At 50.8% G+C, this 566,069-nt stretch overlaps 12 protein-coding genes and 2 long non-coding RNA genes across 23 annotated transcripts; 7 read left to right on the top strand and 7 right to left on the bottom strand.

Annotated features, from left to right (window-relative positions):
- Window positions 1-1,610: 1,610 nt before the first annotated feature.
- Window positions 1,611-37,876, bottom strand: AJAP1 (adherens junctions associated protein 1). The gene is made up of 6 exons (XM_032709168.1): window positions 37,767-37,876; window positions 21,627-22,297; window positions 14,226-14,313; window positions 12,436-12,678; window positions 11,130-11,260; window positions 1,611-6,305 (listed from the first exon to the last, which is right to left on the bottom strand). Exons 1-5 carry the CDS (start codon window positions 37,793-37,795, stop codon window positions 11,188-11,190), a joined length of 1,104 nt encoding a protein of 367 aa, XP_032565059.1. The 5' UTR covers window positions 37,796-37,876; the 3' UTR covers window positions 1,611-6,305; window positions 11,130-11,187.
- Window positions 37,877-126,893: 89,017 nt separating this feature from the next.
- On the top strand, window positions 126,894-129,650 carry C22H1orf174 (chromosome 22 C1orf174 homolog). 2 transcript variants are annotated; one of them, XM_032709102.1, is made up of 3 exons: window positions 126,894-127,010; window positions 127,560-128,051; window positions 128,467-129,650. In XM_032709102.1, exons 2-3 carry the CDS (start codon window positions 127,602-127,604, stop codon window positions 128,572-128,574), a joined length of 558 nt encoding a protein of 185 aa, XP_032564993.1. In that variant the 5' UTR covers window positions 126,894-127,010; window positions 127,560-127,601; the 3' UTR covers window positions 128,575-129,650. The 2 variants fall into 2 exon arrangements, with proteins under 2 accessions (XP_032564993.1, XP_032564994.1); XM_032709103.1 differs by lacking the exon at window positions 126,894-127,010 and adding an exon at window positions 127,133-127,349.
- Window positions 129,651-130,252: 602 nt separating this feature from the next.
- Window positions 130,253-133,899, bottom strand: DFFB (DNA fragmentation factor subunit beta). Its single transcript, XM_032709100.1, has 7 exons — window positions 133,721-133,899; window positions 133,524-133,650; window positions 133,227-133,415; window positions 132,462-132,541; window positions 132,134-132,307; window positions 131,892-131,992; window positions 130,253-131,429 (listed from the first exon to the last, which is right to left on the bottom strand). The coding sequence occupies exons 1-7, from the start codon at window positions 133,832-133,834 to the stop codon at window positions 131,213-131,215; spliced, it is 1,002 nt and encodes a 333-aa protein (XP_032564991.1). The 5' UTR covers window positions 133,835-133,899; the 3' UTR covers window positions 130,253-131,212.
- Window positions 133,900-133,932: 33 nt separating this feature from the next.
- CEP104 (centrosomal protein 104) lies at window positions 133,933-147,179 on the top strand. 2 transcript variants are annotated; one of them, XM_032709098.1, is made up of 22 exons: window positions 133,933-133,994; window positions 134,620-134,783; window positions 135,294-135,467; window positions 135,772-135,910; window positions 136,131-136,196; window positions 136,564-136,640; window positions 136,796-136,964; window positions 137,232-137,390; window positions 138,027-138,242; window positions 138,452-138,655; window positions 139,140-139,307; window positions 139,891-140,064; window positions 140,675-140,851; window positions 141,286-141,492; window positions 141,954-142,070; window positions 142,496-142,532; window positions 142,610-142,691; window positions 143,295-143,403; window positions 143,699-143,837; window positions 144,504-144,571; window positions 144,830-144,920; window positions 146,087-147,179. In XM_032709098.1, exons 2-22 carry the CDS (start codon window positions 134,671-134,673, stop codon window positions 146,218-146,220), a joined length of 2,820 nt encoding a protein of 939 aa, XP_032564989.1. In that variant the 5' UTR covers window positions 133,933-133,994; window positions 134,620-134,670; the 3' UTR covers window positions 146,221-147,179. The 2 variants fall into 2 exon arrangements, with proteins under 2 accessions (XP_032564989.1, XP_032564990.1); XM_032709099.1 differs by having other exon boundaries at window positions 144,830-144,925; window positions 146,087-146,178.
- A 155-nt stretch (window positions 147,180-147,334) lies between these two features.
- LRRC47 (leucine rich repeat containing 47) lies at window positions 147,335-152,291 on the top strand. The gene is made up of 7 exons (XM_032708820.1): window positions 147,335-147,970; window positions 148,051-148,497; window positions 149,187-149,303; window positions 149,615-149,730; window positions 150,192-150,294; window positions 150,656-150,745; window positions 150,923-152,291. The coding sequence occupies exons 1-7, from the start codon at window positions 147,335-147,337 to the stop codon at window positions 151,142-151,144; spliced, it is 1,731 nt and encodes a 576-aa protein (XP_032564711.1). The 3' UTR covers window positions 151,145-152,291.
- Window positions 152,292-152,452: 161 nt separating this feature from the next.
- CCDC27 (coiled-coil domain containing 27) lies at window positions 152,453-155,291 on the bottom strand. The gene is made up of 6 exons (XM_032708826.1): window positions 155,104-155,291; window positions 154,132-154,262; window positions 153,919-153,996; window positions 153,443-153,655; window positions 152,870-152,974; window positions 152,453-152,746 (listed from the first exon to the last, which is right to left on the bottom strand). The coding sequence occupies exons 1-6, from the start codon at window positions 155,210-155,212 to the stop codon at window positions 152,627-152,629; spliced, it is 756 nt and encodes a 251-aa protein (XP_032564717.1). The 5' UTR covers window positions 155,213-155,291; the 3' UTR covers window positions 152,453-152,626.
- Window positions 155,292-155,456: 165 nt separating this feature from the next.
- On the top strand, window positions 155,457-157,755 carry LOC116797383. The gene is made up of 2 exons (XR_004360638.1): window positions 155,457-155,831; window positions 157,340-157,755. It is a non-coding gene; the product is annotated as an uncharacterized LOC116797383 (long non-coding RNA).
- Window positions 157,756-158,269: 514 nt separating this feature from the next.
- Window positions 158,270-181,432, bottom strand: TP73 (tumor protein p73). The gene is made up of 14 exons (XM_032708821.1): window positions 181,329-181,432; window positions 180,133-180,228; window positions 179,345-179,468; window positions 174,545-174,790; window positions 163,914-164,100; window positions 163,683-163,798; window positions 163,050-163,159; window positions 162,507-162,649; window positions 162,095-162,183; window positions 161,646-161,770; window positions 161,336-161,490; window positions 161,100-161,232; window positions 160,237-160,330; window positions 158,270-158,688 (listed from the first exon to the last, which is right to left on the bottom strand). Exons 1-14 carry the CDS (start codon window positions 181,337-181,339, stop codon window positions 158,368-158,370), a joined length of 1,950 nt encoding a protein of 649 aa, XP_032564712.1. The 5' UTR covers window positions 181,340-181,432; the 3' UTR covers window positions 158,270-158,367.
- Window positions 181,433-185,260: 3,828 nt separating this feature from the next.
- On the top strand, window positions 185,261-198,806 carry WRAP73 (WD repeat containing, antisense to TP73). Of its 2 annotated transcripts, none has more exons than XM_032708823.1 (12): window positions 185,261-185,402; window positions 186,395-186,547; window positions 187,111-187,227; window positions 192,615-192,687; window positions 193,333-193,436; window positions 194,199-194,285; window positions 194,826-194,960; window positions 195,055-195,132; window positions 196,435-196,540; window positions 197,017-197,142; window positions 197,855-198,046; window positions 198,343-198,806. In XM_032708823.1, exons 1-12 carry the CDS (start codon window positions 185,334-185,336, stop codon window positions 198,450-198,452), a joined length of 1,350 nt encoding a protein of 449 aa, XP_032564714.1. In that variant the 5' UTR covers window positions 185,261-185,333; the 3' UTR covers window positions 198,453-198,806. The 2 variants fall into 2 exon arrangements, with proteins under 2 accessions (XP_032564714.1, XP_032564713.1); XM_032708822.1 differs by having other exon boundaries at window positions 185,268-185,402; window positions 192,594-192,687.
- Window positions 198,807-199,186: 380 nt separating this feature from the next.
- On the bottom strand, window positions 199,187-202,729 carry TPRG1L (tumor protein p63 regulated 1 like). Its single transcript, XM_032708824.1, has 6 exons — window positions 202,348-202,729; window positions 202,173-202,264; window positions 201,918-202,094; window positions 201,227-201,380; window positions 200,325-200,549; window positions 199,187-200,102 (listed from the first exon to the last, which is right to left on the bottom strand). The coding sequence occupies exons 1-5, from the start codon at window positions 202,549-202,551 to the stop codon at window positions 200,355-200,357; spliced, it is 822 nt and encodes a 273-aa protein (XP_032564715.1). The 5' UTR covers window positions 202,552-202,729; the 3' UTR covers window positions 199,187-200,102; window positions 200,325-200,354.
- Window positions 202,730-202,885: 156 nt separating this feature from the next.
- Window positions 202,886-275,324, top strand: MEGF6 (multiple EGF like domains 6). Of its 2 annotated transcripts, XM_032708815.1 has the most exons (38): window positions 202,886-203,058; window positions 203,374-203,471; window positions 207,302-207,436; window positions 210,562-210,671; window positions 218,021-218,125; window positions 247,057-247,179; window positions 254,199-254,324; window positions 255,162-255,284; window positions 255,697-255,819; window positions 257,382-257,519; window positions 257,966-258,088; window positions 258,604-258,726; window positions 258,823-258,993; window positions 259,217-259,348; window positions 259,485-259,613; window positions 261,207-261,335; window positions 261,437-261,571; window positions 261,882-262,016; window positions 264,201-264,326; window positions 265,231-265,362; window positions 265,756-265,884; window positions 266,257-266,388; window positions 266,708-266,836; window positions 267,399-267,527; window positions 267,995-268,123; window positions 268,407-268,535; window positions 268,721-268,849; window positions 270,071-270,199; window positions 270,466-270,594; window positions 271,244-271,375; window positions 271,737-271,865; window positions 271,994-272,122; window positions 272,262-272,390; window positions 272,569-272,697; window positions 273,086-273,214; window positions 273,294-273,422; window positions 273,924-274,055; window positions 274,181-275,324. In XM_032708815.1, the coding sequence occupies exons 1-38, from the start codon at window positions 202,891-202,893 to the stop codon at window positions 274,246-274,248; spliced, it is 4,854 nt and encodes a 1,617-aa protein (XP_032564706.1). In that variant the 5' UTR covers window positions 202,886-202,890; the 3' UTR covers window positions 274,249-275,324. The 2 variants fall into 2 exon arrangements, with proteins under 2 accessions (XP_032564706.1, XP_032564707.1); XM_032708816.1 differs by lacking the exons at window positions 202,886-203,058; window positions 203,374-203,471; window positions 218,021-218,125 and adding an exon at window positions 204,971-205,967.
- Window positions 275,325-276,468: 1,144 nt separating this feature from the next.
- On the bottom strand, window positions 276,469-287,504 carry ARHGEF16 (Rho guanine nucleotide exchange factor 16). Of its 2 annotated transcripts, none has more exons than XM_032708818.1 (15): window positions 287,475-287,504; window positions 285,373-285,952; window positions 284,713-284,764; window positions 284,117-284,286; window positions 283,225-283,281; window positions 282,517-282,677; window positions 281,887-282,039; window positions 281,373-281,502; window positions 280,626-280,700; window positions 279,637-279,729; window positions 279,113-279,267; window positions 278,596-278,775; window positions 278,420-278,493; window positions 277,901-278,002; window positions 276,469-277,483 (listed from the first exon to the last, which is right to left on the bottom strand). In XM_032708818.1, the coding sequence occupies exons 2-15, from the start codon at window positions 285,925-285,927 to the stop codon at window positions 277,344-277,346; spliced, it is 2,097 nt and encodes a 698-aa protein (XP_032564709.1). In that variant the 5' UTR covers window positions 285,928-285,952; window positions 287,475-287,504; the 3' UTR covers window positions 276,469-277,343. The 2 variants fall into 2 exon arrangements, with proteins under 2 accessions (XP_032564709.1, XP_032564710.1); XM_032708819.1 differs by lacking the exon at window positions 287,475-287,504 and adding an exon at window positions 286,455-286,620.
- A 2,132-nt stretch (window positions 287,505-289,636) lies between these two features.
- On the bottom strand, window positions 289,637-552,576 carry PRDM16 (PR/SET domain 16). Of its 4 annotated transcripts, none has more exons than XM_032709186.1 (17): window positions 552,417-552,576; window positions 457,909-458,258; window positions 416,917-416,967; window positions 335,237-335,371; window positions 328,751-328,853; window positions 323,069-323,267; window positions 319,188-319,335; window positions 318,604-318,757; window positions 314,476-315,877; window positions 310,811-310,898; window positions 306,887-307,056; window positions 305,723-305,800; window positions 300,163-300,332; window positions 299,477-299,651; window positions 298,756-298,986; window positions 297,230-297,404; window positions 289,637-295,267 (listed from the first exon to the last, which is right to left on the bottom strand). In XM_032709186.1, exons 1-17 carry the CDS (start codon window positions 552,451-552,453, stop codon window positions 295,133-295,135), a joined length of 3,801 nt encoding a protein of 1,266 aa, XP_032565077.1. In that variant the 5' UTR covers window positions 552,454-552,576; the 3' UTR covers window positions 289,637-295,132. The 4 variants fall into 4 exon arrangements, with proteins under 4 accessions (XP_032565077.1, XP_032565078.1, XP_032565080.1 ...); XM_032709187.1 differs by having other exon boundaries at window positions 310,811-310,895; XM_032709188.1 differs by lacking the exon at window positions 297,230-297,404 and having other exon boundaries at window positions 295,144-295,267.
- Window positions 552,577-552,720: 144 nt separating this feature from the next.
- Window positions 552,721-561,600, top strand: LOC116797500. Of its 2 annotated transcripts, none has more exons than XR_004360664.1 (3): window positions 552,721-552,850; window positions 557,137-557,283; window positions 561,442-561,600. It is a non-coding gene; the product is annotated as an uncharacterized LOC116797500 (long non-coding RNA). The 2 variants fall into 2 exon arrangements; XR_004360663.1 differs by having other exon boundaries at window positions 560,895-561,600.
- The last annotated feature ends 4,469 nt before the right edge of the window (window positions 561,601-566,069 follow it).

Raw genomic sequence — 566,069 nt, 5'->3', positions numbered from 1 at the left:
CCCCGGTATAATTATAATAATTAAACTTGGATAATGCTTAGTCCTACTTTTTATCAGAACTGTGTGCTGCGGCACCAGTGTGTGGTGTTTTGTTTCCAGCCTCATTTTCCAGCCTCACCCCGTTGAGCAGCGCTGAAGGGACACGAGCTGGCAGCCTCCAGCTGACAAGGGGACAGTCACCCTGTCATGGCACCTCCAGCCCCGGGAACCACTCGTGGCATCGTTTAACCCAGGGCACAGTGTGTGGTGGCCATGCCCTGGCCCTCGGTGCACGGTGGGGCGAGCAGCTGGAGGGGATGCTCCTGGCTCCACGCTGGGGTGATGGGTGCTGGAGGGAGCAGGGATGCTGGTTCTCCTCTTTGGCCGCTCGCCTTGTCCCCCCCCAGTCTCTCTCCCACGGCTCAGCACAATATTTCTCCTCTGTGCTCCCAGCAGTGACACTTGGAACAGCTCAGGCTGGTGAGTACGTTTCCGGCTGTGATAAATATCAGGGAAAGGAATGAGATCCCAACACTGTATTTCATGCCCTGAAATCCCACTTGCATCTGGAAATGAAGAGAGTTCTCCGGCTGATATATGCAGCTCTGAGGCCATTCGCATCCTGTTCGCTTGTACACATTGTCATGGTGATTTAAGCTGGCAATTTGGCCCTAAATGAAGAGCATCTCACTTTGTCCCTCCCCATTTTCCTATATATTTTCCTGCAGAAGGGAGCTTTTTGAGATTTGGCTGGGCTGGGGCTGGGCAGCATCCCTGGTCCTGGTTTTGTGCTGGTCTGGCAGAGAGAGCTGCAGAGGATCTCAGCACTGCGGAAAAGCTCCTGACGCAGCCTGGGAACGCGAGTGGCAGGTGGCTGTGCTGAGCTCTGTCTTCCCAGGTCATCCGTCTTTAAAGCCAACATGGACACTGAAAAGGGCTTTTCCCCCTTTTTCAGGTCAGATGGCGTTGTGAGGAATGGTAGCTGTGCTGGCCCATGGTGTCTGGGGAAGGGGGACACTGTGAGAGCACGAGGGGCTATGGGAGCTGTCCCTACTGCCTGGCATGAGCCCTCCTCGTGCTGCCCGGTGCCCACGTCTGTCCATCTGTCCATTGAGCAGCATGTGGCTGCGCAGCTGCAGGGCCAGCTCAAGTGTGAACCATCATCACCTGTGTCACACCTAACGTGCAAACCAGAGACATCACTTAACGGGGACCTGCTCACGGCCGGGACTCCTCAGGTAAAAGAGGGTAACTGGGTGAGGTGATTCCATAGCAGAGCTGTTTGTTTAAAACATCATTAGTGACACTTAGTTAACTCCCCCCGAGCCCTAGGGGTGTTGGGTAAGCCTCAGGACCCATCACCCTCCTGCCAGTGCTGCAGGGTGCAGAGGTGGGGGCTGCAGGGGGACCCGAGGGGATGTACGAGACCCTCTTCCCAGGATGAAGGCAGGGCCATTTCCCAGCCTCTCACCCAAGGGTTGCACAGCTGGGGACAGGGGGGGTTTCCCCGGGGAAGCACATCGACCCCATATATGTATATGTATATATGTCAGTCCCTCTAGACCCCAAACCAACCCCGTCCCCTCCCCAGGAACCGCAGCCGCGCGCGGACGAACCCAGTCACCACCGGCTGCGCGGTTCTCATATCAGTTTTAATAGCAACATCAGAGTACTAAATATACACAGGGCAAGGGGACAGGGGGGCATTTACAGTGCTTCCAAATACACGGCTTCCACGGACAGAGACAAATTAAAAACCACTCGGGAAGAAAAAAAGGTCCTTTTGGCATCGCCCCGGCTCATGCCGCGGGCACGCGGAGCGGCCGCGATGCCGAAAGGCGGCAGCGCTTCCACCGGCGCTGGGCTGGCCCGGCACCGCACCCGGACGTGCCGGCTGCCCCTCCCGGTGCGGGACTTTCCCAGGGAAAGAAAAGAAGTACTCGGTGATGTAAAACCGGTTACAAAGTAAAACTGTCCTCATGTTAGAAAACGGGTTTTTTGGCGAAATAAAAATAAAGTGTAAACTTCGCTGTACATGTCCTATCAAACAAAAAAAATAAACCCCTCGGAACCTAAAATAGAAGGATCTGGGTCAGAAATCTGTGCCCTTAGTGTACATTTTTGTGCAACATATACTTTATTCAAAGTAAATATTTTCTCCACTCTTGACACTATTAAAAATGTACCTACAAATGCTGAGAGTAATTCTTAAAAATGTGTGAGAAGCGTTAGATGAGCTCGGGAGACCAAACCCATGGACTTGGAAATGGCGAGGGATTTCTTGCTGGTTTTGAAAAAATCACTTACAGATTTTATACCTGGTTGAATGAAAATTCCAACCACATTCATCCTGAAATGGGCGGGCTGAGATAGGATAGATATATTTTTGTTCTATTTTATTTTTTAATTTTTTTTTTTTACAAAATATATAATATGTGTAGAATATCTACTATTTAACTACCATTTGAGCTGAACTACCTTCCTTTGCAACAAGCTGCCAGTGGAGAAGAGGTAACCTGAAATCCACCCCTGCGCCGGCTCTGCTGTCGCTGTGGTGACCTCGCGGTGGGCTCGGTGCCGATGACCCCACGGAGCACCCACACAGCCCCTCCACGCCACCGCCACCGGCCGCCCTCTCTCCAGCTGGGAAGACAGAGTGAAGGTAAACGATCGGATCTGGAGAGACAGGCGGCCGCCCAGGACTGGCCCTGCCTGGGGTGCTGTGGGGTGATGCTGCCCTGGGGAGACCCCAGCTTACAAAGATCAAGGGACTGAGGATCAAACCCTGCCCACCCTGCCCGGAGGTGCCACGACATGGGAGCTCGGACCTGTAGTCCCAAACCAGCTCAGCTGGTGCAGGACAGAGCCCACTGGTGCCAGTGGTGCCCACGGCTCTGCCCGCAGCCCTTGCCCCTGCCGTCACACCACGTCCTGAGGCTCCTGCTCAGTGTTTGCAAGGGATTTGGAGGGAGAAGAGTCCTGGGTTTGCTGCAGAGCCCAAGGAGAGCCAAGCTCTCCTTGCTGTGGGTGGCTCATCCCATACCACTGCCTCTCTAAGACAGAGCCACATGTGACACACAGACACTCCATGACACCTCTGGGGGACGTGGCAGCCTCTTGGCTGCCATGGTGTGTTTCTCAGGGACGACTCAGGGGCAAAGGAATCCGGAAAATGAACCAAAAAGAAACAAGCAGCAGCGGGCTGGGGGGCTTACAGCAAAGCAAGGAGCAAAACTTTTCTTTTTTCAAGCTTCCAGGACCCCAGGGTGAGATGATGTGCCCAAAATATGACACAGCTCCTGAGGGAGCATGTCCGAGAACATCACGCTTCCCTGCTTTTCCACGGTGGGAAGATCTGCTCAACAGACTATGCCATGGAAATACAACTTTCTGGTTTCATTTCTTTCTTGTTTTTTGGCTTTCATCAATAGGAGGGAATGAAACCACCACAGTTCATTTCTCTTCACTGTGCAAGACCTTGGGACGCCTGGGCCCTGCCTTGTACCTCACCACATCAGCAGCTCCAGCCCTGTCCTTTCTGCTCCTCCTCTCCCTCCTCCCAGCAGTGGCCCCATGTGCCTGGCATGCATGGGGGGAGGCTTCCTCTGATAAAGTGCAAGTGCTGTTGGTCCTTATAAATAAGGGAAGATTGTGCATCTACTTTTGTTCCCTGGTTCACCGCTCAGCTCTGAGTGACCAGGATGTGTCCTGCTGCAGACTGTGGGGGAAGCTCGGGCAAATCCTGCCCTCTGAAACCTGCTCCTGTCCTGTCCTTGGGAGTCACAATTAGTCACCTTCCTTCTCACACACACACACACACACACACACACACACACACACTCCTTCCTCTCTTCATCCTCACCTACATAGGGAATTCCCCACAAGTCAGGTTCCTCTCCATCCCCATCCCCACCACCGCTGGCACTGGCGCTGCCCGCAACACCCTGCCATGCCCTGGCTCTGCCTGACAACTTCCCTGCAGGCAGCAGGTTCCATCCATGCAGAAGCAGAGCACTGCTTCGAACGCCCTGGAACAAGGGAGCTGAGATATATTTCATGTCATACTGCTATCATGATTACACCGGAATACCCGCGGGAATGAAATAAATAGGAAGATCAATGGGAGAAGCACAAGGGATGTGGCTCCAAGCTGGAGCAGATGGATTACCAGGAAGTCACAAAAAGGAGGAGAACCCAACACCTGTGCCAGTGAGGGCAGCTCGCAGGGACTGCACCAGTGACACCAGTGCCACAGCAAAGCCCCAGGACACTGAGATGACCCTGGAGCAGTCGCTCAGGCTCCACACTTTCCAAGGGCAGACACTCCTCATGTTTTCTCAGGGAAGGCTAAAGCCTTGGGGGGTCACTGCTCTAGCAAGACACTGTCTCCCCTCCTCCTTGGAGGCATCCAGTGGCTTTGGAGAGCTGGATACGAGCCATCCAGGAGACCCCACTCTGCCCAGGGGATGGTTGGCTCAAGTCTGCAGGTAATTGTCAGGGCTGGCAAGGAAGACTTCTGTCCGAGGCAGCATCCAAAAATTCAGGAAAAATAATCCAGACTGTGCAATTCCATGGGAAAAGGACAGAAAAGGACATGGGAACAAGAGACCGCACGCGTGGCTTTGCGCAACACCACAGGGTTCTACTTTTTTTTTTAAATGCACGTTCATTATCATAAAGAAAAGGAGCTCAGTAATTAGTAGGGGAGTAGAAATGTGGATCTGGACAATTCTAAAAAAACACTAGTATTTACCAAGGGCAGTTTACAAAAAGAACTGGAGGACTTTGGTCTGATCTCTGCTGTCGTTCTCACCCACCTAACACCAAAGGGACCCGAGCGAGCCCCATCCTGGTGTCTGATGTGCAGCACAACACGGTAGCACTCAACTCCATGGAAAGACTTGGAGAGAGGGCTTAGGGTCAGCTGGCATCCTTATCAGCACCCACCACCACCACCCACCCCAGCAGGAGCTGGCCGGGCCATGGGTGTCTTTCTAGAGCAACACACCAAATCGGAACCCACAGAACTGTGCTTCCCTGGCAAAAAATCCCATTAAACACCACCCAGGACTGTGGACAGCAGACTGTGTCTTCTCTTGCCACAGCAGAGCCAGCCAAGACCAGGAGAGCAAGGGAAGAAGCTCCCTTGATCCCACAGCTCTGGGCTGGGGCAGGAGGCAACAAGCTCCTTCCTCTTGTTTCTCAAACAGGGCTGAGCAAACTTTGGTGCTGTGGCCTATTTAGAAGCCATTTTCCAAAAAGACTCCCACATCCCACTGCCAAAATTTGTCTCCTGTGCCAAGAGAGGCCCATCTTTTGGAAGTCCACCCCTAAAACCCGCCCTGCCCAGCCCCGAGGCGTCACGCCTCTCACAGCGGGGATCTCAGCTCTGGACATGGGGCAGGCACAGGCTCTCCAGCTTCTTCCTATTGACCTTGATGATGTATCTGGATACAGAAGCCTGGAAATACCTTCACCACTGCCTTGAGCTTCATTCCAGATGGTCTTTGGGAAGCTTCTCCCCTGCTCCCTGCCAGCAGTGCAGCCCCGACCGTCCCCCACCACAGTCACGTCACCACGCTGGAAAAGCATTTCCAAAAAGAACCAAAACTATATATATATATGTATACATACATATATATGTCTATACATACACACACACGTATATATATGTATATATGTCTACCTATATATACACATATAGGCTGACAGACAAGCTGCCAAAGTAGAAAACGTCAGATCACCCGGTTTGCATGATGCGTGTTAAAGAAATGAGACTTTTAGCCCATGACATCTTCTTTAAAAATGAGTATTTAAGATCTTCAAAAATTGCTACAGTACAAAAAGTGTTTGTGTGTGTATATATATATTTTCTCTCTACATATACCATATGTATGTACGCGTATGGACCGGAATGGATGACCCCACCAGAAGAGACGCCCCACTCATCCTCCACGACGCTTCCAGGCGTTGCTGACACGGCTCCTCACAAAGTCTTTGCATCGGTTCATGGCACATAATGGTATTATTGGCACAGGTTCAGAGTCACCATCCATGGCCGGGCTCCAGGCGCTCAGTCCTTCCCTCTTCGTCCCTCGCCAGTTCCTCCTCCTCCTCCACGGGATTCTTTGCTCACACACCTTCCTTTCTCTCCTCCCAAAACCGTGCTCCTTGACAATGCAGTTACCTATAGGCATGTTCATTTTTATAAAAATATATTTGGCCCATAGAACGCTGCTCTTTGAGTCTCCTACTGGTAAACAGAAATGGTAGGTACAGGTAACCCATTATTTTTTTATATTTTTTACAGGTTCACCAATGGAATCCTGTTGAGGACGAGAAGAAAAAGAAAGATCAAGTCACAACAGGGAATTGCACTGCAACTGGGGGCTTTTCCCTCTTTCCCCCTGGCCGTGGTGGCATCCTGGGGGAGTGGGGAACAGAGGGAGTGGGGTACCAGTGACATCCTCCTCCTCACCAGCTGCCAGTCTGTGTTGGGGACCTGGGAGTACTACTTCTATCTCCTTGGGGCCTTTTCCAGGACAAGATTTACTCCCAGTGATCCCTGTGTTCTGCAGCTTCTCACACTCAGGCCACGAGCAGCGAGTGCTCTGGCAGACAAGAAGATGATGACAAGCACTAACAAAATTTGCTAAAGTTAAACCTAAAGAATCAATAGGGAATTGGTTAAGCACCATATCAGAGATCCTACTGAAGTCCTTAAGCTATTTATTTACTGTCTACTGGAAGATGTCTCCCTGTGCAATCTCGGACCCTCAATACAAAGACAGTCACTCCCCATCATTAGTGTGCAGCCACTTGCTCTCTGTGTCAGGCTGTTCCATGCAGTGAAATGTGCTGTAGCTCCGCTGGGTGTGCCTGAGACAGCTGCCAGCAGGTACATACACCCCGTACAGCAGTGCTCAGTACACACATCCCTAATCCATGCTGTGCCCTCCGCCTGGCTGGGATCAGCACTCAGAATGCAGGGTGCTTTTTGTCCCAGGGCTCTTTCTCCAACACTATTTTAAAGCAAGATGCCCAAGAACATCTCCAAGAACAACCCCGGAGTCTTAATTAGCGAGACAGATTTTCCAGAGTCCTTAATCTCCTGCGCTGGGGCTGTGCTGGGACTGCTGTTATTCCTCCGAAGACAAGCCGGGATTTTTTATGATGACTCATTATCTGTTAATGTTAACACAAACCATTTGCTGTTGTTAGGCAGAACGGGGCCATCGCGGCAGCTGCTGCCGTGTTCAAGCCTGGCATTACCACACAATGCTGTCAGCTCTCACCACCTCGTGCCAGGGCAGGGTCAGGCCGATGTCACCAAATCGGCACAGCTGCCAGGTCCCAAATCACCCCCTCCTGCCATCAGTGCCAAACGTCCTGTGGCTCTGGGTGAGCACTGGTTAACGTGTGATGGCAGGAGGTACAATTGGTATTGTATCCCAAATAGCCTCTTTGTGCAAAGTAGGTCAGCGCTTGATCAACCTTACAGATTTTTGTATAATCTCATTCCATGGGGTTTTTCAGTCAAAGAGAGTGGGATTAAGGACAAGAATAATGTGGAATCTCAAACTTCATTTCAGAAAGCCCCAAAGCCAGGATGAAATCAAGCCAAACCAGCCACCCTGCGCTGTGGTGCCTGGCCAAAGCCACTCAAGTCTTCAGCAAACGTCACCTGTTGTTCTGCAGAACATCGTCTGCTCCTGCCTCTGCCTGGGTGCTGTGTGTCCTCCAGTACTGATGGCACCAGGGCACAGGGAGTTCTCCTTCTCATACCTCCCTGCAGGTAATTCCTCAGTGCTTTCACTGACTGCTTCACTCCTCACCTATGCAGCCTGGGGCCACACTACAGCTGCAGCTACTCTGGGCTGCTGGGGATGGGCCGGCCCCTGTGCCTGCAGGAATAGCTGCCGAGGTGTGACATCCACCCAGCTGTGACATCCACCGAGGAGCTGGGGCCTGGCTGCTGGCACAGGCAATCTGCCATGAAGCTCCACCAGCTGCTTGCCGCGGGCAGCAGTGCCCGTGTGGGAGTGCCGGCGTCCCGGCAGGGCCCGCGCCAGTGGCACGGGAACCCTCCCGATTGCTCCTGCTGGCACGGGAGGAATCTGACCCTGGAAATAGCTTCAGCATCTGCTCACTGTATAATTATATGAGATTCACCATGTTTCCTGACAGCCCCAGTGCTGCCTGCAGCTCTCTGGGATGGAGACGCTCCGCGGTGCCATCCCTGACATTTGCTGCCTCAACTGCTCAGCCCAGCCTGACGAGGCCATCAGCATCCTCCAAGGCCAGGCTGCCAGTTGGACGGCACAGAGGTCAGCCCTCACGCCAGGCTGAGGGACTGTCAGATGAGAAGTTCACATTAAACTCCAACTGGGCTCCCAGTGCTCATCTCGATGAAACATCTGCAGCACCTCTGTCTGGCCATCCCTGTCCCTGGCCATGCTGCCCACCTTGTGCTTCCAGCTCCAGGTCCACACCTTCGGGAGCACTAATCTGCCTATCAGACAGCTCAGAGATGTGAAGTGCTGTCAATTAAAACTTGTAAAACACCAGAAGAAAGCAACTGGGAGGAGGAAGCCGCATGTAGCCCCTCCAGCCAGGAAGCTGCACATGCTCCAGAGCATCCTCCATCTCTGCTGAGGTGCAGTGGGTCAATGGCAACTGTCCCCTTCAGGCGACCTTGCTGTGGCTGTGAACACCAGCCAGGAAACAATCATTCCTCCGGCAGCAGTGCAGCCCAAGCAGCTGCAGCTCCTTGTCCACCAGCCTCTCCTCAAGAGCTGGAAAGGCATCCTCCATCCCTCCACTCCTCCAGCACTTCCCTCCATTGCACTGCTCCTCTGGCACTTGGCAGCCGGTGACAGCACACGGCAACCACGGTGGCAGGGACAGCCTAGCAGGGAGCTCATCTGAACACCATCTGCACTTTACACAGTGACATGTGAAACTTGGGAGCGTTCATTTCACCTGAGGGATTTCCCACGGGCACCTGGCTTGGACCAGGACGTACCACTTATGCAAATGTATTCCAGAAGCACCCTAGTGCAAACACACCTACACACAGATACATGTGCAGAGAACAGGGTTTGGATTAATCTTATTTTGTTATCCTTAACGAAACCAAGCAGCAGCTTCCAGAATTGTATGTGTAATTGAAATGCTATTACAGAGCTAATGCTCCAGGTAAAAGACGGATAGATTTTTCCAGAGCGCGTCAATGCGCGTTTTATGGATTCCATGAAAACAGGTCAATGAGAATTTCAAGGATTTAATAAGGCATAATGGAATGGCTTCAGGCTATTTAAAGAAACATATGGAGATGGCCAGGGCACGGTCTTTGGCCCGAGGTTTCACAGGACCTCGGGTGGGAGCGGCAGGAATCTACGTAGGCTCCCCAGAGCACTCTGAGCTGCTCCTTCTCCTTCCCTGGACTTGAGGTGTGAGAGCTGTGGATGCACTGAGTGCAGCTGGTTTGTTTTGTGTGTTATTTCTTTTTGAGTGTTATTTCTTTTTCTTAATACACTTTAAGCTGATGGAGAGACATTCCAAACTACAAAGCTGAGGGTGGAAAAGGCACACTCCAATTTGGTGAACCTGAACATGGTAAATGCCAGGATCTGTAGGAATGAGCTGTACCCTGCCCTCGCCCCCACTGCAGCAGCACTGGCTCTCCCAGCCAGCATTCCCAGCTTTCCCAGTCAGCATTCCCTGCTCTCTCCATCTGCACTTGCTTTGGAGAGCCCCAGTCACTGCCAGAGTGGGAGCTCTGGGCTGCAGCCCAGGAGCAGGCATAGAGGGCTATTGCCTTTCTTTTTGAGACTGATGTTCCCTGCAAAACCTCCCTGCTCATCCTCCTGCTGCCCTTGCTCCCAGCATCAGCTCCCACCTGGGTTCCTTCGCCCTCTGTCCCATGAGACAGCAGCCACGACAAAAGAGTCAGAGAAATAAAGCGAGCACATCAACAGGTGGGGAGTGAGAGCCTTTAACCTTCCCTAGTGAAGCCACTTTGTCTGAGAGGTTCCAGGGGGGCAGCAGGGCAGTGCCAGCCAAACCCCTGCTTGCTACCCTGCCGCGCCAGCACACACCTCACCCGCCCTGTCCAGACACTGCCAGCCCCAGCACAGCCGAGACCATTAACTTTTTATTCCCTTCCATTCTAATCTAATTATATTTCTGTGTTCAATAGCTGTGCATAATGTTAAACAGGCTATTCCGAGCGAGCTGCAGCCAGGGAAGGCTGGAAATTTCATTTACACTGAATATATGATTCATTACAGCAGGGACTTGGGACAGAGCAATTAATTCACCTGAGCGGGTGGCTTGAGCGGGCACCACTGCCCACAGCGAGCTGGCACACACAGACCCTTAACTGCTTTCCTGCCACCACTATCAGCTGTGCCACCTTCAGAAGTGGCACAAGGAGGTGGAAATGGCTCGAGCCAACTCAACAAAAGACAAGAAAATCCCCTAAGTCTGTACTGTTGCAACCAGAACAACATCCCTGCACTCCTTGGGTCGCAGCAGCTCCCCAGGCGTGAGTGGCTGCTGGGGCTGCACACGCAGGGTCGGCTTTGCAGAGCAGGGGGGGCTCGGCAGCAGGACAAGGAAGAGGAGGAGGGTGAGGAGGCAGAGGACCCCAGCAGTGAGCATGGAAGTGTTTATGACAGCAAACAGCACCAAATGAGCTTTCAGGTACTGACGGAGCGTGCATGTGGACGGGTGGCTCCGGTGAGGCGGGCTGTCCATCACGCCACCAGAGGTTAATTACAGATCAGGCCATTTCACAGCATGGAAATTACTGCAGCTTGTTGAGGTTTTAGAGGTGGGCTGGAACCATGGGATCAGGCTGAAGTTCAAGGCTGCCCCAGGGACCCTTTGCTCATCCGTCCCAGTCTCCACCTGCTAGTGTGGCCTGTCTGCAATTAATCTCCCTGGAAAAGCCATTTGGCACTCAGTGCCCCACCCATGGCAGGGTGTCAGCCATCCCAGCCAGGTGAGCCACCCTGCTTGAGTCTGACATCCTGAAGGAAGCGCAAGTGGCAGGATGGCACCAGGCAAGGTAGGATGGGCACGGTGGGGGGCACAGGATGGGTGTGGGATGGGTGCAGGATGGACACGAGGAGCGCGGTACGTACCAGGAAACAGCCCGCTGGCGTCTGCCCTGCCCCCAGAAGTCAAACAGGCTTCGGCCAGTCAGCAGGAGATTTCAAACCATTTCTCAGACACAAAGGCCACGGGAATAAGATGCCGGTCAGAAGAAGAGGGTCTGCAGTGAGCAGAAAGAGGGGCTTGTACACGCTGGTACGTAACACACGGAGCAAGCCGGGGTGGCCTGCTGCAAAATCAGCTTTTTTAGGGGAAAAAATGACATCTCTCTAGAGTGATGCTTTGAATGGGCCTGGGTCTGCCAGGCTGCTGGGAAGTGCTCAGGGCCAGAGGGTCCCAGAGAGTGTCCCTGGATGGCAGAAAAACTGTGATCCCTGCCAGCCAGAACACAGGCATCCTCTGTCACCTGGCTGGGGTTCACATCAAACTAATGCAGGTGGACACCCAACAAAATGGTGTGACAATCCCTGCCAGTTCTCCATCTTCCGAGGTCTGAGGATACCCTGGAAAATGTGGACCAGCAGAATCCCATGCACATGCAAAAGATGCTGGTTAAGAAGATGTTTGTGAAGCTGTTGGCTCCAGACCTGTCCTTGGGGGCAGGCAGACACAGTCTGTGGATGCCACGCACTCCATGGTTCCACCAGGCTGCTTGGAGGATTACTTGCTTGTTTTCTCCACTAAAACCCTCCTCCCGGCTTTCCCTCTGCCTTTGATGGGGACACACATTTACCATGTGATAAAACCACACCTGGTGAAACGGCTCTGGTGCCAGCCTGGGGCATGGGGAGCCCAACCCCATCACTCCTGATCCCCTCCCTCTGGGCAGGCGAGGGGCAGGCAGAGCATGGTTGTGTCCCTTGCACTGCACCTGCCACGACGCCCCTGTTAACACGCTGTTATTTCACGGCAGCCAAAGGGTTCATTTGGCTCCCACCGCCTGCTCCTCCATTAATCACCTGCTCGTTCACAGCCCAGCAGCTCTGCTGATGCCACCGAGGAGACAGCACAGGCGCTGGAAGATGGATCCGGCGGCATTTTACATGCTGGCAGCAGCAGCTGGGGACTGAACACACCGTGTGGTGCTGAGCACTGCTGGAGCTCGCTGAGCCATGTGGGGCCAGGGACTGCTGAGGTATCCACCCAGCCCCACTGGCAGGACAAGGGGCCTGGGGGCCAGTCCCACACCGAGCTATGGGGCAGGTGAGCACTGTGAGCCAGAGGTAGATGGCTCTGCCACATGCCCCTGGGGCATTGCCCTTGGGCACCAAAGCCTCATTACCAGAGTGGGACGGTGCTCCCCAACCCACGGGGAAACCACGGCGCCCAGCTCACCTGTTTCCATTGAAGGTGGTTTTGTAATCCCCGGGCGAGTGCAACGTGTCCTCTGCGTAGACGGACACGGGGGTCCGGACGCACTCGTGAGAGCACTGCAGCGTCTCGTTGTAGGCGGTGAAGATGTCGAGGGCGCTGGGCACGCGGGCGGGGGCGAAGTCGGTCAGGTTCTGGCAGCTCTCCTCCTGCTGGTCCAGCTTGCGCTGGTGGCTGTTGCGCCGCGGGCGCCCGCTCTGCGCGCAGCTGGATGGAGAGACAGACAGAGAATCAAGGAATGCTTTGGGTTGGAAGGGACCTTAAAAACCGTCCATCTGGGGCCAGGGCGTGTGATGTGGGTCAGCCCTGCCCTGGAGCACCGGCCCTCGCTGCACCAGCAATGCCCAGAGTCACCCAACACACGGTGTGAGGGACTGAGGCAGTTTGGTTAGAGCTGAGCAAACTGCCAGGTGCTGCTTCTCCACCTGGGATACACCCGGGTGCTGCCTGCGCTTCCCTGCTGAGCATTTTTTCTGGTGATTTCCCAATTTCACTTTCTATAAACCATTTCTATTCTACACTGCTCACTGGATTTATTTTTTCCCCTTTTTGGCTTCAGCAGCAGTTACTGAGCTGTTCTGCCAAGCCGTGGTCAGCCAGATCAATGACTCGTACTGCTCACTGCCGCGACTGGAGACAAATCCCACAAGTGTTTTATAAACTATTTTCCCTGCTCCTTCACTGAAACACTGCGATGACCAGGGAGGTTTAGTGAAGTAAATCCTGTCTGAGATACAGGAGGGAGCATCACCAGCTGCCCCCCAAAGCAAGCTCAGCTGTGGGGTCAGAACCTCAGCACTTTGGGCCAGTTGCTGCGCCGAGTTATGGCTCTGCCGAGATGGAGATGCCTCCATAGCCCTGCAAAGAGCTTTTCTTCTCATCTGGGGAGCCAGCGGGCTCCTCATCAACCTGGTGTTCTAATTTCCTCCTGGCTGCAGGAATCAATTTGCTGCAGCACCCACAGAGAGCTGGGCTGGGCCAGAGGAGAGAGCCACTGGCAGGAGCGCACGGCCGCTCTCCCCAGCCCCGAGCTGCAGCCGTGTCGCTACACCAGCAATGCTGACCTCAAAGTAGGCCAGTTTCCCTGGGAAAATAGGTAAAGTGAGGAGCGCCTGGAGCGAAAGCTAACCTATTTTGCCATACGCCCAGCCACACTGAGAGAATAAACAGGAGCAAATGAAGCTGGAAGAGCACAGGAGCGCCCTGGGGGATGGGGCATGCTTTCAAACCACGGCACCCGACGGGCTCCGGAGGTGCCCTTTCATCCCTGGGATCCCAGGGAAGGGCAGGAGATGCAGCTGCTTCTTGCTGAGCCAGGCTGGGGATTTAAGGAGCAGTATCAAAGCTGCTTAGGGAAGGCAGCAGAGTTGCTGCTGGCAGCACTGGGCAGGTCCCAGGTACACCCACTGTGGCCCAGCACAGGGCTCTGACCTGTCCAGGAGCCATCACACCGCAGCTCAGCCCCGCAGCGGTGGTGCACATGTGTCCTAGATGGGACTTGACCACCCAACCCCAGCCATGTGCTGGACCCAAAGCCACCAGCCAGGTGGGGAGAGGTCAGGGAGCCTCAGGGGCAGGGCTGAACCCTGGGACACCAACCTCCTTCTGAGGTTTCGCTATAAACCCCCCATTTCTTCCTGCAATGCCTTTCCAAAGCCATCCTAGCAGGTGCCAGGGCATTTGGCACTCACAGCTGGACACAGTTGGCATTCCCGTCCCCACCACCCCCCAAGACAAGCAGAGCAGGACCTTACCAATTTTTTAAGACAAGAGTTGTTATCAGCGCAGCTATGACCATGATGAGGGACACAGTAATAGTGATTATCTGATGAACTGCCAGACCTGTGGAGAGAAGAAAGGAGAGGGAGTGGGGATGGGAGCTGAGGGGACCCCAGAAGAGCCCCCTGCCCTGCACAGCCCCCCACCAGCCCTTCCCGGTGTGCAGCCACGCGCAGCCCCTGGCAGCGGCGCTGCAATCCTCTCTCCTGCCTTACACAAAATGATCTGTAAGCCAGGCTCCTCATTTCCTATCCTCTCAAGTATGTTCCTTGTCAGCCCGAATTAGGCACGAAGAACGGAAGAGAAGTGAAGACGTCTCCCCTCCGGGACGGAAAGGGAGGCGAGCACAGCCTTGCACTGGGCGCAGGATTCACCAGGGATAATAATCACGGCGCTGATGGCTGCTCACTTCGTGCATCGGGTGGGCTCATTTCCCCCTCTTCACCTTCTACGGGGTATCATTTTGGCTCGTGGATCATTCCTAATGAGCAGTTTGGAAACAAAAGCAGCTCGCTGTACAGTATGTTTGTGATTCTGTGCAGCCTTACAGTTGCAATTTCATAATGAAATGATTTTTCCTGGCTGCAGCCCAAGGATGTGCTATTTTTCACAAACAGATGTTGCAGCTCCTGATGGATGGTAGTTTTAATAAATAAATAAGTCTCAGAATGACAGGAAAATAAGCAGTTTTATATATATATATATATATGTATGCATGCATCTGTGCCATACGTGTGTAGCATCCCCAGCTCACACAGGTGCACGTGGCAAGGGAATCACAGCTCCTTCCCACACCAGAGCACGCGGGCTCCTGGCTGCACGTCCATGGGCAAGGATGGCGTCGGTGTCGAGGCCACGGCTTGGCCGGAGCTGGGGGTGCCTGGGGGCCATCAGACTGCAGAGCTGGGCAGCACTGAGGCAGCCACTGCTCACAGGAAGGATTCACCCACAGCCCCGGGCAGGCAGCAGCCAACTCCTGTGAGCCACAGCCACGGTACTCGCTCCTCAGCTGCTCCACCTCTGCCTTTCACCTCTTGGGGGGAATTCACAGGGAAACCGCCACAGGGCTCCCCACCTCCCACTGGCACCCAACCTCCTGAAGGTGAGGTGTGGAGAAGGACTTCTGGCCCCACGCTTTGAGTTCCCGGGGTATGTTCACGATGGGAGTGTGTCCCGACGGGTCGAGGAGCGCGGCCGGCAGCTCACACCCGCGCACGCTGGGTCAGCAGTGACGCCCACCCCGGCAGCTGCCAGCCCGGCCGCATCCCGCACGGCAATCTTGGAGCAGCTCCCAGTGGGACACTGCTGAAAAAGATAAAAGGAAAGACTCTAAAAATAAAATCAAACCAGCCCAGTGCCCGATTGCTTTGAAAACAGAAGCGGCGTTGGGGACGAGACCTTCTGAAACACTGGGAGCTGAGGCAGCGGCGGCAGGGCCACGGGAGAACCTAACGATGCAATTAATCCTTGCATTTACGTAATGGGAAAGGCACAGGCAGAACAGATTGCAGGTGGCTGAGCACTGGGAAGGATGGCAGCTCCTCGGAGCAGGACACATGGATTTTAAGAAGGGCTGGATAATTTTAGACTCCATCACATACATAAGTTGCCATATGTACCAGCACAGAGGAAAGTTCCTTTGCATCGTGTATTAATTCTGCACCAGTGCCCAGGGGGATTTTCAAGGGGACAGGACATATTTCTCCCAACAGTGGTGACAGAGAGAGGGATTGGACTCGACAGGTGACCAGGATGGTTCCCTGGGAAGCCCTACAGCGACACTCACTGCAATAAAGGCTACTGGGTCTTTATTCTTACTTTGCAAATATATCCAATCCTTTCCTCTGGGCCCTCAAGGAATGTAGAGTTGTATGGAGCAAGATCAGACAGAAATAGCCAATCTGCAAGGGATGGGATTAATGGATGGGGTACCCTGGGAGATGGGAACATCCCACAAGGGACACAAAGCACCTGGAGGGGCAGGTGAGATGGAGAGAGATGCTGCCAAAGGCAAAGCAGTATTTTAGGCATGGGCCTTGGAGCCCAATCAGATGGAGGAAGGGGACTTGGAAGATAAAATCAATAGCTCATAGAGCCAAAATTATCATCATCATCCTCCTCCTCCAGCATGGGAAGCTGGCTGGCACAGGCATAACTCCCAGTGAGAGACTGTGCCCCCAGAGAGGGACCCTGGGAGCAGGGATTACAGTGCCAGGGTTTTGTTTGCTCATCTCCATGGCAAAAGCTCCGATCCCAGTGGGCCACAGAACCCAGCAGCCACACAATTACACATTATTAACTGCGGACACAGGGAGCTGCAGGGAGGGCAGACACAGGCACGGGAGGACAGGGAGGGACACCTGGCACCAGCCATGGCACCTGCAAACACCTCAGCCCTGCGAGGGGCCGGGGAGGGCTCCCCCCGCCAAGGCTTTTACCAGGCGATTTGACGCAGTGACCATTTAACTGGAGGGTAATTACAGGAGAAGTATTTAATGGAACTGAAAGTGTGTCCAAGCCCCTGTGCTTCTGCTAGTGCAGCAGAATTCCGTGTGCCGCCTGCCAGGAGGGAAAGCTCTTCAAAGGAGCTCTCTGAACCCTCGGAAATGCTGAAATATTGCTGGGTTTTTCCACTCCCGTGACGTCCGAGCGCACTCCACTCTCACCAGGCCTTCTCATCCCCCCCCGTGGGGGGAGAGGGGCCACAGCAGCCTGGCAGGCAGCACAACCCAGCTCCCAGTTCCCCACACCCTGGGCAAAACCCCCATCTTCTCAGAGCAAGCCACTGCCAGGGCTTTTTTTATCTGTTATTTTAAAGACCATATATTTGCTGCTGAGATGAAAGCACTGAGGTTTGGCCTTTCTGGCCACCTTTTGAAACGGCTCCCGGACAGCTCTGCATCAACGGAATTAATTCCATGAGAAAATCCATTCGAGACTAATGTCTTGCTACTGCAGGAGCACGCAGTGGCAGCGAACAGGAGATATAAGCTCTTAATTAAAAACAAAGAGAACCTCTATCCCCCAAGGCCTTTATTTCAACAGCTCTGGTTAGGGAGCCTGTATTTTTCATTTTCCCAATAAAAACAGCTACGAGCCACAACTCTTTGAAGACCCTCGTCAAGGCCTTGAAGCTGCATAAAATTAAAACCAGAGGAAACAGCTCTGTTTCATTTGGCAGGGAGAGATCTGGAGTTACCATTATGTGCCAGATACTGGCTGCACCCGGCCAAGGCTGCACCGGAGCATCCCAGTCCCTTCCTGCAGATGTGCCATGTGGATCTCCCTCTCCAAAGCAGAGCTCTGCACTCATCCTCATCCCTGACATGAGTCTCCTTCTGTTCTCACATGCCCTGGGCAGCGGGATGCCGACGCCTCCTCCTGAGTGTCACAGAGAGTCTGGAGCAAACTGGCTGGACTTGAGAGGCTTTACAGCTTCCCCAGCCATCAGAACTCACATCTGAGCCCCAAGAGCCTCATCCCCTGATAAAGCTGCTTTTGGACAGAACAATTCAATCAGGAGGGTGTTGTGGCCACCTAGGGGGGATCAGCCAGACTCAGCCGCAACATGAACCCACTGCTGGTTAATAGCTTGTAAGGAAAATAATTTACAAAAGCCACGAGGCCTAGATAAATGGGAGGAGATGTGGCAGGAGCCTTCTTCAAAAGCCTTGGTCCAGTGCACAGCCAGTTCCTCTGCTGCCTGACTCACTGTGCCATGAACTGCCTTGGGTCCTCTCTTTACACCTGGTAAATCAGGGTGATCATTCTAAAACCCAATCCAGGGAGTGTTAGTCATCCTGAGGTAAAAATGTAGCTTTTCAGCAAAAAACCCACCATGATTCCCGGTAACCTCCTAATATTTTGGGCTGCACTGATGAAAGAAGGAAAATATCATGCTGCTGCTGCTTAATGTTCTTGCCAAGAAGGAAGATCCTAGAGGCTTATGCTAAAGACACTGGGACTTATCTTCTCAGGTGTTACAGCAAATATCACCGAGAAATAAATACTCAGCGAGCAGCAGAGGAGAGTTTCTGGCTCATTGAGACGCACGTGGGAGGATGTACAGAGGCACACTCACCATCTGTGCATCCCGGGAGGGAGGGTCCCGTCTCCCTCGCAGGGAGAGCTCAGCTGATGGCCACGCTCCTTCCTTGCTTCCACCATCATCCTCCACCCTTCGGGAGAACTACAGTTGATGCATGACCTTACAAGGCATCCTTTGGGAACCTCATGGGAAGGGTGACCGGCTGTGCTGGCCCAGGAGACACCATCCAGCCCCCTCACCTCCTCTCCATCCTCTCCGGCTGCGGCATCTCCCCACGCCTTGGCACAGCGGATCAAAGAGGCGGCTCCATCCCGACCGCCCAGGGTCTTCTTTTAAACACATTTTATCTTTAATTAATTCCTTTGAAGCCTTTTGCATCCACTATCTCCTCGCATCCAGCACCCCCCTACTGCACCCTGTTTCTGGAGGCAGGGTCATCCCCACCAGGAAGCCAACGCGTCTTTATTACTATTTATTCCCAACATGCTCCCAGCTGGTAGCAGGGAGGGGGCAGCAAGTTGGGCTGGGGACAAAACGGGCTGAAATCTGGCTGCTGGCACAGCAGGCACTCACACTCACACCCATGCAGCCCCTGCCTCCACCTGGGAGCACCCCAGCCCTGGGAAGGGGGTGTCCCTGAGCACCAGCTCCATCAGGAGCTCGGAGAGCGTGGTGCCAAACCATGCTGCCACTGGCCATCAAACACCACTGAGAGCAGCAGACAGCACGTGGAGTTTTCTGCCTTATAAAGCACTTAAAGGTCTAATTAAAGACAGCTTTATCCTAATGCTTCTGAAAGGAGCCTCGGACAAGCCAGTGAGTGCAATTCCTGCATCATTCTGACAGCTTCAATTCATTCCACTCTCCTCTGCCTTGGCTGAGGCTGTGGGACTGGGGGATGCTCTGCCTTGGTGGAGGAGCCCAGCCCACGCACAGAGTGCCTGGTGAGGGCTCCTCACAGCCCTTCCTGCTTGCAGTACGCTGGAATTTTAATTACTCCTCTCTTTCCCTGCTCCAGAGTAAAATGATTATGACAGCCCCGAAAAAGGAAGCACATTTTTGAAAAGCACAAGCATAACCTACGCCTGGGTGAACATCTTGTGTGCCCAGCTGATGCCAGCAGCGCTGTGCCGTGCTGCAGGGGTGGCACTGGGACAGGCACACCTGAGCTGCAGGTCACCTGAACCCCCATGGCAGCACCCACCGAGCCAGGGCATGAGCCAACCTCTCCTCTCATCCCAGGCCTTACATCACTCCTGTGCCATCTCTCCTGCCTATGAGTTGAATAATTCCTATTCCAGGGGAATATTTTTAAGCTTGTTTTTGCTGCCAGCAACTCACGGAGACATTGTTTCTGGCTTTTTTTTTCTTTCCTTCTCAGTGAGGAGGAGGGGGGTGAGAGGAAGATGTCACAGAGCAGAGCTGTGTTGTTCATCTCAGCGAGTGCTGCTGCCTCCACTCAAGTGTCCCCCCCGCTGTGAGCACCCCAAGGACCCCACAGTCCCCCAGCATCACCAGGTGCCCAGAGGTGAGTCCTGCTCCAGCAACACAGGGAGGGACAGAAGGACTTGTGGGCAGCAGCACCGTCATCAGCACGACGGCACCACCTGCTCTGCTGGGATTGAGGTGCTGCTCCGTGCGGGGAACATGGGTCTGCACGGCTGTGGGACAGCTCTGGGACAGCTCTGCCAGCTCCTGGGGTGATCCCAGCTCCTGCGGGTGCCACACGCAGGTGGGACCACCCCGACCCCCCAGATAGCTGCCAGGGACAGCTGAGGGACCACAGGCAGCAAGAGCAGCGTCACAGCTGCCCCGGGCTCCCGTCACCGGACAGGGACTGGCAATGCTCGCTCAGGCAAATAAACCGTACAGGCGAGTTACCTCATCCTCATTTGTAGCCATATGTTTTTCCCAGCAGAGAACAAACACTTCCAGCCGCTACAGCTTATATAACAGAGCGGAGCAGGGCTGGGGAGCTGCACAGCCTTGCACAGGCACCACGCCAGCAAAACCAGTGAGAGCACGGACCCTGCCTGGAGACGGCGTCGGCTGCTCGCTTCCGAAACACCGTCCCGGGGCATGGCAGGGGCACGGTGCTCCTGCAGGGAGAGTGCGGGGAGCCCTCCTGGGCTCTCAGCCCCAGCACTGGAACAAAAAGCAGATCTAGAGCTCGGGAGCTTTTCAGCTGAGGGTGGACGGGCTGGGATCAAACAGGGCCTTTAGCCCTGTAAAGGAGTTTATCACATTCACTGCTCAAAGAGAAGTTAATTAGCAAAAACTCCGATCCTGGAAAAAGCCCCTAATGAGAGCTAAAGCCAGCAGATTAAAGCAGCTGGGCCCCCTGGGAGCTGCAGCTCCCGTTGTTCTGTGGCCAGGCGGGACAGCAGTGGTGGCACGGGCGGGTGGCACCAGCGGGTGGGTGGCAGCACCACCGGCTCGTCCCCGCCTAAACAAGGCAGCTCACTCCAGTAAGTCCCAGAGCCCCAGCACATGCCAGGAGTTATCCTCCCACAGCTGGGGCAGGCAGAGGGGCTGCCGCTGCTGGCTGAGGGAAAAGAGACCACAGGACCCCACGCTCTTGGATCAGATGATGCCACCCAGGCTGAAGGCACTGCCCATAGCAGATCTGGGGAGACCTGACTGACAATCTCACCACACCGCGAGCGACTCACGCCACAGCCCTTATCAATACTCCCTCGCTAATCTATCCAGCCAATTCCAGTGTTCGTAAAAGGTGTGTAGGTTGGGAGTTATTTTGCCTCTATAAATAACTCCTTTAAGTCAGGAAAAACATCCTGGTTGCATCGTTTCTTTCTGCCGAGCAGGGCATGCTGGATAAATTAATTGGGATTAAGATTAGGCCATAAAATTCCTTTTCATTTCGACTAGAAAATCACAGTGGGCTCAGAGCAGTCGATGCACAGTGAGTAAATTCTGTAAACTATCCACTGATATCCCACGGTTTAATATCAGCAATAACAAATATAATTTGCAATAAATGTGAAGCAGCTTTCCCATCCATGTCCACGCAGCAGCCAGCGCTGGGGGAAGGCATCGCTGAGCTGAGCGCCGCGCTCGGCGCTATTACAGGAGACGGCTGTGGATGGAGACTGTAATGGGGAAACACAGCGAGCGGCTGGAAAACACCTCGGGTAAAGGCGATAATCAGCACTGCTGTTCACCTCCAAGCATTTCTTTAATGTCACACTAACTCCTGTCCCAGGCAGCGATGACACTGGGACACTCGTCTCACGGTGACCCCTCCGCTCCAGAACCCCCCAGCCCTCCCCATGACGCCGCCATCACCCCGGCCCCTGGCAGGTCCTACCTGTGCTGTCTCCCAGCCCGCGGGGTGGCCGAGCGTCTTTGCCTCCACTGCTGTGGCCGGCGGCCGGTTCGGCAGTGCTGGTGCGGCCGGGGCTGCTGCGGGGCACGTCCCCGCCGGGCGCGGGTGCCGGGGTGCTGGGGGACGCGCGGGGCGGCGTGGCAGCGGTGGCGGCGGTGGCGGCGGTGGTGGCGGTGGTCGTGGCGGCGGTGGTGGTGGTGGCGGCGGCGGTGGCGAAGGCGCCGGGCAGAGTGCTGCTCTCCAGGGAGTCCTCCTCGCCCGTGGGGCCCCAGACGATGACCTCGGGCAGCACCGTGGGCCGCCCGTCCCGCGGGGCGAAGCCGCGGCCGCGCAGGTGCCGCCGGCCCCTCCGGGAGCGCGGCCGGCGCAGGGGGTGGCCGGCGGGCAGCGGGGCAGTGAGGGGCGGCCGGCGGGAGCGGGGTCTCTGCAGGGGGGGCGCAGGGGCGCAGGTCCAGGGGGGGCCGGGGCGCCGCAGCTCCTCCCCACTCCCCGCGCCCCACAGCGAGCCGCGGGACAGTCTGTGCCGGAGCGCCGGCCGCGGTGAGAGCCTCCCCCCGGTGCCGGTGGCTGGGGGCTGGCAGCTGGCAAGGTCCATGGCTAGGTGGAACATGGCTATTAAAATCCAAGCATGGCTTCCGAGCGGGTAACCTGACCTGTGGACAGACAGGGGTCGTGTTAGAAGGGAAGGGCAGCAACCCCGCACTCCCTCCCAGCACATCACACCCAGGCTCTCCAAGCCCAGCCACCCAAAGCAGCCCCCAGCCTGCACAGGTGCCATCACCCTCCCTGGCACTCCAGCCAGAGTCCCCCAGAATGACATCACAGGGCACCCTGAGCCCCCTCCCACTGCAAAACCCACCACCACAAACATGGCAGACTGAGGATCCCCATCCACAACCATGACTTTTCAATGGGAAAGCTGGGAACCACTTGAGGATGGGTTTTACCAGGAAATGCACTGAGGAAGCCAAACAACCCTTTTGGGTGAATTACCCAAAGCAGATGGCAGAGCAGAGCACAGGGGTATTGGGGAGCCTGTCCCCTGCTTCCCAAGTCAGGCACAAGGAGCCACCCCACAGGCAGCACCATAAATCCCTCAAAGAGCTGGAGCAGACGAGTCCGTGGGCTCTTGCATTTGCACATGTAACCCTTCTCCTACTATGGCAGTCGCCCACACCGCAGCAGGAGCATCTTCCCACGGAGCACAGCACATCCCTGCTGTGGCACGCGGCACCCAGTGCCGAACACAACCCTGTTGCAGGATGAGCAGCCCCTCTCGCTGCCCTCTCTGTCACAGAGCAGCTGGAAACGCCCTGAGCTGCCAGCAGGCTCAGCAGTTACCACTTTGGTTTGATGTAACATGCCACCAACATGTCACATCACGTCACAGCCCTCTCCCTTCCCCAACAGCACCGCACCGTGCGAGGCTCTGCTCCCCTTGCGTCTCCTCTAAGATGCTGCCCCATGTACAGCAGCAAGAAAATGCCTGATAAGCAAATTTTTGTTGTTGTTTGTTTTGTTTTTTTCCTGGGAAAAAAAAATCATTAGGCCAAAGCCCAAAAAAATCTTTACTCCATTTTACTCAGCTTTTACACGAGAAAGACTTTTGTTGAACTCAGCAGGAGTTAATGAGAGCTTTACATGGCTAAACGGGCTAATCCTCCGCAACGGCGCCCGCACAGTCCTTGGGAGCACGACAGAATGTGCATCTGGTTGACAGAAGCATTTGTACACTCCCTCCGTGCGTGAGCAAGTGAAGCTAAAGGAGCTGACCTGGATACTCCCAAGCACAGGCTTTTTCTGCTCAGAGGATCTCTGCTTTTTTCCTAATTGGGTATTTTTTCAAAGCGTAACAGCATTTATTTTGGGGAGGGAGAAGGCAACGCAGGGAAAGAGTGCAGAAGGAGAAAGGGAAGAGCCAGAAACAGACAACAGAAACCAAAATAGTTCAGGCTGGGGGAGGAAGGATTTCAAGGCTTTCAAAAACCACAAACCACCCAAACCGCGGTGGGGGTGGGTTTTTTTAGAGGCTGGCAGAGCGGTGTCAGCACGAAGAGTGTCCTCCATGTGCTGTAGGCAATGCTGTGTCTCCACCGGCAAGAAGTCAGGAGCTCAGGCTCCAGCCAGAGCATCAAGCATGGACTCACCTTTGCAACACTCATGTTCTCTCCAGCAGCACGTCAGGCTCAATTTCAGCCTCTGTCCAACTACCCAACATCACCTGAAATGTCTCCTTGCAAGGAAGGAGAGGAGCTGGGCACCTCCTGGCATGTCACTCATGCCCAGGTGCCACCTCTAACCACCTGTGACCACCTCCAGATCTTATCCCCTTCCCAGCTCTCTGTGTTGCCCAGACTCAGAGCTTTTATGAACAGCTAATGAACGGGACGAAGGAAGATGTGCCCAGCCAAACCTGGTGCTTGCTGCATCCCAGGCACGGACTGGAAGCTTCTGAAAGACAAAATGTGGGTTCTTGGTGCTTGGGATTGGCAGCTCACAGGAAAAACAGATATTCCCTGTTTCCATCTCCTCCTGCCTCCTCATGACATTCCAGTCTGCAGCTTGCAGGGGTTTGCTCCTGGGGGACCTGCCCCAGCATCACTGCATCGTTCATGGCAGCATCAGGAGGATGTGTGTGAAGAGGCAATGTACAACCCTCGTTTTCCCCTGGGTCATGCTGGAAACTCATGTCCCAGTGTGGCCAGGCAGCGTCAGTGATACCCAAACAGCAACTGCCCCTTGCTCCTGCCACTGCTCCCCTGGCCAGAGGCTCTGTGACCGGGAAGGACATGGCGGGGGACACCCAGACAGGGCAGACCTCACCCTGCCCTTGGGGCAGTGTGGGTCATCCTCCCACCTGTGTCCCTTTGAGCGATGCCAGACAAGGGGCTGTCACCCCAGGAGCACCCTTCTGGCCACCCTGCTGGCTGCCACAGCCCCGGGAGATGGATTCAGGGACGGAAGCAGCGAGTCTGGTTACCTCGGAGGAATTTTGCATGGCATGCGATCTTCTGAGGGCTTTGCAACAACAGATAAGAGCAAGTGTCCTTCAGAATAAATAGCAGCGTGTAGGAGTTGCTGTTGTCTTGGCAACGCAGCGTGATGTGCCCGGCGCGGCGGCGGGGATGGATGCGGCAGCGCGTGGCACGGCCAGCGGCAGGACCACCCGGCCCTCCCCTGCCGCCCCTCAGACCCCCACCCTGAAGCAGCACCCTGCTGAGGCAGGGCAGCGAGAGAGACACGTCCCAAAGGCACTCTGGGAGCGGGGACATATCCCGCCTGGAGCTCCTGCCACCGTGTCCTTGCCCCAGAAAACCTGGGCTGTTCCACGAGAGCCTGCTGCAACTGGCACGGCTCGGTATGGCACAGCATGGCACGGCACAGTGCCCGGGGAGCCCCTGGTCTCCACCTCCCTGCCGCCCAAACAGGCAGGAGAGCATCGGGAGCCTCCTGGGAGCGTGAGCACAAAGTCACCACTGCTCAGAGCCTGGAAGGGCGTTCCAGCCTCTCCGAGACATCAAACAGCTCAAACACCTCTCCAGTGGCACAAGCTGCCCCTCGCTGGAGGCAGAGCAGAGCCAGAGGATCCTCCACTGCTCCCACCACAAGGGATCACTGCCTAACTGCACCCAAAGAGAGGCTATGGCATAGGGAAGGGAGCACATTGTCCAGACACACACGTAGCACCCACCTGCCTTGGTTTGGGGGTACAGAGCCAACCCCGGCCGGGAGAAAGTGTGGGCCAGAGAGGTACATTGGGAAAGGCCTTGGTTATGCTGCTCACTCAGGAATCAGGGATTTGGTTATTCCTGACACCCCCATAAACACATACAAGCTTTCTTGCAAAGAGATTTGGGGAGCGTGGGCAATTTTCACATTACTTCTTTTCCCATCTTGGAGGTACATGGGAATGTTATCCCAAAATACTTCTCAAACTCAAGGAAAAATTCAGTAAAACTCTGAAACTGGGTTGGGAAAAGAAATGCATAGGAGAGATACTTGAGATGAACTCCCTTCCTTGCTCTCCTCATCCAAGGCCTTTGCTCCCACCAACCACAAATTCACTCCCATGGTTCCGTGGACAGCGAGGCAGCCACACTCCCACCCAGGAAGGGGAATTTCTACAGATATTTACCTGTCAGAAGCACAAGAGCAGATTTCACTGAGCTAATGACATGGATCGGGCACACCAGGCACTCTGGGACTCTGCTGAGTCCATCTGTTCCAAAGGTGACGGAGTAGGGGGTGTCAAAGGTGCCTCCACACCCAACGCGACACCTTTCAGAGCCTTCCTCTGTATGAAACCCCTTCCTGAATCCTTCCAGCTGCAGCCATGTGCTTTGAAGAGGAGGACAGTTGGCACTTGAGAGGGAGATTAATTTCAAGGGTGCTGGAGGACACGAGCTCGCCGCTGCCTTCGGCAGTCGGGAAGAGGCTGCCGTGGAACTCAGCTGCTGCCGCCACTGCACACGTGGTGCCAACCTCCACGTGCAGGGAGGGAAAGCAGGAGTATCCAGCTTGAAGTGGGACAGAAGAGTGCCCACCCCAGTGCCAGGGACCTTCAGAGGATGGTGGCACCTTGGGGAGCCCTGATACTGCAGACAGGACACAGGTTAATCCAGTGCACCCACTGTGCTCCCAGAAACCCCCAGCTCTGGTAACGTGTCTGAGAATTAACTGGGATCATGGCTTTGACAAACACCAAAACACCACCCGTCAGCACTAACCCACTTCCCCGAAGCCTCAAAGGCTCACTCGAGTGCAGTCCCTTTCATAAGGTCCTTGTTTGCTCTCCAGCACCAGCCCCTTTCTCCCCTGCCTGTGGAGACACTTCACAGGAGCATTAACTGCAGAATAGGCTGATTTTTAATGCAGAATTATACAAGTGGAGCCATTCTTCCATTTCATGCCTCCCGTTAGCTAATCTATCGGTATTGCTCAGGGAATCAAGGTTATGTCCTTGTTGGGCTGATTTACGAACTCTGAGCATTTCATATCTCCAAACACTGAGCGAGGCAGAGACAGAAATATTCCTGTGAATGCCTGGAGCAGGAGCCGTGGTCAGAGAGATGGGGTGATGTCTGCTTGAGCCAGGCATGACACGGCAGGGAAGTGGGTGCCACGCTCTGCCACGCTCTAGGAAAAGCATCCTCGGCAGTGTGGCTTTGTGTCCTACAAAGGCGTTCGGAGCACGGCACGTTATGAGAGTACGTGCAGGAACTCGCTGCATACGGAATGGAATGAGGCCGCTGCATCCCACGGGTGACTTTCACGCTGGAGCGGGAGGAAGAGGGGAAAACTTCAGTGGCAGATACTTGGCCTGCAATTGTTTGTCCTCGCTGAGGTGGGGACTGCAGCCCCAACCGCAGCCGCTCTCCTCTCCATCCCGCTGTCCTGTGCAACAATCCCTGCAGTGCAGCAACTGTCCTTTGCTGTCGCACTACCAACCACTGCCAGGGAAATAGAGCATCACTGTCCTGCACCCCAGGCTGGACTGGGACCCTCCCCAGGGCTCGGAGGGGGGAAGATGCACGTTCCCATCCGAGGGCAGCATGGCTGGGTGCCAAAAGGCACGTGACAAGTTACACCATGTGATCAGCAGGAGACCTTGTGGACCACCCCAGTGGGGCACCCAGCATGTCCTACACCACACCACCAGTGTGAGTGGCACCATGGGGACCTTTCTGAGCCATGTTCTGCTCTGGGATGAGTCGCTCTGATCCCAGACCCAGTGAGAACTGGGAACATACTATTTACTGCGCCGTCTGCAGCCCCAACTTCTTCCAAGATAATTACAGATTTGTGAAAATATGGTTGCCAAGCTCTTTAAAGCCAGGACTGGGACTTAAGGCACAAAGGCTGACACATAGTAGCACCTAAGTAAATTAAATGTGCCACATCACTACCTATCTATATTACAGACCTGAGCTTCAGGATTACCTGCTAATAAAAGTGATATTTAAAACAAGTCCTAAGTTCCTCCGCTGCCCCCTTCTCCCCACAAGTAATTAAACTGACGCTGCTTCCCGCAGCGGAGGGGATGGGATTTATCACGGAGGGAAATCAGCAGAGGGTGAAATAGGTAGAATCCTCATTGCCACACTGCCACAGCCTGGCAGACAGCAAACACCCACTGCATTGGGAAAAGGGGGCGGAAAGGGGTCAGCTGGGGCTGGGAAGTCAGCGGTGCCCCCAGGATGGAAATGCCAGGAGGGAGGTGGTTGAATCCATCCCTGGTTGTGCCTGGGGAGCCGTGAGAGGGGGGCAGGAGGGCAGCTGCGGTGGAGGGGAGCTGCTCGCTCTTCTGCCTCTGCCTTGAGCTCACCCAGCTGCAAATAAACAATTTTACCATTTGAATAGCCGCGAGTGCGGAAGGCATAATTAATACCCAGCGGTACCATCAGCCAATGTGCTGATGCGGGAGGTGCAGCCCTGCCAACGCCATCAGCGCTCGGCTCTGGCGCCGCAGCGGCCTCGGCTGCTCTCACCTCCGGGCCCGTCCTTCACTGGAGGCACAGGAAGGGCAAAGCCCCCGTTCAGGTGCCTGGGGCTGGTGCTGGAGCCCACCAGCATGGGACCCCTCTGGCACATCCCAGCCCTGCACTGTGGGAAGACTCAGGGTCTGGCAGAGCAATGTGGGGGAGAGAAAAATGGAGTGGACAACAGTGGGTGCACGTGGCATTGCTGCAAAGGCAAGAGCTGGTTGACTCTACATTCCCACTCGCTGCCAAAGCCAAGCCAACCTTTAACCCCGGGTTTCAAGTTCAGTTCCCATTTCAAAGACTGTAAAGGACACTGACAGGACAAAGGGTCCAGTGCCTTTGGCCAGCCTGGGGATGAGTATGAGAGCTGAGCTTATGCAGCAAGCTGGCCAACACCACTCATGATAGCCAGTCCAGCTCACCTTGCCCTAGAAAGGGCATGACATCTGCTGTAGAATGTGCCTACGGTGGGCACAGTCTGGGTGCTGCTGGAGCATCCCCCTCAGTGGGCATGGTGTGGATGCTGCTGGAGCATCCCCCTCAGTGGGCACGGTGTGGGTGCTGCTGGAGCACCCCCCTCAGTGGGCAGGGTGTGGGTGCTGCTGGAGCACCCCCCTCAGTGGGCACGGCGCAGCCGCTGCTTCCCCCGCCGCCGCCCGGCCGGCAAACACTGGGTGCATTTAGCGTGGCAGGGCTGGACAGTGGGGCATTTCATCAACCCGCCGACGATAACACTCAGCTTTTGTCCCGCCCGGATAAAGGAGGTTTGTAAGCACTGGCTTTCCAGCCCAAACCTGCACCTGTCGCCAAGTTACTCCACTTGTCCCCCCCTGAGTTCTGCGCCAGTGCTGGGGACCAGGCAGCAATAAGAGCTCCAGCTCAGATACAACTTGCTGGGAAGTTTCAGATTTCCACATCCACCAAAATCTTGCTGAAAAGCCACAGCTTCAAGCTCTGCTATTGCTGGTACTAAAAACAATCCATAAACCTAAGGAAAGCAGGGTTTCCCCCCTTATTTTAGCTTCCTCTTAAACCTCCTCGTGTATTTCACCTCCTCACAGGCACCACAAAATCACTGCCCAGGCTTTACATGCTGAAACCAACCTGGGAGGTCCCAGCACACGGGATGGTGCTGCCCTCTCCCATCCCCATCATGGGAACAGAAAACACTCCTCCATGTACCAAACACATGGAAAAACCGGCCTGCTGAGGAAATGCGACTGCAATGAGCAGGTTAAACACAGAGCTTGGAGATCGTCCCTAATGTTGCCCACAATAAACAAGGCCAGTGGTTGGGCAGGATGGTGCATTTCCCTGCAGCCACCAGCCAAGGAATTTCTGCTTTCCCTTCTTTGCTCATGAATTTTCTTCCTTTGCCACATGTCTGCCATCCTGCAGGATCATCAGGCCTCCTCCTTGGACAAAGGGACCACCGCACTGGGGTGTCCAAGCAGGATGCAATGCCCAAACGCTGTGGGATGTGATGGGATCGGAGGGAAGAAGTGAGGCTCTCCCCACCAGGACTGCAATAATCCTGCTCGATCTCAGACTAGAGCTGGAGCCTTAGGAGGGGTTTCCCTCCTCTGAATGCATATCCACAAAGTGATTCTAAGAGACAGCGACTAATTCAACCCAGCCCTCAGCTCTGAAGGACCTACAGAGAGGAACCATGGCACAAGCTACAGGTTACACCACCCTTTAACCCTGCCACTTCCTGGGTAAATTATCTTATTTTTTAAATGAACGTGCCCAAGAGCATCATTACAATGAATGCAGGAAATGCTCTGATCTAAAAAAATAAGGTAAGTTGGCTCAGTACATCTAAAGTAGCAGCTTAATGAGCTTTAAAACAAAATAATTAAAAGAGGTCTGTGGCATTGCTGTAACACAATGTGTCTTTGCAGGAGCTGCGCATCAGAGCCCACTGCAGTATCTGTATCAACGGGAAATACCACCAACCATGGAACACAATCAGGAGAACATATCTCCTAATGGGATTTTTTATGATGAGCTCCCAAAGAACCCTGCTTTCCCAGGAGCAAAAATAAGCACTGACCCGCTGGAAGTGTCTGGAAGACCAGCACAGGGCCCAGCTGACCCCTTCCCTTGGCAAAGGTTGGATGTCTGCATAGGGAAATCCGACTAACTCAGGTCTTCACTCCAGCACCACGGTCTCCTGGTGGAGCTGCTCTCAATTTGCAGTGGATTGAGTGAGATCCAGACCTGTCTTTCTCCCAAGAAGTCCCTGGCAGCCCAGGGATGCATAGGCTGCCGGGAAACCTCAGCAGCCATCCCCAGGAATGAACACAGGGAACATGTCAAGAGTTTCAAAAGCTCCTGAAACTCTTACAGAAATGGAGGTGAGAGGAATGAAGCCTCTGAAAGCAGAGAGAGGCACAGATGGCTTTTATGGAGCAAGAAATACAATGGGAAAAAATGGAGCAGCAGAGCTCTCTTTGAAGGTGTGAAATGTCAGCAGGGAAGCCAGGAGAAAGCCAAGGCCTCGAGCTGGGAGCTGGGAGCTCAGCACAGGGCTGTGTTGCCTGGCTGAGGCTCCAGCTGCAGTGCAGTGCTGGGGAGCTCCCAGCCCCCTGCTCCCGAGACAGCACCAGCTCTGCCCAGCCCCTCCTGGGGACATCCCACTGCCAGAGAAGGCTCAGTGTGCCACACAGCACAGAGAAATGTGAACAGCCCAAAAAGATGTTGAAAAAGCCAAGCCAAAATAGAAAGCAAAGGCAGCGGAAATGAACTCTGGGGCAAAGACTCTTGATCCTGTCACAGAGAGTTTTAAATCCCCTTTTAGCACCAAGCAATTTCTTTTCCACAAAGAAGAGCCTTTCTCCCTGCCATGGCCACCTCACTGCATATACACCATCCAGCCAGCTCACAGGCTCTCCCATTCCACCCATGGCAAAATCCTGGTGGATCAAGGCGATGGTGAGGAGAATTCTCCAGCACCTCAAGAACACTGTGCCACTGGGGGCAAGTCCCACAAGTCAGGAATCACTGTGCTCTGCATCTCATTAAAAAAACAATAATCCCCTTTGTGGGAGAAATTAAACTTTTGGAGCATCATCTCTGATGGGTCAGCAGCAAGGGATGACCTCCTGGATCCCTCAGTATCTCAGTTTCCTTCAAAGGCCCCTGAGCCAGCAGCCTCACTTCCACTCCTCATCCATCAAAATTAGCAAAATTGATTTTGCCAGAGAATATGCCACTTTGACAGGAACCCAGAGTAAGTCCTGAGTACATTATGTTGGAGGAGCAGAGCCTCTTACAAAGCCCAGAAACAAGAAGATGAGTAACTCATCCTCGTCCTTCCCACGGAAAACTGGAAAACCCATGAATGGTAGATACTTGTAGAATAAGGGCTGATTCTCTTTGGGAGCTCTTCCTAAAATAACACATCCGGACTTTCCCTACATAACATCCCACCGCTGCAGACTCAGCCGTGCTTTGGCTCCGGCCGAGCAGAGGCAGAGCTGACCACGCTCCCAGTGGGATGCACGGCCTCATCTCCTGGCATTAATCACCCATGTTCCGGTGGGTCCTTAAGTGGATGTCCTCATCCATGTCAATTAACTGACGCTTCATTACTCGAGTGCTGCAGAGGGAGCAGAGATGCTATCGCAGGCTCTGGGAGCAGGGCTGAGGTCACGCACGGGACTCCGGCAATTATGGAACGTGTCCCTGAGGAAGCCGTGCTTGCAGGAGGCTCGGCTCACCAGGCAGGCAAATCCCAGGGGGAATAACCCGGGCTCCCCCCAACCTTGTCACATCTTCAACCTGAATGACGTGCAGTCAAGTGGCAACATCAATTAGCGCCGTTTGCTCTCACCGGTGCCTCCAACGCTGCCGCTGAGCAGCGAGTCCCCGGCCCTCCCACGCTGAGCACAGCAGCTCTGCACAGCTCCTAAGCCAGCATTACACAGCCACATTCCCAACTTATAGGGCCATAAACCATGGCTGGAGTTTCTCCTGACCATCCCAGGATGCTGCAGAAGAGGCACAGCCAATACCCTCATGGACAGGAGTCGTCGATCCCCAACAAGCCTTAACTGAGCAGCACAGATCCACTCTCCTGTCTGGCACATGCAGCCCCTCACATGGTGTGTGCTGTGCTGCCGGTGTCCCACAGCACACGGTCACCCCTCACCGTGGGTCTCTGTGCCAGCACGTCCCCATCCCCTCGCTTCTCTTGTGCTAGGGCACATGCCCTCCAGTGAGCTCCTGGTTTTCCACCTCAAGGATCCAAACTTGTCTCTCTCTTGCGGGAAGCACCTTGCCACTCCCAGACGACGTGTTGTTTTTGAAGCAACTTCTCCTCAGCCTTTATTTGGAAGTCAGTGGAGTTGACAGCTCTGGCACCGCAGCCAGGCCAGGGAACCTTCACTGCTCCCACCCTGCCACAGCTAAGCCTCATCCCATGGATGCTTTAGTCAGGGTCCGGAGCAGCTCTGCAGCCAAGGCTCTGCTTCTCCTCCCTGCCAGCTTCTGCAGTAGGAGATGAAGAGTCCTTTCCATACCCACAGAGATGCTGCGCCAGGGAACGGTTTCTGCTCCCAAAGGTTTTGGCTCATGGGGACACAGCAGCCACTGGCAGAAGGGACACAGTGCCGCCGGGATGCTCCAACGCTGCCAGGAAAGCAGAGCTGCCGAGAAAGACCTTCAGAGCAAACTTCAACAAAAATCATCGCATGTCAAAGCGTATCTCCTGCCTACGCATCATCTCCAAGTCACAAGGAGACATTTTGCAGATCGGAGTTGGAAATGAGCACTTTGTGAATGACTGGCTTTATTTATTTTTTTAAGTCCTCAGGCAAGTCCCAGTGGGTGCTTTGGCCTCCAGCCCCGGACACACAGTGCCTGCAGACCCCGTCCCTGCCCGTCTCCATGGAGCTGCTCATCCACCTCCAGCCAAGCTGTGTCTCTCCTCCTTTTCTCACTGTTGCTTGGGACCAGAAATGCCAAATCCCTCAGCACTGCTGGGAAGATACATCCAGCTGCACTTGAGGTATGTCTCCACCCTGCTCCCAGAGCACCCTGTCCAGCAGCCCTGCTCCCAGGTGAACGTGCCTCTGCACAGCACCCAGCCCTGCCACCACACCATGGGCAGCAAGGGCACTCTGCCTCCAGCCTGGGCAGCCCTGTGAGACAGTGGGGGGAGATGGAGCCAAAATGCCCATCGGTTCCTGCTGTGTCCCCACAGAAGGTGCTGAAAGGAGGTTTTAGTGCGGCGTCGCCTCGCAGAGCCAGAGAAAGTAACTGAGAAACCCAGAGAGCAGGAGAGATTCAGCAACAGACAAAACCTCATTTCACAAAGAATCCTCATAAAACCAAATTAATGTTGAAGGATGAAGGCAGGTAAACCTCCCACGGTTAAGTTCAGGCCACTGAGACTCAGTTTAAATCTCTCAGCAGTTCTGATTTAATCAATGCATTTCCAAGTGAAATTAGATGAAGTACATCTCCATCACAGGAAATTATATAAGCTATCAAAGTCTGTAGGTGCAGGTCCCGGTAAGAAGAGCCACAGGAAATATTCGTATCAACTTGAATTCCATTTTTAAGGACGTAGTTCAGGTCCAGAGTTTAACATTATTTCAGTAAAAAAAGTCACTCTGATGAAAACAGTGAGCCAAGGCAAGGAAGGGCCAAGCAGCAGCTTTGGGAGCATCCCTGGAAAACCTGCAGTGGCTGCTGGGACATGGGGCTTGGCCAGAAACCCCCTCCCAGCGGTGCCACCCAGCACAGTGAGGGAAGGAAGATGGAAGGAAAGATGGAAAGAAAGACAGAAGGAAAACCCCTTTGTTTTAAAGGAGGGGGTGAAAGCACCAATGAGGCAGCTCCATCCACTGATCCCACCCAACACACTCGGCCTCCAGGAATTATCCTGCTAGAAGAGTTTTGCTGTCAAAACCAAACTCTGTTGGGCTTGAACTGCTGTCACCTACTTGGTGACCACCAGCTGTCAAGGAGAACAACAGGCACCACAAGCCAGAGCAGAGCAGCTCCTGCTCCTCTGGCTCAGCACATTGATTCCTGTAATCTTTCCTCCCAGTCCTTCTCCCATTAGCTATATTTAAAGACTTAGGCACGCATACATTTCCATAATGAACCTCAGACCTGTCGGAAGTCCCATGGATTATTCACACCCTACAAAGCTGTCCTTGGGAGCCACTGGCAGTGCTCACCACCGCCCTGTATACGTGTGCACCCTACAGATACTGAGGTAAATAAGCCGCGCTGAGAGAGCTCGCAGATCAGGTTGGGTGAGGGAAGATAGGAACCAGGCTGGAGAGCTGGCCTCTGCCTTGCTGCCATTCCCTGTTCCAGGTTGGGCTCTGAAGGAACATCAGCAACTCCTCCTTTCCAGCAGATGACCGTTACATAAGGCAGAGCCAAGCCACGGTGCCCCAGTGCCAGGAACAGCCGGACCAACAGCTCGCCCGTCCTGTGTCCCGCACGCCAAGGGCTGGCAGGGTGGCTGTGACATGGGGCAGCCCCCAGCATCCCAGGCAAGTGTCAGCACCATGACAGCTCCCACCCGTCACCCCACCGGAGACACCACAAAGGCCACGTGGTGGCTCCGGCGTTATTACAACAATTATTCATGCTCTGGGAAGTGCTGCCGGAGCCCCGCGCCGCTCCCCTCGCTCATGAGGGAAATTGCTGCCGGCGCGAGGTACGAACCGCTGCATAAAAGCGCAGTTTATTCAAGCATTATTGTGGCTGTTAAGTATCATAGCCGGTGACACCAGATGAATTTCTGTGGCAATCAATCCACCTGGGAGCAGCCAGCTCAGCCCCTGTGTGGATGCGGGATGAGTAAGGACTCCTCAGTGGAGGCCATTAACTCCCACTGCTTACTGCTCTCATTACTTCCCAGACTGCAAGGCTTGCATCTTTGACAAGCGGCTGAATCTACATTTGACAGCATGAACCTGATGAGTGAAATTCATGGAAAATGTTTGCTTTGGCAGTAACTACAAGGCCCATAAAGTTTCCTTGGAGCCAATGCGCAGGGATGTATGCCTTTTAATGAGTTGTTTTATACAATCGCCGAGAAACTGCAAGTGGTGGTTTTACTCCTACTGCAAATCACTCCGGAGCTCACTGCTGTATAAACCGTGGCATATTGTTTAAAACATTATATTCGCAGCCCTGGAGGGGAAGTCCTCGGCGGCGCTGGCAGCCCGGCAGCCGGCACGCCGCAGAAGGTGCCGTGCCCTCGCAGGCGCGCAGGCACTGACGCAGGCGTGTGCACGCACACGTATGTCCCCGCACACGCGGGGAGTGACAGGGCCACCGCCGTCCCCACGAAGAACAGCCTTTGCCCCACAGCACCCACACCTGCCAAGGGCAGTGCAGGGCTGGACCATCCCTAGGACCTCGCAGGGGCTTTCAGGGCAACGCTGCTCACCCAGCCCCGCTCCAAAATGGAGAGCAGCAGCTCCCCTTCACATGAACCGAATGATTCCGAGCGATGCAGTTGCACAGGTCTTGCCCTCCCAGCAGAGGACCGCAGCTCAACACGAGGTCAGGCACTGCTACTGCCCCGGGGCAAAAGGGATCCGACTTGAAAGGAGCAGCAGGGTACCATCTCCCTGCCGCAGGCAGCCGCTCCAGGCAGAGGCTGTGCAGGGTGAAACGGGCACTGCAAAGCTTCACTGCTTCTCCTGGAGCTATTTTTCTAGTAGTCTTCAAGAAAATGAGGAGAAATGACATGGGAAATGTCAGAAATAAAGCCAGAAGCAATTAGAGTTATAGAGAAGGGAGAGCAGCAGGCAAGGTTAGCAGTAAAGTTATCTCTTATTAAAAATAAAACAGGGAGGGACTGGAAGCTGATGAGGTGGTGGAGAGGACAGCCTGGTGCTGGGGATCCAGGATGAACAGCACAGAAATTCACAAGGCGAATGAATCGAGGAGGGAAGCAAGCAGAGGGCTCCCGTTTCCATTTGCTAAACTCTGCTCAAAAATAACAAAGCAGAGGGCATCCTCTGTTCCCAGCATTACAGCCTTCTGTCGCTCCAGCCCTGGGAAACCGGCTTTTCACCTGCCAAGGATAAATCCAGACACGAGGCACCCTAAGAAAACCCTCAGGTGCTTTCCCCAGGAGGAATTCCTAAGGTCACTACATCACCACGGACTCTGTCCTTCCCACACACAGCAGCACATCCTTGGCGGACAGACAAACAGACATCTCTGGCGGCAGCATGAAGGTGCTCACGTGCCCGGGTCATCAGGGTGCACCAGCCAAGGGCACGGGACAAAGCTCAGGGAACGGGAGCCGGCTCGCCACGTGCCGCTGGAATACACGGCACGGCACACGCCAGGGTAACAGAGAGGCCGAGGGCCTCCCCCAACTCCTCGGCACAGACAAAACCTCAGTTCAGGTTTCACCCTCCAGGACTCCATCCACAGCTCGGGCAGACGGACAAAGCCTCCAGTGACTCGCCAGGGGTGGCGGACAAAAGCCTCTCGCATCACCGCTCGCTGCCCGCGGCGTTCGGGGGTCCCTGCCCGCCTCCCTCCGTGCCCCCGAGCCACAGCCATGATCTGCTGGAGCACAGGGGCGTGGGGGGCAGCGCGGGCTGGTGGGCTCCCCGAAGTGCTGCGTGGGGTAGGGGTGGTGGCGGGGCTCCATCCACCCATCCACCCATCCACCCATCCATCCATCCACCCATCCATCCGCTCACCCCGCAGCCTCCTGAGCACCCAGTCCTGCTCCTCGGGGAGCAGCTGTAGGGCCTGGCACGAGGTGCGGTAGTGGGGTGGCCGCTCGGGACCCCTCGTCTTGGGACCCCTCTCGCAGGAGCAGGTGACGTGCCAGAATCACCGTCCCGTTCGGCAGAGGGAGGTTGGGGGTTTAGCCCCTGCCTCACACAACCGCTCAAATCCCGGACTTTCTAAACACAAAACCGGGTTGGGGGGAGCGGAACGGATCGTGGATCTCACTTTTCCTTAGGGTCTCACTTGTTTAACCCGCTGCTGCTTTCACTAGATTCCACCGAGATGGGCTTAAACCACCAAACCCCAGGTACTGCTGTGGCTCCGGAGCCGCGCACAGGCAGGGGCCGGGGCTCTCCAGCCACAGCACCATGGAAATAATAAGATTTCGGCTCAGATGACTTCGCAGCGGTAATGAAAATGTGTTACGTAACAGTTTGCCTCCGACTCCTCTGCTTTGCAATTCTCGATTAATCTCCCAAACACATCCATCCATCCGTCCATCCATTCATCCATCCATCCATCCGCCCGCATCCTGGCCGCCCCCCCGGCCCCTTCCCCCGAGCGGCCCCCGCCGGGGCGGCCAGAGGGGAGCGAGCAGCCGGCGAGGGGAGAGGGAGCGCGGATCCATCTCCCGGGCAGGGCGGGCGAGCGGGGTGAGGGAGCCGGGCGGGGGGAGCCCCGGCACCGCGCGGAGCGAGAACCGGCCGCGCTCCCCGGACGCGCCGGCAGCCGCCGGCTACACCGCGCGCTCGCCGCTCCGCTCCGCACACCGCTCCCCATCCCGCCCCCCATCCCTCTCCCCGCTCCCCGCTCCAAGTTCACGATTTAACTCCGCCGCTCCCCGAGCGCGCCCGGCGGCGGGATGCGCCCGGCGCTGCCCCGCGGGGCCGCCGCTGCCCGGCCCTACCTGCTTCCCGGGAGCCGTCGCATCCACATCGTCACGTCTCGGCCCGGCCCGGCCCGGCGGGGCTCAGCGCCTCAGCGCTCCATCCGGGCGCGCCGCCCCGCGCCCGCGGCGGCGCTCAGCGGCGGGGCAGGCGGCGGCCGGCGGGGCGGGCATGCCCGGCGGCGGCGGCGAGGACGGGGTCGCTGCTCCGGTGCCCCGGCCCCTCAGCGCCGGCGGGGCAGCTGCGCGCCCGCGGAGGATACGCGCCCCATACGCGGCTCGCTGTGGCTCGGCTCGGCTCGGCTCGGTGCAGTTCACCGGGGCTCGGCTCGGCTCAGCTCGGCTCAGCTCAGCTCGCCTCAGCTCGGCTCGGCGCGGCTCGGCGCGGCGGGGTTGGGCGCGCGCGCGCCTGTGCGCGCACCCGCGGGGCGGGGGCGGGGGGCCGCGGCGCGGGGAAGTTGCGCGGGGCGGAGGCGGGGGCGGAGCGCGGCCCCTCCGCGCCGCGGCCGAGCGGGGGTGGACCCGGACCGGCACCCGCACCGGGACCCGGCTCCGACTCCGTCTCCGTGGGGGTCGCCGGGCAGCGCCGGGATCCCGACGAGAACGGCCCGTCCCTCCCCGGGACGCCGCCTCCGGCCGCCGCTTCCCCCCGTGAAGCGCTCCTTCCCCCGGACCCCACGAACAGCCGCTCGCCGGCGACCCCGGGGAGCGAACCCCCCGCTCCGCCCGGCGGGCACCGGCCCGGGAGCTCCGCGCCCCGGGACCGCGGAGTCACCGCGCGGAGCCCCGGTGTCCGCACGGGCGGGCGGCAGGGAGGTGCGAGTTCAATCCGTGCTTTGCGGGCAGGGCGAGGGATCCCCTGCAGCTCGGCAGCTCCGGGGAGCCCCGGCCCGCTGCCCCGCGGAGCGGGCCCGGCTGCCGCTGCAGCGGGCTCCACCAGCCGGCCGAGCGGGCGTCCTGCTCCCGAGCCAACCCCGGGAGAGTTTCCATCCTTATCCTGCACAGCTGCCCCGCAGGGACAATGTCGGGCCAGCGGGAGCGCGGATCCGCCACCGCCGCCTCCGGCCCCCGCACCGAGGGATGTGCAGCCGCCACCGAATTCCCCCCGGCTGAAAGCGCCTTTCGTGCTCTGTGCTCGCCCAAAGACAGCCGAGCACAAAGGGGAGCGTGCGGGGAGAGGCGCTGGTTATTTTGGGAGGTGTTTCATCAGAGCCTGATGCGTTTTCTCTCTTTCCGGGGGTGCTGCCAGTAAGGAGCAACATTATTCCTGGTGTACTGAAAGAAAAGTGTGTCTCTCAAAAGCCAAGCTGCTTTGAGTGGTTTCTGTTCAGCTGCTGCAATAAAAGAAGTTTTTGTATGAATCTGAGGAGAGATTCTTTGAAGCTGCTCCTGGCTATGAAAGAGGAGCAGGACCGTGGTGTGCAGAGCCAGCGCTGCCGGGGTGTCCCCTCACGGGGACAAACCACCCGCAGGGAAGGGGCACATCAATGACCACGGAGCGCTCGGCTCTGATCAGTCACAGCAGAAAGCAAGGCTTGTGTAGAGACGAGTCTCTCCACTGCCTTTCTGACTCACTGGGTTTCTTTTCTGCCTCCAGAGAAACTTATTCTCCAAAGAGAAGGAGACTCCTGCTCACAGGGCAGCTGGATGGAAGGTCAGCATTGTCCCTCAGCTGCCTTGCCAGTCCCTGCTCCTCACGTGTGCTCCTGCTGGATCGGCTCCATCTGCCACTAGAAGTGCTGTAGTTCAGAATCCAAATCCCCACTTTCCTTGGAGCTGGATTCCTGATGGGAAGGAACCTCTTTTGGCAAGGGGTTGGCCTGAAGATCAGCTCACTCTTGGAAGTGGCAGGTGCCAGGGGAGACAGACGTCTCCTGTCCCAGCCCAGGGAAAACCCATAAAATGGCCAGGCTGTGTTTGGTTCTCCAGGCATGATCCTGGCCTGTTGGGGTGGTTTGGGTTCGGTTCTCTCAGAGCCACCTGGCAGACCTTTGGCAGTGCCACAAGGCCAATGCTGGCCCCTCCTCATCTTCCAGAGAGAGGCCAGAGACAAAGTGGCCACGGCTCTCTCCAGTCTGAGAGAGGAGGGAGCCCTGAGCCCTGGGGTGTTCATTACATACAATCCCATGATTGTGCACACCATGTTCACAGCTGTTCAGCATGGACCAGTATCAAAGCCCAGCACTCACCTGGGTGCAGCCTCCCTGGAGGCTGCGTGTGCAGGGACTTGAAAGAGAAAGCTCAGCTTTACTGCAGGCTCACGGACTTTATCAGCCATTAAACCCAGCTCACTAACATGAAAGATCTTTACAGAGAAGAAGGGAAGAGCGTGCAATTGTCAGTCTCTTAAGAGGCTGTTCTGGAGCCTGAGAGATACTGGAACGCAGTTAAGTAGAAGACAATCAATTAAGGCTTAAATAAACCCAAACGAGCAAACGTTAATGAGAGCTATCTTGTATCTCAAACAAATCCTCTTAACTCAGCCCCACTTAAAAAAATATTATTTCCCCATTTGTGCCAAGCACATGGAGCTGGCGTGGAATTGCAGGGAGGACACTGTTGGGGGATCTGGAGCCTGGCAGTGAAGGTTGAACTTCTGTTTTTTTGGCTATAAACATCTGTTATAGTCTCTACACATTGGTCAGGCAAGTGACCACAGGCATGGAAAGGTCCCACACCCTCACCATCAGCTTTCCTCTGGCCCTGAGCCTCTTCTCGAGCTTTTGGCCTCAGCTCTGCATTGCAATGTCACCATCCAGAGGCTTCCAGAAAAACAAAAAAGAGATCAAAGGACAGCTGAGGTTTTCAACAGTACCAAAGCAGGTGTGCAGGCAAAGCTTTTATACACAGGGCATTATTTGGGTTCCAGGCTGGTTTGGGATGCTTGGAGTGGAAACCTCCCGGGGAGGGAAATACCTGGCTGGAGTGTGGGTGTCCTCCCTGCCCTCCAGAGAGCCCTGCCCACCGCCGGCCAGGTGACACGTGTGGCCCTCGCTCTGCGCCTCCCCAGAACAGCACAGCATTTTTCAGGGCTGTTTGAAAGGTGGGTGGTGGCACTTGGCAATCTTGGCCCCCTTTGTCTGGCTCATCTCCTGAGCAGCGCTGCCGAGGCCGCCTGCCACGGGCAGGTGATGGAGCAGCGGCTGCGGGAGCAGGAACCGCGAATTATCCCACCATTGAAGTAGGAGGGAAGGAAGTCATTAGCGAATTCATTTGTCTTAACTTGTTCTTCTCAGAGTCATCGCTCCAAGAGAGTAAAGTTCCTGACTGGTGCAAAGCTGCAGGCGCTGACTGCACAGATGCTCACTCAGAGCCCTGTTCGGGGAGAACAGAGGGGTTTTCCCATCCATCCATCCGGTCTGTGCTTCCCAGGTTCTCCATAACAGCACCTGTGTTATCACCCACCCACCGTGAGCTGGACCAGGTGTGGGCACCCCCAGAGCGCTGCCACCCGCGGCGGGGAACATTGCCAGCTGTGCTGCACTTCACCCACTGTGTTCTGAGGCAAAATCTGTTCGTGTGCCTCTGACTGGAAAGAAAGATGCTGCCCCGGCTACACTTGCCAAGGAGGAGTGAAAATTGTCTCTTCAGTAGAAGTAGATTGTCATTACCCATTTTCCTTTCATATGGGAAAAGCAGAAGTGTTACTTAGAGCTTGTGAAGCAGAGAGGAGTATAATGCAATTTCTGCCTCCTTGTAGCATTGTCCTTTCGTTTTTCAGACCAGTGCTGACAGGGAATAGGATTCTGGAAAGCACCCTGAGGATTTTATACCCTCAGCAGCTCTTAGGGGACTCTGAGACCTTCATTCCCTTCAGAAAGCATCCCCCACTGCCTCAAACTCCTCTAATGGTCTTGACGGGATTGTCTAGCAAGGCACAGCTCCAACCTGGCACGCTGGACCCCGGGAAGGAGTCACGAGGCAGGGGAACGGGAGGGGAGGGCTGAGAAGACGGGGAAGAGCTGGATGGGATTTCATGGGCCAATTCTGCAAGCCCAGAAGAGTCACGCAAGCCTCCGGAGCCTCCCTGCTGCGGGGGCTGCGTGCCTGGGGAGGTCAGCCAGCTTTCCAGCCACAGCTCGCTTTTCCAGGGAAAAGATAAAGCATTATCCCACCTTGCAGGATCTGCCTCTTTCCCCTCATCTGGCTCAAACCCCAGTTTGTTGCAGAACAAAGCTCGGTTGGTCGATCCACCCTCTGGTGATCACCCCCTCTGCATCTGGGCTGTTCTGATGCAAATCAGAGGTTTCGCCACCACACACCTAAAACGCTCCTCCTCCCCTGCGTTTGGGGGGGTGCAAACCTGCAAAGCACCCTGATGCTTTGCAAATGGCATGTTGTTGGAGTCAACAACCTTTAACACTTCAGTCTCTCTCACAGAGCTGCTCTCTAAAGCTCGCATCTTGTGTAGTATTTGTCTGGCCAGGCTGCTCTCATGCAGTTTCTTCCTTTTTTAAGCTAAACATCGCTAATCAGCTTCTTCAAGCTCCAACATATCCTATAAATATCCCTTGTGGAAGCAAAATCTGTCTTGTGTGTGTATGCAAGACAAAAGAAAAAATTAGAAAGCGTGAAGCTCTGACTTAGCAGTGCAGCAGCAGAACTGTGCTAAAGCCTCGAAGCTCAGTGAAAGCAGGGAACATGCCTGTCCTCTCCATCCCCCTCATCCAGCCCCATGGCATGCCAAAGCCCGGGACTCTCAGTCCCTGACAGCCCCAGAGCTTGTCCAGGCTCCACTTCTCCTCCCTCTTGCCTGCAGGTCCCTTTGGAGCCACTCACAGACTACCAGTGCTTTGGCTGAGTGCTGGGTGGCGATGGAGCTGGGGAGCACTTTGTCCTTGGAGCTGAGCAGGAAGCTCAGTGCTTCCTCTTCTTGATATTCAGCAACAGTCCTGAGGTTCTCTTACAACTCTTATTTCAAACTGGCTTAAGAAATTTATGAGCCCCTGGTTGAGCTTAGGGTAGTGTGGGATGCCACAATCCTCAGGTTGCCTCTCCCGTGGAGTGGGATGGGGCCAAGTTCCTTGTGCAAGATTCCTCCAGGCACAAGGATCCTGAAGGCAGATTCAGGACCACGTCGATGAAGCTCCTCTGGCTTTGCCTCTCTTCCAGCATGACTGATAGGAATGAGGGCTGATAGGAATGAGGGCTGATAGGAATGAGCTCAGATCAATCATCTGTCACTCACTGGCTTCCCTGGCCAGGCTGCAAAGCCCAGACTGAAGCAGGACCCCGAGGAGAGATGAGTCTCTGAGCAGCTTAATTGCCTTCAGCACAGGCAGCAAGAATCCACCTGCCCATCATCCTCAGGTACCTTTTGTTTCGATAGAGGCACAGGCAGCTCTTGGACTGATCTCTGGCACATGGGCTGCAGAGCCAGGGGGTCAGGCTGGGACTGGAGAGCCCGGGGGCACCAGCTGGGGTCAAAAGCAAGGGCCTCAGAAACAGCACTTGCAGGGCCTGGGAATGGAGCTTTCACCAGCTGGAGAGGTACCTGCCTCTGTTACCTCTGCTGAGAAATCCTTGGCATCATTAGAGGGGTGACACTGCCCTCAGCATTGCCATGGTTTCCCTGGGTTTTCCATCAAGCTGCTGCAAGGTGAAGCAAGGTGGCTGAAGCAAGGTGGCTCTCCTTCACGGGGGCTGTTGGCTGGGAGATGTTAACAACCTGGAGATGGGAAACTAAAGCAAAGGTTTCCTCTGCCCTGCCAAGGAGAGGAGCCATCACAGATTCCTCATGGGAAAGAAAAGCTAATCCTGTCCTGGGTGCTACGGAGCAGGAGGTAAACAAAGCCATCGTGCTTCCTAGGACCCATATCCACATGGAATTTTGGGGTTTCACCTTCGATGGGAGTGCACAGTATGCACAGGTCGAGCCCTGCAGTTCCCATGTGAAGAGGCTTTTGTGAGAACAAAGCTGTGATGCTGAACCCAGCTCACCTCCAGCTCCAGTGCTGGGATCCTCATCCTGCATCCCTGGCTGATGAACTTCCCCAGCTCTCCATTGCTGGAAGGTGGTTTGGAGTGGAAAGAAATTATAGAGCTGGGTTTCATGAACAGTGTGTGCCTCTTAAACCCTGCAAGCATCTCTAGCAGGGCTGTTATAGATTCCCTTTGCTTTGGCTGTATTTGTCTCATCAATCTCAGTGATGTTGACAATTGGCCACGGTTTAATTCTGCAAATCTGAGGAATGATCAGGCCAATTTAGTTCACATTTAAAGCATTTGTGTTCACATGCTGGAAAGCCTTTTTTCTTCCTTGCTCCTTGCCCAAGGCCCTTATTATCTGCTGGTGCTATTTATCAATGCACAGCAGGTATATTACAGGAAGGTCTCTTTTGTAAAGCGATACGAAATAATCATTCCTGTTCCTCGTCTGCTCAGCAAGAAAAGTGAGCCCAGTTCTCCTGCCTGTCAGCATTCCTGAGCCACAGCATTTTTATATTACTGCGGGAGAAGTGATTTAACTCAATAAGCTTCCCTCATAAATAGCAATAGTTTGATAAAATAAAGGAGGAGAGTGTGAACGAACACGACATTCCCCTTTGGCTGGGTGGCTTCGGGCCCTGCCCTGAGTGGGGGACACTGCAGGACCCCTCAGCAGCTGAGGGACTCAGCCCCTCTCCAGCCCTGAGCTTTCACTGGGATGCACTTGGGACTGGGAAATGCCTTTTTAGGGCAGAAAAATTCCATTTTGGCTCCTGAAGTGCACGAGATGAAGGATCAGTCTTTAATAATGGCTGGTGCCTCTGAAAAAGTCCCTCCTTCCTCCTCCCCATGCACACCACGGCTCCTCATCCCCTCCCCAGTACAGATTTGTCTGAGTTCAGCCAGTTTTGTGCCATTTCACTGACACAAATGCACAGATTCACACGGGGCACTGGTGCTTCACAGAGGAGACTGGAGATACCTGAGCCAGGTGCTTCCTCCATTAAATCCTTCCTGAAATGTTTGGAGATGTCTGCACACCTGGAAACCACTATGGAAACTACAGTGGGGAAACCACAATGGAAACTCCTGTCCTGGGAGCTGGACAGGAGCAAATTGTGTGGAGAGCCCTGAGCATCGGAGCCCTGGCTCCCTGGGATGGGATCCATGGGAATCCCAGCAGAGCTGGAGCCCAAGTTCTGCCCTTGAAGCAACAGCCTCTGCAGAGCAAAGGGGTGATTTAACGTGCTGCCATTCTTTGAGCACCAGAACTGTGGGTTTGTTTGGCTTTCTCCTCCCCCAGGGACTGAGGTGTAATATCACCTTCCCATTAATTTATATGAGAACATTTCCAAATAGTAAACTGCCAATAAATTAGTAATGCTGATCTATAAAAGGGAAAAAATGGCCTGTTGTGACTTTATAGCTCTGTGGAAAAGACATTAAACAGAGGCTTCCTTAGCACGGAGTGCTCTGAGGAGCCGGGGGGAGAACTCCGGGCTGGGACCCACCTGGACGTGTTTTGCATGGTTGGTTTTTAAACCTGTTCCCCCCAGAATCCCAGAAAAAAAGCACTAAAGGATTCCCAATGACCAAACCAAAGGCAGTGAAAAATGAAGGAGAAGACAATGCAGCCTGGAGAGGACAAGCAAACTACCTGGAGCAAATAGTTTATTTTAAGATGCTAACAAATTTGCTCCAGAGGCCTGTGGAAAAAAGTCAGGCACCACACAGGCAACCGTTCCCTTATTTATAGAATAATTGCCATGATTGATTAGCCGGGATCAGAACTATATTTACGGTATGGAAGTTTTCAGCAATATTTCAAGTAATTCACCTCCTCACACAACTCCCTGGCGCTGTCATCCCAGCTCCACTTTTTCTCCCCATGAAGCCTGCTTGCACCAGGATTTATGGCTTTGTTTGTGGGAAGAGCAGGTGTCTTGCTCCAGAGAACAGCAGCAAAACAAGAGCTCAAGGGTAAAACCCTCACACCACAGCCCCTCAGCAGCTCACTGTGCCAGCAAGGGTGTCCCTGTGCTTGCCTCCAAAGGGATGGGTGCTTGGACCTGGAGGCAGTGCCAGTGGCTGTGAGGTGCCAGCCACTGTGGCCACGCTCTGGCAGCCCCTGCTCGGCGCACGGCAGATGTTCCCCAGGTATGGAGGGCTGGATTTGGGAAGTATCACTGAAGCCATCAGTGCATGAGGCTGCAGACAGACAGAAATACAGACGAGCGGGCGCAGGGTCTCTGTGCCAGCCTGGAGATCCTCATGGCAGCTCCTGGCTCTGCTGCTTTCTGTTGCCTCCAGCCCAAGGTAGCAGAATTTTATTTAAACCCTCCTGCACTCCTGCCTTGTCTCTGTTTCTTTATCTCACAATAAAAGTAAGCTGCTATTTCCCTTTTGTTCCAACTGCCCTCATTTATCCCCCAGTACCCGCAGGGCTGGCAGCTGGACTGTGCCAGCACTTGAATACTGAGGGGAAAAAATGGTCTTACAGGCTGGAGGTCTACAGGAGTGAGGGAAGCTTGATACTGCTGGAAATAGGAGCTGCTGCAAACCAACTGATCCCCATCAGCTTGTGTTTGCTTCCCTGCACGGCTTCAGGACTGGCTTAGGGCACAAACATCCCCCCTCCTGCTCTCTGGCTTCTCTGGGCTTTTCTCTGGGTCAGGACCTGCCATGGCCTGCCTAGAAAGCCTTAACCCTGCTTTTAAAAGGTGGAGGCATTTCACCACCCCAAATGCTGGGCTTATCACAAAGCTGGGGTCACAAACTTCATAAAAGGGGATTAACCCTCCCCTCCAGCTACTCTGCCACTAGCAGGCAATATCAGCTCCCTCCTTCCAAGGGCACAGACCTGGGCAAGGGGGAAGTGAGAGGCAATTAGACAGTGTTAATTGGCCACTGAGCCCTGCTCCTGCCCCTCAGAAACCTGCTGTGGGAAACAGCTTCTAAGAGCTTTTCCTTTGCACCCTCTCAGAGTAACGTGGATTTCATGTGTGTGGGACCAGCAGGGGCTGTCACCAACAGCATCAGTGACCGGGGACCAGGAACAGCTCCATTAGGGTTTGGGAATTAGACACACCTGGGAGCAGCCAGGATATCACTCAGTTCATTTGTTAAAATAACATCTATAAAGAGAAGCCTAAAGCAAGCCCTATCTGGGGGCCCCAGAAGACAGAGAAGAAGGATGGCCCCTGTCCTGGTGGCATTTGTTTTCATTAAGAGGGTGGAAGAGAGCTGATGGAACGGGGGAGCTTGAGCGTCGGGTGACCTTGTTGACTGTGGAACAGTCGGAAGATTTCAGACTGGAATGAGCAAACCAGCTTGATTAAAAAGAAATAAAACCCAACCTAACCCAACACTTCCTTGTCCTTCAGCATCTTACCCATGTTGGCAACACTCCAGACACTGGCTTTCCACCAAAGCCCACCCACAGAGGACATGTTGGTGTTGTGTGAGAAATGCCTTGGCAAGCCAGGTCACTCCTAAAAGCCCCTGCACAGCCCCTGTTCAGGACACTGGAGTGTCCTTCCTAAAGGGCAACCCATGGAGAGAAACGTTTAGTTCTGTAGAGAGCATGGCCTTGATGCTCTCCTCACTCAGCTCAGCTAGAGCTTGTCAGCATGTCCTCCAAACCTTGGCAATGAAGTTGTACAGGGCAGTTTAATGACTTTTCAGAACAGGTAAAACAGCACCCGGCCCTTCTGCCTCCTCATTATTGCTCCTCTTCCCTAATATCTTCAAAGTCATGGTTCCTGTCCCCCCATGCCCCTGTCCCCATTAGACATATCTAATTATGACTCCAGGCTTATGTGTTCTTTGACTAGTCTGGCTTATCCACTCGTGCTTGCTCTGCCATGACTCCTAATCGTTACCTAAAGTGGCTCCTAATCGTTCCCTCTGTCCCTGTGCCTTGTGCCTGGCTGGAGCAGCCTGGAATGCCCTGCTGAGGGCTGAGGGCAGGAACCTCGTCCAGGAAGGAGGCAGGGAAGAAGCTTTTCTTAGAAACAGAGAATCACTTAAGCTGGAAAAGACCTCTAGGATCATCAAGTCCATCCATTTTTGCTCAGGCTGAGGGGATGGTGCACGGTGCAGAGGAGTGAGTGGCCTCTGAAGGATCTGCACACAGAGCAGGGTGAGATGGGGGCACAAAACCTGCTGCTTGCTCCTCTCCCTGCATCTCCAGGACACTTCCCCTCCTCTCTCTGCAGGAAAATCACTGAGAAACATTCCCTCTTCCCCATTTCTTGGGGTTCAGGCTGCAGTGCTGGCCCTGAGCATCTTGTTAGAGTGGTCGCTCCTCCTGGTCTGGCTCCTGCGGGATCCATCCCCTCCATCACGGGCACAGGCCATGAAAGTGGCCCTGACCTGCTCAGAGACCTGTCCTTCCCTGCAGCAGCTCCCCAGTTACACACACTGAGACAAAAGGTGCCTCACCAGCAGCTCTGCCATCTCATCCCTCTGAAGCTGGAGATGGTTTTGATAAGCTCCTTGTTTCCCAGGCACAGAGCACAGAACTATTTTTCTTGCACTGAGCAGACAAGATGTTGAAATGTTTTTTCCTGTGATAACCGAAAGTGGAAGGAATCCTGCCTGCAATTCTTGTCAAGTCGAGGGATCTCTTTGTAGTTCAGTGAATCATTTCATCCCCAATGTTAATTTAAAAGCAAACAAACAGAGCTGAATGCATTTGATAGTAGAATTATTTCCAGTACATTTCAGGTTTTGTTGCTGTGTGTTGTAAAACACTGTGGCACAAGCACTGCGTGGTGGAGTTGGGGGGGCTGGAGACTGGGCTGTGCCCCACTGCACCCCACTGCACCCCACTGAGCCCCACTGCCCCCCATCACAGCCGTGCTGGGAGAGCAGAGCACCCAGCTGCTCCCCAGGAGCATCCCAGTTGCATCCCGTGGGAAGGACTCTCTTTCCCCAACACAGCCACAAAGCAAACTAGGAGTTAAAAACTCCCCTTGAAAATGGGAGCTGCAAAACATCAGCCTTGTTCCACCTCAAAAGAGCAAGAATGAATCGGAAAAGGGCAAAGTGCGTGAAAGGCTGAATTGTAATAAAAACGGTGTTTAAATGTGCCACCGAGAATTAATCGCTCCTTCCTTCGCAGCTTCCCCTTTGCAGGCTATTCCTGGGATTTTGTGGAAGGAAGCAGGAGCAGGGAATCAGTTTTATTTTGCATGTAAACTAGATCAGGTGTGTACCTGCCCTGGTTTAGAGGCACACAGCCAGTGTGCAGCCCTGCACCCCCCACCCGGGGGCCCTTGGAGGGGACGGGCTGTCCTGGGGGACAGTTTTAGCTGTCCTTGGGGCTGGCAGCCCCAGTGACTCGCTGGGGGAGACAGAGACCTTCCCACCTGTTTCTGTGGAGGTGGGGTCCAGGTGAGAAGTGCCCCGGTGCCGGGAGAGTGGGGAGTGGCCACAATTCGAGCCCAGCACCGCGGGGCCCGGCTGCCCTCCAGGCTCAATAAATGCCTGGAATTGGAATGCTTATCCCCGTTGAGTCAAGGGCTGGCAGTAACGCTTCCCAGCAAGAGGCAAAGCGCTCCATCTGCTCCGTGCGTCGGGAAGGAGCCAGGGAAGGAGCCGGGGGCAGCTCGTCGGCTGCCTGGAGGAGCAGTGGGCACGGAGGTGCCCCGTGGTGCCACGCGGGGTCCCACTAGCCCCAGGCAGAGCCACAGGGTGGGCAGTGAGGAGGGCAAAACCAGAGAGCCCAGGGACCTGATGCTTTCCTTCCTCCCACCTCTTCCCCCGCCCCGTTCCCTGGGTTATCCTCGGCTCTCCCTGCGGCAGCGACACACGGCGTCGGTGGGGATCAGCATCGGCGGGTGCTTCATCACCAAACCCCCCTTACTGCCAGCCCGGGGAACGTCACCTTTTCAGAACACAAAATCAATGCTGTCCTATATCCCAAAACCTTTAAACACCAGACAGGCAATTTGTCTTCGCTGACGGTGGCTGCACGTTGAAAGGAGCCCGGCCAGATTAAATAAACCAGCAATAGCAATTTGAGGTCATTTTCATCATATTAATGGGTTTCCTGCCTATAATAAAAAAAGGGAGCTGAGGAGACATGCTTGGATCAGCTCTGCAATGGCACAGCTTTTCTCTGAAGAAGCTGGTTTTGGTGATCATTGGCACAGAGCAGGAGTGATGGGAGAAGAGGCAGTGATGGGCCTGGGCACACATGGCATTGCTGGGTCCTGCCTGGGATAGCACATGCTGCACAGGGATGGGGTTTGGCCTCTGTGGGCTGTTCCTCTCCTCAGCCAAGGTGCCAATGGGAGGCACACTATTTGAAATTCAGCTTTCCCCCCTTCTTTTAATGAAGAAGTAAATAGAGTCAGAGCTTTGTGAGTCTGTTTGAATGCTTCAGTGCCAAAACGCAGCTGAATATTTTCCAAGAGGTTTGGGTGAGGAGCTCTGTGATTATGCACACAGCACACCACCCTCCTCCTCCTCCCAACTGGGGGAAAGGAGGGGAGGAGCTGAAAGTAAGAGTATGCCTTAGAAGAGGAAAGCAAATTTGAGATAACATGAAAAACATCATTTGACATATCTGAAAGCCTTTTGTAAGCACTTTCTGGGAATATTTTACGGCCTCAGCTTCATTAGCAGGAATACCTGCAGAAAGGCACCTCTCAGCGTGAGTGCTCAGTGTTCAGCACTTGCAAATGTTGTATTACAGATTCTGTTGTAAAACACACAACGTGTGCTGTGAGATAACTCCCAGCAAGAGCAGGAAGAGCCACGTGTGGCTTGTGGGATTCCCCAGCACAGCTGGTTTTGCCAAGCTGAGAAACCCCCCAAAACTCCCTGCTGGGGGCAGCCTCAGAAGGATTGGGTTTGTTTGCTGAAGGGATGTTCCTGCAGTCCTGCAGAAGGAGGTTTGCACACAGGAATGGGCAGCTCACAGGTTCTGGGGGAGGAGAAGCTGCTCTCCTGGGCACCAACAACCCTGTGCACACAGCATGGATCACGATGCTTCCCACAGAATTCAGGGAAGAGTGTGGGTCCATCTGATAACACCACTGGCTTTTCACTGGCGACTCATGAAGATCAAGAGAAACAAAATTCACCAAATGTATAACTGCTTGCAGGGGTTTGATGGAAGCCACGTGTGCAGGGGCTGGCTGGGGGGGCTCCTCTGTCCCCCCCTGAGCCTGGTGCTGTGCTGCAGCACATCAGGAGCCCAGTGCTCCCCCTGCCCTGCCAGGATCCGGGCGCCCCAGCCCTTCCCCAGCTCCCTGGACAATCTGTCCTCGAGGTTTCTCTGCTTCAGCACACTGCCAAGAGAGACAGTGACAGATACAGCAGAAGAGCTCCACATAACCTCGATTACCCAAGGATAATGAGGCCCAGCGCACCCTCACGCTATCAGTAATATTTGTATCTATTCAGCTTTTTCAGTGCTAAAGGTAACCATTTATATCCATTAAAAGCAGACAACTGGATGGCAAGCGGAGCTCAGCCCTGGCTGCCTCTTGATGGGCAGCATATATCACACCCTGTGTCCTCAGAGATCTCCTCCAGGGCTCCCGACAGCGCTGGGCTCTGCCAATGTCATGACACTCCAAAGAGCTGCTGTGCCACACCAGCTTTGAGGCCATCCTGCTGTTTGCAGTGTCCCCATCCTGTCCAGCCTGTGCCCTGTGTGGTGCTTGCTGGAGCCACCACTGTTGATTGCCACACTTAATTCCCTTCAACCTTCAGGAGACAATGCCAACAACTCCCTTTTTGATGGCTGTATAACACCAGACCAGTTCAGATCCATGTTTCATATTAAGATCCCTCCAACACCTATGCAGATTGGGCCTGGCTAGGAAAAAGTATTGTATTTCCTCCCAGATTCATTTAACTGGATGAAGAAGTAACTTTCCTTTAGCTTATAAAAATAGAAAATTACATGTATTGGTGTTAATTCCTCATATTAGGTGAAGATGGTGTAAGAAATAACGAACAGAGCCCAAACCACACAGGATGCTGCTCTTGCCTGAATAATGAGGTAGTGTGGTGATGAATACAGACCACGAAGGCACAGGCACAGGTACATGTTATCACTTCTGGTTTTTCCTGGACTGTTTGGCCTCCTTTGGATGCGGTATGCAACCCCACTCAGGTAAATATTTGGCCAGTGGATGGGGTTATCTTTCCCTCTGCAAGTCCCTTATCTGTGCAGGCGCAGCCCGAGCCCCTGGCTCCTGAGCCCCGACTGCAATTCCAGCAGGCAGGAGCACTGGCAGGCACAGCTGGGGAAGGCAGGGACAGCCACACATCTGCCATGCTGCTCTCCACCCAGAGAAGGTAATTGCTTCAGCAGAAGAGATTAAGCATCATAATGAAACGACCATAAAAAGAGGCCTCGCTCTCCCTCCACGGATCCCAAACATTACAGACGTGGCCTGCTGGGACACCCAGCCCAGCGGGGCAGTGCCAGCTCTGCCCACACCGTTGTGGCTCCAGGGCTAGGGCTGCCTGGGACCCGTGGATGGTTTGGGTAGAACCACACCATAAACTTGCCCCAGAGCTGCAGCCCCTTTCTGCCTTCCCAGACTTTTCAGCCTTCACCTAATTTCCAGTGTTTTGGCTGCCTTTTGCTTGGCTTTACTTCCGCTCCTGGGAAGTGTGTGAGGGGCTCAGCATCCCTGTCCGTGCCTCTAAACCCTGTGCTGAGTCTCCCAAATCTGGAAAGGGAGGAAACATCCTTTTCTAGAGAAGCCACACATACCTGAGCCTCAGGTTTGCAAATGCAGCAGGACATCACTTTACCAGAACAGGCAAAAGCACAGAAGGCTGACAAAGGCTGTTTTATCAGCTGGAGCCTTGCAGCGATGCGAGCTGGGACCCGGCTGGCTGTGGGAGCCAGCACTCTGCAAAACCTGCCTGCCTTTCTCTCCTTTCCCTCCACAGTGCACAAGTCCTGCCCAAAGCATCCTTCTATTGTTCCCAGCCTGGCTTTTCTTCCTTAACCTGTCGCCCCTGCTGGGATGCTGCTGTAACCATTGCAACCACATCAGTCCCCACCTCACCAGCTCCCAGGAGATGAGTTTTGCTCACGCCGAGGTGCCTCAAGGAGGGGCCAAGAACCCCTCGAGGAGCACCTCACCCATTCATCCCATTCATCATCTCCTTGGACACTACAGAAGACTCTGTCCACTTAAATCAGGATTATTTCTGGGTGGTAACCTGCAAAGTTAATTTGGCTCTAATCTCTTTAAACGGAACCAGTAATCGAAGTGCTATGACTCTCCTGGAGGGCTCTCTGGGCTGGGCTGGCAAGGGCATGGGAAAGTCTGTGGGCAGATAACCCCAACCTCCTGCCCAGCACAGCAGGATGACACCAGCATGGCACTGGGAAGAGCAAACCCCCTCCACGAGGGGCCACAGCGCTGGGCTGGGACCCCGAGCACCCCCAGAGCGACGGGTCCCTCCTGCCTGTGTCCATCCCTCACTGCCTGCTTCCAGAGAAAGAGCCTGAGAACAAACAGCTTTAATCATACAATCCCCGCTTCCTATTGCTAATAATATTATCATCCTGATATTAAGCCAGTTAATTCTTTCTCTCAATTTATTTGCTTTTGTTTTTGTACTCCCATGTTGTAATTTTCAATTTAATTAGTTTCAGTGTTTCTGAGGGCAATAGGTCCTGGTTTATCTCTGCAGCTAATAGTCCTAATTGTTTACCCTTTCTTCAGCAATATCTCATTAACTTTATGGGCCATCATTTTCATGGCACCTACCAGATTAATTCCTTCACTCTTTGAACCATATTCCTAAAATCTTCATGGCTTTTTGCTTCCCTAATCCTGCCTGACCTTGCCCATCCTTGCACTGCTGGCTGCTCCTGTGGCTCAGCACTGCCACATCCACCTCCCTGGGCAGGAGGTGGAGGACAGACCTCCTCTCTTTGTGTCCTCCCACAGTTGCTCCTGCTCCTCTAGACAGGCTTGGATCATTGTCTCTGCCTTAAACAGCCTGGATTCACTTTTCTTGTTGAGGGAGAGGTCTAAATGTTCTCCTTGGCTCCAGTGACTGCAGAATTTCTTCCCTCCATCAGGGGAAGAAAACACTGTAGGGAAACAAAGGCATCCCATCACTGTTGAGGCAGCTGATGAGGCTTGATGCTGGGCTTTGGGAGGGGGGACTGCACTGCTGGGCACCCCTCGTGCTGGTTAGAGAGCTCACAGAGAGCTTCCCTGTCCTGGCTCCTGCCTTCAGACCCCATTAATCATAGTCTTGATGAGTTTGTATTCACAGATGAGATGTTTTTGGCCACAGAGGCGAGTTGCAGATGATACCATTGACTGTACCACCCTGCTCAAATGATTTGTACCAGGAAACGGGTCTGAATTTTCACCTTAAATCGTGCTTGGAGGGGGGGCTTGGAACACGGGGGGGACCTGTTTGGCTGCAATGATTGCAATGCCTTGGGAGTTTTCCCCTCTATGTTCCCTGTTTTACAGTCAGCTTCACCCTTAGGTCTGATCTCGCTGGTGTCAGGGGATGGCAGACCCCGAGCTCCCTGGCTGGTCCCCGGCTGCAGGGGCAGAGCAGTGTGGGCTTGCTTGGCTGCAGGATGCCAGGAATCTCCCTGGGTTACAGCTCCTGCCTCGGCACTGGAACGTGCTTTCCCATTAAGCAGACAGGGAGGGGTCTGCTGGTTGCCACTGAGAGGGCACCTGAATTATTGACTGGAACACGGGCTCCAGCCAAGACACCGAGGGCAGCGAGGGCGGCTCCTTTCCAGAAAACCTCCCCTGCAAATTCGCCTTGCGGCAAATCCACTGGCCAAGTCCCTCCAGTGCTGCTGCTCTGCACAGCCCGGGCTTCACGGCTCCTAGGGAGAGCTCAGGGAGGGCACAAGTCATGGCAGGGAAAAGACAGCTGGAATTTTCTCCAGCGATCACGGGGGTTCGGATAAACAGCTTTGAGAAGCGGCCGAGGGAAGGAGAGCGTTCCTAAAGCTCCTCAGTCTGTTACCAGAGGATTTTGCTGTGGCTGAGGCTGGCGTGCAAAGTGCACGGGGGCGAGCAAACACACGTTCGTGCAGCATATGGAGAGACACACCCGAGGAGCGGAGCTGCCATCTGGGCACACGCTGCTGCCAAACGCGCTTCCCTCGCGCCTTCCTTTGGCTATTGCTCATCTTCCAAGGTGAGCTTGCTCCAAAGGTGCCGGGTCTCCTTCCTGCACATCCCAGGCATAGCACCACCTCCCACCCTGCTTTCCACCGGCCAGGCTGAGTCACTTTCTGGATGCTTCCATTTCTTAAATTTTGTTGTATTTGTCTGCCAGGTTTTGCAGGGTTTTGAAAAAGGCTTCCCGAGGGTTGGTGGGTGGGGAGGCAGATCTGATCTGAAGTGGGAGAGGTGATGGTGCTGGGGAGGCGTGTGGAGCAAGAGCCAGACGTGGCAGACTGAGCCAGATGTGGCAGCAGAGGCTTCTGGAAGGGAGCCCATGGCGACTGGTGGCATTTCTCTAACCCCATATTGACTTTGGCTTCCAGAATCAATTTTCTTTATTAGCTGATGAATCTCCTCAAAAGACTTTCTGTACTGAATCTAGATAAATTATTTAAGCAGTAAATTCTTTCCGCTCTAGCACTGCTCTGGCACAGGGATTTCATGGGGAAGAGCAGCAGAGAGGGGTGAAGAGCCAAGGTCACCATCAGCAGAACAGTGGAACAGGAACAGGTTTGCTAGTCAGTGACCGTACAGCTGAGAGCGACTGTAAAACAGGCCATTAATAAGAAACAGGTTTTTGACAAAATGCTGGGATTAGCAGTGAATATGAGGAGCAAGTCATGGGAGACTGTAGCCTTAATTATTCATGTAAGCAAATAGCTGCGGATGAAGGGAGAGCGCGGTGCTGATGTGGGCAGGAGCAGGCAAGAGCAGGCAGAGTTGTTGCCTGCCCTGGGTGCCCCAGAGGGGGAAGAGATGCTCTGGCCCCTGTGGGGACACAGGGATGTGCAATGTCCACGTAGTGTCAGGGGCTGTGGGCACTGGGATCATCACCTGGAGAGCATGGCCAGTGAGGGCTGGCATGGGAAGGGCGCTCTGCTCTGCTACCCTGCCTCTCCCAAGGTCTGCTGCCAGTGTCTCGTTTGCTTTGTAAATTGGGCTTCACACATTGTCAGGGCTGGGCAGCCTCAAGGCCAGTGCTCACCAACGAGCCACGAGCAAGAAATAATTCTGCCTCCAAGAATAATGCTGGCTCACGAGGTCAGAGAATTCCAACATATTTACAGCCAGTAAAGAAAATGATTGTGTTAAACGGCAGCTGAAGTACATGGAGACCCAGCCAGAGCTGCTGGCTGTGGCCATTTGTTATGTTACCGGGAGCACAGTTACGCAGCTCAGGATTCGCATCCTGAAGACTTCACAGCAATCCCTCTCAACAGCCCCTCTGGGGATCAAAAGCTGAATGTATATGTTCTGCAGAATGAAACTGTGCATCCGAGGCTGACCTCGGGCTCACGAGGCATCGGCGGGTGCAAGACAGCGGCGGTACTGAACAGAGGAGCAGCGGGGTCCAGCATGTGTGTGCATCCCCCAGTGTGCATCCCCCCAGTGTGCATCCCCCAGTGTGCATCCCCCCAGTGTGCATCCCCCCATTTTCCATCACTGAGCACAGGCACAGTGCTGAGGACGGGCAAAGGAACTCAGGAGTTCCTCACTGCCTGTCTCCTTATGGAAACCACATTGAGATGAGTTCGACCTGGTTCCAATAATCAGCTATAAATAGCAATCTCAATTAAGGCAACCAAACAAAGACAATGATGGATACCTGCATGGAAGGGCCCGAGGGATGGGGGGCAGGGAGTCTGGGTTTTGCTTGTGCAAACACCACGTTTTTATGTAAAGCTGCTGGCAGCAGGTCACGCACGGGACGAGGACAGAGGGGCCAGAGGGCCACACACCAAATAGATAGAGGGGACAAGGAGGGGACACACCAACTGCACACACACACGAAGCCAACGTGGCAAAACATCCCTCCTGGCAGGGCTGCTGTGGTGCAATGCCCAGCCCTGACCATCATCACTGGGTCACAGACCAACTCCAGCTCCTGTTCCAAAGCCCCTCGCTCGCCACCAGCAGCAGCTGCTGTCCCAGCCCACGGATCCCCTGGGATCAGAGCTTTGCCATCTGCACAGCTAGCTTGATAAGCAGCCCAGGCAAGGTGCTGAGCGCATCTGGTACCAGTCCTTCAGCCCTGATCTGTAGGGAGCAGAGGCACAACCTCATCAGCCACAGTGATGCGCAACTGCAGAGGTGATTGGTTGGCTGAGTCCCTCTCGTCCCCCCAGCGTGCCCTGGCAGCTCCCTAGGGAGCTCATCAGCACTCCCATTATCCCCGTAGCAGCCGGGGCTTGGGAGCAACAGGAACCGAAGGGACAAATTTGAAATACACACAGCTCACAGTGTGTACATCAACCCCAATTTATTCAGAGCAAGCAGCTCAGACAGGCTCGCAGCAGCCTCGAGATCGTGTTTATCAGCCGGGCTACTCGGGAGATCATTGCCATTGATTGCCGTGTCATTGTCACTCCTGGGCACAACGGGAGGCCGGAGGAGTGAGATGACATTGTCGGCAGGAGCTCCCTGTCCCCGGGCGGGCGGGTGTGCCCGGGTCAGGCGGAGCTGTGACGCTCCACGGAGCTGCCTCAGGCGGGGAGAGAACCCCAAACAACTCTGAGCTCTGCAGAGCCAGGAATGACAGTGTGCCCGGCCAGAGCCATTTGTCATTTATTGCCGTTTGTGTACGGATTGCTCTATGGCCACCTGCAAGGAGAACACTGGGGGGGTTAAAAATGAGAGAAGACAATCCCACCTCATGGCAATGGAAACAGAACAAATGCTCTGCAGGAAGGAGGCAGGTGAAGCTGAGCTGAGGGCTGGAAAAATCTCTCCCCCTAAGGAATTAAGGAGCTCAGTCTGTTGAGCTCATTAGAAGAGTCGGGAGGGATGTTTGGCCCCTTGGCATGGAAGGGAGAGCCCTGCAGGGCTGCCAGGTATGGTGTGGCATGAAGAGACCCAGAGGATGGGACTCCCCAATTCATTTGGAAGGCCATTTCTTCCAATAGCAGCATGGGTTATTAATGATGTTGAAAGAAATGATGGACAGTCCCAGCCCAAGGAGGATCCTTTCAGCTCCCCCAGCACTGAAGCAGAGAGGGAGGGCTCATCCAAGGGGCAGGGAAGGCACTGGTTGGACCAAGAGGCTCTATGTGCTGCTTAGAGCCAGAAAGGATCGGCCACTGGAAAGCCCAGAGCTCTTTTATATGTACTCAGACTCCTCATTCCTAATCCTGACCTCCCGGATGCAGCTGTGCATCAGCAGATCTCCAAGGACTGGATGAAGCAGGTCATTGTCCCCTTTTTTGCAGACCAGCAGGTTGAAGCCAGCGCTCAGCCCTCCGAAAATGAGGCTCTAAATAACTGGGCTGGCAGGGACAGGGTATCACAACCCAAGCAGGACAGTGTCCAGGGCAGCAGGGCAGCGATTCCTCACTAATGGAGCGGCAGGAGGAGAGACTCCTGGAAAATGAATGGAGCTGCAATTCCTCTTGGAGAAGCTCCCACCAAAATGACTCGGTTTGCAGTCACCACGGGCTCTGACTTGTTTGCCTGTTTGCTCTTTGCTCATCACATTTCCAGCTGCTCTTGTGTGTATTTGCACTTTGCAGGCTTTAATTGGGATGGCTGAGCAAAGCCCGTCTTCAGCCGGTGATGCTGTGGTGATAAGTAACAGGAGGCACAAATTAGAACAAATAAATCTGAATCCAATTCAATTCCTTGTGCAATCAGGAAGATCAACACGTCAAAGTGCAGGCACTATAAATTAAAAGCCGCCAAGGAGGCAGTGGAAGGCGCTGCCTGGCTGCCATGGCTGGTGTTCAAAAGGCTTTTCTTCCTCGTGGAGTGAGTGAGAGCCTGTGAGATGAACAGCAGGATCTTGTCTCTGCTGCCAAGAAGGCTTTTTGCCACCAGAAGATTCCTTTCAGCAGATATGAAAAACCTCTGCTGTGAAGGTCTCAGGCTGCGGTGGAGGAGGGTTCCTGTCTGCAGCAGGAGGCCAAGGGCTGGCTGTGGGGGGTGAGCATGGGGATGGCTCTCCTTCTCATGATTTCAGCCCATCCTACTTGCAATAAACAGCGTGCACAGGTCAGCTCTGCTGGGGAGCTCTGGAGCAGGACCCAGGTGGTTGATGTTCCCCCAGGCATCACATCCCCGGGGCCTTCTGCACACAGCAGGAGTGGAGGAGAGAGGAATCCCACCCCTGATTCGGAAATTAAGGTTTCTCTGGTGGATTAGTGCACTTCAGAGAACAAAAATGTTCTAAAATAATGTGAAAAAATTTAAATCAGCGTATTGCAGAGGACACACGGGCAGATAAGCACACTGGAGGCTCGCAGTGCACTTGGTGCCATGGCATTTCTCACGTTCCTTTGGTCATTACCTGTCTCTGTTTGATCCATGAAACTGTCCGTGCCTGCATGGCCCAAAACAAGTTGCACAGAGGGAGGAGGGGTAGAACAGACCTGTGTGAGGGATAAGCAGAGCTGTCCCCTGCAGCTCAGCTGCTGCTGAGAGCTGTGCCCACCTCGGTGCTGCGGGTGCTTCCCTGCCCAGCAGCACAGTTATTGCTTTCCTGCCCACCCTGTGCCGTTGGCTCCTTCACCTCTCAGCCGCCATCTGAATTTTATTGGATTCTTGTGTTTAAAATTACAAGCAGGTCCTTGGAATTGGCATTGGCTCTTTAAAGATGTGCTGCATCTTTGCATGTCACGCCAGCACGAGCCAAGCACATTAGAAGCTGCTGGATAATAGGCAATTACTGCTCTTAAACAGACGAGGCATTCACGGGCGGAATGGGCTGCATCTTAAATCATCCATAAATCCTCTAATAGTGCTTCTATTAATACCTGGTTTCTGGCACATTCCTAATTATTGTGTTCCTTATCAAAGCACCACTTTTCCTCAGCAAAGCAGCGCTGCTGGGGAGAGGAGGAGCTGGTGTGGAGCTCTGTGCGAGAAGACATGGCAGCCCAGGATGGGCTTCACAGGCACAAGTACTGGTATGGCTGTGCCAGGCTAGAGGGATGCCCCCAGACCAGGGGACTGCAGTGAGTGGGCAGGCAGGGTGAGGGCAGCTCTGCCTCCACCCCGTGGGCATCATCCTCCCCAGGGAAGCTGTTCCACAGCATTGCTGGGGTCTTCCCTTTGCCAGGCTTTCCCACATAGGGTGCCTTGGCTCTGGCTTTTCCATGGTGCTGTTGGACAAGCAGCATGTTTTGGAAGGGGATGAGGCTTTAGAGTCAACAGAATCTCCCTGGGTGTTCTGGCTGGTGTTGGAGGCACCTCGAATTTTGGCTTCTCTGCGGACACAGCCCCGCTCAGCACATGAGACTGGTTGTAAACACCATTCATCGTCCCCCTTGAACCATTACACACTCCTGAGGATGAGCGTGTACAATTCACGTCTCATTAAATTTTTTTTGAAATATTATCCTTTTCTTCTTCCCTGCATTTTTCCCCCTATTAAGCCAAAATTGTGCTTCCTTCGGAGGATACGAGTCATTTGTTCCCATAACAACAACTCTCCATCCTGAGCGTGGCAACACTCCCCTCCCAGCAAACTGCATCTGCCTGAGTGTGGGCAGGACCCCTGGTGTGGGCAGGACCCCTGGCACTGCTGCAGCTCCACAGCTGCTGGGGTTTGACGTGGCCATTGGTGTTCCACTCTGGCTCTGAGCTTTGGAGGATTCCAGCTGCCTCTGGCATCGCTGGCACGAGCTGGATCCCCACGTGCAGAATGGCCTTGGCTGCTCTTGGGAGGAGCAGGTCGACAGGCTCCAGCCAGGTCCACCCTGATCACAGAGTCCCCACGGGAGGAAACTCTTCAGTTCTGGTAGCTTTGATTGTTTTTTATAATCACCCCAAAAAGCTGACCCAATCCCAGAGGAAAAGCACTGCTCCAGGAACATCCTTCTCCAGGTGCTGCCTGCTACTGCCTGTTGGAAATTCCCCGTCCTGTCCCTAGATCTTTGCTGTGCTAGCATATAACCCTGCCATGTTCGCATGAAAATTAAACATGAGAGATGAAGCTGCTAAATTGGATTCACTTCCATGCATCAAAATTCCCCTTGGAAGCTCAGTCCATGGCAAAAAGTGGGATTTTTCAGAAATGTGAGTTGTGCACAGTGCTAATGCCCCACCTTCGTGAATTTCCCTGACACTATTTGGCTTTATTAGGTCCATAAGAGAAATTAAAATACAGTTAAAATGGATTTCTTAAATGGGCTTGTAAAAGCTTTTGATGGAAGAACCACTTTATCCTTCTAACTTTTTTATGACATCTATTCCCACTTTTCCTTTCACTATGAACTTTTCATGACTTGGAATCTTTTTACAAACCGACTCATTTGTAATTCCCTGGAGACACCTTTATGTCACAGTGTAAATCCAGTGGCAAAGCCAGACCTCAGTGACGTGGCTGGGACAGACCCATTGGGTCTCTCCAGTGTGTCCAGGGTTAGGGTTAGGGTTAGGGCTCTTCGGGCTGCTCCTCCCTGGAGCGCACGGGATCGGCCACCAGCTGCCCTCAAAAGTGCTAAATGTTGTTATTATGATGTCACCAAACTACACCGTGCTCTGCTACATGTGCTGACACATTTATATTAATGTGGGTACTGATAATGGTGATGATGACACAAATGCTGCCCATTGCTTCCCTCTGGCTGTGCCCAGGTAGAGCATCACGGAGGTGGCAGGTCCTTGGTACCTGGGGACAGGCAGGGTCCAGGGCCCTGGTGTCACCCATCACCTCTCCCATCCAGGCAGGAAACACAGTCCAGCCACTCAATGCCACAGCGCTGAAATAAAGATGATTAAGGAGATATTCCAGCCTCTTCTTTTCTCCCTCTCCTCAGTAAATGTCATGCTTCAGGGGAGTACAGCCAAGAAAAGTTCAAAGTAATAATATCAGAAATCTGCTTCTCTTTTCCTTTTGACATTTTATTGTGATATGAAATAGCAGGGGATAAAAGCTCTAATGGGGATATTTGGTTCTTTCTTTCAGAGAGCATTTGAAGCACTGGCTGGTTATGACTCACATGGATTATGATATATGCAAATCTTTAAGGGCCTCATTCACAAAGCCAAGGCAGCCACGCCGCTCTTCCAGGGGATTTACTGAACGGGAGCCAAAGCCTGGATGACTGATGCCCAAGGTCCCCACTCTTCACCAGGCCTCTTCCCGCACGCTCTGCTGTCCCCAGCTCTTCATCCCAGCTGGGCAGGCTATCCCAGGGATAGTGGGGCTGGGACTGCGCTCACCGGCACCGCAGAGCCCATGGAGAGCACGGGTGACTCCATGGGGAAAACCAGCCTTCTTCCACCTTGCCTTCCACGTGAGGCAGCTGCATCCAGCACCCACTTTTTGCAATTAAGGCACGAACTGTTTCTCCATCAACCACTTTGATGATGTTTCTGTGTCAGCTTTAAACCAGATATTTCACACTCATAAACACTGGCAAGTAACCAGGCTGTAAAATACAACTTTAATAATATTTAGCTGGTGATGTGCAGGGAGTCTCGTTGATTGGTGTAGGGGAAACCGGGTTGATTTAAAAAATAAAATAACCCCCTTGTTTCACATTGAATCCTCTCCTAATTAGAAGCTGTTATTGCTCTCCAACAAATAATCTTCCGAACCAAGTCCATTCCACAGAGAGCGATCAAAGGGTGATTTAATTAAATTTTCATGTTTAATTTTCGTTTTTCATTCCGGACTTTTTTCATTTCTTTCTCTCACAACTGCTGCTGGAGGAGGGAGAGGGGCTGTTGGGGGCACAGCAGCAGCCAGGCCCTGCCCTGCTCTGGATGGGGCATCTGCCCACCTCCGAAATCCAGCCAGGACCCCGCGGCGTGAGCCACCAGAGTGCGGGTTCCTCTTCACGGTGTCTTGGTTTTAGTTGTCTGGTCCGCAGCCAGCTTAAATGTTATACTTAATTTAGAGCAATAACACTTAAATTATGAATTGTCTGCTGTAAGTATAAATTATACATTTTGGAGATGAATATTCAGGTCCTAATTCAAAGCAGCAGATGTGGCGTGGAAATGTTTGCAGGCAGATACGACTCCAAGCCGTGATTTGGTTTGATTTTCCCTGGGAAGCCGTCCCCTGGCAGTGCTGGGAGCGCATTTGGGGGCTCCAGGACTACCCCTTGCACCCTCAGGCTTGTTCGCTCTGTGCCTTTGAGGGGTTGGGGTTTGGTTTGGCAGCTGGCACAGCCAGATGCTGTGAGAGGTCTGCAGTTGTCCGTGCACGGCAATGAACCAACACTACTGAGATGTGCTCACCCCACAGACCATCATCGGGCTGAGCCCCATCAGCACCAGGTAATGGAACACCTGAGGTGAACTTGGCCATGGATATCCTGGAGGGACCTTTGCTATGCCAGGGCCAAAGGGCCTGCTCCTGGGGAGCAGCTCAGCTGTGAGCCAGCACTCCTTCTATCCGTGTTTCCCATCTCCAGTCTGTGTTAACAAGGAGACAGGAGATTGCAGATTAAGGGAAAACACACGGACTCTTCTCTGAGATGAAGCTCCCTGATCCAGGCTGTGCTGCTGCTCTGGCTGAGCCCCAGCCTCCCTGTGCTGCCGCTGATGTTCCTAAAGAATTCATCAAAGTGACAAGGCTACAAAAGCTGTGCGTTACTGCTCCTCTATTCCCTTGCCACTCACCGGAAAATAATGCCCCTGCTGAGCTGCATATGATCCATTTCAATTATTTTTTAATTTTCGACATGTTAGTCAAACTCCGACACCCGGAGAAAAAGGAAAAATTCATGCAAAGTACCCTCGAAAACTCCCGTTCTGGTAAAAAGCCCTCATGCCATGAATACACAACGGCTCCTGGAGCTACTGGTGAGTTAGTGTGCATTCAAAAAAACCACATTTACATACAAATACGATTTCAGCTCCGCATCTAGAGATGGAGAGGGATCTCCTTTCTTCCCCCAGCCATGCACTGATTCTGCTCTCCCTGGTTTAGATGCTCACATTAAGACATCTGCTGACACACATCTGTTTCATAAGAGCATGGATAAGGAGCGTGGTTTGCTGCCTGCAGTGTTCCTCCCCCTTTTTTCTAATCATGCAAATAATCTTTCCTCGGGGATTAACAGCTGCATCCGTGGGCACCGGGATGTGGGTGGGATGGAGGTGTGGGTGGGATGGAGATGCAGGTGGAATGGGGATATGGGTGGGATGGGGATGCAAGTGGGATGGGGATACAGGTAGCAGCTGCTCCTGGCCCTCAAGGCACATCTGTGCCAGCCAGTTACGCAGGGCTGGACTGGTGCCGTGCAAACTTCGGGTGTTTGCATTCGGCTCCAGGACTGGCAACAGCCCCGTGCTACCGGTGCCAGAGCTGGGTGGGAGAGTCTGTGGCAGCTCCTCATCCCCAGGCTGAGCACAGTGGTGGCTTTCCACATGGTCACACTGGCAATGCTCAACTGCTGGAATAGTGACATGGAGCAAAACAAATCCAGTACAGCCTCCTGTTTGCTCACAGTGCCTGCAGCTGCTCTGCCCAGACCCTACACAGCCCCTGTGCTGCAGAGCACCACGACCCTCTGCTCGGCCACGGTCCCCAAATTCAGCAGCCTGTGAAGGCAGGTCCCAGCCTACCGGACCTTACCCTCAACAGCACATCTCCACAGTCCACAGTGATCACTAAAATCTCCACAATCCCACGGAAACAGGACTTTGCCTTCATGGGCCAAACGGGCAAACAAAGCGTGCGAGGCTCTGGCTGGTGGCAGAGCCCAGCAGTGCCACTGGTCAGTGCTGAGCTGCACAGGGAACCATCCTGGGGCTGGGGTATTGCCCTTTCTCCATCACTCTGCACTGGGTTTTCCAGCTCACACTGTATCAGTGTTATTGCTGGTGCCAAGCTGCCCCCCAGCCATGGCTCACGGTGCCTCCCTACACACGGAGGGCACTGAGCCCTCGCCATGCCCATCTCACACCATGACCTGCCCGCTCCCTCTCCCTTTCCTGGTTAGTCCCCACCGATTGTTTACAAGACAGAACACTGCCCTTGTGCTCCCCACAACCTCAGCTTCTACACAAATACTTCTCTGATGGAAAAACCTTTATTTTTAGCTTTGCTTTTTCACTGAAACGCAAAGAATTCCCCTCAGACCCCTCAGTAATGAATCGCAGAGAAAGTTTCTCTCCAGTTCATCTGAATGATGCTCAGCTGAGGGGGTGGAAAATTACTGAAAAACTTTAATAGTAAGTAATAAAAAAAAAAAATCTTAAATTCATCCTTTATGGCATTTCAAATCACATTGGGCATGATTCATTTCACATGCAAATCCGGCCCCGCGCTCTCTGTGCCGCTAAAGCATCTGACTTCAAACCTTCACAGCACAAAACTGCTGGGGCAGATACAGATTTTGCCAAAGAGTAGCCAGAATTCTAATCTGATTTTAAAATTGGGGATTCCTTTTGCCAGGGGGGAGTGGTGGGCGTGTCTAAGCCCATCCTCTGACGCGGCACCTTTCCCTCTCCAGCGGCGGCTCTGGAGGGGTCTCCCCTCGGTGGGGGTTTTTATCCCCACAGTCACAGCAGGCCCAGAGGTGGCAGCAGCTCCAGCCCTTCTGCACAGCACGGGCTCCCCGGGTGTTGTGCAGGTGTCTCTCATCTCAATATTGGGCAACTCAGCAGCTGCCTCCCTCCATTCATCTCTCAAGTACAAATAAATGGGTCACCGGTCCCATGGGATTGGTGGCAGTGGGGTTTTGTGCCAGTGACTGGGCTCACTGGGGCAGCACTGGCACCACGCTTCCTGCCCATGCTGCCCCCCAGCCCAGCCTGTGGCCACCTCGACCCAGGGCTGGGATCTGGCTGTTGGTCCATCCCCAGGTCCTGGGTGCGTCACTGGCTGGCTGGGGACAAAAGCCCAGAGCTCTCCAAGGCCCTGCTGTGCCCTGGGCTCTGCTACCCTGGAAGCACAGGCCTGCCTTCCTTCCCTCACCTGGGACACTGGGACACTGTTGACACATATGCAAACACTGAAACTTTCGCCAAAGAAGTTTTTCATGGAAAAAAACCCCACTCCGAATCCCTCAAAGCCCCTCCGAGGGGGAAGCCAGGTGCAGCACAGGTTTTATCAGCTCATTTTTCTTCCTTAGCTTTTTAGTCCAAGCCAATTGCTCTTTGCTCCTTCCTGGCAGCGGGATAAATAAGGCACGAAGTGTTTAAGTGATCAATAGGGAGGTGATGAAGCCGCCGCCGCGCTGACAAAGGCGCGGTCAGAGGGGGCTGTGTCTGCGAGGGACACGGGCTCAGCCTCCCCTGCGGCTGCAGGCACAGCAAACGTTTATTAAGGTGCTCTTAATTAGAGTAAGCTGAAGCAAAAAAGGGAAATGAAGCAGGGAAACGACCGGCATCTTTGGAAGAGGGCCCCAAACCACCCCACAGTGCTGACGTACAAACCCCAAACCCTTCAATTCCAGCAGCACCACAACTGGAACGATGAGCAGAAAAGCAGCTCCTTGCTGTGAAAGATGTGGACAAAGCCAATGACAAGTTTCCTTCAGCTGAAGGGAGTTGGGGACTTTTCCAAGTGTCACTTTTTCTGTCTTACTCCTTCTCTTACTGCATTTCCAACCTCTTTCTTCTGGAAAAATACCGTGAAAGGAAGAAAATTTGTTCAATGTTCATATTTGCATTGAAACCCCAAGAACAGGTGATAGGCCAGGCTGCACCCAGCTGAGAGCTCACCCGAGGGCAAAGGTGTTTCCATGTGTGAAAAGGAAAATGGCATTTTTTACATTGCTTTTGGCTCTGAACTGGACACAGTTTCCCATAAGGAGATAAAATATTTAAAAACAAGTATATGAAAGTCAGCCTTTATTAAAATGACTTCATTGTTTGGGACTGATGCCTTCAAATACTCTTGTAATTCATCCTTATAGATATAAAATTATCATCTGAAGGAAGATTGTTAATAAAACTGACACTTCCCCATCAGTCAACTTAATTCACAATATCACATTTTCCAAATCCAATTATGCCTGTCTGATGACTGACGTTCTCTTCAGCGTTATTGTTCATGTGGAAAAGCGGATGTAAAAGTCACACGCAAGGAATCTGTGGAACACCGGGACAGCTCTGGATAACTCAGTGGGGGCTCTGCAGGACCTGGCAGTGACAGGTGCTCATTCTGAGCAACCAGCACATATTTCTCAATCCATTTTTAATGTTGACTTGATTATTTTCCATGCACGATCAAATGCTCCACCAAGCCACTGCTTTCCCGCTACCTTCTTGTGATAATGGGTTTTTTCTCTCACATTTGGATTTAAAATGAGGAACTTGCATTCCTGTAGGGGAATTGTTGTTCAAAGCAGCAGAGTTATCTCACAGAGTAACTCTGCTTGTTTGCTGGGGGACAGAAGGCACTTCTGTGAAATTGTCACTCCATCAACTAAGGGAGCACAGAGACCACAGCAACAGACTGCAGGCTGGGCATTGACCTGGGACGGTTCAATAACCACCAAAAAATTGGTTATAGATATCTTCCAGGCCACATTACGTCTGGAAAACTGCACCTGATGCCAGGCTGTGTCTGATGGTCGTGCTCCTCGGTGGGATGGGATTCTGGGCAGGACCCTGGCAGAGCAGGGCACGGGCAGAGTTTGGGCAGAGTTCACTCCTGCACAACATCTGCTTCACACTCCTGCTGCAGATCAGGGGCAGCTCCACCTCCGGCTGCAGACACCAGAGTTGCTCCCTCTTCTTCCCCTCTCCCCATCAACGTGAGCCCAGCCATTCTGTCCACAGGGCTCCCTGCTGCCTGTGCCTCCCTGGGGACTCCAACACGAGCACGTTCCCCTGGGCAGAGCAGTGTTTGACTGAAGTCAGGCGGACGCGGCGCCACAGCAGCGATCGCATGGCAACCATTGCCAGGGAGACCGAGCTCTGCGCTGCCTGGCAGCTCCATGAGCAACTTCACTGAGGCCAGGATGGTCCCAAATCTCCCTGGTCTGTGCTTTGTGCATCCCAAATCTCCCTGGGTCTCTGTGCTTTGTGCTCCTTCCTCCCTGGGTGAAAAATCCGTGAAAATTAAGATAACAGACAAGCATCAGGCATTTGCAGACCCCCAGGACCGGCAGGAAAGGTGTAACCTGCCTCTCTGTGTCCTTCAGCTTGAGCATCAGTAAATCCCATTGGCACAGCCAGGTATCACCTGCCATGGGAGCAGGGAGCACCTTTGGAGCAACAGCTGCTCAGCTCAGGTTTTTCTCTCAGTGTCACTGAAGAGTGATTGGAAAACAAAAAGGAGCCTCATACACCAGGAGACAGCTCTTGGAACAGCCCTGGGACTGTGTTTTATCAGTTGCATCCCCTCATGTGTTCACTCCACCTGCAGCATCCTGGCAGGCCTGGGATGAGGAGTGGGAGTCACAGTGCTGCTGGCACTGCTCAGGAACTGCAGGCAGCCACAGACACCACGGAGCCACAGTCTGCCCTGAGCATTCCTCTGGTTAAGGCAAAGGATAAAATCCTAAGTTCTCACATGAAGGACAGCATCAGAGAAAGCTGAGTTCCCAGGAATCACAGCACATACCTGCCCTGTGCAAGAGAAACCAGAGACAGACCATTTCCTAACCCAACCTCACAGCAGCTTGGGAGGGCAAACAGTGCCCAGCACAGGACTCAATTTGCTTGGAAAGGTTGTGGGGCCCAGAGCACAGGAGGCAGATGGATGGTTGGAAGAGCTGGGCTCATTTGTCTTGCTGCCCTGCTAAAAATATCCACATGTGCTTCTCTGCAGGGTGGAAACGTTCCCTTCCCACACGGGGTTTCTGCGCTTTCCCCACGAAATAACCTCCCCACAGCTGCCTTGGGCCAGGCACCATGTCCTGCACCCGGGGTCCTGGGGGCTCCCACCCTCTTCCTGAAGGAACCAGACGAAGCTGGCAATGCTGTGGTGTGCACTGGTACCCAGCTCCATGCCCGGCATCCTGCAGTTTCCATGGCAACTGGAGATGCCAGCAGCACTGCCAGGCTGGGGGGCAGCGTGGGGCCTGCCCCAAGGGAGATCTGTGGGCACAGGGGGGGCACACTGCCCTGGAGGCTGAGGGGGGCTTAAAGACCTGACCAGTGGGTGTTTGCCAGGCACTTGCAAATGGGACAAAGAGACCCTGGGGTGTTTTCATGGCCATTGGCCATGAGTCCCCTCAGGATTAGGAGGAGCTGCCCTGAAGTCTGGCAAAGGAGCTGAGAACACCCTTTAAATACCACCTTCACTGAGATTTCAACTGTGTTGATCTGAAACAACATTATTCTCTGCTTTTCATCCCTCCTCAAGAAAATATCAGGATCAATTAATTTCAGCAGCACAAGCACTGAGATCCCTTCCATGTGCTTTTGCAGTGATGAGCCTTAGGGATCACTTACTCAGATTATTGAAAGAACTCGCTCTAGGCAAAAAATTAGGACCCAGACACCCAGCTGATTAGGAATAGTAGAGCTTAAAAAAGAAGTCCCTTTTCATCCAAATGCTGCATTCAGGGCTTGAAGTGACAGTTTGTCTGCTGACAGGAGGGTTTGGTTCTGCTGGTGTCAGAGGGGAGCAGGCAGAGCAGCACACACTGTTTATACTTGTGTGATATTTAACTGACAGAATCAATCTTCGCTGCTCAGCACTTCCACGATATGTATCAGTTTCCTATTTGGTCCTTGGAGAAATCCCAAGCAGCATCAACGAGCTGCCTTAAAACATCATTAGGTTGAAATAAAAGGCAGAAGAAGCCCAGTCCTTTGTGGATTTACAAAGCTATAAGCAATGAACACGTGATGCCCCATTTTCCAAAGCCCCTCTCACCAGCTCCGAGTCAGAAAGCAGCAACTGATAACTCATAGAGCAGGGATGTGACAAACAGGAGGGGAGCAGCCATCTATCACAGCAGTTCCTGGAGCCTTGCAATAAAACAAAGTGCCAAATGGAATTCTAAACCATCGCTGGTGCTTTCAGGCCACTGGGAAGCCACAGCATAAATAACAGGGATGAAGGGCTCCGAGCTGGGTCCATGCAAAAGGTTCTGTGCTGCTGCAGAGAGGAGCTGCTCCACTCTTCAGGGATCCTGCACAGCAAAGCTCCGTCTGTCGTTGGAAGGATGCTCGAGTTTGAGGAGGGACCATTTCAGCTTTTCAGAAGAGCCTGAGTGCCACTGAATCACCATCTTGTTTTTTCTCCTCTCCTTTGGCTTTTATTCATCTGTAACTGTTCCCTTTGCTATTAAGGCTAAAGCAGGAATCGATGAGGTCCATATGCTCCCAGCAACGTTACAGGAGCCCAGGACTAATTCAGATCTTGAGCCTGTCTTCAGGCCATCTGTTCACAGCATCACACGAGACAATGTGTCATTATGGTCGGAAATTTGCATAACCACTGTGGAGGAATTGTGTCCAACCCCATTCATACCAGCCACAATGGATTTTCTCACACTGCAAGAAGGGGCTGGAAAAAAACAAGAAGCCAACGAGCATCCCAGCCACAGTTCCCATGATGGGCCCAGCCAAAGAGTGCACTGAGGATCCAGGAGACCCCTTCAAGCTGCTGGGGCAGCAGCCGTGCCACCATCCTCTGCCCATCCATGCTCCCATCATGCCTCCAGCTGTGATGTGACACACAGCACCAAACCTGCGCTGAGGGGCAGAGTGCCAGCGCCTCCAACCTGCCTGCACACCACCTACTCCACGAGGTTAACGCATTAATCCTCCCAGCTATGACATCAAAGGCTTCAATCACCGTGCAAATAATAGATCCTGCTGCAGAAGGCTTGGAGGAGCCACACGGTGCTGCAGCTCTGGGCCCTCTGCCTCCATAAGCGATGCCAGTGAGAGACAGTGGGGGCTGAAATCCCACATCAGACCGAGATCTCCTTGCTGGGCAGACACCCTGGCTGGGGAGCTCAGCCCCAGCCCAGCCCATTTCTAATTCCTTGTGCCAACCACCAACGCCGATATTTGGGTGACACGGGCGCAGTGGTGTGCCAGGACCTTCCCAGCTGCCAGAGCAGGCACGGGAAGGGAGCAGGCATGGGAAGGGAGCAGGCAGCTTCAGCCCCAGCCCCACTCATCCTCCTCTTGGCAAGCAGGGAGCCAGCCTGGAAAGACTCACCCGCCGCCTTCATCAGCGCCAGGAGCACAATAGCCCTTTAACGATAATTACAGGCTTGCGGCAGCTCTGCTGGTGCGTGGGGCTGGGGCTCTCTGCTAGCGAGAGGTGCTGTTTAAGTACTCGAAAGAATGGCACTTAGCAGATGTCTTGGGGTAAATGGTAGGTTAAGCGACACTGAGAGCACTGGTGGAAGGAGCGCTAATTTACACTCACATGATTCAATTTGCATGGTTAATTCTATTTAAAGCAAACATCCAGCACCCGCTGGAGCTCCGGAAGGACCATGGCTCTCATTTTGTCTTCCCCTGCAACGCTTTGGAGAACAAAATGGTTGGATAATAGATCCAACCAACATGGATGTGCCAGGGAAGAAGTTTCCTGAACGTGTTTCCCCTGAAGAGCATCGTCCATCTCTGCTGATGCCACTGTAGAACATGCACAGCCACAACCTGATGAGATTCAACAAGGGTCTTTCAGCCATGGCAATCAGTGAGATCCAAGCTATTGCCCCCCCCAAATGTTTCCTTGGGATATGAAACTGCCCACCAGGATGGGCACAAAGCCAGGCAGTGGTGCAGGGGAGAGATACCAGAGATCCCTGTGCAAGGAAGAAGGCTAGAGCAGGATTTTGCTCTTCTGTTTTAGCAATAATTTAATAACATGGGTGATGTTACATGTGGAATTAGAGTATCTTTAATTTGTTCCTAATTAAGATTCTTGAAAATTTACCATAGTGCCATGGCTCTTTGCCACCTGGATGCCATTGCCCCTGTCTTGCCCCACTTGGGCTTTTTCCCAGGGTTTTTTTTCCCCCTCCAGCTTGACACCTGGAGGATGGAAGACACTGACTCTGTTTGGTTTTTGGCAATCAATATTGCCTCTTAACTGAACAATAACAGTTCTTCATCACAACACTTTGAGTTCTGCAGGGAACATAAGGCCTGTAAACGCCCTGGATGAGCAGAAAAGCATAAATTACCTCGGAGATAATAAGCCAAACGCAAACAGTATTTACGGCTGGTTAGAGCAGCGGCGGGGGAGCGCACGGCAGAAGGGGAAGGTGTTCGCACGTTATTTCTTTTCAGCGTGAGAAAGGCGAAAGCAAAACATCAGAAGAGATTTCCCAGCACCGTCCTGCAGGATATCCATATCAGCACATGCCATGGCTTTCCCTTCCTTTCACGAGGCAGAGGAAGGCACCGCAGCACGCCGGCGCCCCAGCCCAGGCGTGACGGGGGAATCACAGGCGGCGAGCGCTCAAAAGCGACGATCAGAGGAAATATTTCACACACAGGCAACGGGGCTGAAAATCTGTCCAACCGAGAACAAATCCGCAAGATTCCAAGCTGGCACCTGGACTATTTGTGAGCAGCAGAAGGAACCAAATGCAACAACTGAATCGCTCGCTGCAGAGCAGCTCGAGCAGCTCCCCAGTATCACCAAGCCTCCTGCAAATTGCTAGGTAACTACACTGAGCAGAGCCAAAAATAATCCCTCCCGTGACTCGCTCTGACAGTGTTTGGAAGAGTGAAATAACAGTGTTTCAGCACAGAACAGTGTGATACTGGCTCTGCAGGGCAGCGCCAAGGTGCCTCCGTCCACGGCATGCGAGTGATGTGCTGATGGTGGCAGTGGCCAGGGCGCCCAGGTCACCCCAGGGGTCTGGGCTCCTTCAGGTTGGGAAGGGGGGGAAGAATGACACATGGTCTTTTCAGACAATGGCAAAACAAAGGCAAAAAAGGGGTTTTCCAGGTCCTCCTCAGGAGCACAGCCAAGTGGTGCTGGGGCCAACCCACAACTTCCAACCACCAGGGATTCTTGGGAAGTCCTTCTGAAATACTGCCTGCACTGGGGCTATAAATAATGCCTGGCCAGCTATAAGGTGCTGCTTGAAAAATGCCTTGTTATTGCCACGGAAGTTTAGGAAATACCCTGATTAAATCAAAAAGGCGCCATAAATTGACAAAGTTAGAATTCTCTGGGATGAAAAAAGAAGCAATTTTGTCCCCTGTCAGCAGAATGGAAATGAACGGGCTGAATGAATTAGTGCACGATAAACTTTTTAAAAGCCAAGTTACAATTTAAAGCAGCAGCGAGAGCTGGGGAATGATTTAAAAGTTATAAAACCCACCAAGCACTGCTCTATTCCCTTCGATCCCAGCCTGCACAGCGCCCAGAGCAGCTGGGACACCTTCTGGGTCAAGAAGTGTGTCAGGTAGTGCTGAGAGGGTGACATGCCAGTGCCTCTGGAGGACTCTGGCATGGGACTGCCAGGATGATGGTTGCACTCAGGGGGTGTGTGGGAGTGGGGGCCCAGTCGCACAGGTCAAAAGCTGCTTTGCTTCTGAGAGAGTTTTTGGCAGAGCTGTGCGCTGACTGGGCATCAGAGACATTGGCATGGGAGAAGGCACCTGGAGGTAAGGAAAAGCACCCGCCTTCGCTCCCTGTGAGGGCACACAGGGCAGGGAGGGGACGCTCAGCTGGTGACAACCCTGCCTGGCCCCAGGGAGGGGACGAGCCCCTCCACAGCCCCAAGGTCTCTCTGTAATTGCTTTGTGCAGCTGCAGAGCGCTTTATCTGCACCGTGAGATTTCCCTGGTGCCTTGCTGCTCCGAACTTAATGGGATTAGCCACGGCCCCCCGACAAGTTCGGAATAATAATTGCCTTTGTTTTGTTTTCTGTAAGCCACAATGACTCTGCTGATCGGAGCGATTAAGTCTGCGCCTCCACAATAAACGGGTCGATGGCTGTGGCACCCAGGTCCCCCATCCTTTCCCGCAGACGTGGGAACGCTGCAAGCTGGTGGGAGCGCTTCCCAGAGCCCGTCCATGGGCTGCTCCGGCAGCGAGGCTCCAGAGGGACTAATCCAGCCCTGCGCAGGATGCTGTTTTGGGAAGCTGGCACAGTGCTGTGCAGTGCCTGTCTAACGCCTGCTCCTGGCACGGGGGTCGGGGAGCTGCAGGGCTGAGGGTGCTCTGGAGGTTCCACTCCCACCCCAGCCACAGAGAGAGTGAAAACACACCCCACCGCTCAGCTTCTGCATTTCTTCTAGAGAAAGGCACCGTGTCCTCTCGGGTGACACTGGCCAAAGAGCTTGGCACCTGATCTTTAGGGTCCCTTCCAACCCAAGCCATTCTGTGACTCCACGAAGAGCTGCTGCTCCTTCTGGCTCAGCCTCAGGCTTGTGAGGCCAAAAAAAACCCCAAGTCCTGTACCCCTGTGGGTCACTGCCAAGGTCTGGGCATCACCCCTGCAAAGCCCCTCTGAAATGCAGCCCCTGGGTTCCTGAGGAACCCAGAGGTTGCTCCCCAGGCCTGGCGGGTGAGCGCTGGCTCCCAGCACGAGCGGTGCCATGAGTCAGTAATTGCAGAGCTCATTTTTAGACAGTGCTGCAAATGTGCCCATTAACATCCGCTCCCATCTCCTCGGAGTGATTTACCTGTTTCATTTTATTCAGTGAATTAAACACAAAAATAACGGTGGTCTACACCAATCCTGTTATCGACCTGCTGGAAATGGGCAGCATCCATCACTCCTCTGCACGGGGGAGGTGCCTGCCCTCGGAGGAACACGGGCAGGGCAGCGGCTGCGGAGGAGCTGCTCGGCTCCAGGGGCGCCCATCTGCCTCCCGAGCAGCCAGACGTCAGCCCCGAGTGATTGTTTGAGGAATGAGACATTTTATTGTCCAATTCTTGACATCCCTCACAGCATGCCTGAGACATTAATGTTCTTCTAAATCACTGCTGAGTATAATATTTTGCCACTGATACCACACATAATCTTCACGTTTGATATTTCCCTGTTATCTAATGGCACTCTGCAAAATTACTGTGACATTAATGCTCAACACCCTTACTGAAGGGAAAAATCAAATTAAACATGAAGTATCATTGATTTTGTTGGGGGCTGCAAGGTGACAGGGAGTCAATTAACCTTCCCCAAAAACCCAAGAAGATAGAGAGGTTTCTGTTGTTTTTTTATCTCTCTCCACAAACTTATTGTAGCTTTTTTTTTTTTTTCCCCTTCCTGGCTTTCCTGTGGTTGATTTGCTTCAGCAGAGGTGCAATGCAAACAAAGCCCAATACAAACACAAAGCTTCCAGGCAAAACAGGGGAAATTTCCCAAACAGGTGAAGGCAGAAATGGTAAGAACAATCTACCAGCACCATCCATACAATCTAGGATGGAAAAGCGCTAAGCACACACCATGGGTCTTCCACAGAGATCCCAATCTCTGCTCCTTGCCTCACTGGGTTTGTACCTTCAATAGAGGCCACCTCTGCACTTCATCCCTTTAAACCAAGCCCATCCACCCTGTGCTTCCAGAGGTGCTTCCCCTCCAGCATGATTTGCAAAGCTGGAGACACACTAAGGCATTCCCAAGCCCTGCAAGTGGAAGCTGCTGCCACTGTTTGCCATCCCTCTCACAGAGCTTGAAAACCTCTCCTCCGTGCATCATTACTTTGTTGAGAGCACACTCAAGAAATTCATAGCAGAATGCAACGAGAAAGGATAACTTCATTATCTGGATTCACACCCCTTGACAGCCCAACTTTCCTCTTATTACAGACGCAAAACACTTTTTCCCCATGAATGGCCTGAGGCTCTACAAATTTGATTAAAGACGGAACAACTGCTGAACGATTCCTGCTTATCAAGAGCCGGGGCATGGTCTCATTACGCCAAGAGCCAGTGCTGAGCACGTGCTCCCCAGTGCTCCTGGCAGAGCCTGAGACCAGAGCTGTGCTCCAGCGCCTCGGCACAGCTGGAGCTCCAGAGAGGAAAAGCAGCGACCGGGGACGGTGCTCCCAACCACCATGAGAGCTGCAGAGCCTTGGCCAACCACTCAACCTGCCCCCACTGCATCCCTCACCACACCACTGCCTCCATCCTCCTACCTGTGTCCATCCTTCCCGGCCTCCTGAGACCGCAGCACATCCCGCTTCTTACTGGAGCTCCTGGACAGGAGGTGGAGTCCTTGCCGGTGTCTCCCGTTATTTCTGCAACAGAAAGGGTCAGGGTCACCCCTCAGTCTGGTGATGTCAGCAGTAACATCTCAACCCGGGCAGCACATGGTGGTTTCCCTCTCCCAGCTTCCCTCCCTTCCCCAGCACCCTCGACAAGGCTGATCCCTCATTACATGGAGAGCAGGTTTATCACTGCTGATTGCATTAACCTAATAACACCTGCACAAAGCAATCACAGAAGCGACTGGAAGGTTTTGTGTTTGTTTGGGTTTTTAAACAAAGACCCAGTCCATGAAGTATTGATTAAATTAGAGGGTTAGATTAAGCAGGGATTGAATCAAAGCCCAGGGCTTGCAAGAGAGTCTATATGCAGAATGCTGAAGGCCTGAGGGAATAGGAAGGGTTTGGGAACCCAGTGCAGAGAGGTGCACACAGAGGAGCCCAGGATGCTCTTCAGAGGAGAGCAGGACCAGCAGGAGTGGTACAGCCCAGGCAGAGGACACATCCCTCACCCTGCTGCTGGTTTCCTCCCTATAGCCACATCCCTATGCAGTTCAGTCACCCTGCCCTCGCATTTACAAGCTCCATCCCCATAGGAAGAGGAACCCTGTAAGTTTCCCTGGAGTGCCATGGCTGGCAAGGATCCAGTGCATGTTTCTGCAGTGGATGCTCAACAGCTCCCTGTTGCACTTGACTTCCAGCTGGGCACGACTGGGACATGCAGCACCTGCAGCTCACAAACACTGTAATCACTGTGGTGTGGGGGCTCCTGTGCACCTTCCACAAGTGTCATTAGAAACTGTTAAAGTGCTTTCTCAACCATGACCCTGAGAAATTGCTGCTTCTGTTTTTCTCTCTCCTTGAGAAAATTCTGATCTGGCATCAGAGATGGAAGTTGCATCATCTGGGTGAGCAGTGAACTGCTTGTTGTGGTTATCAGCTTCTCCTTTACTCAGGTGAGGTCAGCTCTGCTTCGATAAAATTGTCACCAAAAGACAAAAAAAGAGCATCTTTTCAGCTGATACAAGTTGGCAGATCCCAATTGAAATCAATGGATTTATTTTAGGTTCCATTATCCAAGTATCTCACTGGAAACAGGAGTATCCAGCCTAAGAAATTCTCTATGAATTTATCATTTCTGATGAAGCCAAAAGGGAGGTTTTGAGCTCATTTAATAAAATTAATATTGACACCTCTGTGCCTTACAGAAGGCTGCAAAGGCAGCAGCACAGGCTCTCCTGCACTTCCCACCCTGCCCAAGGCTCACACACAGCTCTCCTGCCATTGCACTCCTGGAAAGGGAGGATTTAGAAAATCCCTTGGGCTAACCAGCAGCTTTGCCATTAATCCCAAGAGACCCAGGAAAACATGTAATGTAACATTAGCACTTGTAATTCTGCAAAAACAAGTGCTGACCTGACCTTGGCTGGAAGGACAAGGCAGCTCCCACACACAGCAATGCCTGGGAAGGTGCAGCTCCAGACCTGCCTCCTCCTCCTCCTGCAGCCAGAGATCCTGGTGCTCTGGCCACCCCTGGCACCCAGCCAGGCCCAGCAGGGAGACAGAGCCCCAGGTCCACACCTGGGCTCACCCCTCTGCATCCTCCTGGCACCTCTGCCCACCCATCCCGGGAAGCTCTCACTGACCAAACAGTGCCCACACCCGCCCAGGGGAATCAGGACAGCCTGGAATGGGAGAGAACTGCTTCCTGAAGGAGAGGAGCAGCCACTCAGCTCAGGGCTGGTCAATTCTGGATGCTGCTGTTGGACAGTAAATGCATCTGACAGGCAGCAGGCAGTGCCAGCCAAGGCACTGGAGCACCTGGGATTCCCAATCCAGCCAATTAAAGTGAGCACTAGGCCAGAGGCTGACATGGCACTGCCTGGGGCCAGCACTGCCCCGCGGGCGATGAGGACCCGGAGCCATCCCCGGTGCAGAGCTGCTGAGCCCCTGGCACCGCTCACCCCACGGCACTGCCCAGAGCTGGGGCTCCAGGGGGGTCCCAGGCAGGGGCAGCCCCTGCCCAGCCCTCCCTGCCCAGGCACAAAGGCACAGAGCTCCAACAGTGATCTGTGCCTTGCTCCTGCCCACCAGGCACTTCCAGAAAGACAGAAGAAAGGAGGGACGGGGCTTCTCCAAAGCTTCCTCACAGCCCCTCTCCCCGGTGCCCACGTGTGGGAGCACATGCCAAGTGCTGGTGGCACCATCCCTGCAGCACCACTGTGTGAAGCATCTCCTGAAGAACTGGGGATCACACAGAGCTCCAGTGCCACCGAGGCTCACATCTGTAATTAGGAAGTCACTGTCCTTGCCAGCACAGTAACCGAGAAGTCGCCTGGAGCGATGAATCTGCTCCCTGTGTTGGTGAGGATGGCAGGTGAAATATTCACAGACGAGGAGCCAAGAGCATCCTTCAGAAGTGGTCCTCTTGGGCCAGGCTGGAGACAGCTGGTGACATGGAAAAACCTGTGTTATTCCCTCTTTCTGTGGCTCATTAAAGGGCCTCTTCCAGCCTGGCACCGACACCAGTGCTGCATTCCCATTTTAACACAGATGCCAGTTTGTAGTCTCGCTGCCTGGCCTGGAACCACACTCCTCTCCACCGTGATTTGAAAGGAGAATGATGTTTTATACCAACTTCCCATTTTTGTTCTGAGGGTATTAAGAAATGAAACATTAATGGAATGTAGAAAATGAGCTGAGCGTTCAGCTACTATTTACCAAATTGTTCCTGTTCATCTCTGGGAGAGGAGGAAAAAATAGGAGCAAGGATAAAACTGTGCCTAGAAACATCCCATTTCTCCAATGCATGCATGGCTGACAGCCACTAAGCACAAATGAATAAATATTTTATGTGCTTTAATTTCCTCATCTACGAGCTGATGTTCTGAGCCTTTCTTTGCTTTATTTTGCTACTTCATAAATGTTAAAAACGTTTATCCTCTTATTCTTTCCAACAAAAGTAAGACTTTTGCCAGTCTCTGCTCCTGTTCCAGTTGCTTTCATCTCTTTATTAGCATAGCAAAATAGCACATCACCTGCAGGTTTCTCCCTCCAGTAATTTCTCCTTTCTATTTTTTCCCTCCTTCCTTCCTTCAGTTGCCTTATCATCACCTGCTCTCCCACCTCTATTATTCAGGAACCACGGTGTTTGCAGGTTTTTTTGTCCCAACTGCTCATTGCACCCTACAGTCTATTGAGATGCAGCTTGGATTTTTCTTGTGTTTATTTAATTTCCCCTTTTATTATCATCTCCTCTTCCTTACTCTGCCATCCAACATTGTTCTCCTCCCTGTGTGCCGTAGCTGGGGATGTCTCAAGGCTGCCATCCTCCTTCCCTCGATATTTTCCATCTTGCATTTGTCCTTCTTTAAAAAAAACAACTCAGTTTCTAGAAAATTCCCACTTCTGTCTTCCTTAAGAAAAAGATTGCAGCAATCATGTGCCAGCTCCCAGAGCCCAAAGTTGCCACCGTCACCAGTGTCTGGTTGGGGTCTGGACCAAATCCCGCTCTCCCAGAAGGGAGCTGCCATCAGGAGCATCCCATTCATCTTTCTGGAAGGACTTTGAGCTGCCCCAGCAGCCTCACATGGCTGCCAGGAAGCTCTGTGATGATGCAGTGATGAGGCAAAAAACTCCCTGCAATTAAAAGCTTAATCCCTCTGAAATGGAGCAGCTGCAGGAAGAGGGGCAGGCAGGTGAGGATGGATGTCACTGCACAGGAAAGTGATAATGGAGAACAGAGAAAGGTGAGCACGACCGAGGATTAATCACAGGCAGAGTTCAATAGGAAGGTTCTAAGGTGAGGTAAGATAAGTACAAGTGTCTCCTGAAATGGATAATTGTCAGGAATTTGGAGAATTACCAGTGCAGGCTGTGTGCTGGAACATCAGGGCTGCATTAGCCTTTCCTGATGATTTGCTAAATTTATTCTTCTGTGATTCCTAACAAAATTCAAAGCTCATCAGCACCCGGTGGGTTATTTCCATTTATCGGCTTTAGAAGTGGTTTAAAAAAACCTCAGATACTTTTAATTAGCTTTAAATTTCTCAGCTCTTTCCCTCAACCTGTGATTACTGTTTAACCCAACTGTATCTATTGTCTTTCCTCCCTCCTCTGGGCAAAGAAATTCCCGTTTCCTTCAAACCAGCCACTGCAGTTGTGAGTTTGGTTCTGGGAAGAGCCTTTGCTTTGCCTGTCACGGCCAAACAGGGCTGGAGCTCAGGATGTGAGAATCCTCTGCTCCTCCCCAAAGCTGAGCCTCTTCCCACAGCAGCCAAGGAGGGCTCTTCAGGAGACCCTTCCCTGCTTTCAGCATTTTGGCAGCACTCAGAGCTGCCTGCTGTGAGTTCAGCCAGCACACAGCAATCTGCACACCAGTGCCACCAGAGCCAGGACTGCTCCTGCCCACTGAGCCCCACTGGGAACTCATCCCTGCCCCTGATCCACACTGATGGCTCATTGGAAGTGAACCCACTCATTTTGACAGGATCTGAAATTTCATGTCCATCTCAGGTCTTAACATCAATCCCCAGCCCTCAAATCAGTAGTTTTTGGCACAATGTAGAGGCACAAGGACTCACAAAGTGTCCTTCAGGCAAGTTCAGTAGCCCTTCTGTTTCCCCACCACCACCACCAAATACAGACCCCTGTCAGTGCCCACTGCGTGTGCCTGAGCTGGAAAACCATCCTGGTGCACTTGGGACTGAGATCAAAGCAGCCCAGCAGTGCTGATTACCAAGATGAGCCCTGACACAGGGAACTATTTTTAATTCAGGAGTGGTGTGTGCCCGTGTGCCAACCTGCGAGCGCTGGCAGTTTGCAGGGAAGAGTCAAATCCGATTAGTACAGAAAATATGCAGGGAGGGCAACATGGTGTGAACTGACACAACACGTGTTGGTTAAGGTGCTATCCTGGGCTTGACTGTTTTCTGGATGTTTTAAATCCCACACCAGTAAAGACAGAGACACATTTGAGGGTGATTACTGCCATAAGCCCTTCAGCTCAAAACACATTTGCCAGGAGAGTCCTAGATAGGAAGCTTCCCTACAAATGAATGAGCCCTTTTGCAGGTGGGGTTTTCATCCTCTCCCTCCTGTGGGAGCAGGTAAAACCGTGCCAGCTCCACAGAGGATGGCAGAGGGAGAGCTCCTGCACACCCACACCAGGAGCAGCAGCTCCCGTCCCTCTCCACCCCTGGGAATCCACAGCAATGCTGGGTGCTGACACCCAGGGTGCCAGTCCAGGAGCTGGCCATGGCCACACGGGGGGCACAGGCAGAGGCCAGGACAAGGCATTTGCCATGGAAGAGGGTCATGGAAAAGGCGCAGAGCCAGCAGCAGCTGCCAGGAGACCCAGCACGAAGCCTCCTCAGGCTCCCTGGAAATCCGCCTACGGAGGCACCTCAGAGCCCCACAGCTCACAGAGCCAGGCCAATTAATGATCCCAATCAATAATCCTGACCCAGAAATTTCAGACAGGAGCTACAATCAGAGCGAGGTCTCCCCAGAGACAGCCTCGCAGGCAGGATCTCACAGCATGCAAGGGGTGAGACTCGCTCTCAGCCAATTTTCCTGGGCCCTTCCCCGGACTGTGGGCTGCAGGATCAGCAACTTAAAGAGCTCCCCCAGCTCCTCTGGGGTAAGTCTTATCGTTGACACGTTTGATAATCACCAGTAATTGCTCCTGCATTGCACTGGGCAGCTGGAGGTGGCACACACTCTCTCAACCTCCGTGAACTGCAAAGCACACCCCGGTCTCCAGGACACACTTATAAATATTGATGGTAACTGGAGGAGACAAGCAACGCCAGCTCGGCACGGCAGGAGCAGCACCCCCTCCTCCAAAGGGCCCCGGGTGCTGCTGCCAAAGCAATAACGGCGACAACAGTGCAATTTGCTACCCGAGAACAAATGATACCTGCTAATGCGGAGGCATCTCACTTCCCCTTCAAGTAATTACCTTCCTGATGCTTGGAAAAGGCTGCGGATGACACGTTTATCCAGGAGGGCAAACACCCATTTCCTCCTCTGCACACACAGCCTGATCCTCGGCTACCCCAGAGTGCTGACAGAGCACAGCCACACCCACGACCCAGAGGTTGCCAAAGAAAGAGCCCCCCCTCACCCGGAGGTTTTTAAAGCCTGAGGGCTCATTACCAAATTGGGAAAACCTGCTGCCAATCAGGGGTGTCTCACAGCACCCCCGCATGCTGATGTGAACACAGGTGGAATTACTGAACCTGGGATGAGCCAGGTGGGGAGAACAGACCCGATGGCAAACAGCAGATGCACCTTGTGTTCCAGGCTTTAAGAGTGAATAAAACCTGTCTTTCAGTGGGGGAAAAACAGTGACAAAAGATAAAAAAGGGAGGCTTGTAAAAAGCCAGAGCAGCTAAGGAAGCTGCTGCAGGAAAAGGGAGCAGGCAGCTGAGGGCAGGGGACGAGCCGTACTGTGGTTTTGAGAGACCAACTTAGCAGCTGTGTAAGGGCATTTTTGTCCGCTGAATCTCTGCTCTGCTTTGAAAATTTAAAGTCTTTTCAACATGAGAGAAGCACTCCCTCCTTAGAGAAGGCTTTTATTGACCCGGCAGATCCGAAGCAGAACACGTTATAATGCCAGGAGTAGTTTCATCCCCCGGTCAGTCCCTCAGCAGGGCCGTGGCTCTGCCCGTGTCCCACACAGCTGCTTCCACCCCTGGGCACCTGCTCTGCACCCCAGAGGTGTGGGGGACCAGGACTCCTCTGTGAGGAGCAGCCAGGAGAGAGGGGGTTAAGTGTCTCCCTCCCCGTGGCCATACTGGGGACAAATTTGTTCCTTCAGAAAGGTTGAGGACAGGGAGGGAGAGCTTCAAAAGTTTCTCCACGAGCCACTGAAGCTGAATTTTAATGGGGAAGAAAACAAAAATATGAAAGCGAACAGAACAAACAAGAATAAATTATTTATGAGGATGAAAGTGAAGAAAGGGAAGTTAACTGAAACAAAGGGAACCACGCATTTCCCACAGCTGAGGTAGCACGATCAAAGCTCTCACAAAACCAAAGCTGATCGCGCGCACCCGCCGCGGCGAGAACACCGAGGCTTTGATAGTGCTCTGTGAGTGGCATGGCACAGCCTGAGCCTGGCACAGCCTGAGCCTGGCACCGGGGGCTCCCTGTCCCGGGGGTGGCAGGGCTTGGAGTGCTCCTCTCCCACACACATCCATCCAGGGGACACACATCACCCCTGGGGAATGGGCCTGGAGTGGAGGAAGGGACCTGAAAGGTCATCTTGTCCCAAGTCCCCCACCATGGGCAGGGATGCCTTCCACGGACCAGGCTGCTCCAAGCCCTGTCCAGCCTGGTGCCAGAGAGGGCCAGAATGGTCGTGGCTCTCCGCTGCTTCACTGCTCAAATAATCTCCCTCTATTGGGTAAATGAAAGACAAACTATGGTGCACCCAGGCAAACATCTTCTCCTTAAATATTTCAGAGCCATTAACCTCTCCCCATGCCTGTCGCCATCTACCAGGTAATTGAAATGGCTTTGCCCAGGCAGAATTTTGCGGAGATCAATTATTTACTTCCAGCAGAAGGGTCTGGCTTCAGGCTTGTTTACGATGCAGCTGTTGCTACCGCTGGTTCCTCAGCCTTGTTTATCCCTAAGCAGATAAAAGCTGGCTGATTGGAGATAAAGTTCTTGATTTTCCCAAAGAGCCTGATGGATCTTGTTGGCCACACTTGGAAATTGGGATGCAATGCTTTCATTACGCTGTTGTCTTCCCTCGACTGCCTCAAAAGCAAATAAGCAACAGGACAGCGAGTGGTGGAACGAGCTGGGGTGGAGACGGGAAAACCCACTCTGGTGTTGCATCCTGAGGAACAGCGGCCATGGACACATGGGGACATGCTCCTCTTCCCTGGGGAAGCCCAGTGTCCCGGGCTGGGAATCCTCCTGTCCTGGGTTGGCTCTGTTTTTGCTGGGAGGGTGAAGCGCAAACAGATCTTTTCACTCTTTCCACAAACAATGTAATTACCAAGCAAGGACAACAGGAGGAGGGTGAGTGTGCACCGTGCATGACACGAGGGAACAGCGCAGGGATGAGGGATGGGGCTGGCCTGGCACAGCCCGGGAGGGAGAGGAGGTGACTGCTCCACTCACTGCGTTTGTTGGGCTGCAAACGAGCTGTATTTGACCATATAAATGGTCTTATTCAAAGCAGAGAATTAAGGTAATAACAGTTCTCCAGGAAGGAAAAGGAATTCAATTTCAAAGCCAAATTAAACAAAGCTTCCAATTAGAGCAGATAATGTTTGCAGTGAGCTGAACGGCCTTTCTTCCAGCTCAGCCTGAGTTTAATTTTTCTAATCGGCTCTATTTTGCACCTCGGTTACTTGAAGGTGGCCAATTTCTTAGGAATTGGCAGATATTGACTGAGGATGCTGGGCTCAGAATCGGCTTTCTTTTCTCTAGTGCTGAAGTCTTTGATCACTCACACACCGCTGGAACCCAGCTGGGATCTCAACACTGGTACCTGGCTGGGATCACAATGCTGGCACCTGGCTGGGATGCCAACACTGGCACCTGTCTGGAACACCAGCACCCAGCTGGGCTCCCAGTGCCAGCACCTGACTGTGATCCCAACATCAGTATGTCCCCAGTCCCTGTGGCACGGCCCTGATCCCTGTGGCACAGCACGGCAGCTCCTTGCACATCACAGTTTCCCACCGTGCCGTGGGTCCCACGATGGGCACGGCCTTGGCTTGCCCTCAGCAGGGCTGTGCCACTCTGCCAGCAGCAGGCAGCTGCCCCCTCCCTGCCAGTCCACATGTACAAAGCCAGGATTTGTGTTATTACAAGTGACCTAAAGAGCTTATTGGGTTCGTGTAGATGAAAATATTGATTTTGTGCTTTCAGGAAAAAGCCCAATTAAGAAGATCTAGTGGAAAGGCGACCCTTTATCCCCACTTTGTCTTATCTATCAGGATCCAATATTCCACTCTTTCAACGAAGGAGAAAATCTGATCATTTTTCCTCTATTTCCCTCTTGCTGCTTGCAGCAAGAAAGACTTGCTGAGCGTGAAGGAATTCACCCCAAGGACACCTGACCTGCTGATTGCTGTACTGGGGTCCCAGGGGAGCTGCTGCCTGGGAAATGCAGGCGGTGAGAAGGCGGGATGGGAAAAAGCATCCCCGGTACCACAGGGCAACCCCAGTTACTCCCCAACTGTTCCCCCCCCATTGCACAAGCCAAAGTGTAACTGGAAAGAGTCATCAACCTCATCTGCTGATCCCTGACTCGTTCTCTCATTGATTTCTCTCCGGACTACACGACAGAGATGCCACTTCCCAGTAAAGAAGGGCTCTCCCGAGAGTTGATCTGCACTCCTGACGTGACACGAATTGAGCTCCCAGCGCCGGCTGTGCCAGGGGAAGCTGTCAGGGGAGCAGAGGAGAGCAGACAGCATGATTGCCTTAATGCGCGTCTTTAAGCAGCTCCGCTCGCTGGGGAGTCGGGCGGGGCTGGCAGCCCAGGGGACCAGGAGCTCTGGCTCTCCCACACCTGTCGGTGGGGACCTGTGGCCAGCACAACCTATCCCGAATCCAAGCACCTTGCAGAGCTCCTGTTCATGAGTTTCCAAATCGCCCTGTACCAAACCAGCCCTGGAGGGGCTGTCCCAGACTCGCTTGGCTCGAGGCTCTGCCCACCACAGCTGCCCCAGGGAGCAGCTTGGGGGCAGTTGTGGGATCCAGAGATCTTCTCCCTACTACTGCTGCCTTGGGAGAGACCTGATGGAGCAAAGCCCCGGGATGAGGAGGAGGAGAGTGTAAGGCTGCAGTCCCAGTGCCTGTTCTCAGCCCTCCGTCTGCAGCACCAGGAAGCTCCTGGTGCTTAAACCTTCCAGAGCAAATCTCTTCACTGGTTAATTAAGTTGGAGGATTTCACTTATTAAAACTTCCCATTTTGGCAGCTCATCTGAGATGAAATCCTCCGGCTTTGCACAAATAATTCGCGTCGGATCTGCTGCCTCGCATTCCGAGCTCGCTTGTTAACGGTGAGCTGGGCGGGTGCCAGCAGCCGTCATCCCGGACTCTGGGAAACGGATGATTTCCTGAGAATAAGCTGGTTTAATTTCTACTGAATTGTTAAATCACATACACTCTGGGATTTTCAGGCCATCTTCGGCGGAGGCAAGGGAAGGTTCGTTTTTCAGATGGATCTGCCTCCAGTGGGAGCTTTGGCAGCAGGAGCTGTATGAGCAGGAGCTCTGTCCTGTCCCACTCCCTGCTCCCAAGGCCATTTCCCTATTCCACCAGCCAGGAGCCCTCCCAGCAGGATGGCCACTGTGCGTGTGGCATTGCCCTCTCCTGGGAGGAAACAGAACTCTGTCCAGGAATTATCCACAGGCAAAGAGCGACAGTAAGTACCAGGAACAGCCCAGCTCCTGGTTTCATGGGCTCCCTCCCCTTCGCCTCTTGGTCAGAAGGCCGTGGCTGGTACATGGGTTGACTTCTGCCTGTGGATTCTGCCAACCACAGAGCAGTGATAACGTGGATCCCAACAGGAGCAGGACCCGAGCAGCCCCAGCTCCTTGTGCAGCTCATGGCACTCAAGCCACACTCTGCTTGCCCACAGGCCAGAGACAGTCCTGAAGGGGTTTGGCTGGGATGCTGATGGGGAGCTGGGCTCCAGGCTTTGGCTGCTGGACCACCTGCCCACCTTCCACATCCCTCCTCTTTTTTCCCAGAGCTTTTGCAATTCCAGCATTGGCACTGGCTCTTCGGAGTGCGGGTTTGAAAGGGTGGAATGGCTGAGCAGCTGAACGGCACATCTCAGTAAAGCTCTCCCCGAGGCTTCCCAGCAGCAGAGCTCAGCAAGGCAGCATCAGCTCTGTGAGCCCCGTGCCAGGCATCTGGTTTCTCCACATCACCCGCCAGGACGGTGTGGGAGCTGTGCCGGGAGAGGCACCAACACCTGGAGCAGCAGCTGCTGATGCCTCCAGATGAGGCATCCCATGGGCAGGAGGATCTGCTCGGCTTTGTTTCCAAAGGATGGCACAGAGCCGCCCCGAGCTGCCGTGCGGGAGACAAAGCCGGGGCTGAGGAGCCTCTCCTGCCGCGCGGGGTGAGGGCGGATGTCGAGCGGCTCAGCCGCGGGTTTACGCTGAGCTCTCTCTCTCCCTCCCGGCTGGATTTCCCAGCGCTCGGTAGCCGCTGCCTTAAACCCACCGCTGTTCCAGCGAAGCCGCCCTCGCACGGCTTCTCTGCCAGGAAAAGTGATTTGCAATTAGTTCAAACGCAGGTTTATCTCCTTCCCGCACAAAGGGGGTTTGCACAGGGCTTTGAAATAAATATTGGAGAGAATAACCAGAGGCTGATAGAATGTAGCCGTCTACTCTGTATTTTACCTCTTCAGTGCAGGAGAAGAGTAAGAAATACGTTTATAGTCCCACTCCCAGCCATCACTAGGAGCTCCATCGGGCAAATGGAGCTGATGAGCAGCGGGGATAAATCACACTTTCCCACCGCAGTCAATAAAGCTCCAGCTCGGGCTGCTTAAAGCCTAATGGGGGATGGAGCCCGGCTTAAATCCAGTCTGGATCCAGTGGCTGGGAAAGCTGAAGCGATGTGAGTTGTATTGATTATCAGGCTTTGCACTGGAAACACTGGAAACCTCAAAATGACAAATGTGGGTTTGGAGGAGATTTGGAAAGGGGAGCTCTGAAAGCAATAAACACGCCTCATAAGAAAGGTTAAACGCGTTACTGGCGCCTGCGGGCGGCAAACCAGGTTAGAGCCCGCTCGGAGGGGAGGGCTGGCACAGCAGAGCACGGCTGGAACACGGAAATTCCTGCTAAAAGACGATGATGGATAGACCTGAAAGTGAAATGGAAGAAACCGTTGAAATATGGAGCCTGTTTCCCAAAGTGCCCAGAAGCAGCTCCGCTCCCAGGTGTGGCAGCTTCGGGAATGCAGCCGGCACAGCTCCGGCCACTGCTGGTGGTGTGGGGTGGCACAGCCCCTGTCCGAGGGTGGGATGAGAAGAGATGAGGTTAGATGATGAGATATGACATATGAGAAGCTCCTCACGTTCTGGAGCAGGGGCAAGAACAAAAAATCATGTCCTGGGACTGTCCTTGGGGTCGAGGTGTGACCTGCTGTGGCTGTGGCAGCACAGGCAGCCTGTTCCATCTGTCACCATCGCTGCCGTGTGATGAAGCTGTCTGGATGTCCTGAGGTCTCTCCTGTGCTCCATCATCCTCTCCTCCTCTGAAATGCAAATGACATTAACATATTTATCATTAACAAATCTTTTAAGTCCCAGAACTGGATGAAAGTGCTGACTCGTAACACCTCGTTTATAATTTCCATCCCTGAGGATGCTGCTGGATTATAAATACACTCCCTGTTCCCAACAGCACATGGCACTCTGGGAGCCTGGCCTGGGCTCTCAGGAACACAGTGATGACCGTGGGGAGTGGGGGGTGCTTGGAGCACCCCAAGGCTGCGGGTCAGCAAAGCCCAGCGCTGCAGTGAAGAGGCTTCAGGCTGTGATGGAGGAATGACACGTTGGGGCTTAATTAGGAGGCAGGTAGGAGTGAGAACAGCACAGCACGGACACACCTGATGTGCTGGGGTCATGGAGAGTCTGGGATTTACCCCTCTTTGGGATTTGCAGAGCAGTAACAGACTCTTCCCAGGGCTCGAGGGTGGTCAGGCAGAGGCAGAGATGCTCCCGGGATCACTGGGGTGACTGGTGTGGCCACCAGGATGGGGCTGTTTCCACCACCCAAGCTCGTGGAAGGAGAATTCCCTCCTGCCAGCAGCTTGTCCCAGTGGGAATGTTGCTGGAGAGCAGCAGCAGCAGCAGCACAGCATCGTTGCCTTCTCCTCCTGCAGGGATGCAGCCTGGTCACAGGGGTACAGATGGGTTAAAGCCATCAGGAAGGGTTATCAGGATGATCATCATTGCTCAGAAATATCAAGACAATGAGGAATAAACACTGGATCTATTTATAGAAATTCCAGGGAAATCTCACTCCAGCCACAAACCCCCTTAATTTTGAATCTGCACAGATGTTTCCCTTGAATTTGAAAAGTGATTAATAAATAAATGAGAGTAATGCTTGTTTTGTCTGAAATAGAACAATAAATAATGTCTGTAGCACTTCATCACCAAAACATCCCCAGTGCCGGGTGACAAATCCGACCTGGGATAACTGACAAGATGGAAACAATTAACACCAGGCTCAACTCAGGAATAAACTCAACAGCACAAGTGCAACTGTGGGTGTGCAGCAGTCCCGTGGGCCCCGTGGCACAGCATGGCACAGCATGGCACAGCATGGCACAGCCCCTGCACCCTGGCACACCCGAGCATCCCTCTGCCTCTGACTCCCATGCCGTGAGAAGCTTCCCAGCACAATCCCCCCTCGATCCCCCCTCTTCAAACTGCTGGCAAAGCCAACGTGTTTACTGTGTCACTCGTGTTGACTTTTTTTAATTCATGCATAATTCAGGCTATATCTATAATTCCAGGGTAAACACAGACATAACTTTTCTGTTGACTATTCCTTGACCCACTTACTGTACAAACACGCCTTGGAATGGAGCAGCACTGGAAAGGAGAGACTTTCAGAGACTTCAAGGGCTCCCAGGGAGCCATGAGAGCATGGCCATGCCGTGCCAGTGCTGTGCCGTGGTGGTGCCATCTCACTGCTGTGCTTGTGCTGTGCAGCTGCCCACGATCCCACTTCAGCCCTGTCAAAACCAAGGCAGGACCCAACACTGAGGAAACGACCAACCAGTTTGGCAGCTTGCAAAACTGGTGGAAAGTCCCTTCAGGTTTCCACTGAAATCAGAGCTTTTATATTAATTTATATTGTAATGAAAGTGTGTACGAGCACCCTGTCGTAAACACAAACAGGGCAATCTTATAAAAATTTCATCTTTATCTATTTTGGGGAGAAATAGCCCTGTCTTCCTAATTGAAGCATCTGTCATTCTGACATTAAATAGTGCATCCATGGCTCTTTTATTATATTTTCTTGCATTTCTCATACACTGTTAAATTGAAATAATACTGTTGGCTCGGAGATAAAGGGAGATAATAGGTATTTTATAATGAGCAGAAAGGAGGACTCATCTTCAGTCAGAGCCCAGAATTGCTTTAGACTTTTTTTGGTGTTTTTATTTGGCTATCCTAAAGGGGGGATTCTGTCTCTCAGCTTTCCCAGCCCTCCAAGTGCAAGTGAGGAGCATTTATCTGCATGGGAAGAGGTGCAAACGCCAGGCAGCTGCTCATCAGCACCTGAGGTGACACGGTTTCCTCTGTGCCACTCCTTGTTTTGGCATCCCGGGGTTTAAAAGAGGCATTTTGTGCTTGAAATTAAGTTTAGCAAGTACCACTCATGCCAAGGAAGACCGGGGGCAAATCAGTTTGGCCTCAGCTTTGCACGGGACCAGTAAAAGTGGATCCAAAGGGGTTTGGGATCCAGCTGCGGGGGGATGCCAGGACAGGGTCCCTCTCTGGGGTGCAGGAGCCCAGCTGGGCTGGAGCACAGGCTGCCTGCCCCGCTCTCTGCACCCACACTCACCCCTGCCCGCGGGGCCGGGGCTGTCTGGGGACACTGGGACCGTCTGGGGACACCGGGACCGTCAGGGGACACCGGGACCGTCAGGGGACACCGGGACCATCAGGGGACACCAGGACCAGCCCTCCCCTCCCCTCCCCTCCCCTCCCCGGCTGCAGCTTCGCCGCCACACAAACGAGCCCAGGAAATGGAGCCGTGCGGCGCTTTCCCCATGTGGGTTCTGTAATTAAATTCCATGCAAAATGAAGCAATTACCAGAAAAAGGCACCGTGTGACTGTAGATAATCATCAGCGTGGAGGCTCCCCAGGTAGCTGGCACAGAGGCTGCGGCCCCTCCTCGCCCGCGGGGACACTGCCGGGGCTGGACAGGGGTGACCCGGCCCCGTCACCCACTGCTGGGCTGGCTCTGGGTGCCCCCACTCCCCCACACTTCCAGAGCTCCCCGTGGATCCCCGTGGCTCCAGCCATGGTGGGCGAGGGGAACCGTGGGGAAAATGGCACCTGGGGAAGGAATAGCCACTGCTTGGAGTGAAATCACAGACACCTAATTGAGATTTCCCTGAAACCCACTGGAAATAATTAAAATTGACTTCTAATACTTTACTAACTAATTAAGAGTATTGGACTGGATAACTACATTGAAGTATAAGTGGCATTTAATTGGGATAAACTGAATCATAATTGGAAATAAATGCAGCCCAGGACAATAAACAGCATGGTAGGAGAGGTTATGGGCAGCTTGTTTCAGTGCAGGGGAGTGTGGTGTTGGCTCAGAGGCTGCCCAGCATGGATGTGGGCACTGGGACATCTCTCTCAGAATCACAGAATCTCCTGAGTTGGAAGGGACACACAAGGACCATCGAGGTCCAACTCCTGGCCCTGCACAGGACACCCCAACCACGTGCCTGAGAGCATTGTCCAAATGCTCCTTGAGCTCTGCTGGGTTTGGGGCCGTGACCACTCTGCTGGAGAGCCTTTTGCAGTGCCAGACCACCCTCTAGAGAAAGAGCCTTCTCCTGATATCCAGCCCAAACCTCCCTGACACAGCTCCAGACAGTCCCTCGGGCCCTGTCACTGCTCACAGAGAGCAGAGATCAGTTCTGCCTCTCACTGCCCCTTGTGAGGAAGCTGCAGACCCTGGTGAGGTCTGACCTCAGTCCCCTTTTCTCCAGGCTGGACAGACCAAGTGTCCTCAGCCTCTCCTGCACCGGGACGGGGTGCAATTGGATTCACTATAGCGATGCAGAGACGCCAAACCCCCTCCAGAAGCCCCCCACTCGATTTCCAGAGCCCGATGTGCACGACCAGCCCCCAGCCCGAGCCCGCTGGGTTATTTATCTGAGCTTTAATAACACCCCCCTTTCTGTGGTATCAAACAGCCGCCGCTGCCTCCCGCTTCTCGCTCCCCTCAATGAGATGGGAACAAATGAAGTGGGTGCGGAGCTGCTGGCCCTTTGTTCTCCCTCATCTGCTCCACTCATTACTTTGAGGAGCCCTATTTTCCTCCTCTTTGCTGCTTTCTTCCTCGAACAATGGGCTCTGAATGTATTCAAGTAACTCTTTTATCATTCACTTCTGCGGAGATCTTTAAGTTCTCCACCTGAACAGTTGGTATTTCTATTTATGAAAACTTTCTTGCTGACTGCTGAAATCGGAATTTCACTCTTGCAACAACTGGTTAGCTCAATTATCTCCAGTTTCGTTCCCCCCCTTTAGCTTTAATAGCTACAATTTATAAACGCCAGCCTTTCCTCTTGTTTCCTCGTCTCCCACACATTGCCAGTGAACCCAGAAGCCTTCTGATCTCTCTCTGATGAGGATCCGAGGTGGCCAGGCCATTTTTATTACATTTTTTGCCCTCGTGAAAGAAAACACAAAACAAATTCAGAAAAACCTCAATACGTTCCCTCCCTTCTCATCCTTTTTCAGAGCAGCAGACCTCACAAAGTGCTTTATGGGATGCAGGAAAGCCCCCACCAGCCTGGGAACCCCCAGGTTTCCCGGTAATTTAGAGGATGCTGCACCACGCTCCTTTTCACACGGCTGCTTGTTCTTCCAAGCCTGGCACAAAATATTAAAAAGCTTTTTCTTCTCTCATTCGCTTCAGCAGCTCCTCTGAAGATCGTTCTGCCTCTCGCTGGTTGCTGGCCCTGCTGCTGGAGAAGTTTCCCCTCCCTCGCAATTGCAGTGCCCGAGAGGGAACCCCCCGCCCTGCCCGAGGCACGATTTGCTTTGGGACCATCAGCCTCTCACCCTGCCCGGGCTCGCCCCCCACCCCGCTGGCAATGCCCACTTTGTCATGTCGCTCGTGGGGGTCTGGGCTGACGTTCCCCAGCCGGACACACCCAACATTGAGCTGCTCCTCGGTGGGGAGCTGCTGCAGGGCACCGGCCAGGGCAGCACGGGCTGGGTGCCCGGGGTGGTGGTGACAGGGTTACTGGGTGCCCTGCATGCCCTGGGTGGCACTGATGGCACGATGAAGAGGAGATTTTAGGGCGATTATCCGGGATTAAGACCTCCCGTTTCAAATCGCTGACATTTGACACTTCCAGTTCAGCTGTGGATGTGTAACATCATTGAAGAAAGTGAAAATCAGGCCACATTAGTACCAAACGAACCTCAGCTGGAAATAATCTTCTGGTTAACTCCAGCCCATCTGTTATCCCTCTCCTTTGCTAAAGGAGCCCCTGTTCTTTACACTTCATTAGTATTTATTTAGTCTGTTTCAAACCTGAGTCTGTTGCAGGAGACTTGAGATACATCTACAAAGATTTTATCTCCCAGCTCCAGCGCTGCTGCACCCTCAAAGAGCAAGTGGAGTGGGTGGCAAAGGGATTTCCCTTGGAGCTGGTGGGTGCTGCTGGAACTGAAGTGCATGGGAGCTCCCCCTGCATCGAGGTCACACACCCCACTGTCCCCAGCATCTTCTCAGCACTGGTCTGCTTCCCACCATCCATTCTCTTCTGTTTGTAGGCATCTCTTCCAAATAAAAACCCCCCAGGGACAGCATGGGGCTTGTGCTGGGATGCAGAGGGAGCAGCACCTGGCAGGGCAGTGAGACCCTGACCTGCAGCAGAGTGAGCCCCGTTTGCCCACAGCACCAGGCTCCTCAGGAAAGAGCGTGTCAGCGCCCTGGAAAAGTCACGGACAGGAAAGGAGATGAATAAAGGAGCTTTTCCGTGAGTTTGATAAGTGTTAACACGCTGCAGGCTCGAGGTGAGCGGTGCAGACAGCGGCTATAACGAGCTGAGCAGCCTCTCAGGAGGCCACAGGAAATCAAGTTAAGCATCAATTTTTAACTCTTGCTCTGCATTATTTAATAAGTGGTTTGAAACCTGCCTGGCATCACGAGAGGCTGGAAATCGTTCCTGTGCTGGAAGGAGGAAAAAAAAATATTTTGTTTTGCAATTAGAGGCGCATCCCCTCAGCTGCACGGGCGGCATCGACCGGCGCGGGAGGAGCCCCCGGCAAAGCTTTTCTGCACATTTAATGAGATCCAGCAAGGGGGGAAGACACAGGAACTAATCTGCATCAGGGCACTTCATGCCTGTGCCTCGGCTGGTGTACACACCTGGGCAGGTTTGGAATGGCCAAAAAACGGAGTGCCCTGTCCCCTCCGTGCTTCCCCATCGCATGCCTCAGGACTAATCACACACCCCTGTTAATATTCTTCTGCCGAGCTGTTACATCACCAAAAACTGCTCTCTGAATCCTCATGTTGGAGTGTTTTATCTGTATTTTCCCTGGTTGGTGGCTCTTCCCAAGGAGGACCACCTGGGCTCTTTGCTGGCAGCAGCTCACCAGTGCCAAAACTCCACGTGGAGAGCAGTGGTTTGCAAACTGCTGAGCTGACACCAAAATGTTGGTTTTTTTTTTTTGGCAAAGTGGCATCTTCCTGCTGGATCAGACCAGAGACAGTGAGAGGAATCCCCCACAGCACTGCTGTTGTCCCCAGAAAGCTGGGATTGCCATGCCTTCCCATCACCAGGCAGGACAAAGGCTCCTCTCCTGCTTCTGCACGTGAAGGGTTTGACTTCCGAGTACTTTCCAGTTGGAGTAAAGCTCACCTCTCATGGAAGCATCAAGCTGTTGATGCTTTTCTATCCCTGCTTTAAGGGAAGCTTTATTAGGTTGCTCCAAGGATTTTCCAGTTAAAATAATTGGTGTTTTACACAGTGGACATCTATAAAAGCATAAGCACAAGCAGGAATGGCAGTGGCAGCGATGGATGTTCTGGGTTTGGCCCCTGGGCTGACCGGGCAGGTCTCGGCTCCTGTCAGGAGTGACTACAAACTGTTGAAGGGGGTTGACCAGCTTCTCCACGGATCCTCACCACTGAAGCCCCCCACCAGCTCCTGTGCTGATCCCAGGGTTCCTCTGCTTTCTGCTGGGAGCTGTGAGGGGTGCCAGCACTCAGCAGGGCAGTGCTGAGCTCCAGCAGGGATGGCTCCGGGTCCCCTGTGCCCCTCAGCATCGCTCACACCCTGCCTGGCCACAGCCCTGCCAGCTCTGCTCCTTCCCTAGTTAGTGGGATGATTCACACCAGCGAGATGAGTACCTGCTGCTTCCAGATTTCCATAATGATGGTGGCCCTGGAACAGAATAAATCGCTGCTTGGCTGGAAATATTTATAAAGTGATGAGTTTTAATCCCTGCATGACACTGTTGGTCTCATCAACAGCAGGGTTGCTCGTGGGCAAAGCCAGGGAAATCTCAGATGGAGAATAACCCCTTCCAGAACATCCACGTGGACATCCCAGCCAGATTCCATCCTCATCAGCACAAATTAAAGTGATCCTGGTGGCAGGAGACGCTCTGACCTGAGGGGATGGGGATGGGCACAGCAACTGCTCCTGGATTGGGACCTGTCCTAGGAGCTCTTCCATCCTCAGGAAGGAGCTGGATGATATACCCCTTACGGCAGCTTATGGAAGCACAGCTCCAGTTCAAATGTCACACCAGTATGTGGCATTCACACACTCCCTGCCTGGGCAAGTGAACTCACACCAGGCTCTCTGGCAGAGGGGGAGGGAGGCTCTATATGCTATTCCATACTTCCTCCTCCATTTAGATGGATTAATTGACCTTTAAAAATGTGCCCAGAAAATAAACGACCTAATAAAATGAATTATCCTCTTCCACAGTGCTCGAAATCCACTGCAACTGGAGAGGAGACTAATGAAACATTGAAAGCATTGAAGAAACGACTAATGAAAGAAATAACCCTAATAAAGAATAATTGATTAGTCATTTGGAAGCACTGCAAAGCATGGGGTGAAGGGTTTGCCAGGCCACCAGCTCAGGGAGGTGGGGGCTGGCTGGGAGACCCAGTTTTCCCCCATTTCTGCCCCTGGCAAGAAGGTGGGAGCTGCTGCCAAGGCCCATGTGGGACCTGTACGTCACCAGCATGTGCTGACTTCAAATTATCCTTTTTTGCCCAAAGTTAAGGGTTAAGGAAAAGCTCGATGAGACTTCTGGAACTGCTGCCACTTCTTTAATTGTAGTTTACAAGAATTTGGTAAATTGGACATGGAAGAAGGAAGCTGGCACTGCTGCCATCACCTCCTCAGGCCGAAGCGACTTTGTGCTTCATTTTTGGCACCACAGAGCCCTTATCTCACTGAGTTGAACCCGTGCCTTAATTTTTATGAGCTCCTTGGCAAGGCTGGTGGAGCAGAACGATGGCAGTATATCCCGGTCCAACGTGAGGGGACACTGTTCCCTGGGTGGGAAATAAAGGTGCAAGTGCCCGTGGTGAATTTACAGCTGGTGATAAGCAGGGTTTTATCAACAGTCCTCCAGCAAATTCTCTTTATTGTCAACCTCTTACTGCCCAGAGCTGTGTCCAGGATGGAGCAATTCCATGACAGTGTAATTGTCTCCCACCGACTGGCCTGGGGTGCCTGACAATGCTCCTGCTGCTCCCTCCAGCCTCCCTGCCAAACGATGCTCATCCCAATGCTTACCCCTCTGGAGCAGTAACAGGACCAGGGAGCCTCTCCTTTAATGCCATCTCTCCTTCTTGACACCTCAGCCGAGCTGGGGGAAGAGGAGCATCTCTGCTGTCCTGCCTCCCCCAGTGCCGGTGTGGCCGGAGAGGCCGGAGCTCCCTGTGGGTGACACCCGGCACCACGTTCTCCTGGCACAGGGCATTCCAGAGGTGCAGGAGGGGTGAGCTGGGGAGAAGGCTGCAGACTCTGGCTTGGGCTGTAACAAACCCACCGGGGCCAGCAGGGCAGGGTAGGGCAGGGGGAGTCCTGGCAGAGCCACCCCTGCACACTCCCGTGCTGGCACACGCCGCTGAAACATCGAGGCACATTTGCATGTTTATTAAACAGTCATTAGAAATTCTGCAAAGGAAGGTCCTGCTGAAGCTCTCATTAATAATCCCGTGGCGTGCCGGCCCCCAGGTCAGGATGCAGCCGTTTGCACAGGCAGCCATGTTCCCCAGCCCAGTAGGATGTTCTCCCGCGACGGTGCCATCCATAACTCCATATTAAAAGTGTCACACGCAGCGTGCTCTCGTTCCTCAAACCCCGCTCCTTCTGTTTGTTTATTTGTTCTTCCAGCACAAAACAATTCAACCTCCGCAGTTATTTTAAGCAAATCAGGTTTCGCTCAGCGTTTCATTTCCATTTTAAAATGTGTCCTTGCAGGAGCTGCAGGAGGTTCCAGCGAATCCATCCATTCTCGTTGAACCGTTTTTTTAGCGGCATTATTGACATTGGCAGCGATAGATGGGCTTCACTACAGCAACCTGATGGATCTGGAGTGCACTGGGAGGAAAAAAATCAGGCTCTCGTGTAGTTACTGGTGTTCCAAAAGCAAGTGAACCCTGTGCTGGGGGTGGGAATGCAGCTGTGTCCATCCAGGGATGCTGCTACAGAGTGAGCCTCAACAGGGGGATGCTCCATGCTCACTCAGGATGCCCCAGGAGAGGTGGTGAGCAGAGAAAAGGCTTTGCCCCCACCTCGAAGTGTCTGCAAATCCCTATAAATCCACACTTTTCATCAGCTGGGGCTTCTGCCAGGAAGATCCATGGCTGCCTGTCCAAGGCTCCTGGGCAGTGGCTACAGAAGGTGCTGGGAAGCAGCTCCAGCTTCTGGATCACTGTCCATAATTTCAGCCCTCACCCATTGATTTTCCTACTGCCTGCTCCCCACATGATGTATCTGGTTAATAAAAGCTAAGTGGGAGCTGCTGGTCCTTCCATGGAGCCCCGGTGCTGATATCCCTCAGAATCCTTGTCCCCAGCTCCCGACATCTCCAAAGGACTCCCATGACCATCTCCTGTGTATCTGTGGGGCTGGCAAGAGGCATTGTGGGGCTAGCTCAGCCTTGCCAGCCCCTGCAATCCAGTGTCATGGCACACTGGGGCATTGAGAGGGGCACGAGCAATTCCTCAGTTCTTGTGGTTTTCTCCCTGACAAAGCCTGGCAGATGCAGCAGCCACACGGGGAAACCTGCAATTAGTGCTAACCTGACACGTCTCCTCCTTCAACAAGTGCTGGAGTCACAACAAAAGACACTTGGGAGCCCCAGCTGAAACACTTCCAGCACAGGGATGGGAGCAGGTTGGGAGAAGGTGAATAGTCCCCTGTGACAGGGGCTGCTCACAAGGTGCAGCGAGTGCCCGAAGCCATTATCAGCTCTGAAGGTCCTTGCACCCCATTTGGAATGAAATCCCATCCTTCCTGCTGCTCAGTGCTTGTGCAGAACCACCCCAAGAGGGAACGGAGAGCTCCTCTGGCAGGTCAGGGGAGCACTGGCAGGGTTTGGGGTGCAGCAGCTCTGGTTACTCAAGATGCTGAGCCATAAAACCAAACCCCCCTGGCTAATTCACCTCCCCGTCCCTGCTGGTGCAGCCCTGGATGTTCTGGGCCAGTGATTAATCACGTGCTGAGGCTCAAATCACAACCAGCACAAATTGAACCATAGTTCAAAACCAGCACCGAGGTCACGGCTCGAGGTATTGAAGAACTGTCTGTGAGGCACCATAAATACTAATGTGGGTTTGTTACAGCTTTATTAGCAGGGGGCCCTGCTGGCTGAGGTGCTGTGGCTTTGCTGCTGCCCCTGTGCCAGCTCTGGGGTCCCTGGGAACAGGAGCATCCCCCGGCCCTTCAGGGTGAGCACCAAGCCCTCACTGAGCAGCCTTAAGTGGAGCCTCCTCATATTTCACACAGAAACTCGTCTTAAAATCTCAGCTTGACAAGGGCACTTGGCACTAATGAAATGAAAAATGTTTCTGTTAAGCAGAGAACTGTTAGGAAGCTTTAACTATTGTGCTGTTCTGTCAACTCTGAAGTGGACCAATTTTCCTCGAGGTTCTTATATATATTTGTTCTTAACCTTAAGAATATGAATGTGGGGATAATAATTCAATCCTGTGAGCAGAGAGAGAGCAAACAGAGAGCTGTCCTGCTGTTTGCCTTGGGAAGCAAGCTCCTGGAGCTGCGGCTGCCTTTGCCCTGGGCATCTCCTTAACCCAAAACTGGAGACCTGAAACAGCCTCTTTGGGGGCCCCCAGCTGCAGCCCCGTGGCTGATCCGTGGCATGTGGAATCTCAGGAGAAACAAGTGTGCTCTCCATCGTGGAGTGAGTAATGTGTGAGTTGTGAGCCCTATGCACAGTGACAGAGCCTCAGCATAAATGAAATGAGATCTCCTCCAGGTAGAGCGTAGGTAGGGAACTCCTATTCATCACTACGGAAACGACATTCCAATGCAAATTTCCCAGCTCTGTTGGCAATCCTTAATTGGCCAGTCTATCAAACCAGGTATCAGTGCTGTTCCATTCGAGGGATATGATACTTCCCTCCGGCTCTCAGAAGTGGGTTTATGTGTTTTTCAAATTGTTCTTCAGCTTTGAAAAACCTAATGTAGCCTGAACAGCCGAAATGAAGGACTGCAAACCGAGTGCTGGCTCTGTGCAGGATCCAAATCCCCGAGCAGCAGCATCCCAACGGCTGGGGAGTGATAGCACAGAGCAATGTTATAAATTACCCAGGAGTTCCTGCTTCTTTTTTCCCCCTTTTTTAGCAAAATGTGAATTTATGAACACGGACTTTGAATTATTATCCCAAAAAGGCACATTAGGTATTTTACAGCATATTTCATGTAGTTTCTCATCTAAAAAAGGCAGATAGGCAGAGGAGTGTAAGAACAAACTGTTCTTCACTAATAAAGTGTCGCCGAAGATAATCGGCAATTTCCTTCACTGTGGAGCCTGTACAAGGGCTGGATATTTATAGTCCCTTGGCCCATGCTGGGCCTCACCACGCTCCCCCGGCTTGAGCCACTGCCAGCCCTCCAGCCCCACTGTCTGCACTTTGGGGGGGAAATTTTCCTTCCTCCCAAGCTTCACCAGGGTGACAAAAATCTCTATTAAGTCCTTCAGCAGAGCCTAAAGCCTGTGGATCTGCCTGACATTATGATATAGCTTGGAACAGCTCAAAATCCACCCTCGCAAAGTCCACGGGAGTAAGAGGATTAGGAGCAATGGTAAATTAAATGCCAGTTTCTCCAGCAGACGAGCGGAGGAGGCTCTGCTGGTGCCCTCCTGGCCACGGGCACGGTGCCGAGAGATGCTGGTTGAGGAAAATGTCCTTCCTCAAAGAAGGAGCCGGCACTGATGCCCTGAACTGTCCCCTCCCTCTCACCCTTGGGTCTGTCCCTTGGCCTTGGCTGGGCTTCACCTCTCCCAGAGAAACGGCCCCAGCACTCGGCTTTGGCTGCCCAGCCCAAGCTGCTCCTCTGGTACACAGGGACAATGTTTGCCTAAAAACATGAGGCTGAGGCAGAAAATGTAAACTGGATCTATCCATCTGCTATGAAATACAATGAATTACTTGACCTGGAGAAGAGTTATGGTGGCTTTGGGAACTCGGGGGGAGAGGAGAAATGTTGGGCAGATTGGTCGAGGCAAATGGTAACGAGGATTTATGGGGTCTGCTGGTGGCAGGAGTTTATTCAGGCTCCTAGAAAGTGCTCCTGAGAGAGGGGTATGGATGTGTGACAACAGGATGGCAGAGGCCACGGGTAGTGTTGCTCAGCTCAGTCTGGATGCAGGCACTGAACTGGCTGCAACGAGAAATTATTGATGGCAGAAGAATCCATAGTGGCTTTTCCACTGGAAAGTGGATGATTTCGGGGTTCTTTGGAGCACATACACCACACAGGCACCAACCAAGCTGGCTGCAGCTGCCAGCACCAGCATTTCCTTCTGCTCCTCTGAATCACGGCCGCTGGAATCCACCTCCCCATATGTGGCAGCTTCCCAAAACTGTGCAATTAAACAAGTGGCTGGTAATGAAGCAGGAGAAGGGGCTGCTCTGCTGTGGATGTGGGAAAGGAAACAAATGTTTTCATATAAAGGGAGTTTACACTGTGTATAAATCTGAATGCCAGAAGCTTAATACATTGTGGACAGAAGCTGTTCCATCATTCTGGGGCTATTAAATTTTTTAATCAAACGCTTTAGCTATTAAACTACCAGGGGTTGACAAGGGCTGGCTCCTCCTGGAGGTTAAACCCACCACGGTCCAAACAAATACAAAATTAATTCCAGGTTCCAAAGGAGTCAGTATAAAGGTAATATTTCCCAGGGCTGGCTGGTCCCATCCACCTGATGGCAGGTGTGACATGAGGTTTGGGGGGTCTGGTTGTCTGTCCAAAGTCACCCACGGAGCATGTGGCAAACCTCTGCAAGGATTGGGGCTCTCCTGCCCTGCCCTGCCCTGCCCTGCCTCCTCCCAGCATCCCAGATACCATCTGGGTGCTCCAGAGCGGGATGCTGACCACGGTCGTGCTGCCTCCACGCTGTGGCCCAAGTGTCACAGCCAGGAGGTGTCACATCAGGAGGACAAAGACCTTCCCCTGCACTGCCACAGCCTCAGGAGGAGCTGCTGCTGGTGGCGGCCGCTCCCACCCACAAGCAGCAGCCCTGCCCTGGGCAGCTGTGCTGCACAGCTGGATGCCCTGCTAGCCCTGACCAAAACACGCCTGTGAAGGTCCAGCAGAGCTCCAGGAGGGCAGTGCCACAGGGAAGCCCACGCCGAGCCCGTCCCTCACAGCGGCGGTGCCGGCAGCCGGGGGCTCGCTCGTCCATCACTGCTGAGGAGCTGTGAGCAAGAGCACTGACAGGCTGTGATGGAAAGAACCAACACAGAGGAAGCAGTGGGAGGAAAATATCTGCAGCCTGGCAGTTTAAAGCTGGTTTTAACGATACAGAGAAAATTCGGGGTGGGTGAGAAATGCAGAAGTTCACCTTGATTAAGTCGCCTGAAACACAGTGGTTTGCTGCACTCCTGCTCTGGCAGAGGGGCTGGTCATTACTCCTCCTGACACTGCCCACCTTCCCTGAACTGAGAAGATGCTGGGAACAGCTCTCCCACCCTGAGATCTGCCTGCCTGGCCTCTCCACAGCATGGCCAAGGCAGAAGTGTGCCCGTCATCTCAGCGTCGTCTTTCCCAAAATAATCCATAACTGATGGTGCAGACAAAGTTTCAGGGAAGGTGGCAGCAGGTAATTATGAATTCCTGCCTGGGCCTCGGCTTCTTCCCTCACATACCGATACCCTTGCAGGTTTTCCCTCAGGCAGAACTGGAGCTGTGGATTTGCTCTTTATCCCTCTAAATGCATAATCCACCCGAACCCCGCTGGTCCCTCGCAGCTCATCTTGACAAGGCAGCGCTGCATGTGCCTAATAACTCCTTCTTTTAAAAAACATTTGATTTTATCCCTTCTAATTGTTTTCCCCTGCAACCTGGAGGGGGGGAGGGAGGTGTGGGGGAACATGTAAAGCTGCCAGCTTCCAATCCTAAGATGCTGGATCTTGGAGCTCTCTGAGTTCAGGAGGGAGGTTGTGCAGGTGTCAGATGGATGGATGGACAGACAGACACAGGCAGAGCTGAGCTGTGGGGCACACTGGCCTTGCCACACACCAGCTCCCATCTCCTGATGTTCCCCTGGGCTTCAAGCCTGGCTGGGCCCCCAGGTACTGCTGGTGGCAGAGGTGGCAGAGCCCTGGTGCCACTGCAGGAGGTCACTGGTGGTGGCCAAAGTGAACTGCTCCCTGCAGCTGCAGGTAAAGCAGGAGCCTCAGGGCTGGCATTCAGTGCTCCCATCAGATCTTGGACATTTCTTTCCTCGCTGACCCCAAAACTTAAGTCACTCTGTGTCTTTTTCACACACACAAAAAAACCCCAAAACTTTGTCCTGGATTTCCAAGTACTGAAATAAGCCTGGAAAAGATTAAACCTCATTTCGAGGTCTCCTGGGTGGAGGAGTTGCTCTCTCTGCCCTGAACCTTTCTACAGGCACTCAGCTGTTCAGTTGTAAGCCGTGATCCTGGGAGCCCTGACGCTTCCCTTGGTAACATCCCAATCCCATCCCCCAGCCCTGCCCCTCTGGTGCTGTGGGTGCTGACGTGTTCACCACTTTCATTACATTCTGTACAATTAGGCTCAAAAAATATATAATGTTATCAAATTAGAATAATAGCCAAGAAAAGACAGAGGCACTTAGGTGGGAAATGGAAGCGTGAGCGTTACAGGCAGAGCACAGACAGGTCCTCCAGGAAATCCAGCTGGGTTTCAATCACTGTAATGACACCTCATCCAGCCAGGCCGGGACAGCACGGGCTGGAGAGAGGAGCAGTTGGCACACAGAGACTGGCTCTAAAAACAGCCCTTTGTTATGGGCAGGAGGAGGGCTGACCTGGGGAACACAGCCACTGGAGCTGAGGCTCTTGGGCTGCGAGCAGCTTTCCCTGCCATCCTCCAGCATGCACAGACCTTGCCAGTGCTCAGCACCCCCTGAAAGAGAGGCCTTTCAAGCATCAATGTTTTATCATTCATGGAGCATCCTGGAGAGCATGGACCACCTCCAGAAGCAGGGGAATTCCTGTAGGATGTGTCTCAGGAGCCCCGAGGTGGATGTGAGCAGGGTCGGTGGCTGTGTGCTCATCCCTGGAGCAGGAACAGCCCTCGGGATCATGCTTCTCTTTGGTCTGAGCAGCTGCAGCAGCTGAAAGGGTGGAGATCTGCTCTGCCATGCCATGGAGCGAGGACCCACGTGCTGCCTCCCACCTGGAATTCAAGGCTCAGGAAAACAGGGCACTGTGTAATTAGTGTGTACAAGGAGGGCACTGTGGTATCTGCTTATTGGAGGTCTCTGGCTCAGCTGAAGGGATACACGTGGCTTTAGGGACAGGGGAATATTTTTCTTTTAAATAACAGCACCTACATCTTTAATTTAGGTAGCACAATAACCATAAACCCTAGAAGGCAATTCTTTATTTTAATAATTCATCTCAAGTTTTACTGTGATTGATCAAAGATATTAAATTTAATAAGAGAATTTATCAAAGTTATCTGATGCCAAAATTAAAGAGAGCCAGGCTGTGTTCCATGGCTGGGGGATTCTGTGTGTTTTTGCATGTCCACATTGTATATCCGGACACCAAACACATGTGGGGGAAGGAATACTGAGACCACTTTGCTGCAGCTTCCTGGGAGAATCCTTCAGGAATGTTCTCTGGCTCCAGCTTCGCACCCAGGTCCCAGTGGTGGGAGCTGAGCCGTGTCCCCTCCGGCTGCAGGATCCAGCCCTGATGTTACTTTTGTGGCAAGGCCACAGACCCACATGGTGTGGAAGGTGCCTGCAGATCATCGAGGCACATATCCCAGGAAAGGACAGGGAGGAAGGGCAGGCAATGGGGGAGGATGCTCACAGGGGGAAGGGCATGGGGAGGAGAACAGGGAGGGAAAGCGGGATCCCTAATTGATGTCCCCAAGCACTGCCATTGACTGCAGGAGTTTGCATCCATCACCCAACCCTGGTGGTGATTAACATCATTTTGACTCCAATGCTGTAGGTGTAACTCGATTACGGAAGGGAAAACCCGTGGCTCTAATGCAGTTATCAATCTGAATTACACTGAGCATTTTTAATCATGTAGCTCACTCCAGGAGCCTTTCTGCGCTGCCTTTGGCATTGCCGTGTTTTCCATACTTCTAAAAACAACCCAAAAGGAAGAAACAAGCAATGCTGGGTTCAGCACACAAGGCAGAGCCCGTGTTTGCCAGCACACAGCTCTGCTCCTCCCACTGCCCCAGGCAGGAGGGGCCAGGTGGGGTGATGCCAGTGCTGCCCCGTGCTGGGCAGAGCTGCTCCCTGCCCGCTCCTGCCCATACATCCAGCCCCGACCAGGAATTATTCTGGTCATGAAGAGGCCAAATTGCATTTTATATTTCTTTTTAATGCTTCATCCTCTCCTCGAGCTGAAGGATAAGCTCCCTTTATGAATGAGGTTGAAGATCCATCAAGAATTGTTCAGACAGGTCAAGCGGGAACTGATGTATTCAAATAATAACTGTAAAAAATGTCCATTATCTATAAATTGAAGCCTGGATGGCCACAACTTCTCTCACCTCTCTTCTCAGGAACTATTTTACTTTGGAAAGTTATGTCTCGCCCAGCTTCCAACCCAGGAGGAAAAAAACCCTTAATTTGCATTACTACAATATTGAATTGCCATTATGCTGCTGAATAAATAAAGAATGTGGTTTCTGGAAATTCCCATGGATCAACAATCACCATAAAACCCCTCATTATTGTCGATGCAGTTTATGACGGGGGCTATTAACAGGGAATGGAATTAATAATGAGCTGGAGCGCAGACAACAGGCTGCGAGGGGAACTCCAAGGAGAAGGGTGGGTTATAGGGGCAGGGAGCCTGGCACGGGCAGGCAGGGGTGGGTGAGTGGCTGCCTGGGGACTCCTCTCCTTCAGCACCCTACACACTGCAGTCATTAAACCCCCCCAGACAGCACCATCCATGTCTGCCAAGTGTGAGGTGACAGAGGGCTCTGGGCAGAGCTGCTTTTCCAGATGCAGGAAGGAGGAATTTGGGGGCAGCCCCTGGGCACCCCTCCATGGGGAGCATTGCTGGCTCACCCAGACAAAGCTGGAGTGTGGCCCAAGGCTTCCCAGATGCAGGATGTTTTCCAGGGAAGCAGCTCCGCTGGCCAGAGAGGTGGAATCATTCATTTCAAAGACTAAAGTACATTCTGCTAATCAGGATTACAAAGGGAAGGGAAAAAAAAGCCAGCAACAACTCTGTCCTCTAAGTGCTGAATTTGCCCTTGGACACAAAGAACAAATTGATAATTATTGTTCTAATTCTTTTCCCTGAAGGTCTGACTAGCGAATTAAATCTGTGAGCTTTCTAGAGACTGAATACCCTGGTTTGTAATTTGCTTCTTCCCAAAGCACGTTGTCTCATTGCTTCCTGCCTGCTCCAACCTCAGCTCCTATCTGAGGGGTCACAGGGAGCCCCTTTGTAATTTGTTCTGTGTTATAACAGGTAAATAAAGCTGTCAGCTGGTGATCTGAGCATATGGAGATGAGGGGTGAATATAAAACCACAGCATCAGGGGCAGGCACTGCAGGGGCAGGAACACCAGGGCAAGGCAAAGGCCAAACTCAGTGTGTCACCCACACTCAACCCTCCTGTTCCATTCCTTAAAAACCCCATCCTGAGGGTCATCCCAGCCCCAGCACTCCTGCTGAACTGGGCACTGTGAAGCCCACCCAGCCTGGAGCAGCCAACAGCACCTCAGGGTGCCTGGGGACAGCGTCCATGCAGCCCTCAACTCCCTCCCCAGGACACTCCCTACCCCGGCAAAGGGAAGTGCTGCTGAAACGTGTTTGCTTTCCACGTCAAAAGAGAAGCCCCAAAGCGTGAAGCAAAACCCCGGGAACACAAACACTGAGGTGGCAAAGCACATTCAGCTGAGCAACGGTCAGGACAGACCCATCCATCTCCAGGCTCAGCCCCTAAAACCTGATCAGCGGTGCTAAAAGACAGTAGATTTCAAAGATATGCAGAGTCTAATATTATTTAAAGCCTCATAAGTCAGCAATAACACTTTAAAATCCTCCTTAAATCTTGCCAGGAGTCGAGGCAAGTTGGTTTGAGGCCGAGAGCGGATGAGTTGCGTTTGATGTGTTGTGCACAGGGATGGAAGGGAGCAGAGACCATGGTCAGTGCCTGGTTGCATTGGGGTGGGGAAGGAGGAGACTCCCAAGACCCCGTGGGCAGCTCCTGCTCCCGGTGGGAAGGGCTGTGTTGGTGCTGGCCGGGGATGCCGATGGGATGTGCTCCAGCTCCTCGGCACCCTCTCGGCAGAATCACGTCCAGCTCGGTGATGCCACTGGCTGTGGCCGTGCCCTTGTGCTGAGCCATGACCTCACAGGGATGGACTGATCTTCCTCTGGGCCTCGGAGTGCTGCCACCGCTGGGCCCATCTCCGCAGCGCCGAGCGGTGACCCGGCTATTTATAGCCTTGGAAAGGATGCTGAGAGCCTCGGAGACAAGGGACATCGTCTGGGGACGGGAACAATACAAGTGCATTACGAGGCCTCCCTGACAGCCAAAGTCATCTCTCCTCTCGGGGGCTGAGGGCAGCAATTCCGAGCATCACCCTGCGCCCGCGGGCGCTGCTGTGCCGGCGAGGCCCGGCACGCGGGACAGGGCACGGAGCCAGGCGGCTGTCAGGATCCTCACCGCCGCCACTCGCTCGTCACAACGTGGGCTGGAGATGGGAGATCTGTTTTTCCTGGTTAATAAGGTTTATTTTTGTTCTGAATGAATAATACATGATTAGTGTCAAAATAAATTACAGTCCTTCCATTATAAACCACTTTGCTGTTCTGTATCTTCTCCTCTCCCTGTCTTTCTGCTCCTTTCAACTATCTTTCTTTCTCTTTGGCTTCTTCTCTCTCTTTAAAGCTCCCTCTTCCTCTTGTCACCGTCACACCATTCATTTCACAGCAGCAGAACAGAATATAAATGTGCTGCCTTGGGGCTCGGCGCGGTTAAGCGCGTGTTGCGTGAGGAAGCGCTGATTGGCCTAAATTATGTAAGAGCAACCCAAGGCGGCTGGGAATTCACTCCTTTGATAGAAACAATAATAATATCAAGATTTAAACGCCTGCGTTTTCCAGCCGCACTGGGGTCCCAGGCTGAGGGAGGGAGCAGGGCTGGGTGCTCGCTCCCACACGGAGCCCACCCAAGGGTGGGAAGCCCAAGGGCACAGACAGCTGTGATGGCATCATTGAAGCATCCCTGGCTCTGCCTTTTCATGGAATCAGACTGGTTTGGGTTGGAAGGGATCTTAAAGATCATCTAGTCCCACCCCCTGCCACGGGCAGGGACATCTTCCACCAGCCCAGGTTGCTCCAAGCCCTGTCCAACCTGGTCTTGGACACTTCCAGGGATGGGGCAGCCACAGCTTCTCTGGGTAATCCGTGCCAGGGCCTGACCACCCTCACAGGGAAGAATTTCTTCCTAATATCCAATGTAACCCTACTGTCTGGCAGTTTGAAGCCATTCCCCCTTGTCCTGTCACTCCAGGTCCTTGTAAATAGTCTCTCTCCATCTTCCTTGTCAGCTCCCATCAGTACTGGAGGCACTGCTGCCACTTCCACGGCACTGAGGCAGGAGGGAGCTGCTGCCTCTCCCCCCAGCAGAGCCAGGGCATGACAGGCTTCAGCTGGAGCCTGACTGCTCTGCCGGCAGGACAGCCAGCTCTGAGATGTATAATTTAACAGAGGATATTCAACTGCAGGCTCCTTGCTAAGATGCCTGGAGCAGGTGACTCAGGTGAAGTGCTGCAGCCTCCGAGGCAGGATCACTGCGTTCCCGTCTGTCGCTGAAGAGCCAAGTGGCTGTATTTTTCTTTATTCCATCATTATAAGAAGAAGCAGCTTCATAAAATATTTATATTTCTAAAAATAATTGATTTTCTTTTAAGACCCTTGAAGTGAAACCTCGGGGTGGTGTAAGCGCTGTCCAGGGCACACTCCAAAGAGAACAAACCATAATGGAACCGCCGGCACAGCCACTTCAGAGGGAGGACCAACAGCTTTATTTAATTACTTTATACAATCTGGGCTCTGCTTCTCAGCCTCAAACAATGGGAAATGATCAGAGCCTCCGCAAGGACCCACAGCTCAAGGCTGCTGCAGTTCCTGACGGAGCTGCTGAGGGATGTGGGGCTTCAGAAGTTTGGGGAGGGTGGGAGAAAGGGGAAAGGCAGCTTGGGAGTTTGGGACTCCAAGGGTAACCAGGAGCCTCAGCCCAGCCAGGGGGAGCACTGGGGTGGGAACACCCACGTGTTAACTTGCTCCAGTAAAAAGAAAAGATGATCCCCTTTAGGTGCTTTGAAGTTTCTTCAAGTTTTCCCTCAGTTTTCCCACCTCTGGACACCCGCTGGCACACGGCTGGGCAGCAGGTGCTGATCTCTGTGAGAGTAGCACAGCACACAGATGCTGCAGTACAGAGATTTGCTCTGCAAAGGAAGGGCTTGCACAGGTGGGGCAGCCTGCACTGACCTCACCACGCCAACCTGCCCAGGACAGCCCCACTCTGTCAAGGGCGATCCCTGCCTGCTGCACGTGGAAAACTGTGACATTCATGAGGCTGCTGAGGTAAAATGGGATGGGAGCAGGATCACTGGGGGCTGAGAAACCCCACCCTTGCTCCCCATCATCTTACCATGAACTTCCCAAGAACAATGCCTTTCACTTACAGCTTTTCTAAACAGACACCCACACCCCAGGGCAGCCGTCCTTGGTCTTTTGTTCTCCATAAAACGAGGCACATCCTGACCTTTCCCAAAAGAGAGACGATCTCAGTTTGATAAATTCCAGGGAACAATGCGCATCTCATTCCGGTTTATTACCCTTGTCAGAAGGTTACAGAAACGCTCACTCAGATTATGGTGCTTAACCTGCTGCCAGCCCCAGCAGTAAATCCAGCCACTGCCTGTGCCAGTACCCAGGGCAGGGTTTGGCCATCAGGTGGATCTCCAGAGCTCTGGGCATCCTGAGCCAGCGGGTCAGAGACCCACTACTGCTTTAACCTCACTTATCCCAGTAAATCTCCTTCGGGGCATGAGGGTATCAGAGCCGACTGTTTTACAGGCACGATGCTTCTGCCTTCATGAGGTACAAACCCAGCCAGGGAAACATCTTCTGGGTTGATTTGTGCCAACAGCTGAGTCATTTAACTGGTGGGATTTATACAGGCAGGGACAAATTGGACACCTGTGCTGAGAAAGCGGAGTTCAGGCCAAAATAAAAATCAGCCCCTGATTGTTCGGAGGTGGCTCCACTATTATACATCAAGGGCATTGTCTTCGGAGAGACAATTCCTCTTCTGAGCTCGTCCCCACATCGTCTTTCACAAATGCTTGTCTATTGTTTGAGATTACGGCATGTACATAAAAATCCTGTAAATTCCAGTGTGTTTAAGCTTTGCTGTTTAAGCATCAGCAGCCAGTGAGGGATGAAGGTTTAACACACGGGTGTTATCTAACACACACACAAAGCTCTTGCTGCCGTGGAATGGGGAGGCACATGGTTCCCAACCTGCAGACGGCCCTGGACATGGCTGTGCTGCTGGGTGGCTCTGTATGAGGATGGCTGCACAGGGGTGTTGGGCAGGAGGTGAAGGTGCCAACGACAGAATCTTTCTCAGAAGAAATAAAACACGAGGAAGGAGAGTGGTGGCCACAGGCACCAATTTCTGACGCAGAATGGGCTGAGCAGGCTGGAGGATCCTGGGGGTGCTGGTGCTGGAGGAGCTGGAGGCTCTGGGGTCTTGTCCTTCCAACCCACAAGGGCTGCAGCCAGCTGAGCACCCCACACACGGGCTCCTCGCTTCCCTTTTAATCATACTTCAAACCCAAGGTAACGGCTCAAAAATCCGCAAAGGAAGCAGCCAAGGGAGACATAAGGGCTTGTTTGATCTTTTCCTGAAAGGAGAGCAGGAATCAATTCCTAACAGAAAATGCATGAGGACAGTGCTGGAAGGAAAAGCCAGAACAGAGCTGGGACCAGCCACACATGGGGGGTTTGTGCTCCCAGGACATGCTTGGCACCTCGAGGGCATCAGCCGAGTGGGTAGCACGGCCAGGCAGTGACTCCAGCACCAATTCCTGCCTAGACTGCAGGTGCAGGCAGGGAAATCCCTGAGGATGAGGCCGAGCCCCCTGCTGGGGTGGGGGCCCTGCCCACCGTCAGGCAGTTCGTGCCACAGCCTTCCCAAAGCTGCTTGAGCAGGAGCTGAGGCTGCACAGAGGAGGAGGAGGAGGAGGAGGTAGAAAAGGAGGAGGAGGAGAAGGAGAAGAAGGAGGGTGAAGCCCAGGCAGTGTTGATTCTTGCTGGCAGGGAGAAGTGCCAGCCCCCCTGGCTGTCCTGAACAGGCGTCCCCTGAGAGCTCTCCCGTCTCCACCAGCGTGAGCCTCGAGTGCTGCCTCGGGTGCTGGTTTTCAGTGCCAGGATTCAGAAGAATGAAATCTAAAGGCTGGCGAGAGGCATGAAGGGAAGTCGCTGCCTCCAACAATAACAGCATATTTCAGTAGCTGAATTGAATACGACCCTTCCCATGCACAGGTCAGCAAACAAATCAAGGGATTAATTGCTGCTGTCGATACATATCTCAGCAGCATCCCAACATTTATAACTGTGAGTTAGTGCTGTGCTCGCACTGCTGGAGCTGCTCTGCCCAGGCCTGGCACCCGTGGCTGCTCCCGCTGCCGTCAGGGACGTCGGCTGGGTCACTCTGCTCTGCTCCCAGCCCCATGTGCACCGTGACTCCGGCTCCTTCCAGAGCCAGCCGTGCTCAACATGGTGTTTCCTAAGCTGGTTCTTGCCCTGGACGGTGCTCACTGCTTGCTGCACGCCCACGGCCCCACAGCAGCACAGTGCCTGTCCCTGTGTCACCCTGCTAATGACAAGGCTTTCAGAAGGAGGTGGCTAATAATCCCAGCACTCTGCTTCTCACGCTCTCCTCGGCTGGCAAACCCTGCCAGCAGCCCCAGCCGCTGCGTCAGGAGCAGGAAAAGAGCAGAGATGGCTCAGCTGTGCATTCGGAGCGGAGCTGGGGGCTGGGGAACAAGGACAATGAGCGGAGAGCACAGAGGGGAGCCGGGGGCTGAGCTGGCAGAGCTGGGCTCTGTTTTGCTGGCAGCTCAGCACCGTCTCCATCCCCACGAGCTGGACTCAGCAGGAGCAGGGATAGCAGGGAGCCCTGGGATGTGGCTGCAGCCGGAGAAGGGCTGCAGGCTTCGGGAGACCGCACACAGACTGCTTCCCTTTGTAATTTTAATTCTGCATCTTAGATTTTATCACTAATAGAGCCAAACATTATTGAACTGGAAATGCCGTTTAATTATTTTTTAAAAAATAGACCATAGAAGAGCAGTAAATGGAAATACCAGTGAGCACGGCGCACGGCGCCAGTCTCACAGCAACAAATGGGGCCCCGCTCCCAGGGCAAGTCAGCTGTGACTCCATCGAGCCACTCAGCTGCAAATTATTCCTGTCCTCTGGTGACCGTCGTCAAGAAATCACAAGCCCTTCTGCTCCTGAAAGAGCTCACAGACAGCTGGAACGACCTGTTTGTATTCAGGCGTTCATCACGGGGATTATTAATTAATATGCTTTATTGGTTTTGTTAAAATGACCTGGCTTAATTTTAGGGGGGATTTTAGCAATATCATTGCATTAAGGGCAAATAACCTGGAACTAAGGGATAGGTTTTGTGAATGTGGATATTAATGCCTCTCCTGGAGCCAGGCTGCAGTGGGGAGGGGAGGCATTAATGGTCCCATTACGCTGTATTACACAAATGGCATGTTGCCCTCATGGACGGGGTTTAATGGCTTGGTGCAATAACAGGCTAAAAGCTGGCAAAAGTAAGATAATGGACTGTAAAAAATATATGTTTATTGACACTTTTCCTCACTGTTTGGATTTCTGCAGGGTGAATCTCCTCAGCATGCTGTGTGATGCTGTGTGGGAAGGTGCCGGTACAGGATGGGACCCTCCTCCACTGGCTGGGGTGGGTGGGAAGGGGCCTGGAACTGTGTCCTCTCTGCTGCACGATGAGAGGGCACAACTTGGCCCCTGAAGCCCAAGACGCATTTTCCAGGTGTATCCAGAATGCAGGTTGTTTTAGGGCTGGATGCCTGGGCTGCATTCCCGTGGGGACACCAGGCCCTGCTCCCAGGGCAGCTCCGCCAGCAGCTCATCCATGAGCAGCCCTGGCAGCAGTGCCAGTCACCATCCCAGTGCCACCCCAGTGCTCCCACACCACGCCTTGTAAAGGTCCTGGAGCAGGCAGAACTGCAGGGCTTATTTCCTGACTGATCCACAGGGTCTTTCACCACTGAGATCCAACTTCAGACAGAGGCGTTTGTCTTCAGCTTCTGAATGTGGGGTTACAAGGGAAAGAAATCCCTTGGCTGCTTCCCCAGGCAAGAAAATGCTCTTCCAGGCCTTCCCTGGTTGTGACAGCTCCAGTCCCAGGGCTGGCACTGCAGGAGGGTGCTGGAGCCATGTGGAGCATCGGAGCCACCTGGAGCTGCCCCAGATGAGGGGTAGGAGATGTGTGTGGAGACCCAGGCAGTCAGTGATACGGCACTTGTGATGATTGTTCTGCCTGGAATCTCATGCACGGGTAATTATTACTCTCCTAATTCCATTATTCACAGTTGTGATAGGTGGTTTCACCTCTATTTCTCTCTCTCACACAAACCCCTTATTAGTATTCCCTGCAGTGAAAGTATTCCACATCCTGCAGCCAAAACAAGCCAGGAGCAGGCTGGTGCACAAGATCACCGTGTCACAGTCACCTTTCTGTGTCTCCTGCCTCCCAGCCCTGCTCTGATGCCAAAAGTGGTGTCACGGGAGGGCAGTCAGGGCCACCATGCAGCTGTGGGACACGTGTTCCTTCTGGGGGAGCATGGCCAGGGAACCCACCAGGTCCCCCCTGCTTGTCACCCCACTCCCCACTCCAGAGCACACGAAGCCGTTTGACTCGGACTGTTTGATCTGCTTCCAAAAAAAAATAAAAAAAGGAAAACTTCCACTTAGCCTTTCTTACGATCCATAAAACGCTGCTGGAGGCTGAGACAGCTGCTGATATAAAAAAGTTACAGTTGGGAAAGGGAACTTAATGCAGTCATGCAGGATGCCTGGGATCGTGGATGCCTGGGACTGTGTGAGCTGCTACTGCCAAAATAAAGCAGGGTTGCTGCTGCTGCCATTCCCAGATCTGTCCCTGGAATGTCACGTGCAAGCAAGGCAGGGTGACTCCAGACTTCATTGGCACCCACGGCTTTCTGACTCCCTGGCCAGGATATCTGGTATTGTCGGCACAGACAGTGCAGAATCACAGGATCATTAACGATGGAAAACACCTCCAAGATCACTGATCTTTGCCCCAGCTGGAGGAGGAGGAGGAGGAAATGGTGGCTCTGTGGAGGCTGAAGGAGAATCCTCCTGCCCACCTGAGCAGGGTAAGGCTGGGCAGGCTACATGCAGCTCAATAAAAGTCCCTGCAAACCCCCCCCCATTCAAATCAGGAAAGCCAGCAGTCCCCAAACTCACATCCATGATCCATCATCTTGTTTTGCCTTCTGGCAACTGGAAAGCGGGAGGCGTAAGGTGGGAGGAGGGAGGTGGTGCATGGAAGACTAATTGCAGCTGCACCTGGGGACTGTGGGCGCTGCAGGTATTTCAGATGGCAAAAACTAATTTTCAACAGCAAATTGCTAACTGGCTCCTTAATGTCAGCCTTGAGCTCCAGAAAGCACAGCGACCCGCTGTGACGCCTCGGCGTGGCTTGCCAGGCAGGGAGTGGCACAAGCCCACGCAGCAGCCAGGACCAGGACCAGGACCAGGACCAGGACCAGGACCAGGACCAGGACCAGGACCGGGACCGGGACTGGGACTGGGACCGGGATGAGGACCGGGACAGGGTCCTGCCACAGCTGTGGCTCCTGTGATGATGATCTCAGGGGGCTCCTAATGCTCGGGGAGGCCTCCATGCAACTGTTTAACAGCAGTGTTTAAGAAGAGGAGTTGCCATGGCAACTGCTACCCGGGATTTTTGTGCCCTGGTACAGGAGATGCTGGCGCTGCGTGTGCCCGGCAGTGATGGCTGTGTGTGCCTGGCAGTCACACTGTTCTGCCCTGAGACAGCCTGCAGTGCCTGTTCTCCTCCATGGCCATGTCTGTGGGAGCCGCTCTTGGGGTCTGTGCCCCAGAGGGTCCCAGAGCTGAGCTCACAGCGAGGTGGCCACTCATGGCCCGCAGCTCCAAGCTCGCCAGGCTCTTGCCCGAGCTGTGGTTTCCTCTACGAATGCTTCCTTGCTCTCCCAGCTCCCCAGATGAGCACAGTGGGCAGGAGCTTACACTCTTTGGGAAGCAGAGACCCGGCTGTGCACCCCAAAGCAGCCAGTGTGGGGGTGCCCACCTGCTACCCCCAGCACAGGCCATGTGGTGACACAGAGCAACTGGCCATTCCCCACTGGTAATTACCTCGTGAGCTGTCTTAGCAGCTTAGCTGCTAACTAAGACTAGATCTCTGGTAGTAATAAAAGCAGTCCCTTGGTGGGTGGGTTTTGGCATTTCATCTCGATTCCAAAATGAATAATTTATACAAGACTTTATTGGAGCCCAGAGTTATACAATAAATGTTCCATGCAAACACGCTCACATATTTCAATGTTAATATCTCTCCAGTGAATTTCCCTGGCAGGCCCAGCCAGGCTGGGATTGCCACATTGCTTATTTACGTAAAATATCATAATCTCACTTTTATTTGCATTTCTGAAGTGCCATTAGGGTGATTTGGAGCATATGAGCCCAGCCAATCGATTGCAGCTGCAGCTCTTGGGCCAGGGTAAGGAATGACTTCCAGGCCTCTGTGGCCAAGAGCAGGAATGGGTTTTGGCAGGCGGGTGCTGAGGGGAGTCAGAGTTCATGGGGTGAGCACCAGGGCACTGGGGATCAGCATTTGGGGGTTTGTAGGGTTGGTGTGCTTGCACGGGCTGAGCAGATGGAGATGGGAACAGTGTGTGTCACTGGGGTCTGCTGAGCTGCAGCCTGAGCCTCCTCCTGTCTCACTTTGGGCAGCAAAGCCTTAAAGGCAGCTTAAATCCAAGGCAGTTCTTGCAAGAGAAGGGTGGCAGCTTTCAGCAGTGATGAGCTGCAAGCCCAGCCCTCCCCAAACCAGCTCTTGAGGGATTTCTTCCTTTCTCAGTGAGGTGAAATCGTACCCATCTACAATGATTTCGTTGCTTAAATCGCAGTTGTAGCCTCCAGAGACTAATTATCTTCTCCCTGCATTTGCATCGTTTACATTCAAGTCAGTTTAAGGGATGTGTCATGTGTTGGAAGGAGATGAGAAACTAAGAGGCAGAAATCTCCTCAGAAGCAAATGGCTTGGAAGGAAGATGTGGCAACAGGCATGTGATGAGTGCAACCCTTCTGTGAGGGGCTCCACCCTCCCTCCCGTGAGGACAGGGACAGAGGAGGAGGAGGGTGAGTGTCCCTCAGACAAGCACCTGCCACTGTTCCCCCGCAGCAGAGGGTTCTCCTGGGGGACTGGAGCTGTGTGTGGCTCTGCAGCCCTCAGCAGGAGCTGACAGGCAGCAGCTTGGCGGTGCGGGGCCTGTCGGAGCCCAGCTGTCTGCCTCCCGCACAGATCCCTGCTCACAGCACTCAGGGAGCTCGAAGACAGGCAAAAATGATTTCCAAGTTGTTGCTCTGTGCTCTGCTGCCCTCGGCCAGGCTGGCTGCTGCCAGGCTCTCTGATGTTCCCCACGTGAAGGGGGCTTCTCACGGCTCAGGGATGTGCAGCCACAGGGTGATGGGGAGGAGGGGACGGGCCCCTCACGGCCAGGAAACCTATGGACATGTCCTCTGCTCTGCTGTGCTCCAAGGCAGGACACACAGGGATTCTCCAGCTGTCTGTGCCTGCCACTCAAACCTCCAAACTTCCTCAGTTTAAGCACATTCTCATCTGGTTTTCTCCTGTCTCTGCAAACTCCACCTGGAGTGGATGATGCAGCTCAGAGCTTTCCTCGCTCATGGAGTGAGGGCTCCCAGAGACCCCTCCTGTGCCTGGCTGGGTGGCAGCAGCCCCCTGGGACACAGCAGCTCTGCTCCTCCTGCTCTGGGGAATGGCAACTTAAACATTGTGGGTGAGCTCAATGGGAGAGATTCCAGTGAAAAGCAGTAACCAGTGTTTGAGAAAATTAATTGAATTTATTTGACAAATACTTGCAGATCCAGGGAGCAAGTGCACACATACCTGGAAGAATTGCTTCAAAGAAAGCCTATTGTGGCTGCTGCCAATTGTTCTGCTCCTTTTTCATTTTTTTTTTTTTTCTCTTGGAACTGCTCTGAGCCAGAGAGCTGGTGACAGAGGAGTGCATTTCATCCACAGCAAACCCAGCGGCACCCGGCCTATTCCAGAGGATCTCCACAGGCCATCATTGTCTGGCCCTGCCACTGTCTGGGCAAATTTAGCACATAGCCAGTGGGCTGCTTTAATAGGAGTGCTGTGATTTCAGGAGAGCTGGAAATTTATATTCCCCTGTAATTGCCACAGCACACCTTAGTGCTGCTGCTGTAGCAGGAAAACAGTTCTCCCCAGTGCGCCGGGGACTCGGCAGAGATGCTGGCACAAACAGGATAATGAATGCTAAGGAACCTCGTGTGTCACACAGACTGAGCGTAAATACTGAAGGAGAAGCATCCCTGAAAGAGCTGCATTCCCACCTCAGAGAGGGGCAGAACATTATCTCAAACCTGGGGAACATTCAACCCCCTGCACACTGGGATTTGCACGGGGCCCTCACTTCAGTGATAATGGCATCTGAGAGTTTGGAACAGATCTTAATGCACCGTGTCCCTTGTATCTCTTGTCAGAGTAAAATGAGTTTGAATTTTTCATTTTAATTGCAGACTTGTGATTTGGAATAGACATTCTTGTACTGAAAAGCATCCGCTTTTAGATCCCCCCTCGGGGCATGCAGTGACACGGGTACCTCGGTGCCTGTGCCTGGCAGAGCACGGTTGGATCCTGGCTGGATCCTCGTGGTGGTTGCAGCTCCACAGGCACTGCAGCCAGGGGGAACACCGCAGGAATGCCTCGGGGCTCAGGACAGGCTCCCCCTCCCTGGACAGGCAGATTCCAGCAGGGTGTTTTGTGCCATGATTCACTACTGAGCTTGGACAGTCCCTGCCCCGACTGACCCCAGTCTGGATGAATCACAGAATCTCAGGATGGTTTGGGTTGGAAGGGACTTTAAGGATCACCCAATTCCACCCCCTGCCACGGGCAGGGACACCTTCCACTAGCCCAGGTTGCTCCAAGCCCCATCTAACCTGGCCTTGGACACTCCCAGGGATGGGGCAGCCACAGCTTCTCTGGGCAACCTGTGCCAGGGCCTAACCACCCTCACAGGGAAGAATTTCTTCCTAATATCCAATCAAACCCACACTCTGTCAGTTTGAAGACATTCTCCCTTGTCTTGTCATCCCAGGTTCTTGTAAATAGTCTCTCTCCATCTTTCCTTGTTGGCTCCCTTCAGTTACTGGAAGGCCACAATTAGGTCACTCTGGGGTCTTCTGTTCTCCAGGCTGAACAATCCCAATTCTCTCAGCCTTTCCTCATAGGAGAGGTGCTTCATCCCCAGTGGGGAGTGGTGAAGGTGCTGCAGGCTGGGTGGCACCAACCTTGGGGGTTCTTTATCCTAGGTCAGCCCCTGGCCAGCTGGACCATGTCAGCCAATTCCTCATATCCCTTGGGATCATGCTTCCCTGCCCTCCACAGTGAGCCATGGGGTTTGGCTGTCGCTGTTGCCCTGCAAGAGCAGGAGCATGAACACTCCTTAAAGTCACTGCTGTACTGGAATAAAAAGTTATCTCCAACCCTGTAGGGATTTGGCAAAGATGCTGGCACAAAAATAGTTTGTAATGAGCTTTAAGACATATTAATGAAGAGAAGTATAATTATTATTACTGAGTTCAATTACAGCCCCTGGATTACAAATATTCTCCCACAATCCCTCAAGAAAGCAATGCATCTTGTGTCTGCAATTAAATAAACTGTGTATCAAGGGGAGGGAAGAGGATTAAACTACAGAAGAAAGAATTGCTTCAACTTGACTGCGGTGGCCCCTCTCCTCCTCCCGCCCAGCTCTCGCTGCTTGGAGGAGAAGAATCCTCACTCAGCACAGCCCAACAGTGATAAAATATTCCTTGGGAAGCTGGTGGTTGGCTTGGTTCCAAAGTCTTCGGCATCTGTAATGCAGCAGTTGCCATGTTAGTGGAATCTAATAAACTCCTTCCTGCAATATTTATGGAGGTGCACACCTGTACAGTTCTGCTTCCCAAAGATGCAACCTAGGCACTTCTTAAGGGATTCTTCCTTCCTTGGTTACTGAGCATGGAGGCAGAATGTAGGAATTTGCCCGTTTCCTGTGCAGGAGTGTGACTGAAAGCATGAAGTGCTGAAAACTGTGGAGCTGCAAATGCAGGGCATCACTGCACGTCAAGTGCTGGGAAGCTGCACATGGAGCGTGGGCAGCTTGACCTTGGCAACACAGCAGGAACGCTGGCAGTGTTAAAAACAGTGCTGTCCCTGCGGAACAGCACAATCCGGGGCTGGAGCAGCTCCTGATGTGCCTTCTGACTTCTTGGCCAGAGCAGCTTGTCTCTGGAGAGCTTAGAGGGGAGGAGAAGACGGTGCTCAGCTGTGTGTGAGCAACACGGGGCACTGCATTGCTTTCCCTCGCTGGAAGAAATCCATTACAGAGAGGATCACCCTGCCATGGATGCCAGCTGGCACAGGGCCAGGCTCCCACCAGGGCCAGAGCAGCTCCATGGCAGCTGAGGGCTGCAGTCTGCACATTCAGTCAGTACACCAAGGAGACTGTGCCCACTGTGGCACACGTAAGTTACCCACTGCCTTTCTGGGCACTGCCTAGGACCTTGCTTTCCTCCTTTTCCTATTAAGCAAGATAACAAAATCACAGCCACACCGAGTGTAGCAGCTTCTCCTTAAACATCGCTATTGTCTGCAGATGAAGCAGAGCCAACGCTTGTTTCCATTCCCTCGGAGCCCCCTCTCTGAATGGGTTTCTTGTGCACCTGATTGTTGTTTGGTCTCTCCTGCCCAACACACGGTTCTGGGGCTCGCTTTTGATCGTGCTGGCTGCAGGACACTTGTTCATCCTGTGAACCCTATTCCTTTGTTCCTGCGAGTGTGCCACCCACAGGGAAACCTTTGTCCAAATAATCTCAGATTCCCCAAAGAGCAAAAGCTGCCGGCTTTGCTTTCTAGTTGAAGTGACAGGAAGGAACATATAGATTTATTCTTCTATTCACTGGTGGCTTTCTATTCGTGTGTCCTCGCATCAAATCAAAGTGTCAAAACAACATCCCCGGCACGCCAGCCACAGCTCCTGCCCACCAGACCAACATGTGAGGAGCAGATATTTTTAGCTGAAAAGGATAACCAGCAAGGGTTATGTAGTGAAGAAAAGGACCCAAGACAATGGTGAGAAGAAACCAAGGCACAAACTTTGACTGGAATCTGGGAGGACTGGGGTAACACCAGCCAACCCTGTGCCCTGGGTGTGGGAAGAGGCACTGAGAGGGACGGGAACACATGGCAGTCAAGTTTCTGGCTCTGTGACAGTGTTACTAGAAGCCCCAGGCCCTCTTCCTGGGCTATACCTAATTCTGACTCACTTAAGCTTTAAGCAATACCAGTGCATGCAGGAAAGAGCCCTGGAAAGTCGCTGCTGGAGCAGGAGTGGCCAGCTGAAGGCTTTCACCACTTATGTGATTAATCTGTCTCTGAAGAGCAGCTATGACACGTGGGACAGTGTCCAAACAGTTGTGTGACATCTTCTGTACAGGATGTGAGTGGTGTGGATGGCAGAGGCACACAGCCAGCCCTGCTCAGAGGTGGGGGATGACTCAGAGCTGTGGCATCATGTAACGGAGCTGCTCCTGGGAAACCTGCTTCCGAAGAGTCGGGACACAGGAGATCGGCAGTGGTGCTTGATGGAGGCAATACCTGATGTAGGAAGTACTTAAACAGATTGTAATGAGGATCTGGGGTCGTTCTGGGGCCTCGCAGGGCTGATAACGGCGCCGCTCCTGCTGCACTGCAGTCCCCAGTCGGAGGGATGTGTAAGAGTTCCGGGCCACTGGAGCCGCTGTCCTAGTGTGATTCCTACCAATGGAACAATATTGCTTGCTGTTGCATGAACAGAACATGTCTCCTCTGATTGTTTTTTCCTGCTCTTTTGAAGATAGATGCTGTCTGCGGATCCCCACTGGTAGAAGGTCCTCTCTGAGGTGCAGTTACAGCTCTTTACACGTAACCTCTGCCATCGAGAACTGAGAGCAAAAGGAAATAAATCTAAGTGCTTTTGGGATGGAGTTTTCTCTGGTTCTGGAAGGAGGTTGTGAGATCAGATGAGACTGACCTCAGTGGCCTGTTCCATGGCCCTGCTCCAGGGAGTTTCAACTCTAATTATCCTTTTTTAATTTAGAGAGCTACTGATCTGTGATGACGTTCCTGGAATGGCTTAAATTCCCACTCCTGTAGGATACCAGGAAAAGAGGTGCCTCTCCAGGAAAATGCTGATGGCTTCTTGCTCTGCTGAGAAGGTGCCACCTGGCCCAGGCACCTTCTCCATCTCAGGTATCACCAGTGGGCCTGTGCCTCTACTCTACTCTGTCCTGGGAGATCCCATCTGCCCACAAATTGGTGACTCTTAAATGCCAAGAATGAAATTGTTGAGGCGTTTTAAACTTTATGTATTGAATTATCACAAGATAAGTGACAGAAAATGAGCAAGAGTTAATTATACAACAGAGAGGGAAAGTGCCACTGCGCAGCAATCCTTTCAAAGGCAAACAGAAATATTTATAGACTCAGGACTGCAGAACTCGCTGCCATGCTCTGGCTCGAGATGTGCTACTGATTTGTGGGGCAGCACTTTCGGATGGGGCCATGGTGCAGGCCACAGCTCTGCTAAAAGGTAGGTCTCACCTCAAGCTGGGTTTAAAGGCAAGTGCTCATGAGAGAGAATTTGGTAAAATTTTGTGGAATCAGAGCTTAAAAACATCCCGGTGATTTTCTCTTTTCAGTCCCTCTGCACACTTCCCTCTCTGTATGGCTGGCTGAGGACCAGCACGGCTGTGAGGGCTTGCAGAGGTGACCCCAGCCCTCCCCACACCACCAGCTCTGCAGGGTGAGTGCCCCACGTCCCCTCCAGGTGTGGGGGACACGCACAGCTCATGTAGGTGTTCATTGCTTGGGTCATGCTGTGTCACACGATGTTTCTGCTCCACTCTGAGTTCCAAGCAGAGCAGCGAGGTGCAGAAGCTGGGAGATGTGACAAAGTGATCCTGAGAGTTTGCACATGCTGAGAGACTTCAAAGGCGATCACCAGCCGAGAGCAGCCGCCCCACAGTCCCCCTCCTGCGGGATGTCCCCTGCCTGCCCCCCAGGGCCATCCTGTGCCTGGGAGCAGCTGTGCAGCAGAACCACCCTCGGTGGGTACACCCTGCCAGTGGAGCAGCGTGATCTCCCACAGCCTCAGGCCTGGCCCGGGCTATTTTCAGGGTCTGACTAATCATGATGGGAGCAGGAAGAATCCGCTGTTACCTGCAGAGGACAGAGGGAAGGAGATAGTTCATTCCCATCCCTAAAGCAATCCCTGCAGGCAGGTTTTGAGTCAGGTTTCCAATCATCTCCCTTTGGAGACCACCAAGCAGGCTTTAAAGAATCCTTTATATTTTTAGCAGTAACATAATAGTGGTGGAAATTTAATAAACTTCACCATCAAATATTTATCCCATTACACAGGCTTAAGTAATTTAAGCTGCCGGAATCAACATGGTGGGTTTATTTTTGATGAGCCTTGTGTAAAACAGCCGCTTCCATCCTTATCAGGTGTGCAGGGAAGACACTTGCATTCACTCAAAGAATTTTTATCTCCCCAAAGAAACGCTGTTAAATAATGTACAACACCCACAAAATGTTACCTGTCACTGGTGGAAAATTAGGCTGTGGCTGGGTGAGCCTCATGTTCACTGGCATGTAAGATAGAGGAAGGGAATAATAATAATAATAATAATAATAATAATAATAATAATAATTATTATTATTATTATTATTATTATTATTATTATTATTATTTTACAAGCAAAGAATGCTGAGAGCAGCCTGGGGGCTTGGATTTTGGATGGAGTTCAGCCGTGTTCCCAGCTTGTCCCTCTGACAGCTGGGCAGGGAGGCAGTGCCAGGACCAGGCTCACCTACCTGTGGCCAGGGAAGGGAGGGCGGGGGGACTGGAGGAAACCGGGAGAAGCTGTTTGTTCTCCTTCGTGCCGGCTGGGAGCAGCACACTCAGAGCTGCTGAACACGACTGTTCCAGGTCCCTGGCGTCCTCAGCAAAGCAACCAGGCAAAAATTGGACGGGGCTTGGAGCAACCTGGTCTAGTGGAAGGTATCCCTGCCCATGGCAAGGAGTTGGAATCAGATGACCTTTAACGCCCCTTCCATCCCAATCCATCCTGTGATCCCCTGATCTCGGCCCCTGGAAGAAAGGCTTGGTGGGGGCTGAGCTTTTCCCAGGAGAACCGGACAGAACTCCCTGTCCCTCCGTGCCCACACTGGGCTCCCCATCCCGCCGTGTCCCGCATCCCCCCGTGTCCCGCATCCCCCCGAGCCCCCTCCCGGCGCGGTCCCACCGCCGGTCTCACACTGACCCCCAGCGTCGGGCGGCGGCTGAGCCCAGGCTGCTGCCCCGGCCGGGAATTAAACCCCGATCAAACCCTAATTAAACCCTGGAGCAAAGCCGCGTGATAAAGCGGGAAGCGGAGGGTTGGGAGCGCCTGTTCGCACGGCTGCAGTTATTGCAACCATTTAACTGAGCCACGGAAAGGTTTCTCTGGGCCGATGCTTTTTAACAGCAAGGCTAAATTGCCAGTAAATCATTAAATCCATGTTATCAGTCTCCTGGAGCAAACGTAAGGGGAAATTATTTGTTGTGAAACACTTTAAAAATCCATATGCTGGGAGCAATGGGGGTCTTTGGGAGGGCAGGAGACCTGGGGCAAGGAGGATGCTCGGAATTCACTGGGCAGTGTTTGGAGCTGCCTTGGGAAGGATCTGCCAGGTAAGCACAGAGGTCTGCTTGCATCAGTAGCTGGGAGACCTGACCACCAGCAGCAGGGCTCCAGGCAGGGCTCAGGCACCTCCAGCTGTCCCCATCACAGGGAGACCAGTGCCAAACAGCCCCCTGAGGACAGGTACTACAGCCCCCCAGCCTGGGCTGGGTTCTCTGTGCTCCCTGTTCTCAGATGTCCTTTAAGGTTTGTCATTAATGAATTTCACAAGTTTCCTCTTTGCTGCTCTTTCTCACAAAGCTCTGTTGTGTTAATTAATTTCTTCAGATACCGGCTTTCCACATTTGGTCCTTAGTAAGACACTTGCAAGAAATCCAAAATAAGACTCAAAGAGATTTCTCACACGACAAGCATAAAGTTTCATTATGTACCATAAATTCCCTGTGATTTCTGTGTCAGGGCTCTCCAGCTCCTGGAATAAGCACTCCTCTGTGATGGAAATAAGGGGTTTATTCCATGTGAGTGGTGCAAAAGTCCTCGGGGCAGTGGTGCTCTGGGCAGCTGCATCAGAGGGCTGCAGACCCCTGTGAATGTTCAGTTCTAGATGGGGTATCAACTCCCAGAAAATTTACCAGGAGACAGTGCCTCTGGGAGACAAAAGCTGGCAGTTCATAGAATCACAGAAACACAGACTGGTGTGGGTTGGAAGGAACCTTAAAGATCATCCAGTTCCAAACCCCTGCAGGGACACCTTCCACAGACCAGGTTACTCAGAGCCCTGTCCAGCCTCAATGTTCACCAACATTACCTGAGCTGGCACGACAACACCGTGTGATGGAAGGGAACAGCAGCTAAAAATTTGTGCCTTCAAATCTTGAACACGAGACCAACCTACCCTGCTGAGGAGGCGATGGGGAGGAAGGAAGCTGGTTATTGGGAAGCAGATCCTCCTCCTGCTTTCTCCCCAGCAGAATTCAGCCACTTTAACCCAAAGCACCTTTCCCGTGGCAGGAAAAAGCCATCCCTCCTGATGGATGGCTGTTCAGTTTGACAGACCTCGCATTCAACAGTTAACAGCCAGTGTGTTTACAGACAACATTTTTTTTGGCTGCTGTCCCTGGCATGTCACTTGTGTTTAGCCAAATGAACTGGGAGGATTATAACAGACAGGGACACTGGTGCAAGTGACAGGCGCAGAGACAAGTGCTGCAAGAAGCTCATTTACACATCGAGTTTCACAGCCTGACTCTCCCTTCCTGCTTCATAAGCTCATCAGCTGCTGCTGTGGAGCCGCCAGCTTTCACAGGAATGACGGAGCTCGCAAAACCTTCTTATGTTTTTTTCCTGCCCGCTTAGACAACAGATTCTAATAAAACCCACTTTTTAATATTGTTGAGAATAAGCCCCCTTTTATGTGGAAATGTGGATTTAATGTAAATAGTTTGTGCTGCTCTGATTCCCTGTGAGGGCTGTTGGCAGTCCCCACATCGCCTTTCAAGTCACCCGGGAGACACTGCTGCTGCTGAGATGGGGACAGATCTCAGAGGGATCCACGCTCTCTCCAGGGTGCTTTCTGTGCTATGTGACAGTTGTTATCTCAGCTGGATTTCAAAAAATGCAGCAACATCTGCAGCTGTGAAACTGCCACCACCTACCCCCAAAATAACACGGTGAGAGGGGAGAATGAGGTGAGTGTGACACAAGAGCTCTGGAGAGATCTCTGCCATCCTGGCTCCATTTAATGTGCTTTGTCCCTTCAAGCACCTGCAGAGCCTCAGGTGCCTGTGGCCCTGTATCTCACCCTGTGTGAGCCCTTGACAGTGCTGGGTCACAGAAGCCCCAGGGGCTGCTTCCTCATCACTTGGACGTACATATCAGCTTTCTAAAGCAGCATAAACAACAAGAAACATACAGTGCTGTTAAAAGTATTTATTAGAATTGTCAACATTGAATTTCCCTTACTATTTCTAGTTTGCTGTGGAAATTAAAAGAACCACTAAGTTTTCCAGCTGCAGAAATACTGTTCATCAGCCAGTTTTAGTCTGCTGCTGTTTACAAGACAGTATAAGTTTTCTATGCCTAATAAAAACAATCATCTGTATTCCATGGCTGCAGGCAACAGCACTGCAAGAGTGGAGCAAGTCGAGAAGCTTTTGGAGAAGAATACGAATTATCTCACCCACAGAACAAAGCAGAGAAGGGCCCTGAGCACCGAGGGAAATTGCACAACAATAAGCAGGCATCTCCAAACCTGCATGGTTTAACTGGGAGATTTTATGCTTTTGAGAAAATACGTCTTACTTGAATATCCCCATTCTTGCCACTTATTTCTGCGATTTAAATTGTTGCTCCCGTTTTTTAAGGCCAGGATGAACTGACAAGCATTTAATCAGCCAAGCTGGATGGAGGGGCACAGGTACCACTGAGACTCGTGGGATGGCTCTGCAATGAGCAAGAACATTAATGGCTGCTATAAAGAAACAAGCTCCTGTGCCCTCAGATGGACAGAATTATAAAAATCCCCACAGCGTCCCCAAAGCACTGAATTAACCGGAGAAGGAGCTGTGTTTAATGTGATGGATGGAGCCCGCGGGCCCCATCGCGGGGACGTGGCCGTCAGGGCAGCGGCACCGCCGTCGTTCCCCGCAGCAGCGCTGCTCCTGCCCGGCAACATCGGCGAGGATAATTGCGTACTTAAATCTGAGCGCTTTGTTACACAGAAATTCATCTGCTACCGTCAGAGTCCTTGAAGTTAAAGGGGAATTTGAGTTACTGACATAATTTGTTCCCTCGAGGGCTGTGGAAACAAGAGAGAGGCACATCTGAATAATAACCCTCTGACCACATCTTGGATGGGGGCGAGTGCTGCTCCAGGAGGAAGATATGATGGGAAGCAAAAGACCTCAAAGGTTTATAAACTCTTTGGCAGGATGGGGTTGGGTTTCTCCTCAGGCAGCAGCTGTGAGGGAGATTTTGGGTAATGGGTACTCAGGATGAACCTGACAGGAACTTACAGGAAAGATGGGGCAAGACTATTTCCAAGAGCCTGGAGTGACAGGACAAAGGGAATGGGTTCAAACTGACAGAGCAGGTTTGGACTAGACATCCCTAGAAGTGTCCAAGGCCAGGCTGGACATGCCTTGGAGCAACCTGGGCTAGTGGAAGGTGTCCTTGCCCATGGCAGGGGGTGGGACTGGATGAGCTTCAGGGTCCCTCGCAACCCAAACTGTCCCACGGTTCTGTGATCTGTGCCCAGTTGCTCTGTGCTCACTTCACTCCCCGCTCCGTTCAGGCCCTTGTGCCCGGTGCCGCGCGGGGCCCGCGAGCCGCGCGGCTCCACAAGATGGCGAGCGCGGGCCCCGCGCGCTGCCAAGATGGCGGCGGGCGGCGCCGGGAGGGGCGGGCGGCGCTCGGAGCCCCCCGGCCCCGCTGACCCGGCTCGGCCCCGCCGGCGGCGGCGGCGGCGGCGGCCCGGGAGAGGGGTGAAGGGGGCCCCGGCGACAGACCCTGTGCAGCCCGCGGGGGAAGAAACCGAGACGGCGAGCCCGGTATGACGGACGGGGCCGGGTGGGTTGAGGTGGGGGGAAGACCCCGGGCCGGGCAGTCGCAGCGTGGCGGTTGCAGCTTATTATTAACTGCTACAAGCTGAGCATCACGAGGAGAATTTAAGTAAATTCTTCGCCTTCGCCACCTTCCCGGCGCGTTATCTGAGCGTGTGCAGAAACGCAGAGCAGGCCGTTAGCCGGTGTGCTGTGGTGCTTCGCCGTGCTGGGTGATGATAGTCCATCAACAGCATCCCTAAGAAGATAAGAACATTAAGATAAGACATTAACCTCGTACGGTGCAAGTTTATGCTCTGAGAAGTGGCTTTCTGCTGTTGATGGACTGTATGTTGTGGTTTATATGAGCTGCCTGCACCTGTTTTCCTCTCTTCATGTGCACTTTCTGCTCATTACTTTTCCTAGATTTGGATTGAGGTGCTGCTCGTGTGATGGAGCCCTTCGGTTCCCCATCCAGCCTTGCAACTAAGGAGATAAGCTGGCTGTATTTTTCTTCATTTCAAGAGAGGTTTAGAATCTTGTCTTTTTTCCTAATAGTGTTCGTCAAACAAAGCAGCTGATGAACGTCCCTCAAAGAGGATGAAATGGGAAAAAAGCAGTCCCAAATCAGAACTGGAAGGACTCACATGTGGAAGTGGAAACCTTGCTGCACTGGGGGAAATGCCAAAAGCGTCTGATGGGCATCGAGGTTCAGAAGGTCCAGGAGACACCGATGTAATCCAACAGAAAAAAGGTGAAAGCATTCCAGAGACTATCGAAGGGAAGCAGGCAGAGGTGCACGATGTTTCTCTGGAGCCACGTGCAGTGAGGTCGAGCAGCACCCCATTGAAAGTGGGCAGTGGTGGATATCTGCCCCACGCCGTGTTCAGTGAGGAGGAGAGCAGCTGTGGCAGTGTGCTGGCCGAGGAGTCCGGCTCGGAGGACACCGATCGCCCCAGGAGGCCGATGCAGCTGGAGCACAGCGGGTTCTCGGATGAGGACAGCAACCAGCCCATGCCAGTGCACCGCTTCTTCGGGGATTTCGAGCCGGTAAGGTGATGAGTGTGTTGGTGCTTTAGACTCAGCTCTGCTTCACTTTAAATTTGCCTCAAAACTGTTGGCGAACTTGACCAGATTGTTGGACATCTGGAGTCATATCGCTGTCCCCCCGATAGAACTGTCTCAATCAGAGATGAAATTACTTGCCCAGCCAAAGTAATTTTAGGTGTAAAATATTTCTTATTTAGATTTTTTTAGTCCAGTTCCATAAGAGATATTTTTTTCTGATAAAGAGATTCACAACTGTATTATGGTGATGCAGCACTGTTGTCAAAATAGGTTTTTACTGGTCATTGATTCTTAATAGAATCATAAAATGGCTTGGATTGGAAGGGACCTGAAATATCATCCAGTTCCAACCCCCTGCATTAGACTTTTCTTTAATGATTTTATCTGTTTCCTCCAGGATCTCCCAGCAGTTGCACTCCCAAGCACAACGATGAGCAGGAGAGAAGTCAGGAACCTCCATTTCTTTGCAAAGGAAGATGATGAGGAGGAAGAGGATGTTGTCTAACAACAAACTGTAAACAAATTAAACCTTTCTTCTTTTTCTTTGCAACCACATAGCAATGGTTCTGTCAGTAACATAAGGTGTCTGTGTTTGCCTTTTCTCAGGGAGAGAACTGGGAGAGTTTGTGTTGCTGGAATTGGCAGATACAGTATTCCTACAGTTATCTGGGGCAAAGACTGTGATTTGGAAAGAAACTGTAATTTAGCACTTTACCACTCATATTTAGGAAAAAAACCCCAGGGAAAATAGAAATTCTCAAGGGTTTTTTTTTATAAATTTGAGCCTCAATCTAGAGGGATTATTTGGTTTCACTCCTTTGTTTCAAAATAGTCAAGGAAAAGACGCTAAAACAACCTTCTCTTAATTCTGTGATGTCTCTGGCACCCAGGTAATAAAGGAGCCAGTTGACTCCCCGGTACAAAGAGAGACAAGGGTCTCTTGTGTAGGTTGTGTGGATTGTTTACATCTAAACCAGGACCAATGAAACCTCTACAAATCAGTTCTGCTGCCCAAATGCAATGCAGGGTGTCAGTGTGAGTTCAGTGTGTTCATCTCTGGGAGTTCAGCACATTTTTACTGCACGTCAGCTCCCCACACACCCACCCTGTGTTGCTGCCTCCCCCTCCACCCACTGCTGTAAAAGTTGTTCTTTGAGCTGTGCTGCAGCTCATTAAGGATTTTAGACTGATTTTCAGCAGGGATTTTGTAAACAAATGCTTTGGTGGATATAAAGGAGGATTTGATGGGCAGAGGAACAAGTATGGATTGCTAAGATGTGGGGCAGCCCCCCCTGCATGTTTGAAAAGTAAGAAGCAACCTCAGCTAATTCCAGGAACTGTTAATTCACCCAGTGTTTGTTGGAGTATTTCTTTGAAAGTGTGATTATGCAATAAGCTTCCAGTTATTTATTGTTATAGTTCCTTCTGTGTTTCTAAAAATAGAGGAAAAATGTTATCAGCAGATGGTTTAAATAAATATTAATTTCTACAGCTAGAGCCTGTTAAACATTCAGAAGTTGTGAGGCAAACAAATTGTATATGCATGGCATGGTAATGCAGTCCCATTTCCACTCCAGCTGATGCATTGTTTCTGTCAACGATATTTCTTTTCACTCTAATTCTGTAGCATGGAAAAATCCAGATTTTTAATTGCATATTCATGGTTCCAGCCCTGCTCCATCTTGCAGCAGCTTTCCTTCAGTGCTGTGTTTGCTGCTGGCTCTTTCTAGCAAGCAGGGTTTCACACACAGACATTCATTTCACTCTGCAAAATGGTGGTTTTCAGTTTTGGGGCTGTGTACCGCACAGGTGACACTGGGTTTGTCACCAGAATCCTGGCTGTGCTGCCCTCCCCAGTGTCAAACAGTGCAGTGAGGCAAGCTGCATGGATGAATTCTGTGCAGTGGAGTTAGAAATCCTGTATTTAAAATGCACCTCCTTACTTTTCAGGCTGAAATGTTTGGGAGGGGATTGAGTGTGTTAAGTAAATCACTACTCTCTATAGCAAAGCTTCCAAGACCCAGTAAGTCGGGGCTCATGCAGAAATACCATGTCTGTACAATTCCATGTGGAGCAGGAGCTCCATGCAGGAGCATCAGTATGGGGGGAGACAGAGCTTTTCTGGGTTATTTACAGAGCAGGAGGTAGTTGGTGCTCCATAAACGTGTCTCCCTGTGCTCAGACTGTAATGCTCTATCATACCTGATGAACCACTCCTGCACCTCCACATATTCACAAACACAGATAAGGGGTCATTTTTTTTATTTTAAAAAATTCACACTGTTTACAGCAGCAGTCCCTAAAAGTTCACTTGCTATCAGCTGGTATTAAAAAAAAAAATCAAGTAAAAATCCATCTATTTGTGTTTTATTGCCTGAGGTAGGAAGTATTTTACCCCATCAATATTCTCTACAGCACCAGGTAAACATGATTATTGTAAACTTGATTGTTATAGATGTCACTGCTGGTGGTGCTTCAAGCAAACGTAAGCTGAAAAGGCAGAAAACGTTCAAAAGAAGAGGGAATCAATGGGGAGATGGCAAACAAAGGTGGGAAAAGCAAAGCTATGCCGTGGCCTTGCTCTTCCTTCTGGGAGATGCACGTCTGAAGGAACAGCAGAGGAGTGGTCAGGGATGAAGGCAGGAGGTTGGCACAGGTGAGGTGGCAGCTCTGCTGCTGGATCACCTTTGCCATTCCTGGAATACACTGGCTGCTACCTGCAAAAGGCACAGAGCAAAACGATGGTCCTGAATCACTCCTTGTTTGGCTTAGAGAGAACAGGAATCTACGAGCCCCCACAGATCAGTCTGTGAGAAATGTTTTGTCCAGGTTTCCTTTCTGTGTACTGCAAGTTTTGTGCCGACACTGGTCAGAAAGAGATGGTAGGGTGGAAACAGTGTCAGCTCATTTTGTACCCTCACAGCTGGATTTTAACACCCTTGGCACAGTGTGAGCTGAGGGAGGCTCACAGGGAGTGGGAAGGCGAGGGAGCATCAGCGTGTGCTTTGTGAGCTCTGGTTGTGTTACTCAGCCAGTCCCGTGCCAGGCACTCTTAATAGTTCTTGTTTAAGAAACTGGAGCTATTTAAAAACAACAGCACTGACATGATTGGAAAAAGTAGCAGGTCCCTTCCAGAGACAGCACTAGGAGATCTCGTGGTTTTGCTTCCTCTTTCTGTAAATTTTGGTTTTGTCACAGCTGAGGTTATGAGTGGTTTTCTTATGGCAAGCAATATGTACGAGTTTTAAATTATCCAGGGTAAACAGCAGCTGATAGAAATATTCCCAGTTCACTTCTCTTCCGTCGCGTGTTTTGACAGCTTCTGCCAGTTCTGGGACAACAGCACGTTTCTTCTCAATTCTTGGGGACACAAAAGAGAAAACAATATTGCCATCAGGAGTTTTTTCAGAGTAATCAAGCCTGCATCTTTCTTTCAGAGCCAGGCAGAATTGGAATTCTTTCTCCATAACTAGGTTTATGATTTTTTTCCCCCAAGGAAATTAGTTTAGCAAATCCTGTTTGCATCACATGCACGTTTAAAATAGGTCTGAGGGGTTTTGCCAGAGTGAATTTGCAGAGATAACACAGTGAGCAGGGGTTTGTTCCATACAAAGAAAATCTGCACAGGAGCAAAGCAGCAAATGAGAGACAGGATGATCATCTGTCTTCAGGGCGTTGTTCTCAGCACAGCTGCAGCATCCCAGCACCTTTTCTCACAAAAAATTTGTAGCAGAGCAGGGGGGTAAAGACTGAGGCTAAACCATTCCTGATGGAGCAGAAGGCCATGAATCAGGTAAGTCTGGATGAACACTTTGTACATACACATGATCGAGATTCCAGGTGCTGAAGAGGATCCTGCTCTCCCTGTTGCTGTAGGGGTTGATGGAATGCTTACACGGGCAGTCGTCTCTGTCAAAAGGTCCCTGTGAAACCAGAGGGCTGCAGTGAAAGGTGTCACACTTGTCACCCATGGCCAGGGGTGGAATGAGATGATCTTTAAGGTCCCTTCCAACCCAAACCATTCCATGATTCTGTCACTCTGCTTTGGGAAGGGCTGCACATACCTGACAGGAGAACCACCCCTCCGCAGTGCACAGACGTGCTGCCTCCTCCTCCTCCCTTCTGTCAAAGTAGCACCCGTTATACTTCACAGATTTCAGTTTCTCTGCCATCAGGTCGATCACCCCTCTGTAGGCGTCTCTTGCTGCAGGATGAACGTTTGAAATAAAACCACTAACCTAGAGGGGAAACCCAACAGTCACTCCTCGGTTCCTGTGGCAGCCCGAGGCTCTGTTCTGCAATCACAATGTTGCACTGTAAAAGTGTTTTTTAAAAATTCATGTGGCCACAGAATTACTGTTGACAATAAGTTACTTCAACAGAAACTTTTACCTCTCTCATGTAGCCCCGCATTCTGCTCTCACAGCTGTGCCTCATGTAGCTGGATTTGTTCTTGAACCGAGACTCCAGCCCTGGAGGGAGCGACATTGCTTTGTACCTCAGTACAGCTCCTGCCCTGCTGGGCATCCATCCCGGCTTTTCACTAACTCGGGATGCACAGGGTTTTTTCTTTTCTGTTTTTATTTCACTGGTTCAGGACTACCCTGCCCTTAGCACTGAAAGGGACCCCACGCCATTATCTGCTGGGAGAACAGTGGCTGGTACTGTGGTTGTTAAATATTTCTTGTTAACGTGCATATGTGGAACACTAAGAGATTGTGAAAGGAGAACAGAATTGTTTGGGAAGAACTGCAGCAATGACTTGGGAATGGGAGAGGGACCTTGCAGAGTGTAAAGATAGCATAAAGCAAGGTTAGCTGGCAGAGCTATGCTAGTTACCAATACACTACTAACAAATCATTAAAAGATCACAAATGCAGACCTAAAGCAATGGGGAAAAACCTTGGACAGACCAATAGGAAACACTGTCTTTACCATTTTGTGATAATAAATATGCACATATTTTAAAGAAACCTAAAGACACATGCTACTGGAAGGGATAACTAGTCCCCTGACCAGGTACCTTATCCCACCAGCCAGAAGCACTCCCAAACTTTTAAACAATTCTTCTTTAAGAGCAGTAAAACTGACAAAAGTGACTTTGAGCAGAGCAAGACCCGGGGGTCCCTCAGCAGCTCCCTGTGGCCACAGACACACCTTCAAACCACTTCTTGTCGTCCTCCTTGTCCTCGGCCAGGATGTTTTCGCTTAGGTTGTGGATGAGATCCGCCAGCAGCTTCTGCCTGCGGGGAGCCCGCTCATCCGTCAGCAGCTTCCTCGCGGCCTCCACCAGAGCATCCCGCTGGCTGCAGAGCGCGGCCAGGAGCCGCTCGATGTCGCTGGCACCTGGGGCGGGTGGGGCGGCACCGGCTGAGCCGAGCCCCCGGCCCCGGCCCCGCACTCACACCCCCGGCAGCTCTGCCCCCGGGGACCCCCGCCCGGCCCCGCACTCACATCCCCGCCAGCTCTGCCCGGGGCCCAGCAGCACCAGCTCCGTCTGCGGCGGCAGCGCGCGGAAGTAGCTCTCGGTCAGCTCCGTGCCGTCCTCGTACAGGCACAGGCGGCTGCCTGCCAAGGGAACCTGCCCCGGGGGCGGGTGAGCGGCGGGCGGGCCCCCGGCAGCCCCCGGCCGCCCCCGGCCCGCCCGGCACCTGCAGCAGGCGGCAGCCCTTCCTCAGCAGCCCGCGCAGGCTCCCGGCCGCCACCCCGAACTTCTGCGGGCCTCCGACCCCGCGCAGGCGGAAGGGCCGCGGCGGCTCCGCCATGGCCCGCCCGGTGCCGCCTCCCCCGATCCCGATCCCGATCCCGATCCCCGTCCCGGTGCCGGGGCCGGTCCCGCCCCGCGCAGGCGCCCCGGGCGGGGCGGTGGCGCGTGCGCGGCGGGGCCGCGTTGCCATGAGAGCGGCGATGGCCGCGCTGAGCCAGGTGGGCCCGGCCCGTCCGCCCCGCTCTGCTCCGCTCCCCCGGTCCGGGCACCCCCGAGTCCCCGGCGCGGCTCCGTGCTTTGGCCGCGGCTCCGTGCTTTGGCCGCGGCTCCGTGCTTTGGCCCCCCGCTCCCCGGGACCGGCGCTGCCGTGGCCCGGCAGGGCCGAGCGGCGGGAGGAGGGAGGGAGGGCTTTGGGGCCATAACAGCGGCACGGCCCGGGGTGGGCAGCGGCGGTCCCGGTGCTTGTCCTGTGCCCCCACCCTGTGCCGTCCCTGTGGCTGGGAAAAGGGGCTAAACTGACCCTGCGCTTTGTTTTTTGTCTGTTCCTGTGGCTCGAGCACACAGAGGATGCTACAGGTCGCTGCTGTGTGTGTTTGGAACTCTTAGCTTCAAGCTCCATCTTGGCTTAGCAAACTACTATTGGCAAACTGCTCTGCAAGTGAGCTAAACCCTCGTTTTGCTCAGCAGTAATCAAGCCCACACCACAAGAACATGGTGTGTTTTATCATGCCCATAATAATTAAAGAAAGCTTAGATTTTTGGTCATCATCTACTGACTTGACGAGACCACAGGATTTAATTCTTTGACTGTAGTGTCTCAGCGGTCTTTTATCGTCCTTCCAGGGATGAGTTTCAGCTTGAAGGCGGTGGCTGTGACCAGCTCAGCTCCTCAGGATGCCGCACAAGATCGGTTTCACCGTGGTCAGCTCGTCGGGACACGAGGACGGGTTCAGCGCCCGGGAGCTGATGGTTCACGCGCCGACGGTGAACGGGTGGCGCTCACCCAGGTACTGCCTGTGCACGGTCCTGGAGCTCTGATGTGCTGAAGAACCGAGGTTAAGACGAGTGGGAGCTCTGCCAGGCGTGGCCAAGAGTGGTTTGCAGGACCCCAGACCAAGCTGATGAAACACAAAAGTTACTTTAGTCCCATGGAATCCTCATCCTGAGGGGGAAAAAAGCATCTTGGTTGCCACCTAAAGGCACCACGTTGCATTTAAATAATGTCCTGGAAAAGGGAAAAGCGCTTTTGTTCTTGGCAGACATGGAGCTTGCAACTGCTTTGGCTTAGTGCTGTCTCAGCACGTCCTCTAGACAGATGTGGGGCACTTGAACATACACATACGTGCAGTAAAGGGAAGGGAAAAGTGTTTCCACTCTGCTCTTGGGGTTCTTTTTACAATATTTGTAATGTTGGTTTAAACAATAATAATGTGAAAGTTTCATAATTGAATGTTGCTCAAGTTGGAAGTGAAGTCCTCTATAAAAGGATGATCTCATTCAGAAACTGTCTGTTCCAGGCTCTGTCAGTATCCCCAGGAGATCATCCTGCAGCTGGTGGAGAGGTGTCGGATACGGAAGCTGCAGCTGCTTGCTCACCAGTACATGATTTCCAGCAAAATTGAGTTCTACATCAGTGAAAGTTTGCCTGAATACTTCTCTCCATATCAGTCAGAGAGGTTTCAGAGACTAGGGTGAGTCAGAAAGCTCTGAGTGGGTTTATTGTCTTAATCAGAAAACCTCCAGGGGAAAATAATACTCCTTATGGGTTGCCAGAGGTGTGGACATGCTGTAAAAGCAGCAGAGAGACCCAGGACTCATGTGTATCTGTGACAGAGCTGAAGATGCAGGTGTAAGAGGCACCTGCAGATGAACAGCCTTGCAGATGTTGCCTCAGTTATGGGGAGTTTTAAACCTCACCAGGTCCTACCCTGAGGAACAGCACCACCTGTGTGTCTGGACGTGTCCTCTGCTCACCTGTTACGTTTTCCTTCCCAGCTATGTCCCTCTCTCAGACAATGAGAAGACTGACTTCAAAGCACGGGAGTTAAAATCTGTGTATGTGGATGCAGTTGGCCAGTACCTGAAGCTGATTTTCCATAAAAATTATGTCAATAAATACAACATATACGGACAGGTGAGTTAAGAGTCTTTACCTGGTAATCCAAGTGATACTTCCCTAGTACAGAACAAACACAGAAATCTGCTTCTTTGATCTGTAGAAGCCAGAAATGTTGGTTGAAAGCTCCTGGATTTATTTTGGCTTGTTTTAAAACAGAAGATACAAGTAACAGGTTAGAGGTGGCTTGGAATCATGACCAGGTTTATGCATTTCCGTTTTCTGTGAATCTCTGCAGGTTGCCCTGGTAGCTGTGAACATCATTGGGGATCCAGCAGACTACAGCAATGACAGCATGAGCAGTGTAAGTGCAAAGCATCCCTGTCCTCTTTCTCAGGTGCTGCTCCACCTGTTCAGGTACAGGTTCCTGGGGCAAGGGGATGTATCTTTCTTCTGGCAGAGCTGCCATGTATTGATTTATTTTTAATGTTCTCTTGAAACAAGAAAGTTCTCAAAAATTGAGCCACATACAGGATACAAAAACTAAAACATAATCAGTTGAAACAATCTCATTTTTAGCCTCTCCAAATTCTCGTTTCAATGTGTCCCAAAACATAAATATTCTGAGTTGCAGAACTGCTGTTTATTGTGGCAAGTGAGAACTTCTGTCCTGAACACACACCTGATGTTGGTAAATGTGCATTAAGATGTTTTTTTACCTCCTTCCAAAGCCTTCCAGAGAGAAGCTGATAGACCATTACTTGGGAATTAAATCAGATGATCCTGCCTTAGATGGAACTTACCTTGGGTAAGGATGTTCTTTGCATGTACTCTGGGAAAACCTCCACTCAGTCGAAAGTAGTTGTTGGTCTCTGTGTTTTGTGGATTCCGTGCTAACGAAAAGAGAAGCCATTCCCTCAGCCTGGCTTATTGTGGGTTATTTTATTCATTTTATGACTTCAGGAAATCTGACTCCATTTCCCCTCTGGATGATTTGGCTTTTGACATGTACCAGGACCCGGAAGTGGCTCAGATAATCCGTAGGCTGGATGAGAGGAAGCGGGAAGCCGTCCGGCACGAGCGCTACGACCACGCCAAGAAACTCAAACAGGCCATTGCAGACTTGCAGAAGGTGGTGATGAGAGATCTTTTCTCTGCTAAGTGGAGCTGTGTTCCAGTGGCCCACCAGGGCCCTGCTGGTGGTGTGGGACCATAACGATTTCCAATGTATTTCCAAAGCAATAATTTTAAATTCGGATAGCTTGATTGAACAGTTTGGCTGGAAATAGTGGAATATATACATAAGTACAGTAAGGTGATTGCAAGAAATGTACAGTAAGGTGATTGCAAGAAATGTACAGTAAGGTGATTCCAAGGTGTCTCATTGTGCCGACTGTAGGTGGGGGAGCGGCTCGGCCGGTACGAGGTGGAGAAGCGCTACGCGGTGGAGAAGGAGGACTATGATCTTGCCAAGAAGAAGAAGGAGCAAATGGATGAGTACCGGCTGAAGGTGTACCAGCAGCTGGAGCTCCACGACCTCCTGGATGCACAGCTGCTGGTGGGTGCTGTCAGTCTGAACTTGGGGGGGTATTCTAAATAGAAATGGCAGAGCAACCAAAAATATTCAAAGAGTAGGAGTTACTACACAGCTATTAGGACATTTACATGAGATTTTCAGTTTTCTGTTTGGATTGTGGATTTCCCCAACCAAAGACTCTCACATGGTGTTTTATGAACATGCCTAGTTCTCCATAAGTTATGTTAAACTGTCGAGGTCTCAAGCAAATGGCACTGTAATCCTGAATGTTTTGCATAATTTCAGGGCTACCTGGTGCAGATGAATAAGATACTTTCTAGTCTTTTGGAGAGGTAGAAGAGTCCTAGGCTGACATCAAGGCTTAACCATACAGAATGGTTAAACAATCACACACAGTGTGATTGTTTTATATATGTATAGTTTTATGTTGTTCTTAGGAGGGAAAGCTTTGTAGTCTCTCCCCACAGGCATCCACACAGAATTATTTTCTGATTGTTTGATAAAGCTGCATCCAGTGGGAATGATGGCACATCTGTGAGCCAGGTCTGATGTTTACTTGAAAGCACAGAATCCTGCTGACAGCCAGAGGTGTAGCTGTACTAATTGATTTTAGCACACTTTTAGCCCTGCTGTACAGAATCTCCTTCCCTTTCTCAGATCCGAAAACCACCCGAGTTGCCTCTGGGGCCTGTGGCTGACCCTGTGAGCCCCCAGCACTCCCCTCCTGAGCACACAGACCCAGCTGAGGGACAGCCCCGGGGGGCAGAGCCTGAGCTGCCAGAGCAGTCGGTGGATCCCAGTTCTGCTGAGCCCATTGTTCCACAGCAGTCCCCTCCTCCTCCTCTGACTCAGCCCACAGCCTCCAAGGAAAATGTGAGTAGTGTTACCTCGGCAACTGCAAAACCCATCAAGGACCTGGTGTCCAGCCTTCCAAGCAATGAGGTCTTGTGGTTACTCTCACAGTTAATTGTGGAGCAATGCAGCTTTGATATGAGAAATTTGCACTGAGGTGAATCCAGTTAGTGATGAAACTGCTTCACATCTGAGTCATTTCCAGAACACAACTTTGTCTTCTCTGTTAGGCTGAATTTTTACCTTACGACGAGAGGCCTCTCCCAGCCATCTGCAAGCAGGTGGATGAAGCTGTTGCCTACCTGGAGCCAGAGGTGACTGAAGAGGACATTGGTGATACCCCAAGGACTGGCATTACTGGGGAGCCCGAACCGCTCACGGAGAAGGCACTGAGGGAGGCCAGCCCTGCTGTTGACGTTTTTGGAGAAGCTTTGGTAAAAACCAACAACGTAAATCCATGGATTGTTGTGCTCTGTGTTGAGTTTAGAGGATTTTTACATATTCAGAGCTGTTACTTAGAAATCTGAGATTAAAATTTGACCTTGGCTATATATGGATGCCTGTTTTAAATGTTTATATGATGCTGTAGCTTGTATGTTTGATTACCTGATGGGCTGGTAAGCAGACAGGATCCAGTTGTGTGCTTTAGGGTAGGGACCCAGAAAACCCTTAACTTGCCACTGTCTTTTGTAGGGAGAGAAACCTTCACTGTACCTCGAAGGGCTCCTTCAGCCTGACCTGTTAATCCATTTCATTCATCACATTTCAAAATGTGTGCTTTTAATAAAGCCAGAGTCCTGTAGGGAACACTTGGGCATTTCATGCTTCAGTTCATAAGCTTTTTTTGAGGTTCTTTCTCTATATAAATGTTGAATATGTGTTGAAATATCTGTGTGGACCTGTGTGTTCTGTACTCAGGTTTCAGGAGCATATTCCAGAACTTGGTCATATCGAGAAGACGCATTACTGGCTGTGTATAAGAAGCTGATGGAAGTGTCAGTGAACACTCCAAAGGAGGATTTAAGGAACATGCTGAGGGCTGCTGTTTTCCTCGTAAGGAGAGCCATCAAAGACACCGTGTCTTCTGTAAGTTGGGATAGGTTTGATGCTCCAGTGAACAACTGGCAGCCAAAATTGAAGAACCATGATGTTAAGCCACTTTGAACAAATAGTTTATAAATGTACTGTTGAATAAGTTCAAAATCAAAACAACCGCCCGCAAACTCCAAAACAACTGGGCAGCGTCTGGCATTGAGCAGATGGAAAATACTGCCCTGGACTGAGCCATGAGCTTGAGGAATATCTGCTGATGCAGTAAATGTGCAGTGAGGTTGAGCCTCTTATTTTGTTAAAGTTGAAGTATAGTGATGAAATAACTTAGTTTCCAGCTCAAGAGACTGCACTTAGCTGAAGGACACTGTGCTTTCAAATAAGCCTTCAACAAGAAGAAAAGAAAAAAAATCAAGAGTTGTTAGTCTTTATAAAACAATTTCTGAAGCCTTTCACCTAAGCCCTGGCAACAGGTTTTCTGGAAGAGAGTTAATCTGAAGTAGCTTCTTCTAAGAGTGCTACTGTTATTCCAGATTAACAATAGATTTTACAGTATTGCCTGAAAACATGGATCTCTGTGGTGTTTTTGCTCAATGTTTCCTTTTTGTTTTTGATTTAGGTTTTTCAAGCTTCCCTGAAACTTTTAAAAATGATCATTACACAATATATACCAAAACATAAGCTAGGGAAGCTAGAGACTTCTCATTGTGTGGAAAAAACCCTTCCAAATTTGCTTTCTAGAACAGGAGACTCTTCATCCCGTCTTCGCCTTCTGGCTTCTGCCTTCATCCAGGTGGGTGTTTCTCTTCAGATTGGGCTTTGAGTTGATTAAGCACATCATGGAGCTCCCAGGTGGGCAACACCTGATCAGACTGGGCTGTGAGACCAGGGCTGGCTGCTGTGAAGGGTTACAGCTTATCACAGAATCCCAGAATTATTGAGGTTGGAAGGGCCCTCTGGAGATCCCCTCTGCCCAGTCCAACCCCTCTGCCCAGGCAGGGTCACCTGGAGCAGGTGACACAGGAATGCATCCAGGTGGGTTAGGAATGTCTCCAGAGAGGGAGACTCCATGCCCTCCCTGGGCAGCCTGTTCAGTCCCTCCATGGAGAGGAGTTCTTAATGCTGACATGGAACTTCCTGTGTTTTAGTTTATGGCTGTAAATATGTGGAAGGCATAGTGGCAGAACAAATTGAATGTCTTTGCAGAATTTTTTCTGGCCATGTTTTGTCACCTCTGTTGTGAGGGACAGTGTGGGGATTTCTGCTGCAGCAGGTGTGACTCTTGTGCAGGTGTGACAAGGTGTGACTCTTGTGTTCTTTGTTGCAAGTGACCTGCAGAGATGAGAATAGCAGGTTATTGTCCTCGTTGAGCTCCAGCCTGCACACTGACTCTCTGTTCCTAGGAAATGGCACTGTGCACTGAAGTTAAACCTCTCCAGATTGTTCCAATCCACCTGGTTAAACCTTTAAAACCAAACTCCCCAACACACCTGGCGATGAGTCACGTGGAATTGGTGGAATGTCTCTTGAGAGCCCTGGGGACTGGGAACTCTGGGTTCACCATCAACAACGTCATGAAGGTAAGAGGCTGAGGCTACAGCACATGGAGATCTTTCTGATGGTTTTCTGGGGGCCTGCCTGGCTGTTTTGGAGTGCTTAGTGAATTCCTGAAGAGGTGTATCCCCCCCAGTAAACAGTGCTGGTAATTTAGGGCCAGGTTGGACAGGGCTTGGAGCAACATGGACTAGTGTAAGATGTCCTTTCCCATGGCAGGGGGGTGGAATGAGCTGAGCTTTAAGGTCTCTCCTGACCCCAACCATTCTATAGATCTATGAACCAAGATGTCAATATGGGGGAAAAAGAATCAACGGGTCAAAAAGTGTTTGCAAAACCTGTCTGTAGGAAGATTCCTCCTGCTGCAGGGAAACAATCATTTTGGACTAATAAACGAGTCCTTAAGAACATGAGAAAAGAGAGACATAATTCTTCATCATTGTTTTTTTTTCCTTTTCAGTTTGCCACGGGAGCTCTGGAGCACAGGGCCCGCGAGGTGCGGGACGTGGTGCTGCGGATCATCTTCGACATGTACCGGCAGCACCGCGCGGCCGTGCTGGACTATCTGCCCCCGGACGACGCCAGCGCCCGCAGGACCGTGCGCTACAAAACGCTCTTCGAGGGCTTCGCCAGGATCGACGGGAAGCTTTCTGAGCCTGAGGGGAGGGTATGTCGTGAGAGGGCAGGACATAGCGGCCACTTCCCACGGGGCATTCAGCTGAGGGACACCCCGATCTCACGGCACGGGCAGCAGAGCGTGTTCAGGTGTGCGGTGAACGTTCCTCGGGGTAGAAAGCTCGGTGTGTTCCCTACGTTCGCTCTTGGGAATAAAGCTAGCAAGGAATACAGAGATGGTCCTGCTGGAGTAGTGCACGAGCAGTCTGGAAAATGCACAAATACTGTTTTCTGCTGGCAGGCCTTGGGAGCAGTGAGCAGAAGGGCTCTGCTGGGTGTTCCTTTCTGAATTTGGGAGGAGGGAGGTGTCACTGGATCAGACCCATCATTTAACTGAGCAGGAAGTTTCCAGTTCTGCACTGGCCATTTGTTCTGTGCTGATGTGTTTTGCAATGTGTTCTGTATGATGGATGGTTCCAAGGCTTTTGGAACTGACAGAGGATTTCCTGCCAGGCACAGAAAAAGGCAGTGACAGAAGAAGCAGAGAAACAGAAGAATGAAGAAATAAAAGTTCTGCAAGGTCAGCTGGCAGCTCTAAAGGAGATACAGGCAGAGGTTCAAGGTGAAGAGGTGAGGGTGGTTTGGTTTTAATTTTTATTTCTTTTAATCCTTTGTTGCTCAGGTATCACGGGCTTAGATAATGAACATTGGCATTGTCTCATTATTCTTAAAAGAAAGAGAGACTCCAGACATACACAGGGTAACTTTCCTCTTCAGCAGTCCAGTATAAAATCTGGGGTGTTGTTTCTCCTAACATAGTATAAAATTTGAATTCTTTAATATAACATAATAATAATAGCTTTATAATATAAAATAAAACCTTCAAACTTGAGAGATTTGCCCGAGAACCAGAAGCACAAACGTTTTAGTGCTTTGGCTCTGCTTCTAAACTTTAAATTACAGAGAAAAATTAGAATATAATGTGTTTCCTTTCTCCCTGGAAATCATCACAGCCATTTATCAAATTTCTGATCTAAAATTTCTTTGCTCTTTAGGAGAAAGAATCTGATTTTCAGAAACCAGATAATCAAGGTAGGTAGTTTCAAATAGTGTTAAGAACTGTAGATGAGTTAAAATGTGATCTTGGTTTAATAGATCTCTCCTTCTAGATTACCAGGTATACGAAAGCCCCCAGGCTGCAGCAGCAGAGATTCCAGAGGATCTTTCCTCAGTTGCAAATTACCTGGATAAGTAAGTGAGATGAGCAGCCTCTAATCACCTTAAGCACTTGGTGTCACCTGTGAGCTAATAACAGTAATAATATTTCTGCAGTAGATCAAAGCTAGTACCTTCAGCAGTGAGACAGTAGCAACTAAAATCTCTTCTAACAGATTGGGAATTATCACCAAGCAATCTCAGCTGTTGGGTTTTTTTAGGTTCTCGGATAGTGTGACCTTGAACTTGTTTTCTGAGGAGTTGCTTGTGGGATAAGAAATGGCCACAGTTCAATGTTCAGGTGCCTGTGTGAAATAAGGGGAAAATACAGTGTAGCTTTCCTGGTTATAGGGGAGGTCATAGAGGAAGCACGTGGAAATTCTGGAGCCAGGAAAGCCAGTTTCAGTGAGCTGTTGGCAGGGCTCTAGTGGAATTAATGTTTCTATATGAACAAACACTTTATAGTGGTACTGACCATAAATTACATCCCAGTACCTGCCCCATCCTAAGGTCAGCACAACATGGGGAAAAGATGTTGTGTTCCAGGATGGTGGCTGTTTTTCAGAACAACTTTGAGCAGAAGGAACAGGGTTCATCCATTTCACTCTGATGTCACTGATGTTTGTATTTTTTTCCCAGCTTGTGTATTTTTTGCGGTGAAAGGGATGAATCCTTCACAGAGGAAGGGTTGGATCTGCATTACTGGAAGCACTGCCCCATGTTAACCCGATGTGAGCACTGCAAACAGGTCAGACTGAACTTTTCAGAGCTACTGAAGACATTGGCTGTTGTTATTCTGGTTTTGAGGCATTATAAGATGTTTAACACTCAGGCAGGTGAATTCTGAACAGGCCTGTGTGATTTGGGTAGTGCTTGCAGAAAAGAGCAGCATTTAGAATATGCATTAATAACTGAACTAAATTGCATTTTCCCCTTGTCATTTTGGAAGGTGAGCCTTACCTTCCAAAAATCTGGTAAGCAGGTTGTTGAATCCCACCCCTGCTTAGCACAAACCTCCCTGAGTGGCCCTGGCTGTGTTGCAGATGGTGGAGATCTCGAGCCTGACAGATCACCTGCTGACTGACTGTGACAAAAGGGACAGCTTTGGGAAGTGCCAGCGCTGCAGCGAGGCCCTGCCCAGGGACGAGCTGCCCAAACACGTGAAGAGCAGGATTTGCAATCGTGAGTAGCTCCAGGCAGGAAGGGGGAACTTCAAAGGTTCAGACCTCCAAATACTGGGGACCTCTGGCAAGTCAGGATGCTTCTGTTTCATATTTAGGAGTCTGAGGAAAAATGGATTTAGGGATCTAAGTAAATCCTCAGGAGGGAACAGATTAGGGGTAAATGCCTGAGTTTACCTGAGTAAAAGCACTGTCATTCCCACACAGGAAGGACATGGATCTGCTGAAGGGAGTCCAGAGGAGGGACACCAAGTTGATTACAGGGGTGGGGCACCTCTGCTATGGGGAAAGGCTGAGAGAATTGGGATTGTTCAGCCTGGAGAGGAGAATGCTCTGGGGTGACCTAATCGTGGTCTCTGGTACCTGAAGGGAGCTGATGAGAAAGATGGAGAGAGGCTGTTTAAAAGGGCCTGGAGTGACAGGGAGAAACTGGATGATATTGAAGGTCCTTTCCAATCTAGGCCATTCTGTGATTCTCTGATTCTTTTTGATCTGGTTTTGATGGAGATGATTAAACCTGGGATTTCTTTGAGAGCAGTTCTGATAATGGGGCAGGAGATGGGTTAGCCATGGCATAGTTTTATGCTCTTTGCTATGCAAGTTCTCCTATTGTATTTGAGATTAGCCTGTCTTTGCAATTCTTACATTATTTTTCTAACAATTTCAGCTGCCAAACCAGAAAACGTGGCGAACCATTGCCCGTTGTGCCATGAGAACTTTCCCCCTGGAGAGGAGGTGAGCCTGCCCTCCATGTTGGGCTGATTTTGTAGGGTGATTGTTTTAATGTGATGTGCCTTTTAAGATATATTAAAATAATGGGTGTATGAATTTCTATTTCATAATAAGTCACAAGGTGCTCATACTTTGAGTGAGCAGATTAAAATGCTGTTGCCATAAAGTCTTTACACAGCTCTCATTTTCCCCATGTGACCAGGTAAATCATTGGCTAATTTTTTTGGTGTTTTACTATCACTTCTTTCTAATGGACTTTAGGCCTGGAAATCTCACCTGATGGACCAGGATGGCTGTAAAATGAACCAGCGGAGGATATCCCCGATGAATAAAACCATTCTGCTGCAGCCTGGTAAGGTATTAGTTATGCTTTTTACTGTGTTGCCTTAAGGAAAGTGTTTCATCCCCAGGAGTGAGCTGTGTCTGTGCAACTTGTGGTTTGCATTTGTGTGAGCTGGTAGTTCTTGTGCTGGTACAGTGTGCTGGGGAGCAAATACCCAAAATCATTCAATAACAGTCATTCCAAACAGGGCCATGAGCTCAGCTGATTGCAGGAACTGGCAATTTGATACATTGATCAGTTCAGGGGGTTTGTTTCTGCAGAACGGGATGACCATGAGCAGAACAATCTGCTGAACAGTGAATGTTCTGGAAAGGTCCTGAATGCTGACACAGGAAACCAGGGCTGATTTAGCTTTTAGTGTCCAATCAGAGGGTGTAAAGCTGATCCTAATTACAGGATGAACTGAACAGCGAGTGCTGTGCACTGCTTTTCCTTTCCACTCCAGACTCAGGAACTAGGCAGAATTTATCATTGTGCAGCTCCTTTACCAACAAAGAGACATTGATGCTGAAGTCAGGTGTTTTATTAGCAGTTGTCTTTACTTATGAAGCACATGGAAAATCCTTTTATTTCCAGAACACAGAAGTTAAACAAACTGCCTGCAGCACCAGAACTCCTGGCCAGTAACATCCAGCTCTTTCCTCATTTAGACCCTTTGGAGTTCTTTAATCAGCTGCATGTTCAGAGTTCACCTCCTTTGTCTGATCTGTGCTTTGCTCATATCTGCCTGTCACAACTACACCACGTTCCTGAACTATGGAATTGCCCCTTTCAGCTGCCATAAGTGAATCACAGTGGTTAAACTCAGCCCTTTCCAGTCCTGAACTGGACCTACAGGCCTGTCTGTCTGTCTGTCCTCAGCTTTGCTGTTTGTACTTGCTAAGGAGGGTGCAGGTCATTAGTTTGCTGCTGCTTAGAGTTTGGGAACATAGAAGAAACTTAAATCCTGCCCAGATAAGCTAAAATTCCAGAGGTATTTCCTAGAGATAGGAAAGGAACCCTGACCATTTAGTCCAACCACTCCTGGTGTGGGATGCACTCAGGCTCAGTGCCTGCCAGCTTCTAGTTGCTTCAGTCATTCAGACTTAATAGATCCTGAAAATCAAAATGATGGATAAAATTCAATACTGGAACTAGATGTGTTTGCAATAATGATCTCTATTTTCTCTTCACAGCCAAAGTAGGTGGCCACTATTTAAGGAAACCGGGTCCTTCAGGAGTAAAATACCAATCTCCCTCCATAGGAAGCAAGATCTCAACCCGAGGGGGCCCAAATAAAAGCACTGGCAAAAAATACTCCAAGAGATGACAGGACAAGTATTTCTTCCTTTGTCTCAATAACTGGGCACGTGGTTGCTCATAGCTATTTAAAAATTGTGGGCAACTTGCATCACCTTTTTCATGTGGCTCCGTGGGGCTGTTTTAGCCTCTTGCAGTCCCTGCTGTGATCACCCCCCTTGGCTCTGGCTGTCACTGTGGGTGTTGCCCCGTGTTTTGCCACCACATAGCAGGTGACATGAAATGTGGCCTCTCGCTGTGCACCAAGTGCCTTATGAGCCCCCTTGGCAGGCTGGTTAAACTAAACCCTCCAAGTCCATATCTCCAAGAAATGGCTCCTCAAAGAAAAGAAAAACTACTCTTAGTTGGGCCCTGAAGAGCTTGAATTAATAAATGTAGACCTTTTGCCTGCTTTAGTGCACTTTACACTCAAGTACTGAGTTTCTCTAGTTAGACCTCGATTAAAATAACCATACAAAGACTGCAGCATGTGACTTAAGGAGCTTCAAAGAGAGTTTATTAAGACCCAAGGCATGAAGCTTTGTACTAAAGCAGCAATCCTCACATCCCTACCTGTAACGTTCTGCCTGTTGCTTTCCAGGATGGCATTTGTTGGTGCTGCAGGCACAGGAATGAGTGGTAGATGGTAATATGAGGGGAAGTTTTGGTGGTTTTTGCTCCCATGGAGTGAGTTTGTGGTAGTGTTTTGTATATACAGAGCTGATTTTGTAATACAGGTTTTCTAGTTTGCCTGCAGCCAACCAACCTACCAGCTTCTGGATTTTCCAGGTAGATCAGCGTGCTTGGATTTCAAAAATCTGTATAAATTGTTCCTGTAACGCCTCCAAATACGTATTATAAATAATTATACATACGCTAGGAGTACAGATATTAACAAACACGTATTTTTATTTTCTCTTTAGTGACAATGGGTTCCTGTCTGAGAACCCGATTCCGCGTGCCGAATAAATAAAAAAACCCATATCAGAGTTCCTGTTGGCGTTGCTCGGCGATGCGAGGGAACGAGAGGGAGGCGCTGGGATCAGTGCCGGGGGTGCGGGCGGGGCCGAGCCGGGGGCGGGCGCGGGGCGGGCGCGGGGCCCTCCCGGGGCGGCCCTCGGGAGGAGCGGGGCGGGCGCGGCGCGATGGCGGCGGCGGGGCCGTGGCCGGAGCTGGAGGCGGCGGCGCGGGAGCGGCGGCGGGAGCTGTGCCTGCCGGGCGCGGCGGTGGCCGAGCGGGTGGCGGCGGGCGGGGGGCGGCTGCCGGCGGCGCTGCTGGCGCTGCCGCTGCTGCAGTCGCTGGAGCTGAGCGGCTGCGCGGCCCTGCGGGAGCTCGGCCCGGGCGTGGCGGCCGCGCTGCCCGCGCTGCACACGCTGGTGCTGCGGCAGAACGCGCTGGGCCCGGCCGGGCTGGGCGAGGGGCTGGGCGGGCCCCTGCCCGCGCTCCGCCTGCTCGACCTGTCCGGGAACGGGCTGGAGGCGCTGCCGGCCGCGCTCGGCGGCGCCGGGGACGGCGCGGGGGACGCGGCCCCGGCGTTCCCGCAGCTGCGCGGCCTCAACCTGAGCGGGAACCGGCTGCGGGAGCTCGGCCCGGGGCTCGCCCGCGCCGCCCCGCAGCTCCAGGAGCTGCTGCTCTCCGGGAACCGCCTGCGGGCGCTGCCCGGGGGGCTCCTGCCCCCGGCGGGCCCCGCCGCGCCCTTCCCGCTGCTCAGCCGGCTGGACGCGGCCGACAACGAGGTGGCGGAGCTGGGCCCGGACATCGCGGCCCTGCCGGCGCTCAAGGTGGGAGCGGGCCCCGGGCTCCCTCCGCACTCCGGGGTCCCCATCACCCAGCCCTGACCGTCCCTCTCTGTCTCCTCCAGAGCCTGGACGTGGCCAACAACCAGCTGCGGGAGCTGCCCTCGGCGCTGGCCGACTGCCCCCGGCTGAAGGAGGCCAACTTCAGGGGCAACCCGCTGCGGGACAAGCGGCTGGAGAAGATGGTCAACGGGTGCCAGACGAAGGCCATCCTGGAGTACCTGCGGGCCGGGGGCCGCGGGAAGGGGAAGGCCGAGAGCGCCAGGGAGGAGGTCAGGAAGAAGAAGAGGGAGAAGCAGCAGAAGAAGGACGGTGGGGATGGGGAGCAGGACGAGGTGGAGGAGGCGAGCAGGCTGCTGGTGAAGGTTCTGCACGTCTCAGAGAACCCGGCGCCCTTGGTGGTCAAAGTGAGCCCGGGCGTCAAAGATGTTCGGCCCTTCATCGTGTGCTGCGTGCTGAAGGGAGTGAACCTAAAGCCGGGAAACGCCCTCAAGAGGTTCCTGTCAATGCAGGTAACTGCTGCTGCGTCGTGGTACTTGTTTGCAGCAGGAATGTTGCTGTCAAGAGTTGGAAATAGACTGTTCTAGGCTCCTTCCAGCAGATGAGTTTGTGAACTGTAGGGTGGGAGGGTCCAGGGGTGGCCGTGCAGAGTGGCCTGTGCCAGCAGCACGTGCCCAGTGAGTCCAGAATCAGCAGAACTGGTTTTTGGGAAGGACCTGTTAGAGCTCAGGTGTTGCCATGAGGGCAATGGATGTGCTCACGTTTGTGTTGTGTCTGTAACAGCAGCTCGTCGGTGCTGTGGAACCTGTTGAGAGCTAAAAATAAACCTGTGTCCACGTTAGATGGATCCTGGATTGGCTCCAGGTTCCCTGATCTGTGCTAAAACCATGTTGCACACCCAACCTTCTGACTGAGGCATCCTACCCACAGACCTGTCCCTTAGGTGGCACGTGGGAGCTGCTCTCGAGTTACAGAGTATTCGTGATTTCTGACTTAAAACTTGATTTCCCAGTTGAGAAATGTCTCACGTGCTGGGCTTCACTGCCTTTGTGCTTGGGCTGCAGTGCAGATACAGGCACCTCGCAGGGGAAGGGAAGGGCTCTGTTTCATACTCACCTGGCTGGTAGTGCTGCAGACATTAAGTATAGAAGAATCTGCACCCCAGAAGGGATAAATCACTTTTTGATTTATTTTATTTTAGACTAAGCTGCACGAGGACATCTGTGAGAGGCGCACAGTGGCCACCATTGCCACCCACGATTTGCAGCTGGTCAAAGCTCCTCTGACTTATGACGTTCAGCCTCCTGACGAGCTGAAGGTAGGGCTTGGCAGTAGTTTCTTACCCCACAGATCCTAGAAAACGAATTCCTGAAGCTTTACTCTAGAAGCTCTACTGATTTTCTTGCTATCCTGCTGTACCAGGTTTAGTACCAGTGACTGAGCCTGTATTTCAAGTGGGTGTTGTGGCTTACACAAAGCTTTAAACTCACAGCACTCCATGAGAAGTGGAAGGTGTATTTCCAGGCTGAAAAAGGCATGGGGAATGACAACATAGAGGAGTATGGTTTTAATTATTGACTTGCTCAGAGGAGTTTTGAATTCAAATGTTTGTTTTGTTGTGTGGTGCAGATAATGCCCCTGGGTCGGAAGGAGATCAAGGCAAAGGACCTTCTCCGGCAGCTGCATTTGGAGGCTGAGGAGCAGCGGAAGCAGAAGAAGCGTCAGAATGTCTCTGGGCTGCACAGGTCAGTACCCTGGTCTTCTGTGCTTTTCTTCACACACATTTAGGTGACTGTACTGGGGATGGGGCTCACAAACCCAGCACGAGCTCTTGGGAGTTGAGGTGAAAAACACTGAAGTGAATTTTTGCATGAAGAGTAACCCGGAAGGAAGGGAGGATGTTCAGTGCCCTTCCAGTGTTTCTGTCTGCATCCAGAGTAAATTACTGTCATATGAGTTATTCAAGAGGTGACAAATCTATTTAGAACAGCAAATAAAAGGGAAGCAGAGGATAATGAAGTGTATGTGGTGCACATTCAGCAAAGTAAGTGAATCAGAGGTGGGGTAAATCTGTAGGTAGGAGCAGATGAGCATGTGGCTCTGCCCTGTGCTGTTCACACACTAATTCCTTTTTGTCACTATTTTCTGCCATTGTGTCCAGCTGCTCTCTGTCACTCACTTTTTGCTGCACTGTTTCTTTTGGCAGGTACCTGCAGTTGCTGGATGGCAAAGACAACTACCCGTGCCTGGTGGATGCTGAGGGCGCTGTGATTTCCTTCCCACCAATAACCAATAGTGAGAAAACAAAGGTACTCTCTGTTCATGGGAATACTTTAGTCAATTAAACAGTGTTTCTTTCTGCTGAGAGTTAACACAAAGACACACACAAGTTGAGTTCCAGATATAAACCCTCACAGCCTGTGTCTTGTGTGCTCGACTGTCAGACTGAGAGGGATCTGGGAGTTAGAGTTGTACCTCTGGAAATCTGTTCCAAAGGCACCAGCCTACCTGTGCAAAGGCTTTGTGGAAGGGCAGGAGTAAAAGAACAGCAGTGCTTAACCCCTGGTTAAATTAAGTGAAAGCCTTTAGTTCTGTGTATTGAAATGTGTCAGAGGGCTGTGGGTGAGATGCTCTGACTCCTGACTTGCTTTAACTGTGAAACTCTTACAGATTAGAAAAGAGACCCGTGACCTGTTCCTGGAGGTGACGAGCAATACCAGTTTACAGATCTGCAAAGATGTGATGGACACACTCATCCTGGTAGGGAGATCAGGAGAATATCCTGTCTCTTCTTGGTGGGCTCCTACCAAATGTGTCATTGCTCAAGTGCACAGAGAAGAACACAGAAGTTGATTTGTATTTTAGCAGTATTGTTATTCCCTCTCATTAATTCTCTGCCACAGAATTGATCTTATTCTCTGTATTTTGCTTTAACAGAAAACTGCAGAACTGAACAGGTTTGCCTTGGAGAACAAGGAAGGCTCAGGCTCGGATACCGAGCTGGATGCTCTCTGTGGACCAGGGAGTTTGGAGCCCGGGAACCTGCCACTGGTGTTGGAGCAGGTGCGAGTGGTGGACACGGATGGAAACCTGAAAGTACTTTATCCTTCTAAAACTGACCTGGCCACGGTGTCCTCTCTGCTGACTGTGATCCGTTAGCAGCTGTCCCAGCTGAGGAGAGGACTCCCTTTGCTTTTTGGTTTTTCCCCGTGTTCAACAGCCCATACACAGTGAGGAGGTTTGGGTTTCTACAGAGAAGATGCAGAGCATCCTGCTGGGGAGGCAACAGCTTCAGAGTTTGAGGAGCTACAGCAAAGAGAATGAAATCTTTCAGCCTTAGCAGAGACTGTTGGTTTTGGGACAGGGCAGAGAGAGCAGCGTCTTCAAACGTGGACTTATGGCAGAGGAGGTGTCAGACATCAGAGCACAGCAACTTGTAGAGAAAACCATCGTGATATTTGAAACAAATGCAGCCACAATTTTCTGCAAGATCCCTTTTTCTTCCTGGTGTGTTTCGTCTGGATCGTTATTTTGGCAGCAGAGAAATGCAGCAGGTGACAGTGTGGAATGGAGGTCCTGTGCTGGGCACAGTTCAGGATCAGAATGCCAAACCACTTTGCTGACATCTCGTTCTGCATAGTTCTGGTTTTATCTGGAGTTACTGTGAACACAGTTCCTGTCAGAAACATTTAATTGCTGTCAGAACTTGTGGGATGAGTTTTAAAGTGACATTTTCTGTGTTCAGGCATGAACAGAGCTCCCATTTTTAAGTGGTCATTTGAAATGTCTGCAGGGTTTGTGTGTCCCAGAGTATTTCAGAGCCATCCTGCGTCCCTGTGGAAATGGCAGTGACCGTCTGTGTGGCTGGTGATTTACTGTGATAGAGCATGGGCTTTGTTCATGCTGATGAGGTTCAGGTCTGTTCAGAGGGCTCTTGCTGCCTCACACTGGCACTGCTGAAGCTCCCTGTCCCCCCAGAATACAGACACTTGTGCCAGAGTGACCCTCCTGGGGCTTTCTGTCCCACCCCACATGGAGAGTGTTGGGGACACTTCCCAAAATACAGGCAGTTGGGGCAGTTCTCAGTTGGGCAGTCTGTAGGTGACCTCTACACCCAGGTGACCACTGGTGTGAACTTGCAGCTCTCCCTTAGCCAGGGTGACTTCCAAATAGACCCTTTTCTGTTAAAAATGATACTCTCGGAGCCCTAACTGAACTGATACTCTCTCAAATACATCCCTGTGCTGGGACTTGCATATGGAATGGAAAAATAAAACAGTACTTGCAGTCATGGCACTGTCACTCATTTTGGCACTGGTGAATGTTCAGTCACCTCACTTAAAAACTTCCCAGAGCAGCTGTTGTGCACTTCAAAAACTGGAATTTCACACTTCCCAGCTGCTTGTAGCCAACCAGAGCTTGTGCTTTGGGCTTCCCTGGGAAATCAAGTGTTTCCACAGACCAAGGACTCACAGCGACTTGTGCTCTGAGTCGGCTGAAACAATTGAATCAGATACTCCTGCAGAACTTGATTTCAGTAAAATGAGTTTAATCTGTTGTAGGTCACCAGCTCAGAGCCAAGGACCCAGAGCCTGAAGTTGGTGGTGGTTCCTGGCTCAGCCATCAGGGCAGCTTTTCCATTCAGGGAGAACTCGTCCTCTTGGGAGGTGATGAACTGTACATGCCGGGGTAGTACAGGGGCACCTTGATGTCTCTGTGCTTCAGCATGTGATAGAACTCCATCCGTTCGTCAGCAATTCTCTGGAAATCAGGGACATGTGAAGGGGTGGGAGTGCAGAGGTGGAGAGCAGCGCTGCGAAGTGTTCTCTCACCTCAGCAGTCCCTTCCTGGCTGCTGGAAGCTGAGTTTGGGAGAGCCACGTACCTGCAATGCCTCCAGCACCTGCTCCTCCGTGAGCTCGGCGTGGGGGGGGTCCTGCCCCTCCACACTGAACGCAGCCTGGGTTATTTTGCTTCGTAACCTGTCAAACTTGGGATAACAGAGGAAACCAGGTGCATTTAGTCTGTATATATAATTCCTTGACATTTGCATGGATTTACAGAGACTGCACTGTCAGGCCTGGGCAAAGTACTGGTGAGTGATGAGATGGGAAGTGTTTGTGAGAAATTATGGGCGTTCTGGGTTTCACTACAAGTGCTGTGGTCACGGTGTGGGTCTGGCTGGGCTGCGGCCCTTCCCCAGGCATCAGGCACGTCTGCCTGCAGGAAGTGGCTTTTAGGTGGTTCCTGTTACCTTGAGTCTGGAAGGATGTTAGAAATCTGGTGATGTGGCTGTTCTGAACTCTAGTTTCTCAAGGGCTTCTGGTATTTGAGGCCTGTTTGCATTGTAAGTGGTATAAGAGCTGCCTGCTGAACAGCTGGGGAGCAAATGGACTGAGATTCCCAGGAGTGTCCCAAGAGGAAGGCAGGGCTCTGAGGTGAAAGAGGCCGTATTTACCTTGCTGCTGATGCGTTCCAGTGCCACTTTGGTTTGCACCTCCTTGTGCTGCAGTGCCTCAACCTGGCTCTTGGTCTCCTCCTGGGCCTGTTTGTGCTCCTGGGCGTGGCGGCGGCTGGTCACAACCTCGATCCGGAGCCGTCTGATCGTCCCCTCTAACTCACTGATCTGCTCCTCCTGCTTAGCCAGCTGGGATTCCTGTTCTGTAACAACCTGAGCAGATGCAGAAATCCAGCTGTTACTGTGGGGAAGAAAGTGAGCAGGTTTGGCCTCGTCTTCCCAGTATCTGGTCCAAATGCTTCTGGTATTTCCTGGGCAGAGTCTGTGGACAAACAACCTCACCAGTATCCCGTAACTGTTATTACTTGGCATTTCCTCTGAAACTGCTTGGATTGAGTAGAGGGATTAAATGCCAAACAAGCCCAGTGAAGCAGCAAATACCAGAATTTTCTCTGGTGGCTTTGCACCACATTCACCTGTCGAAGGCTGTGGTTCTCCTCCTCCATCATCACCATCGCTTCTTCCTTCCTCTGTTCCTCTGTAAGGCTGCAAAACTGAAGGCAGAATATTTTGCACTTTGGTTTCACAGTTACAGGTGCCCCTCCTGCCTATGAGAGAGGGAACTGCTGCGTAAATCCCAAATTCCCAGCTGCCAGCTCTCCTGACAGCCACGGCCACTCGGGCTGTACCTTGTCAGACATGGCTTGGAGCTGCTCTTCTCGCTCTCTGAGCTGCTTCTGAAGCATTTCGTTCTCGTATCTGAATCTCCGAAGCTCAGATTCTTGGATCTCCAGTTGTCTTTGCAAGGAAGAGATGGCACCTGTGGAGTGGAAGTGCTGTGTTAGGCCAAAAGCTCTGTGGCTCCTTGGGTGAGCATGAGCAAAGCCATGGTCTGGGGGTAGACACTGTGGGCCACGTTAATGCTGCAGCCACAGTGACACTGGGGGATAATGTAGTTTGTGGTGCTTTGCTGGGATGTGGGTTTGTTCAGCCTGGAAAAGAAAAGGTTTTGGGGTGACCTAATTGTGGCCTTCCAGTACCTGAAGGGAGCTGCAAGGAAGGTGTAGAGAGACCACTCACAAGGGCCTGGAGTGGCAGGACAAGGTGAACGGCTTCAAAGTGACAGAGAGCAAGCTTAGATTAGATATTGGGAAAAAATTATTCCCTGGGAGGGTGGGGAGGCCCTGGCACAGGTTGCCCAGAGAAGCTGTGGCTGCCCCATCCCTGGAAGTGTCCAAGGCCAGGCTGGACAGGGCTTGGAGCAACCTGGGCTGGTGGAAGGTGTCCCTGCCCATGGCAGGGGGTGGCACTGGATGAGCTTTAAGGTCCCTTCCAACCCAAACTATTCTATGATTCCACGTGTATTAAACTACATGACTCTGTGTGAGGTGGGCACTGCTCTGAGGGCACGTGGAGAGGGTACCACGAGCCCAGGTTTGCCAGAGCTGACACTGCTGGTGCCCAGGGACTCTGCTGGGGCTCTCTCTGCTGGGGTTTCTCATGTTCTTCACTTCGAGAGGAGAGAGGGAGTGTTTTCCAAACAGGTGGCAATTTCAGCCTCGCTCTGTGAGCAACACCCCGCGATGTTCTCAGGGTCGGAGGAGCCGAGGCAGGCGATGAGCTGGGCAGGGGAGGGTTGTTCTGGGCGCCTTCCCCGGTACCTGTGGCCATGTTGTGGTCATCCTTGGCTCTCCGCAGCTCCTCCCGGAGCTGGTCCAGGGTCTGGGTGGATTCTGACCCCTGCGAGGCAGCAGCGGCTTCCCCGTCCATCGCCCGGGGCCTCCCGGCAGGTCCCGAGGGCGTTTGGAGCGGGTTTGGAGCGGGTTTGGAGCGGGGCCGCTGCCCGGCAACGGCGAGGGCCGGGCGGTGTTTTCCGCTTCCGAGTGCCCGCCCGGCCCCGGGCGGGGGAGAAGCGGCTCTGGGACTGCGGGGCCGCGTTCCGTGGCCTTGGGACCGCCGTCCTGCCCCTCCTGCCCCTCCTGCCCCTCCTGCCCGTGCGGGTGCGCCGGGAGCGCATCCCGGAGCGCATCCCGAGCGCCGGAGCTGCGCTGGGACCGCGGGAGCGCGATCCCCGAGCGGACACACGGACAGACCGACAGACGGACAGACGGAGCGGAGCCGCACCGAGCCCCTCTCGGGCTCGTCCCACCCTTCCTCTGCCGGCCCGACCCTCCCCTGCCTCCCCAGCTCCATCCCTGTCTCACCCGACCCCCTCCCTGCGGGTTGGAACGAGATGAGCTCTGAGGTCCCTTCCAGCCCACCCCGTTCTGTGATTCCAGGATTCCTTTGGAGCACGGAGCCCAGCAGAAGGCAGAGCCCGGGGCTGGCCCGTGGCTGAAGGCTCTGCCGGGAGCTTTGGACCTTTGTTGCGGTGAGGAGCTCTCTGCAGGTGGGTGGCTCTGCCTGTTCCCCTGTGGCTCTCACAGGCCGGTTCTTGATGTGTTTTGAAAGCTTTTTAATGGTGTTTTTATTGTATTACAACAACATTCTTGCCTTCTTCCCTTTCAGAGTGTTCGTTTATAAACAATGCTGCTTGCAAGATTCTTTAGTCCCATCAGTTTCCAGTTCCTGCCTGTGGAATATACATTCCTAAAACTGGAAGTAGTGGTGACATTTGTAACTTAATTTCCTTTGGGAAATTGTTTTTAACAGTAATTTTTCAGACTCAGAAAAGCAGTGTCTTAATTCTTGTTATCCACCTCGTTTGCTGTTTTTTAGTAATTTATTGAGAAAAAAGAAAGTTTTATATATCCAGAAGCCACCTCTTGCCTCTCTGTACTCACTGTAGCAGTTTATTACTCACAGGTGGGTTTCTTTTTGGTTTCAGCAGCTTTAGGCCCTTTGAGGTCCTACAGGTGAAGGTTTATGTGGGTGAGGAGGGCACTTTCTGTACAATTTTAATTGCCAGATGCAACAATTCCCACATGTGCTTTTATTGTGTTACCAAAAAAAACCCAAACCCAAACCAAACAAAAAAACAACCAACAAACCACAAAAGAAAAACCACAGCTGTAAAAATAACATATTTTCTAAAGGTAACATTACAAAAAGTACCATTCCTGCCATGGAGTGATCCATTAATACTGCTGGGAACAGCCCCTGTTAATGCTGGAAATGTGAATGGTTGCTGCAGAAGCTTTAAAGCATTGAAGTGCTTTATTGAGCTATTACCTGGGGACACACATTCACACATCAGCCACAGCCAAGGGAGTTGGGTTCTAGTCCCCAGGGAGTCTGTTCCCAATCCCTGGGGTGTGAGGGTGGGATGGCCTCAGGGACAGTGACTCTGCACGTGTGGCTCACCCATCTCTGGAGAGTGGGAAGGACAGGAGGGAGAGGAGGCCACCCCTGCGTGCTCAGGGCTTGGAGCTGCTGTGGGACACCCGGACTGGGCACTGGAGAGGGGACCTGGGCCCGGGGCTGCTGCACATCCAGCACTCACAGCCGTGTTCCCCCTGGAGAGGGAACAGACACTGCCTGCCTGCAGGAGAAGGTGCATCCCAGGGGAGCCCTGAATGTCATAGGTGGGGCTCGAGCTCTTGTTCCTGCTTAGAGAGTCCAGGGCTTTGGGAAGGGTCTGCAGCCCCTTCCCCAGCCTGGGGAGGTGGGAAGCAGGTGTAGGGCTGCCTTTGGAGGCCTCCACAGGCAGTGGGAAGGTGCCAGGAGCATCGTTTCTGTGTGGGTTCTCTCAGCCTGCCCAAAATCTCGAGTGACCCAGGGCTGAGGGGGCAGATGCAGCAGCTCCCTGTCCACCCGTGTCCCTCCCACAGCAGGAGCTCCTGTGACTTCCTGGGCCTTTCTGAGACCTGCTGTGGGACATTGCCTTCCCAGATGTGTAGGGAATTAGCATTCAGGGAGGGAACACACCTACGTTGTGTGTCCTTGCTTTCTGTGCAGGTTTTTTTGCCAGCCCGAATCAACGGAGAAATTGCAGCTGGGAAAAGTGACCAGGAACAGAACAGAACTGGTCACCCAGACCACTGCTGTGCTCCAGGACAGGATGGAATTTACACTGCCTGCATTCTGGCTCACCAGGTCCAACCTGTCTGCAAAACTCTCCAACAGAGCAGGGAGTGATTATCCAGACCTCTGACTTCCCAGGACAATCATTTGCTTTCTCCCTTCTCTTCAATTGCATGAAAGATTCAGAGGAGAAAAAATTGGATTTAAAATAGATAAGGCTGGAAACAGGATTTTCTACATTTTTACATGCTACAACATGAAATTAATTTACTTGACACTGTGGTGTCTCAGGAGTCAGTATCAATTTTTATAGCTTACATGAAAATAAATCTTTCTCTCTCCTTACAGCACAATGAGTTTACTGTATGTACATTTGCTGCTGTTTATATACACCAATATTTAAGTACAAGAACACATCAGGAACAGACAAACAGGTTCTTTCCAGCTCTAGAGAGGGCTGAGGGTAGGGTTTGGCAGTCTGTCGGGAAAGCAGGATGTGGCTTCGCCTCAGTCCTGGCGATGCCTGCACAGGTGAGGGCTGAGTCTGTGCTGCAGTGACAAAGCCCTGTGGGTTTGGGACACCCCAGGGAACACAGACAGGGTCAGTGAGCAGGGATGAGAAAAACGTGCTGTCCTTACACCACGTCTGTGGGATGCAGGGATGCTCCAGGAAAACACAGACCAGCCGGTGCCTCCCGTGCCACGGGCAGGCGGAAATCCCACTCCAGCTGCTGAGCTGGCTCGGCTGCCCTCCTCCTCCTCCTCTTCCTCCTCCTCCTCCTCCTCACCTCGGCCGAAGCCACCGCAGTCTCCTCCCCGGGGCAGGCGCCTCCCGCCCGGCTCAGGGCCCGCAGTTCCCCTTGGACAACAAAATGACCCTTCTCCAGGCGCCCGAGGCTGCAAACACATTTCATGGGGGGCTCGGCTCCCCCCTGGTCTCTCGCTGCCGCCTCCGGAGCCGCTCAGTTGATCTCTCCCTCCGTGAATTCCTCCTTTATGGACTGTTTGCGGGATTTGCAGTCCGGGAGGTCGAAGCCGAAGTCGGCCCAGTCGTCGGCGTTGCCGCGGTTGGGGATGGTGATGGTGTGGCGCACGCGGAAGTGCACGGCCTCCATCACCCGCTGCCGCTGCAGCTCCCCCGAGCTGCCGATGGAGATGGTGGAGGCGTTGCTGCTGGAGCGGATCAGCTGCTGGGCCCCGTAGTCGTGGCTCTGCTTGAGCTCCTGCAGACCCCGCCAGATGATCATCCTGTACTGCTCCGGGATCTTCAGTGCTCCGAGATCCTGGAAGGACAGCAGCGCTGAGGCACAGCCGGCAGGGACGGGGCTGTACCAGCGGGACCGAGCCCTGCACCCCCCGGTCATGCTCTGGGGGCACGTGGGCTCGAGGCCTGAGCACCCAAGGGGCAGGGCTGGACCTCCCCCAGGTCACGACAGCGAGGCCGTGGGTGCATCATCCCCCAGGTGATTCCTCTTTTGTAACCCAGTTATTCAGCCACAGCACTGCAGGTCAGAGATGTGTTTTGGGAGGGGTTCACATCAAACCGATGTGGAAATGAGAGGAAGGACAGGGAGGGGACCATTCCCCTCAGACACAGGTTCAGAGCAGCACGTGAAGCATCCTTGTGCCTGTTCCCCTGGGCTTCTGCTCCAGCCCTGGCCCAGGAGGCTGGAGCAGCACCTGCCCCCTGCACCAGGGTGGTGACAGGGGCTGTCCCAGCACCACAGGCTGAGCTCACACAGCCAGGGGAGGTGGGTGACCTCCCACTGGGAGCCCTGGGCCAGGACAGGCACGGGCACAGTGGGAACCTGCCAGGGATCCACGTTAGTGCCAACACAGAGACTCGGGGGAGTGTTACTGGAACAGACAGTATGCAATTAGTAGCTACAAACGCCGACTCGGACACAAAGCTCAGCGCCCTGACACAAGTTTTTGGCCATTCCAAACATTTCCTTGGACAGCTGACAGATGGTCATGGAGTTAGTTCAGCAAATGGTCCAAAACCAGGCTCAGGTTACGCAACTGGCCCCAGCTACCAGTGACAAATCATCATCTCTCCCACTGTAGGTGTAGCTGCCAGGTGGAGATGCTGCTACACCTGCCTGGGGCAAAATGGGGTTGGGCAGGAGCTCTGTCTCAGCCAAAACACCAACTCTGGGATGTATGGGGCTTGCCATGGCTCAAAGGGTTTAGGATTATTTGTTTTCCTTCTTCCCATTCCCCTGACGGGCTGGGGAAGCCCCAGCTCTGGTGCCACCCAGGTACCGGCACCGCTGTGTGGCAGCAGCAGAGGCTGAATGCTCTGGGGCACACACAGGTACTTCCAGCATCCCCTCTGTGTTTTTCCTGCCAGCTTTTGTCTGATCTTGGCTATTTCATTCCTGGCTTCCCTTGTTATAAATGCCCTGGGCTCAACTCCCTTATTTCAGCCTCTTTTGTCTTAAAGATTAACAGGGGAAGAGGTGAGATCAGATTAAACCTCCCTGAGCTGCAGTGGGGTGTCCCTGCTGGCTCTGTGGGATTTGGGGTGTTCCACTGAGCACCTCAGCTGTGTTTTTTGTGTTAGATGGAAAATCTCCCTGAGCTCTGGCCTGGGGATCTTTAATCTCTGTTGTTTCTGACAGTCTGGAGGAACCAGCTGAGATTTGTGGTTTTCATGAAGGAGATGCTGCGAGGCTGCAGGAGTGGGAGGCAGCAACTCTGGGAGCACATGTTTTCTGTGAGGGGTTGGGGCACAGGGTTCCCTTCCCTTAAAACACTTTTGGTTTTGCTTTTCAGACCAACAGCTGCTGGAAACAAGTGGTAAGAACAGATCTTCCCAAAGCATTTACCTCTATGGATAGGTTCTGCAGGTGGTAAATATTCTGTAACCCTTGTGAGGTGAAATAGTCGATGCAGTTTGGACACCCCAATCCTGTTAAAAAACTGCAGAAAAAGTTTGGAAAATAAAGTGGCATTAACTTCTCATGAACAACAGCTGTGCTGGAAACCATCACTGTGGGACAGACTGTGTCAGGCCATGGAGGAGTGGGGGACACAGAGAGCTCCACGGGTGGGACCTCCACTGCCACTGAGGTCAAAGAGAAGTGTGGGGTTATGTTCATTCCTAAAGCTACATATGTTTTTCTCCTGATTTCAGAGGTTTTGGCTCAGGAACTTACTCAGAATAATGTGAGGGAGCTCAAGCTACTGGGGAGGGGTGTCAGGACATGCCCTGGGCTGAGCAGCACAGCCAGGCTCTGCCCCACATGGATGCTGGTGCAGAAACATCTGTGGTCTTTTTAAAGACCAAAACATTAAAAAGCTGCAGAGCTGTGAATGCATTCCTGATGGGAATAGTCCACATGGACCCATTCCCAGGCGTTGCTGGAAGGAAGGGGAAGGGGAAAGCTCACAAAGCTACTGCCATTGGACATGTAGGACAAGACCCTTGTCTGGATGCATTTAACTTCTGACTAACCAGGGAAGGGTTCCCATGGGGGTGTCTGAGGGCAGTGGGGGTTTCTGGCTGGTCGGTAGCTGGGCTTTGGTTGCTGAGCTGAGAGGAACAGTCTGTGTGATTGGGAGCAGTGATTTCTCAGTTGGGGCCGGTGGCCAGTTGACCAGTTGCCAGGCAGATGGGAAGGTTAGAGCGAGGGACACAGCAAAGAACGGCAGAGGACAAGACAGGCAGTGCCCCGGGCGCCCTCCCTACCTGACGAGGCTGGGGTCGGGGTTGTAGGGCGGCGGGGGGGTGCAGTGGGACCCCGACACCATGGACTGGGACGAGTGGCCCCCGTTCATTTCCCCGTTGGGCTGCATGGGATGGCTGTTCAGCATTCCAGGTCCTGGCAGGGACAACAAACGGACCTGTTAGACACCCCCTGCCGTGATCCCCCCCTGCCTGGGAGGGAGAGCCCCTGTGCTGGGGCTGGCCAGGGGAGCACGTACCCATGGGGCCCAGGCTGGGCGCAGTGCCGGGGCCGTGCTGTGCTGGCTGCCCCACCAGCTGGTTCACAGAGGGCAACTTGTTGATCCCTGCGCTGTGGACTTTGTTCATGGGGGAGAGGACGGGTCCATAGGAGGAAGGTGTCTGCAGCTGGCTCCTGTGCGGGGAGGGCACGTGCTGCTCAGCCTGGGCCGGGGATGGAGCTGCCCCGCCGCAGCCTGCAGCTCCCCTCCAGCCCATCAGACCTCCCTGCCGAGGCTCCCTGCCCCTCCCCGGGGGCTGTGGGGTCTCAGGGGCTGCAGCAGGACTTACTGCCTCTGCAGGAGCTGCTGCTGCTGCTGCCGGTAGGAATCGACCAGCTGCTGCGGGACCAGCTCCACCAGCTCCAGGCTCTCCTTTATCTTCATCAGGATCTCAAAGTTCTCCCGGCCCCGAACCTGGAGGAGGGAACAAGCCCAGGATTTTTCTGTATCCCTGTCCCACCTGGCTAATTCCTTGTGGTCCCTTTTTTTCACCCAGAAATGCAAAATGCACTGTCACTGTGGCCAGAGACTGCTCAGGATCCAGCTATCCCTTGAACACGTGCATCCATGGATGCTTTTGCTCCTGTTTCCCGGGTCTCTGCCCAGCTCTGCTGCCCTGTGGGAGCCTGTGCATCCCTGACCTGCCTGACATCCCCCCCAAAGTGCTGCTGGCAGAGGGGACAATGCCACCACTGTCCCCAGCCGAGCTCTGGCCCTGTGCAGCTCACCCACACTTACAGGCACGTAGTACATCTCCTCCTCCCCGTGCCTCCGTTTCTTGATGCCAGTCCCCAGCGCTGGGATGCTCTGGGGGCTCTGCTTGAACGCTGGAAGGGAGAGGGGAAGAGCGTTGGCAGGGTCCTGGGAGGCAGGGCATGGTGGGGAGCACCGGGCTCGAGCCATGCAGGATGCTAAAGCCATTCCCCCGGGGCTTGGCATTGGAGTGTCCCTTTGTTATTAACAATAATCAATAAATATTTCTGGCCATGAGAGCCCTGCACAGGCAGCTTTGGGCTCTGCAGGGAGAGGGGAGGGATCTGACTCATAAGACCGTAGATTTAGTGGAGAAAGGTCAAAGTGTTGTGCCTGGGTGTGGATTGGAGCCCGACCTTGAGGCGTGCAGGGGTTTGGGGTGCCCTGGGGGACTCACTGCGCTTGTTGGCGTTGCCGTTCTTGGCCGCGCTCTCGTTCAGCGCCTGCTGCTCCCGGAAATGATCCTCGTCGGCCTTCCGGTCCCTGCCGGGGCAGGCACAGATCCGTCCCTCGAAGGATCTCCTGCCCAGGACCTGGCCACTGGGAGAACAGAGCAATCAGTGACCCTGTTTCCCCTCGGGAAGTTGGTTGTGGCTCAGTCCAGCTCAGAAACCAGACCAGCAGTGTCCTCCCATCCCTCTGTGGGAAGGGATCCTCAGGGATGGATGGAGGCCCTCAGCAGCGGGCTCCTGGGGAAGAGGAGCTCCTGGGGCAGAAGAAGGCTCCAGCTGCAGGGGAGAAGCCAACTGAGGGCTGGGTCCCTGGTCCCTCCATGCCAGCCTTTTCTGGGCTGGCAGAGGAGAACATTCCCATGCCATGGGCTGGGGCTGTCACATCCCCTTCCCTGGGGGTGCTCCCTGCAGGGGAGGGTTCCTTCCCAAGGGCCCCCAGCCCTCCCACAGCAGGAGGGACACCCATCCCTGCTCCCACAGCCACTCACTCTCTCGTCTCCAGGGTGATGATGATGAGGATGGGCCTCCTGTTCATCCCTCCCACGCAGCTGCTGTTGCACATGAAGTTGTACAGGATGGTGGTGAACTCGGTCCCCACCTGCCCGGGAGGGGAGAGCAGGAGCTGAGCGGGGAGTGACGGGGGGAGGCAGGCAGGGACACTCTGGGGAGCGAAGAACTGGAGGGGGGGAAGCAGACTTGTTTCCCCCAGGGAGCGAAGAAGAGGGGCACAGGGTACAGGGCTGGCACCTTGGCAGGGCAGCACCAGGGAAAGGGGATGTGGGGATGGTCCCAGCTGGAACAGGGGACTGTACAAGGACTGTGGGGTCCCGCCCAGCAGGACTAGAGGGGATGTCCCTTTGCACCCCTCATCCCTGGCCCAGGCTGCTCTGGGATGCTTCACAGGACTGGGAGGTGCAGATGCTGAATGCAGATGCTGAATGCAGCTGCCACCAGTGCGGGGGGGAGAGCAGAGGTGGCCTTAAGGTGTGCCAGGGCAAGGGGACACTCTGGCCTCGTGTGTCCTGCCAAGCAGCCTTGTCCCCGTGGGTTCACCCACAGTGCTGGCACGAGCCTGTCCGGAGGCAGAGGCCGGTCCTGCCCCCTCCCCAGCAGCCGGGTACCTGCGGGGGCTCGTAGGGCACCATCACGCTCTGCCGGCCCGTCACCGGGTCGTCCACGTACTGCGAGAGGTTGTTGCCTTCCACCCGGATGAGGTGGCTGGCAGGGGCTGACTGGCCTGCAAGGCAAACCTCTGGTTAGAGAAGTGGCTGCCCAGGATGCCCATCGTGTGCCCACGAGGGCCGTGGCACAGGGGGTGTGTGGCTCCCGGGCCCGGGGAGGGTGGAACTCACCGTCGTTGAAGTCGCGGCCGAGCTCGTGGTTGGGGCAGCGCTTCACCACCTCGGTGACGTGCTCTGCCTTCTTGTACACGGGCATGGCCCGGATGATGGTGCCCGGGGGCGGCGGCGTGGACACCTTGATCTGGATGGGGCATGTCTTGGCAATCTGACAGTAGAGCTTCTTCAGCAGGGGGGAGTACTGGGAAACAGGAGACACCCGTCAGGAGAACATCACTGAGGGGACAGCGGCTGCTCCCCTGCCCACCCTTGGCTTCCTTCACTGTGGTGTAAACACAGGGCTCCCTTCTCTTCCCTTTCCCCTGGAAATACTGAAATCTGACCCATTTCACCCACACTGTGTGGTGTCCACTTTCCACGTGAAGCAGATACAGCCACCTCGTTCAGGCATCGTTCAGCCCGTTTTGAAACATTTCCCTGAGTCTGTTCTCGCACCGGGCTTGTGGCTGAGTGGAGAGCTGGGAGCACCAAGGGCTGAGAACACCACAGCCCAAGGAAATCGTGCTTAATGTCATTAAAAGTGTCATGGCTAATTATACAGGACCTGGGAGTTTAATTCTGGCACAGACAGATCTGCCCTGACCCCAGCTCGATCCTTTGCAGCAGCAGTGGCTCGTGGAGGGGACATGGTGGGGACACGATGGGGACACGACCACTGCCCGGGGTGGCCATGGGAGGAGGATGCTCTGTGGCACTGGAGGCAGCACCTGCAGCCACTCCTGCATTGAAAACAGCTTGTGGCCACCAAATTCCTCCCTGTGAGGGCACAGAGGGGTTTGCTCGGAGGCAAACTCCCCTCACAAGGACCCTGAACGGGGGCAGCTCCTGGGGCTGCAGCTTGAGCCGCTCCAGAGCAGGGCTGGGGAAGGAGAACATGTCCTTCACCTTCCAGGAACTACCCGGGCTCCCAGGTGTGGGGATGTGCAACTCCCTTCCCTCTCAGCCGTGCCATGCTGTTTTCCATCTCGCAAGGAATGTGTTTGCTACACACGAGCCCACCCCTGCGCCCGTCCCTGCATGGCAGGGCATGTTCCTGCTCAAGGTATTTTATCTCATCCCCACAACACAATGCCTGCTGCCAAAAAAATACCACCGTGCAGAGTATTTGTGGGGATGTTAAAGCTTGTCCTGAGCCATCCAAATACAGGTGTGCCGAGGGGAGCCAGGCTGCAGCTCTGCTCTGCTCTCCTGGTGCAGGGGGATTCCTGAGCTGGGGCTGCCCAAATCGGGGGGCTCAGCAGCTGCTCAGATGGGTCTGGGAGCAGATTCAGGGGCTGACATGAATGGCCCAGTCCCCACTTTTCCTGGCCATGAGCGTGTTTCAGTGCAGCTGTGGATCAGGCAGGAAGGATCTGTGTCTCCCTGCCCTGCTGCCCTGGCTGCAGGATTGGAGCCACCTGTGCCTGAGTGAGGTGCTCCCACCACCTCAGGGACTGAGACAGGGGCAAGGGAGATAAACCATTTCCAGGTTTGTCTCGTTGAGGTGGTCTCCAGGAGAGTTCTGGGAAGACATAAAAGGCACAGGCTCTCCCAAGGCAAACAGCAGCAGCTCCTGCAGTCTGGGGATGTGTTGGGTCAGGCTGGCAGCAGGTACCAGCTCCTGGAGGCGCAACAGTGAGGTGTCCTGGAGTCAGAGCCTGCTCAGCACTGGGGAGAGCAGCACGATGCTGTGGTCCCTGGAGGGTGTGACCAGGAGGGATAACGTGAGCTTGAACCCGGCAGCAAGAGTTAACCCTCCTTTCTGCAGGTACATGGACTTGCCCAGCAGGAGAGGGGACCTTGGAAACACCACCTGCTACTGGAATGGGCAAGTTCTGCACTGACACTGGATAATGCTGACTGCATGGCCAGGTTAGCTCCCAGCTGTGATCCCACATCCCCAGCAGGGATCAGGCCCACGGGCTCCACTGGGAATGCAGTGACTCCCCCTGCCTGGCTGGAGATGAAGCTCCCATGTGACTGTAGCCCAGGGAACCCACTTGCCCACCACACTGGGGTTTAATGCCCTCTGTTTGAGGAGCCACTGTGGCAAAACAAGGGTTATTTGGAGGGGGCTCTTCCTTGCCAGGTGTTAAAATACTGACAACTCCTGTCAAAGGATCCTTTCATGTAGACATTCCCGGGCAGCCCTCAACATGCCTGGGAACTATAACTGCTCTGGAAGAGCAGAGGTGCATTATGGCAAGTTCTTTGGTAACAAATTCTCTCGTTATACCATGTTATGACATGGATAAATCTCAGTTAAATAGCAGAGCAGTTCCCTGCGGGGGGAAGGTGCAGGCATGTCTCCACTGATAACCTTATCATGTCCCAACAGCTCCGGGATCGCCTTCAAAGATCCCTCCACTCTAACAAACCATTCTTTTAAGGAACTCTGTGTTGATAATCCTGGGCAGGAAAAGTCTGGGCTGTGCCCTGGGCAGCCGTGCTCCTGACTCCTCACAGCGTGGAGCCTTCCTGTGTCCTGCCACTGCTGGGGCTCAGCACTCCCAGTGCCACAGACCCAGCCTGGCCACGGCCACCAGGAGAACCAGCATTGTCTGTTTGGGATCCCAGGAGGCTCTACATCCACAGCTGTGCTTCCAGCCAGGAATAGCCCTTGGCAATGCACCCTCTCCATAGGGGACAGCCAAATCTGCACTGAGCAAGGTTCCACTGAGCAGGCACCTCTCTCCTCCTCGTTATCTGTACTTGCTAATTATCTGCCCCGTGCCCATCTCTGTGCCAGGCTGTGCTGCATCACCTGAGGCCCTGGTACCTCCCAGCACAGCCACAAGGAGCACAGGCACTGCACAGTCCTCAACTTCAGGATGAGACAGCGGCACAGCAGGAACCAGAGATCAAAACACCAGGATTTAGTCCCAGGCCAGTGCAGCCTCCTCAGTGCTTTGGCTCTTGGTTTGCCATGACCACATTTGTGCCACCTGCACCGGTGGAACCTTGGGCTGTTCACTCCCATCCTCCCCATTCCACAGCTCTTGGACAAACTGACCTCTCGAGACTGGCCACATGGGTCACAAAGCTCAGGTCACTCACTCTGCTGCCAACTCGCTGCCGGGCACAGGAACAACATCTTGGGACACCTGGACACCTTCCTGGCATGTTCAGACTTCAGGAGCAGGATTCCTTTCACACCCCAGAGGAGCCTGGGTATGTTCTGCCCTGGACACCTCCTGTCTGTATTTTCAGTCCCTGCTCTGCCCTGGGAGCTGCTGGTGTCTGACTCCACACTTACATTAGTACCAAGGTCATCTCTGTTCCTGGAAAACATCAGAGTGCCTGTTATTGTGTGTTTGAGGAGCACAACAGGTTTCTGTGGCTTGTGGCTGCTGGGTTGCTCCAACCAGCCCAGAGCAGCAGCAGTGCTGACAGGCTCCCTGAAGCCTATGGAAACACACAGAACCTGTATTCCTCTGGGATTTCCTGCAGCTTCCAGTGTCACCCTTGGCTGCTTGGCTGACACCGTAATGCCAGCTCCATCTCTATCCATTCCCTGCTGCTGCTGTCCATCCTGCAGAACACTAGGAATAACTGGAAAAGCCAAGTTATCTAAACCCTAGCAGCATATCAGCACTGAGCTCTTTCCCTAAGGGCTTGGTAACACAAAGGGTCTTTGGATGTGTTTGAGCTGTGGCTGCTTCTTTGGTGAGATGAGACCTCAGTGCACCAGTGCCAGGTGTAACAGGACACAAATCCAGCCGAGGGACAGAGCTCCTGGTGCCATTGGCTGCCGTGAGGCTTTACCATGGTTTTCTTGGTGCCACTGCCCCAAGGTGTGCTCTGCACACCACAGGATCCCAATGAGCCAATGCCCCACAAAGGGCTGTGGATGCAGCACTGACGTGGAGCCTCAGCATCCGCTGCTGCCCACCCTGATCAGGGACCAGGACCCGCTCCAGAGGCCACTGCAGTGCTCAGCCCTGGGGCTGCCTCCCCACGCAGGAAGAGGTGGTTTTCCCCATGGATGATGACAGCCTTGCACAAAAAACAGCCTGAATCCTGTGCCTGGACAGACCTCCCGGCACAGTCCATCTCGCCCGGCCCTGCACGGGCAGCAGAACCGCTAGGAGGATGTGTCCCAACAGATTCGGAGCTGATAAAATCTTATTTATCTTCAACTGTTGACACTGAAGCGTCTAGACTTGCCTGTTCGGGAGGCAGCCAAGGCCTCCTTTCCCTCTTGAAGGAAATGATTTGCTCAACAATTACTTTTTCCACAAATCCTCCCCCCCTCCTCCCTACCAGCCTCCTCCTCTCCTACATTCCAGTCTCCTCATTAGCTCTGCTCAAGACGTGTCCGGGGCTGCAGTCAATGGATCCCAATAAAGCCACTGGCCTGGCAAGGGGGAGAGAAGAAAAGTGCTGCCTCCGGCTGCTAATTTCCTTGTGCTCCCCAGCGAGCAGCTGCGGAGCTGCATCCTGGGACAGGTTCGGGCAGATCACAGCCCAGAGGTGATAATAACGTGTCTGTCATCTTCCCCAGGCGTGTAGCATCTTGCAAACCGCAAATACCGTTAACCGGCTCGGACGAATCTGTTACGGCAGATCCTGGAGGACGTGCCGACTGCAGAGCTAATTCTTTTTCTGTCTAATTTTTTTTAATAACCATTTTTTAATCACCGGCCTGTAAACTCCTCACTGAGCTGGAAATTCCTCCCCAAAGCTACTTTGTTGCTCATTTACTATGAGCTGGGTTTGAAGATGGCCAGCGCATCAATGATGCTCGAGAGGAGAGGAGAGTGTCCAGCGGGGCCTGAGGTACCTGTCCAGCACACAGGTGTGCTGGGAAGTGTGGGCACTGCCCTGGGCGTGGCTGTAAGGGGTGCCCTGGTACCTGTGTCCCTGCCTCTCCAGCTTCTGCACCACAGCAGGGATGGATCAGGGATGCTGCAAGGGATGCTCCAACCCCCACCTCCCTGTGCCTGTGGTCCCTACACCACAGCTGTGGTGCACTGGGGTGACACCAAGTCACCACCAACTGTGCTTAGGACACAGGGTCTCAGCAGAGTCCCCTGCTCCCCCCAGCCATCCTCAGCTGCAGGGGACCCCGATTACCCTCAGGTCCCCCAGACCACTGAGGTCCTGGGGCTGGGGCTGCCCCCCAGCAGAGCAGCACAGGGAGGCTGCATGTGCTCCAGCCTGCATCCTTCTACCTTAATTGGCATGTCACAACTGCTAATTGAAATCCCTTGGTTCACCCCCAAAGGAGTCCTCTCCCTGCCTTCCCCAGTGTGCATATCCTTAAAATAACTACCGGGGTTGTGGCTGCTCTCAGTCACTGCTGAGCCAGTGCTGGCACTCTGGGGTGTTTAATCTCTTCTCTTAGGTCTGGCTCCCTCTGTGCATTGGATGCTCAGATCCCCTGATCAAGCCGGCCCGGAGCTCCCTCTCATCCAAAAAGGAAGCTGCAAATCCAGCCTGGAGGTTGTTTCACACGTGCATTATCAAGTCTGGATGCAGGGGCAGGCTGGGAGGGGAGGGAAGAGGAGGCTGAGCTGGGCTTGTGAATTGTTGCTGGGAACAAAAATATGGAAACCAGAGCAGCAAGAGCTGGGCTCAGGGATAGCACTGGCTCTGGAGATCCCGGCAGGGCTGTGCCGTGAGGAGGGAGCTGCTCCTCCTGCTCTCCCACAGCCGCTGCCTGCAGTGGCCACGGGCAGAGAGTGGGTTTGCTGAGGGTGCACCAGCATCTCTCCCCCCCTCCCTTGTGCACCAGAGGTCATGGGCTCCCAACTCTCTCCCACCTCTCCTGCTGGAGAGCGTTGCCTTCCCGATGGAGCAGCATTGCCAGTAAGTCATTCCCTTGACCTGTGCATTCCAGACACATTTGAGATAGTGGAGCTGATAGCAGGATCGTGTTGGAACATCGCACACCGAATTCCTTTGCCTTTTTTCTTAATTCCATTGTGTCTGGAGCTCCTGGAGCCTCATCCACACCCTGCAAAAGCTGGTGGAAAGCCTCCAGTGGGCTGGCTTCAATGGGCTCTGGGCAGGCTGGTGCTGAGGTTGCTTCCCTACTTCCAGCATGCCAGAATATCCACACTCATCTGCCCAGCTGCTCGGATAGAACCAGAGATGTTTGTGGCTCAGAGGCAGTGTCCTAAGCTGTGCATGGCCCCTGATCATCTCCAGGCCATGGCTGTTGGACAGGAACTTCTGTGGGATATGAGGAAGTGCCAGAGAGGATTTGAAGAGTGGGCTTGTAGTCTATAGATGCTCCTGAAGAGTTTTCCCTTGTCTTTACAACCATCTCTTCCCCAAAGAGCTTCAGGCAGCAACCAGCAAAGAACCTGCCTCCTGCCACATCAATTATTCCCATCCTCCTCGTTCAGTTTAGGATCAGGCAAAGCATTTCAGCTCTCCAGTGGCCACGCTCCAGCTGCAAGATCTAACGAGTAACTGGAACCAGTTCCACGTGGCCATCTCCCCCTGGCTGAGCACTGGGATCCAGTTTGCTGTGGGTGACTGCTGGCCAGCCATCCATGGAAACAGGAGCAGCTCCCCTTAGCTGTGAACATCTCCAGCCTTTCCCTCACCTGCTGTTTGCTCCCTGAAGCAGCAGCAAGTCCCTGGATGTGGTTTGGACCTCCCTGTGCCTGTGTCAGAGACCCCCCCTGCCTGCACAGCCTGGGGGTTTGTCCATCTCCCCCTGGCTCCAGGGGCTCCGTGCAGGCCTGGATGGCTGCCCCACACCGTGGGCTCGAGCCCCCACATCCCTTGGCAGCCCAGCCACGGGAGGCCAAAGACCCCATTAACACTTCTGCGGGTCTGGCACACGTGACAGCGTCCGGCGGGGAGGGAGCCCTGCTCTGCCACCAACCCGACTTGAGAAAAATCCTAATTATCCATCAGTTACCAGCTGGCCGCTGCGGCGAGGGGCTGCGGCGAGGAAAGCGCCGCGATCGGCTGCGGCTGCAGCGTGTCCGGGCAGCTCCGGGCTCCCGGAGCCCGACGGCTCCCGGCGGGCAGGCAGGATGCCGGCGTGCCCCGTCTTGCCGCGCCGCAGCTCCCGGTCCTCCTCCCAGCCCCGCCGGAGCAGCCTACCAGAGGGGGGCTTCCAACCTACAGGGAAAACCTTATTTTCAGCATCTGGCCGTTGCTCTCTGCGATAAGAAGGCCATTAAAAATGAAAGGGAGGTGGCAGCAGCCTGGAGGGCTTCCCACAGCACGGAACAGAGCCGCTGCTTCGGTCCAGAGCTGGTGGTGACGTGTGGTGCTCAGAGCCCAGCCCGGGGGGTCGGGACATCCAGTGTCACCCACTGCTGCCCAGCGTCCCTCTGCAAGGACAGAGCTCAGCAACGTGAGCCCTGAACCCCTGTCCCAAGGCTTTGCCCCTTCTCCATTCACCCCTTTCCTAAAATTAGAAAATCAGCATTTAGAGGCAAGAGAGAGCAGCTGATGATGCTCTGGGCCCATTCCCCACACTGCTGTCCCCAGACTCCTTCCTTCTTCCTCCTCCTGCATTAAGCCAAGGGCGTCTGCTAAAGCACAGCTTATCTCTCAGGAGATATGCAGACTCCTCATTTGAATCCTTCAGGAGCTGGAGAATCCACTGCATTCCTTGGTAAATTGTTCCTATGTTTAATTATCCTCACTGCTAAAAAAATTCCACCTTGTTTGTAGTCTGAATTTGCCTGGCTTCAGCTTCCAAGTGCAGGATCTTATTATATTTTTTTTCTGTTAGATTAAGGATCTTATTATATCTTTTTCTGTTTGATTAAGGAGCTGGCTGCTATGAGGAACCATCTCCTGGGCACACCACGATCGAGCCACCCTTGCTCTTCTCGGGGAGACCTTCCTTGCAGAACACTTCCCTGGTATCACCCCACAAGGCATCTGCACCATATTTTTTATCTTCTTCACAATCTCCCTCCCAAACAATTTCTGTTTTGTCAACAGAGGGTTTGAAGTGTGGACAGGAGCATCATGTGTGCAGACACCTCGCTTCCCTGCCCAGGTGACAGTGTTGTGACCAGCCCTGCAGAGCAAACCATCCCAGAGCAGCCAGCTCACCTCCAAACACTCTGCTCTGGACCCTCAAGATCCTTTGGAGCCTCCCCTCCTATGCACAGGAGGATGGACAACACCACATCTTCCAGAGAGGTTAAACCAAAAGGCCACTGAGCTACACATTTCCATTAACAAAGCTCATGATTGTATCAAAAATGACCCCAAATCATTTGACAAGATGACTTGCATGAACTACTTGCTTTGGCATTGCCTGTACACCAGCTGTCCATTCCTTCATGGCTGGATCCTCCCTGATCTGACCCCAGACTGCAAGAGACCTTCAGCAGAGCCTTCCTGCAGCACAGAGGACTCCCTGCTGCTCTGAAATGCTGTCCAGCACGTTGGCTCCACCAGGCTTGTGGTCGAAGCTTGATGTAAAGTGATCAACCACCCTGGCATAAATCATTTGGTGCAGTGAACCCCAGGGTACCCAAAAGCCACAAGGCTTCCCCAGACAGGGCTGAGCCAGGCTGGGCTGTTCCCTCTGACGTGCTGGCCCAGCCCACGTGTGTCCTGCAGTGCTGCTGCCCTTTGTGTGACTGTGCTGCCAGACATCCCCGTCTGTCCCCAGCCCTCCTGACTGCTACATGTGTGTGCTCAGCTCCTGTGCAGGGTCACAAACCTGTGGTGATTGACTGGTAACAGAGGACATATTTATTTTGCTGAGCTCCTTTCCCCACTTTACCGGGACAGCCTCGGGTGTGGCAGTGGCACTGCAGAGCTCACGGCAAGTGGGAGGAAGGCAGTGGCCTCATCTTCCAGCAATAAATGTGTCTGTGACAGCCCCGCCAGGAGGGCATGCAGTGACACCAGCTGTCACAGCAGCAGGACTGTTCCTCACGTGGCACCTCGGCGAGACAGACCCGCTGCATCCACACCAGCAGTGCTGCAGGAATCCCTGTTTCAAATGAAACATCCCCTGTGCTCTCAGGGTGCCAACCCACTGCTGGTCTCTGCAAGGCTCAGCTCCAGTGCAGTGAACTGTGGGCTGCTGAGTTCTGACCTTGCAGCCATTCTGCTCTGGGGGGATGCAGCCACCCCAGTGTTGTGGTTCAGGGGGCCACACACCTTGGACTGCCTGCCCTGACTGTCCATAAAGGCTTGGGAAGAACAGCCATCCTGTAACTGATGGGAGTTATCCCCCAGCAGGGATAGGATCAGTCTGGAGTCACATCATCCTGCCCCAAGGACCTCAAGTTTATTCAGTTCCTAATGAAATGCATCCCTGAGCAACATCCCGCAAGGAAAGACAGTGGAAAGAGTGGAGACTTAACCACCCCTACGAGGGCAGGTCGTGTTTAACCACGGTGCTGTCCCAAGCCGCTGATCTGTGTGACTCAGCTGTGCAGCTCCAGCCACCGGCCGCAGGGAAGCTGCTGGACTGCTCCAGCCAGGAATTCGGCTGCGTTCAATTCGGCTGGGGAGGATGCAGGAGCCCGTCGCCTCCTGCACCCTCACCAGGACACACCGGGAGCATCCCACGTGCAGCAGCACCCCCCGGGCTGCTGCCCGGGTCTCCCTGCATGACAGCATCCAAGGATGCTTTTTATCTCCCGTGGGAAGGACTGTCTTGGCAATTAAACACGTCACCTCCCGAAAACAAAGGTCATCATCACTCCTGGGGCTGACACATCGCTCCTGGGCTGCTCTGCCCGTTCCATGGCAATGTCAAACCGCAGCCCTGGAGGAAACCCTCTCTGTTCCCATGGGATGTCGGTCTCTCCAGCCCAGCCTTTCTGCTCAATCAGTGTTTCCCGGAGGAGAAAACCCTCCCGGCTCCAGCGCGCTGGTGCGCGGCTCTCCCGGGCGCTCCGCGGGCACCCGCTGCAGGAGCGCCTCCGGCACTGCCCGCAAGCGCCGCTTTCCTCAACAGCAGGGACAGCGCTGCGCTGAGCCAGGGACGCGAAATCAGGACCCTTCTCCACAAAAAGCACAGCGGCCCCTGCACGCTTTCCCCTGTCACCGGGTCCCTGCTCCGCGGAGCTCTCCTGTGCCCGGCGGCGGGAGCGCGCTCGGAGCGGCCGTGGACCAAACCCACATCCCGGCTCCCGAGGAGACGAGCAGACGGCACGATGTGATCTCGACTAAAAACCCACTGTGGTTAAAATCCTACTCTGCCGTTTGCCGTGACTTCTAGAGATTAAGTTACTCCTCTGATACGAGGTGGAAAAGGATTGTAAATGACAAGCAGGAATTTACGGCAAAGCTGGGAACGGCGCTGGGAGATGCGAGCAAAGCTCCCTCTCACCCACAGCCTCACCTCTGACAGTGCTGGCTGGCAAAGGTGTTGGGAAGCACCGGGAGAACAAGGCAGGTACTTCCCCAGGACATTTCTTTTGGGGACATTTACCTGCAGTTTAGGGAATTGCAGTGAGAGAAGTGACATTGTAGCTGCTGTTGGGAGAAACCCCTTGAAAAGCAAGCACGGATATTTCCTGCATGTTTTGCTTCCCAGGACCACCCGTGCAGGTGAAGTCCCCATGGCTGGTGGCCGTGTCCCACAGCTGCCCTGCCAAGCGTCCCCACCACCGAGGTGTTGGTTGGTTGGTGGCGGTGAGGACGCTGAGGGTGGTGGTGAGCATCTCCCTAGGGACGGTAGAAGACATGCAACTTACTGTCCAGGTGGCTGACTTGGCGGTGCTGGATTGCTGGAAGGTCACCTCGAAGTGGTGTGGGCCGGGGTAGTCGGTGTTGGAGGGGATGACGGGAGCCGGGGACATGGCGTCGAAGGTAGAGCTGGGCTGCGAGTAGGGAGAATGCGTTGGGACATTGGAGGTGTGCTCCGAGCTGTAGGGGCTGGTGGAGGCTGCTCTGCTGCCGATGCTCTGATCCATGCTGTTGTTCAGCAAATTGAACTGGGACTGGAGGAAGGGAAAAGGGGAGGAGGGAAAAAAGAAAACACCAGCCAGTTTAGAGACAGGGAAACCTCAGCCACCCTTCTCCAGGGCTGGGGTGTCCTGTTACAGCCTCCTTAAAGGGCCAGCATGTGGGAGGGGAGCCAAAAGAGCTGGTCTGGGTGGCTTGGGTTTTCCAACAGGTCACCACTCGTGTGAGGGATCGACTCCAGTACTTAAATCATGCCCCTCGATGTGCTCCATCATCACTGGAGGCAGTGGGGTGCCACAATCCCAGATTTCCAGCACACCTGCCTAGGGAAAGCCACTGTTCTGACAGCGGGGAGAGGGCAGGGATGTTCCGGGGCTCGCTCAGGTGTGGGAGATGTCCTGCTGTGGGCAGGGAGTGACAGCCCTGTCCTGCACACAGGGCTCTGCTCCACAGTGGCCCTTCCAGCAGCCAGAGTGTCACAGCTCAGTGAAGCTGCCCTGGCAAGGTGACCAGCAGTCCCTGGCAATGGCATTGCTCCGTCGTGACAGCAGTCCTGGGTGTCTGACCTGTTTTCTGACCTGCCCCTCTTGCATTCACTGGTCAAGGACAGACACCCACACATCACTCCTGGGAGCGCTTCTCTGAGCCAGCCAGCCCTGAGCAGTGGTTTGTAGCTTGTTTCCCAGTGGGATGTTTGCTCTCAGTGTCTGATGCAGCTCTAATTTGGGGAAAACCTCAAACCTCCGAAGCGCGTGGCTGCAATGCAGCCACTGCAGGAAGGGCACAGGGCAAACAGACCCATTTAGGCACGTCCTGGCTCCTATTCCAGACCTGCTGGACCAAATCCTGACTTTTTACAATTTTTTTCTTATTCGTCTTCTGACCAGCTACTGTCAGATACTTCCAGTAAGAGCTGGCAGCTCCTTTACCCTCAGGCACAGCCTAAGTACAGTGACATTCCTGAGAACTGCGTGGCTAAAGCGGCCTTAATATTTCACCAGAAAATCAGACCCAAATACAATTGTTTCTCAAAGCAATTAGGATGGTTTTTTTGCCCACAAACCTGGAATTCCCAAGTTGCTCAGGGCTTGCCCTCACCCTGGCAGCCCCAGAGGCTGGTGCTGTGGTGGCCACTGGGGCTGTGCCGGTGACCACAGGCAGTGGCCAGTGCATTGCTGTGTGCTGTCCTGGCTCCCACACCAGAGCACGGACAAGGTCCCCCTCGACTGCCCCCATGCCCCAGCAGGACTGTCCCTGTTCCCAGCACCCGCTGGGGCAGCTCTGGGAAGCCAAGAGCTCTGGAAGCAGCCGTGGGCACAGCCAGCAGGCTCAGCCTTCCCCAAAGGGCTGCAAGGCTCACGGCTCAGGAATCAAGAGACGTGTTTTAACTTGGGATCCCAACCTCACCCAACCGTCTACAATGTGGAATGGTTTAAAGGCAATCATCCTTCTCCAGGGAAGTTCTCCTGTTGCCTGCATCTCTCACAAGGTCGTTGGAGCCTGTGACTAACTGGAGGAATGCTGAACAAGATCTGGCTTGCTTTTACACATCCAGCCATTTTCTCCCTAAAATATGTGCCTAAACCCCTCTATTCCTACTCACAGCTCTATAAATAGCCCAGCCAAAGACAAGCCAAGCTTTCCATAATCCTGGGCTTCACCTGGAGAAAAACTTTGGAAAAAACAGGCATGTGGAAAGCCCTTGCCTTCCAGCTGGGAATTGCTGGGCAGCAGCTGTGGGGACTGTGGGCAGGGCAGCACTGGCACGGTGGCACAGGCAAAGCTCAGGCATCAACCAGGAGAGCAGCAGCAAAGGAGAAGGGATTGCTGCTGGACAGGGCTGATCTACAGCCCAGATAATCCAGGAGTATCAGGACTGAGCTGTTTTTCTCTTATGCTTAGAGCCAGGACTGTGTGGGGCTGAAGCCATAAATGGGCAGGGGAGTGGGGACCCTCCACTGAGCAGAGCATCCTGACCCCTGCATGGGAGAGAACTTCCCCCGGGAAAAATGGTGAGATATGAGACCCAGGGTACCACCTTTGCCAGCCAGGTGACACAGCTTCCCGAGCACCAGGGCTTTGGGAATCCACTGGCAGAGAGACCCAGTCAGGTGCAGGGGGAAAATGACCAACTTGTTGTTCAAAATTGACAAAATTATGGAAACATTCCCTTAAAAGACAAATCAAAGGCAGGTGTGTTTATGTGTATGTGTGTAAATATGTTCATACACACACATGTTTGTACACACACACACACACACAACTGCAGCAACGACCTCCCAAGGAACAACCCCAACAATCCCGGGACACACGGCTTGGTAGCAACACACACAAGGTAAAAAAGAGGAATGAAGTAATTTCCTCCTATCTCTGACTGCCTCTGTGCCTGAGCCGGACTGTTCTGAACGTCAGAGACAGACACAGACCCCTGAGGAAGCACCCTCAGCACCCAAGGACAGGGCTGAAAGCACATCACCTGCAGCACAGGTACCACTTCACCTGCTCTGCCCTCCCAGGGGTTTCCAGCAGGGAAGGGAAGCCTGCCTGGGGCCATGGCGTGTGCCGTGGGCTCGGCTGAGGAGATCCCCAGTGGACAACAAACTGGTGCTGGGGGTGTCCAGCACCGCAGGTGTTCCTGGGGTGGATGCTCCAGCCAACACCCCCGTGACTGTGCACATGGATGAGGAGCCTGCACTCCTTTCACCCAAGGTTTAAATCACACCCTGGGCTCTGCCAGCACCGGATCAGGCAAAGCCAGAGGACCAGTGAGGGAGCTGCCGAGGCTGCAGCATCCTGCACTGACACGGATGGGGGCTCAGGAGCGGGGCTGGAGCAGCCCCAGCTCATCCTTGCAGCCATGGGCTGGGGACAGGCTCATGCTGGGACAACCCCTGGAGCATCCTGGGCCACAGCACAAAGGCTGGGCTGGCAGAGCTGGAGTGGGTGCCCCAGCAGCGGGGGATAATCCCAGTAAAAGCAGCAAGGCAAACCCCGTCCCTAAGGAGCAGCACCTACCGTGGTGTAATGCTGCATCGGGTCGCTGACGTACAGCATTTTAGTTGTCTTGGGGTTCACGGAGCGCGGGGAACCGTCCTGCCCCGGGAGTCATGGGGTCGGGGTGGCGATGGAGGAGCCGGGGTGGGATGGTGGGATGGTGGGTGGAAGGGGCAGTGTGGGAGCAGGGCCGGGGCGGGCAGCGCCAGGGATGCTGCGCTGGCCACCCGTGTGCCGCCGTCTGTTGGCTCTTGGGCTTTTTTCATCTCCCTTAGTTCTGTCAACTTGCTGCATCCAACAACAAAACGGGGCCCACCCCTTCTGTCCCTCATGACTATTCATTAAAGCACAGGGCAGGCCCCAGCTTGCCCAGTGATGGACTGGGCGATACCAACCATTCCCACTGCAGGGAGAGCGGGGGTCCAACTCCACCATCAAACCCACCCTGGTCCCACTCCTGAAAGCTTCTTCCAGCCACATGGGGCTGGAAACCTGCTTGGCTGGCACCTGTCACCAGCACACCGATGTGGCCGTGCTTGCACTGGCCAGATGATGCAGTGACCCTGTGAGAGCTCCGTGTCTCAGTGATATGGAGTTATCCCTGCCTAGATGGATAGATATGGATGGGTGTGGATGGATGAATGGATGGATGGATGGATGGATGGAGGGATAGACAGGGATGGATAGGGATAGATAGGCAGAGATGGCTAGCCAGGGCACTGGGGTGACCTGCTCCAAGTCACCGAGCATTGGTACTGGTGCTGAGCCCCACGAGCAGCAGGAATCAGCACGGACTGAGCAGTCTCTGCACCACTGTTTCCCCTCTTGCCTCTGTCTCAGTCCAGTGGTGTCCTGTTACCCGTGCATTTACTGTCACACGCCCCGGGCTGCACCAACCCTGCCGGGCTCGGCTTCGGTCCCAGCGGGAGCGAGGGGAAAGGCGAGGGCTCGCCCGCCCAGCGAGGGGCAGAGCCCCAATTATCAGCCCTCTGCCCGGCTCCTGCCCGCTGCGGCAGAGGCTGGGAAAGGAGGGAAAGCGAGCGGAAAGCGAGGGAAAAGGGGCTGGGGGAGGGGAGGCAGCTGTCGGGGAGGGAACGGCGGCTTTTTGCAGGGAAACGGCGGCTTTCTGCAGGGGGATGCTGCCAACAGCCGGAGCGGCTGCAGGGATGCTCCCGGGAGGCAAACCTGCTCGGGGCACCAAACAGGCACGAGTGCCCTGCATGTCTCACACACCCACGGTGCTTTTCCAAGACTCTGCCTTTGACAGAGGCAAAGGCTTGTAGGATGGGCTTTAACTACGCACCATTCGTACCAGAGCGAATGACCCCCTGTTCCTGTCGTGGGACCCGAGCTCTGCTGCCCTTACAGTGCTGAGCCCCTGCTGCTGTGTGCAGAGATACTGTCCAGCAGTGAGTAGCCATGGTTTTACTGAGCCCTGTGCCACAGGTGATCAGACCCTGCACCAGTGCCAGCAGTGCCACACCTGCAGTGGTTGTTCTCCCCACTGCCTCCCCCAGAGCCCCCAACCCACCCCTGAGGGGAAATCGAGTCTGTGTCTGGTGCAGGTGCCACCTGTGCCACCTGAGCACACTCACCATCACCGAGTCGTTCATGCCTCTCATCTGGAAGACGTCCATGGTGACCTCTGTCTGGTTGGAGACCTCATTGCTGCCGGCGTGGGTGGCTGGAGGGAGGTCGAAGTAGGTGCTGTCTGGCTCCCTGAGGAGAAGGTGAGGACACAGTCATCTTCCCAGTTCTCCAACACCCCTGCCACCACCACCACCCAGCAACTCACAATCCTCTTGAACCTTGTCACCTTCCCAACCCCTCTCTCCATCCTCTGCTTTGATTCCCAGGTGGCAGAGCAGGCTTTGCTCAGGCAAACTGTTGCCTGGCAGAGACTTGGGAAGCTGTGCATCCACCCAGCTCCTGTGGCATATCTGTCACCTTGGGATGTCTTTCTGTGAGAGGATACCAAGGGAGAAAGGATGGAACGAAGGACAGTCCTTCTCCTTTGATTTATTAGAGCATGAGGCTCAAAGGCCAGAAAACTTGCAAATATCTTGGTGGGGCTGGAAGATGTTTAATTTTGGAATGAAGGGTCCTAGGTTAAGTGGACCTCTGCTCTGGCCCTGACACCATCTCCATGCAGCCCTGGAGCACTGCAGCAAAAAAAGGAGCCCTCCATGAGACAGAGCCATGTGTGTTTGTGTGCTGGTTTCAAACAACACTTTGGCAAATGAAATGGGCTGAGCAGAGAGGGTGGAATCCAGGAGCAAAATTCTCAGTGGGGCAAAGGCCTCTGTGGAGAGCAGAGGATGCAAAAGGAACTTGTCTGCTCCTGCTTCCGAACACCCCTCCCGGGCAATGATCCCCCACTTACAGAGTGCTCCAGAGGTGGGCGAACGTGCTGCCTTCGTCAGCCGGAGGTGACTGGGACATCTTGGCAGAGGGGGACTCCGACAGAGGATAAACCACTCTGGGGGCAAAGAGAAGCAGCAGGTTAGCACTGTCAGTGTGCTGGGCCAGGCTGTGCCGGGCTGTTCAGTGCCGTGCCGTGCTGGGCTGTGCCGTGCTGAGCCATCTCATGCCAACAAAGCACCCGGCCAAGGGCAGGAGTCCCCCAAGCCCAGCTCACTGCAGTAGAGACTGGAGCTGCCCAGGGCCCGTGGTGGGGACAGAGCCCCCCAGCCCCAGCAGCTGCAGACCCGGGGGTGTGCAGGGCGTGACCTGAGCTGGGCCAGAAGGTGCATCCGGGGAGCTGCGGGACAGCCCGTTCCTCAGCCAAAGCCTTCCGAGGGCTGTGCACAGTCATACCCGGAGTCCTCCTCAGCCCACTGCCCTCCCCTCACCCTGGGCAGTGTTTCCTGGCCTCTCTCAGGTGCCGGAGGAAGCACAGGACACAGCTCAGCTCTCCCTGTGCTCCCGGAGCCTCTCTGGCCCAGCAGCCGGAGCGGGGAGTCTCCCAGAGCCATCTTGAGCCCCACGCTGCCTCCCTGGGCGGGCAGCTCTGCCAGAGAACCGTCCTCCTCCTCCCTTACCCAGTCCCTGGAAGCAGCAGGAGTGCTTCCCTGCCCTGGCTGACGTGGATGTACCTCAGGCACATCTGGCTGCTCCTTTTACTTGCGCTGGTTTTAGTGTCTCGTTTCAGCTTCGACATCTCATAGTGAAAACCTGAAACTTCCTGCTTTTGGGGTGGGAGCTGCTGAGTCGAGGGCAGCCCCTCTCGGACTGAGGGATGCTCAGGATCTCCCAGGCCCCTCTGACTCAGCTGGGGCTGGGTGCCTGCAGGGAAGGGAGCTAAAACGAAAGCAGGGTAGCTTTCCCCATCAGTAGATCCCGTGAGCTGCTTTCTACGAGACACAACATCCACAGCTGCCGTTCCCTGAGGGTTTCCCACAGCACAGGAGGGCCCTTGTGCCATGGGCCCCATGCCAGGATAGCTCACAGGGAGAGTTTGGTGTCCTCCCGTCCCTCCTCGCCCCACGTGTGACACACAGAGAAACGAAAGTACCTACACGACAGCTTTGAGAGAAAGAAAAGCCTAGAACAGATGCAGGCGACTGCTGGTGGCCTTACCCTGCGTCCATGCTGCTTTCCCTGGCCCGGGGCAGCTTCAGGAAGAAGCCAGGCCTTTCCCTCCAGCAGAGAAAGCACCTCTGCACCGCCCCGGCTGTGTGGTCATCACGGGTGACACCAGCTCTAACCACGTGGCTGCTCTCGTTCTCAAAAGGAAAGAAATCTGACTGTTTTAAGGGCGTTTTGGAAGTTCCCTTTCTCTTTCAAAGCACAACCTGCGCATGCAAAGCCAGGCCAGCTTCTCACATCTGAGCTCTAAACTCCAGAGTACAAAGGGAAGCTGCGGAGGTCGGTGTTGTTAAGGCACATCCCTCTGCTGGGATCCCAGCTCATCCCAGAAAAGCACCTCTGCAGCGAGACTGACAGCCTGGCACAGGGTATCTGGGATGGTAAAGAATCACAAAAGACTTATAAATAGGGTTCCCCAAAACTGGCACGGTGCTGACGCAATTCCATCTGAAAGGAGGTGCCATTCAGAGCCCCATTGCACAATGAATGGTGGAGACATTCCCGTTCAGGGGAGGTGGGAAACCACTGTGATGGTGAGATCCAGCAGAAGGAAAAGACACCCTGTGGGAAGAAGTGGGAGCCCTGTGGCACAGCTAAATTAAAGATGAACTGGGAAGAGCCTTAGAGCCTCATGTTCAGCTCCCTGTCCCTTCCAGCCCCCCAGTTTGGAGGCTATTCCAGCTCTGCCCTAACTGTGTCCACTCCCTGCTGTCACCAGCTTCCCACACCAAAGACCTGGGGTATCATCCCCACTTCTGCCAGTAAGAGTTCTGCAGTCAGACCCCACCGGGAGGATTTATCACCTCCAGAGACCTGAAACTGCTTATTAAAATGAAGATCTCCTTGCCCAGGGAAGGGCAGCAAGGAATTCTCCATCCCTTCCACCCTGAGGCTGCAGGGAGGTGGCAGGAGATGCTTGGCATGACTGGCACAGCTCGGGAGGGACCTTCACTGGATTTATTGCAGGTTTCTAGAGGAAGAGGGACCAAACCATGCAAAGCCAGGGGCTGGTGATGGGATGCAAGGCTGCAGGTGGGATTTGCTGGTGTTCACAGGGAGAGCTGCTCTCCCTGCACCTCCCCAAGCCGGCTCCAGCGATTGCTGGGTTGCTGCTTCCCTCTGTTGCTAGTCAGGGCATTGCAGGGAAACTGCACACGGGAAAAGAGGCCAGGAGCAGGGAGAGAAAGCCTGAGAACAGGTGATCACCACCTCCCCTCGCCCTGGGACTCAGCCCATGGCAGGGCTGCCACCCCTGGGATTGCTGGACCCGGCTGGGTCGCAGTGGGACTGATTCCTGCCGTGCATGCCCCTTCCCTGTGAACTGCCACTGGAGTAATTTCCAAAGATTAGCATGGAAAAGCTCAGTGTACTCAATTTTCCACACTGCTGTGGCTTTGGCTACATCCGAAACGCCAGGTCAGCCCCAGGCCAGCTGAAGCAGCTCTTTCCCCCCAAGCCCCAGAGACAGAGGGATAAGGAAAAACACACACCAAGGTCCCAAGAGCCACCCCAAAATGGGAGAACCCTGGAGAAGCAGAGCTGATGAACCTCTGTATATCCAACTGCAGTTCACTCACGGTTCGTGTTCTGACCACAGACCCCAATATATTCTTAGAATGATTATAAACCCAACTTCCTTCTTTCAGCACTTGAGGAAAGTGAAGGGGTCTCACAGCCCTGCCCGGCTGCTGAGTTTCTGCACTCTCTAGAGGGAGCATCTTTGATCTCACCATCAGCTTTAAGGCTCGGGGTGAGCCCCTAGAAATGCCCAGTGCTATTGATAACAAATTCAGTGCTGTGCTGCCACTCCAGCCCAGGATGAAATGTGATGGCATTTTGCAGCCACCTTAAAGGGAGATAAATGCCCAAACTCTGTATAACAGGGCTATGAGTAATTCCTAAGGACTCTTTGCCCATCCTGAGAAAGGAGGACTCCTGAGAGCCATTGCTATCTCTTACACTCCAAGCTTGATGGCTTGGGAACCAGTCCTGGACCTTCTCTCCTCTGCACAATGAGACCCATTGGGCTTATCCAGCCCACAGCAAACAACTCAATATTTGCAAAATGCTGCCAGTCCCAGGGTGCCAGTGCTGCCCCATGCTATGGTTAGTTTGTCCAGGATTATTAAATCCACACCTGCAAAATGAGGTTTATAAAAGCAATGAAGAGCGAGTGAGTGAGCTTTCCTGCAGCACACTTGAATCTCAGGAGCCCTCCTTGGGTGCAGCAGGTTATTAACTATCTACTTTCCAAGGAGGAGGCAGGCTGGACAGAAATCCTCTCTGGATGGAGTCACTGACAGGCAGCTCGTGGCGGGGCAGGAGGCTGAGGCAGCCGCTTTCTCTCCCTCCCTGGCAGCCTCATCGCTGTGCAGGGACCCTGTGGCAGCCAGCTCCTGCATCCCACCGGGATCCAGCCCCTCCACTGCTTCTCCCACTCAAGGCTGGGCCGGTTTTTACTCCAATCTCAGGCACTCGGGAGCAAACTTTCCAAGACAGTTCAACACTGTGTAACAAGCCCACGAAGCCAAGTGGCCGCGAATCACCTTCCAGGCACGTTATCGAGTGCTCGGGAGAGGGTCCTGCCGAGAAACTCGCACACACGAATAGCAAGGGGTTTCCTTTTGTAGGTTTTTTCCTCCTACCTGCGTTTCGAGTTCCCCCGGAGGTGTCCCGCAGACAGGAGTGGCCTGGGATAGAGGATCTATGTTATTTACTGCACTACGATCTAGTAGCGTCCCGGTCGCCTAGGCAATGACATTGGAGCTGCTGAAAGCTGTGTGAAAAGTGAGGCGAAAGCTCGTGCGCTCCTTCCTGGAACAGGAGGCAGTTGCAAGGGGGTGGGGAATGCTCAGCCGAGCGTGCCGGGGAATTAAGCTGGTCACCAGTGCCAGAGCGACTCCAGGGCAGGGAGCACCTCGCCCGAGGCGGCTGCGGGGGTTTAATCGGAGCGCTTGGGTTGGAAGGGACCTTAAAGCTCGTTTTGTTCCACGGGCAGGGACACCGCAGGTGGTGGCGGCAGGGCGGCTGTCGCGTCTGTCCCTCTGCCACGGGCCAGAAAACTGGTGCGTTTACCCACCCCAGATACACCGGAGTGCCTGTAACTGGTTTTTGGAACCCAAATAATCCGCAATGAAAACAAGACGCGAGCGTTTCTCTGATCGCGAGGTTTATTTTTAGATGATGGTGGCTGTGGTCCCTGAGCAGGGAGGTGGGTCGCACCCGGACCGTGCTGTCACTGGGACGGGAGCCGGGCTGCTGCCACCCGAAAATGCGGGGTTTCGGAGCGGAGGGGCGAGGGAAGCCGTGTGCTCCCCCCGGGAAGGGACGCGTGGGATCCGGAGCGTGGTGGGGACACGCGTCCCTGTCACTGCCCCCGTCCCCCCTGGGGCTGTTTCCCAAGGGAATCTGTCCCGCGGGAGGGGTTATCTGGCTTCTGCCCCTTCGCTGGTGTGTCTGTATGTTTGTAGGTACTTATTTATTTATTTGTCTGTTTGTTGATTGATGGATTCCAGTCCATTCACATCCTTTTTCTGGGGCACGTCTATTGCAATCGTCAGTTTCTCTGTCCTGCCCGGGGAATCCGGCGGGGACGTCCCGCCTGTGCTCCTGTCACTTATCGGTAATTAGCCGGGAGGGCTGATTAGGCGGAAGGGGCGATTAATTAGCCAGGGCAGTCCCGGGCGCGGGATGCTGCCCGCGGAAAGGCGCCACATGAGGAGGGGCGGTTCTCTGAGGACGGGGAGCTCCGCTAGCCCCGGAGGAGGCGGGGGCGGGGGAACACCCCCCCGGCTCATTAAGCGCCTCATTAACGTCTCATTTGCATATCAATGACCTCCCGAGGCGCGTTCCCGCCGCAGGGCGCCCCCTGCCGGCCCGGCGCGCGCACCGCACTCCCCCCGGCGCGCGGCGGCCCCGCCCCTTCCGGCGGCGGCGGGAGCGCAGCGGGGCGGGCCCAGCGCGGCGGGTTCGAATCCCGGCGCCGCCGCCCCCGCCATGAACTTCTCGGAGCTGTTCGAGCTCTCGGGGCTCCTGGGCCGCTTCTCCCCCGACGGGAAGTGCCTGGTGAGTACCGGCCGCGGGCAGCGGGGCCGCTCCGCCCGGGCCGGGCCGGGGCGGTTGGCGGAGCCCCCGAGCGGCCGCGGCGCGGGGCCCCCGGGCCGGGGCGGACAGGGAGCGGTGCAGCCCCGGAGGCCGCGGGTGTGAGCCCTGAGCGGGGCACGGGGGCTGCGGGCAGCGAGGGTCTGTAACAGAGGCCTGGCTGAGGCTAAATGAACCTTAGTTAAATTAATTGGTGCTTTAATTGGTACCTGAAGGGAGCCACAGGAAGGATGGAGAGCGATTTTCTACGAGGGCCTGGAGGAACAGGACAGGGGGGAATGGCTGCAAACTGCCGGGTTAGAGGGGATAGTGGGGGAAAATTCCTCTCTGAGAGGGTGGGGAGGCCCTGGCACAGGATCCCAGAGAAGCTGTGGCTGCCCCATCCCTGGAAGTGTCCGAGGCCAGGTTGGACGGGGCTTGGAGCAACCTGGGCTGGTGGGAGGTGTCCCTGCCCTTGGCAGGGGGTGGCACTGGTTGGGCTTTAAGGTCCCTTCCAACCCAAACCGTTCTGGGATTCTATGAAATAAAATAATAGTTATGAGATAAAAAGTCATTTTGTAAGAGCAGAATTACTTAGCCAGGAGTGATGGAATGAATGAGGATTCTATTTATTACTGTAACCCCCTTCCCTCCTGGTTTAGCTGTTCTCATTGTAGTTTGCAGTGGAGCTCAGTGCACACAGAATAGAATTACAGAATCACAGAATGGTTTGGGCTGGAAGGGACCTCCAAGATCACGCAGTGCCAGGGATGGGGCAGCCACAGCTTCTCTGGGCAGCCTGTGCCAGGGCCTGCCCACCCCAGGGAGGAATTTTTTTCTTTAAAACGTGACTCTGACCCTCTCTGAACTTACACCCTGGATGGCAGTGAGCTGGGCAGTGACAGCCTGGCAGGGACAGTCCTGGTGCTCCAGCCCAGGATGCTGCCCCTGCTCAGCCCTGTTCCTGTCCCGCTCAGGCCTCGTGTGTCCAGCACCGCTTGGTGGTCCGGGATGTGAGCTCCCTCCAGGTCCTCCAGCTCTACACCTGCCTGGACAAGATCCAGTACATCGAGTGGTCATCGGACTCCCTGTTCATCCTGTGTGCCATGTACAAGCGAGGCATTGTCCAGGTGAGGACAAAAGCAGGAGAGAATCTGTTTCCTGGTGGGAATTCGGGTGTGCTGGGAGTGAGAGCTTAATAGCCAGCACTAGTCTGAAGGTCTGCTGAAGTTCCTGATGTTGATAACGCAGTTTGAGGATAACCCAGCATGCCAGGATTTTTAAAGCCATAACAAACATCTTACTTTGAAAAAGAATATTTAGAATAAAAATATTTAATAAAACCAATCAAAGCTGGAGATTATCGTACCAGTTTCTTACTGCAGTAGAAAATAAATAACATGCAGACTTGTCGAACAGACTAAAACTGTTTTTTAAGTGTTGAATATTCAGAATATTTGTCACAGAAAAACCAACCCCACCTCATTTGTCACTTCCATTATCACCCAGAGGGGTGGGACTCACTTTTGCAGTGGGATCCAGCGCCAGTCCTTCATGGCCACGGGTGGTCGGGGGCTCCTGGGCTGCCTGGAGTGGGGTGCCAGGAGCGTGTTCTCAGCTGTAGGGAATTCCCCTGAGCAGAGGGGTCGATGAGCTGTTGTTCCCTGCACTGTCTGGTTGCCCCCTGCCCCAGGTCTGGTCCCTGGAGCAGCCGGACTGGCACTGTAAGATCGACGAGGGCTCGGCGGGATTGGTGGCTTCCTGCTGGAGTCCGGACGGGCGTCACATCCTCAACACCACCGAGTTCCATGTGAGTGTCAAGTCAGGATTGCTCTCCACGGTGTCAGATGTTGCTGTCTGCCCTTTGCCTCCTAAAATAACCCAAAGCTCTTAAAGCTGCAGTGGTGGTGAATGCAGCTCTGTATTTCCATGTGTAACCCAGGTTAATTCCGGGTTGGATGTTTGTTGTTCCATTAACGTTTTATTCTCTTGCTTCTGGGGACAAGATAGAAAATGGACTCTCAAATTTGAAGGTAAAATTATGTGTTTGAGAACATATTCTGATAATTTTGATATTTTTATGCCATTCATCAAATTTAGAATTTTAGAAATCCAATATGTTGTTTGCAGGATTTCTAGCAAGAAAAACCAAACAACAAACCCAAACCATATGTGTTTGAGTGATATGTAATTAAAAAATACAGGCTTAGGTTTATTGACCTGAGATGAGATTTAGATCCAGGTCTTGGAAATACTTTCCCAGTTGTTTGATTTGATACACAGGAGTCAGCCTACTGATGGAACCAGTTGGAAAATTAAAATTAAAACACCTCTAAGTGCTTATTAAGAGCCATATTGGGGAATGCACACTATGATAGAATCCGAGCTGGAAGGCCTGTGGATTCTGACTGGTCCACCTTTGGATTAGAGCTGATGATTCCTGTTGTTCAGTACAATAATGAAGGGTCAGAAAATAGCCAAGAACTAGATATGAGAACTACATTTCTCCTTGTGTTTACTCTTTTCAAACCTTTGGTGGGTTTTAGGTGGCAGGTTCTTGTGCCATGGTCCTGGCTAGCACTGAATTCACATGCTGTATTGCAAGATTTCTTCCTTTTTTTTTTTTTTTTGGGCAAACCCCAGTGTCAGGGGGGTACAGACAGGGACTCTGTGTGTGTGTGTGCAGACCCACCCCTTTAGACTGTGGAGTATGAGGAGTGATGAGTTTAGGCCTTGGTTTTCCCGGGTGTGAATTACTCTGATGGCAATTAAAATTAAAAAATGAGCCCAGAATTGCACCCTGGAGGCAGTGCAGCCATCCTTGCTGGCCAGGCAGCACTGGAGGAGTCAGGACACTGCAGGCGGGTGCTCTGCGCTCCCAGGGAGTATCTCGTGGCACGTGTGTGTGGGGGTGGCCCAGCAAGGATTTATTGCCTCCCAACAGAACTTGGTTTGACCTTAGAGGATTTCATTAAGCCTTTGCCAAGTTGGCATCTGTGTTGGGATAAGTTTCCTCTCCAGCTGTAAACAGGTTGCTAAATTAGCTGTTGTCAGACAGCTGCCTGGGCCTGGCCGCGCTCCGAGCTGTGTTTACTCCCTCTGCTAAATCCACAGTCTGGGGGGACAGACGTGGGCAGTGTTGGGGGCAAACTGTGAGGATATTTAATATCAGCATGTTATCAAATCCAGTGATTGCCTGGGGGATTTGGGGGTTCCCCACCAGCCAGCTCAGCTCGGCTTTGACCTCCTGACACTTTGAAACAGCACCAACTAATCGCTCATGTAATGCTTCAGGTCAGTGTGTGAGCTCCACTGAAAGCTCAGAAGTTACTTTCTTATTCCCTGAATTTTTTTTTTAAAGGATGTGTTTGTACTTATTAATTTCTAGCAATCTGTACTTACCAGTGCCTCAGAAAAATCATTACAGAATCCCAGAATAGCTGGGGTTGGAAGGGCCCTCTGGAGATCATCCAGTCCAACCCCCTGCAAAGGCAGGGTCACCTGGAGCAGGTGACACAGGAATGCATCCAGGTGGGTTGGGAATGGCTCTAGAGAGGGCTCCGGTTCCAGTGCTCCATGGAAGGAAATTCTTCCTCGTGTTGAGGTGGAACTTGCTGTCATTTAGTTTATGGCTGTCACTCCTTGTCCTGTTGCTGGGGACTACTGAACAGAGTCTGGAACCAGCTTTTGACACCCACTTTTGGGATTCAACTAACTTGCAGTCAGAGTCTCTTTGTGGTCTGCATTCCTCTCCTAAGATCCACTCTGGGAGGCAGTGTCCTGTGGAAGATATTGAACCAGTGCCGTTGTTCCACCAGAATTTATAGGCATGGGTGACAGGTGAAAGATCTGGAGAAAGCAAGTGAATCCTCTTCATGCCCCTGGAAATGTTTGAGGCCAGGTTGGACAGGACTTGGAACAACCTGGTCAAGTGGAAGATGTCGGTGGAACTGGATGATCTTGAAGCTCCCTTCCAACCCAAACCATTCCAGGATTCTGTGCTTCCTCATGACCCTTGTGTTTTGGGGTAAATGGTGTGAAGATGTTCTGGAGTCCTTCTCTGAAGAGCTGTGCTTATAAACTACATACACTGTACTTTCTCTCCTTCCATGTTAGGTCCTTAAGCATTAAGGAGGTTCTGTGGAACTCCAGCAGCAGGGAGAAGTGTGTGTTTTTGTGTGTATCCAGGCTAATCCTTAGTAACTGTGAGTGGCTGCGTTGGCTGAAAAATGCTTTCTGGCGAGGAATGTGCTCCGAATAATCTTCTGAAAGCCAGTGCTGACAGACACTGCTATGTAAGGGGCCGAGTGACCCAGTCAAGTCTGGGACAAGAGTTGACAGTCATTTGAGCTGTAGGTTGTTTAAAAGTGTGTTTTTGTCTGCTGAAAATCACCAGTCCTACACCTGCCTGGAGCTGTCAACATCGGGCCGTAGTCCTGGGCCCGGCGCTGGACACTGTTTATCACGTTACCATCCAAATACTTTTTATTTCTCAGCTGTTTTTAGGCTATTTTAAAAATGCTTCTGCTTTTGGTTTGTTTTTCCACTGCAAAACAACAGCTGAAAACTTCTCAGACACCATTATCGTGAGGATTTGAGTTTGACAGCTCCCCTCAGTCAAGTTATCGATGCTGGACAGAAAATATTCCCCAAAATGAGTAGTGGAGAAGGGCTTGCTGCAGAATTAATGGACCATGGTCTGTTCTCCTGCTACAAAGGCAATTGTCCCTTCCCCCTAAATTCCATGAGAAAGGCAACAAGGAGCAATGCAAATTTCCTGTCGTTTTGGAAACGTTTTTTTTCTCTGTGTTTGATGTTTCTGTCTCTCCTGATCCTCTCTGTCAGCTGTGACATAATCTTTCTAATCTTCTTCATCTAATTTATGTTGGCAACCTGGGTGAGATTGTGCAATAATGTTCTAGGTGGGAGTATGCAGGTTTTCCCTTTCTGTCACAATTTATTGTAAACATACTGTTAATCCAGGTAAGGGGATGTGAAATCCATGCATTAAGCACATAATGTGAGTTTCTCAGTTTGTGGGAACGTCTGAGTGTGCACAAATGGAACAACAGAAAAGGATCCTGATTGCAAGAATCAAAATGGTTTGGTTTTGAACGTTTCTTACACTGGGCCAAAGCCTCAGGTTGTGTGAGTTGGGTGAGAGGTTACAGAGGGTTGGGGCAGAGTGGGTCCATGGGCTCTGACTTGCAGGGGCCATTTGAGCCTGCAGCCCTGGCAGCAGAGAGGGAGCAAAGCTGAACAGGCAGCAAGCAACAGGACAAGGGGACACGGCCTCAAGCTGTGCCAGGGGAGGTTCAGATTGGACACCAGGAGGAATTTCCTCCTGGAAAGGGTGGTCAGGCATTGGCAGGGGCTGCCCAGGGAGGTGGTGGAGTCCCCACCCCTGGAGGTGTCCAAGGAAGGCCTGGCCGTGGCACTCAGTGCTCTGGGCTGGGGGACAAGGTGGACATCGGGCATAGGTTGGACTTTGAGGCCTTTTCCAACTCAAATGATTCAGTGGCTCCATGGTGGAGCAGAGATGGATGCAGAAAGACTTCAAAAGGAAGGTGTAATTGCCTTTTCCCTGCAGTGGAGCCTTGGGCAGGGCAGAGGTGACAGTGGGAGCTCAGTGTGGGATGTGCTGTGTCTCACCTCCAGACACTTCCCTCTTCCCGTGCACTTGAGCTCCATGTGAGCAGCAAGGTTTTGCTTCCTGAGGCTCAGAGCAGCCAAGGTGGTCCAGGATGGCCAGGGGAGCTGATCGTGAGGCCAAGTGGCAGCACAAGTGTAAACTCAGATGCCTTTGTCAGGAGAAAGGGGGATCCAGCCCTCAGCATTCGAAGCCTGCAGCTGCTAAGCTTGTATTAAGTGGCTGGGGAATGTGTGCTGTGTGTTTTGCTCGGGGGAGGCAGAGGAGGCAGTGCATTTAGGGCTGCAATTAATAGTCCCCAGCAGCATTTCAGCGCTGCAGTTGCTGCAGGAGAATGTGTGGAGGCATCGTGTTGGTATTTTTAAAGTAAACCTTGCAGAGGAGCAGTCTGACAACGCTGGGCTCGTGTGGCCGGAAGTGAGGGGTGCAGGGATAAAACCTGATTAATGTCCTTCATCTCGTGGATTCCTCCAGGACCTGCTACACTTGTAGGGGGGGTTCTGCCCCTCTGCCCCTCTCAGGTGAGACCCCCCTGCAGAGCTACCTGCAGCTCTGGGGGCCCAGGACAGCAAGGACATGGAGCTGCTGGAGCGAGTCCAGAGGGGGCACCAAGATGATCAGAGGGATGGAGCAGCTCTGCTGGGAGGAAAAAGCTGAGAGAATTGGGATTGTTCAGCCGGGAGAAGAGAAGGCTCCAGAGTGACCTAATTGTGGCCTTCCAGTACCTGAAGGGAGGGAGCCCACAAGAGAGATGGAGAGAGACTTTGGACAAGGGCTTGGAGAGACAGGACAAGGGGGAATGGCTTCAAATGGACAGACAGTAGGTTTGTATTGGATATTAGGAAAAAAATCTTCTTTACTGCAAAAAGCTCTACCTGCAACTCTTCTGGAATCTTACCTCAGTGCAGTAAAATGTTGGAAAACACAAGGGAAAAGCTGTCTGTGGTCACTGCAGCTCCAAATGCAAAGGTTCACGTGCCATCCTGAGTGTCCCTGGGTCTGGGGCTGCCGTTGCCAAGGGAGAGGGAGTATTTGTTTTTAACTGGATAATGTGCAGATGGCAGGGCCGAGCCTGGGGTGCAGCTGTGACCTTGGGGAGCTGTGGGGAGGCTGGGTCTGCAGCTGCCTGCCCTCTGCAGCTCCAGAAATCCCCTGAACACCAGTGTCATGCCTTGCTTGGCAGGGCAGGTTTGGGGTGTTTTCTGATTTTTCAGTAATTCTGTAACAGTGCCTCCTTGTGTGTGGCTGAGGAGGGAAGTGCAAAATGCAAATCTCCACGTTGGTGGTGTGAATTTTGTGCACCCCTCTAGAGTGTTCAGTGTGGTGCAATGTAAATTTGGGGTAAATACCCTGCTATCTGCAGGGACCTGGGAGAGAACTCCTCACCCACATTGAGCCATACTGAGTAGCCGCAGAGTTTAATTAACCACAGAAGGTTCATGGATCTACTTTGTGTTGCTGAACTAGGCTGATGTTTTTCTATTTGCTTAATTCTTTTTTTTTTTATCTACAAAAATAACCCAAAGTGCTCCCTGTCTCTCTGCCAGCTGCGGATAACAGTGTGGTCCTTGTGCACCAAGTCTGTGTCCTACATCAAGTACCCCAAAGCGTGTCAGCAGGGTGAGTGTCACACATCTACCCAGCAATGGCCTTTTAATGTGGCAGACAGGAAAAATGAATTTAGTGTGAAGACATAAAATTAAGCTGGATGTGCTGTGGTGAAAAGAACATTAATCCAAAGTGGCCTTTCTCATCTTTTGCACGTGGAAGGGTTGGAAAGGGAAGCTCGTGCCAGGGCTGTCATGGCCACATGGCTGTGGAGAGCAGTTTCCTGCCTGAGGGTTGTGTCCCACAGATGACAAAGACAATTATGTATTCCAGATAAAATCGTAGTGGATGGGAAGCAATGCCTGGGAGTTGGTGGAGAACCGATGGTTGCATAACTGATCCATTTAGCCAGGCTAAATGAAGTGGTTACTTGAAATCTGTGGGGTTTATATAACAACTGTCAGTGATCAGATGTGTTTTGAAGCTCTGCATCCTGAGAAATTGTACATTCCAAGCTCAAAAAATGCTGACACAAGTGAATCAGTAACACTGTGCTTTGCCTTGATTAATGTGACCTTCTGCGAAGAGATTCTTTCTGCTCTTTCATTTCTGCTTTGAATTGGGAGTAACTGCTCCTCACTGAAGACTCATCAGCCATCCTGCCTTGTTGTCTGTCTTCTGTTTAACACAGTTTTAATGAACTCTGTCCCCTGGCAGGGGTGGTTTTCACCAAGGACGGGCGTTACATGGCCGTGGCAGAGCGACGCGACTGCAAGGACTTCATCAGCATCTTCGTGTGCAGCAACTGGCAGCTCCTCAGGGTAAGCTCTGCCCTCTCCTCCCACTGCTGCATGTGTTGTAACATTACTACAGTAGTAACAGTGAGAGTAGCAAGTGCTTGATTCTCAGAACGTGTGATATAAACTGTTCAGCCATGAGATCAGTCCAGGAAGGGTGACACTGCTGGGGGGAACTGGGTGGATCTGAGCAATTAAACCGAGCAGGAGCTTGTCTGTGTGTAGTGTCACCTCTGGCTCAGGAATTCTGAGGCTCACTACAAGCTGATAGAAAAATTTGGGAACTATCACTAAGTGCTTGTTGTGTTCCTGAGCTCTTCCCTAACAATCTTTGTTGTGCAGGTTGTGGCTGCCCCATCCCTGGAAGTGTTCAAGGCCAGGTTAGATGGGGCTTGGAGCAACCTGGGCTAGTGGAAGATGTCCCTGCCCAGTGCAGGGGGGTGGAACAAAATGACCTTTAAGGTCCCTTCCAGCTCAAACCATTCTGGGGTTCTATGATCCTGTACCAGACTTTCAGACAAGGAATTCTACCTGGGTTTCTTGACTGTTTCAGTGTAACTAATTCAATTTTCTTATGAAATGCTGTTCATTTCAAGGTGTAGAAACTTTTGCCTTTTCTGTAAAGAGAAGCAAATATTACAAAAGGAAATATTTCTGTTTCTACTCTGGCATGCAAAAGGCTCTTTTGCATTTGTGGTAGCCCTTGAAAGTATAAAACTGAACATTCTGTCAGGATTTGTTGACATAATATTTCAAATGGGTTTGTGGTTTCTCTTTTGGGAGCAGCATTTTGACACTGAAACACAGGATCTGTTTGGGATTGAGTGGGCTCCTAATGGCTGTGTGCTGGCAGCGTGGGACTCGTGCCTGGAGGTAGGAGAAAAGCAGATCATTTTCTTGGGAGAGTTCAAATGGTCTTTAGGCATCATGTAGAAAGCAGTAACTAAAAAAACCTGGTGTTTAAAATGTTTCTTTTAAACATAAAATGGTTTGAGTTCAGCTTTTGTTTAATATTGTACTTATATTTGGGATGGATGCCCTTGCAAGTGGGTGTCACTGTTCTGTAAATCTTCAGTGGCAGCAAATTCTTTCTAATTTATCTTGCAAAGAATAATTGATTGTAGACATTGCAGAAGGTGCTATTGAAATAATGAAATAATAATGGAAGAATCCTCTGTGAGAGTCTTCTGCAGCTTCACTGATATTGCACTGCACAGTGATTTTACAGTTATAAAACTACTCATCCAAAAAGTGAGCCATGAAGCCTGGAGCCTGCTAACCCGTAGATAAGAGACCATGAGCTCTGTATTTAACTTGCTGCATTTTAAACAGAGAGAGTTTGGGAGGAGTGCTTTGCCTGCCTGTGGTTTCTGACACTCCTGCTGGTGTTCAGAGTGCCTGTCTGTGTTGCAGTACAAGCTCCTGCTGTACTCCCTCGATGGCAGACTGCTCTCCTCCTACCGCGCCTACGAGTGGCCTCTGGGCATCAAGTCGGTTGCCTGGAGCCCCAGCAGCCAGTTCCTGGCAATTGGCAGCTTTGATGAGAAGGTGAGAAGTAGGTTTGTTTTCTCCCACTTTTTTTTCTAAACCATTTGTAGAGCCCTGTCCTGACAGTCTGCTCTTGCAATGCTTCCTGAGCCAGGTGCGTATCTTGAACCACGTGACGTGGAAGAAGATCACAGAGTTTGAGCATCCAGCAACCATTGCCAGCAAAAAGACTGTAAGTACAGATCCAAAATCCATGGGGTTGTTAGCAGAGCTTTGGTGCTGCTGTTTGTATCTGAAAGATGCTGATAAATCCATTTCATTTTGGAGACCTTGATTTCCCCCCCCACAATGCCTAATTAGGGCTTGGGAAATTGCATGAAAACTTGGGAACATAAGAAAAATGGGGGAATCCTTTCAAATTTGATGGGATATGTGTCTGTGATCATCTCCTTAGCACTAAGAGATTCTCAGATGCTCCTGTCATATGCCAGTGTATTTGGTGTAGGTGGTGGCTGCATTACAGATTTGGGTTTGCAGCCCATGGGAAGGTGGAGGGATTTGTCTCAGTTCCTGACTTTGATCACAGTCCAGTTCCAGTGGTGTTTAGAGGCACATCCTGTGTGGACAGGCTCATCCAGCTCACCTAAAGAGCATTTCCTGGAACATCTGTCAGCATTGATTTTATCCTTTATACCTGTACCTGCAAGGCCTGACAGATTCTGGGTCGTTGGCAGCAGGCACAGAGCTTTAGTCTTGTTCCAAAAATCCCGGGCTGATCTCATCCACAGAGGTAACAAGAACAGTGTGTAGAGTTGTTTGCCACTGTAGGAGGGACTGCACAGGTCTCCTGGCAGAGTCTGTGTGTGGACTGTAACTCTGCAGTAGTCACACAACTCTGCTCATGTCCCTTAACCAGAAGAAAGGCACGAGCCATTAAAGCACCTCAGCAAAGCTTCTCATGGCTGAGAAATGCCTTTACTTCCAGTTAGGTGTAAAATATGTCATGGAAAACAAATGGAAATAGCTCTCTTAATCTCCACTACACAGGCAGGAATTGCAGTTGGTGCTTTTTAGCCTGGTGCTTGTGTTTGGGAATATGTTGTAGGCACGCTGAAATATTTTTGCTATTTCCTTCTGCAATGCTGCACTTGGTTTGAGTTTATTTATGATAGAATCAGATTAAAGATTCTTGGCTGCAAAAATGAAATCCATGTTCCCACTGTAACGAGGATGATTTATTTTCCAGTCAGGAATAATGAATGAGGTGCACTGTGGCAGATTCATTCCTTGTAGACTTCAAGGTTTGTGTATTTGTCACAGGAGTGTTTTTACTGATCATGGTTCCAAACAGCCCGGGATTCCCTGGGAATGCTGAATTCCATGTCTGTCTACCAAAGCCCTTTCCTCTGATGAACCAGGGGATGCTGAGATATAATAAATGATCAGAGAGTCAGTGGGGTGTGGGTGTTTGGTAACAGCCCATGATCAAACTCTCCGAGGCCCTTCTTTAGAACTCTCACTTGTTTCTTTGTAGATTGTGTACAAAGAAGTGGAGAAATCCCCATCTGTTGAAACAGAGAGACTTTCTTTCCCTCCAACAAAAGCATTGGCCAGTTCTCTCTTCAGCACACAGAGTAAATGTAAGCCAAAGTTTACTTAAACAAGACACTTGAGTTTGCCATGGGAAGTCTTTCTATAAATAAATGGTATAGGTGAACTCTGCCCCTTGGATGGTGGAACAGATCCTCTGGATGTTCTCAAGAGCAGTACAAACCAATCTCATTGTTTGTGGCACTGTTAATCACCTTTGTTTTGCACCAATGTTTGAAATGTTAGTTAAAAGGTAGCGGAAATTTTGATCCCTCCTTATTTTCCTAATTTAATCTCAGACCTGCCCGGATTTCCAGCCTTTCCTTTTTTGTAGGAGGGCTGGAAATAATAAGCTGGTTATATGAAGATGCAATATCTTAAAACAGTTGAAGTTTTGACTGGAGCATCTTGAAGAAGAGTGAAATGTGGTCCTATTGCTTCAGAGATGATGGGTTTTAACAGCTGGGATTTAAATGCATTGTCCATTCAGGCTCACTCAGTGAAGTGCTTTTCTTTCCCGTTCCAGATGAGATCTCCCAGGTGCCAGTTTCTTTACAATATATCAAACCAGTTGCTGACAGGGCAAATCCCAAAGTGGGAGTTGGGATGCTGGCGTTCAGTGCAGATAATTGTTTCCTGGCAACCAAAAATGGTAAGTTCTGACTGCTCTGCCTTAAAGGGAAACCTGGTCTGGGAATGGGGGGGGGTTCCTTATTGCACTTGTTGCTCTGTAAAATCAGCTCTGCTGACACATGTATCTACAGAGGCAACCCAGCCTCTGTCTTCTAGTGTATGTCAAGTGGTGTGAGCTGCCAGAATGGCTGATCAGAGCAGGAACTCAACCTTGGCTCTGTATTTGATGAAAATAGTAGGTTTTTATATTTTATATGTGAGTGAGGTCACTGTGTTGAAAATGGAACACACAAATCTTCCCCTCCATTTACAGCCTGGGTCTTGTGAAAGGCAGAACTCTGCACAGCCTGTAGCAGGGGGAATTCTGCCTCAAATAGTGAAAGCCATGGAATTAATGTTCCATCTTTCCCTTCAATGATCCTGAGGAGCTGTTCATGTCTGGATGCCAAAGCTGTGGGTCAGGTGCAAAACCCATCAAATAGATTGATGAGATAAAAGCCAGTGAGGAACTGGGAGATGTACTAAGTCACTTCTTTTACCATTTTTGCAATATTTCCAAGGCAATGCTGAAGGCTTTGCTTGGCAAGACTCCAGTGGTGGCACCCCCGGGGGTGCACCTAAAGGTTTGTGTTGTGTTAATTTATGTTTGTGTCAGTTAATGCCCGTTGAAAAAAACACAAGTGTGACCCTTTCATCCTTCGGGTCTTACGTGAGTGGCACTTCCCTTGCAGACAGCATTCCCAACGCTGTGTGGGTCTGGGACATCCGGAGGCTGAAGCTGTTGGTGGTGCTGGAGCAGCTGTGCCCGATCCAGGGTTTGCAGTGGGACCCGCGGCAGCCGCGCCTGGCGCTGTGCACGGGCACCAGCAGAGTGTTCCTGTGGTCCCCCGCCGGCTGCGTGGCCGTCCAGGTGCCCGGGGAAGGTGAGGCCCTGCAGGAGCTGCCACCGGCTGATCAGGGGCAAAATAGCTTTCCACTCATTAGTCACTCTGAGTGTTATCGTGAAAAGGGCTCAGGTGTGCTCTGGGAGCTTCTGAAAAGCGGGGATTTTTATCCTCAGAAAAAGGAGGAGCTCCCAATGAGGCAGCAAATGTCAAGTGAATCAAGGACAGAGCACGGGGCTGACAGGGGTTTGTGTGACTGATTCCAGCTGCCTTTTCCTCCAGCAGGAGGATGGGCTGCCAGCTCCTTGCTGACACACTCTGATCTCTTCCTGCAGGCGACTTCCAGATCGTGTCTCTCTCCTGGCATTCCAGCGGGGACTCCATGGTGCTCCTGAGTAAGGACAACTGCTGTGTGTGTTACTTAGAAAGAGAAGAGGTAAAATAAAAAAATTAAAATGCACTAAGAATGCTTCCAAGTCTGAGGAAGGAGGAGGAAAAGGGTAAAAATGTGTTGCCCAGTCTGAAGTGTTTGTATTTATAAATTATTTATTTGAAGGAGCTCCAAGCTCAGTGTGTGAAGTATTGTGATTGCACTTGAGTGATGTAGCAACTGAAACGTAGGGAGTGAGTCTGGATTGCAAGAAAAACCTGAGTATTGATGGAGTTGAACATTTCTCTGTGTCAACTCTGAACCCTTATTTTCCAGGACTGTAGCTCTGTGTGTATATAATGTATAGCTATTATTTAAATTTTCTAATTTCCAATAAATATTTTGATAGTTACAAACTATAAACCTGCACCTCTGCACTCTAAAGTCTGTTTCAGTTTGATGTGATTATGCAGTGACTTATCCCAGCATGAGGAAACTGTTACTTGCACACAACATGGGACAGTAACTGTGCCTGGGCCACTGTGGATTTCTTACCTGGAATCTTTACAAGAGGGATGACAACTGACATTTCAGGATGTTGAATTACAGGCAACTGAAATGGCAGTTTTTGTCCCAATTCTCTGGTGCCAACTGGGAGTGGGTGGTTTGGTAGGGAAGGAGCAGTTGGACTGTCCTTCCACTGTGTCCTTCCAAGGAGGGAGCCCCTTGTGTAGGAATTTATTGGATGTTTTTTCTTGTGATACCTAATTTCACAGCCTGTCTCCAGAAAATGAAGAACAAAGACCAAATTGAGTTGAAATTTAACTTTACTGCAAGGTTAATGAAAACTGAACAGACAACTTCGAAAATGCACAGAGAGGGACAATGCAGCTTGTTGCATTCCATCAGGACTCCAGCTTTTTATGAGATTCACAAACACACACCTATGTTAAGGCCAAAAAAACACCACTGCAGCAGTGTTTATCCAGCAGATAAAGGCTCTGATAAAAGAGCATGGAGAGAAGGTCATGCACAAAGAAAAAGCTTGTTAGAATCACCTCTTCAGCAATGCCAGCTCAGTGTCTCTTGTGCTGCTTCTCAATTTAATCCCTGGACGTGAGGCTCAGGGCAGGAATGTATAAAGCAAGGCTGACACACAGTGCTGAAAGTTTTTTTTCTCTGTCTCCATTAAAAAGTCCTGGCCCAAACTAGGGTAGATTTCAGAAAAATGGCTAAGAATATCAATCTAACCAAAATAGAATTCCTTTTCAGTTTTACAAAGAACAGCTTTGAAGGCAAATGTGTTGGTGAGGCTTTTGGCAATGTTCTCTCACAACAGTCTTTATTCTGTGGCTGCAGCAAGGAAACAGAGGAAGTTCCAGTGGGTTCTTAAGAGGGATTTTTACAAAAAGCATATTCAGAGTTCACCAACTGCTGCTGAGCAGGTGGAACAGTGCAGCTTTAGCAAAAGCCAGCAAATATTGTTAAAGACTGACTGACAGCTTTCAAAACTCCTAACAGGCATTAATGAGAGCGCTGAGATCATGGAGATTGGAACAGTAATTCCTCTTTAGACAACACTAATCAGTCCCAAGCAGAGGGTAGGATCTGACACCATACACAGGGACACAGCAGTAACGTGGCACAAAGGTTCTGTGGTACAGCAGGTACTTGGGTGGGGTTTCAGCAGGTTCCAAGGGCACTTCATGGACAGGAAGAACAGGCCTGGAAGGACACGGAACATGCCGCTGCTCACCCCACAGGGACCACGCGGGCTGTACATCAGGTACAAAATACCAGACTGACACCACCCTGTGTCTGCCTCAAATCCATTCCCCAAGTGACCTGGAACTGTCCTACAACCACCCCCTTTCCTTCCCCGAACTCCCCTTTGCCCCTCGTGTGCTCTGCCCTCAGCACGCTCTCCCCGGACCAACAGCAAATCACCTGCCCTTCAACGGGGGACAGCAAGGGGGCTTAAAACCCAATTTTTCCTCTTGTCATGGAGTAACCCAGTTTGGCCTCGTTGTTGATGAAGGACATCAGTCCCAGGTAGGTCTCGATGAGGATGGGCCGCTCCAGCACCAGGACACCAGAAGCACTTCCTGGCACAGGGCCCTCCTTGTGGGCTTTCTTCACAGCCTGGATCAGCTGGGTTTGGAAGTTTTCCAGCTGAAAGAAAAAAAAGTCACCTTGTTTTTCCGTTGTTTTACAAACTGTTAGGGAAACAGCTGCTGATGTGGAATGGAGAAGGATTAACACTAAAGCCGGAGTTGTCAGGGATCTCGTACTGTGACAAATGTCACGTTCTGATATTTAACCTCAACGAGTCACACAGGACACTACTGACTCACACGTGACTTAAACGTGGGCTGCATGGGTAAAGATGTGGCAGTGACCAAGTGCCCTGATGACTGATGTGTTGCACTTACAGCATTCTAGTTTTAAGGAAAACTATTCCAAGAAGGACTGAGAACCCCCTCAGTGAAGATTTTCAGTGAGCAATTAAACCACCTGTTAATTAGCTGGCAGTCCTAGAGGAAAAACCCACCAGCCTGTTAGGTAAGTAAGAGCAGGAATAGGCCATGATCCATTTGCTTTTTGGTTTTACAGGACTCTGTGCTTCTGGAAGTTTCAGTTTCCTCTGTGCTTCATCCAGTTATGGGTGGCTGGAGGAAAACGGGCAGTTGTGCCACGCTGCAAGTCAAAATTTGGGGACTGGAGAGATACAGCTCACAGTTCTAAGTTCCATCTCTGATGTGACTCCTCCTGTTTGATGTACTGCTTCAAAATAATCTAAGCTGTATCTGGCCTACGAGCTCAATGAGCAGGACAGGCCCGTTCCTTACCCGGCACAGGGATGCGACCTTCTCGTCAGCGTCTGCCATGGGGTGCTCGGTGAAGGTGATGTAGGGGATGTTGGTGGACCAGGGGTTCCACCTGTTGATGAAGGAGGCCCGGCTTTGCTTGTCCCACTGAATGCGGACACCGACACCTTCCCGCCTGCAGTGGAGACAGGAATTAACAGGGTAAGACTTTCCAGCTGTTGAGGCACCTTTTAACTAGAAAGTTCTGCCTGACAAAGATGTACTTGAAACTGGAAGCTGAAATGCAAGTGACAGGAAGTTTTTCCTGTAGGCAAGAATTAGCATGAATTCAGCCCTTAAACATGCAAAGGAACCTTCCTATGAGCTGAGAGCAAGAAGGTGAAACTCCTTGGACATCTGGGCCATGGAACTTGACCTGCACAGCCTGTGAAAGCCCATGTGTACAGGGGCTTACTGCATTACATAATGGTGACAAACTTCTGCTCCCAAATCTACTCAACTTATCTTGAAAGTCCTTGAGCAACTTGCTATTAGTGCAACTGCTGCCCGTACCAGCAAACCCAGCAGCTACCCTGAGGTCTTCTAATGAAGCTTGAGGAACTGTTTGCAGAGCTAAGTGAAAAGAAGAATTCTCTGACCCTTGCAGTGGTCAGCATCAGGCCAACACTGTTCACAATAACCAGGTCGTTACAGAGCGACTGTGGCAGCTTACTTGTTCAGAGATTTCGGTGGGAACTCGAACTCTCCCATGGAGATGGTGTCCACAGCGCTGAGGGCGATCCTCGTCACCTGCTGGCACTGCAGGCTGATGAAGTTGTACTTACACACCAGGAGGGACCAGTCCGTGATGAGGACAAGACGCTCCTTCTCATTGTTCCAGTGATCGATTCTGGTAAGAGAATGTGACCGAGCTTTAGCGGTTCCGAGGCCGCCCCGGCGCTTTTCCCCCGTGCCCCGCGGAACTCACTCTGTGAGCAGCCACACGCTCTGCACCTCCCCGTCCTCGGCGGGCAGCACGACCACCCGGATCTCGCTCACCGCCTGCTCGATGGTGCCGGGCTGCGGGGGGAAGGCACACACAGGTCAGGGCTGCGGGGGGGGGCGGGCGGCCCGTCCCGTCCCGGCCCTTCCCCGGCGCGCACCCGGAACACGAAGTACTGTCTCAGGCGGCCGGCGCGGCCCGCGGTGCGGACACTGAGCGGCCGCAGCGTCTGCCGGGCCCGCGGGGCGGGCGGCTCGAAGGGCGGCCCGGACCCCCCCGGCACCAGCGTGGCGGCCCCGGGGCTGCCGGGGCTGCCGGAGCCGCCGCCCGGGCCGGGCTCGTCCGCGTCCCGCAGCTGCAGCATCGCGGCGGGGCCGCAGAGCCTTCCGGGGCGGAGCGAGCGGGGCCGGTCCGGGGCTGCCGCTGCCTCTGCCTGTGCCTCTCCCGCTCCTTGCTGGCCGGGAGGCGGCACTGCAGCCCCGGTTCGCTCACGGGAGGCGGCACTGCAGCCCCGGTTCGCTCACGGGAGGCGGCACTGCAGCCCCGGTTCGCTCACGGGAGGCGGCTCTGCAGCCCCGGTTCGCTCACGGGAGGCGGCTCTGCAGCCCCGGTTCGCTCACGGGAGGCGGCTCTGCAGCCCCGCCGCGCTCCCCGCGCACCGGAGGATGCGCGGGCGGTACCCGGACAGAGCCCGGCCGCCGGGATGCGGGGCACGGGATGCGGGGCATCCGTTACCCGCGCTCTCTGGGTAACGGGCGCGTCCCCATCACGCGCCGGGGCGGTGCGAAGCGGCGGATGCCGTCACTGTCGCTTGCCCAGAGCTGTGTTGGGTACCAGGTGCCGTCACCGTCACGCACAGGAGCTGCATCAGGTATTGTCACCATCACACACCGAGGCTGTACCGGGTACCATCACTGTCCCACACCCGGGGCTGTACGAGGTGGTGGGTGCTGTCACTGTCCCTTGCCCGGAGCTGTATTAGGCACGAGGTGTCTCTACTCTCACACATCTGGGGCTGTATGAGGTACCAGGTGCCATTCCCACTGCACATCCAGAGGTGTACGAAGCTTGTCTTGGCTCTGCCGTGGATTTTCGGGGCTGAGGAAGACAAGCACATGCACACACAGCACAGAGAGTCCAGTGGGAAGCCCTGGGCTTAGCCAAAATGATGCTCTGCTCTGCCCAGGTGGTCTGGAGAAGGAATCTGATACACCCACAAAGCAACAGGATTTGTGGACCTACAGCGGCCAGCTGGAGCTCCTGTGAAGCAAATCCAGGTCAGAGGTATGAGATCCTTAAACACCATGAGATCAGAGCTCAGGAAGGTACTGGAGCAGTGCAGGTCTGGGGACAGGACTGTGATTTGAGAGCCCATATCACATCCAGCACACTTGATAGCGAAGATTAAATAATGCTGGGAATGAAGGGCATGCTGATGTTCGGGTTTCTGTGGGCTCTGGCATGACTGCAGATATTCTCATCACTGTTTATGGAACTGTATCGAATCTTGGAGCACTGTCAGTGCTGTTGTACCCAGAGCCAGAGGATGACATCCTTGGCGGGCAGCCGTGCTGGGAAACGATATAAAATTGAAAACATATTAAATTGACTTCACAGACGGGGTTTGGTTTCAGATATCTGACTTTCACATGTGTCCCACGAATTCCCTGCTGTGTTCTCTGCAGCCCTTGCTCACATGGGCCTGTTTAGGTGGGAAACCTCACTGCTGTCTTTAAAGAGACTTTAAAAGAACTGCAGAGCTGACTTTATGCTCAGTCTTTCCTTGTGCTGTGCTCAAAGCGCAGCTTTTCCCAGAGGAGCTTCCCCTTCTCCCCACGGGCAGGGATGGCTGTGGCTGGGAGGGTCACCATGCCAGGCCAGCCAGGACCCTGCAGTGAGTTGTGTCCTGTCCGTGTGGCAGCCAGGGTTGTCACCTGAGACAGTGTGGGAGCTGTGGCTGGACTGATCAATCCCCATTCCTGGCCAGAGCCGTGTCCTGGAGAGGGAGCTCGACTCCCGGCTCTGCCCAGCCCCTGCCCATTGAGAGGGATCCCTGGAAGTCTAACTGGGAGCAGCAGCCTGTTTCCTACTGCTGGAAAAGTCCTAACTTTTAAATGCTGGACAGGAAAACAGAGGCTTGGATTTATTATATCCTGGAGCTCTCTCTGTTGTTATAAAACATCTTTATGTAGCTGCCTTTCTTCCCGAGGAAGAATGAAGGATGTTTTCTTGCCATCTGTTAGGCTTGGCAGATATTTTACTGTTAAGTGGAAGCATTAAGCCCCCTCACCTGCTCTTTTCTTTGACCTGTGGGATTTATGGCACTGCTGTGACCTTGGGAGGGTTCTGGTGTAACAAGCAGCTGCCTCGGTTTCTTCCAAGAGCCACCAGATTATGGGCATGGCCCTTGGGGACTTTAGTCTTGATTAATGGTTGTCCTTCAGCAGCAAAATATGTCTGCGAAACTATCCAAACCTTATCCTGCTTCTCTGGGGGAAATCAGCACCTGCCAGAAGCAAAGTGTGCCCTCAAGTGCCCTGGCTTCTGCTCTGGTTCCTCCTCACCCTTGGGAAGGGTTTCCTGGCAGGTTCTTGAGGTTGGAGAGTTCAGTGCAGCATCCCTGCTCTGCTCTCCTCCCCATCCCGCTGTGCAGCTGGAGCTGTCCCTGTCAGCAGAATTTCCTTGGGAAGCGATCAATTTACTTATCTGTTGGAGTGCTTAGGAAAGATTGAATCTCTCTTTGGGTGTTTTTAGAGCTGCTGGGAAGGTGGTGTGTCCGGAGCTGGCCTTGGGAAGTGCAAAAGAGCTGCCTGTGGAGGAGCAGACCCGAAGCATCGCTGCTCCATCCCCGTGTGCAGGGCCGCCCCCTCCCCTGCTCGGGGCTGGGCACGGCTGGTGGGAGGGATTTCTGACTGACAGCGAGCGAAGAGGCAGGAGAGCATGTGAGGGAAAGGAGCTGGACCTGGAGAGGCAGGGGGAAGTTTCGTGACTCCCGTGAACTGCAGGGAAGCTGCTCCGGTGCGTGTGTTCGTGCTCGCTCCCGGCTGCGGAGGAAGGTGGGAGCTGCGGCAGGAGGATGCCTCTCCCTCTGCGGATGGAGTGAAGGAGCACCCCGTGTGCTTTGGGGAAAGCCCCTGAGGAAGTGGAATTCTCCTGCCAGGAGAGCTCCCGTCCTTCTTCATTCCTCTTGCCAAGTGCTGTTTTTCAGAGTGCCTTGGGAAGGGGATCTCAGCTCCGGAGCAGCTCAGCCCACATGGGGCTGTGCTCCTGGACACAGACCAGGTCTTGTGAGCCCCCAGATCTCTGGGCTTTGTCAGGAAGCAAATCCCAGAAGGAAAAGTCACTTCAGTGCATTTCACTGCGAGCAAATGAGCATGAGAAGCCAGGTTTGGTTGGGGGGAAAACCCAGCAGCAACCTGCACTGTGATCACTTCCCATGGACTGAAGGAGCTCGCTGAATGAACCCCAGAGGGAGGAAGCATCCAGGAATGATAAATCCGCTTTCCCGCCTCGAGAGCTCCCCTGTGCTCCGGTAGCTTTGTCCTTTCCAAGGAGAGACACCGGCAAGCTGGGAGCAGGAGGCAGCAGGATCGCCTGCCCGTGAGGAGGAGGAACTGGCGGAGCTGTGCTGGGGGAGGCTGTGGGATTCCCTGGGCACCCGCTGGGAGCACCTGGAGGGAGAGCAGCGCTTGCGATGGAGTTTCCTGCGGTGGCACTGTCGTTCATCCTGGCCCTGCGAATATCTCCGCTGGCTTCTGGGAGCAAACTGCAGCCCCACATGTGAGTAGGAAGGAGCGAGTTCCGGAGGGGTTTTATCGGGCAGGGAACGGAAAAGCAGGAGCCAAATACAGTGTTTTCAAATCAAGGAAGAAGCGAGGAGCAGAGAGTGAAGGGGAGCAGGGGCTGTTGTGGGTTTCTTTATTTACTACCAGATGTGCAAAAAAGGGAATAGAAAATCGAAACCCTTGATAATCTTTGCTTGTAAACTCCCAGGTTTAGCTGAAATGCTGCTGTTGTGGGAGTGAAAGAGGTGATTCTTCTCTGAAAGAGGTGATTCTTCTCTGAATAGTTTGCCCTTTCTTCCCAGATGGGCTGTTTTTATGGCACTTCACGGATCTTTCTTATTCCACGTTCCTCCCCGCCTGCTGCTGTTACTCCAGCAGCACGTAGGCTGCTCTTTTTAATTACATTTTACAGTTACAGTTTGGTGTTAATCATTTGGCTGCTTTGGAAAACTTCCTTGCAAATTTGGCCTCCTGCCAGAAGATGGTCTCTCAGAGCCAGGGGATCGCTCTAATTCCCTTTGTCCATGGAGCCGGTGTGGTGTGGGGCACTGACTCCAACCCGCCCTCTCTGAGGGGTTTAGTTCTGCAGTAAAAGGGGTCCTTTAGCAGATAAACGTTTTCCAAGAAGCTGCTTTTTCTCCCTGCATCAGGGGTTTTGTGCTCCTGCCCTGACAGTTGCTTTCAGGACTCCTTGGACGAGGCCCTGGAGCTGAACCCTGTGCCAACGTGCTGCAGTTGGAGTGGAGCACCCGGAGCAGTCGGATGCCAGCTGTGATCTGAGCTTCACCACGTCAAAATTATTTCGTTTCACTTCCTTTATAGAAAGTATCTTTGTGAAAACTCTGGGTCCCTTTGGTGGAATTGGAAGCAGCAGAAGCAGCCCCAAATACTGTGTGGCTTGTGGCTTATAGAGTCAGGGATAAATGTCTCCCTCTTTATTCTTAGTTAAAACCGCTGACTTCTGCTGGGAGAAAGAGTTAGGATTAGAGGAGAAACAAAGTGCAAGTGGTATTTTCCTTATTTCCATACTGCATTGTATATATTCCTTTTATTTACTGGAATTAGTCTTAGTTCTGAATGAGTGAGAAACCGCCACTGTGGCTGGCTGACCTGGCACGATTTCTTTTCCCTGCAGTGATTTAACTAATTGAGGAGGCAGATGCTGGGGGCTGCCCAGGACCTTCCTGCCCCGTCAGCAGGAAATGCAGTTGCCCACGGCAGGAGCCTGTTGGGGCAGTGGGAGCACTGCTGCGCCCCTGGACACCCCGCACCCCTCTGTGTGCCCCCAAACCCTCCCAGCCCCCCTGTACCCCCGTCTCTGTGTCCCAGGCCCAACGTCTGTGCGGAGCAGGAGCTGGCGGTGGTGGGGCAGCAGCAGCCGTGCGTGCAGGCGCTGACCCGAGCTGTCAGGGTGTGGAAGCAGGACTGCGGGGGCCGGCGCTGGTGCACGGGCTACGAGCGCAGGTAGGTGCTCTGCCTTCTGCTGGGGTCCCTCCTTGTGGGTTGAGAGGTGGCTCCTGCTCCCCTGCAGCAGCGGGGAAGTGAGCTGGGTGGTGTTTGACCCTCCCTGGCACATCCACGACACAGAGTTTTTAAGCTGTTAAGGAATTCCTGAAGGAAAGGTGCCTGTGTCCTGAAGAAGCCTCGTCCTCGTGGTGGGTCATTTCCCGCCTTCCCACGACGTACAACATCTGCTTCCTGTGATCCAGCTGTGGTAAGGAAATGACTTGTTCACATCACGTGCGTTATTCCTGTGTCTTTAGATGCTTCAAAGCATCTCGGTGCCTCTTGTCTCACAGGGCTGATGGCAGGAGGGCTGTTGTCTAAAAATATCTGTAACTGTGGCTGTGGTGCCGGCGATGGGGTGGAGGACAGGGACTGGGGGGGGTGGCACTCAGCAGGATTTGCTGCAGGATCACCACCTTCCTTTCACTCCATGAGCTGGACCATGCTCAGGCCCACGTGAGAAGAGTGTAGAGCTCAGTGGAGCTGGGCTGGCACGGGCGAGCACAGAGTTTGAATGTACTCGTGGTATCCCTTGAGTTCCAACTGTCCAGAGCTGGGAGCCTGGGCAGGAGGGCCTGTGGAAGGAGGGCTCTGAACACGTGTGACAATGCAAATAATGCACTTTTCTTACCTACCCAGCAGCCAAACTACAACGTGCCCAAGCTGCTTCCGTCCTCCACCTGCTTTTCCGACCTCATTAGGCACCTACAAGCCTTTACACAATAATGATAGTTGTCTTCTCAAAGAAACATCTTGGACTCGAGACAGCTTTTAAGTCTTGACTTTAGGAATTCCTCCTAACCTGTAATTGCCAGTAATTACTCTGGTGATGAGATCTGTGTCCTGGTAACAAAGGAGCAAACAGAGTCTGGTTTTTGGCTGTGTTTTAAGGGAAGGCTTTGAAAGGATGGGTGCCCTGTCTGCTTCTACTTCAAAGGCTGGGAGCCCTTCGGCCCCAGCTGTCCCTTCAGCTCTTTAATGGATGGTTTTGACATCATAAATCAAGGGACTGAAATGAAATAACTTTCTGTTCTGCTGCATTCTAAATATCAGAACAGCCCAGTGCTAAAGCTCTGTTCCTGATGAAAATGCAGAGGAGAAGCCTGTGAGAGATTTCACCCCAGGAGTTGTGAGAGCAGAACGTTCCTCAGGCAGCATTTTGTCCCAGATCCCCTCACTCTAAACCTCTGGGAGTTCCCACTGCAGCCAGCCTGTTCCAATAGCTGGGAGCTCTCCTGCCAAGCTCCCCAGTGCTGAGCACTCGAGGACAGTGGCACTCATGGGGACTCTGGGGAGTCTCTGTCTCACCCTCTGGAGCTGCTCCAGTTGGACCTGGCTCTGGCAGCACGGGGCTCAGGAAGTGCATTCACAGCTTCAGGATCTGGCCTGAAATCAGCCTCAGTACCTTTGAGTTCCTGGAGGTGACTGGGAAAACCAACACCCGAATGGAGCATCCTCAGCCTGCTCTGCTCCACCCTCCTGGGGAAGGGATGGGTTTGCTCCCGGTGTGCAGCTTCCCAATGAGCAATGACAGCAGGCAGCTTTGCTCAGAGCTCCGTAACCAAGCCTGGAGGAATGACAGTGGTACCCCAGAGGGGCTGGAAGGGGATTTTCCAGCAGCAGGACACAGCAGGATTTCCTGGGTTCCATTAGTTCTGGCTCATTCCACATTTTCTGTGCCAGGGGCTCCTTAGAACACAAAAGAAAACAGAAGCGCTGAAGATAAAGTATCTCCTGTGTGGCTCTTTCCCATCTGCAGCACCCAGATACCCCCAGGCACCGAGGCTGTCACAATATTTGCCTTTCCTGAGAACCCTGGGCTGGTGGAAGGGTCTGAAGTGTCCAACGGAGCCGCCCGGGTGTGTGGGGGTGACACTGCCCAGGGGCTGCTGGGGCACAGGGAGCTCGGGATCAGCCCTGAGCTGTCCTACCTCACTATTTCTACCTTTTCCTCCCCATTTCTGAGCTTCCTTGTTATGTTCACACCACCCTGCACCCACCATCTCCCCTTCTCCTTCCACAGCCCCCTGTCCTCCCCAGGCTGGGCTGGACAGAGCTCCTGGTACCAGGAGGATCCTGATGGATCGGAACCTGGTGCCTGTAAATTGCTTTCTCAGCTTCTTCTGGAACACAACTATTTCCTTCATAATGTGCTAACAGCTCATACAAAAAAAAATATTGGAATCTGCTCTTATTTTTCTCAGCTGTTCTTCCACATGCTGATTGGCACAGAGGAGTCCAAAGGTTTCCTTCCTGGGAATTAATGGTTTGCTGTTACTTGGGTTTTTTTTGTAGAGAGACATTCAGATGAAATCAAACAACTCGACTGAGTTAGGATAAATATTTTCAGTGGACATGCACAACACATCTGCTGTGCCAAATATTTGTTGTTGTTTGCCTGATTTGCTTTGGTGGAGCAGTTTCATGTTTTGCCAATGGAGCTTTGTAAAAATCAGCTTCAAAAGTTTTATCTGTGTTTCAATTCTCACAAACACACAACATCAAATTTCCGGGAAAAAACGTGTCGCTTTTATTTATTTACACTTCAGATGAGTCCCTGCTTTACTCCCTCAGCTCCCACCCTGGAGGGAACTACTCGGAGAAGTTAAAGGGATCCTCAGCATCCCCTGCTGAGCTGTGGAGCCTTGCTGTGTACAACACAGCTTTTGGAGGAGCTTGGTGTTGCCATCAGGATTCTGGTGATTTTTTAGCTCACCAGACCCTTGGAGACACCTGCTCCTGCTCACTAAAGCTGAAATACCTGTTGTTCTTAAAATTTACATTTCCTTTGTGAAGGGGAAGAGGGGGATCTAGGACCTGTGAAATAGGTTAGAAAAGAAGAGAATCCAGGGCGTTATGGGGACCTGGGCGCTCATCTCTCGTGTTCCCAATTAGAGTAAATAAGGAGTATGTTCTTAGCATCGGTGGTCATTGCCAGATCAGGGTGGAAAACAATATCAGCACATCTGGAAACACAATTCCTCGTTGTCTTTGCCTCCACATTTAGAGTCACCAGCTCTGTTTTCGCAGTTCCTTGTGCAGCAGGAGCTGACCCTGCTGGGTTTCTCTCTGTTGTGTTCCAGGGTGCTGTACTACACGGGCTACAGGCAGCTGTACCAGCTGAGATCCCACACCACGTACAGGTGCTGCCCGGGGTGGTCCCAGCTGCCCGGGGAGGACGGGTGTCTGCACCGTAAGTGTCGCGCTGCTCTCGGGAGGCTCTTTGCTTTTGGCTGAGGGTGCTCGTTTCAGTTCCTGGGCCTGCAGTAAAAGTGTCTTCAAATGTCTTTAAAGAGAATTGGTGGGGCTTTCTTGTTTTGACTTCTTTTTTTTTTCTTTTTTTTCTTTTTTTTTTAATTATTAATATTGTTATTATCATTATTTTTATTTCCTTTACCCATGCATCAGAAGGATTCTGCTCTGGCTTCCCGGGAAGCGCCGTGTGTTGCTTTCTGTTTTTGGAGAATTTCCACGTTGCAGCGTGAAAGGGTTTCAGGGTCCCAGTCAATTATCCACTTGCCAAATGCTACTAAATGTTTAAAATCAAGCCCAAACTGGTGTTTCAAACTGGCAGAAACTCTGGGAACTCCTGTGGGAAGGTGTGTGTGTGCTGGGGGCTGGGTCTGTTGTTTTAAGACTCACTGAGTTTGAGCTGTCCCTGTGAGAGGTTTGGGATCTCTGCATCCACCCCATGCCTGCTTCCTCCCATATCCAAAGGGCAATCCTGGGGTTGGGATGGTGGGATCCAGCAAGGGATGTTGCAGCATCAGCCTCAGGGGAGAGAGCACACAGCCATGGGGGGGTGGCACTTGTCAGGTGTGGAGTGGAGACCCAGAACTTGAGACTTTGGGATCCTGTGGCTGGATTCCTGCTCTCTTCTAGTGCAGTTCTCTGCCAAGCAGGCATGGAAGTGTCTCCATCCCAGCTGTGTGGGAAGCTGTGATATGTATTCAGGTTTGCACATGAGTCAGGCTGGGGATGTGCAAATATCAGCCTATAAGATGATTTTATGCTGTTGTTGCAGGAGACAGAGGCAGTTTTGTCCCTGTGGGCCCCACATTCCCCATTCCCCTCCAGACTTCCCTGCCTGACACGGGAGGCAGCTGCTCTGCTGCTCCCAGACCCTGGGGCCACATCCAGCTGGGGAACCATTTAACTGCAAACTGTGCTTTTGAGATGTGGAGAGCAAAGAAAACCCTTCTCTTGAGTCGAGCAAAGGTTTGTCTGAGCTTATGTGTAGAACCAAATGTCACCCCCCTGCAGAGCCCCCGGTGCTGTGGGATGAGTTCTCTGCCTTGGTGCCTAATTGTTTTCTGATTTAGACTTTGGAGGTGCTCTCTACCCCCCTTACAGAAGGGCAACTTTAGATGTGATAGGCTGGAGAAGCAGCAAAGCATTTGGGATCTGACCTGCACTGCCATCAGGGGAATGAGAGCCAGCCATGGGCAGCTCCACTGTGAGGGCAGTTGGGATTGGGATTGACCTCCAGTACATGAAAATGTCTCCCACAGCTGGTTGTACCTTCCCTGTGCTTTGATGCTTGAACCAAAGGTTTACAAAAAAAGGGAAAAAAAGGTGTGTCAAGCAACCAGTCTTTATTCTTCCTATTCCAAAGCCTGGAGCAAAGGAGAGCAGTGCACTGGGCAGAGGAAGCTCCAGGGGTGCCTCATAACCCCCTGTCAGTGAGCAGATAATAACCTCAGCTGAACTCAGAAAAGCACCTTCTGTAATGGTTTTTCCTGCCAAGGAAGTGAGTAATTCCATGCAGGAAGGAAGCAGAGAAAAGGAAATAAAGCTGCTCAGGGCACACTCTGAGCTCATCCTTCTCATCATTTGGGCTGGGAATGGTTCTCCTGGGCTGGGCTGCAGTAAAGAGGAAAGGGACAGTCAGCCCCAAAGGCAGAGTGACACCAGCTCAAAAAGTTCTGCAGGAATGGCTGCTGAGCTGCTGGGGGGATTGGAGTGGATTGTGAGCTGTGAGCTCTGTCTCTGTTCAGCCCTGGTTGGATACCACTGACTCCACAACCAGGACGTGCTGTAACCTCCTTTCTGGGACAGAAAAATGAGTATCTCGAGTGCTGTGCCCTCAGCACAGGCAGGGGCACTTCCAGGGGTTGTTTGAGGCAGAAACTCCAGTGACATTGCTCTGTGAATCATCCTGTAACCCCCCGAGAGCAGCAGGGAGCTGGTTAGCCTGGTTAGGGGCTGAGGGGGGCAGTGGGTTCATGCTCCCTGATCCCAGACCCCTGTAAGGAGCAGCTGGAGGAGCATTCCATGGGCAAACCAGGACAGCTCTGCCTGGCCCTGGTGGGGTGACTGGTGCCCCAAGCTGGGATTTCTGTCCTGACCCACAGACTGTCCTGGGAAATGTGTCTGGGCTCTGTGTAACTAAACCCCTGTCCCAGGGAGCTCCTGGCTGTTGGTTTGCAGGGATGTGATGACTTTTCCTGCTGCTGGCTCTGGGCTCGGCACAAGCATGTTCTCCTGGAGCAGGGGAGGGTGTGGGAAGATCTGGCAGGGGATTGTCAGTAAATATTGGTGAGGTGCTGAGGCAGGGGCACAGAGCCAGGGCACTCTGTACGACACAGGATTCTCTGGTTTGTGTGCAGCAGCCTGGAGTCAGCCTGCACTTGCTGCTGTGGCTCTGCTGAATGCCACAAAGCTGTTGTGCCAAAACATGTCAGTGGGATTTGTGGCCCTTCCTATCTGCCTCCAGAGATCACTGGTCGTGTTCCAGGAGTGCTGAGGAGGGGAAGGGCACTGCTGCTGACAGTTTAATTAGAGCTGTTGCCACCATGCAGTGGAATCTCTCCAGTGAGGACATCTTATCTTGCTCTTCAGCATCTCCTCACTGCAGGGCTCTCTTTTCTCCAAATGCTGGGCTGGTCACCACCTTTCCTTAAAAATAAAAAAAACCAGCCCATGGGAGGGGAAATTTTCAGCACTGCAGGCTCGTGTGCAACATGACATAGTGTCTGACACTGAGGGGATGTTAAATACCTTTGTGAGATGGGAATCCCAGCACCCTCGTGGGTACCAGCTCAGGTGAGTTGTTCGGGCTCTCAGAGCTACCCCAGTGCCTGGAACAAGGGAACAACCACTGGGTGTACTCACTCAGCTTAGGTTGGAGGCTGTAGCAAAACCAGGGTGTCCTCCTCTTCCTCACATGCAGGTTTAAGTCTCTAAGCACTTACAGGTCAGGCAATGGCCAGTGTGGAGCTGTGAGGGCAGTACTGGGAGTGTGTGGGCTCTGCTGGGAGCAGATGGCTTGGAAAGACATGGAAAATTTCACAGAAACAAAAATCTCACAAAGGTCTCAGAGAATATTTGGCTTTGTTCCTCTGCTCCTGTGCCCTCTGAAATGGTGGCAGCCAGGCTGTCAGCCCTCACAGGGTGCCCCCAGCCTGGCTGGGTTCTGTATTTTGTCCTCACCTCCAAGGGTGAGGGCTTGTTGCCTTCCATTGCCCTCTGTCCTGGAGCATTCATCTGTTTGGGAAGGAGAAAGGTCAGGAGTCAAGGCACCCTTTGCATTTCTAGGATGGCATCAGGTTCTTTCCCTGCCTGATTGCTGATAGTTTAAGTTTCAGACTAAGCTGCTTGGTTTCAAGTGGCCTCTGAGATGCTACTTAAATTCCACCTGGGTTCAATAACACAGGTAAAGCTCTCGGTGATTAGGATGAGGGGCCTGTGTGTCTGGTAATCCCTGTGATCTCCACTTTCAGCTCAAGATGTTGAGAAGAGTCCCCCTGAGTCTGTAACTGCTGATGTGTGTGGAGGAGCTGGAGTTCTGCCCCAGGCAGTGTCTGAGCTCTGGGCCAGCCCCTGCCACCTCCAGAGGGGACAGAGAGAGGCAGGAGGGCTCCCGGGAGAGCTGGGCAGAGGCTGAACAGGAGACCATTGTGGATTTAGTGGAGGTGACCTGGCCACGGTTGCAGTGTGGTCTGTGAGCTGTGCAGGAGGGGCAGGGCTCTGCCCTGACCACGCACTCCTGCAGGGAACAGGGGCTGCTGCTCGGGCTGGGAGAGCAGCTGGGAATGCTGGGACTGAACTTCTGAACCCCTCGCCTCCATCCAGCCCAGCGCTGGTTCAGGGTCCCCCGTGTGCTCCCCTGGGGAACACAGCAGCCCATCTCTGCCCACGGGGGGTGGTACCTCGGGGAGTCCAGACACTGCAGGAGAAATGCTTTTCTCCTTCACTCCTCCTTTTAAATCAGCCTAATGTCTCCAACTTCCCAAGAATCTAAATCCTTGCTAGGGACATTCCCTGGCCTTTGAGCAGAAGGCAGTGGTGCTTTCTGTAATTTATCCTTTCTTTCCTGTTTCCCTGAACAGTGTCGTCGCCCTTTTCCCAAATTTCATTGCATTAAACTCTGTCTCTCTGAATCAGGAGCTCATTTGCAGGAGGCCTGGAGGGCACAGAGGGGGAGAGCCACAGCCCCCCCCCCCCGGGCTGGGAAGTAGGTTATTATGATTTCCACTCGGTATGTGCCAGCCTGAAGCACAGAGCAGGGGATTGTCCGGCTCATTCAGGAAATCTGGGGCACTGCCAAGAATAACACCCCTGTCTTCTAACCCCTGATTTGTGTCGCTGAAACTGCTTCTAATATTTTCCATTGTTGTGCTTCGGGTCTCGCTGAGCTGCTGGTGAGTCGTGCACTCTGGATCCAGGCTGGGCTTTGCTGGGACCCCCTCAGAAGTCTCTTTTTTAGGTGATTAAGGTGAAGAAAAAAACAAACCCGCTCTGCAATTTAGCCACGCAGTCCATTCTGTCTTATGGTGATGAGGCCTGAAGGAAAGGACTGAAAGAGAAAAGTCCTTCTGCCATGGCTAGAGCTGGGAAAACCTGGAGGCTGCAGCCCCAGAACACCTCAGCACACAGCTGGAGATGGGAAGTTGGTCCTGCCCCGCCGTGCAGGGAAGTGTTGGCAGTGCAGGTGTCACAGCTCGGCTGGACAGGACGCTTGGCAGAGAGTTCCCAAGTTCCAGAGCTTTGCCAGCACGGGACTGATACGGGATCACTGCAGTCCCCAGGGAGACGTGGCCATGAAAAGCGTTAGATGAGAAGATAACTGGCTTTGTGAAGCAGCATTTCATCACCGATTCATTATTTCAGGGAGATGAGTGTTTGGGCTTCAATGCTACCTTTGTGTTGTAAATAATCTTCTCTTTTGCAGGGGGGGATTTGAAAAATTATCAGGTCCTTAAAAGAGCCAACGCTGAGGCTTGAGTGTTTCAGCTCCAGTGCATCAGAGGTGCAAAGTTTGGGGATTTTGGCTCTTGGTGAGAGGGGGACTTGGAACGAGCTGGAGCTGGGTGATCCACAGGGAGCTCCTGTGCCCGTGGCTGTGCCTGACCCCAGGGTGCTCTGACAGCTGGGTTGTGGAGAAGTGATAGAGCAAAGGTCCTCAAAACGGGTACGTAGCTCTGTCTGGCAAGAAGAGTGTGCTTTGATGGAAAACATGCACGTTTGGAGAATGGCACATTCACATCCAAACCTCCACAAAATATCCCTAATCACAAAACCTCCTTAAGCACAAGACCTCCCCAACCAGCACAGGCTCGGCGGAAGGCATTGTGTGAGCCAGGAGCAGGATTTAGCACAGAGGAGAAATTAGGAAGTCAATTGTGTTCCTGTAGGAAAAAACAGAGCCAATATTTGATGCATGGGGGATTCAATGGTGGGAGGAGAATAGTGGGAACTCAGGACTGTGGTTATTGCATTTCCATGTACAGAAGGTTGGAACTGATTTTTCAGGCGTGACAAGTTGACACCCACCAGCTTTGGGTTCCTTTTGTGAAGGTAATTCCTGCCCTTTCCCAGCTCAGGTTTCCTGTGGATGCCTTAAAGTTTTGAGTTATCTTTGCCAACTGATAACTTTACAGATTTATCTCCTGGTGTGCATGAGCCGTCCTGCCAACGTGCCCAAACCCCACAGCCCCTTCCTTGCTCTTGTTTCCATCTGTGATCCCTTTTTCTCTGAGTGCACAATTAGTGTTTTGGAGCCGGCGTGGGGTACTTTGTGCCAAGAATTTTGGAGCCATTTTTGAAGGCCGTGCGGGGTGCCAGTTATAATGACACAAAATGAAATGTGTAATCACAGACCTGCTTTTTCTGTCACTAATTACTTACAGCTTTAGCTGGAATGGGAAGAGAAGCCAGGGGGGCTCCCGACTTGCAAAAGAGGAGGGAGAAGCTGCAGCCAGCACAGCCAGTGTGCGTGTGGGACCCTCGGCCCAGTGAGCCTGGAATTGTTTCCAGGTGGTCCCATATCATGGGGGGGTTGTAATTTAATCACAGCTTTGTACATTCGGTTGGTAATGACCCGAGGGCCCCGAGCAGCAGCGATCCTGGCACCACTGGTGACTGCAGTGTGTTCCTTCCTGGGATGCATCAGCTGGAATGAATTGGTCCCCATGGCTTCTCTTAGCCCTGGGCTGAGCAGGGAGCTGGGGTGGGAGCTGCTGCACCAGGTACCAGCACTGTGTGTCTTGCTCTGTGTCATCAGGTGACGCTCTTTGCTCCACGTTATCCGGTTTGCCACGGCTTTTGTGAGAAGTATTCCAACAGTCCCATCACTCTTGGAGTTTGTTACAGCTTGTTCAGTGAAAAGGGAAAGGAGAAGAGCAGGTGTGGGAGAAAGGATGAAAAGAGAAGTTGGCTGGCAGTGCAGCTATGTCCAGATCAGTGAACAGAGAGAAAATTTCATTGTCCGAATCTTTAAATGGATTTAAAAGGAAGATGGGTGCTTGTTCTGCGTCCTTACCCTCCGACAAAGCACCGCACATGTGACAGCATCCCTGCTCACAACGTTCCTCCTTTTGACATCAGCCTTTCCCAGTGGGAAATATAAACCATGGGCTGCGTTTCGTGAGTTATGAGAAACATGAGTTTCCCTGGATAAAACATAACCTTGCTTGTGGATTTATGTAGATGATTTGGAAAGGTGGATTTCAGAAGCCTAATTGAGCATTCTCTGTCTCTGTGTCCATTTTACACTCCGCTGGGTGAGAACAGAGAAACGTGGCTGCTCAGGCTTACTTGCAGTTTAGCTCCATGTCACCCTCCGGGCCGCTCGAAGGTGACGCCGCGTTGGGGTATCCAGTGCTCCGGGAGAGGTGGGAGCAGCTCCCGGGGGTTTGTCCTAGGAAGATCCCTCCAATTGCAAAATAAGCAAACTTGTATTTGTTGCCACAAGATCTGATGTGGTTCAGCACGAGTCATTTTCTGGCTGTTTTACCCACGTGTTGGCTGGAAAAACCGGTTGTTTCACCAAGAGCCCTTCCGATGTTTTCCTGTGGGTCCTCACTTAGCCACGCTCCAGGAAAAGCCCCGAGACATTCCCTGAGGGACTTCCCTTCCTCTTACATTTGCATTGAGTACTGCATTGTCAACCAAGAAACTTCCCAAACAGGTTCAGCAGTGGTTTTATAACTGTTCAGCTGTTCTCTGGGGCTGTGGGCACGTCACCAGTGATGGGTGTTTGTTGGTGCAGTGCCCTCCTGATGGTGGGTGCTGGAATCATCCTCTCCCTCCTCCTTGCAGCTGCCTGTGGTTACAGGGTTTGTCTCAACGGTGGAAGCTGCCGAGAGGGATCCTCACAGCTCTGTCACTGCTCCTCTGGCTTCCAGGGACCTCGCTGCCAGCACGGTAAGCAGCCTTGCCAACTTCTTCCTCCGGTTTGGAAGTGGAGAGGATAAAGAGCGAGGGATGCCCTGGTTTATTTATGTTTTATCTTAGCCATTGTTTTATCTGCAAAATACCAATAATCTGCTCTTGGCTTTCGTAGTGTTTGGGGAGCTTGGATGTTTGGAAAGGAAATGCTTATCATGACTTGCTGTGAGATGGAGCCCCGTGCTGTACAATGGCCTTTATTCCTGGCTGCCATCCGCAGCGGGATCTGCTGGAATCAGAGAAGGAAGCTGATTAAAGTTGGGTCAAACAAAGGAACCCTGGGGTCACAGCCTGTGGAACGAAGCTGGGCCCAGGGCAGTGTGGCAATGAGCTGCCACCTTGGGAAGGAACGTTGTTGTGTCTTTGGCCAGGCTGTGTTTTGGGGCTGCTAAGCTTTATTTAATTAACCTTTGTGTAGTATACAAACTCCCTCTTGAATGTTATTGAGTTTCCTATGTTTGGTAAATCACAGATGTTCTGCTTTGGGAACATGATATTCTATAGCAAACAACCTCTAAGAGCTGGGAGGTTCCCTGTGCTGTGTAGATGTTGGAGAACACGAGCCTCAGGCTGCAGGGAGACACAGTCGTCCCCCCTCCTCCCTCTGAGCCTGCAGGGCACAGAGCAGTAGTGATTGCTCACATCATCTTTGAGTGATGCTGATTTATAGCAGCAAATTAAATAGTAAGACTTTTTTCTTTACCATCTATCTTTACCATCTGTTCCTTCCAAGACCTGCGGTTCCATCCTCCTTTGGAACCAGAGGTAGCTGTGGGAAGGTAGAGGAGCTGACTTGGAGCAGTCCTGGGAGCTGCTGTTTTCCCACCAGTGGGGGCTGGAGAGAAGCATTTTATCAAAGCCTGAATCCCCTCAATCCCCAAGTAACCAGAACCAAGGGCAGAAAGGTGAGGATACAGGAAGATCCCAGCCACAAACTCGTCCTTCCCTTCGTCTTCATTTCTTATTGACTCCTGTCAATGATTCTCCTTGGTAAATACTTTTTTTCTGACAAATGTCTGGATTCTCATAATCTCTTGCACTTTTGAAAATACTCTGTGACTTTGGTGCTCATTAGCCAACATTCGTGCTGGATTTTTGTGACAGGATGGGAGGCTGGAGGCTGCTTTGGGGGAGGACACCTCATCAGTGGTTCATTCTTTCCCCATCTGTCACTTACCAAAGGAACTATGGTGGTATTTGAGATTATGGAACCTCCTTGAGGAATGGCTCCCCAGGATGGAGTTGTGGAGCACTGGAGTGACTCTGGATGTGAGCAGGTTGAGGCTGTTTGGTGAAAAGAACATGAAAATACCTGTGTGAGCAAAGCTGCTCCACAGCCGTGTTCCGTGGTGTCATTTGTCTTCAAGAAACCTGAGTCTGATCCGAATGGTATCGCTTTTTCTTTTGTGGAAAGAAACACAAATGTGTTTGTCTTAGGGGCAGGACGCTCCCTGTCCTGGCCAGGCTCCTATCAGCCCTTTCAGCACGGGATGTTTTTGCTGGCCAGCCCCGAGCAGCAGCAGCCCCGTGTTTACCCTGGCTGGGCAGCCGGCGGTTCCCCATCACTGGGGTGTGATGCTGTCCTTCCTGGCCTCCTGAGCTGCTGACAGGGATAACAGTCCTGCACTCTCTGTGCTAAATCACCTCATTGTGAAGGCAGAGCCCTGGATGGGGCTGCACAAGCTCCTGCAGGAAGGTCTGTGGCCCATCATGTGTACCTGTCCAGGTTTCATCGCCTGTTCTGTTGCCTTCTGCATCTCGGTGGCTTTTTGATCCTGTCAGGTGCTGTCAGGATAGACTGATCTCTCTCCTCCCCTCTCCTTGCTCACCTGCCATCAGGTGGGCTTTGCTTTGCAGCAGAATGGAGCAGAGGTTGAGCTGAGCAGTATTTCAGTGACCACAGGGACTGTTCCTGAGCCGAGGAAGCAGCAGGGTTGTCCTGAACTCCTTTGTTATCTTCCACCCCTGGTAGACCAAAGGGTTGTAAATGGAGTTTGGGCTGAGGCTCCTTTTAGGAGCTCCTTTCTGGGAGCTTGGACGTAAATGACCCCTCTGTGCAGGCTTGTTGCTGGGAGGGAGGGGGTGCTGGGGAGCCTGGGCTCTGCTCCAAGCCTGCCCGACCTTCCCGGGGATCCTGGGACCACCCAGCGCTCCGGGGTCCGTGTTGGTGGACTCGCTGGCCCCGGGTGAGCGCAGCAGAGCGAGGTCTGTGTGGGGGGGGTGGCAGTGACTGCCCAGCACAGGGGGTGTGAAGGTGGTTGTTGTTTGCATCTCGTGCTGCAAATCAGCTGCTCGGCTTCACTGTTCGCTCACTGGAAGCTTCCCAGCAGAGTGGATGTTTCAGCAACACTCAGGCTCTGGGGGCTCTGATGTGGGAACTGCGCCGTGCCGGGGGGGCCGGGACCCTTCCTAATTAGCCTGTCTGCGTTTTGAAGCATTGGCCAGCCCAGATCTCCTCTGGCTTGGCACAAAGGAGAGGTCAGCAGGCAGGGCTGTGATTAGTGTCTGTGCTCTGGGGCCAGCTGAGATGGCTTTGTCACCCTCCGCTTCAGGAGACCGTTATTGTCTCTCTTACAGCACTGCCCTCATTTACACGGTGTTTGACGTGCCCTTGGCGTTGTTTGACTGACTAATGACCCGATTTCTCCCGAGAACCTCCCCGAGCTGTTCAGCTGGAAGCCTCTGGGTGTGTTAAGGCTGGGAGAGAGGGGTTTGCTGGAGGCAATTGTCCTGGAGAAACGGGCGTTGGAAGTCAGAATGGGAAGGGTTTAGACTCTGGAAACAAAGGAAAGCACCTGTAGCCTTTCCTTGGGTCCAGGAGCCAGGTGTTCTTTCTGAGATGGAGACATACGTGTGACAGCCCTTGTTTGGACTTGGGTGACTTGCCCAGTCCAAGGGGACCCCAGTGCTGACTTCAGAATGATGGTAGCGAGATACTGTGTCCGACGTTTCCTGGGTTTGCAGTTCATGAGGCCAATTTAAAATCCATTTGTGGGATTAAATCACTGCAATTGTTCTTCAGCTGTCAGTTCATTGGAGAGAATCCACGGTCCATAATACCAGGGCTAAATTAAGCAGAGCACTTCTCCAACAGCCAAGAAGTCTGAATACTTTTATTTATAAGCAGCCTCCTGATTCACAAGGTTAGCCTTCTGCTGGGAGGGGAGAGGAGCCCGAGGCCAGAGGAGATTCCTGCTGGGATTTTCTTGCATTTTGGCTGAGGAAGGCAGAGGAACAAGGGCGGTTTGTGCAGAGCTCGGCCGTGTCCCGCGCTATCGGCTTGTCCATCAGCCAAGCCCTCGGTATTTAAGAGCTGGCAAACAGGTAGCACCGAGCTCTTTGAAAAGGCCCGCGAGAGGAAACCAGCCAAGGCGATGGAGGGGCTTATTCAGTTAAAAAAACACCTTTTGTGAAGAGAGCGTGGAAGAAAAGAGAAAATGTGCTGGGGCTGGGGGAACAGCTGGGGCTGTGGCTGCAGAAGAAGTTTCCTGGGGCTCGTGTCTGGGGGGGAACCCGGGGTCCAGTGTCCCTCAGCGAGACGTTCATCAAACACGGCACCATCTCCAGACTCCCACCTGGATGTAACTGCAGGGCAATTACTCCACGAGTAACTTCACAGTTCACGTGATTTGTTTTCTGAAGGTGAACTGGAGTCCAGCAAACAGCCTTTTGGATGTGCACCCTCACGTATAAAGTCCAGCTCCGTGAGTGAGTGATGGAGCTTGTGCAGAGGTAGAAACACTGCCGACCATTTGTTTAAAGGAACACGATAAGGGGTGAAACAGACTCAAAGCTGAAGGGCTTCAGTGGATTTGAAATACGGCCGGCTTTGTTCTTTTCCAGCTTTCCTTGGGTTGAACTCAAGAATTAAGGATTTCGTGATCATTTAAAAGAGATTATTATATTGGGTGAAAGAAAATAAATGGCTCAAGTCCTTTGGATGAGTTGTAGCCCTCTGCTTAGGTTTTGGCAAGTAAGGGAAAGAGGAATCTTCTTACTGACACTGCACTGGTTTGAAACATCCACGTGGGTCTTTACTGTTCGTCACGCTAAGATGCATTAAGGGTAAGAAAACCTGGAAGGAAATGGCTTGTTGTGCCACCTGGAGAAGAGAAAATCCCCACTTTGTTTTGGGGAATTGGTACCTCGGGCCAAGTCATGTGAGGTGCTGGATGGCCTCTTCAAAGCGCTGCATTCCCTTCCGTGAGGACTGACCCCCCTCGCACCTCCCGCGTCGCCTCCTCCATCCCAGCAGTGCTGGTCCCATGGCCGGGTGTCAGTGCCATGGCCGGGTGTCAGTGTCAGCCCCATGGCCGGGTGTCAGTGTCAGCCCCATGGCCGGGTGTCTGTCCCATGGCCGGGTGTCTGTCCCATGGCCGGGTGTCTGTCCCATGGCCGGGTGTCAGTACCATGGCCGGGTGTCAGTGCCATGGCCGGGTGTCAGTGTCAGCCCCATGGCCGGGTGTCAGTGTCAGCCCCATGGCTGGGTGTCAGTGTCAGTCCCATGGCTGGGTGTCAGTGTCAGCCCCATGGCCGGGTGTCAGTGCCGGTCCCATGGCCGGGTGTCAGTGTCAGCCCCATGGCCGGGTGTCAGTGTCAGCCCCATGGCCGGGTGTCAGTGTCAGTCCCATGGCCGGGTGTCAGTGTCAGTCCCATGGCCGGGTGTCAGTGTCAGTCCCATGGCCGGGTGTCAGTGTCAGTCCCATGGCCGGGTGTCAGCCCTGGCTCTAATCTCCCGGGAGGATTTCCGTGCAGGTTTGCAGCCAGCTGTGACCAATTAGCAGGGCTTGTGGCTGGAAAACCACCACAACTCGCAGAGCTGGGCTCGGGGTCCCGGGGCTTTGCGGCTTTGGGGGCGGTGAAACCTGCCCGGGGTGTTTTCTTCCCAAAAACCATCTGGTGAAAGCCAGGCTGTGAGCACGGAGGTGAGTCAAGGGACAGTTAGAGAGGAGAAGGGATTGTTTTCCAAGCAATGCAAAGCACTCCAGCCTAACAATGCACCACTGGGGATCCCGTCGTGTAATTGGTAATAAGAAGGATTTGATACACGAGTGCCAAGTAAACTCAGCTAATGCTGAATTCTTGGATTGTTTCAGGAGAGGGTGAGCCCATCCCCCTGGTCAGGTAGCCAAGGGACATCCCAGCCTCACAGTTCCTCAGCAATTGCAGGTTTCTTGAAATGAGAGAGAACATGATCATGGGTGAAAGAGACTTAACTCTTAAGGGCTCTTAAGTGGATTCCCATAACAGAAATGACACAGGGCAGCTTAACTCCCTGACTGTGATCGAATCCTCAAACCCTTTGGGTTGGAAAAGACCACTAAGATCATCAAGTCCAAACATTCACTGAATCTTCTGTTGTTTTCTGAGGATCTGCTGAAAATCAGTGGTGTGGGAGCCACCCTGGCCATGGGCACAAGGGACCCATTCCAACCCAGAGAGGTGGTTTGGTGAGTGAGAGAGGAGTGAGGACCAAAGCAGGAACGATAAGATTGCTGCAAAGCTGCCTGGGATTTCTAGAATTAATTTATGCTTAAACACACAGCCTGGCCTGTAATAAATCATTGGTATGTTTTGCTTTCCGTTTCTGGGTTTGGAAAGGTTGGAGAAAACATTTTTTTAGTTCGTTAAGTGCTGCCTTCTCCAAGGCATCATTTCCAAGCCATGTTCTCCAGCAGGTGATAACATCTTTGAAGCAGCCTCTGAAATGCCTTTTCTTCACCTCAGCAACAGGTTTTCCTTTAATTTTTGCCTTGTTTGTTGTGTTTGAGTCTGTTTCCTCTCCTGGGCCCAGCACTCCAGTGCAATTGGTGTAATAATCCAGGAAACAAACATATGTTGAGATTCCAGTCATTACAGATATCTTCTTTTTTTTTTTTTTTTCTGGGAAGATGCTCAGAGGATTCCCTCTCCAGAGGTTTAATCAATGAGAGCTATGTGAGAAAGGGAGGACACTTTCCATACATCCTTGATCCAAATTCCAGTGCGTGTGCATTCCTGTTGTGCAGTGGAGTTTTTCCCTTGGGCTGGAGTTTGATGTTCTGGGCAGCCTCGAGCCAAACTGGGTTGTTTGATAGTGGAGAAGGAGGAAAATCTCCCTCTGACAACCCCCACAAAGAAATCCAGGGTGGCACCAGCCAGCAAAGGAGTTTGCTATGGTCACTTTTTACTGCTCAGCGTGTTGCAAAATCCAAATGAAAAATGTTATCTTGGAAAATGGGAATCCTCCCACGTCAGTGGCACTAGGATCAAAACACCAGCTTAGGGAGTTTGTGCTTCTGCAGCCCCTTTGTCATAGAATTACAGAATATCCTGAGCTGGAAGAGACCCACCAGGACCATCAAAGCTGAGCTGTGCTGGGGCTGGAGCTGTGTTGTCATGGCTCTGGGGCTGGTTTCCACCTGCACATGGCAAATGTTCCTCAGCAGGGGCATCTCTGGGCCCTTGTCGTTCTGGGGTGACATTCCACAGTCCCCTCGTGGTTGGTTTCCTCCCAGAAAGGCTTTCATTTTATGGAACTTCACTTTCCCGTGGTCCAGCCTGCAGACACGTGCTGTAACTGTGCAGGCAATTTTCCTTTGCCTGCTCCAATGTTCGTGGGGCCTCTGGAACCCCTCGCTGTTCCCACTGGCCAGGGGGGCACCTGTTGGACCCTCAGTCTCCATAAACCAGCCAAAAAAAAGGGGGTTGGAGGCCAACAGGTGTTTCTAGTTTGCTGTATGTGAACGTACATTAAGTGCCTGTCTTCCCCCCTCTCCAAGCAAATAAAGCCAGGGCTGGGTCTGGAAATGCTCCCCTCCTCCCTGGCCCAGCACAGGGTGCCAGGAGGCCGAGGGAGCTCCCTCTCCAGGGCAGGCGTCTCGCAGACTGGCGGGCGAGGTGCCGGGGCTGCTGGCCCCGAGCTGCTCTCTGAAGTCATGGTTTGTGCCTTCCTTTCCATTTACCCTGGAACACAAGCCTGGAAAGCCTGGCACGCTGCAGCTGCTCGGGCACTCTCAGCACTGCTGGCTTTGGTCTCGTGCAGGGTATCGCTGCTCCAGCCCCGTCGGTGGCCACCAGTGGGTTTGCAGTGGAAGCAGGTTTTGGTGTTTTTCACCCTATTACAGGCATTTGCCTTTCTGAGGTATCTTCAGTCGTGGCTTCTCCAAGTGGTCTTGTAGGTGGCAGAGCCACAGCCTTGGTTTGAGGTGGGACCCTCCTGCAGATGGGCTCTGCTGACACACAGGGAGGAACAGCCCATGCTGGCCAGCTAAGATAGGGATTATTTTCCTTTAGAGATTTATATACCTTGCCTAAAGACTGGCCAGACCATTCCCAGAGGTCCAAACCAGCTCTTCTGGCCAGGAGCTGTTTGGAATCATGGATAATGGGAGTCAGTTCTGTGATTCATGGTCCTCATCTGAGTGTCAGAGATCAAAGGGCCAAAGTAACTGAGCCCCGTGTAAGAAGGGCTGTGGCCAGCAGGGTGCTGGGATCCCTTCCCTGGGATAAAGGGGGCAGGAGGGTCTGGAGTGTTACAGAGAATCAGAGGGATGTTGTGCCTTTCCTTGGCACACACTGTGTGGTGTGAGGCATGCTGGGTTTCAGCCCTGCAGATGTGGAGGTGATGGATGCCAGATGTGTGTCATGAGGAGACACCTCTCCTTACCAGCTGCAAATTGTCCATCTCTTCCTCAACTGTACGTTTTCATCAGGAGAAGCTGGAATTCCCACCATTTCCTGCTATCTCAGATGTTGTCAGGCTGCTCTTCGTGGGCTTGTGCAGCCCAAACCAGTCACAAGACAAATAATGTATGTGGACTTGCATTTTTTCAGGAGCTCATTTAGGATTTGCCTTGATAAACTTGCCCAGAAAATGATATTCTACATTTAACTTGCAAAATGAGTCCTCGGAAAACTCCAAGGATTTAAGTGAAAGAATGCCAGAGATGGTTTTGTGCTTATGTGAGAAGGAGACATGGATTTTCACTTTGTGGTCTCCAGTGTAAAAGCATATGCTTCTTAAAGATGCATGTTTTTAAACTGAAGAAATGGTTAAAATGTAGGAATAAGGAATGATCATGGCGTAGTTAGGGATAAATTAATTAAGAAAATGTTCACACGTTACCCAGGCTTTCCATCAGCAGGAATCTGAGGTTTCTGTGACGTTCCGTGTGTTTGATGCATTGCTGTAGGACACTTGTTGAGTTCTGTGAATACACCATTTTCCAGGTCTTTGGAAGTCCATTCCTTCCCGCCTGTGTTTCCCAGACGGAACACTTCAGCAAACTCCCTTCTTGAAATGGTTTGCAAGGTCATTTTTTCTATCAAACCTTGAAAAAAAAGTTCATTTTAAGGAAAACAAGGGTCCTGATTCCCTTTCCTGAGCACTTTCTGCAGCTGTTCCCGCTGTGCTCCGTGCTGGCCTTGCACAGAGGGCAAGTGCTCCTGCAGCAGAGGTGCAGGAGATAAGGGGGAAAAGGACCTGGATCCCTTCTAAGGTGGGTGTTGGGGGTACCTGCAGCCCCATTTTCCATTCTGCTGCACTGACACGTTCCAGGGGTGGAAATGCAGCCCCTCTGCTGAGCAGCACACTGGTTTTGACCTTTCCTGATGCACAGCAGAGGGTGGTGGTGTTTGAAGCGTGCAGGAGAAACAGATGTAGAAAAAGAGTTTTGGGAAGCAGCAGACCAGGTAATTTTTCTGCTTTAAAATGATTTAGGCATTATTCCCCTCTCTGTGGGCTGGGAATCTGCCCTGGATTGCACAGCACAGAACTGACTCCTGGCAAAAAAATACGTTATTTCCGCCTTCTTTTTCCCCAGTTACTTGGGATCTCACCTCATTAATAGTGTAGATTTTGGAATGTCAAATATTTGGCATATCTGGGTATTGGGGCTGTACAATGGACCCCTGGGGCTGCAGACACTGAACCCCATCTTTCTGCAGGGAGGTGCTTGGTTTGCCCCTGCTTCTGCTGGGATTGGCCCTGCTCATGAAACCTCTCCCACCTCAAACAACTGCTCCTTCGAGGAGGTGAATTTCCAGTTTAAAACGTTAAATTTATGCTTTAAAAAAAAAACAAACAAACTTGTGAATTTCCCCAGAAGCGAGTAGCCCTGACCCTTTCATTAGAGACAAAGGGAGTGTGTATAAATGTCTTTTGTGGCTTGGCAGTAAACTTGCTGAGGACAACATAAAACGTGCTCATTAAATGCTCTTTACCCAGCATTGCTTTTTGTTTCCAGCAGCACTGTGATGTTTCATCCTGCCATTAATTACCTAATACCAATTATGGCATAAACAAGCCATTTGCTACTGTAACTTTTTCCATTTATTTTCCAAGGTTCTTATTCTTGACACCCATTGTGCACCTGGGAACATGAGGGGCGTTTGCAGGGAAGTATAGATAAGGAGATCAGTGATCAGTGGTTTTACACTGACCTTCCTGTGCTGTAAATGTGACCGTGGCTCTTGAGAACCTTCCGAAATGCTCCCCCGCCTTGGGTGCTTTGTTGTATTGAGCTTAATTATATGGAGACAAAGAGACTTGGAGAAGACTCTTTTTTCCCAGGGATGTGCCAGTTTTCCAGTGTAAGACACGAAGTGCCTGTTGTGTGCTGGCAGCCGAGCGAGTGGCCTCAAGAGAGAGGTGGGCACTGCCTCGGTGTCACACACACCCCGAGTGCTGCCAAGTGCCTGGAAAGCCTGGGCACAGGCAGAGGGGCAGAGCTGACCCTTCTGCACGAGATCATCATCTTCTTTATGGCCTTTCAGTGCCTGACTCTGTTCCAGCCAAAATCCGGGAGCTGGCTGGAAGGAGCAGCTGCCAGTCAGTGCTTCAGCACTTTGAAAGATGCTGGTTTAGGATTCCTTTGGAACAGAGCGTGGCTCCTGGAGCTTCCTATTCAGATGAGTAAGTTTGAGCATGGTAGGTGAAATATCTGGATGTCAAACTGACTTTCCCATGCCTGTACCTCTCATTTGTTCCTCTGGTAGCAGAGCCTTCTCCTCCCTCAGTGCTGCTCCTGGACATGCAGTGCCAAGCCTGGGTTCCCCAGTGGGGTCCAGACACGAGCAAGGTGCCCGTGGCAGCCAGGAGAGGCACTGACAGACTCCGTGCATGGGGCATCACAGCCAGGAGGGCTCGTGAGGTAGGTGTGGTTTTGATGTTTAGCTGGAGAAATGGGAATGGCAGGTTCTGTGCCTTGGCTGTGGGAAGCAGGCTGGGATGTCTCTGGAGCCCAGACCTCCTGCTGCCCAGAGCACATGTGTCTGGTGCTCAGAGCTGTCCCCTCCCGTCCCTGGCTGAACCCTTTGCAGCTTAGCCTGCTTCTTTTGAACCCTCCAACCAGATTTTGCTGATTTTTGTCCTTAGTTCTGTGTGAATCTCATCACCAGCTGCCCCGTGAGCACAGAGCTCTGCCCTGACAGGGGCTGTGCTGTGAGAAGCAATTAATAATGGGACAAACCCACCTCTGCCACACCTCCCTATGCTCAGCCTTGGCCAAGCCTCCTGAGCTCACGGAGCTGAGGTCACCTCAAAGACTTGGAAAGTCTGAAGGAAGTCTCTTTCCCTTCTCTATAAGAGGAATAAGGTTCTTTCCCAGGAGAGTCATCTTCCCGTCTGCCCATTAAATACAGTTTTGGCCATACAGTGGGGAAAAAAAAAATCATCAAAGCCCAGGCAGTGCACTGATCTCCCGAAGGGAAGCCTTGGAGAGCCTTGGAGAGGCTGCCAAGTGCAGTATACTTTTATATTGCATCCATTATACAATGTGTCAAAGAGGAATTCTCTGCACTGTGCAGAGGTATTTATAGTCCGTAGGTTTTATGGCAGGAGCTGAGTGGCTCAGGTTACCTTTGCTGAGCAGAGTCAGGCTCCTGCCTCTGACTCCAGCAGGAGCAGCTCTGGGAGCCTGGGGGTGACCTGAGTAAAGAAACAGCTCATCTGGATGGTGTCACCTGTCCCACCTCTCCAGATCCTGAGGACCCTTGGGAAGAACAAGTGGAAAATTGCCCAGGCTCTGAACAAATTGGGTGTGGCAGTCAAGAGTGAGGACCTTGGGAGAAACCAGTGACAGAGTGTAGGAGTGGGCAGAAGGAGGAGGATGTCAGCCTCTGGCTGAGATTCACAAAGTGGCAAGGAGCTGAGAAAACAGGGAATTGTGCATCACTGATAGGAATAAGTGTGTGTTCCGAGTGGAGTAAGGACATTTGATGGGAATCTTTGTCTTGCCCCTCAACAGAAGCTGTGTGGAGGACACCTGGCACAGGTTATATGTATGGAAACATCCTCACATCCACATGGCTGGTGTTCAGATGTTCCCCCAGAACGTTTCCACAGCCTAAAGCAGCACCTCACACTGACCTGGCAGGTACTTGCACATCTTCCAGTGGGACAGATGCAGATGAAGAGGTCACAGATGGTATTTTGAGTCTCTGTTGGATCAGGGAGACTTCTGGGAAGCCCCAGTTGTGGTTTCACTGGCAGGATGGTTCCCTCATCTTGGAGGAGGCTGTGCAGCTGGGAAAGCAATGAGCAGAAATGTGTTTACCCAGTCTGAACCACTGAAATATTTGAGCCTAATTTTCCTCTTCTTTAAAAAATAAATACCTAAAAGAGTAGATAAAACCCTTCAGAACTTTTCATGCCTTAGCCTTCATGTCAAGGAGTTGAGTTAAAAACAACCTGCAAAGTTTGTGGTCACCGTAGGTCAACTCGCTTACGCAACTTTTAAATTGACAAAGATTTAGAGCCCCAACCATGGTATTGATTAAATGTTATTTGGCCATCTGACACATTTATATTTGTGAGAAGTTTAATGGGAGCCAGAACTGATAGTGCAATCGCTGTGGGAAGGCTGGCTCGCTCTGGAGAGGGGGTTTCAGATTGCACATGCACGGTTGGTATGTGTGGGAACGATGCCACCCTGATAAAGGCAGCCTGTGGTCCCTACTCCACCTCTCCTGTGATCTTTCCACGAGTGCTGTTGCATTTCCTACATCATTGTGTCTTAACAAGCATCACAGAAGTGCCTCGTGCACTCAGGTCCTTAGGAAGGACCAGACACATCAGCAGTGTTCGAAAAATTACCCAAAGCTGAGACGATGTCAGTTTGGATGGGAAATTATGGAAGAAATAACAGGGGAACAGAAAAGCTTCTGAAAAGCAATGCCTGTGGCAGAGTCAGTGACACCTGAGCACTGCAGAGCTGGGACAGGCAACCTGCTCCCTGCAGATCCCAGCAGGCACAGGCTCTTTTTATTTCCAGAGAAAGAGGTTTCCTGGAGGTGCTGTCTGTCATGGCTGTTTTATTATGTCTCTGTTATTACAGGTCAGGAGGAGCCAGGCTGAGGTTCTCTCAGCATTTGACATAATCCAGGGAAAGACGTGGAGTTTATAGAGTATTAGATGAGTGAGGAGGAGAATATGGGCAGGAATTCTGGAAATATGGGAAAATCTAAAATATATCCTTACAATTTCTCTTTTTCACAACTTATTTGTTATACCTTTATATCTTGGACTTGTCTCTTCCACCACTGCTGGCAGATGTCCTGGATGTGCCATGGGAGACAGGGGGACTGAAACACTCCAGTGCCAAATCCCAGAGTGTGCTGAGCTGGAGAAAGGGGAAATGACACGAAAAGGAAAAAGAAAAACAACAAAGAAACAAAACCCCCACCAAGCCTGGATTTTGTGTGTAATCCCTGTGTGCTGGCAAACTTCAGCTGGGCTGAGTGAGGGAGCAGCAGAGCCCCAACACTGGGGGGATTGTGCAGCCCAGCTCCAGCTCATCCCCTTGGCACGTTTTCAGAGGAACAACTGACAGGCTCTTCTTTCATCCCAAAGTCAGCCAGGCAGAAGTCCCTGCAGGACCCTCACTGTCCTGCCATTCCTACACTTAACTCCTTGCATTTTAGTGCAGGATTAGGCAAGTTCTCTTGTTTCCTTTGGGTTACCAGGAGGGCTCATTCCTGGGGGAATGTTGGTGAGCTTGGGAAGGGGTTGCTGTAACTGCTGCACAACAGAGCAGCTCCAACCCCCAGGGCATCACAGCCCTTTCCCCAGCACAGCTCATGTCAGGAAGAGCTGCTCAAGCAGCCTTGTTTTTAGGGAATAATTTCCCACAGCTCCTCTCTGGGAGCGTGCAGCAGCTGGAGTCTGTGAGGTGTCCTCTCGGCCAGAGGGAGGGGATAGAGCATCTCTGCTCTGCTCTGCCTGGGATCCATCCCTGGCACTGCACTGCCTGTCTCCCGTTGAAGAGCTGCAGGGTTATCCCTTGAAAATTAGAGAAATATTATCTTACTCCAGTTTTAACCACTTTTAGCCTGTATAAACTTAAGCAGTTTTTTCTTTTTTTTTTTCTTTTTTTTTCTTTTTTTTTTTTTTTAGTTCAAACAAAATGCAGAAACTTTTTTTTTTTGTCTTCTGAAAGGTAACTTCCCTAAAAAAAAGAAAAAAAACCTCAAGAAAAAAAATGCATTTTAAAAGACTATTTAGGGCTTTTTGGAAAAAAAACCCATTACAGATAAGAGTTATATATATGTGCATGTATGCAATACTGCAAATCTAAGTGTGGATTCTGTTGGAAAAACAGATTTCACAGGTTTTATTTATTTCAGAACAACCCTTTTTCAAGAAATTAATCTGGAATTTGGAGGAGCAGCCTCCAGCCTTTGCTGGCTCTGGCTGTGACCTCTGGGGCCCTGATCCTGTTGGGACAATAGTCCTGGTTTTGAGCACTCAGTCTCGGACACTCAACTCATGTTCCTGAAGCCAGGACTGGACTTGGATCTTGCAGCTGGAGAAGGTGCTGGTGGTGTTTGCAAAGGGAAGAGTCCCAACAGCAAGACAGCTTTCCCTGAACCATGGGAAGGGATCCAACCTGCTTGCTCTGTCCAAGGTGAGGCTGTGCTGGGGTGGGGATGGGGTTGGCACGTTGGCACCAAAGTTTAGACCCTGGAGTGTGCAGGGGGCTGAGATGCTTTGTGTGCTCTGGGGAGCTCTTCCCTTTGGGGGTCACCACAGACATTCCTGTTCTATGGAGGGTGTGTGCTCTGGAGCTGGGAGGTGACTGTCACCTCACCGTGTGTTTTCTGGGAAGGGGCAGCCGTTGTTCAGGGAAAAGCCAGATGCTGTGAACCTGGGGCCCCTTGGCATTTATGCTTCCTTCAAGTCTTTTTACAGGAATTGTAAAGTCACTCGACAATAGGCCGTGAATATTAATGGTCTCTTAGCCTGAAGGCAGAGGGAAAAGTGGGTTTTTGTTATCAGGTTAAACGTGGATGGTTGCTTTCATGTGGGAGTGTGTAACCTCCATAAATAAAACACCAGATGTGCTTGAATTCTGTTTTCCTTAAAATGACTTGGGAATTCTCGTAAAGAACAGGAATACCTGTGGTTCCCAGGATTTTATTTCAAGCCTTTCCTAGCAGAGGACACCAGGGTGAGTCTGTGAATGCTGGAGCACAGCAGCCAAATTGGTGCAGGATGGGTACCACCACTGTGGAGTTCAGCCTTGGTTCAGAGGCTCTGAACCCTTCAGATCAAGCCAGGCTTACCTGTAATTCCTCCAAAAAGAGATTTCTGTCAGTCTGTCCTGTCTGGGCACAAGAACAGGATGCTGATGCAGATGTTCATCCAGAAGGATGATGATGCACAGGCCAGGGGAGTCAGTCCTGGCCCTTCCTGATCTGGGGAGGGATTTGGACTCAGCAGGGGACTGAGAATATATTTGAAACAAATCCTGCACAGGTGTGAGGCTCAGGGAGCAGTTTGGGATCCTTCCAAGGAAGAATTTTTGGTTTTAAATGAGCACAGGTTATCTGGAAAAATGTGTTATATGGGTGAAAGTTCAGGACAATATTCTCTTTCCTGTCCCTAACTCTTCCTTAAAAATAAAAAGCAAATGCAGGTGTTTCACAAACAGATTAATTTAAACTAAGTTTTAAAGAAAATCACGAAGGAGTGACCTGGACACAGCAGGTGCATCCCAGTAACCTGTGCCATGGTCAGTCTCTCAGGCTGGATTTGAATTTCAGAGCTTGTCCAAAGCTCTCACAACTCTGGGTGGCCAAAAAGGTCTAAACTGACCACAGCAAAACACTCACCCTCAGCCTGCAGGGATGCAGAGCCTGTCGTGAGTTGGGGGATGAGGAACTCTCCTCCTTTTATTTATGGATTGTAAGTTTTGGTCATGGAGGAAGGAAGTTTCATAATGCTTTGATAAATACAAGCTCTAGGAAGCTGCAGGAGTGTTTGCAGAGCCCGACCACAAAGCTTATTTTGACAAAATGTGGAGGTAACAATAACTCCAGCTCTCGCTGTATCTGCTGGGGAAACTCAGGGCTTAGGGAGAACCTGCTGAGATTGGGTCTGTTTAAAAGATTAAAGGGAATTTTATACAAAAGGACAAGTTAAACATAATAATGATAATTATGATAATAATAGTAATAATAGTAACCTTCAAATATGCTGGGCTTCAGCTGTCTCCACACACTGCTCCTCAAACAGATACTGCATTTAGGCACCTACAGTATGTGAAAATCTAATTAGAATTTATGGATTTATGGCATCCATACTTTCAAGACCCGTGGTGTGCAAAGCTGTTGCTGGAGAGCAGGTGAGGGAGGGCCAGGCAGCTCTGCTCGGGCTCACTGCTGGACCCTGTCCTGCCCGGAGCCCTCGGAATGAGCCGTGTTCCAAATGCTGTCAGGTTGCTGCAGCGGGAGGATTAAGCAAATATAAACCCTTGGGGATTTTGTTAAGCTCCAGCAGGTCTCAGGGTTTCTGCAAAGTAAACCAAAACTTGCACAGTCTGGTGTTTGTGAGCAGTCAGAGCGCTCCGAGCCCAGACAGGAGCGAATTAGAGGAGTGTGAGGGAATTAAACGTGGGGCTCTTTGATCACATCAGCCTTGTTTTGATTGCTGTCCTTCTGCAGCTCTGCTCTTGGCTGGAAATGCATTTAATTCTTCATGACTTGACAGGTTTGTGTGCTGCCCACAGACACCTTTTATTCCTGTTATCACAGGAGTGATCTGGGGCCTGAATAAAAGCATCCCTGTGAGGGATTGCTCTGCCAGAGCCTTTCCGTGGGTGGCAGTGACTCTGCACGTCCCCATCCCTGTCCCTGTCACCAGTCCTGTCCCCACACATTGTCAGAGGGTTCTGCCTGCAGCAGAGCTGGAGCCTGGGAGCGATGGGAATGGGATTGGCTCCCGGCAGCTCCGGGTGAGCAAGGGAAACCCAAGATTTATCTGCAGTAGCAGAAGGAAACACAGAGCACAGTATGGCTGAAACACGCGGTCCTGGCACAGCTACAGCTCATTCTTCTTCCATCCAGCCCAAATGCCTTCAAACCCTATTTGTCTCCATTTTTCTACTCCCATTTAAGAAGGAAATGCTGCTTTACAGAGCAAAAAAAGTAACTTCTTAAGTGCAGATACATTTTTTGAGTGCCTTGCTCGGTGCCAAATGTCAAAAATTTGCCAACAAGTGATAAATCTTCTTGAAACCGCCCCATCTATTCTACACGTCCAACTGCAACTTGGCATTTCCTAATCTGGGGGTGATTTTTGATCTGTAACTGAAGATAATGGAGTGGCCTAAGGGTGGTGTGGTGGTGGGGAGCATCTCCAGTGCTGGTTAATGGCTCCCAGGGAGATTTTGGGGAGGATGGAGGATGCTTCAGGGGTAGGGCAGAAGCACAGGTTTTGGCTCCTTTGGCTCCTGAGTTGTTAAATCCATGGGAGCTGCTGAGGAGGGGAAGGAGGGAGCCTGTGATCCGGTAACAGGGTGGTGATTCCTCCCTTCTCACCTAGTGATTAGTCATTCACTCTAATAATAGGTAATTTGAGAAAAGTGCTCCTGTGCCTTCAAGGTCTGGTCCACACCCTGCTGAGGGGAAGGGAGATCTCTGGGTTCCTTAGGGGAACATGTTTTATTCTCCATTAGAGTTACAGTAATTAGTAGAAAATGTGTATGAAGTGACTATTTTAATTTTTTCAACCTTTTAATTTAGTTTTCTCTGGATTTGTGCTATTCAAGTTACTTGTGTGTTTTTATTTGAAGGAATTTTAGTGGAAAGGGATAATAATTCTGAGACAACAAAGTAAAACTTCTAAACCTATGGATTTATAATGTTAAAAACATTTTGTCTTCTCATTTCCATGAACAGGATGGTCATTACAGAGTGAGGCAGTGAGTTGGGATAATGGTGTGTTCTTATCTGTATGAGTTCCTTCTTTTGGGTAGTGGTACCTTGAGTGTTTGGGCAAGGAAGGAGGGGGATCATTTTGTACCTGTTAAAGTTGTTTCTTCTTATTGGCACTGAAAGTTTAGAATGGGAAAACAAGCTGCAGCAAAAGCAGCTGGGTTTGGTCCTGTGCAGCACCTCAGACCCAGGCAGGGCTGGTGGCCGTGGTGAGGGGCCAGAGCAGGATCAGGGCAGGACCCGTGGCCGTGGTGTGTGTTTTACTGGTGCAGAAGAGGTGAGATTTCCCCTTGGAGTCTGTGTGTCCTCATTCCCTGTTCTGCTTTAACTCTGCTTCCAAACCCAAGGGGAAGAGGAGCCACAGTGTTTGTTTGTAACTGGAGCTGCTGGGTGGGGCTGTGTGAGCAGTGCCCAGTGCCAGCTCTGCCCTCTGTGCCTCCTCGGCTCCCACAGCTGGTCCCTGTGCCGGGGGGTTCCCCAGCCCGTCCCCTCGTGTTTCCATTTCTGGGAGTGCTGCTGGTTCGGGGCAGCCCAGAGTCAGAAAGATGCAAAAATCTCTTTGCTTGTCAGAGCCAAGAACCAGATATATTTTTTTTTTGAGCATATCAGAGTTCCAGGATTCACTGGCAGATCGGAGAAAGCACCTTGACCAGGCTCCCGCAGGCCAGAACCCCAAACCCACGTATTCTCTGGTGTGACATTAAAGTGCCGGCTCAGGGCACGCTGGGGGTTGCTTTGGATGGTCATGGCTTTGTGGTGGAGTTCTTGCATATTTTCGGCCCTGGTTTGCTTAGCAGAAGGCCAAAAGTATTCAGATAATTAACACAGATTGCTGACGAATGGGGAAAGAGCCGTTTCTGTGGATATCGGTTCGGACATTAAAGAATTCCTCAGAAAAATGTCACTTTCTTGCCAATTTGGTACATTTGTCTTGTTTTGTTGAAAATAGCTGAAAAGTATTTCCTGGCTCTGTACCACTGTAGAGATGTGCGAAATAAACAGCTCTGCCCTTATCTTAGCCAAGCAAAAATATTTCCAGTTTCCCCAGAATTCCCCTGATGCGGATTAGCTTCTCTGGTGATTAAGAGGTTCAGGATTTTGGTGGAAAAAAACAATCTTTTTTTTTTTATATATATGTATTTTTAGGGAAGACGGTGTGAATCCCTTTGCATACATCCTTGGAATTATTTGTAGCTGTTTGCTCCCTGTCTCTCCCTTGTTGCCTCTGACTCGGGTGTCGGGGATCTGTGGGGACACTGAGTGTCACTGTCCTTCTGGAGCCCCTCATTTATCCTACATGGCTTTGCCCTGTCTGCAGGTTTCATCATGCCAAAAAAGAACACAGGGAGGATTAAACCCTAAATAAACTGAGGGTAAAGTTTGCCCTGGGCTGCCTCACTCCTGTGCTCCCCTCTTTGCTTGAGTGTAAATCTCTCCACCCCAGGGAAGAGGGTGTTTTTATCTCCCCGTGGCTCTCCATCAGCCCTACTACTGAGACAGTGGGTGGACCCTGCTGTACTGACCAGTTTTACATTAATGTTTGTTTAAACATCAGGTAAGAAGCCCTTCCCAAACACCCCACATGCTAACACGTGTTTTCGGGAGCGGACGGGATCGGATCCATGTTTGTGCAGACGGTGGAGTTTGGGAAGACAAAAGGCACTGACTAATGTTTACAGTTTGCAAAATATTCAGCTTTTCTTGGTCAGAGTCCTGATGGAGTCTGAATAAAGCTGGCTGGGCTGCAAACCATGGGGTCAGATATTTGGAGCCCTGAGCTGGCCGGGAGGGGTTGGACCTCGCACCTCTCCCGAGGGTGGCCCGGGAAGAGGAGCCGTGGGTTCAGAGGTTTGATTCCTGCCTTGGAGTGACATCAAGCTAAGCCTTTCAGAGTCCTCTCTGAAGTATTTGCTAAACAAATCGCTCTGCAGTAGCACCAGCTTTGTGTGGAGAGGCAGGAAAGTACCAGGAGTCAGAGTTTGCTTCTAAGGTAGGAGAGTTTTTGAAGGAAAAAAATCTTCATCTCAGCCACATGAGGACTCCTGACCCTGTTAAGTGGGCAGGAGCCAGTCAGCATTGTGCCCATCAGGGATCCTGGGGGAGTTCAGATCTGTAGGTGTCATTGTGCCCAGGGCTCTGCTCCAGTGACAGGTGTGATGGAGCCATGCAGTGGACAGAGCTCTTAGAAAGTGTCATAAACCAGCCCCTAAACCACAATTCTCACAAGCTGTTGTTTGTTTTATCCCTCTAAGCACCACTTGACATAGAGAAGCATATTTGTGCTTCTTGTGGCCTTCGTAGGACAAGGGCATTAGCTCTGAAAGTAAATGAAAATTCCCATTTTAGCTGGATTGTGCATAATAAACCCAATTTAGAATGCAGGGATCTCCAGTCATTTAATTCCTTCAGTTGGTGAGGAGTTCAGGGAAGTGGTACATACCCCTGCCAGGGCCATCATAGAAAACACCCTGCTAGGGGAGTGTTCCCCTCTTTAAATCCCCTTTGAAATGGGTCAAGGAGGCCTTGATGGCTCACTTGGAATAAGACAACTCCTGTCTGGAAGGAAGAGGGAGTCTACACTCTTCAGCTGGAAAGACTAAAAGGTCTGGGCTGCCCATACCCCTGTCAGCCTGGTGCCATGTGCTCTGTGCACACACATGAGGGGGTGATGTGTGCTCTGCCCCCAGTCACAAACCCTGACCCTCAGCCTGTTCCTCTCCATTCCCCTTCCATGATCCACCTCCTGTGTGTTTCTGGACTGCTTTCCTAGTGTCCTTTTGGCCATTTCCTTTTAACTGTAGACTTATTCAAATGTCAGAAGAAATGTGGTTCAGGGTTTGGGTTGTTTTTGGGTGAACATTCCAGCACTTCTGTTGACCTGTGTCTGTGCAGGGATGAATTAACTCCAGGACTTAACTTGGTCTCCAGGTGTGAAGGACCACATTGTCAGCTCTGATTTGTTTGGGTTCTTAGAAGAATTTATTAACACTGAAATTGAGTCTGAATGAAATTCCATGAGAGGCAGAGGTGTGACCCAGCTTGGTCCCTGTTCAAGGAGCCCTCTGCACGTTGGTGCTGTCCTGGCTCAGTCCCCAGGAAGAAGGAAGGACCTGCAGCTGATTGGAATGTGTTGCCATACTCAAACCAACTCTTAGTACTTAATCAGCTGAAGTAAATTAGGTGACAAGGAAGCTCGAGCTGGCTCAGACCTGGCCAAACATAACTTATGACATAAGCAGGACTCAGTTTCTGTTCAAGCCTGATGTGCTTTTGATGTGTGTGTTGCACCTCTGAGCTGTGTGGAAAAGTCTGAGCCTCTCACCGTTGTCTTTTTTTTTGCAGTCTAAGAAAACAGGGCATTAAACAAGTTTGTCACAGGGGTTGCATTCATTTGTGCAGGGTGAGGAGGAGTGCCCTTTTTTGGGAAATGGGTGTGCCTGGGCAGAAGGAATTCCCAGGCTGTGGAGCCAGGGGAAAGGTCCCTTTGCTGGGTGCTTGAGGAGTCAGGGAGTCACTTGGAGAGCGGCTCACTGTGATCCACCTGCATTCCAGGCAAGGATAATTTAATGTAGATGATGTCTTAATAACATTTCTGAACTGAGGAAGTCGGTCTAACCCATTTTTCGTAGCTCTGTGGCAACATTGATTTCTGCCTGTCAGCACTGCTGGAGATGTTCACAGGAGATGTGTCACCACTCGCCATGGCAGTGGTGGCAGTGGTGGCAGTGGTGGCAGTGTCAGGGCTCAGGGGCAGCATTCCCAGGACCTGCTCTGGGCCAGCAGGGACAATTCATGCTGTCTGGCCGTGGGGTATTTTGAAATGGGTGAAGTGTTTGGTGGATCTGGCAGTGGCTCCTGGCAGGATGGCAGCACGTCTGTGCACATGGGGAGCACAGGCAGAACCTCTGGTGCCTCCCAGTGATACCCCTCTGGCATTTCCCCTCCTGTGCTCCCCCAGCACTGAGCATCTCCCCGGGCACCCAGGCAGCCCCACTGTGCAGCCCTGTGTAGGGCAGCTGGTGGGATGAGGCACATCAGGCTTGACTCCTCCAGACCGTTTCCACACGTTTGCAGCCTCCTTCAGAGAGGTCACGTTTAACTGACAAATTTTTGGGTCAGATATTTTTGTTAAAGTCAAAATATTAATGAGAAGCATGTGGGCTGTTGCCTTGTGTGAATATTAAGACGAGCAGCAGTGGTCCCTGAAACATTAGGAAGCTGCTCTTGCTTGGAATGATGAGCAAAGGAGACTCGTGACTGGAGTCCACCTTCCTTTGGAAACTGCTGCAGCAATAGCATGAAATCCTTATTTTCTTCCTGGATTCAGCTTGTTTCAAAATTTTTTGTGGAATGCTATTCATTGCAGCCTAAACCACAAGTTTTAATTTGGAATTTTACTATGGCCAAGTAATACTGTGAACATGTCCCAAAGTAGCAGGGCCTGCTCCCCCCAGCTCAGCCCTGCGAGCACATTGTTTCAAAACATTCCAGAATGTTAAATGAGGCTTTTGAGCTTGCCTCTGGAAAATCCAATAAGCTATTCCTACTTCTTGTTTAATGAAAAAGGTAAAATAAAATTCTAGGCTCCGTCTTGCAGGAAACAGGAATATTATGAGCATTATGGTTTTCTTTGGAGCACTCACAGTGGCTGTTCCTCATTTCAGTTTAAATTTGGTGACAAAGGTTTATTTTAAGAACAGCACAGCAAAGATTTGCTGTTTGGGGCTGTTTCATTATCTGCGGGTTTCAGGGAGGTGTGATGGTAACGGGGCACATCCCTAGGGAAAAACTCCCGGTTTGGGGTAACCCTGGAGCCCCCCCCCCCCCCCCCCCCCGCTGCCCCGGGTGGACGTGGGCTCACTGGGGCTCTTGGGAGAGCCTGGACAGCCGTGCCCGCGTTCCATCCCTCCTCAGCCCTGTTTTGGGGCAAATCCGCTGGTTTATTTCACGGCGGAGCATCCGCCCGAGCTCTGGCCCCGGGGCCGGGGGTGCCGCGGGGGGTCCTTCGCCCCGGCCGGGTCACGTTGCTCCACTGTCTGTCCGTCTGTCCGTCTGTCCGCCCGTCCCGCAGTGCCCGGCAGCGCCCGAGGGCGGGGTGGGGAGAACCCCCCGCCCGGAGCTCCCGCCCGTCCCGAGCGCTCCCCCCGCGGGCAGGGGGGGATCGCGGGCGCTCCCGGGCCCGGCGGTACCTGCGGGGGCGGAGCGGGACCGCCCCCCCGGCTGAGCTCCCCCGGCTGAGCCGCCCCGCACCGCCCCGCGCATCCCCACCCGCATCGTCCCGCTGCGGGCCGGCTCCGTCCCGTCTGCGTCCCCTCTTCGAACCGCTCCGTCCTCGCTCTGTCCCCTCTCCCTGTCCCCGCTCCATCCCCGTTCCCTCTCCCCTCTCTCTCTCTCCCTCTCTCCCTGTCCCCGCTCCATCCCTGTTCCTTCCCCTCTCCCTGTGGCTCCATCCCCGCTCCATCCCCGCTCCGTGCCGCGGTCATGGGCCGGCCCTGGGCGCTGCTCTGGTGCCTGGGCTGCCTGGGCGGCATCCCGGGCTCCTCCGGCGAGCACTACCGCTACCTGTGGAGGAGCTGCTACCCCTGCTACCTGGGGCGAGCGGGGTACCCCGACCTGCGGCCAGGTACGTGCGGGACCAGGTGGCCTGGAGAGATCCCTTCAGAGCCGAACTCCTCTCGGATTCTGTGTGACCGAGCAGGGCTCTTCCCCGAGGGGTTTGTCCCCACACCCCTCAGTTGTCGAGTGGGGATCCCAGGCTGGTGGCCACCCAGGTGACAGACTGGTGACCTGGCTGTGCATCTGCCTGTGCTTGTGCTGTTGCTTTGCGTTATTATATTTATTATTATTATTATTATTATTATTATTCAGGGCATTTCTTACCCTGAAAAGTCACTTCTGGCAGAGGGGGAGAGAAACAGAAGTTTCTTCCCATCAGTTGCTGTGCAGTTGAGTTAAAGATAGCTCCTGTACCACATTCCTTGAAAAAACAAATGAATGCATTTGTGTAGATTAGCTTTTTCCTCGGTTCCAAAGGATCTCACCCCGGTCCAGGGCAAAAAGTGAAATTTGATGCTGTTTTATCATGAAAAAGTTCTGCCTTTCTCTGTCTGTGAGGCTGTGGGTTTGTCTGGGCTGTGTGAGTGTTGCACAGCGGAGTCTCACATAGGACAGACTCACTGTTCCTCGCTGTTGGCCCTTGTGCAGGGGGAATCCTCGGGCAGCACTGACCAGAACCAGGAGCTGGGCAGTGTGTGGGCACAGCTGGGGATGCAGCCATGTCTCAGGGATCGTGTCTCTGCAGACTGAGCAGTGTCTGTCGGAAGCAATTCCCAGCCTGCTGCAGCGTGGGAAGCACTTGGCCAGGCAGAGCTTCCCATGGAGCAGGTGGAGGGGATGGAGCCCTGGGTGCTCCTGTTGCAGTGTGAGTGCACTGGCTTCCATGAGATGGTAGATGGGCACACGGAGCACGGTGTGAGTTCTGTGAGTGCACACACCCTGTTTCCTCCCCTGTGTGCTCTTGGCTGCTTTCATGGCAGGAAAGGTTTGTGAAGATTTAGGAAATACTGGAGGATCTGTGGAGGTCACTAAAGACTTGGGATGCTTGGGCGTAATGTAGACATCAAGGAATGCATTATCTCATGGTGAGATAATGCTAATAAATAAATGCCCCAAGCGGTCGGTTATGGAGTGATATCAGGACAGATGTGAGATGTGCCAGACCTTCGGAAACAGGGCGAGTTGCTGCTTTGTTATTTATAGATCAGATGTTTGTCTCAAACACAGATTGTGTTTGCTGTCTCCATCCAACTGTATTGGCTCATTGTAATTCTCCAAGATAAGCTCCCGAGATCCAGCTTTGTGCCTGGAATATAAACCTCCAGCCTTCCCTTCTCTAATGCAGAATTCACCGGACCCTGATTCTGCTTATCTCTGTGGACAGGTATCTCTGTGCATGGTCGTGGTTTTATCCTGCCTTGTTGTGAGGTGCCCCTGAGGCTGCATGGCTGAGGGAATTTCCTGGTGTTCATCCATCTCGTGGCTCATCCTAAACTGGTATCACTGTGGGTTTGGTTAATTTTTTCTTTGCTGCTTGAGCTTCTCTTTGACAGGTAGGAGGAGACATTGTCTTGGTGTGATTTTTAGGGTTCCAGATGTTTTCTTGGTGTGATTTTTAGGGTCTGTGTGCTGGTCTCCTTGCAGAGTGTTCCTGTCTGCCCACCCAGACAGCACAGACATCCCCACAGCCGTGTCCCCTCACGAAGCAGCTGCCAGGGCACAAGGCTCTGCTGTGTGCGCCTCGCCGGCGGCTTTGTTGTGTGACAGGAGAGTGAAGAGGGGGTTTGTGTAGTAACAGTGGAGGTTTCATTGAGGTCTCGAGTGCCTTAACATGCCTTGTGTGTACAAACAGGGCTCTGTTGGGTCCTGGTGTTGGTGCAATGGCTGATGGCAGTGCTGGGTGTTGTGTCCTTACACAGCTGCCCTTACAGGAGGAGCTTTGTGCTCCGATGGGACTTGCAATCAATCATCCCGGTGATGTAGACCTGGTGCAGTGATATTGCCTCTCTGAGCCTCTAACCCAGCCAGGAAACAGCAGAGCTGGTGGCTGGTGTTTGATCACACAGTTTCCATTAGCTCCTTCAATAGTGACCTGCATTTCCACCCGTGGGTACCATTCCCAGGCATGTGTTGGTGTTCACTCTGTGCTTCCACAGTGCAGCACAGGGACCAAACCACTGTGCCTCTGCACAGGGGCATCTTCCAGGCAGAGAGGCAGCCTGCACAGGGAACAGGGTAAAACAGAGTGCTGAGAGAAGGCTGGAGTGGGTGAGAGCAGCAGCAAGTCCAGAGCAGGCTACCTGCTTGTTGTTACGTGCACCTCTGCTCTGTGCTGAGTAATGCCCTAATTAAAACCCACCCGGAGACAGAGGTGGGAGCAGGAGTGGGAGCTGAGCGACTCTCCCAGCCACGGTGCTCGAGGGCAGGGAAAGGTGAGCTGAGGACAATGCCAAGGACTGAGGCAAACCAGCTCCCTGATGCATTTTCACTTCACTGGATTATTGCAAAGCCGGTGCTTCCGTTCCTGAAGTGCCTTTGGAGTCTGCTCCTGTGGATGGCACAGGTAGCCTGGGGAAGCTATGGGCACCTCCCACCTGTCTAGGAGAGGCTGCAGCAGAAGGAATGCCAGTTCCAGTAATTCCGTGGAGCTCTTTAAGAGCCTTCAGGCTTTTCCAAATTCCTAGTTTAGGACAAGATGAAAGCTGAGGGTGCGGAGGTGTTCTGACCACCCCAACTGGCCTTCCTTCTGCCCTCCCTGAGTCACTCACATGCCCAGCTGAGACCAGCCTGAGGCTGGTACCCTGCTTCCTCAGCCTAGAGGAGGGAAAGGCTTTCAGGGTAGCTGAGGGGACCTGAGGCATTATCCTCTCCTGTGGCATTGTTGGTGTGTGCCATTGCTGAGTCCTGTCTGCACACAGGGAGTGTGAAATAGGAGGGCACACAAAATCTCCAGGTTATTCATGGTAGGGGCTGTGCAATATGTGCAAGTGCCAAAATACTGCAGAGGGGTTTTTCTTTCTAATGCCCTGGGTTCCTAATCATGTCCATGCTGCAGGATGGCAGCAGTGATGCTGTGCCCCCCTGTCTGGGAGCTGGCAACCAGTGTGCTGCTGTTGGGTCCTCTCCTTCCAGTCTCTACTTCTTAAAATTGCTGAGTTAGCTTCAACAAACCAGTACTGGGAAGATAAAGTCACCGGATCCCACACGTGCTCATCTGGATGGATTTTAATTAACCTTTTCCCCACAGCCCTGCTCTGTAATCCGGGCTAATTGCTGCAGGGATCAGAGCCTGGCACTGCTGCTCGGCCAGACACGGAGAACCTCGGCAGTGTGTGTGCTCCCCGTGCTTCCAGCTGGGATCCATCGCCTCCTCCTCAGCCTTCAGAGGAGATAAACTGCCTCCATACCAGATATTTAATACTTTGCAGACCTGCTGCTGCCACTTTCTTTCCCCTGACAGGGAGCTCTGGTCGGAGGCAGATCAGTATTCCTGCTGGAGGGACCTGAGCATGGTCAGGGAGTGCACTCAGCCAAAGCCATCTCCTTGCACTGTCTCCTTTCTTTTGCTCTCGTGTCCCTCTCCCCTGTGTTTGATGGCAGCAGTACCCGTGTCAGCCCACGTAGCCGGTGTCTGGGGCCTGATGGATTGTTCCTGCTCAGGGAAGAGGCTGACAAGAGCATTGGCTGGTTCTTTGCTGATCCCCGTGTCCTTGCAGATGAGGACATGAACTCCAGTTTCCTTACACAGCAGGGATGTGATCCAAGCCCCACTCCCCAGCTCTTGCTGCGTGGGGTTCCTGCCCCCGTGGGCTCTGGGCAGTCCCCACGGCCGTGTCCGTGCTGGCACGGCAGAGCAGGCAGGCCATGGGCTTGGCACGCTCTGTCCTGGCACGGCTCTGGCTTGCTCAGAGTCAGCTGAAGAGACGCCTGTATGCTTCTCATTTGCCTCCTTTGGTATATTAATTTCAACCAGATTTTGTCAGCTCTCCAGTAGGAAAACAACCCCGCCGTGCCCCAAACCGCAGCGCACGGAGTGTCACGGAGGGATTGGGGTCGTGCTGCTGCCAAGATGTGCACCAAGGGCAACGTGACCCTTCACAGCCGTGCTCCTCCTGGCCCTGGGAGCAGCTCCTGCTGCTTTCCCATCCCTGTTCCTGGGTGACTCACTCACTGGCAAGCCTTGGGCACGCCGGGGCAGGCTGGAGAAGCTGCCACTGCTGGGGGTGGCTGGTGGGTCTACCCCCTCCCTGTCCCTGGGGACAGTGTTATTTTGGTCACACCATCATGCAGGGTATGTCTCAAAATCTCTCTGGCACTGCAGAGGAGATAAGTGAGGCTCCAGGAGGGCCAACAGGACGTGCTGGGTTATGTGGGAGCACGTGGCAGTGAGGGTGATGGGTGGTTCTACGGCCACAGTGAGAGGAAGGACTGGACACTCTCTCCCAAGCCAAGAGGGGATGAGGCAGAGGGATTTGGGGTGGGGACAGCCTTTGGAATCACAGAGATTTAGAGGGTGAAAAGTACAAAGGGGGAAGAGGAGACGTTGAGAGAGGAGATGTAAAATTACTGAGTGTGAGTAATGGGGTGAAAGTAAGAAGTTTATTCAACACATCACTAACTTTCTTGGACGGTAAATTCTCTACAGTTTCAGATTAGGGTTGAAGGGAAGCAGTGGAACAGTCATTTAAATTCAGACAGAAAACTTTACTATGCTATATAAAACCTTCCCAAACCCCAGTTTTCCTGTTCTTGAGCCAAACAGAGCCAGTTCTGTGTATTAATAGCTAATCCTGCCCATGGAGATGAGCAGCGAGTGCCTCAGGGGCTCTAGGGCTCTGCAGCATCCCAAGTGTGCAAAGCCTTTGCAGAGGAAAATTGTTTAATCGGGATTAGGTTGCTTTGCCCGGCATCTGAGCCTCACACCACAGCATTTTTCCCCCTAAAAAGCCACTCTGACTTTGGCTCACTCTTCAGAGAGCATCACTCAATACTTATGTTTCACCTCAAAAATCTATTCATTTTCCTTTCTTTCAAAGTCGAGTGCCTTGGAAAAAACAGGAAGAAAATACCAGAACTTCTAAAAGGCTCAGTCCACTGAATTAAGCAAAGGGCTGGCATTACAGAAATCAACCTTTTTTTCTGGGTTGATGGAGACCACAGCTGCAGTAGGAGCTCCCAGGAGGAGCCTGGCATGGCCAGGGCAGAGGGCATTGTGACTTCACTGGGAGTCACTGGGACAGGAAGGGCAGAGGGTTTGCATGAGCTCTGAGCCTTAGGTTTTAATGTTTTAAGCAGTGAGAAGCCTTGCAATGAGAAATGTTCTGAGAAAACAGTAATTTTGTGTTGTTACTGTGCAGCTCAGGAACACCAGGACACACACAGGCGTCACCTCTCGCACTTCGCTTCCCGTCCCGGCCCTGACCAGACCTTTCCTTGCTGCTTGCTGATTTTCTTGGCAATTAATCTGATTTATGTAGAATTACAGCCCTGGGCTCAGTCAAGGCTGTGTTTCTGCTTTCCCCATGATTTTTGGTGCCCTTTGGCTCCCTGGGGGGAGCTGTAGGTGAGCCAGAGCTCACTCCTGGAGCAGTCTGGGCTCCGGGTGCTGCTGGGGGCTGCGGTGCTGGGCAGGTTCCTGCACCTCTGGCGTGCAAGGACAGGGCTGGGTCCACGCCCTGCCGTGATTCACTCAGGAAATGTTTCTTTATCTCGTTGGTAACAGTGTGGCTGGGATGGCAGGATCGCTCAGCTCGGCTCTGGATCGTCCTGCTGCTGGTGTGACCCCCTCGCTGGCTGGGGGGGCTGAAGGTGCAGAAAGTGCAGAGAAACACGAATAGACCTAAAGCAAAAAAGTGTAAAATATGAATTAATCCATCATCTTGGAGTGAATGGGAAAGGTGACCATTGCGAGGTGACCAGATGGGGAAGGTTTATGCTGACTGACAAATAAGATGCTTTTTTTTTGGTTGCTTTTCACCAACTGGGGGCTTGTCCCTGAAATTCCGTGAACAGGTTGGCTCTTGGAACATAAGGAAATGGCCAAACTCTGCATTTGTTCCCCAGGTCTGAAGTCAGGCAGCAGAGGACCAATAATGCTGACCCCAGACCCCCCTTTTGCCCACCCCTCTGAGTTTGTCCCCCTCTCTTTTTTGCAGATGTGGACGAGTGCCAGGTCCACAACGGGGGCTGCCAGCAGAGGTGTGTGAACACCTTGGGCTCCTACTACTGCGAGTGCCGACCGGGCTCCCGCCTGCACACGGACGGCAGGACCTGCATCGGTAAGGCCCTGCCTGGGCACTGCCTGGGCACTGCCTGGGCACTGCTCGGGCACCTCCAACCCTTGTAGACCTTTTCCTGCTGTAAATCTGCGGCAGTGTACAGAAAACACCTGTCCTGGCTTCCTCACTCCTCCCTGCCCTCTGTGCAGGGACCATGGCATGATGCTGGTGGATGTTCCTTTGTGTCCTGGTTGTCTTCCCCAGCACGTTTCTGTCGCTGGGTTCAGAACATTTGCTGTTCTTCTGGATGGTCAGGTACAGCTGTGGCTGCTCTGCAGTTCCTGAGTTTGTTCTGGTTCAGGAGAAGTAACTTCCAGTGCTTTGGTGCTTCTGCTTTTTGTTCTGGATTTATCAGATATGGCATTTTCAGAGCAGATACATAAACTAGATTATGAGGAGGTTCGAGTCAGGCTTCATTTTGACCTCAGCTATTTCCCCAGCCCATACCGTGAACACCAGATGTGACAGACAAGTGACAGTAAGTGTGGCTGTGTGTAGAACTGTGGCCATAATAATCCCAAAACCTCTTCCCTGGGATGCTGGTCATTCATCTGCCTGGATGGTGCATGTCCAACCATTCCCGTCCAGGCATCAGGTTTGGACCAATTTCTTGAAATATTTTTGTTTGCCTGCCCCAAACTGGAGGCTCAGAGTGGAACTGACTGGATCTTGGAGCCTACCTCCAGCATCTGCTGCTGCTTTAATTAAACCACTTCTCCCTCACAGCTTTATTTGACACATTTTTCCGTGATTTGGGGGATATTTTCATACAAGTGGAAAGAATTCGCGGGCAGTGGCATTGCAGGGGCCGTTTGCTGGGTTTTCTCAGAGCACGGTCACACTCCGGAGTTTGCTGTGCAAGCCTGAGTGTTCCAGTGGGGAATGGTGATGTGAACAGGAAAAAACCATCCAGGGAAGCTGACCCCACTGTGCCCAGCGCTGCACAGCTGCACATCTGGCCACAGCTGCACATCTGGCCACAGCTGCCTCCACTACATGATGATACCCAAACAAACGCAGTGAGACTGAAGGTGCTGGTTCCCCAAGTGCCCCATATTTTGCTGGAAAAATCCAGAAGCAGAAGGATCACAAGTAAAGGACAGTGCCAACCATCCCAGCCCTCTGCTCTAGCCCTGAACTCGAGCACTCGTGTCGGTGGTGACGGGCTGCTGCCGTTCACATGGAAGTGTGCTGTGGTCTGTCATCTCCTAATTGTCTCTGCAATATGCAGCTCCCTTTCTTGTGGTGTGCAGAGATTCTGCCGCCTCCGCCCCGTGGAATAAAACATGGGACAAACTGAAATCAGGAGTTCTCGGCAGCGCCAGCCCCAGAAGGTGCAGCAGTTTTCGAGGAAAGGATAAAATGGATCACCATAGGGAGGAATCTCTTCTTTAAAAGGAATTTCCATCCTTTCCTTTCGCTCCCCAGGTTTACCTGCTGGGGTGGCTGTACCAGGCAGAGCATTCCCGTGGGATCCAGGCAGGCAGGGCTGCCCTGCTCCTGCTCCCTGCACCCAGCACTGCAAACCTGCTTTGCATTAAACTTGTGAGCAAGTATTTGCCATAATGTGCAGTGTTGGAATTCGTCTGCCAAAAGTGGGGGTCTCTGTTCATGAAACCTGATCCATGGGAGTATGTGGGGCAGTTCCTGAAGCTCTGAGGAGCAGGGCTGGCAGGATCTGTGTCGAGTTTGGTGGTGCCCTTGTGATCAAGAAAATGTGGGAAAGTAGATGCAGACCAGACAGGGCAAGTAAAAGCCTCTCACTGCATAGTTGTCCAGTGGTGTTTCTGAAATAACAACAGAGCAGGACCAAAACTCTGGCTCTCTCCTTTCAGGACTGGTGGCTTTTGTTCTTTACACATTTGTGTCTGTACATGTGTATATAAATCACACCTTCCTATAGCTCTGTACTGATCCATTAAGCCAATTGTGCAGAGTGGTGAAAGCTCAGAACAGAGCAGAGGCTCAGAAGTGACTCCTCTGTTGGTGTTTGTGGCTGCCCTGTTCTACCCACAGTCGTCAGGTTGCCTTGTGACGTGGTCTGTTTGGAGGGATTAGGGATAACTGATCCAAGCGGTGTTTCTCTGCAGTCTGGGATGATATTCTCTCATTTTCTGGAGAGGTGCTGCTAAAACACAAAATATTACCACTAAATACAAGAAATAGGCCAGGAACGAAGGGAACTGGAGACAGCGAGCCTTCTTCATCCATCCATCCATCCATCCATCCATCCATCCATCCATCCATCCATCCATCCATCCATCCATTCATCCATCCCTCCATCCATCCATCCCTCCATCCATCCATCCATCCATCCATCCATCCATCCATCCATCCATCCATCCATCCATCCATCCATCCATCCATCCATTCATCCATCCCTCCATCCATCCATCCCTCCATCCATCCATCCATCCATCCATCCATCCATCCATCCATCCCCCTCTTCTCTGGAGCTCCCTGCCCTCAGAGGTTGCAGGAAGCTCCCAGCTCCATGCTGGGACAAGCATGGATCTGGGCTGTAGGAAGCTGCTGGCAGCCCCAGCAAGAAGTTTTAGAGACAGAAAGAGCCCTTTGCAGTGATTTTTTTCTAGTTAAGGTCCATCAAAGCGTGGATCTAATTTTTTAAATGTTTTCTGATCCCCACAAAACCCACACAGGCTCCGATGATGAATTGGCGGCACTGCCTGGAGCAGGACGCTCCAGAATTCCCCCAAAATGTGCTGGCATGGACAAGGCAGCTTTCCAGGGCTAGCTGGTACCTGGATTTGTGACTCAGGAGAGCACAAAACCAGCTTACAACCACCGTAGAACCTGTGTCTGGCTCAGTTCTCACACCATCTCTCCATCACTGCCGGTGCTCCGGGTGCTCCACTGGGCAGGATTCCTTTGTTGCGTCTTTGTGGTTCAGATACAGCAAGGCACTGCTGAGGGAGGGAGGAGAGGAGCAGCCACTTCTACTGAAAGTGAAACAGAACAAAAAGGGGCCTTGCACGTCCTGGAATTACCTCTGTGTTTATCAGAACCACATGGGCAGGAGGCAGGGAGCACATCTCCGGGTCCTCCTCCAGCGTTTCAGCGCAGGGATGCAGGCCAGGCCAAGGCAAGGGATTCAGTGGGAGCCAATTGCTTTTGTTGGCCTGTGAAGCGGAGAGATGGTCTGTATTAACACACAACATGTTTCTGGAAGTTGTCTGAGGTTAGGATAAATCAGTTTGGGATTACATGATGGATCCCTATTTATATTAGGAGAACTTCAAATGAAGAAATCTCAGATGCGGCAGCGATGCAATGAGCAGAAGGACTGTGCCAGGAGGTTTGTGTGGGTTTGAACCGTGTGTGCAGAGGGTCAGTGTCCATGTGTGCTTGGTGGGGCTTTTCATTTTGCAGACAACTTCCACATTTTAGAGAATTTGACCTTTTCTTTGCCCAGTCACACATTTTTCAGCCATTTCTTGGAATTGATGGGTTTGTGTGATGCTGCAAAAGGGAACATCCTGCTCAGTTCTAGTTACAGCTGCCTGCAGTTATTCTTGGGGTATCAACTCACTGCTTCTGGTGGCAAATCACTTGGATCCAAAGGAAAGGGGATACAGATGGGAGAGAGGAGAAGTCAGAAGGGCAGCTGGAGGGTGCAGAGATCAGGTATTAAATCAACTCCTGTGTTAGGCAGCTACTGCACAGACCCACTTCCCACGTGCAGTCAGAAGAAACAACGTCCTTTTCATCCCTCTTTATCCCTTTCCCAGGCCTGAGAGGGTCAGAATCCCAGAGCAGCATCTTTCAGCAGCACTGCACTCCCCTCAGACAGAGGAGATGGAAGGAGTGTCCCTCTCGCAGACGCTGAAATATCATCTGTGGAAAATCTGTCTGAGCTGTAATTACAAAAATGTGTGTGATGTACAAGATGACACTGGATTTGGCAGCATAGTCACAGAAACGTTAAGCTCAGCAAAGCATCTGGGAATGGAAATATTTTTAGAGTGGTTCTGTAAACAGAAAAAAACCCGAGCAGTAATTAAAACAAGGCCGGCAGCAAGGTCTGCTGGCTGTGACTCTGAGGAGCCAGCTAAGGAGACCCAGAATTAAAGGCCCTGGCTTTGATGGAAAGACACCCAAAACAATTTTAACTTATTTTAGTTGTTTTGTCTTGCTATTTCTGCCTCTTATTGAATGAGTTCACATCTCAGCACAACTGGGGTGGTGCAGGAGCCCCCTGCCCATCAGTGTCACTGCAGTGGCTCAGTGTGACAGCACAGGACTCGTGGCTTGGCTGCACATTGTGCCCGTGCCACTGGCTCTGTATGGCTCACGTAGAACCAGTGGTGGCACTTGTCTCTTGACAGAGGAGAACTTCTGGTTCCCATTTTCCCAATGGTCTGGAGTGGCCCCACCATGGCTGGGACAGCACCTGCCCCTTTGCCCTCCAGGGGAGGCTCGAGGGGTTTGTTCCTCTTTAGGAGGAGGTCTGTCAGCAAAGAGGTGACACAGAAAGAAACACAGGAGGGAGGAAAACACTCTGCAAGACTCCTGTACTCTCACTGCTTCACCTTTTATGTTCTCTCAGCAATCTGCACGAAGCTCTCCAGCCTTACAGTGGTTCTCTCTGCTGAAATCTTGTGTGGAAGAAGAATCCAGACTTTAGTTTTTTCCGCTCTGAAAAGTTGTGTGTTAGAGGCTGTTATTTAGACTTCAAATTCATCTGAATAACTGCATCCTGGGAGGTTATTTTAGATGTATGATGCATTGGCTTGTTCTACGTTGGCCCAGTGCTTTTCCCAGATGAAGGAATGTTTTGGCAGGCATCAGCGTTGTTTTACTTCTTTTTTTTAAAAAAAGGCACTCTAACAAGCACATTATTTATGGCTATTTTTGAATATATGTTATTAAACACTTTAATATATTGGAATATTTTTAAATGACCACCCATCTCTGCTAGAGCTTGAGTAGTGTAACTCTGACCCAGAACTTTTCAGGAACGTCCAGTGTTTCTGTTGTTTCCTTCCAAATGGATTAAGGGAAACAATGTCAGCACAACTGACAGAAACCCCGAGTTCTTGCTGCAGCCATAGGTTGTGTATGGCAAAACCTTGACCCTGTGAAGTTGCTTTTATTCCCCCAAATGTTGTTTAGTTAATTAGAAGCATAAAATGGGAAGTTGGGGTTTTATAATGTTTGAAATGAGAGAGCTCTGCAGCTCCAAGTTAAGGCATAATTTCTTGCAGGGGAACTGTGTGTAGAAAAAAGAAAATAGACGTTTTTGCCCTTTATTTTCCTCCTGAGCCAAATATTTGTTTTCACTAATGTACAAGAGCACGGACCCAACTTGCCTTGGGAATCAGAGGTGCTTTACAAGCAGAGACTTTTTCTGGCAGCTGCCTTCCAGGCTCTCCTGCTTCCAAAGTTGTGGAGGTTGCTGAGGGCACCGTGAGCACCTGAAGGATCAGCCTGGGAAAGATGGTTTTCATTAGAGTTATTTTTAGCTTTCTCATAAGATTCCTCAGAGCCAACACGTTAGTTTATACTGGAGTTTAAAAAATAGGTTAGAAATGTGTGAGCCCACAACTCATTGTACTGTTCTGCCAATGGAAACCGGGGCTGGATTTCCATCCCAGACCAGGGCTGGGTTTAGCCCGTCCCACTCACCCAGCTGTGGTGGGCAGCATGTTGTGACAGACTGGTGGCTCCTAAGAGACAGAACAGACTTTAAAGGCCAATTTCCCAATTCCCACAAGGGACACTTCTCTTTGGAGCTGTGGCTGAGATGCTCAGTGGATAAGGAATAGCTGGACTAACTCAGGAGACAGTCAGTGGTCCAAGAGGAGACTTTCATCACTGTGGAGGTGTGTAATTACCCCACAATGGCTTATCTGGCAGTCCATGGATCCTGCTGCAGTAAAACAAGCAGGCAGGCTCAGCCCACTGGCTCACTGAAAGGTGCACCCATCCCAGTTAAACATCCTGCTCCTCTGCTTATCCTGCAGAGACACCCCAGACTACAGGAACAGGGAGGGGGAGGAGGAGGCTGTTTCCAGGCCTGATTAATGATAGCAGGCTTGTAAGGAGTCCACGTGTTGGGTCATGAGGTCTGTTTTGTGCTGTAGCCCAGGCAAAACCTTCTGTTTTCTGACTGCTTGAAATCCTCTGGGCTCCTTGCGCAAGGCCACACAGAAACGCCGTGGCACGGCCAGGAACACCAGTTGGGAAGCTCAATTCCCAGTCCTGCCTGCACTTGGGATGAAACCAGAGCTCTGGCTGGTGTATGTCTGGGTGCTCTGGCTGGGTGATGCTGCTGGCCAAGCCCATGTGTCCCAGGTTTCACACAGAACACCTGGGTTAGAGCCCCGAGCTGAGGGTTGTTACAGGACTTCTGCTCATCACAGAGCCAGAAACTCTGTTTTCCGTATCATTTTATCAGAGGAAAACCTGAATATGCCTGAGCACAGCTCCCTGGGCAGTAATGACTTGAACTGGCTGTGGCACTGCACCTGCAGTGACTGCCTTGGAACAGAGTGATGGGAATTCCAGCAATAACGTGCTGACATGAGAAACCTGCTCGCTGACACGGGGTCCTTTGGAGAGGGTGAGTGCCTGGCAGGAAATGTGCTGGGTCCTGGCTTCCCTACCAGGTAATGCTGCACAGGACCTAGACCAGACCCGTGTCCTGGTCTCACCTTCCAGGAGAGCAATGGGACCTCTTATGGTGGAAAAGAATTATTTGAAGTTCCTGCCCAACACTGTTGAGCTGATCTTGCCTTGAAAGGACAGGGTCCCCATCCTGAGGGTCTCTCTGGCACAGGGGTGAGTGGCCTCTGCTGTGCTGCCCACAGGTTTTGCAGCAACGCCTCCCACTTCTTTGTGAGGTTGGCCATGAACTTGTAGCTTGAGCACAGGTTGAACGTGCCCCAGTTTTAAATTCTCTCCATCCTCACAGTGTGCAGTTCGCCCTGGTCCTGCGCAGGAGGCTCATCCGGGTGCCGCTCTCTTTGTGACAAACGTTGTGTCCCTCTGCCCCGCAGCTGTGAACTCGTGTGCCCTGAACAACGGTGGCTGTGAGCACGACTGCGTGCAGGTGACGCTGGCACAGCACCGCTGCCAGTGCCGCCACAACTTCCAGCTGCAGGAGGACGGGAAGCGCTGTGTCCGTGAGTGCCGGGGGCACGGGGGGAGCCCGGGGGGGCAGAGCTGCCATCTGGGAGCTGAGGGACAGGGAGCACACACCGGCACGCTCAGATGTCCAGCAGATCAGACTGGGGGGGTTTCCAGTAAAAACTCTGTGTGTTTTGTTGTCATGGACATATCCTGCAGCTTATTCCAAGGGATAGGAAGAGCTGGAGGAGAGCAGCCAACAAAAATGAAATTGTCTGAAGGCACAGGCTGCTGCGAGAGTGGAGGATCAGCAGCTTGTGGCAGCAGGATGGGATCCTCTCCCTCAGCCTGGAGACAGCTCTCTGGCTGACCTGCTTCTAGCTCAGGAGGGAGGGAAGCCAAAGGGGACAGAGCACAAGGTTGATCTCCTCATTCATAGCAGCTGTCATTCAAGAGGCAGGAGGGGGAGAGTCTTTAGCTGTGAAGTTGCTAAGGGAAAAGGAACAACTGGGATATTACAAACGCAGCAGTTGGAGGGGTTTGGAGCATCTGTCCCGGTCCTGGAGCAGGTCAGAGGTTGGCAAAGCTCTGGGTAGGAGCACTTGGAGCAAATTGCCAGCACTTACTGCGTAATGTCTGCAGAAGGACGTGCCCGTGCCAAGCTTCTGCTGGGAGGGTTTTACAGGATCTCTCACCGTGTAAATCCTCCTGCCCATGGAGCAGTTAAGGGGCAGGAGTGGGGATTCTCTGCCTGGTGCAGAACAGGCTCTCACAGACAGCAGCTCCTCTGCCGGGCACAGCTGCTTGGGGCTCTGTTCTCCCACAGAGCCATGAGAGCCAGGGTGTGTTGGCCTGATGCTGTCTGCTCTGCTCTGCTCTGCTCTGCCCTGCAGTGAGGAACCCCTGTGCCGATGGGAACGGGGGCTGCCAGCACCGCTGCCACGGCCACCGCGGCCACGCCCGCTGCGAGTGCCACCCCGGCTACCGCCTGGGGCCCGACGGCAAGGCCTGCGAGGGTGAGTGCCCTGCCCTCCTGCCTTCCTGCCCTTCTGCCCTTCTGCCCTCCTGCCTTCCTGCCCTCCTGCCCTCCTGCCCGGGAGGGAAACTCCTGTGTCGCAGGGGCGGGGGGGTGTTCGGTGTGAACCCAGCGGAGGGATGCACACGGCAGGGATTGCTCAGTTGGGGTCTGTCCAGGAGCCCAGCTTGAGCTCTCTGCAGCAGCCCCCCAGTTTCATGTGATCCAATTTCCTGGGGAGCTCTACAGCAATTCTAAATTCTTAACTGTGTCTTTGTCGGTCTGGACCCCAGTGAAGGATTCAGGGTGCGAGAAACCAGTGAAAAAACCTCAAAAGTTAGTAACAGTAGGTCCCTTTGGAAAAATGTTTATGGCTCAGCCTGCCTAGCTCACTGTTTGCTCACCTCTCACAGATGTGAACGAGTGCCTGACCGGACTGGCCATGTGTTCACACCAGTGCCTGAACACACGGGGCTCCTTCAAGTGCACCTGTAACCCGGGCTACGAGCTGGGGGCGGATGGCAAGCAGTGCTACCGTGAGTACTGCGGGACACGGGGCGGCCTCTGCACGTGTTTGTCACTGTCCTTGCTGAACTGCCAGGGCCAAGTCAGAGCAATCTTTGCTGAAGAGTTTCACAAGCAGCTTTGGGGCTGTTTACTCCCCCACCAAGATAAAAAACTTGGTCTGATCTTAAAAGTTGCCACGAAGCTACTTTAGCCGGTTTAGGCAATTAATTTGGGGCCATTTGGCTCCAAACAGGCCAAGTTCTGCTCTTGGGGACTTCGTTGGATAAGTTCAGTCAGCTGCAGATGTGTCACTGGAGGAGGAATTGGGCCAGTGAAGGGATCACATCTGTTCCCATCAAGGAAAGAAATAAACTCTGTGATGCAAGAGTGAGCCAGGCTGTCCGTGCAGCTTTGTTCAGCTGATGCACGTTCAGGACAGGCTGAACCAGAGCTATCAGCACCAGCAGTCCCTTACAGATGTACACCACAGGGGCAGTCCCAGTACTGGCAGCTGGTGTTACTGGGAGCTGTGATACTCCACCTGTGCAGCTGGACCTTGCCAAGGGTACAAGGATAAGGCTTTGCAGACCATAAATGTCTTGAAAGGCATCACACAGAGCACTGTGAGGAACCAGGCTGATGAGATGGTATTTAAGAGCCTAAAGATGTACACAACTCCCTTCCTAGGAGCATGGCTAGCCTCACACCATGATCATTGACACTGCTCTGGGGCCAACTACAGAACAAAGCAGCCTTCCCACATGAGAAGTTTTTCTCCCTGCCCTTTCTAGCATGTTTCTTTTGTGCAAAACCTTGCTTGTGCTGCATTAATAAGAAAGGGAAAGAAAGGGATGATAATCATGGTGTGAACTTTGGAATATAGTCCTCCACTGTGGCACATCTTTTATTTCTGACAAGCACAGATCCATTGGGAAGCATCAAGCTGCCTTTCTTTATCCTCCTTGGGTCTGAACACATGAAAAACTCAATGTTCTCGAAGGCAGAAATTGTTTTCCTGAGGTTCAGGACTGAGTCAAACTCTGTGAAACAAGTTCCTTTTAGTTTAAGAAAGCTTAATTAACTAGACAAGTTTATGGAACCCTTGCCAAGCTGGGATGATCTATGGCTGCGATTGATGTTCGTGCCGACCATTTTTGACATGTCAGGAACTAACGATTCTCGCTGTAGGCATCTGGATGTTTCCCCAGTTAGCTGTGTTCTGCTGCTCCCATTTCTCCCTGGCACCAGAACAGCTCTGCTCTGAGGCTGAGCCAACTTTTGGTTGGCAGCACACGCTGCAGCTTGGCAGGAGCGGGAGCAGTTTCATCCGCAGCCTGTTCATCCCAGAGACTGTCCAGAGCCTGCTCCACAGCTCTGTCCCTGAGAGGCTGCGTGAGATCCCTCGGTTTCTTTTTATACCCCACTTCCCAGCCCAGCAGTGGCCTCTGTGCAGAGCTATTTCCATCCTTTCCCACTGCAGATCCCCCTCCTCAGCAGCGATGCGGTGCCAGGAGCTGGCTGGGGCGCGGCACCGAGGGCAGGCACAGGCCGGCTGTGTCACACGGGGCCCTAACCAGTCTGCCTTTTCCAGGGATAGAGATGGAGATCGTGAACAGCTGCGAAGCCAACAACGGGGGCTGTTCCCATGTGTGCCACCACACCAGCTCTGGCCCAGTGTGCACCTGTAACTTTGGCTTTCGGCTGGAGGAGGACCAGAAGTCGTGCACTGGTAAGGCAGGGAAAGGTCCAGACCCTGAGTTACAGGCACATCTCAGGTAACTCTGAGGGTCTCTCTTGGCTGCTGTGTGTGTGCACTACAAACAGGCTGAGGAGGATAGAAATAGATGGGAAGGGAGACATCCTCAAACCTCCACTCAAGATATACTTGGACCGCAGTTATGACTTCCAAACTAATTAGTTTTTCCCTGCTGAAACTGCTCTAAGCAGGAGTCAGTGTTACAGCTGGGATCACCTTGTGTGTAAGCACAAAAATCCTGTAAAAACAATCTCAAACTGGGAACCACAGTGAACTTCCCACAGGCCTTGAGGATTCATGATCCAAGAGGAACTCAGGAATACTGGCTCACTAAAAGCTCACCAGGACTGGTCAGGGAGCAATTTAACAATTACTGTCACCACTGTACAGTATATTAACACCCTTTCTGTTTTATTTAGATATCAATGAGTGTGACACTGGTTCTCACTGTTGTCACCAAGACTGTTACAACTACCCTGGGGGCTACGAGTGCTCCTGCCATGCTGGGTACAGGCTGAGCACGGATGGCTGTGGGTGTGATGGTGAGTACCAGCCTCTCACTGGGCTCCAAGCAAACCCTCTCTGCTGAGACACTGACTAATGCAGCTTTTAATTAAAAGAACAAGAAATTGTCCTACCTGGTTGTAAGCAGCCAGGCATTTCTTCCAGCTTCTCCCAGCCCATACCAGTTTTCCTGGCAGCTCTCCGATGAGTCACTTTCCTAGGAGAAAGAATGTAGGGAAAAATCCCCCTAATAAGTTGTTCTCACTACCAGAGCTCTCAAGGACATTTCACAGGGGAAGAGCCAAACTCACCCACCTGTTTCTGCACAATTAGTGATGGATGGCAGCTGAAATGGAGCACATTTTATGTTGAAACCCAGATATCCCTAATGCCTGGAGTGGTTTCACTCCATTTTTAGAGTCGATGGCTTCACATACTTAGCAGAGAGGATGCCATCAGCCTGCTCACTGCTGCATGGCCAGATGCATGTCCGGGCCCCTGTCCTGCACAGGGGGACTGCTCCCGTTATGCTGGAGTCTCCCATGTTTTGTAGATGTGGATGAGTGCTCCTCAAACAACGGTGGGTGTGAGCACACGTGCCACAACCAGCCAGGGTCGTTCCAGTGTGGCTGTGAGATTGGACACAAGCTGGACGAGGACCGAAGGAGCTGCATCTGTAAGTGCCTTGTCTATGGGGCCACGGGCACCTCCCCTCTGCCACCTGGCCAAGCCAGACCTGGAGCTCCTTAGCCCTGCACCTCCCCTTTTCCAGCCCTGGAGGACACTGTGGAAGCTCTGGATGGTCGGCGCCCCGTCATCCGCCCGATCCCTCACGTCGCCATCCTGCGAGATGAATTCACCCAGCTCTTCAACGACGACTACGAGGAGGAGGAGGAGGAAGAGATGGAAGCAAGAGGGGAGCACACGCTTTCAGAGAAATTCGGTGGGCATTTTTGGGCAGCAGGGGCCAATGTCATGCTTGGAACTCTTCAGAAATAATGGGGCTGGGTTTATTTGTGTTGGGTGAACACAGCCCCAGACCCGTCAAGTGCCTTTCCTGTGTTTGGCTTTGCTGCAGCCAGAACGTGGGGGTTTCCCTGCCCGGACTCCCAGGGATGCTGAGGCCGCCTAGGGGGGGTTCTCACCCGCAGTGCCTCTCGTTGCAGTTTGCCTGGAGCGCACGTTCGGCCCCGACTGCAGCCTGACCTGTGAGGACTGTGCCAACGGAGCCGCCTGCAACGCCGAGGGCACCGGCTGTGAGTGCCCAGCCGGCTGGACGGGCACCCTCTGCAACCAGAGTGAGTGGTGCCGATGGAGCAGCGAGGGAGCCGCTCTCCCCTGCCCCGGGTGTGCTGTGGGGGCAGCCCTGGGGGGCTGGGGCAGCCCTGGGGGCTGCGGCCGCCGGCTGAGCCCCGTCTGCCTCTCCCTGCCCAGCTTGCCCCGCCGGCACCTTCGGCAGCAACTGCAGCCAGAGCTGCCGCTGCCAGAACGGCGGCTCCTGCGACCCCAGCACCGGCGCCTGCCGCTGCCCGCCCGGCGTGGCCGGGGAGCTCTGCCAGGACGGTAAGCACAGCGCTCGGGGAGGGTCTCACCTCGCTGCCAAAAGGCAGGACGGCACCTCTGTGGGGCCCCGAAGGCACACACCAAACCCGGGGCCCTCCCTGGCAGTTTTCTTTTCTCCCTGAAATGCTTTTCCATAAGGAAAAGTTCCTGGGGTGCCGGTTGTGAGTGCTGCTCCCCAGCTGGTGGAGGTGGTTCTTTTCTGGTTCTCTCAGTGTGTTAGCAGAGGGTTTGCCATCACTTGGTAAATGGCTGTTCTGGCCGTCTCTGATGCCACTCTCACATGTCCCAGTTGTGCTTCTCTGAAGCCTGACAGCGTTTCCCACAGGATGCCCCACACTGGTCCCCTTGTAGCTGTTCACTGACAGCATCTTTCAACACTCTCGTTGAACTGTCCCAGTGTGAGCTGCTCCAACACATCCCTGCTCCATGTGACTCTGTGGGTCACTGAGTTTTGTGTGGAAAAATGTCATTTTAGTAAGGAAAAGGTGGTAAAGGAGACTCTTCACCCTCAGAGCAGTGCTCTGGGGAGTGTGCTTGTCTTTACACTGGAAGACCTTTGCGGTCCCTGTTCGCTGCTCAGTGATGACTGGGGGCCAACATCTGTATTTCATGGGACATTCAGGGGCAGGCATACAAAAGAATGTCAAAACCACAATTTCCATGGTAAATTTCCATGGAAACCATGGAGGTATTTTCCCCTGATGAAAACCCAAAGCCCTGAAAAGCTGTGATGACAGTAGTTACCCACAGTACCCAAAGGAGGTGTCACTGCTGGTGGGGTTTGTTTCTTGCTCCCAAAGGGTTAAAATCTGGGGGACATAATCGAAAAACCCAGAAAGAGGGAGACAGTCAGAGATGCAGACAAAAGGACTTCAGTCACATATTGGGAGCATATGGGAACTATTACTGAAGGAGAGGGAAGCAGAATGTAAATGAACACGAGGTACCCCGACCTTTCCTTTCTGAAGGAAGGGGGTGATTGAGGGGGACAGAGAGAAAACAGGAAGGTAAAATTAAAATAAACAATGCAGAATTGCTCTGTTGTCCCAGGGTGGCATTTCCTCTGCTCCTCTGTTTGTAGGGAGAAGGCACATGCTGCTGGGCAGCTGCTGGCCAGAGTCTTCTGCTGACACAGCCTGTCTGCCATGTGCTTCCAATATCCAGATCTTTTGCATAACAGAGAAAAAATAATAATTTTATTCCCTTAATAGTGCAAATATCACTGTGGCTTATCAATAGGAGCAGCCTCATGGGTTACTTTCTCACACAGAAAAGCCTTGACTCCTCTGAGCCCTGTGGGTGGGTTATTTCTGGCCCAGCAGCACAGTTACTGGTCCCAGTGAGTGCAGAGCTGCTGGGTGCCCTGGAGGCACTGCAGAGAGTGGCAGCAAGTGGCATCCCCTGTGACACTGCACAGGACCAGCTGATTTTGAGCAGATACAGGGAATCTGGTTGCTCTCACCCTGCCTGCATCCCTTGCCCTGGTGCATCCCTGGCCTCACACAGCTCTGGCTCTGGTGTGTTTTTCTACTGGAAGCCAAATGTCCATCTGAAACTGACTCATCTTCCCAGGAAATCTCTCTCTATTACTAGGGTGCCCTAAAGGATTTTTTGGGAAACAATGCAGGAAAAAGTGCAACTGTGCCAACCGGGGTCGCTGCCATCGGATTTACGGAGCCTGCCTGTGCGATCCTGGCTTGTACGGCCGGTACTGCCACTTGGGTATGCCTGTCCTCGTCCTCGCTGTCCTGGGATCCCAGCCTTCCTGGGAGGTGGTTGCTGTGCCTTGCCCTGGGTCTCTGACCGCTTCTCCCTCCCTCCAGCCTGCCCCAAGTGGGCGTTCGGCGCGGGCTGCTCGGAGGAGTGTCGGTGTGTGCAGCCCCACACGCGGGACTGCGACAGGAGGGACGGCTCCTGCCACTGCAAGCCTGGCTACCGAGGCAAACGCTGCGAGACCAGTGAGTGCCCCGGGGCCTTCCTGGAGCATCCCCCTTCCTCCTCCCGCAGCCTCTTTCCCCCACGTTTATTTTTTCGGGGAAAAAACTCCGCTTGCTTTCTGCCCTCCTGGGCTGTCTCACCTCTCGTTCCCTTGGGAGCTCACCTTGCTCACACTTGGTCACGTTCAGCTGTCACCAGGACCTGTGTGGGGTGGGGACACCTGTAACTGCTGGTGGTGGAGGTCAGGAGGGTGCTCAGCACTTGGGGCTGCAGCTCTGCCAGGGGCAAGGAGTAATTCCAGACCTTTCTCTTAACTATGGCTGCTCGCAGGCTGTGACCCTGGCTACTATGGGGATGGCTGCAAGAAGAAGTGTGACTGCTCCCCAGGAGTGTCCTGTGACCCTGTCAGTGGAGAGTGCCAGCAGGAGTGTCCCCCAGGGTACCACGGGGAGAACTGTGACCAAGGTAAGGCAGGGCCGTGCAGGGCAGCTCTGCACGTGCTGCAAACTCACCGTTCTCGCTCACATTTTTCTTCACAAAACAACTCAAAGGCACTTCCAGAATCCCCTGAGAGCCCCAGCCCACAACAGATGATCTGGTGAGTGGCAAGTTGAGGCTTTAGGGGCCATGGAAGCTGCCATCTACAGGTGTCTGGGAAATGCTGCTGTCTCCTTAAAGCAGGGGGGAAGGATTCCTCATGCAAAATGACCCTGATTCAGAAAAGGAGAACACGGTCTCACTTCATCCTGCCACTTGGACATCTCTGTGTTGGTAGATGAAGGTGATAGGGATCTGATTATCTTTCCCTGCTCTTGAAGTCTTTTCCCTTCCAGACAATCTGTGCCCAGCACAACACTATCACATTTTCTGCTCTGTTCTCTGTTCCATATCGAAACTCTGATCTGCAAGTGCAAAAGAGGATTTTACATTTAATTTACATTAGGATTTAAACTTCTGCCTCTGCATGAACCTGCCAGAGCAGTTTTGTGCTCTTCACATGCAGGGCCACTTGACAGGATGGTGACTGAACTGCCCAGCTCTGTGTGTGTCTGACAGTGTCCAACACTCAGGCTCTGAGGGTGCAGATTTCAAGATCCTGGGGGTGCTTGGGATTTTAGAGTGCTTGACTTTGTTCAGACAAAGGTGCTTTGAGTGAACCTAAAGGCAGTGAGTCATTGGCTCGAGGTGATTACTAAACATGAACACAGAGCTTGGAAAAGAATGACTTCTGCCAACCACAGAGAGGAGCAGAGATTGAAAAATCAACCTCTTCCTGTGCTCTTGTGGGGCTGGATCCTCCTGAATCCACTTCAGCTGGTTGGGTCCCACAGAAAATGCAAAAAGTTGGACTCTTGAAGTCCACACTTGAAGACAGACTGCAGTAGAAGACACTGCATGGAGAGGCTGGCGGTGGCCAGAATCTGGACTGGGAGTCAAGCATCCTGGGAGTTTCTGCACTAACTGCTGTTTAGCCAAGCACTCCATCACCCCAGCCCAGAAATTACAACTGTGAGCCTCATTGATCTGCCAGCACAGGGTGGTGGTGCAGAGCCCCATCTCTGACAGAACATGGGCTGTTGGTCAGAATGAGAGCTGCAGACAGTCACAAAAATTCCAATGCAAGTGCTACCAGAGCTCCATAGGAGGAGAGAAGGGAGCAGCTCCTGCAGGGCTGTGCCCCTGGCAGGGTCTGGCAGCCCTGAGCCCCCTGTGGTGGGACACTGTGGCCCCTGGAGCCCCCAGAGCCCCCGGCACCTTGGCGGGCTGGGCGCTCTCGCTTGGGATATTTTTAAAAAGAGTAAGAAAGGAGCTAAAGCCTGTAGGGGGGAGTCACAGGAAATAACACAAATATTTGTATAGAAATAGTAGGCTGTTGGCTGTTGTTGGGATCTGGAAATTATTAAAGGGTGAAGACAAACATCTGCCATCAATTAGCAAAGAGGAGGAATAACAAAACCTCCACTGTGTCACTGGAAGTCGAGGCGCTGGTGTGCGTTTCCTCCCTGGTTTGTGCCGGTGTGTTTGCCTCTGCTGAAGCCTTACAGAACATTGGCTTTGGTGAGTGTGGAGCTCTTGGGGGAGCCTCAGAGAGGATTGAAGGATCTTTGGGTCTGAGGCCCTCGGTCTGCACATCACTACCTGGCTGCTGAATTGTGTCACGGGACACGAGAGGGAAGGAAAAGTGCCTGTTCCTCATATGGATAAGAATGCTCCTTCTTCTTTCCTTTACATCAGTGTCCTGCTGCAAACCTGGCTGCTTCTTAAAATCCTGGTGCCCAGATCCTGTAGACATTCAGATGGGGAGGTAAAAACCCTGACAGGATCTTAGAAAAGTCAGGGGTGGTTCAGTTTGGGGCTCCCCTCTCCAAGTTCTGCACCCCAGCCCAGAGAGAACAGAATGGATTGGGAAGTCATTATTTTGCAGAGTCCTGTCCACAGATTGGAGACCTCCAAGATTGTCAAGTCCAGCCTTTGACAGAGCACCACCATGCCCACTAAATCACGGGCACAGTCCTCCCTGGCAGCGTGGGAGCCTTTCACAGCCGGGCTGTTCCCTGCAGACTCCTTCGAGCTGTGGGGCCGGGTTGGTAAAAATCTCTGGGGCATCTTGGTGGGGGGGCAGTTCTTACCCTGCTGTTCTCCCTGCAGAGTGCCCCCAGGGGACATTTGGAGCGGGCTGCCAGTGGCCCTGTGCCTGTGGGGGAGCTCCCTGTGACCCGAGCACGGGGCAGTGCCACTGCCCACCTGGCTGGATGGGACACGACTGCGGTCAAGGTGAGCAGAGCTGAGGGAGGGATTCGGGTGTAGAGCTGATATTTTGCTTTTGCTAAAGTTAGTTTCAAAAATATGCAGTGCAATTAGAATAATCTTCATGGAAAATTAGAGAAAGTGCAGCTTTTGATGATAAGTTCCAAACAACAGCCTGGGCCAGCTCCACTCCGCTGTTGAAGCTGAGGGAAGCACAATGAAAAAGATGAAGATATTTTCAGTTGTTGCAGTCCTTAACATAGGAGAGGAATCTTCCTTTACCAGTGTGTGTTTTTAATTACCTCCACCAGATTACTCCTTAGCTGCTGGAAAACTAGAGAATCCGAAATTAAGAACTTTTTCATGATTGTACATTATTACAGCAGCTGGAAGGCATTAGTCACATGTAGATGTCCTGCTCCGAAGGGTTTGGCTGAGCAGTAAAACCACACATGCACGGTGCTTACCATACATTTCGAGCTGCCTTTTTTTCCAAGGCCCTGGAGCAGCTTAGGAGCAGTTGGAGAAGGATTCTTGCCCTGGTTTTAGCAGTTCTTAGCCTTTTGCTCCTCCTGTGCAGCTCACAGCAGGTCTGGGAGCACTGACGTGCTGTCCATGGTGTGACGGCAGCTGCAGGGACCCTGTGCCAGCAACACCATTTCCCAGAGAGAAGCCCTTGGAGCTCCCCACAAGTGGATGCAAATCCAAAATTGGCATGGAAGTCCTGGAGTGAGCTCAGAATAGCACTTACCAAGGGCTCGCACACTGTTCGTGGAACAAGCAGAGCCACGCTGTGCTCGCTGGTAGCCACATGTTGCTGAACAAAAGTCCACGTCTTGCATGAAGGAGAAAGGGAACCCAGAAAACAGGCTTTTCCCTCTCCCACCTGGGCTCTGATCATAATGCTCCCCTCTCTCTGCCCGTGCTCCAGCCTGCCCTGAGGGTCGCTGGGGTCCAGGCTGCCAGGAGATCTGCCCCGACTGCGCCAACAACGCCCGCTGTGACCCCGCCACAGGAGCCTGTGTGTGCCCGCCCGGCTACACCGGCCAGCGCTGCCAGGACGGTGAGTGTGGGCTGCAGCAGGTCCCTCAGCAGGGATGTCCATCTCCAGCTGGAATGAGGGGTATTTTGGTGGACCTGGAGCACCTGCTCCAACGAGCAGAGCACCCAGCAATGGACCAGGCACTGCCACGCTCCGCAGAGCAGGCTGAGCACTGGGCACGGCTCTGTCACCTCATTCCTTGGGGCATGGGCCGGGGGCTTCCCTTAAAGTCCCTCCAGTCCCATCTCCACAGGGGTTCTTTCAACATCAGCAGAAAGGGAGGCAGATGAGTCCCCTGTCCTATCCAGCCCAGAGCTGAGCACCCACGCTCAGAGTGCCAGTGTCAGTGCCCTCAGGTCTGTCAGGATGGGGTTCCAGCAGCCGTCTGCACTCAGTCCCTGTTTCTCTTGGCAGTGTGTCCTCCAGGCTGGTTCGGCTCCGAGTGCCGGCTGAGCTGCAGCTGTGGGAACGAGGGACATTGTCATCCAGTGACAGGGATGTGCAGCTGCCCACCTGGCTGGATGGGGCACAACTGCCAGAGAGGTACAGCATCACTCCTGGACCACACTGACCTGTTGTGCCAGTCCGTGTTGTCATTCCTCCATTCTCATCCTCGTGCTCTGCCTCTGCCAGGGAAACCTCTCTGAAATCCTTTCCTTTTCTCTGCTCTGTCCAGCTGGTGCCTCTGGCCTTTGTGCAGGAGGCCAGTTTGCAGAGTGAATTCACATCAAATGTGAGCCAACGTGTCACCTGCTGTCGCTGTCCCCCTGGGCTCTGTGCCCAGGGACCTGCAGCTGTGTTTGTGCCCAAGGGAACTCTGTGAGGGACGGGAAGGCAGCGCTGTGCCCGCTCCGTGCTCTCGTGGAGGCCGAGCAGGTGGGGCACAGGAGTGATGGGGTCCCTCCTGTGTTCCAGCCTGTGACGTGGGGCGCTGGGGCCCCGACTGTGCCCACACCTGCAACTGCAGCAACAGCGACGGGAGCTGCAGCGCCGAGAGCGGGCAGTGCCTCTGCGACGCCGGGTACACGGGCGGCCGCTGCGAGCACAGTGAGTGCTGCCCCTGTGCCCTTACCCCCAGCCAGCTGCTGCTGTGTGTGCTCCAGGGACAGGCATTGGTCCGCTCCAGTCCCCATGCCCGGGCTCTGATGCCCTCCCAGTCCTGATGCCAGACTGGCTCTGTCCTGAGGGTAGTGGGGTGATGTGGGTTCATATCTGTAAGGGGCAGGGTAGAACCCACTGGTCGTTATAAAAAAGCAGCTGCCAGATACTCTTACTCCGTTCAGAGCCTGATCCCCTGCCATAGCATATCTTCCCTGGGACCCTGGAAAGGACAGGCTCCTCAGTCTCATTTCCTTCTGCTTTCCAGAGTGCCCAGAAGGATGGTTTGGGCTGAGCTGTCGGCACCAGTGTCAGTGTGAGAACGGGGCAGCCTGTGACCATGTCAGCGGGGCCTGCACTTGCAGCCCAGGCTGGAGAGGAACATTCTGTGAGCATGGTGAGTACCTGCACCTGGGGACCACGGCCCACACCTCCATCCCACAGGGTTTGTGCTCCCTGTCTGACTTTACTGCCTGTTACAGCAAAGGGAATCCCTCAAGATGGTCATGGGGTGAACCACATGTCCGCAAGCTGCTGTCTCTGCTTTTAATTCTGGAGGGAAAAGGGCTAGGAAAAAAAAAAGACAAAATGTAAAAGGAGGGAATGCAGTGGATGCACAGCTGCCCTGGTCCCTGTCTGCACATGTTGCACACAGGATCTTGGAACAGCCTCTTGGAAGGTGCAGGGATCCCACCACCAGCCTGTGCAGTCTCTTGGTGGTCAGGAACTTCATGGCTTTTGTCTCCTGATCCACCACAGCTCTGTCCTGTACCTGGAATGTCCAGAGTGGATATGGATCTAATATCTGCTACCCTGCCAGGAGGGAGCCCTTCACAGTGGCCAACACACCAGTGCAGCCTTATATCAGCCAAAAAGGCCACCAAGAAGCACCTTTTCTGCTGGGAGGTTTCCAGCTCTGTATAGTCATTTTGTGAGGATTTCTCCTTTGTTTTCCACAGCCTGTCCCGATGGATTTTACGGACTGGAGTGTCGGCAGACCTGTGACTGCCTGAACGGTGCCCACTGTGACCCTGTGACGGGCCAGTGCCAGTGTCCCCCCGGCTGGACTGGCCCCCGCTGTGGCCAGGGTGGGTCTGTGGCTGGGCACCCCCCCTCTGTGCTGGGATGGGATGGAGAGAGGCAGAGCTGCCCTCCACAGGCACTCTGGAGCCTGTGCTGTCTCTTTGCTGCCAGGTCATAGGAACCAGAGGTTTGGGTGACCGTTCCCCATCTGTGATCTTCTCTGGGTGGAGTTTAATTCTGCATGGCAGAGAAGTATTTAGATTCGGACTGGGAGGCTCTGGCTGAGCACACTGTGGTTGGATGCAATGAGGGCTTGGGCATTCAGCAAAACTGCTTCTAAATAGATTAAAAGGATGTAACACTGGTGATAGCAGTGTCAGGATGTCATCACCTGTAGGACACATTATTTCTCATACAGCAGCCGAGCACCGGTGCTGGGTCCTCTCCCAGCCCCTGGGATGGTTGGGGGGAGCTTGGCTGCTGTAATTCCCACCTGCTGCCTCACAGTCCTGCCTGCTCTGCTCCCCCTCAGCGTGCCAGGAGAACAGGTATGGCCAGGACTGCAGCCAGACCTGCCACTGCTTCAACAATGCCACCTGCAGCCACGTCAGCGGCCGCTGCCTCTGCGCTGCCGGCTGGACGGGACCCACGTGCCAGCAAGGTAATACCTCCCAACCCAGCCTCTTCCCCTGCCAGCCTGTGTAGGGATGCCATTCCCTGGGGCGGGAGGAGTGCCATTCCTGGGGTGCAATGCCACTACCTCTTACCAAATGTCATCCTGTGGGCAGCTGAGCAGCCTCAGGGGGTCGTGGGCTCCTCTCACTGCAGCAATAACGGTGTTGGTTTGTACCAGGCTGTCCACCCATGACTCTGGCAGCTGCTGCAGTGTTGTGCCTGCCTCGAGCTGTGCCCTGACTGGCACGTGTGTCCTCCTTTTCCCTCAGCCTGCCCGGAGGGTTCCTTTGGGAAGAACTGCCTCCAGCGCTGCCTCTGCCAGAACGGCGGCACGTGTGACCCGGCCACGGGGGTCTGTGCTTGCCCCGAGGGCTGGACCGGGCTGGCCTGCGAGCTGGGTGAGGAGCAGCCAGGAAACCAGCCCTGGGGCAAACGTGTCCTGGTCTGGACTGGTTTTGCTCCGAGGGCCAGGGGTGGGGTGCAAGGGGCTGGTGGTGCGTGTGAGTGGGGGGGTGGGTGCTGGAACGGTGGGAGCTGGGACGGTGGGTACAGGACAGTGTCTCACCCTGTGCCCCTGTGCCAGCCTGTGCCCAGGGCCAGCACGGGGCCGACTGCCAGCAGCGCTGTGAGTGCCACCACGGGGGGCTGTGTGACCGGCGGACGGGGCAGTGCCTCTGCCAGCCCGGCTGGACGGGGGACAAGTGTGAGAGCCGTAAGTGGGGCACGGGGGGCTGGCTGTGGGCATCGACGGCTGTGTCAGCACCCAGTGCTGCACAGAGGGTCTGGGGGCCAGGGAGGGCTTAAGCAAAGACATAAAATTCAGATTTCAGCACTGCAGAGAGCTGTCAGGTGCCCTGGTTTTGCCTACTACTGTGCTTTGTCCTTCCACAGAATCACAGGGGTTGGAAGGGACCTTAAAGATCCTCCAGTTCCAACCCCATCTAATTCCTTTCCTCTGGAGGCTGTCCTGAAAGTGGTGGTGCACACACAGAGGCTGCACAGCAGCTGGTGGGAGAGGGATGGGGTTCCCAAGGGCCCAGACCCCCAGGCATCAACTCCAGGTGGGGCTGAAGGCAGGACAGCAATCCTCCGTTGTGAAACCTAAACGCCAAGTGAGGGTCTTCCTCTCTCCCATTTGTTTTAAGGGCAACAGAGGATCATTTCCTTTCCATTCTTCTCCCATGTGTCCCTGTTTCACACTGACCCTCAGGGCCTGGCTTTGGTCCCAAGCTCCAGTAGATCATTACATCAGTCCCTTGGTGGTTCCTGTGCCTGCTGTATCCGTAGAGGTGACGCACACACCCTGGCAATCCCCTTCCAATGAGGAAGTGTTGAAAAGGCTCTTGGCCTTCAGAGCAGCAACAGGGACTTCATCACGTATCAGCACATCAAGAAGACGCCCACAGGCTTCTTCCCTTTCAGGAGTCACGATATCTCTTGGCACATCCTTATACCTGGGTGTAAAGTTCGGTGCCAGCACTTGCCAGCTGAAGTCTGGCACAAGGGATCTGCCACCAACCACTCTCAGGTTTCTTGCTGGGAATGTTTATCCCTTCAGGAGGCTGGAAACAGCTTGCCTGGCAGCTGAGGCTTGGCCACACAACTCTCACTGGATCCTGTCGCATCCCAAGGCACAGTGTCCCCTCCCAGCGTCCCCACACCTACAGCAGCAAGGTCCCTCAGCACCAGGCAGTGATAAGCAGTTCTAGAATTTCTTTCAATATTAATTAATAAAAAAACCCACCCAAAGTGAAGAAATTATATTAATTTTTAAAAAACCCAAGCTGGAGTCCTGTCCTTGTCCCAGGCTGTATTTCAAGTTGCCTGTGTGAGCACACAATGAGGTGTGTGCTTATAGAAACTGCTGGCAAAAGGCTCCCATGGCACTTTTTTTGGGTGTAACTTATCCTCTCTCCCACTTTCATCCCTGAAGCTTGTCCAGAGGGGCGGTTTGGGGCACGCTGTGAGGAGCTCTGTGACTGTGGGGACGGTGTCTTGTGCCACCACGTCACCGGCGCTTGTGACTGCCCCCGTGGCTGGAGGGGCCGGCGCTGTGAGAAGGGTGAGGAACATCTCTGGGCAGGGGGAACCCAGGGAAACTGAGGCTCCTACAGAGTCTGGGTGGGAGGGAAGCTTCATTTTTAATAAGAATTACAAATTGTGGCAAAACATTTTGAAGCTGTGACACAAGGTGCTGCCAGGCTGGCTCAGCACTGTGGGCGAGCACTGGGGCAGGAGCTGCCCCTGGGGCTCTGATGCCTTTCAGGCATTAACTACAACTTAAGACCCAGGCAGGAGGCTCACATCTCAATGTTTGTTTTCCCACAGCCTGCCTGCCAGGTTCCTTTGGGAAGAACTGTGCCAGCCGCTGCACCTGTCCCCTGGGAGTGCCCTGCCACCACGTCACCGGCCAGTGCGGCTGCCCCCCGGGACTGACCGGCTCTGGATGTGAAAAATGTACGGAGATGGCAGGGATCCTCTCACAGCTCTGCTGACAGGCTCTGGAGATGGCAGGGATCCTCTCACAGCTCTGCTGACAGGCTCTGGGAACGTGACAGGTCAAGCAATTCCTACGGAAAATACAGGGAGGGGAAAAAAGAGCGAGAGCTGTGCCAAGGAGCAACTCCCAGTCTGGCAGCTGGGTGCATGCCTGCGGAATGTTAGCGGGGCAGAGGGAGCCAAGTGGGAAATCAGAGCTGGGTATTTATCCAGAGGATTAGCAGTAAATCAGTATTAAAATGAGCTCCTGTGAGTATGAGCAAGTCTGGAAGAGACAGAGGCATGTGAGCACATTCCTTACCCAGAGGACAGGGCTGGATTTGCTGTGTCCGTGTGTGGAGTTTGCGGAAATGCCAGGGCAGGTAGGGCTGGCACAGAAAACATGATCTAATACCTTTAAGTACTTGGTTTTCCTTTCAATCCAAGTCTTTCCTGGAGTCAGGGAAGCTTTTGCATGTGGGTCCCTTTGCTTTTTGGGTGGCAGAGAACTTTTGCTGTCAGAAAAAGCTCCCTAAATCTTGGCTAAAAATAGATAGAAAAAAAAGAAAAGCCTTACACAGAGGGGTGGGATAGCTCCTGACCACCTTGGTACCCCCTCTCCTAACAGCCTGCCTGCCTGGAACCTTTGGAGAGGGCTGTGCTCAGATCTGCCAGTGTTCTGGAGCCACCCAGGAATGTCACCCGGTCACTGGCGCCTGTGTCTGTGCCCCCGGCTTCCATGGCCCCTCCTGCCAGCTGGGTGAGTCCTGCTCCAGTCCCTCTGTGTCCCTTTTGCAGGTTGTCCCATCTGGAAATCCCAGTGCTGTGAGTGATGTGTGTGTGTGTGTGTGTGTGTGTGTGTGTGTGTGTGTGTGTGTGTGTGTGTGTGTGTGAGCTCCTGCAGCTCGTTGAGCTGTGGGTGCTTTGGAGCTGCTCTGTGTGACAGAGCAGATCAGAGCTCCAAGGACAGTGCCAGCCTGGCACAGACCCGCCCCCAGCAGAGCTCTCTGCCTCCTCTCTGGGGAAGCAGCCGTCCCAACACACCTGGTGGGTTTTCTCGGGATGTCTGGACCTTGAGCTGTACTTTTAGATGCAGAGGCCGCTGTTTCTTCTCCCCCCAGAGTGCTCCCCTGGGTGGTACGGCCGTGACTGTGAGAGGCCGTGCCAGTGCAAGAACGGGGCCGGGTGTGACCCTGCCACGGGGATGTGCCACTGCCCACCCGGCTACATCGGCGCCGACTGCGGCATCGGTGAGTGCCGGCTCAGCCGGAGGGGTGGGAGGCGTGGGAGCCTCCTCAGGGGGAGGGGAGCGCTGGGAGCTCTCCCGCTTCCCACCTGCCAGCCCTGCTTTGGCCTGACCGAGGTTTTCCTCCTGCAGGATGTCCCGCTGGCCGCTATGGCCAGGACTGTGCGGGGCTGTGCTCCTGCGGGGCCGGCGCTCCCTGTCACCCCGTCACCGGGGACTGTGTTTGCCCACCCGGCAGAGCTGGGCCCACCTGTGAGCAAGGTAACCGTGGGCTCGTGCCTCAGGACGAGCAGGCGCTGCAGGCAGCGGGTTGGGAAAGGTCCTGAGTGAGAACTGATTGCCTTGCCCTGAGATCTCTGCTCGTGGTCCCTGTGCCCACTGCCACTGCCTCGTCCCGCAGGCTGTGAGAAGCACCGGTACGGGGTGGGCTGCCAGCAGACCTGCTCCTGCCACAACGGGGGCCTCTGTGATGCAGCCGATGGCTCCTGTTCGTGTGCACCTGGATGGACGGGGAAATCCTGCGAATTAGGTAAACCTGACCTGGATTGATCGTCCTGCACCAACCAGGAACTGCAGAGCTTGCTCTGTCTGTTCCATACAGGGTCCAGTTTCTGTTTTCCCACCTGTGCCTGTAGTGCCTTATCATGGCTCTCTGAAGTGCAGGAGTGGGGCTGCTGAGCAGCTCTGCCGCTCCCTCTCCCCTGCAGAGTGCCCACCGGGAAGGTTCGGTGCCGACTGCCAGCTCCAGTGCCCCTGCCTGCACAACGGCACCTGCGACCCGGGGACGGGGACCTGCCACTGCCCTGCGGGGCACTACGGGCCCCTGTGCGAGCACAGTGAGTGGGGCAGCGGGGACACCTTTGGCTTTGGGCAGGGGGTGGTTCCATAAAGCTCATCCGGAGAGCAGGACCGTGGGACACGGGTCTGAGACACCAGTGGGCTCTTCCTTTTCCACTGGAGTTCTCAGCAAACCCCGCTTCTGACCTCTGCTCGACCCCGCAGGCACAGCGGTGCCATCCCAAGGCAGCTGGGCACACACGTCCCCACTGCCCAGGGGCGCTGGGCACTGAGCAAACACTGCAGAGCTGAACGTGGTACTCTGTGACTGCGGGCACCTCTCGGGGAGGAAAGCTCACTGCTTCTCTCTGCTGGGCCGCCCAGGGCTCTGCTGCAGCTCGGCTCCGTTCCACCCACCCGTGCTCTAATGAGCTGTCTCCATCCCAGGTTGTCCCGCGGGTTTCCATGGCGTGGGCTGTCAGCAGCGCTGTGACTGTGAGCACGGGGCCGGCTGTGACCCGGCCAGTGGCCGCTGCCAGTGCCCCGCTGGGCTCCACGGGGAGCGCTGCCACGCAGGTACCACCCACCTCCTGCTCCCCAGGGCACCCCGAGGGGTGAGCCCGAGGGCAGCTGCTCTATCCCTCCTCTCCAACAGGCTGCAGGGAAGGAACATACGGCGAGGGGTGCCAGCGGCTCTGTGACTGTGCTGGGGGTGTGCCCTGTGACCCGGCCACGGGGCAGTGCCTGTGCCCACCCGGGAAAACCGGCCCCACGTGTGCTGCAGGTGAGCTGAGCCACAGAGGGGCAGGGGAGGGAGGGCACCGTGTGAGACGGGGGGGATAGTGAGCTTGAAACTCTCTGTCTTAAGATGAATGCAAATCCCCTTTTGTTAGAGCTGAGTCCTCATGGAAGGGGTTTTCATTCTGGGGTGTGTCACCTCATAGAGCAAGAGGGCACCTGAACAGCAGCGCTCACCTCTCCAGCCTCTGTTTGTAGCCAGACCTGAACATAAACACTCCTTCAGCCTCCAGAGCCCTTGTTGTTAGATCCAAAGGCTGAGGATGAAACACAGAAGGAATACCTTGTTTTCCTGGAGATACTCTGATGTCCTGTGTCACCACAGCTCAAGTGCAGGCTGGCAGGGGGGAGGGCAAAAAGCTCTCTGCCTTGTTCTGCTCCCAGCCTCCTCTGCAAGCTCTGCCTGCTGCCTCCCGGGAAAGGTCTGAGCATTCCTGCTTGGCTGCTGCCACGGGCTCAGACCTGAGCACCTCTGTGCCCTCTGCAGACTGCCGCCCCACCCAGTTCGGCCCTGACTGCCACCTGACGTGCCAGTGTGCCCCCAGCAGCTCCTACTGCAACGCTCGGAACGGGCAGTGCCTCTGCCTGGACGGCCACACGGGACCCACGTGCCGGGAAGGTAAATGCAGGTGCCAGGAGAGCCACTGGCTGTGCCCGGGGGGGAGTCCCAGTGCAGAACCTGTGGGATGTGGTGCCCGTGCTCGGAGGGGCAGCGAGGACTGACCTGTCCCATTTCCCTTCCAGCCACACAGTCCCTGGCACCCACCAGGTCACCACCACCCCTGGAGGGGCTCTGGCTGGCTGAGCACTAGATCCTGCTCCCGGGATTGCTCCCCCAGTGGGACCAAGCAGCCACCTGAAGAAGCCAATGACCTGTTAAGGAACTCATTTATGAGCTGCATGAGCAGCTTTCATCTCCTCACAGCCCCAGCTGCTGCCTTTGGGGTTGTCTGAGGGAGGCTGAAGCGCCCAGTATAACCAGTTCACTGTGCCAGCACGGGCTGGCCGTGAGGACACAGGTGCCAACACCAGTGCAGGCCTTCAGCCAGAGACCAGAGGGACCAGTTCAGAAGGGATCAGTTCTGGTCGGGGGACAGTGGACTTTGGCAGCTCGTGACACATTGCTGACCTTCATCTTCTGGGTGCTGGGCTTGGGGAGGGGGCTGAAATTGTGGGCCAAATCAGGTATTTATGCACCAATATTTATGGGAAGCTGGACCACAGCATTGTCAGGACTGATGGCTGACCATGCCCAGCTCTCCTGGGCTTGGGCCTCCTGTGGGTGTACTGCCTCACTTGAATTATTTTTTTAAATTTGAATTTGCAGTGGTGTTTTACTGTAAATAACTATTTGCTATGGGGGAACACGTTGGGCTCCTCGCCCACAGTGCAGGCTGTGCTGGAGCCTGTTCATCATGCCAGGAGTTTATCAGCCCATGGAGCTGCCTGTGTCACCTACTCCACCAAAAAGGAAGCTTAAGTGTGGTAATCAAAGATACTGTGTGGAGACAAAGCACTTGCACCACCTGGTCAATGCACCTCCCTATGGGAGTGTCCTCCCCCAGCCTTGGACCCTGAGTTACATTCTAGTCATAGCCAGGGGCTGGGAAGGGGTAGAGGCAGGAAAAGCAGCTGGCTCCTGGCTTGGTGATGGGTATGGAGGCATGGCAAGGCTTCAGCTGCCACCTGCAGCAGCAGGGAATGCCACCACTCCAATGCCACTGCTCCAACACCATCACCCTGGCCAGGGCTCCCCCAGCCCCTGAGCCCCTCTGTCTGTTTGCACAAAGCTCTTGGGCAGGGGAAGCCCGAGAGCCAACACTGTCAGAGGAACCCTGGCTCTGCAGAGGGGAGGGACAGCCCTGTCCCATCCCATCCCATCCCATCCCATCCCATCCCATCCCATCCCATCCCATCCCATCCCATCCCATCCCATCCCATCCCATCCCATCCCACCTCATCCCATCCCCACTGTGGCAGCTGCAGCACAGCCCTGCCCAGGCACTCGGCCTTTAAATTATTCCCACAGGGGCCAACTGAAAATAATAATTGTTTCTTTTCCTGATGGAATTTATTTTAATCTGTATATAACTTGTAATTTTGGGCTAATTACTCTCTTATTTTATTTCTTCCTTAACAGTATTTTTTGCATTAGGGATCATTCTTGTGAAGAAACAATGTTAATATAAGTATGTAGTGAAGGACCAAAATCGTGTTGTTAAGGTTGGATGTTGGATGATGGATAACCAGGGAGTAGGAAGATTCTGTCCATGTGCCAAATGCCCCCAGATCAGTCCTGCCAGTCATGCTGCCAATTCTCCAGACAATCACCCCTTGGGTTCCCTTTGCCTTGAAGTGCCCAGGGCGTTGGAGGAAGGTTCTAGTGATGGCCTTGGCTGGTTGGGAACCAGCACCAGGTCCCCCAGTGCAGGAGGAGGAGGAGAAAAAACACTCTGCCTCAATGGCCTTGCTCCAGGAGAACATGGAAACAGCCTTAAGTGTGGAGATGGATCCATCCCATCCTGCTCCAGCCTGAAGCTGAGCTGCAGCTCCATGACTTCTGGAAGCCGAGAGCAAACCATGTGTCTGAGCATGAGACCACAGCAACCCTGTACCTGTATTTTTATATAATGTGTTTTTTTTTCCTGTTCATATTTCTTAATACAAATTGTTTGTTTCCTCTTTTCATGCTCTGTCTCTCTTTTGATCGTATCTCCTTTAATTTAGCACTGATGAAAAATGCTTATTTTTCCACAGTTAGGGGAAATAAACAGAAAGCCTGGCTGAGTTTCTATTTAACTTGTCTCAGTCAAATAAATACACCTGAAACCTGCTCCAGGTGACAGCAGACTGTTAGTCAGGGGCTCTGGAGGGTGTTTCCTGAGATGCACATATGTATTTGAGAACATGCAGAGGCCACAGTGATGCCACCAGCAGAATGAAGCTTCTTTTTAGGGCTCATATCTGGCTCCTTGGAAGTGACACAGAGCTGTGCTCAGGGACACCAGTCCCCACTAACAGGGAACACACCGTTCAGTGGGATCCAGGAATTTATTGTTACCCCAATTAATCCTTTAACAGTTTGATCAGAATAGACATTACATCAATGCTGCCCAAAGCTGGCAGTGTGTGGGGCCGTCTCACCCCAAAATCGTAGCTGCCATGTCCCCTGCACGGGGTGAGAGGGGCTGAGCACGGCCGAGCCCCTGCCAGAGCCCCCTCCTCGCCTTGGGAGGAGGGAAAGGCAGGTGGGAGCTGCAGCATTGCTCCTTGTCAGGCCCCTGCTTCCCCCTCTGGCTGGAGCATCCCATTCCTGGCCCCAGAGCTGACTCCATGGGAACAACTCTGGCATCCAGCAGTTTAGCATCACCTCACCTGTGGAGGTCACGGCTGTGCCCAAAGGGACCAAGAATTATAGGGGGGGAAGAAAAAAAATAAAATAGCAGCAGGAGGGAAAACTGGGTCAAGGAATAAGCTGGGCATAGATTTAAGTTGTAAAAATTCCTGGTTCGGGTGTGCTGTCCCCCGACCCAGCTCTCCCCACGCCGGCTGTGCAGCTGCTGTCAGCAGGCACTGGTCCAGGTGACAGCAGGGACGGGGATGGCAGCGCAGGCACCTCACACAGTCCAGAACAGCCACAGCCTTTCCAGCCTGAGCCAACTCCTCAGCTGCTCCCGGAGCCTGTTCCGGGTCACCAGTGCCAGCGGTGCCGGGAGCGCTCGGGCGCCGGGTCCCCCGTGAAGGAGCCGCTGTCACGGCCGGGACAGAGACCAGTCCTGGGTGATCAGATCTGCCCCCGAGACACACACAGTTCCAGGCAAAAGGCTCTCTGCTCCCTTCTCGGGCTCAGTGTGCAGAGGTTTGGAGGTCCCTGAGCAGCCCCCAGAGGGTCTCTCTGGCTCTCAGCCTACACGTCGGTCTCGATGCGCAGCCGCTCCATCCGGCGCACGTTGCCCTCCACGGCCGAGCGGCTCGTGATCCGCCGGGCACAGCTCTGGGGGAACCAGCCCCGCTCCCCGTCCCGGAGCCGCTCGCCCCAGCACCACCCTGGGAGGAGAACAGAGCAGGTGACAGCGATGAGGAAGAACCAAGGCACATGGAATGGGGCCGCACCACCCCCTTCCCACAGAGCTGCCAGCTACAGGCATCCGGGGAAAGCTTGGCTGGGGAGGAGGTTTCTGATTCACTGCCTGTTCTGGGGTATGTTTCTCTGACTTCTGAGGTCTCTTCCAGCCACAGCCTGCACACAGGAGTCACCCCTAACGAATGCAGTAGCTGCCCATGGCAGTGCCACCTCTGTCAGCCCCTGGAGCCCACTGTCACCTGCTGGGACACAGCACCAACTTCCTAAAAACTTCTGCAATTGTTGCAGTCCCAGTTCACGGGGATCACTGGAGGTTCCCCCCGCCCAGCTCTGCCAAGGTCAGCCTGTCCTGGCTGCAGCTCTGCACTCCCAACACTCACCGTCCTCTCCCCCCAGCACCAGGACCACATCTGCCTGCTGCAGGGAGAGCTCATCTGCCTCCTTGGCCAGGTAGGCACGGGTGATCTCCACCTGGCTCAGCTCTGTGGAGGACAGGGGACAGCAGGGACCAGTGAGAAGGCATGGCCAGGAGCCACAGCCTGGCACGTGTGGCCAGCCCCCTGCTTGGCTGTGACCCCCCGGCTGCCCACCCCAGCACAGCACACTCCCTTCCTCTCCCTGCCCCTTGTCCCTCCCAGCTTGTCAGATCTCCTCTTACAACAGCTGAAGGCATTCCCGGAATTCCACTGTGCCTCCCAGGAAATGTATTTAAGGTTAATTGTGGCTGACAGCTTAATGTGAGGCAACTCCTGAGGAACAAGGCATTGTACCAGAGTTCTCCTCTCCATCAGCACATGTCCTCAGCTCCTTTTCCAGCAGGAGTGGAGAATGAGGCACAAACCTGTGCCTGCAAGGCTCCAGTGTAACAGGTAATCCTGGCAGAGCCAGGTAGGTGGTACCTCCTTTGGGAGTGGTGTCAGGCTTCTCCTTCTCTCGGTGCATGAGCGCTGCAATCCACCGGGCCCGGTCACTCCTACCGGAGGGAAAGCCCATATCAGAGAAAGCCTTAGGGACAGCATCCCTGCTGCCAGCAGCAGCTGGGACATTCCCAGCAGGATGAAGGCTTTCCACTCACAGTTTCTCTGCTGACAGCACGATCTCCTCCCGCCGGCCCTCGCTGTCCTTCTCCAGCACCACCCGGAGCAGGTGCCCGCCGGCCTTCCCGGGAGCAGGGGACGGTGGATCCGCGCTCTCCACCTTCTCCACGGTGACCTGGTCCAGCGTGGCGTAGTTCATCACCGTGTAGTTCTCCTCGCTGTGGCACAGACGGGATCAGCACTGGAGCCATGCGGGGTCCAAGCTCCCTCCCGGCTCCCAGCCCGGTGGACGAGGCTCAGCGGCACTGCTGGAGCAGCTGCCACAGCCGGGACATGAGCTGATGCCCAGGGTGGGACACGGCTCCGGGCACTTGCACAGAGGCAAAGCCAAGGGCAGCAGGACCGGGCACTTCCCATCTGGCTGACAAGGGACGCCTCAAAAAGGTCAAACCTGGGAAATCTCGCGCATCTCTCGGGTGTGTGCTGCTCCGGAAACGGAGATTTAATCCCCTAGCTGTTTTCCAGGGAAAGGAAGGGCCCTCCTCCCAGCCTTACCTCTTCTTCTTGGTGATGATCAGGACGTCGTTGAACAGGAAGAGGTAGCAGAGCCGGCCGGCGCCGCGGCGGAAGATTCCCGCCTCCTCCGAGAGCAGCAGGTGCAGCTCCCCCCGCTTCCGCAGCCAGCGGGACACGGAGATCAGCGGGAAGGGCTGAAACAGGGCCAGGAGAAGGCTGACTTACTGCCCTTGTCACCAGCAGCTGGCAAAATCAAGCCAAGAACTGAACCTGCAGTGGCCCTGGGGTCACTTGGGATGGACACACCACATGTTTTTAAGCACCTTTTCCAAAGGACTTCCCAGGAGCCACCCGGGAAGTGGAGCAGCCATGGAGCCTGCTCCAGCACAGCTCCTGAGCTGCAGCAGCAGGTGACAATGTCATGGCTTTTCTACAGCCCTGTAGAGGGCTGCCTGCATCTGACAGTCCAGTCAAGGCTTCCAGAAGGATTCCCAGGACAGGCCTGACCTGCCTGAACAGCACACCCCAAAAAACTTCCCGCCACCACTTCCACAAGAGCTCACCTTCTTCTTCCCAAATTCCAGCTGTTTCTGCAGGGTGTACATCTGCTCTGTCCTCTCCATAGCCCGAGCTCCCTCGTTGCAGCTCTTGACCAGCTGGGAAGAGAAAAACATCACAAGGGAAGTGGAGAAAGGTTGGATGCTGAGCCCATCCATCTGCTGCATCAGTCCCGACAAGGGTCACAGGCTGCCCCCCTTCCTTGAGCAGGAGAGACAGCCAAATCCTGGCACAAGCTTCAAGCCAGGTTTGGGAAAAGGCAGTGGGATGCTCTCCAGGAGAGAGAGATGCCACACGTACTCTGCCTGGAGAAGGACTAAAATGAACCTGCACCAAAATAAAGCTTCACCAAGGAGCAACATGAAGAGCAAGAATCAATCATCTGAGGAGAGGAGGTAAAGGCAGGAGGCGGGACAACCAGACAGAGGGGAGGACACCGCTCAGATGAGTGAGTGGGACAGACCAGGAGCAGCAGGAGCACACTGCCAAGGGCTGGTCTTCTGGGGGACAAAAGTGGCACACTGGTGGCCACAATCTCTGTGGCCCATTGCCCTCTGTGCCTGACCACCGGATGGGAAAGCAGAGGGAGGTAAGATCCAGGAGCACAGACAGCACATGGCTCACAACTGCCACTGCTCCTGCGCTCCACACTTGGCTCTGCTTCACTCACTGCCCTCGGTGAGCAGGGGTCGGTCTGCTGGCACCTCAAGGGATCTTCCAAGAGGAGGAGATTCACTGAGATGATTACACCAAAGAGAAGGACAAAAGTGGGCCAAAGAGAAAAGAATAAAAGAGGACAAGGAAGAGGAAAAAGCAAGATCAGGTGAAAAAGGTGAGAAGGGAGAAGAGGTGTCCATTCAGCAGCTGTTTGGAGCAGAGGAGTCTCAAGTGAACCGATGCTGGGAGGAGACTGAGAGGCTGGAATGTCAGGGTTGGAGCAGCACACAGGAAGGCTGTGCTGGCAGGAGGACAGGTGGAGATGTGGCAGCCTCACCTTGCTGATGGCCTTCAGAGCCCGGGTGGCAGCTCCGTACGCTGCAGTGTGTGCGTTTGTTTGCTGACGGACCGTCTGGAATTCCAAGACAAGGCGCTTTAGTGACATTGCCCCCCAGGGAATGGCACACCAGCCACTTCCCTGGGATTTCAGGGTCTGACACGGGCTCGAGCCGTTCCTGACGGTCGGCCTGGCAGCGGGACAGGCACGTGGCCAGAGCGAGGTTTAACAGTGCTGGGAGCTGTGACCCTGGTTCCTGCTGGGGCTTTCATGCCTGGTAAGTGCCTGACTGGCACCCCAGCAGCCCCCTGGCCCTCACCCCTGCAGCCACCACAGACTGGGAGCAGTTACTGGATATCCCATTCCAACAGCTTTGCCATTTAAAGCAGATTTCCATGAAGAATGCAAGACCTGCTTTCCCTTCCAGGGCTGCCTGACCACTCAACAAACAGGACACTTGTGCCACCCCACCCTGGAACCCAGATGTGGCACAAAGAACTGCAGGTTACTCAGGTGGGTGGCACCAAGACATGAAGTGTTATTCTCAGAGCTTTAGGCTGCACATCTGACACCCCTGAGAAAGAGATCACTCTGGATCTAAATCTGAATACAGGCTCAGCATCCTGGCCTCAGCTCCCAAAGGGATGGAAGTCCAAGCAGAGGCCGTCCTGGGCTCCACAAACCAAAGAAGGGAGTAACAGTGACCTCTTCAGAGGAACCAAGCAACGCCACCATGTGACTACTTACATCTAAGAGCAGAGGAAGCCGTGTTACCCTCTGCATAGGGAGAATGAGAAATGAGATCATTGGCAGGCCTCCACACTCTGGTTTCCTTTCAATTTGTTTCAAGGTCTCTTTAAATAAGGGGTTTGTGGTTCTGGAACAGGACAAGAAAGCTCCATTAACTCTCTTCTTCCATAATCAAGATTTTCCAGCAGCTCTCTATGCAGAGTGGCCACGGCACTGCCTCTGGTGCTTGCTGTCACTCTGCTGGGCTCAGAGCACCCAGCTGGGTGGAAGAGGGACCAATTCCTCAATGGGTGGTGGAAAAGCACCCAAAGATAAATGGTGAGTCCACCGAAAGCTGGTAAAGCCACAGATGTACCAACTGTGGACTCAGACTTGACCTGTAGCACCAGCAGGGTCTGAACAGTCTCCACACGTGTCCCTAATGCACCACACGGGTTATCGACCTTTGCAGTCCCTGAAGCCCAGAGCCCCTGGGAGGCAATTCCTTGGCCAGCCCAAGCCCTGTACTCACAGCAGCTTATCCAGTGTCCTCTGCTGATAGACTTCATTGGAGCAGTAACTGATGTAGGGGTTGAAGTGGTTCGAGGCGTGTTCTTCCACTATGTCACTGATGTCAGGGATCAGGAGGTTTTCCTGGTGGCGCTTCTCTAAGTCTTCAAAGAAGCTGAGGAGAGAATTTAAACAACCTCACTACATGACTCCTTAGGGCCAGACAAACTGGGTGTTCCCCCTGCAGCTTTTGCCCAGTTTTCCCAGTGGAGATGGGGCCCTGATCCCTTCTGGCAGGTCAGCTCCAGCAGCTGAGACACCCACACCTTCCCCAGACACAGGCACTTCCTCTGTTCCCACACAGGGTCCCTCCTCCACTTCAGCTCTCCGTGACGATTGGTTTCTGCCCCACTGGGAAGCTGCAAGGCCTCAACACCCCCGCAGCCATTCCCAGGGCTGCTGCATCCTCCTCCTGCTGCTCTGCCACACGGACACAGCTCTCCCAGCCCTCACTCCCAAAGTGTTTGCTCCCCAGTTCCCAGGGAGCACCTTCAACAGCGCAGGGGATGGTTGTTTTTACATGACAAATAAAGGGAGCTCAGAGATCCCCCCAGGCCTGCCTGGTCTCAGCCCCTGCCGTGCCCCCACTTGCCTCGTGCTGACCGTCAGGATGTCCCCGATGTTGGAGAAGAGGTGGTGATGCTCCGTCTGCGTCATCGTCTCCTTCAGCTCCTCCGAGCGCATGAAGTGGCCCACCAGGACACTCAGGCTGTGCATGTAGGAGTACTCAGAAGTGATGATCTCAAACATTGCCTGGACAGGGCAGGGCAGGGAAGATGCAAGGGCACAAACTGACTGAGCAAAGCAGGGAATTAAAACCTGCTAAATCTTATTTACGTTCAGTTGGCACAAAGCCACTGGAAATGACTTGGCTCCAACAGTTCGGTGTGTTCCTTGTGTCACCTCATGCATGGCCTGGCCAACACCAATAACCTCAGCGTGTTTTAGGATGATACTCAAGTCATTGATAAGCCACAGCTTATTACACTGACAAAATTAACAATTAATAATAAAAATTAATAAAAAAATTAACAATGACTTAAGATGTTTTCCCTTCCAGTGGCTGTTTTCCCTTCCAGTAGCTATTTCCCATCAGCATCCTCTGGAGCTGCCTGTTTCCCCAGCAAGCCCTTCCAGCACTACCCAGTCCCAGAGTAGCTGGAAGCAGCAGCAGCACCACGAACGGAGCTGAACTCGAGCTGAGCCCAGCCCTGCTCAGAGCTGACCCCTGACACAGGCACAGTCCCACAGCCTGTGGTGTCTACGCTGCACTGCCGAACACTTCCCAGGCTCCTCTCACCTCCTGCCTCTTGCGCTCCTCGGGGCATATCCTCTGCAGGATGCCTGCTTCCAGAACCTGCGGGAGAGAGGCTGGGATGAGCAGGAATGATGGTCCTTGCACGCCCTCTAGTGTGGTCCGGGGCTCTGCCAGCCACTCCATTGCACAACCGCCCAGCACACCATCACATACCCCCCCACACCATCACACACCATCACATACCCCCACACACCATCACATACCCCCCCACACCATCACACACCATCACATACCCCCCCACACCATCACACACCATCACATACCCCCACACACCATCACACACCATCACACACCATCACATACCCCCCCACACCATCACACACCATCACATACCCCCCCACACCATCACACACCATCACACACCATCACATACCCCCCCACACCATCACACACCATCACACACCATCACATACCCCCCCACACCATCACACACCATCACACACCATCACATACCCCCCCACACCATCACACACCATCACATACCCCCATACACCATCACACACCATCACATACCCCCCCACACCATCATATACCCTCCCACACCATCACACACCATCACATACCCCCACACACCATCACACACCATCACATACCCCCCACACCATCACATACCCCCCCACACCATCACACACCATCACATACCCCCCCACACCCCCCCACACCATCACATACCCCCCCACACCATCACACACCATCACATACCCCTATACACCATCTCACACCACCAGCACTGCCCACCATCACCTATGCAGAACATGCATGTCCCAGCCAGGGCTGGACAGCCCAGAACATCCCACTGCAAAGACTAAAGCTGTGGAATTATGCCCCCACAGCTTTCAGCCCCTCTGGGCTGGGGCTGGGCTGCTGCCCCTACCTCTGGGAGCTGGCTCCAGGTCACCTGCGCCGGGCGGTAGCTCTGCACCACGATAGCAGCACCCAGAGGGGATGGCTCCTCTGGGATGGATTCCTCCCGCAAATCCTCGTCTGACTCATGGCTGACAGAGTTCAGCCCTCTCTCACGGATCTCCTGATACAGCCGGGGCTCTGCAGAGCAAGAGGCACGAGGTCAGTGCAGCCTCTCCCAGCCACGGCCCACGGCTTCCCTTCGGCCACGGCCGCCTCGCCCCGCCAGCCACGAGCCCGGGCTGGCACCTCCCTGCCGAGGTTGGACTTTGCACAGCACTGATTACCCAGCAGCTCCCACTCCCAGTAGCCTCCTGCAGCCAGGGCACCGCATGCAGCTCTCCCATTTTCCCTGGGACTGAGCTGGGAGCGGTCCAGCTGCAAGCACGGCAGCAACCAGAGTGTCATCCACCCCAGGAGCGGGAAAGCAGGGTGGCAATGCTCCACAAAAGCCATGGCCCCAGGCCAGGGACAAGCAGCAGCACACATGGGAAAGGGTCTTGCAGGGATTTGCTTCGCTGAGCAGGGCCCAGAGCCCCACGAGCAGAGGGGACCCGCAGCACTCACGGTCCTTGAACGAGCCACCGCGCTTCTGCACCCGCTTCCGCCCAAGGGTTCTCTGCAAGGGGAACAGGAGAACACGCTGTGGTTACTGCAACTTCTCTGTCCCTGGGAAAACTCCTTCAGGAACGGGGGCAGTTACCTGTGCCAGTCAGCCCACACCACCCTGTTCTTTCAGCCTGGTTTTTGTCTGAGGTCTGTTTGCCTTCCCCAGGTGACTCAGCCTTCACCTCGCATTATCAGGGTCACACTCTGCAGTTACACCGCTGCCTGTCACATCTCCCTCGCACCTGGACTTTGCCTGCTCTGGAGTCTCCCTTTCCCCAGACCTGCTTCACCCATGTTTGTGTACAACTAGAGCTGCTCACCTGAGCCCCACCCTGCAAACATCCCACAGCCGCCTGCCAAGTGGCCCCGGAGCAGCCAGCTCCACTCCTCATGAGAGCCATGGCAGCTATTCCCAGCTCTCCAGGGACCTGCAGCACCTGCTGGTGACATGGAGCTTCCCAAGGCAGCAGTCACGTCACCAGGCTCAGCAGGGCCTGCCAGCTCCATGACCGACCAGAGCTGTGGGAGAAAGTCCCGGCAGATCCCCTGGCAGCACCAGGAAAGCGGGACCCCATCTCTGCCCGACAGCAATGGGGTGACAGTGGGTGCCAAACCCACCTTGTTCCTGCCGGGGCTGCGGTCGGGCAGGGCACTACCCTCCTCTGACAGGGGCTTCAGCGAGGGGACGGCCTTGGCCGGCTCCGGCTCGGCGCCCAGGCCCTTCATGGCCGCGCGGTAGGACATGTTCCTCAGGTTGCGCTTGAGGGCCCCTCCACCATCCTCCTCATCCTCCGCCTCCAGGGAGACGATGGGGACGACTGCCCGCTTCGGGTCGGGGCTCAGGGGCTCCCGGCTCGCCCCAGACGCCGCGAAGCTCTGGTGCCGGGAGGGGCTGTTCTTGGGCTTGGAGGAGACAGCCAAGCTCTTGGGGATGAGCTGCTGGGTTCCCACCTTCAGCGCGGCCGGGCTGTCCGTGCTCAGGATGATGCGGCGGGGATCGGCCGAGGGGGGAGAGCCCAGCACCGAGAGCGGGGCGGCGTCGGGCGCCCTGGTGGAGCTGTGCCTCCCGGGGGGAATGGCCAGGCTGGGGGGCTCCGGCCGCACGGGGTGGCATCGGTACTCCAGGAGTAAGGTCTTGTCATCCACAGAGCTGCCAGGGGGGCTCCGGGACATGGCGGCGGCCCAGGGAACCAGAGAGCTGAGGAAGACAGACAGACAGACAGACAGCTGAACACCTCCCATGAGGCAGTGGGAATTTACGCTGAGCCACGGGGAACCTCAGGACAGCACAGGACTCAGCCTGCGCCTTCCCTGAGTGCTCCGCAGGCAGAGCCTGTACAGGCACACTTGTGGTGCTCTCTCTGCCCATGCACCTCTCAGGGCCACCCAGGTGCCAGGCCCAGGCTGGCACTCCTGCAGAGGGAGCAGGATGTGGCTGGGCTGTGGGAGCAGCCAGGTCATGCCGCAGGCACCGGGCAGGCTCAGACCTGAGCGAGCAGCCGGGCAGGCCTGGAGCCCCGCCGAGCCCCACTGCTGCTGCTGCCACACCTCCGTGTCCCCTTAATCCCCTTCGGGAATGGGGTGCCTCCAGCCACCATGGCCAGCCCTCCCCTTCCTGAATTCCACCTCCCCCAGGCTGATGTGCTGTGAAATCCCCTGCGGTGCCTCCCTGTGACCCCCGGGCTCCTCCAGGCTCGTACCTGCCCCACGCTGCTCCCAGGAGCGGCTCCACACCGCCCACAGAAACACCTGCCTGGCTGCCCCAAGCTCCTCGGCCAGGGCTAAGCTTACTCACCCTCTCCTGTGCCACCCCACGCACTGTGCACCTACGGGACCGTGTACCTATGGAACTGTGCACCCACGGAACACTCAGCGCATTTTACACTCATCCTGTTGCATAATTTCAGGAGAAACGATGGTTTAATTGCCCTCAGCTGACCCCATTGTGTGCCATCTCCGAGCTGTCCCTTTTCAAAGGCCACAGATCAGGAAACAAACCAAGACTGGACCGTGCATTTCCCTGCATCAATGACTGGCAGAAGGACAACACGGACCCATTAACAACAGCTCATTTGATGGAGATGCTGCTCATTCCCCCCGTCCTCGCATGCAGGACACAGGCCTCTTGGCCAGAGGTCTGCCAAGTGTCCTGGGATGAGGCAAGCACCACATTCTGCTCTTAACCCCATCCTGTCTGAGGATGAAGCTTATAAACAGGCCCGATTCCAGAGGCTCTGGGCGCTGCTGCATCCACAGCTCTCGGTGCTGGGGTGGAGGGTCGGTGGCCACGCAGGGCATCGACCCCGCCATGACCCTGCCCACGGCGGCACATGGGCACCGGCTGCCGAGGCCCCAGCCCCGTAACTCGGTGCTTCCATCCCCGCGTGCCCCGTGCTGGGGTGCAGCGGGCAGGGCTCCCCGTGGGCCGGGAGCACGGCGGGACACAGCCCCGGGATGCGCCCAAACCTCCCGGCACCGCAGGACTCCGAGCCCCGCGCCCTGCAGCCGGGAGGGAGCCCTGGGAGGACGATTCCCGGCTGCCCGCGGGAGGTGCGGGGCGGGCGGGGAGCGCCGGTGCCGGTCCCGGAAGGCGCCCGACAGCCGCTCCCCGGGGCCGCCGCCCGCCCGGACCCCGGAGCCCCGGTCCCGGTCCCGGTCTCTCCCCGCGGTCCCCAATCCCGCCGCAGCGCCCCGGCCCGACCCCCCGGCCCCGCACCTACCCGCACCCCTCGGAGCCAGCGCGGCGGCGGCGGGACGGGACGGGACGGGGGCGGGAGAGGGGAGGGACCGGGGAGGGACCGGGCAAGGGCCGGGGAGGGATCGGGGCGGGACCGGGGAAGGGCTGGGGAGGGGCTGGGGAGGGACAGGGCCGGCCCCCGGAGGCACCGGGAATGGCGAGGGGTCGCTCAGAGCCCGCAGCCGGTGCCCCGCACGTCCCGGCTCCGAGGAGCGCTCTGCTCCCTTCCGCGCCCTATCCCGGGTCCGTCCCTGCTTCCTGGGAGTGAAAAACTCATTAGCTTCACTGTATTTTGCTACTTCGTGACTGGTCTTAAGCAGGTGTTTGCACGGAGCGTCGCTCCCAGCCCCTGGACTCTCAGCATTCCCCATCCCCTAAGGCCGCCTCTCCAAGGTCACTGCAGGTGATGGGATTATTCGATGTCGTTCTCCCATCACGTTAGCGGGCGACAAACGACTGTGACCCGGCTGTCCTCGGGGTCTGACCAACACACACTCGGTGTTTCAGCAGCCTGGGGACTGGTCCTTACTAAAGGCACGTCTGATCTTCGCTTTAGCTGAGTCTTCATTGTTCAAAGGTAACCCCAGGCTGTCCCTCCAGATGCACAAAACATCGTTTTTGGATGCTTTCGGATGCTGCAGCTCCTGGGAAAGAGGATCTGAGGGTCAAGCTGCTGACAGCTGCCCGGTAACCCAGCTGCCCAGTCAGGCCAGGCTCAACAGTGCTCTCTGTCTGTACTGGGAACAGGCTTTTCCTTGACCTTCTCTTTTGCCCCCCTGCTCTGTCCCCCCCATCCTCCTCCCCCCGCCGAAGTGGAGCCTTTTTCTCGCTTGTTTGTGGTGAATCTCGAGTACTTTCTGGATGACAAAGTCCACTTGTCAGCAATATTCCTTTAAAAGAATCTGTTCTCTCTGCTCCAAGGCCTGCCTGACAATCACTCTATTATCACAGCTTTCTTATCCCATAGATTTTTTATCCTTTCCCTCCAGGGCTAATAAGGAGAAAAGCTCCAGCAGTCATTGTGAGGAGAGGGCTCCCACTCAAGGGTTCAGCTCAGACTGAAACCCTCACAAACTCCAGGGAAGAGCCATTATCCCGTATGTGGGACACCATCATTTGATCACCATGAATGACTTTTTAAAGCAGAGGCCATTCATCAGTTGGGTAATGGTGTTGTTAGCTCAAAGACCCAGCTTTCAAGTCATTTCTGCTCCCAGGGCCCCCGCTGAACCATCTGACCGCTATCACTGGATAGTTCACTGACTCTCCGCTCCAGTCGTGAAAGGAAATATTCTTGACATTTTCTGACAGCTCACTGATGCCTCGTCCCAACTCATTCCCCCACCCTGGAATGCTCTTACTCTTCCCTGTGCAAGCTCCCATCCCTTCAGAGGGATGTGGCACAGCTCAGCAGCACCACCTGCACCTGCTTTGCACTGCTGAGACACCTCGAGGGCCGTGCCCAGTTCTGGGCCCCTCATTCCAAGAGACATGGAGGGGCTGGAGAGTGTTCAGAAAAGGGAACGGAGCTGGGGAAGGGTCTGGAGCAGCAGGAGCAGCTGAGGGAGCTGGGGGGGCTCAGCCTGGAGAAAAGGAGGCTCGGGGGGGACCTTCTGGCTCTGCAACCCCCTGACAGGAGGGGGGAGCTGGGGGGGGGTCGGGCTCTGCTCCCAGGGAACAAGGGACAGGAGGAGAGGGAACGGCCTCCAGCTGTGCCAGGGGAGGGTCAAGTTGGACATGAGGGGGAATTTCTGCCTGGAAAGGGTGGTCAGGCCTTGGCAGGGGCTGCCCAGGGAGGTTTGGAGTGCCCAGCCCTGGAGGTGTCCCAGGAAGGCCTGGCTGTGGCACTCAGTGCTCTGGGCTGGGGGACAAGGGGGGCATCGGGCACAGGGGGGACTCGATGATCCTGGAGGGCTTTTCCAGCCTCAGTGGTTCTGTGATCTGACCTTGGCAGCAAGCACGGGGGGCATAATTTAATTTTTTGAGGCTCTTTGAAGTATTACAAACCATGCACACACAACATCACACCACACAGGGAGCACAGAGCAGCAAAGCCAGGCTGTGACGTGGCCCAACACGCCCTTACTGGCTCTGGTGGGGCGTCTCCACTGCTCTTCCATGAAAAGAAGCTCATGGGACCACTGCTTATAAAAGCACACAGGTTTATTGCATATCAATCTCATGTATAAATTCATTGTAGCATTGGAAAGATTACATTTGGTATACATTCCTATTCTACAGCATTAACCTCAAAATCAGCTTTTTCTATTCATTATTTTAAAGGAATTTCTCTACACAAGTACATTTGTCTTTTATCACAAGCATCAAAATGAAATTTGTAAAATCGCCTTTTTTTTTTTTAATTATTTTCTACACTTCATATCTTTTATTTCATTATGCTCCCAACAAAGCGATTCCATATTAATTAATAACTGCCAACACTTTTTCTTTCTTCCTTGGCAGTTCGAGGCTTCGAGCCTCGGACGCAAAATCTAATCACATATACAATAAGTGCATCTACGGAATTTTTTTCTTTTTAATAAAAATTTCACAAACAGACACAATAATGACTGCTAAACACAAGTCATGCACAGTTTACTTATAAACATAACAGAAGCAATATACAATCAAGAATGATATGGAACAAGCACCATCCTCTTTCTCAATGTTTTTTAAACATTATATGAAAACCAGACATTTACAATTGATTTAAAAAAACACTATACAGGTCTAAAGGAAAAAAAAAAATCCAACCTAAATCATATCTGTATTGTAACAATGGGAAAAGGAATGACATAGGATGCACAGATTTATGATTCTTGCAAGCACAATATATATATGTTTTAAATTACATCTTCTGCAGGCTGGAAATGACATCAGGGCAAAACATCTCTTGCTTTGAAGAGATCAACGAGAATGTAAAATACACTGAGAATTACTTTCAGAATTACTTTGTTCACATGTGAATTGCACATTTGGAAATCAAAGCTGCCTTTTTTTTCTTTTTCATTCTTTTTTTTTTTTTTTCTTCCAAAGTGGTACTAAGAATTAATGACAGAAGAAGAGAGAGAGAGAAAAAAAGAACCTCGGAATCATTCAAGAACGTTTTAGTCACAGTATCACTCAACACTACAGAGAAGTTTCATGGCTTTGTGAGAACACTACTGACCATGGGCGAGGAGCAGAGGGTTTTGCCCTTATGTGACCAGCGCTGACTCCTGCCCGGGGGGGCAGCGGCGGGCAGGGTCCCGCTCCCCTTCCCCGCCACACACACACACACACAATACAGCACGTAAAAAACCGAGTGTAAGTCAGCAGATTGACCCGGGCGGAGGGGAGGGGGCTCACGATCCAGTGCTTTGATGCTTTAGAGTCAAACGCGTCCATGTCATTGTGCAAGTGCTTTCTGGGAGGCTCCGCGCGGCGGGAGCGAGAAGCCGGTCCCGGGAACGTCTACTGAGCGTCTAAGTGCTGATTTGGGAGAAGTCAAAAGCTTCCTCTACACTGTTTTAAGCGGGACTGAACCCCGGCTGGGCATTTGTCCCGGAATGCAGCTCAGCAAACTCGGCTGGTGTTTGCTGTTCAGCCCTGTTCAGTTTGGGTTTGGGCAGCTCCCGTGGAGCCCTGCACAGCCACATCTCTGGGGTGCCCTGTGAGGCAGGACCTGGCTGGCATGGGACACCCTGGAAAGGCACCCACCCGGAGCATCCTGTGCACCAAAGGGCACATCCCGTGGAAGAACCTCAACACATCCTGTGGGAGAACCCGGTGCCTCGGCACATCCTGCGGGAGAATCCCCGCTCTCCACACCAGCCACAGTGGTCACACCGGGACTGACCACCAGCAAGCAGCCAGCAGGGAATGCACAGACACCACACCCACGGCCACCAGCTCCAGCCCAGGCAGGAAGATCCACCCGTGGCCAAAGCCAGGGCCCTTTGTGGAGCGCTGACGTTCCATCCCCGCCGAGCAGGAGGGTGCAGCCAGCGGCTCCCGGCCTCTCCCGGCCACACCAAACACCCACAGGCCCTGCCCTTCTCTCCTCTGTGCTGTTGTGGCAATAAGGCCGTGGGATGTAAGATAGTTCAATAAGTAGATCCTACAAAAAGCTCTGGTTTAAATCACACCTCGAGTGGTGCCCTGGCTATTGGACACACCACCCCACATTCCCATCCCTGCCACCCTCACCTGCCCACATTGCACTGGGATCCTGGATCCCCACGTGTCCATGGCTCTGGACACCCCTGAGCACCACAGCTCCACATCTCACCCAAGCTCCCAGACCTTCCCCACTGCTGGGAAGCCACCCGTGCCCTGATGGCAGAACATCCTCAACACAAAACCCTCGGGAAACAGCCTTGAAAATACGGGATTCTTCCCTAAAGCAGCAAACCGAAACCTCAACACCTGCTGGGAACTGCAGCACATTTCAAGTGCAATCCAACGAAAGTGAAAGCTAAACAGAGGTTCAATGAGGCTTTCTGTTTCTTTATCTTAACCAGAAAAATCAAAACTTGTAATCAGTGCTAAATTAGAGGAGTTGGGAGATCCTACAACACACGGAGACATGAGCTAGAGAAAGTGGGGAGAAAACTGAATCAGGAAATATGAAAAGAAAAAAAATCATTTCATGATTTTAAACCCTATATTTTAATGTCCTCAATCCCTGGCTGGATTGTACCTCCCCATCCCTGGCCAGCACCAGGAGCCCTCACTCCTGGAGGTCTGTGGAGAGCCAGGATCAGCCCTGGGAGGGGGACAGCGACAGCATGAGCTCAGTCAGAGCAAGGACCTGACAAACAGCTCTTGGAGAAACCACACAACAGGGAGAAGGGCTGAGATGTGGATGGGAAGACCATAAATACCCCAAATAAATCCCCATGATAACACTTGAATTTCTTGATACTTGGCCCACATTTTGGTGACCAGCTCACTGCCTCTCCCTTGGCTGCTCCATTCCCTCCTTGAGCTGCAGATCCCGACCTCCTCAAAGGACGGAGAGAACATTGGATCTGAGCATGCAAACCCTGCTTACTGCCCACAGATCTTGTTCCAGCACAACAGGCAGTGCCATGGGCCCTACCAGAGACATGCTCACACACTGTTTGCTCCAAGCAGCTGCTAAAATCCAAGGAGCTGCAAATCGGCTTTGTGCTGGAACAGGACAGGACGGATCTATCCCCACGCTTACAACCCTTTCCATGTTCTCCTGGAGCAGGGCCACCGAGGCAGAGCATCCCTACTGGCCTCCTCCTCCTCCTCCTGCACTGGGGGAGCTGGTGCTGGTTCCCAACCAGCCAAGGCCATCACTAGAACCTTCCTCCAACGCCCTGGGCACTTCAAGGCAAAGGGAACCCAAGGGGTGATTGTCTGGAGAATTGGCAGCACGACTGGCAGGACTGATCTGGGGGCATTTGGCACATGGACAAAATGTTCCTAATCCCTGGTTATCCATCATCCAACATCCAACCTTAACAACACGATTTTGGTCCTTCACTACATACTTATATTAACATTGTTTCTTCACAAGAATGATCCCTAATGCAAAAAATACTGTTAAGGAAGAAATAAAATAAGAGAGTAATTAGCCCAAAATTACAAGTTATATACAGATTAAAATAAATTCCATCAGGAAAAGAAACAATTCTTTTATTATTTTCAGTTGGCCCCTGTGGGAATAATTTAAAGGCCAAGTGCCTGGGCAGGGCTGTGCTGCAGCTGCCACAGTGGGGATGGGGTGGGATGGGATGGGATGGGGTGGGATGGGACAGGGCTGTCCCTCCCCTCTGCAGAGCCAGGGTTCCTCTGACAGTGTTGGCTCTCGGGCTTCCCCTGCCCAAGAGCTTTGTGCAAATACAAGAAGCAGTTCGGTTACACTGACTGGTGTTCTCAGGGCCTTGGGCACTTTCACAGGATGTTGTGGAAAACCAAAAAAAGGAGGATAAATTTTCTTGGGAAACACACTGGTGCTGCTAATTTACCTTTTGTTCCTTCTGTACCAAAGCCATCTTTGATGTTTTCCTCCGTGAACAGTTTGAGGCTCCCGGCTCCCTAAAAACAGCCTCAGGTGTGCTCTTGGGAGCAAAGCTGACTTTGCAAAGAGATCACTCCCCCCACCACCTCTGCTTTACTCAGGGAGGTGGTTCCGTTGTTTTGGCATGATGGAATGAGGCTTCCCACTCTGGACTGGCTCAGAAACCTCCCTCTGCCCTTTTCCATACTGAGCAGGCAGAGAGGCTGCACGTGGCTTCCATAATCGTTCTGTAAATCAATGTTATCTCCAAATTCCCTGTTCCAACAGCAGACTGCAACTGCAATGGAGAACAGCAGAAAGCCCAGAGGATTTCTGGAGGCTGCTGTGTATCAGCAAAGGAGATGAGGCTTTGAAGTGATTTAAAATCACTCATAAAATATCTGCGAGCAACTTTAGGGTTGAAGAGACAACTCAATTCTTATCTCCGTGCCCGAGCAGAGCTCTGCACCCTCAGGCTGCTGGAGCACGGAAATGTTAATCTTCCTACTGAAATTACAGGCCAAGCAGCAGCGGGTGGTGCAGAGGCACCGTCCAACAGGCCAGAACAACGGTGTGAATCAGAGATCTCTGCCACAGCCCCAGATACCATCAGCACAGAATGATGTCACCCAAAACCCCCGGGAGATGACACAGGAGATGTGTCTCAGTTGCCCTCGGTGGGGTGAGACTCACCCAGCACACGCTTCCTTGTGCACAGCCAGGGAAGGGCTCACCCTGGGATCTTTCTGCTTGGGGAATTCCAGGCATTGCCAGGAGCTCCATCACTCCTGAGTGCCACCAGCGCCACCGCCCTGGCTGGGCACAGCTCTGTCCCAGACACTGTGACACTCCAGCCCAGGCAGCAGCTCGGGCTGGGAGCACTGGCAGGGATGGGGAGCCCTCTGCCCTCTCAGCCGATGACCCACGTTGGTGTGACACATCCACATGCCGACCCCAGCAACGTTCCAGGCTGGAGATGTCCCAGCTGGGACCTGCACGGAGCGTAGGATGACTCCAGGCCTCACCTCGGAGGAGCTTTGTGCTGTGCCAATGTTTTGTTGGGAACAAAGGACAGGCTGGTATTTCTGTGGGAGCACAGATCTCTTTTGGGGGTCAGTGAAATGGGATGAATTTCCCTTCCCTGGTATAACTCCAGCGACTGTGTCAGAATTGCACCAGGGACAGGCCAGCCCTGGCTCTCTTCCCTCAGTACTTCCCTGCTCAGCTGGATGGGAAGGAAATGCTGCCCTGTGGTTCCGAGCTGCCGTTCCTGCTCAGGCTGCATTGGCTCAGTGACACCGGTTTGTGAGGTTGGAGGGGCCAATCTTTGATTGCACTGTTGCAATTCATGTCTTGCTCATGCTGTTCCTACAGACAGTGAAATCCTGGGGCTGCGTCAGGGTTATCCAGTTTGGGAGAGGTTCATTCTGATAAATTAGAAAGGAAAACTCTGGATAGGTAAAAATGCAGGACGTGTAGGTCGGATGCGACAGGTTTCCTTCTCAGCCCAAAGTTCAGACGACTCCCTGAGGCCCTCTCATCCATCTTCTGCTCGCTGGGATTTTGCAAGGATAACTGCAGCACCACTGCCGCCTCGCTTGGACTCTGGCCAGTGCCTTGAGGACCTCTCAGAGGTGGTTGATGGGGTTAAAGGTCCCCGACTCTGAAGCTGCTCCTGCCATGTCCAACCAAGCACCCAGAGAGTTCTGGGAGGACGTGTGGAGGGGAGCGTTCTCAGACAGGGACAGCATCATTGCATAAGCCTGGGGGAGAGAGAGGAATGCAGAGGACACTGTGAACACCCTGCAGGACCCTGAGCAGGGGTGTGAGGCACAGCCCCAACCCTGCACACGGGGCAGGCAGCACCCTCTGGCCTGGGCCATAAATCCCCCTCCACACACCAGGATGGCCTCCACCACTCCAAAGACTCAGATTTGCCACCATTTACAGGCAGTTGTAGGGACAGTCAGGAGAGACCATCATTCCCAGTGGCTTTTACAGGCCCAAACCCATCCTGAGCCAGGCCCCACAAAGTGATTCCAGCCTCTGCTCTCAGGAAAGGCAGCTTTACTGGGGTTTGCTCTTAAAAAAAGTACATCCCCAGATAGGCCAGAGTCTCACAGAGGCTGGGCTGGGGTGGGCATGAGCCCTGGAAATGGGGCAGCAATGCCCACAGGAGCAGCATCCTGGTGGGCACTGGTGGGCAGCTGCTCATCCCCACTCACTGCCTGGCATGAGCCCACTGGTGCCTGCAGACACCTGTATGGAGGTATTTGGGAACACAAAATGCTCACTGGCACTACTGGTGTGTTCAGGTGTTCTGTCAGAGTGGATCGAATTATTAAATCCATTAAATGATTAAAGGTGTTTTCTGGGAGAAACACACCAAGACTTCTGCATACACAACAATCACCTGGCTTCTTGGAACCTGGGTGCTCTCCCTCCTCCAGGACTGCTCGTCTCACACATCTCTGTGTCCTTCCACAACCCACACAAGTGGTGTGAGGACTGAGGCCAATGATAACCTCACACCAGAGGGGAAAGACAATGTCATTGTCACCCAGGAGAAAGGAGAACATAGTTGGTCCCCACCCTGCCTGCTCCAGGTCAGAGGAACAGCTTTGTGGTGCTGTGGACACCACACAGCTTCTAAAACTGCTTAAAAGAAAGCCAAAGGAATGCTCTGGTTTACTCTTACATTTCCAGCACAAGATATGGTTTGAATTATTTAAGTTGCTTATTGTGTTGCAACTGTTGCTTATCAGTTGCTTTCAATCAAACCCAAAATACCACCCCTCCCCAGTCAAGCACAGGCTGGCCCTAACAGTGTGATACACGTTGGAAAAGAGCAGGTTGTTCCTAGAGTTAGTGCATTTGGGATATTAGTGACAGGACACAAGTAAGAGTCTGGCAGGTGGCTTGTATTTAATTGAGTTTCACCCCCAAAAAAGCTCTGCTCAATCTTCCAGCAGACCCTCCCTCACTCCTAACACCTGCTGTGAAGGGGGACAAGAATTTCACACGTTTTGGATGGTAAATCAAAAATCATGTTCCGCATGGCAGCACCAAACTACTGCTCTGCTGAACATTTGAAACAGATTTTAGGATAAATTCTGTTGCTGGAAAATCAGAAAGGGCCTCCGAGGCCAGGGCTCATCCCCTGCCAAGGGCTGAGTGTGCTCTCTCCAGTCCTTTTATATATGGTTTACTTTTAGAAATCAAGGCGATAAACAAGGAGACCCTCTAGACACGCTGGGCTGCAAGTCCTGGAAATGCTATTGACACCTTTTATAACCAAACCCAAGGGCATTTTGTTGCTGTTTCTGCAGAACAAACCTCGGTGTTTACAAACAGAAGACCCGTCCCAAAGTATAAATAAATAAAGAGCCACAGAAACATTTATACAGACAGATAAAAACAGACAAGATGCCTCTCTCTTCCTGTATAGCCACATTCTCACCACACAGGCTGAACAACAAATCCACCTGGTGCCCTAAAGGTGATGGCCAGACCCTTCCTCTCTGTTTCAGTTGTTGCAACAGGACACAGTTCACTCACGATCCGTGTGTGTTAGAATTCCTGCTGGAAGGGGGAAATAAACCACTGCAAGGGGTAAATAACCCACTAGAAGGGGAAAACAACCCTTTGCTAGAGGAGGGCAGCTGCTCCCTCATCCTACTGTCCGGGCTGGCGGCAAGCTTGGAAAACGTTCTGTGTATACCCACCTGGTTTTTAGCCTGCCTGTACAGAGTCTGTTTTATTGTCTCAGAGTCTAAGGTGGAATTAAACACATCTTTAACTTCAAATGCTTCCTCGGCTGCTTTGCGAAGATCCAGCCCCTTCCCAAAATTCGGCATCTGCTCCAAATCTAACAGGGCGGCTTCGTCCTCCTCAATACACCTGTACCAATGACCAGGGGTGACCCGGGTTAGCTCGGCTGGGCACCCCCCCCTCGCCCGGTGCCTGCATGCACAACCCACGGGGGTCACAGCCACATGCGAGAACGGACGGACACACGGACACGGGAACCACACGGCATGGGAGGAGCAGACAAGAAGTGGAGAGCAACAAGTGCTGCAGGTGTCTGAGGCTCTGCACCAAAACCAGCGGGGCACTGGGCTCGGGGAAGGTGTTTCTTGGCATCCTGGCACATCTGCTGTGGATACCAGGGGGGGAATGAGGCAGCTGAGGCAAAAAGAAGGCTGGGCCTGCACTGTGTGCAGGAAACTTGAATTTTAAAGCTGTCTAGGCATGGCTGACCTTGGGGAAAAGAAGTCTTCGCTTTTTATAGAATCATAGAATCACAGACTGGTTTGGGTTGGAAGGGACCTTAAAAATCACCCCATTTCACCCCCTGCCATGGGCAGGGACACCTTCCACCAGCCCAGGTTGCTCCAAGCCCTCTCCAATCTGGCCTTGGACACTTCCAGGGATGGGGCAGCCACAGCTTCTCTGGGCAACCTGGGCCAGGGTCTCCCCACCCTCACAGGGAAGAATTTCTTCCTAATATCCAACCTAACTCTATTCTCTGTAGGTGTGAAGCCATTCCCCCTTGTCCAAGCCCTTATTAATACTCTCTCTCCATCTTTCTTGTAGCTCCTTTCAGGTACTGGAATGCTGCAGTTAAGTCACCCTGAAGCCCTCTCTTTTCCAGGCTGAACAACGCCCATTCTCCCAGCCTGTCTTCATGGCAGAGCTGCTCCACCCTTCTAATCCCCTCAGTGGCCTGCTCTGCACTCGTTCCAGCAGCTCCACGTCCTTCCTGTGCCAGGGCCTCAGGGCTGGAGGCAGCTCTGCAGGGGGGGTCTCACCCGAGGGGGCACAGGGGCACAATCCCCTTTTTGCCAGAGCTCTGAGAGCTCCACTTGTAGTCAAGGATATGTTGCTGTGACTCAAAGGGCCAGAGCAGCACCAAAGGGATTGCACAGACACCCCTTCCCTCACCCTGGCCAGAGTTTTGGAGAGAAAGACAATATCTGCTGAGCTGTGCTGCCCTGGGTGTTGTGTGGGACTAACTGTTCTCCTGATCCAGACTCCTGGAGCCCTGGACACACACCTCAGCCCAGACTCTCCTTGCAGTCCACTTGTTTCGTGTCCCCCACCATGGTGAAATGGAATCTCGAGTGAACGCCCAAATCAAACCGGAGGCATGAGAGACATGGCTTGGGAAAACAAACCACAGCACTGATGATCCACCACAGACACGGGGGCTGAGCCCCATCCAGCCCCTCGAAGGGAACGGCCCCCTCACCTCCGGGTGTGGTCGAAGCTCATGGTGAGAGACGTGGGCTCCTCATCTTCCTCATCCTCAAAGGCCCCTCGGGGCTCCGCCGTGGGCGACACCGGCTCGTCCTGGGACTTCCCCGTCAGGCTGTCGTCGTCCTCCTCTTCCAGTTCTTCGTCTTCATCGTCCACATCTTCTGTTTTCTCATTTGCTAATCCATGACACTGGGAATTGCCATCAATATCCTGGATTTCTGGCCTGAAGTATTTGGTCAGGGGGGGAGGGAGAAGGAGAGAGGAAAGAAAAAAAAGATGGTAAATGTGTAAGTCATGTACTTCTACTGCAATGCTTTGATAATATTATATATATGTGTATGAACACAGAGACATGTTTATATACATATATAGATTATTTAAGACATAAGAAAAAGGAAAACCAACATGTCACAGGCACTTAAAAATCAGCCTTCACCATGTCTTAAAGGCCAATAAGTATGGTAAGAATACACCAACCCCAAGGCTTTTCAAACTACAGTATTGTCTACTCTGAATTTAAATGCTGGTTTTCAGTCTCTTAAAATACAACATCTGTGGGACAGGCAGCTTTCCTCCTTCTCTGTGCTGCTGTATTCCAACAATATTCCTTTAAACAATCAGGAGGAGGAAGCTTCTACCAACCAGCTTAAATTCTCTCTCATATTATTTTACTGTTCGTGCCTGTACTCTCACCAGATAATTCTATTTTCTACCTTTTATCTGCTAAAGTTGACGCTTGACTCATCTCACTATTTGCAATAAAATTTCTGATTTCAGAGAAATACGAATCCTCTTTTTCATCTAAAAGTGCATGGTTGTCTGATTCCGAGTTTGGGGAAGAGGCACTGGTCCCGAGGTGGTTGGTGATGACTCCGGAGTGCTGGCTCACTGTGGGGGAGAGACAAGGAGAGAACAGGAGACACCATCAGGTGTTGCCAAGGCCATCAGGAACAGCAAACATAAAGGAGGAACAGTCCCCTCACTGGATACTCATGAGTCAACAGCCAAGAGAAAAGTCATTGCCCAAAGCTCCCAAAGGAAGTTTGTGTTTCCCAGACCTGAACTACAGAGACAAATACAGGGGATATTTAGCATTTATGGACAATACACACAATTTAAGAACCCTTATCCACTGCAGAGCTGTTTGCCTATAACCTTTCCACAATATTTCTTTTTTCACCTATGCTGGGAAATCACTTCCTTGGCCTCAGCTCAGGGATTTCCTCCTTCAGTGTTTATCTTAAGGCAAAGCCTTAAGTACCTTCTCGAATCCACCCCCCCAGACCCAGCCCCAGGGAACTGCATTCCAGAAGGGCTTCCCAAGGGCCAGGGAGAGACCAGCCCCCGGTGCCCTGTCCCTGCAGTGCCCCGGGAGATCCACGGCCACGTCCTGCCCTACCTGGCACGTTCTCGTGCTCGTGTTTCTTCAGGTGCCTGTCCAGGTTGGTTTGCTGCCCGAAGCACCTGTTGCACAGGTGACACTTGAATGGCTTCTCCTTGTTGTGGATGTTCCGGACGTGCCGCTGCAGGTTGGAGGAAATGCTGAATGACCTGTCACAGTATTTACACCTGAAAAATAGAAGCAAACGCCAAGGATTGCAGCGTGAGGGGGAAAGAAAAGGAAAAAAAAAAGAAAAAAAGAAAAATCTGACTATCAGAAAACCAGGGAATGTTGGTCTATAAATCATTACTCAGCTGAGGACATGGGAAGCACAAGGCATTAATCATTGCAGGCAAATCTGATATTATTGTTACTCAAGGAGCACAAAGAAAGGGTTAGGATTAATTAGGAAGCGAGTCGTCCAAACAAATAAGGGTTTTAAACAAAGTAATTACTTTTCCACACATCAACGTTAAAATAAGAAAGGTGAATTTATTCCTTCCAACCTTCCCCTTTTTGGGAGGGATTAGGTGAAATATGGCTGTGTAGGGAGGACAAGGAATTGGGAAGAAGAAAGAAGGGAGGTGAGATGTATAAAATAGTTATTAACAGGTGTGTGACAGTCAGTTGGACACAAAAACCTCCAGGTTTATTTGTGAAACTCCTTGTGGTGCTAGAGATCCAGGCCATAGAGTGTGTCTTTAAAGGTAATAATGGTTATTCTTTCTGTACAATAGCTCCCAAGAAATACAACATAATTTCCCAACAGGATTTACTCCTACAGGTGAATATCTGGTTTAAGATGAAAAACTGGACCGTAAGGATCGAGCTAGGATATTTAGGGAAGCTGCTGAGGGAAGAAATATTCCCTCTTTGAGCTGAGTCCCTGCATGACCCGTGGCAGATGGGCTGGGGGCCTGTTCAAAGTGGTCACCCTCCTTTCTGGATTCAGATTCCCTCCAAAAAAACCCAAGGATTTGCTCAGGGTGGTGCTGTGGGCTCCGATGGACTGAAGAGGGCAGCTTCGAGCCGCACTGCAGAGTTTTGGGAGCCTCATTCCCCTCGGAATCCGCCGAATCCCTCCTTAGGTCTCTCCCGTTAAATACATCCCTTGGAACTCAGCAAAGCTGCTTCTCTCGTGGCTCTGCTTCCACACTCACGAGCAGCAGAATCTCCCTCTGCTATAATCCTCCACAAATCCCGGACACTCATGGGACAAAATCCAAACTGCTCCCAAGCCCTTGTAATTCCAGGACAAATCCACTCACTTCAGCAGGACTGCTCCCAGCTCCTCCAGCCCAGAGCAATGCCTGCCCTGCTCAGCTGAGCTACTCTTCCAAGGGAATCCAAGAATCCCCCAAAAGTCTGGGCTGGAAAGTCCCAAGACATGGAGATGGAGGGGCATCCCCACAGGTTTTGGGAACAGCAGCAGCTCCTGATGTGCTCAGGGCACCCAGACTCACCCCATGCCAGCCTCACTCGATGATGAAACTGGATTTCCCTGGACATTTAGGACATGGGATTCCTCCCTACAGACACAACAGGTTCAACTGCAAGTGTAAAAAAGTCTTGGCTGTGAAACACCCCCCCCCATTTCCAGATGTGCTCCAGCTGTGATTTTTATTTGGTCTCCAAAAATAAATTGATTATTATTTTTGGAAATAGCAGGGATACATTTATGAAACACTCTCTCTCGCTGAATGTTTATGGATTCCATGTCCACCTCCGAATTTCCTACTGCTAAACCTCCAGAAAGAATAAAGATATTTCAAATAATGAACCTTTATTAGGATTAACCGAGGAAGAAAGCAAAATCTCTTTTTAAACCACAGCTTTTTCAGACTTCTAAAGTCTTTCCTTTTCATTCTTTCAAAAACCCCTAAATAACCCCAGAAAGCATTACTTGAACATCAGCAAGAACAAGCACAGTTTCTGCACGGGGAGTTAAACACAGACTTCCAGCACCAAGGAACCTGCTCTCAGGAGCTGCCAGGCTTCAGCAGCTCCTCCTGCTCAGCCCTTCAGAAAGCTGTGACATCCAGAACAGCCAATACCCCCAAATTCCCGCTAGTCCACGGGATTTTCACGAGTACTTTTGTCCAGCTCATCCCTGCTGGTGCCAGTGGCTTTCCCTTCCTGCCCATCTGCACCATCTCTGTGCCCTCCTGAGCCAAACTCAGCTCTGTGTGTGTGTCCCAGTGCCTGGCACAGTGGATACCTGGCACAGTGGGCACCAGGGCAGCCCATGTACCCAGCCTGGCTCTCCCTGAGTCCCTCCCAGGAGCAACTCCAGCTGGTTCAGGGGCAGCTCTCCCACGGGCAGGGCAGGAGAGCTCCAGCCCCTCCATGTCCATTTATTTAGATGTCCAGGAAGTCTTTGAAAAGTTCCCTCTGACAGGTCCTCGCTCTCACAACGAGCTGTGTGCAGCCAGGGCAGGGCATGGAGACAGGATGAAGAGCTTGTTAAAGAAATAGGAACCAGAGGGCCATGGGGAAGGAGCAGCTAATGTCTGGGAGCAAAGGGATGAGGGAGATGTCCGGCGTTATTTGTGGTCCCAGAGGGGTCAGTGCTTGGAGCTCTGCTGGTTTTAATCTAAATAAATGACCCAGACAGAGGAACCAGCTTAAATTCAGGGGAGGAGTGAACACAGAGGCAGGAGAAGAGTAAAACTCAAAGGCAGCAGCATTTGCTTTGCAAACACACCGACAGGACACCAGAAAAGCTTCTCCCTTATCAGCTTAAAGTAACACAGCAATGGGCTGAAAACATCTCAAGTGGGAGTGAGTGACAGCAAAGCAGGAGCTGGAGCTGGAGCTGGGGGGCTCTGAGGAACCACAGGCAATCCCTGGAGCTGGAGGGATAACATGGGTGGAGGGGGAAAACAGGGAGCAAACCCCAGGGATGTGGGAAGCAGTCCCTGGGACACAAGTGGCAGTTTTACACGGATTTGCTGATCAGTGTGAGCTGGACAGGCAGAACTGCAGTGAAAAAGCACAAGACACACAGACAGCAACTCCTCCTCAGCCCCAAGAGCATTTACAGCAGGGATGAACTTAGGCTGCATTTTCAACACCAGGAAATGAGAAATATCTTCAATAAAGACATTTATTGAACTACATACGATCTGAAATGACGTGGCAGACATCAGCTTTAGTTGACAGTTTCAGCCTAATGCAAATAACAGGGCACAAGACCTACAAGGGCCTTATGACTGGATTTTGAAATGCCTACTCCTGAACTTTAGATTTGGTGCAAACAAAAGAGTGAGAAGAAACACTGAATTTCACTGTAGGGCACAGGGGCTCGGAGCCTTCTCAAATCAGCTGATTTTTAGGAAGTGCCTTGGCAGGTATTTCTCACTGTTCAAATAATAATAATGTGCTTCACTTTCCCTAAAAAAAAATAATTTCCCTTCTTATTGTTCCTGTGCTACTAATTTGTACTTTATACATAATTAAACAGACAACTAGGAGGTTTAAGTGACTTGGTAAAAATGCTCATCTTGGTAAAAACTCTTTGTAAAATAATTTTTCACTGAAAATCAGGAATTGAAACCAAAGCACTTTATTTTCTGGTCTTTTTCTTGATCTCCACGTGAACATCTGGTCAGTTTATATTGACTTTAAGAACATTTAAACTGATATTTGAATTAATATATAGCACTGACAGAATCAAAAGGAAAAGCATTTAAACAGTCAAAAGCAAAGTTGCCAGGGACACATCAGTAAACCCTCCTTTTACCTGCATGAAGTCAATACTTAAAAAAACAAGCTTCGCAAACAATTCTGGCTGCCAAAGCTGCAAATCTCATTTCTCTGAGAGCAAAAAGCAAATCAATGATAATTAAAGCTCCTCTGCAAAGGCAACTCCGACTCTCCCGAGTGCTGTTAGACAGCAACACTGTCCAGGAGTCAGACCTCAAAAAAAATCCACCCAGGCCATTTTCTGGGAGAAGACCAGATCAAATAAATCTTTATTTTCCTAACCTTTGTTAAGTTGCAAGTCTCCTTTTTTGGAAGAAAACCGAACTAACAATCCCCGAATAATCGGGAGCGAGGGTTTCAGTGCCCAGGGAACACACAGAGCCCACTCCTCGTATCAAATACCACAGCCCCAAACACCACAGCAGGGACTGGGTCCAAAATATATGTCTGCTTTGGAGGGGGGGGTATTTTTAATTTACCTAACGTCTACTCGAAATTCTGCATGTAAAATAAACGTGGCTCCGCACGTAGCAGCGACTACGATGCGGGAGAGTCGCCTCTTGAGTCAAACTGAGCATAAAACTGTGATGTATTGGACCACATGGCCTTTTGCTGCTTATAAATTTGTGTTTCTCTTCAGACAGTAACTGCCACATCAGCTTTGTTGTGAACTTACGGCTGTGCATGGAAACGCTGCAGTGTCAGCTGCCCAAAACGAAACTGAATTGTTACTGTTGTTTGACAACATGCAAAACGTTTACTCACATCATGGAAAACAGAATGCTTGATTTGCAGCGAGCTCTCAATTCATCTTTCCTTCAGTTTGCTCATATATGGACCCAATTCTAACAAGAAAGTGTATTTTTGCTGAAGTTTTTTTTGAAACCGCCTGCAAAGTACTGGGAGAAAATACTGGGGGGGAAGATCCCTGCTTGGTCTTCCATGAGAAATAGTCATTTATACACCTACACACACATACTATGCATATTTTCTTGTGAGTTTTATTCAAGTTTAAAGCCCTGAGTTAAACAGGAGCCCCTTTCTGAGCCACAGCACCAGCATGTGCTGGGATGGGACACTGTGCCTGCTCTCCAGAGGGAGAGTCTGTCCCTGTGCACACCCCCCCTGCACACTGAGGGGTCACAATCACACCACCTTGTCCACAACCAGCAGAAAATAGTCCAGCTTTCTACCTGAAACACCCACTGAATGTGTGAGACTGTTTGTGAAGCCCCCCCTCCCATCAGTCCCTTTAAACTTCGAGATTTAAGGTCAGACACTGCCAAACCTCGATTTTAAAGCAGATAATTCTGTAGGGTTTCTCTTCTCCTTTGTTTTTTTGATCCACTGCTCCAGGCACCTCTGATATACATCAGAAAAGGAAAAAAAAAAATCTAGCCAGCCCCAGCAGTGAAGGTCCTGGCAAGCCCTTCAAACCAGCCTGAATTTCAGAGCCATTCAGCACCTTCAGCTGTCCTTGAGATGAATGGCTAACGTGAGTGTGAAACAACACTGCAAATCAGAGCCCTCATTTGCCAGCATACATCTAAATATAAGTTAAGTGTCTATCTTCAGGCTGCCAAGCCTGATTATTTTTGGCTGGTACACATAACATACAACACTATGAATCACTCTGTGTAATGCTCCAGGCCCGTGGTGTTCTGCTGGCACAGCTTTATGGAGAGGGGAAGAAATCCCGGTGTGGGGAGCGAGGGGGTTTGGGAAGGGGCTGCCCCGGGTCCAGCTCACCTGTAGGGCTGTCGTGGGGAGCGAGGGGGGTTTGGGAAGGGGCTGCCCCGGGCCCAGCTCACCTGTAGGGCTGTCGTGGGGAGTGAGGGGGGTTTGGGAAGGGGCTGCCCCGGGCCCAGCTCACCTGTAGGGCTGTTCCCCCGTGTGTGTCCGCAGGTGCCGCGTCAGGTTCGCTGAGCGGGGGAAGATCTTCCCACAGTACCTGGGGAGAGACGGCCAAGGGAACCATCAGGGCAGGAGCCACAGCACACCCACCTCACCCACCCTCACACCGCCCCCAAAACCCCTCAGGGCACTCCCAGCTCCCTCCTGCACCGAGAGGGGGAAGATGTGCAGGTCAAAACGCACCCCAGGATAACAGGGGTCACAGAGGTGACACGGGAGCACAGTCTGATGGGGAGCTGGGGGGCTCAGCCTGGAGAAAAGGAGGACTTCTGTGGGTACAAGTGTGTTTGGAGAAGTTGTTTCCTGCGTGCCATTGTTTGCAATGCCCTCATTTTGCACAGCTGAGATGGACACGGCTGAGATGGGCACGGCTGAGATGGACACAGCTGAGATGGACACGGCTGAGATGGACACAGCAGAGATGGACACACCAGGGATGGACACAGCTGAGATGGACACAGCTGAGATGGACACAACAGAAATGGACACAGCTGAGATGGACAGAGCTGAGATGGACACAGCAGAGATGGACACACCAGGGATGGACACAGCTGAGATGGACACAGCTGAGATGGGCACAGCTGAGATGGACACAGCAGAGATGGACATGGCTGAGATGGACACACCAGGGATGGACACAGCAGAGATGGACATGGCTGAGATGGACACACCAGGGATGGACACAGCAGAGATGGACACAGCTGAGATGGGCACAGCTGAGATGGACACACCAGGGATGGACAGAGCAGAGATGGGCACAGCAGAGGCTGTGCTGGCATTGGAACCACAGCGCTCGCTGCCACACACCAGAGCCTTGGCCTGGGGAGCTGAGCCCGCCTGAGAATATCCAGATCCGCTCTCAGGGTTATTAAAAATTACAAAGCAAACAGAAGATGCTGATTTCCTCCCAGACAAAACAAGCTATTTCAGAGGGGATTAGTCATCCCAACGCTCTGGACTAATTCTGCTGCTCCTCGTTTCCCCTCCCGCCCCCGTGGAGGCAGCGGAGATGTCCCTGCTCCCTCGTGGTGCCCGGTGCAGCAGCTCCCCAGCCTGGGGGGCATCTCCCAGGGTGCCCCCATGCCCTGGGGATGCTCTGGCTCCCTGGGTGCCCGTCCCTCACCTGCAGGTGTAGCGTTCCTTGCCCTTGCGCAGGATGGGGTCGGACAACGTGGGCGGCGGCGATCGGAAGTTGAAGGGGTGGTGGGGAAGGGGCTGCAGGGACGTGCCAGTGTCTGCCTTCATGGCTGCAAAGCTCTCCAGTTTCTCCGTCATGGTTTCGATGGCTGACATCTGCAAGGACAAGGTGAGACCTCGTGTCACAAAAACCCGCGGGAAGAGCAGGAGCTGGTGCACAAAACACGACTTTCAGCTCCCGTGGGTCGGTCAGAGCTTGTTGCTGATGTTTGCTCTCACTCTTGGAAGCTGCACAGTGGGAAATGGAGCCACTGACCCCAGCCAGGGAAGACAGGAACAGTGTACTGGTCTTGGAGAAATCAGGAAAGATACAAATGGCCAAGCCAGGACTTTAGATCCCAGAAATCAGCACTTGTTCACCTTCTGCAATGTGCCTGTGCTCACTCTTAGCATTTCAGAGTACAAGTTATCTCAGAACATGCCTGTTTGCCCTTTTTCCAGGAATAAAACTGAAAATAAGCACCATGGTCAGACATCAGAGGTACCACTCAGCATCCAAATTCTCCTCTCAAACTCAGATCCAAGCCTTGGGAAGCAGGGAGGTCTGAAGTCTCCTACAACATCCTCTGTCTTCCCAGGGGCTCAGGGGGATGGGGCAGGGAGCTGTGGGGGAGCAGAAGGGACATGACCTCAGGTGTGAGGGGACAGAGAAGTTTTGGGCAGGAGGCAGAAGAATTCAGGCCAAAGTGGGGCGGGAGGGATGTGTGATGGCTGCTCAGGGAGCTGAGAGAGGACAGGCTGAGGCTGAAGGGGTGAAAAGGGAGCAGCTGGGAAGAGGAGGAGTTAGGATCAGGCTCAGGATGGAGTGGGTCCCTGGAGAGTTTGCTTAGCAAAGAGGCCAACACTTTAATTATATGTAGGAAGGGTTCAGCAGCCAGTAAAGGTGATGGAAGGATGGGTGGGAGATGGCTGAGCTTCCTGGAGTGAAAGGGAACTCCAGCCAAAGCCCTGGATGTGAGCTGTGGCTGGGTGAGTTACAGTCAGCAGGACCAACAGCCACACATCCTGCTGGGATGGGAGCAGCTGGCACGCTGGCCTGGGGATGGGACACCGAGGAAAATGCCCCTGGGTGCCTTTAGTTTGTATGACTTTGCAACAGCTGTGTGCTCACCTAAATACTGGAGTAAACACCACACCTGAAAGGGGGAGAAAGGGAAAAAGCTGGAGATACAGGAGAAGGGGAAAACAAAAAAAAAGGAAAGAAAGAAGTTGGCCTATGTGGGGGAAAAAAAATGGATTTGCATAAAAATCCTACCTAAAGAAAAGCACTTTTACTTTCATTGGAGCAAAACTGGAAATCCAAAAGCCAAGAGAGAGAAGTGCAGCTCGGAGGATGATGCTGACATCTCCAAAATCCAACTCTGTGCTCTCCTGAGAGCACTTTCGAGATACCAAGAGCAGAAAAGAGGGATAAAACAAACAAGGCAGCAATAAAGCTGCCTCCTGGCTGTGCTGACATCCCCGGGAGCAGGGGGGGAGCGGGGCTGGCTGCAGAGGGGGCGGAAGGCAGTAGGAAGCCATTTATCACCAGGAGATGCTCTATTGTACAGGAAGGGCTGACCTTTTGCACGTTTACACTTTATTAAACTGGGCTCGGGGGGGGGGGGGCAGAGGGGGAAGAGAGCCAAGATATTGTTTAAAAATATATGACTATTAAAAAAAAAAGTTGTCTTAATCTCCCAAGAATACATTGTGGAAATCTGACAGCCATTCATAAGCTGCAAAACAAGAGGAGTAGTAAACCCCCATTCCCTGATAATAGATCCACGGCCCCTTGGTTGGAGGCTCCCAGCCCATGCTAAATTGTAAGTAATACTTAGCACCAGCCACTTGAAAAGGTTACTTGATCATTTACAGCACCAGCCCTGCCCCAGCTGCCAGTCATGGAACAAAACCATCACGGTAAAATGCTCTCTGGACCTTTCAGAGCCCTGCACTCAGCCCTTCACCGGGGTACCTGGAGCTACCCTTTGTTGTGCCCTGTTCTTTAGGCACTTAGTCAGAGATGTTTGCTGCCTTCAGAGCCGTAGGCTGGTTTTAAAATTCTAAACATTGGCCACGGCCTCTCCAGTGGCAAAGGCACTTTGCTATTTAGGGAACAACTGCCTGGTTATAATAAAGAAGAAAGGGTGAAGAAAAGAAACGTTAACAGGTGAGAAAAGGTCCTCCATTAAGTTATCAAAATGTTACACTGGCTATTTATGCTGTCCAGAGTTTAATTTGGAATAGACAATGTGGGAAAACTCCCAGAGAGCAGAGGAACTTCTGCCAATGACTGGCTGAAAAATAAGAGCTGCCTGAAATTCATTGTGAGAGAGAAAACGTCTTCTGAACACTTTTATCACAACTTCTGCTTCCTCTCATCCCACTGAGGGCTCTGTGAGAGCTGGGGGATGAGTCACAGAGGAAAGGGCTGAGGCCAGACTCGTGTTTAGAGGGAGAAAAGACCAGGTGGATCCAGGATCTTTTTCTAAGGATCTAGGATTTTAGGAACCTAGGATCCAGAGAGGTGGTGGTCAGGGCCCCAAGGCTGCCAGAGCTCAAGGACTGTTTGGACAACACTCTCAGGCACAGGGTGGGATTCTTGGGGTGTCTGTGCAGGGCCAGGAGTAGGACTCGATGATCCTTGTGGGTCCCTTCCAACTCAGGATATTCCATGATAACATTGGAAGGGGATCTGATAGTAAAAATCTCACATATTCTGGAACAAATGACCGTCTTCCTGTGCTGTATTTGAGCTCCCTGATGGACTGCAGCATGGGAACAGCAGCTCTCCAGACCCAGGGATCTGTACCCAGCACATGCTTCATTAGAACCAGTTATCAGGAAGTTTTGGGCCCGAGTGATTGTAAATTTTGGGCTATTCTGTGTGATAAGCTGTTAGAGATAACCAGACCTTCCACATCTTTTCATCGCCATGGGAAGAGGACGTGGTCAGGATTTCGGGAACAATGTTAACAACCTTCCACCCAAAGCTTTGCTCCTGCTCAGGGTCTGGACGTTTCTCATCGTCTCGTTGGTTTGCTTTGCCACACTGGCTCCTCCCTGCTATCAGATTCTTTACAGGCAGATATCCCCACTATTCTAACTCACACAAACACAGGATGTTCCTGGCCAGCCTGTCACCATTATCCAGCCTGGATGAAGGAAAAATCGGGGGAAGTTATTAACCAAACTCTGAGGCTGGTGCGAAACAATGAGGGAACTAAGTTTAGCTGTGAAAGCAACCAGGATCCAGCTTTCACAAACCTGCAAGTTATTTATCTAAGGTGGGAAACACTATCAGGGGAGAACAATGCATGTGAATATAAAGGAGAGCACAATAAGGACCACGGGGCTGGGATCCCAGCCTGGCCACAGCAGGAGGGATGGGGATAGCTGGTGACCATCACATGCCTCTGGAGCAGGCACAGCTGAACCCACTGCCCGGCTCCTCCACACGCTGCAGGTGATGTCAGGGAACAGCAGGCAGGTACAAAACGCTGCTGCCTGGGTGCTGGACAGTCCTTCTCCACTTTGCACCACTGCCAGTGACCACAGCAGGGGCTCCCGAAGGAAAAACCACCCAGGCATTCTGGCCTGGGAAAGGGGAGTTCAGCAGAGCTGCCCAAACCTCATCCTTGTTCTTCTGGTAATGCAAAGGGAACATCAAGGCATAACTGCCATCATCCTCAAACCAGGCACAGATGAAAGTGTCTGAAAGTAACTGGTGGAACACAGTGGACATGCCAATCAAGCCCTTGGATGAGGAGGAGTCAGATCCAGGTGATGCCAGTGACCTGACTGTACCAGCTCCATCCCAACCCCCTGGCACTCACCCAGCGTGGCACAACAACGTCCCTGCTGTTACCTGGGGGTGGAAAAGCAGCGGGGAGGGTCGCAGGTACTTCTCCTTTAGGGCACCCACAGGGTCTGTCACCTTCCGCTTCTCCACCCTGCTGGACAACAACACAGAGGGTTACATACCTCACAGGGGCACAGCCAGACCCTCTGCAGGGGGTTCAGTCAAACACACGGGGTTGTTCTCCTGCTGACACAAATGTCTTCCCTCCCCTTCTACTGGAGACTCCAAATTCTGACCCACAACTACCCTGCAAAAGGCACTGGGAATCACAGGAACACAGACCCCCTCCTCTGGGCAGTATTTGTTCAGCCATCAGACTGACGACTAAGAAAATATTTTGCTCTTCTGTAGTGCTTTATAAGCCTCTGCTGCTGTGAAATGTCATGAAACCTCTGCATTTACAGCAAAAGCAATGTCTGAGTGGGAGAAGCTCTAGAGTCCACAGCAGGCAGCCCCTGCACGGAAAAGAAATTGTCTTTGAGAGTTTGTATTAATCCAAAGAGTTAACACTGGGCCAGACTTTGCAGCCCCAAGCGTGCTGAAATCATTAGGTGTTTCATATGTATTTCCTCCTCGCAGCTGAGACATAATTTGCATTAAGTTTCTTTGGTAAGCACGTGTGGACAACAATTTAAAAAGTGAGGAACTGGTGGGAGAGTTCTGAAGCACCTTATAAACCTGAGTTCTTCTGGTTATCACCTTGGGCCACTCAAATATTTCATGTTTAAGCACCTGATGTACAAAAATGACCCAAAAGTGAGGCTCCTATTTTTGAAAATACTGGCTTTGCTTTCACAAAATATTCTAGTTGCAGGGAAACCGTGGTGAGGAATCACCAATAAGACAAACTGAAATGTCCTCTGTGGGAAAAAAGTGTTGTGGAAGTAGCTCCAACAAACACAGCTGCCTCTTTAAATGGCTGGAATTGAGTCCATCCAGCTCAAACAGCAGAAATCCAAGAGTAAGAATAATTTTAACTACATTAGTCCAGCATAAATGAGAGCAAATTATTTTGCTGCATTTCAGCTGATTGGTGCATGGATCAAATTACCAAAGAGTTTAAAGAAGAGCCCTGCAGAGTGCAGTCAGTGAACTGTGCTTAATCTGCATTTAATTCTTCTTGGGCAGAGGGAGAGAGAAGAGCTGGATTGGAAATGCCATCCGAGTTACGGGGCTTTGGAAGGTATGTGCTTTTATGGGCATGAGCTGTCAGAAAAACAACAATCTGCCAAAGGATATGTAAAAAGTGGCTCCCTGGGACCCCCACCCAGCCCAGCTTTGCTCTCCCTGGGGCTGTGACGCCCAAGGGAACATCCCTGACCCCGGCAGAGGCGTCTGCAGAGAGCCCTGCCCGCCCACAGGCATAAAATTGGGTGGATTGACAGCGTTTCACTGGCTTTACCATCTCCCAGCACTGGGAATGAGAGCACAGCAAGGTCCTCACACCCTCGTCAGAGCTGGATTCCGCAGCACCCGCAGGATTAAAGCCACTGATCTCAGCCCAGTGCCTGAGAACGGCACCTTCACAGGCCCAGCTCAGAGCTGCCCCACTTTCAGGCTGTCTGGCTGCATTAAATTATATCACCAGGAGAAAATGTCAAGGATTTAAGTGGCCTTTGGGAGAAAAACGAAAGAGCCAAATGATGTGAGAGAGTCTGATAAAGGGAAGTTTAGAAACAAAATATTTCCATGTTTTTCAAGCTGGGACTTGGAAGCTGGGCTGTTTAGCTCATTACATCACAAGTCTGATTCGCAAGCAGCCCCACCGCTGACTTTCTATTTTAACTTATTACTGAAACTATGTGCATCCCATGGAATGCAACAAATGATGCCCCCATCCTTCACTTCCATCTGTCTTCTGGACCTTTACAGTTTTCCCGAGGCCGCTATTTTAACTGGCAGTGGCTTCTCCAGCCCGTGTTATTTTAACATTCCTGCTGACAATGCCCAGAGGTGGCAGGATCCAACGTGAACGCTTTTGCCCTTCTATCCCATTTATTGATTTTATTTTCTTTTCCCAGGAGTACTTTTTACAAAAACTAATGCTGGACTGTTTGTATCCTGACTGAGTTCTCCAGGAGGAGATGGGAGATGGCCACGGTGGGTCCCAGGCAGGACACAGCCCCTCCTGGGCTGGGATGCAGTGTTTCCATCACGGATGGCACACAGGCAGTGCTGCATCACCCCTGAGCTGGCAGAGCCAGCACCCAGGGCTCACTGATCCCAGCCCAGCAGCTCCTTGGCCTGGCCAGACACTGACATCACCTCTCCCCCCAGTTATCAGCTGAAGGCAGCAGCCTCAGCGACACTGGGGACGTTCTGCTGTTGTTTGCAGCCCTTTGAATGCTCAAGTGACCCATCCTGGTGCTGACACGTCACGCCGTGGTGACTCTGAGGCTTTCCAGCACCAGGAAAACACCAGCTCCTGCAGCACATCCCTTAACCTTCCAGCAGGCTGGACACAGGGAGGATCACTAGGCACACAATTCACATTCAGCCCAAGGGATGCAAGGACAAACCTCCAGGAACCAGCTGGACACTGAATCCAGGAGCCTTCCAGGCCAAACACATGTATCCCAATAGATGACATGAAGCATTTAGACATGTTAATATCTAAGTTAACATTAATTAATATTTTGACATGCCAATGTCTAAATCAAACTAGTCGAGGACCCTTCTTTTCACTGGGCTTTGTTAAAACTAAACGTGCCACGTCCACCTCATCCAGAGCAGGAGGACACCAAAGGTGGTGCCGGTGCCTGGATGGGTGACACACAAATTCGCTGGTACCCCCACCACAAAGCTTTACATCACTTTCCTTTAGAAACAGATTTTTACAAAAATCCCTCAAACAACAAAAGGCCCAAGTCTTCCCTTTGCAGCTCCTGAATTCATTCCTTCTGGAAGTGGATAACTTCACCCAGCCTGCTCTACGCACGCCTTCCACGCTCAGCTCACTCTAGGCATGACGTAAGGCATCAGGCCCTCCTCAAAACCCATCTGTTCAAGTGACACTAGAAAACCCTTGCTGTCTCCTAAGAAAGAAAAGTCTGCAAGGAACGTTTCTGGGAGAGATCTGGGTAGTAACACACCACCATGTGTTTACACAGCACTTGTTACTCCAGGAGTAACAAGTTTCGTCAGACTCGATCTGCAGCAGCAGCTCCTCCGAGCTGAGAAACTCTTAAGAAAAGGCACCAGAAAGAAAAAGGGGGTGGGAGGAAGAAAGGTGAAGTGGTTCACAAAAGGCCATCAAGTCAGTCAGTGGGAGAGCTGCATTTCCAGGCTCCCAGGGCTCCTGACTCATTCCCAAGCCATGAGAGCCCGGGCTCCGAGGCATCTGAACTCTGCATTCTTATCGAATCAAACCTCTGGAATTTCCCCAGCAGAAGTGCCATCTTAGCGATGGCTCGTGGGAGAGTCCTTAAATAGGTCAAGTTTCTTCTTTATCAAAATAAGGATGTGTTCTTTACACACATTGATTACGAGGGCTCCTCACAATTACTCTGCCCTTCCCATTCAGGAAATTCAACGTGTTGAGAAGCACAAACACCCACAGCAGGAGTTCACTGCTCTTTCCAAACAACCTACACCCCCACCTGCCTCAAGGTGTGATGTCAGCTAGAAAATGAGCTGGTCAGAGGAAGGCTTAAGGCAGGCTATGTTAATACCTGTAGATGGGGTCCATGAAAAAGGGCGATGGCTTAGCGTAGTGCAGGGACGGCTGCTGAGGCAGCTGAGACTGGGAAATCTTGGGTAAGACTTCACTTGCCATCAGCTTCCTCTCCCCATAAATGTGGTTTTTCCGTGGCTCTCTTCCTCCGTTCTGGCTGGCTCGGATGCGGTTGCCAATGCTCAGATCCAGTGGCTGTTCCTCCCCCGAGGACGGGGCTGGCAGGACCTTCGGGGGCGGCAGGATTGGCTTAATCTCTTTTGGCTTCGTGGTGAGATCGAAGGGGGACTCCGAGCTGGTGCTGCCGACTTTGTGGAGGTCCCTGGGTGACTTTGGTTCTGCCTTGACCAGCAAGTTGTGATTGAGGGTCCGCTCCGTGAAAGGGTAGAGGGAATGGGGGAAATTGGGGAGGAACTGGAAAGGGAACATGGAATGATACGGGAGCGAACCCATCTTTTTCTCCTGCATCCCCATAAAGCCAGGCCCAAAATACTTCTCTGCGATGGAGGCGATGGCTTTGATGGAGTCATTGGCTGCTCCCGTGGTGGGCAGCAGGTGCTCCTCGGGGGGAGGAAAGAAGGAATGCTGAGAATAGAAGAGAGGGATCTCGCTGGCGGTGTTGGTGGAACTCGCAGACACGGAGCTGCTGACGAAATCTGGCTTGGTCTCCATCTGTTTACTCTTGTCTTTTGCTTTGTCCCTGTCGCTCTCTGCGTCACTGTCCAGGTCAGATCCCGTGCCAGTAGTGGTGTCCAGGTCCGTGCCCGTGGTCGTATTGACATCCTCAAAGTCACTGCCATCGGACATGTCACTGTTCCTGGCTTTTAGCTTCTCCAGGTAGGAGTTTTCCAGGCTGCTTTCACATTTCTCCTCCCCGGAAGGGGCCTGGTTGCTGTTGCTCACCGCGGAGATCAGCGGCAGCGCCGGGTTCCCGAGGGGGCTGGGGAGCTTCGCGTCCGGAGTGTGGTTGAGGGGACTTTTGAGCAGTTGTGTGGGCGGTAACAAGGGGGGCCTGGGGTATAGAGAGGGTGGGAATATGCCCGGGAATCCCGGGGTGAGGGCGGGAAAGGCCGGGGGGGCAGGTGAGAACGGGAGGCCCCCGGGGTGCGGGCGGGACGGGAAATAATCGTTAAACCCCAGGCTGGCGTGGTTGAGGTTGGGAGAGGGCTTGGACTTGTCCATCATGGAGGTGGGCGTCAGGGGCAGGCCGGGGGTGAAGATGCCGCCGGGGCTGTAATGGTTCTTGCCCTCGCAGAAGCGGCGGTGCTTGTTGAGGGAGGAGGTAGTGCTGAACATCTGCCCGCAGTCCTTGCACTTGATCTGCGTGCGGCAGTCCGCGTGCATCCGCTTGTGGCGGCACAGGTTGGAGAACTGCGTGTAGGATTTGTGACAGACCTCACCTAAAGCGTCAACAGGAACCAACAACAAAAGCGATATGAAATTACCAGGAAATGGCTCCGGGCTCGCCAGGAACTCCCCCAGCCTCCCCCACCCCGGGATCCCCCTTCCTCGGAGCCAGGGCGGTCAGAGCAGCCGAGGGAGCCCACCCGGGATAAATCCCATCCTAGGGATTGTCTCAGCAAGCAGCTCCACAGAAACCTGAGGGGATGTGCTACTCCTGATCAAACTTTTGGGGAATTTTCGGTAAAGATGATCGTGGAATCCCAGAATGGTTTGGGTTGGAAGGGACCTTAAAGCTCATCCAGTCCCACCCCCTGCCATGGGCAGGGACACCTTCCACAAGCCCAGGTTGCTCCAAGCCCCATCTAACCTGGCCTTGGACGCTTCCAGGGATCCAGGGGCAGCCACAGCTTCTCTGGGCAACCTGTGCCAGGGCCTCCCCACCCTCCCAGGGAAGAATTTCTTCCTAATATCCAACCTAAATTTCCAGGTGAAGCTACATCAGCATTCTTTTCAACATCCTGCAAATACCAAGCTTTCAAAGCGTGGATTTTTATGATCCCTTTCACCTACAGACTTTGCTGGTGTGGGAGGAGCGGGGCAAAGTGAGACAAAATTCCCACCCAAACTCTTCTATACATCAAAACACTGTAACTTTTCATGATCTGGTGCCTCTTTCAACAGAGGAATAAATCCCGTGTGGCGGTGAAGGAACACGCTCCTTCCACCGGAGAACTGCTGTTATCACCCTTTGTGAGCGTGGAAACGGAGACAAAGAGGGGGGAGGATGTTGTTTGGAGTTGGGCAGGCAAGGACACGAATCCCAGCTCTCCTGACACCCAGTCCTACAACTCAGGGACCAACTACGTGCTACTTCCCCCCTCCCTCCCTCCCAGCTTTACTGACAGGTAAAAGAGAGCATGATTTTCCCTGTTTTTTTTCTAAATTTTTAGGATTTCCATCAGTGTTTGACTATTAAATGACTGGTGACAGAGTTGTTTCACCAGCAGCTCTGAAAACATAACAGTATAATAAATTTCAATTGAAGTTCAAAGCAGAGATTAATAAAACTTAACAAATTTGACATTTCAGTTCAGAGGAGCGTCCCAAAATCCAGTGGACTGTCACTAAAGAGGTTGGTTTCTGATTGCACTGGAAATTTAATCTGAACTGTCTTTCTGGAATTGTTCAAAAAACATGGGGATGTGGCACCTGGGGACATGGTTGAGAGGTGAACACTGAGCTGGGTTAAAGGCTGGACTTGATGGTCTTAGAGGGTTTTTCCAACTGTAACAATTCTATGATTTCATGATTCTTCCATTTTTCACCCCAGGAATTTTTGCTAGATATATACAATAATGCACAAAATTCCCTAAAAAATAGGGAAAACTGGAGAATATCTGTTAAATCTCCAGCTATACAATGATTTAGTAACTCCTTGTGAAATGTCCTCTCTCGCCCTTCTGAGTTCTGCAGTTAAAAATTTACAGGTTTGGGATCTTTTCAAAGCCGAATATAACCCAAACAAACACTCACACAAACCCTTTTCTTCCATTGAACGGGAAAGAAAATCTCCCTGGTGGATCCTGCCCCGTGGAGTTGAGAAGTTGAGTTACTAATGGGTTCCACATTGAGCCTGTGACTCCCCCTGGCACCTCTGCCCAGGCAGGATCACCCTCTGGTTGTTTCACACACTGACCTGGCCTGACAACTCCCTAATTCTGATGAGGTGAGAGTGAGGAGATTATGGGGAGAAATCCCTCATCTGCTGCAGCAATCCTGAGTCAAATCATCCCTTTCATGTGCCCGTCGCCCAATGAGAGGTGGCAGCAAAATGAGCAAGAAGAGCATTTCTTCTTCCTCTGCTGACACCCGGCTGGTTACTGCGGGACAGTTTAATGAACTGGGTCTCCCAGGACACCCCTGCATGCTGTTCCCATTACAGAACAGGGGAAAAAGGCAGCAGTGGGTTCAGTGCCTTCCCTACCCCAACATCAAAGCCTGGAATCAAACCCAGATCCCGGCCTGTGCCTGAACGACGTGTTCTGAAGTGTCAGGAAGTGATCCCTGAAGTTCCTGGAGCTTTGTTGTGACACAACCACCTTCCTGCTCAGTCATCCAAACCCAATAGGTGCTGTGTCAATTAAAAAAATATACAACCCTGGGAATGACAAGGAACGAGATGGATGACTCTCCAAGGAAAATGCCCTTCTGGAAATATCCCGCTAAGGAGAGCACTGAGGACACAGTTAATCTGCTGTTTATTTGGCTTCCAGCACTATCTAGATGAAACACGCAGTAAATAAAGAAGAAAAAACCCTCTTTTTAAAAAACACCTTCTCAGTCTCTGTGACTACTCCAAGTTCTTTACAACGGATTTGAGGCATCTCCGAAAAACATTTCAACCAGGCCATGTCAGCTATTTATCTGTGTCACCAACAGGAACATTCAAACCCAAGGTAAAAAAAGATGAGAGAGAGAAAAGATATGAGAAGATGGCATCGCTGGGACTGCTGAGAGACTAAGCTCCTAACTCCTCAAGAAAGTCAAAAACTGCCACCAATGTTTACGGAAAAAACAGGGAGCACACAAAAAATTAAAAGAAAAAAAAAAAAAGAGAGAAATCCCAGAGGAATTTCATCTGGAGCAGCTCCGAGCTCTGAAATCACAGCGGGGCCCTGCAGGATACCTGCAATTCCAGCCTGGGATGGCCGGGACAACTTACATATGAAAGGTTTGACAGTGCTGTGGATGTGCTTGTGCTGCTTGAGGCCCGAGGAGGTGGCGAAGGTCTTGCCGCAGTCGGGGCAGGCGTGGGCTCGAGCCCCCACGTGCTGCGAGCGGATGTGCCGCTGGAGGTTGCTGGGGTCCGTAAACACCTGCGGGACACACCCCGGGGGCAGGGGGAGAAGAGAATATGTGGGAAAAACTTGACATTTTGGGCAGGTTTTTTTGGTCACAGATGCTCACGACACAGGTCAGGGCTGTGGGTGCCCTGCCAGGCTGTGGCACCTCCCTCAGTGTGGGATGCTGGTGGTTTGAGAGGTGTTTGCTCACCCACATCTGCCACCCCAGTACCTGGGAAATGGCCAAAGGGGAGTGGGTTGGGGTAGGGCTGAGCTGCACCCCCTACAGTGGGATGCCCAGGACAGTGAGGACACCCCTTCTCCCTGTGCTGGGGACAGCAGGGGCACCTCTCCCCACATTGCCCTGCCTGGGACCAGCACGGGCCACCCATCCCCTGCACCCCCTTCCCAGGGTCCTGTCCCAGGTGAAGCCCCCCCACAGTGCCCCGTGTCCCCACTGTACCTTTACACAGTTTTCACATTCAAACCGTTTCCCACTGTCGTGAGACATTTGGTGACGAATCAGGTTGGATTTCCAGTTGAAAGCCTTGGGACACTGGTCACACTTGTACTCCCTCTCCTCCGTGTGGATCACCATGTGCTGCTCCAGGCTGGGGGAGAGAGAAGGGCTCACCTGGGGCAGTGGCCAGAGCCCAGCCCTGGGTACCCCCTGCCAAGGCAGGGGCTGTCACCTGGCAGGTCTGAGAGCAGAGAGGTGACAGGGAGGGTGACAGAGAACCAGCCTGTGGGGCATCTGCAGAGTTACCTGGTGCCTCAGAGTAGGAGGGGAGCAGCTCATGGACCATGAGAGGGGCAGTGGCACCAAACACCATGAACCTTTTAGCATTTATTTCACTGATGGAAGCTGCCCTGTTCTACCTCAAAATGTCACTGTATCTTATGGTATTTCTGATTAATACTTGAGTCCATTTGCAGGGGGGAAAGGAAGGCAAACCCAGTTCTGCCCCTGCAGGTTGCTGAGGGGAAAAGTGGGCACTTTATGACCCCGACTCCTGTGGCATCCCCTAGGGAAAGACAAGATATTCCCTTCTGCTGCTGGGACTCTCACATTGCCTTTTCATGGGCACCAGGCCCAAGGCTTCCCAGAACACAGAAGAAACATGATAAGGTGCAAACACATTTCACTTCTAAATGTCAGACATCTTTGATGACTCAACTCAGCAATTTTGCCTTCTACCAACTGGCAGCACCTCCAGAACCAGGGGGATGGTGGCAATGCCAAGTGGCTGCTGGCACAGGGCCATGGCAGGGATGGCACACGGTGCTCTGTTCTCCCTGTGCCATGGGAAACCTGCACCTCCCTGGCCAGGAATCCTGCAGCTCTCTGGCCAAAAATCCTGCACCTCTCAGGCCAAAAGTCCTGCATCTCCAGCCAGGAATCCTGCACCTCTCAAGCCAAAAACTCTGCACCTCTCTGGCCAGAAATCCTTCACCCCTCAGGCCAGGAATTCTGCACCTCTCGGGCCAGCCCTGAGAAATAAGGGAAGAAAATTTGCACCCCTTGCTTATTTTGGGGTAGTTTAACAGGAGTTACAAACACTCCCCTTACTGTGAATTCTGAGGAAGGACCAGCTCACATGAAATCTCCTCCTGCCTGAAATCCCTACAGATGGATATTAAATCATTCCTATGGAACTTGAAAGCATGGTTGCATTTTTATAGGAATATTAAAGCTAAACACTACTGGGAAATCCTGCCAGTCTGCATTAAATGCCACAAGGAAGACACCCCCTGGGTACCCAGGAATCACCTCAGCCTTGGCACATGCTCAGGACTCCACTGCTCCCACTCTCCTCAGAGGCTGTGACCATTCTCCACCCAGCCCCTGGCTGCACTCAGGTGGGGCAGAATGGATCTGGTGTCCTTGGAAATTCCCAGAGGAAAGGGTAATTCCATCCACAACTGCCCTGCACTGAAACCTCTGTGCCCTGAGATGGTGGCAATGCTGTGCAAGGTGGGGACTGCAACCAGCCTGGCCACTCTCCACCCAAACCTCTGCAGCCACCAGCCTCCTGCTCCCCTGGAGAACCTCCCCTGCTTCCAGCCAGGTAGTTAATATTCATGGACATGCCTCTTATAAACTGCCAATCCACTCATTTTAAAGAAGCAATATTCATTTTGCTGAAGAAATGGTGTTCTTAAAACTACCAGATTTTCTACACATCCAAAGTAACATAAACCTTGCATATACACATCCAAAAATACACTCCTTTTAACTGTGATTTATGAGTTTATTTACAGCAAATATAGACAAACTAATATACTGTTTAGAGGCAAGTACCTACTGGGATTAGCAAAACATTTATTTATTTAGTCAGCTGCTAAATGCTCAATTTCAGGTCCCCAGTGGCACTCTTGATTTGATCTGTATTAACTTCTGAAAAATTCTAAGACCATCTAGGCACACTGAGTGGGTATATTGTATGTTTTAGTGGCCTTAAACGTGGCAGATTGATGGGGGAGAGACAGATGTGGACATTCCCTCCCAGCCCCACTAATCCAGCAGCGTGTCACACACTGAGTGGGGACGCTGCCCAGCAAAAAAAAATGAACTTTATATTACACATTCCCAAATATTGAGAATCAATGGTCGGACAGGCAACAAACCCACTGAGCCCGTGGTGCCAGCCCAGCCCCCTGGGAGCCAGGAATACACAGGGGTTACAAAGAGGACACAACACAGACACTTCAAAAGGGCATTTTCTAAGCTAACATGAAAATCAGAGAGTGCTGGAAGCTAAAGAGGAGAGAACTTCTGACACCAGTGGATCAAAGAATTGGAACTTTTAGTAAAATTAAACACACTGAAAACACTTAAGGGTAGTTCTCCCTGTCTTTTCAGATAAAAAAAAATTAAGGAAATTGCACTCTCATTATCTAATGGAAAGTGGCCAATGTAGAGACACAAGGTGAGGGATGAAGACACCCCACTGGGCTAACAGGACCCCAGACAGGTATCACAGTATCTATCCCCAACTTTTACACCTCCCACGGCCCAGCCAAGCCCTTTTGGATGCAGGTGCATCAGGGAATGCTCTTTACACTTCATTGCTCTCTGAGTTTTTTAAAATAGATTTTTTTCCTCACTCGCCCAGATCAAAGATCTGAAAGTCTCAACATAATTAAGTTCAAAGTGACAAACGCATGTTTTTAAATGTTCAGCTGAAGTGAAACAGGCCTTACACTGGCTTTAACCCCAAGGTTTTTGCTCTGTTCACGCAGTGCCTGACAGGGGATTGCCAGTTCTCACAGTTTATGACAAACCTCGTGGTGTGCAGGGTTTGTTCATCTCAGGAGTCAAAAGAAATGAGAATGTGAGAACTTCAGCCTCCGGTAAACAGAGAAAACTCTGGTTTTATAGAATTTTATAAAGGCTTTTATAAAGGCTTAGGATGCAAATAAACACAATCTTAAAATGATTAAAAAAGCCCCTCAACTTTTTAAAGCTGGCCCCTAATGTTTTACCGTTTGTGTCTCACTTTGCCAATGAATCAAAAATCTCAAAGATCTCTTAAAAACCTGCTTTTGATTACTACCACATTATGCTTAAAAGATGCAAATTTTCAGTTGAAACTCGGGGGCCCCAAAAGTTTTTCCTATTTTAAAAAAAATTTAATCCTTGTTTAGAGTTGCCTTATTGTAATAAAAACTGAATAATTATGGCAAGTAAACCATAAACTGGAGAACATCTGATATTCCTTTTTTTCATTTTCACATTTCTATTACAAAAATGCTTGGTGAACACAAACGAAACCAAACATTTGATTGGAATAGAATCTTTTAATTGCTTCTGCAAGATCAAACAGGAGCTCATGGTCGTGTTCAGAGATCTCAGGGTAACGATGCCTCTTTAAACCCACTGATCTCCAGTGACCAAGAGTTACCTACAGAGAGCCTCCATGCACATGCTGGCAGAACTAATTCCACTGTTTTCCCTCAGAACCAGAGCACATGGGAACAGATGGTGCAAAGATCCCAAGACCAGGTCTCTCAAGCTGTCACAGCCCTGAAGGAGCCACAGGGAACCCAGAAAACAACCATTTAAACTTCCCATCAACAGTCTGTGGGTGCCTCCCCCGACAAGTAAGGAAAAGCATCAGTCTACGAAATCAGGGTGAAATAAAATGCTGCCCAACAGCTAGTGGACACTGCAAGATCCCAAAATGAACACTCCTTAGCCCCATGTAGAAAGGAAAGGTTTATCCCTGCAGCCATCCCAGGCTGCCCAGCTCCCCCCTCGGTCCCGCGTCTCCATCCTCGGACAGGTCGGTGAAGGAGAAGGGAGAGGGGAGGTCAGAGGAGGGTCTGGCACTTTTTGGGTACCTGTATTTGTTGGGGAACATCCTCTCACAGTCTTTGCACTCATAGACCTGTCCATCTCCAAGACCTTCCTGCTTGATCTCGTCATTGAGGGTCTCGTAGAGGGAGCTGACGGCGCTGCAGCCGAACTTCTTGTGCCGCCGCAGGTCGAGCTTGGACTGGAAGAGCTCATCACAGTCCTCACAGCGGAACGAGGGCTCCTCTGCAACAACACACAGGGGGTTGGCACTCCTGGGGCACCGAGTTCCACCAGGCTGGATTATTTTACCCAACACTAAAGAGAAGGCAAAATTCTGTGAGCATCCGGCAAACAAACAAAGAGCAAATCTGCAAGTGAGGGGAGAGAGAACCCAAGGGAGGCTGTGCCAGCAGCTGCTTTCACTTTAAGCATTAAGAAAAAAAATATAGATCACACAACCAGAGGAGATCTTGTTTTCTTTGTGTCCTGGCCTTTGCAGAGACAGAGAGACCTACAAGAACTGGTAGACACACAAAATACTGGGTTGTCGTGGAGTGTTGAGCTGCCTGCAAGGAGGGCCTTCGAAAACGTGGATGAGATTTTCCTCAAAAGGGGCTGCCAGGGAAAAAGGAACAACCCAGACTCACATAAACACAGATACTGGGAAAAGCAAACGGCCACAGCACAAACCTGGAGAAGCTCCTTTCTAAGAAATTGTCTGTCTAATGTTCTCCCCTCAACTCGTCCCTCACAACTGCAAGAGCTCAGGGCGTCATCAGCCCGAGGAGACAAACCCAGAGCACCGTGGAAGGAAGAGCAGGGAGCCAAAGGCTTTGTTGCTGTGCTCTTTGCTTTTTCTTCTTTAAAAAAAAAAAAAGTTCTAATGCACATAATAAATTACTGTAGTCAAGGTCAAACAAATTAAAAAGAGGGCAGCTATTATTAAGTTTACAAGGCAGCATCCTGACCATAGTGCCAAGCCAAACAATCAGCTCTGAGCTGTAAATTTTCCAGGAGAACAACCTCTGCGAGGGAGTCAGGATAGCTCCGGGTTTCTCCACCCTGAAACAGAAGCTTTCCAGCCCCCACTGAGTCACTGGTGCTGCCTTTCCCTGTCCTGCTCTCCCCTCGTCCTCTGCTTCCTATTAAAGCCTCGTTCCCTTCTTCTGATCACTTTACTTTCAAAAGGAAAGCTTGTGGTAAGTGCATAAGCTCAAAGGGAAGAGTGGGAATATTCTGAGAGATGCAGCCAAAGGCTGATGCTGGGATGGAGCTGATCCATCTCCTGCTCTCAGGGTGGGAAGTGGTTTTTGGCGTTGTTCTGCAGCCACGACCCATATTCAAAATCTGCAACCTCTGAGCAAACCCTTGCTTTGAAGTCCCCCTTGCAGTTGTTCACCCCAAATTTTGCACATTTGCAACCACTTAGGCTGAGCTTTAGGGCCTGGAATGGTGTTTTATAAAAATCAGGGTTAATTTTGTTGTGAGTGTGCCAGGAGCAGAAGCACGGGCAGTGTCGCACCCGGGGGTCACCACGTCCCCACTCGCACTCGGGCACTCAGCTCCCATCTCCCTTTCTCCCCACACAGCCTATTTAAACTGAGCCTATTAAAACTGAGCAAGACATGGTCCCAGGAGCTGCTACAGCAGCCATGTGGGCAGAGGAAACCCACCACTTTGCACACCTACACAGAAAATATCGACGTGGGAAAAGTCAAACACGGCTGAAAAAGAAAGTATCACCGAGGCAGGGCCAGTGCAGCCCCCTGGGAATCCCAGCAGCCTGGCCAGGGGTGCCAGACCCATTCACACAGGGCACCAGCAATCCTACAGCAGCCACAGGGATGCACCAGGATTTCCTGAACTGCAGGAAAGAGGGATGTGAAAAAGAAACGAAATCCAGCGGGTCAACATTTTCCTCTGGGGAGGAAGGGGGATTTTGACTGAAAAAAGGAGACCTAGGGGAAAAAAAATACCCAATCTTTCCCATTTCTGCTGATTTGGACAGATTATATTCTCTGAAATTGCTATCAGCAGCCTCACCATGGAGTGGGTCAGGCCCTGCTCTGCTCCTTAGAGAATTTCCCTTTACTGGCATTTTGCAGAAAAGTATCAACATGTAACTCATGTGTTTTATGTCCCTGGGGAGGGAAACGTGGAAAAAATGGGACATAAAAACCAGCAGTACCGAGAGACCAAGGATAAAGTAGCATTAAATTAATCCAAACTACTTACTGTGAGGGAAAAGTAAAAAAGAAGGAAAAAAAAGTCCAGTATCATGTTATGTCTTATTATTGTATTTTACTTGCAACAACAGCATGAAACACAACATTACTGAGCAAAACTCAGTATTTCATCTGCACATGTTTGCAGACCAAAACCATGCTTTGTATGAAGGCAGCAAGGAGGGGGTGAGGGCTGGGATAAGGTGTGTCCAGGTACCTTTGGTGTCTGTAACTCGGGTCAGGAGAGACAAACCCGACAGCAGCAGGGGTGCTGCAGGCACACACCATGGGCTGAGGCAGTGAGCTCACCCTGCCAGCCCTCCTCAGCACTGATGAACCCATGTCAGCCCTGGAACAAGGGCTCCTCTGCCCCAGGGTGCAGCTCTGGGCTCAGAGCAGGCACTGGCACCAACAAACATGACCCCACTGCTGTGCCAGTTCCACTCCTGGGGACGTCCCTGGGACAGGAGCTGTGTCACTCACTGCACTGTGGGGAACAGGATAAATCCCTCACTAACTCCAGATCCATGGAAATGCTCTGGCAAGGTGTTCATCTGCCTCAGAGCCAACGTTTCTCCTCCTCACTCGTTTGTAAACACAGCAGTGGCTCAACCCAGGAGGATTTTTTTGTAGGAGCGACTGAAACCCTCCAGGCTGGGAACCCCCAGGTACCTTCACCTCAAAAAACTCCTCTGAACTCCCAGAATCCCTCTACCTCACCCTGGCAATTCCCCAGACATGAAAACACTTGGAACGGAGAAAACAGAATTTTTTTCTTCTTTTGACCTCAGAGAAAACGCATCAAAATTCCTTCTGCAAATCCAGACGAAATTCTCCCTCCTTCAGTTGGAGATTTACACGATTAATTGCATCTTATTTCACCCAAGCTCTCCTCTAGGAAGCGGAAATCCTCTCTGAGTTTGGAAAACCATCCATGGGGAATAATTTCCTCCACCCCTGGCTAAAGCTGGATGACTTGGCAGCACCCCCTCCCAGCACACACCTGGCACAGCTCTGCCTGCTTTGAGCAGCAGTGACACAGGTTTGTCCTTTCTGTGAGATCACAGAGCAGGGAAGTAGATGAAATACTTTAATAGCCCCAATAATAATTCAGAGAAGAGATTTTGCTTCTAATTCTCCTTTTCCTTTGCCAGATCACCCAAATCACACACAATACAAGAGGATCAAACATGACTCAGGCAGGAAAGATGGAGGACAGGAAAAGCAGTGCATGTGCTTCAGAATATCTGGGTAGGGAAAAAGAAATTTGCTTTGAAAGAAGAATTAGAGAACTGGCAAAAATAGGGCTAAAAGCCATGGTATTCATGTTGCCACCAGCTGTAAATTCTATTTGGATGCTCAGACAGGTTCAGGAGAGGAAGAACTGATGGGCTGGTGGAGCAGCTGAGGGTGGGGAGGCCCTGGCACGGGGTGCCCAGAGAAGCTGTGGCTGCCCCATCCCTGGGAGTGTCCAAGGCCAGGTTGGGCAGGGCTTGGAGCAACCTGGGCTGGTGGAAGGTGTCCCTGTCCATGGCAGGGGGTGGCACTGGATGGGCTTTAAGGTCCCCTCTATCCCAAACCATTCCATAATTCTATGCTAATATACCCATATCCAACACCCATTCCCGTGGCATTCCCACTCCTGAACTTCAGCAGGTTAGAGACCAGACTTCTCAATAAATACCCTGCAGGGAAAGCAACTGAGCTCAGACTCAGGGCCAGACCATCCCCCTGCAGAACTGAAACCTAAATCAGGGCTGAGCTCGGACCTGGTATTGATTCTGTGTCTGCAGGAGACACCCGGTTTGCAGACTCCAGGTTCATTAAAGGGTTTCTTTTTTCCTTCTTTAAGTACCAAAAATAAAAAGGTTGCCCTTCAAAACAAGTTCTCATTAAAGTTTTCCCCTTTCTTTAGGCATCACAAATGAAAACAGCAAATGCTGCCCTTCAGAAAGGTAACTGCTCTGGTGTCTGACAGGGAGAAGGGGCTGAAAAGAAAAGAACAACCCAGTTACACAGAAATTGCTGCCTGTTCTCTGTGTCTTGTTTGTCAAATCTGTGGTTATATGTGCCTATCTGAAGTTCCATCAGTAACACTCAGGACAAAGCAGGAATGTAACAGAAAAATAAATCAGTGCCTAATAGCTTTCAGAGAAACCAAGGGGAACACAATTATGTGGCATCTACATGCTAATCTACCAGACTCGAATCTCAAAGGAGTTCAAGTGCCCTACTCAAAATTCCTGCAGTGATAAGGGGTCTGCTGTGTTTGGCTGGGGTTGGGAGAAAAGATTTTTATGATAATTATCTTTGTGTGGAACAATTTTGCATTTTCCTTCCTGTTAATTCCGAAGCGAACTGGGGCTGCGAGGCAGCAGGAAGATAGCCCTGCTGAAAGTAAAAAGTATTAAGGAGTCAAATATTTAATGTTGGCCTGGAGTAATTTGACAGCAATTATGCGGCAAAAGCACTAGACGTTACCAGGAAGACACAGATAAATGTTCCATAATGACAGAGATGGAAAACAAGGAGCACTTTTTGCTTGTTCACATAAAAGCCTGCTAGAAACTGAAATGCAGAACAGCGGTGAGTTTTCATTCTGATTTCTCCCTGACATCAAAAAAAGGGTACAGAAATTATTCATCTCTGTGTGTCGGCCTCGAGAAAATTATTAACTTTTCGGGGGGGGGGGGGAGGAGAACAGTAAAAAATAATAATCCCGAATTTGACATGAATGAGGCAGCAGCTACCACATTTCACCCCCAGCCCTTCAGCAAACGAGCTTCCAGCAGCACAAATCCTCAAACTATCCTGTTCTCCAGAAATATTTGAAACTAACTGTGCACATCCTATGCACACTCTCAAAGGATTTCACTGCAAATTTGAATCTGAAATTATATTCATATGCAGGTAAGAGAACATAAATGCACTGTGACATGCCCGGGTGAGAGAACTCAGATTTCAGTGATTAATTGTACAGAACAGTATTTCCAACTAATAGTTTAAACACAGATGGTAAATGAGAATATATTTATAGAAATTAGTGGACTGTGCAAGAGCAGGTGAAGTGTCGATATCCCAGCAATAATAATTCTAGGGATGACTCTTCCACCCTCTGCCTGGATCCCCCTTTTCCAGGTACTCTAAAGCTCTGCTGTTTTCCAAGCCTTGGAAAGGTTGGGTCCATTTTTATTACACCTAAAGAAACACAGTGACCCTGGGGGTGGAAAAGGCACCTCCAATCATATTCAAAACCACAATGTTCCTCACAGGGAAGGGGAAAATTGGTCTGCTGCACATCTTGAGTTTAGTAAAGACTCACTATCGTGGACTTAGACAGTCACTCCCACCAGGGAAAGAGCGAAAATGAGCATAAAATCCCAACAGCGACAGAAGGGGGAGGTACTGGATCAGGTTTTGTCCCAGTTCAGCTCTCACTGAGGTTCTCAGCGTTCCTGGGTGTGCTGCAGAGAGGTGCAGAAGGTCCTCTGGAGGCCTTACCTTCCATGCTGGGTGCCATGTTCCCAAGGGAATAACCACCTTCCTTCAAACACACCAAGAGCTCTTCTCCTGGCTCAATTTCTTTAATAACTTTATAATAGATCTGGGAATCAGAAACAAAAATTGAGAGACATGTTAAATATGCAAAGACTTGCACTTTACATTTTCCCCAATAACTCCAATGACTCCAGCTAACAGGGGAGGCTGTCACTTGGGTTGGGATGATTGCTGCTGAGAGCTCGTTTTTCTGCCTTTATTTGACTCTCTGGATGTCAGCATTTCACAGGGCTGGGACAACAGGGAAATATTTTGGGTAACAGCCTCTCTCCTTCAAACCACACAAAATCTTCCCATTGTTCTCCCTCCTCCTCTAAGCTCAGTGTGTTTGTTACAGCCAGGGGAAGGTTACACTGATGGGAGGAACACGTTTGACTCTCTGCTCCCTGAGCTGAGATTGGCCTGATGGTTAGAGCTGAATTATCACTTCTTCACGGAATCATTTTGGAGATTATTCTCCCCTACAGCCAAGACCTGACCCCTAAGGACAAGATCTGAACCACTCCAGGTCAACAGGTTATTCTGAGCTCCTGTCTGAGCACAGGACCTTCCAAAATGTCCCAAGCACAGCACTGTTCACCTGCTGAACCTCTGTCACTGCACAGGGGGAAAACCCAAAACAGAAACAGGATTGAGACAAGGGCAGAGTCCATGTCTCAGCTGCACTGGGAGGGAGCAGAACATGGATTAAAGGACACCTGGGCTTTACACAGCTTTCCTGAACCAAAATGAATCCTGGCACTCCAAGGATGCCTAGAAAATATTCCAGTGAGAAAGAAATCTCCTTCATCCCAGGTGCAATGACATGTAACACTGCACTAACATAGTGTATGTTTTTAGACATACCACACACTGAACTTTACTGTTTTTCCCCCAAACCCCACAGAAACCAGGGCAGCAGGTCCAGTGACAGGTGGGTCACACGTGAGTGGACACCAATGGCCTCATTCCTTCTGACAAAATGGCAGGAATTCCCGGGGAAGAAGAGTGGCTGATAGTGGATTATGTGTAAGAGATGCTCCAGTCCCTTAATCTTCCTCGTAGCCTCCACTGGACCTGCTCCAGGAGCTCCATGTCTCTCTTGAGCTGAGGAGATTTGGTGTCTTCCACGTTTCATAAATTTTTAGAGTACACTGGACCCTGTCCTCTTCCAGCACAATACCACACAATTCACCTGATAACAATTATTAACTGCCAAGTTTCCTTAGCACTGCCTTCAACAGCAAAGCAAGAAATTATTTTTCAGGATAAGTGCAATGTACCCAGAATGATTGCCTAAACTTGCTGCCCCTCAGCCTCTGCCAGCCTGTGCTCATGGAGAAGAAAGACACAAAACTCCTGAAGTCCTGCCCGGGCTGCAATAATTGTGCCAACACGATGATTTTTCCTTCCCAGAGTCCCCTCCCCTCCCTCCTTGGAATGCGAGGCCCTGGCACACGGGTGGCCCCGAGCCCGGCAGGAGCAAGAGGTGCTCGGGCTGCTCCCGAATTGTCCTCCCTGTCCCGGAGTTGCTGCTGCTGCGGGGAGATGTGACCGCCCGGAGATGGGAGCGATCCCAGGGAGCTGCAGGGACACGGGGCATCCATCGCTCCCAGAGCCACCGCTCGGAGCGGCGGGGACCGGGGAGCCCAGTTACCGGAGCTCGGAACCTTCCCTGCACACCGAGTTCGGGGCACTCCCGACAGATCCGCCCGCGTTACACCGAGCGCCGGAACGGCCGCGACCCGCCAGTCCCTGCACTGCCCCGGTCCCCGCACTGCCCCGGTCCCCGCACTGTCCCAGTCCCTGCACTGCCCCGGTCCCCGCACTGTCCCGGTCCCTGCACTGTCCCGGTCCCCGCACTGCCCCGGTCCCCGCACTGTCCCGGTCCCTGCACTGTCCCGGTCCCCGCACTGCCCCGGTCCCTGCACTGTCCCGGTCCCCGCACAGGTCACACACGAGCTCCCGCAGCTCCGGGAGCTCGGCCGTTCTCCATCCCGCGGGCACCGCTCCGGGATAACGCGCTGGCTCCGCCGCCCCTCCCGCGCCCCGCTCCCGCTCCAGCGGGGGATGGCGAGGGCTGTCCCGCCGGCGCACCGGGATTCCCACCTCTCCCCGGGACACAGCGAGCAAAACTCGCCGGCGGGGAGCGCTCCCGCAGCTGCCGGGACAGGGAGCGGGGGCAGGAGCGGGATCGGGATGGGGAGCGAGATTGGGACCGGGAGGGGACCGGGAGCGATGCCCCCGCCCGCCCCAGCAGGTGGCACACGCCGCCCGCTCCCGGCCCCGCTCCCGGTCCCGCTCCTCCCGCAGGGTCCCCCCCAACCCCCGGTGCCGGCCCCGGGCTCTGGAGCGGCTCGGGCCGGGGCTGGACGGGGCGGGGGCCGCCTGACCTGTCGCTCTGTCCCTTCGGCCGCTCCGCTCCTCCGGTGCCGGCGGACGGGCCCGGTCGCAGGGAGGGCAGGGAAGGGGAAAGGAAGGGGAGGGGAGGGAAGGGCAGCCGGGCCGTGTCTCTGCAGCAGCTCCAAGCGCTGCCCGGGGCGGACGGAGACACAACCGCCCCCCTGACCCGGCTGTCGCGGCCCCCGCGCGCTGCGGGGCGGCCCTTACGGGAGCTCCGGTGCAGCTCCGACATCCCGGCCCGCACTGGCTGCTCGCCGTGCCCGGCTGCCTCCCTCCATCCCCTCCTCAGCACTCCCTGCACCTCCCCACAGCTCCACTCGCCAACTCCCCGGGATCTCGGTCCCTGTACGCCCACCCAGCGCTGCCCGGCGGGGCAGGCCGGGGGATCTTTCACCGAGAGTTTCCAAGCAGTGACACGGCCACAAACACTAATGTTTGGGATGAGAAATGAAATCCAACTGTTTGCCATTGATAAGATGCCCCGAAGTGCACAGAAACCCATCCCCGTGCCTGCCAGAATCCTCAGTGTAATTCCATCACTGTTTCCCGCTGATTGGCAAACAGCTCTTCCGTGGCAGACACTCTGTCCCCACCCAGCTCGGAGCCCAGAACAGGCACCCGGTGCCAAAGGCAGGGTCCCAGGATCTCACTGTACAGCTGAGAGACCCTCGGTGGGAACCCCCGAGCAGCACCGAGCTGACAGCAGGACACTCACCTGTGCACAGGTGAGCACAGCTCTGAGAGGTCCCACTGCCCTGCTCCACAGGGATGGGAGGGTTGATTTCTGTGAATTCCAATGCAAACCAAAAGTTGTATAAAATTCACCATTTTCTCATTATCTTTTTCATTTGCACTTCAACGCTCTTCCCTGCTTGTTCAACAAGAAAAGCTTTTCCCAGGACCAAACCACATTGAACTTAATGGGAAAACTGCCTGGAAAAAAGCAAAGGACAGCCTAGGAGTGAGCCCAGAGCTCAGAAAAACAGGGCTCGGGATGACCCAAGCTAAGAGAAAAAATAAAATAAAATAAAATTGCTATTAACAGAGATTTCTCTTGCAGTTGGTAACCCAAACCCAAACCAGCACTAAAACACAAACCACGGGTCTAAAAGGTCCATCTAGTTCATAGATACAGTCACAAATTTTGCACTGAAAAATCCTTCAGAATTACCCTGCCAAAGGCTGACACTGCCCCTGTATCACCCTTTAGCTCCTTTTCCTCTCCTGTTTGTTCTCAGAACAAAGTAGCTCCTTGTATTTAAAAGCGTCTGCTGCAGTCTTTCCAGAAATATAGGACAAGCTTCATTAATGATCAGGGAAAAGCTGGATTCTGCTGGAGTCACATTAATTTCATCAAACATTTCATTATAATAATTAACTTCATCTTGCAATCGTGTTACTGATGGTCTGGATTCATTAAAACCACTGCTGTGTTTCCTCTCCTTTTTCATTTCTTGTGCACCAAAAAACCTCGGATTTACTAAACCAGCAGAAGATTTACATTCATAAATCAATTATGGTCATTTATAGAAAAGCTCCAAACATGATCATTTCTCATTTCCCACCACAGAATAGGCAACTCTCTTAATTACCAGTTTAATTTAACACTAAATAGTTAACAGGATAAATAGGGCTTGGTAGTGCTCTCACGGATGACCGAAAATACTCAATTTCTTGATTTTTATCAAAATTATTCTGGGCACGGGGCACCGAAGAGAGAAAAAAAATAAAAGGAAAGTATATAAAAAAATGAAGGTAAAAATAATCCGGAGGAACCCTTTTCCAGTCTGGGTCGGTACACGGGTCTGCTGTGTGGCCGCTGCTGTGGCTGTGAGCTCGGGGCAGCAGAAAGCTGGCTCTGCCTGCAGCAGTTTGCAGCTAAACCCGAGCAATTTGGTCCAGACACCGAAATATCGGTGCTGCAGAACCACAACCACCGCACTCCGAGGCTGATCTCGCTCAGAGCCCGGCACCTCGTCACCGGAGCTGGACATCCTTCCCTCCGAGGAAAAGTGCTCGGGAGCAGCCGGAGCCCCGGGACGAGGCGGGGACGTTTCACCGTCCCCAGGGCGAGGGACGGGGACGGGACGCGGCCAGGGAGAAAAGCCCGTCCCAGAACCACCTCCCTGACCAGGACCCTCCGCAGGAACCACCCTGCTGCTGCCGCACGAGTTACAGCCGGGACCTGTCTGAGCCCCGGCACAGCCACGCGTTCGTGCTTTGGGGGGACAGAGAGCACCAGAGGAAACAGCTGCTGCCTTTACCCAAAGATCGAAAACCCACCCACCCACCCGAGGCATCGGCTGCAGCACAGGAGCTCCAAAATTCAAAACCAGCCGAAAAACGGCTCTTTACGTCCTCGTCTCACAGATAATGAACCCCGGCAGCCGGGCAGGGTTTGCACCTCCCGCCCTCCCCCTGCCAGCCCCGTCCCCTGCCCGGGAGGAGCGGACACAGGGAGAAGTTTGGCCTTGAGCACGCACAGCCAGGATGGGGCTGCACGTTCTGCTTTTGTTCCCGTGTTTTCCTCCTTTGGAATCGCCTCCCCTTTGTCTCAGCTGAGCCACATTGCTTTTTATTTCCTCTTTTTTAAGGCGCTGTGTTATGTACCCGGGGATCCCGAAAGGAGTCACCAAACACGTGTGTAAAACACACATAAAACCCCTGTAACACACCCCCCCCCCCCAGAGCTTATTAAACACAGGCCCGATTTTTTCCATCCCCTGTTACTCCTTTTATTCCCCAATATCTGCATCCCAAATAAAAGCTGTAGCTATCACCCTGGAAGCCAGCTCAGGCCATTATCTTTATTACAGAGATTCTGTTTAATATTACAGACTCCTGAACTGCTCAAGTATTTTCCTCATGAAGGCAGCAGTAGCAACAGGAAAAAAATAAAACATTTTCCAGACACATTTAGTAAATCATATCATTTTTCTACCCTTTTTTCCAGTCCTCCTTCAGAATCACAATTATCTCAGTCAATCAAAGATATCTTCTATTCTTTTCAAATACCTATTCAGTATGAATAAATATAAAGAAAATGGGCTAACGTTATTCTACCTGTGAAAATTGGCTTCACAATTGAAAAATAGTTAATGAAATGTCTCAATTAATCTCTTTCTAACTAGAAATACATTTTAAATACATTATAATCTGTAACGGGGGGATCATTCAACAGTCCAGATTCTGCTGTCAATTACTTCACTAGAAATTTTATTTTGAGTCTTTAAGAATTCAAATACTCTTGTATTGGGGGGGGTTATATTCAAAAGGCACCTTGGCCACTCGGGAATTATGAATTCACCGAGTCTGATGAAAGCCCAGAGCAGCTGATAACATCCTTAAAAGTCCTTCACAGATCCAAATCTGCCTCCTGTTTGCTGACAGGTAACAGCAGCAGGACAGGATTTCTCATTTAAGTTGGGTCTGAAACAGTGACTTGCATTTGATTTGTACTCGACTGGAGGTTTGTGAAACTCTCAACGAGGATTGCTCATCCTGAATCCATTTTTGGGTTTAAGCTTCAGAGAGCTTTGCAAATATCGGCAAACCTCATCAAATTCCTATTAATTCCGAGTAACACCCCTCACTCACCCCCCCAGCACTGCCTAGGAGGGTTCCACCTGCCCTCCTCCTCCTCAGCAGACTCCCAAACCATCTCCTGCTCTCCCGTTCCTCTTCCAGGCAGACACCAACAGAGTTCCCAGCACTGTGCTCCCCACCCAGCCCTGCCCACAGTTCCCATGGCCATGACCCCCCAGCACTGCTTTCCACCCTTCTCAGTGTGTTCTGTCACCATCACCTGTTTCACAGCATCTGCTTCACCACCAGAGGAGTCAGGGGCTGGAAGATCTGAACTCTGGGGGTCCCAGGGACACCCCAGCAGAGCTGCTGAGCAGATCAGTGCCTTGGCTGGCTCCTTTCAGTGCTGCCCCTCCACACCACGCCCTGGCCAAGCCCCCAGCCCCTGTGGAGGGGTGGGGTGGGCAGGGCAGTCCCCGTGGAGGGGTGAGGTGGGCAGGGCAGTCCCTGCAGGGCCCTTACCTGCTCGTTGACGTGGCATAGAGCCAGGTTCTGCTCATCACAGGAACAGGACACACGGATGTACTTCAGCCAGCTGCCAGCCCCAGCCTGGCCAGCATCCACACAGAACTTCTCATTGCCCAGGTCGTCTGCAATCTGCAGGAGAACGGGAGAAAGGCACAGGTCAGCTGGCACCAAATGGCAGCTCTGGGGAGAGGAGAGGAGGGAAAACTGTTTGCAAGGCAGGACTCTAAACAAGAGACAGAAAAGAGAACACGATGATGCACACAGCTCGTAGAGAGATGACAAGAGTGAAACCAGCTCTCAGCCATAATCTGAAATTCCTTGTTGGCAGAACCTCTGAGGACATACAGCAGAGTGGTCCAGGAGGAACAGGGTCAGGACCACAACTGGAGACAAACACACAGCTCTGGTCTCCTCACCAGTCCAAGGAACCAAAGTAATTCCTCCAAACTGTATTGATTTCAATGACAAGGTCCTTAAACTGCTCCATCTTCACCTTATCTATTTTATCCTTTCGTGCAGGACCAGTTTTAATTACAAATGTTTCAATACACTTTCAAAACAAGTCACTTTCCACAGTGCTGGGAAATGGCATTTTAAAAAAATGCTTTAACAAATGATACTTTCATTTATCAAAGTACAGCATGAGAAATCCACTGACCACGTCTGTGGGGCTGAGTGTGAGACACAATTGGGCTTGTGTGCAAAACCGGACTCCTTCCAAACAAAAACCTCCAAATGAAAGTCCAGGTGTGTGGAAAAAAGAGTTAATTAAAGATCTGTGATTCAAAGAAACACACTGGTTTACCAGGAAGAGACTTTTTCTCTCCTAAGACAGTGAAGTTTAGTAACAAAACCAGAGGAGATGCTCAGCATTCCCAGTCGATGTTTGGGATGATCCAGTTGGCAACTCCCATAAAAAAGCACATTTAAAAAATTATACAGGACACCCTGAAAACAAGGAAAAGGCCTTTGAGCCCAAGCATGGCAAAACCCTGTTCTGCTCCTAAGTGGGCCTCCTTGTTACAGAAACTCCTTTTTCCCTTAGATTTCCCTCTACCCTGACCAGACCCTGTGTCAGTGCAAATTACTTCAGTCATCAGAAGCTCTTAACATGCTTTTACTAGCAATTAATTCTCTCAAAATCTCATGGGATACGATAATACTTTCCCATCTATTTCAAGACAGAGGGGAAAAAAGAAAAGGTGGGAAAACAAAGGAAAGGAAAAATCAAACCCCAGCGATGACAGCAGCAAGTCGAGTCCAAGGCTGGGCTGAGGAACCTCAGGGGGATGTTGCCAGCTGAGACTCTCGCTCCCAGCCCTGAACCCCCAGGACTGCAGGACCTGCCAGCATCCCCAGGAAAGCTCCCACCTCCCTGCACACATTCCCTGGTCCCTCACCTCCTGCACTAACCCTTTCCCACCATCACTATTTGCCTTCTTCCTTCCTAAATCAAACATGGCACTGAGAGTCACTGAAATCCTGCCTTTCCTCCCCAGACGTGTGTTTGGGACAGAACTGGGGCAGGAAACAACCTGTGTGTGCTCAGTTCCTTCATCCCCTGCCTGGGAACACTCATGGCCACTGACTCTGCCCTGACCAGACCCTTCCTCAAACCCTGGTACTTTCTGGACCCCCTTGTTCACCTCCCCTGAGCTCTGCTGGGAACACCAAAGGCCTCAGGGGGGGCAGTGATGGCACAAGAAGCCAATTTTAGGTTGTTTGGGCTTTGCAAGAAAAAAAAAACAACAACAAAAAAGTGTTTGTAACATGGGTTGAAAGGCTGTACTAATTCAAGCTAAAATAACCACAACTCCTGTTTTAGCTCAGGGAACTCCAGGAACACAGAGGCTGATTAAAGCTGTTGAGATTGAAGTGCTTCTCTTGGCCTTACTGACCCCAAATTAAGTGGACCAGCCAAACCAGCACCTGGAGGGGCAGGAGTGGGGACACACCTAATCAGAAAGTGATAACAACTTCCAGGGAATTCGTCTGGAAAACAGAATGAGATGAATCATCGATGCTCAGCTGGTCTGAAGCCACTGAACAGTTTTTAAAGGTTTGAATAAACAGCAGCCCACAAACCTCCCAGTGCCATTAATTTATAAGGCAGCAACTGGTGATGTTCAGTCGCCCTGGGAACACAATGTGGAAAACTCCAGGACTGCCCAAACAGGCTGTTTTATTTCACAGCTGTATCTTACAGACACCCTCTCTCATCTTCCAGAATTGTTTGATGAGGACACTCAGATTGTAGAATCCCAGATGGGTTTGGGTGGGAAGGCACCTCCAGGATCATCTAGTTCCATGGGGAGACAGCTCAAGGAAAGCTCAGAATTTGGCTCAAATTCACTTTGCAGGTCCCTGCTCAGGCTCCAGGGCCAGCTCTGCCTCAGGAGGAGGTTCTGCCATAGCTCGAAATCACCTGAAACTGTGGTTTTATCTGCGTGGGGAAATAAAACCCAAGCTGGGGGTGTGAAAGCTGACAGATCAAAACGAGAAAAAAAAAAAAGGTTGCATGAAACCCTGAGAACTTCAGCTCCTGTTTTTCACACACACTCACTGTACCCCACAAATAGAGCCCAGCACCACGGCCCAAGGCCTGGAGTGGCACTGGGGGGGACTCTGTAAACAGCCATCCCTCCTCAAGTGATGCCTCTGCTGGGATCAATGAGAACCCTTTGAGAAGAATATAAAGGGGGCAATCAACTGGTCTCAAAGTGCTGCAGGACCAGTCCTGGAGCAGAGGGTGCTCCAGGGTGAGCTCAGCCCTTGGTGGCCAACACCTCTAATTAGAGACCGAGTTCACACGCTCACACTCTCGGCTGATCTTCTGGGTCAAGGTTATTTCACAGCACAAAGAACCCTGAGAGATCCAAAAGCCACCACCAATCACTATCTGCGGTATCTATTTTTTCCTCTGTCAAAGTGTGCACACACAGAATAACATTCTAAGCCTCTCTTCCTCCCACCTTAAAAAACTCCGGAAAAACAAGCTGAGACCTTTTACCACATCTTCTTCCAGTTTAGACCAGAAGGAAATCAGAAATTTCCTCTGGCGAAATTCTGCAAACCAACTGCTTACGAGTCGTTGTCAGTAACTAAAAAAAAAAAGAGATTTTCAGCTTGAAAATGCTCCTGGAAAGCTCCTGGAAAATTCATTTTTCTGTGTTTAGAAGAAGTAGGAGCAGCATCAAGAGGTAACTGATGCTCTGAAGAAGGGCAGGTGGACAGAAAAAAGGGAGGCAAAGAGTGTTGGCTGTGGGTAAATTGAAGGTCCCAGACGGAAGCACAGAGGGATTCATCCTGCAGTGAACTGCTGGAAACCTCAGCTCCACACAGCTGCTGGAATGGGGCTGCACTCACCACAGCACTCCTCTCCAGCTCTGTTAAACCTGGTTGTTCACGGTTAAGACCAGAACTAAGGTCATCCCTACCCAGGACTTAGCAGCAGCTTTAATCATGAGCCCATCCATTCACAGATATCCCTGTTCCCTGGACAGGTAAAGGCTGACATCAGGTATTTACCACCAGCAGCAACAAAAGAGATGCCACAGGAAGGAAAACCCAAGCAGAAGATCCTGTGTGATGAGCAGGACTCTGCCTTGGTGGAGCTGACAGGGAACAGTTGCAGTTGTGCCTGTGCTCTGGGCTGGGGCTGGCTCTGCACCAGCCAGGCAGTGTAGAGCTCTCTCCAGTGGGTAATTTGGCTTAGACATTAAAAGAAGTTGTCAGAGCAAGAGGAGAAGGGAAAAAAGGTGTGGAGATATGGGAGAGGAGAAAAAAAATAAAATAAATTTATACTTAGTAACTGGCACTGGTTTTGCTGGTCTGTTACCAGTACATGCTGATACTCCAGCCAGTTTTGGGGCAATGCTCTTCACCCCCTTGATCCTCTCGGGTCTGAGGCACAGCATCCCTGTCCTTTGGAGCTGGGCTCCCTGCAGGAACACTTTGTGTCCCTTTTACCTTGTCCCCATGTTAAACCATGGGCAGGGAGGGACAGCCACGTGCACTTGGGATCTGCTGGAAAAGCAAACTTTCATCTGGACTGTGGCCTGAGGGCTCGGAGAGTTAATTCCTGTGGGAGCATTTCCTCTGCCTCATCTCCCCCGACCACTCTTCCATTTGATCCCACCCACCCCATCATGGATTTCTCCCTGCTTTTTTTTTTTTACTCAGTATGCCAAAAACTAAGTTCATCTTTTCTCCCTCTCCTTCAGATGGTGAGTTCAGTGTTTATTTATTAACCCCCGGCACCTCCCAGGACTTTTGTCTGCAAATCCAACAGTTCATCGAAGAACTCCCAATTCCCCTCCTCTTCCCTGCCAGTAACTGTGCCATGACTGTCTGGCGGAGTCATTCCCTGTGTTTCCACAGAACACTCTCTCCTCCCTGCTCCAGAGTCCCCATCCTCCTCCTCTCCAGGCTCTCTGCTCCAAACAAACGCACCTCCATGTTCCCTGGGATTACAGGGCTTTAACTGGCCCACTGCAGAGCCAGGGATTTGGGCTGCAGAGCCAGAACGCTGGCTGTGGCTGCAGTTCAGGCTCATCCCTCTCCAGCCAAAAGGAAATTGTTGTCATGTTCCAGGACTCACTTTGCAGCTTCATCTGCCGTCTGCTGCGCGGCGCTCGGGCTTTGGATCCAAAAGGCTTCACTGATCTCGCAGAGGCTCCGTTCCATAATTTATTAACATCAGAAATGCTGAGTTATGGAGCAGAAGTTATGGAAAAATTCGCCCCGAACGTTTACAATTTTTTTTGCACATCATTTGAGGTTTCCTGCTCCCCTAATTTGTGGGCTCTCTGTTGGGCTGCTCCTTTCACGTTTCAGTGGGCAGCGTCCAAGGCCTGGCCCCGGCAGAGGTGTGCCGGGGGCCGCGGTGCCTGCGGATCTGTCGTCAGGTCGCTTAATGGATTCCTAGTGTGCATGAAGAAACGAAGCAACCAGGAGTTTGCCATCAGTGACCCAGCGTCCTGTTGCTATAACATCCCTCCCCAGAAGCCCAAAGTGTAATAAACCTTCTCATCCCGTGGTCGCAGGATCTGCCTCTGACAGCTTGGCCGATGTGCGCATTTTATTTGGCAGGAGTTGGAGATTTTTCCTCTTTTTTTCCTCCCCCCCTTTTCGCTTTAATGACCCACGAGCTGATTTAGAGCAATAAACTGTTGCCATGAAGTTTTGTTGTGTTTCTTTTAAATAAAGGGGAGGGAGGGCCTGCTGCAATTTATGACTTTCAGAAGTAACTGAAACAGAAACTCCATTCTTGCCACAAAATGAAGAGAAAAAGACTCCATCCAGAGAAACACCTCTGTCAATGTGTAGACATGAAGCCTAGATGAACTCATAAATTCAGCACTCTGCCCGCAATTAAGCAGGCTTCCTGGTGATTTGACAAAGAGTTAATGAGAAACGTGTCAGACAAAAACAGGTCATAGCACTGGAAAGCGATGGGAAGAGCAGCTGAGCCAAACCCTACTTGTCTGCTGCCCCAGCTCAGGGCCACAGGAAAAGCTCTGAGTGTACTCAGGGAGAGCCACTTGGAGTTATGTACAGTAAACTTCTTGTCCAAAAAAGCCAGTTCCCGGCCCCAAAACTACCAGATAAGAAGAGAAAGGGCCATTCCCTGAAAGCCTCTGCCTGTGCTCTCCATGAGGAGTGGGTAGCAGAGCTCTGGCCACCACCCTGCACGAGGTGGTCAGAGCCTTGTCTGCAGCGTGAGCCCCATGGGACACAGGCAGTGCAGGGGGCTCAGGGCTCAAGTCCTAAGGGCTGGTAAATGGCTGCAGGATCAGAGAACTCAGTTCATGTGTCTGGCTCTGTGAACAGCCTCCTGTCCCCAGGACTCTCCTCACCATTCACATCTTGTCCTCTCTGCAAGCAGACCTGCAGATTTCCAGCAGAACACAGAACCCACCGGCCCTGGGATAAAAGCCCACAGTATCCAAACACTGAGAAAGCTCAGAGAAGAGGAAAAGAAATCTTTATTGTTCTCCCACCGTCAAACAAGCAAGTTCCCTCTTCTTCTAAACTGAGCCAGAGCCGGGAGAACAACGAACATGAGGCAACTCAGCTGGACTGCACTGGGGCCAAGGGGATTGGCAATGCCAGGCACAGACTGCCCAGGGCTTGAGCCTGGTGACACTGCTGGGTTTGGTGGCACTGCTGAGCCTGGTGACACTGCTGAGCCTGGTGACACTGCTGGGTTTGGTGGCACTGCTGAGCCTGGTGACACTGCTGAGCCTGGTGACACTGTGGGGTTTGGTGGCACTGCTGCCCTGTGGGAGGCAAAGTGCTGCTGCAGCCAAAGGGAGAGAGACCAATACAGGTTTTTAAAAGGATGAATGTTTCTGAACTTTCACTCCTGCCCAAGCCACACATCTGGAGTGGGAATTTTCCACTGGTGTGTGCGTTTCCGAGACTGCTCTTGGGCTCCTGTGTCATCTGGCTTTGTGAGGGATCTGGAGGAAAACCATCAGCAAGCTGCAGGGAAGGCTGTTACTGGGACATGCTTCTGTCACGGAAAAATAACCTTCTCCTTCTTTTTTTTCTACCACATCTAGAGCACACGAGAAATCACACGAAAAAGCCTGTTTTCTACCAAAACTCCCCGTTCAGGCTCCAAGCAGAGGAGCCTGGATCACTCACATGAGCTTTGTAGGCGAGCTTACATTTCTTGAGTGCATTTGAATCCAGCAGAGCCTTTTGGAGGGCTGCCCACTATGAACTGCTCTTCTCTTACACATCAGCACAGACCAGCCAGTGAGTATTTCCCATGTGTCAGCCCTGCATCAGGGTAAAACAACCTGCCAGCCTGCAGTGTCATCACTGTGTCCCTCAGGCACCACAAATTGGCTCCAGCAGAAGGTACATCAGACCTGACCATAAACACAAACCCTGGCAGGAGGAACCACCAGCAGCAGCAACCATCCAGGACCCTCTTTACATTAAATTTACATTTGCACACATCAAATATGATGTCCAGGAAAGCATCTCCAGCTCCCCACAGCAGAGAGGCACCGCACTGACACGGGGCAGAGCGAGTTCTGTGCAACGGGGCAAAGGGCAGAAGTGAAGAACTCCTGAGAAAAACCCACACTGGCTCTGCTTTCCCTCCTCTACCTGTAACTCCTCATATTCCTGTTCTGGAGGTGCAGTTTTTCTACCCAGAAGACACCCTGAATAACACAGGATGTCATAAAAGGTGCTGCCAATGCCGATTCCTGTTGATGTATGAATCCAATCCCACCCCCTCGTTTTTCCCTCCCACTCTCACCCTCTCCGAGGGCAATCAGCTAAACTTGCACAGCAACATCTAATCAGCACGCAGAAAAGCACAAAGTAAAGATGTCAAAACAGGAGACAGCTCCCAAGCTGATGGCAGGCATTTATCTCAACAAAAGCTCATTTTTCACCAGTAACGTAATTCATACCACACTGATTCAAATTAAACAGTAAACCATAAGAAATGATGCTCGAATCAAATCCCAGGGCTGCCTCAGATATTGTACACACGAGTCAAGAAAGGGATTTCCAGTTCTTTGTAATATACACACTCTAAAACTTTGAAGTTTTCCTCCCCCTTGAAAGAGTTCAGGACATCCCACTCCTATGTTCTGCAGTATTTTGGCTCATTTCAAAAAACTGTAATTGTGGAGTTCTAAAAGCTTAATAGATGAGAAATGAATGGGAACTTGAGAGAAATCTTCATCTGATAAACAAAAGACAGAGGCTACTGCAGGCAGGGGAGGATTTGGAGCTTCAGGACATTTCACTGCATCAGGGAGAGGGAGCAGCAGTGAGAGGTTCTGAGCTCCCAGGGCTGTTCCAAGGGATCAAAACACACACAAGTCACTCGTGTCCCAGAGCTCCTGTGGAAACCCCAAACGCTTTGGGTGCTATTTCCAAAGGGAAGTGTGGGCTAAAATGGCTCCCCAATGAGGGGGAGGAGGAGCAGGGCAGCACTCCTGGCAGAGGGGAGCAGGCACAGGCACAGAAGCTGAACAGAACTTTATTGTATGAAGACGGGAAGATTTTCTGGTGGTAATTTCTCCAAGAGTCCTCTTACCACTGAGACACTGCTGCTTCCCCTTATCCACACCCAAAAGGTGCTTCTGCCACAAGGAAAACACAGCCAACCTTAAAAATAAATTCTGATGAGCTTCTGGAGGTGCATCCTGGGAGTATTTGATGTTTTTGATGGATACAATCTGTAGGTCTCACTCCCGAAAACTAAGAGAATTATTCTTAGAGCTCAACACCTGGACTCAGCCTCCCACCTGGCTTTGGTGGCTGGGCCAGGTTTGAACACCTCAGCACAACACAAAGCAAACTTTCTGTCAGGGAATTTAAAATTACCGGGAATCAGAAGTGCAGGGAATCAAAGCTGCTGGCAGGGTAAGCAGTGCAACCAGACCAAGGTGTTAAGTGTCTGGAGAGGTAGGAAAGGACACGAGCTTTCATTCCACGTGTAACTCGTGCCAGTTACACCCATGCAGTGACAACCACTGTGTTGGTCTCACTTCTGTCTTTGCCCAGAGCTTGTGCACCCTGCCTGAGGTCATGACTGACAGGCACCACCACACAACAGCCAGACACAACCACGGGAGGGAGAGAAGCTCCATCAAAAAAGCTGCCAGAGATGCAGTTCAGAGTGGCAGGGCAAGTCCTAAGACAGACAGGTATCGTGCTCTTCTAGCACTGAATTTACCAGCCTAGTACAGAGCATGATTATCCCTTCTCACTTTCCCTGCCAGCATGGATAATGGCAACCCAGCAGGCTGGGAACACTCCCGTGGAGGTGTGCACTTCTCCACAGACTCACTTTAAATACCTCGAATTTACAGGCCCAAAGGGTGCATGTGTTACCACGGCTTTACCCACGGCCCGACACTTTCAGAGCAGAGATTTTAAAAAAAACCAAACAAACCAAAGAAGCCCAACAAAAAGCAGCCGGGGAGCCCAGCAGGGCTGTGCCCTCCCCCACGGTGAGCACAGCTGCACCTCGGCCCCACTCACACAGGAAACCCCCCCAGAAGGGCCGGCTGGGACGGGGAGCAGAGCCCCTGCAACCCTTCTGATCACACACGGGGCCGGCAGCTGCTCTGCACGCCCGGCTCGTGCCCTTTAGAAGGTGTGAAACAGATGAGTTTGTGAGCTGGGCTGGCACTGAGAAAAAGAACCAGAGGATATTCGAGGTTCCCCGACCGACCGAAAACAGGAACAGCAGCCCCCCCTCTCTGAGGAGCTGGGAAAACAAAGCAGCCCCCTCTCACCAGGCCAGAGACATTTTCTCTTGATGCACCGGCAGTGTTCTGCTCACCCCTCAGAGAGCTGAGACGTGTGATCTCTCTAGAGTGAGATTTCCCGAAAACACGACCAAAAGAAGGTGCAAAAACGAGGTGATGAGGCCTGTGAGCCCCAGGCTCCCCCCTGCTGAGCTACATCCTGCCCAAGAGCTGCCCACTGATTTATTTTATAAATGTAATCCAAGAGGATGGCAAGAAGCCTTCCCAGCACAAAGGCAGGGCCAACCCTCTCTGCGAGGTCGGGAATTTGGGTGCAGGGGATGCTCAGGCACTGTGGGCAGGGCAGGAGAGGCAGGTCCCAGCTGTGGGGGGCTCAGAGGGGCTCAGAGGATCAATAATCAGCTGCTCCCCTTGCCTTGGGCTGCTGGAGGGACAAGAGAGACCTGGGCTGGGGGAGCTGCTCTGCAGGTAAAGCCTCCTCTCTGCCTGGGGCTGAGTGAGCAGGGAAACATCCAGGCTCATCCCGAGCCTTTGCCCTGCAGCACAGGGATATGGGCTGAAGGACGAGAGCCAGGCCAGGAAAGCTGATCCTCAGGGCACTTCCAGCTTCTGGGGAAGCTGCTCCCAGCCTGGTTTGCCTCCCCAGGGAGGTCAAGGCTGTTCACATGACCTAAATCTTGCACAAGGACTTCAGTTTGTGACTCTTACACACAGTTCATCTTCAATCTGAGCATCACTGAAATGAGAACTGGGGACACCAGGGTGCACATTTTCCCTTTGTGGTTCGTTTCTACAGAAAAGAAGGTTTTGGAGTTGCTTCTTACCTGAAGAGCTAAAAGAGTTTCACAGAGGGGAGTTCCCCTGACAGCCACCCACAGGTTAGCAACAATCTCACTCAACAGATACAGAGAACAAAAATGAGCAAAGTATTCTGCCCTCAAATTTACACAGTGAATACAATTATTTCCCCCCCTAACACAGTGACTCAAACTTTAAAAGGAATTCTGGGGTGCTCGTTTTCCACCAAAGCCTCAGAATCAATTATTTCCTGCCAGTGGGACAATGTGACACCCAGAAGAGCCTCACAAACCTTCCAGCCAGACCTTGTTCTCCTTTCAGAATTATGACAATGGGAGAGAGACTGATTAAATTATTTCTTCCTGCAGCTGAAACCAAACCAGTGTCTTGTCTGAGATCACAACTGAAATCTCAGCCATAAGGAAGCACAGGGGTGAATTGCACAGTCCCAAGTGCTGCCAGGGTGAACTTTACCCCAGGCCAATTCACCTACTTATGAAACTGTATATTCCAGGGAATTGATTCTAATGATAAATCTGCCCTTTGGATATGCTGAGGAACAACATTTCAAAATCTCCAGCTCGGATCTTATGCTGACCCATCTCTGGGTCAAAAGACAGCTCAGCAGAGCAGTGGTGTCGAGGTAAGAGCTCGAATGGAGCCACAGGAGAGGGTCAAGTGAGAGGGGCTCTGATGCCTCTGCCGGGGTTATTTTACTGAGGCAGTCCCAGCACATCTGGTTCCCTGCCAGCAGGTCTCAAAACAATCCCTGAGCCCACATACCAGATCTCTCACACTGCCTGAGCGGGTCAGGTTTGAGTTAGGGGGATGCTGATAACCTCCAGAATTCCTTATCTTCCGTGGACACCTGAGCCCAGCCTGACAGGCAGCACCTACAGCCAACACTGCCCTCGGAGCCACCTCCTGATCCAACAGGAGACCTCTGCTCCTTTCGTGTTGGGCTGTTCTGAAGTCAAGTGGAAGGGACAAAAAAATACAACAGCATCTGCCTTTAGAGCAATTTTCTTACCTATCAGAAAGCCAGACTCTGATCCAAAGATGGAGCTGAGGACGACAAATATTTGCTTTATACATCAGGATTCCCTGGGCAGGGAAAGGGAACCCTCCTCATTCCCAGGTCTCTCTGTTCCTGTGCCTTTGACAGGATTTGCTCCCTGTGCAAAGTTTGCTTGTTACCGGGATTTCAGGATCACAATTATTGCAGGAACTCCTGCAACACGCACCTTCCCCCAGGAAAACTGCAGGAAAACCACAAAGGTCTGGAAAAGGAGGCTTGGGGCTTTATATTTAGTATATGAGCAGCACAGAAAACAGTATCTGGGGGTTGGAACTTGACGACCTTTAAGGTCCCTTCCAACCCAAACCAACCTATGACCATTTTCTCCAGACAACTCTCAGTCACACTAAATGTGAGGCCGCTTTTGTCTCTTCAAAGCAAATGCTCTTGGAGACAAAAAATCAGACTTCAGGTATTTAGAAGGTTCACCTGATAATAATCTCCGAATCTTCCTCATTAACAGATGGAAACACTTTTTTTTTTGGTGACAGCTTTCATCTTATTTCAAAGTTAAAATTCCTCAATTACTGAACACAGGACTTCACAAATTCCTTGCAACCATAATAAAAACTATTAATTTAATGCTAAGTAGAAATTATCACATTTTTAGCGGCGCTTCAGCATGCAAAACAAATGAAACATGGCGAGAACAATATTGTTTTCATTCTCTTCACTAATACTCACACATAAGTTGAAGCAACTGCTCAAGCCTTGAAATGCTGCTGAAACAGTTTATTGTGCTCTAATCCTGCAGCCTTTAAAACAATCTAATGGTGGTATTTCCATGGTATAAATGATTCCTGCCTGTATCTGGCAGCCCCGGGAGTTCTCTAAGGATGAACATAAATTCAATTATACCAAATTAAATCTGAACATACATAAGCCACATAACATTTTAATTGGGGGCGATTCTTAACTTTTTTTGGAAGAACTATACAATAGTTGAGTCCCCAGAGATGATACGAGCCATATGCTTACTCCCTTGAGCTGCCTGCTTTTATTAATTACTCTGGCAGAGATATATTTATATTGATGTAGTCAGTGTGTGAACAAAACCTCATGGACAAAAAATGGTTTAATTAAAGCAGAAAAACGTGGTTTACTGGTGGTGAGCAAATCTGGTCTTTAAAGTCAGTAAAACTTTCATAAGCGATTAGATAAAAATAAATCTCAGGAAAACATTTGCACCAAATATGTCTTTGACGTTTCATGCTGAAGAATAGCATAAAAAAAAATTCCTGAGCAGGCTCATGGACTCAATAACCCGTTGGCTGCAGCTGGGAGTGAGTTCAGTCGGCTCCAGCTCTCTCATTCCCTTCTCCTCTGCTCTGATTAACAAATCTACCTCTTCTGCCCCAAACTGCTCCCTCCCTGCACCCCATTCTCTCTTCTGTCAGTGTTAACTTCCCAAAACTGGGCAAAGACAGGACCAAGCTCTGCCCTGTCCTGCTCTGCCTCCTGATGCCCACACCAGTTCACTGTTACTGGTGGAACTGGGGAAGGAGTGAACTGGAGCAGAGGCTCTGCCAGCACTTTTCCAAGAGCAGAAGGAAGAGTCTGTCTGTAAATAACATAGAAATGTTTGTAAACCACTTTGCAATGGAAAGGATGTTTGGAAAACACAGCCAGAGACACTCAGGTGTGTACAAAACACTCGACCCCCACAGCTCTACCCCAGGCCTTGCTCGGAGTTCCACAGCAGACACAGAACACGGTGCTAAAGGGGAGAGTTTCACCCTGGGACACCGTCCCTGTCACCTGGAATCAGGGAGCCAGAAAAGCAAGTTAGGAGAACCCAGAGCAGAGGGCAGTGCCCCCCAGAGCACCCCCATCCCTCGGCACAAGGCGCTCTTTGTGCCGGACCCTGTTCCTCCCAGCGACGCTGCTCCAGACCAGAGCTGGGCCAGAGATGTAGATCTCACACACTAATAAATAAAAATAAATATCTGACCTCAAGTAAAAGATCCTTCGTTTGACACTCCTGATCATTTTTTATACTTCAAGCTCAGTTTTTACTGGACAGGATCCAGCCATCCTATGGAAATGGAACAGTCTTTTTCTTCACGTGAACAAAAGTCCTTTTCTAGTCCTGAGGGCCGGCAAGTTTATCCAAATATTCTCAGTTTACTACTAGCCCCTTTTGGAGCCGATACACTCAATACAGGCACACTTTGTATCTGAGGAGCTGCTCAGGGCAGTGCCAGGACAGGGCTCAGCCTGGCTGGGAGGGACAACACACGAGCCCCGCGGAGCCCCTGCCCTCCTCATCCTCCCCACAGGGCTGCCCACGTCTGACAGCAGCACAGAGAGAGAGCACACAGACAGAGCAGCTCCTCCTCCCCCCCGCCATCTCCCCAGGAAGAATGTTTGGAAATGCTAAATAGTCTTTTCCATGTTTCTACATCGGTTCTTATTTTGGCTGAGCTCGTCCAGCCTGTGAGCAGCTGCCAAGTGCATGAAGTAATGAGAAAGCTTCGGGAGGGAAGCTGACTTCACTCCAGCGGTGCTGGAGTAACACACCCAGTATGTTCTGGGGCTGTCAGCACGGCCTGAGTGGGACCTCATTAGCAAATTTGACTTGCACAACCAGAGGAGACAAATTCCTGGGTGCCACCTTCCCGCTGCCGCCAGCTGCTCTGACCTTCCCTGTCAACCTTCCCTCATCCTTCCCGGGGCTGCTGGGACGTTCCCACCAAAGCCCTGTTTGCCCCACTGCCCCCAGACCTGACCTGTGGCTGGTGGTGATGATCTCAGCAGCCCCAGAGTCTGCCAGGGATGAGAGGAAGAGAGAAAGGCAGGACCCAAACACACACCTGAGGTGCCGTGTCTGCGCTGTGGGGACGCGGCTCTGGGCACGGGGACACAGACTCTGCTGGGTCAGGTCTGTCACAGCCTGGCCCCCAGTGCAGACAAACACCTTCTGTGAGAGTTAAAACTCCTCTGTGGAATAACAACCCACTGGGGTACACAAAGGGAGCAGAGCCCTCAGGAGAGATGAACCAGGTTCATCCTCCCCAGTGCTTCCTCCTTGAGGAAGAGGCACAAACTGGAGTCACACAAGGGCAGAGCAGGGAATGAGCCGAGGTCTGGAGACACCCTGTGTGGAAAACTGGGAGAACTGGAGCTGTTCCACCTTGAGGAGACTGAGGGATGGGATGTAATAACCTTTGGTTCAGGCATTAGGACATGAACAGCCAAGAGTGATGAGCAGGACAACAACAGGCAGGGCCTCTGACTGTAAATACAGGTTAGACAAACACCTGCTCCAAATGCCTGGAGATCCTGTGCTGGTCAGTGGGGCTTGAACTGGAAATGGAGGGTTTGTGAGTAGGGATGAGCAGATGGATCACACAAGGTTGTTACCTGGTCGTCTCTGGAAACAGCTGCAAACTGCTCCCAGCACTTACTCTGCAAGTGCTACTATTTGAGGAGGAAAGAGTCAATGGGAATTCCTTCTCTGAATCAGCAGAGGAACACAACACATCCAATCCCTTCAATAAGGCACTGCCCTAGCTTACACTTTAAGAACAGTGTATTATGAAGGGTCATTTTATTCATCCAAGCCTTACTCACACAGTGACACAAAAATTTCGGCAGATAAGGCTTCATAAATCTCTTTACCTTATTAGAAGGACTTCTAGCTCAGGAAAACGAGCCCAGCTTATCCCCAGACCATGTGCTGCGTTTTGGACAAGGGGTTTGCAATAACACAAGAGAACACAAGAGCAGAGCTGAGCTCTGCTGTAATTTCCATGGGGCCGAGTGCCACAGGTGCACTAATATAGGCATTAGTGAATGATTAGGCCTCGTAAAATATATGAATGCTGTTTCTTTAAGAAGCCATAAAATTTTATTGAGGAAAAAATCCATGTGTAAGGCTTTTGGTTCGTTTCATGCGGTCATTCAGAATTTCACTCATTTCTGACAGGACTATGATAATTAAAACTGTGGCCCGGGTCTGGTTTCTATAAAGTCCATCTGGCCTTCCGCGATGGAGAGTTTTGGAAGTATGTAATTGCCTGGGCAGCAAATAACTATTTTGCCATCCGCAGTAGTTTAATTTTGTCCCTGCAGCAGGGGAGCGAAGTCAGAGGGGCAAAAGATCATTAACGTCTGGGGTGGAAGAGGGGCTCCCAGAGCCTCGGCTGGCCCGGATTTGTTGAAACGCTTGACACCAATGGGCCCCATTAATGCATGGGTTAGATACAATCTGTGGAAAAGGGTCTATTATAAAGGGATTATTTGGAAGTGTTCTGTAGTTGGGGGTGGGTGTGATTGAAGGACTTAAAACTGTTACATTAACCCTTAGGGCACTCCAGGCAGTAACAAACCTGGCATTAAAGCGCTGGTGTTTGTCACAATTTCTTCACTTCCCTCCTCTCTGCCACAAGGTCAAAGAGATTAAAAACATCCATAATGCACTCTTTGGAGCTACAAAGATGAAGCTTGTTTTCTGTCCACTTTATGGCTGCAGCAGCCCCCCTGCCTCTTCCCTCTCACCCCAAACACGATCGTTAAACAACAAAACAAATCGCGAAAGACAGGCACCAGCAATTATTTTATATATATATAATACATGCATGTATTTATTTATACATCTAAAGAAAGCCAGCACAGATGGAGTGGTGACAGGAGAAGCTCTAGAGCTCCGCTTAAACACCCAAAATATGCCTGTTCATATTTTGCTTGACTAAAAACCAAGCTGGAAATTCCAGCTTTCCCGGGGAAGCTGCTTCGTTCTGTCAGGGAACAGCACACACCTTCCCCCTCGAGTGCCACAGCTGAACAAAACCACTCAGAGACCTGATAGAGTTTAAAACACTTCTCAGAAATCCATATAAATGCAAACAGTTTCATTTACATTTTAAACAGCATTTTGTGCTATTTTTTGTCTCTGTCAGTTGGACACGTGGGTCTCCCGTGGGAGACCAAGATCCCAGTCAGGCATCGTGGGGCTGAGGCTCCTGAACTGCCCAAAACCTGCACCACCAAGGGCAGCCACGTTCCCCATCACTCACAACTGCTGGTGTTTGTGTCTTTATACCTACACACATCCTTTAACTGCCCTGATTTTCCAGCCTGTGGGATTCCAGCCCCCTGTGTGTGTCTGTCTGGGATGAAGGATCCCTGGCCAGGATTCCTAAAGATGCAGATGGCATTTCTGCTATCAAACCCCAGTGCCCTGCACATCTTGTGAGCGACCTGCCTGCTCTGTGTTCTGAGCCCTGCTGCTCTCCTGTCAGGTTTTTGGAAGGCTCTTATCTCTCTGAATAGCCCTGCAAAGACTGTTGAGCTCAGCTCTGTGCTGTTCACCCAGTGATGCCTTTAACAACGTGCTCTTCTGCTTCATCCCGCTCACATCAAACAGCAGGTCCAACCCAAACACGTTTCTATTTGGCCTAAGGAGGAGGTTCTGCTGTGCCAATCATATAGAAAGAGGAGAGGCCAGATCAGCTGAATTTGGTCGTTCTGAGTGCTTAGACACTCAGTTTGTGGGATGAGAGGCAGAAAGCGTCACAAAACATAATGAATAATGAAAATATCAAATGCAGCAACGCACGAGGAAATAAAATGTGTCTCAAGGTGGAAAACCCACTGCTGCTATGAGGGGTTGGAGGGAATCTTGTGTTCTCCAAGTTCTTGTGTTCCCTTCCTTGCCCTAGTGAGGGGTGCAGGAGGAGAGGCCAGAGGGAGAACACGAGCTCCAGGCACTGGGCAGACCAGTCCAGGAGCACCATCCTCTTCCTCTGGCTGCAGCCTGTCAACATGAGAAATCCTTTACACAAGTGTGTGCCACAAGAACCCCAGTGACTGTGATCATCAGCTATTGCCAGAGCAATTGTCTCTAGGAGAGTGATGTTTGTTTTGCTTTCTTTCTGGGGGTTCATTCATTTCATCTGATCTTGTCTGATCCCCAGATCAATCACCTGACTCACGGGGGGTTTACAAGACTATTGAGAATGTGGTAAAAGCCCCAGTGGTCAAAGACTGTCCTACTTCCTTTGAGGCTTTGCCACACTTTGCTGCAGGAATTTAGTGACTGGCTTGACTTCATTGGGCAGCTCTGGAAACTCTGAGGGAGAACATGTGCATATTTACAGTTCCCCAGACCCCACTTGAGACAACAGCAGAGATATCACAGTGGAAAACACATTTTATAGAGAATTATTGAAACTGTGACTCTTCCAATACAGTAGAATGTCTGTTTGCTTTGGCATGTCCATCTCTGCTCACCACAGCAATCTGGCAGCACGAAGCACAGTCAGAAATGATTGATGTTTAAATATGTCTGCTTGGAAGAGCAGAGAGGTTGATTAAAAACCATAAATTCGGGAAAAACAGGTTTAAAACCTTTATCTGGCGCTCTAGTCCACAAAGGTTTATCTATAACAAGCAGCCACGAAAACAGACCTCCTAATTAACAAACTCCTAAAGTTGCTAACTGTGGTTAGTTCATACATTTGCTGTTTCAGAGCTGGGACCTGTTTGATGTGGCAAAGCTGCCCCAGCACCCCCGAGCCTGCAGGTAGAGCGTGCAGAGAATGGGGGACCATCAAAGGCAGGAACCAGCTGCCTCCCTTTGCTCAAGCAAGACACCAAAATCAAAGCCCCAGAGCCACTGCTCACCTCCAAACAACCCATCTGTGGTATTTTCCAGGAAGACAACGCCTCCACGAGATGATACCTGATGGGAAACACAGCCAGGTACAACCTGCTGTGAAGGGAACTTCCCACCAAGGAACCCAGACCTGAACTTAGCCAACAGCAGCAGTAAAAAAGAACTTCTGAATTGGCATTGTGGCAAAGGAATAAAACAAAGTGTGAGTGGGTTAAAACCCCCCTCCTGTATTTCCCTGGTGCTGCTGTTCCCCACAGAGTGTGGCTGTGTCACCCCATGCCAGCAGCACACCTCAGTGCCAGGGCTGCCCCTGCTTCTGGGTCTGCCAGACCCACACTGGGTGTCACAGAAGTGCCTTCACTTACTGGGAGAAACCAAACACAAATGGAATTTCAGGCAGGCCCTGCAACCCCACCTCATTTCCATCCCTTCTAGTGCCTGAGCACTTCCAGTCCCATCCCATCCCATCCCATCCCATCCCATCCCATCCCATCCCATCCCATCCCATCCCATCCCATCCCATCCTGTCTCATCCAGCCCAACAGCATCAGCCTTGCAGGAGCTGGAGCTGCCTCTGCTTCTCCCTCAGCACTGAGCCCACCATGGGCTATAATCTTCATCAGCAAATTAAATATATCTGAATGAATCCACCTCTGAAATTTGTTAAAATCCTCTTTACGCAGCTATTCAAAGTGAACAGAGCTATTTACCCACATCAAAACAAAAGCTTCTGCTCTAAGTTTGCAGACAACTTCCCTGAAGACTTTATTTTCCTATTTTTTATGGAAATCATAACAAGCAGCAGGGCTGTTTTTTCTTGGAAATTACATTAAAAATATTCTGTTCTAAAGATATCATAGATTCATGAAACCTTCATCTCTTCTAAATCAAGGAGAGTGAAATTCTGCCAGGCAGAGTAAGCACGAGACTGCCAAAAATCCTGAAAAGGTCTCTCAGAAGGGGAAAAAAAAGAACCAGAATAAAAGAAGCTGTGAAAGTTTATGAGGATAAACACTGATGACAGGTGGAGTAGAAGCTGAAATCTGAACTCCAAAGTAACTGCAAATAAAGATTTGTTACAGATGGTTTTAATATGACCTAACACTGGGATGCCAGCTACAGTATCACTTTTTCCTGTAGGCTGGACAAAACTAATAATACAGTTATGGAAACAGGCCACAGCAGCACAGACAGGGGAGCAACACACGGCCTTGAGGACACACCACGTCCTCTGCAGAGCACAAGGGATGGTCAAAAACAGCTGATAAAGAGACACAGAGCTGGAACCAGCAACCACATGCACTTTAAATATGGAAAATTGAGTAATCACAGAATTGTTTAAATTGGAAAAGCCCTCCCAGCCCATGGATCCCCCCTGTGCCCGATGTCCCCCTTGTCCCCCAGCCCAGAGCACTGAGTGCCACGGCCAGTCCTTCCTTGGACACCTCCAGGGGTGGGGACTCCACCACCTCCCTGGGCAGCCCCTTCCAAGGCCTGACAACTCCTCCTGTGAAGAAATTCCTCCTGATGTCCAACCTGAGCCTGCCCTGGCACAGCTTGAGGCCGTTTCCCCTTGTCCTGCCCCTGAGAGAGGACTGGCATCACCGGTGACTGTGTTTGAATGGCATCGATGGGGGCTCAGATCCCACAGTCCTGTGCTGCTGTCACTGAGGTGACACCTGGAGCAGCTCCTGTGGAACCTGCCCCTTTCCAAGGATCCCACCATCCAAGGGCTGGGCCCGCACACCCTGCCCCAGCTCCTCCTGAGCCCCAGATCTCAGTGATGCTGCTGGGACAGTGCCAGCAGCTCTCAGCGGTGTCACCCGCAGATGACGGGCACAGGGAAAGAAGCCCCTTCTCTAATTTCCAACATAAATTCACTATTTTGGCAGCTGGACCCTCTCAGATAAGAAAACAAACCGGATCTTCGTCGGGAGAGCCGTGAAGTTCTCGTGCCTGAGCACTGACCTCCAGCCCCATTTCTGGACTCTCTACGTCATTTCAAAAGCAAACTCCAGCTGGAACACGCGGGGTTGCTCCATCTCTGTCTAGACTTCAAGCATGTAACACACTTGGCAGGTTTAAGCATTCTTGCTGAGATCAATGACAACTAACCTGCTGCACCACAATTCTAGGAGGATTTGGTTGGGTTTTTTTTTCCACTACATGGTAAATCTGAAACACAAGTCAGGGTAGGAAATGCTGCACTGTTGCTGTACTTTCCAGTACCAGCTGGTTAATTAAATTGTCTTTGTTGATCCAATCAGATTTTAGAACAACAAATGCAAAAAATATTAAAGAAAGAGAAACTTGGCAAGATTTTCAGAAGTGCCAAATACCCTGATATTTTAAGCCATATTTATCAAAGACACATCTTAATGGGGAAAAAAAAAAGAACTTTAAATCAGCACTACCCTGAAATAAATGTATGAACCGCTAATGATCACATTATCATATTAGTCACTCAAACCAATTAACACAGCTAATGACAGATTCAAAAAGCAGATAACTGAATCAGTTTGCACACTGCAATGTGTACAGATATAAACCCAGTTTATATGTGTGCATATAACCCAGGTTTGTGTGTTCTTCTGAAGGGACAGGATGAGTGCAGACCGTCTGAACACCGTGAGAACTCCACACCGAGGAGCTGCAACTCCTGCCTGGTGCCAAAGTGCTGCAGCAGGACTGGGGACTCTTCCTCCTCATCCCTCCCCCTCAGGATTCTTGATCAGAACACCACGGGCTAGTTACTTGGGTGGGTTGGCTTGGAGGAATTCCCTGTGGAGGGAGAGGAGCCCCTGGCAGCGGGAGCTGCCCCGTCCCTGCCCGCTCCTGTCACCGCGCTGGCACTCGGGGCAGGCAGGGAGCACTGGCCTTGCTGGAACAACCAGAAGCTCCTCTCATTTGGCTGTAAAACATCCTGCATTTACCTAAGAATATGGTAGCTGGGGGCTGGAGAGCTTTCCCCATAAATTCCTCAGGCCAGGCCAGGCCCATCCGAGGGTGCCAGCCCGTCCCCACGTGGGGCAGCGCCGCGGGCGCCGGCGCAGCTCGGCCTGTCAGGGGCTGGCAGGAACATGCAGTGGGCTTGGTGGGATGCCATGGCTCATAACACCAAATGGAGTCATCAATAAACCCAACATCAGTAATAATAAAGTTTTACCACTCACCTTATGTAACTTTTATTTTACACTCGATTAACTTTTATTGCCAACTCCAAAGAATAAAGGCATTCTTACAGGAGAGAATTGGAAACAGCTTTTTGGGGGAAAAAAAAAGAAAACCGGCGTATTCTCATATATAAGGGGCTGCATTCCCTGGCAGCTTAGGAGTAGCAGGGACAAATATGGTTTAAAACATGCATGGCTAATTCACAGCTAACAGAGAAACAGCCTTACCTTTCCTGAGCCTGGCTGAGTAACCCCATGCTCTCCCACCACGCTGTGCTCTGCACTTCCCAGGATCAAATTCAAGTGAGACACCAAAGCAAGAAATCCCCGGGCTCTGTCTGTACAATAACTCAGTATGACAGCAACTGATTTAGCAATTCCTGCTTTCTAATTGCAGCAGAAGAAGACCCAACTGCACGAACATTTATTCACATCACCAAGGCAGATGCACCCGAGCTCCACACACAGGCAAAGCATTTCCCAGGAATTTGGGTTAGTGAACCCACGAGGAAGCCACGCCTTTCCATATTTCCTTTAACTCATTAGGCTTATTTTCTGGCACCTTTATGAGCATCAGTCACGAGCAGCCCGTGCTGAATACACAGCATTGTTTGTCAAACTGGACAGTGCCCTTGGCCATCATGCCTGAGAAGTCAGGGGACTGTCTAATGTCTGCTTTTAATATGGGCCAAGTCCTTTTTCGCCTCCTGTTTAGTATAATTTTATACTGGGTGGACACATTTAGGGCCTGAATGGTTTGACAGTAATGATTAATACCCTGCATTAGGAGATTCCAGTGAAAGTATTCAGGAGCACGCTGTGCAGTTTGGTTCTCATCAGATGGTCAGGTCTACAGGCCTATTAAAAACAGCAGGAGAGCTGCAGACTTAATCACAGAGGCTGGGCCCGTGGAGGGAGGAAGAGTGAGACACAAAAAAAGGAGAAAATGAATAGAAGGACAGAGCAGAGGTGCAGGAGAGCCTGGGGTAAGTCGTGCTCTCTCCAGCGACAGAACCAGGCGAGGGTTTCTTTAAAAGCTGTGCCAAAAATGGTTCAAATGTAAAATCTCTTTTCAAAGCCAAAGCAGGTAAGGGTGGAAGGCTGCATGAGGCAGTAACAAAGAGTGGAAAGTGAGAATTACTTATGGTTTAATGGCAAAAATTCTAGGAAGACAAAATCAGACCCAAAGCAGAACGGGTAACACAGTGCTCCATATGGCAGCAGGCCCTGGAGAAACCCAGCAAAACAGTGCCAGGAGTGAAATCAGAGCAAATAAACCACCCAGGGAAAGGCATCACAAGTCAGTACTGTTGTTTGGTGCCTTGCTATTAGTTCACAGAGTCAGAGTCATCTCGGGAGGGCTGCAGACCTCAGTACAAACACTGGCCCAGCTGAAGTCCCCATTCATGCAGCAGGAACCTGGAGAGCTCCAAGCTCAGGCTGAGCCTCACATGGCCTTCTGACTCCATTCCCAGTTCTCCCTGTGTTTCTGTGCAGGACCAGGAACTACAGAAGAACTTACTCTCCACAACAGGAGAAACACCAAAACCAACCACACGGAGGAGGTAAGTCTGGAACTTGTGCAAAGGCTGGATATTTACCCCATTACCCAGAAAACAGCCTTTAGAGCACTAAGTAGCAGGTTACAAGCCTGTCTTGTGAGAATCATAATGCTTCCAGTAAAATAAAGCCATCAGCACCAACCAAAATCCCAGGACATGCCATACAGCCCACACCATCAGGTTCCAATTTCCACAAATTTTCACAAAGTCAATATTTGTTTGCAAGGTGTTTGTACAAAGCTGCATTAAAAGCTGGAAGAAGCACATTGTGTTCATGGGCCTGATGGACAACCCCAGCCTTCCTTCCACCATCACCTCGTTGAGGCACAGAAATAGTTGGATTTGTTACCAGAGGAACACAGCCCAGAACACATCTGTGTCTTATCAACTGCATCATGGTTTAGAACATCCACCAAAAGCACCAGCAGAAGATTTGATGGAACAGCTCCCATGTTGATCAGCTGGTACATGTTCTATTTAGGAAGGCTGGAGCCTTCCCACCTGCAAAACCTCAGGGGAGTGCTGGGGCCTCCTGGGGACCACTGTGCTGCTCCTGAGGTTAAACTGGTTACGTGGGTAACCCAGGGCTCCACTGGGCAGGGCTGTCAGCTTTCAGCAGGGCTGAATTTATATTAAAACCCAAATCACCATTAAAACCCCAACAACACACAAACGGCGTATAACAAAGCCCCTGAGGTGTTCAAAGTCTGTAAATCCCCTTTTTTTGAACATCTGAATAACAACAAACCCAAAACAATGATTAATTCTTCTCCAGTGCACAGACCCAGTTCAGTAACAAGCACTAAAAATACATCTGAACCTTAGAAACAAAAGAGAAGGCATGGAGCACTTTGAAAGTTTGCTCCAATGATTAAATAAATTAGACCTGAGCTGCTAAGAAGGGAAGGACAGAGAGTTCACCACCAGCACAAGACGTTGCCAGGCCTTGACTTGTTCGCGAAGAGAAAAAGGGCGAAAACCAGCACATTTCAACAGATTTCCAAACTCTGGGCAGTTTTTATTATTCAGTGCCAATGTGATTTTCAACTGTGTGAGATCTCAGGTGATTTCTGACACGATGCCCGTGGTCCCAGCTCTGACAGTTGCCAAGCCACCCCCGCTGCAGAGGGAAGGGGCCCAGCTGAGCATCCTCCGTGCTCAGGAGAGGCAGTGGCAATCCCAGTAGAGCTCTCATTCCCACCTGTCCTAAAATGCTGCGTTTCTCTGTCCCTCTTGCAGCACTCCAGGGCATCCCTCGCACTGCCAGGAGCTCTGGACACCCCCAGTGCTGTCAGTCCCACCCCAGGCCGATGCTCCCACCCCGTCCCTGCTGGGATGCACTGATGGGGACCCCTGGGCCAGACCCTCTGTCCTGCCCGGGGGCTGCAGGGACACTCCATCTGCTCCTCACTAAAAACAGGTCCTGGAAACACAACCCTTGTTTGTGAGACATGAGGAATATTCCCTTCACGTATGTAGAAGCATCAGTGAAAAAGATCATTGTCTGAGGACAGCAGCTCTTCTTACACTCACAGAGTGGCAACAAGGATTTCACTAAACCTTCGACATTTACACCAAACTTACCACTCTCCCAAACCCTGCTTTTCCACTGAAACCCAGAACTATTAATTCACTGTAACAATTCTCTTCCTAGACACAGAAAGAATGCAGGGCTTCCTGTGACAGCACTTTACCAAACCCGGGCAGAAATTTCTCATATCCCACAGCTTTCCCACAGCTTGGACCAGCTCTGGGAGCTGCAGGAGGAATGAGTGTTCCCCTCCTGGAAGCATCATCTTTTTTTTTCTTTGATGGGGTGCTTGACTGTGATGGACAGCAAGAGAATACAGGGACAGGACTTCTGAACACCCCACTGCTATCTCCACATTATTTGGATTTGCAGGTTATCAGTGGGGCAGCAACTTCTGCTATGACCTCATTAACTAATGTGGCCACATCAGCACCTCTGCACAGCCTTTATCACTCATCATGTGTCATAAAGCAGCCCGTTGACACCTCCCGGGGAATGCCGGTTGTATCTTATCTCCCGCAGGGATTGGACCCTCGCGGGGAGACAGGGAGCACGTCTAGGAATGCGGCGAGGAGACACGTCCGCCCGCGGCAGCTGACGGGGGATGATTTCTCAAACAAACACTGAGTGGGAAATTAATGGGCTTTGCCTTGCCACTGACAATGCCGAGCAGAAATACATTAACTCCTGGCTGCTATAATTTAAGAATTATGACTGTAATTTCAGACCAAAGCTACTGGGACGCTTCCATCAGCATCCAGCGCGCAGCTGCTTTACCCTCCTATCATCACCAGCAAGGTCCAGGAGCTTTCATTTACACACTTATTCCTAGTGGCTGAACGGTGGAATTCCCTTCCCACATCTGAAAAGCACAACAGCATTTTCTCCTGGTTTCTTCACATGAAAATCCTTCTGTCGCACCTCCCAGACTGGATTCTGGGAGAAAAAGCAGCAAACTCAGAGCACAGCATCTCCCAGCCAGGAGAGAAGGGATTAGGATGATGCCAGAACATCTTACCCTGTTTTACCTTGTATCATTCTGCTAAAGACAGTTTTTAAAAGGTGTGTTTTGCCAGGAAAACAGCATCTTTCCCTGTCAGAAGCTGTGTCCCCCTCCTGGTGCACAAAGACTGCAGGGCACAGCAGGGAGAGGAGCATGGGGACAGTTTCAAGTCCCCAGTAAACATCTTTGAGAAGGTCACAGGAACCCTCTCCACACTTTGCTGTTGTTAAACCAAAATGCAGTGGGTGTGGATATTTCAAATGATGCAAAAAAACCCAGTAAAAATGTGAAAATGTTTTCTAAAATAAAAACACATCGAACCCATCAAATCCATCTGGCATGGAAAAATTCCTCGGGCTGAAATCAAAGTAAACATAACATAATCCACACTGGGATTGTGTCAATCACTACTGGCTAAACTGGGAGGGCTCAGGTGACTGAAACAGGCAACGGGCACAGCAGAGCTGCTGCATCCTGCCCACCCTCCGTGGGAACAATCCCTGTGTTCTTCCCATCCCGGCCTGCAGCTGGCAATCCTGTTCTACTGAGAGTCATGAATAGGAAAAATAATCTGCTGCTCACAGCACTGGGATGGCCAAACAGCAGGGCACGTGCCCTGATGTGTCACTGATGCTCTGCCCAACTTCCAGAGAGTTCTGGGGTTTCTCTCCCTTAATGCCTCAACTGTAAAATTGATTTAATCATCTCTCTGGCACGGTTTAGAGCTCCAGCTGCCGGTAGCAGACAGTCTGGAATAATCTGGAGGTGGGTAAAACCTGAAATTCCCATTCTAAGGACTGAAAGCTGAAAAGGCAGTTCCAGTGTGTAACAACCGTGGGATCCTTCAGTGGATCCAGCGACAGCCACGGGCAGGGCAAGCCCCAGACCATGGAACCACTTTGCACCAGACAAGTGCCAAACCTTGCCAAAGTAATGAACTGCTTAAAATTAAAAACAAACAACCAAACAAGGAAACCCACCCCCCTGAGATCTGGAGTCTTACTGCAAAACACCCACCCAATAGTGCCCGTTCCCTGCCCAGCACTGCCTGAGCCAAAGGGAAGAGCTGCTCACACTGTCACAGGACAGGGTAGCTGAGATCCACCTCAGGAGCCTCTCCTGCCTGTGGATATCCTGGCAAAATACCCATCTTCGATGACAAGGGGTGCTTCTCTTACCACTCCAAGATCTGTGGGTTATCCCAAAGTAGTTTTCATCTCGACCAGAATGTTCTCTTTTTTTCTGATTTTTTTTTTTTTTAGTTTTTTCTCTGCTTTTTAAAAGGGTGTCTTGTTCTCAATGACATTTTTCCTTTTGCAAATGATCTAATGGAATAACTCAGAAAGATCAGCTTGTGGGATCTGGGAAACCCCCAAGCCTGACAACGTGGTTCCCACCAGCTAAACCATGAAAATCACTGTGCCTTCTGCATTATTTCCTCGCATCCAAAACCTGTTATTGAGTCCAGCGACCAACAGATCCCTCACCATCAACACCGGGATAAAGACTCCTCTCTATGCCTTTTCCAGACGTAAAACCAGATCTTTTATTAAACCACATTAACCTAAACATCCTCCCTTTATTTCTCCCCTGCTGGGTAACACCATGTCAGAACATGAGCTGCCGGGAACGCGCCGGGTCCTGCTGAAAGCTGGAAAAGGGGTCGACTGAAGGCACGGAGCAGAAAACATAAACACATCGGCCTCACGTGCTCGGCGCGGATTAACCCGACCAGAGACGTCGGGATGACTTTTCCCGACTGTTATAAACAAAAGCAAAACCTGGTAAACACTTGCCATGCCCAGCCGTGCCAGGAAAAGCCAGTTTTGGGAGCGAAAACGAAATCCCGGTGCTCTGAGGAGGTCCCACTTGGGCAGGAGCAGCTCGGCGGGTCACAAAGCCCACATTGTTTAAATGTGCACGTGGTCGCTGCTCCTCTGTGTGCTCTAGAGGCAGCATTGGCTCACGGATGGGGCACAGGAGCAGGACAGGGCCCGGCTCTCCCACCAGCCCCAGTGCTTTGCTCAGCCCTTCCCATCTCAGCCTCCACTGGTCCCTTGGCTGTGTCATCATCGACTGCTCCTGCTTGGGAAGTGCTCTGGAACGCCCGGGTGATGACACCCACACACTAAAGGTCTCTCCACCCCCTCCCTGAGGTGAGAAGCTCCAGGACAGGGGGGTGTTACACCCTTGTCCTGCTCAGCCCTGACAGCTCTGTGGGTTCCTCTGCCCTGGCCCAGCCCCGACAGCGATTCTGGAAAGGGCAAAGCTCTGCTCTGGCCACGTCTCCACCCTGCAAACCTGAGCCCCAAAGGGCACCTTCTTCACAACAAACAGAGAGTTTTGTTCCAGTTCCTTTTTCTTTAAGCTTTTCTTCGCAGAAATAAAACCAAAAAGACCAATCAATCATTACTGGTGTGGCCACAGAATTCCAAGTCCTGTGCAAGTGCTGCCTCAATGTGGAAGCATTTTTCCTTTCATTTTTCCTTTCTCTCGTCACCTGCTTTGCCACTGTAGGTACGTGGCCCTTGAAACACTTGGGGAATTTTTTTACATCCTATTTTTCAAATTATGTCAAATGTCTCCAGGGCCTGACATAGCCTTTATTAGAAGTCAAAATTCATAATTACCTGATAGCCAAGCACAGAGTTATCAGTCAGAGCAGCGGGACAGCTCAGCAAATTCTCAGCAGGTCGCACCACGAGGCTTTGCCCTCACCTCAAATCCAGTGTTACCCACACCTGACTGCACACACCTCCCTTCCCAGCCCTGCACCCCTGGATGTGGGAATGTGCATCCCCTGACACCACCCTGAGCGTGGCAGTGTTTGTCAGGGACGTGCAGTGTCACCACAAGCTCCCCGTTCCCTCCACAGACAGAAAAACACCTGAGACACCCTCAGACACGGACATTTCCACAACAACTTCCTCCTTTTCCATACAATTATCCTGAATTCTAACACACATTGCCACCTGTTCTCCTGGCAGGAGTTCTCCTCATCAGCTGATGGAACTCCCTGGTCTCTGAAGTGCAAAGGATGGCTCTGTCTGTCCGGGGAGCACCCAAAGAACAGGTCCCCTGGGTGATGATGTGGAGTTAATAATTCAGCACCCTGCTGCCTGCTGAAGTTTCTGAATCGAAATATGACCAATGGGCAAACAGTTGGTTTATTGAGTTTTCTGTCGGTTTTCTGTCCTGAAGACATGGCAGGGAGTGCAGAGGACACCTGCTGTGCAGGGCACGCTGCTGCAGAGCCCCACTGGATCGATGCAGCTCTTCCAAAAATAATTATTCTCTCAGGGAATGTTCAGGACACTCTGTGACACACTTTGTGTGTGACACACACACAAAGCTGAGGCTTGGGAAGCTGAGAGCCTTTTGCATGTGCTGCTGTTTTCTTAGCGACTTAAGGGACTTTGCAAATAAACATCTGTGCTTCTGTAGCCCATTTTTAATTTTTGTATTATCTGTTTAATTTTTATATTATCTGTACAAAAAGGACGTGGTTGGAAGGAGCCCAAACCAGTCTGGGATTCCATGTTTCTGTGAGTGTTCAGGTGAGCTGGGCACGGCCCCAGGGACTGGGTGTGGTGCTCACCTACCTCCCAAAGAGATGGATTCTGGCAACAAGGACTCCTCCCCTGAAGCTCAGACACCTTGCCCTTCCCCTTCCCCTTCCCCAAGGACTCAGCCCTGACAGCATTTAGGTGTCCCCAGGTGATGTTTCTGGGGGCTGTAAGTGCCCCAGCCCCGAGCTGAGCAGCCTTGGGGTGCAGTTATTTGGGTGGGAATCACCCAAACCCACCCTGTGGCAACGGCACCAAAAAGCTGTGCAGGAACCAGCCCGGGGAGGTGGTGGGATTGTTTTCCCTCACACATTCAGAGCTGCAGCTTGACCTCAGCACAGAAAGCCCCCAGTGTTTGCCCAAGATGGGATCTTACTTTCCCCGGCCCTTTCAAGTGCCCCAGGCCCTCGCAGGTGTGCACGGCCTCGTTTTCTCTCTTTTGCTTTCTTTCTTTTTTTGGGGGAAAGATTGATTACAGGCTAAGCAGGGCTCCTTTAGCCAGCACTCCCATCTCTAATTATTAGCACTGCCAACTTTTCCAGCACAATGCTCAGTGTCAGATAAACGAAATCTGCTCCTGTCTGTTCTGTAACTGATATCAGCTCCATAGTGACCGTCCCTGACCTAAGGACCCCAGGCTTTGTTTGCTGCTACATCTTTACTCTGCTGAGCGTTCTCAGAGTCCATACACATCAAAAAAATCACCAATATTAATTAAACCCCAGATACTGTTATCACTGTGGTGAATAATGGGCTTTTTCAAGCCGCACTGAGTAGCCTCTGCAAGACTCTGCTCCTGACAACATTCAAAATATTAGATTTCCAATACTTCTTTCATCTCACCCACAGCCTATTTGCATTAGTGGTCGTTACATTACAACAGTCAGAAACCTGTTAAAAATCTGTGTGTACACAGCACAACATGCTACAGACACACATTTACGTCCTAAATTAGTCTTTTTTTTAATGGAAAAAATAATTAACCTCATTACTAAAATGCAAATACCCACAGTCTGCCTGCAGAGTGGATCTTCTGGCAGTGAGGGACATTCTGGCAATGTGATATTTTATCACTGTGGATATTGTGGTGATGTCCAGCACAACAGGCTCCAAGGAACAGAATTTGGGATTTATAAGCACACACAATGGAAATAACAGCATTACTGGGATCACTGTCCATTTTTAGGGAAGCTCAGCACTCCAGAGAGTTGCCATTTCTTCAACACATCCCAAACAATTCAAATTCCTGATTTTGAAGACATGTAACCCATTTCCCCTCTTCAGTCCTTAGGGTATTACTGGTTCCACAACACCCCCTCCAGCCCCAGCTCCTCACAGGGGGATCCCAGTGTTTCCTCTGGGGCAGGAATGCTCTGCTCCACCCTGCACAGACACTCCAAGGGCTCCCTAAGAGCACTGAATGGAGCAGCTGCTGCTGGAGAAGAGAGTCAATTTTTAAATATTCATTACAAAATGACATCTCTAATCCATATGAAAAGATCTGCTATAATCATTTCAATATTTCTCCTGTTAATTATTTCATTAGTTTTATTGGTTTGATAAATCTCTGATTTTTCAGTCCTTCAGATTTCCGTATGGATTGGAGGCAAGGACAAACTGAGGGGTTTGCTAGCTGGGCAGGATGCCTGGCTGTGCTCTGGTACAATCTGGAAGAACTGGAGCCCTACAGATCAGGTGTTAGGAGGGAATCCCTCCCCTTGAGGGTGGTGGGGCCCTGGCACAGGTGGCCCAGAGAGGCTGTGGAAGTGTCCAAGGCCAGGTTGGATGTGGGTTGGAGCAACCTGGTCCAGTGGAAGGTGTTCCTGCCCATGGGATGGGCTGAAAGGTCCCACCCAAGCCAAACCATTCCATGAGTTCATGATTTTCTGCCCTGTTCAGTTTGGTGATTTTCTCTGTCTCTGGAAACCACTGGATTGATAAATCAGCATAAGTGTCACTTTTTGACATCCACAGTGTTGTCCTTTCCCCCTAAACTCTTTTCCCCAACCTCTTCCATGGCAGTTATTAGTTGATTACCTGTACAATTGACTGGTGCTGCTGGTAACAGCACCACAGCCTAATTGAAATGTATGAGAAACAATTACGAGTAATTGGAATCAATTAATTGATGATTTTCCTGCAGAACTGCTGCTCGGTGCAGGCAAATCCTAATTACTTTCAGAGAGCCCAGGAAAAACCTGGAAAAGCTGAAATCACGGCACAGATCTTGAAGTGACACTGTGCAGTTTTCATGGGGGCAGCTTCTGTTTGAGTGCAGGTTCCCAAGCAGAGGAACAAGGAGAAGAGGAGGGAGGGAGGGAAGGCAGGGGGGGAGCAGGGCAGGGGTCGGGGCTGCTCCTGTTCCCAAACACGAGGTGATGTTCCTGCCTCACTTGTCAATGCACCAAACCCTCCCCACAGCCAGGGCTGAGCTCGGTGTCTGTCCCTTATCAGATGAGAGCAGGCTGGAGTTTCACCATCCCGACTCCTGCCTTTCTCTCGCATTCAGTCCCACTTCCTGCTCTCTGAAAGTCAAGCTCCCATTCACAAAAGAGGGGCCTTATCTCCTTACCTCTTGACCCTGAATCAGGGCTGCAAATACAGGCTTTTCTTTCTGACAGCAGCAAACAGGTGACAAAGTCCTTTGGCTCTGGGTCTTTAAAGAATAAAAGAAACACCGCCTTCCAATATATTTTTGTTGTGCTGAAGGTGGTAAATCTCAACCTGCAAAACCCCTTTACAAGGATCCAACCTTTATAAAGCAATTTACCCTTTACAAACAGATCTGAGAAATCAGGATGTCTGCATTCAAATCAGAATTGCCTCGAATTAGGAGAAATTTCAGCAATAAAAGTGGATGGGTTTGATGAATGTTCTCCTTTGTTTAAGCCCAAAATTCAACGGGACTGCCAGAGAACTGGCTCCTTCCCTGAGGATGCACTGCACAGCAGCTCTTATCAGAACTCCCTCTCATACTTAGCCTGGCTTTGGAGGAGGTTTATCACGTCTCACAGCCAGACCACTTGAGCTGAGGAGCTTTGGTGGGGAAAGGACTCGAGACAATTAAGGGAACTACAACACGAGTGCCCCTGAAAACTTCAAGTGGCAGAAATAGATGTGCTCTGTTAACGGTTTGGGAGAAGAACCATTTACTTGTGAGACAACATTTAATGTTCTTCCCCTCAAAATTAACTGCCAGCCTGCAGAAACCCAAGGATTTTTGGGTTTGTATTTAAAGACTGTGTTATCTCTGTGGGCTCAGGCTCTGCCCTCTGTCCCTGCTCGGTGGCAGGGCACTGTCCTGATGTGGGAGCAAACCCTCACCCTGCAGTTTCACTTAATATTTTGCAAATTAAAAACACATCAGAACCTCTAAACCCAATAACAAAATTGCTTTTTACATTTATGGCTAGTGAAATTTTTGTTCCAATTTCTTCCAAACTGTGCTGCAGTGTGGGAGTGGAGCAGCCTGGACCCCTGACAGCCAGGACACCCTGGTGAGATAAGTGTCCCTGCAGCAATATCAGGGGGGACAGGCTGACCTTGGTACCTGTGCTGCACCTGCTGGTGCCTCTGAGGGGCATCCTCAGCTGCCCCTCTTGTCCCTCCCAGAGCCCCTGGGTAACAGGAGGAAACCATTCCTCCAGGGAATCCTCCCCCTGGCTGGGACAGTGCAGCCTTTGCTCAGCCAAGTGACCTGGGGAATCAGCCCCCAAAGGAAAACCATGCGGGATCCCACAACTATTTATTAAAAAGAATTCAGTGCTACCTCTGTAAACTTGTCCCAGGCTTGCAGTGTCAGATAAAAGTGACATGAAAGCATTTCTGCTTTGCCCAGAGCTGCCCGTGCCCGGGGACAGTGAGAGCTGACAGTGCACAGTAGTCCCCAAATTGTTGGGCAAACTATGTCATGTCCCAGATAGCACCAAGAGCCTGCCCTGGACAACGTGTCTGTGGGCCTTTGAACTCGTGATGAGCTTTGTGTGTTCTCTCCTCTTTATTTTTGTAACTGCTCCAGACCCCGGGGCAGGTGGTGCAGAAAGATCAAGACAGGGTTGGGAGGAGCAACAAACACTTGGTCTGAGGGCCAGGAGATGAAGAGCCAAGTGCTGCTGCAGCTGATAATAGATTGATCCCAGGACACAGGGATTTCAGGCAGATCCTTTGGGATGCACAACTATTTCTTTACTTTGATAGGAAGACAGAAAAACATAAACACAACCTCAAAAATATCTCCCCTTCCCTGAGAATCCCATAGCAATCCATCCCCATCCCCAGAGAACAGGGAAAACATCCTTTGCCCTCCTGCCAAAGCCAGGCTCCTCCTTTCAGAGGCTCACTGATGTGCAGGTACACGAGTTGAGAGTGGGCATCCCTTTCACATCCAACATTTGGGAAGAATCAGAGCCTCTGAAGGAGGAGCTCAGGAGGATGATTCTGGTGAGGTTAATACAGCACACATTTTGCAAAATGTTGCTGTAATTAAAGCATCTCAGTTCGACTCACAAATGTTCAGCTGCACCCACAGGTGATCAGAGGAACTTTGAGCTTCACTTTCATCCCCTGTTAACTGGTTTATCACTTTCCAGGCAGCCTAAACAAACAGGTTAATCTGGAATGAATTATTCAGAAGACCTTTCTCCCCAGCCAGGAGAAAGAAAAATGTCCTAATTTCACAACATTTTTATTAGGGGACATAAAAGATTTTTTGAGTTGAGAGATTCTTCCTCAGTGTTTCTTCCCTGCCTCTAAACAGCCCAACTGCAGCATCCCAGACGTCAATGCACTGGATTTCACATTATCAGCAGGTGAGTGAGCTGGTATCTTCCCTATCAGAAACATGATCAGCCTGAAGGTCGAATAACTTATTGTCAGCATAAACAGAATTACTATAATAGGCCCATCTAGCCCTGCTGGCCCTGACTGTGTATGGCCTCGGTGGAAAATGATTCCTGGGGCACAAAAGGGTGGGGGGTGAGGGCTCCATGGAATGGGGGCAGCAGCTGATCCCTTCCACACCAGGTGCATGGGTTAAAAAAGCTTGGATTGATCCCAGAGCAGATTTAGGCAGAGCTGGCCTAAAGCTGTCCAGCACAACGTGCTCCTGCCTTCCCCACTGATCTGGCAGAAGCCACAGTTAAGTTTTGCTTTCTCTGTTTTGGTTTGGTTTGGGTTTTTTCTCAGCATGTTTGGATACTCTGGATGCCCAGAAGGCTGAGGTTATCAGGGGGTCTGTGGGAAGGCAGAGATGGAGGAGATGCCCCTGTGCAGTGCCCAGAGCACAGGATTTACAGGACTGCAGTGCACAGCGAGGCAACAGGAGCAAGCCATAACTAAGATACCTCCAAAGGGTGTCCTTCCCTCCCTCTCTGCTTACCCACCAATGCTCATTTCAGAGGAGAGCTGGGAGGGCTAAATCACTGCTCCAGAGAACACTGAGTCACTGAGACTTCACAGAACCACACGCAGGATTATTCAGGTTGGAAAAGCCCTCCCAGCCCATGGATTCCCCCCGTGCCCCATCCCCACCTTGTCCCCCAGTCCAGAGCACTGAGTGCCACTGCCAGTCCTTCCCTGGACACCTCCAGGGCTGGGCACTCCAAACCTCCCTGGGCAGCCCCTTCCAGTGCCTGACCACCCTTTCTGTGAAGGAAGTTCACGTTATAACTGTGAATGTTATAATCATGTTATAACCACACGTGTTATGTCATAATTAGAACAATTCCCAGGTCCAAATATCCACCTCACACCCTGTCCAAGCTCATTCCAAGACATCTCTGCCCGTTCCAACCACCTGAGCAGACACACGACCCGCCCTGTCCCAAACACCCCCCTGGCAGATCCGAGCACCCCGAGGCCGGGCAGGCTTGGGGGTCTGGGCACCCTCTGGCATCTGGGCACCCTCAGGGGTCTGGGCACCCTTTGGGGTCTGGGCACCCTCAGGGGTCTGGGCACCCTCTGGGGTCTGGGTACCCTTTGGGGTCTGGGCACCCTCTGGGGTCTGGGCACCCTTTGGGGGCACTGCCTTCCTCCAGCTTCCATTTTTTCCCACTTTGGCAAAACCTCTCCAGGAGGATGTTTGACGGTTTTCCCCGCGGGAGGAGCAGTGTGAGGCAGCTGAGCTGTGCCTCCAGCAGGGCTGATAACAGGTTATCTGCTCAGCAGCCACAGGTCGGGCCTCCCAGAACGAGCGGGGCCTGGCGGTTGTGACTGAAAGCTGATTCCTGTCAGAAGCTATTTTCTCTCCGAGACAGAGGAGACATTGTGCCCCTTGGTGCTTGAGTGTGGCCTTGGCTACTGCCAAAAGACCACCTTTTTTTTTTTTTTCTTCGCTGAGACAAAACAGAATCCCCCTGCTGTCAGCTCTATCTGGAGCTGCTGAAAGGGGATGTATAAGCCCAGTAATGCTGCTGAGGAGATAACTGTCAAACAGCATGAAAAACGCTGCCTATCTCCCCAGCTGAGCAACTGAAGCTCCATGGAGGCTACAACTCAATGCTCAACAGCTCCTGGCATCTGTGAGGTCTCTTTCTTAGTTGCTTTTTAATACCCTGGTGAAAGAAAACGCTGTGTGTGCACCAGTGGGATTCAGAGCCTGCTCCTGCTCACCCAACTGGTCAACTGGGTGGTTCCTGGAGATGTGGAAACGGGCATTGTCCCTCCTGAAAGGGGAAACGGGGAAAACAGACAGTTCTGCCACGGACAGAGGGGATGTGAACTACATTTTCAACCTGCTTTACAGTGCTGGGCCAGAAAAACTGACCCAAAGCATTGAAACGTGCACCAGAGGCCACAACTGTAATGTCCAGTCCTTAAACTCCTGAACAGCAGAGTAAGCTGGACTAGTCCAGATTTGATGGTGCTGCCCCCTCCTACAAATCTCTCTGCAAAATCAAAGCCATTAGGGCAGCACAAAGACAAGTTCAAAATTATTAGCTGGCAGCAAATTCCACAAATCATACAAATATATCCCTGTAAATATATATATTTATATTTATATATACATGTGTACATAGATATGAATTTGACCTTAAACTTCTGCCTGTGTAAGCCTGTATGTCTTACTGTCTGCAGGCATCCTCTTGGATTAGCAGAGTTTCATCAGGCTGAAAGGTCTGGGGAGGGAAACATCCCCCAGCTCCTCTAACCCAGCCACTGAGTACACTTGGAAACCTCTGAAAGGGAAGTGCAAATTGGAATCAGAGTGTGGTGAGGACACAGCACCCGATAAAGTGCTGCTGAAACCGTCCCAGTGCAGACCCCAATGCACCCAATGATTAATCAGATACCTTCTCTTTGTTTTCATAAATGATAAGTGGATCCACTCAGTTTGTGTGAGTTGTGCCTGCAGGGATTCCCTCCCCCTCCCCCTGTGCCGGGGTGGCCCTGAGCCAGCACGAGCACAACTGCAGTTCTGAGCTCTGTCAGCTTGTATGTTTATTTCTTTTCTTGGGGGAAAAAAAAGAAAATCAGCCTAGAAGGAATTGCTGGTTTCATTATTTAGTTCTGCTTTTCCTGCACTTAACCACAACATCATCATCAAAGCATCCCCTGATAGGGAAATACAAACTCTCCCATCTCTAATTCAGCCAGGAGCAGCACAGCCAAGTGCAGCAACCATCACCCTTCCCTTACTGAATGAAAAGAACAATCTTCACTCACAGTTTATGGCTAAGAGAGTAGTTTAAATTACAGATTTTTATATGTTTACACACCTAATAGTAGAGAAGCCACTTTAGAGCTTATCAGCTGCAATAAAGTGAGCAGAACTTTAGGGCTCTGGTGTGGAAACTTGGATGTTGGCCACTAGAAAGCTTGAATTGGGCTGAGAAATACCTCTTGGACAGCATTACATACATCACATTGTTACACACGGTGGCAAAAGGCTGCAAATACACTGGGAAAGGCCCCTTATGTTTCCTCAAGGTTCCCTGAGACTCCTGAACTGGGTTTTTACAGCCACAGATCAAGGCATGAGGTCCCACCCAGCTTTAGTAACTCCAGTCCCTGCACCATAAACTCCACATCCCCATATAACAATTATAAAAATTATCCTCAAGTCTTGGCTCCTGATATCAGGACAGATTAAAGACCAGCTCCTGGTCAGCTCAGAGGGAAGAAGGGGCACAAGGCCACTCACCTGGGGCACTGCCACACTAAAACATTCATTGTTCCACTGGAGTCCCAGTTTCACCCCCCAGACAATGATAACCACCCAAAACACTAACCCAGGGTGCTGCAGCTCACTGTATCACGTTAGCAATGAAAAAAAAAACCTGAACCACAAATCCCTTTTGAATTTAAAAATCTCCTCAGCTGTGAGACTGAAAGCAAAACTAACGAGCGCTGCGGCGACCCCAACAACTGAGCATTTTTCTTAAAACACAACCCCCCGAGCAGAGAGGCCATAAACTGGGCAATAATCAGAAGAATCCACTTTTTAACAGAGGCACCTCTGCCAGCCTGGGTGTCTTTGATCAGAAATATCAGTGGGGAGAGGAGAAACCTGGACGTGTGAATTAATGGCTCGGCGCTCCGTGGCCAAGCCAGGAAGCTGCTATTTGGCTGAAGCCCCGTGCTCTGTATGGGGAGAGTGTTATCTAAACCACTAGGACGACTATAAAATATCTTAACAGCTTCTGCTGCTTAGCTGGGAGCAGGGCTCCCCAGTATCTAATATGAAACAAGTGGGCCAGGCTGTGAAAGGCAGCTCTATATTCGGAGGCCGCAGCGGTTGGAAGCTATGGGGTCGTCTCAGAAGCTCTCAATTGTTTTTAAATTCTGTTTTTACAAGGAGCGTGAGATTTATAGGCTCTTGAGGGGAAGAAAATGATGTAACTTGAGTAAATCAACAGGCCATTTATTCCTGGCCCTGTTTCCTCTCTGTCACTGAGCTCTGGAACGAGCCCCCAAGCACTCCCTCTTCAAAACAAGAGCAGCCCGGGCTGCAGAGATCTTGCAGGGACAGTTAAAGGCACAGTTCCTTCCCTTCCCTCTGTGCTGAAGAGGGGGCCAGCCCAGGCACCCCAGGGCAGGCTGTGCTCTCCCCCCATGCCCCCCAGAATCGGGGCACTGCAGCTCCTCCTTGCCCTTGGATGCTGAAACATGCCTGGGAGAGTGAGCAGGGCTGGGCTGCTCCATCCTGGCACAAGGCACAAAACCCTGCAACTGTTAGAGGGGCAAACCCCAACTTTTTGAGTTTTCTGATGAGAACATTCCCCAGAGCAGAGTGTGGGAAACAGGAGTGAGCCCACGAATGTGCTGAGGGGGCTCGGGATGTCTGAGCATCACTCGAGAGGGAATGGGTTCAAAGTGACAGAGAACAGGGTCAGATGGGACATTGGGATGAAATTCCTCCCTGGGAGGGTGGGCAGGCCCTGGCACAGGTTGCCCAGAGAAGCTGTGGCTGCCCCATCCCTGGAAGTGTCCAAGGCCAGCTTGGACGGGGCTTGGAGCAACCTGGGCTAGTGGAAGGTGTCCCTGCCCATGGCAGGGGGTGGCACTGGATGGGCTTTAAGCTTCCTTCCACCCCCAGCCACTCCATAATGCTCTGATTCCCTGATTTTAACCTCTGCACTCTGCACATTTCAAGCCTTGTTCCCATCCCCTCACCTGTTCCCTTCTCCTGGACCGGAGAGGGCAATTTTGGGTTTAAAACCCCCCTTTGCTGGATCCACGCTGTGAATAGAGACCTTTACTCCCCCACCTCTCCTTTCCCAGTGCTCTGCCCATTCACAGAGCCCCAAACTTTTGTTTGCTGCTGACACCCAGCTGCCTGGGAGCTGCTGCTGCAGCAGGCAGGGCAGTCTGAGCGCTCAGGTCAGCCAGGCAGGCTGACCCCTCACCTTTGACAGTGATCTTTATCTAGACTCCATCTTAATTATTTATCTCAGGAAGGTCAGAAAGAAAATGCCTCTCTCAGGACCCCCACTGCTCCAGCCTGCACAACTTGTTAAAATGCGAGTTCTTTGAGGATGGTAATTCAACCAAGCAGGGAAGAAACTGCTGCATCACTTCTACAACCGTTGGGGAATGTTCAGAAAATTGCTCTCAGCTCACAATTATCATTTTTAAACCCAGCAATTGGGGAACTTTTCTCATAAAACCAGGACTCAAAAGGGCCACGAGAGCTTTGCTAACGAGACACGAAAGATTTTACATCATTAACTTGGTTTTGCCTAAAAGTTCAGCAGACACAAAAACCTCACACACAGTAACATTTAAAACCTCCTGAAAAACACAGGTAACATCTATATAAAGAATTCTTAGAACTTCAGTAGCATTAAAGCTGAAAGAGTTCTACGAAAAGTTTTAATAAAGTTATTTTAATAACACGCAACACTTTGTCTCCCTTGCAATGAGTGTTTCACAGCATAATTTAAAAAAAAGCCGCACACACAATAAAAGGAAAAAAAAAAAGGGGGGGAAAAAAAGCTTGTAGTAAAAAACTGGGGTATAATTTTCTTCAATCAACTCCAGCTCATGACTGCAATTACCCCAAATCTCTCCGAACCTCGCTGTGATACACCAGGGACAGGTCCTGGAGCCTCTGTGGGTGGCAACCTTTCATCTGCCTCTCAAACTGTTCTTTATTGTAAGGTTTCAAATTAGTGCGAGCAGCAATGAGCAAATTTGATAATTCGATCTCAAATTAGTTAATGTAATGTGCCAGGAACCACTGACTAAGGCACTGCAAAGATGAAAATCTATCTCTGCTGGCTGGGGATGGAGGGTTAACCAGCCTGACAGCTCGCATTTGAAAAGTTGCTTTTTATTTTAATTAAGACGAAATTTTGCTTTAAATGCCCCCCCCCCTTTTCTTTCCCCACGGTGTGTTTTCCTCATTCTGCAGGGAAAAAACATGCTAGAAACACGTGAGGGACATTCCTTGGTGATCCAGCAGGAACTGCCTGACCCAGAGAGCTGTGAAATGGGGGGAAAGCACCAGGATCCCGTGTTCTGCCCCAGCCTTTGCAGATGGAAAAGTTAACTGGGGATCTGTTTCCATGGCAGCTCTCAAGGAAACCAGCCAGTGATTCACGTTTCAGATCCTTATCTCCAGTTTAGCCAAACTCATTTGTCCTGGGAAATCACGATGAAATATTTAACAAAAAAACCAGACACTGAGTTTTCCAGTGATTCTCTGGTTGGACAGGTTGGGGCTGAGGGCATTTAGCTACACCCTGGTGGGTTTGTTTCTCTTTAAAAGGAAGCCAGAAAGACCAAGTTTGATCTTTAAGTACTTTTGTCTTGGGGGAACTTGTTCTCTTCCACCTCTACACCCACTTTTTCTTTTTGGGGCAATTAAATTAGTCCCAGAGCTCACACCAGTCCTTGAGAGTTTGTCCCAACACCCATTTCTGTGTCTGCTGCTGAGCCCCTTCTCCTCCATACACAGGCATTTCCATTCTGTTCCAAGCTGTTATCTCCCCTTCAGCCAAATAAAAACGTCATGATTTAGACAGAGTGAGATATTAAACAAGGGAGTCTGAGGTAGCCCCAGACAGGAGTGCCCCAAAGCCACTGGGAAGGAAAAGCATATTGGGAGAATCACGTTCAAAACCCTTCTCTGAAACCATCTGTGGATTTATGGCATTTTTAAATGCATCTTTCAGTTAAAAACATTCATTAAAACATAGCAAATTTGTGATTACTTTCAGCCCCCTGAACAGAACTTTCTGGTGAATGAGGAGTTTTTAACAATAAAAAAAGGCACCCCAGCCTGCAGGACCAGCAGGTCTGGAGGAGCACAAATGGTATAAAAACTGTGCAAACCTTTCCAGACTCTCAGATGCTCACAGCTGGGCTGACACACGAAGCTTCAGTTCTTCCCCAGGTGTTATTGGAAATTAGAGTACAGGTCCCTGTCTGCACTGCACTGGTATTAACTGGCACACTTACACTAATACACTTATTCTAGAAGTAAAAATTGCATTTGAATCCAGATAAAACTTGAGATGATCCAGACAAGTTGAGGATCCACCCCAGAGAATGAACTCCCCACACAAAACCTCCTCCACTGTTGGGTTTGGCCAGGATGGAAGGACACTTGCTGGAGGGAAGGAAGTGAAGAGACATCAAATCCATAACCCAGCAGTTCTGCAGGACACAGGAGTGACCCAGCCCAGCCTTCCCCAGGGAATTTGGGCAATTTTGCAGTGGAATTACCTGCAGCCTTCCCATGCCGGGCACTTTGCGTTAAACTACAAGAAGCTGCGAAGCAAATTCTGGGAGTTCCAACGGAAAGAAGGACTGGGAAGGGTTTAAAAAGCATCACTGTTGCAGCAGCCTCTGCACCTCAGTGGGAGCTGAGAGGCCTCCGGGCCGGAGCCAAGTGACAGATGATTCTCCCCTGAAATGTTTTCAAACGGAACAGAAGACGTTCTTTATCTGTGTGGTCTGAGCTCATTTACTGCAGGAGAAACCTCCTGCTCCTGCCCGGCTGAAAGCCAGGTCTTGTTCTCCCATCTGATGGATGAATGGAATTCAGAAGTCTGATACTGTCCCCTGAGATGTCATTTAAATCCACAGATACACTCAGCCAGCAGGTAGAGTTATAATGTCATTCCACAGGCTCATCTCTCCCTCCCTGCCCCCTCCTCTCCCACAGGAGCCTGTCTTCACTTTTCCTGCTGCCACGAACCCCAGAACCTCAAAAATGAAATGCCAGGACCAGGGGGAAGGGTTTAAACTGCCAGAGAATAGGGTTCCACTGGGTAATTGGGAAGGAATTCCTCCCTGGGAAGGTGGTGAGGCCCTGGCACAGGTTGCCCAGAGAAGCTGTGGCTGCCCCATCCCTGGAAGTGTCCAAGGCCAGGTTGGATGGGGCTTGGAGTAACCTGGGCTAGTGGAAGGTGTCCCTGCCCATGGCAGGGGGTGGCACTGGATGGGCTTTATATCCCTTCCAACCCAGGCCATTCTGCCAACCTTCCCTGGGCAACCTGTGCCAGGCCCTGACCACCCTCACAGGGGGGAATTTCTTCCTGATATCCAACCTAAATTTCCCCTCTTTTAGTTGGACAGACAAACTTGTCTCCTTTCTGACAAACTTACCCATCTCTTCAAGACTCAAACACAAATCCCAAGATCCATCCTAATCTTTTGCAAAGCATTTCTGGCAGTTTGATTTATTTTCCCTGTTCTGCTGCCGTAAATTCAAAACTTTGAAATCAGAAGAATGCAGCAAAAAGCAGCAGAACAGAAGCAAGTTCTCCTCCTTTTTTTTTTTTTGAGCAAATGACTCATTTGCTGCATTGACATCCTCATAGATTCCTCCCCAGAACAGACTGTGCTCTGGGGTAACTGCTGAACTTTTATAAAAGAAATTCTTCCCAGTATAGCAACATATAGACTGTGAGGGGCTTTTGCAGCTGATTACCCACCAAAAACGTGCCCATTCAGCTCATCCCCACCCGACAGCACCCGCCTGCACATTTCTCTGTGTCTGTGAGGTTACCTCTGTTTATCACAGAAAGGGCTCCAAGACAGTTCGAGCTGCTACTGTTGTAATCCATCCAAGATGGATCGTGGAAAAGCCTGAAATAAAACCCAAGCTTCCTGCCCCATGTGTCTGCCAGACTCTGGAGAAAGGTCAGGGGCATCCTCACTGCAGACTGGTAATTGCAAAAAATGAAGGAGGTGAACCCTAACCAGGAGATCAAAGGAGGAGAGGGAAGGAGAGGATTTTACAGGGAACAGACCCACTATGGAGGCAAGACATTGGGGGGGAAAAAAATACCTTGGAGTGGAAAAAAGGCAGAGTAATTAGCATTGCCTCCATGAATCAGCCAGATCAGAGTAAAGCTCAGCAGATAACTGGGTGTAATGGGCACTGTTTGCTCCCACTAAAGGAGAGCACATCGATGTTTTATTTAAGTCCATCTTCTCTGTAAGTTCTAACAGCCACTCACGTACCAGTGCTGGGAAACTGGAGCTTCATTTACCAGGAGAAAACAAAAGTGCTGCAAGATCAGGACCTTCACAGGCCTCAGAATAATCTGGGCACACAAGGCTGGGGAAGCCAGCACTGTGCTGGGACACCCTGGGGGACCCTGGCAGCACCGACCCTAAACCAGCCCTGCTGAGCCCAGCCCTGCTGAGCCCAGCCTGCCCTGGCACTCGTGCCTCATCAGCCTTGCTCTTTCCTGGAGTCAGGGAAGGAACAAGAGACCCAGTTTCATCCCCAGTGTGCCCAGAACAAACCAGAATGTGAACTGAACAGAAGGACCCCCCAAAGCCTGGCACCTCCTTCCAGCCCCTCCTTCCAGCCCTCCCCTGCTCCCACCCTGGCAGTGCCCGCTCCCTCCGAGGATGCACACGGCCAGAGTCCCTCTGCCCAAACTCTCTCCTGCTTTCATTGCTTTTAAAAGGCTCATAAATTTCCCCAAAGCAGAAAACCCTTCCCTCTCCCCAGCAGGTCCAGCCTGGATGGGAGTGAGCACTGCAGGGACAGTGCACAGTGCCTGCCTGCTCCAGCTGGGAGTTAAAGGAACTCCCTCACTTTCAGGTCTGTGTACTTAATAAACTAATCCATTGATGACATTTCCTATTTAAATGAACAAGATTATGCAGCTAAACAATATTTTGCAACCAAAATGGCTAATAAATCATGCCTTTGGAAGTGCTAATGGAGCTCACATTTATTCCTATTAATGCTTCCTGGTTTTGAAAGCTGGGCCAATTCCAGAGATAATGTATTACAAACTTTCCTGCTGAAGGATTTGGGTTCCTCTAGGCTCGATTCCAGTTATAACTGGCAGCTAATACTTTCACACATTCACAAATCCCCAGCCCCTCCCCACGAGCAGAAGGGAGAGGAGAGGTTTTGGCTTGGGTCAGCACATTTTGGAGTGTTGCAGAAATGAATGGGAAGTGATGCAGTTCTCTTTGAACACTGGACTCTTCATGAATGCATGTTCTTTACCTCCTACCCTCAGATATACAGGCCTACACATCTGCACACCTATGTAATGCCCTGAAAAAAACCCCTAAAATTAATGTCCAGGAATCCAGCATTCCACAGTTCCTTTCAGCCCCACAGAAGTCCCACTTTGTGCCTCTAAATAACGTGCTGCTGTAAAAACTGCCCAAGGTGTTCCCAGCAGAGCAGCCCTGCAGAGAACCACCTGGGGGTGATGGCTGATGAAAAACTCCACAGGAGCCAACAGTGTGCCCTGGGAGGCCCCAAACCCCCCATGGCCTGGGCTCATCCCACAGCTTGGGCAGCAGGTGAGGGGTGGAAATTGGGTGATCTTTGAGGTCCCTTCCAAGCCCAACCTGGAAATCACAACTGCACAGCACCCAGGCCATGTCTGCAACAGGCTCAAGTGTGAATGTGAGGTGGGCACAGGCTGGAATTGCATTTTCCTGAGCCCAAACTACCTGGTTCCAGGCAAACCCAGCAGAGCAAGGGATGCTTGGGGTTTGGACAGGGATAATGTGGGGATCACCTGATGTCTACACAGACCCTCGAGAATGGAAAGGGACAAATATGCCATTGGGTTGAGGACAGCAAATAATTTGTAGATTCCTGATTCTGGTCAATTAGATATCACAAAATATCTCAAATTTAACCCCAAAAGAAAACTACACAGATGCCATCCTATATACACCACCAGGCAGGTTCAGAAGAGACTCCAAACCCAAAGCATCAGTGAGGGATCATCAGATGCAGCAAGTAAACTCTATCACAGTGAATTTATGGGATAACAGGTCTGTGGGGTGAGGGAAGGGATATTGTTCCATAATGGGTCACAACAAATTGCTTGCAAAAGCCATTCCAGCTCCCCAAACCAACCCCTTGCTTCTCCAAGCACGAGCTCGGACACACTGGGCATTGTAGAACCTTCCCCCTGATCTGACAACACCTTCACCCCAGACCCTCAAGCATCTTTCAGAAGTTATTTCTGGAAATTCTGAACCTCATAACAGCAATAAAAGGAAAACACTGTTGCAGCCAAAATAAATGTCCCTTTGGAACGTGTTTAAAAAGCACTGGGGTATTTGTGCAAGTTGAAATAGTCGCCTCCACAGCAGCACAGTTCGGCTGTTGGGAGATATCGAGGAGCAGGAACAATTCATAAAGAAGTCAGAGTTGAGTTGCCTGTTTAAAGGAAAAAAGCTCAGGGAGATGGAAGTCTGAATTCTGATTCTTCTGCAGTCAAATCAGAATTCTGTTCCATCCTCAACCAAATCAGTCACAAAGCATGAAATCGAAACCAACAGCTCCAAAAAAAGCCTCAGCGCTGCGTGTTTTGATCAGGTTGCTAAAGACCAAGTTTCTGTTGCTCATGAGGGCAGGCAGTGAAAACACACAACAGACTTCGTGTGGCACCCAGGAAACACGGGCAGGGAGATGTGACATCCAACAAGGATGTGCAAAAATATTCACAGTTCAGGCAAAAGTGTGTGAGAAAACTGAATTTCTAAGGAAATACAGACTGAGTATCAAAAAAAAAAAATCTCTGTCACAGTTGTGGTCACTTTGCCCACAGAGATCCAGAAAGAGGGTCCTGGTGTGTGCAGGACCAGTGAGATCTGGTCCAGAAAAAGCCCAATCTCATCCCAAATCTGACAGGCCAACTGTGCACCAGAAAGTAAAGTTTCTTAGGTCAGGTCCCCCTTTTGGTGCTGGTGTGGGAAGGAGGTTCACAGGCAGGGATGGACGGGGCTGAGAGCAGGGGAACAGTGTCTGCTCACCACAGTGAAACTCATTCCCTCCCTAAATACATGTTCCCACCCATAACAAAAAATTTAAAAAGGATGCAAGATGAATTTCAGACTCTAACTAGTTTAATTCCAGATATTTTGTCTGAATTAACTCGCACTCAGTCCCGGACCAAGAGCACTGCAAACTCCCTCCCTTTCCCTTTTACTTTGAAGGTTCAGCATACAGACCTGGAAAATAAAATTATTTTTGCCTTATCCAGATGATAAAACAGATCACCTCTAGAAATATAATGTAGGGGTTCAGGGTTTTTTTTTTCAGGAGAAACAACAATGCTGCTCCTCTGCAGAGAGGGCTGGTGTGGGAACAGTGGGATGATTGTTGGGGGAGTGAATCTGGTTTTCATTAGAGGGAAGTGATGGGTCCGGTTTCTGCCCGGGACTGTTTGCTCCAGCTCTGGTTGTGTTCTGGGTTGGCAGTTAACCCTTTCCCAAAGGGAGCAGAGCCTGCCCTGCAGATCCCACCCCCCTGGCACACGCAGGGATAACGGGATCGCTCTGGGCCCTGCGGCCAAGGCCGAGCAGGAATTCCTGCAGGTTCTGTTTGCAGCTGGTCCCTGCAGACCCAAACCACTCTGGGATCCTGTGATTCCAGGAAATAAGGAAAGCAGGTGAGACTATCAACGACAGCCTGGTCTGATGCCACAGACTTTGGGTCCATAACATGGGAGACCCAAAAGAAACCTGCAGGCAGTGTCTGGCCCAAGCACCAGAACCAGACACAGCCTGTCCATCCTGCCCAAGCTTTAGCTGGTCGGTTTGATTCACCCCCAGAAAGCAGCAGGATGAAATGTTTGCCTGAAACGAGACTTCCTGGTCTCCCCTCTTGCCATCTCCCAATCCCAACACCCTGAACCAGGAAGGCACCAGGGATGACACCACTCCCAGTCTGGATTTTAGATATAAACTGGTATCTCACCCAGCTCAACAACCACCTCCCCCAACCCTCAAGCTGCCCTGAGCAGATCTGCCCTGTTCCATTGCCCCCCACTCTGTTCCTGACTGTGAAACACTGAGGAAACCCCTCCAAGCCTCTGCCCCCTCCCATGGCACCACCTCACATCCTCAGAGCACAGACCTTAATAAACAAACAGATGAAAAAATGACTGCCAAAAGGCTTCTTGGTTAGATGAACCCAGAGATACTGTTAGTCAGCCACCAGACTATATCAGAATATAAAGAAGATTAAAAGAAACTGTCACCACCTATTGCTCAAATTGTTTTCCACCTCCTGTTTCAGCCAGTCTGCCTGTCACTGGTTCTTTGGAGGGAGTTATCTCAGAAAGAAAATCCTGCTCTTCCTTTTATTGGAGGAAAAGCTCTTAGACACTCCCCCCCTTTTTATGGAACACATTCCTGCAGACATTCACCACAAAGGAGCACCGAGACCCCAACAGCAGAAGAGACTTTGTTTGTGTCCTTGCCCTCAGCCCCATCCCCAGCTCGTGTTCAGCAGAACCACACATGTCAGGGCGTGAAGAACTCCTGGTGGCACGGCTGGGGTGGCATTTCCCCCGCTCTGCCCTGCGCCAGCACGTCCCAGGCTCTCCAAAGCAATGCACTGAGAGCCTTTTTCTGCTCAGATAATGCCCCGAATTACTGCAAAGACCTTTCGCTGCGCTCCATACATTTATTATAAACTCGGTCTCTGAAGCCAAAACATTAATTGCATCTTCCAGAAGGGCAAAACCCCAGCTTGTTTAGCAATGTATTCATCGGGGGCCTGATTGACACAGCCAGAGCCGGGGGTTCCAATGGGAGCCGGAGCGGAGGCCGGAGCGCGGGGAGTTCTGAGCATTGAGCCCCAGCAATCTCACCTCTCGGGGGTTTATCTCTGCCAGTCGGGTAATTTATCCTCCTCACGGCAAGACAAAAAAGGGAACTTGGCAGAGGGGGCAAGACAAAAGTAGAGACATTTTGTAACTGCTAAGTGCTAACGTTTCTGAAGATAATTTTTTTGCAAAAGGTTTCTAAACAGCCCCTGTCAGCCAAGTTGTATTTTGTTATTTCAAAGTGACTGTGGGAGTCTAATCCAGTTCGAGCCCTTTGTAAATTTTAATGGAAATGCTCATACACAAAGGACGAAAAAATGTTTAGCTGCTGTTAGATATTCAGGAAATCTAAATCTAATTTGCTCTCCTAATCAGTGCTTCGATCTCAGCAGTGCCTGTTGTTTCTCTGTTTCCTCATTTCAATTTCAACTGCAGCATCTATTTTCTATCAAAATACAGTTCCATATAGACAATTCTATATACAGCTCAAAATACAGCTTTAACCACAGGGGAAAAAAGGGGATTTTCTTGCAAAACAAAACTATGGTAATATTGCTGTGACTTAAAAGTGTGTGGAAGCACAAAATAAAAAACAAACCGATTACATCTATCAACGACCAAGTGGCCTTTTGTTTCTACACTTAGGGGAGATGATAAACATCCCTGTGCAGCTCAAATCATGGTCTCCCTGAAGCAGGCATGCAAAGGACCTTTTCCAGTGGAAAAGGAGGGATGAGACCTGATGGATCCTGCCCGGGAAAGACAAGGACAACGGAGCTGGGACAGAGCTCCCCTGAGGGCACTGGGAAGTCACTTCTGAACAGCAGCTGGCGAGGACCAGAAGAAATTCTGGGGGAGAAATCTGAATTCTTGATGCTTCAATGGAATCTAATGCTCAGAGGGAGGAACTGGTACAATCCTGTGCCAAAAGAAGCTCCCGAGCCCACGGCCAGAGCTGAGGGGCAGGGCAGGACACGGCCCTTCAGTGTCAGGAACTGGAGCCTCAGCCTACAATCCTCTGCTGGACCTGCCTAACTCGAGTCTTCAGAAATTTTGGGCCTCACTAATTATGGATAATCCTACAAAAAATGAAGCTCCTTGGGAACAAACAGAGGACCTCCTTCATTGCCCAGCCTGGAGGGTTAAGCAGACTGCAAGATGTATGGGAAGACATGGAATAAGGCAATTCCTGTCCATTCACTGTTTAAATACAGAACTAGCTTTACTTACCACAGTTATTTCTAAAGTTTGCCAGCAACAGAGCAAACTCAGAGCAGTAGTTGTAACATTATTAAAATTGCAATTTATTAAAATAATCCCCCAGCAGGAAGGCAATCTGATGGATGAGGCCACAGCTGAAGATGGGATCGAGTTTGGCTGAGTTTTAGTTTGGGTTAAGAGCTAAGATTTCACAGTAAAAAATCACAACTCTTAAAGGAAATAGATGAGGAAGACAGATGGAGAACCTAAAGTAACTGGGACTCTGGGCTGCCATATGCACAGAATTCCTCAAAAACCTGTTCAACAGACTCTGACAACAAGTCCATAATGTTGCTTGGATAAACAGCTCCCCAAACCAATCCCTCTCCATGAATTCACCTAAACTGCATTCCCACACAACCACAGACCTGAACCCATTTCAGAGGCAATAATGGAATTAGATCTGAATCCAAGTCCGGTGCCTTTGACGAGTCTGTGCTCTCACTTTGCCCTGGGCAATATTTGCCTCTTATTAAAGCCTTGTCCTGGTTCAGGGCTGGATCCCTGCACAGGCAGCTGTGGGGGTTGCCCACACTATTATCTGTGTCTGGGGAGAGCTGGGCAGGTTTCCTTAGAACCCCACGGGCAGGAGTGGGGCTGAGATGCAAATGTTTGTGCTGATTATCAGAGTGATCCCTGCACGTTTCAGCTGCAGCTGCTTATGTTCAACTATTCCCACATCCTGGTGTGTAGGATCTTTCCTAAGTGGGACTCTGAAATTCTAGATTATACATTTACCCTCACTTAATGCCTTATTTTAAATATTACAAACACCTTCCTTGAAAAAAATGACTCTTTCAATCTGTCTCATGACAAGAAAACTCTCCCCTGTCTTCAGCAAAGGGCACACAATTACAGATCAGGTTATTTAATACCAAGGCTGGGATTCCCAAATGGCCCAGAAACCAACCCCCAGCCAGGGCACTGGCTGTGCCACAGCAGAACTGCTGGGCTATAAACCCCACTGTCTGACAAACAACCCCAGGACAAGTGTGAGGGAAATACTCCTTCTCCTCTCCATCCCTGTTATCATGAGAAAATGTCATATAAAGTAACTCTTGTTCACGTCCTTTATCCTCAAATTTATAACTGTCTCCGACAGTGCAGTCAAGGGTGAAGGTTATTTGTGTCATACTTGCCAAGAAAGTGCCCCTTTCAACACTTAAGGAACACAGGCAAACTACAGATAAAGAAGCAGACAAAAAAGATTCTGTCTTTCCCAAGTATTATTTATCTCCTCTATGTTCTTTGTTTCCCTAATGGTGGAGATACCAGCCAGAGTAGGATTCACAGATGTAAATCCTTGAACCCAAGTGTGTAATTTAACTTTCTTTCATTTGAAACTAACCTCAGATGGGGACACTGAGGGTCAGATTTGAAGCTCACCCTTCTGAAACACTCCAGCGTTCTTTTTCCTAAGAAATAGGTCTCCAATTGGTACTTAAAAGTGGCTTGATAAAATTAGGGGCAAAGCTTAATGTGAAATTCCCTACGGGAAATTCACCCAGCCAAAATATTATTGTTTTCCCTATGTAGGTAAAGTTTGTCAACAAGAAAGAGTTGTTATGATAACTCCCTGTGCTAAACACAGTATTTACAGACACTGGCTGTATCCAGGGCACTTCCCATCATTTCCAGCCATGACCATCCCAAGCCAGCACCAGCTTCAGGGAACCACTGGCACCAGGCACTGGAACACCTGCAGCCCCTGGCACAGTAACCCCACATCCCCTCACAGTTCTCAGCCCTTTGTTGCTCCTGTGCCAGCCCTGTCTGGGTGCAGGGATGGACAGAAGCCCCACAGAGCTCAGGGAGGAGCAGCAGGAGCTCAGCCCCAGGATTATAAGTCACCTCCATCACTTAATCACAGAATGGGTTGACTTGGAAGGGACCTTCAAGATCATCTCCTTCCACCCCCTGCCATGGGCAGGGACACCTTCCACTAGCCCAGGTTGCTCCAAGCCCCATCCAACCTGGCCTTGGACACTCCCAGGGATGGGGCAGCCACAGCTTCTCTGGGCAACCTGTGCCAGGGCCTCCCCACCCTCCCAGGGAAGGATTCCTTCTCAATATCCCATCTAACCTGCCCTCTGGCAGTGGGAAACCGTTTCCCCTTGTCCTGTCCCTCCAGGCCCTTGACCCAAGTCCCTGTCCAGCTCTCCCATCAGCTCCCTTTAGGCACCTGAAGGTGCTTGAAGGTCACCCCAGAACCTTCTCCTCTGCAGGTGAACACCCCCAGTTCTCCCAGCCCGGCTCCAGAGCAGAGGGGCTCCAGAGGCATTTTGCTCTGCAGCAGATTCTCTGCCACAACAAGGGGTTTACACAAAGATTAGATTACTTTTGCTCTCATGCCACAGTGGTTTATGAAGAGATCCCCACAGGGGTTTATGGAGAGATCCCCACAGTGGTTTATGGAGAGATCCCCACAGGGGTTTATGAAGAGATCCCTACAGGGGTTTATGAAATGATCCCCTCTGTGGTTTATGAAGTGATTCCCTTGTGGTTTATGAAGAGATCCCCACAGTGGTTTATGAAGAGATCCCCACAGTGGTTTATGAAGAGATCCCCTCTCTGGTTTATGAAGAGATCCCCCCGTGGTTTTGAGGAGATCCCCTCGTGGTTTTGAGGAGATCTCCCGTGGTTTTGAGGAGATCTCCCATGGTTTTGAGGAGATCTCCCATGGTTTTGAGGAGATCCCCCGTGGTTTTGAGGAGATCTCCCGTGGTTTTGAGGAGATCTCCTGTGGCTGTGGGCTGGGGGGGCCGTGCCGGGTCGGCAGCGCTGTCCCCGCACCCGGCAGGGGCCGGGCCCTCTCCTAATCAGGCTGGTAAGACAGTTAATAAGGCTCCCGATGACGGATTCGGATGGATTTCTGCACCGCTAATTTCCGTAACTATCACCCTTTGAAAGACAGCCCCAGGGATTTCGGGCCCGGGGTGCCCCCGGCTCCCGGAACACAGAGCTGCATTATCCGCCCGGCCCCCGTCGCCGGATCCCCTTTCACTGACCTAATGTGCTCTGCACTTTAAAATGATACAATATTTTGAAACATGCAACTACTTTACTGATACCGTCTGTGCCTAAAAGCCTCGCTGCGGCTCCAACAATGCCTCGGCTCTCGTGCTTTGGGAGGTTACACAAAGCCCCGGCATGTGCTCGATTCCTTTTCGTCCGTGGCTTTGAGCCTTCGGGTGGGGATCTGCTTCCACGAGGAGAACAGGTCCTTCCTCCCGCCCTGGACATGCTCCCACAGCCCCTGGAGCAGGATTCGTGTCCCGCTGTCCCACCAAACCCTCGGCACGAGGGACTCGAGGCTCGTTGGTTCTGGAGGGGCACAGAGGGGTCCTGGGCTGTCCCCAGCATCACCCACACACCCAAAGGAGGAGCAAAGCATCAGGAATGTCTGGGGAATGAAATTATTCCCCCCAGTGCAGAGGGATCTGGGAGGACAAACCCCCCACAATCGGCCAAGTGGGGAACAGAGGCCGTGTCAGAGCAAAGCAAGAGAGAAGTCCCGTGTTCCACATCTCTGCCAGGTCCCCTCCTCACCAAAAAGGCCCAATTCAGGCCAAAGCAGACATTTTGACACAGTCCAATGTTGTGAACTCCTTGCTGGACAGGTTTCTCATTCACCCTATTGTAAACCAGAAAAACTGAATTAACTGTTCTCCATCTCTCTACTCATATCCATCCACACACACATACACCCTCTGCTTTGATTTTAGGAGAACCAAAGCTGAACCTGTCCCATAAGTTTTCCTTTTTGAAGATCTTTCCTACATAACTGGCCTCTTTGAAGCAGAATTCTCTGTAGTGGTCATCGGCCCTAGAATTATTATTAGGAATTTAACCTGAGATTCTGGAGGCAAACCAGCTAAAAACCACCCCAAAGCCAAGGACTGTATTAATTATTCCAACTGCTACTGCTGGGTTTAACCAGCCCTCCTGAATCCCAGGAAAAATTCAAGATTAAAGCACCAAGTCAAACTTGAAGGGGTATTTATACACATAGATGACACTATGTGCAAGCTACCTATGTATTATATTAAACAAAGTGTATTTTCGTAACTCACTTATTGCTATTTTCATACCCTGAGCCAGGATATGGAAGTGAAAATACCTGAAAGCTTGAGACAATGTCCAAGTTTCTGTCAGAACGGAATGTAATTAGTGCAAATTAAGCAGCATCCTGAGAAGGAGGAGGTCAGGGAGAACTGGCAGGGTCGAACTGGGTCATTACAGAGCATTTTTACAGTGAGCAAGCAGGAGGGAGCTGAGTTACCCAGTGCTGCTGGGGCTGAGCTCCCTCTGCATCCCAGACTTTCTGTGGAGAAATCCCTCCTGAAAGCCCATCCCACAGCAGTGGCACATGGAGCAGCTCATTCTCCCGGGCCCATGTGGGATCCTGGCAGAGCTGCCTGGCCCTGGAGGCTGCAGTGGCTGGGCTGGTGACTGCTCTGGAGGCACCTGAGCTCATTTTGATGTGTGATGCTGCAAAGGCCCTTCGTGGTGGATAATGGCCCTGGCTGCTCTCTGCAGAAGAGCACCAACACCAGGCTCTGCTCCCAGAGCAGCCACAGCTCCTGTAAATCATTTCTTTCCGTCTTACTGAAATTTTGCACCTCAGAAAAGTTACAGGGTGGGAGGGAAGGAGGTGAGGAAGAGAACCCTGAACGGGGTTGTAGGGGAGCTTTCCAAGCCTTCTCACCCAGCTGCTGCTCAGAGCAGGATCTCAGTGGTATAGACTTTTTCTTGGGTCTGACAAAACACTAAAAACCCCTCCAGCATGACAACAAAAAATAAATATCAAAAGAACATTTGAAGAGCTCAATAAATTGATCATATTCTGTTGAACCTTCACCCTTGTAACGATAGTACCATTTAAATGCTAATGTCATTTTTAAAAAAGTCAATTACAGGAGTTTTAAAGTAATGGAGTCAGCAGTCTTGATGTAAATCTGTTATATTAATCTGCTCTGTACACTGTATCCATGGGCACTGATGCATTCACCCCCTTTTCCCTGGAGGGAATGTTCCCTTGCAGTGGTACCAGTAATTGAATCAAGTTGATACAGACACCAAAAATATTGTAAGTCTTGTAGGTAATGAAAAGCATATGTTGATAAAGGCAGTTGCTGTAATTTTGGATAGAAGAGCACTGACATTTGGGAAGTTCAAAATTAGAATTAACCCCTTGATGATTAAGTGACCTGAAATTGTCTTTACAAACTCTGCTAATTTCACTGAGAAAAACTGCTTGAAACATGCCAAGAGACAGCTGAGATCCTTTACCTCCCATTCTCCTGCTTATTCCCAACTAAACTCACTTCCATAAAGATTTTTGCAATTTTTTTTCAAACTGGTTCAGACAAAACGTAAGAGGATCAGAAAATAAACATTTCTCAGGTTCAAACTCATCTCTGCACCTTTTCTCAGGCCAAATGAAGCTGGAATGCCACAGCAAGAGAGATGTTTGGATTGTGCTCCTTATGCAGGTAAAAGGATGCAGCAGAAATCTCCAGGTGCCACTCAGCAGATTTTGGGAGCAGTTCTAAACTGAACAGAAGCACAGAATCCTCAAATCATTCAGGCTGGAAAAGACCCCCAAGGTCGAGTCCAACCCTTACCTGATCTCTGTAACATGCAGGATACACAAACAGTGTTTAAAATCATCAAATAAACCCAAATCAGAACAAAGACAAATACAGCATTAGAAGAGAGACTTTTAGTTGTGAACAAACCCGGACAAAGCCCACAGTTTGGCAGTTCCTCAGTCCACATTCCCCTAAAGAATCATTTGAGTTCTTATTGCAGAGGGTTCAAATGGATCCATGGATGCACAGCCTTCCCTACTCCCACAACTCCCAGAAGCTGAAATGTCCCTCACGTTAAACAGGATTAATTTTGCTTGAGGAAAACAGGAGATAATGAACACCAGGAGAGAGGCTGAACTCCCTGACTGAGGTAGAATTATAAATCCCTCCACGTACCTGTGTTTGCCCACATACAGAGATGTATCACCATTTATGACAGAAGATAAAACCTTTGAGAGCTTCCAGACAGTAAGAGCTATCAAAAATAACAGACTAAACAAACATATTTTTGCAAGTAGTATTAACAAGGGAATTGCATTCACCACTGCCCTGAGACAGAAAGAGAACTTCCAGATAAAATTGTCATGGAATCCATTCAACTTGTCACATAAACACGGGGCTGGTTCTGCTGTTAAGAAGGGGCTGATTAATGTTCATCAAGATTTTCCTACTTCTGCCCTTTGTGAATTGATTCTCAAGTGAAGGTCTAATAAAATTTCAGCGAATGTCACACACATGCCACAGAAACATTTCAGTGCCATCATAAATCCGAGCAATTTGGAACAGGGCACTTGCAGTGATTCTGTTCACTTGGGGCCTTCCTCTGCCAGGGGTTCAAGGGTTAAAGGGATCCACAAATATTAAACAAGGTTCGAGTTAACCACAAAATTCAGAACATGTCCAACAACATTTCAACATTCTCCAACCCTGGAACTTCTCCCGAAATGCTGCAGGCTCGACTCTCTCGAGAAATCAAACCGGAATTTCAGAAAGTTTTGTTATCCTAAAGCACCCGATATCTGCAGCCCAGCCCTTCCCTCCACATTCCCACTCTGAACGAGAAGGGGGCTGGAATCCCCCGGGCTGGCTCCCACTGCAGGGCACACCAACGTCACGGTGCCACCCCTCCTCTGGGAGACACCCCCGGGATAATCAGGAATCTGGGATCACCCACCAAAGCCAGAAACTCCCCGTCAGTGGCTCTGCCAAACCCCTCGTGCTGCCGTGAGGAAAGTGGGGCTTTTTCAACAGTGTTTGGAGTAATTGAATAAACTGACTTACAAGGCAACATTTCCAGGGAAATCTCCTAGTTACATCTTTTGCTGTTTGGGCAAAATTGGAAATCTCCATTCTGGCCCAAAACAGGTACTTGAGCCCTAAAATCATTGTAGGGCTTTGAGGGGGGGGGGGGATTGTTTGTGTGGTTTGTTTTTAAACAGGGATTAATGAACCCTGAAACTGTATCTCACTCCTAACAAATCTTCCCACACAATGCCCTGGAAGTTGTGTATCCAGGCACAGTTTACTTTGTTGGAATAATGATAATACCCAGAAAAGCACTGTCCCTTTTGGTGCAGTGCCCACAGACCCACTTTTAGGAGCAGAACCACAACTCTTAAGGATTTTATAGACACATAAACCCCTGCGTGGTTCCTTTGAAACCAAACCTTCCTGGAAGTCGGCACTTTGGAAGAAAAAGGAAAGGAAGGAAACTCCTCTGCCACTTAGAGTAGTGTGAGAGGGAACAAGGCTTCCCACAGAAGAAATACCTGGAAGAAAGGCTGGAATTCAGCGGTTAATAACGGTGTGTCTGACCAGAGCGGAGAAAATAAGTAAAAAAAAAAAAAAAAAAGGGATTTTCCCTATTCCGGAGGCAGGAACAGGACGGAGGGATTAAAGCAGCTCCGCGGCAGCGTCGAGAGGGGGCGGCCTCGCCCAGGAGGAGCCGGACCGGGGGGATAACGGGAGAGATACAGGGGGATAACGGGGGTAAGGGGAGGGATATCGGGGGACACCGGGGCGGGGGTAACGGGGGTACAGCCGGCCCGGGAGCCGCGGGGATGCCGCTGCGCTGAGCAGAGGGAAGGGCAGGACCAGGAGCGGGGGAAGTCGCCCCTCAGCAGCCGCCGCTTCCTTCGCCTCCCGTGTTCCAGGAGGAGCACGAGCCACGCGCGGGACTGGGGGGGACTGGGAATTTATGGGAATTTGTGGAGATTATTCTACAATTCTAGGATATTCGGTATTATTCTGATTTATAGAAAGACGCTCCCTCGTATCCCGCATCCCTGTCACTCCCCCACCCTGCCCACGTGCCGAGGTCCCTTCGGGTTATCACAGCACCGGGCTCACGGCACGGAGTTAGGAAGGGGTTTGCTTAATCCTAGAATGAAGCTCCTGTGTCCTGACTAGTCCCTCCGGGAATGCCAAAGTCCAGGCTGGGTCACTGCCCATCGGGCACAGCAGCACCCACGGCCCCGGGTGCAGGGATGCTGTCCCAGGGGATGCTCTCCCAGGGGATGCTCTCCCAGGGGATGCTCTCCCAAAGGATGCTTTCCAGGGGATGCTTTCCAGGGGATGCTCTCCCAGGGGATGCTTTCCAAGGGATGCTCTCCCAAAGGGTGCTCTCCCAAAGAGTGCTCTCCCAAAGAGTGCTCTCCCAGGGGGGATGCTTTCTCGAGGGTTTTCCCTTTCAAGGGGCTGGGGCAGGTGTGGCCAGGGCTGGGGGGTCACACCAAAGCCCCCCAGGCCCACAGGACACCTTGCCCTGCCCTTGCACTGACCTCCCTGCTCCGTCCTTCAACAGCCACTAAGGAAAAGCCCTTAATCTTTTAGCAGGAATCCTTCACAAGGGCAGTTCAGACCTAACAAAACCAATTTCAAACAGTGTTAAGAGACAACAAACTCCAGACTGTTCCAGAAGGAATGGGATGCAGTGGGCTGAAGCGGTGACACCCCCCCAGCCTCCCCCAGGCCCTGGTTACAGCAACACCTCCCTCCCTGCACACAAACAACAGCCAAACTGAGGCTGGAAGAGTGGAAGGAACAGTCCCAAACCAGGAAAATACAAACAAACCGGGAGTGGAGACTATACGTTTGTTTATAATTTTTTTTCTCCTTTTAAATTTGTTTGTAAAGTAACAAGTGAAACCAAAGGCAGACTGAGCCCTCCTGCACCCTGGGGTATCTCCATGGATTCAATGAGCTTGGAGGTCTCTTCCAAAACAAATGATTCTGTGATCTTCTGCCCCAGGGCTGCACTAGCTGGGAATGGTATTCCAGCCATTCTGTGTGTTTTGCCTGGCACAGGAACCTTCATCTTTCAGCAGCAGAAACCACCTTTTAACTGGGGGCTAAAGAAATTAGGAAATCAGACCTGGGCAGAGGGGTGACTACTTAAATCCTTCCAGCTCAAAGAAAACCAAAAACCAGAAGAGTCATCCTGAATTCCTACCTCAGCCCCTTCCCAAATCAACTTCACATTTAAAATAAGTTGGCCTTGGGTTTTGAGTTTTGCACCTTTTATTTTCTCGTTTTGACAGAAAACCAAGGGCACTAAAATATTCCTAAAATACCTGCATAGGTCAGGGTAGAGAAAAGGTGGGAAGCAGGAGGGACATCCCTGTGCCAGGACAGACCCTCACACAGGCAGGGTCCAGTCCTCCCTCCCCTGAGTGTTCCTCTGGCTGATGCTCAGGTGTTTCATACCCCTGCAGCACTTTGCTGGGTGACTGACAACCAAACTGCAATTACTCGGCCGTAAATTAGTATTTTTAGTGGTTTTCAGTGGTTCCACATGCAAACACAGCCAAAGAAATGTGGGAAGAACACCCAGTCCTGGGCTGGTTTTGTCAGCACCGTGTGTGCTGCCTCTTGTGCAAACGCTTCCTCTGGAGACAGATGATGGATTAACAATTCCAATCCCACTGAAATCCATGTGAGAACTCCTCCTTGATTTGCTTGGGCCACAGTTCTGCACCTGAAGTTTTGGATCCAACTACAACAAGCCCTCCAGCACTGTGTCACTAATGCAGGTGCAGCAACAGGGATTGGGAGTTATTTAAAATGAAGTTATTTGTGGCTGTTTCTAGAGGACCAAGTGCTCTGAGTTTTCTTGCAAATGCGAGGATTTTTTGACTCCTCTCATCAAAAAATGGAACTCCTCTCATCTTCCAATAGAAACTTGGACATATTTGCTCATAGGAGCACGTCTTCCAGTTAGAAAATTTTAAAAACAAGTGGTTCAGACATTTTTATAGGCATAAAAATGAAAGCCAAGTTGGTTAGTGGTTTCAGATGCTTTTTATTTGCAAATCAGAAAGGGCTTCATTTATAAATTGAAATTGTACTGGCTGCTAATCCTGAAGGCAGACTTGGGCCTTTGGCTCTGCCTGGAGAAGTAGAAAAAGTGTATTTTAAAGACAAATTATTTCATTTGGACCAATGAGTGCTGTGGTTGGACAGGACATTTATTTTATAGCAAAACTCACATAAAGTGTTTCAGATTGGAGTTCCATGGATTTAAGGGCACTGCACTGGGGGGACACTGCACTCCACAGGGAATCTGTACCACAGCCCTGATCCCAAAGGTGTAACTTGGGAATTTCTGGGATAATCACTGCTCCTGGCATTGCAATGGGGCTCTGGGAGGAGCAGGCTCTTTCCACAAGGTGCTGCATCCCCACACTGCTGAGGAGCTCCCAGTCCCTACCACCCAGAGCCAGACTCCAGTTTCCCCTGTTTGGAAGTTGGAACTGAGGGACTGAGGTGATGAAGTTGCTCAAATGTCCCCAGCAAGTCTGTGTTGGGGACACTCTGGACCCACATCCCTGGGACTACAGAGGTCCCTCCTCATGCACTGACTACCCAACTTAGGAAACTCTCCCCTTCCTGAAGCACAGTAATAACATTTATCACAGAATCATTTAGGGTGGAAAAGACCTCCAAGACCTTTGAGTCCAGCCTTTGACTGATCACCACCTTGCCAGGACACCAATTTCCCCATTTCTTCCTTACTAATTTCCCTGATCCTGATGCACTCACTGCCAGACAAGTCTGCTACACCTGCTGAGCTGAACTCACTCACTGCTCACCCTGCAGAGTGTGAAACGAGCCAAGGAGCCCAGTGACAGAGAAAACAGGGACTATGGCAAGGAATTGGTAAGTCAAGAAAGAGGGAAGAGCTGAACCAGCCATCCCAGTTCACCATCCATTTGCTGTTTCCTTCCCAAGCTCCTCAGGAACAGTGTCCTGACAGGGATCACACCTGCTGGATTCCCAGGGATCAGGGTGAACTCACAGACTGAATCATTGATCAGAGAACATTCCAGTGGGTGGCACACAACCAAGAGCAGCTGGGAAACCAGGGGCAAAACTTAAACCTCCTCTAGTGAGCAGTTTAATAATTCCATGGAACACACAAAAAACACTTGCTCCAGTTTTTGGCGGGTTCCCCAACCCAACCCAGAACAAACTCGTCTGAGTACCATCCTATTAATTCCCTCTGATTTATGGCCTCTACAATCCAATCTCATCCTCCTTTGCCTTCTGCTTAAATTTTCTCTCTCTCTGATGGAGCGGAGAACCCCTGGTGCTGGTGGGCTGCTGCCCCTGCCCTTCCCTTGCCGAGCTGTTATCGTGCCGGGCAGCCCCGGGCGCTGTCTCCTGCCATTGTTCCTGCTCCAGTCACAGTGCTTTTTTCTGGGGGGAGTGTGGGGGGTGGTGTTTTGTAATTTATAGCAAAATAAGAATGATTTTTTGTAACAGAAACTGCTCTGTTATTGCAGAGTCCTTGTTTAGCTACATTTGAGGAGCGGAGGAAAAGCCGTTCGGCCGCTCACGAGCAGGAGCAGATTGAACCCCGCAGCTCCTTCTCCTGACACCTCCCACATGCCACATATCAGCCCTTAACTCCCTAGGAACGATAGGCAGCGTTCATTTTGATTATTCACTGTTGGTTTGGGGGTTGGTAGGCGATAGGCTTCTCTCTCAGTCTCTCACCTCCTCCCCAAACTGTCTGCAGCTCCTCCATGCCAGCCCTGCGAGCAGGACCAGGGAGTTTCCTGCTCAGTGGAGAGCACAAACGTGGAGCTGGTGTGTTCCAAGCCCTCACCACAACAGTTACCACCATCAGGGATTACACACAGTTGCCTCTCAGGCTCCTTACAGGTCCAGTTCAGTGTTTGGAAGGGACAGCCATGCAGGCAAGTCACCAGGGAGCTGTGAGCACCCTCTGCGCCTTCACCACAGAGCCTGACTTGTATTTTTAACACCTAAAAGGTGCATCCTAAAACTTCATTTCCCTGTTTGCAGAGGATTCCCTTTCCTACTCCAGGCCCTCCCAGGAACAGACAGGATTTCAGCCACGCTCCTCAAGCACCAGGTGCCCTCCCAGGAACAGGCTGCTTTGCTTTCTGATTTTCCTCCTCTGTGCTGGGCAAAATGCCCTTTTGGGCCTCCCCTCTGTTGGACAATCCCTCCTCAAGGCCATCCTCGGAGCAGACATCCCCCAGGAGGGGCTGGGGCTGGCCCAGTGTGTGCTGGCTCTGTGTGAGCACAGAGCACCCCAATGTTGCCCATTCCCACAGCCCTGGGGAGGGAACACTGTCCCCCCTTATTCTCCACGTGCCCGCGACCTCCTGCCAGCTCAATATTCCTGTTCTTTCCGACCGCTTTGATCCGACCACATTCACCCAAAAAAACAACCACTTCTTGGGGGCCCCCGACCTCAGAGTGCATCAGGATCACAGGGCCAGGTTTGATTTGCTTCCCACATCCCAGAGATCTGGGAGCAGAGCCCTGGGCACCTGAGCCAGAGCAGCACCGAGCCCGTGCAAACAGGCACTGCCTGTGGATCCATGGAAAAGCCTCCCTCTCACCCCCAGCCTTTCAGAGCAGCCAAGCAAAAGTTCCCAGAGTGGCTTATTTGTTTTGAAAACACTTCCTTAGGCCACAAGTAGCTGCACTGGGTGAAAATTGTATTTTCAGGATTTAAAAGCGGCTTGTCTGAGAATTTTCCAGCTTGCAGCCATCTCCAAGGATGCTTTAAGAATTCCAGTAAATAAGGGACCGAAGAAGAACTCTTGATTAAACACAAGAAAACCTGAACATTTCTTAAATCCTTGAAAGTGCATTAATGGGCTTAATGGTTTATTAACTATTTTGCTTTTCTGCTGTTTTCTTAGAACCACATGTCTGATTTCCACAGATATCAAAGTGCCAAGATAACCTAAAAAAACTGCTCAGGAGGTACTTGGTGTTCACTTCTAACTACAAAGGACAAGTACTCTGACAGGTCTGGAGTGTTTGCAACCTCTCTGGTGCTTCAAAACCACCTCTGAGTCCTGGGAGAAGGTTCTTGGGCTCAAAGCTGATGGGATGTGATTCGCAGCCTTATTTTTTAAGACATTTCAGATGTGAGCACTGCCTTGGTGGAAGCCTCCACTGTCTGTTGCACTTAACAAACCAGCTGTACAAATTTAGTGCAAAAATACAAATCCATCATTTCCCAAATACCTGGGCAATGCTTTATTCCAGGGGCTCCTTCCCATACCTGCGGTGGTTCTTTTCACTCACAGTTGAGCGTCCAAAGCCACAGAACAACCCATGAATCTCACAGGATTCTTGTAATGGCTTTTAAACCCTACATTGTGGGCTGTTTATGGCGCAGTTGCATTTGCTTTAGAGATTTGTTTTAATGCTGTTGGTGTTATTTAGAGAGATATTAAATTCAAACAGCTTTATGGTTGCTAATAAACATCTATTACCATTACAGACATTCTGATATAAAAGCCTCATACAGGTGCTTTCTCTCAACTATGCAGATTTGATTGATTAGGCCACAGTAGTTTATTTTACACTTCAGTGGTCACTAAATCTATCGTTAAGATTAAAAATTGCAGTTTGTGCAGTCTGGGAATAACTTCATGTTTAAGTTGCAAAATAAAAGTCACTTAACCAAAATTCTGTGGGGAAAGAAACACAACACACAGAGGAGGTTAAAAGAAGAAAAGTTTGTAACACCTTATTCAGTTCTTCAGAAGATGAATTTCATGGAATCAGAGAATGGTTTGGGCTGGAAAGGCCCTTCAAGATCATCTCCTTCCACCCCCTGCCATGGGCTGGGACACCTTCCACCAGCCCAGGTTGCTCCAAGCCCTCTCCAATCTGGCCTTGGACACTTCCAGGGATGGGGCAGCCACAGCTTCTCTGGGCAACCTGTGCCAGGGCCTCCCCATCCTCCCAGGGAAGGATTCCTTCCCAATATCCCAACCAACCCTGCCCTCTGGCAGTGGGAAGTCATTCCCCCTTGTCCTGTCCTGTAAATAGTCTCTCCCCATCTTTCCTGTGGCTCCCTTCAGGCCTCAATTAGGTCACCCTGAAGCCTTCTCTTCTCCATCTGAACTATCCCAACTGTCCCAGCTGTGCCCCACAGCAGAGCTGCTCCATCCCCCACAAACACAGCCTGGGAAATCCCAGGCACACAGAGGGAGCCAGGATGAGTCTGCTCCAGTCAGGATCCTGACCAGCACCGAGCACCATCCCCTCCTGGGCCAGGCCAGGCCCTCAGCATTCCCTGGGAGCAGTTCTGTCCCTGGGGAGCAGTTCTGTCCCTGGGAGCAGTTCTGACCCTGGGGAGCAGTTCTGACCCTGGGGAGCAGTTCTGACCCTGGGGAGCAGTTCTGTCCCTGGGGAGCAGTTCTGACCCTGGGGAGCAGTTCTGACCCTGGGGAGCAGTTCTGACCCTGGGAGCAGTTCTGTCCCTGGGGAGCAGTTCTGACCCTGGGGAGCAGCTCTGACCCTCTGCCATGTGCAGCAGGACCATCCAGCCGTGGATCCGACGCGTGTTGGGCCTGGCTGTCGGAGCAGGGCTCAGGAAGGGAAGTTGGCGACTGCAGGCGTGACATTTGCACTAACCATTGTGATTCCAGCACGGTGTCATTTGTTTCTGTCTCCTGCATTAGCTGCTCCACGGGGCCCACCGGCCCCGAGTCCATCTCCCCGTGGAGCCCGGCCTGCCGAGCCGTGCTCAGACAGTGACCACCTGGGAGCAGGTTGATAAATGGCCAGTTTATAATGCTGTCATGCCAATTTTGTCCTATGGGAAATGTGTGTCTCTCTCAAAACAGCTTATTACCAACCTGTGGCCGAGGCAATGATCAATCAAACTGATCAGATATGGCAAACATGGTAACTGATATAAAGAAGATTTCTTACCACGCAGTTTGAGGTTAACGTGACAAATGATGGAGTGAGAAAGAATAACTTACAGGGGAAAACCAGCCCATTAAAGCTGAACTCGGAAGCAGCTTTGGGAAGCTGAGTTAACAACGTGTCCTTTTAACGTGTGCTCGCATTCCCTGCTCATTGAGGTAACCCTGAATACATTCCCTTGCAAACTCCTTGAATAATCCAGAAGGAATGTTCTTTTAAACATACAGTCTGATTGTAAAGAGAAATTTAAACCACCTACACCCATCCTCAGTACCTGGGTGTGATGAGTCATGGCGCAGGTAATGCCAGGTTCCAGATACAACACATCTCATCCAAACCCCAAAATATTTTGAGGGATTCTATTGTCTGTCAGAGCAGAGCTGAGAATGACAGTTCTCCCAGAACTTCACCTATTTGCCTTCCAAGCAGTGGAATCCTCCACGTGCACGACCCAACTGGGACACAGTGGCTTTTCCAAAACATGCCCCGAGAAATGGACTCTGCCAAACAAGACCTAAGGAGGGCTCATTTTGGTCCTTTTTACACTGTCAGGATTACTCTAGAGGCTCAGGTTGTTAAAGCCCTTTTTTCTTCACTGCTCACACAGTTCTGAGCCCAATTCTGGCAGAGCTGGGTGTCGAATGTGTCCTGTTATCCCTTTGGGTGCAGAGCAGGGAGCATCCCTCCAGGATCAGCACACGGAGCTGTGGCTCCTGGAGAGCTGTTCCAGTGGCTGTCGAGCCTCTGGCAAACATCTGAGATTATTCACTTGACTGAGTTTGTGAAAACGAAGCCTTATTTGCTGGCAAAATTAATGAGAAAAGAGTCTCCAATGAGACAATAATTTATGGCTTCTGCAGCAGCAGGAAAGGACAGGGAAACTCATCCGGCCCGGTGCTTCCCAGGAAAGGCAGGTACTGGGGGGCAAAATGGGGATTTCTTTTCAGAAATACTGTCGGCCATTTCAACATCGGGTCCTTAGCTGGGTATTTTGTTTTATGAAACCCTTCCAAAATTGATGAAGGTTGAAATAAATGGCCCTTTGTTCCCTCCCCCGACCGCTGCATTTAATGACGGCGAAATAAAATTCTCCTCCGTGGCCGCACGCCAGAGATCAGATGATACAACCAACTCACAACATATTTTAAATTTCGTGCTACATTGAAAATTGAGACACACTCAGATGGGTTTGGGGCTGGACACGTCCAGCATTATCTCCCATTACTGCACGGAAATGTGAGAGCTGCAAATCGGGTCCTTTCCCCTGAAACTCCCAACCCTAATCCGGCCATAAACACCAACTCCTTGCCTTTCAAACACAGAAAACTGCCAACAGAAAAGCCAGAAATGCAGCAGACAATAAGAAGAGCGATAATGGCCACCAAACTCCGCTCTTCTCCCCCCTCTTTTTTTAACAGATAGGTTTTAGACTCTATAATAATCACGCAGCTAAGATACAAGGTCTCTTGTTGGCAATAACCTACATGACATGACTTAGAAGGCAGGTGTTACTGTAATTAGCTATTGTTTGACTATCAAAAGTCAGAGCTGATTAAAGCCACTAAGTACAAGTGCACTATTTTATTTCAAAGAATATTATGAACTGCATGCTGGGACTCTTTCACTGCGGCCCTACCTTCCGGAGTCTGCTAAGAGCCCATGCCAGCAGTAATCAAAACTAAAATCTGCATAAACCTTCAGGGTTTTAATTCAAGCAGAGCCCTTTCATTAGAAATATGTTACTTTATGAAATCTGGTCGCCAGCAAGGGGAGAAAAATGTGACTTCTTAAGAAAAGTGAATGGCATCTCTTTAGTGATTAACCCAAGATTAATGGAGGCTCCTACTGCTCGGCCTAAGTCCATTTTATTGCTAATTCATTTAGGTACTATTTCAGATGTACTTGATGAAAGTCACCTGCTAAGAAGTCATGTTTTGGCAAGCAAGGATAGCCATTATGGTCAAATCCCAAATAGAATTTTTATTAAAGAAGCTTTGAAAAGTGTCTTGTATTAGTCTTTCAGAGACATACTATTTAATGTACTCAATTAGTTAAAAATTTGGGGCCCAAGTCACTAATCAAACATTCATAATGCTTTTTTTATATTTTTTTTTAGTCTACACGCATCTTTAATGTTCCAGGTAGGATGAACACTGCACTGAACAGGGACATTTATATTCAGACAAAAGCAGCAATACTGAGACTCACCCAGAAGTGGGTGGGATTTGGGTAAGTGCACGGTGGGATCCGGGAAATGTTGGCTTGGCAGAGCATCTCTTTGTTCCCCGGGATGCTGTGGGGAGTGGGGACTTATGCAAATCACATGTTCCTAAACTGTACCTAATCACTGAGCTTTGGCTCGTGTGTACATTTACCACATGAGCTTTGATCCCTTAACACAAATCATTTTAGTTTCTGACTTTTCTGCCGTTTGTTCTTTTGATAAATTAGAGTTTTGGGGATTTAATGATCAGAGAGCACAGAAGACTGATTTGTCACCTGCACCGTGAGATCTGTTCAACACAGACAAAGCACCTCCACAGCCCACCCACAGCTCAGCCCCTGTCTGCAGGTTGGGCAAGCTTTGATCCATGGACAATTCCATGAGCTGCCACGACATCTCTGCAGGTTTTCACACTCCTCCTGAGACACCGAGAGACTCAGGATGCTCCATCAGAGAGACCTTCCCTCTGACAGCGTGAGCCTTGCTTCCCTGCACTGTGGAGATGTGAAATCCTGACAGTCAGGCCAGGAACTCCCACTCTGAAGAGATAAAAAGGATATTCTGGAGGTAGGTGTGGTGATCCCAGACATCTGAGCTCCACATGCAGTTGTGCCCTTCTTTCCAAAAAATGGACAAAGTCTGAAGGGGGTGAGAAAGATCAGCCCCTCACCTGCCAGGCCCCTGCAGTGAGGAGCATCTCCTAAAACCTGCATTATTGAATCGTGAACAACCATTCCTGGTGACCACCACACATCCAAGATGTCCCCACTGCTCTGGGTGCGAGTCACCCGCCCGTGTACGAGGCCAGAGAACCCCCACCCACGACCTGCACGGCCCCACTCTGATCCTGTGAAGAGCAAGACCAGTGGCAAACCAATCCCAAAATGTCTGCTTTGGGTGTTGCAGCCTGTTTGGGCTGAGCTCTCTCCATACTGGGGGTGAAGAGTGACTTTCAACCTGCTGCTGGGACCCAGCAGCACAACCACCCAAACTCTACAAGTCACACTTTGGGTTTCCCCCGAGAAGTGAAACAATCTGGTTCCTAAACTTTTATGTTTGTTTGTTTGTTTGGGTTTTTTTTAAAGACTGATACAGTTTACAAAACACTGACTGGAATTGTTAGAATTAGTGGGAGCCACAAGACCAGGGAGGCACTGCAAGGTGCCACACAACACACAAACAGCTCCCTGATGCCAACGGGTGCCAACGTCCCCACCAAGGAGAGCAGGAGGGTTTCCAACACTCCTCCAGCAATATTCAGAATTATTAGTGATGGCAACACATTCCATGGCAGAACTCTGCTCCTGGGGGACTGCACAAAAATCAGCCTGGACTTAAAACACTTCACTAAGGGAGCGTCCCAGTAAAGGAGTGATAACAAAGTTCTCCTAATCTGCTCCCCTCGTGTGCTGGGGCTCTCACACATGCAAATCTTGTCCTGTTCAACCCTGTTTGTTCACCTCCAGAGTCCTTCGGTGATTCAAATCTGTGTCTTACTATCCTATAATACCCTTGTCTAACAGTTCTTTTTAAATGCATGTGTTAATTATCTTGCCACCGCTGTAATTTCTCCCTGTAGTCCATTAATTAAGAGGTCACAATCTAAGAGCATGTTTACCCAATAAGCTTTCTTTTTTAATTATCCTAATTGCTTGGATACTGACAAAGACTCCATCCCTCCCCTTCCTCTGAGTGGATTAGAAAACGACATTTCAAAGCCCCACACAACGATGGGTCTGTAAAACACACATATATACACATATAAACATCTGTTTCCATAATTCCACCATGTTCAAACAGCAAAGGTCAACAAGACACGAGCATTTGTATAGCTGCATAAAATGTAGATACAAATTGCTCTCCATTAATTGATCTGTTAGTCTGGAATGTTCTATTGGGCAGGAAAAATACAAGCAAAACCTTAAACCTTCAGTAGAGGAACGAGATGGATGGGCACAGCTTGGTCTGTCCTGGAGACCATCAGTGCCTCTTACAGCAGCACCTACAGGGATGTCTTTGCATAAAAGCAAGCAGAAAAAGAAAGAAAGAAAGAAAAAAAGGCACTAAGCTTTCACGAAGCAGAGAAGATCAATTATTATTCTCCCCCTGCCCAATATCCCCTTCCCGTAGGTCACATCTTGCCAAGCTGGTCCAAATACCTTTTTTACTGACTTAGCAAAACTCAACAGATGAAACCTCTACCACTTAAAAAATTTTAAACCCCTCCTTTTGTCAAGTTTTCAAAAGGGAAAAGTGGCTATTTGAATTCCAGATAGGATTTTAACACAACAATTAGTAGAGGTTATGTCCAGAAAAATTACTACTACTACTGTGACAGAATATGAAACACCATTTGATATGTCAAGTAAAGTGAATTTTTTTGTTTTAATAAAGCAAATGTCTCATTCAGACTAGTCATCTCAAGAACTATATAACAGAAGTATAATTACTTAGAAATTGCTTAGGTAAGCGTGATTGATGCATGGTAAATAGATGTTTCCAGCACTTATTGTTTCTTCCTGATGGATTAGGAAGAGTTGTTTAACAGTTCATTTGACCAGTCTCTCCTGGTGTTTCTTGAGTCTGGCTGTGCCAGTCAGCACCAGCAGTTCCTGGTAGTTTAAGTCTCTTTAATAAAGATTAAGATGTCAGAGGTCCTGCATTGCACAAAATCCCGATTTTATTAACTTCTCATTATCAGCTGAAATATGAAGTGCATTTCTTTTCCTCTGAAGTGTGGCACTTTCTCAAGGGAAAGGGCAGATGAATCATATACATTTATATGGTTAAGAGTGGGTTTGCTCCAATGTTGGCTGATGCTGGTGAACATTTTCTCACCTGATGAGCATCACACACATGGACATTTCTCCCCAGAAAGCATCAGAATCCCACGAGTGAGGACTATCAGGACATATCAGTGAGCTGGCAGTGGTGAGCGTGGGGTTGAGCACCCACACCCCAGTCAACAGTGCTTCCCTTAGAGAGCAGCACCACGAATGTGCTGGGCAGCAAAACTGAGACCTCAAAAGTCACCCAACCCAACTCGTTACCCTCTGCCAATGTTCCGTTCCCCTCCTCGTGCTCGGTGGGGCCAGAAGAGCAACAGCACCAAGACTCCATTCCAAGAGATCCCAGAGGCATTCCAAAACCCCCCTGGCCAGCAGGCAGGTGAGCTCTGATGCCATCGAGGTGAACTCAGGCAGCAGCTGATAAAGGGATAAAGGGAATCTGCTGAAGGGCAGCACCAAAGGTGTCCCTTCCAAAAGGCTCCCGTTTAACCCCGTGGGTGTGACCATCACCCTCACCCCAAAAACATCCAGGTCACTGACACACAAAGGGACACGGCAGCAGGTTCCCACTTTCCCTGTGTGAAAGCCACAGCCCTGCTCTTAAGGGATTTTTGAAAGCTGACAAATTGATGTATTTTGCATATTTTAAAGCAAGTCTTTGACAAACTCCTTGTTTTCAACGCTGACAATTGCAGGGAGCAAAGAGCTGGCACTGTGTGTGTTTGAACAGGATGGCTCTTGCTGCGAATCACTCCTCAGAAAGAGTTAAGAGGCAAAAACAGTTGTTCTGGTGTAACCCACGTCCTGCACCACGGGATCAAACCCCCAGACAGGCTCCCAGAGCAGCTCCCGGGAGGGTTAAGCTCTATTACTTCTGGTCTCTGACACTGCTAATGGCACTCTCTGACTAATTGCATTTCTATACCTCCACATACATCTAGGCAACAAATAAGCCCTTTAATCAAACAGCTTCATCTACTTCTAATTAATTCCATTTCTATGCCTTTTCAAGAGCACAGGAACATACACAGATAGAGATGATCGAGCACATTCCGGGGCCAGCTGACAACAACTGCTCTGCTCCAGCCTCCCTTGTGACTAAAACCATTCTGTGCGTCCCCACCCTACACCTTTAGGATTTCAGCTGCCTGAGGCCGGGTGGATTCACACCAAAGACAAGTGGTGGCTGTTGGGAGTTAGTTCTGATTCCCTCAGTGAACTGCTTCTGCATTTGCTCACAGCTTTAATCACTTCTTGTTTCCCTCAGACCCTGCACTGGCCTTGCCCTGCCAGTGGTGAGGGACGACTGTGGCATCAGCTGAGCAAACACAGGGGGGTTGTTTGCACACCCAGACCCAACGTAAAGTCTACAATTCGAGGGCCACCAGCTCTGAGGGAAACGCTGATTCCTCCCCGACATTTAGTTCTCTGATAAAACAGGTCGATGCATCGGGAAAATAAATCCCCCCTCGGCATTTGGGAAGGGGAAACACATCTGCCAGGGGCTGCCCTTGCAAAGGTATGTATGTACAAAAGGCACGATAAGTGGGTGCCGAATTCCGAGGAGTGGCAATTATCAGTTCCACATATCATTAGAGTCTCTCAGCTTTTCAATAGCACAGAGTTCCTAATACTGTGTTTACTGGACCAGGTAAAAGGGGACTCTTAATACTGTGCAAATATGACTTACCAAAGGACTTTGCTTTCTCACCTATTCTTGGGCTTTTCAAATCAACATTATTAATTGGCGGCTTATCTGTAAGTGCTGTCTGGCAGTTAAAGGATGTTTCCACCCATTGCCACGATACATAGAAACCCAGCAATGTCAGCCCCAAGGACAAAGAACTGCCATGTTGGAACAGAAAAATACTTTGACACCTTAAATCTTCTCTATAAAAGCCGGAAGCGTTCCAGCGTTCGTTTGCTGTCCCGTTCTGCAGCTGTTATTCCCTGTTCTCTCACCCCTGATTTTCCTCAATGTGTTAATTCAGGACTCTTGTTTACAGCTGTAAATATTAGAGCTTTTGTAATTTTTTTTCCCCTCTTTCTTTAATTTTATTTTCCCGTGGCTTTCTGTTATCCAGGTGTCCATAAACACACGCTTTAGAATCTGGATTAACCAGTTCCCACTCTGGGAAACTCAGCTACGGGGGGTTTCAGGAGGCGACTTCCAGCCCTTTCAAAGATCAGCTTCCTCTTAACCTGCCGGCTCTCCCGAGCACCAAATCCACTTGAAAACGGAGGGGAAAAAAAAAAAAATGTTTGGCTGATAAGGAGCCCTGAACACAAAGAGCACAACACACCCCGGGCACCGTCAGAGAAAAGTGAAAGGAGCCCAAAGAGGGAAGGAAAGCCCCGCGTGCCCCCAGCCCGGGGCTGGCACAGAGCAGGGACAGCAGCTCCCCTGGCACAGATGATGGTCCTTTAGTGCAGAATATGAATTTCAGCTGTTTATTTTACGGCATGACATCTGCTTCTCTTAAAGCAATTTTCCTACAGAAGCACGGTCAGAGCAAATTAATTTATTTAAAGTATTTCTGTTTCTTTGAAAGAGGGTTTCCCTCTGCCACCACATCAGCTTTGCAGTTGGGACTCATGAATTGAGATGCTCAGCAGGTTTTTTTCTTTTTTTCTTTTTAAATAAAAACAAATTTCCTTTTTTTTTTTTTTTAAAAAAAAGGAAATGGTTATTCATTGAGGTGGATATTTAAAGAAAAATCAAAAAAATATTTGATGTGCTGTGTTAGCACAAAGGGAGAGGGAGCTCTGAGTGAGCACAGAAAATGCAGGTGAACTGTTCTCTGTGAATGAAAACAAACTGGGGGGAGAAGGGCCACCACAAAGGTAAATCCTGGCTGTGTAAATCCAGAGACAGGTTTGGTTATCCTCAGATGGGAGAGAGAGTTACCAAACACATGGCTGTTACAATTCAGTGTTTGGCATCTTTAAGAGTCATAGAAGAAGAGTACAAAAAGCACAAGACTGGGAGAACAGGAGGACACAGTCAGTGAGATCAACACTGTCCTATCCAAGGACAGCCCAGGACATTTTCTGAGTCACACTAAGTATTAATTTAACCACATAGCTGAGAAATGTATCTGGAAAATATATTCTCCCTCTTAAAACCTCAAATCTGCTCATTATGCCAATCGTGGCTGTGTCTGGGGTTCTGCTTTGTGAGGAACCAACCCATTTAGATATTCTAAAGGAAAAAGTCTTTTCTTTTTAATTCTACCAAACTTCTGCAAGAAGGAAAACACACCCAAAGCCTTGTCCAGCTCTAAAGGATTTCTGCACTTTCAGAGAAAAAGAAAAACTCCGTTAGTTTCTTTTCTCATCACTCATGTGCATAAGTTTCTAATACTTCCAGGCTTTCCCTGGCACTGCAAACAGAACAGAGAAAATGCAACAAGGAAACCTATTGCTCTGCTATTTCCAGCCCAGTTAGTTTGAGGAATTACAAGAAATTTATGCAAACCCCTCTCCCCCCCCCAAAAAAAAAAACCCCAAACCAGTCATGTGCAAGGTTTTCATCAATGTTTTTCAGAGCAAATGGGCTCTGATGAATCTCAGAGATGCATCCAGACTTTGCAGGGAGTTTCCAAACCAAACAAAACTGCAGGCTCTGACATTCAGCAGTGACTTGGTTGCCAGAGTTCCTATCATGCAGCAAAAAGGACCATTTCAAACCATCTCAGAGAAAACCTGCCTTCATGGGCATCTTACTGTGCCACACTTCTGAGCCACAATAACCCCAATGTTCACAGGGCAGTGGCTGAGCCTTGGTCTGGGCACAGCAGGAACAGGGACATCCATCATCACCACCACAAACCTTGGGTTTGGGACTTCATTCCTCGGAGAAAATCTCATTATCTGGATATTAATAACTAAAATGTCCACATCTGACCACCATGACTTCTTTCCTTGGATTTAAATACCTTTAAAAAGCAAAATGGACCGTGGATCTGTGGGAACAGCTTCTGGACACAGAGGGAAGGGTTTCAGCTAAAGTCATCCCAGCTCCTGGATGAGGATGGGTTCTGCTGGATGCAACTGGTCAGACACCTCCAATACAGCAATTCCTTGGAAAAAGGAGCAGGATCTCACACCCCCACATTTCCTGCACCAGGGGTGCCCAGTTTCTACCCATTTTAGCAGAGATGTGCCGGGGGCTGCAGGAAATCCTATCACAGCAAAGAGCAAATAAGCATATGGTGAACATCAGACCTGGAATGGAAGATGGGACACCATTCAAATGAGAAGTTTTTATTGGCAAAAGGGCCAGCAAACGTAAACTGCCAGGAATAAATTTACGTTGGAGCTCAGAAGACATGTTCTAGTCATCAGAAGACAAAGAGCCTGAAAGAAATGATCTTACTTAGGGAGAGCACAACCTACCCAGGAAAGATTGTCCATCCTTATGGGATCGCAGGAAACCGGGCACAACAACCCCCAGGGCTGCTCCAGACCTCTGTTCCTGACAGGAATTCAGGTTCAAAGGAAACCCCCACCCCAGATGAGCTCAAAGCAAAGGAATGATTCAGTGTCCCGACCATCCCAGCTCCAGACAGAGCCGGGTGTCTCCGGCTGACAGTGTTTTCCTGAGTGTGTGGATTCACATGGCAACCTGGGCCTCAGCACAGCTGAACTCCTGCCACCAGTGTTTCAGGATTCACCTTTTTCAGGGTTCCTGCCACCAAGAAAATGATTAATCTCCATTTCAGGGCAGCAGGAGCCGAGTAAGAGGCTGCCTGGATTTGCCAAGATAACCAGGAGGAAGGCCCAGGTTATTTCTGGGCAGAACTACAGGAAGAGGAAAAAAAAGTGAACCAGGTATTAAGAGAAGAGATGAACAATGCAAGTCAAGACTCTTCTGGGTTTACATACAGATATATGTAATTGGAAGGGTAAATATGAAAAAAGTGAAAATTCCTCTTGATTCATTTTTAAATTGAATTCTTAAGGAAAGAAGAATTTAGCACCATCATAAAAACTGCCTCGAGGCAACAGCATTGATGTACATTCCCAGAGTTTCCACCAGACTCCACGTGAGGAAGAACCAATCTTCTCAGTGAGGGTAAGCCTGAAATTCCAGTGGAAATTAGGAAAAGCAATTCCTTTAGGACTTGTGATTTATTCTCCTGGAACAGAAGGAATTACTGCACAAACCAGGGTCTAAAATGTTCTGACAGCAGAGATGCAGAACTATCTGTACAGTAATTATTAATGAGCTGGAAAAATGCCGGGTAGCAAACTCAGCTCCTTTCTCCAGGGCCAACATTCATGTCAACAAATCCCTAAAATAATCAGCTAACTCCAGGAGATTAGGACATGCCTTGATATGACAGAAGATTTCTTAATTTCAGTTACTTACAGGGCACATTGAGCCTCAATAGAAGCAAGAGAAAAACTTCCTCTAAACTTTATAAACCAGTTTATAATCTATTCCACAGCTTTTGGTATTTCTTTTCTATATTCTGTATTACAGTCTAAAATAAGGAGGGGAAAAAGTAATAAAAAAATGTTAATCACTTGGGTAGCCAAGAAGGGATTTAAGCACTTAATTTAGACTCCTTCTGCCACTACTACTATTGTTATATATTTATTTTTTATATATTTACATATGTGTTTACAAAGTGTTACTATTGCATGCTGAAATTTCCATGGGTAAAGGTAGCAGACACCACTGAAGAGCACAGAAGAGCTGACTTCTAGTAATTATTTTTCTCATGAAACTGCTCTATGAAAAATAAATTTGCGTTGAGTTTTCTTTCAGAACACACATTTTGTCATCTCATAAAAACCTCATCTAATCTAAAACCCCATCATCAAAATTCACTGTGCATGGGACAACAGTCACACCTTCACTGCTTTGTAACCCCTTGAAATAATAAAATAAAAGCATTTTTTGGTTTTGCTATGATATATATATATATATATATTTAATTGCAGCTCACTGGCACCCAGTTCCCTGTGTTTTGGCTTCACTTTTTGCCTTTTCAAAGCAGCACCATAAGTGTTGGAGCCAATTCCAAGTCACTCTCGTGGCCATTCACCCCCCACATCCCTCCCTCCTCCCTCCCCACTTGCTGTTCGGGTTTTCCCGTTTATCCATGAGCTCTAACAGGCTCCTGCCTGGCCCACGTTCTCTTTAACAGCTGCACAGTGGGATTAACCCAACCCTGCACATCCCTCAGGATCACAGACTGCACTGACAGAACCACCTGGCTTCTCTGCTGTACGGAACTGGACAAGAAATCCTGAGTCCAGATTCCCCTCTGGAAGAGAAACCTGCCCTGGGAGCGACGTGTCCTCACCCTGAGGGGCATTCCCTGTTCCATGGAAATACCCGGGGCCAGCACAGAGCATCTCCCTCCTCTGCTGCTGGGTCAGCTCCCAGCCCATCCCACGGGTGGAACCAAATCCCGAGCTGACTCCAGGAACACCTCCTGGGCTCTCTCTGCGTCCAGGGGGGAATTGCAGAGCAGAGCGAGGGGAGGGGGGGTGGTGTTACCTTCGGAGTTACCACACAGCCCTGAAATCCCAGAGGCCATCAGTCCAAAATTTGTGATGTTTTGTCTACTCTGGTGATTTAAGGTTTGTCAGAAAATGTCAGAAAGGCCACGAGGCCAAGGGCTTCCTGATGACTGAGGATTTTCTTTCACATGACCTTCCTGAGGTTGATTTTGGGCTCCAGACAGTGCTGCCTTCAGCTCTGACAGGGGCCGGCTGGCAGCAGATTCATGGGGATCTCTGGGGCATTCTGGCATTTTTAAACTGAGTCGGGGCTGTAATGCCTCCTAATCATCCAGAATATTATTTCACTAGGAATCCTCTTCCAGGCGGGCTGTAAATGCCAGCCTTTCAGAGTGCGGGGGAAGGTCTGTGCTCCGAGGTATGCAAACAATTAAAAACACATCGGGAGCCCAGAGAACAAACACCAACCTCGAGGATTTTCTTTAGGTGGGGTTTTTAACAGAGTATCACTGAAATGAATTACCGAGACACAGAGAGAGAAGGGGGATTGTGAGAGAAGAGTTAAAACTCTTAAAGGTGTGTGTTAAAACTGTTAATTTGTGTCCAAACTGATTCAATGTGTGTTTGTGAGCATTTTCACAAACTCCAAGCAAGGGCAGCTCCTCACCAGGACGTGTGGCTGTCCCACTGCTTAGGAAGCTCTGAGTTTTAAAAAAGTTCATGAATCTTAAATTTGCATGCATCATTAGCATAACTGATTGCTCAGCCAAAATGTCTTAGTGAGTCTCCTTTATGCCCTGACCAAAGAATGGTTTGGGATGGAAGCGACCTTAAAGCCCATCCAGTCCCACCCCCTGCCATGGGCAGGGACACCTTCCACCAGCCCAGGTTGCTCCAAGCCCCTTCCAGCTTGGCCTTGGACACTTCCAGGGATGGGGCAGCCACAGCTTCCCTGGGCAACCTGTGCCAGGGCCTCCCCACCCTCCCAGGGAAGGATTCTGAATCCCCAGTGGAGGGGGTTTGGTGATTCCCCCTCGAGCAGATCCCTGGTCGGGCACCAGACATCAACCCCACTGCTCACACCAGAGACACGGCAGATCCCGAGTGGAACTCGTGTCTGGGTTGGTTTGTGTTGCCAGGGGAGCAGCTCCTGCCTCCTCACCTCCCAAAAAATGGAGCTGCTTTGGTTCTTAACATGAGGCCACCACACAGTCTGTGTGTTTGTGCATTACTACGACAAGGTGACCTCCCATAACTCTGTGCCTGGAGTTAACAGACACTTTTATCTGAGGAGATGCTGCTCAGCAGAGATGTGTCACTTGGCTCAATGTGTGTAAACAGCTCAGCATTTTGGACACTTCCCTCAGCTACAGCAATTCAAGGAAACAAGACAGCAGGTTATAAATCAGTGCTAAAGAACAGCTCGAGTCACTGCTCTGGGGTTCACTCTGGAGGGAGGAAAAGAACCAACTTACTTCACAAAAAGGTCTCATTCAAGATTGCATGAGGTGTTCACACCATATCCAAACTCTACATTAACTTGCCATAGAGCACATGTTAATTGCCATTAACCATTTAATTGCCTGCACTTCTGGAAGCCCTGGGACAGAGCCCTGGGCCCAGACACTGTTACACCTCCTGGAGATGTGCGTGGCTGGACTGACCCAACGTGCTGGAGATACAGAGAGAGCAAACTTAACCACTGCAAGTCTCCCTAACTCGGCCTGATTTATGGGCTCAAAGCCCCAGAGCCCTTTTCATGGAACCATTTCTCATACACACAAACACACACTAAACAACCAAGCCCAAACATCTGTATCACAGAAATTAAACATACAATGTTATCCCCGCAAAATATTTTAACCATCACTTTCTGTGCTGACTTTTCCGTGCCAGCCTTACACCTTTTTTTTTTTTTTTTACTTTACATGCTTCATTTCAGCAAAATCAAGGATGCAAACTTCTTAGAAGTACTTAGTTTCCATGGAAACCTAAGCTGACCGCAACATTATTGTTCTCAAGAGGGAACTGACTTTACTATATGTTCATTCACTGAATTAATGGACTCCTGGTTCTTTTATTAGCAGCTCTCTAACAATAGAAAGAGAGAAATGTTATAAAAAAGACCCTCAGACAACTGTCCACTCTTTTGTCCAGGGCTTATTGGAATGACGCAAGTCTATTCAGGAAAAGATTATAAAAATCAACTCAAAGCTGCCTCTGTTTGTGGCTGCTAAATATACCTTTATTTCATAAAGATACAACCTATAAAACAAGCAAATGAAAGCCCTCTCTGAAATAGTGGCTGTGAGGCAGCGACCACGGGGAAACGGGGCTGTAACTCCCCTAACGGGGGCTGTTCCCCATTCACCATCACGTGGGGTCGTGGGGCATCATCAGCCCCCAGCTCTGGGAAACCCTCAGCGAGGAGGAAAATTGTTCTAAAGCTCGGGAGGTTGATTCTTCAATGTACGGAAAGGTGAAGAAACACCGCTGAAATTCGGGGGCTTAAATCTTCACTAGCAGATTCGGAACCCCTGTCACGAGCCAGAGAAAATAAACATCTCCCTAATCCAGGCTAACTGCAGAACTGCACGTGTGCTTTGTGCTGCAGAGCCGGGCCCTTTGCAGAGCCCGAGCTAAAATCTCGAATTGGATCTCTGGGGTGGACAGCAGCGCTGACAGCTCCAGCTCAGGCCCGAGGGGGTCTGGCCTGGCCAGTAATTGCTGCACAAAAGACAGTTAACAGTTCCCTTGCTCTTCCCTAACTACCTTCCTGACTGCTTATTGAAGTCTGATTTCTTACTCCTCTGGGTCATCATTCATCAGCCCTACAGACCCCGCCGGGAGAGCCCGGCCAGACCTTTCCACATCCCTCGTTGCCAGAGGCCATTTCTGACGGGCCCGTGATATAGAAAATGTCTTCACAGCGCTCCGGCGGGGCAGACCACGCTCATAATACCCAAATAATCATTTGGCAAATTATCATAATTATCAATCAATCATCTCTCGCGAACAATGTGTTCCCGAAGTATCAGATGGTTCCTGTGACCTGTAGCGTTTTGGATATAATAACAAACCCGGGGAGATTTATGGCCCCATCCCCGTTTCGCATCTGCAGCGGCAAAACAGTCACCGGCTTTTACTTTTGTTCCAGGACTAAAAGCTTTCCACGTACCTGAGGGTTTTGGTTTTTTTTTGTTTACTACTCGGTGCTCTCGGAGAGGTCGAAATTTCTCATCTCGCCCAGTTTTCTAAGGGTAACTTTATTTTTAAAAACATCCCTGTGATTTGTGAGCACGGAATAAATGTGCTGCATAAATTACTTTTACTTTACAGCCTCATCAGCCTCACGCTCCCAGAGCTTCCAGTGTTTTGCAACGTCGGAATGAAGCCAGCCAAAGTAGGGGGGAAAATTGGTTTTGTCTTCGGTTTTTGTTGTGTTTTGCACAATACCAGATTGAATCCAACCCTTTTGAAGCCGATAGCATCTCCCGCTCCCTGTGCAGCACATTCTTGTTAATGGATAAATTCAAGCTCTCCAGAAAGTCAAAGAATAAATTTAAAGCCTTTTGCCAAATGCCTATCCTATTGGATTTTGATAAGATGGCTATTGAGCTTTAATAATGTCTTCTATCCTTTTTCAGCTGGCCCTTAACATGTCTCTTTATTTGTCCCTAAAGCCTCTTCAGCAATGCCTTTTTATTACAAGTCTCTCAGCTTGCTCTCAAGGGAGACAGGGTCGACAAGAGTGATAGATAGATAACTCTATAGATTATCTCCCACAGATGTTTTCTCTCCAGTAGCCCCTCAGGCTATTCCCTCTAAGTAAACAGAAACTAAATAGAGAGTCTACTGAAGAGAGAAGTCCCTGAGGTCCCTTGTCACCACGGTCAGAAAAACAGCCTGTCCAGAGGAGCCTGGCTGGGAGCTCTGTGCTCACACAGATCCTTCCCCAGCCTTCTCCAACCCTCAGCCAAAGTGACTCTTAGAGGAGAGACAAACACACCGACCAAAAACCTGGGCTGTGTGAGGGACACTGGCCTCCCTTCCTGCCAGAGGAACTCGGAATCTTTCAGCTCCAAGTTAAAGCCAAAGTGACAACGATGCTGAAAACAACGACAACGAGCTGCTGTTCCCATTTATTAAACGCAGCGGAGAAGCTCAGAAAATTCAGAAGGAGAGAGCACAGGAGCTGCTCTCTAAGCAAAATAAACAGACTGCAGGGACATGGGTTGGGAAAAAGGCATTTGGGACCAGGGGACGATACCCCCACAGGTATAACTCATGTTTTGGGCACAGCTCTGAGTGAATTTCCTATTTTCGTGTTGGTTTCACAATTGACTATTTAAAGTTAAACAATCAGGATGAGGAGCTCGTGTATATTTGTCCAAGTTAAACTAAATATCAGCAAGCACAGATGACACAAGGAGAGAACTCTTCAGGAGTACAGCACGTTTTAGTCCATGGCACAGCACAGATACAGAAAATGAACCTGGGTACGGGTCCTTTGATAATATTGAAATATTAATTCCTGCCAGACAACCACTAACAAAGAAATCAGCTTTGTGGTGTTAGTGGTCCCAGCAGAAATAACAGGAATACAAACTGAAAAATACCAGAAATAGTGGGAAATTTTTTTTTTTTTTTTTTGCTCCAAGCCAAAAATGAGCCATATAACAACCTCTGCTATGCTACATCTTCAGGCCTCTCACTGCCTTTCAGTTCATGAATAGTTATGTAAAAGAGCTTCCCCCACCACCACAGCAGCTTAACAGCAGAGATAATTCTAGATCAGTTCTTAAGCTGAGATTCCTTCCTGCACATCCTCCTACCCCTCTCACTGCCATCGCCTTCCCTTCTCTGCCTGTTCCTGGGTTTACAGATTTTTTTCTCTGCATTCCAGATTTTCATTTCTCTTTCTAGCCCTTGTCAGTGCCCAATTCTGAACCTGTGATACAGCAAAGGAGCCACTGCAGTGATGGTCTCTGCAGCTCCAGTTTCCTCTGCTCCAGTTTAAATCAGCCCACCCACCACATTCACATTTGTCTTCAGTCACCTTCTCGCCACCAACTTATCTCTGAAGGAACAGGAATAAATTGAAGTCAAATCTCAACTATTGTGTCTTCAGGGATATGACAGCTGAATGGTTTGGAGAGGCTGGGAGAGGGAATCTGCTCCCAGGAGGGTTTTGTACCCCCGGAGCCAAACGCCAGAGTGCTCCTTCCAAACAATTTTAAGATACCACAAAAAATGTCCAGAATGATTTCTCATTCTTTATTTTTCATTTTCTTCTGACTGAAAAGCTGTCTCACAGTAGTCTTTTCACAAGCCATAAAGTTTAGACTTGAACTCTTTACCTTACTGCTCTGACCTCCTTTACCCCAGCTGTAAAACCCTATTGCCCATCCTTCAATAAATTTATCACCTCATAAACCCACTAGTGCTTCTCTACAATGCATTTAAAAGACACAAGTGGAAGGCCAGTCCTTCCCCCCTTGTCAAGTATCATAATTGTCCAGTTTTATATCTGTAGTACAGGAAAATATTTAGGGACATGGTATTTTACGAAGACCTGTAGTTTTTGGAACAGTCTCCCCTGAAATAAAAGGAATGAAATTTAAATACAAACCCAAGGATTGAACATGTAAAGGTGCCAGTCTCCTGTTTCCTTCTACCCTGTTTCACACAACTCCTGCTCTATTTAGGGCACGTTCTGGAGGTGGGGATGGAGAGTTCATTTGTGATACTGGAATTAAAGGCTGCACAAGAGCCAGCGGAGCTTTCACTCCACCCTCGTGAGAAGTGCGTTTGATAATAAGAACCTGCCACCTTGTCACCACGTCTGTCCAGACAAAAGGATCCCACAGAGGCAGAGACAGACACCCTGTGAGTTATGGAGATGCCCAAGGTAAAAAGTTCAGCTCTGCTGCCACAGGTCCCTCCTGAGGTCACTGCGTGGTCAGAGGATGTTCCCCATTGGGAGCCCGGCTGGCGAAAATAAAACCTGCTTTTTTTGTACGTGGTAAGAACAGAACAGTCCACACTGGACATGCCTCTAAATACCTTTTCCCAACCTAACTTTGGAGCCTGACAAGTATTACATTTCACTTTGTTTGCCAGAGTGAAACAGGAGTTTGCTTTTAGCTTCCTGAGTCAAGGAGCAGCAGCGACGCTGCAGGAGCAGCAGTGGCAGCTGTGGCAAGTTCCAGTCTCAAACATTTCCCACTTCCAAAAACTTTACAAACAGGACTGTGAATATCCTTCATAAGACAACTGCATAGGAAAGGAACCACAAACAACTCCTTATTTAAATGAGGACACACCAGCTCCAGCATCCAAGAGGCTCTAATCAAACACAACTTGTAACACTTTAATTAGTGAAGCCATTAACCAACAGATAGACATGGAAAAAAAAAAATATCTCATTTTAGTGCTTCTGAGAATAACTCCAAGCAGAACAGTAGCCTGGCTACCAAAATATGTCGTGCTGAGGCTGCCTCAGAGCTCCAGTGAAGACATTTCTACAGCTGGGCTGACTGAGGAACACGTTTTCTCTGGTCACTGTTAGAGTTCAAGCACCGCAATGTGATGAAAAGCACCAGTAACACATCACACAAGCTAAATTTTACCCTTTCACAATTCTACTCCTTTTCCCTTAGACTTCACATAAGCCACATTTACACACTGAAGTGACCTCCAAAAATTTAACACTTTTAACAAAGGACCAACATTTTCTTTTCCTGGAAAAGAGGTAAATGAGGTTTTTTGATTTGGACCAGCAGCTGTTTCTATTGTAGCAGAGTCAAGGAACACCTCAAACTATTATTTTCTCTTTCATAATAACTGGAATCACAAAAAGACAGCAGAATACGCCAATAGAACCACAACACTTGATCCAAAACAGCAACAGTAAATACTGGAAAACTTTTATGACATTATTGTGACAGACACACTTTGGGACAAACGTGAGAAAAAAGGTTCAGGTCTATTTCAGAGCCAGGGAATAAAACAAGTCACATAAGATTGAGCCACATCCTACCTTTTTTATATTGCCCTCTTGGGAGGTCACCTCAGGATCAGTCAGTATTTGCTGGGGAAAAACAGAACAGAAACAAAAGAGAGTTGAGTCACAACTAAGACTGTTACAAGATAACAGGGATGATTGCTGTGGTTGTGATGATGATGATTATAATAATGATGAAGATAATAATAACAACATTATCAATTATATTTATTATCAATATATATCAATGTCATATACCATATATCGATACAATAGTTATATTATATATCAATATAATAGATGTATAAATTATCAATAATAATGCAATAACAACAACAACAACATCAACAACAATAAATTATTAATGGTATATAATAAAGAATAATGGCCAAAACTCTCAACTGCAGAAGAGTAACCCAGCCATTTTGGGAGCTGGATGGAGGGCTGATACCAGAACTGTTATAGAATCATGGAGCCAGAATGTACTGGGGTGGGAGGGACCCGTCAGGATCAGTATTTGAAGGTTTTCTGTAGCTTCTCTAAATAATTCCCTTACATTTGGCTGGCACGTGTTCCTTCCCCAGCTGGCAGGGGTGTAGAACATGGGCACTAAGGGAATGGGGGCCCTGGAGCAGGAACAGCCCCCGGGATGCTCCGGCCCCCCCAGCGCTCCCGGCGGCTGCTCAGGGAGCTCCTTAATTCCCCCTCCAGCAGAGGTGTGGGGGAACAAGTCATTAAATCGCTGCTGTGCTCCACCTCAGATTAGCTCCAGGTCAGCAGGCTTTCGGGGAGGTCAAGTACCTCAACTTTCCATCACCCTGGATACCCCGGCAGGGTAAACACGCCGGGAAGGGACCGGAGAGAGCAGACGGGGATTGGAGCAGCTCCCGGGGCTCAGGGGCGGGGATGGCCGAGGTTAAACACAACAAGGAAAGGAGAAAGGAGCAAGGGAAGGGAAGGGAAAGGGGACGGAAATGGGAAGGGACCAGAGAGAAAAGGAAAGGAAGAACCTTAAACCATTCCATGCTTTCCACCAGCCCTGCAGACACTGAAACTGCGGCTTCAAAAGTAGCTGAGAGCAAATGGGATCAGGAGGTGGATCCCAGAGCCATAAAAACCTGTGTGTTCCTGTCCCTGTGCTCATCCACACACTGACAACTCCCTGGGAATCACTGAAGTGAACTATCCCTCCTGAACTATCCATCCTGCCAGCCAGGAGTGTCCCCTACCTGCCCGGGAATGCTGGCTGCTCCCGAGCTCTCCCCGGGAACCAGCAACCCCAAAACCTTTGGAGAATTAGGCCACGAAGCTTCCAGAGATGAAATACAGATGCTAAATGACTGGAAAGCCTCGGTGGGAGGCTGCTGCCTCCAAATGAAGACACTTAAGTGCAATTATTATCTGCTAAACCCCTTTAAATAACAATTGGTTACATCTGTGCGTTCAGATGCTTAATCCACCCGTTCAACGTGACCATAAACGTGGAGGGGAAAGAAAACTCAAATGAAGTGCAAATTGGGCTGTGGTGGAGTCCTGTATAAACAGGCTTAAGAGTCAGGAATTCCTGAGTCGGGATCTGGATGCCAACACAAGCTTCCTTTTGTTGGTTTGGACAGAGCTGTGCTCAAGGGGCAAGTTCTGGTCCTCAAAGTGTTTTTTTTTTTTTCCTTTTCCTTTCAATTCGTAGCAGATCCCAAATTTCAAAATTCTAAGAGAACAGAATTCCTGTGAAAATTATTTCATGCCTATTCAAAAATGATAATTGTGCAGAAACCCTCAGTGGTGCTGATCCCACTGCTCATCCAGAATATGCAAAAATGGCTGATTTTTGACTTTTCTTCTATTACGGAACTTCTGGGGAAACAAACCCTGATTTCATGAAGAATTTCAGCTTCAATGGAAGCCTCTCCACGCTCAAACTCTCAGAACATGGACATTTAATGGGGATCACGGTGCTTGTGCTGAACTGGGTATTAAAGGTCTTTTCCAGCCTTAAGGATTCCACGATTCTGAGTGTGAAAAAGCCTTTTAGCAGCGGTGGGAGACTAAGAACTGGGGTTAGATTATATTTTCTGTCCTTTCTTTACACCTGATTTAAAAAAAGATGTCCAAAACGAAACAGTGTGGGACTGAGCTCTGCCTCAGACCATCTGCCCTGGCTGGGCCATGGCCCACAGCCTGAATGCCCTCAATGTCCCACTTCCCCAGCCAGCAGAGCAGGCTGACAGTTTGACACAGGGATGGTGTTGGCACTGGTGGGGTGTCTGTGTGTGTGTAGGGACAGAGGCCAGAACCCCAAACCTGCTGCTGCCCAACAGCTGCCAGGGCTCTGACTGAGCCCCCAGAAACCTTCCTGGGGGGTGGAGGAAACCTCAGAATTCTTCTTCTGCGTTCCCAGTGTGGAATAAACAGCGTGTGACAGCACCAGTGTGGTCAGACAGCAGCTCAGGAGTCACACAGGTACCCTGGCACACCCTGGGAGATCCCTCTCCAGGCACAAGGAGAAGGGGGTGATGCAATGTGGGATGGACATGGCACCTCCTCACTGAAGGGGAAGGGGAGATGGAGGGAAAGCGAGTTCCAGATGTGATGTTTATTAATAAGAATAACAAAAGATACTTTGAAAATCTACTCATTGGGTAATTTTAGCTCAGGCTGGACTTTGTCTTGTGCGAATGCCGTGAGACTAAATATAGTGCTGGACGTGTGCTGGGGGCTGCACTCCTGCACTTCACACAGATGTTCCTAAATGTACTCAGAATTTACACCACAGGCTTTTTCTATCAACTGATATGTTGATTTTAGCCAAGGGAAAGACAACATGTCAGCAGCAGCCACGTCAGAGCAGCCTGTGCTGTGGGACTGGGCTGGAGGTGGATCTGCCCCGGCGATGGGTTTCACCTCCTTCCCTTTCCTGGATCCAGGGAACTGGTGGCAACACAATCCTGCCTCAGTTACGTCAGTTGGGGATGTGCTATAATTTTTGCAAAGCCCCCTGAATGTATACTAAACATGTCAAGTAACACCATGTGATTCTTTTTGAAAAACAGTTTACAAGCTGGCATTCTGCAGCTGCAGTTAACCCTAATTTGATTACATTACCGAGACAGATCACAATGAGCTTATGTAAATAGTAACGTTATCCATTCATTCCCTGAGCTCAGATAAACTGTCATTTCAGAAAAAAAAAAACCCAACCAAAACTTCAATAGGCATGGCCTGATGCATTCAGCAAACCCCGAAGGCAAAGAAGATGATAGAGTGGAACCAGCCCCTGCTGCACCTCTGAGAATCTTGATTTTAAAGAGGTATTTACACTTCTGCTCCGAGCTGGAAAGAGAAGAGAATGCCCAGCAATTGCACAGAGGTCAGTAGGCAGGTAATAGCACTTTTTCCAATAACTTGGTCTTCATTTTCATGTTAATTTTTAGTAAGAGCTCGGTACAACACCAATGGTGTCAGTAAGACAAAGCTAAATGAGCACTTCAGTGCTTCAACCAGTGCCTGGGCACCTGCCCTTGACATTCACCCTTCCCAAGCCATCCTGCCCAGGTCAACACTATGGGGACATCACTGCCAGCTCTGCAACATGGGCTGTGCCACCTGCACTGCCTCAAACCTGCCTCTTCTTCAGGGAGCACCACGCAGCTGGTTCATGGAAAGAGCTGCCTTGAAAACACTCACTTTGCCTTAAATTAGCTGAGGGCCTCTGATTCCTACTTGCACACAAGTTCACATTAATATTTCAGATGAAATCACAGGCTGTGACCCTTCTGTGCCTAATTTGTGCTGTTAATAGTTGAGTTAATGGCAGAGTGACTCTGCCTGGCTGCAGTGCAGTGACCACACCAGTCCCTTGGAGCACTGGAGAACAACGCGACGTGCAGAGCAAACAGCTCCTCCCAGTCAGCTTGGTGTGGCTCTAAAAAACATCTCAGGTCATAGAATCATAAAATCACAGACTATCCTGAGCTGGAAGGGACCCACAAAGATCATCAGAGTGCAGAACTCCTGGCCCTGCACAGGGCAGCACCAAGAACCCCACCATGTGCCTGAGAGCCTCGTCCAGACACTCCTTGAGCTCTGGCACTTGGTGCTGCTGAGCACCAGCCTGAGCAGCAGAGCAATCCTGCAGCTGACAGTGTCCATCCCAGCCCTGACCAGGCTGTGGTCTCTGAGCAGGTAAAACCATTTGGACACAACTGTGGATCTGCACAGGGGAACCTCTCCTGTCCAGCACAGGGAGCAGCTCAGATGTTCACACCTTTCCCTGCACTTCTCTTCCACTCCAGCTCAGAAGACAACGCTGCTAGTAAGCCACAAATCTTGTTTTTCCTAATTTCCATTAATTATTCCCTTAAAAGTTTTATCCTGCCCACTCCTGAGCAGGCTGGCCCCAGCCCAGTCAGGTATTTGGGCGAGCAGTATCAGTGAAATGAGCTGAAACACAAATGTCTCCATCCATAAGTGCTCTCCTGGGCAGAGGGCAGGAGCACAAAGCACCCTGTGGGACCCAGCCCTCCAGCACAGAGCACCAAAACCTGTGGCAGGTATTCCATGGGGATCCCCCTTCAGTCTGAGTGCTCTGGGCTGCAGCTCCAGAGTGTCCCTGGGAATGACCGTGCCCAGGACACTCCTCAGAGACAGGGCTGGGATGGGGGGGACTGCTGGGGAAACTTAATCTGAATTACAGCTGGCTGCTGGGACAGGAGGGCTTGGCTCTGACACACACAGAGACTCTTTATAACTCCAAATATATTATCACAGATTCACAGAATGGGTTGGGTTGGGAGGGACCTCAGAAATCTTGTTCCAAGGACACCTTCCACTGTCCCAGGTTGCTCCAAGCCCTGTCCAACCTGGCCTTGGACACTTCCAGGGATCCAGGGGCAGCCACAGCTTCTCTGGGCAACCTGTGCCAGGGTCTCCCCACCCTCCCAGGGAAGAATTCCTTCCCAATGTCCCATCTCTCCCTGCCCCCTGGCAGTTTGAAGCCATTCCCCCTTGTCTTGTCCCTCCAGGCCCTTGCAATCAGTCTCTCTCCATCTTTCTCCTCAGCTCCCTTCAGGGACTGGAAGGCCCCAATTAGGTCACCCCAAAGCTTCTCTTTTCCAGGCTCTTTATATATACCCATATATTTTCAAACTCAGCAGCCAACAGCCCCCACAGCCACATCACAGCAGTGATGTGCATCCATGGGAAAACCAGAGGGAACCCACAGAAAACCATTTCAGCACTGGGAATTTGTTCCTTTGCCCATATCGTTAAAATACAGGGATTTTATACAATTCTCTGGCCAAAAATTTATCAACATGTTGCATTTTCTGTAGTTGGTAAATTTGTGAACCCTATTAACTTGAGGAAATTTTCAATATCCTGCCTTGGGAATTTCGAGTGAATGTGCCTGGAATTAAGAGGAAAGGGAGGAAAAAGCTCTTCTCTGAGAGGAAGAATTTCCTTTCCTGGCTGCTGAGGGAAGGAGGATGAACAGCACTGCTCTGACTGGCAAGAAACAAGCCACGGGCTGAAAAGAGGATAAAGAATAAACCAAGTATTCACTGCTAAGGGCAACCCCAGCACAATTGGGAACACTGTAGAGCAGCCAAGCTGTGGTTTGTGGACCAGCAACAGCCCCAAAGCCGTGGCGTGCTCTCCACACACCATTTTATAACCATTTATTTTTCAGCTGGAAGTGGGAACAAAAAGGTGGTGCAGCACTGCAGGAAAAATGTGCAAAATTAGCAGAGATCCACGGCCCAGAATTTCTGGAAATCCACTGCAGGGAACACCTCTGCACTTGCTCAGACCTTTCTGTTTGCCCACCTCAGGAGAACAAAACACAGTTTACAGTGACCCAGGACAGGGGTTCAAATGAAAGGAACATCCTTTAGTATGAAACAGCAGGTTTGTACCCCACAGAACAAACTTCTACGGACCCAGAAAGGTGCAGGGAAATGTCAGGGGTAGATAATGTGGAGAAAAATCAGTGTTTAAGAACAAAATATTGCTTAAGAATAAGGAGTCCAAGAAAGAAAATAAGCACGTGATTTACATCCACGGTATCACAACTTCTGTGTCGCTCATTTTTCAAGACAGAACTGCTCTGTGACATTGGGATGGAGTTCACTGGAACCACCAGGAAGTCAAACAGGATCTAATGGGGAGCATTTGCAGCGACTTCAATGAGCTGAGGACTCGACACCCTCGGCCAAGACAAACACGAGAGGGGACTGATTAGGAAATGTCACCGTTTCTCCTGCCAAGCACTCAGGGCCTGGTGATAGGAGAGCATTAACCATAATCTCGCAGTCTTTAGGGGCTCTTTGATTTTATATTGCATTCTTATCGGGTTCTTAAAGCCCAGTGTTAATGAGCACGAGAAACTCACTTGAGAGTTTGGCAGTTTTGCTAAAAGAAAACATATTTCACTCAGTCCCTGTGTCCCTGTGTCCGAGCTGGGGATCATTTCCCTCTCCTCTGGTGCCACACAGAACCTCTCGCTGTTCTCCTTCTCCATCCCAGTAACCCAACATCACCTTGAACAACCAGCTCTTCACTTTCACCACTGGAAGAAAACAGGTTTTGCCAAGTGCTGGGAATTGTCCCATCCCTGGCAGTGCCCAAAGCTGGTGGGATCTGGAGCAGCCTGGGCTGGTGGAAGGTGTCCCTTGGCAGGGGGGTGGAAATAAATGGTGTTTAAGGTCCCTTCCAACCCAAACCATTCCGTGAGTCTATGGCTGAGATCCTTAAGGACCCTGGAGAGGAGAGGAACATTTTTACAGTAAGTGCACACCCACTGCACCCCCTTTTGGCAGCAGACAAGTGATCCCTGAATGCAGAGCAAGCCCCAATTAATAACACAAGCCTCTAAGTCTGGTATTTTCCTCACTTTGTGAAAGACCTCCCAGAAAAGAAATATGTAACAGCACACAGGAGAAAAAAAGAAACAATAAATCATTTTCTTTTTAAAATCCCCTTACAAATACTATCTCCAACTCCCTTTTTCCTGCAGGGAAATTCCATTTTAAAACTGAAATCTTGGAAAGCTGAGACACCTCTCTATGTCTGGCACCGAGCAGTGTATAAAGTCTAAGGATTAAAACAGAATTTGCAAGTATTGAATTGTATCTGATTTACTCAGTTTGTTCATCCTCAGCCCTGGAACGTGCCTGGCAGCCTGTTCTGCTGAATCAAGCACGAGATCCTGGGACACAAGGTGCTTCTGAACTGCAAACCAGCCCCATCTTCCCTCCCAGCACACAGAAAATAGCAGCAGGATGGAAGTTTAAGGTCATCAGCTCTAAATTCTCTCTGTCATGGAACCACATCACACAATCACTTAATGTAGCCAGAGCCATTTATTATCTGAGCAAAAATCATCTTGAGGAGTGAAGTGTAATGTTTTGGTTAACAGATAAAGCTCGGCTGTTTGTGGGGATGTAAATGGATTGGATGGTTAAATCCAGGCATATACAATCCATCCATCTTCTGTTCTCGACCCTTTTTAGTTATAAAAATGACCTTGATATTGACAGAGTCGTATAAACGAACTTCCTCCGTACTTCACCTATTGATAAGCTGTTTGTTGGGATGCTCAGTAATAATCATAAGTAAATAAAGAGAGGCTGTTCATCATCTCGTAATGGCAGCGCTGACACACGTGGGCTGACGGATGGGGACCTCTGGGCTCTGGCTGAGGAGCTCATACCTCATATTAAATTACAGCCTTTCCACCCAGGACACGCAGTGACACATAAATCCATATAAAGCAACACAGTGCACTCAGACCTCGGTGTCCAATCATACCTGGGGTGACCAGGGTGGCTCAGAAAACACCCTCAAAGGGAACAGGTGCTGGAGTGGGTTCAGCAAAGACACCCTCCAGTCCCTGGAATCATTCAGGATTTCACTGCCAGTCACTGATCCCTCCCTTTGGGGGGGATTCACGTGCAGCTCATCACGGAATCGTTTCACAGAATCATTTTGGAAAAGACCTCCAAGATCATCCAAGATCTCATTCTCAGACTGTTTCAGTTCCCCACATGCCCAGTCACAAGCACAAACATAAAAGCCAACCTGCAGCTCACTGAACTTACACCCAGGATTTGCCAAGCCCCAGCTCAGTAAAGCACAGCTCTGTTTAGAGCTGGTCCCAGTTCCATCCCAGTTCCATCCCAGTAAGAGCCCTCGCTGCGGCCCCAGTCGTGCACCAAGTGAAAGAGCTGTGCTGGGGCTGGAGATTGGGATCATTAATCACACTTGAAGGGCAACATTCCCACCAGCTTCCAGAGCCTGAAGTGGGAAATGCACTGTCTCATTTAGCAGCTTGGCTTTGCTGCTCGTGCCCCAAAGAGCTCCCTGGTTCCGTGCAGGGGAGTGGGGCTGTCTGGGAATGCATCCCTGCCTGGCACTCCCACAGAGGGGATGGGATATGTCAGCTTGATACCCATCAGCAGGATAACCCAACTGTCACTTTAACATGACAAGGTCACCTGCAGTCAGCCTGGAGCAGGAAGAAAAATGGCCCATTAAAGCCCCAGAACTGAGAGAGAAACACGAGGCTGCCGAGGGGACGCCCGAGTCCGGCGCCTTTGGGGGAAGATCCAGATGTTCAGAGCCCCTCTGCAGGGATAACCTTTCCTGAGAGGAAAAGAAGATGGTGACCAGTGCAGCCACCACGGGAGCCCAGCACAGGGGGCTTGAAGGGAGTTACATCACTTACTTCTCATTTAATTCAGCAAAATTTAGTTTGAGAAACTGAAGATCTGAAGAGCCTTGGGTGGGCTCTGAACAGGACAGGAATTCTCTGCACTGGGGTCTTTCTTTTCTGTGTTAACCTCAAGGAGCAGCTTCTGCTGTGCCACCCTGTGCCACTTATGCTCTCAAAGTCAGAGCAAGGACTTACCCTGAGCTGGAAAGTCAACCTGGAGAGGAACTCCCTGTGGTGACACCGTGCAAGGAAAGAGCAACAGAGGGACAGAAAAGGGCACTTTGTCCCCCTTTATTCGGAAGTGATATTAAGCAAATGATACTCTCTAGAAAGAAAAGTTAATAGGAAATTATTCTGTAGCCCAACTTCAGACATTGGCACAATCAGCTTTTTATTTAAAAGGCACACAGAGCTATTTATCTGAATTGATAGGGGTGCCAGGTGAGCTCCCTTTTAAGAGCTGGAGAAACAATCTCAGACCGAACTGGATAATATTATGCTTGGAATGATAATATTGTGTTTGGAAAAGGTCAATATTTTATTTAATCAGACAGACAGAGAGTGGGTGGCAATTTCAAGGCATTTTCTGGAGACAGGAATTCAGGGAGTCCAAATGGAAATAAGCTTTGGGTTTTTTTCTCGGGCAGCCGATGTCTTCCACAGGTAGGAATTTGTGTTTAGGGTGTCCAAGGCCATGATATAACAGGGTGGGTGGAGCTCCAGAGCTTTAGGGGGAAGCTGAGTGCCCACAACTGCAGTTTGCAGCTGGGTTGTAAAGCAGCCACATCTCAGGAACAGGCAAATCAGAGAATTACAACTACTAGCTAAAAAAAAATTAACCTAAGGTAATAGTTCATCTTTAGAGCACTGGCATAAACAATAAATGTGAATCACTTCTCAACAGCAATCTATGCCAGCGTATCATGTCTTGTGCTGTGTGTGGTGAGCTGGGAAGGAAACAAACAGTTTTCACTTCTTGAGGACACAAAACTGCTCCTGAGACATCACACCCATGGTTACAGCATGGTTTGGTCCCATTTTCCAAACCTCCTAAAACAGAAGCAGCAAAAAGAATTCAAGAGTGGGAGAGAGAGCTTTTATCCTTGTTGATATTTGACAATATTTCCATATTTCTGCTCTTCCTGGTATTGTTCTTGTATTCCCTGTTCTAGTAAGGTCCTAGAAAGGACGGAACCTTAAGAATCCCTCAGAAGCCTCTCAAAGGCTTTTAAAGCAATTCCTCAGGGAGAAGGCTGACACCTCTTGGTTAGCAGTGCAAGGATGCCCCAAGTCTCTTGAGAACTCCCGAGCTGGAGCCCTGCAGATGTCACAGGCACCTCCTCCACCCCACCCCAGGCACTGCATTCCAGCCAGAGCAGCTTCTGCACCACAGGGTGGGACACATCCACACCTCAGAAACTCAAACCTGCTGCTTTCTTCTTCCAAAACAGCAGCAGAGGAAGACTGACCCCAGCTGAGCCTCCCTCAGCTGGTCCCAGATGCAGCTCCACATTCCTCTGTATCAACACTGTACTGGAGACAAATGGTGGCCCTGGACAAGCCAATTCTGGAATCTCTGCAGAAGATTTTCCTGGAGGAAGCTGAAATGGCCAGGAGATTTTTTTTTAAACAATTCCATTGGCTAAGAGATTTTTTAAAAATTCCATATGCTGTCCTTGGTAACCCCAGTTATTTGCTATTGGAATTAAACTGGGTTCTACATTTGGAGCTCCTTCAGAACAGCATCAGAAAAAAAAAAAGGAAAAAAAAAGGACCTTTTTTCATGAAAGGTTTTGAAGAGCACACACAGCCCTTATTGTTACTCAGCACTCCAAGCAAAGTTCTGAGGAAAATCTTGGGAGATCCAGCCCCGAGCATTGATTACAAGGAGTTTTTAATCTCGTGCCAAAAGGAACATTGAGGTTACAAGATGGCTCCACACACCATCTTGCCAAATAGCACTTCTGTTTACATCTTCAGAACCACCACCAATAGATCATAGACAAAGAAATGTCCATAATGCACCAGCTGCTGGAAATGAAATGTGTTTAAGCCACTGAAGAGGGTTTAATGAAGTAAAGCATTTTTGTGACTGCCAGCCCAAAGTAAATAATCACTGATGTGAGCAGAGTTAAGAGACCCTGACTCACCAAATAATCTCAGTGTGCCATCAAGGAAGCTGCTGCTTTGTGGGAATAACATAACAGCACTTGAACATTCTCATAAACTTGGTTCTCGTCTTCCCCAACACCCTGAGCCTCTGGGGGCTGAGGAAGTGTAAAGAGAACTTTACAACATGTGCAGGATCTACCAGCTGGTGAAAGTACCAAGGGTTTAACTCCCTGCTCTGAAAGTCAAAGCTATTGAAACAGAACAACAGTAAAAAGGTGAAATCCCTGCTTTGACTGATGCACGATGAGCACGTGATCCAAACCAATCCAGGCAATCCAGGGCTTTGGAGTAACTCACTCCACAGCTCCCCAGCTCAGAGCTTTGGGGTTTTCACATTCCTGAAAACCTCCCAGGACGTGCCAGCACAGCTGGGCAGGGCTCAGCCCCACACTCACCCAGCAGACACAGCCAGGGCATTATTTTATCCAGGCACTGCCCTGGGCGTTGTCCTGCAGGAATCCTGCATGGAATCAGCTCTGCAGGTGAGCAGGAACAGCCCTGCTTTACTGGGAAAGGAGCACGAGAGAACATCCCCATCCCTTTTCTGCTCTCAGTCCCTCTGTCCACACAACCTCTGTAACTGTCCTGACAACCTGGGTGACATCTACACTGGTTTCCCCTCTGAGGGTGCACAATGGAATGACCAGCTGAGCACAAAGCAAGAAACACAGCCAAAGAAGGGATAATTCAGCCTTACTTTTGGGTTTTATCTAAAAACAAACAAACAAACAAACCCCAAAAACCAACCAACCAACCAACCAAAAAGAGCTGCTACTCTGCAGAGGGAGATCTGGCCCTGCAGATTTTCTGTCCTAAGTCACTTAAAAAGAACACAAAAAACAGTATTTGCAACATTATCTCACGAGCCATAGCAGCAGAATTCAGGTTACAGGCCTGTGAGTTACATGCATTTATTTACCACGTTTCCTGCAATCTGGTTCAATTATGAACTGGACTGCTTTTCCCTTTTTGCAGAATATAAAACCCCTTTCCTTGCACCACATAATTGTGTTCCGTGGCAGAACTGGCATCCATCATTGCCCCGCTGTCCCCTGCCTAAAAGATAAAACATCCAGAGGGTAATAAATGTCAAACTATGATTATTGATGCTTTCAATTAAATTGATTATCTATTTGAGGGGCAGAGCAGGGTGATTTATTGCTGTCTCTTTACGTTGCACTTGGCACAGCAGCTTCCCTGAAAGGTGGGTCAGTGGTTGGGCTCTTTCAACACATTTTCTATTAAATCTGATTTTTCAGAGGTGGCTCACAACCATTCCAGTGCTTGGTGTGCTGAAATGGCACCGGATCCACTTGGAAATACATTGTTTACTGGTGTCTTCTGGACCGTGGGAAGCAATGTGGGAAAATAGAAAAGGAAAACTTCAAAGTCTGGGAGGACAGGATACACCCTTGATTTACATCCTTCATTCCAAAACTTTCATTTCCAGACTGCATTAGACAAAACCTGTGCATAACCCTGAGCTCTGTGAGCACTACCTGCCTCACCAGAGATGAGATGACCTTCGGCTCGTCACTGCATTGTGTTTTTATTAGTTTCAGATAACAGGAGCTATAAAATTCAAAGACATTTGCTCCCCAATGATAATCAGCAGCTGCTTCACAAACGAGGCTTTTGTTAACTGGCTGTGGGGACACGGGGTGACCTTTAGCTGATGATTTCCTGGAAGAAAAGCCTGATGTGGCTGGACAACCCAGGACCACCTTCCACTGCTGCTCATTCTCCAAAGCACAGGACAGTTTGTTCCAGTCTGTTCCAAAAAGCAAATCTGGCTCAAACCCAGGCAACAGTCTCAGCAAGGGATGCATGTTCTGGGAATTGCCAGAAATTAGCAGGAGAAAAATCATTAAAATTTCTTTAATGTGCTGCTCCAAACTCGTGTAAAGCTTCTCTTCAAGCAGGTAGACTGAGAGAATCTCAGTAACAAACCCCACCACTCTCATGGGCACTAAATTCCATGCTGACAGGCCACTGACTTGGAGACACTCAGATTTTCTCCGTTATTCCCCTCGTCTGATATTCCCAAATCCCAGGGAAGCTCCATGGTAGGGAACTCGTGGCTGAACTTCCCAGGGCAACACAATGCCTGACCAAGTTTTCCACCATTTATTATCAAAAGCACTCGGACAAAAACCCAACTGCCACAAAAAATAGGAAGATGAATGAGTCTGCCTGGAAGAACCTTGCTAGATAAGTGACTGAGCAGTGAGCCCAGGAACAGAGGGTGATCCCTGTCTCACTTTTACACACAGGACACCCAGTCTCCAGAATTCAGAAATGGTGTTCCAAGCTCCTTGGACCTGATCTTAACAATAAGGCTGCCAGTCCTCCCCAGGTGCAAACACCTTTGGCCCCAGTGAGCTCAGACCTGCACACACAGCAGCTCAGACTTTGAAGCCTGGCTTATCTGCAGGAGTGTCACTGTCCCCTCTGCTGGGACGGAGCCACCGGAGCAAACAAGGGAGAAAAGAAAAGCAGAATTCCTGCAGCTCAGGTGAGGATGAACCATTTCACATTTCACAGACCCACAGAATCCCCAGAGCTGGAAAGGACCCACGGGGATCATCCAAGTCCAGCTCCTGGCCCTGCATTTGCCACGTTCCACCTCCATCCTGGCAGAGCCCAGAGGGCTTTGCAGCTCTGAATGGGTGAGGAGTCCACGAAACACTGAGATGGGACCAACTTCAGAGAGGAACCCACAGGCCAAGGCAAACTGCAGGAGGTGTAAGGGTGGGTATTAAAGCAGCATTTCCATTCAGAAATGTTGACTGCACCCGAGAGTGCAGAAGGTGATTGAGCCAGGCTGAAATCTGGTCAATTGAGTTACCAGTTAAAAATCACCTCTCTATAGCTTGGGTTCATCAGAACATCATTTTGGGCCAGGAGAACAAGTGACAAAACCCCTACAACTCCCTGTTTTTTTAATTAAATGTCCCCTTTTAGAGTGTTAGACCCTGGTTGACCCATAAGAGCAGATTAGGGCAGGACTCCTCCCAGGTACAGCACAGCACCTGCACTGGCTGCCAAAGATGAGGCTTCAGGGAAGATTCCTGCTGCTGGAACATGTTTTCCAGCACTGGACATGTGGATCCCCACAACAACCAACCACACACCAGGGCAGCCAGTGCTGGGTCACTGAACTGGGAATCTCAAGGAGAAAAAAACAGTGTGAGAAAGACCACAAGCAACAGGGAATTAGGACAAATTCTTTTAAAAGCTACAGATCAAAGGCAATTTGCTTTGGTGTCTCTGGACATCCAGGCTATTTCCATAAAAAGATAAATATATGTACTGTAGAGTGTCTGTGGCCAGCCACTACCCCTGCAGCAGAGGTTAGAAAATGGGACATCTGGTTTCCAAAGGATCCCTGTGTGGCCACACAGAGCTGTAATTGTGGCAACAATTTGTGGAGAACATGAATGGATGTTTTTGGCTTAAGGATGACACTAAAGGCCTGGAGGGGAGAAAAAAAGATGACCAAAAAAACCCAGCAGGAAACCCCATAGGATGGAAGGCACCGACTTCCCTCCTTAGCCCACATCCAGGGCTTCCAGATGCAGGAAACAAATTCCCAGTGACCCTGTGTGGTGGAGGTTATGGCACCAGGGACCAGCTGACAGAATGTGCCCGTTGTGGGGGAGCAGCGCTCGGGGGTGAGGGTGTTTGCATATGTAAAGTGCCTGGACAGCTTCCAGCCCTCCAGAACCCAGCAAAAAGGCCCATGTACAGGGACACAGGAGGAACGGGGTGTTCAGGCTCCTCGTGCTGCCCTGCCTGGCTCTGGCAGGGGCTGTGTGTCTGTGTGTCTGTCTGCACACCCACATCGCCCTCGGTCCCTTTCACTGCCCGACCATCAAACAAGAACTGACCGAGTGACTCAAGGCCACTTGCTGGGGTTTATTTCACTGATTTGAGGGATAACCAAATTCCTTCCCCCTGAACAACTTGTGAACTGTGAGTCCCCTCCCTGCAGCCCACAAACACCCTCCTCACTGAAGCCCCACGCACGTGGGGTCACGGCGCTGTCCCGGCAGCCCCAGGGGCTCAGCCCTCCACTCCCCACTCTGCATTCTTTGGACAGCAGCAGTGTGATCAAAAAAAAAAAAAAAAGGGAAAAATATTTATTGCTGCCTCCCATCCAAGATTCTTCCTAAAATTAATTTTTCAAAACATACAGGGCAAAGTTCTGTCCCAGCACAGGCAAACTGGGCTGGAGGCAGCAGCGGTTATTTACTCCTTCAAGTACTACGGCTCACAGAGCTTCCACCCAGCCCCAACAAAAACTTCCTAAATCATCCCAGAAGTTCGAATCACTCTCTCCTTTGCTCTCCTTCCTGTACTAAAGGCTCAGATGTGCCTCCTCCAAGGAAACTCACCCTTGGATTCGCTGGACTTGGTTTTGCACAGAAAGTGCCGGAGCTCCCTGCTCTGGCAGAAGCCCTGTGAAAAGCCCAGCTCAAAAAGCAAACACATATTTGGCCTTCCAGCCTGTAACATTCAAACCTGGAGCCCAAAACAAACTGGTTTTTCCCTCTCCTTTCCCTCATATTCCCTGAGCAGCACCGTTTCCATATCGGAGCACGAATCACTGCCTGCTGAGAGCCACAAACTGACCCCTCCGAACAGCATCTTCACTCTCGACACCATAAACCCACTCATACTCTGGAGTTGTCTGGCTAAAGGCAAGGTCCTTTTCCCCTCTTTTAATAGGGACACATTGGAAATGTCACTGCCTTATCAGGGCAGCTGCCCAGCTATCAGCAGTGACCGGCACGGCTGGGCTGTGCCACAGAGGAACCCAGCAGGCATCTGCTCAGTTTAACGCTCAGGAAGCACAGGGCAGGCTTTAAGAAGGATGCAGAGGATGTAATGGAGCCTCTAATGTGTTTAGGTTTCTCCAGTGGAATCCAGTTTTATCAGAAAACAAAGGTCCCGGCGGGATTATCAGCAGAAAGAAAGCCAGGACCTGTCTGGTGGGGAAGGGGGCCGGGGGGTTGTTATGCCGAGGTGCAAGAGCTTCCTCCCAGCAAAACCAACAGCACTGGTCTCCTCCAGCACATTATGTGGAACTGTGCCCACGTGTAAGATTTTTCAGCCCAAAGAAATCAGTACTTTCCTCGTGCTGACTCCTTAGAGAAAGGATAGAGAAGATCTCTGTCCAGCACCCTGAATTTGCTCTACAAGAGGAACCAGCAAAACAAATGCTACTTGCAAGTGGCTCATTAAGCAGAAAGTTCATCCCTGTTCCCCACCCGAGTGCTGCCACATGCTGCCCATCTCAAGGAATCAGAAAATGTCTAAAGCTCAGGCACTTCCCACCTTCTGCTCAGTCTTTAGCCCATTAGTCCTCACAATACACAGAATTTGAGCAAAAGGAACTAAAAGTACCAGAAACTTTTTCACAGGCAGATAATAAGATTGTAATTCATAAAGGAGTAATTATTTGTGAGCTTGATCCTTGTCTTGGTGGGTTTTTTTTTTAATACCTGATTAATAAAATTATTATAATAATTACTTAAATTCAAATACCAGCCTGTCTGTTGATCCAGACAGCCTGATCAAGGTATTCCAGTAGTAGGTTTAGACTGGATAGCAGGAAAAAATTGTTTCCTGTGAGGGTGGTGAGGCCTTGGCACAGGTTGCCCAGAGAAGCTGTGGCTGCTCCATCCCTGGAAGTGTCCAAGGCCAGGTTGGACAGGGCTTGGAGCAACCTGGGCTGGTGGAAGGTGTCCCTGCATATGGCAGGGGGTGGCACTGGATGAGCTTTAAGGTCCCTTCCAACCCAAACCATGGTGTGATTCTTTAACTCCAGTACAACATTAACCTCAGTGCATGATGGACCAGTTCCACCTGAGCTGGTTGGACCAACTGGTTCCCCAAACGATTCCAGAGGGACTGGGGGGGCTTCACCCCCTGGCAGCCACTGGGGTCTGGGTGCTGAGAGAGCAGCAGAGGATGAGCCCAGGCCCTTCCCTGCTGCTGGACTCAGCCCTCCTCCCTTTCCTCTGCCGTGCCCCCTCCTGCCGTCCCTGCCACCCCCTCACCTCCTCCACAAGCACCAACTAAAAAAGGGAAAGAATGAGAAAGTGAGTACTCTGGAGCTGGCACTGCAGACAATGTCTGTCTTGTGTGAGTAATTTAGCACTATGGCCAGTCAATCTGGTTTCTGGGCCCGATGCCCTGACCCTCTTTAGAGCCGCTCTCTCTCTCCAGCACAGTGTGAAACATTTCCTTTCACAGCACTGACACTTTGCAGATTGAGACGTCAGGCCTGTCCAACTGCAGCAAATTAGCAATTTTTCTTTTACTAATTGGAAATAAAAATGTTTGCTAAGGGAATAATTTGTAGGAATGCAGTGTTAGGTTTCCGGCTTTTTATAAGGATGCTTTAAACTTTATCCATGTGCACTTTCCTTCTGTTTTGATGCCTTGCACTGTAAATTTTAATAGCTTACTCGACTGTTAACTTTACAGTCTCAGCCTTCCAAAGGATTAAATGAAGTTTTTAATTTATCTTCCTCTCCAGGGCAGCAGGATCTTCTTAAAGCTGTGCCCAGCACAGCTCACCCACTTCTCAGCAGGCACAGGAACGGGACACAACTTCAAAGGGTTAAACCCATCCCCGGCGACGTGGCATCTGGATGAACCTCGGGCAGGCGATTTGTTTGCGAAGCCTTCAGTTCACAGCTCCCAAAGTTCCCTCGGAGCCGGTGCAGAGAGATGGGCAGCAGACTCAGGAACTCCTTCCAGCAGAAATCCGCCACAAACGGGCAGTTTTGTAATTCTGAACCCGTGGGTTGGGACACACTGAGTGGAAGCCCCGGCTCAGGTCTCTGCTCTAAGGAGAGGGCAGGGAGGCTCTTCCCTTCCCTTCCCTCCCTGCAGCTCCTTTGCACTGATTCAGCTCTGCCCATTTCCCGAGGAAACATCCGTGCTTTGGGCAGGGTTTGGTGGGGACAGTGCCTGGGTTTTTAAACTTCCCCGTGCAAAAATGGGCTGGGCACAGTTTGATCTGTTGGATCCTAAACAGATCCCTGCAGCTCACGTGGCACCCAAATAACGGCCGGGAAAGATTCTTCACTTTAAAAAAAAAAAGTTCCTCAAGAAAGCAGGATTGGGAAGGAGCCTCCTGGAACCCAGAAAAACCTGCTAAGAGCTAGAAATGAAAACAAATGCCCTTCTGCTGCAATGCAATATTTCAGTCTAATGCCCCAGTAATTCCTGAGGCATGTAATGCCTTCCTGCCCGGCACCCGGGCAGTGGTACATGAGCTCCTGTAACAATGCCAGCACATAAAGAGTTACTGTTCTTCCCCCCCTGCACCCCCCACCCCCCCATAAAGCATTTGACAGCCATGCCTAATAATTCTTTCTGGTGTGGTTTTTCTTTTTCTTGATGTCTTTATGTGAATATGAAGCCGGAGTGAAAGGCTTTGGGTGACCCCCGTGAGAGAGAAAAAGTATGAACTACAGAGAAAAAGAGTGAGATATAGACTCCCTGCCGAGCCCTCGGCATCTTCCCTGGCAGCTCACAACTTGGCTTCAGAGGGCCTTTGTGAGGGAAAAAGGACTCTTCTTCACTCAGGCTGTGACAATAGGTGTTTTGTCAGCGAGGGACAGGATAAAAAGCAGGGGGTGGGAGGCGAGATCATCATCGGCAAGGGGCTCGCCTTTGGGGCCTGCAGATGTTGGAAGGAGGATGATTTATTGCTCCAGTGTCCTCAGTGGCATTTGGCTACCTTCCCAGAGCCCAGGAGTGGTGGCTGGGAGGGTGGGAGGCGGCTGTGCTGCACAACCAGGCATCTCCAAACCTTCTATGGGCACAGTGTGCTGGGGGCTGCGGGAGGGGGGCACGGCCGGGGCTGAGCGGGACCCACCCTGCCCTGGAAGGGCCATGGAGGGAGTGGGTTGTACTGAAGGGTTCCTAAAACACACACTGTGTATATCTTAATTACAGATATATTGGAGATATATCTATGTATTTAATTCCCTGGTCCAGAAAGCCCAGCAGAGCTGTGCAGTGGTTACCTGCACGCCATGGGCACGGACAACCAAACAACAGGATGACTTTGTGCTTGGAAAAACCCAACCCAAACGCACCACTGACATCCAAACCTAGAGCTGAGGGGCTGGGGGGTGTTCTCTGGGTGTGGGTGTGCAGGAGATGATCCTTCCCCAGCTCCCAGGGCCAGGAGGTGTCACTTGGCTTCTGCACGGCCACGGCTTCACTCACTCACTGAGGGAGGAGAGAGCAGAGCTCAGGGGCAAAGGCTCCTTCCTCTGGGCTCTGCCTCTGCTGACAGATCCCAAACACAACCTGGTTTGAGTGTGAATGGGAGGGAGGGATCTGGTGCCTCCTTGCTCAGGAACTCCAGAAAGGCTTGAAAGCAGCAAAAGAGGATTTATGCAAATCAGCTGAGGAAGGGAACCACTATTTTGGATGTCTCTCCAAACCCTAAAAAAATCTCAGACCTGTTTGAAGTCTGCCCACTGCTCCATATATCCAGTATATTGAAAAGTATCCCAGACCACTGAGCCAGGAAATTCTGGATAATTTCCAAGAAGAAGGAATCACAGCCTAGCAAGAAATACACACCAAGACAGTGCAGTGCCAGGACTTTGATTTAGGACTTTTGCTCCAGCTTCTTTCCTCTTTTAATACACAGTTTTCCACCACACTTTCTATATAAATACTCCATCCTATGGCTGACAGCCTCTTCTAGTAGATTTATCCATTAGTGGATTTACTGAAAATGTTTTCTGCTGAAACAAGGGCAAATGCTTCACCTCAGCAAAGGACAAATCCAGAGACAGCATTAAACAAAACCCAGCAAATCCTAGACAAGATAAATGCAAAGAAAACCTCTGAGACTCCTCTTGTACAGAAAGCCTAGGGGGAAAAATTTTTTAAAAATTAGAAAACAAATTACAAAAGTGGAAGACTGAAAAAGGCAAGACAGAAAGTGCCAGCTCCCCAAAATGAGCATCACAGTGAGGCCCAACAAACCCCACCATGGAGAGCACTGTTTGTCTCAGCTGCCAGGACCCAACTGCACCTCCTGGGAGGGAGATCTCCAAATGCCTCCCTAAGTTCCAGACACACTTTCCTGCATGTGCTCAAAACTGTTCTGGCCATCTCCAGAAGGAAGTGGAGCATTCAGAGGATCAGTGACATGGCCAAGGTCACACACAGAGTCAACTGCAGAGTCAACAGAAGAGTAACCAGAGCTTTGCTGAAAATCCCTTGGCTTTGACTGCCAGACAATGGCTCCCCCTCCCACGTAATCAACTAGTTATGGAAAGGCAGAAAGGCATATTTGCAGGGCTAAATATGTTCACTTGAGAATAAAAAATGTTGGGATGATTATCTATAAATTATATGACATTATCCAGACCTTTCTGGTTTGGAAGTTGGATAGAAATTTGATGAATTACAAGCACGACACAAATGTTATAAGAGAAGCTTTGCTTTGACTATTTCTGTTGGTTTCTGCAAAAACCCCCGGAAGAATGGCAGAGATATAGCAAAGGAACACAACCCCCACTGATCTGAGTTTTCCAAAACCTCTCAAGTTACCATTTCTATCTCTGATATCAGATTGTTCATCACTATTGGCATTTAACATTCTGCTACTCATCTTGCCCAAACTGAGTTTTTTTAAATTAAAGCACTGACTGAGAAAAAAAAAAAAAAAGTCTATCTAAGAGGCAGAAGAAATTTCTTCTGGACTTTCACAGGCTGTCAGGTCTCACATAGCTCACATTTTCTGATGGAATTATTAATGCTGCTCTATTAATAACTCTCCCATAGTTTGGGAGCTGTAATTAAAATAACGGAGTTGCTTTTTTACTTCCTGATTTTTAAGGCTGTGTTTGCACATGTTCCTACACACACAGACCCTCCTCACTTGAGTGCAGCAAACCCCATGCACTGAGTGGTGTCGAGCTCTGCAGCTCCTGAGGGACGTCATGGGACTGGGAGTAGAATCCATGTCACACTCCCCTGCAAGGGAACACGCTGCTAAAAGCTGGCTTTGTCTAGTTGGTATTTTTTTTTTTCATAGGCAGTGTTGGGACTAAAGACACGGATAATTCTGCATCGTGAATGCTTTGCACCAAATTGCCACATCAGCACTAAATACCTCCACTTAATTTTTCATTTGGATCCGATGAAACATTTTTTCCCATGGAAGGAAAAGTCTGGTCTTTGTGATCGTGGCACTGCCAGCCCAAGTTACAGTAAAGGTTAATCACAAACAAGAGACAAGTAAAGTAGACAAAGAGCATCATACACTTCACTTTTCAATGGATGTTTTCATAAATGTATGAATAATTTAAATTATCATTGCCGAGTATTTATTCGAGTGTTTCAGGGGAAAAAAATGCCTCCTCTTTTTTTTTCCCCTCCTTGATTCTTTTCATTTCTGTCTCATCTCTTTTATGTGCTGCATCGGCTGTTTTCTTGCCATCTGAATCAGTTTTTTGGAACAATGGGATGTATGAGGGCTGAGGGGGCAGTGGAAGAATACAGCCCTTGTTGCACACTCTGTGACTTGACATTGATTAATGAGGGTGCGGACATGGGCAGAATTTGATGGAGAGAGAAGGGGAAATGGAAGGACCTGAGGGCACCAGAAGGAGGAGGGCAAGGAGATGACAGAGGGAAGAGCAGAACGATGCCAGTGACTCTGCAGGGCCAGAGCTGGAGTCACCCATCCACTGTGAGGGACCCAGAGCAGCTGGAGAGACCCTTCCATGGGCAGAGACACCCACCAGTGATGGGGCATTTCGGGAGCATCCCACACCTCTGTCCGGGTTTATCCTGCACGTCCAGACCCGCTGTGTCCATGGAACCCTTTCCATGCAAACATTTGCCAAAAAAATATTGGTAGAAAGAGCTTTGGTGCTTCCTCTGTTCTTTCCCTCATTCCTCGGTCTCCACCCGTTGGTTTAGTTCCAAAACCCAAACACGCAAACCTAAACACAGCAGCAGCAGCAGCAACTTTCCTGCAGGAGCCTAAAATCTCCCTGAAAGTGAACCCTGAGATGCAGATCCAGCCTCTCTGGGTGCGAGGGGAGGGATGGGTTGGTACCACCAAGGAGAGAGAAGAGAGGTTCCTAAATCCTGTCCTTTTGGTTGGATGTCTCTTATTTTCTCACGTGGATAAATCAGAAGTACTGATGCTGGTCAGAAAAATGCCCATGCACTGAAAAGCCAGAGATGTTTTGGGAAGACTGAAAGTTTGGTGTGGCTCTTAACTGACTTTTTTTTAGCAAACCCACCTTCCCCCTCCAGGAGCAGAGGCCCACAGTGAGCTTAACCAGTCACTGAAGTTGTTTCTTGTCTTGCTGAGTGGTTCAGGTTTAATGAAGCCACAGTCACCAGGTTCCCTTTTCTTGTGTTAAACTGAAAAATACTCAGTGTATAATAGAAAAACTCAAAAAGAAGAACAGTGACAAATGGCTGCAGTCCCTTAGGATCCAGCACCTGAAGGGGCCCACAGGAAAGATGGAAAATTTTATAAGAACCTGGAATGACAGGACGAGGGGGAATGGCTTCAACCTGAGAGTGTGGGTTTAGATGGGATATTGGGGAGAAATCCTTCCCTGTGAGGGTGGGGAGGCCCTGGCACAGGTTGCCCAGAGAAGCTGTGGCTGCTCCATCCCTTGAAGTGTCCAAGGCCAAGTTACACTGACTTGAACTGCTCTCTCAGGTCTGTCTGTTTGGGCCTGCCCTCTGCAGAGAAAGATCAAAGCTGCTGGCTGGGACAGAGCTCAGACTGTCCCCAGAGTGCTTAAAAACCACCTGAGAGCTTCACACTGGCCTGTGTGAGGTATGAGGAGCAGGGAAGCACCACTGCTGCTCTGGCAGGGAGTTACAGCACCTTTGGTACACCAGTGAAGACAGGTTCTACAGTACATCTTGGAATTACTGCTGCTAAAAACATCAGTATCAGTCTTACTAGTCAAAATCTGCACAAAACCCACTTTTGATGAAACCTGGAAATGAAGCTGCAGTTTCAGAAATTTCAGTCAGAGGGAGAGAATCCACCCAAACCAGCACCAGCCCCCTCTCGGGCTCAAATTCAAATTGTTTTGCCTTTCTCCACTGCCCCAGATAAATCTGATATCTGCCAGACTATGGACTGTTCATGTGCTAATCCCACTCAGACTCTTATTCAGGGCTGGGTCTCTTTTGCATAAAACATTAAACGTTGGTTTGAGGGGACAGTTGTCCCTGCCCTGTGAAGGAGCTCTCTCCCCGCTCCAACCCTGCCTCGTTTTCCCAGAGTGCAGCCCCTGGGCTGTGCTGGGTGTGCATGGAAAGGGCACAGGGCAGAGTTTGCAGGATGAGCACAGCCCCTGCTCCCTGAGCTCTGCCCTGACCACCACGAGCTGTGATCCCCCACCCAAAGAGCAGCACCACAGCCCAGCCTGCGGGTTCCAGCCGGCTCCTGGCGTGGGTGCACACACGGCCTGTGTGAGCACCTGGGGGTGCAGGGACAAAACCAGCCTCCTGTCCCCCAACATCTGGCCGGGAACGACGTCCCAGAGCTTTTCTCTGTGCAGGGTCTTCCAGCGTTTCCCCCCCTCCCTCCCTCGGGACGCGCGGCCCCGGCGATCACCTGCAGTGGCAGCCCCAGAGGGTGACCTGAGCCCTAGAGCTACTGCTGGAACAAATGAGAGAGCTTAACTAGAGCAAGACTGGCATAAAAAGGAAAGGGGAAAAAAGAGAGGAACAAAGATTCCGTCCAATTTGCTCTTTTGGGCATTGTGCAAACTGGCCTGTTTCCCAGTATATCACTCTGCCATTGAATGAGGTCAATTGCAGAGCAGTTCTTCAGTCATCCTGATGGGTTTTCAGCAGAAAGTGAATGGAGTGCAAATTAGCCAAAGTCGTCACAAGCTTTTTTACTGTCACTCTAAGCCTGACAGTCCAAAGGAAAATGAGGATTAATAAATCTAACGAACTTTCTCCATTATCCGAGCCAGGTTAGGAAACTATTTATTGTCTCTCTTTTTCTGTGTTTCATCCATTTCGCCTACTGTGGTGAAGCTTTTGGAGAAGAAAGAAACAACAGCCACATGCACACACACGCTTTGCACGCACACACAGGGCTCAGCCCCTCCAAAGCTGTGACACAGAGCCCTGGGCAGAGCACAGAATAAAGGCCCTGGCACCGGGCAGGAAAACCGAGATTTTAAAATAACTCCACCTCGCACACACCGTATGGCTTTAGATGGATCCCTACAGCTGCTGATTCCCACTAATTTAATGTATGTGCATAATGTGTCAAACACAAATATTTCACAGGAGAAAGGAGCACCCCTTGCAAGTCTTAAGAATTGCCATTTTTACAGAGCAAAAAATTGGTTTCAAGTGAAGGGGGAAATTTTTAACAATTCCCCACGTGTGACGAAGATTTTAGTGCAGTTTCAAATTCTTTAGAAACAGAATAGAGCATTACTGATATGGAATATAAATATTTCCTAATTTATTAAAATAATTTGTATTTTAGTAACTTTTGAAAAACCTACTCAACTAAAAGAATTGCCTGAAACACTCTCAGAGCCCAGGAGGCCACACAGAAGTGATGCAAAAGTCCTCTAAGAACTGTTCAGACTTTTTGGGTTGTAAGTTTAAGTGTGTATGTTTAAATATATATATATGTATTTAAGTCTAGAATGATGCAAATCTGTCCAACTCCACAGCTGGACAACCCGTTATCCCATGTAACTGTGATTAGTTCAGTATTTTCCTTCAACGTTCCCAAAGTCCTTAAAAACTTTCCTGAACGAGGCCTGAACGTGCTGCCTCAAAACAGACAGCCAAGTTTTCAGGTTTCGTGTTTTCAGCACCAACTAAACCCATTTCACACCCACAGTGAAAAAGCTGGGAAGAGGAGACAAAGGGATCAGGCACTGGCTCCTGCCCCAGGGGACAAACCCCCAGGAGGAGAACAGCCCAAAGTGCAGCTCAACTGGTCCCTGCTGCCACCTCAGCACAAAGAGATCCAGCTCCTGATTTCTGAGGACCAGGGATACAGTAAAATACCAGGGATAAGCAAAATATACCATATATAAGAGTTTGGCACCAGGATCCTGATTCCAACACCCCTGATACTGTGAGTGAGGACAGAGATGATAAAGGAATATTGAATGTACCACACACAAGCCCACCTACCCCTCTTTGAAACTAAAATGCTGAACACCAGCACTGGCTACAGGTAAAAAGGGGGCAATTCTCCATCGTGCCTCCAGTAACCATGAAAACTGTTATTTCAAATCCTGCCTCATGCTGGTGCTGACAATGAGCTATTCCTCTCCCATCACAACCTCCTAAACTTCCTTCAGTAAGAAGGAAAAAGGTCAAAGGACAGAACATGGTTTCATTCTGAAAGCTACTAAAAATATTGTTTTCATTTCTTCCATCTTTCTTTGATATAATAAAAACTGTAGCAAAAAAAAAATCATTAAGTACCTGTTTGGTATTTAAATACTTGTGGCTGCAGTGGGCAACAAACCAGAGTAAAGTCAAGTCAAAGAGTTTGTTTCAACGCTTTGTTTTCACCTTTTATGTGGAGACACTCACCAGAATAAATTCCCCCTGAGGAAGCTCATGCTTCAATCTGAGTAACCAAAGAAAAACTGTTGAGCATTCAAAGCAATCTGGGCTTTGTTGAGATTTCCCTTCTCCTACTTTTACAGTCACTTGTCATTCCATTTAATAAGAGAGAAAACTTTCCTGACCAGCCAAATTATGCCATTCAAGATATTAAGGAAAACACACATCCCCTGAAGTAAAGGTAAAATTATGCTGCAATCATCAAATCAGCCTTCTCTTCTTTATCCCATCTGTGTATTCTCCTTGGAAAAGCCCCACGAGCAGCTCAGTCCTACCTGCCTGCCACTGCAATTGCTGGTATTTTAATCTCATCAAAGAATCTGGGTTTTTCTTCCTGCTGTTTTGACTTTGCTGTCTCTTAGCCCTGTCACATTCACTAGTTTTGAATAAGTGCAGAACTTGCATTTACAGAATTTGCAATCTGCGAGATTGTTTAAGTGATTTATCAAATACTTTGATTGAACACTTATTGCTGCTCCAGTTCTGAATCTCATTTAAGTTGACTGGGCTTGACATGAGCCTTTAGAGTGAACACAGGAATGAGCCCAGGCTGGGTCAGGTACAGCACGAGGGGGGAAAGTTCCCCCTCCAGCCACAGCCCTTCTGGGGCTGCCACTGATAAAACCAGCTGGGCAATGTATTCCTTATTAAGCATTTTATGCCTGATAAAACCATGATACCAACAGTCAGCTGGGCTTTATCCTGCTCACGAGGCAGCACAAGGGCTGTGCAGGTTGGGCCATCAAACAGAGAGCATCGAGCAGCCCAGGTTTCTAGAACAGAAATGTGGATTATCTGTCTGTGGAGCTGAGGGGTCCAGACCTTTGGCAGGCTCTACACAGCCACAACCACACCACTGAAATCCAAGTTACAATCCCTCTGCACTCACAGGCAACACACAGACCAGAGCAACGCTGAGCTCTGAGTTCTGAAACATCCAAACAGTCCAAAATTGGTCATCTTTTGTCATCAAATGGATGATTTAATTCCGAGGGATGCTGAGCAAAATGAGGGCAAATGAGTTTGAAGATCTACAGAGAAATCCAAAGGCACAGCAGCCAAAGGGATGCAGCACAACTCTTGCCACCAGATTCCAAAGCACTGCATCCCAGACAGACATCACTGGGGGTTCAGTGCTCCACTGAGGTACCATTTGAATTTAACTATTAGGATATGAAATTCCTGCAATTCCCTGTTGTTTCCTAAGTTAATGTAGGACAAACACTGTCTCCAGGAACATGTGCTGTCTGCCACATCCCTTTCAATGGCAGAACCATTTAGAAATAAAACTGAGGTGTCATTAAAAGTACACAAGGGCTGCAATAAATTTCTTCACAAAAACACGTGGGGATGGGCCACAGGCAGGCAGGAATTCAAGCCCCCAGGACTCCAAGGTGACCAGGTCCAGAGTTTTCATGGTTAACAACAAGCAAGCAAAGATAGAATAAATGAAGAGGATTTGTTTCAGCCCATCAGGGATTAAATGACATTCTCCTGCAGCACAACAGTTCTGAGTCCTTCCTGCTAAATCTGTTGTCTTTCAGGCTCATGGCATTTTCAATGCTTCCTCCAAACTCATGTGGGATAATGCACTTCCAAAAAGTAGGCTCTAGGTATGCACATTCTTAAAATCAACCACTCAACACGCATCCAAATAAAAGTGAGCTTTCCTCCCCATTTTCCCCGAGAAAGGAAGCTCAGAGCCCTTTTATGCATTGTGAATGGCCCACCTAATTTAGACTGAATTATACCCTAACCTTCATTTCCCCTTTACTTCTTTGCTCCATTCAGCAGTTTCTGACTTCAGCTAATTCACTAACAATCCCAGCTGGTCCTTCCCAGCTCCCAGTTCTTTAGCACATTGTCCAAGGAAACTATGTGCTCCCATCTACACTGGTATTCCACTCTCCAATTAACCTACTGCTGAGAGGCTTTACCCCTTTCCACCATCCATTCCTCTGCACATACATTTTTTTAACCTTTTACTTCTTGAATTAAAGTGCAGGAGATCCCTTCCAGGTGAGAAGGTGTTAAATTTATTTGCTAAACGTGGTGCTGGTTACTCAGGAAGACACAACACACGGTCGGGTGACAGCCCTGAAAGAATAACCTGCTTGATCTCCAGAGCTTTTCAAAGCCAAGCTGAGGCACAGATGTTTAAGATACAAGTAAACAAATAACAAAGGCATTTCCACCCTCACTGGATGACAGGCAGGTGCTTGTTCTGAGCACTGGAACCGAGGTCAGCCAGAGGTACGGCCGGTGTTTGATCCACAGACACCGAGATGGGTTCGCCATTCTCATTATTTAAAAATAATCAATCACTTTTCTATCACACAAATAACTGAGATGACAGCAGAAGGAATGTCTGTGCCCGTGCAGCCACGGGCTCCTCACTGGGAAAGTTTTACCAAGGCTGCAAGAGCAAAGCCTTGAGCATGTCTGTGTTCCAGACTTATTTCACTCATTAGTTTAGTATATATGTGTGTATATATATATATATGTATATCTTGCTTTACTTTTGTCTTATCAGGGACAGAGATGATCTCAGTTATTGGGTGCTGACCATCACTGACCTACCTGCACAATCAGAATAAACCAGCTGGAAACAGTTCTGCTGTCTTGGGATGAAGCCAAGACTTCAACACCTTGAAGTCCCCTATGCAATGACTCCGGAATTATCCACAGAGAATTCCCACAGCAAATGCTGATAAACCTCCCTGGATTCAGCCTAGAGACCTGTCTCTGCTGTCATGGTCAGAGTCTCCATGCAGCCCCTGTCCTCCTTTTCCCTTAAACTGTCATGGTTATCCCAAACCCTCCTCTCCAGTGTAGCTTAAGAGCACATTTTAGAAGACCTGAATTTCCCTGCCTGCTTCCTGGGAGCCATTTAACATTTCCCTCTCTGACACAACACCAAGTGCCTTCTTTCCAGGTAAATGGCCCAGATCTCATCGTTGACAAGATCCCAGTTAAACCAAAGATAGGGAAAATGCAGTTGATGGCTGTCAAACACCTCCCTCCCCCAGCTCCTTCTCTCGTGTACATTTGCTTAGAAGCAAGTGAGCCCAATAACAGCACAGCGCTCAGAAAGTGGTTTTCAGAATCAGGCAGTGAGAAAGTCAATATGGAGCAGTGTGTCCATTTGTTTTGATTTATCTCACTAACTTCAATTGACAGTTAATTCATCAGAGGAGGAAAATGCCAGTCTAGTGAAAACACAACTCGTGAAGGAGAGAGAACGGAGTGGAAAACACAGAGTGTGGATAATACAGGTAATAAATTAAAGGATACAGTATCAGTATTTTATCATTCCCATTCTGAATTCTCTATATCCCCACTCTTGCCAATTACAGTTTATAGTGAGCAGTAAATTTACACTGATGTATATCACACACACACGCCCTTTACAAAATGAGGTGACTTTGGAAAACAGCAAAAGAAGTGACTTTGGCTCAAATTCCTAAATCTGATATTTCCAGCAGCAACTACCAACTCTGGTAGCAAACCACAGGCGAGATGAGAATTTACACTGCGAGTGTTGGCTTGGATCTAAAATCCATAAAAATAATAAAGAGTTGAAAATGTGATTTGCAAGAGCAGCACTGGCACCACTAACACCAGTGCAGGGCTGCCAGGGAGCAGTGGAGGCTGCACATCTTCCCACAGCCAGAAGAGACTTCCCTGCTTTTCCAGGGGCACTCCTTGGTGTGTTCCCTGTTTGACCTCCCAGCTCCTCCCTTGGTGTCGTTTGTTGGCCCCCAGCAACATTTAATGTCTCCCTTTTTGGCTGGTTTGGTTGGTTGGTTTTTGGTGTTGGTTTTTTTTTCCCTTTCTCCCAAGGAATGTTTTCCAGGTTGGTCTTTGCCTGACCTTGTGACAACACCAGTGATGACAATAAAGGCTGGAGGGGGGATTCAGGGAGCACATGGGAGCCTGGCCCAGTCCCACTGTGTCACCTCACAGCCCCCAGTACCCAGAGCCACCGTGTGAGAGAGATTAGAGACAATATCCCTGGGGACAGATCCACTCATGGGCTGCACTCCCACCATCCATCCCCATCCCTCCTGATCCCCCCGGCTCCACAGGCAGCACAGGCTGGAATTCACCTTTCACTACAGAAAGCAGAACTTGCTTGTGTTTAATTCAAACACTTTTCCCAGTAGTTTCATCCAACGCTCCTGGGAAAAGAACCATGTTACTTCTTAGAGAGCAATTCCACTTGGAAGTTCAGCATTGCACAGACACAACTCGGATTATTCTGCCCCGGATGCAGTCAATTAAATGACCTGATGTTTATGGGAGTGAAGTCAACCCATGATCCTTTTGACCCATTCCCTGAGTTTTGCAGGGCTGTGACATTTTGGGCAGCACCATCCTGGATGCTGAACTGCCCCCTCTCCAGTGCTGCTGCCCCTCCCAGCAGCAAACCCCTGTTTCTGCTCCACAGAAATCTCCACTAGAATCTGAACTTCCTGCCTTTTTTTTTTTCCTTAAATCACCCTGTACACTTATTGAAACCCAAGCCCAGCTGCAGGGGACTATAGGAAACTCAGCTTCTTTCTGCCCATTTCCCAGGAAACTGGACAAGAGCCAAAAATAATCTGCCCTGGTTAAAATATCTGCATTTTGCAGACAGGCACCACCTCTATCCCCCTGCCAGGCTGCTGGACTTCGCTTTGGAGATGATATAAGCACTTTGGAATAGCAAAAGATCCTTCAGTTCTGAGAGTGGAAGTGTCTCTAAATGAGGACTTGGACAATAGTCCTGTTGGTGGTTGAGAGATGAGCTGCCCACACCTTCCATTTGAGTGCAAGCAAACATCCAACAAGGTGCAAAGCTTACTAACAGGGCAGAAATTTGGAATTATTAAACTGTCTCAAAAAGGGATTAAACACAACCACAAAAACTAGTGTATTTACTCTAAAAATCCTCCAGCTTCCTTATTACTGGCTAAGGATTGCAAAGGTACAAATATGGGTTAGAACACAGGGGAGAGAAAGGAATCACAGTCTGAACTTTCACCCAGATGTCTAAATTAAATCACAAGTCTTCCAAAGGTTTAGAGAAGTCTGGATGCTTTCGTGATAATCACAAGTCACTGCTTTACAAGGGCTTTTAATACTCATAAGTGAAAATACCAATTATTGCAGCAGGATTTATTGGTATGTGCAGTCACAGGAAGGTGTGAAAATCCTGCAGACAAAATGCCAGGCTTGTCCAGTGACAGGACTGAACCCCTCCTAACCTGCAAATAATTCCAAAACATTGGGCTTTTACCTGAGCCCAGTATCTAAACATCTTGTGGTTGATGTTCCCTATCACTTGGCACTGAGATATGAGTTTCACGAGCTGTTTCCTCAGCACATTTTCACCTGCTGCTCCCTGACTGCATTCACCCCCCAGACCTGCAGCTCCATCCTTTGCACCTTCATTTCCACAGGCAGGAAATTCACCCCCACTGGAGGTGACAACTCTCCCCTTCCTTCAAGAGACCAGTATTTACTCCCTTCCTTCAAGAGACCAATATTTATTCCTCTCCTCACAGCAAGTCCTCTGGACTGTGCCTGTTGTCAGCTGCAAGTGGATCTTGGATGTCCTGTTGGGCTCTTTGACACTTGCCAAGTTCACTTTAAAAACAAACTTCACCTCTTGCAGCATTAAAATCATGCTCCCAATAAAACTTTTGCATTCTCTGCTGCACCAAAATACTTTTAGCACATCGATACGTGATCCAGTTTGCAAAATTTGGCTTTCAATCAATAAATTGGATTTAAATTTGCCAGAACCCCTCGCTAACAGGAGCTGAGCCTGTGTGTGTGCAGCCTGTCCCCCCTCAGGGACTGACTGAGCCCCCGGCACGGAGCCTCTGGTGAGGACCAGCAGCACCAAGACATGGTCATAGCTTGGCTCTGCCACGCTCTGCCCTCGAGGCAGGAGCTTTATCCAGCTCCCCACTTCCCTCTCCCAAACCTTTGGCTGTGGTGATTCCCCCGCCCCTTCCCTTCCCCTTCCTCCAAGTTGAAGGCAGTTCACCACTTACGGTCATTTACAGCTTTACAGCCCAGCAAATCCAGAAGGTGTCTGATGAAAAAGAGGGACTAGCCAAGCATCTTAATCCCCCTGTTCATTCATGCTCTCTGTAATGTTCTTTCAGGCCTCTGCTGAGAGACTAGGCTGAAATGAAGGCTGATAAATTAGTCTGGAGGGAAACAAGGCAGATTCTGCTTGTAAAAGGTCATTCCAACTTTGTTCTGGGTGAGGGTTTATCTTGACTGCAGCTGCGACAGACAATGGCCGGGGCCTAAACGGCAGAAATCCAAGCTCTGCTCATGAAATTACTGTGCTGATAAGGGAGAATGGGCTTCAGGGAGATCTAAATGGGAAAAGGGAGGTGGGGGACAAGGGTGAGCTGTAGGTATTTTTGAACACGATTGAACAGGGATGGCACAATAAGATGCACAGTTAAAGCAACGACTTGCCCGGGCATTATCCGAAAGCAAAGGAAAACAGAGCTGGGGAATCAGATCCAAAGGGAGGAAAGATCCACTTGAGTGTGCTGAGCAAACAGCCTGGAGAGGGCTGAACCTGCAGCCTCTGCCCCAGACAGGTTGTGGAACGCCCCAAACACCAGAGTGGCTCTGAGGGATCCTGAGGGGCTCCTGAACGCGGCACCCGCGGCCCAGGGATCCCTTCGGACACGCTGGGGATTCCTCCACCAGAACAGGGGGCCAAGGGCAGCCAGAAGGAGCCCCACTGAGGAGCTGCACGAGCAGGGGCTGGGTGAGAACACTCTGCAGGGGAAAGCACTTTTAAGTACATTTTGTGCCTTTCTGGGGCAAAGAGAGTAAACGGTGGCAAGTCCTGACGAACTGCTCTGCAGGCTGTGCCTCCCACGTGCCCACAGATCCATTCCTGAGAGATGCCTCTCCTTTGTTTACACGTCCCACTGGAACGTGCCCGTCTCCATCCGTGCAGACACATTCCATGGGCACAGCCACTGTCACCTGCCTGGAACCCTCTTTACACACAAACCAGCTCCACTCAGGCCTGGGCCTGAGACCCCCCTGCAGAGCTGCTCCAGCCCCGGGGAACAGCACAGCAAGGACATGGAGCTGCTGGAGGGAGTCCAGAGGAGGCCCCAAGATGATCAGAGGGATGGAGCAGCTCTGCTGGGAGGAAAAAGCTGAGAGATTTGGGATTGTTCAGCCGGGAGAAGAGAAGGCTCCAGAGTGACCCAACTGTAGCCTGAAGGAGGTCAACAAGGAAAGATGAAGAGAGACTATTTACAAGAACCTGGAGTGACAGGACAAAGGGGAATGGCTTCAAACTGATGGAGTGTGGGTTTAGATTGGATATTCGGAGGAAAGCCTTCCCTGGGAGGGTGGGGAGGCCTTGGCACAGAGAAGCTGTGGCTGCCCCAGCCCTGGAAGTGCCCAAGGCCAGGATGGGGTTTGGAGCAACCTGGGCTAGTGGAAGGTGTCCCTGCCTGTGGCAGGGGGTAGAACTTTAAGGTCCCTTCCAGCCCAGGCCATTCTATGATTCCATGATCTTGTCTGTTTGCTTTGAGAGAGGACAGAGAGGAGCAGGAAATGAGGAGATGCACAACCGAGTCAAGGTGGATGTTTTACAAGGACACCTCACAAAGCTGCTGGGCCTTGGTCACAACAGAGCACATGGTTAGGAACAGCATTCCCAAAGACACCCCCATGATCTGGAAATGCTCCTTCCTGGAGCCAACCCACCCCTTCCTGGTCACTGGACCTCCTCCTGCAGACGTGCTTCTTCCATTCACCGGGCTAAAAATGACTCAACCTCAGCTTCACACCTTCCCTGGACAAACAGCCCTTGTTCTGCAGAGTTGGACACTTCCTGTCTCCATCTGTGCAGGTCCCAGCTCTTTGCTGGGCTGAAAGGCACAGAGGAGGAAAGGATGAATAATGAACTGCTGTGTTAGCAAGCGAGGAACAAAGTCCCACCCGTGTCCCACCCATGTCCCACTGCTGCAGGAAGGGCGACAGACCCAGCTTTCCATTTCCATCTCTGTGTACAACAAACCTCCCCTGCTTTTCCAGAGCCAAGGAAGAAGCATCTGAAGTGCCAAAATGTGTGAAGTCCCAAATCCCACAAGGTAAGAGCTGCTACATTTAGCAGCCATCCCAACCTGCACTGCTGCTCCGTGTTTGCCACGGGAAGAAGAGGATGGAGCCAAGTTCTGCAGAGAATGTGATTTGCCTCTTGTCTCAAAGTAGTTAACACAACATTTTGCTCTGGAAAACCCACTTCTCGCATCATACAGATCGAGGTAAAGAAGTTTAGAACCTTCAGACTTTGGGATTAACCAGGAACTCAGGAAGGTTTGCTAATGTCACAAACTTTTGGAGTCTAAACACAGCTCCAAATATTTTATGGAAGAGATTCCTCCCTGTGAGGGTGGGGAGGCCCTGGCACAGGTTGCCCAGAGAAGCTGTGGCTGCCCCATCCCTGGAAGTGTCCAAGGATAGGTTGGAGCAACGTGGGCTAATCTTTAAGGTCCCTTCCAACCCAAACCATTCCATGATTCTACGATTCCATTTAAGCCTTAACTCACAGCTGAGTAATGACTTCCTCTAACCCCTTAACACAAGGTCACAGGAACTCAGGGGTTCAGCTACAACAAAAAAGGACCCTGGAAGGTAACTGGGCTCAATCCCCAAAGAGCCAACACATCCCTGACCCCCCCCCACAGGCAGCCTGAAAACCCCCAAGTGAGTTATTTTACATTGCTCCCACCTCTTCAAACTGCGAGTCCCCAGAATGATGCCCCCTCAAAGCTCCTGGATATTTATGGTTTCACTTATTGATCATTTCCTTTACAAAAGCCCACTGTGTCCCAGTGCTCCATCAGCCAGGCTTTTCTGGGAAGGGACAAAATCAAGGATTTCTCTGCAGGTTAACATTCCAGAGGGAGAAGCAGTGCCCTGCACTCTGCAAGGCTTTTGACAATGAAAAGAGCTATTTTTCAAACCCTGTGGTCACCACTGAGCTTTTCATGGGATTTTCTTTCTCTCTTTTTTTTTTTTTTTTTTTAAGTGTGGATGATAAAATCCTGCTTCAGGAGCTGGTATTCATGGATGTCTCTCAAAGACGAAAAGAAAATATTTATTTCCTTTTTCTGCTTGTGAATCAGAATGTTCTATTTAAAGAAAGTGCCCTCTGCCGGATTGCTCATGAGTTATTACCCCTTATGGAAATAAAGGAGAAATATCAGGAGGTATTCTTAGTCATTCCCTTCCCCTGTCTCTTCTTTTTTCCCTTAATTCCTTATATACCCATGTTTTAGCCAAGTGCCTAAGATAGAGCAAGATATCTTGGCATTCTTGGGCCTAAAAAAGACTTACTCCCTTAACCCTGACATTGGAGCATCTGGTGGAACGTCACAAAACGGCACAAATTTCAGTCGTTTCACTTGGATGCCATGAGGTGTATTTTTCACTTTTATCCAGGGTGGAAATCAATAAATGAAGGCATCAATAAATGGTGCAGCTGTGGGGAATGGGGGTTTGCCTGTGGCACGATCAGCTGCTTTCCCTGAATCCAAAGGCAGCCCCTGTGCCACGGGCACGTTTGCAATGCCAGGCACAGGAACCAGCCCAACAACTGACAGGAGCTGGAAGCTGCCTCTGCCCCTGGGATGTCCCCTGACACCAGAACCAAGGGCAGACCCTGCAGGGACAACTGGAGTGTTGGTGTCCTCCCACAGCTGCTCCCTGGAAAGGGGACAGGCCCCAGCATGTACAAAGCTCAGCAACTCCACTGGCCCCAGATCCCACAATATTCAGGGGATTTAGAGGTCAGGAAGTTATTTCTCCTCCTTGAGATTAATTTTTCTTTGACATAAGTGCTGGGTTTTGGTCTAAAGCAAAAGTTCCTCTGCAGTTTTAGCCACATGTGAATAAAAATTCCACCTGGGGCTGCTGCTGGCAGCTCCTCGTGGCCAAGGGCACATCTGGGGAGCCCTGGGGTACTCCCACCTTCTGCTTTCCTTGTGAAACCACAGATTCTTTCTTTTTCAGAATAATTCCAGCCAAATAAATAAATAAATAAAATTGACAAGTTGTGAAATAACTTTGCCTGGGCAATACCTGCTGGGGAGGTAACACCTAGGAAAGGGCCACGCACCCCCTTCCTCAGCCCCCTCCAAGGCTGCCCATGCCCTGGTGTGAAAACCCCAAGTCCTGAGCTGCTTCTCCCTGAGCATGGAAGCTGTTCCAGTAACATCATTCTCCAGCCAGAGGGAAAGGCAGAGGCCAGAGAGAATGAATGAACCAGGGGACGCTGGAAGGGAAATGTCATCACATCCTCTCAGCCCACGAGCTGAAAGCACAGCAGAGAGGGATGAGTGCAAGGAGTTCCTTGCTCATTTAAAGGACTCACACCTTTTTTTAGCAGCTTTAGTTAAGAAACAGGACAAACAAGAACACGCTGCTTTAGCTGTCTCAGTTTGTAAAGGGAAATGAGGGAATTTCAGTTTTTTTAGCTGGGAAGCAAAACCACCACAGTTAGAAGAATCTCAGAGGCTCCTTCCTATTTTAATATTTCCCAGATATTTTAGTGTCTTAAAATATATACATATATTTAAAAATATGTTTTAGTATTTTTAAGACTCAAGAAAATACAATATAATTCTCCCTTTAGCATTTAAGGCCAGAACACGCAAAGTAAATTTCCCTTGGCACTTACGAGCATTTCTAAAACCAAACAAAACGAAAAAGACCCTCATGCTAAACTTCAAACCCCCTATTTTGTGGGAACAGGGAGGTTGAGCTGCTGTGAATCACTGACACTATAAAGCATGTTCAAAACCCAGCAGTTTTCCACTGGCCCAGATGTGGAGCCAGAATTCTGCTCCATCCGGAGCTGTCGGCTCCTATTTTTTCCACAGTTATTTGTCTTCCATGGGACAGTTTCTATCTTCACCCTCGACTATGAAGTGAAAGCACTTATTTTTCCTGTGTAAAGGAGCAGCCTGGCTCCAACACTTCAGTGTGAGGGAAGTCTTTGTGCTTCAGCAAATAATCTCTCTTAAAATATAAATTAAAACAGAGCAACTAATAATTATTTATCAATGGTATTTACCCTGCGAAGCAAACTGAGCTAAAATCATCATTGCTTCCAAATTCCCCACAATTCAGCTGCTAAACTTCCCTCCAGGATGAGGTTCCCATTCTTCTCTCAATTAGCAAAATAAGCAGCACTATGATAAATACCATTATTTATTCAAAGTGATCAAAATCATTATGTAATCATTTTATTTTATTATTTTTTTAGGTCTCAGAGGCCATAAAGCACAAACCCAGGGTGATTTATTTGGGGTGCTCTGAGTGGTGTGTCCTGTGCCAGCAGGCAGGGGAAATGCAGTCACATCACACTGAATAATCACGAGGCTTTTGGTTTGGGTGGTGTCTTTTGAGGAATCAAAAGAGAGATAAACATGCTCAGCAGTGTCAGGGACTGAGGCCCAGGGGAAAACCCCCAGCTCAGTGTCCTGCTGAATCACCCCTGGGAGGGGACACATCTGACTGAGCTCTGTGACACCAGCATGAATCACTCCCTGCCATCCCATGGCCAAAAAAGCCCTTCAATGAGAGGTGTGGTTTAATTTAAAGAATATTTTTAAAAGCATATTCCACAAAGCAAATCAAGAAAGAAGATAGTGAAGCTGTGCTGCAGATAAAGCAGGGCACGAGTTCTCCCTGTCACAACCCAGGCCCTCCTGTCTGGTCAAAAGGAAAAACTTCCATCATAAAAATAACTACATGTGGGGTTTTTTTCAAGATATGGCAAATAAGACACAGCATTCTGCATCCCCATTGATGTTTTGGGAGAAATAACGAGTGAACCTGAAAGTTTCAGCAAATAACATTCTTCCTGTGCCTCCTGGAGTCGGCCGTTGTACACCAGAGCCAGGGCTGCAGAGAGCAGTTCACATGAAAACAGAGCTGGCCCTGCCTCCAAACATGAGGTTTGGAAGTTTCCTCTGTGTTTCCTGAGGACTTGGGGTACAATTAACTGCTTTATTTTCATTTTCACAAATCTGCCCTTACTGGAGTTTGAAAAGGGAAAGCTATTTCTGCAGTGCTGACGATTGGAGAGAGGGGAGAAATTCCATTTTCAAACCAAAGCCCTTAATAGCACGTTTTCCAACCCCCAAAACGTTATTTGATTTTTTGTCTAGAATACAGATATCAGAAGAAAACAGACATTAATTGTGAAGCACATCCTAGAGAACAACAAACCCAGCAGCTTCCAGCAAAACAGATGGTGCTGAGGAATGTTCACTTTGTAGCTGTTCCACTTCCAGTGGTGCTCTCAGCTTAGTCAAAGCCTGACAATATAATTACTGTGATAAAAGGCAAGAAGTTTCTGTGCAAAGGCAGGAACACTGTTAAAACTGCAGGACTGATGACTACTAAAAACAGACAAAGGAAGACCAGGTTTTCAGAATTTGGGGGGTGGGGTTTGCACCCCCCAAAGTGGGATTATCAGGAGTATAAACTGCAGGAAATCTACTGGGAAGTATGAATAGAGAAGAGACTGGGTGTGAAGAACAGATATCATTCCTGAAGTAAAAATACTGATAGAAGGGTTAATTCAGGTATCACAGTAATGTCCCAACTGGTCAGAAATGAGGAGTTGTGTGTAAAAGTCTTACAACAGCATTCGACCCACGAGTCACTGCAAGTCAAAACTACAAGTTTCAGAGAAATGCTGACCAAAAAAATAATGTCAAAGTGCAGAAGGAACACTTCTCATGATACTGCAATCCCCAGATTTGTTAGATTTATCACTCCTGGAAGAAACAGCACACAGAGGCAAACGCCAATAAGTTACAGGGTGACAAAAAACTCCTCCCCTTTCCTTTTTTTCCCCTCGCCGCCAACTGCCTGCCTGCCCAATTTCATGGACGGAGGATGGAAACATATCCCAAATTACAACTTCCCAGCAATCTGCCATCAGGTAGAGCTGCCCAGAACATCCCTTCGAGGCTTTTCCAACCTCACACTCGAAGGGAATGGCTCAGTAATTCCCACACAGGGTTTATTCCATGAGTTCTGCTCAGCACGTGGAGGGATTCCTGGATGTTGGGCCCAAGTGAAATGCTGAAGGTGCTGAGTGACTAAAAACATGTCCCTGAACTGTCTTTAAACACACTGGGAGGTGGAAAACTTCAAGAGGTATCTGCAGGTACAGGCAGGGTCCAAAGAGAGAGTGTCAGGGTGGGAGGGGACAGTGTCTGAGGACACCTGAGGGAGGACAAACAGTCCTTCTCTGAGGTGTGAAACGTCCCGGCCAAATCAGAGGACAAAGGAACAGCTGAAATGTGAGAAGTGCCTCGGAGAAGGAAAGTTTGTTCAATTACAGCACAAAACCAAACAGTGTCACAAAGCCAACAGCGTTGATAGAAAGGGCTCCTATCAGGGCTGGCACCCAGAGCCCAGGGGATGTGGGGAATGGTTCTTAAAACCGTGAATGCAAACACCAGCTTTTATCAGAAATAAAGAACACAAGGACAAAGCTTGGCCAAGGTCACAGAAAAAAAAAAGATTTGCATTGTCCAAACTGGATCTGACTTCTAACAGCCAGGGAGGATTGCACTGTGTCCCAAAACACCAGCCTGAAAACAAAATAACAAACAAAAAAGGTACACGAAACCAACCAACGCCACCTATCAATATTTGGGTCAGAAAGAGGCAATTTGCTTTTCCGAAGTAGCCACTTCCACTTTGCAGCCTACAAATAATCAATATTGCACATTCCTAGAGAGAAACTGTGCCCAGCTTCAGAGAGACCTCGGGGTGACCAGAACCTCCCTCGGGGAATCTCCAGCTGCCTCACACCTGCAGCCTCCCTGAGCCAGACCATGCATTGCCAGGACATTAACAGGGGGTTTTCTCCCCAAAAACCCATGTCTTGAAACTCATACACTCATACCAATTAAATATTCTGCAATTATATTCACACAAAAGAAGCCAAGACCAAGATGAACTTCTGAGGAACGTCACTGGAGGGAATATAGGGAATTAAAACTGAGCTGAATTTCCCTCATTTCCCTGTACTAGGACAGTAAGAAAAGGAAACTTTCCACTCAGTCATTCAACCAAACCCTGGTTTCAGCTCTTCAGAGACTCCCTGGTGCAGAGCGACAAAACACAATTGAGTTTGGTTCTTATAACAAGTGTTTTTTGCTGTTTCCTGCACTTCAGACACACTGATAAAGTAAACAAAAACATCTGGACCTACTTCTTTGGGCTTCACTGAATCCAACTGCTCGCTGATTTCTGACTTCACAATCAAGAGTGTAAATATAATCAGACACAACTTCAAATGTTAATGCTTCAGTCTGGCCTTTCTGACCCCAGTTTCTAAGAAAACAGGGCTTCTGTGACTGCACTGCTGGCTTCCCCCCCAGTGAGGCTTCCAGTCCCATCCTGAGCTGCTCCCACCCTGTACTCCAATGTTTTCTAAACCACTTCACATCAGTAGTGGCCGAAGGAGAAAACAGGCCAATTCACTGCTTCAGCCAGGGAAAAGGGAGGGAAAATTGAGCTCCCACTTATTTTGAGGGACAGGCCTCCCCCTGTCCAACAGCCTGGGTGTCCTACTGGGAAACCTCTCTGCTCCAGACAAAGCTCCTCCTTAGGCCAACAACCAGCAGCTCCCATGGCAGCAGGGGTGTGGTGGGTTGGGATGGGCACTGGACTGGAGAGAAGGAATTCTACAGTGTGTAGTGGACGCTGGATGTGCTGGAACAGGGCTGTGACACAGAGCAGAACTCCAGGCTGCACTTCACTGCTCCCAGAATATCCTGTATTTCAGGATAATTAGGGATACGGACATTTTCAAATCAAGAACGTAGGAGCAGAAGAGATGGACATGACTCCTGGGACAAGGCCAGAAAAGCAGGGAGAAGGATGTGAGTTGTGGGACAGAGCTATTTTCCCTCTTGAGCACCGTTTTTTTTGTGTTCAGCTCTCAGTGAAAAATGACTTTCACATTTCTCCATCTTTGCTGCGGAACAAGAACTCGAGAACATCTGGGCAGGTAATGGGTACATGGTATTTCCCTCTGAGCAGTTAATGATCCCTGCACCGCTGACAGGGCTGGGAGTCAAAGGTAACACCCCCAACGACAGAACACGGTGCCACTAATCCCATTCCCTCCTCCGCGACAAGTCCCGAACACAACCTCGGAATGACAAGCACTTGATGAAGTGACCCGACAGCATTTAAAACCAACCTTCCAAAATGGTGCCAGAGCGGTTTTTGTAGCCCAAGAAGGGATCTTAAAGGGATTTCTGCTGATTTTAAACACTTCAGGTTATTGGGGGGGGGCAAAATGACGGAGGGAAACGCGGCACTGGCAAAGTCACCGCGTCCGTCCCCAGGCCCCAGTCCAGCCTCAGGAACACTTGGCAGAGAAGAGAAATGAATGTGGTGATCACATTCCACACGCTTACCTCCCATCCAAAGTTTGTTTCCTTTAATGTGCTCCTCTGTCCTGTCATATAGGGTCCAAATCTTTCCCCAACTTCAATCTTCTTTTTGGCCCAAATCCCTAGCCCTGCCCCTGGGATCGAAGATTCTCTGAGTTCAAAATCTGGTGGGATTGGAATGTCATCAGGAATGTAGACGGGAGCTTCATAAGGTGAGCCCTCCTTGGGAGTGAAGTCCTCACTGGTGGGAAAGGGTGACGGAGGTCCCACGGGAATGGGGGACATTATACTGTCCTCTGTTTCCTCCTCTGCGCTTTCGCCAGCAAGGAGATCGGGGTCGGTCTCGTACATATTATTTACAATGTCGCTGTCACCTAAAAGGGGAAACAGCAGAACAAAACACACTGAAATACTCGGGTGAACATCAGTTAATCTCTTCTCGGGACGGAGTTTCCCCAAGCCGAGCTCCCACGCCTGAAGGGTAAAGAGCCAAACCTCCCTCAGAGAGCTCAGGTGGGGCTGAGGGGAGAACACCCACCCTGCCTGCACGACAGGCAGTGCTGCTGAGGGCTGGGGTGGAGGGGAGTGCAGCCTGACATGTTCTACAGGATCAGCCTTCCAGGAGTGCTTATCTCTCAGTGTTGGAGAGAGGGAAGAAAACACAGAAGGAGGCCGAGGTTCCCTTTAACCATTTACTGCTTTAACTGGCTCAGTGTATTTTTAGAGGGGAAGAAAAAATAGAGAAATCAAGCTAAAGCCAAACTAAGTTTGGCAAGAACTGTTTGCCTTGTATTTGTGTTTCTTGGGTTCAGTGTGTCCCACAACAGGAGCCGTGGCTGAGGTGACCTCCCAGCAAAGCACCTCTGCAGGGGTAACAAAAGCATCAGCACTTTGTAACCTCAGAGTCCCAGAATGGTTTGGGTTGGAAGGGCCCTTCAAGATCATCTCCTTCCACCCCTGCCATGGGCAGGGACACCTCCCACCAGCCCAGGTTGCTCCCAGCCCCATCCAACCTGGCCTTGGACACTTCCAGGGATGGGGCAGCCACAGCTTCTCTGGGCAACCAGTGCCAGGGTCTCCCCACCCTCCCAGGGAAGGATTTCCTCCTAACACCCAAGCTAAACCTACTCTCTGTCAGTGTGAAGCCATTCCCCCTTGTCCTGGAGTGAAAACGCTGGACACAGAGGGTAAAAAAGTTTGGGGATTTTTCCAAGAGGAGTCAATTGCTAAGCAAGGACATTCATATGGAATGAAAACAGGGCTTTTTCATCCAAAAAGGAAAAAAGGGGGGGAGTGAAACACGGGGAGGGGAAAAGAAAAACACATTTGTCATACAATACAAGTAGTTGAAGCATTTTTGGGAGCAGCTTTGCCATCTCTCAATTAAACATGAGGCAGCAGGACTGTGCACAGGAGCCCCCACTATGATAACAAGGCCAACAACCAGCCCATTGTGGACCCTCCTGCACGGGAGGGACTCCCCTGGTGCATATTAATGACTGACCCCTGATGTCATCGGGGGGAGCAGCACCCAACAAAACTCCCAGTTTTCACTGCAGCTCTGGCTGCCAAACAGGAACCATAGGGAAGAATAGCTGGAAAAGCATGGCTTGACTTAAGGTATATATAATTCATCCCTTCCATAACCTCAGAATGCACCTTCTGTCTGCGAGACACATCTCCTCCTCTGGTTTTTTTATGCCTAATAAAGATTTTCCTGAGTTCATGCCTAAGAAACCTGGTGGTAGACTTGACTAAAGAGGAGGATTTTGATTCCTTTGCCAACATTTTTTTGCTCCAGCTCTGGAGGAATACAGAGAACTGCCTGCTACAGCTTACATGGGTTTCCTCTGCTAGAAAGTGCAGCCCTCCCTACTCAAACATGTCACCAGAGCTGAGCTTTCATGAGCATGAGACACTCCATCATCCTGAAAATACTTGTGGTTGCAGTAAATGTTTTCTCGCCCAGTATTAGCAAGTCAAATTATTTTCTCCTCTATGATTAGCCTCTTCTGCACTTAAGAAACAGGAATTCCAACTGAGTTGAAAAGCAAAACTAGGTTTACTGGAGCACGACCTGTGAAAATTTCCAAAGGATACAAGGAAAGTATAGAGACACCTCACTACTGAATGCTGTAATTTCATTTCTTCTGTGGGACAGTCGGGGCAGTTCTGAATAAGTTTCAATTTACTCTGAAGCTGAACCCACATCTGACCGACCTCCTATTTCAAGAGAAATCACAAAACACAGGGAACCTGTTCCTTCTGCTAAAACCAGTAACCAGGCATTGGTAACAGGCAGGAAATGACAGTGAAAGAGAACATTTGTGGGTCATGATGGTTCTGACACCAGAGATGCCACGTGGCATCTGTGGGAGCAGAAGGACACCGAGGCAGGGGTGTGAATGTTGGGTTTGTCCCCACAGCCCAACACTGAGATAACAGAGGCCATTTCCTCTCCTCCTGGCACTTATTGCCTGGTAGATGTGGATCCCCCCTGGTTACAACCTCCTTCCAGGGGGTTGCAGAGAGTGAGAAAGTCCCCCCTGAGCCTCCTTTTCCCCAAGCTGAACAAGCCCAGCTCAAACACAACAGGTGTGGTGGCTGATCTTCTCCACAGGGGCTGTTTATTCCAGGGATTTGGGGAAAATCCAGCAGCTGGGGTTCAGGTTTGATGATCGTTTGTTACTCTGCACTGCAGAACCTTCCAGACTGCCCTCACTGCCCCTGTGCCATTTGTCCCCCTCAGTGCCCTTCTCAGCTTTGGAACACAATTGGTTAAAAATAAAATACGTATTAAAGAAAGCAGGGAACGTCTTGTTTTTTGGGAGCAACCCCCAGCTCTCCCGAGCTCCACCACGAGTCAGCGCTGCCAGGGAGAGCTGGACGTGGGACGTGGCCACTCCCTGGTGACAACCACCCTGTCCTACATCTGCCCCTCTTCCAGCAGCAGGGACTGCAGGGCCCGGGAGTGTCTGCTGATGTGAAAAGCGGGGCAGAAATACAACTTGACCTTATTGTTACTGTCATGAAACTAAAATTAGTCCCTCAAAGCTCACCAGCAAAATGACTCCATAAAAAGGCCCATTGAAAGGTTGTTTCCACAGATAATCAGATATGGGCATATGCTGAAAATCTGTGTGACACCAATGAGGGTCTTGCAACAATGAGAGTGATGGTTTAGTGTTGGTGAGAGACCTCATGAATAATCTATTTAGCAGCTGTAATGAAAGGAAAAGAAAGTCTGATGTTAAAGGAAATTCGTGGTAGGTGGAATAATGTGTTAGAGTTTGGGTGGGTTTCTGGTATGTTTTGTATTTGGTAATAATAATAATAATAATAATAATAATAATAATAATAATAGAGGTGCAGCTGGGAGGTCACCTCAGCCACGGCTTCTGTTGTGGGACACACTGAACCCAAGAAACCCAAATAGCAGGCTGTTATTATTATTATTATTGTTATTTAATCCTGCTAAGGAAATACCTACTTATCTGAGATTAATGAGCATTTGCTACACTCACAGACACTGCAAAGAGCATCTTCAATGTTCTCCCTGGGGACATTCACAGAACAGACCAAGGATGAGTTTACCCTGGGCAGGCAGTGCCTGAGCACCAGCCCCATCTGCCTCGAGTGTCACTGACCTTGAAATAAATACAAAACTGGGTCTGATCCCACGTTCCTGCTGCCCCTGGAGCTCCCCTGGAGAGCAGTGGGAACACTGGGAGCAGGGAGAACACAAATATTCACCCAGAATTGTGACTTTGTACCCAGGAGTGAAACCCCACAGGGAGAGACTGAGCGGGGCTTCTTCCTTAGGGAGTAACTGGGTGTTGAAAGGGTTTTTTAATTCACCATCCAAACTTTGCAACTCCTTCCTAACTGGGAGTTAGACACACAGGTATTAAAGCCTCAGTGTTGTCTAGAACTGTTTGTTATTGGGGTATTTTATCATATAAAATACCATCAGGAAAATACCCACTAGGCCAGGACTTCCCTGGGATTCATTTCCATTTTTCTGGCTCGACAGGCAGAGCAGTGGGTGACCTCAAACATCTTTGCCAACCCAAAGAGAGATGTTGCCACCACCTTTACAGCCCCATGGACGTCCTGAGGTTCCTGCACTGTGTGACTTTCCTTTAGAAACGTTCCCCAGGGAAGAAAACAAAACAGTCAAACAAAACTATTCCAGATATAATGCCTCTTTAGGAAAAAGATATGGAATATTTGAGCATTTTGAACAATATATTGAGGGGCACTGAGCAACCTGGTCTAGTGGAAGGCGTGCCTGCTCATGGCAAGGGGTGGAAGGAGATGATCTTTAAGATCCCTCCAACCCAAACCATTCCATGATTCCATGATTCTGTATTTCACAGCTCCAGATAATGAGATCACTTATATTTTGAACTCTGGGGTGACAGGATTCTGCCCCTCTTTGCTGTGGACTCAGAATGTTTCACCACCAAATATAAAGTCATTTTTCCTGACCCATTTGCAGACCAGAGGAGCTGGAAGGGATCACCAACATCACAACCCAGCTCAGCCATGAGCACAGATATTCACATTAATCAAGGATGTGCTTAACTACTGCCACCAGCCCATGGGCTTCATCACCCCAGGATATTGTGCTGCTCATCGTAACTTAATTCAGGTAAATTAGAAGAAATACCTGCCCTCCCCCTTGCCTTTTCCCACTGGGAATTCTGCAGGTGCCTCACTCCTCTGCCCTGAGCAGGGCGAGAGCTGCCAGCAGGACATGCCCAGGACTTGGCAGACACATCTCTAAGTCACAAAGGACACTGGAGACCCCCAGAGAACAGCCCCCCCAAAGTGCCTCCGGCTCAGGATGATCCCAGTGATCAGGTTGCCACCTGATGGCCGCAGCTGAACTACAATAGAGAATCCCAGATCCAGTCCCTGCCCGACTGTTCAGGTCACCCAGGAATAGTTCCCAGTCACTCTGCTGGGGAAGGGGACCAGCTCCTGGGCAAGGCAGGTCTGCTACACAGGCACATTTCCCTCAAAGAAAAGAGTGGTTCCTATTTGTGACACACCAAAGACCTAAAACTCAGTGTCAGACCCTTTCTGGAAGCTCTTCTGAAATGTTTGGGTTCCCTCCTGCTAGAAAGGGGGCAGGTTAGTGACCAAGCAGGAGAGACAGGAGTTATTGCTCTTTCATTAAGGGTGGGGCTGAACCATTAAATGCTTTATGGCCACAGAAAATGTTATTTTTTCCCATCCATGGACAACATCAATTTAATTATAATGGCTGTAAGGGAAGGATAATAAACAATAACTTATTTATAATAAACAATAACTTATTTAAGACTCTTGAGCCCAACACATAAATTCTTCCTTCCATTCACTTTTGCTTCTAAGCTGTACTGATACCTACAGGGTTTGCTGGTGGATACTGGTCTGAGAGCAACACATTCAGCACCCAAAGCAGAACCTGCCCACAGGGAACCTCCTGGGCACCCTGGGGACCAGGGCTCTGGGCAGTTCTTGGACTACCCAGGATGCTCTGACAGGTTTTCAGTACACCTCTAACTGCTGCAGGAGGGGAAGGAAATTCTGCTTTAAATGACCATTCAGAAATGGCTTTTTTTCTCCTTCGTTCACTCACAAACCCCCTTCATCTTCACAAGTTTTACAGTTGAAAAAACTCTTGGGCAATGAATGCACAGGCAGGGAAGTGGTCACAAGTGGGAAGTGGTTTTGCCCCCGTGCCACGGTGCCAAAGGAATGTCACACCAGCTGCTTTTACCTTTGAGAAACGGGGCTGGGAACACAATCCTCTCTTTAATTTTTCAGTTTAATGGGCACTTCTGCTACAACTTGTTGTGGTTTTGCCTATTTTTCTGAACATATCCAGAGATACACAGCTTGAGATAGTATTTTTCTTCCCTTTAGATTCCCCCTAAATCTTGGGCATTTAATGCCAGGTGACACTGTCACATCAAGCACATTGGATCATTTCTCAGTGGAGTGAGCCTGGTGCTCCAGCCCCTGATGGCCAAGCTCCTGCAGCCCAGAAGCATCCCCCTGCCAGCCCCAGACACTCCCCCTCGCAGAGCTACTCATAGAAACATTTAGAACTGTCACTGAAATGAAGCCCGAAGGAGACCCAAGTTTTAGCACATCCCTGTGGGACATTTCAGCCGAGCACCAGCTCCGGGCACTGCCAGCACAGGAACCTGCCCCGGGTGCTGCTGGGCTGGGGCTGCCACCCAAAGCCTTGGAGCACAAAATCCAGGGACCCTCCCTGGATCTGTCTGCTGCAGAACTGCTGCAGAACCCATTAAAAACCAATTCAGTCGCGGGGAACACTCAGAGCTGCAGAGGCAGTGAGGGCTGAGGCAGGAGGAGGAGGCAGGAGGGACGAAAAGGAAGAGAACTGCGATAAAACCCAAACATTTCAAGCGCAGCCCCTTTCCCGTGTTTACTTTGTATATTCATTTTTCAAGTTTCACGTTCATGCTCTGTTTTGTCTTAGCTGGAACTACACCTCTCGAAGCAGCTTCAAGTCCTTTTATTAAAAAGAAACAGAAAGCAGCTCCAAAGGAGCTGGAAGAGCAGATGACGACTGAGCAGAGAGTTAATCGGGTGCATTTTTCAATAAACATTCTAAAAGCAGTTGCTTCAGAACTTGGCTGTAAGGAGAACAGGTATTAAGGATTTCAAGTGCCTTTGGTTTTAAGCAAAAAAAAATCAAGTGTTTTCCTTTATTAAGGGATTTCTGCTGGCAGAAATGAAGAATAAAGCTTGAAACAGTATTGCAGTGTGTTCCTTAATACGCATTTTCCTCTAGTAAAACCAGCAGGGAAAGTGTCCAAATTACTCTGCACTAAATGCCAGTATTATATTTCCAGTAAAAGTCTAGTTCAACCAGGGATCAAAAATATTTCCACATAAGATCCTTTTAGAATCAAACTCTTCAGAGAATGTTGTTGTCTGTAACTACGTTTCACCTGATCTCTGTATCCACTGTTTTGTTTCATATTTGAATTCAAACTGATGTTTCTACAGACTGTGCTATGGTAAAATATTAATTTAATACATGTTTGAATACAGAGATAAAGCAGATTTTTAGGGGGGGAAAAAAAAAAGCTGTACTGTCCTATTATTAAAGCCACTGGAAAAAATAGTAGCCTTTGGGATTTCTGTCTCTGAACTATTTACAAGATAAAAGGTCCAACGAAGCGTCACGAGACACGTACAGTGCATTACCAGAGTGGGAACAAACATTTACGAGGAATCTACGGAAATAACACAACAGGAGAAAATTCTGGGAAGGAAGAGAGGAAGGCCCGAAGAAAAGCTCCGCTTTGGGCAGAAAAATCGCTGCTGCTTTTCAGCCATTTGCTTATTTTTGCTACAAAACCCCCTCCCCACGAGGGGAGAGCAGAAACCGCTCCGGTCCCGCAGAAATTTCTGCGCTCTGGAAACGCAGCAGCAAAAAGTGGAACTTTGAAAAGCTCCTGCACTGGGAGCAATGTCACCCCGCTCCAACAAATAAATCAATGCAGCTCTCCAAAAACTAACAACCGGCGCTGGAGATTTCTCTCAGTCCTGGATGTCAAACCCCGGAGCGAGAATAAAGCGTCTGAGAGCCTCCAAAAGGAGCCCTCGCAATTGGAATTCACGGCTCTGCCAAGTGGAGGCTTTGGGGCTGTTGTCACCGTCTCATTGTCATTCCGCTCACTGTGGGTTCCCCAGGGTCCAGAACAGGAGTCCTGGCATTATTAACACGGCAGATTAATAGCAGCGGGGAGAGACATTCTCACAAACATGCTAAATATTAATATTAATCGATAACAATTTCCAGTTCCCGACGTGAGGCGGGCAAACACTCGCCGGGCCTGGAGGAGAGGAGGGAGGGCAGAGCAGGGAAGGGGACACTGTCCACAGACTCTGGGGATAAAAGGGAACCAGTGAATCAATGCAGGACAGAGGACGGAGCCGTGAGGTGGGTGTCAAAAGCACAGCTCTATTTTCAGAGGCACACAGGCACATTTTAACGCCACAATATAAAAGTTGGATTTTCCATCCCCGGCCAAAAGAATTCCAGGGAAGCTCACCAATTATATATCGCAGGAGAAACAGCAGAGCTCTGCTAAACCGGGGGAAAAAAATCCTTCATACTATTTCTACCACCCTGAGGAAGGCTGTGCTCTGCAAATTGTATTTTCCTCAACACTCAGAGCACTACACGGATATTTTTTAAATTCAGATATGCCCAGATTTACCAGATTTCTAGAGTTGTACTTCAAGCTATTTTGTACAAACTATCCCTTCATTTTAAATAAAAAAAAAATTGGTAAAACTTGTTGCATTTTTTCTAATGGATTAGCCTGATTCTTTAAATTCAGTATTTGAAAGTCTTTATCATTATCTCACACTCTTTTTAATTACAAACAGCAGAAACAGAACACACAGTGCTTGCTGTCAGCCAAGGAGGCTCCCAAACGATCCACCCCACGATGTCTGCGTTGGTTGAACCAAATCAAACCATGTCAGCTCGAGATCTCTCAGCAGAGCACAAACCCCACCCAGCCACCGAGTCCCCCTCGAGCCGTGTGGGACCAGTGTGGGACCAGTGGGGTTTTTATTCACAGACACATTTTGGTGTCGCCCCAAACTTCAGTTCGACCCAAGAACGTTTCTGCCAGCCCTGAACCCGAGGGGAAGGTCTGTGTGAAAGCCCCTCTTTGCACAGAAGGGGCTGCCCGAGTTCTGCCCCAAACAGGCACACAAAGGGCTGGCAGACACCCAGGGCAGTTTTCTCTCTGGGGGATGCACACAACCAGCACATGGGGACAACAGAGGGACAGCAGGGACAGCAGAGCTGCTCAGCAGGGTGGGGATGGAGGGACACAGCTCTGCACCACTCTGGGACCATCCTTGGGGGTGGTTCTGCCCAGGGGACACCGAGAGCCCTCGGGCTGAGCTGCCCCAGGTGGTGCAGGAGGAGCCTGAGGCTCAGCTCAGCCCCTGGGCTGCTGTGGGCTCCTGTCGTGCTGCCCACGGGGGTGATGGCCCCGATTCAGGTGGGCACATCTCCCCAGCTCAGCCCCTGGGGCTGGTATGGGCTCCTGTCATGCTGCCCAGGGGTGGGCATCACAGGGCTGATGGCTCTCATTCAGGTGGGCACATCTCCCCCTGCCTGGGGGCACAGCTTTGCTTTACCTGTGCCAGGAAGGCCCCTGGCTTTGGCTCCTGAGTTCCTACCCAAAACCCTCAACTTCTCTTCTTTGGAAAGTGTGGTTTGGCCATGATCCCATGTCCCTGTCCCAAGCCATGGTTCAGAACAGACAGGGCTCTGCAGAGAGGGATCTCAGCTGGACTCCCACAGGTTGCCTCCTAGAAGGGTGTGAGCCCCCATGGATTCAGTTCTGAAGCCCATGGAATGCTGTGGGGTTTCATAGTCAGCCTCTGACCGGCTTTGGGTCTCATGTCAGAGCTCCCACACATCCCCAGCCACCCCCAGAGCCCACCAAGCCTGCTGGTGGCCCTGACACCACGCTGGGGGTCACAACCAGTTGTGTTTTCTCAGTGTCCTGGGCATCTTCTGGGCACCTCGAGAGCTTTGTGACCCCACTGTCAGTCCTTTCTTTGTGAAGCAGGAACTACCAACTGCTTTTTCTGAGCAGGAGTTGCCCATCAATGGATGATGCAGTTTTGTGAAGGGGAAAACATTGTGACAACCAAAAAACCACGACAGCAACTGAACCTCAAACGTGCCCCTGACCTTGGGGGCTGAGACACCTCTAACTGCATCCATCCAGTTCCATCCATCCAGTCAACTGCCAGCTCAGGTTTAACCTGTCCCATTCCAAACACGTAAATAAGGAAAATTCAGCAAGGACTGACTTAGAGATCTACCAAACATTTCTCACCACTGGGCTGAGCAGTCAGGTTAGTGATATTATAGGATCAAAAATGAACTCCTTTCCTGGGCCAAACACCTTTCCTCTGACCACCAGTGCTCCTGTGATTGCAGAAATATTTAAACACTGTGAAAAGAAAAATAGTACGGAACAACTGGTTTTTAATGCTGTTCTCTGCAGAGATCTCTCTATTTCTCCTGTCCCCACCCGTTTCAATGGATGTTTGCACTGGGAGCACCTCTGCAGAGCTGCTGTTTGGGGCACTTTTTCCCTGATCACACAAATACTCTTTTCTCTTTAAGAAGAAGGAAGGTGCCTGACAAAGAAGTGAGCACATGTTTAATCCCAGTGCTTTTTTCCACCAAGGTCTATTTACAAGTCATTTCTGATGGAGAAAGTGCTCCCAGACTTTGCCTGCAGAACGTAGCACAGGAGTGAGGGGGCGTTCAGCAAACGCCAGTGGGATGTGACACTCCATGTAATCCTCCCCCAGCCCTGGGTGAACAAACACTGCTGCACCCGTGGGTTTCCTCAGGGAATCTCATCATCCCCAGTGGGAGTTTGCCCAGTGCCAGAGAACTCCATGGTAGTTTGGGGCCATTCAGTTCCCAGTCACACCACAATATTCCCCTGGCTTGGCTCAGCAGATCCATTAACATTCATTTTAAGCTGATTTCATCAGATTCACTTTTAAGGCAGGACCCGGGAAGCTGTGGAAGGAAGCAGGAGGGTTTGGGGTGTTTGCAGGGCACACCCACATCCAGGACAGCTACACCATCCTGCTTCCCTGCCCTCTTCCCAGAGCAATCCTGGGTGTTGCACCCACCACCTGGCCCTATTTAAAGCTACTACATTATTCTAAAAGGATTATTTATACTAAAAACACTCCCGGGACTACTGTATTTGTATTTCAGGGCCGCTGCATCCCCTATTTCCTCACTGCTCTAATATGGCCCCAGGCAGAGCGGCTGAAATGACTTGCGATGCCACTGTAATTTTTATCAAGGCTTGTTCCTGGTAAAAAGCCTCTTTGTTTCAAAGAAATGTGATTTGGCCTTTTTCCTCCTCTGCTCTATTCCTTGGTTAATATACCACTTCCACTTGCCCTGGGGCTAAGAAAGGTATTCCATGGAATTGGTCAAATCTCACTGTTTTTCTTCTAAATCACAACTGGCTTTTTTTCCTCGACCCTTGCTAAGCACTATCTAAGCTGACAGTCTGAACTGGAGATTTTATTTGTGCCTTAACTCTTCAACTCCTGGATTTTAGCAGTCACATGGCCACGTTAAGGAGATGCATGTCAGGGCTGGTCAATCTGCTCCTGCAAAGGAGTGACAGTGATTAAGGGCAAGGCAGCAGGAGAAGCTCTGGCTCGTGTTATTTACTATGCAAGGCAGATCTGGCCATCTCTGAAAAGGTATGTTCAAGCCAGGTATTCATTTACTACAAATCTGAACATACCAGTGGATTTTCACATCAGTTACTAAGTTGAAATTTAGGGGTTTCACATTCTTTTCACGAGACGGGCGTTTAGTTTCTTATCTACCATAAAGAATTTGGTTTTAAACACAGTAATGCTTAACCCAGATTTGGGATTGCTTAATCAAGTTTTAATTTATTCTGTCTCATTGACAAATAGGGTGGATTTTCCTATGAAATATATGCCAGGCCCAGTGTTCAAGTGCACTAATCAAACAGCCTTGGAAAGCAGAAGCTGCAGCAGGATGCTCTTTGGTGATCCCCAGGAGGTGCTGGTGGGCTGCCCCCTGGTTCTGTGAGCCAGCTGCTCTGGAAATCACCCCCCTGAAGCAATCACCTCACTGAGGGGAGCCAGCACGTCCCATCGGCACAGGCAGAACCAAAAGTCATCATGGAACCAACCCAAACTCTGGTGTGACCACCCGTGGGCTGCAGGTCACAGGGAACAGGGAATCAAGCACCAGCTCGGGCCAGAGCATCCCCACATTCTCCTGCCCCCATCAAGGACTCTGCCTTGGCCAGGTCAGTTCTTCCTCTCCCACCCATTCTTCAGCCTGGCCTCAAACCCACCTCTCCCATGGGACCACTCCCTGCCCAGCTTGGTGCCAACAGCTCTCTGACTCCTGGAGCAGCTGGAGGCTGGACTGGGCAAGGAAAGGACAGCAAGGCAGAGACCAGCCAGCCCTGGGTGAGCACAGAGGTGGCTTTGCCAAAGTTCTGTGCCCAGGAGCACCCAGGGTACTCTGGGCACGTCCTTGAAAGAACGAAGGGAGGGATCCTCTACCTACCAATATTAAATGTTCATCCCCGCTGCACCAGACCAAACCCCCTGTTTTCTGTCTCTTCTCCCTCCCGATGCAAACACAGACACAAACCCCCTGAAAGCCTCCGTGCACCTGAGCACAAACAAAAGCCCCACCAACACTTGCCACATCCCATCACAACCGTAATAAAGATGTTTATAGTTTTAACCATCAAATAAAGTGCTTAATTCCACCGAGCTTGTCCCCTCCACTCAGTCACTCTCCACGGCTTCATTTAGCGGGCCAGCGGTAAAAAAAAATTCATTAATTTTTATTAACAGGGAGAGCCATTTGTTCCCTGTGACAATATTTGACTTGTCGAAATGATTTTCACCTCTGCCATGAGGTGCTCGCTCCCCACATACATCACCCGATTACTCCGGGAGCGGCCAGAGTTGCAGTCATTAGCCAGTGAATTAACGACAATCCACAGCGCTATTAATCACGCTGACAAAAGCGTTGGCTCGCTGCTGACCCGAGCACGGCTCTGGGACACGAGCACAGGCAAGGAGAGCACAGCCACGGGGCCAGGCAAGAAAGGAATTTTTTTTTTCCCGTTTTTTTTCTTTTTTTTTTTTTTTTTTTCTTTTTTTTTTTGTGTGTGAGCTGCTGAGGCAGGAAAAAATGGGAGAGAGAGAGAGAGAGAGGAACCAGGCAGTAATGGTGGAGCAGAGACTAAAGGCAGTTGTGGTCTGCAAGGTAAGGTGTGGGTGAGAGCACCTATCACTGGTCCTGCCATCCCCCCTGCAACTTCCCAGCGGGAGAGAGGGCAGGAATTCAGTCTTGAACCAGCAGCACTTTGTCCTGGCCAGTTCTGGGAATTCTTGGAAGCACAGTTGGTTTCATCAAAGCCTATTCTCCAGGGTCTGTTCTCTGTCACCCTGAAAATCTCAAGTATTACTGAATCCCCGAGGTTGGAAAAGCCCTCCCAGCCCATGGATCCACCCTGTGCCCCATCCCCACCTTGTCCCCAGCTCAGAGCACTGAGTGCCACAGCCAGGCCTTCCTTGGGTACCTCCAGTGCTGGGGACTCCAAACCTCCCTAGGCAGCCCCTGCCAGAGCCTGACCACCCTTTTCCATGAAGAAATTCCTGATGATGTCCAACCTGAACCTCCCCTGGTGCAACTTGAGGTCATTCCCTCTCCTCCTGAGAGTAACCACCTTTCACAGAGAACTGAACAGATCCTGCCATCCTACCTCCAAAATAATGGTCCCTGAGAACTGTTGGCTTCCAGATCCCAGAGCACTGGCCACTCGTGGCTGGGAATACCTGGAAAGAAGCTGTCAGTGAACCCAGGGTGCTCCCTGGTGTAGAGACCTGAGTGTTTTGCTGTAACGTGGCTTCTAATTTCAAGCATTTGAACGCTGTGCAAAGTATTTAGAAAACAAACACACCAAACCCAACCACTGCAAGCCTTTGAAATTGTCATTTGTTTTCAAAGGCACAATCTTTGAGCTCTTTAGGACAGCAACCCACAACAACACAAGGATTTTACTGCAGTTTTCAAACTGGGAAGTCATCAGGAACAGCCAGGAAGGGAAATGTGAAGAAATTCAGCTCCGTACGAAGGCACGAGGAAGGAGATTCACACACACACACTGAGGCAGGGGAAGAACAGGGCAAAGAATGAATCTTTGCAACGGTTTGGAATGTTCCTCCTGTCCTGGACAATCCATGGCAAGGAAAGCACATTCCTCCAGCCTTGCCCTGTCCCATCAGTCCTGTACTCCCACCACTGCAGCTCCAACAGTGAGACCATTGAACGTTGAGAAGATGACAAAACCGTGGTGAGAATTCCAAAAATCCCTTTCGAAACTTTTTACTGCCCTTTCTTTTTTTTTGTTTTTTTCCCAGTCATGACCTAATAAGGGATTTAATGAAGGATTTTCAGAAGTGCCCAGTGGATTCTTCCCCCCCAGTTGTGAAAGCACACACAGCCAAGCTGTAAAGACGGTCATTCTCTCTTCAAAGCCAGATATCTGTTTTCTGCAAGAAAAATCTCTTAAAAATCAAAACAGAGATAAAGAACCCATCACCGATTTAAGGAAATTAATTCTTAAAGAGAGAACTTTATGGAATAACTACCAACGAGCCAGGACTGCTGTAACACAGCCCCAGTTTTTGGGTGTTTGTGGTGTATTACCACCTCTAACAGACTGCAGGCCTCCATTGCAACCCTCCATCTCCTAATCAATTCTCTGCACTCTCCATCTCCTCCTTCCCTAAACCCCTTTTTAAAAAAAAAATTTGAAAAAAGGCAGCACTTGTGAAAGCAGCAGAACCGCCCCTGCCCAGGCCGGTGCCGTCTCGCTCCGATCACACAGAACAACCCCAGAACCTGTTTCTCGTTACTCCCTCTCCCCGGTTAATTCCCCCTCTGCAGCAGGAATGTCGTCAGGAAAGCCGGGCTCGGAAATCCATGATTTCCTGCCGGTTAATTCAGTTCAGCCCGACGGGAGGGAAGGTGATAGCGCCGGGGAACGTCCCAGCCCCTCCGAGCGCCGGCCGGGCTCCCAGGGCTCCCTTCTGCTGCCACTCCCTGCTCCCCACAGCACCAGCCACCACCTTGGGCCAGTTCAGGCTCCTCCACCCGAAGCCATTTTGTCCCGTTCACAACGTTCGTGAATTTAAACATCAAAGTGGGAACAAGGACTGGTCGAGGTGCAAACCACGGGCCCTACAAGGGGCTGCTCCCCCCCCGGGGTTATGGGAGGTTCCCGTGGCCTCCTGCACAACACCAGCAGCCCCCTCTCACTGAGGAACTCGGGCAAAAATAGCATTAATGGTAAAAAGCACAGTTCTGCTTCAATTTTGTGCTGCACAGATGCCTGTTCGGAGTCACAGAATCCTGGAATGGTTTGGGTTGGAAGGGACCTCAAAGCCCATCCAGTGCCACCCCTGCCATGGGCAGGGACACTTCCCACTAGCCCAGGTTGCTCCAAGATTCATCCGACCTGGTCTTGGACACTTCCAGGGATGGGGCAGCCACAGCTGCTCTGGGTACCAGTTGACAGTAGCAGTATGTAACTCTAAATAAAAGTAAAATGCTTATTTTGAGTGCTACGTTTTCAGGGCATCCGCATTGTTTCCTGAAAAATCAACAGTGAAAAATAACAGCTATTTAGACACCTGGGTGACAGCACAAGAATTTTTCCTCCTAAAAAGAAAGCTTTAAGCTCCCTTTGCCAACAGTTAATATTTCAAACAACGTGGGACAATTGCTGGCCAGTAGAAGCAAAATGTAAAAATATTTTTATCTTAAATATTTTTCTTAATAATACCTTCAAAGGCAGAAAAATGGTTTGTTCAACTGCAGTTGACTGTTCCTGCTGTGGCCTGGCAAACCCCAGTTGTAGGGGAGAGAAGCCCTTGAGTTGGTGTGTTACTGGGCAGGCTGGAATGTGGGGTATTTTTCCCTGGTATAGGGCCCAACAGAAGCATTTCTACAAGGAGCAACACAGGAGGCAGAATCGACTCCTGGATATGATCCTTGCTGTCATGGAACGTGATTTTTTTAAGTTCCTTTTTAAAGCAAAAAAATTAAAGAGTTCAATACATATTAAATGACAGAAAATTTTTCAACATTTTCGATTATTTAAAATAATTATTATTTAAAATAACAATTTTAAAATGTTCAGATCAATTCAACTCACAGTGAAAACTGTTTTTGTACATCTGGGACATCTTAGTCCTTTTGTGCTTTCTCTTTTCTGCTTTTAAAATCGGGCCATTTCAGGTCAGAGCTCTATTTTTTAGCTTTTCTGAAATAAAACACTGCAAAAAATATTCAAGCCTGGACATTTTTATAATTTTCCATTTTCCTGTTGAAAAAAATTGCTCTCCAAATTCTACCTCCGATATTTTTTTTTCTTCTTTAATAGAACAACTATCTGCTTAAAAAAAACACCCAACGCTAATTAAACCTGGCCAGGCACTACACAGAGCTGGCAATTTGTCACCCAGGTCATCTTTGCTGGAATTTTAAGATTCATCAAGGCATTGATGTGAATGTGGGCAAACTGAGGGTGACTCTGAACCTGATCCCCCCCGTTGTCCACACCAGGTTCCTGCCAGGGCTGCCCTTGGTGAACAGGGATTGGAGACCCAGGGATCACAAAAAAGGAAAATCTGGCACTTGGTGTTTTTCCTGGGCCACTTTCTGGCTGCTTTATTTCTGCCTGTGAAACGCCTGGTGAACGAAAACATCCCGTGGCTCACAGATTTTTCAACTTAGGGTCTTCAGCCCCACATATTTTTCATATTACTCATATTCCCCTGCTTGAGTTAAACTCAAACAGGCCTGGAACAACTTCATTAACATAAAACCACATGATAATAGGAAACAGAGCCTTTTAATGGTTTATTTTCTTATTATCTTGTGATATATTTCATCTTCTCCCCCTTCCCAGAGTGCTACTACATTGTGTTTTCACTCTGCTGCTGGGCCCTGGCTGAGCCTGGACTGAGCCCTGTGTGGTCCTGGCTCAGCCCAGCCTAGTCCCAGCTCAGCCCAGCCCGGTCCTGGCTCAGCCCAGCCTAGTTCTGGCTCAGCCCAGCCTGGTCCTGGCTCAGCCCAGCCTAGTTCTGGCTCAGCCCAGCCCGGTCCTGGCTCAGCCCAGCCTAGTTCTGGCTCAACCCAGCCCGGTCCTGGCTCAGCCCAGCCTAGTCCTGGCTCAGCCCAGCCTAGTCCTGGCTCAGCCCAGCCTAGTCCCAGCTCAGCCCAGCCCGGTCCTGGCTCAGCCCAGCCTAGTCCTGGCTCAACCCAGCCCGGTCCTGGCTCAGCCCAGCCCGGTCCTGGCTCAGCCCAGGTTGGTCCTGACTAACCCAGCTTGGTCCTGGCTCAGCCCTTTGGATCACACTTGGCTTCAAACTCCCCAGTTTGGTCCCAGGGCGATCACAAAGCCCCAGTAAAAGGTGTAAAATGGCCTGTGTTCAGTTTAAAATTAATACATCAAACACTATGTCCTATCCTGACGTAACCCAAATAACCCCTGCACTGTCACACATCAACTGGGAACAACAAAAGAGTGTCTTTCCCCTCTAAATTTGGTAAGAATTCCTAGGCTGAGATGCTCAGGGAACACAGCAAGGGAAGCTCATTTGCAATAATGCATTTTTTTTTTGTCCCAAGACCACAATTTCAAAATTCAGGAGTTGCAACATTTTTTATCAGGGTTAAAGGAATCTGAACTCCACGAGAAATTGCATCTGGTTCAGGATGGCTCTTCTGACCTATTCCAGTCATTCTTTTAATAATGACTAAATAAATCTTTACAGGGCTTCTACTTTAAAATATTTGCTTTATTTCCCTTGCCTTTTAAAACACATCTCAAAAAGCTTTCACAGCAGCTTAAATGCTAAAGAATTGCTACAACTTCCTCACTATTTTGTACACAGTAAGTTAAACCTTAATTAATCAAAAAACTCAAGGTAAGTGTATGATGTCTGACTATAAAGTACATTAACTTGGTATTCATTGACTATATTTACTCTGTTGCTTGAGAGGCTCAGTAACAGCCTGAGACTCGTCTCTAAAAAGCCATGGCAATTCCTGGGATTCACGTTCTATCATAGCTCAAAGTGGGCTCTCGGAATAAATGGGAGATGGAAATCAGTGAGATATATTAGCACCAGTCCATATTTTTCATTTCCCTCTGTCTGTGCTTCCAAAAGAATATTGGTGATGAATTTGCAAATGGTTCTGGATGATGACAGAGTTTTTCCCCCCTTCATTATTTATCCCCCCCACTGAACACCTCGATCAGGGATTACAGTGACAAATGCACGAATAAAAGGCAAAGACAATATTTGAGCACCACGGTGTAAATCTCCTTTTACGCATTATTAATTTAAAGAAATCCATTATCCCATCGAGCTCTGAGGGGAGGACAAGGTTACATAAGAACTGTTTGAGGCAGCTGGGGGTCACCTGAAGACAGAACCCCACTGCCACCACCCCCTGATGCTCAGGCTCTTCTGGGAAATCTGTTTTGCTGTCGTATTTTTTCCTCTCAGTGTCTCTCTTCGCTTTTATTTAACAGAGGCAAGAGGTTGCTGACATCCTGGGCCAGTCCTGCCCACCTCACACTGGGCACCACATGGGCAGAGAGGCGACCAGGGTGCCTCCAACATGGATTATCCATGGGAGGAACAACAAATCAGGGGTGGGGGAAGAATAAACCCTCCTCTGCTGAGCTGCACAGTCACCCACTCACTGGAATAGCAAAGAGAAGAGATGGGAGAGGAAGGAGGGAGAAACCAGCACTTGCTGGAGAAGGTTTAGGTCTGTTGTGGACCCTTAATTCACCATGACCTGGATAAGGGCCCACACTTGTATGGCATGGGCCACCCATGAGCTGTGAGGTGGCAAAACTCCTGATCCTGCTCTGCCCAGGCTTCGAGCCTTCCATACACCCTTCCTGCAAAGCCTTGGAAACAAAGGAGCAAAAAAATTACTCCTTCTCCCCTGTTTCCCCTTTTCTTCTCCCAAGGACAGGACTAAACCCTGGGCACCATCCTCTAACCCTGAGCCAAGCCAGGCTTTGCACAGAGTCTCCCTCTCCACGGCTCCAGCAGCGTAGGAAGGGGAGGAAATGCTGCTCCTATCGAGAGGAAGGAAATAGGAAAACAGATGGAAAGCACTCAGAACTGGAACAAGTGCTTTTTGAACAATACAACAGGTCCCTTCTACTCCAAAATAACAGAACCCTTCTGTGGAAATCTCTGCACAATCAGGCCATCGACAACAAAGATAACGGGGAAATAATTCTGTGAACCTGGACCCAGAGCCCGTTTTGTGAGAGGCTCTAATCACCAGGCACCATCTCCATCCCGCTCCCATCAGGCCAACCCCAGCCCCTGCTTTCACTTGATTTATTTATTTTTTAGACCTTGCAACAAAAGAGCCAGGACTAAAATACTCCCAAGCTTGCACCTCCCAGTGGCTTAACAAAGAGCCACCCATGGGCAGGGATTTGTCACCAGCTCGGCCCTTGCTGGGACTGACCAGATTATCTCATGGGTTTGTGCCTTTTCACTGACAGTCTGCTGAGAGGTTCTGTGTCTGATCCAGTTGAATCCTAATTCAATTAGGAATTCTTCCTAATTCACTGGGATTCTCTGTCCGTGTGTTTAAAGGACAACCCGAGCCTAAGGATAAGCAGCAGTGTGTGTGTATATACATATACACATATATATATATGAATATATCCCATCTGAGCATACAACAGCTCTTCTGTTCCTGATGACACAGCTCAAATGAATCCAAATAAACACATAAAAGGGAGAAGATCAAATATGAAGCTTCTCAAAAGCCTGATAAGGGCTAAATTCTGACTTCATCTCCTTCTTCACTCAGCATTGTTGGTAAACAATTGCCAATATTTGAAATAACTTTTAGGAAAACAGTTAATTTGGATTAATTTTTTAGCTCATACATTTTGAAGTAACATATGAGCTAAATTTCATTCCCCCATAGCTGAATAGACACTGAGAAATACTTATCAAAGATATTGTTCTAAGCTTTCAAGATTCATTTTAGATATCTCAGCATCTGCCACCCCACAGAAACACCAAAAAGGAAATGCCTGTGTAGAACGTGGGCACTTGCAGCTTTCTGAAAAATTGGGTTTCTTTAAGATGTTCAATATTGGAAACTTAAGCTCACCAGTTCCCTTTGAAAACGCAGACTATGGTTCATTGATTTCTTCCCTTCTGAACTGAGGAACTCAGTCAAGGGGGCTGAAAATAAGATACTTAATAGTAATTTTAAACCCCTAATTTGTTTGCCCTCCCCCACGCTCCCTATACCTTCACAATAAATCCTTTGAAAAACTGGAAATGCTTTAGTGAAAAGACTGATGGGAAACGTTAAAAAATATCAGGCAAGAAACATCGAGTTATCTGTTATTTTAGGCAAAACATGTTTCCTGCTCTCTTCCCTTCAGACTCCCTTCCAGTCTGGTGCAGAGCTCGGGCCTCCAGCAGTTCTGCCCATCAGCAGGAGGTCACTCACTGGGGTACAACCCCCCTCCTGCAGCCCCTCACCTGCCCAGAGCCCAGGAAGCACAGCCAGAGGCTCCAGCCCCAGCCCATCCATGGGAAGAGTTTAACCCAACCCAACCCAACCCAGCAGCACAAACCCAACTGCACATTCCCACACGGCCACAGCTCCCAGCAGCTCTGCAGGAGCAGGAAGAGCCATGCCAGGAACTCGAGGGGTTCTCTCATTTCTGGGACAGGGGACACCCTGTGGGAAGATTTTTTTCCTCTGTAGGGACGTCAGCTTTTAAAACATTTAACATTTCATAAATACAACACCTCTGAAAGCCCCCACACTGCCACTTTTCACACCACCAGTGCCTGAAAAAAACGCCACAGGAACTACTGCAAGACACTCAAAATTATGTAAAAATCAGGGAAATACTTCCATAACCCCTCACTGAAGTCCATGAAAAGGGTCATTATTGCACCTCAGTGATCCTGTCCTCATAAAAAAGAAATTAGTGTGTTTAATAACAGTGCATAACGAAGACTGTAGAGTAAAGCAGTGGATAATTTGTCAGTGATTAGAAGGTCAATGGGTCAACTTGGGAACAATCAAGTGGCTTCACCTGAGGGGAGCCATGTCTGGGACAGGAGAAAGCCCCTCCTTTGTGCCAGTTATCTCCCCGTGGAGCATTATCAAAACAGAGCTGGAACTTATCAGTCACCAGGGAGACCCAGGAGGTACCTGCAGAGCCCAGGGCCAGCCCTGCCATTCCCAGCCCTGCCATTCCCATGGGATGTTGGAAGTGCAAACACTTCCCCCCCCTTTTGTTTTTTCTGAAAAAAGGGCAAATTACACTTTCATCACGAACTTCTACGGGATTACATCACTTCTGCAGGAATATTACTGCTGTCACCACAAGTGGGAAAGGCTGCAGAAATAACAGCTTGACCTGGTCTGTAATCCCAGCACTGCTTTCTGCTGATCCCATCCAGGACAACTCCAGATCCCTTAAACACAGTGTCAATGCTGGTGTCACTGCTGAACAAACCCCTCAAAAAACACTCACTGAGAAACCCAGAAAGGTGAATTGCTGCCTGCCAGCCCTCAAATTCTAAATTCTATGTTTTCCTGTGCACGTTTGCTGGTATCACTTACAAGAGGCAGCCACACTCTCACACTGGGCTGGGTTTTGTCAACTGTAACCAGGGAGGAAAATGCAGAGCCCTGAACTGCAGCTTTATGAGTTTCTGGGTATCCTGGATGTATTTGCATACACATTTTAGGGGCCAGGTATCATCTGGCCAATTCCAAGCCCAACTCCAGCTACAGCTTGTGTGTGTGGTAATGGCATCTATAGAGGCAAACACATCTAAATAATAAAAAAATTAATGCCATTTATTCAATTCCTTTCTAACACAGATTAAGGAAGGTTAAACGTATTAGCAACTATTTTCAGTGCCCATGTGCACACACAGAATCAGGTAAAGCATCTCTGTTTCATAAGATCAGGTTCCACTCAGAGCCAGGGGACAGAAAAGCTCACTGAATTTGAATTGATAATAACACTGTGACTTGAGCTCCAAGGAATTCCCTCCCCCCACAACCACCTTTTTTTTTTTTCTTTTTGGTTAAAATAATTAAATTGGACGGGGCAAGATACCTGATCAGTTAACTTTTCCATTCCTGCATTTCCAAGGAAATAAAATCTAGCAACAAGTTGGGTTTTTTTTTTTTTTTGTAAAAGATGGTGTTCTATGCCAGTGGGTCAGTGGCCAATTTAACCATAACAAATAATAGTCTAGTCTTTCAAAGTTTCAACTCTTTTTTTTTCTTTTTCTCTGAAGGGGCAGAAGGAATCCAAGTGCTGGAGGACAGTTTGGGTTTCCTCTGCACCCCGGCCCTGCCAAGTCTCGAGCGCGTTTCCCTCTGCCTGGAGACCACATCTCCCTGAGAACATCTGCAAACTGAGCCCCAGACAACACAGCCCCTGACAGCACCTGGGGCAGATCTGCCCCGGAATGATGTCATTTCACATCAGCACCAAACTCGGGGAATGTTCAGGTTCGGAGCAGCTTCCCCGGCCCTGCTCTTTGCACTCGGCGAGTTCGGTGCCTCTGGTTGTGGAGGAGTTAAAATATTTCGGTTCTGAGTTAAGGAACAGTACAAGTTTTAGTCCAGAGACACTTTTTTCCTCCTTCCCGATGGTGACTGGCTTCCCCTGCACCCCTTTTGTTTTGAGAATTTTGGAGTATGCAGACTTGTGTAATGCAGAGATTGCTTCCAATTTAATTTAGTTGTTTTGTCTTTTATCATAATGGAAACGAGCACAGGATCCTTCCCAGGCTTTCTGCCATGTGAGAGGAGGCAGAGTTTACCCTTGTGGCTCCCCAGAACAATGGGGGAGGGAGAGCAGGGGGAGAAGGATTAAATAGGATGCTAAGGGAGGGTCATACAGCAACTCCTGCAGGGCCAGCAAACCCCAAAACTGCTCCTGGACTCTGGGAATGAACATTTGCCCAAGCACCACGCACAGTGTGCTGGATGTCAGCTCCCAATAATCTAAAAGGAATCACACTCAGGGCACTGGTTTCTCAAACAGCTCATTTCAGCCTTTGACCCACAAAGGTGCAAATACAGGGCTATGAGAACAGACCTTCCAAACTGACCTGCAGGAACCTGGGCTGGTCACTGCAGACACCCCCACAAACCAGAGCTGGGGCTGGACAACCAACCTCCTTCAGCAGGAGAATAACAAACAGTGGCTGATGCCTTCTCACAGGATCAATATTTGAACTAATCATCATCCGGGGGAAATATGTGAAGCTTTCAGGATTTACAGACACTTCTCCCAGTCCCTGGAGCCCAGCCAGGCACTCACCAGAACATTGTGCTCCAAAGCATAAATCACACTACAGGTGCAAAGACAACCATGTGGGGGTTTCCCTTCAGCTACATCCCAAAACTAACAGTTGGTTTCCAGGGCAGCTGGAGCCCACAAACCTTTGTGAAATGGCACATTAGAGAGTAGGGCACCTGATTTTGGTGGCAGAGGCACTTCTGCCAGTGGGAACAGACTTGGAGTTCATCCCATTCCCAGCAGACAGCCTGTTTGGTCAGATGAAAGCTTCCAAGGAACATCACACTGAAGGGATGAAAGGATGAAGCAAATCCCAAGGACCAGAGGATGTATGACTGCTTGTGCCTCTGCTTCTACTCTTACACACACTGGGCAAATTCATGACTTCTGGCACCAACTGCAAGGGATTATGAACCCAACAAGAAGGTTTTATCCTGCTGGACAAAATGTGTGTCAGGATCAAATCACCTCACCCTGTTCTTCATATGTGAATAAACATCTCTGTCAGTGTTAGTGATTCCCACTGTAGTGCTTTGTCTTGCCTTTAATTCTCTACATTTTACAGTAAAGTAACTCAAATTCCTCTTGGAAAGGAGGGAGAGGTATGGGAACTTCAAGACACACAACATCCTTTGTGTAATAAAACTAAATTGTTAACAGCACCCTTAGTGCAAACAATGTTCAGAGAAGAGCAGGCACAGAACTTCATCCCCTGGGCATTCTGGCCACAGTGGTGACAGGACACTACATTCAGCCACAAACACTCATCCTTTCACTGTGTACTGGGTGTAAATCATGTTAATATTTGCATAAACCCAGGGCAGACACAGCCCTGCCCCGTGGGAGCACCCGGGGGACTCGCCCTGTGAGGATGCAACAGGTTATCAGTGAATTAGAACCATTCCTTAACAATATGCCCAATCCCCGAGGATTTGAGGATATACAGCACAAAACCCAGCACATTCAGAAACGTTCCCAAAGCTCTTTCCCAGTGGGCTGTGTGAGCCATGTGACCTGGTAATCCCGGTGGAACAGAGGGAGCAGATCACAGGGAATCAGAGCGTGCAGTTCCATTGGATTACAGCGCGTCACAAACATGGCAGGAGACACTCATGGGCTGAATTACTGGATAAATTCAAATACCTGCTCCTCCTTCCCTTGGCCAACTCCTCAGCCAGAGCTTCCAGTGATTTGCTGGAAAGCCCTGCAGGGTGCCAGGATCCTGATTATGCTGCTGAACTCTCCCCTAAACGTGATTCAGCCAGACCCAACCTGCACCCCTGGAAGTGCAGGAGCACTTCAGCTACAGGGTTAAAGGGGTGGAGAGGAGAGAGGAAGAAACCCCCACATGACACAACACAAACAGAGCCAAACCCTTCCCAGGTATTTGTCCACCTGCTTGGACTGCACAGGACTGTGGCAAAGCAAACAAAATCCCTGTGCTATCAGCAGATAGCACAGTTCATGGTTAACTTCAAGTAGCACAGAACACACCTCTTCAGGAACAGCAGCGGCTCAAACAACTCCAGAAAGAAAAGAAAGCCCACACACGCACCAGCTTTGGAAGGGGGGGTGTCCCTGGCTTCCAAAAATCCAACCCCTAAGTGCAGGAGATCATTGCTGCTGTACTTACACACCACGACTGGGCAAGACTGGAATGTTTTCCAATCCCCACCGAGCAGCACTTTTCAGGTGGCTCATTTTCACTGCGTCAAGCCCAGAAGCCCAGTGGATTCTTTCTGGTCTCCAGATCCTCACTCCAAGCAGGCTGCAAACCTCTGGGGTGGTTTGTGTCTCTGATAAGGGTGTGCAGTACATCTCACCCAGTGCTTGTGGGTGGGCCCTTCAGACAGGATGAGCCACAAGGACCAGCGGGCACAGCAGCCACTGCCCCGTGTCAAGGACGAGGAGGGCACAGGGGGGTTTTGTTCCTACTGCTTTATGCTTTTCACACTCAAAACCCTCTGCTGTGGAGCACCCACACTGACAGACCTTCCCCTGCCCACACCAACCCTTTCCCCAAGCCATCCCTACTCCTAAATGGAAGACTATAAAACGTCTTTATTAAAGTTTGGTCCTGGATCAGCACGAGGGCAGCAGCACTGTTCCTCTCAGTCTCACACACACACACATTTCCCCCCGTGCTGAAGGCAGCAGGGGGGGCTGTGATGGCTCTTTCCACCCCCCTGATTTATGGGTGTCCCTGGCTATAGGTCACAGGAATGAGCAGCACCTGGGGAGCGCTGCCAGAGCCCGGCCCGGCGGGAGGGAACCCCAGAGAGCAGGGACAGAACTGCCCCTGCCCGGGCAGACAAATTAGATAATTAAATGGAAACAGGCGAGATAAATTGCACTTTCTTAATTGGGTTATCAAGAAACAATAGTGACTATGAATGACCTCACTGTCTGTGTAGTCTAACACTTCTCTCTGTAGGAACTAGGAGGGAGTTATTCGTCTAGGCCGGGGTTATTGTTGGCCTAGAAAATGAATGTTTAAGAGCAACTGAGTTTTTTCCTCTCACCAGAAGCCATTACAGATAAAAATCTAGGTCTGCTGATTTGGAGGTAGGAGTGTGCATGGCATGGAAAGAAAAGGATTGCATGAACCTGGCACTAAAATTTAATAGCCCTCTCACCAAAGTGAGCTGATGTGTAGGTCGTTGGTGCTAAATCTGGGCTTGCTCACACCCACGAGTTTGTCATCACTTGGATTGTTCAAAGAAAATGGTTTTGTGCTCTGTGCCTGTAGGGAGAGAGAAAATTCTGCTGTGCTGCTGAGATGCTACAGAGAACACAAGGGGCAGAAGGCAGGAGACTGGGAATGAGTCACCCCCCAGCCAGGCCAAAAAAGAACCCATAATTGGGATTTTATGGCTCAAGTCTTCCCTGCTCCACAAAATCATGAGTGTGCATCTTCATGGGAGTTGGCACTCATGGGAGAGGGGAGGATGGGAAAGAGGAGGAAAAGTTCTCAGTTTCAAGTGATGGAGATGAAAGCACTGAACAGCCTCAGGAGCACAGGATCTGAACCAGTGTGTGCTGAGCAGGGCTGGCAGGTCAGGGCATCCCGAGGCATGGCCAGGATCAGACAGGGTGACACCCTGGCCCTCCTCACTCCCCATTTGCCCCTGAGTTCACACAAGAACTTGGTTCTGTCCTACCTACACGGCTAAAGGACTGTCAAAAGCTGTAACACCAAATAAAACCTCTTCTTTTCCTCCCTTACAGGGCCCTGCACCACGTTGGTTTGTATTTAGTAAATACTACATTTTAACAGGAATGAATAATTCACAAAAAATGCTTCCTCTCTGCCTTCATTGCCAGGCAAAGTGGCCACTGATGTCTTTGTTCTGCAGTGCTGGTCTGAACAGACCTAGGGAAGCACTGCTCCAAAAGGAGCCTGTGTAGCCACTGAGCCAACAAAATATTTAGTCATGTCCTCTCTTCAGCAAAAATTGAGTTACATCCACCTCCCACTATGCTGCCACAGAACAGAGCCCAAAGCTCTCCGAATTCTCTATTTTAAAACAGTTTTAGTAATGCCAAGCTCTTGGTATTATCTGTGGAACTTTCACTCCATCACACTCAGATCCCGCTCGAAAGAAAAAAAAATCCTCAGAAGTGCTTTGGAGCAAACCAAACCATACCAAACAACTGCCATGCTCCCAGCAGAGAACCCAGGGAGCCAGTGCAGGGCTGGGAAGCTGAGCATGTACTTTAAAAGAACATTTGAAGGAAGGCCCCAGCATATGGCTTATGTTTAGGAGCCTCCTTGATTCAGCGAGCCCCAGGCTACGGCTCCTTGAAGCCCAACTTGGTCCTGGTTGTCTGTGTGCTGTGTTTTGTTAAAGCAGCCCCTTTCCCCTCCCCTGAGTTAATAAATGTTATGATCTTACTTGTGCTCAGTTATTAACATCCTGCAATGGGTTCTAATTCCACACACACTCCCATTTACTTCTGTTCCCTATTTACGACGCCGAAAGGAGCTGGGCCTGACCAAGGAACAGCAAAAATGCATTACAGAATGTTTGCAGCTTGTTAGCTCAAATTTTAAGCACTTCCTCAAAGGCAGTGCTACCTAAAGCTACTTTTATTCAAGGTTCCTGTTAAGATCCCGCATTCTCTCTCCTTATTTTTATTCAAAATGACAGGAAACCAAAAACATCAAGTGTAGACCTTCTATTTAAGTCTCCAAGAGATCTGATGAAAAACATAACTGGGGGCTGCTCCAAGAACGTGTTTAAACTCTCTGACTGTGAAAAGGGCACTGACAATTCTTCAGCTGGTGACCCAGCGTGGGGCACTGGCACATCTGGGCATTTTGAAACCCAAACAATAATATCAAGAAAAACAAAGGAAGACTTTTCCATTTCTTCTGCACCTTGTGTTCAAATGTCTCGAGGTGTCACCTGGTCAGTGTCTCCACCCTCACTGCAGCAGGGAAGGACTGGCATCCTCAATTTTAGCAATAAACAGCCTGAGGCACAGAGAAAAACGGAGCCAAGGTGGCATCCTGTGGCTCCCAGACAAGGGGTATTTGGGGGAAAAATGATTACAGACAGGAAAGGCACAGCCTGGTTGCCCAGTTGAAGGCAGACACGTGCTCTGTGCACAGCCCTGACACCTCCCTGTGTCCCAGCCCACCCAACATTAACAGGCTGGCCGAGAACTGGATGCTCTCTGAAAGAAAAGAGGACAAGACTTTCCACCTTGACAAGTGTCAGGAATTTGCTCCATCAGACACCAGTTTCCTCAGAGCCCCTGAGGGTGTTGGTTGGATCCACTGCAGAGAACAGGCAACTGGAGAACATCCCAGTGCTGTTCCTCCCATTCCCATGGCAGAAGAACCCTCTCCTCTTTTTACTTTTCAGGGAATTCTGAGAAGTTGTTCCCAGCATTTTTATATAAATGGATTTTTCTCTATTGGTTGATGGAACTCTTTTCCCCCAAAAACAATACCTGAAAAGAGCTATATTAAATCAACCATCACTATAGGATAAAGTCTAAGAAGATAACTACAAGTATGAATATTAGTGTGGCAAAGTCTTCTTTTATCTTGTTACTATAAGGCATCCAAACAAATCTTTAATCATGTACAACTTTGGGGTTCCTGTGACTGAATTCAAGCAGAGTAATAATTACATTCAATTTCAGCCCAAATCAAATAGTTTTTCTCCTATTTTTTAAAAAATAAATTAATTAAATAGTCCCCCCAAGTGCTGCCAGAGAAGTAAAATTTGCTTTTGAATCCCCTCAGCCCCATCTCAAAGGAAGGAGGCCGTGAATGCTCCCCCAAAAGCAGTGTCCCTGATGTAAAATGTCCCTTTCTGCATGAGATCAATGGATATGGGTCCAACATAAAAACCCCAGTTACCATTCGGGAGATTTACATGAACCCTCTGCAGTCCTGCTTTATAGGCAAGCAGGGGAGAGTTAATTATTTCTCCAGAATTTATCTTCTGGATGGATATTCCCCGGCTCTGCTGCTCACCCTACTTTGCAATGAACTCTGCACTTCCCCACTTTTCTCCCAGGAAGAGGCAATCGAAGACAAAAGCCTGCAAATGATAGACAAGGGCAGAGGCCACGTCCAACTTTGATATCTTGTTGATAACGTATTGTACAATTAGATCAATTTGACAATTTCCATTATGGCTGATAAAATATTTATTGAGCCTTGGAGATGATGTCTGATCCCTGTGCCATTTGTTTCACTAATGGGGGAGATATTTACCAAATCAGTGGAAAGCATTCAAATTCCAGATCCTCATAGCCTCCCCAACATTAGATTTGCAAATTACTGGCTGGAGCCATAAATTAGAGGCGAGCCCAGCCAGGCTGATGCCAGGCTGACAGGGTAGGTGGATGGCTTGTGATGACATTGTTTCACAGGAGCATTAATCATGGCAGGAAAGAAAATACTCTCAAATTGGTCCATAAGTCTAAATATTAAGGAATGAGAAGCAGGTTGCCGGGAGATAGCTTTAGCTGCAGCTGGAAAATTAGGAAATGAAAAACCCTTTCTATTATTTAACAAATCATCTTAATAATGTTTTATGCTGTAGTGCCAGCAAGCAAAGGAAATTCCTATTCTTTCCCATTTGCTCTTTATCCTCATTGCTCTTTAATAGGAATATTAATAATCTGAGGATTGGTGCAGATGCAGCCCGAGCTGTATTTTTCTTCTGCCATAGTTTAAGTAAAAAAAGGATAAATAGTGAGAGAAAAGAGAATTTTTATTTCCGTGTTTAAACTGTTTGCTTTGTCAGCAACACCAACAGGGGCTTTAGCTCCTCTTCTGTTCTGTTCAAGGTCAAGCACACATTTACTTATGTGCAGGCCAAACTTATTAAAATCCCACAAATCAGATAAACAGCAGAATCCAGCTTACCATGGAACAGTGAGAGAGAGGTCTGTAATCTTAGGGGAAAAAAAATACATGTATCATTGTTGCTTAAATACAAGCCCTGCTGATTAACTTAAGAGCAAAGCACCACCTTCCAGGGCTGATTATACAACGAAGAGCTTAAAATGCTCCCTGCTAAGGGCACTGTCAGCCCCAGAGCTCAGAGTGCCCTGGCCAGGGAGATTCATAGCACAGCACCACTGGGGAAGCTGAAGGTGACATATTTGTCTGGCAGACATAATTAAAGGTATAATATTGGTGCTAGAGGTCAGAGCTGTAGAGTCCTAAGGCAAAATCACTTGGAAGGAAAGAGCTCTGAAATAAGGGAATGAAGGATGATGCTGGTCAAGAGCCTGACACCTCCCAGCAGGTCGAGGGGGGGGTTCTCCTGAGACCCCCACCTGCAGCACTGCCCCCAGCACAAGGACATGGAGCTGCTGGAGGAACCCCAAGGGTCTGAGGGGATGGAGCAGCTCCCCTGGAGCCAGGCTGGGAGAGCTGGGGCTGCTCAGCCTGGACAGGACAGGTTGTGTGGGGACCTCAGAGCACCTTCCAGGACAGGAGAGGGGCTGCAGGGAAGCTGGAGAGGGGCTGTTCTGCAGGAGCTGGAGTGACAGCACAAGGGGAATGGGTTCAAACTGAAGGAGGGGAAATTTAAGTTGGATAAAGGGAAGAAATTCTTGACTGGGAGGGTGGGGAGGTTCTGGCTCAGGCTGCCCAGAGAAGCTGTGGCTGCCCCATCCCTGGGAGTGTCCAAGGCCAGGTTCAACTATTACTCAGTGCATAAATAGTATCTGGGCATCACAGGCCCAGCTTTTGGACACACTACTGGAATTAGGCCTCTACTTTCCCTTCAGAAATTGGTGGGAAAGCCAGAGGAGGGTTCATGAAGGACCATGAGACCAGGCAGGGAACTGCTCCCATGGTCAGTCACCTACAGTCTGGCAAAAAAAATGCTAAAGAATGGGTTTGCCTCGAGCTCTGCCCTCTGTCAGAGGCTTTGGCACTGTCTCTGCCTGCTGGATTGGTGGGTTCCATCAAAATGAGCAGCACCAGGTGACCAGAATGGCCTTGTGTCATGTAACCCCCTCCTCCCCTTCTCAAGGGAAGATGTAATTTCCTTTTTTCACTGGGGAAAAATGTCTTAATCACCAGGGCCTGCAGATTGTCAACCTCCTCTGATGAGTGAGTGAGTGAGACAAGAACACGTCCCCATCAGCTGAACTACTGCCCAAAGGTTTAAAGATGCTCTTCCCATTTACAGGCTGGGTGCAAGGAAAATAAGAGCTGCATCTTCTCAGCACCTTTTCTGACATGCAAAGAACCTTTAGCTCAGCATCATCAAAACAAACAAGATGATGACAAACTAACAAGAGATTCCCCCTCTCTCAGGTGATGTAACACCTGATGGGGTTGTTGTGCAGAGGAGTTCCACAAGCAGCACATCTCAAAACAGAGCAGTGTTTGTTGTGAAGGAGGTTCTGAGGATCCCCAGCACTCCCTGCACACCTGACACACTGCAGTGGCTGCTGCTTCCCACTGTCTCCTGGTGTCTCTGCTCCCTGTGACACCTGAGCAGTTTGCACTGGTTTATACTCCCCTTAGGCCAGTGAGAGTTATTTGTCAGCACAGGACACATCTCCTATATGAGAGGTCACATTTTAGCATGGGAGGGAATTCACCTCCAGGTTCTCAGGAAAGCCCTTGTTACCCTTGCAGATTCCTTGGAGGAAGAAAGGAATGGTGTGTGCAAAACAAGAGCTCAGAGGAGCTTCTCTCAGGATGCTCAGGGGCTCGGAAAAAAGTTGAACTCCTCATTGCTTCCTAAAATCTGGCACAGCTTTCCAAAGGCACCTCCATGCTCACTCCTGTGCATTTTGCCAAACCACCACAGACTCAAGACAGCAATAAATCCCTTTTCATTGCCCTCCCTGAGTCCCTCACCCAGTAACTCACAGTGGCCAAGGGGAAGGTTGCTACACCTTTAAGAGGGAAATCTCCGAGCAGCGCTGCCTGTTGGGTCTGAGATAGCAAAGTTATTGTCCTGTGGCTGTCTGGCAGCCCCTTCTGTCCCTTGGATTTATCTCACACACATGATGCAGCTTTGTGGAAGGGATCGGGAGAGACTTTGCATTCCTCTGGTGGGATGAGATGAGTGTGTGTCTAAATCTGTTCCATATGACCCACCTCACATGGTCGCTGTCTCGCCGATTCACTCCGAAAGGTCAAGAAGTGTTTCAGCTGAGGCTTCAAAGTCAAGGGGTTTGTTAATAAAGGAAAAAACCCTACTGACAGAATTAGGACTTCATAAAGATACTGAGAACACTCCTTGTCCTTCTGCCTCGATGTGTTTAAGGAGCAGGGCAGGTGCAGGAGTGAGGCTGCGTTTGTGGGGCTGGGGCTGCAGTGCCAAGGGTCTCACAACCTTTCCACCTTCTGAGCCTTAGAACAATCTGGGACGACTGAAATCCTTCCAAGCCCAACAGAATCCACTAAGTCAAGGGGGTTTCTCAGCAGATTTTTAACAAATAACAATAATTTATGAATTAGTTGAGACACTCTTGTTTTGCTCCTGACCCAACAGGACCTGGAAGTGCAAAGCAGTGCAGGAAAGCAAATCAAAACCTTTACAAAATGTAAAGGTTAAACAAGTTGCAAACCATTTCCAAAGGCCTCCCAGCTCATCTGGCTCGATAATGAGCTGCTGGGAACTGGTGGAGGGGAATGGGACCAATATTGCCCCAGTTTTGTCCAGCAGGTTTGTCCCCCCCCAGGCCACAGCCCTGACGGTCAAATCAACACTTCCCAACAACAAACAGCTCACAGGGAGTTTATCTCTGGCTGGCAAACCAGTTCCCCTTTCCCTGGCCAGCACAGCCTCACAGCACACTCCACTCCCATATATATATTTTTGGGAAGCTGTGACAGACACCACATCCCAGATTTCAGGATCAGCAAAGCACCGATATTTTTGCAGGGAGAGAATCTGAGGGACAGGTGCAAAGCACACCTGAGATTTTCTGTTGTAAACTGTGACTTTCAGAATTTCAATCTCTCCAAATAGTTGACGTTTCAAATAATGAAAAAACAAAGCAGAGAAAGGAAATGAACAGAGAACTAAGCTTGTAGCCAAGGCTGCTGCACTTTCCCCTTGCCAAGGTCTGAAGATCATCAGAGACAGAGCAGTGAGTGGCACCACATGAAGGTAAAATGCTTAGAAATACTTCTGCTCTCAGGGAAAAGAAAAATCAACCCTATTTTTAATCAACAGGTAAAAGGAAGGTTTAGGTGGCTGGTTTCCATCTTATTATTTCTGCTGAAGTTTGACAGCAAAAGAGTTGCTCTGCAGTTGTGGGCTTCAGCTCTTTGAAGGATTTGTAGGTAATATGGAAATACTTGTTTCTCATCAGGCAATATGACTCCTGTAATTACCAGTGATTCTCAGACAGAGATTCTGTTTAATGCCAAGCCTATAGAAACAAACTAACCAAGATAAATCTATGAAAATTGCCATACTTTAAAAAAAAAAATCCATATTGGCATTGGCTGGGATGATTGGAGGCTCTAATGTCCAAACACAGACAGGCAATATAAGAATTCATTCAGGAACACTATTAGAAAAATCTGATTGTTGCTCCCAGTTTCAATGGTAAAATCCATCCAGCATCTCTAAATCAGGTTTGACACATCCTGCTCCATTCTTGGTCCACAGGTCTCACACAAACCACCAGCCAGGGCCAGAAGGAAAACTTTTAGGCCAGTGGCCTGTGTGTGACCTCCACAGACTCAGAACTGTAGTCACCATTTGAAGTCCCCTCAGTGTTGCATATTCATGAGGAGCTTTTATCCCCTTCAAGGAAACGTTCACAGATTAACAACTGACCACCTCAGTCAGAGCTGGTCACACCCAGGGCAGCAAACAGGCACCTCATGCAGAACCAGCACCTTGACTCCCTTCCTGGTGAAGATGCTTAAAATACTCCCCATTTCCATGTGCCCATCATGAAAAGTCACAGAAGGTTTGGGCTGAGAGGGACCCTAAAGCCCATCCAGTTTCAACTCCCTGAAGAGACACCTTCCACTGCCCCAGGTTGCTCCAAGCCCTGTCCAACCTGGCCTTGGACACTTCCAGGGATGGAGCAGCCACAGCTTCTCTGGGCAACCTGTGCCAGGGCTTCCCCACCCTCTCAGGGAAGGATTTCTTCCCAGTATCCCATCTAACCCTGCCCTCTGGCAGGGTGAACCCATTCCCCCTTGTCCTGTCACCATCTGCCCATATAAAAGTCCCTCTCCTTCCTTTCCCAAGCCCCTCTCAGGTACTGGAAGGCCTCAATAAGGTCTCCCTGAAACCTTCTCTTCTCCACGCTGAGCATCCCCAGCTCTCTCAGCTTGGCTGAAGGTCTCAGAACTACCTCAGGGCAAGATTTAGGAGCCTGCATTCGTTCTCAGGGGTCACAGGAACATGCAGAAGCTGAAGTGCTGCCCAAGGTCAGGCATCTGTTCCCCAGCAGGTCGGGGCCACCCCGAGGAGCTCGAGGCTCCTTCCCAGCAGCACCGGCGGGATCATTGCCCCAGTTCCAACTCTCCCTCAGAGAAACCTTTCACAAACTTGTGTCTCCAGCAGCCCTGGTGGGTGGTCAGTGTTTTCACTGCTGCACTGGCAACTCCGAGGTTTAATCCCCCTGCTAATTCCCGGCCTGATTCGCTTTGCTGGCGATGGATAAGTCGTGTTCCCGGGTCCCGCACACGGTGACCGGACACCACCTCTCCAGGGCTCACCAGCGAGCTCCTGCCTGAACAAAAGGCAGCCTGTTTGGTCACCCTTCCTTCAGAGAGGCTTAGGAACATTTTTGTCATTTTTGAACAGCTAATATCTTGCAGAGGGATGGGGGGGGGGGGAAAGGTTGTCTAATCTCTTTAAATTTAATCTTTACTTCTTGAAAAATCTGAGCACAGATGCTTAGTGCTGGACTATGTTCCATTAGACTAATTAGGTCAAGATTACCCAAAACGGTATGACTCCACCAACTCAATTTAAATTCCCTCCCTCCCGGCCCTAAACTTGCACTGTTTGGAATTTTACTCCCTTTTTCCTCTCTGCTCCCCCAGAGAGCACAAAGCGTGTGGGCCCCTGTTACTGAAAAGAACCAACAAACAAACAGAACACCTGAGTGAAGGAACACAGCAGCGAACCCCAGAATCCCAGAACGGTTGGGCTGGAAGGGAACCTGAAGATCACCCAGTGCCACCCCCTGCCATGGGCAGGGACACCTTCCACCAGCCCAGGTTGCTCCAAGCCCTGTCCAACCTGGCTTTGGACACTCCCAGGGATGGAGCAGCCACAGCTTCTCTGGGCAACCTGTGCCAGGGCCTCCCCACCCTCCCAGGGAAGGATTCCATCCCAATATCCCCTCTAACCCTGCCCTCAGTCTCTGGTCTGAGTCAAGCTGGGTGTTTGCTTCTCCTTCTCACAATCAACATGATCCTGGTGACTGGAAACAACCTTTAGGAAAGGCTTTATCAAAATTTCTCCTTAACTTCGGAGTAAGGGCTTTGAGAAGGTCAAAAGTTCCACAGAATTTTAGCAAGAGGAAGCCTGAAGCAATTCATTTTTCATCCCACAAACATTTAAACACAGGCATAACTTTACACTCTTGTTCACCCAGTGATGCATATCAAATGTGAGCTTGTTGTCATTTCCTTTCCTTGAAAATATGTTTTATCCAACTTAATATGGAATTTGTTTAAGACACAAGATCAGTTATTAATATGTTCTTTCAATTTTGGGAAGATATGAATATCTCCTTTGGCTGAACAGCATAATAGTCCATTTATCAGTGAGGAAAGTCTCTGGGGGAATGAGATTTTTATTTCAAATACACTTTAGCAGTTATTGGAAAAGATTCAGCGTTTTTCTTGGAGAAATATGTCATTAAAGGAGAAAGATGAGGGAAATGCTTGTATGCAACACAGGCTTTTCTCTGATAGCAGCCTGGTGCCCGTCTGGACAGATCCCTGAGGACACGAGCAACCCCAGTTAAAGCCCGAGTGCAGAGCTCTGCCTGCACAGAGCCCATGTCTGGATGGAGACCTTGGAATGTCAGCTCCCAAATCTCCCTGGCAATTGCATCACACCCCCTCCTGATATGAAAAAGCTCCAGTGCAGGCAGGCAGTTCCCTCCTCTTTCTATTTTAGGGACTCTAAAGGAGTCCTCTGAGGAGAGAAAATAAAGGCGGCAAAAACCCAACAACAGCAAAAAACCCAAACAGGCAACTGCAAAAAAACCCCAAATGCTGCATTCGGCAGGAAAAGTGGGAAAGGAGGGAACCTGACAGGTCAGTGAGCTGAGGGGTAGCAGATGAAGTCTGATAGTATTCTACAGTATTTCAGTGAATTCTATGGCATGAAGTACAACATGAAATACAACACATATTTGATCTCTCTCACACTAACTCATAGTGAAGTAATAAATATTTCCCTACAGAATAATTTCCCTGGAAGCAGAGATTTACTGTAACCCAAATGGCAATCTGCTCATTTCAGAGCATTAAAAGCTAATCAGCCTCTCACTAGAACTTGGATCACTGGGAGAAGATTCCACTGCACAAGTCCCAGACAGTATCCATAGTGAAAAAACAGCTAGAGATGTTTTTCATCCGCTAAGTCACGGGCACGGGGCTGATTTTTGTTCTCTTTCTAGCCATCCAGAAGACAGGAAAAAATAAGATTATTAAAAGGAAAACAATAAACAATGGTGGCCTTTTAGTGACTGGGTGGTTATGTTTAGAACTAACATTTCCAAAATAAAATCGACAGGAACTAAACACAATCATGCTTGGGTCAAACAAAACTTCTGCAAGTTAAAACAATGAAAACTGTACTGGCTACAGCAGAATTCCCTGCCTTGGAAAGGTTAATTCTCTCTCAGCCTCACAGGTCCAGAAAAAAATTATGCATTTGCTGCATCGAGAAAAGCTAAATGATATCTTTCTGATAAACCAAAATCACGTGTAGCAAAGAGGAGAATACAAAAGAAAAAGTGTGCAAAAGAAATTTGGGGAAGGTGGACTTCTGGCAAGTACAAACACAAGCCTTAATGGATTTTTTAATAACTCTGGGCCACACAGTAATAGGGAACCACCTGCCAAAAGCACAGCAAGGTCAAGTAAGTGTCACATCCCTGTTACAGCCGGAGAAATTCTGTGATCACCGACTCTGACCTTCCCCAGCACCGCCACTGAGACGCTCTCAGGCGGCAGCACGGCAGGTTCAGAACCTGCTTTCTTTAAACGTGTTTATTTTGTTGCACATTCCACAGAAAATAAACAGCATCCCTTTGTGATGGCCACACTTGTCCCCTGCCCAGCCCCCTCTGCGAGCCCACGGTCATTGGAGTGTCATAACACTGGAGCAGAACAAACCATCCAGTGTGTGTGTTTGGGGGAAAATCAATCACTGGGGCTCCCCTGGCTGCCAACAGCTGAGTGGGAACATGGGAGGGGTGGAGCAGCACCTTTGGGGTGGAGCAGCACTTTTGGGGTGGAGCAGCACCTCTGGGGCTGTGTCCCCACCTGCCCTGAGCTCAGCCCTGCAGCAGAACTCGCCTTGGTCACCTCACTCCCTCTATGAGCACCACAGAGTATGCTGAGCTAGAAAGGACCCCCCAAGGGTCATCCAGTCCAAGCCCTGGCCCTGCACAGACACCCCAACAATCCCACCCTGTCCCTCAGGGCGTTGTCCAAACCCTCCTGGAGCTCTGGCAGCCTTGGGGCCGTGCCCACTGCCCTGGGGAGCCTGGGCAGTGCCAACCACCCTCTGGGGGAAGAACTTTTTCCTGAAATTCAACCTGACCCTGCCCTGTCCCAGCTCCAGCCCTTCCCTGGGTCCTGTCCCTGCTCACCCAGAGCAGAGGTCGGAGCTGCCCCTCCTGCAGAGGCTGCAGATGAGCTCTGACCTCAATCTCCTCTTCTCCAGCTGAGCAAACCAAGTGACCTCAGCCACCCCTCGTGTGGCTCCTCTAGACCCTTCACCATCTTTGTAGCTGTTCCTTGGGCACTTTTCTGGCCCTCCTGGCTGCCAGGACACCCTTCTGGCACGGCCCAGGACAAGCTTTGTCCCCAGGCTGGGCATCGCCGGGTCCTGCCCAGCCCCCTGCCCACGCGGGGACCCCCGGCCGCCCACCCCAGCCCCCCGAGCGCTGCTCCCCTCCAGCTTCTCGGGGCAGGTCAGAATATTTAAACAGTTGTATATTCACAGCCCACAATGGAGGGCCGAGAATTACCCAAGGACAGGGTTAGCCGTGCGATCAATGCATAATCAGATAACTGCTCCAGCTTTTTTACAAGTCTTTAAGCAAAGATCAGCCACTCAAATTCTAATTCCTTTTGCTAATTAAGCAGCCTGTTAATTGCTCTCGGGGTCTCTAATGCCATGTCATTATGCTTTTTAACAGCCTGCTTGACATCAATAGGGCTGCGAGCTCCACACAAACAAAGCGGGCACCCAGCACTTACTGAATTAGGCGGCTGCGGGCGCTGGCGCGGCGCCTCCCGCGGGCGGCACTTGGGTACCGCGGGGCAGCACCGGCATCCCCCGGGCCACCCTCCCAAAACGGGCCGAACGCGCGGGGAGAGTCCGCAGCATCCCCCGGTGCCACCGCCCCGCACAGCCCCGGCCCCATCCCCATCCCCATCCCCATCCCCATCCCCGGGCTGTTCTCAGCACAACATGTGGCTCCAGCCGTGGGATTCCTGTGTCCACACTCTGTTATTCCCGCAGGAATTCCCCCGCTGAGCCGCTGGGTGAGGGGCCGTGGGTGCCCGGAGCTGTGCCCGCACCCCACCGGGGTCCCCAACAGGGACATCGCCGCAGGACACGGTGCCGCGGGGCTTTTCAGTCCCCACTCCCGGGATGGAAAAGCTGGATCCGGCGGCGTGGAACGCGCGGGGCCCTTTCCCAGCAGGGGAAGGGGCGTGTGAGGAATTCCTGTGCCCGGAGAAGCTGTGGCTGCCCCATCCCTGCGAGTGTCCAAGGCCCGGTTGGACGGGGCTTGGAGCAGCCTGGGGTAGTGGAAGGGGGTGGAATGAGACACCTCTGCAAAGACCCTGCAGCCACTCCTGGGAGTGGGGACATCGTTCTCCCTGAGCCACCAGCACTGCAGCCCCAGAGCACCGGGGCTTCAGCCACACACCTCTGCCTCAGCTCAGCTCCTCCCACGGCTGCTTTTAGCACTGGTTTTTAAGTAGGCAGAGTACGACTGAATTCATCCCTTCTTCATGTTCCCACCTTATCTTGTGACAAAAGGCCGGAGCTGCCCAGCTCAGGGCAGGTACAGGGGCCCAGATCACAGTGGCTGCTCTATTCAGCCCTGAGAGCAAAACAGGATCATTAGTTAGAAGAGGTCAAGTTAAAACTCTGCCCTACAAGCACTTCCAGACCCTGAGAACTGCCCTTAGGAATCTCGCTCTTGATGTGAGACCACCTAAAAACACACTGATCTTCCCTGTTACTGAACAGCCACATCATTCATGGCACAAACAAGAAAGGAAGGGAAGCAAGAAAACAGCCTCGATTCCCCTGCCTCTCAGGAAGAATGATTACAGACAGCACAGAGATCTTGGCATCCTTAACACATCAGTATCTGCATGGTCCACACTACAGCTGAGGAGTCACTGAAAATATTTTCAGTTATACCCAAAATACATAAACTGTGTGATGTCACAAACCAGGACAAGTCTGGGGAAAGTATAAAACCATGAACAACTTGCTGGACCACACCAAGATCTTCACTGAAGCAGAGTAAAAGCAAAATAACTAAATCAAGTGTGATTGTCCTGGATATGCCCAAACTCAACTCTTCTTTCAGTCTTTATTTTTATTCCACTTAAAGAAATTGCCAGGGAGCTGAGGAAAGAATTCTGCACACAAAGATGTATCCAAAAATCCAGTAGCATGATAAAAATAACTCACATCCTAGAAAGAATAGGAGTAGGTATAAACCATATGTTAACAGCAGTTGTTTTTCAAGAAAACTGAGGTCCCAATTTGGAAAATGCATATTCACATATTCCTAATTTTCCATTGGTTTGTAGTTCAGGACATACGCATATGATTTAAGAGGATTTAATGTCCTCATGTGGACAAAGCTGAGCAGAGTCCTAAAGCACAGGTACAGCAACCCAAAGAGCTGGGGAGAATGAGAATTTAAACCAGTGTCCCTCTCACTGCAGGTAAATACTGTCAGGATGGGAAACACTCCCCCAGTGCTCTCCCTGTGCCAGGGAATTGCCCCAGGACCATTCCACCTGCCCACGTTGGGCTGCCTTTGGGGGGTGACAGGCTGAGGGAGACCCAGGTTTAAATCTGAGCTCCAGACTAAGCAGAGAGAAACCTGAACTCACACCTTCATCCCAAGCAGTTGCCCTACTCACTGAGTGTTTTGGAGGCCAAATCTGCCTGCATTTTAAGGCAAATGGTGAAAGATTTCGACTTTGTCCGTGGGTAAATTTAAAACAAGGGGTTTTTAACTGGGTTATTTTTTCCAGGAGCAGTTGTTTGTTGCCCACTGTGCAGCCAGGCTTCTCCAGCCCAGCTCCACTCACACACCCCTTCCCCACTGCTTTTTCATTCTCTCCTCCTCTGCTTTCCAGTACAAACCATCTTTCCCTCCATTCCTTCCTCTGTCCATTTTCCAGCAGCAGCAACACCCTCACTAACAGTGACACTTTCCAGCTGGATGCTCCATCCCTGTGCTGGATGGAGTCTGGGAAAGTCTCCCTGCTGTCCCCTTCCCCTCAGCATTCCCTCTGTGGCTCTGGCAGGGCTGGATCCAGCTCCTCACACAGCCAAGGAGGGACAGAGCCAGGACAGGCTCTGCCCTGAGCTGCACCCACAGCCTGGGCTGCTCCTGTCCCTCTGTGCCCAGCAGAACCCACTGCAGATCCTTCCCCTTCACCCTCTGCCTTGTTTTATTGCTCAAATCAACCTCTGCAGCTCCTATCAAATGTGCCCAGTTATCAGCAAAATTAAAAGGCCCATTTCAGCTTCATTTCCATTTCTTTTTCGAGGAAATTTTGGCACATCAGAGAGTCAGAAATATTTAATATGTGACCTCCTGCATGGCAGGGTTGTCTAACAGCTATTTCTGATACCATACAGCATTAACCCTTGGGCTGATGACCTAGTATTTAATTTATAAACGAGAAAAACCACTCAGTCTGTGATCTCAAACACTCTGTTTGTCCCTGAGAGGAATTAATCTGAGGTCCCTGTGTATGCCCATTAAGGTGCAGATATTTATGTGCACACATGTGACAGGTAAAAATGCACATGTACACACACACACACAAATTCTCTGCGTGTCCTGGGTCTGCTGCAGGATGGCAGCACAATTAAGTCACCGTGACAGAGACAATTATCCCTGCAGCCAGTAAAATGAGATGTCCACAGTGTGCTGAGGAGTCCTGGAACATGTGGGAATAGAGCACAGAAACTGTAGAGTCATGCAGCTAATGAGCAATAAATACACACTGGCACACCCTCATCAATTTTAAAGTCTTGGTATGAAAAGAATGTAATTAATTAAGATATGTTGATTTATAAGAGGTGACATAACAAGATGGATAGAGAAATCTTTTCCCTCCAATCTGTCATGGTTCCTTTCTAGAAGACGGGCCAGCACGTGACAGCCCCTCCCTGGGCAGGCAGAGAAATCCCGAGTTTTGGGTTCCTTTCCCCCACTGTCCTAAAGAGCATAAACTTCCTTTTCAACACTTACTTGCATTTGGCACAACTACATTTAAAGCGAAACCATTTTAAAGACATAAAAGGGGGAAAAAGAAAAAAAAAAAAAGAGCAAAAAAAAAATTGCATTTAGAAAAATCCTTCCCGCTTTCCCCCTGTATTATGTTTCTGCACATGGAAACACAACCCCTGCTTCCCTTTCTTCCCCCCCGAAGTCAGATGACTTTTTTTGTAACTTGGCACACGGACAGTCTGGTATAAGACAGGACTGGAGCATTTGTTGAGTCAAGATGTTTAATTTTTTTCCCCTCACATAATGATCCTTTTTTCCCCCTCCAGCCACTTGAGTTTTGTTTATGTTGCCTGAGCCCTAAACTAATACATGAATTCCCCTCCCTGCCAAGATGACGACGGCACCGGGCGGGATGAGCCAGAGGAACACCCTCACTTCTGAGGAGAGAAGTGTTTCAAAGACCTTTTCTCCAGTTGTGCCAAATTAAATGCATTAAAGGGAACAACTGCTGCTGCAGAGCTACTGGGCTCCGAGGGGGGACTGGGAGAGCTGGATCTGCCCTGCAAGCACTTGACTTTTGGGAGGGGGCACTCTGCTCCTGGGCCAACCCTGGCTCATATTTTATTATTCTTAGGGCAAAAGGCAGCAGCAATTAGAATTGGGGAAACTGTGCTCAAAGAAACAGATAAATTTGATACCATTAAGTGGTTACAAAAGGTGGGATTTTTAGAAAGAAGAAGAGCTGCTTAAATATATTGGGTTTGTCCTGTCAGGAAAAGATGAACGAGAAGTCCAGCTACTTTCACTCAGGCCAGACATGTAAACCTTGTACTTAATGACTGATGAGCAAAAATTTTTCCTCTTCCAAGTGCAGATGGGCAAATCCCTCGCAATTACAAAACACGAGAAAATCTAATTTTACCAACAGAAAGCAGTGCACCGTCCAAACGTTTCCCAAGCAAGAGCTTTAGGTGCTTGTTGAAGGCAAAAAAGAGCCAACCAGCATTTCCCATAATGTGATCCATATTCTCCCACATGCACATTTAATAGAGGGGCTATGTTTGATATCTGCCGCCGGAGCATTTTTCTATTTTAACTGAAAGCCTTTTGTTCTGTCAAGATTATAGGAGGATTTGCTTTCATTTTTCCTGATGTTTCACTCAATACATCACTAACATTAGCAGGCCTTAATAAGCACCCACCTTGTCCTTCCCCCCAGCCCTTTTGATGCCGTTCCCCAAGAATCTCGGCCGCTCCCCCTGGTTGGGACGGGAGATAACGAGGGGGACGAGCCTGTGACAAACTGGGTGGTGCTGGAAGCACAGGGAGCAAAAAGCTTTGCAGCTTTAAGCCCTGCCCGTGCCGTGGTGGCTCTGACGGGCTTCCCTTCCTCCTTTTCCCCGCTGCAGATTCACATCTGTTTCTCTGCACTTGGAAACTGTGTTCATTTTTCACTGCTGCCCTTTGTCCCACACTTACTCTCGCCAAGGGCTTCATTTCACTTATTCAATAAGCGAGAGGCACTGCAGGCTGGGGAGAGCTTTAGGACAAAGCTCAAACTTCTATTAGGCCTCAACAAAAATGTTTTTGTTCCCTATCAAGGCACTTTTTTGCTCTTGCTCGTCGTTGGCCGGTTTTGTGTTTAATGAACGTTTGCAGTTTGCTGTCACCCGACGGGGCACGATTTCAAAGCTTCAGAGCAAATTAAAGGTAGGTGCAACAAAAATCTGTGTTATCTGGTACCAGAAACACTCTGTAGTACAAAATCCCATTTGTCCTTCAGCCTTTTTCCTCCTCAGCGCTCGGCTGGGAGTGCAAACACCCCCGGACAGCCCTGCACACCCGGGGGCACTGGGGCTGCCGAGGCCCCGGTCCCTTTACGTGCCACACGTGTGTGAGCACACTGCAAACACATTGGGATGTCTTGCTGGAGTCACACACGTTATATTGGGAGAATTCCCAACTGCCAAGCCGTGCCAGGCTGCTCCTGGTTGTGCCCTCCAGCCCATCCTCCCGTGATCACTGAGCTTTGCTGAGCACCACAAGATTTCTGACATGGTATCAAGTTTATTATGTCCTGTTGCTAATCTAAATAGCAAAGAGCTGCTTTTGGGAGAAGAAACAAGCAAGGATAACACTTCTGACACTTCGCTATTCTACTCACAGCTGAACGTCTGCACGTGAAGCAGTTGAACTCTGGTGGGTATGTTCATTTTGCCACAAGCACAGGAGTCAAATGCAGGTTTTTTCATGTTAAATCACCATCCCATTATAGTGCCAGAGTTATAAACCCTCTTGTAAAACTATGAGGTTCAGGAAATATTTCCAATCACATGTTCCTCAGATTTCTGACAGTCCCATTTTCCCCCTTGCTGTATTTTTTTAAAGCCCACAGCCTCCTCCTCTTTGATGCTACAACACCCAGTACCCATTGCCTGCGTGTGTCTCATCAGTAATCACATCCTATTTTACAGCTTGAGGCTTTAAAAGGCAGAGAACATGAAAGTCAACAGCAAATCTGCTCCTATAACTGCAATATCTCAGGAGAAAGTAACCATGGTTGTTGGTTTAGTGCCTCTCCCCAGCTTTCACGTAAATATTTTTTGGGCCAAGAGGAAAAACCCTGTGAGGAACCAGCAGTGCTGCACTCTGGGGTGGGCTCTGACAGCAGAGCTCCTCTGCTGGGGAACCAACCTCAGAACTGCGGGATGAGGGGTGTCTCCCATCCCTCACCACTCCCATTCACTCCATCACCACCACTTCCCACCTGTGCCTCGAGTGCTTTGGGTGATTCAGAGCAGTCCTGGTGCTGCAAACTCGAGTGAGGAGTGAGCACTCCATCACTCCCCACCCTGCTTCCCTTGGGAATTCAGCATGAGATTCCCTCTGTTTCTGCTCTGTGTTATTGCAACTGGTACCATCCCACTGCTCCCACTGCTCACTCCTGCTCTGCTGCCAAGGAGCTTTTGAGGGAGTTACCTTAAGACCCAACCCCATTTGCAGCCCCCTGACTGTCCCAGCTCTTGTTTAGTGCAGAGGTTTGGAGCCTGGATGAGCTTTCCAAGGGCAACCCAACCATATTTACACTTGTCCCAGTCCCTGGTAATTTAAGCCCATAAGTCAAAGTGAACAACTGGTGACAGTAATGAGGCTTCACAAGAATGAAACTGGTGGTAACTCATATCCCATGGGAGGGGTGTTGATGATGGAAAAGGGAAACTGAATATTGGTGAAGTTAAATAATACTAAATAAACAAGGGGTCCAGAGCAGACTGTATCCATCTTTTTAATTATTTTGGGTTTGGTGTGTTGGGATTTTTTTTAGCTAGAACCTGACTTAAAAGTATTTCAATTTTCCCCAGGCCCCCATGGGAAGCAGAAGCCTGATATTAAAGGCCTTAACATTGCTCTTAAAGGGCTGGGAGGGGGTTGATTGCACAAAATACCTTTGGATAGGTGAATTAATGTCTTGGTATTCAGACACCACCTACACAAAACCTGCCAAGTTTCCACCCCAAGGGAATTTAGCATCTGTTGGAGAGAAGACCCCAGGGTTTCCACAGGTCTGTACTGGGCAGGGTTCATGCAGGAGATGAGTGAACTGGGAGAGAGAAGGGAAAGGGTCGAGCAGAATTTGGGAGGCAAAAGCTGCAGCCTCATTCAGGTACCTCCACTTGGTCACCAGAAATAGAAGAATTCCCAAAGCAGCTTCCAAGACCTTAAGGAGCCGTGTAGCAACTTCTCTAATGCAGAATAAAATATTAGCATTTATGTGGGAAGACAGGGAGAAAAGAGGGGGAGAGGGGAGAGGGAGGAAGGAGGAGTTGGAGCAGCTGGTTTTTGATTACAAGAAAATTTTTGCAGTCTGACAGCTTTCCCAACAGATCTTCAGAGCCCTTCACTTGTTGAATATTTGGTCAAATAGTTGCAGTTCACTTTAGTGGCATTAAAAATAGTTAAAAAGAAAGAAGGAAAAAACTAACCCTAAACCACTTCTTTCAAGGGAGGTGGCTTTCAGTCCTAGTTATACCCCACCCAAGCTCTTAATATTTACACTTAAAATCGTCGGATTCTCCCCACTCCTTCCCCGTCCGAGCAAACCAGCGCATGAATATTCACAAAGAGCTCGAAGCCGGTAATTGTCCGCCGAGTCCTCCTCGATTGAAATATCATTTCGAGCTGGAATCGTGTGAAAGATAATTAAAGAGGATTCCGAAGGGGACAAACGCATGCCCAGCTCACCCGTCCGGCGGCACAATGGGCCACCACTGAGCGGCCTGATGGCACTTTTGTTCCGCGCGTCTGCCCCGCGCCGAGAGCGGCCCGGGCCGGGCCGGGGGACGGGAGCGGGACAAGCCCCCGGCTGGGGCCGCGCATAAAAGGGAACAGCGAGGGCTCGCTGAGAGCAGGGCCTGGCCCAGCGGCCCAGCGTGGAACCGATATGGTCCTGGCTGCATTGGCAGGGGGAGGGGGGGTCGGGGATGTTCTGCCTCGATGAACCCGCGGCAGGAACCGGCAGCGCCGGGGGCAGAGGGAAGCGGGGCTGGGAACGCGCCGCGGGTTTGTCCCTCGGCGAGACTTTCCTGCCAACGCGCGGAGTTTTCCTAACCCGTGTCCTCCATTAGCGCGTGTTTTCATTCAAATTAGGGCCACAATAAAGACAAATGACTGTGGCGCAGCCGATGCATTTTTCCTTGTCAAGCAGCGCGCACACGCTTTCCCCCTGCACAGCTGGCTGGTGACTCCCCGCTGCAGCCGCCAATGCCATGGAGAGCTCCCAGCCTGCAGCCCGGCCCTCTCCAGGCTCCTGGTTTAGCTCCCAGCCTGCAGCCCGGCCCTCTCCAGGCTCCTGGTTTAGCTCCCAGCCTGCAGCCCGGCCCTCTCCAGGCTCCCGGTTTAGACAAAATCCTGCTGGAAGTGCCAACTGTCCTTGTTTGCTGCAGAACACACTGCACGCAAACCCCTCGTGCTGCACGGGGGGGGAACCCTTCGGCCGCAGCCACGTCCGAGCTTTCTCATTTTCTTAAGGAACACAAATTAGTGGATTCCTCTGAGACACCTGAGTGGGGAATTAGCTCTAGTTTATTTTATGCAGCAGCCAGTTCCGATCAGTGCCTCCGTGGAGCAGTGTGCATTTATTATCGAGGCCGAGCAGGAAAGTGGTGGGAGCATTTTTGGGGATTCTCCGAGCTTGCCCCCGCCCCACCACCCATCTGACGAGCAATTCCTCTGGCCCAAGTAACTGTGTTACAAGGGAAGACAAGCCAAAATAAATGTGAAACACTCCTTTTGCCTCCAGTTTCTTTGAGCGCACATCATGCATAAATTACAGAGGGGAAAAAAAAAAGGAGAAAAGCTAATAAGTGAGAGATTTCTGCTTGTTGGTTGGTTTAAATTGCTGGTGTTCAAGAAAATTCAGGAAAACAGAGGCGATATTTGAAATATATGTGAAATGGCTTCACTTTCTCATTCCCAGCAAATCATTTCTATGATTTTAGTCCAGTCTGACACCCAGGAGCAGTGAGATCATGGCAGTAACCAAGCCAGCCAGACAATACTGAGACTAAACTTCTCTCTGCCTGCTCCCCCTCCCCCAGTTCACCCCCAAAACCTGATCTGAAGCCAGGTCAGCCCCCACGGAGCAGAGATCCTTAACTGGCAACTCTCTTCCTTAACCTCCTTGCATCCAGCAATAAAGGCAAGGCACACGAGCGTTCCCTCTCTGGAAAGAGGGGAGAGGATGTCAATCCAAAAAGTATTTAAGCAGCAAATCCCAGCTCCATAATGACTCCTATGCCTTAGCAATTCCCTCTCAGCTTCTTTATTGCCCTTGGAATGTGTTAGTGGTAGGAAAACAGCGGGGGCACCCCGGTGGCAAGGTGGGCAGGCAGGGGTGGGGAGCAGAGGGGCTGCCGTGGGCAGGCCCTTCCCTCATGGAATGGCACAGATAGGAATGAAATCTCAGCCTTCCCCATCTCTCCTGCATTGCACGAGGTGTAGCTGGGGGACTGCACACCCTGGGAGAACCAGCCTTTCCTAAATGCATTTATTTTTCAATTGTTCTGTTTTATAAAGTGCCCACATTGGTTATTGCAACTCGTGTGCATTTTAGTGCCTCTGTGCCAACTGAGAGTACTTGATTTTAATTAAATACTACACCATTAAAAATATTTACGTTGCTCATAGCTAAATTTCTCCATGACTTATTTCTATGTATTTTGCTTGGAATTTAATTTGCTTTTTTTATTCTATGGCCTTCACATAAACCCCACCTTTCCATAGCATAGTTATATATATATATATATATAATTTCTGAAATAGCAGCTTGTTAGGCTCAAATAAAAAATACTCTCTGGGCCTTCCAAAGAGTTCCTTCAGATTAGATAATTCCTATTTATCTAAAATATCAAATGGGTAGAGAGAAATATCAACAGAGAAACCGATAGGCACACCAGAGGCTTTCTTTCCTTCTCCTTCTGAAGAGACTTTAAAGCTGAATAAACACCTTGGAAAAGCACAAGCAGTAGAGGGATCTCCTGGGCTCTGAACCTGACCTTTCCAAGTTAAAAATACACATTTTCAAGGCTGATCCTGCAAACCCTCGCTCACAGGAGCAGTCCCACTGATTCCATGTGAGCCCTTCAGTGGCATCCACAGGATGGGACCTCTCAGGTCCCGCTGAAGTTTGTTAATTCTTTGTTTTCTGGATCAACCAAAAGCATTCCCACCACGTCTCCCTCCTCAGCATTCATTTCCTGCTCCTCCTCATTAGCATATAAATCTAAAAGCACGTGTTGGGAATTTTTTTTTTCCATATTCCACACGAGGTTAATCTCATTAGCTCAGGTAGACAACTAACAGCTACTACAGAGAGAGCAATTTATCAGGAGACAGTTAAACCCTCCAGAGCACCGGGGAGGGAAGGGGGAACTCACACAACCACAGGATTTCACAAAATCCCAGAATCCCTGAGGCTGGAAAAGCCCTCCCAGCCCGTGGAGCCCACCCTGTGCCCGATGCCCACCTTGTCCCCCAGCCCAGGGCACTGGAGAACAGATGAGAGAACCAGACTGGCCCCTCAGACACGTGGGGCAGGTTTGAAGAACACGTCAAAGCTCAGCAGAGTTGAGCCAAAGGCTTTTGAGCACCAACATCTCTCCAGGCCCAGCCTGCTGCTCCCCAGGGAGGAGATGGAGACGTGCACACCCCTCTCCCAGGCTGGGGGGAACTGCACGTCCCTCACTCCCTTCCTGCCGTGGCACTGGCATCCCAGTGTGGCACAGAAATGAGCTCACCCTCTCGCTTTGCTTCCTTCACTGCCAAAAAAGAAAGCCCTAAACTGCCCTTCACCTCATCCCCTGAGAGTTCCCCTCTCCATACATGAGGATCATTCCCATTCACAGAGCCCATGGACCATGCACCTTGCCTTCATCCCTCCTGCTTATTGTGCAACCAGAAGCTGAAAAGAACCCAAAATCCTTATCCCTGCAGCTCTGGTGGCCCCTGCTCGTGGAGATGTGTCCATAAAATGAGAACCAGCCCAGGGGACAGGAATCCTGCCAGACAAGGAGATGGTGCCTGGGCAGCAGCGTGAGGGGTCCTGGGACACCCCACTTGTCTGAGCCTGGCATGGCACCCTCTGTCTGGAGTCAAACACACAGGCAGGATCTGCCTGTCCCAGACAACTGCCAGCTATTTTTTTTCCCATGTGTATGTAAACACCTATTTTTATTGAGGAAGTGCCACATTTCTGCATCACGCAGCTGCAACAGCACAGAAAACTCCCATCCCATCAGTTTTCCTGAGCTCCATGTGGGGTGAGAACCCAGCTTACACCAGCTGGTGGTTTGGGGAACAGAAGGGCACAAACACAGGAAAAAAACCAACTGTGTTCTGTTTATGTGCACAGCCTCCCTCAAAGTCCCAGGGATAAAGCATTTTTTTAAATATCATTTTCATAACTCCTCAAAAAATAAATTAAGACAAAATAAAGAGAAAGGGAAGGTTCAGAAGAGAGAATCTCCCTGAACCCGGGGCCTGGCAAACCCTCAGGCAGTGCCCAAACTCCACAAGGACACAGACTCTGTGTGTCTCCATTGCCAGCACCGAGGGAAAGGCTCCTGGAGCAAAGGGCTCCCGGGAATCCCGGTGCCAGAACCTCCCCCCGGGCTCCCGCTGGGCTTTACCCAAGCACACACTGAGCACATCTCCCTGCCGGCCCTGCAAAGCCATTCACAAGGTCTGGGCTCCCTCCCGCCGGAGAATCGATCCCCCGGGGTGCAAAGTCCAGCGAGCCATTAGTCCAATCTGTCTCCAGGCTGACACAATCCCCTCATTTGTCATCTCCTCCTGTCCCGCTGGGTTTGTTTAGGAGCAGGATATTTGCTTTATCTGTCACTTCCCAATCCTCACTGTATTCTTTACCTGACACCGAGTTTGTTGGGTCCCCGGTTTTCTCAGAGTCATTAACAAGGGAGATTTTGTCCCTGGAAAATGATGATGCCCAGAGCTTGGAAGGTGCTCCCGAATTAAACTCAAACTATGTTTTGAGCGAGGATGGGTTTTGTATTTCAAGCTACATTTCAGTGGAGAAATTCCTCAAAAACATTCAACTTTCTACAGCAAACATGCAAAAGGCCAGCAGAAGGCTGGCAGGTGACTGCAGCAGTGAGGACACCTGAGAGAAAACAGCCCAGCAACCACCTTCCCAAATTCTTAGAAGGAAAAATAGAAATTCCTGGACAGTTGTGAAAATGGAGCAGTTTGCAGGGAATGCTCAGAAACATAAACCCCACATTAAATTACGTGTTTGTTGCACTGCAAACTTGTCACTTTCTTTTTTAACCTCTAAGAGCTGCTTGCATCTCCGAGCAAAAATCTCCAAAAAAATCTGTTGGAAGTCCTGTTTAATCATTTCCATCTACTGCATCACTCACTCCCAGCTCTGTAAATGGGAGTTAGCTGGCACTGAAATTTTTATCGTGGCCATTGGTATTTTTACACTCACAAACATAAAAAGCAGCACGAGAGCAGCATCTGTTTATCATCTGATGGGCAGCATTTAGAGCCCGTTTATGATTATTTTTTCATGCAGATAACCTTTATTGCAGCAGCAGAGTCTCTGGTGGCTCACAGTGACACAGTGACAGGAGCAGGGCCTGACCAGTTCCCCAGGGCAGACATTCCTCTTATTAAAGCACAAAACCCTAAACTTTGGCTGATACCTGTAACTGGTGAATTCACACACAGAAATGTGCATCAGAACACACAGAATCCACAAACACACAGCAAACAACCTCGTGCAGTGGAATGTGCACTATTTGAATTTGCAGGTTCCATTGGAGCTTCCCCAGTTTTGTTGCTGCAGGCTCTTAAAATAAATCCAAGCAGGGCAGTTGTCCCCAGGCCACGCCAGGGCAGCTCAGCCCCACAGGGAAACAAGGGCTGGGACTGCCAGCGAGGCACCTTCCAGCCAGCATTCCCAGGAAAGCCAGCCCAGCTCTCGGGAGAGCCTCCCAGCCCTGGTTATTCTTCTCCTTTCCCAAAGTTCAGAGTGCTTCCCACTGCCTCTGTGCACAGGGATTGGGTCCCAGGCATCCCCCACCTGCAGCTGGGGAGGTTTGATGTTGTAGCCAGGGGACAGAGGTGTCCACCCCAACCCCTGCACGCACAGAACAATTTATCTGCATTGAGGACCAGCTTCAACTGAGCCTGGAAAACTCTTGTTTGCTGTAGAACTGTCCCCAAATCCTCCTCCCTGCTGCAGCTGCAGGTCTGAGAGCACAACAACAGCACTTTGCTACTGCAGGTTCTGCTTTTGTCCTTCACCACTGTCTAATAATTTACTCAATATCAGAGTCTTTCTGAGAGGCAAACTGCTCACACTTCTTGCCTTTCCCCATTTGTTTTTGCAGCAGCAAGAGCAGTGCTTTGACATACAAAGGAGTTAGAGGCACACCAAAATCTTTCTCTGTCTCCCAAATTCTCCAAACTTGATTTGGTCCAGTCTGGGCAACACCACAGCACCCCTGGCTCTACACATCCCCTCTCCGCGTGCCCTGGGCTGTTCTTTTCCCTATTTTTTTTAAAGCAAATGACCCAGTTTTCATATTGAAATATGTTCTGTGCAACGAGGAAAGTAGTAAAAAGACGTGGAGGAAGTAAACAAGAAGCCTGGGGAATTTAGGAGGTGGCATTTCAAGGGTTCTGGAAACCTCTCCCGGCTCAGCATCCTCCGAGCTCTGGATTAGGGAGGTTAGAGATCACAGGATACACTCCTCAATAAAATTTTAAGCATTCTCATTAGCTCACAGGAGCCCCTGCACAGCAAACATCTGGCCAGCTGTCCGGGACTGGCTGTGCTCCCTCCCTGCAGAGGGCAGGGAGGAGGGGAGGCTCCCGCCTCTCCGGGACAGGGAATTCCTGCCGGGCTCCGGCTCCCTGTCACTCACCCTCACAGATGTTTCCCCGAGTTTACTGCTGCTCCCTGCTCACTGCTCGCAGGTTGCTGCAGTAATTGGTTGGACAAAAAAAAAAAAAAAAAAAGCAGCGAACTACTGCTAATAATCCATTGAAAGCAAATTCTTGCCAGCACAGTAAAAATGGGAGGCAGTTTATGCTTTCAGGGTGAACAGTATGTGAATTTATGGACAAACGGGCCTCTGCCTTCTCTCCCTTACACATATTGGGGATAAGGTTACGTTTTATTTGTAGGGAATTTTATGGCAGCAAAGCCCATTCATTAAAGAAAGAAAAAGAGCAGAGAAAAAACAGATGATTGTTACCCAGAAATCCTCATCAGCTCTCCCCCGGTTGTTTATCCTTTAACTTTTTGAAGGAATTTTTAGACAAAGATGCTTTCTTTCTCCTCTGGAGAAGAAAGAGGAGTGGGGGGAAGACGTACAGTTTCACCCAGGCGCCTTTCAGATCTCTCTAGGCAGCGCCCTGAAAACAACTTTCCCTTTAATGAAGACCTTTCTGGAGCTCTCCTCAACATTCACTTAAAAAAAAAAAAAATTAAAACTTCACAAGTTCATAAGGACGGATCCCTGGGTAGGACTTTTATTAAGTCTTTTCTATTTACTTCCTACCTAGATAAGATCTTAATCACAGCCCCCAAATTATCCGCAATGACATTTATCAACTCTAGTCATCTTTTCTTTAGCGTGCTCCGCCTGACCAGTCGGCTTTTCTTCCACCCCTTCCTTTCAATGGAAGTTAATTTCGAGTACATGATTTATCTTGCTGGGCTAACAGCACTGAGGCAGCCCACCTTTTCAAAGGGCTGGCCAGGGAGTGAATTATAGCCGAGTTGTCCGGTGATTGCGTTCCGTGGGGAAGGAGAATAGGCAGCCAGTGTGTTGCCCCGATGTGGCGCTGGGACCTTTTCAGCAAGCGAAGAAAAAAAGATTGGGCCTCTGACCGTGGGGCTGACAGGCAAGCGTTATATCAGCAGACAAAGGCTCGAATACCTGAAAGGATCAGAACTCCATGTACTCCGAGATGTGAGGTTGTTTACAACACCGGGCGCTGACCCTGGCCTGAATTTACATGATATCAGTGCAGCGGTCCTTTAACCTTCCCTCATTCTTCTTCCTGCATCCTCAGCCGGCCATTAGCAGGGGCAGAATTAGCGAGGAGCACATTAAATCCCCCGACCCTTTGAAACCCTTCGCAGGCATTCTGCGGCGAGCGCCGCCGCGATGTGTAATTTCCCTGCACGCCCTGGATACATCCAGGGGCTCTGTTTGGTTTGGCAGTGGGTTTCATTCAGTATCTATTAACATTCAACTTCTATTTGTAAAGGGCATGTACAACCCACTCAAGTACATATTTGGCACAAGCCACAGTCATTTAGTGTTGGTCCAGGAGTACAGCTGGTGCCATCTGGGGCAGGATAATGGGAATCTTTCACAGAGCTCTCAGAAGCTGTGTTTTCATACTCCTTGTTCCTTCTCTTGCCTTACACAGATGGGGGCGGTTATGAATATGCTCCAGTTCAGAGTTAGGGGCTTGTCCAGAACCACAAACTCCAACTGTATTAGGAGGGGATCTCTCTGGGAGTTTGGGAGGTGTCGTTTCAAACAGGGCCCCCCAAATCTGCAGAGTCCTGGCTAAACGACCCGAAACCCCAACGGTTTTCAAGCACAAGGAAGATTTCCAGCAATTTCTGGTTTACTTCCAGAAAACTAGGCATCTCCTTGTTAATAACTCCACTTTCCCTACCAACAGAGTTGGGAAATTGAGAAGCTGGGGCTTGTCTCAGGAAGAGGATTTCTCCAGTATAACAGAAGATTCTGCAGGGTTTAGTGCCAAAGCCTCAGCTGGTTCTTAACACACATCACTGCCCGAGTCAGCAGTGAAAGGAAATTTTGTACATACAAAAGTCACTCAGCAGTGTTGAAAAACCTGGGGCTAGAGGACTTGAAGTCTTGTGTGTCCACTCAGCTGTTTATTTTGCTGTTCAGGGAGTTACTCGAGAAGGGACAGAGAGACTCGAACGCTTCGCGTCGACTTGGAAGAAATAAAAGCCCTTCACATTCCAGTTGGTTCATCCACTCCCACCCTGCCCTTCCCAGGGAGCCTGGGGCAGCAGCCTGCAGAGCAAGGGCAGCCTGGCCCCGACCTGGCTGTTCCAGGGACCTTCAGCTCGGGATCCCAACCCTTAGGGCCCTGGTTGTGTTCACACACCGGGACCAGGGCACGGGGGGTCTGAGCATCCACAGCAATACAGGACAGAGGAGCAACTGCAGACATGAGAAAGCCACTCATCAACTGAGGAAACAGTTCTCAGTGTCAAATTATGTGCTACAGCAGGTGGGGCACTGAGAAATAATAACATTTCTGCCCATTACCAGAACATGGATCCCTTCTCCATCCCCATATATCCCTGTGCCATGTCCCCACACCCCATAAAGCCAAGATGAGAACTGATGTCATCCTCCTCTGACCCGAGGGTATCCTGGTTGCCTGGTCAGGCCAGCACCTGGTGTGCTCCTCTCTTTTAGCCAGGTGGAATTCATTTGCTCAGTGTGTGCTCCCTTTGGCTGCTGTCTCAGCTCCAGGGAAATATGAACTTTTCTGTTAGTTTGGGGGTTTGGGCTTTCTGGGGAGGACAACACTGCTCTGAAGAGATCAGTTTGGAAAGTCCACTGCACATTTCCCATGATGCCAACACTCAGAATTACCGTCACACAAACCCAAACTCAGCCTCCAGAAAGCCCAGCACTGTCCCTGCCCCACTTGTGACCAGTGCAAAACACAGGCACCCCCCCAAACATTTTAGGAGGGGTTTGTTTCCCTGCGTGATTTTTAAAATACTTTTCCCCACTGCCCACATTACTGGAGCTTTTGTTCCATTCCCATGGAAAGAAGGGAAATCAGGCTGCATTCCTCCTCCAGCCTGTGACTGACCGACAGCACCGAGGGGAAACCTTGAGTTATTTCTCCTTCTGCTCAAAGGGTTAAAATCACATTCACCATTCAACGCGAAAATCAGAATATTTTACCCAGGTTCTGTATCTAAAGCATGATTTCCCCCCTCTGTACTGCAGCTGTTAGAGCTGCCCCAGTCACTCAGAGCAGCCACAGGAGATGATAATTCTGTATGTGAGTTGGCCTGGGAGCAGGGTGGGATTTTCTTGAATCCTTTCACTGCCCAGCTCTCAACTTGCAGCAGGAGCAGCTCCTGAACGAGGGCTGAAACCCGAGCCCCACTCTCCTCCCTTGGCTGGACACATCACCCACATGGCCCCGGGGCTGCCCTGCACTTGGGGAACACCCAGGAACCCAACACAGAGCCTTGGAGATGTTTTTATGTTCAAATTGAAAACTAAGTTCTGGTACAACAGAAGCACACAACTGCCAAACACTGCCCCACCCGTGGGGAAGCCCAGCCAGGAGGAGATTTATTGACATGGAAAACCAAGGGCTGAACAGGCAGAATGCAGGATATTTGGGGACACTCTCAGTACAGTGTATTTCTCACCCAGCTAAGATAAAGATATATCAATATATGTATAATTGTATGATGCATGTAATTAAATATTACACTGGAGAAAAATAAGTTGATAACCAAAATAGATATTCATCCCTTGATCATTCTGCTCTGTCTGGCACCATCCTGGTGTGGATATTTTCTGGTTCATCAATAGCCATTGATTATGGGAATGGTGGAATCACTGGGCACCCACATGTCCAACTTCCCTTTCCCTTTAACACCTGCCTGCAGAGCCCCACATGGCCCTTCTCCAACCTCATCCCTTCAAAGGGGGACACAAATCACAGACCAGCCATTGAAAAAAACCAGCACATGGATATTGCCAGCTTTGGTTTGTGTAAAGTTTGCCAATGGTTTTTTTTTGAAGAAGAAAGATGGCAATATATTGTGCTCTAAGAAATGTGCATTTCCATTCCACTGACAAACACAGTTACAGAATCAATTAGTTGGAAAAGACCTCCGAGGTCGTGGAGTCCAACCTGTCCCCAGCCCAGAGCACTGAGTGCCACAGCCAGGCCTTCCTTGGACACCTCCAAACCTCCCTGGGCAGCCCCTTCCAAGGCCTGACCACCCTTTCTGGGTGGAATAAATTCCTCCTGAGTCAGAGAAAGGTGAAGGAAGTCACTGCTGCCAATGAGAGAAATACTCCTTTTAAAAAGTTAGAATCGTACGTACCAACACCTGAGCAAGAAATTGCCTCTCATTCAGCTGAAGACCATCTCATGACAGTCAAACTCATCACACAAACTATAAATACAGCTCCTTTTTTTGGCTGCAAACGTGCCCTCTGTGACCTGTGGGGCTCTGTAAGCAAACCCAAGGAGGAAACTCTATTCTGGAGGAGCCAACGTGCTCTGCCTGCTTTCATTATTCATACTCTTGGATTTCAACAATGTAAGAATAAACTGCAGAGGTGAAGAGGGGAAAAAAAAATAATTAGGAGTGCAACAAAATGCACGAGCACATTAAGGTGTTAAAAGGGTTGGAGTGTGAAACCCAAAAATAAACATTCTGCTTAATATCTCAAGGTAGTGTTTTGATGTGTGCTAACCAAATCAATATTTGAAATCATGGTAGGAGCCTGAATTTCCAGCTGGTGCAGAGACATAAAAGTGGAACAGATTGTATTTAGAGCAAACCCTGCCACTGCAGGCTCTGCCATAGCACGACTCTGCATTTAGTGGCACATAAATAGTGTTAGTCTTTGTTGACATTAGGATTAACTTTGTGGATTGACACTGAAGAACTGTAAAAGGAGTTTTAAAACCTCCTCACTTTTGTGATCTTTCCTTAACCACAGGAGCTACTGTAAGCTAAGCTGACTGGCCAGAAAGATAACTGGATTTTGAGGCTTTTTTAGGCAGGAGCCTCCCAAGCACAGTCCAGTTTGGGAACTGCCCCTGCAAGGACTGCTGGGATGGAACCTGTTGTGACTTTCCCTCAGCTCAGCTGTGAGCATCAAAAAACCACCACAGAACCCCCCAGAAAACCCCAACACACCCCTTTCCAAGAGCAAGGAAGGTGCTGGTCTCCCCATTCCCCCTGTATTGAAAGGCAGCACTTGGACCAGCAGGAAATGAAATGTTTTGTGAGGGAAAAACAAAAAGAAAGCAAACACAGCTGATGTAGGTGAGGTTCAGTTTAGCTTCTCCCTCACCAGAGAGTCCATCCTGAGCCCAAAAGGAGGGATGGCTGACAGGGAGAGGGTTTCAGTAGCTGAGCCCCTTCTACCCTGCCTAAATTTGGGGGCAGTGGGTGCCACCCTCAACCCCAGGAAATCACTTCACCCTCTGAGAACAAACACCTCAGCTCCAGGATGGAGGGGCTGGATGGGGAATGGCTGCCAGTAGCAAAGGGTGGCAGATTATCCCAGAAAATAACCACCAACAGGCTTTCTCCAAGCAGGCAAGGCACAGTGTCCCATGGGATGAGCATCCCTGTGCTCCTGCTGGGTTTCAGGAATGCAGGAAGCTCAGTTCCCTTCAGGACATGCCCCTTGTGCCAAGGCAGAGTTTAGTCACTGATCCAACTTCCATTCAGCTGATCTGAGCTTAACTGAGCTCAGTCCAGCCAGGCCTGCTTTAATGGCAAACAGTAAAACTTCCATGTTTAACTCAGTTTAAAGGGAATCTCAGAAAAAAAAAACCAACACACTAACTTAGATTAGAACAGTTTAGTGCAAATTCCCCTTCCCTGGGAGGGTGGGGAGGCCCTGGCACAGGTTGCCCAGAGAAGCTGTGGCTGCCCCATCCCTGGGAGTGTCCAAGGCCAGGTTGGACAGGGCTTGGAGCAACCTGGGCTGGTGGAAGGTGTCCCTGCCCTTGGCAGGGGGTGGAACAAGATGGGCTTTAAGGTCCCTTCCAACCCAAACCATTCTGGGATTTTGTGATTCCTTGGAGTGGAAAGGACAAGGGTCACTCTGGAGCAAAGTCATTGCTCGCTCAGAAGCCCAAGCAAAGCTGGGACAGTCCCTGGTGGCACTCGTGGCTCACTGTTAAGTCCTGCAGATGCCAACCTAAGGCACAGGCAGCCCAGGCAGCAGAATTCCAAGGAAGCTGAAGCTCTCTGCTGAGGGCAGGTGGGTTTGCCAAAAGGCCAGCCCTGCACAAAGGCAGCCCTGTCGCCGTGGAGGAGGTCCATCTTCATGGCCAATCTGACAAATGTCTTATTATTACTATTATTTTTTTTAAGTGGGCCTGTTCTCTCTGGGTCACTTTGCTCAAGCCTGCCCAACCTTGGTAATAATGAGCTGGGGCTGGTTAAGCAGCTAATTAGCATGCCGTTTGTTAGACCAGTTAAGAACGTAATTATTGTGAGTAGGCAGAGCCTGCCCATGGAATGCATTTGGAAGGTTACCATAGGAATCCTTCCTTGCTCTATTCATTCCCAGTGTAATACTAATCACTATCATAAGGAAAGGATTGCTTGGATATAGACTGTAGGTTACCATCTGATTAGATTGCCAGGGAACAAAGCCACGCAGGCCGGTTGTTTGTTAACCCTTTTGGGCTCTGCCAAAGTGTCCTGACCTGCACCAGGAGCTCCCCAGGGCTGGGTCTGGGGTCCCAACATCCCTGGGCAGAGCTCAGGGCTCGGAGGGAGGAGGGCAGGCTGAGCTCTGGCCTCCAAACGGGCTCAGACTGGGGAGGGGTTCACCCCACCTGGCACAGGGAGCCACCGGCCCCTGCCTTTGTCATTTCGGGGCTGGTTGGATCCAAGTCGAGCTGGGTAATTCAAAGATCTGATTAAAACAGTAACTGGGGAAGATTAAAGAGCAGAACTACAGTGTTTTTCTGTTACTTAAGTAAAATCCACGGCTCCTCAAGCACTCGGTGTGGGATCCTGCAAACAGCCATCCCGGGGACGGGTCCAGCAGGGCGTTAGCCCAGCTCTGCTCTGCAGCACTGGCATGAGAGGTCACTGCTCAAGTGAGGAGCAACCACCAGCATTCATCACATGCCTGTGGAAAGCACCAGCATGTGCCAGCCACCCACAGCTCTGCAGGGAGGAGGTGGACACAGTGCCCTGAGCAGACCCAGCTGACCCCACAGGACACTCCTCTAACAGCTCCCAGTGCCTGGGGGACAGGAGCTGAGAGCTCCACTCTCCAGGTCTCAGGCACCTCCATGTCCCTTCAATCCCATCAGCAGAAGAGTCCCAAGCTGCCCCAAACTTCTCTGCCACCCCCAGATCTCCTCCAAGAGCAGAGGCTGTGCTGGAGCACCACAGAACCTGCTCAGTGCCATTCCTCGGGCAGGAGGATCAGCTCCCTCTTTGAAGGGTGCAAACCTGCTCCCTTTTGCAGGGAGGAAATTCAGGAACATTCCTCCTTTGTTCCCCTGCCCCCGAAAGTGGCAGTCAGAGCTCACAGTTCCCCCCAGCAGCCCTAAAGAGCCCTGGATGTTCATTAAATCGCCTCTGCATATTTTGCTCCTTTTTTTTTTTTTTTTTTTCCCCTCAAGGCTGCCTACCAAAATCTCCCCGTGGTGTTCCTTAGCTCTTATCCTCGAAGCATGGCAGAAATGAAGTGGTGAATGCCCCAATCTGAGAGCATTCTGTGGCCAGCCCCACGCTGTTCACAGCTCGCTGCCGAGGCCCCGGGCTCGGCGGGAATTTACAATTCATCGGCGACCAAACTATTTGAATGTTATCAACACATCCTTCCCCTGGCACACGAGAGTGTGACTTGTGACGAGGGAAGCAATTTGTTTCGTGAATTTCGTCCTTTGTTATTGAAAGCTGCTGGATTTGGATGTATAAAGACCTGTGCCATTAAGCCGCGGGGCAGAAGCATCCTATGGGCTGACAAGTTTGTTTGCTTGTTATTATTATTTTTTAAATACAAATTACTTTGAAAGTAGCATTATGTAGGACTCTGAAGGTGCTTTACTTAAAGCTTGTGCCTTTTCCAAAAGGTTGTGGAATATGAAGAAAAATGCATGGAGCAGTCTGTGATCTCAATTCAATAGGAAAATACCAGCTGATTTCTAACCAAATTACTGTATATTATTCAGTGGGTTTACTTTGTCCGATCCAGTGTACCTCTAAATAACTGTATTTAATAGAAAATGTGGATTTACTAAAACAGGAATCTGTCTGGTGTCTCTAAAATTTAAAATTGTAAAGGAGGATCAATGTGAAAAGACAGTCTGACATTGACTGTAAGGCTCCTTTTTTGTCTGCTGAAAATGAAAGGTTTGATTTGTAAATAAAAGTCTTCAAAGTAAGGGGGAAATTGAAATAAGTATTTAAGGTCACTGAAGATTCTGACAGACCCAGCCCAGGGCTGGGCTCTGAGGGAATGGGGCAGTTCTGCCCCAAAACTCCAGTTCTCTTGGACAACGTTGATCAACTCTGCACAAGTGAGCAGCAGGTGCTGAATTACACCATGACTGATTTCAGCAGTAGGAATGTCATCCCAAACCTTTCCGCATTCACAGATTAATACAAGTTTTGTGGGAGATCAACCCTAGGTTTTACTTGAGTAAACTTGAGAACTGAGACCATTTTAAGCAACAAATAAATTGGATTTCCTGAGACAGCAAAGGACTAGATCAGCTCTTTCATAAGAAGGAAGTATGAAAACTTTATTTTGTATTATTCCAAATATAAAAAAACCCTCAAAACACGAGGCTGATAATTTATTTTCTCAAGTCAGTGTACTGAAACCAGAAGCCAGGAAACTAAGAGGAATAGTATCTCAATCCAGCTTCCACCAGATTACCAGAACCAACAAGAAATAGAAAGAAGTGTTCTTTGGGAACTATTGTTCTCCAGCCAGTTCTTTCACTCCATTTTTGGCTAATTAAATTAATCTGGTAAGCAGGTGTAAACCCACTTGTTTGAGCAATGGTTTGGGTGGCTAAGAGGAGAGATTGGAGGTATTTGCACAGTGAGAGATTTGCACACGGGAGCATTAAACCCTATCAACAAGAGGAAACTCCACTCAGGATGCAGAAAATCCTGTTTAGCACTTCCCAAATTGTACCAAGGCAGCCCTAATCCAACCCCCCACCACTGAGGGGACATATAGTCATCTGTTTGTTCAACTCCAAAGCCTGATCCCTGAGCTGGGGGTATGTTTTACCCAGTTAATATTTTATGTGGTAAATAGAAACATAAATGCTGCTGTCCTTCAGCATTTGCATTGTAAATGCACAGCCAGTAGAATGCTCAGGTTTGGCTCAAAACCAGTTCCTCTCCAACCTTTAATTGCAATAATGAACTTTTTCCATATGCATTTATTTTGCAGAAGTGCAAACCAAGCAGGCTGACAATAAAGACTGCAGATGAGCACAGCATCACACACCCTAATCATCACCAAAGGCACAGGAAGAGTCAATAAAAAAGAATAAATTCTGATCAGAGAGAGAGAGAGAAAAGAAATGCTGTCAACAAGGAGGCAGAATTCAGTGCCACCTACATGGTTAGAGTGGCATCACTCCTGATTTGCAGATAGTAAAGATTGGTTTGGTGCAATTGTTCTAATTTGGCACCAAGGAATACCAGCTAACACGAAAAACTAGGAGTTTGTTTGCCCTTTCCCTGGGTTATAACAGCACTGGAGAAGAATGCCAGTTCACCCCTGGGAGTGCAAAGGGAGCTGGACCCAACCTCCAACTTTTGGGATCCCCCAAGGAGCAAATCCCCAGCAGGGCCCTGTTCCCAAACACCTCGAGCTCGGGATCTGACACCTGGAGCAGCCACCAGCCCCACACAGCCCCGTTTGCTGCACCTCAAAAACACCTTAAAAACACCAAAACAATGGTACAACGTTCATCCCCACCGAGATGGCAGAGCCGGCTGGAACACTGGGAGGGGGAGCAGAAGGGGAAGAGGAGGAGGAGGAGGAGAGGATCCCAGTGACACGAGCTGGGACTGTGTGTCCCGTGTCCTCGCAGTGCTGGGCCACTGCCAACCACCAGAGGAAGGGCTCAGAGAGGCAGCAGTGCTGCTGCTGCCTGTGGGGCTGCTCCTCGAGACACTGCCTTGCTCCAAGCATTCCTCCTCTGCCCAGCTCCCAGCAGAGCCCAGCCCAGCCCAGCTCCAGCAGCTGAGCCAACGCCTCCCAAACCCTCGGAAATCGCCCTCCCCAGACCACCTGGGTGGCACAGGGTGCTGGCAGCACACCTCACCCCAGCCTTGGCATCCCCGAGAGGTTGGTTCCTCCCCTGGGGACCCCACCAAGGATCACACCGTCACTTTGGGACGCCCTGGACCGCGCAGGGCCATCCCTTTGCCCAGAGCACCCTGGCTCGGAAGGATGCTCGCTGTTGGTGTCAGCGGGAGGAAGCCGGACAGTCCCCCAGCACAGCCATTTCATTTACCTCCTCCCTCGGCAATAACGACCGGCGAGAACAATTAACATCCCTCCTCTCTCCCCCAGCCCAGAGCACTCCTGCTCTTCCCCCCCTGCCCGCCCCTTCCAGATTTGCTCCTGTTTTTCGTCTATTTGTGAAGGTGCCCAAGACAGGAGCTCACTTAATACGTTCCCTTACGCTTGTGGCGCAACAGCCTATTCAGCACAGATAAGCCCCTTTAGAAATGAAGGGGAATTTAATTCAGTGCTTGAGTGACAGCAGGAAGATTTATCCCCTCAGCAGACAATACGGCTTTTGGGGCTTTAATCTTGCCCAGACAATGGGCTGTTTCTCGGCCCTCATCTTGTGCTTTTCCCACGATGTTCGGTGATTAACCGGGGCTCCATTGGATGGAAGCCACTATCTCTCATTTAAGAGTGTTTGCGCCTCTGTCAAGGACCAGGGAGGGAGGGAGGGAGGTGGGAAGAAGAGAAAGGAAGGGGAGGGGTGGGGGGGAAGTTGAACTCATCTGGGAGCAATGCTGGAGGCTGTGCACTGGGCGCAGCGGATGCCAGCGCTATCTGCAGTGGGCAGGGCAGGGGGACACTGGCATTGTCACCTCGGGAGAGCTGTGGACAGGGCACCGTGGGTTTAGTTCAGAGTAACAGAACAGAAGCTCCTCATTTATTTCATTATGTAGAAAAGCCCCTGTCACAGACCGAGATCCTCCAGTTCTTGGTGTGCTCTGCCTAAATCGGCGCGTTTTACAAAAATTAAGGGATTGAAACACGCCCTGAATCTGGTCTGGAATCAGCCACTGTGCTCGTGGTTTGGGGTGAAAAGCTGGTGTTCTGCATCAGCCCAGCAAAGATAACTCACACCATGGCAGGGGACAACTACACACAGAGCTGGCACAGCAGAAACACCCACAAAATACAGCAGGTCCCCCAAACACCCTCCACGGAGCATTTACTGCCACACCTGCACTGCACAAAGTGCTGGGCACTGATTAATGCACTGCAGCGAGGAAGATGGTTCCTTCCTAACAACTAAAATACATCTAAAGTGATGTATTACTGCCCTGGGAGGGTGTGGGACCCTGGCACAGGTTGCCCAGAGAAGCTGTGGCTGCCCCTGGGTCCCTGGAAGTGTCCAAGGCCAGGTTGGACAGAGCTCTGGTCTAGTGGAAGGTGTCCCATGGCAGGGGGTAGAAGTGGACAATCTCTAAGGTGTCTCCCAACCCAAGCCACTCCACAACTCTCTGATCCTTAGAAAGTTCACCACCACCAGGTTTCTCCAGCCCCAGCTCTGTTGCTCCTACCAGCTGTGCCCACACGGATCCGCTCCCTCCGGCCAGCCCAGGGAGGCTTTGCTGTGGCCACCACACATCTTGCACTCTGAGCCTACAACTGCATATTTGGGTGACTCACTCAGCTGAGGAAAATGTTGCTGCCTTCTCTTTTGTTGGTGGGGGTGCCTGGGAGCAGCTGAGCCAGGAACCAGAAGCACGTGTTGCTCCTGCCCCGACCCCGGCGTGTGTCAGCCCAGAGACACTGAGCCCAGGCCACCAGGGCCATGGGGAACCTGGCACACAGGGGGCCCAGGGAGGGCACAGCCCCTTCCCCTGAGAGAACACTGCCAGTCCCCTGCAGGGTGGCTCCTGCCTCAATTAACCTGCACTAATCAGTCCCAGGGGGTTCTCCCTGACAGAGCTGTGGGGCCATCGCTCCTGGGCTGTGCCCCCTGTGCTCCCTCCCCACCCCAGGGCTGCAGCACTGCTGCTTTGGGGGGCCTGTTTCAAACAGGAAAAGCAAATATTCTGTGCCATATTCTCTCCACTTGCACTAATTTTTGCCACAAGACTGAGGAAGCCAAATGGGACCCCCGGGCTGCCACTGCTGAGAGGGCAGAGATGCTCAGCCTGGGCTGGGGAGTCTCACACCAACCCCTGTCTGACCTGGCCCCAACCATCACCATTCACTGCCTCCTGTTCTCCACCTTTTGAATCTCCTGGAAAGGAGTGACCACATGGGCATCTTGGAATACTTTGTCCATCTTGCCTTCCAAACTGCTTCAGCGTTTTCCTGTTCTATTTTAAATGGTGAATGCAAGGAAGAAAGAACGCCAGAGGAACAAAAATAAAATTAAAGACCATACAGGGAGCCCACAAAAAACCAAATGTCACAACCCAATTCACATGTTGTCTCAACCACTGTGAACCCAGAGCTGCTCCATTTAACTTGGGGACATCAAACTGTGGCTTATAATTTTTACAGCACCTTTGTCTGGCCCAGCATTTAGAGGAAGTGGGGAAAGTAGAAGGAAAATTATTCAGTACAGGCTTCCTGAAAACTAGGAGGGACTTTTGTGGTGGCAGCAGGAGGGTAGGACAGATCTGAGTTTAGAAGAAATACACCATAAAAATCAACTTCGTTTTGCAACCTCCCTGCCCACACTGGGGCACAGCCAGGACACAAATCCCAAGGCGAAAAACACACCTTTTGCTGCTGGCAGGGATTTGGGGGTTGGATTTCTGGTCAAGGGGAGCCCCTGAGCAGGTTAACACCAGGCTGAGGTTGCCTTCACTCAACTGAGGTGATTATTTGTGCTGCAGCAATTCCCAGACACTGGGCATGGAACAACTTGCAGTGAGAGAGTCCTTTCCCCAAAGAGCCAACAAATCCCTCCACTGCAGAGCACAGAGAAGTGACCACACACAGGTCATCCTGCAGGGCAGGGCCAGACATCCTGCCTTCCCCACTCCAAATCCTACCTTCCCAAGTCTGAGCCCTGCATTCCCAAAGCCAGCCTAGCTAAGAACAGCTTAGTCCAAACCACTCACACCTGCCCTGAGTGCAAACAAAAAGGTGTTAAATAAAACCAAATACAATCTCAGCATCCTCTGCTTGCATTACAGGGTACATTCAATACTGAATTGCTTTAGCAGTTTTTTTGCTGCCCTGGACTTTAGCAGCACAAAGCACTTCCACAAGAAGTATAAAGCCCTGTGCCCTTCAACAGTCTTTGCCCAAAGCCAGGCAGTGATTATCACAGCAGTGATTATACACAGAGCCTCACCTTGTTTTTCTAATGGGTTTTTCTTCAAGCATCCGTAACTTCCCGAGCCCCAGGTCAGGCCAACAGAAAAGTGCAAGTATTCAGGAAGCTCCTTTGCTTTAAAATTGCTGCATTTTGGCAGCAGCACTGACTCTTCACAGAATCACTCCTTTTCCTCTAATAATCCACTTAAATCTACGTAGGAAAACTTGTCCGTGTGAGCTGCAGCCTCTGCAACAACACAACCAGTGGAGGCAGTGTCAGGTGTTCTATTTATAGGCCTTTCATGCAGGTGTGTGTTTGCCTCTGAATACCTGCAGAGCCTCCATAAATAGGGATTGTTTCCCAGCACCAGCTGTTTGACAACTGGGATGAGCCTGGTTAGCTCAGATGTTTCCAACCACTTCTTCCCCAGAGGATTTTCCCCAGGTAAATCCCTGCAAGCACAGTCCTGCCAGCTCACACTGATTGCTACAGATGCAATACTTCAGAGGCAGCAGAATCCATTTGTTAAGGGAAATATCCTTAGACTTTTGTCCTGACCCAGCACACGAGGAACAACGGACAGGCCGAGGGATCAAAGTCTCCCCTTTATCGACGCGCACTTGGCAGAAATGTAAACTTCCCCATATATGGCTTCAGAAATGTGTTTGAACTCACTCAAAGAGCAGCCAAAGACGTCCCAAGGAGTGAAAATTCACTGCCCCCCTCTGAGAGGGAAAGGCAGCCCAGGTACTTTGGACTGTGGAAGTGATTCTTTCCTTCCATCCACTATTTCTATCCATCTTCCATCTAAGTTTTCAGTGTTAAGATTGGGTATCTTTTGGTAACAGCAGATAGGAAGAAGTAAAAGGAAGTATCAAAGGATTTTTTTTTTCATATAAACAATTGGTTTGATAGTGAAATGCTTATTTACACAAATAATGAGTTGGTGCAAAGACTGTGCAGCATCTAATCCACCTCCCACCCCTGGCTGTCCCAGAAGATGGGTGAAGGAAGAGCAGATAAACCAGGCAGGAAAGAAATAAATGAAGAGCAACCTTACCAGGAGGAATAATTAACATCAAGACAGAGAACCAGCAGTGCTGAAGGTTCCTGAGTGTAGGTCAGCAAGAGCTAACCAGGCTGTGGGGAGGAGAACTCCCGACCTCACTGAGTTCTGCAATTCCTGCAGCCCTTTACAAGGAGAATTGTTCAAAAAGTTTGATTTTGAAGTTTCTTTTTAACATAAAAAACCAATACTGGGATCTGGTGAAAGAAAACATCAATTCTTTCAAATTGTTCTGTGATATACTTTGGGTATTCCTTCCTTCCCCATTTTTGCAGCCATCCTTGCCCTGGAGCACAGAACAGCTGCTGAAGGGTCTGGAAACTGTTCAGTGGGAACAGTGATCACCTGGAGAGGGGTGGCCAGAGGGAACCCCCCTGGGCTCCCAGGCTGGTGCTGCCTCTGGAAGCACAACACCCAAACTCAGATGAGATCCCACAGACAAGATGGGTGTCCTGGGTTGGATGCTAATGGAGACCAAAGACAAAGAGAAGCGTTGCCAGTGGCTGTAAAATGCCAAAGCCAAAAATAACAGTTTAGGTATGTGCTTAGATTTCAGACCTGCAGAGAAGTGGGTTTTATTTGGCAAGAGAAACAGCCTTTAATATCCTCTGCTCCAGGCCTCAGGCAGGTACACTCAAAGGCAAATAAACCAGAACTGATCAGGACACTGGGAATGAAAGGCAAGAGTGAGGAATCTTCAAGCTGGGGCTGATAACCCCTCAGTGATGTGACAGGTCTGGGGAAGAGTTTAGGATGACTTCAAGCAGATTCGGGTGCAAAGACACCTACAGTTGGGGGGTTTTTTTCTGAATAAAGGGACTTTGAAGCAAAGTCATGAGCAAAGCAAATAGAAGTACCTACCCCAAATCAGCAGCAGCCACCCTGATCCAGAGCTCTTCACCTTCTACTGCCCCTGGGATGGGATCTTGTGGGAATGGGTCTGATGTAGCAGAGAAACCTGCACTGCTCCTCAGAACTCAGATCCACACCCCCCAGGTGAAGAAAACACCTGAGACTTTGTCTTTCCTGAGGGACTGATGAAGCTGCTTCACCTGACCAGCCTCAAAGAGGAGGAATTGGAGATGTGGGGGTTTGTCTGTAAAAATAGGCAAGACACCAGCCAGAGACAGAAAGGGGAAGGAAAGAGGGGGAAGAACTAAGAAGGAAGTGCCAGTTCTTTGACACCTTCTTGATGGAGTTGGATTTGCAAAGCAGAACATGCCCCCTTCCCCTTCACAGGTCTGCCCTCTCTAATCTGATTTTAAGAGAACTTGGGATGAATCATCACCCCCTGTCCCACAGGCTGCAGCAATTCTGCCCTGGAGGGGTCCTGCAGGCTCATCCTCTGCCCTGCCCATCCACCCTGGGCTGGAGGTGCCCCAAGTGCCATCCCCTGCCCCAAGTGCCATCCCCTGTCCCCAGCAGCTGCCCCTGGCACTGTGTCTGCAGGAAATGGTGAGATGGCCCTTGGGGATCACTGATTCCAGAGCAGACCAAGGAATCCAGGGCTGGAATCCCCTCTAATGGGGGTGGAAATGTCTCAAGTTTTGCTTTCACTGCTACCAACAGTTTGCCAGCAAACTTATCTTATTTGTCCAGCCCAGTTTCTCTCCTTTATCCCCCCGAAAGCCACAGGGTTTGGTTTTTATGAGGTGCTGAGCAGCCACAGCTCCTGTTCACTGCTCTGTGGTTGGAGGTGGAGGGCAGGGATGCTCAGCCCAGCTCAGCCCCTCCGAGCAGAGCAGCACAGCCCCAGCTGAACACATCCCTAAGGAATGCTCAGGCACATCCCTAAGGAATGCTCAGGCTGAGGTTGGCACAAGACCCAAAATGCAAATTGATAATTCATGTAATTAGGAAACCCCATTCAAATAGTTATTTCCGTTCACTTCTGTGTCATCATTAAAAAAGCAACATGATAAACTGATTTAAGATGTCGATTATGAGACCAAACCAGAAATGTGCAGTAACACCACAGTAAGGAAAAAAAAAATCCTCTGTGCCAAAATTTACATTAAAAAAATTAGTTATTTACCCTGGCAGTGCTACAACTTTTCTCTCTGAACTTTGTAAAACTTCATCCCCAAATGGATTGACTTCTACATTATCTGACATTTCCTCATTAGCTTCTTTCCTTTCTCTCTTCTCTCTGCAGAAAGGCCCTTGAGTCTAACGATGTCAGAAGTCTCTGAAATTTGACAGATCTTACATTTCCAGCTCATTTTCTAATGAGTTTGTACATCAGGACTGATTAGTGTAATAAAGAATTCATGAAGCAAATAAATGTAACATGAAGACACCTTGAAGAGAGGAAAGAAAGAGCAAGTCAAATATGTTGAGAAAAGGTCTGGCCTTTTTAACCTTCATTTAATCGTTCTGACAAAGACACTTCATCAAAGAGACTTGGCAGGTATTTGGACTTTGTGAGCAGAAATACCAGGCTTTGAACTTTTTTCTCCCCTGCACTGCCCAGGAGAGCCCATCATTAGCCTAATTTAGGCAACTTCTTATCAAGCCAAGGCTTTACCAGCCACGTCCTGACCTGCTGAACACGACCCCCACGAGCAGAGGGTGCAGAGCAGCCCTGGGGACCAGCTGGCACAGCCCCCTCTGTGCTCCCAGGATGGCATTTCCCAGGCACAGCCACGCTCCTGCTCCCTCTGTTTGTAAATCCATGGGAAAGCTTCCTGGAGTTCTCCTGGAGTTCCCCTGTTGGAGCCCCCTCACCCTCTAAACCCATCATTCACTGGGGTCCTGGGTGACCCTGCAGGTTTTTCCTCACCAGGTGCTGCTCCTCCATGTGAATGAACAAAAGGAAGCACAGCCTGTTCCCTCCCAGGCCCCCATCCCTGGATTCACCTGCCTTTGATTTGCACCACGTTCAGTGTCACTTCTCTGTCACCTTTTCCTCAGCTTCCCACAGAACTTGGCCCCCCTGGTGTTGTCTGAGCTAAAGAAGTTTTATGTTCCTTCTGGACACAAACTCCTGGCCAAGAACAACCACCCAGATGTTCAGGTCCCCCGGGAAGGAAAACTGGTACGTTTTATTTTTATTTATTTTTATCTACAGAATTAAAAATAGGCTTTGTTTAAATAGAAGCTGAGTTGATGTCTTTGCTGGGGAAACTATACATTTGAGATGTTTACACGGAAAACGTGCCAGAGGCTTTAGTCTGACCAGCTTTAGTTTGGGATCTTTCCCACTCTGGACACAAACTCTTGGCATCAGAGTCCTCAGGCTCAGCAGGAATTGCACATGCCATGAGAGAAAGCATAACAATAACTAATATCAAGAAAGAATAATTCTGTTACGTGTGTTCAGATGAGTAAAATTGGTGGGAATGTCAGGATTCAGATCTGATTCACCACTGGACAAGGAACACAGCAAAGGATCCTGCCCCTTTCCCTCAGCAATGCCCCAGTGGGCCTCAGCCAGTTGTAATCCTGTTCTCCTCATGTCTTCACCCAAATGGAACATTGTCAGGGCTCCTCAGGAAGCTGCAAGAAGATTCTTTTGAATAGGGACTGTATGTAAAATAGTTCAAAAGAGTCCTTGTCCTTGCACAGGCCAGATCTGCATGGGAAGTTACTTTTTTGTTGTTCAGAAGAAAGCAAAAACCCACAAGGACAAAAAAAAAATGAGAAAGAGAAAGAAACCAAAGAAACCTCAAAGAGTTCAAAGAGTGTTTCATCAGCATCTCAGGCCTCAAGAGCAAGGACCCCTTTGTCATCTTTGATGACTGACTTCTCCCCGAACTGGATGTGACGGAGCATCTCACGGGTGTTTACAGCAAAATTCCTCTGCCTGAGCCACAGGGAAGCTCCCCTGCCCTTCCCAAACCTCCCCTGCCCTTCCCAAACCTCCCCTGCCCTTCCCAAACCTCCTGGGCTGTTTGCCCCCCTCACTGCCAGGGGTGAAGGGCTCCGTGCCCAGATCACAGACCATCAGCAGAGGTGCCTGACCTCAGCACAGCACTCCAGTAGCCTGCAAAGCCTGGTGACCAGGCACCATCTGCCTCTGCAATCAGCATCCCCTCTTTTCTAGTCACGTTTTCAGGGTGAAAAGCTTCACTAAACAAAAAAAGTCCACCTAAATCGTGCTGTCCTTGGAGTTATGACATTTTATCCTTCTGAGGTTCTCCCAGCTAAAGTTTTAAATTGATGTCTATCTTAAAAAGGTCTCACGGAAAACTGCAGCACAGAAATGCTCCCCCTCCACTCCACTTCTTATTTTCTGTGCCCTTTTGACCCCTTTTGTCCCAGCCACCTTTTTCCCCTTATTCTCCTTTTGCATCTGATCACACTCTGCATCCTCTTTATTCTTATCTTCCATCGCTTCAGCTCTTCTCCCTCCGAGTTCTGCATTGCTCTGACCCAAACCCCCCTTTGCCTTTATCTGCCTCTTCACTGAACACTGCAGCAGAGGAGCTCTTCCCATGGTGGCACAACTGCTCTTTGCAGGATTTCCATGGACAGCAAAGCTTGTGTGTGATTTCCAGCAGGGAACACACACCCTGCGGGTCCCTGTGGGGCAGAGTCACACACACCACGGGCTGGGTTTGCAGCATTGTGCACTTCAACCCTTTTTCTTTGCCTTTCTCACCCACTTTTAGGGAAGTTGCCCGGGCAGCACTGCTGTGGCAGCAGGTCATGGCACAGAAAACTGCAGGAAAAATCAACACAGGGGAGAGAGGATGGGCAGAAACCTAAACTGGTAACGGGATACCGGGGAAACGTGTCCAGACATTCTGGCATAAGAAATGGTTTGTAACATATATGATAAAAACAAGATACAACATAATTAGCACGGCCCTGGCAAACTTCCAGCGTGCTGAGCTGAAGAAATGGTTCTGTAGTTGGTTTAAAGCACACAGAGCTATTTATACTCTTATTTATCCCCTGATCCCAACGCTGGAGGGATCCCTCCTTCCTGGAGTAACTCCCCATACCACAGGAGTGCAATATTGGCCCTTCCTTTCTAACTGAGGCTTCCAAACTGTGGCTTGAATCCCACTCATTCCCTGCCTTTGCACCTCCCACTTGTGCAAAATCACAGAAATGCTGCAAAAACACCCAGACAAGCTGTGAGCTCCCATCCACAGAGCTGGACAGAGGCTTCCAGCAAGGACTTCCATGGAAAAAGACACTTCCCAGCTCTCTTTTTGACCAAATTGGCCAACAAACAAACTGAAGCTTTTTCCATCTTTCCCCCTCCTCACCTTCCCATTGGCCAAAGGGAAAAGGGGAACTCTGCAGCATTTATAAAAACTAAAGTTTCCATAAGTTTTCCAGAGGAATGTCCAACTACTCACCCTCCTCAGAGACAGGAAAGCTCCTTTTCAAGACCTCAGGTTTGCAACTGCTCAGTTTTGGGGGAAAAGCCTTTCCCAGCTCCCCCTGGGCACCCCCAGTCCCCTGGGGCTCCTCCTGCCCCACTCTGGGCTCTGGCAGCTCCTGCAGGTCTCCAGCTGGGTGACACCAACCCAGGAAAACTCCCAGGTAATGCCACCACTTCACCACTTCTGTTAACAAACTTCTTGATTTGGACTGACCACACAGAACAGTTGCACCACAGCAGCAGAAATTCCTTATCACACAGGAGAAGGGCAGGGTGGGGACACCTTTACCCAGGGAGGAGAGAGTTTGTGTGACAGTCTGGACACCCCTGGTCCAGAGTTACCCGAGAGGAGACAGCACTGGCTGTGGAACCATCTGAAAGGACCTTCATCATCCTCGTGGTCTGGCTGTGACCTCAACATGGTCATCAATCCCCAGGCAACCCCCCTGCAGATTCCAGCAGAACACAGGTGCCAGGTGACCAAATTTGGTGTTTAAATACAGCTTTTGGAACAACCATGGATGGAACAAAGTCAAGACATTTCATAAAATGTGTTGCAATGAGGTGGAAGACAAAAATACCTGCAGCTGTCCCCTGTTTTATTTAGCTCTGGTTTTAGCAGGAGCAGAAGGGCACTTTTAGCCCCCTAAAATACAAAATATCTCTGAAAACTGTCAATCCCAAATGACAGACTAAGGTCCAAGGTAAGAGTGACTGTGACCTCCCAAAGGACAAGGTCAGAAGGGACCGTCCTGTGGCTTTGCAGGGTGACCTGTGCAGTGAGACTTCCTCAAAGCAATTCCTGTCTGGTGCTCACAGAGCTCTCAGGAGGCACCAAACCTCAGCCCCTGAGTTCTCAGCAGTGAACTCGAGGTCCTGGTGAACTGTCTGAGTGTGGGACCCTGTCCTGGGGAGTGCTGAGGGACACACTCACTGTAAACAGACCCACCAAGGTGAGGTTTAAACCTTCCTGCTGTCCAGGGGGATACATGAGCTGATCTTTCAGATCACTCTTCCAACCCTTTTTTCCCAGATTTCTACTTTTTAATTTTTTTTTTAATAAAGGTTTCTATTAAGCTGGGTGTTGTCACACCTTTAGCCTATTGACTCAAATTTTGCTGTAGGTAAGCACTTTGAGGTGACATTTCTGTCACCTTTCCACTTTCTCCTCATTAAACTAAACAGATTAAGCTTCTGGAATAACAAGAAAACTGTTTATTTCCAGGTTTATAGCTGCATATTTTCGTTAGAAATTGTGCATGAAGGTTTATGTTCCAAAACATCAAAACATTTTGTGTCGTTGTTCTTTTAAAAAACCCATTTCCCAATGAAACCCAGGGAGAATCACAAACCAAGATGTATTGTAATCCCCTTTTTAAAAATGTTTTAATGAAATTAAATTTTAAGATACTACAGTAGGGCCTTACCCACTGCTCTCAGCTGAAAGAGGGAAGAAATTAAGTGACTTTAAAATGAAACAGGTTTCTCTTCTGTCTGACTGAAAGTTACAGGATGTTGGTAGTGAACCAATTAAAACACATCTTAAAACGATAAATACAAACCAAATGTACATTATCAGCATGTTCAGCCTTTTGTTTCTTGGTCCTGTTTTGTATGGGCTTATTGCAATCATATGTGTTTGGAAGGAGGGGGAAAATCAAATCATTTTAGGAAATAATAAATAAAGAATTCGGTGGAGGAAACAAAGGAGGGCTGCGTTTGTTCAAACATAAAATAAACCAGCGGCAGAGGGAAGGCTGGAAGAGAAGCCACAACAGTCATGGATCAGTGGAGCTCAGAAACATCTAGAAAACAGAACAAACTCTGTCCCAGCTGAAGACATGACGTGGCTGGGCAGGACCAGGACACTCCTGTTTCCCTCCTTCACCAGCCCCCGACTCTCCTTGGACACCTCTGGTCCATCCCTAGGATTTGGTTTGTCACCTGAAGTACCAGCTCCCTTCTGAGCTGGGCAGTGCCCCTGTCAGCCCAGTGTTCACCCATCAACAATTCCACAATCCCTGAGGCTGGAAAAGCCCTCCCAGCCCGTGGATCCCCCTGTGCCCCATCCCCACCGTGTCCCCAGCCCAGAGCACTGAGTGCCACTGCCAGGCCTTCCCTGGGCACCTCCAGAGTGGGGTTTGGACATCTCCAAACCTCCCTGGGCAGCCCCTGCCAAGGCCTGACCACCCTTTTCCAGGAAGAAATTCTTCCTGAAAGAACTTTTTCCTGTATTTATGTTTCTCATTTCTTTCTGTTCCCCAGCAGTCATAGATCAGTGCTGGAACAAAGTTGCCATTTCTGCAGCAGATTTTCTACAGTTGCAATGAGTGGAAATAAGTATCTGTATAAATATATATATATAAAAATACACAGGCTGCAGGCATTCACTCTTTTCACATTAAGATACACAGAGGTTTTAGAAGTGAAAATGTTTCACTTTTTACGAGTCTCAGAAAAATAAAAATTTCCTATGTTTTTCCTCCCTGCTTTCGGCTTTCCCAAGGCATAATTTTTTTTTCCTATTGATCTGTCCCCAGTCCCACACCCTTAATGGATTCTTCTTAATGAAAGACTGCAGGGAGTTTGCACAATTTTTTCATTCTTTGGGGCTGCAGGTAAGTAGCTGCTCAGTCCTGTGCTTAGGGGAAGGAAGTATTGAAAATCTCCTTTGCTATTCCTCGTTTCACGGTTTATAACGTGATACTTATAAATACTTTGGTAGCAGATTAAGCTCCAGAGAAACGAAAACATTTAAAAAAGAGCACAAAGCCTGCAAGTGTCCAAATGAGGGAGCAGAAACTCCGCTTTAAGCTCCAGGAGGGGGTTTATGAGATGTAGTGCCATGTGCCATACAATACAAGATAAACATCTGTTGTTATTTCAGTAAACTTAAATCAGATGTTAAGCTTTTTCTTCAGGGGGATAGTGGCACAAAGAGAGATTTTATTTTTTTTCCCCCTCTCTCTCTCTCTTCACCAACGTGGCTGTTCCTGTGCCAGGAAGACTGGGAGAAGATTCTGGAGGGGACTTACACACCCTCAAAGCAATCTAGTGGTGATAAGGTGGCCTTTTGTAGCCTCTGATGTACCCTCGACCTTCAACCTTGGATTTCTGCCCAGAAAGATATTTATTAATAAGGAGTCCAACACTGCAAGTACCGAGGAGGAGTTATTGCATTCACACATTGAAACACAAATCCAAAACGAGATGAATCTCAGGCTGAGAATGTTGGGGCTGTTCAGCCTGGAGAAGAGAAGGTGGTGTGGAGACCTCACAGCACCTTCCAGCATCTGAGGAGGCTACAAGGAAGCCAGAGAGGGCCTGTCCTTCAGGGACTGGTGTGACAGGACAAGGGGAAACGGCTTCAAACTGACAGAGAGGAAATTTAGATTAGATATACAGAAGAAATCCTTCCCTGGGAGGGTGGGGAGGCCCTGGCACAGGTTGCCCAGAGAAGCTGTGGCTGCTCCATCCCTGGCAGTGTCCAAGGCCAGGTTGGACAGAGCTTGGAGCAACCTGGGCTGGTGGAAGGTGTCCCTGCCCTTGGCAGGGGGTGGAAAAAGCTGAGATTTGAAGTCCTTTTCAACCCAAACTGTTCCATGGTTCTATGAATCAAACAGAGAGATCTTGATGGGCTCTGGATTAAAGCTGCCAAAGGTGCCAAGCTGACCCACCCCGTGCTGAGAGCTGCTCTGCAAGACCCTAAATGGATGAAGGGAAATCCTCAGAACCTCCTGGTTATCTGGAGCCACCACACTCTCACCAGGGCACCCCCTGGCAGCTCCTCTCCTTCCCTGGTTACACCCCCAGCACAGCCCAGTTGATGTTCCTGCTCTGGGCCCTTCAAAGGGCCCGTTGATCCCAGGCAGCAGCATCTGGAGCTCAGTCCAGCCTTGGGCTGAACCTGCCAGGGCTGTGCTGGCACTGCAGGGGCTGCAAAAGGAGCCTTTGCGAGGAGGGGCTCCAGGAGCTGCTGTTCCTCCACACAGGGGTTCCCAGCAGAGCAAATGAACCATGGACCCAGAGCAGGACTTGGGATAACGGCCCAGGAATCTGCTCTCATTCCAGATGTGCTTCTGTTCAGCTCTTAATTTGGCAATTTTGTGGCATAGAGCAGTTTAACAATGCACTTTTAATGACCCAGCATTTATATATATATATATCTTTTGTTTCATTTTTATTTACCTTAGCAGCACACTAAAACGTCCCCAGCATACCTCAGGTTTTCACATTATATTTTAATTAGTGTTTTTATATATGAAAGACAAAGACACCACTCAGTACAAACACACATCTACTGTACTGCATTTCCCAAGGCACATAATTTAATACCCAGAACACCAAGTCTCTCTCCATCTAAATTAATATTCCCTTGCTGGGTACTGGGTCCATCTGGTAGCTGGGTTTGGGATCTATGGGAGGAGGGAACAATGTTTGTTGTTCTTGTAGAAGTAGTTAATGTTTTATAAACTCATGAAACTCCACAGAATCAGTATCACTGTGAGAGGAGCTCAGGGCAAGCAGATGTGCCCCTCGATTAATTAATTTTAATTTAGGTGGGTTTTTTCTGTTTTCTTTTCTTTTTAATAGTCACATATTCAATAGGGAAAATGTAAGAGGAAAGACCAGGACTTCTCCCAAAATGAACACTGAGTACATTCTGTGCTGCTTATTCAACTCTACCTGAGTATTTTCATGATGGAAAAACCCTTCCACTGTCAGAGCAGACCCAGAGGGTGCCCGTGGTGCCAGAGCACAAACCCCGGTGCAGAGGGTGCTCAGAACCACTCTGGGGGTGCAGCAGCCACCAAAACTGCTGGAGGTTTCGGGGACATTGGGTGTGAAAGCAGCCAAGATGAAAACTCCCATTGCACCCAAACTGAGCCATCAGTGCCTCACCCCCCAGGAGCCCTGTGGGGTCTTTGTCTTCACCACCCTCCCTCAGCCCTGACAGCAGCAGCATCCCACGCTCAGCTGGGGCTGGGAAAGCCTGGAAGGAGCAAGGACAGACACCCCCCAAAGGCCAGCTGTGGTTGGTAATTCCTCCAGGCTGCAGGGTCAGGCTTTGGGTCTCCATGCCCAGCTTTAATCCTGTGCAACATTTATGGAACATTCCTTCCCTCCTCCTCTGGAGCAAGTGCAAACACTGCTTGGCAAAGAGGAGCTGCCCACGAGGAAGGAGTTCCTCAGAGCAGTTGCACCAGAACCTGAACTAACCATAACATAACACGTCTGAATAATGCTGTGAAAAATATATAAAATCTGTCATGGTATTAAAAGTTTAAACACCATAAATCTGCAGCGTGCTATTTACTGGGCTGAGAAGGTGATAGAAACAACATTCTGAAGTGGAACGAGAGAAGAAAAGAAAATGTAGCCTGGAGGCCAGAGGGCAGGGAAAGCCCCCCGGGAGCTGGGCAGGAACAGGCTCCAAGGGAAACGTCAGCCCAGGGCCCGTGGCTGGCAGGATGTGCCTCAGCACTGTGGGCACACACCTCCTCAGCAAACTGCTTGGTTAATGCCCTGGAAAAATGTTTTAAAGGAATCTACCAAAATGGGTGGGAATTTGGAAGATGGGGGGGGGGGGGGAGAATCAGATCAGAATTGGCAGCAAAGAATATGGAACAAATAAAATTCAGCTCTCAGAAGGTGCCCGAGAGTCCCCGTTCCCCTCATGCTCCCAAAGGCTCTGTCACAAACTGGGAATGGGAGGGGGAGATTCTGCAGAAAACAGGGGTCCAAATTGCCAGCTACAAGATTTGCTCCAACATTTGCCAAACTTCAGTACGAATTCACAGTTCAAGTTGAAATAAAACCCTCACATTTTGCCAGTTTTCAAGTTGGACCCTTGTTAATGTGTCAGATTGGTTTGAGCTTCTTCCTACAGACAGGATCTCCAAGTTGTGATCCTCAGACTCTGTGCTACGTTGCAGAAAATAGAATAATTTCAGTAGTTACTGTGAAAAAGATGTAAACAAGCCACTGCAAATTCTGCAACCTGTCAGCCCAAACCGTGGGGAAGTTATCTGGGGGCTCCAGCTGGAGACCATCCCTCATGCAAACTAACTTTCTTTCAGTTATAATTGAGAACAAATTCCATTTTCATCTGTGACTGAACTTTTCAAGCTTTTGTAAGCTCCAAGTCAGCTCATTAACATTACTTAGACACCGGGTTTATAGTTGAATTATACCATGTTTATACTGTGGAATTCCATTACTTAATTGCTTCACTACTGGAAATTTCAGTGGGGTTCTCATTTTTCGCATAAATCTTGGGAATAAACATGTTTCTGTATTTCTCTTACTTAATTAAGTGCATGTTTCATAAAAATAGCCAACACAGACAAATTAAGCAAAGCATCATTTGTTTAATCAAACGGGAAACTCGCATCACGAGGAAAAGGGGAAACTCCCAAAGCTTTGGCACTCGACTGTGGGGAGTGCTGGGGGCTCAGGGCTCCTCCAGACTGCCCAGACCTGCTCATCCTGCCTAAAACTGGCCTGGGGGTCACTCACACGAGGTTTTGCAGTAAAGGAACCGTGAACCAGGTCCCTGCAACATCCCACGGGGCTGGTGAGGCCGAGGGGCAGCGGGGGGGGAATGTGGCACCAGGGATGGGACCTGTGCCAACCCCCCCACCCCCTGCCAAGGACAGTCATGGCACAGAATCAGCACAGCTGGAGAAGACCTCCAAGACCATCATGTCCAAGCTTTGACCAAACACCACCCTGCCCACTAAAGCACATGAAACAATCCTGACGTGGGAAACATCTGCAGTTCCTTGTTGGTTTATCCCCTCTCTCCCAGGAAAACTGCCCTGGAGTCACTTGGGGCTTGTTTTCTTTGGGTTTCTATCTGGAAAAAGCGCAGAGGATCCATTTGGATCACTGCAGTGGCACATTTTGGGGCTTTTCTTTGGGTATTTCCCCCTGTTTGTAGCTAATCAGTTTGTAGCCAAGTGACTCTGGGTGACAGAACTTCAGTAAAACTCAATCACAAACACCCAGAGTATCACAGCTCCTTCCCTCTCCCAGTGTGGAAGCAGCAGAGACAGACATTGCAATGAAGGAGAGAAATGAAGCTGAGAAATACCAGGAATAAATATCTTTTAGGTCAATAGTGGGATTATTTTGTCTTTTAACAAATTTGCTCCCCCTTCCAAATGCAAGTTTTCACAACCGAATAGGTTTGGTTTAAAGTTTAGCAAGGGATAAAATAATGCCTCAAAATTATTAATTGCAGGAATTAAAGTAATTAACATTTTAACAGCTGTTCTCTGTAACTCAAGTTAAGGCAAAGAAGAACACACTTCAAAAAGGAATGGATTTGTTGCCACCACCGTGTGAAAGATCTCCTCTCATTTTAGCCACACGTTCATTTTAATTCAACTCCTTATGTATCTTTATGATGTGTAGGCCAAGGTATAGGAGTAGAATTTGGACCTTTTCTGCAGCTCTCAGAATTCCTTTCCCTCACCAGCTGGAAAGGCAAAGCTCTTTGTGTCTCCCTCCACCCCAGCTGCCCCTTCCCACAAAAAAAAGCCAGTTGGACGTTGTCTATTTATCCCTCAGTGCAAAATTCCAGCACTTGACTCACAAGAACTCCCTTTGCCAGGAGCTGCTCCTGCAATAAGTGTGCAGGCAAAATTCCTTCAGGAAAAGACCTTTCATGTGAAGATCCTCTGCTGGAGGGAGCAGTGAGGGCTCACCCAGGAGCCTCCACAGCTCGGTGCCCTCTCAGAGGTGGCATCACCCACCCCCTCCGCCCTCTCCTTCCAGGGACTATGCCCTGGGAGCCAGTGCCATGTGTTTAAGACTCACAAATACCGATGGATGCTATTTGGAGCAACCCTTTAGCCAAACATTTTGGAAATGATCCCCTGCCTTGGCAGGGCAGCAGCCCCTGGACTCTGTGTGAGCCTCACTCATCAGCTCCTGAAACACAGCCAGGGCTCTACTTCCCAAATGAAACCTGCCTGCACCCTGCCATTCCCTTCCACGGAGTCCTGCAGCCATCAGGTGATTCATGGGAACCAGTTCATCACACTTGAAGGTTGGGCTAAATAATAATCAATAATTTACCAATATTTTTAATACGACATTACGGACTCTGATTTTCCTCCAGTGAGACACGTGTGGTGCAGTCAGTCATGTCCCTGCTGCACCAGAGGAAAGTCTGTCCATAGGACTGACCCCCCAAAGAGCCACCTGTCCCACCCTGTGTGCTCACAATGAGTCAGGAAAACACCCCTGCAAAGGCTGGACTGGGGAAGGGGCTTCCATGGGGCAGCTTCGGGTACAGGAAAAATCAAAGGTGTGGTTTTCAAACTGACAGAGAGGAAATTCAGCTCAGATATATGGAAGAAGTTGTGCCCTGTGAGGGTGGGGAGGCCCTGGCACAGGTTGCCCAGAGAAGCTGTGGCTGCCCCATCCCTGGAAGTGTCCAAGGCCAGGTTGGATGAACTTGGAGCAACCTGGGCTGGTGGAAGGTGTCCCTGCCCATGGCAGGGGGTTGAACTGAATGGGCTTTAAGGTCCTTTCCAACCCCATCCTTTCCATGGTTCTTTGATTTTTGGCATTCCAAATGGTTTCACTTGGGTCTGAGTGACCCAACTCACACACTTCAAAAACCAGGTTTGGTTTTTAGATGTGGAGATGCTTCCAAATTCAGCTCATGTGTTCCTGCTGAATCTGCAGCATGAAGCCTTTTCGTACATGCAAAAGTGAGGGGGATTCCACTGCTCCAGGGGTTTCCTGCAGCTGGAAGGGTTTTATGGCAGGATACCCTAAAGATAAAGGGCACCACTCGACTACACAGGAGTGATTCTTTTCTGTAAAACCTGGACTAGTCCCTAACCCACCTTTACCCAAAACCACCACGTGGTGCATTTTAAAGGGAACACGACACAGAATAGGGGTTTTATTCCCAGCACATCTGTGTGGGGCTCTCAGCAGTGCAGGGGGGCTCTTCTGGGCCTGCACGTGACTGCAACGAGACACTGAGTCTTCTTGTAATCCCCAAAACCTTCGACACGTTGGCACAGAGATCCTTTAATCTTGTTTCATGTGTGTAAAGTCCTCTCCCCTTGAAAAAAGCCCTTCCCCATCCCAGAGCCTCGGTGGCCCACGGAGCAGCCAGTGGCTTTCAGAGCAAACCCACCAGTATTATTCCATTTTCCGATGAATAAAAGTATTGAGGTTTCTTTGTCAGGGGAAAAGCGAGGCTGGATTCCTTTATCCCCCTGCCCTTTCCTCTCACAATGCCAGACTCTGTTTGGTGGGCCAAGGAGGGCTGTCTCCCCAGAGATCCCAACAGGATTCAGTCCTCTGGTAATGGACTCCTAATACTCAGCAGAACCCTCAGCCTCCTCCAGGTCTCCCTTTGAACGAGGGTAGTCTGTCAGGGGTGGGGAGCAACTTAAAACCGCTGGTAAAGAGAGAGCTTAGGTGGAGAAGAATGATTTCTTATCAAAGCTGCCAATAGAGAAGACCCAGGTGGTAGGGCCGAGGGGGATCCCAAAGCCCTTCCTCCTGCCTGGAATTGGCAGATGGGATTCAGGAACAAACGGTGGCTTTGAGCAGCAAAGCCCAGCCTTGGGATGGGGACGATTAACACCTCTGGGGGGGGAGAGGAGGGAGGGAGGGAGGGAGGAGCCTGACCCGTCCTGGGGGCTCCAGTGCTGAAATTCCCTCCGTGGAACGGGAGATCCACAGGTACAGGCAGCACTGGAATTCCAGAGGGGGGCTGGGATTCCAGGGGCTGGTCAGAGAACCACAGAGAACATTTTATGGACGTTCATACGTGAGAAAAGTGGGCAATGGGAAGTCACAGGAGCGTGTGCCATGCTCAGAGATGATGGTTAAAGAGCTCCACAACCCTGCTGGGGCTGGTCTGGAGGCACAGAGGAGGAGCACAGCACATTTGTCCATGATTTCAGTGATTTTCTCACTTTGTCTCTGTTACTGGGCCCTCTCAGGGGTGGGTCCCTCACACCCTCCCAGAGCTGCCCCGTCCTGTCCCATTTCTCATCCCAAGTGAAACTAAATTCTCATTTCTCTGCGTTTTCTGGGACAAATAAAAGTAGAGTTTGTGTAAGAAACAAAGTTATAGGAACAAAGCATGTTCTCAGGCAAAAAACCTCAGCATCTGCTGTCACCAAACAATTGGGGTTTAAACACATGTACATTTAAACCCATGTTTTAAAGCACTATCTGTGGACAGGAAACACCCCAGACTGCAGTAAATGCATTTGGAGTTCTTCTAATACCTTTAAGTGTGTGGAGGGAAGCATAATCTGTTTTGATAACTCCTGACATTAAACAGTGATAAATAATTAAATATGTTTAACTGTTTCATTAACTAAAGATAGATGGAGAGCACTCCACAGATAGAATATAGATCAAAAAGATTGAGGCTGGCTCTAAATTCCCCTGATGTTTTATGACACCATTTGTATTCTGTCACTCACTAGCTTTATGTATAGTCCAAGCTGTGAACTGAATACCCCATTCAGAAAGCCACTCACTCTGCATGTTATTGCAATTTAATATTTTCACACACAGACACATCATTATCTTGGAACCCGACACTGCAAGGAGAATTCAGTAATTTTTCAAGAGTGCTTTTTTTTGTTCTAATGTGAGCACTGAGGCACAGGGCTGATCTAATGGCCACTCTCCCAATATTCAGCCTCTAGACAGAGATCAGCAGGTTGATATTTGTCTGTTTTCAGGGATTCTTCTGATTTCAAACTTGTGTGATGTCATTTTGTTGAAAGAACTCAAAAGAAAGGTTAAGAATCCATCACCACCAACAAGAAAAAAACTCCTTACATACTTACAGCTTGTGACTGAACTAGATGCATAGGTCTAGATAGATATAAAATGTATATATTGACATGGAAACTGTGTCTTCAGTCTTCCATTACAAAAATGCAACTACGGAATGGGGTTATTCCACTTATCCTGGGATTCTGGGGGGGCAGAAATGCACATTTCCCTGGGCTGTGTGCAAAGAATCAGGCACACAGCTCTACAAACTGCAAGTTAAGAAAAAACCAAGCACATTTAAAAGTATTTAAAAGCCAAGTCACACCAGAAAAAGGACTTTAAAGTGGAGAGAAAGGCAGGGCTGACTGAGGGAAATAAATGTCTCTCACACCAGCCCCTTGGAGCTAATCATTAACAGGTTCTACATGGAGACCCAGGTACAAGGAAAAACTCCATCCATGCAAATCCATGGGTGTCCCAAGGAGTTCAGTGCCTTCAGGGCCTGCTCTAAAGTCCAGCACAGTCCATGGAGAGGCTGCCAGGAGCTGCCAGGAACTGCAGCAGGGTTTGGGTCCCAGCTTTGTGCCAGGGAATGTCCAGAGCTGGGGAAGGTCCCCTGAGGACACTGAGGAGCTGCACGAGGTGAATTCCACCCTGGACTTCACATCTCCTGGTCTCGGGGCAAACAGGAGCCTTGGTTTGTCCTGTTCCAGCCCCAGAACCTGCACCAGGGGAGGAAGGAGGGTTCGAACCAAAGCAGTGCTCCAGAAAACTTCCATAGGTTCTTAGTCCCTTCCTTCCCCCCACCCTATTTATTAAAGTACTGGATTCATCAGTAAGTGACAGGGAATTCTCCAGGCAGGGATGGTGGGGAACACTATTTCTCTCTGTTTGTTCTCCAGGTGTGTGATTTGGGCTGAGTCCCTGACCCAGGAGAGCCTCAGCTTCCCCAGACCAGCCTGCAGGGCTTTCTTCCATGGCTGGGAAGCCAAATTCCCCAGTATGACCCAAGTCACCTGGACAGCACAGCCACGGGCACTCTGAGGAGGTGCTGAATGGAATTAATGCCCAGCAGGACATTTCTCTGGTTAACACCCCAAGACTTATTTCACAAACTGCTAAACCACAATACTTCATAAAAAACCCCCAAACAGTCACTGTCCATTGGGCCAAAATAGATTTATAGATGGGTGTTAAACGTGGGTTCCTTCCCCTGGCCTGCTGGAACAGACACTGCTGTTACAACAATCAGTATTTAGCTGGGAATTGGCTCCTGGATCCCAGGAGCAGCTCTCTGGCTGTGGCTCGAGGCGATGCTCCGGCCCCGGGATCCACATTCCCTGCAGAGCCACCCAAAAACGCTGCTTCGTCTGCAAATGGGACTGGAAAAGCCAGAGTGAGCTAAAAGAGGAAATGAAAAACATACTTGGAAACATGTAACATCTGTATCATCCACCTGCTGCTCTGAGCAGCTGCTGGGAATCCCGCGGGGATTCTCCGAGGATCTTTAACAGGTTGGTGTCTCTTCACTTCACAGGTGCAGCCCTTCCTTTTTATGGAAATAATCATGAACCCCAGACAACAAATTATTTGAGGAAGCACCAGAATTACCTAAAAGGCCTTTAACTGCCCAGATATTGTATTTGTGTGGAAAGCCAGGAATCTCTGAATGTCTGAGGGAGCGTCGGTAGCTCCTGAGTTATTTCCTTAGGGACATCCCTGAAGATAACTTGGATTTCCTGCAGGCTCACCTGTGAAAATCCCTCTTTAATAGGCATTATCATGAACACAAGACAAAAGAGCAAAGTCTCTCCTGAACTTTCTCTGGATAAACACTTGCAGAGTATTCTAGCAGGAAAAATTTTAAGAACTCCCAAAGTAACCAAGATCTGGTTTTATTCATTCTATATGGGATACATGAGTAGAACTGTTACTGAGCAAAGGGCTTTTCAAAGTTCTCTGTGAGGTATCAACTGCTTTTTAAACCTGACTATTGTGCCATGTAGGGATTTAAATTTATTTTATTCCTATGTGATAATTCTAAAATAAAATATATGTTCGCTTGCAAGTTGTGCAGGTTCTTTATTTCACATTTAGGTAATAAAATATAAACTGAAACCAGTCCTTTTCTATAAACAGAAAAAAAAATATGGTAAAGCAATTTTATACTGCATGAACTTCCAGCACAGCCATTTAAAAATTAATTTACATGATTGAGCCCAAAAGGTCCATTTGCCATGAAATAAAAAAACACTAAACACTGTCCTGAAAGGAAACAAAATGCCAGGCTACATGTAAACAAAAGCCTTTTTTTGTTAGGGTCTGAGATGGAATGAAAGATTTTTAACCAAATCTGAAACTTGCAAAGAAAAAAAAAAAAGGGGGAAAAATCTGATGCAGTAAATTCAATAAAATCATCCCCAAACCCTTGGTGGGAGCTGGACCAACACAAAGGTCATTACTGAGACACTGCTCCAGGAATCACAGTGATGTGGGTCCCTCCCACAACACAGATGGAGTAGCTGAGAGTAAATTATTTGCTTAAGCTGGAAAAGTTAGTTCCTGAGCTTAGCAAAATACCAAATTCCTGCTTCCTCTGCATCCTGGGCCAGGCAGTGCCATTCCAAGCTGGGCTTGGTTCAGTGACAGGCTCAGGAGCCGCCCCCGTTCCACCACTGCTCCTTCTGTGGATTCTCCATGTCCAGAGCAGAACTCCACATCCAACTTCCCGGGTTTCCTCCCAGCCAAGGAGCCCTGCACCCACTCCCGGGGATGCTGGGCAGGGACAGCAACTCCCTGTGCCAAGGGAGCCCCCGTGCCAAGGGCAGCTCTGGGGGCAGAGCTGGCCCAGCCTCGTCCTGCCCCTCAAACCCAGGTACAGCTGCTCTGCCAGGAGGGTTCACACAGCAGTGACAGAAAACTCTCCTTTTTTCCCCTCACCCTGCAGCTCCCCCTGACAGCCTGCAGAGCTCAGGAGCAGGGCTGGGCTCTGGAGCAGGGCAGGGAACCCAGACAGAGCTGTGGTCCCACTCCCACCCTTCCCACACCGTCACTGCCACCACCCTGCGTCCTCCAGACCCCCAGCCTGAGGGGACACACTGCCTTTAGCTGCTTGAGTCCCCCCAGAGTGGTTTTATACCAAGTAGGAAATAAACTTGATGGGTTTTTTTCCCTGCAATACCCATAAAACAATAACTTGATATGGCTCCTAACAAGACGCCGCTGCTGTAAAGTTAAAGATAGGGAAAGAAAATTAACTACTGGTTCTGAGAGCAGGGAAGGGAAAAGGAATAAATAAAGCTGAGTGCGTGCAAGGGAGCAGATGGCTCATGTCCAGGGTGGCCCATCCTCTGTGGATCACTCCTTTGGAAAGGAAGTCCCTGCCACTCCAGAAAACAGCAATCTGCCTGCAAAATGCTGAGGTACTGGAGTAGGTCATTCCTGAAGTTAAGGAGAAGAAACCAAACCAAACTGCATTTCTCCATCAGATATTGATCTGCAGATGCTGAGAGCAAATCCCCTTAAACCAGTTATAGACCAATATTTGTGCATTTTATGCACACACACACAAAATCTCTTGGGTCGTGTCCCCAGCTGGTGAAAATTAGGTTCATTGATGTTGATGCTGATTTACATGAGTTGAGGATTTGGCTTCTCATTTAAAAAAAAAAAAAAAAAACAAACTGAGTTTTATCAGTTTAACCTCCAAATCAGGCACAGGGGCTCTGCCCAGCATTAGTCATTGATTATCCGTGTCTGGAGCCAGCACTTACGTGGGGAAGAGACACGTTGAGATCAGTAAAGAACAGGTTTGTGGCTGTATTGTGGTACCTGAAAAACACTCTCTGCTGTCTGTGGGGAACACAGGGTGAGCCAGGGCAGGTTCTGTGTGTCCTCCCCTCCTCTGGGTCCAACAGAGCCCTGGGAGCTGCAGACAGGCTGTGCTGGGCTGAGTCCCCCAGAATCAGGACAGAGGGATGGACAGACCTCCCCTCTTCCCCTCCCAGCCTCAGAGCCCAAAGGAACACTCAGAACTGCTCTAAGACGTGTCCTGCTGGGTTGCACGGAAAGAAAAGCTGGCAGAAGGGGAGGTGGTGGTAGAAACAATGCTGAATTTCACAATATTCTTAGTCTGAGCTCCAGGAAAAACCGCTCCTTGCACTTGCACTCCCAAAAACTGGGATCACAACTGGTACACTCACGTTTGGTTAAAAAACACCCCGTGTTTCCCTGAGTGTCCATCTCCAAACCAGGGAGCCTCAGGGAGACAAGGTGTGGATTTTCTGCTGGGGAAGCCACCTCTGAATCACTCACTAAAGCCTCCCTGCGACAATGAACAGCCAACCTTCTCTGGTGGTGATAAGATATTTTAACTGAAAACATCGGGGCCGTGTTTAAAAAATGATTACAAATTATTTTAACAGTGTATTTGCAGAGGGTTATAAAAACAGCTATAATATTTTTGTCCTGGATTCTAGAATTACCAGGGTGACAGCTAATGCAGTAATGATTTGTTTCAAATGCCAGTGTTTAAGCTGTATAAAGCTGATTTTATACATTTTTCCAGTAGGCCGCATTGTAGTTAATGAAATTAAACACACCAATCGCATTTGTCCCCAGGGGATGAGGAACTGAACACGCCACTGGTTTATTTTTTTATTAAAATAAATTGCAGCCAGCAAGATGGACTAATTGCCTACAGAATTGAAAAAGAAACATTCCATTGATATAATTAAGCCAATTTTCATGGACAAAAATAGTTATAGTGGATATAAAATAAGCAGAGCATTCAGTGCAGTTTGACTTCTCCCCCACCCCTCTCTGTATTTTGTACAGAACATTAACTATTAAACAAATATGGATCGGGGCCGGGCTGACAGCGTTATCTGGTAATGATGCCTAAATTGAGCCCAATAGCTGGGGCCAGGGCATTGTGTCTCAGAGCTCTGGTGGGAGAGTTCCCAAGCCAAGAACAACAGAGCAGCACAAACCCACCACCACCAAGTGTGACCTTAAAGCAAAACACCTGAAAGACGTAAAAAACCATCGGGACAAGAATCAATCCCCGGCGGGTTTGTTCTGGGCTGACACCTCGCCCCAAACAGCCCCTGCTCAGGGGAGGGCTGTGCTCCAGCCACCCCCACTTTTGGCCCCTAATATAATTACAAAAAAGTGAGTGGTTGGGAGAAGACAAAGTCTTTCCACACCAGCTCGACTGAGGCTCAGAGTTCCCATGATGGGAGCGTTCTTCTGTGGCCTACTGGAAATAATTTGGCTGTCTCAGTTCATTTTCACCTGGAAAACGTCTCCCCAAGAGGACCAGTGGCCTCATTTGCAGCCCAAAAGTGGGTTCAGTGGTATATTAAAAAAAAAAAAAAAAAAGTGCCTTATTAACTTTTTTTCTAAATTGGGGCAAAGCACCTCTTTGGGGGGAACAGGATGAAAGTTTAGTCACCCTCTGAACAGAAACTCTCCTTCCTCCCACTGTCCTGCACACCAAACACCTCTGCACAGAGAAGCACTTCACTCCATGGAAAAGGATCTCAGATTCTAGTCCTGCCCACCAGCACATCCCTCATTGCAGGGAAATTTCTTCCCAATTACAAAAAGAGAAAATATGAAAAAAAAAAAAAAAAGTCCTTATTCAATATGAGCACTCAGAAGCAGGAAGCACACTTATTCCAGGGATGAAAGTCGTATTTCATTTTTATTAGCAAAGAGGGTCACATCATTCACTGAATGAAGACAAGGGGAAAAAAAACTCCTCAGGACAGGGACACTCCGTTACAGATTTTGACGCTGCACAACACACAACCTACTGCAATAAAAATGAAAATAAACAGCCCATGAGTAGGTAGCAGTGATGCATGAAAATCCATTAAGAAAAATAAAAGAAATAATAAGGTCATAGATCTTTTCCACTCCGACATCCCTGACCTGAAATTCCTCCAGAAAAAAAAAAAAAAGAAAAAAAAAGGGGCATATTTAAGATCAGAAAGCACAGCAGTAATTTTGGTGTGGAATGCTGGGCAGCACTGACATATCAACAGGCTGTTACCCAGAGAGTGGAAACAAATGTGTTTGCACATCCCCTTCAGATGTCTTCATCCCTAACTGCACACAGACACTGTGGACAGGTATTTATTGATGTGCTGGTTACTCACCCCCACGGGATTAACAGCATCTTTGGGGAAATAGGCATGAGAAAAATCATTGTTTGGCTAAAATTTGGATGCTTTCAGTTAGTCCTCAGAACTGTGCAAGCTGGTCATTTAAATAATGTCTAACTGGGAAAAAGATAAACACATCCAGTAATAGGGGAGAGCCAGCAGGTTGTGGAAACAAAGCCTGAGCTTGTCCTGGCCCACGGAGAGCAGAGCCAGTCTTAGGTGCCATCAGCTTTGTGCTACAGAAAAGGTCTACATTGGAAACACAGATTTTTCTTCCACTGAACAATTCCACACCCCAGAAGTTTAATACAACAACGGGGGGAAATAATAACAAACAGAGAGAATGCGAGTTTTATAGTTAGAAGGGCAAAAGCAGCTCTGGAAAATGTGGGTTCTTCTCCTGGTCCTGTCACCAGGGGCGGACAGGGACCCTCCACAAGTCGCCTCCTTCCCTTCCCCAGCTCTGCCGCAGGACTGAGCACATTCCCTCCAGTCCAGGTGGCTCCCGAGCCTCACCTCCTTCATGTTTGCAAACTTCCCGGGCCTTTGTCTTTAAAGCACTATATTCAATAGCACAGGGCTTTTATCAAACATATAAGCCATAATAATCGGAGCCATAATCACAATAATAACGCTTTTCTCTCAGTGGGGCCCTTCCTCGCGAGGAGCTCCGGGCGCTCCGCGAAGGCGAAGGAGCGGCCGCGCCGCGCGGGGAGGTTTCCCTCTCGCACACAGGATTCCCTCGTCATCCCCCCAGGTATCCCAGCCCACGGTCGGGGCTGTTTTCAGCCCCTGCGGGCAGGTGAGTCCCCGGCCCAGCGGGCAGGACGGAGCGTCCCTGCAGCCCCGGGTTCCGTGGGCTGGGGAGCGGGGTGTTATCACAGCGAGCCCGGCGCTGTTCCACCGCCGCCGTGCTGGGAAATCCCAGCTCCTGCCTTGCCTTCTGCCTGCACGGCAGTGCAGATTGTGCGGGTTTCAGGTACACTTGGCTTTCTCTCGGCTGAGAATTCCGAATCCTGCCCGTTTCGGGGTCCTCTGATCCTGGGAACGTGTGGCTGAACACCGGACCGTGTCCGTTCGTGTGCGGAGCACAAGAGCAATTCTTTGCTTTTCCTGACCTCAGGTATTTTTAATAGCAACCCTTAGGAATGCACTTGTTTTATTTTTTCCCTTTGGCTCATTAAAGACCTCATTTGCCATCACTGAACTGACACAGCAGTTCCAGCACAGAGTCTAAAAAATAAAACAGCTTTAGGTGCTAAACAATTTTTTTTAAATACAAATTCAGCCCACTTTCTGCACATACCATTCTGGTTCCTGACCATACAGTACCTGTGATTTTACTGTGTGTTCTAAGACCTCTGTACGTGCATTGTCGGCTCGACAGACAAATGCATCTGCACAGACGCGTTTTGCATCGACACGGAGGTTTTACAGGACACGGGAATTCAGTGAAATTGGAATAACGTGCCTGTCTTTGATGCACTTTATAAACTTACATTCGTACACGCACACGGCAGTGCCCTGTGATGTAAACACACGTGGACAGACATCACAGGCACTTCATCCGAGGGCACGGACACCCACGAGCACGGACGTTATCGCAGGCCAGGACTCAATCCCCGATTCCTGCGTCTCCTTTGGCACTTTGGCACCTCAAAGCTGCTGCTCTGCGGGCGAGAGCAGCCAGTCCCCACGTCAAAGCCCCGGCTCGATCCCCCTTTGCCAAGTTCCTGCCCAGGCCAAGGAGAGGACGCGCTTTGCGCTCCTTCCCTCTGTGCTTTTTCCCAAGTAAATCACGCGGGCCGGGTGGGAGAACTGATAAATTATATTTGCAGAATTCGGATAATTTTTTTTTTTTTTAAGAGTAAAGCGATCTTAAATCCTCGGCAATTTTTGTTGAAGCGCTAATTACACATCACCTTAATTAGCGGATCAACCCCCCCTTCCCTGCCCAGCATCCCTAATTGCCTAATTGAACAGATCCGGGGCAGGACGGGGGGGGGAGGACCCAGCGACGGCGGGGACCCGGCGGTGGCCCCGCATCTGCGCGGGGCTCCGCACCCGCGGCGGTCCCGGGGAGAGGAGCCCGGGAGAGCCCCGGCGAGCTCCCGGGTCCCGGGGGAAAGGGGAGCCGGGCCGGGCACGGCTCTCCCCGGGGCCGGTGTCCGCTCTCGGGGCCCGGAGCTCTGGGTAGGGACAGGGCACGGGAAAAGGCTTGGAAATGGGAAAAAAGCCTAAGCGGCAGAAAGCGCCATAAATTTTCCTCCTTCGTGCGTTCCAGCGTTGGAACCGTCTGTGGGAGCACAAACAGAGCCGCACGCCGGGAAGTGGCGCTCGGGCTGCAGCCTCTGCTTTCCCTCCTCTCCCGCTCCCGTTTCCCTCCACAGTCTCATCACCCTTAATCTAAAAAAAAAATTATATATATATATATATAATATATATATGTATGTATATCAGTAAACGTGAAGCCTGCCTCCTCTTCAAAGGCGAAGCCTTAAATCGAGAAGCAGGTCCCGGGGAGCGCAGGGTTGGATTCACAGCCATTTCCCCGCCACTCCAGCCTGCCCGCAGGATGCACCGGCTCTGCCTGAAAACTCCCGCTCCAAACTTTGCCTCGGTCATATTCCTAATAGTGAAAAGCAAACGGGACCGTAGAAATATTGGTCACCGTTTGCCAGCACGAGCACTTATTTAGAGCCTGCGATCCTGGCCAGCCGTGTGTGGCTGGGACTTATATTTTTACCCTGAAATTCAGGGATTTCGAAAGGAAACGAATTTGCCCTCGGCGTGCAGCACCCAACTCCGGTGTTGTTTGCCTCCTCTGCACCCTCTCGCCAGCAGCAGCGAGACCCCCGGCCGCTGCTGGACCTTCTCCCCACTCACCCATATTTTATTTTCTCGCTGAAGGGCGAGGCCCGCGCAGCCGGGACGCGGCGTGGCCTTCCCCTGCCTGCCCTTCTCCTGCCTGCCCGTCCCCTGCCTGCCCGTCCCGCACATCCCCCGGGCCGCGGGCACAGCCCGGCTCTGGTGGGATGCGCATCCCGGGGGGCTGCGGGGGCACCGCTCACCTGGGCACCCCCGGGGCTGCTGCGCCCCCCGCACCCTGCCCGAGCCTCGGCTTTTGATTTACAGCCATTACTCGAGGCTCCCAAGCCAGAGGGAAGCCACAAAGCGAGCGAAAACCATCCCCGGCCCCGGTTCAGCTCCGCTGCCTCCGGTACCTGCCGCTGTCCCGGGGAGCCGGACTGAAAATTGCCGAGAATTCCTCTCCCACCCCAGCGCACACGCGTTCGTCCCCTTTCCCAGCCAGGTAATAGAGTCGAATTCCCAGCGGAGCCTCACATCTGCTTAAAATATTGTCCAATGAAATGAAATTCTCCGGCACACCGTGTTTCTACTGCCCCGCGTCCCGCTCGGCGGCCGCGCACCGGGGGCCGTGCGGGCTCTCACGGCACCCGCACCCGCTCGTGGGGCCGGAGAGCCCAGGAAGGGCAGCTGGGCAGGGACCTGCGGGGTTCTGAGCCGTAACCCAAGTTCTCGCTACCTCGCCGGTGGAAACACGGCGAGATCCCCACACTCGTGTCCGTGTTTAATCTGTTTCGCAAATAAATACTCCTGGGATATTGAAACCTTAGCTTCGGACTACTGTTTTGAACTGCGATCCCTAAAAAATCCTCAGCTGAAACCCCATAAACCGTTGGGCCTTGTATTGTACTAAACACCTGATTTTAATCAGGGCTCAGCCTCCGAACAGGCGCTTTCCAGGCGCGTTCGCGGCCGCTCCGCGGCTCCCGCGGCCGGGAAGGGCTCGCTCCCGGGCACGGAGCTCCCGGCCCTTCTCCGAGCGCTCAAGATATCCAGGCACCGAAAACCTCCCGGTCCCTGAGCTGCAGAAGCTCGCGGAGCTCCCCGGGGGAGCCGGGGCAGCGTGGCTGGTCCCACCCGCGCTGAACGCGGCCGGACCCGCATCGCGCCCACGGGGGCACATCTGCAAAAACCCGGCCCCGCGCTGCACCCCCCGGGCACATCTGCAAACACACGGTGTCTTTTGCAGCAGCAGAAAGAAAGAGAAGGAGGGGAGAAAAAAAAAAAGAGGAAAACAAAAAAAAAAGAATAAAAATAAAAGAAATATTCCACTTTATTCAACCATTCAACTTCGCTTTTCCAGTCAAGAGAGCTGTGAAAATTACTCTTCATTTTAACAACCTAAAGCAATAAGTGATGACTTTTTAAAAAGTTATTATTTGAACGGGGGCGTTTAAAACGGGTGTTTACTGAAAAATAAAAAAAAATGAAATGAAATTCCAGGATTAATCGAAAAAAACTTCGTCGCAGCGATGTGCTGACAGCGTTGACCACGGAAACTGTAACCAATCCCACCCTGAGCAGGGTTTGTGCCCGCAGAGCCGAGGAAGGTGTGCGGGGGACACACGGACACGGCTGGGGAGCGGGGGGACCTTCGTGGAGCGCGACGGAAAATGTCGCTACACGAAGGTAAATCGCAGGGCCTGGGGCTGCTGCAAAACGGGAGCGGTGGCCGGAGCTCGGGGCCGGCGACAAACCCGGCGACAGAGCGACTTTGTGAGGAAAAGTGGACGGAGGAGCCGCGCTGGGGTCGGAGAACGGGGTCGGAGAACGGGGTCCCCCCTGGAACGGGCGCGTCCCCCCCGGGAAGGGGGATCTGCGGCTCAAAGCGAGGGGCCGGGACCAGAGCTGCCCGCTGACCTTGGCCGCTGGAAACGGCTCCGAATAACGAACTTGAATGACAAAATGAACCCCGGAGCCCACGTGTGCGAGCGCTGCGAACGCCCGGGACCCTTCGCCAGCCACGGTTTGAAGCTGAACCCCGGAGGGTGTCCGGCAGGGCCGCCAGCTGCCCCCCTCAGCTGGGGGATCCCCCTCACCCGGGGGGCTCATGGAGGGGGGTGCGGGGAGCCCCCCCCCGCCCGGCTCCGGGCGCCTCCACATCCCCCGGGAGGCTCCCGTGGAAACCCACGCGGGTTCAGCCGGAGCAGCCGCCGCTGCTCCCCGGAGCCTCCTCCGGGCACTACGAGCAGAGTTTCTAGCGGGGCACAGACTGCGCTGGAACTTCTGCAGCCTCCAGATATTTCGCACAGAGCCAGAGCGAAACAGAAACTAAATAATAATAATAATAATAATAATAGTAATAATAATAATAATAGTAGTAATAGTGATAATAATATACAAGAGAAGGACAGAAAAGCTGCCCGGGCTCCGGGATCCTGAGCTGCACCGAGCCTAAGAGGGAATCGGCGAGGAACCAGCCCGAGCCTTTGCAACGGGACTCTGCGGGAGCGGGGACAGAGAAGTCCCGCTCTTCCCTACAAAAGCCACGCTCTCCTCCTCGGAAAATCCATTCTAAAAACGACTCGAACGAAAGAACGGGAAAGGGTCCGCTAGAAGACGGAGGGAAAAGCTGCGCGAGACTTACGAGCTGCAATTCCACCCCCAAGTAAATTTTAAAAAATTAAAAATTAAAGACACTCCCCCACACTCCCCTCCCCCAGACCTTCTTAACCCCCAGCTGGGACACCCGAGCTGCCTTCAGGATCTTCCCTCTGGACCTGCGACTCCAAAGCCCCTCACTGAGAGCGGATCCATTTTTGCTACAAATTCTCTTCCTTCCCTCTGCTCGATAATTGTTCCCGAGACCAGAAGGGTTTCTCCCACCCCCCCCGTCTGCCTCTGCCTGTCTCTCTCTCTCTCCCCCCTCTCTCCAGCGCTCCGTCTCTCCGCTCCCGCCGGCAGATGCCAAACGCAGACCTCTAGCGCCCACTATTTCAGGACCCGGGAATATTATTTCACAAGACTTGGAACGACTCAATAAAAAAAAAAAAAAAAAAAAAAAAAAAAAAAAAAAAAAGTTGCTATCCCCTTTCGTCAACTTCCAGCTAAACTTTCGCTTTTCTCCCCCGGCCCCGCGCCGCCCGCCGCAGCGCGGGAGGGCGCGGGGCAGCGCGGAGCCGAGCGGGGCAGCGCGGGGGGACCCGCGCCCACGGGCGGGCGGGAGGGCGGCGGGGCTGCGGCCGCCGCGGGGAGGGCGAGAGGGGCTCGCAGCCCCCGCAGCCCCCGGCCCGGCTCCGCAACCCCGGCCCCGCCGCCGGCGCGCGGAAGAAGGGAGAGAAAGGACCTACTTTTGGGCAGTTTTCTCGCCCTCGCCTTGGATCTCATCGTGTCGGCGTGTGGATTCCTCTCCTCCTCCTTGAGCCCAGAAGCAGCTACACACTATCTTCATCTCCCCAGCATTGTCAGTTTGGACACCTTCGCACATGCGCACAGAGCATTCAATCTGACACCCTCACCAGGGCCAAAAAAACTTTCCAATGTATTCATCATCATCAGCCTGGTTTGGGCTTTTTTTTTTTTTTTTGCCTTTTTTTTTTTTTTCCTGTCCTATCCTCTTCCTCAGACCACTTATCTCTGCCCCCTCCTCTCTCCCAGCACCCATCACAGCCTTCCCCTGATCTGCCCCTTTAAGAAAAATCAGCCCTCTCCGCTCCTCACCCTCCGCACACTGACCTTACACACTGGACAATATTTAAGGATCAAGGTGCCATCCTATAAAGAGGTGATTATCATTATATTATTATTATTACTACTACTACTAAATAGCAATGCTGAAAAGAGTATAACAGATGTCATCTTGCAATCGTAGTTTAGACATGCTTTTGTTTTTAGTCTGAAAAATATTTTTTTACGTAAACTTTTCAGCCAGCTTCTGTCTTTATTTTCTTCCCTTTTATTTTCTTTTTTTAGCCCTCTTCTCCTTTCTCGCCCCCTTTGGCTCGGGGGGGGGGGGATTTCGAGTAACTTTAAGAATAATAACTTTTAAAATAACAGAATTTGCGCTGTTGTGTTTTGTCGGTATTTCTCGTGTTTCTACCAGAATGTTTCGGCGCTCGGCGGCTTCGCCCCTTCTCCCCCGTTCGGGTTGTCGGTGTTTGCGGGTGTTTCGACCCGGGCCGCGGCCCCCACGTCGGGAGGGCCCCGGGCCCCGCACCCCGTCGGGAGGGGACGGGGAGGGAGGGCGGCCGCTCCCCTCCGCCTTCCAGGTGGAAGGAAAGCAGCGCGCCGGGGCAGCGCTCCCCAGGGACGGGGGAAGCCGGGAGACACCCGAGGAAAGGGGGGAGAGGAAGGACAGACACCCCCGGAGCGTCGGGGAGCCCCGCAGGACCTGCCCACCCCCCCGGAGCGGAGGTAGCGAGAGCCCGGGCAGAGCCGCTTTGAAGAGAGGAGCGAAGTGTAAATAGCCGGTGATTGATGTGCTGGCTTTGACTGCGGAGAAAGCACTATTTTAATTCAAGTGGCCAGGTCAGATGGTCACGGAAGAAGGTTGAAAGGTAGGATTTAATGAGATTAATATGGAGAGAGGGAGAAACGCGCGCCTTCCTAAACATTCCATAAAATATTGGGGCGAGGGGAGCGCGGCGTCCGCGCTGGAGATGCGGACCCGTCCCGGGGAGACCCGGGAGCCCTGGCACCGAAGGGCACCGCAAAAACAAAGCAAAACTTGTGCGGGTGCGTCAGGTCCCTGCTGGAAGCCATTCCGCCAGCTGCACTCCTGCCCTGCAGGTGGAACTGGGGAGGGGGGAATATTCCTGCTAATTACCGGTTTTCCCCTCCTCAATAAACTCTTTAATTGCAAATGGGAGCGGGGGCCTTTCAGATGCTACCGAGGAGCCGCGTTCGAGGGCAGGGTGGGGGAGCAGGAGGCCAAATAAAATAAATCCGTTTGAAGGGAACTTGGAGCCACGTGTCGCCTAAAATGCCGAAGCGGTGCCTGTGAATTCCTGCCTCGAGGACGCCGTTCCACGGCGCGGCGGGCACCCCGAGGTTGGAAAAACAAGCTCTTCCCAGCCTCACCGGTGAAACAGGAGCTCGAATGTTTCCAATTCATTGCAATATTTCTTCCAGCGCTCCTGGACGCTCACTGTCCCCGCGTCCCCCACCGAGCTGCTCCCGGGACGGACGGATTTCGGTCTGAAAACGTCGTCCCGGGTTATTTGTCCCTGTTATTACAGCGGTCTTCTGGCAGAAGACCGAGTAAAGCCGGGAGACCCACGGCTGGCGAGGGGAGAATGTCCCGGTCGCCGCGTCCCCTTCCCCGAGCCGGGGGACGAAGGGCACGGAGGGCCCGCAGCACCGGGCCGGGACCGCGGCCGTGCCCCCCCCGCAGCCCCGGCCCGGCACAACCCCTGCTTTTGTTTTCTTGCCAAACCCTCCTGCATCCCCGGCATTCCGATTCCCCCGGGAATCAGCTCCTGCGGTCAATAGCCAAGCTCCAGCGGACCCGCTCGCAGATATTTAGGGAGACGCAAAACGCTTTCGGGGGAGCACGAGGGGTGTGGGGGTTCGACCGTGGTTTTGGTGATGCTTCTGCCAACGAAGCCACCGAGAAGCGGCCCCGCCGGGTCTGTCCGAGCCTCTGCCGCCGTTCCTGCCGGGCTGGAGCGGGGCTCCCGCGGCCACCGGCGGGCACCGAGCGGGGCCGGGCTGAGCTGCCCTTCGCCGGGCCGGGAAAGGGGGAAAGCGGAGGGGGGGAAAAAGCCCTAAAATAAAAATGCGTGGGGAAAAAAAGGGGGGAAAAAATTAGAGAACGAATTCTGAAGGGCCGGTGCCGGGGTGTGCCGGCGGTGGGCTGCGGGGCGTGGGGGAGAGAACACGCTGCCACCCCCCACACGAGTGGGGTCCCTTCCCGCACCAGGCACAGGCGGGTGATTGCGGTTCAGCCCCCGGGAACGGGGCCCGTTTCCCCGGCTCGCTTTAAGCCAAAACAGCTCGAGAGGCTGCAGGGCCGGTGGCGAGGGCAGGGGCCGGGCTGCTCCTGGACGGCGTGTCCTGGGGACACGCTCCTGTGCCCACCGAGGGTTGTTCCTCGCTGCATCCCGCCACTGAGACCCCTGTGGAAGGAGAGGGGCTCCTGGGGTTCAGCAAACCCCGGAGCGAGGTGTGCGGCCCGGGCAGGGAGAGCCTCGCAGCCCCCCGGGAATCCCCGAAGCCCCCCCCCCCGTCCCACCGGGTGAGCATCCTGAGGCGGCCACCGGCTTTTCCAGCCTGCACCTGTTTGAGTGCGTGTCGCTTCCACGAGGAACAGCAAACTAATTAGCGAGGAGGGAGGGAGAAGTGCCAGGAAGCTTCTCGGCTCTCCCGGGTCAGGCCGGGTGGCTGCCAAGGAGCCGGGGCCCTGCCCGGCCTGGAGACACGCGTGCTCCGCCACTTCCCGAGGAACTCTGCCCACAGCAGGGCCTGGGGCACCCCGGGGGTGGCTGGAGGGAAAAACGATTCCCTCTGAGGTGGCCGAATTTCCATCGAACCTCAATAACTGTCTCTTCCAGGGAAAGCAGCAGCCATGTCCCTCTGCACCACACGCGTGGCAGGGGACAGGGACCCGCAGTGCCCCAAGGGTGGCACGGCCCGGGGTGAGGATTGGGGGGTCTGGGGGCACAAGCGAGCGAGCGGTACCGAAACGCGCCTGTTCAGAGTTTGTCCCCTCCGCCCTCGCCCCTCTTTGTGCCTCCATCCCGCTCCTCTCCCCACTAATGGACATTTCATCCCGCGGTCCCCGCAGCTCTGGGGAGGGGGCGTTGGAGCGGCGGGAATTTATGGGTGGGTTCCCTGGCATCCCCACTACAAGCCATGTGTTCCCAGGTACTTTACAGGGCCGGCTTGGAACACGCTCTCCAGGTGAAGCGCTGCGTGGCAGCCGCCCGGCTCGGCTCCCTTCGGGGCCCTCCCGGGAGCGCCGGGCTCGGGTGGGCACCAACGGGCAGCGGGGGCACGGGAGAGGGGAAAGGCGCTTTGCGAGCTGCTTTGCACAAGCGTTTTTTAAGCAGTAAAGAAGATTAGAATGGTTGCGCTAGTCCGGCTTGTCCGGGAGCTGCCGCACACCCCGAGTAACCCCTTCCCAAGGATTTTCGCATAAATCACTCTTTGTTCCCGCGCACGGCTGCGGCGGGATTAAATCAAGAATTAATATTTTCAACTACGCAAGAGCCCGGTGGCACAGGACGGGGCTGCGCTCCGCGAGGTCAGCGAGCCCCGCGCAGATCAGGCGGTAAGAATGTCACACGCTTCCCGAGGGATTTTTGCCTCCTAATCTGCCCTTAATAAGCGGAGGAAGCGCACCCACGGGGGAACGAGGGGCTGCCTCGCACCCACGCCGTGGAGCAGCGCGCCGCTCACCCCCCGCCGCCAGGGAATTCCGACACCTTTGGGACGCGGTCCCTGCGTGGAGCCGGCACAAGGGGGCGGTTCAGGACAGGCGGGAGCCCCGGGGGTCCGGGGGGAGCCCCCGCCGAGCATCCTCCGCCCCGGGGACACTCGGTTTGCGTTCCCAGCAGCGGCTCTGCTGGAGGCCGGCCCGAGGCGAAAAACATAAAAATAACAAAATTAAAACTCTCCAAGGGTGGCTGCGGGCCCCCCGCGCTGAGGGTCCCCCCGCTCCCGGGCTCACACCCGCTCCACACGCAGGTGGAGGGTGACCGAGGCTCAGTGCCAGAGTCACATCCTCCACCCGCCAGACCCCGGTAGGTCCTTTCCTGAACTGACCTATTTACACACTCGTTGGTTTAAAATCAGTATTTTGCCCGAAAACCTTTGAGAAGCGCCGGAACAAGCACCACCGAGAAAGGCTGCATTTTGTTCGGGGGGGGGGAGGGGGGGGGAGAAGAAATTAAATCACTCTTTCTGGTCCTCTTAGCGATGAAATACAGAGGGGAAAGGTTAATATCGCTGCAGAACCTGCGCCTGCACGTCACTGTCCTGTACCTCACTGCTCTGATATTCCCCTGCACTGAAACCCGTCTGTGCATCAAAATGAGGTTATGAGACTATTTTTTTTTTCCTTATTTCTAGAAGAAATCGCTGGCTCCTCTGGCCATAAAAAAAACACCGTGTAAATTGCCATTTCAGATTTTTCAAAAAACATGTTCAGCTCTAAGAATTCTTCCGAATTCGTTACACTCCGCCGCGCGAGGCTGCGCCTTGATGGCCCCGGCGAAGGTAAAAATGCACGTCGTAAAATAAGTCTTAAAAAAAAAAAGAGAAGCACCATTTACATTTGAATATCTAACTTGAACAGGATTATAATTACAATCGTCAGAGATCGAGCAATGTTGTCTCCAAAACGGCAGCCCACGAACAGACAGTTTCGGGGATGTAAACACAGCAGATTTAATCGCGACGGTCTCCGGGAATGAAGGGAAATTAAGGAGTTATAGCAATTTTTTTAGACGTTTGATCAAAATATTTTTGCCCGGAGATCGCTTGCCAAATGAAAGCAAAATGGAAACGATGGGCGCTGTAATTCGGCAGTTTTGTCATGGAAAGAGCTCAAGATTCCGGTCTCTCAGGGCAGGGGGTTCTGCTTCGCCCGGGGCTTTGGGGAAGGTTCTCTGCCTGCGGGAGGGGACCCTGGGAAACAAATATTGGGGAAGTAAATTTCGATCAAGCGTTTTTCAGCCGAAATGCCGTATACTGGAGGCACTATCTATGTTCGCCTTTTCCCTCGGAATTAACAGAACTCCCCTAATTTAAAGCTTCCAGCGAGCTGCAGCACCCAGCGGGGTTGGGGTACATTAATCCTCTCGCAGCACCGGCACAGGGGCTCCCTTGGCCGGGGGGACCCCCCCTCCCCCGGGGCCAGCCCGGAGCCAGGCCCGCTGCACATTACTGGCTGTAATTAAGTGTTCTGGGGGCAGAGTGGGGGGGTGTGAGCGAACCGCAGCCCCCCCAGTGCCATTTGCTGTCCTGCCAGAGACCGGATCGGAGCCCTCCCCGCGAACACCGCCCGCCCTGGGGGTGACTCCCCTCCCCGGGGGATCCCCCGGGAGATGCCCCCTCTCTCCCCTGTCCCCCCGCTGCCTGGGATCGGTCCCCGAAGCGCAGAGCGATGCTGCCCTAACCCGACGGGGGGACACTCGAGGCGGTCCCGCTTCTTCCCCGGGCCCCGCCGGCCTGGGGTGCGGAGCCCCCGCCGCGGAGGGTGCGGGGCCGGGGGTGCGGAGCCCCCGCGGGTTACGGGCCGGCTTTGTTTGCGCTTCCCCGGCTAAGGACGGCCGGGGCGGAGCTGCCCGGATAATTATTAGCTATTAATTGAGTTCAAGACCTTTTATGGCGATGGGAAATGAGGAGCCCGACCACTAATCCCGAGGAGGGGCTGCGCGCAGCCAAGAGCGGCGAACGCAACGCGCCGTCCAGGGCTGGCCTGACACAATGTCCCGGGGGCGGGAGGGGGGAGAGGAACGAAAAAATTCATTAGGTGAAAATTACAGCAACTTTAAACGGAGGGATTTATTTAGGAGACACCTTTGGGAGCTGCCGCCGAGAGCGGGGGGAGAGGGGCGAGAGCCCCCGGCGCTGCCCGACGGGGCGGACCCAGGGCTGCCCCGGGCAAGGTGAGGAGCGACGGCCCGGCCTCCCCCCCCGGGCCCCCAGGGAGCAGCGGGGCTGCTCTTACCGATTCCGTTTCCTTATCTTTACACGCTTCCACCTTCCAATTAAACTTCCCCAAATTGCCAAAAGCCTGATTTGCATGCAAGGGACCCCGCTCAAAGATGCTAACTTATTGTCTCCTCCCAGAACTTAACATTTCTCTCTTCAGTTCCCACTTGAAAGAAGTTTTAGAACAGTATTCAAAGACTGTCCAAACGAACAAAACCTTCCCCTTCGCTCGGGAGAGAAATCCGGTGTATTCAATACGAGGGCATATTCTCAAAAGTTTGCAGATTTGGGTTTAAAGGCGGTATTGTTCGTGCCTTTTTCCTGAAACTTCTTTATTTTTTCCCCCTCAGCGCGCGGCTCACATGCCTGCAAAGGATTATTAAAATAAAACATCATAGAGTATTTTTTCCTTTTTTTTTTTCCCCCTACTGTTTAGAATTACTTTTCTGGAAGAGCTTTCCAAGCATCCCCCCCCCCACCCCGCAAGTCATAATTAAGAACACTTTTTTCTAACAAACAGGAAAAGTAAAGAATCAAACCGTTCCCCCAGTACGCCTTTTTTTCTTTAAACACTAACAGAGTTCTAAAGCCGGAAATATTTATCTGTTCCAAATACACCTGAAAAACCTCTCGGTGCTGGATAAACGCTGCTCTTCTGCAGCAGAAGGAATTAAAACGGCGAGATTTTGATACCAGGAGGATCTCTAAACGCGAACCTCAGTTCTTGCTGGGTTTGCAAAACCTGTTTACAAGGCGACACGATCTCTGCCTTCGAACACCCCCTCACACACACACGCCCTCGCAGTTGTCTTTTCAGGATTAAAAGAAGATGATCCAATGGGCTAAGGATGTAAAAGTCCTTTTGGGAACGCGATAAACTGTAAAAAGCCAGTGGCAACTCATTTCTGATTAACTCCTTTTTACAAAGGGGCGGAATGGAAGCGAACAGGGACCCGACGGGACACGAACATATTTTATTCATTTAATACAAAGCAGCTTTAACAAAAAAAAAAAAAATCTTTAAGAAGGCAGTTCAGAGCATAACTCACGGGCCGGGGGGGAAGGCAAAAACCTGATGGGGTGTGAGGTGATGTCGCCGTCATCCCTCGCTCCCGGGAGAGCGGGCAGCGCTCCGGGCAGCGGGAGGGACGCGCTCCCCGAGCTGCGGCCGCACCGCCGGGGCTGGGGGGGGACACAGCCCCGGACCCCCGGCCAGCCCCGGGGGGGGCACCCCCTTTGCTGGGGACCCCCCCAGCAGGACCCCGGCTCTCCCCGCTCCCCTTAAAGGCGGAATCAATGAAATCGTGTAAGTGCCAGGAGCACAAAGAGCTCCTGTCCTCGGCTCTGTAGATCATAACCAGAGATGGGAAAGTATTTACAGCACCCTCCGAGTGACTGGGCCATCGCTACCAAAAAAATAATATTTTTAACCACAGGGAACCGAGAGTTCACGTAGATTTACAAATTAATGAGGACTTACTGGAGAAAGTAACTGCAAGAACATGTGTTAAAACGCAACAGAAAGAATTCCATCGATTTCCATGAGAGGTGGACTGAATCCAGGAAGAATGAGTCAACTTCATTCCTTGGGTAAAACTCACGAACTGAAGAGAATTACTCCAGGCATGCATTTGGATCACCCCGTGTCCCCCCATTTCAGGTACTGCCGTCCCACTAACTACCTCTTAAATGCTGTGATGGGTTAGAACGGGGTGGGGATTCCTCTAAAGAATGCTTTTAATCACTGGAAATCGATGTTTGAACAAATATATCCCCCCCCCCCATATCACATCAGTCACAAGTAACTGCTCAGCCAAAAAGGCTCTCACAAGACAACACAATGCAGTGCAGGACAGAACAGCTCAGGGTACCAGGAGGAACAGAGTCTTTCACACATCACAGGGACTCACTCCTGTGTTCTGGCTCTTTGTCCTGCTGCTAAATCTCGTTTCTCCTCTCCCCACAATTTGAGTGTTAAACTGGGCAAGGTTTTGGTTTCGTTTCCGTGGAGGAGGTGAAAACTCTTGAAACCACTGAAAAGTTTCCTCCCCAGCTCCACTCCCCTGCTGCAGGGAGATGCTGTTCCCCTCAGAGGAACGAGCAGCATCTTAAACTGAGAGAGAAACCCTTCTCCAGTCACACATGCACATTGCCTCTGTTTTATTTTACAGGTGGAAGAACGAACTACCCATTAATTTAAGAGATTTGGGCTGAAACCTCAGAACACTGTGATGGGAGCAATGAGGAGACAAACACTGACACTCTCAGAGTTTTGCTCTTTGCCTTCAGAAGCCCCAAGTTTCACAGAGACCCTCCCATAACTTCTGTTAACACAGAGGGCATGTCAAACATTTAGAAACAAGGTCATCAGGCTTCTCAGCCTTACTGGTGGCTTTTTAGCCCACAGATTTCCCACCTGAGAGCTCGTGGCAGTCCCACAGGAGCTCCACAGGTTTGTTGTTGAAAATAAGTGAGGTGCAGCTCGTGATAAGATAATCAAAGAACAGTTAAAAACCAAGCTCCAAAGACATGGTTAGAAAATTAAATGCAAATATATACAAACTAGTCAATGGTTTCTATGAACATAAATGTCTGTCTACCTCATGACTGCTATTTTCCAGCCAGCTTTCCAACCAGTGCAGTCCTTGCACTTCTCTATCTACAATTGTACCATTTATAAGCCAGAAGCCCACCTCGCCCATGTGCTTGTTCCTACAGTGACTCATGTTCCATTGGGTTTATTCCTGTGAAGACTTGTGCTGAACCAGAGGAAAGAGCAGAACCTTTGGGGAAGGAATGGCACAGTTTGGAAAGCATCAGACACACTCACTGCTCCCTGTCAGAAAATGAAAGCTCTGGTTTTCTCATGTGAGAAAATGGCCTTAAAAATAAAACATTACTTTGATAACTGGGTCAAAAGTCTTGCTGAACAATACTGGCACAGGTTGCCCAGAGAAGCTGTGGCTGCCCCATCCCTGGAAGTGTCCAAGGCCAGGTTGGACGGGGCTTGGAGCAACCTGGGCTGGTGGAAGGTGTCTCTGCCCTTGGCAGGATGAGCTTTAAGGTCCTTCCCAACCCAAACCATTCTATGACTCCATGCTAACAGAAGGAAATAAAATTTAAAAAAAAGGGATGAAGTGTTTTATACAAAAGCAGCACAGCAAGCTGCAAACTTGAGTCCATTTGACAGGAAGGAACATCTTATTTTTTTCAGGCTTTGCCCTCAGAATCGTGTCCCACTCATTTACTGTGCTCAAGGTGCTCACTCACTGCTGGAAGAGCAGCTTCCAGACTCACTGGAGAAAGGAGAGAGGAGTAAAGTGTGCTACAGGTACAAGCAGGTTACTCACATCCCCTCAGAGCCACAACAAAGCTGTGCAGGATGATTGGGAAGAGCTCCTGCTCTGACAACAAGTCACTTTTGAATTTGCCAAACAACAGCAAAGAACAGAGGGCTCAGGCACCTCACACCAACCCAACCCAGCAGATGCTCTGGCTGTGAGCCCTGGGCTCACACAGGGTGTTCTCAGACAGAGAGCCCAGGCACACACACTGTCACCAGCTCCAAAAACCTCTGGGTGACTCAACACCCCCCTCAGAGCACAGCAGCACGGGTTCCTGATGGACACCTCCCCGTGGTCTCACCCAGATTCTCTCAGTGCCCTCAAACAGAGACATCAGGAGTTGCTCCACTGCCACTCAGCTGCAGTTTTGCTCCTTCAGTATAAATGAGATGGGGAAATAGTTTCATTTCTCTGAAGTATAAAGTTAAATAGAGTGAACTGAGAAGTTTCTTGAAAAATAATGGAGTGAGATCATCCATACAATGATTTAAATATGTTAAGGAAAGCCCTGTCTGATCATCCAGGAGCTGCTCTGGCAGCCACACTCCCACCACCAGAGACTTTCCCTGCTGGGACTGAAGCCCTTCCCAGCAGAAATCAAGAGCTGTGTTGTCAGTGGTGTCATTCACCAGGACACTGCTGGTTCCCCCCACCCTTAAACACACACAAACTCACACTAAACTGTTCATTTGCTTATCACTCAGGTTGCTGGAAAGCCATAGTTCTGACAGTTACACCAGACATTTTCTCACTGTTCATACATGCTGATATCACACGAGGAAATTCTGGATTCTTCTGTATAAATAATAAATTTATCATACCCACGGTGCATATCTGGAAAATACTCAGACACCCTTAGTCATATAAACTGCCCCAAGCTCACAGAAATAAGAGATGATCTATTAAAGAATAACCAAAACCCAGGACACATCATCCAAGAACAGAATCACAACTCACAAAGTTATTCAATGGGTAAACCCAATATTTTTGTCACTCAAGTGGCTGCATTTTGTCAAGAAAAAAAAAATCTCAATAAAAGAATTTTATTCTGGTAGGATGAGAAAAATGCTAAACATGTTTTTATGGGAGAAACAGAGATAGAGCACTGGCTTGAAAACTGAAAATCTCTCATGCCCTGATCTATAAATAAAACTCGTTGGGTTTTTCTTTTGTACTAAATTTAAAGGAAAGCCTTTTCCATGGAGAGTTTTCTTTAAAGCAGACTGTGCCCCAAAAGGACTTTAACGATGGTGTTTCCAGCAAGCAGCATGAATGAATTAAACAATAAATGCAGGCAGGAGCAGCTGTGTGTTCCTTTACCAGAAGCAGATGGATGTGCAGTTCAAACACAGGGTTCTCACAAGAGGACGGTTCCAGACAGTTCTCACCCACACCACAACCACAGTTTTCCTTCCCCCTCTGCTCCAGGGCCTTGGCTCAGGTGCCATTTGCCCTCCAGCACCACAAAGAGCTCCAAGGTTGGCACCAGCGACCATCAAGCAGAAATCCCACATTTGTTACACAAAACCCATCAAATTATTGATCTCTTCTACCTGTTTATCCACAGGCTACAGGGGAAGAGGTGAGGAGAGAGACTCAGCCCTCCTTGGCACTCTCAGGTCAGCTCCATCCTCAGCACAGAGCAGCCACAGCCTCACTGCTCATCTTCACACATCTCCTGCCCTTCACAGATAAACCTCAAGACCCTCTGGAATTACTCAGCCTGGAAGCCCCCAGGGTCTCTCCCCTCCTCACAAAAATCTCACAGCCACCTCCCTGGAGCCACAAGTTTCAAACCAACCAGCTCTGAGGGACACCAACACTGTGTCCTGCAATCCATCTGCCATAATGTGAAATCCTGGGATGCTCTGGCACCACAGGAGAGCCCCATGCCCTGTCCAAGAACACCAACCTTTGCTCACCAGCCTGGCAACAGCCACCAATTATTGTCACCTGGCACTTCACACACACACTGCCACCTTCATTGCCTGACCAAACTGCTACCCACAACTGCTGCAAATGCACCATTTCACACCCAAAACAACACTATTTCAGCCAGAGCAGAGAACAGTAATTCAGATTTCCCAAAACACTTTCTGCATTAGTTCCACTTGCTACCACTTTTATATTGCTCTCAGCTTCGAACCTTCCCATCCTTTACCTTTTATAGGAAAGAAATAACATTTTTCCTACCTGCTGTTTTCTTCTTCCTCTGCAGAGAAGAGGTTTCTGCTGGCACAGAGGAGCTGGGCACCCACACCAACAACATCAGGACCCAGCAGACCTGTAAGAAACATTGAAGTTGAAGCAAACAGCTCATCCCCTTGCAGCTCCCCCCAGTCCCACCCCAGTCTTTGCTAGCAAGGCAGATCCTCCAAAACTCAGGAGTTTTAACGGAGTAAGGAACCCCACAAACATTGCAAAGGTTCCTGCTGGAACCATCTGGGCCTTTGCTGGGGGTAGGTTTTGCAGCCCAGGGTTAGTGGTGCAGCACAGACACAGAACAGGAGCACAGATTGCTCTGGATTTTGGGGCTGTAACTCAGATTCTCTGCCCCGTCCCTGTGAACCACCCCCAGTTTATCATCCCAAAGGAGCTGGAGAACCTACAAACCTCAAAGAGGACGTGGAGCCTCCAGTTTGCAGGTCAGTGCAGCGAGGAGCCCGCGGGCAGCAGAACCTTCCCTCAGAGAGAACAGAACCTTCTGGAAGCCCCCAGAGCCGCCTTTGTAGAGTTAATTGACGAAGGTAATTGGAGTCAGGTGTGTGGGCCAGGTGGATTCCATTCAGTTCATCAGGGCAGGTGCTGCTGATGAAGGGCTGGGATGACCCCACTGCTCCTGTCCCTGCCTGCTGAGCCCTGAGCCAAGGGCAGCCCCACACACGGTGGGTGCCACACCTGGGGTGGCCCCTTGGCACGGGGAGGGAATTCCTCTGTCAGTGATTGAGAGGCTTGAGAGAAAATTGCTGCCTGAGCACCACGTGGTCTGGTGGAAACTGTCCCAGCCCATGGCAGGGGATAGGAATGAGATGATCTTTAAGGTCCCTTCCAATCCAAATTGTTCCAAGATTCTTTGATTCTCCAGCCACTGACTGACTGGAGAGATCCCTGTTGTGTGTTCTAAGAAACGGAGATTTGTTACATTACAAAGAGAGAAAACCCACACATGTTTAAACAGCTCACTAAGGCTGAAGAGGGACAACTAATGAATTTTAGGTGGGCTGCCAATAATTCCCAGAGATATGTGAAGCACATCTTGGGTCATTGAAATAACAGCTCCTCCTTCCCCCCATATGCTTATGGTGACCTGGGAAAGGCAACTCTGGCAGCACTGGGGAATGTGGGACAGATGAGTTAACTGTGATGTATCCCAAAGGCTCTGTACTTCATACTCATTAATATTCATTATATTTCCAATCCTTAAAATCTCCTATTTGAGGTAGCTGTATGTTTTGTAAGTCCAAAGACTGAATTTCCCCCTCCACACTCTGCAAACCCTTGAACCATCCCGTCATTCGACCTGCTGATATTTCTGCTTCCAGAGGAGAGCAGGAACACTGAAAAGAAAGAAAGAAAAAAAAAATAAAAAAAGAACCTTTCCCAGCAAATTCTGATGTATAGGATGTGACATAATGGTGCAAAAACTTCTGGCAAAACCCAGGGATTTTAAATTGCTCTGCTCGATTTTGCTGTGGTGGGAGGTTTAACGTGCTGCACTTTGCCTCCGACTCACGCGGCAGAGCAGGCACTCACCTCGAGTGTGGGACAGGCAGGGAGAAAACAATTTTCCAGGCAGAAATATATTGAGTTCAGAACACTGTTTATAGGTTACAGTAAACAGAAGTGTTTGATGTAATGGGGCTCTCTGGCTACCAGGGAACCTTCGCGGGGCCCCCGCGCCGGAGGGAGGTGGCGGTGATGAGGTGGCAGGTACACGCTGCAGGGAGGTGAGAGGGGACACAACTTGATTTCCCTTCTTACAGAACAATTTGCTGGGCTCTC

The sequence above is a fragment of the Chiroxiphia lanceolata genome, chromosome 22 (genome assembly GCF_009829145.1).
Source record: "Chiroxiphia lanceolata isolate bChiLan1 chromosome 22, bChiLan1.pri, whole genome shotgun sequence".
NCBI lineage: Eukaryota > Metazoa > Chordata > Aves > Passeriformes > Pipridae > Chiroxiphia > Chiroxiphia lanceolata.
This window is presented reverse-complemented; position numbering and strand designations above follow the sequence as displayed.

What these genes read in the sequence shown, in the direction of transcription:
- AJAP1 (XM_032709168.1), bottom strand. Translation starts at nt 37,795, where the DNA reads ATGTGGATGCGACGGCTCCCGGGAAGCAG. An exon ending in CGGGCTGGGAGACAGCACAG is followed by an intron (nt 14,314 to 21,626) that starts GTAGGACCTGCC and finishes TTCTCTCCACAG; the next exon opens with GTCTGGCAGTTCATCAGATA. An exon ending in ACCACCTTCAATGGAAACAG is followed by an intron (nt 11,261 to 12,435) that starts GTGAGCTGGGCG and finishes TGCTCACTGCAG; the next exon opens with ACCCTCTTCTTCTGACCGGC.
- C22H1orf174 (XM_032709102.1), top strand. Translation starts at nt 127,602, where the DNA reads ATGAAATGGGAAAAAAGCAGTCCCAAATCAGAACTGGAAGGACTCACA. An exon ending in TCTTCGGGGATTTCGAGCCG is followed by an intron (nt 128,052 to 128,466) that starts GTAAGGTGATGA and finishes TGTTTCCTCCAG; the next exon opens with GATCTCCCAGCAGTTGCACT.
- TP73 (XM_032708821.1), bottom strand. An exon ending in TGCCCTACGAGCCCCCGCAG is followed by an intron (nt 163,160 to 163,682) that starts GTACCCGGCTGC and finishes CCTCCCGGGCAG; the next exon opens with GTGGGGACCGAGTTCACCAC. An exon ending in CAGCAGCTCCTGCAGAGGCA is followed by an intron (nt 161,491 to 161,645) that starts GTAAGTCCTGCT and finishes CTCCCCGCACAG; the next exon opens with GAGCCAGCTGCAGACACCTT.
- CCDC27 (XM_032708826.1), bottom strand. Translation starts at nt 155,212, where the DNA reads ATGGACGGGGAAGCCGCTGCTGCCTCGCAGGGGTCAGAATCCACCCAG. An exon ending in TGACCACAACATGGCCACAG is followed by an intron (nt 154,263 to 155,103) that starts GTACCGGGGAAG and finishes TCCACTCCACAG; the next exon opens with GTGCCATCTCTTCCTTGCAA. An exon ending in AGGTGCTGGAGGCATTGCAG is followed by an intron (nt 152,747 to 152,869) that starts GTACGTGGCTCT and finishes CCTGATTTCCAG; the next exon opens with AGAATTGCTGACGAACGGAT.
- ARHGEF16 (XM_032708818.1), bottom strand. Translation starts at nt 285,927, where the DNA reads ATGTCCCGGAGCCCCCCTGGCAGCTCTGTGGATGACAAGACCTTACTC. An exon ending in ATCCTGACGGTCAGCACGAG is followed by an intron (nt 282,040 to 282,516) that starts GCAAGTGGGGGC and finishes TTCTCTCCTCAG; the next exon opens with CTTCTTTGAAGACTTAGAGA. An exon ending in CTCTGAAGGCCATCAGCAAG is followed by an intron (nt 279,730 to 280,625) that starts GTGAGGCTGCCA and finishes TTCTCTTCCCAG; the next exon opens with CTGGTCAAGAGCTGCAACGA.
- TPRG1L (XM_032708824.1), bottom strand. Translation starts at nt 202,551, where the DNA reads ATGCTGCAGCTGCGGGACGCGGACGAGCCCGGCCCGGGCGGCGGCTCC. An exon ending in GACAGTACTTCGTGTTCCGG is followed by an intron (nt 202,265 to 202,347) that starts GTGCGCGCCGGG and finishes TTCCCCCCGCAG; the next exon opens with CCCGGCACCATCGAGCAGGC. An exon ending in CCACCGAAATCTCTGAACAA is followed by an intron (nt 201,381 to 201,917) that starts GTAAGCTGCCAC and finishes TCTCCACTGCAG; the next exon opens with GCGGGAAGGTGTCGGTGTCC.
- WRAP73 (XM_032708822.1), top strand. Translation starts at nt 185,334, where the DNA reads ATGAACTTCTCGGAGCTGTTCGAGCTCTCGGGGCTCCTGGGCCGCTTC. An exon ending in TTGGCAGCTTTGATGAGAAG is followed by an intron (nt 194,961 to 195,054) that starts GTGAGAAGTAGG and finishes TTCCTGAGCCAG; the next exon opens with GTGCGTATCTTGAACCACGT. An exon ending in CGTCCAGGTGCCCGGGGAAG is followed by an intron (nt 198,047 to 198,342) that starts GTGAGGCCCTGC and finishes CTCTTCCTGCAG; the next exon opens with GCGACTTCCAGATCGTGTCT.
- PRDM16 (XM_032709186.1), bottom strand. Translation starts at nt 552,453, where the DNA reads ATGAGATCCAAGGCGAGGGCGAGAAAACTGCCCAAAA. An exon ending in AATGTGAAAACTGTGTAAAG is followed by an intron (nt 318,758 to 319,187) that starts GTACAGTGGGGA and finishes TGTGTCCCGCAG; the next exon opens with GTGTTTACGGACCCCAGCAA. An exon ending in CGAGCACGAGAACGTGCCAG is followed by an intron (nt 299,652 to 300,162) that starts GTAGGGCAGGAC and finishes TCTCCCCCACAG; the next exon opens with TGAGCCAGCACTCCGGAGTC.
- DFFB (XM_032709100.1), bottom strand. Translation starts at nt 133,834, where the DNA reads ATGGCGGAGCCGCCGCGGCCCTTCCGCCTGCGCGGGGTCGGAGGCCCG. An exon ending in CGACAAGAAGTGGTTTGAAG is followed by an intron (nt 132,542 to 133,226) that starts GTGTGTCTGTGG and finishes CGCTCCCTCCAG; the next exon opens with GGCTGGAGTCTCGGTTCAAG. An exon ending in AGGGGTGGTTCTCCTGTCAG is followed by an intron (nt 131,993 to 132,133) that starts GTATGTGCAGCC and finishes CTGGTTTCACAG; the next exon opens with GGACCTTTTGACAGAGACGA.
- LRRC47 (XM_032708820.1), top strand. Translation starts at nt 147,335, where the DNA reads ATGGCGGCGGCGGGGCCGTGGCCGGAGCTGGAGGCGGCGGCGCGGGAG. An exon ending in CCAATAGTGAGAAAACAAAG is followed by an intron (nt 150,295 to 150,655) that starts GTACTCTCTGTT and finishes AAACTCTTACAG; the next exon opens with ATTAGAAAAGAGACCCGTGA. An exon ending in TGATGGACACACTCATCCTG is followed by an intron (nt 150,746 to 150,922) that starts GTAGGGAGATCA and finishes TTGCTTTAACAG; the next exon opens with AAAACTGCAGAACTGAACAG.
- MEGF6 (XM_032708815.1), top strand. Translation starts at nt 202,891, where the DNA reads ATGCGGGGCACGGGATGCGGGGCATCCGTTACCCGCGCTCTCTGGGTA. An exon ending in CGACGGCAAGGCCTGCGAGG is followed by an intron (nt 255,285 to 255,696) that starts GTGAGTGCCCTG and finishes CACCTCTCACAG; the next exon opens with ATGTGAACGAGTGCCTGACC. An exon ending in GGACCGAAGGAGCTGCATCT is followed by an intron (nt 258,727 to 258,822) that starts GTAAGTGCCTTG and finishes CCCCTTTTCCAG; the next exon opens with CCCTGGAGGACACTGTGGAA.
- CEP104 (XM_032709098.1), top strand. Translation starts at nt 134,671, where the DNA reads ATGCCGCACAAGATCGGTTTCACCGTGGTCAGCTCGTCGGGACACGAG. An exon ending in CCACAGCCTCCAAGGAAAAT is followed by an intron (nt 138,243 to 138,451) that starts GTGAGTAGTGTT and finishes CTTCTCTGTTAG; the next exon opens with GCTGAATTTTTACCTTACGA. An exon ending in ACTTTCCCCCTGGAGAGGAG is followed by an intron (nt 144,572 to 144,829) that starts GTGAGCCTGCCC and finishes AATGGACTTTAG; the next exon opens with GCCTGGAAATCTCACCTGAT.